At 30.3% G+C, this 453,982-nt stretch overlaps 21 protein-coding genes and 2 long non-coding RNA genes across 54 annotated transcripts in view; 12 read left to right on the plus strand and 11 right to left on the minus strand.

The window, feature by feature from the left end:
• Positions 1-29,696, plus strand: part of LOC148232740 (acyl-CoA Delta-9 desaturase-like) — a 43,162-nt gene extending 13,466 nt beyond the window's left edge. Inside the window, exons 3-7 of one of the 2 annotated variants that reach the window (XM_088189184.1) lie at positions 22,023-22,329; positions 22,510-22,846; positions 22,908-23,093; positions 28,146-28,321; positions 28,388-29,695. In XM_088189184.1, coding sequence (XP_088045310.1) covers positions 22,032-22,329; positions 22,510-22,846; positions 22,908-23,093; positions 28,146-28,321; positions 28,388-28,551 — 1,161 coding nt within the window. In that variant the 5' untranslated portion in view covers positions 22,023-22,031 and the 3' untranslated portion in view covers positions 28,552-29,695. Of the gene's footprint in view, positions 1-22,022; positions 22,330-22,509; positions 22,847-22,907; positions 23,094-28,145; positions 28,322-28,387 lie in introns of both variants that reach the window. The other variant, XM_088189186.1, reaches the window with a different exon arrangement.
• Positions 29,697-30,275: 579 nt separating this feature from the next.
• Positions 30,276-33,300, minus strand: LOC148232741 (uncharacterized). Of its 11 annotated transcripts, XR_015810317.1 has the most exons (6): positions 32,133-33,147; positions 31,883-32,013; positions 31,178-31,807; positions 31,049-31,099; positions 30,853-30,962; positions 30,276-30,619 (listed from the first exon to the last, which is right to left on the minus strand). It is a non-coding gene; the product is annotated as an uncharacterized LOC148232741 (long non-coding RNA). The 11 variants fall into 11 exon arrangements; XR_015810322.1 differs by having other exon boundaries at positions 30,276-30,962; positions 31,244-31,807; XR_015810315.1 differs by having other exon boundaries at positions 30,276-30,962.
• Positions 33,284-56,518, plus strand: LOC148232742 (acyl-CoA Delta-9 desaturase). The gene is made up of 8 exons (XM_088189189.1): positions 33,284-33,435; positions 33,513-33,755; positions 35,824-35,983; positions 45,172-45,302; positions 49,290-49,495; positions 52,434-52,619; positions 52,683-52,789; positions 56,184-56,518. Exons 3-8 carry the CDS (start codon positions 35,836-35,838, stop codon positions 56,381-56,383), a joined length of 978 nt encoding a protein of 325 aa, XP_088045315.1. The 5' UTR covers positions 33,284-33,435; positions 33,513-33,755; positions 35,824-35,835; the 3' UTR covers positions 56,384-56,518.
• A 15,973-nt stretch (positions 56,519-72,491) lies between these two features.
• On the plus strand, positions 72,492-99,199 carry LOC148232743 (acyl-CoA Delta-9 desaturase). Its single transcript, XM_088189869.1, has 6 exons — positions 72,492-72,629; positions 84,740-85,019; positions 90,408-90,538; positions 90,610-90,815; positions 95,629-95,814; positions 98,612-99,199. Exons 2-6 carry the CDS (start codon positions 84,746-84,748, stop codon positions 98,895-98,897), a joined length of 1,083 nt encoding a protein of 360 aa, XP_088045995.1. The 5' UTR covers positions 72,492-72,629; positions 84,740-84,745; the 3' UTR covers positions 98,898-99,199.
• Positions 99,200-110,378: 11,179 nt separating this feature from the next.
• Positions 110,379-150,681, plus strand: LOC148232744 (acyl-CoA Delta-9 desaturase-like). Of its 2 annotated transcripts, none has more exons than XM_088189187.1 (5): positions 110,379-110,410; positions 142,931-143,180; positions 143,248-143,378; positions 143,449-143,654; positions 149,071-150,681. In XM_088189187.1, exons 2-5 carry the CDS (start codon positions 142,958-142,960, stop codon positions 149,573-149,575), a joined length of 1,065 nt encoding a protein of 354 aa, XP_088045313.1. In that variant the 5' UTR covers positions 110,379-110,410; positions 142,931-142,957; the 3' UTR covers positions 149,576-150,681. The 2 variants fall into 2 exon arrangements, with proteins under 2 accessions (XP_088045313.1, XP_088045314.1); XM_088189188.1 differs by lacking the exon at positions 110,379-110,410 and adding an exon at positions 132,245-132,390.
• A 4,328-nt stretch (positions 150,682-155,009) lies between these two features.
• On the minus strand, positions 155,010-156,970 carry LOC148232745 (DDB1- and CUL4-associated factor 13). The gene is made up of 4 exons (XM_088189676.1): positions 156,855-156,970; positions 156,077-156,791; positions 155,353-155,653; positions 155,010-155,280 (listed from the first exon to the last, which is right to left on the minus strand). Exons 1-4 carry the CDS (start codon positions 156,922-156,924, stop codon positions 155,029-155,031), a joined length of 1,338 nt encoding a protein of 445 aa, XP_088045802.1. The 5' UTR covers positions 156,925-156,970; the 3' UTR covers positions 155,010-155,028.
• A 2,050-nt stretch (positions 156,971-159,020) lies between these two features.
• On the plus strand, positions 159,021-180,321 carry PH4alphaEFB (prolyl 4-hydroxylase subunit alpha-1). The gene is made up of 12 exons (XM_088190884.1): positions 159,021-159,096; positions 177,197-177,385; positions 177,442-177,593; positions 177,660-177,816; positions 178,147-178,325; positions 178,390-178,511; positions 178,579-178,688; positions 178,765-178,918; positions 178,974-179,198; positions 179,264-179,332; positions 179,606-179,771; positions 179,838-180,321. The coding sequence occupies exons 2-12, from the start codon at positions 177,198-177,200 to the stop codon at positions 179,960-179,962; spliced, it is 1,647 nt and encodes a 548-aa protein (XP_088047010.1). The 5' UTR covers positions 159,021-159,096; position 177,197; the 3' UTR covers positions 179,963-180,321.
• A 1,964-nt stretch (positions 180,322-182,285) lies between these two features.
• On the minus strand, positions 182,286-189,092 carry jdp (DnaJ domain-containing protein). The gene is made up of 3 exons (XM_088189633.1): positions 188,912-189,092; positions 188,715-188,816; positions 182,286-183,988 (listed from the first exon to the last, which is right to left on the minus strand). Exons 1-3 carry the CDS (start codon positions 188,996-188,998, stop codon positions 183,671-183,673), a joined length of 507 nt encoding a protein of 168 aa, XP_088045759.1. The 5' UTR covers positions 188,999-189,092; the 3' UTR covers positions 182,286-183,670.
• A 10,446-nt stretch (positions 189,093-199,538) lies between these two features.
• On the plus strand, positions 199,539-244,773 carry stumps (DBB domain-containing protein stumps). Of its 4 annotated transcripts, none has more exons than XM_088190197.1 (13): positions 199,539-199,635; positions 223,239-224,027; positions 237,134-237,251; positions 237,310-237,542; positions 237,602-237,762; positions 237,836-237,980; positions 238,048-238,199; positions 238,273-238,414; positions 239,817-240,007; positions 240,080-240,896; positions 240,967-241,038; positions 243,994-244,076; positions 244,146-244,773. In XM_088190197.1, exons 1-13 carry the CDS (start codon positions 199,626-199,628, stop codon positions 244,458-244,460), a joined length of 3,228 nt encoding a protein of 1,075 aa, XP_088046323.1. In that variant the 5' UTR covers positions 199,539-199,625; the 3' UTR covers positions 244,461-244,773. The 4 variants fall into 4 exon arrangements, with proteins under 4 accessions (XP_088046323.1, XP_088046322.1, XP_088046324.1 ...); XM_088190196.1 differs by lacking the exon at positions 199,539-199,635 and adding an exon at positions 205,427-205,717; XM_088190198.1 differs by lacking the exons at positions 199,539-199,635; positions 223,239-224,027 and adding an exon at positions 232,918-233,038.
• Positions 244,774-244,888: 115 nt separating this feature from the next.
• Positions 244,889-256,260, minus strand: LOC148232749 (non-lysosomal glucosylceramidase). Its single transcript, XM_088190200.1, has 13 exons — positions 256,104-256,260; positions 255,502-255,590; positions 255,259-255,439; positions 254,383-254,545; positions 254,190-254,313; positions 251,164-251,394; positions 250,116-250,239; positions 249,813-249,938; positions 249,637-249,747; positions 249,461-249,575; positions 249,266-249,395; positions 247,455-248,091; positions 244,889-246,290 (listed from the first exon to the last, which is right to left on the minus strand). Exons 1-13 carry the CDS (start codon positions 256,196-256,198, stop codon positions 245,663-245,665), a joined length of 2,754 nt encoding a protein of 917 aa, XP_088046326.1. The 5' UTR covers positions 256,199-256,260; the 3' UTR covers positions 244,889-245,662.
• A 1,902-nt stretch (positions 256,261-258,162) lies between these two features.
• Positions 258,163-276,346, plus strand: LOC148232750 (uncharacterized). Of its 2 annotated transcripts, XM_088190201.1 has the most exons (24): positions 258,163-258,400; positions 262,786-262,973; positions 263,042-263,238; positions 263,302-263,452; positions 263,814-266,971; positions 267,041-267,111; positions 267,172-267,270; positions 267,335-267,486; positions 267,551-267,869; positions 269,304-269,479; positions 269,552-269,956; positions 270,031-270,161; positions 270,224-270,342; positions 270,405-270,516; positions 270,581-270,704; positions 271,132-271,248; positions 271,317-271,572; positions 271,630-271,756; positions 271,839-271,897; positions 271,961-272,055; positions 272,122-272,317; positions 273,886-274,650; positions 274,720-274,819; positions 274,878-276,346. In XM_088190201.1, exons 1-24 carry the CDS (start codon positions 258,241-258,243, stop codon positions 275,818-275,820), a joined length of 8,220 nt encoding a protein of 2,739 aa, XP_088046327.1. In that variant the 5' UTR covers positions 258,163-258,240; the 3' UTR covers positions 275,821-276,346. The 2 variants fall into 2 exon arrangements, 1 of the variants encoding a protein (XP_088046327.1); XR_015810461.1 differs by lacking the exons at positions 273,886-274,650; positions 274,720-274,819; positions 274,878-276,346 and having other exon boundaries at positions 270,405-270,515; positions 272,122-272,184.
• A 3,096-nt stretch (positions 276,347-279,442) lies between these two features.
• Positions 279,443-282,092, plus strand: LOC148232751 (uncharacterized). 7 transcript variants are annotated; one of them, XR_015810485.1, is made up of 5 exons: positions 279,443-279,514; positions 279,662-279,749; positions 279,829-279,904; positions 279,998-280,080; positions 280,142-282,092. It is a non-coding gene; the product is annotated as an uncharacterized LOC148232751 (long non-coding RNA). The 7 variants fall into 7 exon arrangements; XR_015810483.1 differs by having other exon boundaries at positions 279,685-279,749; XR_015810482.1 differs by having other exon boundaries at positions 279,449-279,514; positions 279,685-279,749; positions 279,973-280,080.
• A 4,913-nt stretch (positions 282,093-287,005) lies between these two features.
• On the plus strand, positions 287,006-356,471 carry Klp31E (kinesin-like protein 31E). Of its 10 annotated transcripts, XR_015810394.1 has the most exons (25): positions 287,006-287,255; positions 290,858-290,923; positions 317,318-317,540; positions 331,122-331,364; positions 336,682-336,903; positions 336,970-337,084; positions 337,149-337,307; positions 337,369-337,571; positions 337,656-338,274; positions 340,058-340,252; positions 340,311-340,751; positions 340,824-341,131; positions 341,198-341,362; positions 342,143-342,312; positions 342,373-342,672; positions 343,016-343,231; positions 347,950-348,106; positions 349,170-349,275; positions 349,345-349,528; positions 349,590-349,754; positions 349,825-349,945; positions 350,018-350,194; positions 350,464-350,663; positions 355,075-355,242; positions 355,947-356,085. XR_015810394.1 is itself a non-coding variant. In XM_088189853.1 (24 exons), the coding sequence occupies exons 2-24, from the start codon at positions 290,886-290,888 to the stop codon at positions 356,008-356,010; spliced, it is 4,791 nt and encodes a 1,596-aa protein (XP_088045979.1). In that variant the 5' UTR covers positions 287,006-287,255; positions 290,858-290,885; the 3' UTR covers positions 356,011-356,471. The 10 variants fall into 10 exon arrangements, 8 of the variants coding, with proteins under 8 accessions (XP_088045979.1, XP_088045977.1, XP_088045978.1 ...); XM_088189853.1 differs by lacking the exon at positions 355,075-355,242 and having other exon boundaries at positions 355,947-356,471; XM_088189851.1 differs by having other exon boundaries at positions 355,075-356,081.
• Positions 356,472-360,845: 4,374 nt separating this feature from the next.
• Positions 360,846-367,293, plus strand: LOC148232753 (uncharacterized). The gene is made up of 5 exons (XM_088189636.1): positions 360,846-361,014; positions 363,628-363,803; positions 365,997-366,067; positions 366,149-366,441; positions 367,048-367,293. Exons 1-5 carry the CDS (start codon positions 360,954-360,956, stop codon positions 367,203-367,205), a joined length of 759 nt encoding a protein of 252 aa, XP_088045762.1. The 5' UTR covers positions 360,846-360,953; the 3' UTR covers positions 367,206-367,293.
• A 5,381-nt stretch (positions 367,294-372,674) lies between these two features.
• LOC148232754 (uncharacterized) lies at positions 372,675-401,482 on the plus strand. Its single transcript, XM_088190524.1, has 10 exons — positions 372,675-372,834; positions 391,213-391,448; positions 391,521-391,677; positions 395,434-395,558; positions 395,624-395,731; positions 397,340-397,485; positions 397,555-397,690; positions 397,764-397,902; positions 400,889-401,034; positions 401,098-401,482. Exons 1-10 carry the CDS (start codon positions 372,693-372,695, stop codon positions 401,251-401,253), a joined length of 1,491 nt encoding a protein of 496 aa, XP_088046650.1. The 5' UTR covers positions 372,675-372,692; the 3' UTR covers positions 401,254-401,482.
• A 105-nt stretch (positions 401,483-401,587) lies between these two features.
• On the minus strand, positions 401,588-407,540 carry gwl (serine/threonine-protein kinase greatwall). The gene is made up of 12 exons (XM_088190523.1): positions 407,379-407,540; positions 407,050-407,298; positions 406,750-406,978; positions 406,460-406,687; positions 406,256-406,401; positions 405,927-406,186; positions 405,636-405,863; positions 404,356-404,557; positions 402,304-402,440; positions 402,114-402,238; positions 401,841-402,053; positions 401,588-401,766 (listed from the first exon to the last, which is right to left on the minus strand). The coding sequence occupies exons 1-12, from the start codon at positions 407,484-407,486 to the stop codon at positions 401,720-401,722; spliced, it is 2,172 nt and encodes a 723-aa protein (XP_088046649.1). The 5' UTR covers positions 407,487-407,540; the 3' UTR covers positions 401,588-401,719.
• A 1,187-nt stretch (positions 407,541-408,727) lies between these two features.
• O-fut2 (O-fucosyltransferase 2) lies at positions 408,728-410,046 on the plus strand. The gene has a single exon (XM_088189870.1). The coding sequence runs from the start codon at positions 408,783-408,785 to the stop codon at positions 409,956-409,958; it is 1,176 nt and encodes a 391-aa protein (XP_088045996.1). The 5' UTR covers positions 408,728-408,782; the 3' UTR covers positions 409,959-410,046.
• Positions 410,047-413,784: 3,738 nt separating this feature from the next.
• nes (lysophosphatidylcholine acyltransferase 3 protein nessy) lies at positions 413,785-420,492 on the minus strand. Its single transcript, XM_088189984.1, has 2 exons — positions 419,660-420,492; positions 413,785-415,789 (listed from the first exon to the last, which is right to left on the minus strand). The coding sequence occupies exons 1-2, from the start codon at positions 420,465-420,467 to the stop codon at positions 415,197-415,199; spliced, it is 1,401 nt and encodes a 466-aa protein (XP_088046110.1). The 5' UTR covers positions 420,468-420,492; the 3' UTR covers positions 413,785-415,196.
• A 6,514-nt stretch (positions 420,493-427,006) lies between these two features.
• On the minus strand, positions 427,007-428,666 carry LOC148232758 (chymotrypsin-2-like). The gene is made up of 5 exons (XM_088191143.1): positions 428,546-428,666; positions 428,308-428,476; positions 427,988-428,234; positions 427,269-427,415; positions 427,007-427,197 (listed from the first exon to the last, which is right to left on the minus strand). Exons 1-5 carry the CDS (start codon positions 428,595-428,597, stop codon positions 427,060-427,062), a joined length of 753 nt encoding a protein of 250 aa, XP_088047269.1. The 5' UTR covers positions 428,598-428,666; the 3' UTR covers positions 427,007-427,059.
• Positions 428,667-432,174: 3,508 nt separating this feature from the next.
• LOC148232759 (transmembrane protease serine 9-like) lies at positions 432,175-438,253 on the minus strand. The gene is made up of 11 exons (XM_088190667.1): positions 438,182-438,253; positions 437,955-438,117; positions 437,643-437,889; positions 437,416-437,562; positions 437,199-437,333; positions 436,786-436,884; positions 434,108-434,225; positions 433,886-434,054; positions 433,571-433,817; positions 432,375-432,524; positions 432,175-432,315 (listed from the first exon to the last, which is right to left on the minus strand). Exons 1-11 carry the CDS (start codon positions 438,228-438,230, stop codon positions 432,175-432,177), a joined length of 1,665 nt encoding a protein of 554 aa, XP_088046793.1. The 5' UTR covers positions 438,231-438,253.
• Positions 438,254-441,729: 3,476 nt separating this feature from the next.
• Positions 441,730-442,954, minus strand: LOC148232760 (chymotrypsin-2-like). Its single transcript, XM_088191144.1, has 5 exons — positions 442,886-442,954; positions 442,659-442,821; positions 442,343-442,589; positions 442,124-442,270; positions 441,730-442,041 (listed from the first exon to the last, which is right to left on the minus strand). The coding sequence occupies exons 1-5, from the start codon at positions 442,932-442,934 to the stop codon at positions 441,901-441,903; spliced, it is 747 nt and encodes a 248-aa protein (XP_088047270.1). The 5' UTR covers positions 442,935-442,954; the 3' UTR covers positions 441,730-441,900.
• Positions 442,955-444,387: 1,433 nt separating this feature from the next.
• Positions 444,388-445,585, minus strand: LOC148232761 (chymotrypsin-2-like). Its single transcript, XM_088191146.1, has 5 exons — positions 445,509-445,585; positions 445,277-445,439; positions 444,960-445,206; positions 444,748-444,894; positions 444,388-444,678 (listed from the first exon to the last, which is right to left on the minus strand). The coding sequence occupies exons 1-5, from the start codon at positions 445,555-445,557 to the stop codon at positions 444,538-444,540; spliced, it is 747 nt and encodes a 248-aa protein (XP_088047272.1). The 5' UTR covers positions 445,558-445,585; the 3' UTR covers positions 444,388-444,537.
• Positions 445,586-450,372: 4,787 nt separating this feature from the next.
• On the minus strand, positions 450,373-451,788 carry LOC148232762 (chymotrypsin-1-like). The gene is made up of 4 exons (XM_088191142.1): positions 451,634-451,788; positions 451,172-451,340; positions 450,700-451,102; positions 450,373-450,628 (listed from the first exon to the last, which is right to left on the minus strand). Exons 1-4 carry the CDS (start codon positions 451,686-451,688, stop codon positions 450,488-450,490), a joined length of 768 nt encoding a protein of 255 aa, XP_088047268.1. The 5' UTR covers positions 451,689-451,788; the 3' UTR covers positions 450,373-450,487.
• Between the last annotated feature and the right edge of the window lie 2,194 nt (positions 451,789-453,982).

The following is a 453,982-nucleotide window of genomic DNA, read 5'->3' on the forward strand; positions in this document are numbered from 1 at the left end:
GAACAAATTTTCTGTTTAAATATTGCAATAAAATTGTGATGAAAAATGTGGAAGTTTTTAACTCATTATGGCAGCATTATGTTTTATACACAATTGCGGAAAATAAAAAGTAGACCCTACGATCTCTCGATCCTTAACACATTGAGGCATCACCCTGGATTGTTACAATTCGGCGAGGGTGCTCGCTGCCTGATCGGTTTTTGTTGGGGTACATTCCGGTTTTAGATGCATTCTTTTGTGTGTGTTTTTTTGAACGATTCTAAGATGCGCCGTCAAAATATATGTACATATATAGGCTTTTTAATGTTACGTATGTGTATTATTGCGTTAATGGTGAGTTTATTGTTGTGTCGGTCATCGCGAGGCAATCGATTTTTTTTGTGGCAAATTATTTGTTCTGTACATTGACTGATTTTATTAAAATGTGTGCGATAAACTAATTTAATATGTTTTTATTATAGAGACATGTTCCATATTTTATATAAAATTGATTATTGTAGTATTCGTCTTGTTTTTCATCATTTAATTGATCAGTTTTTAAGATTATATTTAAAAAAATACACATTAGAATATCTTATGTGCTTGCGCTATTTTTTTTACAAATTAGATTGCTTGCAATTTAGACAAACTTGATAAACAATAAATAATAAGTTTCCATAAATTATAGCATTATTGTATGAAAGATACTTTTCATCATATCACACCATGATTTAAATGTCGTTGATGTAGAGACATATAAAATGTCACATTAAATCCATTATTTTTTTGTAAGAATATTTTTTTTCCAACGGTCATATTTTAAATAGCTGTAGATTTGGCAGAGCTGTTATTCGGCACTTGTAATTTGATTAAATTTTAGTCACTTTTGGTATCTTGTATTTTTGTAGACACCAATTGTCTTTTTTAGCTCTCAAAATTTCCGATCGTCACGTGCGCTTGCGAAATAATGAAGCTTTTTTCTTAAATGAACTTAAGATTGTAATTTTCTATTACTATGTTGATTACTACGTATACATATATATTATATGGATTATTTTGTATTTATTCAGGATTCTCGAGAAAGTTTCCGTCACTCTAATCACCTCACCATTACACTTTCCGGCGATCGTTTTGCCGAGTAGAGGAGTAATTTTCTACATGTGCAGTTTCCAAGTTCCGGTTGCTCGGTGTACGATTTGTTGCATTTCACGATGCATAAATTTAGAAATTTTACAACTTAGTTAACACTCATAAATTTCTCGCTAAACCGAGTTCATAAAATCGCGCCTACCGTCACGTAACCTTTTTGGAAAAGTTCCGTAATCTTCGAGAACAATTCGGGCGGCGCAGCAATGCGGCGCGTCGCGTCGTATTCATTTTCAATTGCCTCACAAGGCCTCTAATAAACGATCGGTATCACTGCGTTTGTTTTCAATGATGTATTTGTTATTGAAGGAGAGATATGGAAATATTCGGAAAAATTGCTCGATAAAACAGCATCTGTTAATCTATTTTCGGTCGACGTTTATACGTGTCGATCAATTGGGGCAATGGTATCTAGTCTAAAACAAATACAGTTTAGGAGATATGAAATATCGATGGCGAAACTTTTTACTGTTCGATCTGACGGAAATCCTAGAAATGTGACATTAAAAGATTGGTCATATATGTAACTTAAATAATGATAAGCATTGCAGTAATATCGCGATCGCGATCGATGTAATTCTCAATATTTATCCTGTTATTCTTTTTTTTATATATTACTGTTATTGTTACAAAATAAATCGCCTATGATTTGCTGACGTCTGCACAATTGTGCGAATTGTTACGATGACATCGAATACTCTGGAGCGTTAATATACTTCAATGGCGCTGTGATTTATAATGGAACAGTTTCAAAAATTCAAGCAATGATGTGCTGTGTTATCAAATATTTGTTAATATGTTCATTGTGTGTCTATGACATGAAGTGAATGCATAATAAACGCTTTCAATTCTGTTTTGAGGATCACATTGCAAAACAATCGCCACAACGTAAACGTAACGTGACGCTTTCCTTTTCACCTTTAGAGAATTGAAGAGGTATTGGGTTCGTCGCGTATTATTTAGCGTATACATAGGTAGATAGGGACGGATCCAAAAAAACCGAGGTGTGGCCGTTCCTAATTCAATATTTGCCTTTGAATTGCTCGTCGTTAGCAATCTGTTAAATTGCGTTTACGATAAGCACAATCACACGGACATTATGTTACTATTTATCGAAAAAATTAGCTGCACGTGAGCGGTAAGAGTTGCAATCAAAGTGAGAAATTCAAAATTCGTAAAACCCTTAGTTTGATGCTTTTTAATATGTAAAATATATCTAGTTAACGACTGAAAATTTAATCTTAAACTAAATCCCAGACAAGGGCGATCCAATTATTTAAAAATGTTTAACGTCACTGCCGGAGCCGTTGACCGTGTGTATCGGCACGTGATTCACGCAAGAACAACCTGTTGCCAGTTGCTTGTTTTTCGGCTTAATTTGATCTGAATAATCGAGTTAATGAATTGCTACGTAAGTGTTTTTATTACTGTGCATGTAAAATTATGCCATTAAAAATGGTTTAATAGGGTTTCAATAAAAAATCTTTGCCCAAACAAAACAAGTGAAATTCAATTTTAAAATTATAAAAACACACGCTTATAAACAAATCGTTGTTATTGCTTTTGTAATTATCGGATGATCGCCCACAAGGGATGTACCGGAGGCGGAGCTAAACAATAGCACGATTGGTACTAAATTGGTCTTCTCTCCCATTCGTTCAGTATGAAAGTCTTGATTGTATACGAATTACTCGCCAGAGAACAATTCGCTTTTTGACAGCTGCATTTTTATTATAAATGTATCCGTATAAATACATTGTTTATGTGCGATAAGCTTTGTATTAAACAGCTCTTTTAGCTTAAAAGTCACACCATTTTAGCGTATAAATATAATTTTACGTAGGAGTGCGTCGATGGCTAAGCTTTGATAATGACAAATGCTAGAATTGCAGAACTTTCAGAGCGGCAAGGTTCATTGGCCGCAATGACCATAATCAAGGGTGAAAGATTTACAATATTTAAAAACTTTTTATTATAAATATTACAAAAATTAAGTCGCTGTATATTGTATAATAAAAAACACTGTATAAAAAAACAATCCATTAAAAAAACTTAAAAAATATACAAATATAAAAAAATTACAAATTAATAATAAAATCTCCCATTGACAATATTTTCTTTTTATTGTGTGATCCAACATTTTGCCCCTTTTTTGCTGAATACTAGTATTTTTTTATTTAATTTTATTAGTATTTTTTTGAGCATAATTAAAATGAGCAATATATAAAATAATTATTCCATAATACGAATTGTTTGTGCATTACTGTTGGACAGATTAAGTGCGAGGGAGCGAGCGAGTATTGGTCAAAACAGTGAATACCCCATGAAAAAATCTTTTTCGAAGAAAAAAATCCGATTTCATTTTGACGCCCTCACTGATCAACAATTCACACATTACAAAATTCAAACAGTTGCCCGTCCATGAAAGTAGTTAATGATTAATTAAAATAATTGTTATTAACCAATGATTATTTATTATTTAAATATTATTTAAAAGGCAATCAATTGTTTTTTGCACTAATTGGTTAAATAAATATAGAACCCAAACTATTAATATACAAGTCCTCTAATAAAACAAGAGTATGTCTTCCGGGTGACTTTTTATAAACGAAACCATTGTGGTCCCTTCTTAATGTTATGTATACGAGACAATAAAACCTGTAGAAGTTCATAAATAAATAAAAATGCTTATGTTTAATCGCTTTTCAAATTCTTGTGTGTTCCAAAATTATGATTTCTCTTGTGTTTTTGTTAATCAAAATACTTGAGAATTTTCTCAGAACATCAAACGAATAGCATTTTTAAGTAAACCGAGTCGAATCGAATTTTGAAGAAGATATTTCATATAATTAAATAAAATAATATCAGTTATTTTAAGATGTAAAAACGAAAGTAAGGCACCTGTTACTTTTAGAGGACAATACAGTGAGCAACATATAAAATAGTTGTTTCATAAAACGAATGGTTTGTGCACTTTACAATGAATCTTTTTAAAAAAAATCTGAAAATTTACTTTACATAAATACAGAAATAATTCGTTTTATGGAACAAAGTATTTATTTTAATGCACATATCAATTAAAATAATTACTATTTAAATTGCACCCGTATTTTTAAAATATTTTATTGATGATATTTTTTTTTGTTTTTGACTATAAAATTATAATATTAGATCAGATTATTAATTATTAACATATTTTTTTCTTATATCGTGTTTTATTATTTTTATTATATACTCTTAATTAGAAAATTATTTATGCAACTTCAATGTGAACAGTTGTTTTTAGATACTCCGCTTAAGACATTGCGACATAAATTTGATCATGAGAAGAGCATTATTCTTTCAATGCAAATATATCTGTCATAGTCGGTTGTCATTGCTTATTTATTGTCATGGCAAAAGCAAAGAGATTTGGGAATCGCCTATTCCATTCAATATCCCTGCCTAAATCGCGTAAAATCATATGTCCGAATGCACAGTTTTTATCCTCATAATTGCGCTACTAACTTTGAGCGTTAAATTGTGCTGTTTATAATTTAATATATTAATGTGCTAAAAAATAGCATTACTTCTTAACTCTTTTCCTTACGAGCATTTTCAGATTACTATCTAAATATATATGTATTGCATATTTGGGGCGCCTAAATTGTTTATTCGTGAAAACTATAGCTTTTACCTTCTACCCATTAGTTAATGCAGGTGTTATGAACACGCATAACGGCAATAACTTTTAATCTTAAAAATGTCAATAAAATTGTTTATTAATTTATATATATAAGCAAGGTCGTTTAAGTAAAGAAATAATATATATTATTAATAATTTTTGCATTTGATACGTGTAGGTTAACATCGTTGATCGTATCGTATCACAATTGCATCCCTTGTTCCTAAATCTGGGACGTTAGCGCTCGAGAATGCTCCCCTTACTTGAACCATCTATCTTCTTGACGAGCTTTACAGGCACGAGGAGCTGTTTCTATTTATGTCGGATGTTTTTAGCAACACGATGGGCGTCAGCCTAATGCGTTACAACTGGGTAAACACAAGCATATATAACTAAGTAATTAGTAACATATACTGAAATAAGTCTATATATCACTGACATTGATTTTTATTGGTTATAAGCTATTATTACAGCTTATAATCAATATATAGATCGCTATGCACGATTTTAATTATTCATCCGTGAGAATAGGAAAATCTAGGAACACTTAATATGTGATGATCGTTAAATTCGATTTCATAGACATGATAAAATTATTCATATGGAGGTATTAGTCACTGATTTATACCATGTGTGTATGTATTTGGATATATTAATGAGCTCACGTTTATCATATGCATGTACATGTGTATGTGTATAAAACTGTGTGAAATATTTAGTAGATATAATGGCCATTTTGATGCATTGACTGCTTGTTTTAATTTGGATCAGACTCCATACTTTGCTACTCATTGCGAGCCCCGCTTCCGATCGCTAGAGCAAGATTGCTCGCTTGCACTATCGATAGAATTTGCATTATATGAAGCAATGCTTCTACAGAATAAATATAAAAAAAATAGTAGAAGAGCGTTCTTTTAGTGATACCCAGAAAGACTAATTTAATAGTGATCATATACAATATTAAATAAATAAAATATTATTCTGACCATAAAAATTTTTTAGTTGATATTATTTATTAGACTTAAACGTTTTCCGCCTATAAAACTCTGTTACAAAGAACCAATCAATTGTTGCGATTTAATTTTAACCGATAAACGTTTATGTACATACACACTCGCGTCATTCGTTATTGGCTCTAAAGTCCGGCGTTTGCAACGAATGCACCTCTCGAATTAACCCTTGTCGGTTCGACCGATCGACCTCGCAACCATCGATATCACTACGTACATATCAATGTAATTATTCCCATACATATAATATTTCGGTTTTCGTCACGCGAACTAAAATCTCATAATCTAGGGTAGTATTTATTTTTTTTATTTTTTTTCACTCTCGCGCTGACAACCCTGGTCGGAATAAGCACGCGAGCGATGTATGTACATAGCTACATACATATTGTATGTGTATGTATGTTCGAAAAATCACTATCGTCGATGCGCAGTGATGATTGCACTGTTTATGCCCCGGCACGTGCGGCAAACGAGATTCTTTTTTGTTGTGACCTATTCGGCGAAATGCGTAGAGAAACTCAAAATGTTTTCACTACCATATTTGATATAAGAAATTAAGACTAGACAAATGTTATACTTTACCCTTTCACCGCGGCTGATATTTTTGCGCGGCAATGTGGGGGGGGGGGGCACCTATTCAAAATTTTCCGGTAATACTTATATTTCGCAAAACCCATTTATCGATTAAGAGGGTAGTGAGAACGGTGTATCGATAAGGGACAGGAAATCGCTATTTAACAGTCCGAAAGTATTGTTTCACAATTTTTTATGACTTAAATATTTGCCGTTTAACAAAAAAAATAAGAATGCGAGTATTTGCAAAACATACACATGGCATACTCGGGGGATTAGGTCTATTGTTATTATTTACCGTCAGTAATTTATGATCGTTAGAGACTAGCTCGCTCGTTATCCAACGGTTGATGGTTAGCACCGCTAGCATGAGATGTGAATAGATTATTTTTAAACAATTCCAATGCAATTTTGATATCAACTACAAATAATAAATTATTTGATTATATAATTAATATTTGTTAACAACACAAATTATTTACTTTTGACTTTTGCAAATATGAATAGAGCAAATTCTGCAAAATTTCATGTTTTTAATCCGCAGATTCGGCACTCCATATATTTTTTGTAAATTCTTTGACTTATAATAGAAACACATTTTTGCTATCAGCAATATATTGGGACGAGTGAGCCGTTTTACGTGTTTTTACGATAAGCAAATTCATATATTAAAATTGCCCCACAATCACAGACAAAAGGTGAAACAAAATGGTTCTGAAATATTTCTTAGCCATTCTTTCTATTTTACTTTGGTTTTATGTCAAAATGTAATAATGACAGTAGACTCTAAAATTGATTTATTATGACTAAAATTAAATCTTACTTAAATAAAACTTTATAAATATTACATTACTTTAATTTGCATAGGTTTTACGCAGCTGTTTTTGTGCCGGCAAAGTAATAAAAATCAAAATGCTAAATAAATGCATTTAAAGACGTTCCAGATAGACAAAAAAGGTCGTAAATACTTTAAAGACAACGTCTACAGTTGATGTATTTTGAATAGGTACGATTTAACAGGGAATTATGTGCATTTAAATATATACTTGTTTGTGCATTACAATATAAAAATAAGCATTAAATAAATACGATTGAGCAATATTTTATTTGTGATTTGTGCATTAAAATATTAAAAATGAGCAATAAATTATATTCATAATATTGAAAACATAACTTTATTGTAACAGTTGCGAAATGTCCAATTTCTGTACACATCCAAACATATCTTAATATTAATACAGGCGGCCCTCGAATGTTGAATGTACGAAAGTCGAGGAAAGTAAAAAAAATTGAAATTGTGTGTATTTTAAAATATTTATTTATCAAGTAAATATGAGATGTTTAAGAGGCGTTTAAGTGGGGCTTGCGGGTGTTTCCTTTAAAAAGTTATCAAGAGTTAACTGTTTTCCACTATTCTTTTTCTTTTCTTCATATAGTATTTATAAAATGCTATGTTTTTATTGATCGCCCCACGCACTTGAGATATGCGTTTTCCATTGGGATCACAATCTTCCATAATATTTAAAAATTTGTCAAGGTGCGTGAAGGCTTCATTCATATTTTTCATTGTTAAAGAGTTTTCCAAAATAAACCTGTCTCATCTACATTAAATATTTGGCTAGAGGAATATTCTACATCTTCAATAATTTTGGATAATTAGGTAATAAATTCTTTTGCAGCATCTTTATCCGCATCAGCTGATTCTCCAGTAAATTTAATATTATGAAAAGAATACCTCATTTTAAAATTGTAAAACCAACCATTACTTGCTTATAAAACCGTGTTAAAATATTTTTTTAATCTTTCCTTCCAATCTTTGTGCAAACTAAGCGCTTTTGCTTGAATAATTGAAATACTCAGAGGGACATCTTTTTGATGTTGGTCATCGATCTACGATGACAAAGATTTTCCATTTCATCCACGTTTTTTTTTTGCTGTGTTTTTTTGGAAACATATCATTAAAGATTGTGGAAATATATCTTTATTTTCCACAATTTTGAACGTATTCTTTAATTATATTTTTATTTTGCAAAATTGAACATATCGTAGACCTGTTTGTATCATACGAACGTCCGATTGAAGCAAAAGATTCACCGCTATCAAAACGTTTTTTAAAAAAAAAATTAAATTTAAAAAAGTTGTTTTTTTTAATGTGCGAAATAGCGAATTGTGCGAAAGTCGAGGGCCACCTGTATGTATTGAGAAAACCACACCAACGCTAATGCACAGTTTATTTGTTTAATGCACATATTATTCGTTTTAAGCACCACTGTATTTTTTTGGAGGTTCATTTTATTTTATATATTGCTCATTTATATTGTCCTTGTTTTAATGTGGATTTCTTTGTAAACATTTGATCTAATAGTTGTAATATAAATCATGAATTATGTAAACCCGAAAATATTTTAGGAACCGCTTGGGAATAGTTACGTAGTTGATTCTCATATCCGGCGTCCGTTCATCAATGATTACTTTCGAATGAGTGAATCACTGTTTTCGTTTCGACGCTATGCACATGCAACGTATACTAATTCTATATTCGGATGATTTTGTATTCAACATAGCTATTACTACCTATTGAGTACATAGATATATTACATCGATCCTTATTCTGTGTATGTATAACAATATGTTACATTTATTACACTTTTGTATGTATACTTAATTTATGTAGGTCAAAATCAAGGTTTTGTCGTTGTTTTTTTACCTAAGATATTACGCACCAAAAGAAGTAAGGTCACGCCGAAAAGTAATAAAAAATACCTGCCGCCGATTGGTCGGCCCTTAAAATTGCACAACACGATTCGCGTTCATTGTTGTCGTAGAGTAAAAATAACAACTCTCGGTCGTTCATAGAATCTCAACAATTTCGTTCGGCCGTCAAAAATCGTCGGTTTTTGCCCTCTCTTACAAAACATGCCTCGCATCGCAATCATTTGAAAGGTTACGTCATTGCATGTGTGTAATGATACATACGCATACAACCAGTCGTGTGTATGTATGTATTCATTCGAGAATCACACCGCAGAACCGTTAATTCATCATGCATCAGCGCTCATTTCTTATGAGAAGCAGCAGTACATCTATGTCGAGTTGCAGTAGACTAAAAAAAATAAAGTTGTGATTGTATTATTTTGGTGTACCTTAACAAAAGTATACTGCTGCATAGAAAACTATAAGTTGATGAATAGTTTTGATGTTCAAAGATGGAAATTTCATTGATTTTTCGCCCATGGCGTCCCGTCGCGAGTCGATGGACTCGCCCTTTTCACTAATTCCATCACTGGTGCTGCTGCGCCCTTTTATAGGTTTACGGCTATAGGGGTGTGTAGGCAGTTTATTTTATATGCTCGTTTATCATATTGAATAGACGCAATCCACTGGTTTGGGGGCAAAACGGTGATGATAGAAATAGCGGCAAATAGTCCATCTCTGCCCTCCTCCCGCAATTAGAAAAAGTCTTTAGAAAAATATTATTTTTGGGTACATCAATTGAACCACTTTTCTATTTAAAAATTGGATCACCAACTGGAATTAGCCAAATTTATAGGCCTAAGGAGCTTCTTTGTTTAAATTGAACACCACCACGAGAAAACCTTTTTGTAGGCAAAGTCAAAGTACCCGCCATGAATCAAAAGGATTTAAGGCATCCGTCGCATCTGTGACGAACCTTATGTAAAATTGGCCGCCCTACCGAAAGGGGCGGTAAACTATATTTCCTATGTGTATAAATAGATCTCAATTGTTGTCTTAAAAATAAAATAAACACCTTTGACACAAAGGTAAAGACATTATATTTTATTTCTTTAGACTGCTTATACACGATTGTTACCGTACGAGGTTAAATAAATATTTTTTTTATTATGAACATTTGAACTGGAGACAATGGAACATATGCGTCATAGAACAAAGATGAGGTAAACAGTGACGTCGATGAATTGCTTCTGTCTTTTTCGATTTGTTTAGAACCGTACATCGACCTGGAGAAATATGGCTACAGTAACATATACTGTTCCAATGAACTTTGTTTTTAGCATAGTTTATTTATATACTAAAAATTGCATTTTACATTGAAAATTAAATGGGCATCCTTTTGACCCGACAAATAACGATTACCTTAGTCACTGATGTCAGAATATGAGCTATGGTAATCGTCGCTCCAATGAATATTTAGCTTATTCGGATTCGCTATTTCAAAGCGAAATATTGGAAAGTTGTATATTCTTTGTTCCGAGCGCTGGTGGAGAAGCTGGCGGAGGAATGATGTCCTCGGAAAGATTCTCTCTGGTCTCTCGTTGTTTGTCTTGACTCGCAGGGTGGGACTGTCTCTGAAGCGTCTGAAACGTCTCTTCGAACTGAACTGTCTCTCGACTGATAACTCGATCGTCTCTGATTTTCTCTCTCTAATGTCAGACCTTTTGTACGGTTGATTGAGTACGTCTCCGGCGAATCACAGCAATGCAGAGTTCATTTGATATATTGTGGCGCTTGTATATTCGATCAACAAAATATATCCACCATGCCTTGAAAGGGTGAAATTTGTAGATGAACACATTCCGAAGATCGATATTGCTTATTATCGATGTATTGTTTGTGCAATGCTCGGATTCTTTATGCGGAGCGCGTGTCACTAACAATTTATTGGTGACGCTTGTACGATACGCTATTTCATATAGTCTGGAATCACAGCGAAGTACTCATTGTAGTTGAAGAGGATGCAAAGAAAATTCCACAGATATAAGGAACGTTTCACAGTTTCGCAGTGGTAGTACTAGGCGAAATGCCTGAAAGAAGTGATTCAGTTCTGACTTATATTATATATACAGTTAATCGTCCCTTTCAGATATTAATTGTCTGACCAATGCGATGATTTGCCATTGTCAAATTATTATATATTGTAGTTCTTTGGAATGCATTATTAGAGAAACGCTTGGTATATTGAAAATATTGATTCTGGGCAGAACCAGACTATATGTTATTGTCTAATGCGTTTTATGAAATTAATAATGTTCTATAAAATTAATAAACCGGGCTTCGTCAACTGTTTTAGTAATATTTGGATACCGACTCTATTCTTTGTATTTGGCACCGACCTTCTTAATTGTGTTTATGGTTTTTATGCATGTGATTTGAAAGTGATGTCTGCTTAAATATGCAATAGCGTTGACGGGAAGCAATTACACACATATTTGAATTGTATAAAACAATTACATGTTTGCTATTTAAATACATATTGTTATATATTATAATCTTTGCTTTCGTAAGATCAACGACCCTTCATACGAGTTTTGATCCAGCAAGTTTATTTTTAGACTAAAACGATGGACACCCCTTTTCTTACATCTAATTAGCATACTTATATAAATAGGGGAATGTCCTTTGTTCGTCAGCATTCCTACAAATTACTTCAAACCATACGGTCAGTCGTCTGACCCCCTAAATACCCGCAAATTTATAACAATATATACGAGTGAATCGATGAATGAGGCACCACAGTTGTTGTCTTCCCGTCGAGGTCCACCAAAAGAATGTCCGCCGCCGTCATAATTAATTCATTATCAGAGTGCCATAATGAATTAATGAATAATTATATAAATAGGCTCCCACAAAACCAATCAGTTTTAAGATATTGCGATTAATTTTGTCGCAGCTATTACGGATGGTCCCGACATTTGTATAATATAATATTTATATTTACCGTATGTTTGACGCGCGTACAAATTGTATGTATACATTGCATTAATTTTAGTTTTGAACTAAAAACACTTTTTTGTGCTGTGATTAAACGGTCACTGACGTCATCAATAGGTGACTAACGATATTGTATATTATTATCAAGATGCGATGATTATATTAGCTTCAGATTTAAAGAATAAGTGCCTATAATGTTTGTGCTGTTTATATAAAAAAATTTACAAGTAAATATTTATCTACTGTGCGGGTTTTAAAGCTCATTATTATGGCAATAGGTAGTATTAATTTAATTAAAAATAATAATATAATGCTTCCAGATAATAACTTGCTCTCATATGTCAAATAGTAGTGGGAAAAGATATGATCACACATGACGCAGTTGTGTATATCAGTGAAAGTTTGGAAGTAGTTATAAATAACGTGGAAATCTTTTACTAAATTAAATTGGGAAATGCTGCTCTACAATAAGTTTACTATATACATATTTGCATATTATTGCTTGTCATGATAAATGTTTTTCTATTTTATTTATTAGACTGTTAAAATGTTTTGTCGCCAATTACAATACATATTTCACCGCACTACTGCTTACATTAAGTACTATTTCATTTGTATTCGACAACCTTCAGTATTTTGAAAATATCATTTTTTTATTACTTTATTCATATAGTTTGATGCATATATTCCACAGTTTGAATGGAGGTTTATTGAATTATAATAATATAAAATTTTTAGCTGCATGCTTATATCACACCCAAACAAACCTAAGTTTAAATCGAATCCAGATAAGAAAAAAAATACGTTTTGCTCTGATTATTTATTGCTCACTGATGACTTAAAAGTATTTCAGAATATTCGCATAAATTCGGATTCGCTATTTTCAAAGCGAAATATTGGAGAGTTGTATATTTTTTGTTCCGAGCGCTGGTAGAGAAGCTGGCAGAGGAATGATGTCCTCGGAAAGGTCCTCTGTAATCATTTTTTTATTACGATATACATATAGTTTGATGCATATATTCCACAGTTAGTATGAAGGTTTATTGAATTATAATAATATAAAATTTTTAGCTGCATGGTTGTATCACACCCAAACAAACCTAAGATTAAATCGAATCCAGATAAGAAAAAAATACGTTTTGCTCTGATTATTTATTGTTCACTGATGACTTAAAAGTATTTCAGAATATTCGCATAAATTCGGATTCGCTATTTTCAAAGCGAAATATTGGAGAGTTGTATATTTTTTGTTCCGAGCGCTGGTAGAGAAGCTGGCGGAGGAATGATGTCCTCGGAAAGGTCCTCTGTAATCATTTTTTTATTACGATATTCATATAGTTTGATGCATATATTCCACAGTTAGTATGAAGGTTTATTGAATTATAATAATATAAAAATTTTAGCTGCATGGTTGTATCACACCCAAACAAACCTAAGATTAAATCGAATCCAGATAAGAAAAAAATACGTTTTGCTCTGATTATTTATTGTTCACTGATGACTTAAAAGTATTTCAGAATATTCGCATAAATTCGGATTCGCTATTTTCAAAGCGAAATATTGGAGAGTTGTATATTTTTTGTTCCGAGCGCTGGTAGAGAAGCTGGCGGAGGAATGATGTCCTCGGAAAGGTCCTCTGTAATCATTTTTTTATTACGATATTCATATAGTTTGATGCATATATTCCACAGTTAGTATGGAGGTTTATTGAATTATAATAATATAAAAATTTTAGCTTCATGGTTGAATCACACCCAAACAAATCTAAGATTAAATCGAATCTAGATAAGAAAAAATACGTTTTGCTGGGAATTTTATTATCGCCGCTGAGCGAGTGTTCTTATCGATAACGATCGTCTATTGATCTCTACTAATATTATTGCATGCAAACCGTATCGTACCTCAATTTCCCATAGTTTGTTCGTTTGGTGTTTTTCCCGACTTCTATGTGTATGAGCTATCGGTGTAGTGGGCGGTCACCGTTATGTGACCCTTCATTTCGGCGCTTTAGACCTGAGATACTAATCTCAATGCATACTGAGCTCTAAAACGAGTCTTTGAACCTAGATTTCACTAGACAATGTCGCGGTTTTCACTGCTGGCAGGTGTTTTATCGTAGCATTCGATGTGATGTGACGATAAGCGCCATATCAGCCGCTTTTTATGCTTAAAAAACAAGTTAGGTTGTCCTTCAAGATTTGATGTGTGAATTAGTATGACGGCACTGCTCATGAGTCAAGGAAAATATTATAAACATTGAAAAACGTGTTATGATGATCTAAAAAATATACATTTTATAACTTTCCTCCTATTTCTAAAGAAAAAAAATCAAGGCTGTAGATACCATACGTTCAGATTTGATTTTATTGTCATATTAATTAAATGTAATGTATATAATTGACATGCAATTTTTATTGTATAATACATTAATCAAATTATCATTACATACATGTGTAATGCATTAATCGAATTATATATAATTATGATTATATACACGCGTAACGCATTAATCATGTCATTATGTTTTAGCTATAAATACGAAGTAATTAAATGAATAAATAATAAGTCACTAGAACTACAGGATCATACAGTCGTATTATTCACGGAGCATCCTTACTCTTCTGGCTGCTCCATAACATTCGTCCATTGAGAGTCGGTGCTACAGTATATCTTACAAATTGCTTCATATAATAATTGCTTAAATTTAAAATAAATGTTGTAGTATGTGAGCTATGGTACTATTTTGCTCATCTGGAGTACTTTATGGATCTAATTTGCGTCCTTTGCTCTTTCTTATTTTTATCAATGATTGCGAAGCGAAGGTGGTTGATCAACAACCATTGATACGTTGTTCATTGTCCAGTGGAATTACCTTTTAGTTTAGGTGAAAGTGTTTTAAATAGAAATGCTTTGTGTCGTTTGAGTAGGGAAAGAGATTTAGTATAAAAACCTCAAGTTTGCGATAAGGCGTGGAAGATGTACGGATTTAAATCACAAACAATTTGTTGGTGATTCATTTTCTGTGCGTGTGTGTCCTAGAATACAGCTACATAAAGATAGGATTCATAGAAAAATTCTACATGAAGGAGTACATATTTGTGTATGTGTTTTTTTGTTAGGAGCGTTGGAGTGTATTAAATGAAATAATTTTTGAAGGGAGGTGTTGACAATCCGCGAATGCTCGGTCTAGTCTAGAGCAGTGGTCTCAAAACTATTTGATCGCAACCTCTAAGACTGAATATTTAGAGCTAAAATATTTACTGTCCAACTCCGACTGCATTGCAGCTCTCAATTTCTTGCTTTTATATGTTTGCGATCGTGTAATTGTCAGTTGGCATACATTTTATTATCGACTCGCGTATCCTACTTTGCAGATTGCGATTGCGTCCCTTATTCTGTAATGTCGAGGCCAGGAACGCTCTCCTTACACGAATAGCTATGAGGAGCTGGATTGTTGTTTAATGTATAATGTTTATTTCTCGAGATTTTTGCTTATTTCTCGAGAAATTTCATATTTTTTATTTTATTTTTTTAGATCAAGTTAAGACCATCGTGGCCTAACAGGTTACCCCAATGCGCCACGATGGTTGAAAACAAAATTTAAATATATAAAACATAAAAAACGTATATATACATAAATAGAACATTACTTAAAAATAATAAACATAACAAAAAATTATAAAATATCAAAATTAAATGATACAAACTGGATCAGATCCTCGTAGCTAACACTAAATAGGTCAATATGTAATGCCAGCGTATTAAGGAGCAGGATGGGCACAGCTATAGGCGAGTCGGCAAGTACGGATGTCCTAGCCCTAACGCCCATCAAAAAAGGTCGCGATCGTAATTCTCGAAAATGTTCCGGAACTCAAAACTGGAATTTCTCGAGAATAGCTGAATTGTCAACTATAGCTTTTATATAGCTTTTTTCTGTTTGGAATTTAATTTTTACGAATATTTTTTATTGTTGCATAAAAAAGCTACTACTGCTGCATAAAATGGGTGGGTCCGTGATAGATGTTTTAAAAATACTTTGAAGCTTTTATTTGAGGTTGGAAGTATTTGAATGGCTAAAAATTGTTTATAATTTTCTCAACTATTCTATTCGACTTTATTCTTGTTTTGGTAATCTAAGAACCACACCGCGTGGGAATCTGCAGATTGCAAAAATGTATGGGGGCTTTACAGAGTAACGCCAAAAAGTTCCTTTTCGGCGATCTTGTTTTTTTCAATAATCCAAAGAGGATTTTTATCCTTGTTTTGTTTGAAATATGAAAAATATAATATATCAACAGCTGTTATTAACATTTTTTCTGCAATGTGATCCTTCGATTATTCACGTCCATTATAATTATAATTGGTGGACAAAGTCCACCAATAATAAAAAGATATATCAAAAAATACCATACTTCCTTAATAAATAATCTTTATTTACTAGTGACTAAAAAAATGATTGCACCGTTTTTTTTTATTGAAATATAGATTTTATTTGTCGTATATTTGTAACATACATAATCTCACTTAAATCCTAGTACTATTTAGAATTTATTTAAAAAAACTACACCTACACATTCTTCTTACTTAAGTTTTAATATAATATGTTTACTATAGTTATCACTTACATAGTAATATATATGTATGAGTTGTCCGCAAATCAATGACACAATTTTATGACATATTGATTAATACTTGGGTTGTCAAACTTTAGGCAAATGAACAATTGCTAGTTTAACTATGGAAAGCATATAAGATATTTTAGTTAAAGAGTTTATGAATTACTTATTTTTTGCTCTTGCATGTTTATATTGCTAGATAACTAATACACAATTGGCAATAAATTATACTACTAAAAACGTTTTACCTTGGCGCATGGCGATAAAAACCACGCTGTATTTTTTATAGTACTGTTGAATCCCGATAACAACATATGATGTCACGGCGGAAGTTTTCTATTGATTGGATGTGGGAGAAAAGTGAGCCATATAAAGTAAATATATTTATGTATACATTATATTGATTAGGTGTTAATATTGTATATTAAATAATGTCTCATTGTCTTAGGGTCGCATTGACGGCAAGCCCTTTAGATGCTGTTATATATAGAGAACTTGCAGTACAGATGTACACTCAATTATTTGTCGTTCGTTCTTCATTATATGCAATTTTTATTAGTATTTATTTATTGTACATGTTCCGTTGTAACAACAAGGCAGGGGTCAACGACTACTAAGTATGTTAATCATTAACATATATTTTATTAATTTTTTGGGTGTTGGATACAGCGCCTGTTGTACGCACATACAGAGCAGGTGCCCGCCTGTGGCACTCAAATTAAGAACGCGACTGTGATTTTATTTTATAACAATTAAAAAATGAAGTCTTACTGTGTAATGAGTTTGTAGTCAGTAGTAGTGTCCAGGATGTCCTTTGGGCAAGTTTTAGAATGCCAGCCTTTTTTTTGTTAAATTAATATTTTTGGCTGTACGCACTTTGGTTTAGTGTACCGGAAGATCCACTATTAAAAAAAGGCTTGCCTATTTTTTCAGCTTGCTAAATCTACATTCATTTTGCGACGCGACAGAAAAGGGGGTGGAAAATGGCGCCGGCCCGTCGACGGTTCATTTTCTCGGGAGTACTTGTAACGAGCTCTAATGAAAGGTTTTCCACGTCGTCGGACCCTGTCCCGATCGACGGTTAAAAGGTTATCTTGGACGAAATGGCAATCTGGGTCGTCGCCCCCTTGGGGGTGGCGCCCGAGTCCTCTAGAACATTCCGGAAGACTTTGATTGAAGTCGCGCGATTACGTAGGCGACAGACAAGCGGGGTGGCATTGCGTTTCATGCTTTTCGAATATAATGGAATATTTTATCATCCAGTTCGAAGTGAAGGGTTTCAGAGTTAACGTCCGCTCGTAATGAGGTGAAGGTCGACAAGGATGGCTTTTATCGATTGGCAATCTTGGAAAAGCGGCGCCGATAGCTGGAACGGGGATGTGGAAAATGTGAAAATCAGATTCTTGACACATGGCAGAAGATGTGCGACTGATAACAATACAATTAACACGCCTGGCGTAACAGATTTGTTGTATTATATTATCAAATTTCGTGACCGCTGAATTGGTTACGTGCTAAAATATTATACATTTTTAACTCGAGTTCAACGTAGACCAGTTTTAGTGTTTGTGAGAGAAAAAAATAAAAAAAACTAATGAATTAATAGTAGTAACCCATTAGAGATTTTATCAAATTAAATTTAGCTATCGAAAGTAACATTGTTACTGCAATAACTGGTTACTTTCATGTAGTGCTTATTATAAACTCGTTAATTTATGCGTAAGTTTCAAGACAGACATTGTAGAAATTGCAATATCATTAACAATATTTACAAAATACTATAATCTAAATCGATATATAATTGTTGGGACAATAATGAAGCAAGAGTATGTACCGGGTGAATCTTTATAAACCAAACCATTGTGGTCGCTTCATAAAAGAACCGTTTGTCGCGCGGGACAACGCGTATTGTTTTCAATGCTTGTTAAATATTATTAATATATATTTTATTAGTTATGTTTAAAACCCTTCGTTTCTGTAAATATTATTTCTATATGGCTTCATAAATTACTTATTTTCATAATGTTGCATATTTGTAACATATTGTACGAATTTTTTTGTATTACTGTTACTTAAACTTTAATAATTTTTTTTGACGATAAAAAATCATTGAATAAAAAATTCAGATGTTGAAGTATCTTTGGTTACGGTGATTAACACTCATAGTACCCTAATGTCTCATTGTCCATTGTAAGATTAGTCACTCTTAAAATTCTTGAGTGTTCTGAATATGACGATTTCTCGAGTGTTTTTTGTTTGTAAAACACCTGTAATCGATTATCGCTTTCTACTGGATCCTAAACCAAACTCTCTAGAGTGTCTCTAAAATTTAACAGAAATTTTAGTAGCTTTTGGCAAAGGTAAATAACGGGATCTATAGTGCCTACGCAAATGACGAATCAATGTGTCTATTGTTGCCAGTCTTACACAATTTAGATTAACATAAACCTTTAGATACGATTAAAAAATCTAATAATATGTAACAATGATTAAAATATTGCCTCAAATGCTCTGGATTGGTCAAATAATTCAGAAATAGTACGAACGTTGGTCTCCTCCTCTTTCCCCAATAGTATATAATCTAAAAAGTTGCCCAAAAACTTCGATTATTTTAGGTTTTAATGCCGCGTGGTGTGATCTAATTAGTCAGTTCGATACTGGAAGGGCTGTTAATTGTAAAAATATAATTTATACAGAGAACAGCTAAAATCGGGCGGAGATGTCGATCCAAAAGTTTAAATCAAGAGTCTTTCTGGTCTCCGATAGTCGACTTGTGACTTAAGCAACACATGCATTCGTTTTTTCTCTCAATATACTCGAGTGACTAGTGCCGCTCCAAAATCCATGGTCCTTTATGCCTCTGTATTTTGTTTCAAATTGCATTACAAAAAAGCTTTTACGCCTTCGGCGGTGTGTACTATGACCGAAATTTACAGAATTCGTTTGTTGAACGAAACAAAATGTTGGGAAGCCCCACTCTTTATTATCGTTTAACGCTTATCTCAAAAACAGGTGTGCGTCGCAAATCTTTGTGAAGTTATTGCATTAAAAAAAATGCTTTTACGCCTTCTTAAAATATTGGCAGTGTGTACTATGACCGAAATTTGCAGAATTCGTTTGTTGAACGAAACAAAATGTTGGGAAGGCCCGCCCTTTATTATTGTTTAACGCTTATCTCAAAAAACAGGTGTGCGTCGCAAATCTTTGTCAAGTTATTGCATTAAAACATGCTTTTACGCCTTCGGCGGTGTGCACTATGACTGAAATTCGCAGAATTCGTTCGTTAAACGAAACAAAATGTTGAGAAGCCCCACCCTGTATTTTCGTTGAACGCTCATCTCAAAAACAGGTGTGCGTCGCAAATCTTTGTGAAGTTATTGCATTAAAAAAATGCTTTTACGCCTATGACCAGAATTCGCAGAACTCGTTCGTTGAACGAAACAAAATGTTGGGAATTTATTATCGTTTAACGCTTATCTCAAAAACAGATGTGCGTCGCAAATTTTTGTGAAGTTATAAGATTTAAATTTGTTGTTTCTAGACGCAAAGATTTTATTTTAATGAGTTCAATAATTCAATGGCGGTTAACTTATTTCTAGCTATTTAATTTATATGCAAATCTGCACAAAACATACGCCGATACGGATACGATTTTTATGTTTATCAAATTCGTTCCAACAATAAATTCCATACAATAAATTCCATAATAATATGTATTAAAAATCAGTTTTGCTGAATTAATTCAATCGCAGCTGATCTTAATTCGTATGATTTGAAACAGCTGAAATGACGTCCCTGATCAAAAAGTATGAAATAATAAATTAAGCATTTTTCTTTTGACGTCCCCACTGATCAGTAATTAATGATTAATTAAAAAAATTGTTATTAACCAATAATTATTTTTCAATTAAACAATATTTTACATGAAATTTTTTTTTTCACTAATTGTCTAAATAAATTAATATCTATAAAAATGGAGAAAAAAATACGAATATATTCCAATATTCGAATACTTAATCCATTTTTTATTCAATATTCGAATAGTTAAAATCTAACACTACTTGTAACACTGGTATGAATTGATCGTTATCTGGACCAATGGCCGCACATTAGAACTCTACCCCTCTAATAAAAGAGTTTGCCTTCCGGGTGATTTTTTTTAAGCGAAACCATTGTGGTCGCTTCTTAATGTTGACAAAATGTTACGTACACTCTATCAATACTATTCAGTGTGTGATACAATAAAACCTGTCGAAGTTCATAAATAAATAAAGGTGCCCAATTTCTAATTCTTGTGTGTTTCAAAATTACGATTTCTCTCGTGGTTTTGTTTGAAAAAGCATTGGACTACCCCTTCGCTTCTGATTTCTCAGAATATAGAATGCGCAATATAACATATTCATTATCAGCAGAAATATTCAAGGAGCTTGAATAAAATTAAAAAAACGTGGAAGTAAAAGTCTCATAACTTAGACAATATTTTTAAAGTAACTGAGTTTTAACGCTGAATATTACTTATTTTTTAGATCTCTAAAAATAATTAATTTTATTGGGCAAAGAACTGACATTATGAATTTTTATTTGAATGAAATTCTAATGTCTAATCCAATTTTACAGAAAAAATCCAGATAATAAAATAATAGCAGTTATTCATACAACTCTCTTATGTGTCAAAAAAATAGGTAAAATATTCAATTAGGAAATTCATAGTACTGTTTGTGAAACTGAAGTATAAAAACACTAAAAAACTACTATCCATTTATTTATTTAATATATAAAAACAAATGTAAGTCGCGTGTGACTTTGAGAGGAAATTTTAAATGGGCAATATATAAAATAATTGTCCCATAAAACGAATTGTTTGTGCATTCTTTATGAAAAACTCTATACAATGAATCCTTTTTCGGTACATAAATGCACAAACATATCGTTTTATGGAACAAAGTATTTATTTTAATGCACATATCTCTTAAAATAATTGCCTGTTAAATCGCACCCTTACTTTTATAAACGATACACTTATAAAAATAACATTACTAGAATTTTTATTCTCATTCTAGATACTGTTGACTTTTACAATGTGTAAACTCATATTTATGAAATCAACAATTACACATTCTTCAAATACTTAATTGCAATGTCAATATAACTTTGATTTATAAATAAATTATGACTTCTTATCTACATATTGATTTGTGTAGTTAATAGCTTTAAAATCATTATAACAATTAATTTCATATTTGTAATGAAAAATATGCATCCTTAATTACATCTGATTGATTCTATTCAACATACATACAACATAATAAATATTAAAATTGTTTTTCTTTTTATATTTTTCAGCTCCAAAACATGGCACCTGATTCGACGAGTAACGTTGCCGATATCAAAGCTTGTAAGATTGAGCCTATATTAGAAAAGGGAGTTTTTGCCGAAAACGGTGTACAAGAGATCAACGGAAACGTGATACAGAGGAAGGGAAAGATTCAAAACAATAACGACGACGACGATGCGATACCAGAAAAACCGAAGCTCTTCAAAGCTGAGATCAGATGGATCCCTTTCGCCACTCACTTTTTCCTACATGCTGGGATGGTCTATGGTTTTTACCTAATGTTAACTGCAGCTAAGATGTATACTACGCTATTCGGTAAGTGAACGCTGTGGAAGACTTTTGCCTTTTAAAATAAACGCTAGATTTTGTATGTATCATATGCATGAGTGCAACGCTATGTGTGTGCACTATATTTATTTCTTATTCTGCAGTGATTCTAATGTTTTAAATGATATATTATACTCAGTAATAATTTGATTGTATTAATTGTTCCAGCTCTAGCAACAGTCTACATAACTGGTTTCGGTATAACAGCCGGTGCTCATCGATTATGGTCTCACCGAGCATACAAAGCCAAGTGGCCCTTGAAGGTGTTGCTGACTATCCTGTTCACAGTAACAGGACAGAGAGATATTTACTTGTGGGCTTTGGATCATAGAGTGCATCATAAGTACAGCGAGACTGATTCGGATCCGCACGATGCCAGGAGAGGGTTCTTCTTCTCACACATCGGGTGGCTGGTGTTGACGGCTCATCCGGACGTCATCGAAAAGAGGAAGATCATCGACATGTCAGATTTGGAAGCCGATCCGATTGTGATGTGGCAAAGAAAGTACGTTTGTCTTACTTATATCGTATTTCATGCAGACGATTGATGCTTTTATTTTTTATAGATATTATATTCCGCTCTTTGCTCTGCTGAATATTATCATACCGGTAATGGTGCCTGTGCTGCTGTGGCAAGAGGACCCGTGGACCAGTTTTTGGGTGAACTTCAACTGCCGGTTCACCATAACTTTGAATATTGCTTTCTTCGTCAATAGCGTGGCTCATATGTGGGGCCAAAAGCCTTACGATAAGTGAGTTGTGTTCATTTAATATACTACCATAAGCAAAATATTAATTATATTAAATTTGTGGTGAAAGCAAACCAAACAACTATACTTCATCTAACAATATTTACATTGTTATTGTGGTTAACCATATATTTACATATGTAAATTAAATATAAATATTAATAAGATAAATGACAGTGTATTTGCAACTTAATAGTACGTTTGAACTACACTCTATTTTTTCTTGAGAGTCAGTGCACCAAAACAAATACACGCAGAATTCACGTAATCGGTAAAAAAAAGTGAATTTATTATACAGTAAAACAATATTTATTTAAGAAATAAATAAAAATACATTTAGAGCATAACAATAGTGACGTGGACAATAAGTTAATAATCTCGACAACTGTACATTGTGTATGAAAAAAAACAATACTGCTATGCCTTAGGGCGAATGACCAAAATAGAACATGAGCATTTGAAGATATTTTTGTGCACTGACTGTTGAAAATAAATAGGCTGTAAAATTCCTTTTAAATCTCTTCTAGATGTGACTTTTTAATATAACAAATATGATTCTATCTCATAATAAATGTTTATAAATAGACATCCTATAGCAAGAATTCGTTAAATGTCATAAACGTACGATTGAAATATATTTATATAAATATATTATTTGATATAGTGATGTACACTACCTGTCAAAAGCTTAAGACCAAAATCTGCAATGATGTTCATAGTCACGAATCCACCTTCATTTTTAACTATAAAAAATATTGTTACCTAATTAAAGACTGGACTACTTTCTGTATTTGCCAAATGTTTTTTTAGACTCTCTTATTCTATGCAGTGGGTCGTAAACATTGGCATGGTTAGGGTATGTGCATCCCAGGGCGATCCTTAAAATTGCCGCCCCCCCCATACATTTTTTGCATGGTCATAAAATCAGCATTTCTTAAAATAATAAATTGATTATTATTAAACTCTTGTTATTCGTGAATTTATATATGTTTTAGTGCATTCAGGATTAAGAACCATACTAGACGATCCCATCGCGAATATGCCGCCCCCAAGCAAGTGCCGCCCGGGGCGGCTCGCCCCCTCCGCCCCCCCCATAGCTACACCACTGGTCGTAAAATGGATGAGTGTGACTAATCCAGTCCAGCTATTAAATATGCCATTTCGAAACTATACAAATCACAATCTAAGGAATTTTTGCTCCTTTTTTACATTTATTTTCGTCTTATTGAACTTATTACTATTGGAGTGTCAATACGCGTTGGTTTTGCGTACGTTAAAAATATAAATTTTTCACTACAATGAGGCGGAAAAATAATTTGACGACAGAAAAAAGAACTGCAATTGTTACTCTTCAACAAAAAAACAGAACTCGGTGATATATTGCCTGAAATTAAATATTTCTAAAAACACAGTGCAGGAAGTTATTAAAATATTTAAAGATATAGGAGTAAATTGTGATAAACTTCGATCTGGAAGTCCTAGAATCTCATATAAACGATGGGATCAGCATATAGTAATTTCAATAGAAGGATGAAAAAAACTGTTTAACGTTGATTAAAGGTAGTGAAACTTGTTGCCAAAAGCCTTCGTTACGACGAGAAAGTGAAAAGAAGAGGTACGACTTGAAGATTGGTGCAAAGTTTTATGGTCTAATGAATCAAAATTTGAATGTTGGATCAAATCGGAGAGTATTTTTTAGATGAACATTCAGCGAAAAAATGTATTGTGCCAACTATAAGGCAAAGTAAAGGTTGAGTTATGGTGTGGGGTTGTTTTTCAGCAGCGGGAGTTAAAAACATTGTAAAATAAGTTAAAATCAATAATAAAAAATACTAAAGCAATTTTAGAATAGCAAGTGCTACGTATGATATTCAAAAAGACCAGTTTTTATTTTTGAACAGTACAACGGTACCAAATACTCTGATAGGTTGAGAAAGGGGCTTAAACTATATATAAATAAAAGAAATAGAAGAATGAATTAATTACAGACAGATTTAAATCCAATTGAGCTTGATTATAAAATTCGCCAGCAGTCACTATCTTATGAAAAGTCTAGTGGGAACGACTACAGAATGAGTGGGCTAACATATATATCAATCACTACATTGAAAAATTTGGTTATTAAAATGCCAAGAATAGTTTAAGCTGTGTAATCCAATAGGAGTAGATTTTTTGATGAAAAGGCAGTTAAACATTTTTTTATTTTTTGTTTCAAAAATCCTATTTAAAATTGTAATTTAAAGTTTATTTATAAATATGTACGGTATACTCTCCAATAACACGGTAAATTGAGGACGCGCTATTTGGGTGCCCGTTACATTATGTGTGAGCGAGCCAAAAGGAGGATGCGCCTAATTCAGGAGCTATGCAGTATTTTCTAGTCCCCCAACTACACGCACCCAAATAGCACATCCCCAATTTATCGTGTTATTGGGGGGTCTACTGTATTTGATCTTTTATATGACGTTATTTTTGTATTGATTTATATTAAGAATATTAACAAAAACTAGTTGATAGCGGTCGTTAGTTTGTTTTATAATTGTATATTTTATTTTAAAGCACGTCGGTAAAATTGCATTGTCCGGAAAATAGAAAAACTATTTTTATCGAAAAGAAGCACTATTATAATAATTATTTTTTATTTTTTTTAGATTAAATTAAGACCATCGTGGCCTAGCAGGTTACCCCATTGCGCCACGATGGTCGAAAGCAAATGATGATGATAACTCGGATTGAATGCTTTTTTTGAATTTTAATCGATATAAACACTTTGTTTTTAAAAAAATGATAGTATATTTTCACCAGTATAAGTATTGCACCGTTGCAGTGGAAACGGCGTCGACACGATTTTGTTGCTTTAGACGTGAATTTTTGACTTCTGAGAAGTGATAATTGTTTTTGCGCCCTCCTATTGACCAAAATTCGGTTCGAATATAGTTTGACCAATGCTCTTATATCAGAAGTCCGTATTAATGTCAGTTAGGATAGTTATTATATTTTTAAAACATAGAGATATATTCGAGAGGCGACGTCTGTCTGTACTTCTTCTTCCGCTTATTTTCTCCTGAGAGTTGAGTTGGATTAATTTGTATTTTGGACTTGAGCTATTGGAAGTTCTAAAACTATAATTAGTTTTAGAACTTTCATTAGGTTAGGTTTGTGTCAGAACAGCAAATGGACGTTTCGCAACTGTCAAATTGAATTTCACTAGTGCCTATTAGTTAAATTATATTTTCGCAAGTAAAAATATGTATCTACTGGTGAAAATGTATTTTGACTTCTCTAGTGAAAATATAACTTAACTGAAAAATACACATTAAAAATATATATCTACCGGTGAAAATGTATTCCGTTATAATGACACGTTTTAAAAAATATTTTCGGAGTAGATTCGAAACTGTTTTTTTTTAAATATTTCATTTTAGCTTTTTTAATATTTTTATTCCATTAAGACTCATACTATTTAAATAAATGACATGAATTTTTCTTGCTTAATTCAAGGTGGGCAAATGCCCCCCCCTGTCCCACCCCATTTAATTAAGTGTATCATTATTGAATTTGCCAGTTATTTACTTTAAGTGTTGCTGTTCCACGTGAAGCTTTTTCTTCCTTGTGTTTAAAATTGTTCTTTAGTCCTGCAGTCTTTGCTTAGATCCCTTTTTGTGCAGAAATATTATATATTATATTAGACATTATATTTACTGATTTTTAAAAAGATTGACAAAGTTTGTAGTAAAAAAAATTTTCAGACCACATTTTCTCAGATGGCTTAACTCAATTATTCCAGAGTTATTTGAGTGATCATAGACAGTTTAAACTAAAGTAGCCGATTGTGGAAAGAATATTTCATTCGTTTAGGAGTTCTCAAGTGTCAAACTTGGGACCGTTGCTCTTCTCGTTATTCATCAATGACAAATACAGCAGTTACAAATTCCAGTTTTCTTTTGAATGACGATGATTTAATCTGTTCCAAATTCTTTTTATGATTTTTTCAAATTCATTCACCGTCAATATATTTCTACGAACGTTCTGTATAGAGAAACTTCAACTAAAGGTCTCGGAATCAATTTCGAGAGCAAGTGGAAGTTATCTCTACATGTAAACGATCCTTTGATGATCCGTCAGATATTCGTTGCATCCTTGAATCGGGATCTATAATTTTGAATCCTGAGTAGGGATTCCAATCCCGGGATCCCGAACGATTTTCAATACCCGATGAGTCCCGGGATTATAAAACATAATCCCGAATTTTTCGGATTGGTTGATTTATCAAGCACAATCGAATTATTATTGACAACATCGTTATATTTCGTGTACAAACTTGCACGAGTTGCACGTGTCATCTGTGAATCTTTGAGGCTGTGAGTCTAAACGTGCTTTTTCAGCAGCAGGCTGCTTAGGAACCAAAATCAGATCAAGGCTAAATGATAAAACACTTGATGCTTTGATGTTACTTCGTGAGTTTTATTCAAAATAATGTTTTCAATTAATTGTCTATGATTGTACATAGGTATGTACATACATTGTCAAAAGTTCATTTTTTTCTTCTCAAATAAATATATAAGACCTTCCCTTTTTTATTTTTATTATATTATTTTTTATTTTAAGTCCAAGACTAAAATTATACGTACTTTATACATTGTACGTTATAAAAAACAGATGTAAAAATATATTGTATTATTCATTTTAAATTATTTTTATCGATAAAATAACATGAAAATTATCCCGGGACTGGTCCCGGGATCCCGGGATCGACTAATTGCAATACCGAAATCCCGGGATCAAAATTTTGGCCCGGGATTGGAATCCCTAATCCTGAGTAATCAAGTACAAAATATAATAAATACATTATTTTCGTATTAGATATAAAAACATGTGGAGAATAATTGTAAATGGAGAGCATATAATTTATTTCTTATTTAACTCACACCTTAAATAACGTAGATTTATGGAACAACCTGATACAATCCAACTATTGCGTTCTCTTCTGATAGCCCCTTGATATTTTACATGTAGAGGAATATGTTAATAATTATATGAATTATGTTGTTTCAGAAACATAAGTCCCGTCGAGAATTTAGCGGTCGCCATAGCAGCGCTCGGCGAAGGCTGGCACAACTATCACCATGTCTTCCCATGGGATTATAAAACCAGTGAAATGGGATCGTATACAACGAACAACACCACCGGTTTCATTGACTTCTTCGCCAAGCTCGGATGGGCGTACGACAGTGAGTTTTAAACATGATGATGTGTTTTGTGATGAGTGTTTTTAAATCAATCTTTTTAATTTTTAGGAAAGTCAGTCTCTCCGCAGATGATAGCGAGGCGCGCTGAAAGATCCGGAGATGGAAACTTTGTAATCGATCATCATAATATGAAACATCCGGCAGTCTGGGGATACGGCGATAAAGATATTCCCACCGAAGACGATCTCGAATTAAGGAATATGGAAGATTGATTGATTTTGTTGTTGTGAATTGACGAATGACTATGTAATTTATTATGTTTTTTTCAGTTTCGTTCAGTTGCAATTTTGCACATTTTTAACGACCGTCTCAATGTGGTGTGAATATCGAAGGACCTATATAAATTTATATGATTATATAATGGAGTACTATTATTATTATATAGATACATATTTATGTATTATAGTAAGATCGAAGGACGCTTGTTGACGACAAATCAAGGACCATTAATTATTGCCTTAATTATAATATGATAAAGCGTTATTTTTGTGCCATTTGTATTTGTCGATTTTGTGCAAAAATTGCCACAAACATATTTTTGATTATATTACGTAGCTGATGTTTGTCGATTTTATCAAAAATATATTTATCAATCGACATAAAAAATAATATAATTTAAAGATAGTTATTTAACGGGTCAGTTTAGCCTTATAAAAGTGCTTTGATGAAGAAAGGTTGTTTGTATTTCAATCTTTAATTAATTTAGTTATCAGATCAATTCTCTCGTTGACTAAGCCATGATCGTATATTTTTGTATATATTTGCAAGCGTTGAATCATCAAGTCATAATTTTGAAAAGCTTTAATTAATGATTAACAGTTAGGTTATTTTTTAATATGTTAAAATTATTTAACAGTTGCGAGATAACTCACGGTGTATTATTGTTCAAAATCTTTTATATTTTAAATAAACTCAATGTATTAATGCTTTGCATGTATTTCAAAAGATGGCATTTATATATATATTTATATATATATATATATATATTCAATTAAATAATTCTCGATGTTTAATATATATTATACAAAAATATTTACCAGATAAATATTTTAATATGCTACGATATGGTAAATTTAAGGTAGAAAGTAATTATTTATATTTTAACGTTGCTTTTTTATTGTTTTCCTACCAAAATAAGATGAATAGTTAATCTTAAGAAATATACAAATTTTCTAGTTATTCAAAAAGATTTAGTTACTTATTATATTATATTAATGTATCAATGGTAAATTAATATAAAGTATATTTTTTATACTAACTAGTTCCTTAATCTAATTATTTTACTTATAATAAAATTTGTATATTTCTTCAATTAAACTGTGACATTAAATGTTATCTCGTTTGTTGCTATTTTAAATTTAAATACCTTTATTTATCGTTAAATTTCATTCCAAATGTACGGTTTGTTTTTGTATTATAACAAAATGATCACAAATTTGTTTGTACCTGTTCTGTTATAGTATGTATAAACGTTGATTATTATATTATATATCAATATTTAATTTTTTTTATTATTACCTATGTACCTTGATGTAACGTTATAAGTCATACATGTGACTATAGGTTTGATATATGTAAAATAGTATATCGATGGCCTTAAAATATAAATTGATACTAAATAACAGGACGGATTAACTTAGAACAATCATACCATAAGTTTATCTGGTTCTCTTTAATGGCAATTTTTATAGATATTTTTAATTTTTGAAATGGGATGCAACACCTTAAAGATACAGCAATACTGCTCTGTTGCTTATTTCTGATAAATGATCAGTAAGGTGATGCACGTCTATTACTCCAGCAAGTATACGAATGGTCAATTTTTAAAAGGTGTGTGTTATTAGACAAAATTGGTGGCAAAGCTTATTTAATAAAAACGCATTACAGCGAGGTTAACACAATCAACAACTACTAAGTATGTAGTAAAACACCAGACTGAAATCAATTACATTTTTTTAAATAAATTTTATTACAGCTCTATTTGTCACGATATTCATCCGTGAGATTATGAAAATATAGGAAAATCAAATCAGTAATGATCAACCAGAATTTTAATTATATTATACAAAAAAATGCGTATCTGAGCGTACAACCATTAAACGGTATGCATTAACAGTTTCAAAGCACTTAAAAAAGAGTTCAATAAAAACATTGCCTAAAATCACCGCCAAATATACATAGTATCGCTCAAATAAAAAAATCCATAGAATTACAATATAATTTTAAAATAAAAAAATATGTTTCCGCTCAAAATCATCGCATTGGTTAGACGCTTACGAGCTGGAAGAAACGTCAGATTACCCCCAATTATTAATGGTATAAGCTTAAACTAAAAGCGTACTGAATCATTTCTACTGATCTAGAACTACCACTTCGCTTCCGACTTGGAATAAGCGAGAATCCAGCTGAACTTTTACAAAATGTTGCTTTGTTTAGATATATGATCATTAAAACACAGAAAAAGCAGCCGATTCCCATTTAGACCATTCGACCAGATCCAACTAAGTAGTCACCTGAATGCAAGAGTTCAACCCGATCTTCTAGATGACTTGAAGACTTCTATAGTAATGATGTTATGTAATACCGCAAATCATCTGCTATATATATACAACATTAGCTCACTCTAAAATTATAAAGAAGACATCGATTGAGTACTTTTGTAGCGTTTATAAGATGATAGCAGTGGTAATAAGTATATCAGTGGCGTACGGTCCATTCATGCGGTAGATGCGGCGCATGCCTTTGGATTGTAAAATGTTTCTGAAAATTAAATATTTTTATCATTTTTTTAATTTACATGATTATGAAACGTAATCGCTTAGATATCCGGCTACAGACAATCACACCGAGGGAGCGGCTAAAGCCGACTGCAGCGCGGGCGGGTTGGCTGGCCAGCTGTCTTACGTAGTCAATACGCGTGCGCCATGAATTGCTTTTCGGGAATTGATTTGGTATCCGTGCTTACAGTCGCCCGTCATCAACCGTTCATGCGGTTGACGTTTTGAATCTGTCTATTTCTTCGGCCTTTCAGCCTTCATGTCTCGCAGTGGGAGCTGCCGGCTTCCCATAACAATAGCCGGGCAGGTGTGAAACCTCTCGCACATTTTACATCCCGAACTTATTTATATATATTCGTCACCAGAATTCCATTTAAAATTTATAAATTGCATTATTAATATGATTATTTAAAATGAACTAAAAGATATTTTAAAGTTAGTATTCAATTTAATAAAATTAATTTTTACCATACTTCTGTAAAAATATAATTTTCTTGGAAAAATAATTCAGCAACTGTAGCAAAGAGTTCTGCACTTCAAGTATCTTGAATAACTCAGATTTTTACATATTTGAATCGCTCAAAGAGGTCCAGGTACGTTGAAGAGGTGCAGCAGGTGGTGTACGAATGGCTCCGCATTAAAATAAAAGATTTTCTCCTGAGTATCCACGCACTTTCTAAGCGCTGTAAAACTTATAAAAATAATATAATTTTATATATTTTTATTTAATAAATAAATAGATGAAATATATTAAAGTGTTACCAACATTATTTTTCTCATGCTCTTCTCGGAAGCTACATGGACCGGTTTCTGGTTTTTGGTGTCATAATCACTTTAGCTATCTTCCATTTTATAATTCTCGTTATGAGTCTCACATGGCTGACCAGTTACAGCTCTCTAAATTTTAATTTGAGTCAGTTATTTTCACAGTAAATTTTCAGTTCTAACATTAAATAAGTATACCTTATTTAACGTTAGATTTATCAGAGACATATTGCAGTGATATTTTGACTTACGATTTTCGGGATTAGAATGCTTATTGCGCACAAATATATAATTTATCAGCCAGTATCAAGCGGCGCTGTCGAATTAGGAATAGTCGTAGAAGAGCTTTGTAGTTGTGGAAATTAAGTCGCTCTAGTCTCTGGTTCCTGATTTCACAATCGCATTATTGCTTAGTTGGCTTTCTATTATGTAAAAGCTTAACTTTCTAAGTGGCCATCTTTGGGCGACCGTCCGATAATTACAAATGATATGTACAACAATGCTTATTCGATGCGAAGTAATGAATATTATTTCTGGATGAGTCTCGAAGCTTATGAAAAATTGTTTTTAAATAATTTATTACTAATTTATAAAAAACTTGGCAAAAAAAAAATAATATGAAAAGATTTTTATATACATATAATTTTAACGTAATCGTTTTTATTTTTATTATAGTTATAGTATTTTTATTATGTTAAAATAATATAAATAAAGTTATTCATATTTCATTTTTGTCAATTATGGTTATTACGATTGGACTTATTCCACTTTCAACAAAAACATTCCTTTGATAACATTTTACAGTTCAACTACTTTTGATAAATTTATAAATATATTATGCACCATTGACTGTGTGATTATAAATAAAAAAGAGGATATTATTATATGACTAAAACTACCATTAAGACATTTTTTCAAAATGGACTTATTCCACTTTAAAAAAAACGGCTCATTTAGTTACAAATACAATTTAAGTAAGTTATATGTAAACATAACAATGCCTTAAATTAAAATTTTTTTAATGTAATATATTTATAAATAAACCATTTAAATGTTATATTTTGTTTTTATAAAAAAATAATAACTATCGTTGATAATTATGAGAACAGCAATTTAACAAGCGCAGCGTCGCTACACAGCACTGCACTCAATTCCGCAAAATAGCACTACGGTGATATGGTTAATAAATATTTATATAATTATTAGTCGTATTAAAAAAGCAGAGGTTAGGCAAAAATATATTAAGCCAAATACGCCAATACTTTTTTACTATGAATAAATTAAAAATAAATTGAATTCAAACATAGTATATTTTTTACACACCGTTTGCACAAATAACGACACTTGATTTTTTAATTAGATTATTTCAATTGCAAATGAATCTTCGGTCGTGCTAAGGGTCAGCCCAGGTGCTCAGCCATGTCACTAAGAATGTTTAACTTGCGTTTTAATTGTAGCTTACCTTGAAACGATACATCCTATTCAATACAATTGTACGTTTTAAATAATAATAAATAAATATAATACTTTATATCTAACATAAGGGCGTTAATAGTTAAGTAACTGTTTTTATTCATAACTGTAAAATGAATAATAATATGTATAATATATATGTATGTGTTGAATTACAGTGTCATAATGGATACACCGATTAAGAAATCGATTATCGATCATAGTTTTCGGGTGTGTGAGTGATTTGCGTGTGCGTGTGAGCGTATGACGTTTGAGAATCGTTTTCGAAGCTTCGCAGAACGCACGACCGCCAATCGCCAAGCATCAGCGCCTCGGTCCGGTCGAGTTTCCGCGAGGGTTTTCCTCCGAAGTCACCTGTCATCCGCTGGTCGCATAGGAGCGACTTCAGACGGACAATTCGAGTGAGTACCTAAAATTTAATTTCATGTTACGGGCTTTGAGCATAACACCGCAGATATTAGCCATGGCCGAAATAAATAAATATTTCAATTAAATAACGCGCATTGTATACCTACATAGGTTTGAATTTATTAAGTTATTTACACAATAAATAAAATATACACGTTTGATATTATTTATTAATGCGTCATAATGTCGAGCGTGTGCGTTTATATCATTTTAACTACAAAATGGTGCATCAATTATTTGAATATAATAATTTGAAATAAAGTTTGTCTCCATTTTTTGTTATACCATGTCAAGAACAAGGACTGTGGATAGTAACATTTCAAGTTTTACTTGTTGTTGAATTTAGTATTAAAAAACTGGTTAAATGTGTTTCTTTATAATTAGGGTTGCCAGAAATTAAAAATATTTCAAAATTATCTGCCGATGATTATTTAAGATATGTAGGAACTAAAATTATAAAAAAGAGGATATATTGGCAATACTAATAAGTTTTTACAATAAAAAAAATCTCTTTGCTTAAAGATGTTTTTGTTAGATTTAAAAACACGCTGATGAAACACCATTTATAAATATTATAATAGACTTGTAAAAAATAAAAAGTCATCGTTCATTGATTTAAAATATAGATTAATATTAATAAATAAAAAATTAGAATTATGTATATTACGCATGTATGCGAATGGAAAGGATATTTTATTTTATTTTTAGTTGCGTAGATTTCGAAAGAAATGCTATTGCAAAAAGTTTCACGTCGCAGTTTTTTACACCATGTCTAGGATACTTTAAAAAAACTCTTATAATATAATATATTACAGACAGGAGTTATTTTCAATTAGCATAATAATGACATATCCCCCCCTCATTTGAAAAAAAACTGATTTGAATAATGGTTTTATTTTATAAAATACAACAAAAACAATAAACTATTTCTGCTGCGTATTGCAATATTATTATGATTATCAACATTTTATTTTTAAAATTCTGGCAATTGGCTATTTCCTTTAAAATTGTGTTTTACTTATACAATTAAAAAATCTTTTAAATAAAATTTTGATACCATATTTCTTTGTAAGCTGTAAACTGATCAAAATTAGGCTTAAGTAAAAAATTGCCCGTCAAAAACTGCAGGAATTTAGTAAATATTTTTTTTATTTTTAATAAATATCTTTTATAAAACTTGAAACCCCTGTATTTTTTCTTAGTTTTTTAAAGGATAATATTTAATTTAAAAATAAGATAATATCAGATTGGCTAATGAGCTTATTTGAGATAAATAAAAGATATTTTATTTATCTTTAGAACTATGGATATATATATATGTACATCAATTTTTTTTTTATTATTTTGACTTTTTTATATTTTGCTCTAAGTTTTTGTAACAAATTTATAAATTTTTAAATTTTTCTATAGCCGCTATTTTAAACGAAATTTAGCCGAGATATTTACGAGGACAATTTAAAAAAGCAGTAATATCTAATTAAATAGTTAGTCTCAAAATTATACCTAAAAATATTTAAGTAGTATTACGTTGGTTTTAATTTCATTGATAGTCTTGACCATCTCTGGTATATATTATATACATATAGTATGTTTTTGTCAAATTATTTTGAAATAGGGCGTATTTAAAAACTATAAAAAATTGTAACGCAGTTAATATTACTTTTAGAGAAAAAATATAAGAGATCAAATTTATCATTTAAGAGATTTTTTGTAATATGCGACACTTTATTGTAGTATTTTTAACAAAATATATTTAAAAGCTGCGGTATGCTTCTGTTTGAAATTGAAAAGGTATTCGACACGATTGTAAATCTGTCAAAAAAACACTATATCGCCTAAATAATTGAATTTGTTAGCATTTATATTTCATTACATTGTATATTACATTACTATCAAGGTTATTGATGAGCAAATTATGTCTGGAATTACACATTTGGACGAGGAAGGAGTTTAATTTATATCAATTATATATAATGATACATAATACAAAACCAGTACACGTATAAATGATATTACGAATTGTATTCTATATGTATCGATGCTTTATATTATATTTGCCAGTTATAGGTGAAGATGTCAGCCGATGCGAGCTCCGAAAAGGCACTGAACAGGAGAGAGGCCAACTGGCCCAGCGTCCTGTTCGTCATACACATCCACGTGTTGTCCACGTACGGCCTCTACTTGGCGTTCACCGACGCAAAAATCCTCACTAATTTATTTTGTAAGTCACTGCTGACCTTATTTTAAATATCGCAATTCAGTATGATTTTTCACAATCTCGCCAAAACAGGTTTCACGCGAAGGATTTAAAAATAAGATCATAAATACATTTAAGCCTTGGATGGAAATGGAGTCGTGAATTATTAAAAAAAAATACGACATAAATGAATGAGTATATAATAATGTATAAAAATAATTAGCATAACGTCTATCTGTGACAAAGCATGATTAGTAATTGCAGCATGATTCTCTTGCACTTGCTCTTGCGTTAGAACAAGGTCGCTCGTTATGTACTTAGTGGAAAAATCGGTCAAATATTAATTGGTTATTTATTAAATCTGATGTGTACAGTTACATCTTACATACGACAGGTGATTTGAAACTCAGGTGTAATTTTTAAATGCTACATAAAGAAATAAAATCATTACTGTTATGATTTAACATTTATATATTTAATATGATATGAGTATTGTTCCACATTAACTGTGCCAGTTCGGTATAACTCGAAAGAGTCTGGATGGTACGAGTCAGGAGGGAATGAACGAGAAATATGGACCTAGCCTGTACAGTCTATAATAATGGACGCGATCGTTACTTACGTTCACATAACATTGACGAATTGTCAATGTTGCTCCAAAACAGCTACACAAAATGTTTCATGGCATATGTACTACGACGATAAGATTTGTAGAAATGTATGAGAAAATTCTTTTGAATATTCTCTAGTAATAAGGAGTACTTTGCCTCACTAGGATTCATATATTGGATCCAGTTTCAAGTACACTTCGTACCAAAGTGTCATACAGAACGCGGGTTGCTAATAAATGGGTGCAATTTAAAAGGAACGAATAGTTTGTGCATTTATTTACGGTAAATCGTCGGAAAATTATTTATGGGGTGTTCACTATTCGCTACCTAATCTGTGCAACAGTAATACACAAACAATTCGTTTTATGGACCAATTATTTTATATGAGTAAAGTGACAGGCGCTCCGCACGACAATATCGAGCACCTGCGAGTTCTTATAGCTAGGGAAATACTCGAAATGACAAGTATTGTAATTTAAAAAATGACGGTGATTATGGAGATTACCAATAGAAACTGATAGAAGCTTGTGGCAAACCTTATTCAATGCCTACACGATGTCGATATGAGTTTTTATGAACTGAAAAGCGTCAAAAATCAGTTGCTCGATGAGACCTTGCTGATAGTGATTGATAATGTACATATGGAAAATGTTACAGAAATTTTAAAACATGTGTACTTATCTGTGAGTCGTTGCGTGCTACAGTAATTGTTGGGCTACATGCAACGGCTCGCAGATGAGTATGTAGCTTCAGAAAATATAAAGAGAGCAAAAAGTAGTACTAGAGATATATAGAGAATGTAAAATATCCACTAAACTACTATATCGATACATTTAAGTATTATGCCACATTTTCTGGCAATAAAAACTGGATTTAGTACAACAACGTTATCTTAAAAAGATCGCATGTTGTGTATCTGATGGGATTGAAAAGCTATTATGTAATATGAGCTGCTATTAATTTCAACAAGTACTACTGATTCCACTAAGTACTGATCACAATTGATTAAACTAAAAGAAGCAATCGACAGAAAAAGGCAATATTTAGCTAATAGTAAAGGCATTGTGTTAATATGACACTTGATATTGAAACTTTCGATTTTTATTAATGGTTTTAGAAAAATCTATAAAACAGAAATAAATCATTTTTACTGTTTTTTTTTGCAAAAAATCAAAAAATATTTTTAATTGTTTTTTTAAACATATTCTTGAAATAATACATTTTTTCTACTGTCGTTTCGAAACTCAAATAGCAAGATTATGTTAATCACTCACCTAATTTGTTTCTTTAGAAAAATTACATGCATTGGAATTCATGCCGCACATTATTGAATTGTTTAAATAGACTTCAAACTAAATTGTGTATATTTAATTTTGCTTAAAATTGAAATTAAAATTTCATTAATAATATTATACTGTTTTTTTCTGATACACTGAAAAAATTTAGGTTAGGTGAAAAATATTATTAAAGACAATAAACATAATGTGTGTCAATCAATACAAATTAAAAAAACATTATCATATGATCAGTAATAATAAGAATCTAGGCTTGAAGTCAGCTGTTTTGCGTAACGCGCATATAAATTTGCGCTTTGCATTCACAATCTTACGCTTCATGTTTTGTGCTCGAAGCTGATTTTTTGTTATCATTAGAATCCCTATTTACTATTTAGTATTTTAATGTGTAAATTTTTATTAATATCTTGATATAAAACATCATGCATTAAAAAATCCATATAAGGATGAATTATACAATTTTTTACGATCATATTCTTGCGTTCTTTATTCGTTGAAAGATGTCGGGCATCGTGTTTCGTACCTTTTTGGCAAACATGTGTAAAATTTTACTGTGCCATTTCAAAACATTGCTTATAAAAGTTAGAAGAATAATATATAATTTACGGTAATAATGTATTAAATTATTATTTATTGTCAAAAATAATTCAGGAGGAGAAGAAATATTGTTCTGTAATAAATAATAAATAAATAAATTCCTTTTTTGAGTTGTAAAGCATTCGTCTTATTTTTTAGGTTTTTTTAAATCATATATATAAATTCATACAAACGTTTAATTTAATATGTATGTGGATGATTGATAGCCAAAGGATCGCTTTTTGAATAATTTCTGAGAATTAGGAATAAAATAATTATTTTTAGAATATTTGAGGTTCTTTGTGAAAATATTATTATGAATTTAAGGAATTATTTTAAGATACTATATGTGCATTAAAATAAATTAATTGTTTGTGCATTTATGTAAGGTGAATCTTCAAATATTTCTTTGGATAAAATATTCGTTACAGAGAGTTATTCATGGGGTGTTTACTGTTCTGATCAATGCTCGCTCGCACCTAATTGTCCATCAAATCATTTTTTGAAACAATTATTTTATATATTGCTCATTTAAATTGTCCTTAATTTAAAATAGCTCATTTATTTAAAAAAAAAATTTATTAATAAATAAAATAGCTCGGCCAAGCTAAAAATATTTAAATTAAAAAAATATAAATCATTTTGCAAGACTCATTTAATATTAATATTCTAAAACTGAACTCGATTTACGACATTGATTCTAATTTTATGATGACTTTAATTTTTATTTTTTAAAACGCATGGAAAAACGTAAATATTCAAAAACATACATTTGTAAATGTAAATATAAAATATAAATAATAATACTAGCTACGGTACCTCGCTAAAGTGTGGGACCGACAGCTAATTAAATAATATTTTTTTATATGTACGAAACACGACGCTTGACATTGATTCTTGCATGCTTCTTATCGTAACAATAATATTGTTTTAAAATAATTATTATCAGAAAAATAATTATGATTTCTTAAAATGAGGTTACTAATAATTAATAATAAATTAATATTTAAAAAAGCTAGTTATAAAGAAAAATTTAATTTAAAGAAAAACTAATTAATGCATTTTTTTTTTTGGAATTTGTCTAAAAGAAAATTTTTAATTACACTGTACATACATTTAAAAAAAATTGTTGTCATAAATGAAAATGTCACTATTTAATAAACCGTGCAGCGCAAAATTTTGGTTCATTGAATATTTTACAAACTTTTATTTATGTCGATAATAAATATTATTGCTTTTATATAAGATAATGATTCTGATATATGATTTTTTTTTTGAATTCTATGAATCGAAAAACTAAGATCTATAAATATCAAGATTTTTATATTTAAATCCTTAAACAAAGCGTTAAAAATATATGTTTTAACTCATTTAATTAACATTGTCTTAAGAAAGGAAGACTGTAATTCTTTAATTATTTGCTAGCTGGTTGTTTACTTTTATACGGTAGTAGTCTTCACTGTTGTTAAACGTCAATCATCTTGTGGATGATTAAAAATTACGTTAAGCAAATTTTCACTTGTACCGAAATGTTGATTTGATATTCTAAAGCTAATGAAGATATATTTTTTGTATGACAGTGTTTTGTATCAAAGCAGTTTATATTTAGAGTTATAAATGTATTTTTTCGGCTTTTTAACATTATTCCAAATATTATATATACAGATATACAAATAAATCATTTATGTTTCAGTTCCATAATGACAATCGTTGGTTTAATTGTTATTAAAATTCAATGAATTTGTATGGATTTTAATGTCACTGTTGTAATTATACACATTGCACTTTGCTAAACCGGTTTTACTCTCGTATGGTTTAATGTGCGTATGTGTAAGTATAAATAATGAATATGATTCGGACTATGGTTTTCCTTGAACGTGACCGACATTTTGTGTACTTAATATATAATTTATTAATTAAGTCAAACTCATGATTTCAACATTAACTTAGCATGAAGAAATTTTATAAGATTCCAACAGATGCCCTTTTGCAATGGCACGTGGATTACAAAATTAACCTTGAATATTTAAAACGAAAACATGTTTCCGGGTTTATTTCACTTTACTGCTAAAAATCTATAAAATGATATTTATAGTATTAGCATCTTAATTTTCTGTATATAAAACATGTTTTTAAAGGTTCTTTCATAAATGATTCTGTATATTCTGTACGAATTCAAAATTATGTTAATATTTGTATACAATTTCTTAAAATGTATTTTTACAACATACTATTAATGAGTTCTAAACCTTTTCACAATAACGAATAAGGTGACACCATATTTTATAATTTATGTACCAATATGCGCATACCTTTATATACCAATTTTAAATTTAGCATTTAGAAAACATCTTTGGGCTACTTTTAATACGCCACTTTACTATTTCTTCATCGAAAGACATGTATCAATATCCCAGTACAATATTTTTTAATTGCTTGTAATGAAACATATTGAGCAAATATTAAGACCGTTTTTATTGTTAACCCATTTCTATACTGATCTAGCTTATTCTATAGCAAATTTAAATTGAGTATTATTAAATATAACTTATATTAAATGGGCATGATTGGTTTCAATTCTAGATAAAAATAATGTTTGTGAAATAAAAATAGGTTTAAAACAGGTATTGTAGCAACGGCTATATATGGAGTTGTTGTAAATCAAAACTTCTGACGCAAATCCATTTAAAAATACTACTTTTAAATAACAAACTTGATGTAATAACTGTTGGTACTAATGATGATGATAGTCTTACTTTAAGAAGCAATAGAATAATCTGATATTGAAAATTGAAGAAGAGTGACAAGTATTTGATGATGTTTTATAATAATCTTTAAAAACAATATATAGATATTTTAATATTAAATTCAACATTATGCTTAAGGATATTTAATAAAATATGAAGAAAGTAATTTTGACATTATTTTTAAAGAACTGATGATATTTTTACAAATTCAGTACAATGATACTGTAAAAATTATATAGTACTGAATAAAATCTACTGCTGGAAATATTAAAGTTGTCAAATAAGATGATTCAGATAATCGGACAATAAATTAAAAGAACTGCATAAGTAAAGCATTCATTATTGATATTTGAAAGAGGAAAAGAAACTGTAGTAAAAATTAATTTTGAAGCATTAATAGTAAAAATTAATTAGGAGCTTGAAATAAAATTTAAAGAACGTAGAAGTTAAAGCTTAATAACCATGTTAATATTTTGAAAATACTTAGTTAAAAACTTATGCTAGATGCTCTAAATATAATTTCATTGAGTGAAAAACTGATGTTACGGCTTTTTAATGAAAGGAGAAAAATTCTTTAGACCACAAAATAATAATGATAAATAAATGCTCTAAGAATAATTAATGCCATTGGATGGAAAATTTATGTAACGAATTTTTTTAGCAATTAAACAAAATTCTTCAAATTGTAGTTTATGAACTACTGATGAATATTTTATTGATCCAGAGGAACAACAAAATTGATTAAAAAAATTTCGTTTACATATATATATATAAAAAATTTAGTCCATAAATAAACACATAAATCTAAATTTGGATATGCAAATATCGAATCTTAGGAATCCGCAGGATTTATTGCAACTTTGAGTAAAAAACTTGTTTCAAACCAAGAATTTTTATTGTCCATATAAAGAAAACTATCTAGTTTGCCAAATAACAGTAGTAAAATATTTTATGATGAAGTATAAAATACTGATTTTATTAATAAAGTTAGAAAACTTAAATATAAGAGTTAAATTTGATTCGAAATTTAGTTTGAACCTGAAGAAAAATGTTGCTAAAGATACTAATGTTACGATTTTTTTTATCCATTGAAGAAAAATCTTCCGACTATAATTTATTTACTGATGAAATTTTGCAGAAGAATATTAAATATAAATTTTGAGATAAATATTTAAAAAAAATTTAGTCAGTAAATAAGCATAATCTGAAATTTAGATACAAAAATCTCGAATCTTAAGAATTCTTAAGATGTCTTATTTTCAGGTATTGTAAATCAAAATCTTCAATTACTAGTTAGACTTTTAAATATGCAACTTTATATTAAGAGCTTGTTTTAAATCAATACTATTTACTATCCACATTAATTTATTAATTTAATGAAATAATTCAGAATATAGATTTAATAATATTAAAGTTAGAGGTCTCAAATATTTTTGTTTGATTCGATTCGATGTTTTTAAAAATACTGATGTTTCGATTTTTTACCTCAATTAAAAAAATCTTCACACTGATGAAATTTCTAATAGGAAATATTACAGTAAACAAATTATATTAATTTGGAGTTAAGATATAAAAATTTCGAACCTCAAGAATCCGTAGGATTTATTGAAGTTAGAGTTTCGATTTTAGGATTTCCAAAAAATTCAGTGAATCAAAATCTGAATTACTATTACGATTTTTAAATATACAACTTTGAGTTAATCCTTTGAGGAGTATCGCCGTACATGTACGGCGGTCGATCTTACACTGTTTTGAGCTACCCCAGATTGATATATATTTACATATATAACTAAAGAAATAAAAACATTATAATTATATAATATTTTTTTAAATTTAATTTTTTGTAAATGAATTCTATACAAAATAATACCAATAAATAAAAGAGTACGAAAAAAAATTACATGACAAAAAATAGTTTATATTAATTTTATGAAAAAAATGAAAGCCTCAAAAATATCCATAAAAACCGAATAATAAATATGTAAAATTACTTCTAAAAACATACTAATACATAAATTAATAATATAAATCAAAGCAATAAAAATAATAATATCTCAGATTTTTTTATTATTATTCACTATAAATGTAATATTAAATAATAATAAATAAGTATTAACAGAAATAATTATGAAAAAATACGTAAAATTAACTCACTTCCAGGTGTATACTAACAAATTTACAAATGTTCACAAATTAACTCACTACTAAAATATGGATGAAAATTCTAATAAGAAATATTTCAGAGGAGTAACAAAATACAGTTTTAATTATGAAATTAAAATAAAAAAATTTGGTTAAATCATATTTTTATCGTTTTCATGTAAATATGAAATTAGCACAAATTTTTAGTCAAATAAAATCTGGGATTTAGATATAAACATCTCTCTCTCTCTCTCTCTCTCAAATGCTCCAAAAATAATTTTATTCCATTTAGTGAAGGTCTGATTTTACGCCTTTTTTATTATCAAACGAACAAAATTCTTCAGAATGTGATTTATGAACTACTGATGAAAATCGTATTGATAAATATTTTAAAGAAATAGAAAATTTTCGTTTACATATAAATATAAAAAAAATAACACAAAATATATTTTATCGAGAATTTAGATATACAATTCTCGAATAAATTTTAAGTTTATGAACTACTGATGAATATTTTATTGATAATTAAAAACTCCAGAAGAATAAAAAAAATTATTAAAAATAATATTTTCCGCTTACATATAAATATAAAAAAAACAATAATACAAAATCTATTTTTAGTCCATAAATGTAACACAAACAATTCCTACAAATTTAAATTTGGATGTACAAATACGATTCTTAAGAATCTTGAGAATTTATTGCATCTTTGAATAAAAAACTTGCTTCAAATCAAAAATTTCACTATCCATATTAGGAAAACTATCTCGTTAGTCAAATAACAGTAGGAAAATATTTAATGAAAATTTTTAGAATACTGATTTTAATATTAAATTTAGAGGACTCTATTTTTTTTTAGTTTGATTTGATTCGAATTTTGTTTTGAGCTTGAAAATTTTCTGTTTAATGAAAAAAATAATAAATAGGTATAGAAATCAGTGTTAATGTTTCGACTGGAATTCCAAAAATTGTGTTAAATCAGAATCCTTGAGTACTAGTAAAACTTAAATAATAGCTTTTTTAAAACAAGAATATTTATTATCCACATTAAGAAAATCTCGTTTGTAAAATATTCAATGAAGAAATTTAGAATACTGATTTGACCGTTAGTTAGAGGTCTGTAATATTACAGCTTAATTTGATTTGAAGTTTGGTTTGAACTTAAAGAAATTAACATTGACATAGTTGCTTTATGGCCAAATCCATAACTGGTTTAAGTATTGTTTATCAATCAAAATATAATATGAAAATTTATATTCATCCTAATATAAATTTAATATTTATTTATAAAATAATCTTCACGATTTTATATTGAATCTATTCTTTGCCAAATTCTTCCTAGTTCATAAATTATAGCAATGAAATGTGTGGTGACAACAATATTTGCTTATTTAAGCACTGCAAAAAAAAGCCATAAAATATCAGCAAAAATGTTCAGCAGGCAAAATATTTTTGTTAAAACAAATTATATTTAATGTAAAAAATGATTTAATTAAAATAATATACTAAATTGATATATTACATAACATTAGGTTTAAAATAACTTTAAACCAAAGATAATGGTGGTCATAACTAAAGGTTTAAAACAAAATTTACTATTAAATTTAAGTTCACTGAAAACTATTGAAACCTTATGTTTATATTTAATATATTTTTTAATAAGGCAGACTTTGCTTTATTTTAAAATTAGAGACAATTTCAATACATTTATTCAGCTATTCATTTTATAAGAACTGTATGAACTTCTTTCGTTCAGCTTAAACCGTTTCTGATAATTTTTGGATATTCAAGTCCTCAATATCATCACACCACAGAATATTAATACAATTTACGTTTTCCAGGTTTAGTATTAGTAGCCTGTGCATTGTTGGGGGCAACGACTGGGGCTCACAGACTTTGGGCTCATGCCGCCTACAAAGCCAATACGACCCTTCGGGTCATCTTGATGGTGTTCCAGACGTTACTTGGACAGGTGAATATTAACAATTTTCTGTGTATTTGCGTGTGAATTAATCGAATGCAAATTCAGAGTGACCCCCGGACGCGTTTAAATGGCGGGGTTAAGAACGAACGTTCTAAAACGATTTTTTTTAATATATACATATGTGTACTTTGGAAACATATATATCAATCAAGGTTAACAAAAAATAATAGCAGACATTTTTATAGTATATAGCGGTTAAAATGCTATATTTAGTCACAATTATTTATTCACGTTATAGTAAATAGGAATACAAAAAATATTTTTTTGAACTATTTATGTAAATTACTTAATTGAAAGGTATATTTTTTGTCACACTGCTGCATAGAATTTTCTTCAAAATCAATAAAACTTTATCTATATATATATATATATATTTAATAAATATTAACTCCGTTTGTATTGATTCTAAAAAAATAATTTAAAATTGAGTTGTGTATTGATTTTCTAAAAAATATTTTAGATGTTCTCCAGTGAAAATATTAAAGCTATTTGGAGCCCTAAAATTATTATGTAAATATTTGCTTAATTGTAACTTTTTAATGAAAACGTTACATAAAAGTACTCCATTTTCAGAAGAAATGATTTAGGAGCTTAAATAAAATATGGAGCACATCATTTTTAAAACATTTATAAAAAAATATTTTGTAAAAGTGCACTAAAAATATAATGTTGCAGAGTTATGTAAAAATATTATATAGCACTGAATTAAATCTACTTAAAGAATTAGATGATTCAACGATACAATATAAAGAGTTTTAAATAAATTTTAAAGAACGTATAAATAAAAGTCTAATGACTATGATATCGTTTTTAAAGAACCTTGTGTTTAAAATAGATTATGACGTTTTTTTTGGTGCTCCAAAAATAATTAGAGGTTCGATTTCCTGCATTCCAAAAGATGCTCCAAAAATAATTTATTCTATTGAGTAAAGAACTGACTTTTTTTAATCAAATAAACAAAATTCTTCAGACTGTAGTTTATGAACTAGTGATGATTGTATTGATAAATATTTTAAAGCAATAAAAAATAGCACAAAATATATTTGTGCCATTTCTTTTTGCTTGTCAAATAACAGTAGCAACATATTTAATGAGGAAGTTTTAGAATACTGATTTTAGTATAGAAGTTAGAGGCTTGTAATTTTTGTTTGATTCGATTCGAATTTTATTTTTAGCTTGAAAAAATATGTTACTGAAAATACTGATGTGACAACTTTATCTATTTAATGAAAAAAAATCTACAGACTATAGAGAAATATTTCAGTGGAATAAAAAAATGATTAAAAACTTATACTTTTCATTTAAATATTAATAACTGAAAATACATTTTATTCTATAAATAAATATACATAAATCCTAACAATCTGGAATATAGATATATCAATTTCGAATATCTGGAACTTTAAATTAGGTACTTGTTTCAAACCAAGATTTTTTTTTATTCATCTCGTTTGAAAATATTTTATGAATACTGATTTTAACAGTAAAGATATAGGGCTTAAATATTTTGGTTTAATTCGATTCAAAGTTTGGTTTGAACTTGTAGAAAAATTTTACTAAAGATGTCTTTTTTTATTCAATGAAAAAAATCTTTAGACTAATTTAATGGGAAATATTGAAATAGAGTAACAAAATTTAATTTTCAGATAGATATTAAAAAAAATGTGGGAATTTGGTCAGTAACTAAACTTGAAAAAATCATATGAATCTTGAATTTAGATGTACAAATTGATGATTCGATTTCAGGATTTTTAATAAGTGCAGTGAATCAGAATCTTCAAGTACTAGTAAGAGGTTCTTTAAAACCAAACCTATTTATAATTCACATTAAAAAATATTGATTGCAAGAAATATTTTATTAAGGATACTTCAGACTATAATTCATTTACTAATGAAATTTTTAAAAGGAAAAATTGCGCAAGAATAATAAAATTCAATTTTAAAATAGGTATAGGTAAGAACTTTGTCAGGAGATAAAACTAAACAAATCCTTAAAAATCTCGTTTGTCAAATAACAGTAGAAAAATGTTTTATTAAGAAGTTTAAAATATTTATAGTAATATTCTAGTTGACTTTAGACGTTTAATTCGATTTTAAGTTTTGTATGATCTTGAAGAAATGTGTTACGAAAATAACTAACGTAACAATTGTTTCTAGTAAATAAAGAAAATTATATGTTACATATTAAATTAAATCAATATATGCTTTATTTTTTAGTAATAAATAAATAAACGCATATTTTTTGCTTACACATAAAAAATATTTTTATATGATCAAATTACATATGCAAAATTGCAAGAAAATATTATTTAAAGATATTAAATGTATATTAAAAAATAGTTAAAAATATAAACTTTGTTAATAAATAAATAATCAATAATATTTTAGATCTTTCTTAATTATATGTGTATTAAAAAAATGTTAATTTATTCATTTTAGTTATAGAAAAAATAAAGCACTGTTATACTATAAATATGAAGATTTATTAAATTGTAATTATTAATAAAATTTATATTTTAAGTAAAATATTTTTTCATGTCAGATTTATATTATTTTTTTATACATTAAAGAATTTTACGTTTTTCAGCAAATAAACACTTCTATCATTTTTCGCATTTATTGATACAAGAAAATATTTGCAAGCATTATTTGCATTAATTTTTATTTTAAACTCTTAAGTATTGAAAATAACTGACTGCATAAGCATTTATGTATTTACTTATATTGAATATTATTAAATAAATATAACCTTTGGCTTAAAAAAGTCTATTCTATTGAGCTACCTCATGAATTAAACATAGTTTCTACGAAATCGTTCATTTTTTTGACCTGTTTCTTTTTGAAACGTTGAATATATCTTGAATCGAAATTTTATACTAATTATTGAAAATACTTTCTATATTATTTAAAAATGTATAAAAACATTACCCATTTCGATTAATCTGGAGTCACACATAGTAGTGTGGTGGGATCAAAACTGTAACCAATAAAATATATACTTTTGCGGATGATACAGCTCTATTTGCATCACTGAAAAAATCAAAATATATATAGGCGATTCAAGCCTATAAAATCAAATACTTGCACAGAATAAGAATAACTGGATTTAAATATTAAATATACTCAATGTAAATATGTTTTACATATTAAAAATCCAAAGATGCCATTCAAAAATATTTTTCGCTACAGACTTGCGCCTGATTTAGAATAGAGAGTCGCGATTGCATCCCTTTTTCTTGAACGTCAGCGCTTGAGATTGCTCTCTTTTTATTATATACTATTTTATATAAATTAGATTAATTGCAAAATTAATCTAATAACTAAAATAAGTATGTTTTATTTTATAAGAAAAAAATTGACACTCCTACACTTTTATATTTTCAAAGAAAACGCACTGCGTAGAAACTGCGTATGTAAGAATCTAGGTTTCAAGGTAATATTTTAGCCTAGAGTTTTTCCCACGAATCATGAGATTCATATTACAAATATTAATAATAATTTATATCAGTATGTATGCATTATTAATTATTCACAAATATAATGCTTTTATTAAAAATATGTCTCTGATGAAAACATAGTATTTAATTTAATATAATCAATATGACTATTAACATGTTAATATGTTGATTTCGACAGTCCTATCAAATTCGAACGTCAATGAAGGATTTTTACGCCATTTTTATTCAAATCACCCATTTGCATATAACGAACAGATTAACGTTATTAAATATATTATAATAGTTATGCAATAAAAAAATAAGAATGTATGTGTCTTGGACGTCATGCAAAATTATAACCCAAGAATGGATAAATATTACATTTCGATTAGGATTGTATATTATTTACGTTAAGAAGATGACCTTCCAAACGCACTACAACAATTTCAATGAAAACGCGATGGATGTTAAAGTATATGCATAACATAAGGTTATTCACATTTTCGTGTTGCTAAGGTTGTTTACTTTTTTGTTTTAGGGCAGCATTTACAATTGGGTCAAGGATCACAGATTGCACCATGCTCACTTTGGCACCGATGGTGATCCTTACAACCACAACAAGGGATTGGCTTATGCCCAATTCTTCACACACTTGCAAAACCTCAGCCCGAAACAGGAGCAGCTCATCAATGAAATTGATATGACCGATTTGGATAGCGATTCGATTGTCGTATTCCAGAAAAGGTATGAAGCTTACTTTTTATTTATAACTACATATAGATGCCTCTGCGTAGTTCTGTTTGGTGCGAGTTGAAATAAAAATTTATTTGTTCCAAGTCGGGAGCGAAGTGGTAGAAAAAAAATGTTCCTTATGAAAGTGATTTTAGTACGCCATAATCTCTCTTATATACTCTCTCAGAATTGGGATAGGTCCTATTCTCGATCATACGGTCAATATGACGATTCGGGGTGGAAACAGAGTATTTGTTATTGTCTACTGAATAAATAATAATTTATTTTCTTCAGTTCAATCGAAATAATCATAATTGACAAAATTGTAAAAGAGAAATAAGATTGCAATATTAATAAGTTGTACCGAATTAATTTATTTTCATTATAATATTACTGCAATTATTTTTTAATAAACTTGATTATTCGTTTATTTATATGTTTTCATTTAAATATTATTTTTTACAGTAAAAAATACATTTCAGAAATCCAACTTCAGATTAAATTGCTATTGCTTATATTTTCATAATTTGCTATTATTGAAAGTGGTATAAGTCCATTTGTAGATTAAATATATGTTCCTCCCTTAACATTTTAATGAATTACTATTAAATAATAAAATTTAAGAAGATTATAGTTTTAAAAAACATTACCTGATTGATTAACGTTTGTCAATATTTTAATTCAAACGCAAATTCTTAAATATCTCAATGTATTAATAAATGGACTTATTCTGCTTTCATAAACATTTTAATCAAAATAAATATTTCACGTAATAATGTCAATAAAAATATTATCTGGAGCTTAAGATTTAGTTACATTTACAAATTTAGTTTAGTATTTTGGACTTTATCTAATGAAATTTTAGAATAACACTAGGTTAGGTTTGGGTTTGAACAGCAGATGGACGTTTCGCAACTGTCATATTCAGTTTTAGTCATTTTAGAGTAGTATACAATTTCATTGATGCTTAGCATGTAAATAAATAATGATAAGTATGTAAATGTTTGTATTACTACATATGGATAAGTTGAAAGCAAACACCTGCCAAATAAATTATATTTTCACTGGTAAAAATATATATCTACCGGTGAAAATTAATTCCAATATAATTTCACTGGAATGACATATTTAAAAAATATTTTTGGCATAGATTTTAGACAGTTTTTTTATAGATTTTCTCTAAAGGATAACCCGATTTGTAGTTTCACTAGTGACAATATAACTTCACTGAAAAATACACATTCATTGTAACATTTGTACATTGCATGTGAATAAATAATAGTATGTAAATGTATATAATATGAAAAAGTTGAAAGCATATAATTTTATTATCACCTGCCAGATAAATTATATTTTCACTGATAAAATATATATCTACTGGTGAAAACATTTTCCGATATAATTTCATCGAAAGGACAATTTTCGCGATAGATTCGATTTTATTTTAATTTATTTGAGCTTTTTCTAAGGTAGGGGCAAAAGTTGGCTAGTCAGTGGTCATTTTCTTAATATTGCCTTAAATGCCAAGCATTTTTCTAGCCAAATTTAAAGAGGGGGGGGGGAAGGCAAATGTCCATGTTAAGAAACTACATGTTATTTAAAATTTGATCTATAGGTTTAGGGATATTAAATATTTTTATAATTGAGTTAGACATAAATTTATTTACTTTAAATATATTATATATGGTGTAAATCAGTGTCTATTACCTGAAAGACATGGGTTTGAATCCCATGTGAACCCTAGTGTTTTTTAATTTTTATTGCATCTGGAAAATCCGTGTCAGAATTCCTAGATTTTCATAATATCACGTAGAAATATAGTGTTCATTAATTGAAGTCGAACTATAGGTCGTATATATTAGACATTAAACATTTCTTATAATAAGCTATTTCAGCTCATAAAAAGTCCACTTATTGATTATTACATTTTTTATTATTTAATATAGCTGTAAGCTTTGTATTTTACATTTATTTTTAGAAAGAGATACTGACGCGCGAAGAGAAATAATAGGTGACTTACTAAAAACTCACTGGCATTTAAAGGGTTAATTAAATATATTTTTTTTACCGTTAAATATAAATCATTATAAATTGATTCAGCTGTTGTTTTTAAATTAATTATAGTATTCTTGTCAAAAATAAAAATATATATTTTATGTTTTAAAGATAAAAATACACAAAATGATGTAAATAAATAATATTTAAAATACAGATAAATTTAAAAATGTCTCGAAACTACGTTTATTTTCGGGGATAGCTACGAGGAGCTGGTCAAATTTGTGTTGGATGATTTATATATTTTTTTATTTTGAATATATTACTAAAAGTCTAGTCCAAAAAAGTGTTGATGAAGAACTATATAAAAGACCTCAGTATCAGTACCATTTTTAGAAATATTATTTGAGAAGAATTCGTTATTCTAATGATTTAACTTAAAATATATTTTGTTCAATAGTGATATATTGAGTAAATTACTAGAGAAAGCAAAAGCTCTATTTTATAAATAAATGAGAAGAATCTTATTAACACTGTAATGTTACTTAAGCTTTTAAAAATATCGTGGAAATGTATTATATTATATATTTATTGTTATTTTGGCAGTATAAAAAAATTGCCAACCTTCTGTCAAAATATAGTAATAAAATTCTGCGAAAATAGTAGCAGAGTGTAATAAATCAACTTCCTAAAATATATGAGTCGTAAATTTTTGTTTTTTGATACAAAGAGCTTCAATAACAGTTTGAAGGTCTATCATAAAAACTTGTATTTTTATGTCCTAGTACTCATTTTTATATATTTATTTGATTAAATTTTTGAGATATTTGATTTGATGCTCAGTCAAGCATTAATTTTTTTTCTTCTCACTTATTTATAAAAGAGGAGTAACATAAGTTACATTAAGGATCTCTATAAATTATTGAAAATAAAATAAATATTTTTTTACTTTCAGGTTCTATTGGTTCTTATATCCCATTATCTTTCTTCTGCTACCCATCAATGCTCCCGTGGAGTATTGGGGCGAATCCATCTTAAACTCAGTCTTCATCCTTGGATTTTTGCGATATGCTTTCGTTCTGCATGGTTCTTGGTTGATAAACAGCGCCAATCTGATCTGGGGTCTGAAACCAGGAGAAAAGTAAGTTTAAACATATATTTATATAGAGCATATACAATATTTTAAATTCATATTTTTTATTAGATATCCAGCAGATACCAATCTCGTTTTCATCTTGACAAAAAGCTATTGGCCACAATACCACTACTTACTGCCTTGGGACTATAAATGTGGAGAGTTTGGAGCTTATGGTAAATATTTTTAATTTATTAAACGTTTGATTGATATAAATAACATATTTACTTGACAATACTTGTGAAAAGAATTGAAAAAGTTTATAAATAAAAAATATCAGCGTAAGATAAAGATACAGATGCACAAATTTTATGTTGTTATTTTTTGTGTCATTAAGGAATCTTATGGTTGTGAAAGTTTGTTGAAAGTTTATCGCGGATGGTTATGAGAAGCTTAAAGTTTTTTAATAAATCTTAATTGTAAGTTAAAAAATGAACGATCTCTACGAGCTCGCTGCGCTTCGGATTAAAATCGATATTGTCAGTGTCCTGACAGACAATATGTTACGCATAATTTCATACATATAACATATATTTGATTTAAAACATTGTAGAAATATGTAATACGATAGAAGAAACTGCGTAGAAATCTGATAATCGCAAATAATCGCAATATAGCCTGAAAGTTAAAAAATATTTTTTAATTAATTATTTATTTATTTTATTTTATATATCATAATTCTAAGCTTTTTTATTTGAAGTAATTTATTAAAGACCTAAATGTAACTTTTTTTGCTGCTCTTTTACTTTTGCTACATTTTTGTTACACTTTGCAGAACAAATAAAAGTATAAATAATGCTTATGTATAATAGAGATTCTCATCGTTTATTTAAAAATATAAGCAGTGTTTTTTTATTGTCATATACAATGAAAAATGGCTGATTTTATAGCGAAGCCTTCAATTATGTTTTTGCGCAACTTTAATTTAAAACAATGGATATAAAATATAAGAAAAAAAACTTTACGTTGGAATAATATAAACATAAGCAGTGTAATAAAAAATGCTTCATTCATTATTTTTTTTACCATTGCTAATTTTTTTTTTTCGGTCAATCTATTTCTACTAATAGCGCAGATCTTAATTTTGATCACATTGCGATGCTATAAAATTATAATCTTAATAAAAAGAGAAAGGGAAATCATTTAAACGATTTATTGTTCGCATGACCCCGCGAATAATAAGCAAAAAGGTCACTATTGCTACAAAATCTACGCTGATAGAAAAATACTTTCAAGGAAAAGTCTCTTTACATCGATATTTTCATTACCATGAGATAATCTGAAACAATATACAAATTTATGCCACATTTGCATAATTTTAAACTCGTTTTGGGTTTAGCTACCTTTGCCATGAATTATAAAACGATTAGCTAATATTCGATAAAATAACTTAAACTCCAATAACAGGTTTTTTTAAAAAGATACTAATGACATTTTCTTAACTACTAAAACATAATTAGTAATTATGTGTTGATTAAATATTTTATAGCAATTTTAATATACATGTATACGATGCAATATTTACCTTGAATCTATTTTAATTTAATAAAATATAAATAAATATTTTTTTTAGAAAATTACTGAATTAAATGTATTTTATGATACAAGTATATCTAAAATAGCCTGAATATTTATAATGTAGTGTCAAAATTTTAATTCAAACAAATAATATTTTCTAGGAAAACCTAATCAATGACACGTGATTTATCATATGATATTTTATATAAAGTAATACAGTAATAACATAATAAATTGAACTTAATACGTTTAGAACCATTGATTTGATTTACATACAAATATTTCAATTTGCATTATTTCTTTTCACATATAAAATAATTATGCTTTTAATTTTTATTAGTCAGTCAATTATTTACGATGTTATAAATATAAGATTTGTATAATTTAAATACTATTTAATGACTAAATTTGGCAACAATCACCTTGATTTGTTTTATTTACATTATTTTGCAACAGCTAGTCCAAAATCGTGCTTTAAATAAATAAATTATTTATACATGATTTTTTGGAAGCTGAACTATAGATTTTCAGTTGTGTTTAACAAGTATTGATCATAGATAATAAATTTAGGCGAAGTAACTGAGCATTATGTGTTCATTTGCGATCTTCGCACATGAACATGATTCCTACCTCTACTGTTGTCACGTAACCTCAGACCTGCATGTTCAAACGGCGTTATATAATATTCTTCCCCGATTATTCTGTCTGAAATATTAAAAAAAAAAAAATATTAATTCACACCACACTACTTAATTATTTAAATGAAAGTTAGTTTTAACAAAATACAGCCAAGATTGATGTCTAGATTTTTATTGATGAATAAATGACACATCACAAGTTGAATGTCATAATTTCCATTGATTCACTTTAAAATAGCAATGAAAGTTAATCAGTTAATTGTTGTGACACATTTGCATCGCATATGAATTTCATTATGTATTATACTTTTGACTCCTCCCCAATTGTCAGCTGTCAATCAATTGGACGGACTTTCAACATTGTTTCAACAAAGACAAAGGCACGATTTTGCATTGATTGATAACTTGACATGAAATATTGCTTGTCTACAATAATGTAACGTGAAAAAACATTGGGCACCACCCCAAAACAAAAAAACCATGCAAAAAGGTAATGCTTTGTAAATAGCAACCAAATTAAACACAGCTCCTAAAAAGGTTGGAACACAATTTTTAAGCAAAAAAGGGGTACTTTTTAACTATGACAATTTGCAAATATCGTGATGATGACCCAATACAAGCTAAAATAATTTAATTTGGATGTTATCATACATCCCCATACTCTCCAGACCTTACTCTTTCAGATTGTAATTTTTTTAGGGCATTAAAATATTGAATAAGGGCATGTTAAAGAAGCTCTTAATTAATTTTTTGCATCGTTTTTACAAAAATGGAAGAAAGACTATTAATACATATTATAAAATAATTTAAACTGATAAAAAATTCTATGTATTTCGGTCATAGTAGACACCGCCACAAACATTTTATTCACAAATGTTTTTGGAATACATTTAAAATCAGTTTTTTGTTGAGAAAGAGTGTCTCATTGTTTCGAATATATTAATAAAATGAAGGCGCATAAAGAAACATGGATTTTAGAGCGGAACTAGTCACTCCGATATATTGAGAGGAAAAACTGTTAAATAATTGTTTGGAAAATATTTGAATATTCGATTGAGAATATATTTTGATAGAAAAACATCTGGCAGTGGTCTGAAAAAATCAGTGCTAAACAAAAGAAATATAGGCTGTATTATTAATATGGGTTAATCCAGACACAAAGATGTTTTCTATGGTAGCTATGAGGAGCTGTTATATGTATGTGTAACGTTTCACATATTTTGTATGTATGCGTAGTTAACATGTTAGTGTCATATTTACACAATGTTTTCGTGTGTAGGTGTGTATGGTTGTATTATGAATATGTGTTTGTGAGAAAAGGTGCTAGTTCCACATAAAACCGAATCGAGCGCGTTCAATAACGGGTTTTTATTTTAAAAGTTACCAAATTTATGTCATCGTCTTTCGGTTTCAGGGTCAGGCTGTTCGACGACGTTCATCAGAGTCTGGGCGGCCATGGGATGGGCATCCGATCTGCGGACGCTGGAAACTGACGCAGTAAAGTACGCCTTGGGAAAGTCAATCTCCACCAACAGCCCAATATCGGACTGCCTGAACGAAGCGGAGAAGAAGTTCAGTCTGCCCGCCGAACACTATCTCACCAGAGACAAGTGATAACAACTTTGTCTTATATAGAGTGTGTACCAAAGTTTTGTTTGTAAGATTTTTAATGTATGTGCGCACGCATTATGTGAATTGAATAAATTGTGTCAATGTTTTTATTTTTTAAATATATATATATATCCCAAATTAATTCATTTTTATTCACACAAATACAAGTCCTTTATTTTATACATTAAAAAATATTTGTTAATCGTTCTGCTCATTTTTAAGAGAGTGGGCAATGCATATACACGCTGAAAGAACGTGAACAAAAACAGTGCCGCCGAGAGCGAACCCGGGCCCTTGAAAAATATTGATTCCGGGCCTCACAACAAAAATAAAATTTTATTTATTTTTTAAAATCGTAATATAATTTCTTGAGTATATTTTAATATGTACAGGTTAATCGTTTCTATGCTACAAATATATAAAAATTAGCCACCGTTGCGTCATATTTTCTGAAATCATATTTTATGCATTAAAAATATCTATTCATAATATTTAATTGATAATTAGCAGTGACTTTTTCGCTGCTCAGTGTTGCCATATTGTGGATTAATTTGCTGCACGTAGCAATTTTTATAATACAGTTTTTTTTAATATTATACCTACATACATGATATGATATATTTTAAAACATTAAAAATAGTTTAAGAATACTAATATTATTTATTTTATAGGATTTCTTATCCTTTTGCCCGATATTCATATTTCGAGTAATATAATTATCTTTAAAGTAAACATATCACTTTATTTGGGGTTCTAAGTTTAAAATAAATATTAAAGTAGTGTGCAGAGAAATTATTTCTTTATCTTTGCTTCTCAAAACTACCTTCCATTTAAAAAAAAAATATTTTCAATAATATAAAAAATCGCTTTTGAAGTTAAAACAATTAAAACAAAACACTGCACAAAAAAATAACAATCGAAAAAATAGAAACAAGAAAATCGCATACAGGCTGAATCATAGAGTAAAGAATATCATATAATATAGAGCGGCCTATAGGAAGAAATTTAGCGTGCTATAAAATATTATTCGCCTCGTCTCTAGATCATTCACCCCAAACGCGTGATCGGTGGTACCCGTCTCCGCGCATTCGACAAACTTATTAAAATATGGATTCCTGTTCGATATTATCGTGTAAAAACAGTGAAAAACAGCAGAGGTATTGCATTTATCATTTTACATGTTACATTTTGCAATTATTTGTGTTATTTTAGGATTTTTTATTAAAAGTGACTCATGCAAAACACGTCATTCTACACTTGCCAACTAGGGCTGAGCATTCTATTCTTCCAGTTTATATTTAATTTATTTTTAAATGATAAAAATAATATATTTCATTAGCAAATATTTTTGTTACGTATAACAGTAAAATTATACACTTTTTTAGATTTACTTTAGAACAAAAATTGCAAAAATATGGCTTGAACATATTTTACGTCCATGACATCCGTAAGAAGTGTCATCTGTTCGTACCATTTTAACCCACATTAATTTTTGTATAAACGATTAAAACCCAACTCCCTTTACATAACCAACCATCGTCTCCACTCCCGTCAACGTCAATTTCGAATACTGATGCTTACAATTCTCCTAATAAAATTAATTTATTACGAAAATTAAATCATGTTAGGTTAATTTAAAAAAAACGTAAAAAAAATAATACACTCACTAAGGCAAAAACTTTATCGTATAAACAAAAAAATAGTTAATTTGGAAAATATAGTTAAGTCAATAACAGACAAAGAAGTGAGGAAAACGGCTTGTCGCTATTAGCAAATTTTTATTCTGATTCGAAAGAGTTGTTAGCTTTTCTAAAAAGAAAAAATAATTCAAAAGTACTTTAACTTTAACTTTAAGTTTTTATTCTCCCAAAGCTTATCAATATGTTCGACAGACTCACCTAAGAACCATCGGTAAATGGTATCAGAACTTGAACGGAGATTTTTAAAACACGCAATATGTAAGTGCAGACCAACTATAGAGCAAAATATGAGACATGTTTTTAAACATACATTCTGTTTCTTTACATTTTCTTTTAGAGATAATCTGAGAATTTCTGGTTTAGAATCGGGGACGTCATTTCAATTATTTTTTTTATTTTTTTTAATAAGATATATAGTATTTAATTAAATGACATGCATTTTTCTGGCAAAAGTCAAGAAGAGGACAAACGTCACTGTTGGTATTGTACAAAATAATCTTAAACCAATAACAATATTGGTTCAAGATTGAGTTGTTTTATTTTATTTAGCATTCGTATGAGTAAAATATTTGTAATTTCAATATTTGCATAATATATTGATTTTAAAGTAATATTTCTTCGGATAACAGCTCACGAAGATCATCGTTCTATTTGTTTCGTAGTTTTTTTTACCTTTAAGCAAATTTCGTCATTTAAGTCGCGAAATAACAACATGAAACTGATAATACAATTTATAAAAACATTAAATTTATATAAATATAATTAATTTTTATACCTAATTTACTGCTACAAATTTACATTAGTTGAATATTTCCTCTCATGCCTAATATTTTTTAAAGGTGCAAAAACCAAGCAAGTCAACAATTATTTTCCAACAAATTTTAGCACAAACGGAGCCGCGTTAAAAACTTCAATCTGTCCCTTTGAATAATAATGTTTATTGTGAAAGTACTACATAGAAAGCGGGTGCAATTGAAGGCAATGTTCCACTCCTTTTATTTCTTGTATGTATAAAAAAAACTAAAGGAACTTAAGCACAAAATACATCAGTACATACATATTTTTTTACTTTTTTTTATATATTTGTATATTTTTATATTTATATATTTTTGTATATTTTTATATTTAAATATTTATTTTTATATTTATTTTTATTTATTTATTTTTATATTTATATATTTTTATATTTGTATATTTTTATATTTATATATTTGTATATTTTTATATTTATATATTTATATATTATTTATATATTTTTTTTATATATTTTATATATTTTTTACTTTTTTTTATATATTTTTATATATTTTATATTTTTGCCTCTCAGGACACGATGGTTATAATTTTAATAAATATATATATATATATATATATATATATATATATATATATATATATATATATATATATATATATATATATATATATATATATATATATATTATTGCTATGATTTTTTCTAGAGTGGGGCCCCAGAAATTTGTCCCTTATCCCCCAGCCTGAATATATCAAGGGTTCTCAACCAGATCACATTTAAAAAATAATAATGATTTTCTTAAATTTACAACCGTGGATGAAACAAATAATATATTGCTCGTAGGAAAAATTGGTTCTGTTAAATTTGTACTTATCTGTTGCTGAAATGGTTTAATGGTTAAAGTTAATGAGCCTTTTTATGACTCTGTTGTTTATTGCTTAACAGCGGTTCTTGAGCAATTTTGAAAATTTTTGCAAACATGTCAATAATGGACTGCCGCTCGCTCTCACGCGTAAATACAAACACGGGTAACGGCTGGAGTTCTAGTGCGCATGCGCGACCAATTCAATTCCCGATAAGCAATTCATGGCGCACGCGTATCGACTGCGCAAGACAACTGGCCAGCCAGTTCGCCCGCGCTTCAGTCGGCTTTAGCCGCTCCCTCGGCATGTTTGTTAGTAGCTGATTTTCACACATATATTCATGATATTTAATTATTTTTAAATCCTAGTATTTTCGTAAAATCTTTGATAGTCGCGAAATCGACGCGGACGCAAGATTTAAATTAGCTAGCGCTTGGGTCTAATTTTTTCCGGTATATACCACTGGGTAAATATGATCTTTATTCATTGGAGAGTTATTACCGTTACTCGTACTACAATCGGCGAATATTTTTATAAACGTTTGACGGTAATAAACATATCAACCTAATACTGATTTGGGGTAGCTCTCGGGGGACAATGCTTGGGATGTTGCAACGAGAAAGCGTAACGTGTTTCATCTAACGGTATTTATCTTTGAGCTCGAATATCTCTTCTATTGAACAAACGACCACAAAGATAGATTTTAGGAGCACGCATCGATTTCCTTGACCGTGAATATACTATAAATAAAGGTGAATCTCCTTGGGTGAACCATACTTAAAAAACAAATATGTTTATGGAATGTTTTCGGATCATTTCAATGTGTTTACCACTTATTATTCATTGTCTGAATGAACGGAAAATATTAGTAATCCAGCAGGTGTGGAAGAAATGACCATGGATTCCTCGCTTGTTGTAAATAGTTACGCATATTCTATTTTAATATCGCTAATCATAATATGAGTTATTAAATCCATTAGACTAAGTTTCGTATGATATGTTAAATTGCCAAAAAACATCTAGAATAAAGCATTACAAGCCTTCCATATATCTCGCATTTTGATCAATTAATTGGATCCCTCGTTCATTCAACCAAACTCTAGAAGCTACGCTGAATTGACCGAAACGACCTCAAAAATTCTCTTTGAAGTGAAGTGGTAGTTTTGGATGAAGTAAGTTTCTGACTGAAGCACAAGTGTTCTAGCTTATATAACCTCAAAATATGAGGGAAGTCAAACATAATCTCCTAATCCTCAATCACTTGACTAATGCTTATGCACTTTCACCATTGTTCATCATTCACGCTCTGGAGGAGGGGAAGATTTATTTGGTCACAAAACTAGGCGGCACTCTGGTAACACTCACTTGACAGCGGCAAGGGCAACATTTATTATTCGGTGGACCACAACAATATTCGTCTAGAGATATCAAATATCCCACGCGCTTTGTGTCATCGAGTGTTTCAAAACCTACGTGCCAGATTGGAAAAATGTTAGCGGCGCATTATTATATTTATACTATTAAAAATATAGCTTCACTGTAACAGTTGCGAAACGTCCATTTGCTGTTCAAACCCAAACATAATCTTTTAATTATAATTTTTGAACTTCAATTAAATTAATTTGTTATATTTAGGTTTGGGTTTGAACAGCAAATGAACGTTTCGCAACTGTCAAATTGCGTTTCATAGACATTTTAGAACAGCATACAATTAAAACCTCTTTATTAAAAAAATAATTCTTAGACTTGCCACACTGTCTATCACTTAATGAATAAGTGAGTTTGCTTTAATAAAATAAAATGACCAATAAATTAATATAAATTATATGTATTGACTGGCGATTATATATGCTAGCGATCATTCGTAAGATATAAATTGTTTATGCGATCAATTTACGCGGCGGTAAACTGCTGGCGATTAATTGCTGGCGGTGCATTGCGAGCAATAAATTTTCCGGACTTTAATACTATTTTTTCTAAATTATAAGTTATCCAATATAAATATATAATACTAATTTTTATATGAATCTTTAAAATATGCAACAAATAACAACTATTGTATAAATAAAAATTGTCATTTTCATACCAGAAAATAACATAATAATGTTTCGCCACGATTTTTATTTTATTTTAAAGGTTTTTCGCTTTACTTTTAAATTGTAAATACATGCGTTTTATTTGTTATTTTAATTTTTACTATATGCTAGTGTTTTTTCTCAAAAAAAAAAAAATGTCAAAACGAGAATTCTCAATTTTCGAAAAATTTTATAAAGCATTTTTTATTACATTCAATTAAATTTATACGAATATTTTAAAAATGCTTACAAACACTGCCTTTTTTATAACGCTGCATAAGTAAAGAGCGGGTTCATGCCTAATATGCATACTTCTTGAAAGGTTTTAATAGGGGTCTGGGAATAACAGAAAATTTTTTACAAATTTTTAATACTCAAATTCGCCTCATTTTTGCTCAAGTAATCCATTTTTCCGAAGGTGTTCGTGCCAGATGTTTGAAAATATGCATATTTTTTCGGATTTTTTTGCAATTTTCTATTGCTTTAACCGGCCGGCGGCTTTACCTTTGCTTTGGTGATCTAAAAACTCGCTACAATACGAATAAATTACGCATGGGTATCAGCAGAATGCAAAACGATTTAGGGCCATTTTATTTCGATAGTCAAAATTGTTTTTGTAAAGTAGCAACAGTTGACAATTGTCTCAATTGTAAAATACCTTAAAAGATTTGTTAAAACAATTGTAAATTAGCAATTCTGAGCTAAGCTTGAAATTTCAACGGGCAATTATATAATCGAATAAACCAGATATTGATGTCATCAATTAAATATAGGCATAACCCAAATCTTTCACAAGTCAAAAAAATATTGACCTTTTTAGTTATTCTTTAAAAGCAAAAATATGTAAAAATAGGGGAAAAAATTATTCGCAGATTATTTAATGGCTCGACGAATTCCAAGATGACTTCATTAAATCATTACCTAGAATCCACTGAAGAAATTTATTATTGGCGCAACAATTAGAGAAGGGAAATTTCTTTAAGCTTTACAGAGAGTAGTGTAAGAAAACCAACATCTTACGGATTAATAGAGAAAGATTTCAAAATATTTAAATCGACGGGCAAGAGGACAAATAATAAACCAACATCAATACAAAACGAGGCGAATTTTTCTACGTCCGGATTTTTTTTAACAAAAAAAAACGAGGATGTTTGATTCTACTTTAGATGGAATGTGTTTTTTAACGTGTTATTTTAATAATAATATATCCGTATTACTTTACTGTATAAATAAGTAACATGTAGTGAACATAAATACTTGTTTATATGTGCACAAATGCATTTTTTCAAATAAACTTGTATAGTCCGTACAAGATGTTAACGCTCATCATCGTTGTGTTGGAAACAAGGGTGCGTGTACGGATGCATGCATACATATACAGTTTTTCGCGAATTTGTTTACACCGATAGGAGAACATTACCAGTACTAAATCAGGGATGTTTTAAGGGTAGAGTGACCATACGTTGGAAATTGAATTAAAAATTATAATGTTTTATTTTTATTTTAAATTATTGTCATGTTGTGTTATTTTGTAATCAATAGAACAATTCCAGTAATATTCTATTGGTATTTTTTAAAAATATTATATTAAATAGATATACAACCTAGAGAGTGATTTCAAAACTGCTATCATGTTTTTGAGTTAAATATGTACAATATATAAATAAATAAAATAAGTAAGAAAGTGATATTTTACATTATCTTCAACAAATTAAATTAAAATAGGAAAAATTAATTGGACGTTAAATTTCACATGGTCACCCTATTATATTCTCTCACCAATACTGTAGCAATGAGCGTTCATTTCTTGGTCGGACTATACGTTTATATGTACATGAGAGAATGAAATGGAAGATACGAGGCTTAGGGGTCATGGAACATATGTTACATGTGTTCATGGGGTGTTCACTGTCCTGATCAACGCTCGCTCGCACCTAACCATGAATAGCGACATAAATTATTTAAAGGTTTTGAGGTTATGTGTAGAACTTTTAGATGATAAAGGTAAGCATCACAGAAAAAACCACTTAAAACTTATTGATATATATTAAATATATGATCTACATAACTAAGAGCGTCTTTCTTGACGTAGTACAACAATGCACGAACTAGTTTGTTTATTCATTATTTATTTTGTGTACACTAAAACTGAAATATAAATATATATAATAGTGAATTTAATAATCAAATTGAGACGAACGTTTAATAAAAAAATAATTATGAATTTGAATAAAAAAAAAGCCGCTGCTTCTCTCTTCGCGTCAACCCTGTTTTTGCTCTACGTCTGGAATCCAGAGTTGAAACTGGAGCACATCGCATATAAATTAATCACAATTATAAAGTAATAAGCACCCCTGTCAAAGAAAATATTATGTCATAGCTATTATGATAATCTGATGTATTCGTGTTTTTTAATTAAATACCATTAAAACTACTTTGTTATTGTTTAATAATAAAAAAAGCGCTAATATTATTTAATCAATTGATAACTAATGAAAAAACATGTATATTTATCTATCCATCTTGATAAAATTGTAAGTATACAATCGTGTTTTATAATGTAAAAAAAAAGATAAGTGAATTTCGACAGCTTTCATCATAAACTTTTTTGTAAATAAATATTTCGTTGTATAATTTTATGCATTTGCTGTAGTCTTTAATGTAAAAAAAGAATTTAGAAATCAATAAAAAATGTATTTTAAAATACCAGCTTATTATTAGATGCATTGAAACATGTGAGAGGTGCATATTAAGAATATTTTAATTATTGACTAATAATATAAACATATGAAGATTATACAAATTAAAATATTATAATAATAAAAAAAAACAAGTGTATGTATTATATTAAATATTCAATAAAAATTTAAAAACTAGCTATTCATTTTAATAATTTAAAGATGCTACAAACTCATGGCAACAATCGCCTAAATTATTGTTATCCCTCTCTACGTTGCTTACCTTCACATTTTTAACTCGTAATAAAATCAATTGTGTAACACACTGTTACTTCACACACATTTGCATAATAATGATGCATCATTTATTCATCTTAAAAAAATCGGTCACCATCTCTGTGTACAAGTGACGTATTTTTTTTCTCAATAATGCTCAACCTACTTAATTGACATTGGGCAATATTAATATCAATTATACCAAATCTGATGGATTGAGTCCTATCGAGCGTCCGGCACGTGGCTTTCGGTATTCGTTTCGTAAATCTAAAATACTCGTACTTGCGACTAGTTTTCTAAGATTACGAAAATAGCCACTGCACACGTGAGAACTGACCCGCACGACGTCGAATGTTATGCAATTTGATATAAACGCAGGGCCCCAAATTTCACCTTTCGACCACTAATTCCACAGCTAGAACTTGTGCATTTGTTTTGTAAGCCGCCCGGGGCGTTTGCTTAGTAGTTTTTGATGATTTAGGTCAGGTCTGCGGTACTCATTCTCGTTCGAGTGTGCCTCGTAAACAGACGATTACTAACAACATCATTATTGTGACACTGTAATCAAAGAAAAAAATGTTGTTGGGAAAGAATCGGAAATTTTCTCGCTGCGCAGCATGTCACTCATGTCACTCGCATAGTTTGCGACACATTGCAAGTAAAGGTTCCTTTTATATCTATTTGGAAATAGATTTATATTATATATTGAGAGCACCTCAGTTATTCATTTTATGCTATAAATTATCTGATCTCACCGATGATGCTACTAATGAATCCTGGTGCTGTAAAGATTTCAAAGAGGCTCTGAAATCTTCGAAGATCAGCTCCCAGGTTTCGATAAGGGTTCCAGATTTATTGATGAACTTTATAGCTATGCCATAAAATAATATGTTGTCTCTACGAGCAAACTGTGTTGTACCAATTAAAATAATAATAATTTATTTATTTAAATTAAATTAAGACCATCGTAACCTAACAGCTTACTCCAATGCATCATGATGATCGAAAGCAATACACTGTATTATATCAATATACAAAAAAAAATATAATTGAAATAATGCATAGAAAGAAGCAAATAAAAAATATCATAAAATATGATACGAATCGGACCAGCTCCCCATAACTGACATTAAACAGATCAATGTGCAATGCCAGCGTATTAAAGATAATTAATGAGCGAGTTCATTATTATCTAAATGAATTTAAAATACAAAAATATATCTGAACTAGTAATAAATTGCGTATAAATTATTTAAAAAAATAATCTGACAAACAGGCAGGTTTTCCCAATGTGTCATGATGGCCAGAATACAAACAAAAATAAACATTTAAAAAACAGTTATGGAGCGCACCTAAAATAAATGAGCACCATCCCACATATTTTTTCCAGCTCCTCATAGCTATCACCGAAAACATCTTTGTGTTTGGCAAGCCTGTTGAGAAGCTAGAAGCACCCTGAAGAACTCTAAAGATACTTTAAGCAAGAAGATGCCATTTGAAGCGCTTCTGTACTTCAACAAAAAAAAAATACTAAAAGAGTTCATAACTATCTGAATACTTGCAACAAAAAAATCTATCTAATAAATAATATATAAAAAATAGCCTAGTTAATAAATTTATCAAATCTTACATAGTACAAAATAATTAAAGTAACTGAAACGAATTTTTAGCGGACGGATAGCGACGAATGGCAATTAAGTACAAATCGATTGTTGAGACCGGCGGGCGAGGCGCCGCCGGCCGTCGTACCAAACGAATGTTCTCGCCGCCACTATGCCACTATTAAAATTTTTCAAAAATAAAAATATTTTCCCTGCATATATGTATAACATATAATTTTGTTAGATTTTTTTATTTTAGCTATAGAATATACAATTTAGTCCAGTAGAATACGTTATTTTAAATGTGCTTTACTAAAAAAAACCCTCAAGTAAAATTTCATTATTAAAAAAAAAAAACAGAACGACGTAAACAAAGAGTTTCGTATAATAGGCATTACTTTTACCATAGACAATTTTAGAGAATTTTCTCGTCATTACGAAACGACCACAGTGGTTCCGTTTATAAATGTTCACACAGAAGTCATGTTCAAGGTTCATTAATTTGACAATATAAACTAATTGATTTAATTATGCGTTCATGTAAAAGAACAAATGAAAGGCAACAACATTTTGATCAACCTGGACTCTTCCGCATTAAACATCGCCGCCCAATACTGACACCTGAACTATGATACATCAGTATACAAGTATAATAAAATATGTATATGCAACATGACTAATACATATAAAAATAAATTTGCTACATGGAAACACATTAATACAGCATTTAAATTGAGATATGTAAAATAAGACGATGATATCTCTTATGATTAAGTATTATTCTACTTGCCAAAAAATGTAAATCAAAGCAGCTTATAAAACATAATATAAATTTCGCATAAGCCTATCATATTTAGTTACAACACTGTAAACACAATCATCAACCACTAATTAATGTAATTTTATTTTATTGTATATAAACTATTATTATAGCCCAAAATTAATATATAGCAATATGCACGACTTATCTCAATTTTATTTTAATTATTCATCCGTGATATTAAGTAAATCTAGCAAAACATAATCTGTCATGATTGATCGTAAATATAATTATAGAATACAACTCTATTTTCGATCTCCTTGATAAAATATAAATAGAGAAAATCTAGTTGTTATATGGAATTTGAACTCATGATTTTAACCCTTTGAGGAGTATCGCCGTACATGTACGGCGGTCGATTTTTTACTGTTTTGAGGTATCCCAGATAATATTATATTTATATAATATGTAAATTGTAAATGATTTTTATAGAAAATAATAAAATAGATTAAAATATACTAATACAAAAAAGTAATAAAATAAATAAAAGCAATAAAATATTGGGAATTCTTATATAATTTACTATAAATTCAATATAAAATAGTAATAAATAAATAATATGAAAAAATACATAAAATTAAATCACTTCTTAATTTACACTAACAAATTAATAAATATGTATAAATAAACTCACTACTCAAAGGGTTAATAATAATTTTATAGTAGAATAAAATGTAAGAAATTGTGTATTATTTTTTAATACAGATTCTATAATTTTTATTTATTCATATTATTACAAATAACGATATTTATTTATGATTTTTTTTGTAGTAGCAAAATATGCATTATATTAAATAAATTATATAATACATAAAGCTAACGTGAAAATGTCATTAGATTTAACATATATTTATAATAGATAAATTTTACATGAAAATGGCATTAATTTTAACATAGTCCTGTTATATCAAGAAGAAAAACATACTTGTTCATACATATATGCTAACTATTATATACAGTTAGCACTTATAAATAAAGGCAAATCTCAAAAAGTATTGTATTTAAATTAAATTATTGTAAAAACCCATATAGGGTTTTCCCACATTTTAAGATGAAAATACGACACTTATCAAAAAAGAAAAATCGTTAAGAATCCAATGTCACGTAATCTCGAATCAATTAAACCAATTAAGAAGCTTAACCTCTACTTATCACATAAATAAAATAGTTTGCATAGAAAGTTGTATGATACACTATGATTTATACAATTTGCATTTTGCGCGACCTTTGCGCCATTTTTTTAAATTATAATAAATCGAAAAATATCCTTGCAAGTCCAATTGATTACAGCTACATAATGTTTGAATAATGCTGAATAATTAAAAAATAACGACTTTTTTGGGACCAAGGTTGGAATTTTTGCTATACGGCAAAATCCGCACGTTTTGCTCATCTCTAGAAGTCCAAATTCAGAACTGGTATGTATATCAAGTCGCTAAATATCAAACAAGGCTATATCCACTTATTTTTTTGTTGAGATTCAGATATGAACGTTTAGCGTAAATAGTTTTTTTTTAATATAATATATTAGTTAAGTAATTAAAGAAATCGTGATCAATATTTTCATAACAAAAGAGGAAAATATATTCAGATGTGATGCTTTTTCAAGTGTATATTTATTTACCCATTGTATAGCTTACGTACGTAACACATACAATATTGACACGTTATAAACTGTTGTCGCTATTTTTAATGCATGACAACTTTGATATTTACTGCATATTTACTTACTGACGAGCACCTTGATATTTACAAAATCATGAGAATAAATCGGACATATGTATATTCTGAAGTGCCCATCGCAATACCACTCGCCTAGTACCAGTGGCGTAACTACACATAGCCCCTAAAATATGTTTTTCTTTTAGAATTGCGATTAATTCCACGAAGGGTTATAATTACTATAAAAATACAATCATATGCAATGATCAGGTTCACTATTATTTTAACATTTTTATTTTTTATCTTAATATACAATAATAAGAGACAATAACAAATTTCTATACACACGCTATATATTTTATATATGAGTTCAAGTTTATAAAATATAGACAGGATTCTCACTCCACTAAGATCGTCACTTTTTAATGTGGAATTAAGACTCCACCTGTGACAAGCCAATAGAACAGTCTTAACTGAGCCAATAAAAATGTATTCCTTTTTAAATTCAAGGAAAGCCAAGATAAAGTATCCCTGTTCATTTGCAAGGCTTTTTTACGAAGGAGAGCTTAATTACATTCCACTTAGAGGTATTGAAGATAAATATAATTAAGCTTTGCTATGCTGTAGAGCCGTGTAAGACATTGTATACCCTCTCCCGAAAGGGAGGGGGATGCTTGCTTGCTGCTTCTACAGCCCTATAGTGAGTACAAAATCCATCTGCGTGTATGACAACAAAAGAAATAGATATTCAAGCATCAGATTAATAAATTATTAGAAAAAAACATCCAGATCTGTGTGTACCGCATGAAGTTAGTAACAAGTGTTATAAAATATATTTTAATACTGATTTTAAACTTTTTTTGAGCATTTTAATATTTATTAATGAAATTATACATATATATAGTATATGTCTAAGTAAAGCGAAATCAATAAAATAAAAATAACCGTCTACAAAAAAAATCACCAATTTGTAAGTTGATCTCTGAAAGTATAGGTTAAAGCAATTTTACGATGTAACAAATTGCAGTGTGTAGTAAAATAAGAGGACACATTAAAATTAAAAAGTTTTTTCAGATTGGGCAATACTCGATTATGTATAATTTTAATAAATTATATTATAATATAATTAATATATTTTATAGATCTAATTATTTAATTTAATATAGTTCTAGTTCTTTACTATTTTTTATAGACTACAATAAAGTATCATTGTTAATAATTTCAGTTAAAAAGCGACTAGACAGAAAAATATTTTATTAAATTTCCTACCAAATAAACGTAATATATATAACAAAAATAAATAGTTTTTAAATATAATTTAAGAAATAAATGTAAAACATCACCTTTCACGTATCAAACCATCAGATTAACCCTTTGAGGAGTATCGCCGTACATGTACGGCGTTCGATCTTTTACTGTTTTGAGGTACCCCATATATAACTGACTATAAATATATATTATGTATAATTTTTTTAAATGATTTATATAGATATAATACCAATAAATTAACATAACAAATTATAATTTTATAGAAATACTAAAAGCTTCTGTATTTATATAGAAAAAATCAAAAATATTAATATATGTAAAATAAATTAACGAAATTTAGTAACAGAAAAGTGTTAATATAAATATATTAAATAATACTAATACAAAAAAATAGTAAAATAAATCAAAGTTGAGAATAAGTAGTTTTTTTCTATAATAAAATAATTAATAAATAACAACAGAAATAATTTTGAAAAAATACGTAAAATTAACTCACTAGGCAAAGTGTTAAATAAATACAACAATCTCGCATCATACTTGATTAAATTGATTTTAAACAATCTGATTTTTGCATTAAATACAATATACAGTTAAAAATATTAAGTGTGTTTATTTTTACTTTGGATTCCAGACATCTGGACCAGAGTTGACTTAAAATTTAAATTACTGGTATTTATCATGGCATGAAAATCGGGAAAGAGTGTAAATGTACAGTCCGTCCAAGATATGAACGCTCATCGTCACAGTATTGGTGAGAAAAAATAATAGGGTGACCATGTGAAATTAATTTGTTAGTATACACTTGAGAGGGAGCTATAAATGCAATTTAAAATAAAATCGAAATTTGGGTTAAAAATGTAAATATTAGAATATTAAATTCGTAAATATTGCGTAAGCAATATAGGCATTGTCGTTTTCGTAGTTTTAAACCATGGATATGTCGTTTTCAAAAAATTCGAAAATACCGGTACTACCGGTATTTTCGAATGCCCTAATACCGGTATTACCAGATATATTATTTACAACGAATATTTTCAAAAAACTTACAATACTTAAAAGTCAATGAAATCAATTTTTCAATTAAAAAAATGATGCCAGTTGCAGAATATGAACAAATAATTCTAGAATATGAGACTTCTTTTAATTAATAAATTATAGGAATACACTATTAACAAAATTTAGATCACAACATCTGGAATTTTGTCCTTAAACCTAAATTTGCATTAAACGCTTATCAATTTCTTGGCTTTTGAGATAAATTTACTTTTTTGTGACATTTAAATAAACCACTAATAGATTTGTAAATCTTCATTCATTAATTTTTATTCTAAGATTCTTTAATATATAAGCTAAAAATTACTTCAGCAATAATCAGTAATTCTGCAAATTTGTATTTCAATATGTTTTTCTATTAAGTATTAAAATAATAATGTAACAATCCGTCTATTTGCAAAATTCAGGGACAAAGTTCCTGAAAACAAATCATCTCTCGTGACAATGTGTCCAACAAATTCTAGAGATGCTCAATATTTCACAGATTCTAGTGTTTGTAACATTATTTTGAATGATTTGTGTCTTAACTCAACTGAGAGATATGGAAAAAATCTAAGTAGTAAATTATGATATAAAGAAGAATATACAGTTAGTACTGAAAATGCAGTGTTTTATTTCTTTCTAGATACTACCATTAATGTAGATTATTACCTATAATTTAAGGAGTATGGCGTAGTGATTAAAACATATTTTGCCCTTCTATTTTTTACGGAACGTTCTGATGCAAATTTATAGGGCAATATATTATTTTTAAATATTACTTTGATAGACAAGTTAATTAATTGAGCTCTTAAATTATCTGAATCTATGTAGATTGACACAGATTAGCTCTCAAGGTTAGTAGCCCTTTTTTGTTGCTGTATTTGGATATATAAATGTTTAATCAAACGCAATTACTTGTGAAAGTATTTTAATATTAGCTATTAATTGAGGCAACTATCTCTATTGATACATTAAAAGGCAATAATAAAGTAGTTAAATTTCTAATTTGCCTTATTTGAGATACTACGTTTTTTGGTTGTAAGTTATAAGTTATATAATCAATGCGAATATGGTCAAGTTTAAGATCTAACGACTCGATATATAAAATTTTAAATAATTTACATCAAAAAAATTAACAGTTCGGGTGGATTAGACATTATGGTTATTTTGGTGAACCAATTTGCATATTTATTTGGCGATGTAAAACCCGATTCGTACAATTCACGGATCTGAATATGAATGAACGGTCAGGTGTCTCTCTTCAGCGAGTTCAAAACCTGCGGTGATCATCACCGGCGTCCGCCGTCAGAGTGATGTGGAAAGCCTTGAAGGAAATTTCAACATTTTTTTGGTAGTTAAAAAATGTGCACGAAACAGAAGGGCAGTTACGGCGGCGGTGTTCGCGCGGACACATGTCCGGTAAAAAAGTTTGCTTGAGATAAGAAAAGTTTTATAATTGACAAACTTTTCTGCACTTTTCTGCACTCTATCTACTGCACGCACAAATAAAAAAGTGAGTTCATAAAGCATGCATATGAATATAATAAGTGTATATTATAAAAAAATGGTTTAAAGTGAAGTGTTTATTTATCCATTTAAAAAAAATATTTTTAATATTTAGGTAATTATATTTTGACAGTAAAAGGTGGCAAATAACTGTAACTATACATTGTTTTATTACCTGGAAGTTAAAATCCTAAATATCATACAGCTTTATTTTAAAAATAATAATTTTAAGTGTCAAAAATATGTGATCAAAATAAATTTATATTATTTAAACATGTTTTTTAAACATAGGAAAAAGTGAAAAATCTAGGAATTTATGTTTTTATAAAGGAAAAATCATATTTTGATTAAAAAAACTGTCTGTTAAGATAAATAAAAATATGTTGCATTAAAAAGTATAAGCTAAAAAATATTTATTTCGGTTTATTTTTAAATATTTTAAAGAAAAAACTATAAAGAAGAGAAAATTATATTTTTTTATGTAACACATTGTTTTTGATCAAGTTTTAAAATATTATAAAGGAAATTGTATTTTAACAATTAAATGTATAAAATAACTGTGGCTAATATATTGTTCTATTATTTAAATATACAACTTTATTAAGAATGAGATTAAATATTCTAAAAATCATATTATCCTAGATTATTGTTAATAATACTTTTAACAGTAAAAATTGGCAAATATCTATTAAAAAAATATTGTTTTTTTTTTAAGAAAAATATGTGAAAATTGAGTAATATTAAAAATATTTTTTTAAGATAGTTTTTTGACAGTTAATATAATTGTATTAATAATTGTGCTGTGCCCAAAAAAATTTAGAAAAGATTTTCCTTATGTATTTTTGTTCTAAATAATAATTTAAAAATCGCTATACAATACAAATACTATAGAAACCACTATATACCAAGAGTTTCTTAAAACATTTAGTCCAATGCAGTGCCGGTGCAAAATAGTGACGTGTCAAATAATAATATTATATAATGTATGAAATACGATTCTAAATCTGTTTCTTATCCTACCATTATTTTTATTTAGTTCTTAAAACGGTTTAAGATTCACTAATTAAAAAGTAAAATGTTAATTTGAATATTCTAAAATGTACGAAACACGACGCCCCATATTGATTCTTATCTGATATATAAAAATGTTGAACACGATGCTTTTCTATATTATGTATAATTTTAAAGAATTGTGAGTAAGTGAATATAATCTCGGAATTAGACGATCCAGAGATTTCAGAGAGTAAAAATTCATTAATTTGAATTTTTATATGTATATTATAAACTACATTTATTGTAAGTAAAACATGTTTAATTAGGTAATGAGGCAAAGCATAAATAAATAAATAATAAGATTGACAAAATATAATGTGAAAGGTCAATCAACTTTAGATAAATATTTATTGCTTTCTAAATTAATTTTAATAATGAAATTACTTATCCGTCAATCCCGCACGTGATAAGTGCAGGTGTATCGCACATTTTTTTCAGTCTTGACTAAAATTAATCCCGAATTTTTACGGATAATATTCATAGGAAATCGTGGCATTACAAGCACGAAGCGAGAATTTATGAGCGCGTAGCATGAAAAGCGTTGTATAACAATACTTTTGACAAATGTTTTTATTAATTTTAAATTATTTTATTACATACAGTTTAATTATTAAGTATATTGAATTACATATAAATGAAAACATGTAATAAATATATTACATGCTTTTTATTATTATATAATACAGAAAGAATTAGAATCAAGCTTTGAAAAAATATTTATACAAATTAATTCAGTAAGTAGTGAAATAATATATTTAATTTTATGTCCGTGCACTAACGGTTAATTTTGAAATGATGATTATTTTTAGAATCAAAACTACGATTTAAAAAAATCTAATCATAATATCTAATCTAATCTGTATATTATATGTAAAATTATAATTTTAGGAGTATAGGCTGAACAGAAATACAATTTAAAAAAACTAAGTATGTGAAAATTAATATCCTGATTTCTTAATCTAAATTTCTAGCTATATTTTATTTACGGAAACAAGAAAAAAATTAAAACGTAAATGTTGTTAAGCGTGTCGAGAATTTTTTTTGTTGTTGTTATTTATTAGGGTGTGCATTGTTTTTTTTATTATTTTGTGCTAAATTTAGATTTATGAGATTTAGGAGTACCAAAAATGTTGCGGTACGCAGCCTAATACGTTATTATGTATCACATAAATGATACATAAAATGGTTTAAAAATACTCATATATTTTTTTTCTTTTAAGAAAAAAAGTTATACAGAAAATTAAAATATTTTGCTAATAATTATCTGGATTTATTGATCTAATTTATTTTTTATAAATTAATATTTTATTAATGATGTATTAGGCCGCGCAGCGCAATCATTTTGTATCTTTTAAACTGCAATCTCATGAATCTAAATTTAGCACAAAATAACAAAAAAAATCTCGACGCGTTTACAAAATTTACTTTTATGACAAAATACCATTCAATATCTACGCAGCTTAAAAATAATATAAAATAGACTGCTCTTTTACATTATTAAAATGTAAAGTTGTGTCTAAAATTTTAGTATTAAACTGATTATATTTATATAATTGGTCGCAATTTATTTTTAAAAATTTAACGTAATCAATAAATTTAAATGAATATTTATTAATTTTATGCGCAGATTTTCGGCAGAGAAAATGTTAAGATACTATAAAGAAAGACTACATTTTTAGATTTTCAGTGTAAATAGTAATTTACCTAAAAATGAATACATACATATGTTTATTTATTTAAAGAAAATTTAGTATATTTTTTAAATTGCTATTTTTAGGTTTGATTTAGGTCCGCAGTTTTCTTATTTTTTTATGAATAAAAATTTAAAACTTGAAAATTTTCAAAGTAAACAGCAATTTACCTAAAAATTAATACATATATATGTTTATTTATTTTCAGAAAATTTAGCATAAATTTATTTTTAGATTGCTATTTTTTTCGATTTGGCCGAGCAGCTTAAATTTTTGTATTTTATTATGAGTAAAAACTAATCAATTCTTATTCGTGTAGTAAATTGATATATGCCCAAAGTTTAAACTAAATTGGCCTATGGTTAAAACTAATCCCGAGGCTACACAACAAAAACATTTTATATGTTTTTTCCTAAAACATTTAAAACGATTGCTTCAAAAACTTTTTTCTTGAAAAAATATTAAAAGTCATTCATATCCAGGGAAAATTTTATATTCTAAGCAATAAGAAAAAAAAATTTTTTTGTTGAAGCTGCATAGTGCAAAGAAGTTTTTTTATTAATTTTAAGGATACGATAATTGTATCGATAGATTTTGTAAATATCCAGCCTAAGTTTTTTTAGCCAGTCTGATCCGCCATCTTATTTAAAAATGGCGGCAATTCAAAAAACTAAGAAGTCGTAATTTTGTCAAAAAAGTTTAATATAGAAATTAAAATAGAAGAAATAAGTAAAACTATTATTTTTATAATTTACTTTTTTAAGGAGACAGTATTTAACTTGTACTAAAAATAAATATTGTAAGTTTGTGGGCCAAATTGATTAGTTACCTTTTTTCAAAATGGCGGCTATTAAAATGAAATATAAAAATCGTAACTTTGTTAAAAAAATGTACACATAAAACTAATACAAATTTAAGCGAAAAAAAAAACAGGATATTTAAAAACTAAAAAATCGTAAGGAATAAAGTTAAGAAATATAAAAAACATTATAATAATAAATTCGAAAAAAAATATATTACAAATTTAAAGAAAATAAAAATTTAAACAAATTGAAAATAAAAATTGTAGCTCTGTCAAAAAAAAGTAAAGAGGGCTAAAATCCTCTACAATATTGTAGATATTAAAATAATAAAAAAATTACATTTTTATTAATTAATTATAAATTTATTGTAAATCAATAGACGGAAGTATTATACTATTCGAATCATGATAAATTTGTTTCAAAAAAACATAAATTTAAATTAGATTTATGTGCATTTTAATCATTAAGCATATAAATATGTACATATGCAAAAAAAATTAATCAATCTTAAATTCGAGTCGGAGGGCAAATGTTACATTTATAACGCATTCATTGATCCAGTTTCTTAATTAATAATCTATTCAAATGCCAATTTTAAATAACAAAATTAATAATTCATTTTCAAATTTTGCTTGTTTCTGATACCTTGACATCGATTCACGGATTTGGTTTTGCAATAATCGTAAATATCAAGATGTATTTATGCAATGTATGTAAACAAAAGTAAGACGATCACGTTCATAATAATACAGTTTAATTTAAATTTATAGTTAGCTAAAATTATTTGGACGAAAATGTTCCTATAATAAGCATATCTCATTTGGGTTTACTTGTACTCCGTTATGACTAACTGCAATAAATATTATAAAATTTTATTGTCTGCACACTTAAATATATATATTTGCTTGCTCATCTCAATTGACCTACAATGACCTACATTTTTTTGTATTAGTTTACAATTGACTAAGAAGGAAAATAGCATTAGGTAACTCGAGCAGTAAGGCGTGTGCCACACAACGCATGGTAGTGAAATCAGTAATACATTTATTAACTTATAAATATATTTTATTAAAAAATTACACAATAAATAAAATCATCAAAAAAGAGCTCATAATAATTTGTTTAAATTTTAAGAGGGCCAAGATCAAACACGTGAAAATTCATTCCAATTTTTATCTGCATAATAAAATAAAATGTATATAATATATTAGTAATATGCTAATATATAATATACAGACCCACGCGACATATGTTAAATTCAGTGACGCAATATTCAAATTATTAAATTATAAAATCGAATCTCATTTTTAAAGTTAATACCTAATAGCGAATAATGTTAATTTCATTTACTTTATCAATGTAAACAATAATTATTCGGAAACTATTGCGCGTCAATAGCGCGTCGGTAAAACAGTCACTCAAACTACCGATAAATATGAATATATTAATTTTGAGTGTCGATAACAGATGGCAGCACATATTTTAATTTTTCAATACACAATTCAGCAAAATACGAATGTATGACGAATTGTCTGCTCGTGAATTCGTGTTCGTTGTCGTTTAATCTATTGTCGCAATAATAAATGACGTGGATGCATTTATGTATTAAATTCTTAGGAATATTGTGGACAATACGTTCATTGAAACTGAATGAGACATGTTTACTCTATGTTCTTCAGAGCAAAGTCTTCTCTAGCTCATAGGACAAAACTTAACTATATCTATATTATATTGTAGAAAACAACATAAACATCACCAAACAATTTCTAATTGAATAAACTTGTCTTATTAGTATTCTAAAGGTATATTTTCTATTAATTTATATTGTCACTATAATTGGCTCCAAAGAGCTCAAAGCGAAACACATGATCAAGTTCACGAATAGCTATGTCAGTAGGATTATAATATGATTATGTTTATCAATACTTTATCTTTTATTAATTACCACTAGGGCTTACAATACTAATATTTTGGCATAACATACATATTTCGATTTTTGTTACCAAGCTCTAGTCGACTCGTACAATAGTTGTAAAAGATTAAATGCTTAAAAAGATTAAATGTTTGCTTGTATAGGTAAATAGCTGCGCAAATCTTTCTAGGATTAGGATTTTACGTCCCGCTGACAATAAAGATGAGATTTATAGATAAACATAATATTTTTAAAAACTGTAAATCTGTTAAATTCATGATTAACACACAAAGAAACAATCAATTAGCATTCAAATGTATGTGTAAAATTTGTGTCTTTACAAAAAATGCCTTTCCTGTAATAAAGCCATATTATGTAAAATAGTATTTACATTATAAACATGCAAGTTTTTTATTATATTTAGAAAAAACGTGTAGCTCATATCGTTAACTTTTTACAGCTTAAAAATTTGAATCAATCAGCAAGAAATAAAAAATAATAATGAAAACTGTATATATTTAATTATTAAGTGATAGTACATTGTATGGGATTCCACAGTAGAAAGCTCAATTAAACAAAGGTGCTTTATAAATAAATCCCCAAGAGAAATCATAACATTAGATCACCCAAGAAGGACGTAAACAATGACATTTGAAAACCACAATCAAAAATGTTATTTGTCTTCCTTATAATGAATTGAGGAATATACAAAAAATAGTAAAAACTATACTTTCTGCTAAGAATTTTATGTAAAGATTCCTAAACAAAATTGGTCAATTGAACAAAAACATTACAAACAAACCATTGAAGGAAATCTTCATATTATAACATAAAAGAACGCGAAATATAAAATCAAAAACCATTTTTGATTCATTTAAATTGAACCATAAATGTGTAAAACTCAAACTTGCTTAATTTTAATTGACAGGCGTTAGCCAAATGCGTAACAACGGGGTAAACACAATCAATGACCTATAAATTAATAATGAGATACCAGACTAAAAATCAATCAGTGACTTTTTATTATATATAAACTATTATTACAGCTCAGGTATATAATCAATAAATGTAATTATTCATCACGATATTCATTCGTGAGATTAGGAAAATCTAGGAAATTTCAGACACGATTGAAGGGATTAATATGGGATTTGAACCCAGATATTTTAGTTTGACTTGCTATCATTGTGGGTTGTTTATTGATACAGATGATATTTTTGACTAAATCCGTTGATTCAGAAGACTAAAAGCCAAATTTTACATGTTTTTTTAATACAAATAATATGAATTTTTATGAAACAAATTCACTGTCACGCAACAAATACATTATTTGACGACTATTTAACAACGCGGATATACACGTCCGTGGGGAAATTAGTGCACAGGTTTTATGTTTTAATTCGTTCATTAGATAAAATCATATCTTAAATAAATATGTTATTTTTTATTTATCACCTCTATTTTTGTGATTTTATTTATTTAAATTTTTCATATATCACGTTATATAATTTTTTATATTTAAAAAAATACCGGTGCTAAAAATATGCTTTAATTTTGAAAGCTCAATTCATCACTGATGTGTGTTAAATTAAAGTGAAAATAAATGTATTTTTTAAACATATAATAGTGACGTCAGAAACATTTGAATAGAAAAAGTGTTTATCTGGAAAGCTTAAATGCTTTGACCTTGAGTAAGGATTTATTTGTCTACTCTTTCTGAAGAACTACCTTTGATCTACGTATGTATTATACATATAACACGAATGGCTCACTTCAACTAAACAAATGTTTATTTGCATAAAATCAATCTCTTAATATTTTTCTACATTATTTTTTTAATATCAGTGATTAATACCTGAGAGACCTAATATTGAATCTAGTGTTTTTCAATTTCTATCGTGACTGGGAGATCGGAATTAGTGATTTTTATACAATTTTAATTCAGATCGATTATCACAGATTGGTTTTCCTAGATTTTCATTAGCTCACGGGTGAATAATTAAATAATAATAAGTTGTAATAATGCTTCATAATTAATAAAATATATGTAACTGATTTTTAGCTTAGTGTTTCGGTACTTATTTAATAGTAGTTGATTGTGTTTACCCAGGTGTAAAGCATTAGGCTAACGATTAAAAAAATAATAAATACATAATTTGGTGGTTTTTGGCATTTAAAATTAATAGTATATGATTTATTTAGTTTAAATTCAATATAAATAATAATAATTTGAGTATTTTTTTACATTAATATGTGACATTTATATTTAAAAAATATACTTTTATATATACATTTCATTTTAATAGAAGAGAAAGTATTAAAAAAATATATTTGAATGTAATTTATATTGTAAAAATCGTTTCGCTACCTGAGACTTAATATGAAAGGAATATTATTTTCAGAGTGGAGAATTTCATCTGTGCCTATTCATATAAAAATATTTTGTATGGCTTTTGATGTTTTTAAATTCAGGTATTTATATGTTCTTCAATGTGTTATTTTCCCAGTGAGAAACAACTTCAAGGATAGTTGATTTCCTTAAAAACCACAGAAAACGTGGTATCTTATTTGAATATATATGTTTGTCGTCAATGACATTGCTGCTTTTTAATTAGTGTTGTATTTTTCCGGAAATGTATTGTATTATATTATATAATAGTGGGTAAATTAAAACGATTATAAATAACCACATTAAAGTGGTTTTGGTCAATACAATATATATTTAATGTATATATTATGTACACGATGTTTATAAAGTGACTGTCTAATTTGCAAAATCAGAAAGCAAATTCTATTTCTGCATATTAATCCTCACGCGCCTAAATAGAAAATATGTATAAACAAGTTGAACAAATATTTTAATATACAATAATAAACTTATACCTTCCAATTGCTATTTTAAAGTATAGTTAGTTCTTCCCTAAAGAACAGTTTAACATCTTACTATAAATAAAAATAGTATATTATCTTCAAAATATATATCTCATGTTAGAGGGCAGATAATTGGTAATCCTATTGTGCATGTTTGAGGTGCTGACATTAGCGCATACACTAAATAAATTAATAATTTAACCATATGCAAAACAAATATAAAAATAAGCCTGAATCTATTATTAAAATATGTATTATTTCATTCGTGACTAACTTCATGTGGCATGCATGAATATATGTGTTTTTTATTAATATTTAAATTGCAACATTATTTGATTATTGTAATTAAGTGTGCATTAAAGATGTTTTGGCAACGTCAAAATTTCAGTTTGTGCTAAATAAATTAAATTGTAATAAGTACTTGAAATTAAATTTCACTTATAGACTTTGTTTGAGTCATAAATGAGTCAATGCGGATATAAAGATTTAATTTGTTTATTATGAGAAAGAAATTTTTTTAACGTCCATTAAAATTATCCTTGGCGTATTTTACGTATCCCTGAAAATAACACCTGCAAGGTTGCATGACCTCATGCTGATACTAAAATTTTAAAATTTTAAACTTGAAATTTTACAATAAAGTCTTGTGTAGTTTAGCATATTTATTATATCTCGCCAGGTTGCTATGTAACATTTTTACATAACTTTCATAATATCTTGGAGGTGGATCAAAAATAAAAAGCCTGTTTTGTCGCAAGATTTGTAACATTGACCTTAAAAGTTGATAGGAGCTTGGAACACATATTAAAAAAAAACAATTTAATTTCTTTCTATTTAAGAGCTTTAAGCATTAAAGCTCAATTCAATTTGCAGTAAATTGCAAAGACTTTTTTTGTTATAATATAATGAAAAAGCAACTTCAGACTATTAAATTGAGATATATAATTCTATAAAGAGTTTAAAAGATCAGGATTTTGTAGATAAAAGTGCGTTTGAAATATTTTGTATGAAATTTAATAATGAGTTGACCAATACAAGGATACCTAAATTAGTAAGACGTTTTACATCATATTTAATATAGGTCCAGAAATTTTCATTCATTTTTTAACTAAATTTATTTTAAGGCAGATATAGTGCAATTAAATTTTAGTGTAAAAAACCTGTGGTTTCTTTTGCAGCACAGCACAATATTTTTAGAATTATACTTATAAATGTTATGGTGTTTATTTGAATATAAACTATTACTTTTAATTAAATAATTTATGCACAGAGACAGATTAGTCTTGAATAAAAATTTTCTTGTATATTTACAAAAAAATATTTGGTGTATATTATTTAAAATCTTTTCCTAACTGCGTTTGTATTATGGATTTTTGTCCATGTAATGAATATGGCTATTTAAAGATCAGTTGCCTTGGGGATATCAAAAAAGGTTTCGTATATAACTGGTAAAACTTTCAACCTAAGGATCAAGAGTTATATAATATTTATATCTATCTTTTATATATTTATATACATCATAATCTGTCAGTATAAAAATAACGAAGAATATATTTTTCTATCCATCACATATTCATGAAAAAATATTTTTTTAAATTTACTCAAATCAATATAAATATTGAATATCTAGTGATATTTGGCCACGCAGTGAGAAAATTTGTTTTGTTTTTTATTGATTACTATTTAAATAAAAGAAATATCTAGATTTAATTAGCCATATAGTGGAATATATTGAAATTTCCTATCAAGAAATAGGAGTTAATTAATAAAATGTTGCAAATTTTTTCGCTATGCGGTCAAATACAGTCAACGCTGATTACTTGTTTTTAAAATGAATGGATATTCTTAATTCTGGAAATATATTTAAAATCATCAAATCTAGAATACGCTTTGCCCAAAATAATTTTGTATTAAAAAAACATCATAAATATATTTTTTAATGATAATAAAAAGATCTGTAGATATTTTTATTATCATTTAAGAGCTTTCCCACTGCGACGGCGACACGATTTTATTGCTTTTGACGTTGATTTTTGACTGATGATTGTAGTGTACACATATGAAACACTGAATATGCTATTGGTCACGTGATCCGACATTACTTTTGACGGTTGTTTATGTCTATGAGTCACTAGTTGTCATCACGATTGTTTTATATTAACTTCAAAACAGTTTAATGTGCCTAAAACTAAAATTAAAATACTATTTTATAAATAAAAATAAAGGATAGTACATCTGATTAGAATTCACGTCAAAAGTAATAAAATTGCTCGGTTATGTAGCGTTTATGTAACATTTAAACCGAATTGTGACCAATAGGAGAGCGCAAAAAACAATTATCACTTCTCAGAAGTCAAAAATTCACGCCAAAAGCAATAAAATCGTGTCGGCGCCGTCGCCGGTAACGAGCGTTCCCACTGCGACGGCGCCGACACGATTTTATTGCTTTTGACGTGAATTTTTGACTTCTGAGAAGTGATAATTGTTTTTGCGCCCTCCTATTGATCAAAATTCGGTTTGAATATACTTTCGCCAATACTCTCACATCAGAAGTCCGAAGTAATATCAGTAAGGATAGCTATCATATTTTTAAAACATAGTGTGATATGCGAATACTTTAACAAATATTAAAAATAAAGCGATAAAAATAACATATTACACACTTTTCTATACGAAACTTGAAAAACTACAATTTAAGAACATTGCTATAATCATTTCAAAATCTACTATAAAAATATTAATCCGCTATTCTCCAGAATATGTGAAAAACACCTAGCAAGCGCTTGTTATTACCTGTGTAATTAGCTGTTTATATTGTATTTTATTTTTTTATTTTAAATATCGGTTTTAAGGCCGCAATTTCGTGTTTACTTTTAAAATTTTAATGAAAAGGTAGTCGCTATTAGATGGTCTATTAAAAATATACATTAAATATGTATCAAATTGTGAAGATGCTCAAGTTTGAGATCAAATTTAAGTTTTTATCCTACAACACATATCGATAGTCTCCATATTTGACAACTTTACAGGAGAAACAAAAAACTATATAAACGACATGAAAATAGGAAAATATAACGATATTTCAAATTTGTAGTGTTTAATTGGAGATTTTAGAGATTTTTAAGCATGTTAAGTCATTTTCACCTAAAAGTGGAGTTAGAAAATTGCACTTTAAGCCATCGATGCTATTATTCATTACTTTCATATTTACAATATATTGCCAATGAGTTGTTTGGTTTGACGTTCGTTCAATGTGAAAGGAATTGCAGAATATGATATAGTTGTGAATCAGGAATCCTGTATGATATCTTAAATCAATTTCTAGTCTTAAAATCGTGATTAGAACAACGTGATGGCGTTTAAAAGCGATCTCATCAAATTAACCACCGATGCAATGACACGATGTCGATAATTGTCGTCGCTCAAAAACGCCAGCGCACCAGAACTTAGACGTTGTCAGGGCTCTGCGGTGACGACATCGAAATTTGCCGGTTCATCATTTTCCATTGTTTGGGGAAATGGAAAGGTGTCATCGATTGCTTAATTAGTGCACTCAGGTATTTGTGTTGCGAAATCGTTGCAACACACCCCTTGGTTAAGCAAAGTGGCAGCAGATATCACTCATTGTGTCGGTGGACATCGAAAGGAGTGGCTGAAGACGGAAGCTAATCGAAGGTCGGTCGCGACCAAACACCTGGTTGAATCATAAGTTTTACCAGAATTTATCGACGAGCACGTGTTCATAAAGAATTAATAAATTAACTAGTTTTTTTGTCATTCTTTGCAGATCAACATGCCGCCTTACATGCCGGACCACAAGTCCAAGCAGCTAGATTCTTGCTGCAACCTCAAAAATGGCAGTCTGAAGACTGAGAATACGAATGGATTCGTAGGGCAGTTCATCGAGACGAAGCCCAACTATCTTCTGTCCAAATACAACGAACTGACAGATTTTAAGACGCCACTTATATGGCCCAACATCATCGCCATCAGTTTGTATCACATCTTCACCGCGATTGGAATTGTAATGTATGGACTGGAAGGAAAACTGCTAACTACGTTATTCGGTAAGTTATAAATGTATATTGATTGGGTTTTGTCGCTAAATATAAGATAATTAGGAAATATCTGTCGATAAGCATTTTAATGGTCAAGAGAATGAATCATAAACAGATATGAAATTGGAATGATGAAGAAAAGTATTTTATTCAAATGATTTGATATCATATGCTAATTTCTAAATAACTTGATCTATGTTTATCTAAATATAATGTAATAAATTCCAAAAAAACAAGACTCAGCGTCATCATAAGTTGAACAAACTTTTAGCGACAGTGGACTTTCCCATTTTTATACACAACACTTTAAATCACCATCATAAACCTAAGCTTGTTTATTTTACAAAACTAACACTTAAATAATAATGTCAAAGAATCAACTCAAATTTTATAAATAATTAAGAAACGAAGCGCTTAATAGAATGCTGTTTTATAAAAAAAAGTTTCGAGTTGCATTTGGCCGCTCAGCGTAATTTTTTTATTTTTTTTATAAATTAAATTTGAAACGTATCTATTTATATTTTAAATGAATCATTGTAGAACATAGGCACTTTGCCTATTATACCTAATGTATAAGGTGTAACTATTTGGTTTCTACGAATCCATTACAAATGTTTAAAAGTTAATATTTCACTTTTCACTTAAGCAATATCTTAATTTTATGAAACTGATTATTATTTCAGTATGTGTTAAACAGCTTAACTCCCGAGGACTCGTATACGAGTCTTAAAAGAACATTGCTTAGTGGCCGTGAGCTCAGGCATGAGAAAAATACTGAGATACCATAAAGTTTGCCTCTATATGATAATCAGAGATAGTAGTATACTATTTCTAGTTACTATCAAATAAAAAATAAATTATATTTAATAAGTCAAACTTTTTGTAAAAATAGTTTTTTGTAAAAGCAATTTTGGGGCACGTGAATTTTTTTATGAAATGTATGAACCATAATTATTTATTTCATATTAAAAAAAATATTTTATGTTACACTACTTGAACTGAAATAAATTTCAGTGTCAAACTGTCTGGCTAGATAAACATAAAACCAATCCAATCAAAATAAATCGAAACATTCCGGTTGATAGTACACCATTTATCAAAGCTAAAATTCTGTAAGTTATTGCAAAATTAAAAAATAAGCTATATATAGATAAATTAGATAACACAGTAATCAAAGAACTTCCAAAAAATATCATCCATTAAGTTACAAACATTTTTCCCGGTGTTTGTTATATAGAAATTTCCTCACTATTTGGAAAGCCGCAATGATGCACAGATTAAGACACAAAAAAGCTACAAATAGGATAAATTATCGCCGTATTAGTTTATTGTAAAATAATTTTTAAAAATATTATCGCGCTTAAAATAATTTCTGAGAAATAAAATCATGAGCGAATAAATATGTATTTTTCATTTCTAATATTTTGTGTAAATTAAAAATTATTGCAATGGTCACAAACCAGTTATTTATAATTTAATAATATGTATGCTTAAATGCGCTTATATTTTTTTGTATAAACGATTTATAAAAAAATATCCGTTTATAATTTAATATAATTTGCACTCACCAAATTTTTCGGCGTCCTTTTTCTGCTTACAACTGTCACTGACACTTTAATTTTTATCACTACACTTAAACCACACTTTATCACTATTTATATTTATTTTTATTATATACACTTTTTTATCTATTTTAATATTTTTTGATACGTATAAAAACACTCGTCAATATTAAGAAGAATTTCACAACTGCTGCACATGTATGCTGTATCTTTCCTAATTCCATGCTCAGAACAGACACTACATTTTCTTCTCACTTTAATGGCCGATGACTTATCAGCTTATCCGAAAGCCTTTCTGGATGATCGACAGCACAGGCACGGCAAAATGTGGTAGAAACTGGTGAAATGTCTTCAGAACCGATAGATTTCACTGAATTCTGCATCCATTCTTTAGCCTTATTCAAAAAAAATATATTAATTTAATTTTGCCGTTACGATTTAAATTTTGATAGACACTGAACGGATAAAACAATGCGCATTAAAATAAATAAACAACAACTTCTTTTGTTTTTTCCGTTGTTTTTCGAAATATTATGTAATTATGTATTGATCGTTGCTATCAACAGCTTTCAAAAAATTATTACAGTCAGACATTGAGGCTTATATATTGTAAGGTCGGTCGTTATGGTTCTTTCCCCGTGTCTATCATCTGGCTGTTATGAAAAGTAAATATCATTCTGAAATCAATTTTCTTATTTATTTTCCAAATTTAGATAAACGTTTTACCTTTTCTGCCATGTTTCATCTGTAGGGGCCTATATTTTATATTTTTTAAATTCTGGCCATTTTTCCGGATTGTTCCACATAGTTCTGTTTTCCATAAAAATAAATATTTTTCGAGTAACGCTATCTTAAAAATTGTCACCATAAACACGGTGTCACTTGTTCAGATATGGGCTAAGTACTTTCATCGCCGTGTTTACTAATCTTACTGCATTTACGGTGTATAATTTGTAATTAAAAATATAACTGGTATCTGATTCGCAAACCATTCTATTCGACATTCCATATTTGGTTGAAGACTGAATACCTGAAAAGTCTAACCATGGAATCATTCTCTCATCCAGGGAATGGTTTTGTTTTGACTTATAAACATTGAATTTGCCTAAAAAAATCAAGAATTGGTTTCACTTTCGCCAGCTATCTGTACTATTTGAAATTGTTGAATTTTTAACAAAATGCAAAAATGTTAAAATTTGTCTGAATATATTTCTTGACATAGTTTTTCGAAATATCGGCGTTTCGATTATGAAGTTTGTTGAACTAATGAACTATACTCATTATAATAAGTAAACTAAACCACTTTTTCAGTTTACTTACGGTCACATCGTTCCAATGTGCGTTTTTTTTCTATATTTTTGTATTTGTGAGATGTTTGCCTATGATATAAATTTATTTCCGAAAATATTATTTCGAGCAAATCATCGCTTATAAATAAATTTGCAACTTCTTCGATGCTTTCACTATTATTGGAAAAAAATTGTTCTCCTGGAATACCTTCGAAATCTTGATTATCGCTTGTTGGGTCAAATTCACTCCAGTCTTCTGGGATAATATCACTATCACACTCACTACCACTGAATGAAAGTAAATTCATACGCGGTATATGTTCAAGTACACTTGAATTAAAATCACGTCTAAATATTTTTTCAAAAAAGTTTCATCTCTTTCGTGCATTTTGGGGTGATCGAAAATATTTTTTTAAATTAAAATCACAATCACAAAAGATCACTGAGAGATGAGCAATTTTGACGATACGTTTCGGTCGATAGTTCAGAAGAAACAAATTTCATTTTTTATCTGTATGGAATTCCCGAATTCGGGGTGCGCCATATACTAATTGATGCATTTTTAAAAGGTGTCTCAATATATTTTAATAAAATATCTTATTTGGTTTATAAGTTATAGGGAATTTACTAAAAAGATAATTGTTTGCCATTATTCTGCAAAATTTCCCAGCATCCAAGCAAAGTTCAGCAAAAAAACAAAAGCTGTTAATATTATATTTTTTAAATAAAATACAGTTTTTTAATCACAGTTGAAATTAGTTGTACAAATATATAAAATATCATTCATTAATAATGTGCAAATGTTTTTTAAAAAACCGCAAGTATTAAGTGTATAACATATTTTTATTTCTATAATAATTTAAAATCTATTATAAAACATTTTTTATATTTTATTTACGTTTTTGTTATAAACGTATTTTTTATATATGTTTTTGACTTATTTTATTTTTTCTACAGATACTTTGAGTAACCGCAATTTTAAAACAAGACAGCGGATCTTAGTTAAGATATATATAAAAGGGCTATTTTTAAGAAAAGTTACATATATGTTAAAACCCATATGGAATCTTTGTATATATAATAATCAATTCAGGTTACAAATAAGCCAAGACTTATTATACAAAAATATTAACATAAAAGCAGATGAAATAAAAATTGTTTATTTTATTTTGCAGTACATATTTTGAAACTTGATCTCCTTGTATTTTCATTAAAATTCAAAGAAAATATTTTATGCATGTATATGTATAATTTTATTTGAATCAATTAAAATATCAATGTGTGTCATTAAGATGAAAATATATTATTTACATAAACGATTATTATTTTTAAGTTATGTTTAGATATTCAATAGAATTTGGGATATTTCCCAACATAAAATTACATAACTAATTTTAAATTGATGCAATTTTAAAATAAACCGAACATACATATTTTAAAACAGATGCGTAAAATTCTGTTCATTAACAATTTGTATGCACGAAACGAGATTCTTCGATTCGCGACTCTTATATGTTAAAAACGAGAGACGAGGACGAACATTTTTTTGAACTTGATACTTCGATACTAGTAAATATTTACTATTTAGTAGGGAAGGAAAAAAAGTTGCTTTAAAGTAAAAGCTTATGATTGTATTAAGAATTTATTAATTTGCGCTTTTAAACACCGCTCGAATAAAATGATTTGAAAGAAAATAATCTAGTGCCATTTAAAATTTTCTGTAGCTTTATTTTATTACCATTAAAACATATATTTTTAACCAATTTAATTAATACTGCGTGACAATTGCAAAATCGTATAGTCCGTCCAAGATGTTAACGCTCATCATCGTTGCGTTGGAAACTACGCATGCATGCATACATATACAGTTTTCCGCAAATTTGTTTACACCGATAGGAGAACGTTACCAGTACTAAATCAAGGCTGTTTTAATGGTAGGGTGACCATACGTTGGAAATTTAATTAAAAATTATATTATGTTTTATTTTTATTATAAATTATTGTCATGTTGTGTTATTTTGTAATCAATAGAACAATGGTATTTTTTTTAAATATTATATTAAACAGATATTCAACCTGGAGAGTGATTCCAAAACTGCTATCATGTTTTTGAGTTAAATATGTATATAAATAAATAAAATAAGTAAGAAAATGATATTTCACATTATCTTCGACAAATTAAATTAAAATAGGAAAAATTAATTGAAAGTTAAATTTCACATGGTTTCACTATTATATTCTCTCACCAATACTGTAGCAATGAGCGTTCATATCTTGGACGGACTATACTTGCAAATCATTTCAAAACAATGTATGTGTATTACGAACATCTTCGATGCAATATATCTAGTATTTTATAAATTTCCACATTATAATTTAAAGCACCATCTTTTACTTCTTCGAGCATCAATAGAATATATCGTGTATTTTTGCTCCCCATATATACATATTTTATTTTTTAAATTATTATATGACTTATTCATCTTATATATCTGTCGCATACATATTATTATATAAATACACATTTATTATATTGCATTTTTCAGGAGTCGTGATGGGTATTATTGGAGGATTTGGAGTCACAGGAGGTGCTCACAGACTTTGGTGTCACAGAGCGTATAAAGCCAAATTACCCCTTAGGATAATTCTTATGTTGTGCTATGCTGTTGCTGGACAGGTACTTTTTTAACTACCACTTACTAAAAAAATCAAACATGTACTTAAATATGCTTCCTTCTTTGCTTACAGAACACCCTGTATGACTGGGTGAGAGATCATAGGGTGCACCACAAATACAGCGAGACTGATGCTGATCCTCATAATTCAAACAGAGGTTTTTTCTTCGCTCACGTTGGATGGCTGATGATGAGGAAACATCCAGAAGTAATCAAAAAAGGACGCATGGTCGACATGTCAGACATTGATGAAGATCCTGTTATCCAGTTCCACTTGAAGTTAGTATAATCTAATGTTTTGTGATTGTTAAAACCTAACATAATGTTAATATTCTTCAATACTGATTTTTAATGATAATAATAACAATAATTTCATTAGTTAAGTTACATATTTTCCCTGAGAAAGAAAATATATGTTTGTTTTGATGTTCTTAAATAAGAAACACGAGTTCAATTTTCTTTGAAAAGCATTAGTTTTCTACATGTTTTATTTAAATATTGTATTCATCAATATTTTATATATCGAAATGTCTATTTTTTGTATTAATTGTGAGCTGACATATGATTTTCTGATAGCTATGTTGTATTATTATTAGGGTCTATTTGACCTCCAGCAATAGATTGTGTTTGTTATGTACTTTTTGAAAACAACACATTTCCACAGTCACTCTTATCAATAGGTATTTAAGATATGTTATGCATACCAATCAATAATTTTTTGTGATTAATAAATTTAAGTTGAAATTATAAATGGATTTTGTAACCTCCGTTCTTAGAATATTACAAAAAAGAAAATATCTAAAACATGTAAATTTCGCTTGATTCACAAAGAACGACGAACAGTTTCGAAACTGGTTAAATTATAAATGTTTATTGTTATTTTAGTATTGAATTTTTTTTCAGAACACTAGTACTATATATACATTTTAAGAACTAAATGCAGATATTACAATCACTGTAAAATTAAATCATACAAGCTTTAAAAAAATAAGTTGGAATTATAAATGATTTTTGTATCCCTCGTTCTTTTAATATAATATATGATTTATCAATCTAGTATCGAAATATCGGTATTTCACAGTATTTATTAAAAGGATTAATATTTAAAAAAATAAATCAATGTAAGAAGTTTTGCGATTACCAAATTAAAGTCGAAATTATAAACGAATTTTGCATCCTCCGTTCTTGGAATATTGACATAAATCTATTTCGACTTTAAAAAACATTATAATTGCTTCATATGCACAAAGAGCAATGAGTGATTTCGATACACTGAAGTGTTTCGAAACTAGTTACATTAATATAAATAGGAAAATACCGGTATTTCGGTATAAAAAAATACCGCAATGCGTTACTCAACGAGCAATGTTTACGAAAATATATCAAACGCGATTATTAAAAAAAAGTCGAATTTAGGAATTAGTCACATACGAAAATACCGATATTTAAGCATTGAAAAAAGGCTTTTAAATTATAAAAAATTCACTTTATTTAAAATATAATTTTTAAATGACAACTTAGTATAAAAATAAATGTTACAATTACAGTAAAATTATTGTAAAACAATCAATCTTTACAAAAAAAAACAATATGCGATATTTTGTGATTAGTTAATTATAATTGCAATTAGGGATTTTGCATCCTCCGTTCTTGGAATATTGCCATAAATCTATTTCGACTTTAAAAAACATTGTAATTGCTTCATATGCACAAAGAGCAATGAGTGATTTCGATACACTGAAGTGTTTCGAAACTAGTTACACTAATATAAATAGGAAAATACCGGTATTTCGGTATAAAAAAATACCAGAATACGTTACTCAACGAGCAATGTTTACGAAAATAAATCAAACGCGATTATTAAATAAAAGTCGAATTTAGGAATTAGTCACATACGAAAATACCGGTATTTAAGCATTGAAACAAGGATTTTATATTATAAAAAATCCACTTTATTTAAAATATCATTTTTAAATGACAACTTAGTATAAAAATAAATGTTACAATTATAGTAAAATTATTGTAAAACAATCGATCTTTACAAAATAAAACAATATGCGATATTTTGTGATTAGTTAATTATAATTGAAATTAGGGATTTTGCATCCTCCGTTCTTGGAATATTGCCATAAATCTATTTCGACTTTAAAAAACATTGTAATTGCTTCATATGCACAAAGAGCAATGAGTGATTTCGATACACTGAAGTGTTTCGAAACTAGTTACACTAATATAAATAGGAAAATACCGGTATTTCGGTATAAAAAATACCAGAATACGTTACTCAACAAGCAATGTTTACGAAAATAAATCAAACGCGATTACTAAATAAAAGTCGAATTTAGGAATTAGTCACATACGAAAATACCGGTATCTTAGTATTGAAAAAAGTCTTTTAAATTTAAAAAATCTACTTTATTTTAAATATCATTTTTAAATGACAACTTTGTATAACAATAAAATTATTGTGAAACAATCGATCTTTACAAAATAAAACAATATGCGATGTTTTGTTATTCGTTAATTATAATTGAAATTATGAATTTTGCATCCTCCGTTCTTAAAACATTGCCATGATTCATTTAAACATGACGTTTGAATAATTTATAAACTGTACAAATTATTATTAATATCGAAATATCGGTATTTTGCTATTCAAAAAATGTATTACAATACATATATATGTATATGTTAAAAGCATAGTCTTTAAAATCATGAAAATATTAAATTTTATACAATTTTTTTTTAAATATAGACGTATTACAAGAAATGTGCCAATCTTAAAAATAATAAAGCAACATTTTTTGTGATTAGCGAATTATAGTTGAAATTAAGCATTATTTTACATCCTCCGTTCTTGAAATATTTCAATAATTCATTTAAATACGACGTTTGCACGAGATTCATTAAAGTAAATGAGTGATTTTTAACCATTGAACAGTTTGTAAGCAGGATAATTTATTATTAATACTGAAGTACCGGTATTTTGTTTAAAAAAAATAAAACACTAATAAATATATATATAAGAACAAATTGATAACTGGTTAAATTACCGTTATAATATTAACAAAATACCGGTATTTTTGTATTGAAAAAATATTTTAGTGCTATATATGTATTTATCTTAAATATAAAAGTATATTTAAATGCAGACGTGTTATAAAATAAAATGTAGTGTACACATATGAAACACAAAATATTGGTCACGTGCTCCAACATTACTTTTGACGGTTGTTTATGTCTATGAGTCACTAGTAGTCATCACGATTGTTTTATATTAACTTCAAAACAGTTTAATGTGCCTAAAACTAAAATTAAAATACTAGTTTATAAATAAAAATAACGGTAGTACATCTGATTAGAATTCATGTCAAAAGTAATAAAATCGCAGCGGAATTGCTCGGTTATGTAGCGCTTATGTAACATTTAAACCAAATTTTGATCAATAGGAGAGCGCAAAAAACAATTATCACTTCTCAGAAGTCAAAAATCCACGTCAAAAGCAATAAAATCGTGTCGGCGCCGTCGCAGTGGGAACGCTCGTTACCGAGCGTTCCCACTGCGACGACGCCGACACGATTTTATTGCTTTTGACGTGAATTTTTGACTTCTGAGAAGTGATAATTGTTTTTGCGCCCTCCTTTTGACCAAAATTCGGTTTGAATATACTTTGAAGTCCGAAGTAATATCGATAAGGATAGCTATCATATTTTAAAAACATGTAGTGTCATACGAAAATTAAAAATAAAGTGATAAAAATAACATATTGCACACTTTTCTGTACTAATCTAAAAAAAACTACAATTTTAGAACATTACTTTAATCATACCAAAAAATACTTTTAAAATATTAATTCACTATTCTCAAGAATAGATGATTATGAATAGTTCAGAAACTGATGTTACTCCACACCCAGCAAGCGTATGTTATTTCCGATATAATTATCTATTTATATAGACCAATATTATATATAAGTATAAACTAATATATTTTTTAAACAGTGTAATATCCAAGTGTAGACAAACTATGGCGTAATATGCGAGTTCTAAAAATATAAACACCTAACCTAATAAAAGTTCTAAAACTATAATTATTTTTAGAACTTTTATTAGGTTACTAAGGGTTTATTTTCTGTTCAAAAACAGCAAACAAACGTTTCGCAACTGTCAAATTGCGTTTCATATACATTTTAGAGCAGCATATTATTTCACTATCTTTAGCTTTCAATATTTATTATCCATGAAAAATGTTTTATTAAATACATAATAAAATTAATTTAAAACAACGCGTGATACTTCATGCGTTATGCGTGAATTTTTTTATCTTATCCTAATATGTGTATATATATATATAAAAAATATATAAATATTTAATAATCTATAATATGCAATGTTATGTAATTTCCATGTTATTCAAAAGTTAAAGTACACAATAAATTTATTAAAATTTGCGTAATACTCTATCTAATAGTGATATGACTAATGAGCTAATGACTAATTTATTGAAATGTCTATAATGTTATTATAATTATTATTGAAGAGCAACAATTAATCGATTTCCAATAGCTTCTTGAGAATTTTCTTACTATCCCAATCAGCACTATCTTACGTATATATTTTATTAAATGCACTGTAGCTGTTTCTAGAAATTATATGCGTATATTACTATAGTTAAAATAGATTTATATAATATATACATAGTATGTATACAAAATGAACACGAAATGGTTCCATTAATAGATAGAATCTCAGACCAACAACGTAATTGGCTCGTTTCCCCCTTTTAATTGAAACGTCTGAGCTAAGTTCACGCTACAATCTAGTGACAATGTATGGAAATAATATGTTTTATTTATAATCATACGTATGGAGTTAATATTTATGAAAAATACTTGAAGCAGAATCCTCTTGAACTCTGTTCGTTACGATCTGACGTGGCTTCATTCTAGTCTCGCCTCATGACGAAATTCTGTCTAAGTTGTGAAATCGTCTAATTTTGGAAGATTGATTTAAGAATAACCACAATCTTCCAAGCGTGCGACCCATTTGTATTTTAGGTGCATTCTACATATTGTTTCTTCTTATTTTTTCAGATATTTCAAGCTGTTGAAGTTTACGTTATGCTTTTTACTGCCCACTCTGATACCTGTGTACTTCTGGAATGAAACTTGGACTTGTGCGATAATATCGCAAGCTTTGGTTAGATACATCTTCAACTTGAACTTCACTTGGTTGGTAAACAGTTTAGCACACATATCAGGAACGAAGCCTTATGACAAGTACGTATTTTCATCAGAATTTTAAATAAAAACAATCGTACTAAATCGAAATAAATCATGATTTTGTATTAAGCATTGATTTAATTTAAATCAGGAATTTTTAAATTAAAAAAGTAACATTTACAAAATCATAATTTATGTATGTATATAATAATAATACTCTACGTCGTTGAACGACGACGAACAGCAGTACGCACACGTGTTTATCGACCACAAACAGATAGGAATAGAGCGTGATATATGGAGAATTTTACTATCCACTGAAATGTTAACAAAATTTTTATGTCATTTAATATTGTTGAGCTGTTTTTTTTTTAAAAAAAATATCCGCAATTTTTATCTGCAAATCTTATTGATTCTATGCCAAAAATAATTTATTTTAAAATATATAGTTTTTTTGTTATTAATAAATTTGATTAATTATTATAATTTTAAATAATAATATAATAACTTTTTGTTGCAATTAGTCGTCAACATGAAAAAAAAGTTAAATAGTAAGTTAATTATAAATTCAGTACAATAATCAAAATAATATTTTTGTAAATATTTCAGTAAATTGTAAATTCCTATTTACCAATGAATATGTATAGATAATCGATAAAAAATCATGCGTACCGCCGCTCGCCTTCGTTCATCGACAATCGCAATAATTTTTTTGCAATTTTAATTTTAAAATGTTAAAATTTTATTTGTGGTGAATAAAGTGCGTTCTATAATATACTAGATATTGCAATGAATTAAAAAAATGCAATAAAATATATTTTTGCGTATTTTGTTAAAATAAAATTAAAGACACGATAACTGCTGTATTTTTTATTAATATAGGCATGAAATTTATATTAGTCTGATCTTATTGTTTTAAAATGTCGGCTATTAAAAAATGTTTATATCTCCGTTTAAGTACAAATATCAACGCATTTTTTGTCATTTGTTTTTGATACAAAAAAAATATGACACGATAACTACCTATGTTTTAATAATATCAACTTGAAACTTATTTTTAAAATATCTCGGCTAAAAAAAAATTAAAATGAATTTTTTTTTTAATTTGATTTTGCATTTATTTACTTGGGCTTTTGTGGACTTGATAACTGCCGTAGTTTTATTTGTTCTAAAATAAGATTTCGGCCAAGTTCATTAACTATTCTGATTCGCCATCTAATTTAAGATTAGGAACATTAAAAAAATCGGTTTAAAAATGTTTTATAATAGGTATTTAAAAAATACTTTTATGTACAGAAATTTAAGTAATTCTTACAGCTTTTTATTTCAAAGCATTTGCAGTTTCTATAAATTTGTACTAAAATTTAATAGCTATATTTTGCTAAGAAAACTATTGTTTTAAACTACATTAATAGCAATATATAATGAATAACTACATTAATAACAATGCTTAAAAAATTTAAAAACGTTTTAAAATAAAAATTTAAATAGAACTAAAATTTAAAAAATACATGTTTTTTGTTCTGTTATGATTGTTATTGATTATAGATTATGTTATGGTACAACTATTTTTTTAAATAGCTCTTGTAAATAATGTTTTAACATTTTGTTTCAAAATGGCGAGTAATTAAAAATTTGTAGCTCTAATAAAATAAATCCCAGAAAAAAAGTTGCAATGTCAAAAATGTTAAAAACTATAAATTTAAATAAAATGATATAAATAAAATTTTTCCTAAAAATGGCTATGAAAAAAACAAATTTTTACTCCATGAATTTTTTTAAAATATATGATAAAATAATATATACAGAAATTTACATAAACATATTTTTTTTCCTTTCCAAGATTTTTCAACGAAATTAAGACATTTTAATTTAATGTATATCTTATTAAAACTATGACAGTTATCGCATTTTAATTAAACGTTATATCGCAAATATTTTTTTTTTAACTTTTTGAAATTTTAATACATTTAAATTTTTAGCCTTTGTACTTTTATTTGTCTACGATTTTGTAAGTAGAGTTGCAATTTTTTTTAATAAATCAATTACTGCCATTTTAAAACAAGATGGTGAATTAGATTAACTGGCGAACAAATCTGACATATTTATAAAATCATTAATAAAAAAAAAATCAGAAAGATCTTATTAAAACTACTGCAGTGTCATTAAAAACCGTTATAATTTCTCTCCTCCTTAGTAAAAGCTAGTTTTAAGGTGGTCGTACGGTAATTACAAAGAATAGTTCAAGCAATGTTTATTCGATTGGAGGTCATCATTATTTTTTTGTAAACGAGTTTCTAAGCTTATGAAGAAAACAGTTTTGTGGTAGTATTGGCTTTTGAAAGTCTTAGTGGTTATTGTGTAACTGTGGGTCTTCGATTTCTAATACTTTGCTAGACAAACTTTATGATTATTTTGTTTTTAATAGCCGCGATTTTGAAACAAGATGGCTAATCAGACTAGCTGACTTATTCTAAAAAAAATATTTAAAAAAAAAACTAATTTAAACTACTGCAGTGTGTCCTTAAAACATATACTTTTTTCTCTAGGATTTATTTTTAAAAAGTTTTTAGATTTATAATAGCCGCCATTTTAAAATAAATATTTACAAGGTATATTTTTATGATAAATTTCGGTAGCTATCGTGTCATTAAAAACCTTATTGGAAAATGTAAAAATGATTCAGCTGGAATTAACTTGTAATTATTTAAAGTACTAAACTATTTGTGTCTATCTATTTATATTGTTGATGTTTTCTATAATCAAAACACTGCTTCTTTTTCATCTCCAGCACCTCATTTCAAATTTATTTATTAAATTTAGAGTTATCTATTATTTATTTTTTAAATTACAGACGCATCAGACCAGTGGAGAATATTACAGTGGCCATCTTAGCCCTCGGAGAAGGTTGGCACAACTATCATCACTCTTTTCCGTGGGACTACAAAGCGGCTGAGCTTGGAAACTACTCATTGAACTTCACCACCATGTTCATCGACGGCTTCGCCAAAATCGGATGGGCCTATGATCTCAGACAACCATCTCCTAGGATGGTGGAGAAGCTGATCTTGGCTCAAGGGGATGAAACCCACACACACCACAAAGAAATATCAGAGCGCGCTAATGAGTTGGGTTATTAATTTATGATGTATTATTGAAGTGTTAATGATCATGTATACAATGTGTCACAAATGTAATTGTTTATGATAATGTAGAAAGATGTGCAAAAATTGCAAGAAATGGCACTGTGATCGATGTAAGATGTATGTTATATATAAATTTTAAAATGATGTGCAATAATTGAAATTACATTGAAAGATTATTGTTAATGTTTGTATTTATAATAAAAATGTTCTTATTTATATTTTTTTAATGTAATATTATCAATATATTGTCTTATGTACAAATATTTTTACGGTTAATAAATTTATTCTACACAAAATATTCGTGATTTACACTAAGTCATCACAAACATAAATATTATTATTTATAATTAGATATAGTATTTTTATGACAGTAACTAATTTAGTATTTAATATTAATATTGAACTTTCAAGGAGAGAAATGAACACTAAATTTTAGAGAAATTTCAGGAGTGTCTTCTTTTATTTTTAATTCAGATTATTGAGTAATTGGGTTACATTAAAATTAAAATATTAAATCACCTACAGTAACCTATACTTTTATTTCTCATGGAAAATAGATTATAATATCAGACGATTATTTTATTATTTTTATATACATCTAGTAACAAAAGAATATTAAAATAAATAGTAAATAAATGAAGCCAAGTTTAAAACCATTAATCAATATATCTGTAATATTAAAAAATGTAGGTGAATGAGAAATGAGTATTTGAGTTCAAGCAATATATTTATCTTTCAGTATTAGTAGCTGAATTATGTGACTTTTACAGCCAGTTAAACGCCAAAGAGCTGATACTAATTTATTGTAATAAATATATAATTTATCGAAAAATGTAGGTGTCAGTATCGGGTGGCGCAGTCGAGTCTTCGAATACGACACTTTGAAGACGCATAATTATTGACTTTTTTTTTTCAGGTAGTGGTTCCAACATCTGGAACGGGTACAAGGTATACCCTAAATAAATTATATATAAATAATAGGTAAAAAGCTTAATTTTTGTGTTTAATAAGAAAAAATGTTTTTGCCCTGTAAAGGTTAAAACTTTTTAGGTATTGCATAAAAATATATTTTTTAAAGAACATCTAGAATTTTTACTATACTAACAATGACCTCAATTGAGAGGGACTCTTATCAGGAATTGTACTTTGTTACTTCCTATCACGTCAAACCATTCGTGCAATTACTAATATCGAATTATACTTAACTACTTTTCTTACGCTGTTATGAGCATGATTCATTCAAGTTTATAATTTATCTATTATAGTTCTATGCACTATGATAACCATATACTTTTGCTAACTGCATATGTATCTTATCGTAGTGAAATTAATTTTACTTATAATGAAAGCAACGGATTTTTTAAATAAAAGAATCTATAAAACTCAATAAAGTAACGGTGTATTTTTTTGCTGAGCTACAATTAAGTTCAACGAACCGTTGAAAAATAATTATAATTCTAGAAATAAATATTAGTTGAATAATCATTTTAGTAATAAAATTAAAAAAAGGATAGCAAAATAACATCAAAACATTCGATAAGAAGTTGAGCAATATAATAATTAAATGACAACTAGAACATTGATTTTAATCAAATATATAACATGGATTATTTTACGATAAAGCATTATTTATTACATAGATAACTAATAAGTCATCAATTATAAAAATAATTGCTGTATTTTGACTATTTTATCAAGTAAAAAAATCTAAATCTTAAATCAACTTGTCCTAATCTCTGTAACAAATTGTTTACTTGAAAAATGCAATTACTTTGATAATAAATTAAAATAACACAACCGATTTAATATCTGCGACTGATTTAATTCACAATATATTGGCTCTTATTAGGAATTATTAGTTCCAGCTCATCGTAGCTATCGACGAAGACATCATTGTGTCTGGTAAGCTTGTTAAGAAGCTGAATGGTACGTATAAGAGAAGCATTCACGAGCGTTGACTTCCTAGCCGTAATGGTAAGAAGAAGGGACGCAATCGTGACTCCTTAGGGCTGAAAATAGCTACATTGAATACAAACTTTTTTAATACAACTTTTTTGGTTTGCTTCCTAATATGTATTATTTTGATTATATATTTTTTGTGTATTGATGTAATACAATTATTGCTTTCGACCATCGTGACGTATTGAAGTAACCTGTTACGTCACAATGGTCTTAATTTAATTTAAATAAATAAACTAAGTCGAGAACAATGAAACGATTCATACTCCCTATCGTAGAAATATCTGAGAAAATTTCTATGAATTCGCTTTACTAGGAATTCAAACAATTCGAGAACACTACAAAAAAAACATATCATACAAAACTCAAATTGACAGTAAATAATAAAAGTGAAACGCGCTCCGCTTAATGAAACTGAGCACCCTTATCAAAAACTTTGTCGATGTGCGTTCTAAACCTATATTCGTGCTTACTTTTAAGTCATTGGCAGATTGGAAAATGAATTGGAAATGCTGAAAGTAAAATGTTCTGATTACTTCCATCAAATACAGCAGTAAAGCAGCAAAGTATTCCGAGAGATTCCAAGCAAATAACGGTTTCGATTCTGCATTTTTTTTCATACTAAAGTCCATTTTTTCTTCAGTACCAGATGTTTTTACTTATATGTATTTTAAAATTGTAATATATTTTATACTTTTGGCAATCATGACGTCATCAAAATTTTAATAAATAAATAAATGCTCATTAAGAGGCGCTGCCATCTTGCAGATTCTGCTTCTTTGTTTGCATGTATATATAAAAAAATCAGGACATACAATGAATATTGATTGTTTTTACAGAAATATAATTTTTGAAGAGAAAGTGTTCAAAACTGTCGATTGAAATAAAAAAGTAATTTCTTGAAAACTTGACACATTTTGTGACAAACTATTACAATATATTATTATGAATCAATGTATAGTGTCGTCGTGTGCTTGCTCCGTGCCAAGCACGTGCCACATAATCTAATCACCAGGGGTTTGAAATCGATGGCCTGATTATAATTTTTATCAGCGATAAAAAGATTAATAGGACTGTAAACGTATTTACTAAAAAATGATTAATTTTATTATTTAATTAGTTAGATTGTCATGCGTTTATGTCACTCATTGAAGTCGATTTTACTAGCCGGATACAAAGGTCAATTCGCTCGAATCTAATTCAATATAAATCATTAAATATTATTGTGCAATAAATAAATATAAATTGAACAATACAATTGCATATCAGTGCTGTTTAGATTTAATTTATGATTTATGATTTATAATAATCATAATTTACACTGTTGCATCTGAAAGAATTAGGATCGCATCCCATGTAGCCCTTATTGATATTAAATAAAATAATAACAAACACACTACTTTTATAACATAAAATTCTTGAATAAATAAAAAAATACACTAGAGCTGATGAGAAACGCATTCATCTATGAAGTGAATTCGATTCACATTGAGTAATTTTCATGGCGATTATTTATTGTCCGGGCAAAGACATGGCGCATTAGAAAAACTTGAAGCGTAAACACAAATCGTTTCAGCTTTAACAAATAGTAGAGATGGCTATTTATTGCAATGGTCACACTGTTTTATACCGTCTATTAATATACAACTTCTCTAATGGAGCAATAGTATGTCTTCCGGGTGGCCTTTTATAAACAAAACCACTGTGGTCGCTTTTCGATGATGACAAAAGGATACATATAAAGGGTGTCTTTTTTATAAGAGGTATAGAACTTCAAAATAAAATAAAACACATAAAAATCATAGCAATGGGCATGGTATTGGCTTTATTAGAAAGATAATTTTATACCATTAGTGCTTAATATTTCGGGCATATATCGAACAACGGAAGTCTAATTTTCGAGCAACTGGGGCCGTATATCGACAATAACGCGGCGAATGTTGGCTTTCAAGTCGTCGTTTATGGGCGTAGACTAGCGACTTAAGCTCCAAAGGGGTTAAATCACACGATCTTGGAGGCGCTAATACGCGAAATTATGCGCTCATCGAATGTTTGCAGCGTTTCTCAATAGTCATAGCGCAATAGCGCAAACGCAAAAGAATGTGAATCTAAAACCATTGGTCTGTAGCACATTAAAAAATGAGTGTTTTATGTACGACAGGCTTAATTATGTTCTTGTCCTAACTAAACTATGTGAGACACGTTAAAAGCATCATATTGTTAGAGGACCGTCTAGTTGCGCAGAAAAATAACTACTTGTTTGGATAAAAGGCCTAACTAACAAGAGGATATTATTAAATAACGCGATTGCGAAAATAAATAGATTCTTATTAGCACGCTCGTAATGACCAGAAACTACCCTTTTACGCGTAAAAAATACAATAGACAATGCGTCCAAGTAGCATAAAAACCACCATTTTGATATACCCCATTGCATTATCGACTTTCGGAATGTATTCATCTTAAAAATTCACTTATTTAAGGCGTGAAAATATTCAAGCAATGCAATTGACCAACCGATCTCTCTATTTCTGTGATTCGCCGGAGACACAGTTTTTTTAATATAATTAACATTATCATAAAAAACTTATTTTAAATATATGTTTACTTACTGCTATAAATATTTTAATTTTCATGTTTTTTTTTAAGGGATGACTACCTTGACTAACCCTAATTTATACAATGAATCCATATCTAATCTTATCCTTACCTTCGTATGAATTTTTATGTATTTTGTTGCTAAAATATGCAATGCAAAAACTCGAATTAATTGGCCTAAATTAACAGCCTCTCTATTATTATGTCTTAGCATATGAATCAGAGCTTGCCATCGCAATTGATAACAAACGGACCAGTTCTAAAATTGCACATATTTTCATGCATAGAAAAAAATACAGCAAGACCATAAGTGGCGCAAATGTAAATTGGGCTGCCCGAGAAAACGCCACTGCATACCTAATATTCGTATTGATTTTCTACTCTATTATTATAATAAACGTAACCGAAAACGAACATTTTCTAGAACAATAACAGTAATTTCATATCCTTGCACGCGACACGATAACTGCGCAACATAGAATGTTCGTGAATAAGGGAGAGGGTTAAAAGGGTTTGAACGCCCATGGTCCAAATTAACGGCTGGTTTATTACTAATAACAATATTAAATGTAAACCACATGCTTTTAAAACTATATGACAAAATAAAGTACAATGTGCAACAATTTTACCACAAAGATAAATTAACTAATGTTATTTACATTTTTATGATTGATTATGATAATCATGGTATAATATATAAAATTAAGAATGGAAGAAAGTGAAATTTTCCATATAAAAATCGTTAAAAAAAAAGCTTAGTATTTTTTGAGCGTCGTTTTTGTATTGCTTGTGAGTACATAGCTGTACATATTTTTTTGTTATTATCGATTTATCGTTGTTTAGGCTACTAGTGACGTGTAGCTATTATAATTATTTCGCTTGGAGTATTTTTTTGCAACAACGATTAAGTTATCTGATTCATGTATAATATATTTAAAGTTTTGACAATGACAATTTTATTAAGCTATAAAAAATACTACCGCATTTGATTTTGTTCATTAGCACATACTTAAAAAAACTCTCTTTCATAGGAAAGGTTTAGGGCTTCCGACCCGGGTAGAATCGGACTCGGGTACTAGAGTAACCCCACGTTTTAAAAAGAACCGAATATAATGTTATTTTTAACGGATACCCGATCATTTTATTCAATATAATATTTGATTTATTCATACGAATTATATATCTCACACAATTTTCAAGATGCAAAATTCTCCAGCTGTTCCTTTATTTCGCATAACCCGTTTAGATATTAAGTGGGTAGTGAGAGCGGTATATCGTAAAGAGATACAATATTGTTTCACAAAGTAAGTTTTATGACACATTTCGTTTCGACATCCCATTACTTGCCGTTTAACAAAAAAACATGTAAAAAAATACACATGGCATACTCGGGGGACGGTTGTACACAAAAAAACAACAAGTCTGTTGTTATTTACCGTCAGTGATTTATGATTGTTAGCGTATCGCTCGCTCGTTATTCATCGGTTGATGTTTAGCACCGCTAGCATAAGATGTTAACATTTTTTTAAAACTATTTCTATGCAATTTTGATACCAACTACACAGAATAAATTATTTGATTATATAGTTAAAAGTAACAAAAAATGTTTACTCTTTACTTTTGCAAATATGAAAAGAGAAAATTCTGCATGTACAATTAGGTGATCCATAAATAGAAGATTATAAAATTTTCATTCTGTACTTTAACCGCTTATTTTCATCGAGAGATGAGTTGAATTAGTTTGTATTTTGGACTTGACATAACGAGAGTTCTAGAAATATTATTAGATAGAATTTTCATTAGCTTTGGTTTGGGTTTGAACAGCAAATGAACGTTTCGCAACTGTCAAATTGATTTCATTGACATTTTATAGCAGCATATAATTTCACTAGCGCCTATCTGTTAAATTATATTTTCGAATGTAAAAATATATATATATCTACTAGTGAAAATATATTTTGACATCACTAGTGAAAATATAAATTCACTGAAAAATACACATTCACTGTTACATTTATAACATAGTACGAAAAACGTATGAAAAAGTTGAGATTATATTATTTTACTAGCACATGCCAGATAAATTATATTTTTACTGATAAAACTATATACATATCTACTAGTGAAAATGTATTCCGATATGATTTCACTGAAATGTAATATCCAAGTGCAGACAAACTGTGGAGTAATATGCGAGATGCGACGTGTCTGTACTGTCTGTTTGTATTTTAGACTTGAACTAATGAAAGTTTTCAAATTGTAATTAGTTTTAGAACTTTTATTAGGTCAAGTTGGTTTTGGTTAATTAATGTAGGTTAGGTTTGGGTTTGAACAGCAAATTTACGTTTCGCCACTGTCAAATTGAGTTTCAGAGACGTTTTAGAACAGCATATAATTTCATTAGCGCTTATTAGTTAAATTATATTTTTGCTAATAGAAATATATATCTACTGGTAAAAATGTATTCTGATATGATTTCACTGAAATGACATATTTTTATAATTTGTTTTAATTATTTGTTTTATTTTTAGATTTTCTTTGAGGGATAACCCGAGAATTCTGCCCGAGAATTTTGCCACCCTCTCTTTGGAAAAGTCATTTCTGCTTTTTCCAAAGAGAGGGTGGCAAAAGTTGGCATAAATTTATATTTCATTAAATGACATGCATTTTTTGGACAAATTCAAAGGGAGGAATTTAGACTTTATAGTGGGAAATTAAAAATACGGATTAAAACACCGTATAATTCTACCTACAATCGAGTTATCTTATCGTCGTGGCAAACATGTAATAAATTTATTAACTAAATAAAAATAAACGTAACAAAGTAATAAATCATGGGTACAAATAAAGCAGTATCGAAGATCGCGAACGTGGGGTGGGTGAACGTGGCTTTATTTAAAAATAGCCCAAATTTGAACTCTTATAACCCAAAATCGAGAGCTCGTGAACAGGGGTTGAATACTGATCGTACATGGCCTGACATTTGTAATTGATAATAATAAAAATGGCCGTTCAAAAGCAGCATAGAATTTTTCATGGGGTGATTTAGTGGAAAAAAACCTAATTTAGGTTTTTTGGTCGATCTCGGTCACGTACGCAGCCCAATCGTAACGGTCCAATGCTGGGGTTGAGGGGGGAGGTGGAGCTTCAAAATCGCGCCATGAACACGTGAGAATTGCCCTTCGGCATAACATTGCCAGTGCGTATACCCAACATCAATGGTGTACCATAAAAATAAAAACATGTACGAAGAATATTTATTATTATTTTTATTTAATAAATTGGTGTAAAAAATACTAAATAGTTTAAAAGGGTATTTCTCAAGGAGCACCTGTATCTAAATTAGGTCCAATATATCGTTTTTATTTTAATATATGCACAGAATTTTAACCTGGCTTATGTTCGAACCTAGCTTATATTTAAGGCTCAGAATTGGATTTTTTCGTGGGAAAAACTGTATATCGGTATTTAGTAAATAAATATTGTAACCGCTGTAATGTGGTTATTCGTGTAATCTATCGAAGATCGGTGAGTCAGGGTGAGAGTGGGAGTAAGACTTAAAATTGAGCTCCCTATATTTATAATACGTATACATTCCTTACGTTTTTAATAATATAATTAGTAATAGTGAGTCATTTTTTTTATATTATACGTTAATTGTTATTATAATGATGTGTCATATTTCATCTATATTGGTCATTAAAATTAGGAATGTTTAATTGTTATGTCTTTTATTCAAAATTTGCCAATTATGATTCGACAGTTGTTCCGTAATACAAAATAATTTAAATGTTTCATACAAATACATATGCTACACATCAACAAATATTTAAAGATAAATTTATATGTATAGAAACTTTAGCACACCAATTATTATTATTAAAAAAAATGCGCACAAAATGAGCTTCATGTGAACAAGAATAAGGGACGCAATACCAACTTACTGTGACACTACAGACCGCATTTTAAAATCACAGGGCATTGATGAAATGACGATGCTTAATTGAATACACGCTACGTTAAGAATACAATGAATTATTTTGTTTGCTCGAATATGATCCGTATTCTCTCTTATAAAGATAATTGAGAAATTTATTTTTACTCAGCTTCGCTAATCTCTTATCTGCATATTAATCCTAATATATTAAAATGCTGATGCAAATAGCTAACTGTGTTGTTTTTCAAATATATTGGAAATTAGGTAATATTTTTATCACTTCACTGAATAAACATTGACCTATCTAATGTGCATATTGTTGTTTTCGTTCCAGCTTACGCGTGACATGCAAATGAGTTATCACGGTTTGTACATACATATATATATTTATATTATATTCAAATAAATTGAGTAGGTTTACAACGTCAATATAATTTCCATTTTACTAGAATTTGTATTATGAATAAAATATTATCCAATAAAAAATATAATTTAAAATATGCAAAATCATTGTACGCGTTTTTCTATTTTTTCGTCCATAATTTTTTTATAAAATATGTTTTTTTTTATATTTTATATATATGATAATATATTGCATACTATTTTTAACCAATTCAATTTTTTTATTAGCTGTTTTTTAATCTTATAAATTTATTAATTTATAAGTTACACTAGATTAGGTTTTGTGCTCTTATTCAAATTAACTGCAAGCCAAAATATGATAAAAATACATATTCGATTACGATGCATACAATTATTTAAAAATTCAAAGCTTGAGAATCGAGAATAAAAACCTTTAAGAAACATTTCTTCTACACAATTGACCTTTTGAATTCGGTTGATATTTTTACTGTATGAAAACATTGAATTATTAAATTTGAGTTTTTTGTCAATAAGACAAGACAGAAAAATGCTTATAATATTTAACAATTATTAAAAGATCCTTAAACTACCATAAAAATGTATAATTATATATGGAATGTAACAGATTTTCAGAAATCCTAACTTTGTCTCATTGATCTAAAAAAATTATCAGATCTTACAAAAAACGGTCATACATATTATAGTCATATCAAAGACAAACAATGTGTATACAAATCTGCCACCGGCAATTATAAATAATGCTTTTTTATGCAATTGGGTGCTTAAAACTATAAATAGTGAAATAATAAAAAGCTGATATCAGCGACAGAGGCGCGTGGAGGGACTTCTATAAACATATTGCACGACCACTATCACCATATTTAAGGAGCGTTCCAAAGAAGTGGAATTCTCCTCAAAAATAATTTCCACTACTTTAACAACTATTTTTTATCCGGGCTTGTTAATATTAAGATATATTCAGAAAGCGTTTAAAAACTATTTCACTTATTTACTTTATGGGTTGTTAAATATGTAAATAAATACCCACTTTCATTATTATTATACATTTGTTTTAAAGTAATGCAATTACTTAGGACCTACTGCTATTACAATATTAGATTACTAGAAAAAGATTATGAACTTTGCTCAACTAATAATAATCAATACATTTTTGCATACGTTTAATTAACTAATTAATTGCCTTTGTATAGGTTCAACAGTATATCTAATGTTTATTATTATTAGGTTGCTATTAAAATTATTGTAGTGCATGACTTTCAAATTGTAATACAATGTTAGCTAGTAATCTAAATGAAATCCATTATAATCTACACGTTTTACTAAAGTTTATGTATTGCGGTGTTATGGAGTTGGTGAAATTTTGCAATACACTTTCGGCTTCAGCTAACTTGTTAAAGCCCTGTAGGAAGTCGCGTGATATTCAATTAGTGAGATGTTTGCAGAATATGATAGATGAGGCAATATTTCATAGTCCAACTTGTTAACTTTTGGTAGAACAATTGCGCGATGTTGTGTCATATAATTGGATCTTTTTGATTTAGCACTTGGTGTATTTTGCTGATTTGAGTTTCGTCAAAACTAACCGCCCTACCTTTAGGTTAATATTCACAAGATCATGCCCCCCCCCCCCTTCCTGTATATCACGTCAGATAACCAAAATTATTTTGATTTACAAAGGCAACAATATCATATTTAATATAATATATGTATTTGTATGGAAGCGATGTTGCTGAATAATTTGTTCCAAAAGTTCTGTATAATATAGAAGATGTACCCCAAAATTCATAAGCATACATATATTGTAAATAAATTACACGCTGACAATTTAGAACTTGGTAAATATTGAAAATTGTCTTATTAAGAAAAATAATTAATAAAAATACATTAAACTTCCTTATGAACAAATTCAAATTCGTGATGTCACATCTTTTCAACCCCCCCTCCCATCACAGATTATCACGATTTCGCTGACCTCTCCCCCTTAAACATGTGACGCCATTTATGGAAGACGCCTAAGACAATGTTGCAAAAATTCCAAAATAGGGCAATAAGAGTTGATATTCAATAAATATTAAAGATGAATGTTTTAGTATTTATATATAATTAAAAAAATAATATTTAATAAAAAATAACGATGTGCATCGATTCAATACTAATATAAATAAAGATAATTAAAAGATAATCAGGTATAAGAAAAGTTAATAAAATGAAAGAACACCTTCGTGCATTTGGAAATAAATCATAATAATAAAGTATATTTTGTTATGTTTTTAAATGAATGTTCTGATTAAATAATTAGCTAAATAAATAAATAAAATACTTAAATAAATAATAATATAATTATTTTAGAGCCACTATTGAACCATATGTTTTTTAACGGTTAAGATTACATATAGTTTATGCTCATTTTTCATCTTAAATGTTACTTAAATATAAAACAATAAGTTCAAAAGGGCATTAATTATTTTATTCATCTATTCGTCTATTGCGCCGCTGCGTCTGCGAGAAAAACGAAACGTCAATACATACGCGCTTACAACGTTGCACCGAGGATTAAACTGCTGAGCCGGCGCGGGTCGCTCTATTCCGTTTCTTTCACTTCCGATCGGGCGATTCTTCCAGCATAGCCGTGAGTACTCCTCTTCCTGACTTCATTTTAATAAGGGAATCACCCGCCACTTAGTTTGCTCGACCCGAATGTCTTTTTAAGGTACTTTTCATAGACAAAAGCCGCGAATCTCGAACGTCGCCATATCGACCGGCCCGGCCCGGCCCCTGTTATTATACCTGGCGTCGCGGCTGTCAAACGCGCCACTTTTTTATTTATATTTTTTAACAGTTCATCTAGCGGCCATAACTGACGCGTCGTTTAATCAAATTTTACTTACGAAAACTTAACGCTATAATTTTCGACCATGTCAAACGTCAAAACCGTAACACTCTATTTTGTGACCATATCCATATTTTTATTTCTTTTATTTATTTTATGACTGTTCTTTTGCATTTTGTGCAATGATGCAATGCGCGTCTATCGTATCATGTAGAATACGTGTACGTTTGTCACTCGCTCGACGATCTTACGATTACCTATGTCGTCGTAATCGTAAACTATAAAACTTGTATTGTTATTGTTACGTGTCTTATCGCAGGTAGAGGTAGCGAAGATCGAGTTGTATTGTTTCCGAGTAGTCGCGTTCCTAAATTCGGAAGCGATCCAAGATGGCGACTGTCAAATCGAATCATTTGTGTCGTAGTGCATTTTTACACAGATGCACGTTCATAAATTAATTTAAACGATCCAATTCGAGCGGTGGCGTATGCGGGTTCTTAATATTTAAATGATCGTATCCGTTTTTGGTGATGCCAAATTCAATTATTTAACTCACCCCTTTATCTTACACATTAAAGGCACGCCAGCTTAGAATGTAAAATATTTTTATTTTATTTAGTTACCAAATATTTATTTAAAGTGGTATCCAAATGCATTGGGCGTATTAAAAACGACTTGATTTAAAAGCTAATTAACCGCTTTAGGACGGGTTTTTCAATATTTATTATTTGCCTACAAAATGAGAAGAAAATAGTATAGGTTATTTTAAATACGTTTATAAAAGTCGCTATTAATAAAATATAATATTTTATTATTAAAAATAGAGGACAATATTTTATTATTAAAAATAGAGGACATTTAACCCATACTTTATTCAAAAAAATAGCAGCTTTTTTTAATAAAACCACTACTAAACCACAAGCAATGATATTATATTATCTAAAATAATTTTTAAATTTCGAGTTGCTTTCGCATTACTTAGACACGTCACCACCTGTAGGATTTCTAACGCACATTAAACAATCCCTAACTTATCTGAAGTTTTAACGCTAATATCAGTTCTTCCCAACCATTATTAAAACACAAATTTATTATTTATTTTATTGTTAAACAATCCACATGTTGCCGATTATTAATTCTTAACTGCGAATACAAAATAACAATCAATTGCGCTCCAAATTTGACTTTAAAACTATTAAAAAAATTTTTTGCGCAGTGCCGCAAAATAAAATTTTGTTTTTTCTTTAATTCAAGTTTGACTACATTTGTAGCCCTGAAAGTTGATGTAGTGTGGATATTATTACTTATTATTTCTAAAGATTGAGTTTCTTGAAAAAAATAAAAATAAATAAAATCTATTATTTTTATTTTGGCAAATTTATTATTATTATTATGGTAGCTAAAGATTATGCATAAAATATTTTAAACTGAAAACAGCTGTTAATCAATTTTAAAATGCCATAACCCATAAGACGTTAATAGTTCTTTTGACTGTAAATCACGAAAATGTTGGATGCTTACTCCTAAGCCTAATCTTGTAGCGTTTGGTAGTGAATGTGATTTAATTATAAGAAATATTGAGTGGAAGATAATTTTTCGCGTAGTGCAAATATTTTTAGGATAATTTCTTAAAAAAATAAATTGATTCTGTGTACATAAGATTTAAAAATGTATGAACAATTTATATTAAAATGAGAAAATAAGAGTAATGGTAATAATAAGATAATATAAATTCCACGACTGGAATACCTTATTGTCCGCCTTCTCAGAACTTAAGCTTCATACTATATCACATATATAGATATCGCATTAAAATTTGCTTTGATTAGCCATCCCTTATCTTTTTTTCTGGAAGCGGTTTGCCGTGTTTTTAGTGATACAAATTTGTATTTTATTATTTTCCCAACATGGTAATAGCATTTTTACAGTATGTCAATTACTTCTAACATTTTGTTTTATGTTTATGTTAAAAGCTAACATAAGAGAATGTATAGTACACAAACAACATTCTCTAAATTCAAAAAAACGAATGGTGTTACCAGACGAAATAATGTTGAACGGTTTGTCAGAATACGTGACCGCAAATTAAAACGTCATAAAGGTATTTTCGCTTAAATACCAGATGCTATTAAACATATGACATGTCCATTTATTGTTTGTTTAAACATAACTTTAAATTTGCAGTTCTTGAATACGAAATGGTCATTGGTCACCGACTCCCATACATAAGTGAGCCGATCTTCACAAAAAAAAATACTTAGGCCCACTCCCTCCGCTTTCTTTTTAGATACTGAGTCGTATCGCTGTCTGCACTCAAATTTTAATGAATACCACTGAACTATGTAACAGTACGAAGGTGATTCAATGTATAATACATATATAACTGATAATCATATTAGTTTAGTTTCAATTGTGAACATGACACAGTTACCAAGAGTAATTATGCAATTCGAAAATTACGCAATTCGAACACTAAATGTGTGCTAATGAGGTAGTTGGTTCCAAAGAGTGAATTTAACCATTCACAGATTTTTTCCATATTGATTTTTATTCAGTGTACAAATTCCTCAAAATTTGTGCTAAATCTGATTAACGCAGCTAGCGTGATTAAACAGTAATTTGAATATTAGCAATTAGGAATTCCTATGAACATATAATCTCAAACAAATACCTGATCGTTGAGCGATGAGATCATTTTGGAACTATGCTATATCAAATATTTGATCTAAAATACATCGCCATTAATTCGCACGATTCTGATTATTTATAAGCACGTTATATGCACGATGTGGCTAATTTTATACTCTCCCCCCTATTAAATATTAAAACAGCTATTTTTATTTGTGTAATAAATAAATATGGAAATAGATCGCGTGCTGAAGTTCTTAATCAGGTGTGATTTATTTATTTACTTCATTATTACACTCAATTGCATTTTGTTCGTTCTTGCCCCGCTCGTTCATGGACGTGAATGAATTGATAATGATCATGGTGTAATGTGAACTTGTGGTAAACAAAATATTCTCAGTACCGCCGTAAAATAAATTTAAGGACTAAGCGGTTATTGATTTTGGATTATGGAAACGGTCCTTTTATATCCGTCTTTAGCGACGCAATAAAACTCATTATTTTTTGTTTGTGCTATATTACACCTCTACAGTCAACACCCAGCGTTCATTGTTAGAGTTAATTTTAACTCTGTAACACATTGATTTTTATAGCTTGTTATTTTGTAAAACTTGAGATTTTTTTATCTTTGAATAATAAGTTCTCACAAATGTTTAAAAATAGATCGCACTCTTTATCAAGGAAAAAATTTTATTAGTTTTTTTAGAATATAAATTTAGTCGTGTTCATCATTTTAGGGTTAAACTTGATTATAATTTTTAAAAAATGTTTAAAAATATGATTTGATTTTTTTACATATGGAAAAAATGTTGTGTTTGTTTTGTCAATAAATAATTAGCATAGTTTTTGTTGCCATTTTATCAACTTATAATTTAGAGCCCAAAACATTGTTTTAAATAAATTAAATATATATTATGTACCAAAATGTACATTTAAAATTTATTTGTTTCTATATATAATGTGGTGTGTTATGCTTGGTCAGTCCTCGAGGATGATTCAAGTCTGGTGAGAGTTTAAGATTCATAATTTCCATTAATCGTCAACTCTTATTCTGCCAGGGTCATTGAAATTCCATCATTTTTTCTGTCTCTGTGACACATGTTGGTCGCCAAACATTTTTAAGGTATTCTTATTTTTACTTTATAGATTTGTGTATTCATATACTTCAACATTTTACTATTTTCATTGTACATCTAGCAGTTTATTATCAGTGCACATTAAATATTTTAACCTCACCTTTTGGCTTATAAATCTTCATGAAAACTAAAAACGATCGTTATTGATCTCATAATGCTCGAATTTGGAAGCTTGCTACCGCGCCAGTGCAATTTTATTGTTGTGTAAAATGGACTGAAGTATTTTATTATCTTATCTGTATTTAATTATCTAGTTAGCATTTTAATAATCACTGTCCGTCGTTATTATGCAGGGTTGAAATAATCTAACGATAACATTATATATATAACGTTTTTATTTTGTCTAACTGAAGTAAACAATTCAATACGCTGAAGTTAATCTAAATATTTACGCGTGAACGAGCAAGTGAGAGAGCTACGAACAGCTACAATGAAATTTAGTTAAAACAATAATGAAGTTTGGTAAAAAATAATAACAGTTTTTTCTTTAAAAAATACTATAAATGCTAGTATTTCTCGCTAGGATTTTGAAAAACGTTCTTTTTTGAGCGCGCCTTTGTTATATTTTACTAATGAAATTTCATTTTCTTTTAGTAAAAAATTAGTAGTGGGATGTTGTTTTATACACTGCGCCTATTAAATTCTGAATATGTCTTTAAAAATATGTAAATATTTTATGTCGCAACGTTCAAAAACCACCGGTTGTACACTCCAGCTACGCGACACTCGCATGTGTGTGAAAAGCGCATATTTCGTTAATACTATTAAAAAATATGACGCGTTTCGTTAATACTATTAAAAAATATGGGTAATGTAAAATTAGGAATGTATAATTGCATCAATTCTGGGGAAAATATATTTTTTCGTCGTCCCAACAAGTGCATAATGGCGAGCCTCCAACTTAACACATGCGCGCGACCTTTTTATTTGGTTCTATTCATAGAAAGCAATATCGAGGATATTTAAAAATTAGAAGCTTGTAAATAAAATACTTTAGTTTGACGTAATTTCGCATATATTTTTAATAAATTCTTGTATTCTGCGTGGCATCGATAAATACAGATTTTCAATTATTTTAAGATCGATATTTTCTTCCCACACTTCTATATGTTTTTTCAGCTAGGCGAAATTTTTTGATGGTTTTTTCTTAATTGTTGTTTTATGATTGCCTATAAATTTTCAATTGGGTTTAGGTCGGGGCTTGTTTCTTGCCATGTTAACGTGATTCCCATTAACTCTTTGAATTATATAATCTATAGATAGAGGATTAATTTAGTGAAAGTTTGAATTTAAAAACTATAATTGAACTCACATAACGAGCTCGAGTGCATGGCGCAGAATCGTCTTGCAAAATGGGTTCAGCAGTATGTTGGGAAAGTTCTTCAAGAGTTGGAATAAAGTTGTTTTCTACAACCAATTTGTATATGTTTGCATTCATGGTGCCCTGGATGAAATTCACAGAGCCCAATCCGTTAGCTGTCATGCACCCCTAGATCATCACATAGAGTGAGTGCTTGATTAATGCATAAGGGATGAAATATTTCGCTTTTTCTGCGGCGCACAGTCGCTTACCATTTGCTCCTAACAGAGAAAAACGTCGGAGAAAGCCACTCTTCTCCAATCTTTGACGGTCCAATGGCGATAAGCTTTTGCCCATTCAAGGCGATTCTTTTTTATTTTTCTCAGTGAATAATGTTTTTTTTTGCTGGGTTTCGCGCTTTAATCCAGCTTCAACCAAACGTCTATTTACCGTATTTTTGAAGTAGATTGCATTTCTGTTTGTATTTCAGCAGCAGTTTTGAACCAATATTTTTTTTATGATATCCTTTATTCCGCGGTCTTCTCGAGCAGACGTCATACGCTTCCGACCACATTCTTGCACCCTCTCTAAAATTCCTGTTTCGCGATATTTTTTAATAAATTTTCTAATAGCAGAACCACTAAACCACACTTTTCGCGCTATCTCTAGAATTTAAACCTTTTCTTAGAGATATGCTATTATTTTAGATTTTACAGTGATCGACATTTGTTTAGATCTCTCCGTGATTTTGGATTTACAAGTTAAAATATCTTGTAAATTATTATCACAGATGCGCTTGATCATAAAACAAATACAATAGAACAAGTTTTAAGGAAAGAATACATTTTAATAATATAATTCGTGAAATATTTCCTATGAAACTTTCAATTTGCTACTTAATATGCAGATATTATTAGTTACCACCCTGACTGAGTAGGTCCGACCTCCTACCTAGACTGTCGCGAGTCGAGTAAATCGGCTTGAAAAATTTGGTGAGCCATGTACAATATTGTGTTTATTTATAAAAATATAATGACAAAGCCATCAAAACTGGCCCGTATTCGTATGGTGTATATATATATATTCGTTCAATTAGCACCATAAATTGTAATTATAGTATTATAAATATAGAGGACATTTTCGAAAACTGACGCACGCTAGTTGTATGTACGGAAGTATAGAATATTTTTTTGGAAGTACGTATGTATACAAGTACATGTATTATGAATTAGGCGGTGTAACGGCCTACTACACGCTTTTCGCACAAGCCTGTTTAAATTTGCATAAAAAGCTAAGTTGAGTCGTTAGCATCAGAGCATAATATTGCGTCATTGTATTGTGCGCTATCTTATGAAAATATGAGTCATTGTTACATTGTTTTTATTTATATATTTTCATTACATAAACAATAATATAGTAACTTTCGCATTTGTAAATATTTGAAACAGTTTCAAACTAGTTGCATTTGAATAAAAAATTGAGTCAATGCTCGGTCGCTATTTTGTAATTACGGCCAAAAACCAAGCGGGCCGCGAATGCGGGATGCATTGTCGCGCGATACTGCGTCGGCGTCGACCTTGGGCCAAGGTTGTCGCGTGTCACGTTGACTGTTCGTGGTCGCGCACGCGGGGATCGTCTTGATGCGATATTCGTACGAACGAGGAAAAAAATGGCGAACACCCATCAGCTGATTTTGACGTTTCGCGCGCACGCATGTTGCGTACTCTCAGCGCTATCGCGCGGTATAACTTTTGCGTGACGTAATAAATACATATACCCACGCCAATTTATCGACCGCAATATTTTCATTTTTTTTCATTAAATACATTTTTCATACATAGTAAAATCACCTAGTGTATGTACTATGTAACAAATGTTAACCAGCAACGTGATTTTCTTCTGCTGTCAAAATAATTCTTACCGTTTAATCTAATATTTATTCTGGTCCCTTATGTTTTAACATAAACTCCGATATTTATTATGGCGAACGAAGCGAAAATAGCGACAGAGCGGCGGCTGAGAATACGCTTGACTTGTTGTGTTGGCATCTGACGATGCTTCAAGCACAACCTAATAAGTAACACATCCGTATTAAAATTCTGACCCGATAATACGGGTCTATATTTATGTTATATTTTGCAATATTCCTATCATAGATAGTCAACATATTATAAAAAAATAACAACATATAAAAATACGGTTTTCAAAAGCATGTTTTTAATTATTTGCATGCTATTATTATTAGTTTTATACGTATTGAAAAAAAAATGATCTAGCAAAAAAAATGAATTAGTGATAAGCACAAATACACACTGGCCGAATGGGGGGGACGCCTCGACCTCAAAGTATATTATTCCAAATTTTTTTTTTATTGATTAATATTTACATATACTGTATAATTGTATAACGGTAAATAACAGTAAAACATGCAACATCGTCATTCTATGGAATATGTAATCCGGAGATGCTGCTTTTTATCGCTGTTTTTATGCAAGTTATTTGCTACTATCGTATGAGGCTCTTCTGTCTTTTTTTATAGATTTTTTCTAATTTAGTGTGCAATAAATTGTTATTATATTTATAAAGACATTCGTTGCGCAATCTTTTGTTATCGGTTATAATATGCAAAATATTGTTGTTGCTTTTTTATGTGTGTACATGTTGTATTATCATGTTTTATGGCGTGTTACAGAGATGATTGATCACTTGATTAAATCTTAAATATCTTAATACTAAATAAACAGAATAGGTAATGTAAACACGTCATTAATTTGTGAGTGTACTATATATATGTATTGTATATATATGTATGTACATAAATTTATACAACTGCTATTGACCTCGAAGCCGTTTTAGATAGGTCGCGAGTGTAATATTCGATTTACACTAAGTATTTGTTTATATTATATTTAATTTAGTTCATTTGCAGCCCTTTTGTGTTGTAGTAAATATAATTAAATGGCGGTGTGAAAAATAAAATAAATTAAATTAAAAAATCATACAAGTATGAAATTCAGCTACATAGCAGTGAATGTAAACACCAGACAGGTCATTGTTAAATGATATAATAACCCGCGAGCCTCGCTCTTGATTTCTGGAGTGAGATCGCTCGCTCGCTTTATCGCGCATAAAACATTGACATTGCATTATCTTCGATTTTGAGTTACCTAGGCGTTTGGCCATCACTTATTTAATTAAATACAATTTGAATACCTAAATTGCCGGAAAGATGGTAGAATGTTATAGAGAACGAGGACACAAGTACTTTGATAATTGATTTGCATTTTGTTTACCATGAAAATAAGGCAAAATTTTCGATAAAAAAAAACTGTTTCGATTGGTCGAACACTCCACGTGTCGCTGCTTATTCCCAATGTATTGCTTGAGCGCCTAATTTTCGTCAGTCTTCGGAGAATCCATTTATCACCTGATCAAAAAAGTGTTACACTCGGACAGATGTCCGATACTTCAAACAGCACTAACCCAATTTCCAACGTTGCGCTTCTTTCTATTTCTATGATTATTTTTTGTTTCGTTTGGAAATTATGCGGTACGAAAACCGTTGCGGTCGTTCCACATTCTCGTTCGAGTGAACATCATTTTGGCGATTAGAAACTTGATCAAGGTTTTAAATTGTGTACCATTAGCAAAATTGGACCTTGATCGAAGTCAAAATTAGAAGAGCGCCGGACTCTCTACACATGGCTGTCTTCGGACGGATTGAAATAATAATCTATTTACAAATTCACTTTTACAGCAGAGACCCGTTATAGTAGTGGTCGTTTTGGAACTGTTTTGGCTATTACCGTAAGATAGTACACGTTTTTTTTATATTTTTGACAAAAATACTTTTGTAGGTTATTGATTTTGTTGCCAGAAAAAATGTTTTATTGCACAAATATAAATTATACTAATATATAAATAAAATGAGGGTTGTAGCAGACGGTATAGATCGGTGTAAAGTAGTGAAATGAGTCTCTCTGGTCTCTGTTCAGCTTCATTTGTCCTTCCTTGAATTTTGTATTTCATTAAATGCATGTCATTTAATGAAATACTATGATTCTTAATAAAATATAAATAATATAAAACGAACACTGACTAGTCAACTTTTGCCCCCTCCCCCCCTACTGGTAAAAATGAAATTACGTCACTGATTTTAAAGCAGAAATTTTCTGTTTATCCCTTAAAAAAAATATCATATTGGAATACACATCACCGGTAGAAATATATATTTTTACCAAAGAAAATACAATATCTGGCAGGTGTTAGTAAAATTATATGATTTTACTTTTTCATATGATGCATAAATGTGATTTTTTCAATGATATTTTATTTTCACTAGTAAAGTCCAAATACATTTTTACCAGTAGATATATATTTCTACTAAAATATAATTTATTTATAATAGGCGCTAGTGAAATTATGCGCTGCTCTAAAATATCTATCAAACTCAATTTGACTGTCGCGAAACGTCCACTTGCTGTTCAAACCCAAACCTAAGGTAATGAAACTTCTAAAACTTTCGTTAGGTCAAGTCCAAAATATAAACTAAGCCAATTCATCTCTCGATGATAATAAGCGAATAAAGACTTATTGCTTGCATATGTTTCAAAAATATGATAGCTGTCCTTAACGGTATTACTACAGATTTTTAATATAAGATTAATGATAAAAATATATTCAAACCGAGTTCTGGTGTATAGAAGAGCACAAAAACAATTATCCCTTCTCAGAAGTCAAAAATTCACGTCAAAAGCAATAAAATCGTGTCGGTGCCGCTTGCAGTGGGAACGCTTGGTACGAGAAAACGGCGTTACTCACACCCAGGAAGCGATTTAATTAACTATTTATATAGTATTTTTAAAATTTAAATAACGGTTTTAAGTTCAATATCAGCAATTATTTTGCACCTAAGTTGCACGATACATTTTGTAAATTTAAGCTTCCATTTAATGCGGTTCTCACTGCAACTGCTCCGATACGTTTTTATTGCTTTTGACGTAGATTTTTGACTTCTAAAAAAGGATAATTGTTGTTTGCGCTCTCCTATTAATTAAAGTTTGGTTTAGGTGTACTTACTCGTTTTCCATTGATTCTAAGTCGTAATATTGTTATAAAAAGTATCAATATGAATGCTAGATAACAGAGCGTTTCCACTGCGACGGCACGATTTTATTGCTTTTGACGTGGATTTGTTTTTTGGCGCATGTCTTTAATAACCCCACCATGAAAAAGCTGAAATGACGTGTTTTGAATTTCTATAGTGTCTGTGGGATCAAAATGACTGATTATTAAATATTTATAGTTCAGATCGATCATTAGTGATTAGTTTTCCTTGATTTACCTAAGCTCACGGATGAATAAATAAAATAAAATCGAGCTATGTATAGTTTAAAATTAATAAAATACATGTCACTGATTTACAGTCTGATGTCTCAATACTGAATTAGTGGTTGTTGATTGTGTTTACCCGGTTGTAACGAAAATTTACAGTAAATAAAATATGAGAGGCTTATGGTATAATCAGATTATGTTTTGTAAGCCGTTTTCATTTACACGCGTTTTCAACAACTTTATGTACAGTTTGTGTCTAGTATAAAAATACAAATATATTTGTTCCATAAATCTGCGTTTTTAAGTTGCAGATCAAATATGTTAAAAATTAAAACGTCTAATACTTTTAATAAATTATATATTCTCTATTTTTTCCACAATTATTCTCCATATATCTGATTCGAAAAATAATGTGTTTTTGGAATTGATAATTTTTGTAAAAAAAATTGAGGTCTTAATAACTATATGTACAGTTTGTGTCAATCATAAAAACACAGAAATACTTTATAGAAAGTCGTAATATTGCTATTAAAATGAATAATATGAACGCTATATAACCGAGCGTTTCCAATGCGACGGCACGATATGGTTGCTTTTGACGTGGATTTTAAATTTGTCCAAAAAATTGCATGTCACTTAATGAAATACTATTAATCGTAATGAAGTGGAAATATTAACATAAAAACAACCACTGACAAACCAAATCCCCCCCCCCCCTTGAAAAAAGTTGAAATGACGTCCCTGGTGTTTTAGTGCTGATTTGAGCATGTTTCCTTTATACTTTGTTCCTATGTAGCTTGGGCGAATAGGAGAAAAGTCTTAATAATCCACCCCAAGAGTCTTCCGTGTAATCCTTTTTAAGCGAAACCATTGTAATCGTTTTCTAAATGACTACAAAAAATACGAGTAACAATTAAATCCGATTATTTGAATTATTCGCACGATTTTCAACTGTACGAATATTTGTTTAAGAATGAAACAATTTGTATTTATTTATTTAAATTAATCGTGAATGGAACAGGTTGTCCCAATACGCCACAATGCTTTAAAACAATATAGTGTATTATATCACTGTACAAAAAATATATAATTAAACTAATCCATAGAAAGAAGTTAACAAAAAAAATCATAAAATATTAAACTTAAATGATATGAACCGGACCAGCTCCTTTCATTTGAAAGCATATTTATTTTTAGGCGTTTTTCAATTAAATTAGTTAAGGGATGCGCACTTGTTAAGCCCTTGATTTCTGCAAATATTTATGTCGATTGCATTAGTGCCTTGTCAGTCGTCTGTTTTAGATTTGATTATTGAATTACGTGTCGATGTAATTTATTTCGCTATTATGTAAAGTGCACTTTGTAATTAAAACATTTTTTTATTCTCTATATTTCCTTATCTTGTTGACGAACTGTTTGGACCCGCAGAGCAATTTAGATGATGATGATGTACTTTGATTTCAAGTCAATAAGAGTGGAAAATCATCCGAAGATGTGTCATTTATTTTGGAATTGAATTATTATGCATATCCACTAGTGAGCTCTTTATAATTAAAACACTCGCACTACTCGAAATTGACTAGATGATTGAATTATTCATTCATTCATTAGCTTTGAAGTTATTACGTTCATAGTATACACACGTTATAATGCATTGCGATGATGTCACTGAACATACGATCGCACCGAGAAATGTTGTTGTTCGCACGCTCTATCTGACCGTGAGTTTATCTTGTGTTAGTAGTCATTAAAACATAGGGTTATCTGTTCTAATTGGAAATAATTTGCTGATTTAAGCGAGATCGCCACGCGCGAGATAAATCCGGGGCAGTAACTTCTTGACTTGGTTATACACGCGCCTGAGCTTTTTCCGGGATCATTAGTGTCTTCAAAATAAACAACAATGAATGAAATCTCAATATAACACTTCAGAAACTCAACTAGATAACCGACAGCTTCTGATTAATTCATTATATTGTCAATTGAGCGAAATGATCGAGCTGCAACTGGCATTACCTCTTGATTTAAGAAATTGATTTCATCGACATGAGTTGGTCTTGAAAGCCTATATAAATCGCCTTTAAATGTGTACAAAATTATTCACAATAATGAGTTGAATTTATTAAATTAATTATAAAATTGCTTCACTGTTTTTTTTTTGTTATCTTATCACTTGAGTAAAATAAACGCGTTGCAATTTTCTTTATCTCTCGATTGAACTTTACGTTGATTGGGTTAAGAAGTCCTCGTGCACGTTAATTTTTATATATTTAGGTTGATGCTCTTTAAAGAAAAGTATTTGTCTTTTTGTTAGTAAGATTGAAAAAATAAATAAATATACAATAAGTTTATTTGGTATACTTTCGCTTTAAATGTAATAATAAAAATAAAATATATATAAAAATGTCAATACAAAAAAGTTTGTAGAGCCAATAAAAAAATAGCGTTGGATATTAACAGTGAACACCCCATGAATAACTCTGCAACAAATATATTTAAAAGGAGGATTATATAAATTGCCTAAAAAATTTACTTTAGACAAATAGTTTAAGATACATTATTGAGCAATATTTTATCTAATATATTATTGTAATAAATAATTTATATATTTAACGGGTATTTTAAACCATTTTAGTAAGGCAAATCTTGTTGCCAATTTATGTAATAATTTTTTAAATAGATTCATTGCAGAGAGTTATTCGTGGAGTGTTCACTGTTCTGATTAACACTCGCTCGCACCTTACCTATCCAACAGTTTAATAAAAAACTTGATCCAAATACTGGCTAGGCCCAATGCTGCTCAACTTCGGTCGTTGGCTACACAACATTAATGAACGTTTTATTCGTTTTAGGTAACATTACAAATAAATTGTTGCTCTATCGAATTATTTTTATAGCACATATATATTTATTTAATGCTCATTTTGTAATAAAACGCGTGTTTAAAACGATAACACTATTCTATTTGTAGGTATATTTTTATTAAAAATATATTTTATTTCACTGAAAATAATATTTATTTTCTATTTTTGATTTTTCAAAAAATAATTAACTGAACGATGTTTAAAATGTTTTTTTTTTTAATTTAATTGTTTGCCATGTATCATTAAAGTATATTGATTTTTTTATAATATTGCAACTATAAATTTTGATGAATGAAAAATCAGTAAAGTATTGCAGATACACTGTTACATACTATTATTAAAATAAACATCCTCGTTCTTTTTTTTATTAAAAAAATTTCGGCCATGGAAAAATTCCTCTCGTTTTTTGTTGATGTTGGTTCAATCGACAACAAGGCTTGAAATAGGCACTGCAAATTATTTGTTCTCTTGCCCGTCGATTCAAATATTTTGAATTCTTTCTCCATTTATACGTAAGATGTTGGTTTTCTTACACTGTAAGTATGAAGGAAATGGAGTATTGATATTTTCCAATTATTTTAACAAAAAAATTAAGGCCTCTTCAGCTGTCATTAATTATCGTGAGGCAATTGTCAATAACAGCTGTTGCTACTTTACAAAAACAATATAAAAAAACTTTTTTGTATTATCGAAAAAAAATAGCTCTAAATTGTATTCTGCCGATTCCCACGCGTAATTTCTTCTTATCGGAGTGGGTTCTTAGATCACCAAAGCAAAGATAAATCCGCCGGCCGGTTAGAGTAATAGAAAATCGCAAAAAAAAAATGGTCATTCAAATACTATCGTATGTATGCATATTTTCAAACATCTGGCACGAATACCTTTGGAAAGGTTTCTTTACTGAGTGTCTTCTTTTATTACTTAAACAAAAATAAAGCAGTGTTAAAAATTTGTTTACAATTTTTTGTCATTTCCAGACCTAGTTAATGTGTGCATTATCGAAATACACACTTTTTATGTAACATCTATAATAGTATAAATATTAGGATACTTATTTTGCTCTTTTTAAATTGTGAATACTATTTTTATAATTAGCATTTTTATTTTTATAATCATAAGTATCAAATATTTCATATTAGTAACATTTTTTAATATAAATAGCATATCTTTAAGTAAAAATAGCAAAAATTAAATTCTCTTTATTTGATATAAGTCAATTATATCATCCGCTACAATCAGATCTAAGAATTGTTATAGACTTCTGCGAATTTCGGTAATAGTAGTCACCGCCGATGTACACTCTAAAAGAATTTTTTTCATTGAAAAGAAGCGTCTCATTGTCTCGCATTTCGAAACAAAATAAAAGCGCTTAAAGAACCATGAATTTTGGAGTATATTGAGAGTAAAAGTATACAAATTGTTTCATTCTGAGATATTTACAAATTTCATTCGAATAATAAAATATTCGATTGAGTACCCTAATCAGCATCCATTATTTCTCGTAGTTGCTCATCATCAACGTGGATGGGACTTCCAGGGTGAAGCTCATCTTCTTGAACCAAAATCAACACGTACAAATTTTGTCACATAATCACTGTATAATTTTTTTTAGTCGCGGTAGTTGCATTACTTCCTTTTTAAAATTCATATAACATGAAATGTCTATATATATAAATTTTATTCTTGGCCATTGGTAATTTTGTGTTTTAATTTCGAGATGGTTGTTTAGTGTCAAATGCGATGAATCGGGCGGAAACATACTATTTGTTATTGCCTAATAAATATCTAGTTGTAATTCTATTCCAAATTTATAATCTGACATGGGTTTAAATTAGCTGAAACAACAGGTGCTAGTACTTCACAAAAGCTATAGAAAAGGCCATCGAAAATTTTTTTTGTGTAGTTTTGGAGAATGCGAAGAAAATTTGAATGGTTATGACTTACATGTTTTAGTGGCGGGCCGCACGAATTTTCTCAGAGCAGAAAACGTGTTGAATCATCCCGAATCTGATTTTCGCAATAAATATACGTAACCAGACTTTCTCGGTCAAAAAACCTGTTCTTCATCGATTCGATAACGCCACGCCTTATCCGTGCAACATTCTCACTGTCAGTTTCGCGATATTATCGACCGCTTGAACTTGACCGCTTTCAATGGCGCCGAGTTGCCTCGCTTGTGCAAAACGATTATGTGTTGCGCGAACTTGTTTGAAATACGAGACAACACGGCGCATGCGAGCAAACCCTTGCATAATAATATTTACAATCTCGAAAATGTTATTATTGATCATAGATATGATTTTTTTTTTGTGTTTTTACTCATCACTACAATGTACATCTTGTTTTATTGTAAACCTTTCGTTGCAACATGATCAACATCAACACAATCAACAACCATTAAATAAGTAGTAAGACAACAAACTGAAATTAGTGTTTACAATCATTTTATTTTATTCATTAATTCGTGAATTTTTTGAATTTGCGTGACAGACACGGTAAACACAGTCTAACTCAAGTCACAATTTACTCAAACTTGGCACCGACTATCTCAACGGATCAGGCAATCGGACTTGCTGCTATAAAATTCATTTTTGATTATACCTCGTAGCGTGACGTAACGAATCAAAACCTCAAGAAATAATAAAATATATCGATGTAGACTTTAATCTTCTGATTCATATGTGGATTTTAACCGTTGAACCGTTAATACATCGAACGTAATAAAAACACTAGTTTTAGACACTAAACGCCACCTTATCGCGTATAAAACTCGGTTACTTATCAGCGTGACTAACGATCATTTGCGAAAAGTTTGAAAAGTCCTATTATTTTACGTAAATGTGTTTAGTCTGAAAAATAACTTAACCGACTATATGTGTTTGTAAATGTTCTGACAGTGAAGTGATAAATCAGTGAGCTTCCTTCGAAGCGACACGATTTATGTTAATTAACTAGATATAAATATCGTATAAACCAGAGGTTTAAAATTTGGCTCACATGAAAAATATTTATAATATATACAGAATAATTTTACAACAAAAATAACACAATCTTTTGGGGTTTACAAAAATCGTAGATATAAAGAAAAACATCCAAATTTTGCTTTTCTAAATTAAAATAAAAACACTAAAAAAATCCTATAACAATTTTCAACATATATACAACCAAAAGCCAGTCATAAATATATCACACTAAGGACCCAAGAGAGCTAATGAACTTACTTATATTATTACCCAAACAAAAAGTGCCAGAATTATTAAACAAAAAATCAGCCATAGGCAAAAAATTAATTGATTCCCAGACTTCTGTTGATTAATAGTTTGAGTCCGATTGATTTACCTATTTTAATAATTTATTAAACTAATTTTTACACTAAACAAATTTTAAATAAAGACACATAATAAATAATATAATCATAAATAGAAAATAAAAAAGATTATAATTTATTTACAGTGTTATTTTTGCGGATTGACCTAGTAATATTATTATACAAATTCACACCTCAGTACATAATTCCCCTGGCCGTACTCATTTTCTTATCTATCCTTAAATTGTCTATTTTTAGTATTAAATCTATGTACATATTTATTTATAATAAAATACTATGATAACATTATTTTCTAACTTATATATAAATACTTAACATTTATCTTCAATATTTCTAGAACATTTAACCATTCCAATCTACAATCATACTTCTACAACTAGTAAATCTATTTATATTTAGGACATTGCTCTATTTTGCAATTTTTACAACATCATTTTATCTAATTTATTAAACATACATAATATTGTTGAACAATAATTAAAATGGTGCAATATAGTACTATTGTATTTTTTTTTGTGTATATACATAACATATTTTTCATTCTGGATAATATATCTATTTATCTACTATTTTTTTTAATGTGTAATTAATTTTTTTTTATCTACAACTATTTGTATATTTTTATAATTAATAAACATACATTTAGTTTAAGTACGTTATTTAATTAATCTAGTTGTAATGCATTAGGCTTACGCTTGTCAGGTTACTAGGTACGTAAGATTTAAAAATATATTAATTGTAATGATCCGGTTGTACCGTTTTTTTTTTACTTATAACTGATTTGCAAAGAATATTTAGTTGACAAAGACAAATCATCTGTTTCTACCCTGAATAGTCGCATTTGCCAAACGATACGGGCGAGTGATTTCACTCTACTTTAAAAAGAGTATATAAGCGCGAATATGACGTACTTAACTTACTTGTCAGAAACATTACTCTTCTAGAGAGTTCAACCGAACTTGTACCATAATAATATGGAAATATTACCTTTTCTCGTCGTCGTATACAAACAATCTAAACGGTTAAAAACGACCTGTACAAAAAATATGGTCGGTGCCAAATACAATGGAATGCGCCGATATGTATCCTAAATCCAAGATTATACATGCCATAAAAATTACATTATTGCTTATTTTACCATTTTTAATGTACTTTCCTGTTATCGAGGATCAAATTTATTCTAAAAAAATATATTTTATTTATTTATATACAATAAAATATGAATTTTTACATAAATTCGTTGCGGAGAGTGCTCACTATTCTGACCAACGCTCACTCGGTGCCGCTTTTTCGTGCCTAACCTGTTTAATTTTAAAACAGTGATGTATAAACAAATGAATACATATTTTTTTAGAATAAATTTGCCCCGCTATAGTAGTAAAATATATTTTTTATCATCGTACGCAGATAATATAACTATATATATTTATTAGAAAATAACAAATAGTCTGTTGCGTCCCAGAACCATCGTTTTAGCCACACTATCGAAATGTTTCGACCGAAACCACTATCTACCTTACATTACACATAAGTTTAATTTGCTCTTGTAGGCTACGCGAATAGATACATATAATTTTAATAGCATTAGCGAAGTTAAAAATAATTTATAAATAATAACTTCATAATTATTATATAATTAAAGCTATATTTATTTATTTTTATTAAATCTTCCGCTGTAACCTGACAGGCGTAAGCCCAATACGTTATAACGGGCAAATCTATACCAATCAGACATAACCACTAGACTGAAAGTCTGGGAATCGGTGACATCTATATTATTAATCTATAAAATTTATAATTCATATATGTCACTGCAGCTGAGGCTGTTTTTTTTTAATAATAGCGCATTTTTATAAATAAAAATTCAAGTGCCGCCGCCGGGGCTCGAACCCGCAACCTCAAAGTTATTGGTCTGAGACGTTACGGACTACGCTATTCCGTCTTTGTTTTTGTACATATAAAAAAACATTACTGTTACTTTTAACTAATAATATACTTGTAGATCTAAATTACAGGTAATTCAAAAAACATGCGATATCTGTGTATAATCATAACTTTACAGAAGAGAGTTGGAGAGAGAACAAAATAATAGGATACCTGTTCCATTTTGTCAATTTTGATTGACTCGTCTTTATTTTTTCTTTATTAAAGAATTCTTCATATCTAATTCAAAAACAGATTTTCGTGACTCGTGTAGCTTAAATGAGCCACAATGCAATTTCAATTTATGACGATATTCTTAAAAATAAAAATAAAATCTGCCTTCTATGCAAAAATTTATGCAACAATAACAACATCCACATCCATTGAAACATAAAATAGCGACATTTGTGGTTTACTATGAAATCACATACCCACAAATGATTAATTATGTCGAAAGTAAAATAGCATTTTTTGTAATCAATAAGATCCAAATTGAAGCTGTGGATAAAATATTCTAGTGCTCTTCTTCTATGGTTAAAATAAATCCATATAAACATAAAAATGCTTGTATCTAGTAGTCATGATGATTATAGGTTAGGTTCAGGATTAATGAGCACGAATACGATTGCTTAATCTTGTATATCTGTTTTTATATGGATCATTCTTTTGACTCGTGCAATTGTATATGGGTCACAATGGCTTGTTTTTTTTATAATAAATAAAAAATGTTTTCTAAAATAAAGTATTTATGTTTGGAATTTACCTGTTTTGAAACTGTTAACAACATCCACTATTCCATTGAAACGTAAAATGATGACGTTTGTGGTTTTATTATGAAACCACATGTCTGTATATGATTAATTATGTTAGTACTTGATAGTAATAATAAAATTAAAATGTCATTTCTGGAAAGAATATTAAAAGTATCTTCTTTGATTAATTAGATGTAATTTGGGGGAAGCTGTAGGTAAAGTGTCATAGTGCTCTTCTTCTACAATCAATATGTATTAATACATACATGAAACGCCTATATCTATGTATGGTAACATTGCGCCATAGTGTGCACCAGTGCCAAGCAAAGTTTGCTTACGAAACAATTATTGTAAAATGCCCTAATGATATATAATATATTATCGCATATTATAATGCTTAATTTTCCTAATCTCATTGATGAATATCGTGATGATTAATTATATCGAGCCATGTATAAAATAAAATAATAATGACAAAACATTGCGCCATGGTGAGCTCCAGTGCCTGGCAAAGTTTCCTTGTGAAAAAATCGCTATTAGCTATTTTTATGGTAGGATATAACACCAACTGTGACCCGACATGCCATCCTCCAGTTGAATATACACCTTAGCAATCAGGAAAAAATATTTAAAAATAAAAATATTATTAAATATTTTATTTTACACTAAAAAACATTAGTGCGACAAAAATATAGTACAAATGTAACGATACTTGATCTTGTGCTTTATAAAATTTTTCGAGAATTGAATTTTACACATCTGCCCCCCCCCCCCCATCCCTATTGATATGCCTGGTTAGCTATGTAAAAAATTGTGCTACCCTATCAAATATATTATTAAAAAATGGACGTTTCGCAACTGTCAAACTGTATCTCAAATAATTTAAACCACTTAAAATACGTATTGATTTAAAAAAAATTAAACTTGCCACACCGTCAATCCATCAATGAATAAATGAGTTTGTATTAAAACATCTCATTGCTTCTAGACGGTATTTAAATTGTTTATGCGATCAATTGACGGGACTAACGATTAATTGCTGGCGGTGAACTGCGGGCGATAAATAACGCGTAGCATTTTTTTCATGTTGGTCGGTCGCATTGCGGCTCTTGAAGGATATGAAAATTTTAGTGCGTACCTTTGGTTTACATGTATTTATTATGGCTCGCATTTTCGGGTCAGAATTTATATTAATTGATTAGAATTTAAATTGGTTTGATCAGAACTTATATTAAATGACACGTAGTTAGATTCAATTATCGTATAAGATTGGTACAACTATTCGATTGCAGCAGATTGGGATGAAAAGACAAATAGAGAGTTGGCAACTAGAGATTAAAAAGTGCTTCTTGATTAATTTATAAAAATTATAATATAAATATTAATAACGGTTTTTCTCTTTTTTAATACTACTTAATTTGATTAAATAATTGTTCAAAATAGATATGTGTAACACGATTGAAATAGATTTACTTCAAGTTTTATGCGTAAAATATGTGACTGTGGCAGTACGTTACTTTATTATGACCATGTGTTATTTTTATTTCTGACCATTATTTTTTTTATTCTGACCGTTTATTATTTTTATTCTGACCGTTTTTCATTTTTATTCTGACCAATAAATATTTATTCTGACCAATTAATATTTATTCTGACCATGGTGCTAATAATATTCTGACCATTTAATTTTACGCGATTGAATATTATAAACGGATAGCGAATTTATTACAAATTCCTATCGATGTTTTATATTCTGTCAAAAAATACATGTGATTACTTATTAATACACAATATTTTTCTGGATTTCGAAGGCTTTATTTCTCAACATATGTAATTAGGAATAGCTAAAAAATATTACAATATAATATACATGAACTAAATTATCGAAATACATTTTTTTTTGTATATATGTAATTTATTCTATATATGTTTTTCTTCGTATTTTATATGAAGAAAAGTTAATCTTTTTCCGAGTGGAAGTTGTCGTGACTTTTTCCATGACACGTTTTCTCGATCGACTATAAACAGAATGAACCACAAGATCGATATTTTCACTAATTTTAAGAAACACCATGACGTGTACTTAACGGTGCGCTAAAAGTTAAAGGTTAAATATAACCCGTGCCAAAAGTATGACACGGTCTATTGGCTTAACCTTTTTTCTATGGATATCACTCAAAACCATTTGTTCAAACACGTTCTTTTACGCTGCACACCCATCGAGTGAGTGGCCCTTTGACGCGCATAAGTGCCACGAAAATAAAAAGTCGGACTTTGGACCGTGTCTTTTCCCAGGGTCTAGTGCGATACGAAATTTTATAATATAACACGTGAAGCCAATTTATTATAATCGTCTGATGTGTAAAATATAATGTAAAACAATATTAAAATGCGTGTTGCGTCATTTTGTATCCCCCGCGTGACGTCACTGGTTCGTATACCTATATATATATTTTCGCCGACGAGTTTCGCTCATTCGCTCGAAGTAGCCCCACTGGACTACACGTGTCAAATGTGAGTAAATAGTGCAGTGATCATATATTGTGTTTTCAACCCTTTCATAACATTGTGTTTATATTATACTAATTTGAATATTAACATTAGGTGTTTTGATGATAATATAAAGGTATGCAACATAATACGTTCATATTAGTTAAGAAGCATCATCATTGCTCTATTTGTAATAGTAACGTTTAACGTTCCGCATACATTAATATTTACATTTCTTTTGCTTTTAATGTCAGTAGTAAATTACTTTGGATCATTAACACAATTCTTTCAGATTCAAAGTCAATGTGAAAAATCCACGATTTATTAATTTTTTCGTTTTCGGTACTTTTTTTTTTGTTAAAATTATAATATTATTAATAATATGAACTATTACGCAAACCATAATTGCCACAAGTATCTACACGATTTTAAACTACGGTTTGATTAAATCTCATAGTGCTATTGACATTCACATCATAAAAATTATGAAATCCGTAATATGATTTACATTAATTGGAGCTAAAAGTGTTCTATATTGCTATAATTTATGATACGAACACACAAGCGGTTTAACAACATATTAGAAAGTATATTTTATGGAATAAAAATCTGCATTATTTTTATACGAAATGATTAGAATCGAAATATGTATGATTGTGTGCAAAAGAATTGGACATTTTCGGTGCATATTGTCGATTCAACAGGTCCAAAATATTGTAGTTTTTGTCAAACTATTGTAAAACTATTTTCATTTCCCACCCCCCATTTTTTTAAAAATGTTTAATCATCAACGTAGTGAAATTCTTTGGGGTTCGCTTTAAATAAGTTGATTTAAATAATATAAATAATTTTACAAATATAATAATTATATATAATATATATGTTACTGATTTATAACCATTTGTTAATAGCTAAAATTTAAACAAAACAAAAAATCATTAATATTTTGACTAGATTTAATTGGAGAACTGGAATTATTGCTATGTTGTCTTTAGCCTCCAAAGCAATATGCTTGTATTTAAATTTAATGTTGTTTTTATCGTAATCACCGATCCACGAGATTAGTGGGTTAGTGTGGTTTTGTGAGATATTTTCTGGTATGAAAATGATTTGAAGGCTAATATGCATTTTATAAAATTAATGTAAAATGGTGTATTATATATTATTTTTATAGCTTTGTTTTAAATAACTTGTAATATAGAAAAATAATATTACCGTTAATGTTAAAATGGGTCTATTTTTTTAATATATATAGATTAAAATTTTATTTTTTATATGGTGTTTTTTCTTAAATTTCGGTCCAAGGGCCGCAATGGCGGCAAGCCCTTTATATGAATAAATTTTGTTTTATGCATATTAGGTCATAAATATTTTTTAAAGTAAAATATTTAATTATACAAATTCAATATGAGATATACGCTTATATTAGAATTTATATATGTTGAAATTTGATTTGATTTGATTTGAGAGGTGGGCAAATATTTTTGTTTAAAAATGTGAAAATGTTTTAGGCATTTTATATTTATTATATATTTATCTTTTGCATAAAATATAATGCATTTTAAAATTATTTTGATATTCTAGATATCTATGGGTTAGACCAGAACCGTTAGAATATTATTTTTATAAGTAGCAAATATTCATTGTTTATTTAGCTTATATAGCTAATTTGTTATACATTTAAATTAAATAAAAAAATATGATAATTTATTTCTTGATTATTCCATTGAGGAACATTTAATTTTTTTTTTTGATTGCCTAAAAAATATTATTATGCAAACTCACACATCCATACATAATTCCCCTGGCCGTACTCATTTTCTTACAATATTTTTAAATTCTATTTTTGGTATTAAATCTATGTACATCTTTATTTATTATTAAATACTTATTACTCTGGTAACATTATTTTGTAACTTTTGTAGAAATACTAAAACATTAATCTTCAATATTTCTTGAATATTTACAACTAGTAATCCATTTTTACTCTCATTGCTCTATTTTATAATTTTTGCAACAACATTTTATCTAATTTATTAAGCATATATAATATTGTTGCACAATAGTTGAAATGGGGAAATGTAATACTATTGTAGATTATTTTTTTTGTATCTATACTTATATGATACATATTTCTTATCTCAGATAATATTTTATTGTTTACAATTACTTATACATATTTTATATTATTAACTATTTCTATAAAGAGTTGTCTATAACTATTTTTATATATCTTTATAATTAAAATGTACATTATTTTATAACTATATTTCTATTATACTTAATTTGTTATTTCAATTATCTACAACTTCCTAAACATTATCACATATGCAATAAATTAGAGCGTTTTGCGTGTTATTATATATTATAAACAAAAATGATCCTAATTTTCTTTTTGGAATAAGCATAGTTTATTTTAAATAATAAACAAACTATTTTAAAACCATTTCACTTATACCTATAATTTTTTATATTTACTAAATAATGTAATTAAGTTGCTTTAATTATATTTATATCCAATTTATCAGAGGTGGTTCCTTTTTTTAATTTACAAATTATGTTGTGAATTTCTTCTAAAAATATCGATTTAAATTCTTCAAATAATACATTAAATTTTTCAGTATTGTATTTTACTAATTTATTCATTTTTTTCTGATATTCTAAAATGATCTTTATATAATTTCAAGTAGCAAATATTAATAATAAATATAATTTTTTTATTCAAATATCTAAAAATATATTCTCTTTCTTTGATTTTAGTCAATAATATTGTTGAAAATCTTCTATAAAAGTTGCTATTTTTGTTTTATTTAATTAACGTTTTAAAATTCCACAAGCTACATAAATATTTCGGTGAAATTTAAAAAATATAGGTGCTGCTACATTTACAATTTATTATTAAATGAGATAGAAATTAAGTTATAAGTCGTTGAAAATTGGGCGATGTTTCGATTGAATTTGAGAATCTATGCTTTAGATCAATTCGTGATTTAATAATTAATTAGTAGTCTGAGAGTACGCGATCCGCGTCGCGTCGCTTGGCACTCCATTCGGTGGACATTGTGGCATTCTCTGATTCGCCGCTGCCAAAATTTTGTTAATATTATTAAATTTTGCTATTTTATTTTTTTAGATTAAATTAAAACCATTGGCCTAACAGGTTACCCCAATGCGCCACGATGGTCGAAAATAAATTTTAAATTTACAAAACAAAAAAATGTATATATACATAAATAGAACAATACTTAAAAATAATAAACATAACAAAAAATTATAAAATATCAAAATTAAATGATACAATAAAAATATTATATATTAATATATTATATTTTTTGTCAAATATATTATTCAATATAATTTATATTTATTGTCAAATACGATTTTTAATTTTTATTTAATTCGTGTGGCACGTATTTCTGCCTGTACAAATTTCATGACGCCAGAGCTCACCGCGCGAAAGTTATTGCTGATTCATTCCACAAAAAATATTTAAATTGTCAGTAACTCGGTTAAGTATATTAACGAATATAATTTAAATGAGCAATATATAAAATAATTGCTCCATAAAACGAATTGTTTGCGCATCACTGTTCGACAGATTAAGTGCGAGTGAGCATTGGTCAGAATAGTGAACACCCCATGAATAACTCTCTGCAAAAAAATATCAAAGATTCACTTTACATTAATGCATAAACAATTTTATGGAACATAGTATTTATTTAAATACATACTTATTTTTAGTCATGATTATCAATTTAATTTGCATTGATTTTGGATATCAATAGAATAAATTTTTCGCTATATAGCGAAATCTGTACAAATTTCAAGACGTCGGAGCTCACCGTACGAGAATTGATAGCTAATAAAAAAACGACTAAAGCATAAGCGATCAATACAATATTTTTATAAAATAAATAATAGCATATTTGTATTTCATTATGATATTTTTTTTATATAAAAACAGTACAAACAAACAAAATCGTTGCTTTAAAATAAAATTATTATTTTAATACCGGTATTATATTCAAATCAATCAGTAAAATAGTGTATCAAATGATTTAACTCGTTTTATAACATTGAGTTGAATTACGCATTATTGTAATCCAAAATTGAAACTCGCACGTGCGTTGTTTGTTTATTTATTCATCTAAACGCAGCCCGTGACGCATCGCGAAGGTTTAACGATTTTCCACGCGATATTCGTTCAGCTTCTCGAATTTTCCGCACACGCGAGATATAGAACGCTTTTTGACGTTTTCGCGAGCGACGCGCGGACAATGTTGAGCCGTGAAGCATTTTTCAGGTGTCGTCAATCGATGGGCGTTTAGCGTTTTTATTTAATTGTGTCATATTTATGTGACAGTTATATTGAAAAGAACAAACCTGCCCAACATTTGAAACTTGTAGATATGCTTAGGACTGAATTCTCGACAATACGTTTAAAAAAATCGAATCGTTTTGGTATATATTGCGCGTCAACAAAATTTTGAAAACAACGCAGTAATCGGTATGTATGTTAAGCGAAGCCTAACTGATTTTTTCGGTCCGAGTCAGATAATTTTTTTTTGATATCTCATGATAATATTCCTCAAAAACATAATTTCTTGAAGGTGATTGTGACATTCATTTATTTAAAAAAATATGAACATCCGTCACATTGCACAGAAAATGTTATTAATTTTTTATTCTCAATGGTAAAAATAAGTATTTTCTTCGTAGCATTAAAAAGTGCTTGTTATTATTAATATATATAAAAGTGAAGGTTCTCTAGATACTGTGAGAAAATTAGTTGTATCATTACGTATTTTTTTGCAGCTTGAGTCATTGTTTTCGTTGCTCTAATCGCAGTATGTTATCTCTAAATACCTTTATCTTTTATATTCGTAATGCTTTATAATCCGTGCGTGATTATTCTTTATAGAATACGAACTAGAAAGCTGACAGTAATCACAATATCATTACACTGTAAAAAAAACCGCATTGATTATATTGTTTAAAGTAATGTTTTAATACTGATAAGCTAATTGAATTGAATCCATCTAAAATGTGGTTAAGTACCGCAATTGTTGAAATAAAAACAGATTATTTTCCTACTTCTCGCATCTAATATACATAAAAAAATAATTAAAAGTAAAGCACTGATGGTATTACCAATTTAATTAACTGTTTTAACTGTGAAAACGATTCAGTTATAAAGCGTTTATTAAAATTTAATCACTGACATTCTAATAAAAATGCTTTATTAATCGAATTATTATTTTCAATCATTGATATTATTTATATAAACACATATAATTTTATTAAAATTGCGAGGTTAATTATTGTATATTTTTATTAAAGAAAGTATGACGCTTTATTATTTTATTTTAATGTTAACCATTACAAATATATATTTATATTAAAATATGAACGTTTAATAACCCTGAAAGTATAAGCATAAAAAACAGATTCTTAAATTCTGTACAATTTTATTGTTGATACTAGAAATGTATTAGTTAGTAATAAAACAGTATACAGTTTTATTTAGTAGTATATGTGCTATTTTAAAATAATGATAGTCGTTAACGTAATAGACAAAATACGGAAGGGATGTAACTGGTAGTTACGATGCTCAATGGAAATATCTTACACAAATTTCATATGCCGTTCGGACGGCGGCCGTGAACGACGTCCGCACGGCGGCTGCTGTCACGTTCAGCCGGCATATTTGCGCGCGATCGAAAAATGTGCCAAATAATCGCAACTTTTAAATTGTCATATTATTAAAATTACGCTACTGATAATTATAAAAAATTGTGTAGGCACTCACCAATACAATATCAGTGAAAACTTTTCGGTCGTAAATATTCAATTTACGCAAAATCTTTGTCGGCTTTTGCAAAATGCCATAAGGCATAAAAATGATACTTCAGAATACGAATACCACATGTGTGACTATCCTAGAATTTGTCGCAATCGATTCTAAATAAGAATTCGTTATAGTGTGACATTTATATAAACCGATCTAGGAAAATACATCAGGATATTCGAAACGATTTTTTTAACAAAATCAAGTACCACTGATTATTTAATTTTATATGAAAAAAATATAATAATGATATCTGTTAGAAGAATATACTATCAAAAATAGAATTAATCCCTTTTGGTGCCCTTAAATATTCAAAGATGTTGAAGTCCCCGATATGCATGTGGTATTATAACTTGACCACGTGACCACGATGCAGCGCTAGACATGCGTGTTGACCATAGGACGCCTACGCGCATACTGAAATTGAAGCGAGTTACTCGTTCTATCTCAGTTTGCGAAAAACCATATAATTATCTCTCTCACTCTCGTCACTTAACACGCGAGAGAGCGAAAGGGGATATTGAAACATTAATGTGCAGTGATACGGATGTAAAGTAATTTAAAAACCTCCATATTTTTTTTAAAATCGATTATCTCAAATCACTCTTCGCGCGGCGTTTGCTCCTAGTGCTAAGGTAGACATCGTTTTTCGTACGATTTGGAATATTATCAGATAATAAAAAAATAGTAGTGATCGTACAGTCAATAAAATTTAAAGGCCGCGAAAGAAAAGCTTTATTTTAATATCATAAAAAAATACAAAAATGCGAATGGAAAGTAATTTAAAATACTAATGTATTTTTTTTAATCGTTAATCTCAAATCACTCTTTGTGCTCATTTTGCAGAAGCATTTAGAATCACATTAGAAGTAACATTTTTAGAACGTCAATCTCAGATCACTCTTTGCGCGGCGTTCGATCATAATACTATGGTAGGCATTATATTATTAGACAATGATCGTACGCTCCATAGCTTTAATTTAAATTTCTTTTTACTAAAAGTTTGTTGGAAATGTATTCAACAAAAAAAAATATATGCAGATTTTGTATTTTTAGCGAATAACACTGTTCTGTGGGATTTATTTTCACTTGGCGACCGGCGCCAAAAAGGTTATCGACCTCTTTAATGTAAGGGTTGGTATGAGAGCTCCCTCTCCGCGTCGCATTCCCCTCTCGAACGACTGCGCCACCGGCCGGGCACGTCTCCGACGGTAGGGTCTCCGCCCTCGAGGTGACGCTTACAAATCTCACTCCTCATTTAATCCGAACAACTATCCCATAGAACGCCCCTAGATCGCCACCCCTCTCCAGCTCCATTGTGACCTCGTCTTATCTGGAAGCCACTGCGCCTGCCTTAGTTTGTCATTCTGAAGAATAGGCGACCGAGAACCTTGACTCGAACCGTTTCTTTGTTAGCCACCCCCATCTACAGGTGGCGGAGGTGGGTCGCCACCCCCTTTCTGCGTCTCAGCTTGCGGTTTGTTATTATGTTATTTTGCTGAACGTGTGTTTGATGTAATCACAATAACGTATGTTCTTGGAAGTGAGAATGTGGGTTAAATTATTGTGTGGTGGTTGTGGGCGATCAATGTTTCACTGCTTGGATTTTGCGAGAAGCTGTTCAAGTGGCAAAGCGATGGAAATATGTGTGGGAATTGAATTTGTGTTATTTATGTATGTACTTCACTTTTCGCGAGTTATTCTAATGAGCCAGAAATTTGATTAGCATTAAATACAAAGACCCCTTGGCGTCGTTTCTAGAGCATATCTCTGTATATTTTATTTTATATAAAAAAAACAGTATATTTTATTTTTCTAATTTTTAGATATCTTCAAATCATATTGAATGACAATTTAAATAATATAGAGTTTAATGTTGAATTGTTGATACCTTCTCTTTCACTTATTCTTACTTTCAAGACATTTTTGTGTAAGTTTTGTTAATAAATGTATCAAGTTGTTATATTCATTATAAACTTGTGTTCGAATCACATATGGAACACATTGAATTTGGCCAGAAAAATGCGTGTCTATGAATACTGTTTCTAAACCAGAATTTCTAGGATTATTCCCAAATTTAAAAAAAAAACCGTCTCATAACTATTCCAAAAATATGTCATTTCAGTGAAATCATATTGGAATACATTTTCACCGGTAGATATATATTTTTACCAGTGAAAATATAATTTATCTGGCATGTGCTAGTAAAATAATATGATTTCAATTTCTCCATACGTAATAATATATACATTCACATATTTATTATTTATTATAGATGTTACAGTGAATGTGTATTTTTCAGTGAATTTATATTTTTACTTTCAAAAAATAATTTAACTGATATGCTGCTTCAAAATGTATATGAAACTCAATTTGACAGTTGCGAAACGTCCATTTGCTGTTCAAACCCAAACCTAACCTAATGAAAGTTCTAAAATGAATTACAGTTCTAGAACTTTTATTAGATCAAGTCCAAAATCCAAACTAACCCAACTCATCTCTCGATGAAAATAAGCTGATAAAGATGTACATACTTATCGTAGCCTATTACAGACTTATGACAGCTATCCTCAACGATATTACTACGGACTTCTAATATAAGAGTGTTGATCAAAATATATTCAAACCGAATTTTTATCAATAGGAGAGCGCAAAAACGATTATCACTTCTCAGAAGTCAAAAATTCACGTCAGAAGCAATAAAATCGTGTCGGCGCCGTTTGCAGTGGGAACGCTCGGTACGAGCGTTCCCACTGCAACTGCGCCGACACGATTTTATTGCTTCTGACGTGGATTTTTGACTTCTGAGAAGGGATAATTGTTTTTTGCGCACTTCTATTGGTCAAAATTCGGTTTAATTGTGCTTCATTCGATTCTCACTTATTGTTATAAAAAGTATAAACGCTAGATAACTGAGCGTTTCCATTGCGACGGCACGGTTTTATTGCTTTTGACGTGAATGGGGTTAGGTAGGGGCGTTTTAAAATGCATGTCTTTAATAAAATCAAAATATTTAAAAAAAAAAATTTTACCCCACCCTGAAAAAGCTGAAATGGCGTGTTAATTTCTATAGTGTCTGCAGGATCGAAATTACTGATTACTCAATATTTATAATTCAGATCTATCATTAGTGATTAGTTTTCCTTGATTTACCTAATCTCACTGATGAATAAATAAAATAAAATACATGTCACTGATTTACAGTCTGATGTTACAATACTGAATAAGTGGTTGTTGATTGTGTTCACTCGGTTGTAATGAAAATTTGTTATATATTTTTTTTATTATATATTTATATATTTTTTAAAAACTAAGTTATATATTTTTTCTATGATTATTATTCACATATCTGATTCGAAAAATAATGTATTTTTTGAAGCAATAAATTCTTTATTGTAGTTTTTTATATTTTATTTTTTGTAAAAAAAATCCACTTTAAAACTGAGTCAGGGAACTAAATAGCTCAATTTTTTTATATCTGATTAAAAAATAATGTATTTTTGGAAGCAATAAATTTTTTATTGCAGTTTTTCATCTGTTTTTGTAAAATATTATATTTTTTTCCACCTTAAAACTAAGTCAGAAGTCTAAATAGATTATAGTCGTTTGGAGCAATGTCTGAAGAATACAGTGGGTGAGAAAAGAACTCCCAAAAAAATTCTTGGATACATGAGGACGAGCGCTGTCTTAGTGTAAAATTATCCTTTTTTAATTTATAAGGGAAGGTCTTTTTTTTGGTCTGAGTTGCTTTTAAATAAATTATCTAAGCACACTATGTGTCTGTCGTAATTGTCTGCCTATAATCCAATTATTATAACATTATCTTATTATGGTATAATTCTGTCCAACCGCTGCCTTTTACATCGCATGTTAAAATAAAAGATCCACTTCTCATCTTCAGTAACAATTCGACTAAAAATAAATCTTTCTGTTCTAGAATCATAAATTATTGGAATATTGAGATTCGCTGCACAAGGTTTTCCTCAATTGACAATTTATGTGATACTCGTATTCTGCAAATTAACGCTCTTCCTAATTTTTTATGTGTCTGTGAACTGATGTAGGCGACACATTGAGTTCTTGTGCTAGTTTCTGTATCATTAATTTCAGACCTGCTTGATGGCAGCCCTAATATGCTCACTAACAACCCGCCCTTACGTAGATATTGAATGTTAAAATTCCCGGAACGAATTTGCCACTTTCTAAATTTAATGGCAGTCCTGCCCAATGTCGCATTATGACCGAGTTAAAACCCATAAAGCATAATGTAACTTAACTGAGATTATTTTATTTCACTGCCATTGTTGATTTAGGGTTGAAAATATCGAAACAAAAAATATTCCATTATTATATAGCATCATTGATACGACTAATGTTACAAACACTGAAAGAATATTGAAATTATTGTTAATTTATAAAAAGTTGTACATTTCTTCAAATGTAAGAAAAAAACGCAGAGACTAATGGGTCAATTCAAAATATAAGTTGCTTCTGTTTGCATACTGTCCTCAATCTAAATCATGCAGAAATGTTTTTCATTAAATTAATTCAATCTACAAAAAGTATCAAGTCGTATGATACTCAAATCTTTACGGTTCAATAAAGTAATACAAATACGGCTAATGCAATCGAATAGTTATTAAAAGTGTGTTGAATCAGTTATGTAAAACAGTTTTTAACGAACAGTATTTGACATGATATTTTTTTTCTTTACAGTGCTGTAGTGTAACAACGACAGCTAAAATGCCTCCTTATAGTAACGGCAGCGTCACCAGCGCCACTGGTGTCCTCTTCGAAAACGACTCAGAGCCTCAAGTAACAGAAGAGATCAAGAAAGCCGCCACGGACAAGAAACCCCGAGAACTGGTGTGGAGGAACATAATACTATTTTCCTACCTTCATCTAGCAGCCTTATACGGGGCGTTTTTATTTTTAACCTCCGCCAAATGGCAGACAGATCTATTCGGTAAGTTATATTTTTTTGCACTTGAACCACATCGATTCCAACGACTCATTTTATCGTTTGTTTGCAGCTATGATGTTATACGTAATGTCGGGCTTAGGAATAACCGCCGGAGCACATAGACAATGGTCGCACAAATCGTACAAAGCTAAATGGCCGCTAAGGCTTATCCTCATGGTTTTCAACACGCTCGCTTTCCAAGTAAGTTATTTGATCATTTGGGAAAGTAATTATGCATTACGGACGGATAGTATAATCGATTATTTTGCAGGATTCGGTCATCGATTGGGCGAGAGATCACAGGATGCATCATAAGTACAGTGAAACTGACGCCGATCCTCACAATGCGACACGCGGCTTCTTCTTCTCGCACATCGGATGGCTGTTGTGTCGGAAGCATCCCGCTTTGAAGGAAAAGGGCAAAGGATTAGACATGAGCGATCTGTATGCGGATCCGATTCTTCGATTCCAGAAAAAGTAATTACGCATCTATATTAATATGCTTCATTTTATGTTCCCAGTTATATCGGATTCAGAGAATTAACTCATCCTTTTCTTTGAATTTAACCACAGAATAGAATCACTAACCTCTCCAGTTACCTCTCAAGTTAATTTCTATCATTTTGACTTATTTATTATTGAAGCTTTTACAAAAAATATAAATGAAATAATATTAGTAATAAAAATATATGATAAAAAAATATAAAATTGGGTACTAAGGTCCACTTCGTCTATGGTGGGTTAACCCTTTCACTGCGGCTGATATTTTTGCGCGCTATTTTGAAATTTGCTAAAATGTAGGGGAGCACCTATTTATGTCATAAGTTATTTAAATATTATTTTAATAAATTCAAGCTTTTTTCAACCTTAAATTATACAAAAAAATATATTACAAGGCTCAAAGGTTCATGACACATTTAGGTGCTCAATGCATAGTGGCGATTTTCTTGGTGACTTCTACAGATGTCATCCACAGTCAAAGGTTTAATAGGATATGGATATGTTCCTTTTTATAAAATACGTATCCTTTTTATACAAACTGAGAATAAAACATTATCACATATTAACTCATTGCGTACGGTGTGCACAAATTTGTGCGTTTCAGAAACCTTCCGTTGCGTCGGTGTGCACAAATTTGTGCGTTTCGTCATTTTAACTTCATACGAAAAAAATCCACGTAAACTGCGTATTTACTGTAACGTATTTATTTAGGGATTTACCTACAGATGTTACTAATATCATATTAACTAAAAATAGTTCAAAAAAGTAGAAATTCTAAATTCCAGAGGCTCAAAACTCGGGTAAAATAAATTCGTTTCAAGATGTATGTTTACATATATATATACAATTTTTTTCTATGGAATTATCTCACATATTATTTATTAGAAATAGTGAAATCACTCAATACCAAATTGCGAATCACATATCAATAATATATAAATATATTTAATTAATTTTTAACACTTAACGGTCGATTTACGCGGCGATATTCGCAAGACACCCAACCGTCCAATTTCGAACAAATGTAACGTTTCCGTTAGGCTAAGCGCACGCTGTTAAAAAAAAAAAATGTTAACGAAAAACCCCACCTTATCGGTTTGATTCAGGTAAAGATGGTAATTTTTTTAGAGATATGTTTCTTGAAATTCTTATCTACAAAATTACAAAAAACCCAAAATATTCAAAGGTAACCGCATAAAAAAAATAAATGTTGAGCTAGACCTAATATCTAAGTACATATTATCAACCCGAAGCATTATAACAAAATAATCAGTGATTCTCAACTTTTAATTGCGTTAATTTATTTTACAACTTTTTGCATTATTATATTTTGTTAGGTTTACAATATATTTTTGTAATGCTTATTTATTTCGTACTCCTTCATTTATTGATACTATTTTCTAAGAAATAAATTACAGTAAATCAAATTCATATTTTTATAATATAAAATATAATGTTTTTTATTTATTATTATTTTCTGTTATATATATATATATATATATATATATATATATATATATATATATATATATATATATATATATATATATATATATATATATATATATATATATATATATATATATATATATATATGTATGTAGAGGTATCGTGGGCATTTAAATGCAGATTCATCAATCCCAAATGTGATATTTTATAATATTTAGACCTGAAATGATCCCGATCTGTTCAAATTAAATAAACTGTTCTCAACATGTTTTACAATTACCAACACATTGAAAACCGGGCATTATTCCTAAAAATGGAGCGTGCGGCGGGGATTATTTGCAAAAATTAGGACTTTAATTTGTGTAACTATCCAAGCACATTGGTGGTTCGAGTCTTTATTGGATGCGAAGTATACAGTAAGTGCGCGTTTTTCATTATTTTAACACATTGCGTACCGTGTGGTAAAAATACAAAAAGTGGTAAATATATAATATTAAAGCAATAAAATGTTTAGAATCACTGATAATTTTTAATTATATTAAATATACTATATAAAATAATAATACATAAATTATAACAGAAATATAAAATAATAATACATAAACAATAAAAGATTATATTTAGCCATAGGCAAACGTTACGTTTGTTCGAAATTGGACAGTTGGGTGTCGTGCAAATATCGCTGCGTAACTTGACCGTCAAGTGTTAAAAATTTTGAATTGATTGTATAGGTCACAAAATTAGATATTTTCGGTTTTTATTATATACAACAGTATTTTATCATCATTTTATTATTATCTTTATTGTTTTTATTCAAAAATATATATATTTGGATATTCTAAACTAAAAATTATATTTTATTTTATTGGTACGCGATCCACAGTTTGACGTTTACTGATTTTATGATTGCGAATACAAAAAAACGATCATCATAAATCTGTTTTTAAAATTTGACGTTAAAACGTTGACTAATTAAAGAGTTACGATGTTTTAAAAAAAATAAGTTTGTATCCTAATTTTCGCAAATAATCCCCGCCGCACGGCTCCATTTTTAGGAATAATGCCCAGTATTCAATGTGTTAAGTATTTTATGCAATTATTTTAGCACATTCTTCAAAACTTCTATTGATAAATATTGAGTTATCATACTTGGTTCCACAAATAAACAGAACTGTGACAAAACAAAACAGCAAAAAATAGATTTTAAATTAATTTTTTAATGGCAACTAATTATTTGATTAGTAAATAATTCCAAAAATGATCAGAAATTAAACAAAATGATTAGCATTTAACATAAAATGATCGACATTTAATATATGATGATCGATAATCACGATCAATGGTTTTTATATTTTTACCATATTATTGTTCAAACCCAAACCTAACCTAAACTACATACACATATGCTCGTAACATTTTGGTCTTAACAGTTGATGTGTCGTCTTACAAAACTTTTTAAAACAAAACAAGGGGGAGCAAAAATTAACCAGTCACTGATTGTTTTTTAATATTTCGATTTCATTAACATTCATGCATTTTTCTGCCAAATTAGCCGTCATAGTGGAAACGCTCAGTTATCTAGTGTTCATATTAAGGCTTTTTATAACAATATTACGACTTAGAATAAGTGAGGATCGAATAAAGCAGATCTAAACCGAATTTTGACCAATAGGAGAGCGCAAAAAACAATTATCCCTTCTCAGAAGTCAAAAATCCACGTCAAAAGCAATAAAATCGTGTCGGCGCAGTTGCAGTGGGAACACTCGTACCGAGCGTTCCCACTGCAAACGGCGCCGACACGATTTTATTGCTTCTGACGTGAATTTTTGACTTCTGAGAAGAGATAATTGTTTTTGCGCCTTCCTATTGACCAAAATTCGATTTGAATATAATTTGACCAGCACTCTTATATAAAAAGTCCATAGTAATATCGGTAAAGATAGCTAGCATTTTTTTTAAATATATGGAAGCAATAAGTTTGTACTTCTTTATCCGCTTATTAGTTTGTATTTTCGACTTGACCTAAAAAGTAGAATGAATTGAATTAGTTTTAAATTTTTCATTAGGTTAGGTTTGGGTTTGAACAGAAAATGCTAGTAGTAATATATATCTACTGGTGAAAATGTATTTGGACTTCACTAGTGAAAATATAATTTACATAAATTCACTGTAACATTTACACATCGCATGTAAATAAATAATGATAAGTATGTAAATGTATATATCGTATAATTTTACTAGCACTCGCCAGATAAATTATATTTTCACTGGTAAAAATTTATATCTATCGATGAAAATATATTCCAATATGATTTCTCTGAAATGACATATATAAAAAAATATTTTCGGGATAGATTCGAAACTTTTCTTTGAGGGACATAACCCAAAAATTTCTGGCTTAGAATCAGGGATGTCATTTCAGATTTTTCCAGGAGTGGGGGGGGGGGGTAAATTGGTCAGTTACTGGTCGTTATTTAAATAAATACGTTCAAAATATTTTGACTTGAAACCGCTTTAGTTACATATAAAACGAGCAAAAAGAAATGAAAATTACTACTGGTAGGATTTTTTTAATTTTTGTGAACTTCAAAATAAAAACTGATTAAAAAGCATTAGTTTTTTAAATTAAAAGAATTTGTACTTTTTTAGAAAATCTTCCGTAAAAAATAGCTTACTTCAGAACTATGTGAAATATGAAGAGATTTTCGTACTTCTCACATGTGGAATGAACGTCATTATTCTAATATCATGGAACTCACTGTAAAGCGTTGAGACTAGTACGTCTAGTGACCACGAGGCCTTGGGACGATGAGATACAAATTTATTAAAAATGTGTATTCGAATTTCTATCAAATTTAAAAAGTGAAATCAGTTATTAAATTCTACAAAAAAAATTGATTTACTATGTTTTCACTTGCCTCTAAAAGTGAAATCGGTAAATTAAGTTAAAACATATTATTCAGAATATATCCGAATCTCTGTATACAAACAAATTAATGTGTCAGAAGTAGCGCTGCTCTTATAAGAATCATTGAGGGAACGATAAATAGGTTTTTTGAGGAACTAAAAGAAAAAACATTAAATTCAAAAACACTATAAGCTGAATTTTCCATATACGAGTCTATACATAAAAAATTGTATCTTCTATTCGAAGCCTTAAAAATCATACTTTTTGCTTTATAATCCAGCAATTATTATTACAGTATTTCTTATATCAGGAAAATTCGTTACCAAAATTAAGTCATCATTGAGTAAAAAGTATCTGTAGAATCTGATTAACACGCTTTTTGGGGACTTGATCGTACTTTAACAGACTCTTACTGACATCTTTGAATATTTTAGGGCACCAAAAGGTATTAATTATATTTTAGATAGTAGATTCTTCTAACCGATGTCGTTATTCTAATTCTTTCCATACAAAATTAAATAATTAAAAAGTAATTAGTGGTTCAAGATTTTGTTAAAAAAAATCTTTTCGAATATCCTTATATATCGCGGTTTATATAAATGTCACACGTGTGTTTCTTCGCGCAAAAGTGCGGCGCATTAGGTGTTTTGAGAATAATGCCTGGTTTGCAATGTGTTAATAAAAAAATTTAACAATAACTTATCACATGCCAACTGATCATTTATTTATATTTATGGACCATTTATTTTATTTTACTGATCACAAGCTGAATTATTTATTGCTCAAAAATGTATTATTTAGGAACGATTTATTTTATTTTACTGATCATTTTTATTATTAAACATAATTAAACATATTTTTATTTCACTTTTTAAATTTTTTAATGCTCATTCATGGAATTAGTGGGCAATATACATTTTTTTTAACTTGTTCTGAATTGTCACAGTTCTCATTCATGTTCTTTTTCGTCTGGATACCGTCATATTTATATGAAACAAGACGAATGTAATTTAATTTCCCTTCTTCTTTATTCAGATACTACATGATTATGATGCCGATGGTCTGCTTCATCATTCCGACCCTCGTGCCGGTGTACTGTTGGGGCGAGACGTGGCAAAATTCCTGGTTCGTCGCCACCATGTTCAGGTATACGTTCAATCTGAACGTGACATGGCTGGTGAACAGCGCAGCGCACAAGTGGGGCTCGAAACCGTACGACAAGTTCATCAACCCCACGCAGAACCTACCCGTAGCGATGTTCGCGCTCGGGGAGGGCTTCCACAACTACCACCACACGTTCCCGTGGGACTACAAGACGTCCGAGCTCGGCAACAGCCGAATGAACTTCACGACGCTTTTTATAAACTTTTTCGCCAAGATTGGGTGGGCTTATGACTTGAAGACTGTATCGACGGAGATAATTGAGAAGAGGGTACAGAGGACGGGCGACGGGTCTCACCACCTCTGGGGATGGGGCGACAAGGACCAGCCGCGGGAGGAGATTGAAAACGCCATAATAATCAATAAGAAGGAGGAATAAGTTCACGTCGTTCACGTCAACTGTGTCATTGAGAGATTCAATTTTGTTTTCATCCGTTCTAGTTTTGTGTCAGCAGTATAGGGTGATCTGATAGTTAATGTCGGGTTCGAGATAACGGATCGTTAGTGATTCGATTTTGCACAGTCGCACATCTTATTGAATGTGTATTTATTAATTAGTTTGAATCACTCACATGTTAAAAAAAATTTTTATAATACATTAAAACATTTAATGTAATGCACTTTGAAGCACATATAATAAGAGCACAAGCATTGTACATTAAATCAACGGAATCATCTATTTCAGACAATTCGACTACGTTCTCTGAACGCATATTATCGACTCGTACGTGGCGTTGCCTCTGGTATGTTCGCTATATCGAAATTCTAATCAAAGCCGTTAATAAATGGTTTTATTTTTAGCTTTCAACAAAATTATTTAGATTTGATGTACAATGCTTCCATTCTCTGAGCCGGCTCCGAGTTAAGAAACAAAATTTCTAATGCTTATTTAAAGTTAATATGTGTCGACTGCACAAAATCAATTACGAAGAGGCTATTATACAATCGATCCCAACTATCGAATCCGACTATAGATATTCATGTTGGCTGTGTTGGTTAGTTTTTCTCGTAAATATAATGAAAAATTAGTTTAAGCTCTTAAATTTAAATAATATTCCAATAGAGTGGTAAGGATTTCATATTTCTCGATAATGCAAAACAAGTCATATCAATCAAACACTACTATATTTATTTATATTTTTGTATTTTCTTATAGCCAACTTTTAGTTTTAACTGATTTTTATCATTGTGAATCGACTAATCGTATCTTCCTCCCGTCGAATATTATTTTTCAACGGCAATGTGTGCGCGTATTGTTAAAATTATTTATTATCGTTTAGGAAGTGTCCTAAGAGCGTTGCCGCTCGTAGGTTGTATACTGTTAAGGATATTATTAGTTAAAAGAGTGTAACGAAGAAATTGGAGTCAAAACCAAACTTTTATATATATATATTATAAAAAATGATAAAAATCACTGATTATTATTTATTACGAAGATGAAAATTGTAGAGAGAGATATATATTTATTAAACAATGTTGGTCAACGATTATTGTATTTTATTATCGATACAATCTACGTAGGATGGTGATATTGGTGGTGACGCGTGTCGAAGTATGATGAAGTAAACTATACTTAAATATTTTTTGGATATTTTTGATAAGCGTATTTTGATTTTTGTACTCTCCCACATAGATGATTTTCTAATCGCAAGATATTTTATAATCCTTTTGCTATGAATACCTACACTCGTAAAGACGCTAAGTGCATTCGTGTCGTCTACAGGGAACATTAAATTGAACCAAATATAGATGATAATTCATATGTATATTCCAAACTGTTTACAATGTTTGTAGCCATACTACAAACGAAATAAATGTTGTTAAGAATTTATTTAGATCACTTGTACACTATAATGTAATACAAGGAGATAAAACCAGTGGTATCTAAAAAACTTGTTTTATTTATTAATATATCCTAAAATCTCAATTGAAAGTAAAGGGCCTACGAATGAGTGACGGAACGGACACACTGCAACCTTGTAAGTAAAATTGACTGAGTGTTTATTGGCATTTTATTTACTTGTCAATCAACTAAACTAAATTTACATATTACTCATACATCTTTTTATGAGTGCACTTACTATCAATCATATGACTCGATACAGAGGACTTGAAATGTAAATTATTTTAATTTATTGCTAACTTATATGCACTTTAAGCGTTTTCATTTATTGTTAGAGGACTTTTTTGTGCTAAGGACGCAGGAATAATTAGTGAATTTATATCATTTTTGGTTCCGAGAACCCTCTTCCCTCTGCCAGATAACAGAATCGAACTAAGCTTGGGTTGTGGCCGAGGAAGGACGTAACCACGAACCAGAGGGACTAACTAACCCTTAGGCTCGATGCTAATGATTTACCCTTGGCTAATCGGGCGTCTACAGAAGGTCGCAATGGGCAAAACTTGACTGGTTGGCTCTCTTCAAAGCAGATGGTTCCGTAGAACTGAATCCACGGAGATTTGGCCCCCTTAACGCGCCACTACGTTCTCTAGAGTAGCGTACGCCACGGCTTCCAATTTTTACACATGCATTCGCGCGTGCTAGGGCCGATTCACAAGAAGAAAGTCGTATACGTCGCACGAAAATACGATTGTGTGCTGTTTTTGTTTCTATCTGCGCTGCAATAACAGATATTATCGAGAAACTGCAGTGTATCGGCATATTTCGGCGAGCTTATGGAGAGGTAGATAATAATGTAACACATATGATATATTATTTAAAAATATAATTAAAAACATTTTAAAAATTAATAAATATTTTTATTTTATATTTACATACATAGAAAATATACATATTTAAAAATACAATTAATTATATTCAAAATAAAATCACAGTTAAGTTGGAATTAAAAATACTAAATTTTTACAGTTATATATTTATAAAAATATTAAACAAACGCTTCCTTTTGTACAGAATCAATTAATATCCTCTTCTGCTAGTATTTTCGATTGTCTGCCAGGGGGCTCAAGCGTCTGTCGGAATCTGCCAAGTGACTGCCTGGTGACCAGCCTTATGTATTCAGGCCGATCAGATTCCTGCAGTGAACATCCAGCCAATCGCTATACTCGCTTCTTAGAACAACGAAATGATACCTATAGAAAGTGACATTTGCTTGATGGATATCTCCGAGGTGAATTGTATAACGGGAATATTGTGATCTTACGGTGCTATTTGTTTTCCGGTGATATATTGTTTCACGTGACCGTTTCGTAACAAAGAAATATTTATTCAATGCACTGAAGAATCCTTGCGTGTTATTAAAACCTTATTTTTTCTAGTCGTAACGAAAGCCTTTGTGAAATCGAGCTATTGTCTAGTTCAGGGTTTCCCAAACTTATTCAGCGACGGAACACTTGGCAAATCCGAAAATTTTGGCGGAACACTGCTTATTTTTTAGGTTGCGTAATTCATATTAGTGTATTTTTTTATATGTTTGTTTTAAATCAGAGTCATTAACTAAATCAATTAAATTCTCATAATCCCTTGCGCTTAAGCCCACTGGTTTAACTGTCACAGAAAATGGATTGCTAACCCAGGAATCGTCCTTACTAGTTCACGGAAAATATTCAGAAAGAATTGTTTTCAAGTTATATAGGTGTTCTAAAAATACTTGTGAAACTTCTTTTTCAACTTGAAAATTCGATTCATTTAAACATTCATCCAAGACAGGAAAACAATCAAAATTATTAGATTCAACTGATAAAATCCAAAATTGTATTTTTTTATCAAAAGATTCAACAACAATTTTTTATCAAAAGAAACAACACCGACTTATGAAACTTTTCCCTCCAGAATTTATACACATCAATGTTAAATATTTAATACATATTTTTAAGCTTTTTTATCAGATTTATGAACAATTTTTATGTATTAGCACGACAAACAATTTTTTTAATTTCCTCCAAATTTTTGTGAAATATCTATTTAGGCTCCGCGGAACACCTATTTTGGATTCGCGGAACACCAGTGTTCTGCGGAACATAGTTTGGGAAACTAGTTTATCCTAATTGATCACAGTAATTACGCGAGTTGGAAGAATAAGGTCCCCCACAAATGAGAGCCTGTATGATCCCCACTAGAGTCTCCAATTCGAGTAATCGAGTACTCGATACTCGAGTATTTTTGTCTATTTTTCCAGTACTTGATAATCGAGTATTTTGAAAATTACTCGATTAATACTCGAAATTAATTTTTTTTTAAATATTTCAGAAACAAAAATAACTTTAACTCGGTCCGGTAAAGGTTAACGTCTTGCTTTTATTTGGCGTTTATGCCCGAAGTCCCGAGTTAGAGCGGTTACTATCAGGTATAATTTTTTCATAGTTCCATAGTTGCATAGTTCCGGTCGTCGGCTCTGTTAGTGGGTACGACGGAGAAATTTCTTTTGTGTTTTCTGTCCGACAGTCCCGACTTATCTAATTTATGGCAATGAACAATATGAAATATAAAAAAAAAAAATTTTTAGGTTTTATGACTATGCAGTTGTAGCGTAAAGTGTTGTCAATTGTTTATACTGATCCCTCAGCTTAAAATATAAATCAAAACAATTGTGTGTTTTAAAGGCATTTAAAGTAAAGTCAGTTCTTTGCGAACCGTTTAGCTCTAGAGTGAAAGGGATTCACCCAAATACATCTTCGAAGGATATAGATTTAAATTTTTCGCAATAATCAGAAGGAGTAGAATATTGTATATTGTTAAGAAAAAAAATCTATTCAAGAAGAATTACAAAATACTATTTTGTCAATAGTCGAAGGAAATAAGAGAAAAGCAGAGAAGGGAATGAAAGAAGAGAACATAAAAAAAGAGTTCAAAAAATTTTAAATCTATAAAAAGCGAACAGATATAAATTAGAAGCCTTATCCAACGCGTTAATGACAATAAGACCAACATCAACAGCAACAGAAAGGGTTTTTTCCATTACGGGAATAATAAAACCAAAGGTTAGCAGTAATATTAAATTCGAGACACTTTTTGCATTGTTGTTTTTAAAAAGTATGTTCGTGAAGTTAAAATAATTGTAAAAATTAACATACTAAGTATTTTATTTATTTATTTATATGTGCACGAATTTGAATAATAGCTAATTTGGTACATTTGGTAAATACTCGAAAGTACTCGAGTACTCGAGTATTTTAAAATTTTAATATTCGATACTCGAGTAGTTGATGGTTCGAGTAATTGGAGACTCTAATCCCCACAGTGCTAAAAAGACGCCATGAAAATAATTAGTTAACCCTTTGGTTGCCGAAATTTGATATATCGAGTTTTTAGTACACTTTGATCAAATTTGTCAGAAGAAAGAATCAGATACATTTTTAATGGACTCAATGGTATTTTTTCCGAGGAAAATAAAATTATTGCAATGGAAATTAAACTTCTAATAGGAGTAATGATTTTTCTATATTTTATGAATGAAAGATAAATAAATAGTAAATAATCAGAAAAACTTATAGATGTAGGATTAATATATCTGTAACCCAGAATCGTTAATAATCGCAAGCGAAAATAAAACATAGTCTTCGTATTTTTATTAATGAGATATTTCTACAAGTTTCTAAAATTATATTTTCTTTAATTTAAACAATGAAATTTGATAGATAAAAGTGCAAAGAATAATTTATTAATAAAGTGTTTGTTCTACTTATAATACTATTTTGTAGTTGCGACCTATTTTTAGTGTCGTTTCAGCCGAAGATAAAACAATATTCGGTTCAGATTCGTCTAGATATAAAAAAGGCATGAATGATATTTTTTTATAAATAGTCTGATGATAAGAAGGTACTTTCTTAAGAGGATAAATGAAAAAGCTGGATAAAGTCAATCATAAAAATTTATTTCTCCACTTTAACAACATGCTTCTTTCTCTCCGGTACAAACGGAACAGTGTTCGCTTTACTATGCGCTCTACGATTGCCTTCTTTACGCTGGGTCTTATCCTTGATGATCTTCATCTCTCTCTGAGCGTTCATGACGTGTTTCGGTACTTGTCTGTGGCGAGCGATCCTCTTGACTTGAGGATGACTAGCAAACTTCTCCTTCAACTTTTCGTTGTAATTCATAGCCCTCTTTTCACGCGGTTTCAGCTGTAAATAATTCATATTATTGTAAAAAAGCATTCATACATATTGTATAAAAAACAAATTTATAATACTAACCGTTCCTAATTTTTCTGACGCTCTAGCTTTCCAAATTCGGATGTTCATCTCGTCTGAACCGCTCATGATATATTTATCGTCCAAAGACCATTTGATACAAGTCAACCTTTGCATTCTCTTTGTGTGATAGACGTCTCTCGAATGTCCTTTGTTGACTTCAAATATCCTTATGGTTTTGTCGTAACTGGCCGATGCAAATTGAAGACCCGTCGGCGAATAATCAACGTCGATCACAGCAGAAACATGATCTTTGTGAATGTTGATTGGAAATTCTAATCTTCTAGTGTCGAATGTGTATAAACTGAAATAGAAATATGTTTAGTTGATACTTATCAATTTTATGTTTGTAAATCGTTCAGCAAAAAAAGTTTTGTACAAATTTTTATGATTGATGTGTTGGGCTCTAGATTATGATTTTTAAAGTAGAATTTTATTTTTCTTAGAACATTACAGACCGTTCACGCGTTTTCGCGTGATAACAAAATTTTGTGATCAGATGGTACTAATGATTTAAATTTTTTTTAGAAATGATAATGTGTATAAATTTATAATTTCACCAAGTATTTTTTTAACAAAATAATTGATTTTTATAAATAGCAAAGCATTCCCTTCTTTCGGATTTTAAAAAATAAGAACCTGTCTCTAACACATTTTTCAGTTTTTGATCATTATCTATAAAAAAAATACAATTGAATTGTAATTAAAATTTTGCAAGATAACATACTTATAGTCTTCATTTGCGACAGTGAAAACAAACGCTTCCATCGGATTCCAGCAGAGTGTATTCGAGCGCATTTCCAATATAACTTTTTTAACAGGTCCACTTTCGCGACTGTCGTATAATATGATGCTACGATCGCTGGCACAACAAGCCAACAGATTCTTTTCGACCTGATTGAAAGCCACGTGATGCAAGCTATCGACTCCCCATTGGAACGTCTTGATAGGTTCGCTCCTTGTTTCCTCCCAAAGCTGGCATATTTCACCGCAAGTGGCAAAAATAGGCTTAGAGCGATGATGCGATATTCCAGTGACCATAGATTTACTCAAAAGAGTGTTGATTGGCTCTTCTTCCGCTTTATTTTTCGGCGGATCTACATTCCAAGTCTTAATTGTCTTATCGTCTCCGACTGTGATGAACTTTTTACCGTTCGGCAAGAAGCAGATCTGTCGCACGAAGCCGTCGTGCGCTATGAAGCTCCTCAAACACTTTTGGGTGGGTAAATTCCATATGCGACATTCGCCATTGAACGCACCGCTAGCCGATAAGGATAACTGTTTCGGATGATAAGCTACGCAAGATACTCCATCTGTATGACCGTCCAGACATCCTACGAAGGGTTTTGCAAACATTCGTTCTAGTTTTACAGCGTTTAATGCTCGCACGTACTCTCTGGGTGCTTCGAACGGATGCAGGTTAGGGTCATAGTTTCTTTGAACTAAAAGCATGGATAATAAGTTAAACACTTATAACATTGGTCTCGGATCGATTTGAATATTACCTTTGTGTATATCGCGTGTTGTTTGACGAAGATATTCGTCCGGGTTTCTACTTATAACTTTGACACGCATTTTCAATACAATAACATCACACGTGAGAAGAGGTTGACGTTAAATTAGTCGTAAGCTCGAATTTATTGACCATGTAATTTTGGCCGTAACAGCACAGAAATTATTTAGCAGCAAATTTTAACCCTCGCGTAACGAAAAGTCAAAAATGGGATCAAGAATCGGTATGGTGTAGAAAGTAACCACAAATTTAATTTAATTGAACTAAATGTTAAAATAAAAGTGAAATTATTATAGATTTTCATTTGGAATATTCTTAATTGTAGAGACCAAAATATTTTTAGACCATGCTATGCCTTCTTGTCATTGTTTATGCACGTACGCAAACGCATTTCTTAATTAGACCTGATGAGGTCAAGCACGTGCAGCTTCTCAAACGTTCGCAGTAAAACACAATATACTTTTTCTTTACAAATAATAATATTAAAAAATAAATTATATAAAACATATTTATAAAAATTAAAGCTAAATTACTTCAAATAAAACACACATTTAAAAACATATAACATGCAAAAATAATAAATTAAAAACATCTGAATGCCTAGCAATCTGAGAATTTTATTACTTTATGTATTTGATACACAGCTCTGTGACAAACAAAACACGATATACGCGTAATTTTATTACCAAAACAAAAATTACACGAACGTCTTCGTCCAATATTACGAGTACTACTGAGCGAAGGCGGTGTAGGACGATCTTCGAGGACAAAAATCTTCAATAATTCTATCGCTGACTTTTGCGGTTTATGCAAATAAACGTTTTCTTGTAGTTTAATTGCAGTTTTTTTACTAAAGGTACCGATAGGAGGCGTATGAAATACTGGCCACTGCCTTGTCGCCCGTAAGCAAGAATATTCACGAGTCATTTTATCTTCTAGATCAACTCCACTCTTTGTTTTGTTATAAAAACTAATCATCAGCAAATATAAGACGCCAAACACATGTTATCAACAAAAGCAAATATACTACTGTAGCGCATGTAAGTTCTGATAACTATTTAATAAAACGACCTTTTTTGGAGATCTGGCGGGGACGCTGCGTGCTAATCCTTGGCCATGGCAAGAGAGAGAGTGAATGTTGCCAGTTCTTAAAAACCCCCGCTTCTCTAGTTGAGCGTTGGTGTGGCAGCACTGAGAACTGTCAGAACACCGCCACACTACTATACAATTCTTTCAAATCCTTTAAAAACTCCTTTGGTATTTTGTCTTGCTGACCCTCAATAAATTCGAAATAAATCATTTTATACTATATAGACATTGAGCTAAAAAATTGTCTGTGATAATATTTCTGTTGCGCTAAAAAAATGTCTGTGATAGTATAAATATTATTTAAACTAAAGTTAGTTTATATTAAAATTATTTAACAAATAGTAAAAATATAAGTATTCTTGTAAAGTCGAAAAAAATTGATAAGCGCAGGAATATTTTGCACTTCGACGTTACTCTCCCGACGCCAGGCAAACAAATACTGCCGCACGATTAAAACGCCGTCTGATGTATGTGTGCGTCAGAGCGTGAGCAATCTTGCCCTAGCTCTCTCGCTCGCATAAATACAAGCGAATCCATGCGAGAGAAAAGGAGATATACTCACCGTTTGATATACTCACCCATCTTTCTTTTGCGAACTGGCCAACGTTTAATAAACCTAAATATAAATATATATAAATGCGCCTCTTACATTGTGTATTGTTTTTTACATAATTTATATTATATTTTTTGTGTATTAAAATTATGCTATGCATTATTTTTGAGCATGGTGACGCATTATGGGTAACCTGTTATGTCACGGTGGTCTTAATTTTATTTAAATAAATATAAAAAATAAATAAACAACGATAAATTCACTATTATTTTAATTTTAATATTTACAATTTAATTTTAAAAAAATATTCATCCTTTCACAAGATTCGTTGAATTTTAGAACTAAATAATTAATATATAATAAATAAATAATAATCAATGCGTATAATAAAAATGTTTATAAAAAAAATTAATTGCAAAATATTAGAATCAACATGTAGAAAACTTTTTCACTCGTTACTTCGAGTCATAAAATAACGAACTCGTTACTACGGAGCAACGATTGATTTCAACTGTCAGTAGAGCAATGCCTGTTGTTGTGGTTGCATCGCATTGAGATAATTGTTTATTTCATGAGATAAATATACAAAAACGTAAGTAATCCTATTCATATATACATAATATCGAAAAATCATTTTGTTTGCAATGGTATTTAATTTATGTATCATAGATACAATAAAAACTGTAAACAAACATTCACTGGGTTTGTTTATATTTGAGAGTTAAAGATTATGATGATATACTTGTGGTTTATATTGTTTAGTTAAGTGAGTACACTGATATATTTAGCATATTACATATAATTTGTGTAATATAAAAATAAAACACTATATAAAGTGAGATGGTTATATACTCCCACAATAGTGATTCGAGTAAACGTCCATTTCCTGCTAATAATCTCTTCTACTATCGTTCCCCCAAAGCATATCAGTTATTCATTTCATTAGAAAGCCTTTATAATTTATTACTAATATTGAACAAGTGGCTTTAGATAAAAAAAATGTTTATTTAAGTGCCATTGTTTGATCAGATGTATGAATGAAAATATGCTAAGAAATATTTTAAATATAAAAATCGATATAAAAAAAATCGAAAATAATTAAATATTAAAATCATTATTTAAATAAAAAAATCGAAAATAATATATTTAAAAGGTACATAAAAACACAATAAAATACGCATAATTATTTGATATTAAATATGATATCAAATCATTATGCGAAAATTTCTGTATCAAAAATATATGCGAAACTCACTAAAAAAAAAAACAAGTAAACCCTTAACATTTTGGATTTTTTGCGGCATTTTTATTTTGATGAATATTTAAAATAGAGACATATACCTCTTTATAAATGCAAAAAAAGTTATAGGCTTTGTTTTGTAATTTCATGGTACAATTTTACGCGTTTATATCTTAAACATATTTTTATCTCCAGTTTATTATCAACGATTTATTAAGCCATAACTTAATAATAATAAATTTAATTTAAATACTTTTCATTATTGTTCTATGTTTGTAAATATTATTATTATCACATTTTAATATTTTACATTTAAAGAACACACAAAATATATATATATAAAAGCAATTGAAGATTAAACGTATCAGAGTAGTAACTCTGAGGTTGCAGGTTCGAGCCCCTGTAGCGGCAATCGAATTTTTATTTATAAAAAATGCGCTACCATTAAAAAAACAGCCCCAGCTGCAGTAACATCTATTGATTATTAATGGCATAGCACATAATAATGTATAATTAATAATATGATGTCACCGATTCCCAGAGTTTTAATTGGGTGATTAATACTTACTTGTAGATATTCATTATGTCTGATTGACTTACTCATTTAGTACAGATTTACCCCGTTATAACACATTGGGCTTACGTCTGTCAAGTTGCAACGGAAGATTTAATAATAATAAAAAATAATATACTAGAGAAAATCACCTGACATTTGAAGTTTAGTGAATTTAATTTGCCAAAGTTCACTAATAATGTAGTAATAAATGATAATAATTTAAGAGCTACACTAACGCAAAATTTCGAGCGCAAAACGCGAGATCTTAAACGCATTCTGTCATATAACTGCGGGCGGCCTAGAATAGGTTCGCCTAAAATTTTCTAGTTGAAGATTTTAAATTCACCTGCAATATTTATATTCATTTTTAACGGTAAAATAGGCTTTTAATGATATGTGACATGAAATTGGTACATTTTCGGGTTACAATTTATATTGTATAAACGGCCAAAATAAATATTAGATAGTCAGAATTTATATTAATCGGTATCTTATATCAAACATGCATAGCAATATCGGTAAAGATAAGTATCATGTTTTTAAAACATAGTTAATATCCAAGTGCAGACTAACTATAGAGCAATATGTGAGATGCGACGTCTCTCTGTATTTCTTCAGCTTATTTTCCCTTGAGAGAAACATTTTGGATTTGACCTAATGAAAGTTATAAGACTATAATTATTTTTAGAACGTTTTATTTAATGAAAAATATTTTTTTAATATCGAATTTATTTTACAAAATAATCTCCATCGACAGATACGACCTTCTTCCATCGATCAGGCAATTTTTAATCCCATATTTGTAAAAACTGACTGGCTGTGAGTTAAAATATTCAGAAGGAAATTTTTTAAATAACATCTAAATTATGTTATAAATAAATTACGTAAATAAACGGTAATCTGATGGTGCTATATCGGGAGAATATAGAGGGTGAACAACCGATTTCCATCCGAGAGCATTATTTTTTTCTCGCGTGACTCACGCGCGTCGCCTTGTTCTCGTCGCTTAGTGCGCGTAGAGCTCACACACAATATTTTTTTAACTTCTTTAAATGATAGACCTCCTAATTCGATATCTGTAATTGCTTTAATTTCTTCAATTTCAATTTTTAGTATCCTACTTCTAGGCTTGTCTTCCAAACAAAAAGTTTCAGATTTAAATTGACGAACCAGTAAAACTTAATCATTGACGGCCAATTTTTTTTTGTGAACTTCATACAAAATACAAGTGCATGAAAACACCTTATTAGGAATGAAATCTTCCACTGAAACTTAGGTTATTTTTTTTTTGTTTTTATGTACGTAACGAACTCTCCATATGTTAATCCAAACATTACCGAAAGAAAAACATGCGACCCGAACAACAAATAAGTCACAACTGTATAAAAATGTCATTTCTTTTGGGTACCCCTAATATAATGTATGGAAAGTTGAACTAGCACCTGCCAGATAAATTATGTTTTCACTGGTAAAAATATATATCTACCGGTGAAAATGTATTTCGATATGATTTCACTGAAATGACATATTTAAAAAAATATTTTTCGTAATAAAAACGTTCTTTCTTTTGTATAATATAAAATATAATAAAATAATATAATAAAAATATAAAAAGTAAAATCATAACTTAATTTTGTAATATATACTAGGTTTATTTTTCAACTGAACTTTAGAGTCAAGAACCTTAAAAATTAAAATAATGCAACAATAGGTTGTACAGTTTGCCACAGATCGTCAACCCTATATTAGTTCGCGGTCCAGTGACTTAATTAACTGTATATTCATTGTTTTGGCCTAATTCATGTAAATGTAATTAATTGCAATTTAACAACAATTACATTTATTGTTTTACACAGTGTATTTACCAATCGTGACGGTCTGTGGTTTTTTGCATGGGTCCATAAGTTTGTTCAAGACTTGTTTTGAATCTATAATCGGTATTTATTGATTCAAGTGGCTAAAACATAATAATTAATAAGACCATTTTAAAGTCACGTAAACCACTTTAAATTCAAGGTTAAAGAAATTATTTATTTCATTTTCTTCACGGTGCTGTATTTTTAATTTAATATAATTGCAAATGTATTTAATAAATAATAAATATGTATGCAAACATATATTTTAAAAAAACTCTCAATGCGCGGCTTAATTTTAATGTTTATCTCGGTGGTTCTATTTTTTTATTTACGAAAAAGTTTGTGAAGCAGTATTTTATTATTTTATGCGCTCGCGGCCCATTAAGACATTTTTGCTGCGCATTTTTTTATACTTTGTAAAATTTTGCGATGCACGGTCAGTGATTAAAAATGCCACTTAATAAGTAAGTTATTATAAAAAAATTGCAGTTATTACAAAAACATTTTTAATGGACTGAGACATTTTTTTGCAAAAGTTATTAAATTCCTTATAAATTATGTATTATGGAAATATTACACTTAAAACAGATTATTTTATTAGCAGTCAAACGCTTGGAAATTTCAAACATAAATCAAAAAATTATTCTAGCAGAACTGGTTACCATTTTATGAAATTCTCATTTCACGCCATATTTAACTGCTTCGCATCTTTATTCGCTAAACAGATTCTAGCATACCATTTTAGTGACCATACAAGTTTAATCGATTCAGTCTCAGTGACCAGAAATGCTGGCGGCGACACTTTCGCTTCCAAACTGGTGACCCGCGTGGGATTTTGGAGGATTCGCTCACACGTGGAAGGAGATTGGCGAGGCGGAAAGGTCGTTCACATGTTTTCCGCGACAGGAAACTGATTGTGCTACGAACTATGTTTCAGGTGTAGCTGTATGATCTAATTTTCTGCATCAATAATATGTTATAGCACATTTGTCAAACTGTCATTGTATTGATGTGCAAACTTTTGAGCACTGCAGTCGAATAGAGATTTTTACTAAGCCCACTTTTAAGACAAAACTACTATTTTTTCTAATTTGTATTCAACTGCCACGTTCCGTAAATAATGAATATTTAAGATTTGGTTAAACGGTCGAAGAGGGAAGCGGTTGCTTTATCGGGCTTTTTCTTTTCAGCGTACGACTGAACTCTCGTTTATTCCAAATCGCAAGCAAAATGGTAGTTTAGTGATTCAGTATGGCAGACTTATATTCCCTTGAGTATTGGGTAAAGTCCAGCGTCACTACCAGTCTTCTCTCTTCTGTTTAATGCGATGATTACTGACTATGACATCGATAAAATTTGCAACATCATTTTGCGATTTTCTATTACTCTAACCGGCCGGCGGCTTTATCTTTGCTTTGATGATCTAAGAACTCGTTCCAAAAAAAATAACTTACGCATGAGAATCGGCAGAATGAAAAACGATATAGGGCTATTTTCCTTTTTCGATAATCCAAATAAGTGTCAATTATATTTACATGCAACCATCTTCCCAAAGTGAATAGGGTAGTAGTATAGAATAGAAAATTTTGTTTTAATAGTTTATTGCGAATTATAAAAAGGTAGTAAAACATAACTGTAAATAGGTTATAGTATGCTAATAAGACGCTATAAGTAAAAAATACCTCTTTACTAAAAATATGATGTAGGTAAAAGCACACTTCAGATCTACGAACCAAAGAGCTTGCCGCTATCGCGGCCTTTTTGTTGTAACCTGACAGGCGTAAGCCCAATGCGTTACAACCAGACCACCAGACTGAAAAATCTTGGAATCAATATTAATCATCAGACTTCTGATACGAGAGTATCGGTTAAAATATATTTAAACTGAATTTTGGTCAATAGGAGGGTGCAAAAACAATTATCACTTCTCAGAAGTTAAAAATTTACGTCAAAAGCAATAAATTCATGTCGGCGCCGTCGCAGTGGAAACGCTCGGTAACTGTGAGTGATAATATTTAAAACCTTTGACGACTTCACAGCTTCTAAAAATATTTTTATAAACAAGGGATTCATTCATTGTTAAATTGTTGGCAAAAGACTATTTCTATAAATAGAGCATATTTTGATTAATAAAAATGTAAATCTTATACTAAAAAATAATTTTGCCTATTTCCTTTTGGTCATAGGATTTAATGTCAATAAAACTGAGTATATTTTTATAATTACTATGTATAGATATAATTACTCTAATCTGGCATCCAAATCATTCTAATTTAATCGCCAATAAATATGTATAATATTTTAAGCGACTGTTGATATAGCAACAAGAAGATGTTCTATTGTCATTCAAGCTTCATAAATGACTATAGCATCAAAGATAAATGTTGAAAGGATTTTTTTAAATATTATACTATTGTGTGTATGCCTTTTCATAATAATCGGCATGACTATAAGTGTCGTGACATCATTATCACACCAAACGATTATGCCATCAATCTTCCCATAAAATCTACCTAAGTGTCTTATTGAGCAATCAAATAAAAAATCTAGTTTCTTCGGTTAACGAAAGGTCGCGAAGACAAATTTTCCCGCGGCCGCGTGCTTTTTCTTTCGATGCGGCCATCTGAGATAAATAACTCAATTAGGCTGCATTAGTTACGCACTGACCGAAAAATATTGTAATGGTGTGCAATCATGTGTGCAATATCATTGAAATTTTTTGCTACCTCATCAAGTCCTCGTCCTTCTCACGCTCTTTTGTTTATTTTAAACTATACCATAACCAGCAGCAAATAGATTGACAAAATGTGAAGTGCAAACCGATGGTGTAATAATATAATTTCTCATTTTTTAGCATCTATAAATTTAAACTTCATTCCAAGATCTACTCTAAACATATTTAAAACTGTATACAAAATGGAATATCCGTTAGTCATACAACCGCGTACAAACATACAAATATATTTCTTAGTTTACATATCGATGGCTTAAAGTGATAAAATGCTTACTCCATATTTGACAACTTTAAAGGAGAAACCAAATATTAAATAGACAACTTGAAAATAGGAAAATAAAACAATATCTCAATTTTCTACTTATGAAATTTTTGTTTTGAATTAAAGATTTTAGAGATAACAACTTTTTAGTATGTGTATTTCGATTAAAGGTACAAGTCTGTTTCACCCAAAAGTGGAGTTAGCTAATTTACACTTTAAGCCATCGATAAGCATATATTATAACTGCACAATAAGTTCGTTTTTATGATGTCATCTGTTTTTCGGTAATATTCATTGTTTTTCAACACTATTGCCTTGACAATATGTATACTCAAAATTATTTTTTTGGGCTCTACATTATGCATTTTTTTGTTATGGTGCGACACGTTACAATCTAATAATAGTATTCTAAAATGTACGAAACACGATGCCCGATATTAATTAATATTTTATTATGCTCTATTTTTTTGTTTTGTTATGATTAGCTTAAAATTATAAATGATAATTATACAATTAAACATTAAAAAAAAAGTTTGCATATATCCTCGCCAATATAAGTCATTTGAAGAGGGGGGAACGTGGAGACATTTTCCTCTTAAATTTGCTTAGAAAAATGCATAACATATAATAAAATACTATGAATATTAATGAAATCAAAATATTAAAAAAACGATTACTAACTGGCCGACTTTTGCCCCCCCCCCCTTACTGAAAAAATCTGAAATATCGTCGCTGATTCTAAACTAGATATTCTCTGACTCTAAATAAATAATACTAGAATCTATCCCGAAAATATTTTTTTAAATGTCACGTTAATAAAATTACATTGGAATACCTTTTTCCCAGTAGATATATATTTTTACCAGTGAAAATATAATTTATCTGGCAGGTGCTAGTAAAATTATATGATTTTAACTTTTCCATACGTAGTAATATATACATTTACATACTTATCATTATTTATTTATTCTCTAGATATGAACGCTAGATAATTGAGTGTTTCTACTGCCACGGCACGATTTTATTGCTTTTGACATGGATTCTAAACTTTAAATTTGGCTAGAAAAATGCATGTCATTTAATGAAATACGACCACTAACTGGCCAATTTTTGTCTCCCCCCCCCCCCCCCCATGAAATGACGTCCCTGACCGACGCAGACGAAACCCGTATTGTTGCTCTACTAGCGCTATACACGATTAATCACATTTTTTTTAAAGATCGGGGGGTGACTTTCGTACATCTCCAAAAATCAGGAAACAATAAAGTTTTAAGCGAAAAATTAAAAATGTATCCAATGGGAGCAAGAAGATTAACAGAAATGATTGTTAGTCGCATTACGCATTTAAGAGCTAAAAGATAGCTCTTAAATGCGTAATTTATAGCAGCTCAATGCCAACAGCGGCGTAAACAACTGCATGGTAACCACAGAACAAAGAATATAGTGGTACTTAACAAAAGTGTGCATAGAGCGACGATATGCAGAATATATGGTTACCATAAGACTATCATCGAATCGCTATAACATTTTTTTAACCCATTGACTATGCATGCATTTAAAATATACCATTAAAATTTAGTGCAGCCGCTTTTTAAAGAATGTAAAATTAATATCTTTACATATTTAAAAAAGTTATAGAATATTTTGCAGTTTTTTAAACATAAATAAAAACAAACTATTTTTTGTGGCGTTTTTATGACTCCAGGGCAACTGATATTTTGTCTAAAATAATTTATATGTAAGTGTGTTATGTATCATAGATAAGCTTTAATACATTAAAGCTAATTTAAAATATCAATCGTTAGTTCTACGGAATAATTTTTAGTTATTTCTCTAATTCTCAGCGGTTTCTGATCGTATGCATGTGATTGCAGGTACACTTGCCAACCAATTTCAGATTTTGTATTAAAATTTTGTAAAAAATGTTATGCCATTATTTTGATTGCCCTGCCCCTTGGGCTGGCCCTGAAGGTGATCGATCTTTCGGGATTACAACCGTCAGGCAATCGGCTTTAGGGATTTAGACCCAAAACCATTGCATACAAAGTAATAAAATAAACATCTATAAAAAAATAAACAAAATATTTTATATAATTTATCATGATTAATAAAACATTTTTTTTATTTATTTAAAAACTGAAACACAAGCCCCTATAAGAAAAAAAATACAACTGGAGCTATAATAATTCTCATAAATAATATTTATTTGTGAAAAAATATATTTATTATTATAACACATTACAGGCCACAATTTGTGTAATTCGTAAAACTAACTTTAGGAGCCGCTGACTCATTTATGCGTAATTTGAACCACATTAGCGTAATTATATATTAGGAAAGTTGATATACTAAATATCGATTATGAAAAATGTATAAATATAATTACATAATTTTTTTTAAGGCATTTAGATAATTTGTTATGTCAGATGTTTTCAATAATTAGACACAAAACAATTTTTTCTATAGTCGTAAAAGTTTTATGTCTCGCTCATAAACTGTCAAATTGATATTATTAAAAAATGTAAAATCAAACTATTTTTAATTCATATTTTGCTTCTACAACTAGTTTTGCGTACATCGCAAAATAATGATCTACTACAATAGATAATACTTAAAACAATACGAAACAGTCTTTATATGAATATTTGTAACTTCCTCGTTTAAATTTTATTTACTTTAACGATCTTCGTGAGATATAATTCCATTGTTTATTTAAATATATATTGTAAGGATTGTTTTTTTTATATTTATCATTTGTTAGCAATTAAAATTTTGAATATGTACTTTTTTATTAATAAATGGTGAAACTTAAAAAATAAGATATGCAATAACAATAACTTAAGGTTACACAATTAGAAAATCTCTAATTACAATCGTATCATATATGTTCGGTCGAAAAAATTCTTGAAATGTGGGAATTGGAGATAATTTGGTTACTTTTTCTGATGAAGCAACCACGCGATGGACCAAATGACCCAAAATGCCAACTTCAATATTAATTATAGTTTTAAAGACAATAAAATACAGTTCTTTTTATCAAAATAGATTGTACGTGAACTTCTGGGTCAACTCTTTTTTTAATACATTTCACGTACATATCTTACATGTCTAATACTTCCTGACTGTTATTATTGCATAATAAAAGAAGCCAATTAACCGAATATCACATGTATTGTATTGAATTATTTTTTATGATTTTGGATATATCCGAGGCTCAGTCGACTTCTAAGTGATTGCTTCCGTGATCATCAAAATCTAGCAATTAGTAACCTCATTATCCAATATCCGCCGTCACAATAGCTCTTTATCCAAATTAATTGAATAGCAATATTATACGCTGATAGACGGAAGAGCAAATTTCACACATAAAACATGTTAAACAATCGGCGATAATTTATTGAAAGTTATCATATTATAAACTGAGCGATTTTTTGACCTACATCCACGAATATTCGATTGCCGTTAATTTTTTTTTAAAAAGCAATAATTTTCAATTATGCAGTTTATCTGATCAATACGTGTTAGACGGAACGGGGTATAAAACGACCCCAATCAAACCCCAAATATGGTCATTTATTTATTAGATATTGCGCCATAAATTAGCATTTATGCTACGATACAGAAATGATGAGCTGTTCTTTTCCTTATTTGGTCCCCATTTGTACTCTCAGCCATAGTCAATTTATCACCATTGAAACAATCGTACCAAAACTATTACAATTAGAGACACACATAGACAGAGAGCCATTCAAATTGGTGTTAACCCTTTGCGAACTCGATTGTTCGGTTCAATTTGCGTCCATCAGAAGTCAATTTCGTACGACCACGATGCCCAGCCTCCGGAACGAGACCAATCTCTATGATTTCCATTGGGAAAATTTCCATATTCCTATCATGTCGTTGACCGGCGAGTGTGTCCACTTTTTACAACCATACTTCGCCAAAAATATCATCGAAGACTTGGAACTCGTTAGGCTAGTCTTATGCGCCGTGCTTGGTTCATTGTCCGACTTCAGAAGGGTCATTCGAAAGCTCTTCAGGGTCAAGGAACGACAACAGGATTTCGTTTTATATGGTGATGAGCCAGCGTTTGACATAGTAGGTGATACACTTTGAACTTGCCTTGTTTTTATCTATCAATCAGCTAAATTTTCACATATGTTTTATGGTATTAAAAGATAACAGATAACACACTACTGATTTCATCTTAGTCGCTAAATTTTTCCTTATAAGGTCTCGTTTTTAGATATCAAAAAGCATTTATATGAATAATTTTAATATTTAGAATTTGCCTCTAAATTATAATTATGATTTTTTTATCTCGTCATAGCGACAATATTAAAACTAGTTTACTTTTATTACATAATTTACATTGCTTCTCGGGTTTTTATTGTCTATCTTGCACTAAAACAATCGTAAAATAACATGAAATATTTCAGAGAAACTCCAGGGGTTAAGGTCTATTTAATATAATTAATTAAGTTCAGTATTTCCATTTATATTTCAAGAGATGTTAAAGCGCGGCGGCGTTTCGCCCGTCACAGAATAGGTCTAGCGAAGTCAAGGGACAAACAGTAACAAAAACTACACTATAGGAAACTTCGCTGTAGGGGGGAACTCTATAAGGGAGGTTTACTGTATTTGCTTCTCAAATAAAAGTGCATTCAACTTGTTTTTTTTTTACTTACGTTCATTTGAAAGAGTTGATATGAATTAGAGAAACACGTGCAAAGCCTAAGAGCCGTATGCGGCTCACGAGCCTCAAGTTCGCCGGCCCATCATAAAATTATAAAACCTTTACGCATTTTTATTAGTCCATGATCTATGAAATACTCGTCAATAATTTAATATATACCTCAAAAGATATAAGCATATTTTTAAGCATGTCCTTGTAGTTTGTGTTGGTTAATAAAACGCATGAAATTCCTTGTCAAGATCACACCTGAGGTTATATTGACCCTTCGCGAATGACCTAAACCCAAAAGTCACCGACCAGTTTGGGCATTGCGCTGGTTTATTTTTAACCGGCCGTTCATCTTCCATTCGGGGCTAATGAAAGTGGTTTTGCGTTGCACAACCTTACGACGGTTTTTTCTTCTTCTCCTTAACTTTCTGGACCGATTTCGATGCGCGCGAGAAAAATGTGTGTCGTCAGACGGCCTAGGCCAGATAATAAAGGCCACGATCAATGTTAACCGGTGCGTGAGGCAAATGGACCTCGAAGCTACCGATGCAAATATTTCGAACAGTTTTCGCACCGAATCTGGGTCGAAAGTGCAAAAAAAGTGCGATAACTAGAAGCCTAGCGGCAAGGATGGGTGTAGTGAAATCTTACCTAATAACTTTTTGTAACTACTTTATAAGACATTTTTGTTAATATGAATAGTATCTTTCTTGTTCTTAATTCAAATATATCTCAAAGTAAAAAGTAGCTGTACGTACCGTTACTCTTGTGGCGGTGTAAAAGTAAAAGCAACTCTAAATTATAACTCTTGAGTTTTTACTAAAATGAACTAAAGAGCGTTGACTAATACTTCGATTCAATTTTTTTTATTTAATTATCATGAAAGTTCTATTTAACTAACATATTTAAGAGTTAATTATCTTTACTTCTTCTACTTACTTTCTAAAAAATTAGTACACCACTAATCTTGGTACACTAGAAAAAAATATTTTGCCTATAACTATACCATTTTGCTACCGTTGCTTATATGACATTTTTATAGAAAAAATATGCTTTCTAAGTCAACAAATTAAATAAATTTAGTACAAAGATTTATAATCAATAAATGTCACTGCAATTGGGGCCGGTTTTTTTTAATAATAATAGCGCATTTTTATAAATAAAAAATTCGAGTGCCACTGCCGAGGCTCTGGAAGTTGCCCGAACCGAAGTTCAACTGAAGTCGGCCAAGGTCGCCAACTTCCGAGTAGCGGCCACACTGCCACAAATTTCAAATGCCGTCCGGACGGCGGCCGTGAACGACGTCCGCACGGCGGCTGCTGTCACGTACAGCTGACATATTTGCGTGCGATCGAAAAATGTGACAAATAATCGCAATTTTTAAATTGTCATATTTTTAAAATTACGCTACTGATAATTATAAAAGTTTGTGTGGGCACTCACCAATACAATATCAGTGAAAACTTTTCGGTCGTAGATATTCAATTTACGCAAATATGCCATAAGGCATAAAAATGATACTTCAGAATACTAACACAACATCTGTGACTACCCTAGAATTTGTCGCCATCGATTCCAAATAAGAATTCGTTATGGTGTGACATTTATATAAACCGATATAGGAAAATACATAGGGATATTCGAAACTAGTTTTTTTAACAAAATCAAGTACCACTAATTATTTTTTAATTATTTAATTTTATATGAAAAAAACTATAATAACGATATCTGTTAGAAAAATATAATTAATCCCTTTTGGTGCCCTAAAATATTCAAAATGTCAGTAAGAGTCTGTTGAAGTCCCCGATAAGCATGTGGTATTATAACTTGACCACGTGACCACGATGCAGCGCTCGTCATGCGTGTTGACCATAGGACGCCTACGCGCATACTGAAATTGAAGCGAGTTACTCGTTCTATCTCAGTTTGCGAAAAACCATATCATTATCTCTCTCACTCTCGTCACTTAACACGCGAGAGAGCGAAAGGGGAAGTATCTCACCGCTCGCGCTCGAAAGAGCAGCTCCGACTTCGGTCCCTTTGACTCGGAAATAATGCCGACAATGTTCGGAAGCGCTCGAAGCTGGCCAAATCGATTGAATTACCTCCACTTTACCTCCCGTTCTCGGTAACCTCAGACAACTTCCGAGAGATTTTAGAGCGGGCAGAACCGAACTCGACCAAAGTAACCCACTATATTCTCCGTCCTTGGCCAACCTTGGCCAACTTCCAGAGAGTGTAGTGCAGGCATCAGAGTTACTAGTCAGACGTTACGGATTACGCTATTCTGTCCTTTTTCTTATACAAGTCTAGGAAAGTTTATCACCCGCAATTCACCGCCAGTAATTCATCGTTTTCCCGCGTCTATTGATCTATTCTACCATGTTTAAGCAATGAGATGTGTTTAAATAAATAATAGTTATTTATTAAGTTTCTGTCTTAAGCTATGATTTTTGATATTCTATGATTTATGAAGGAATAGTACGGAAATAAAAAATAGTTATATGTACAATATAACGTATTTATAGAAAATATATACTTAGCATATAACGTAAAAATAACACCTATAGAGAAACCTTATTTAAAATGACAAGTAAATTTATATAAATTATATGTATACTGGTGATAAATATGCTAAGGGTCATTTGTATGCGATTTGTATGGTCAAGTGCTAGCCATTAATTGCTGGCGATGAATTGCGGATGATAAATTTTCGGACCCCACAATATATTACTAGGAACAACAAAATAGCATAACTTATAAAACAAATGTGTGTTGAAATGAACATTTGAAATACAATGTAGTATTACACTTATATTTCACTCAAACATCCATAAGGAGGCAACCACTCCACTCGATCTTGAATCTAAATTAATTTATAAATTCGTGTTAATGAAGCACTATTTACAATTTTCTTACTTACATATACATCGGATAAATACAATGTAAATAGACAGATGTGAAACAAAGCTTCCTTTCTATTAATATTTTTTTAGCTATACACATTTTATGCAGCTAATTTTAGAATACGTGCCTTTGTCTATGTGAACTAGTATGCACCTTATTTTTAGACTAATATCCTTCTCTTGTTCTAGTCTACAACATTACTAATCTAAAATAATGAAAATACTTCTAGAGCGCGTTTCGCAAATCGCTGAGGTCAAAACATCTGGTGTCATTTCGATTATGATTACATAAACGAATGTCAAGGATTTTCGGACCATTTATGGTTTCATTTTAAATTGGTAGAGCGTTAAATTGGATCTGCCATTTCAGCATCGAAGCGTTTTCTCTGAATGCATACTGACTCTAGAATTCTACACTGTTCTTCTCTAATCTTTCGACACATTTGTGGTCACGCCTCTTATCGTGCAGAGACCGACAGATAAAAAACAGGGTCAGTACAGATGTGAATTATTATTATTATTATCATCATCATCATAGCGTTCTGTTCCGTTGTCCTGATTAACTGTAGTCTTCGTGACGCTATGTTCTTCTTCAGTTTCTTCCGTCTTCGTGCAGCAATTGCTTCCGCATAATGACATTTCGCTCAATGTCCATTACTTTCGGCTTATTTTCTGGCCTTTTGAGCTCTTGCGATATTGTATGCATGGCATTTTTGAGATGTGAAAGTGTCATCAGACCACCGGATCTTAAGTAGCTAGTTTCTTAAGATATGTGCTCAAAATTGGTTATGCAATTCAATTGCTTCTTACTGCATGATTCAATTAATGCATCACTCTTCTCGGTTCGCTAACTTGATGCGAGAGCGTTGACTTGGAACTGTATGATCCAGTTCTTAAACAACTGTTTGTTGTATGTTTGGTATATGTTCTTCGTTTATAAGCTGAATTTATTATCATTCATGGATTATATAATATTAATAATTTCTTAACTACAATATATAAATAATGGTCACATCGATTTCATCCTATTTGTTTGGAGTGACTGTACTGTTCTGTGCGTACGTGACGTTTTACATGCCGCACATGCGGGACAAAATCGATGATGGTTCCCCCAGTGTTTCTTCTTTGATATTCCAGAAGGATCTGCCTATGGTTTGGTTACGATAAATCACGATTTTGTGTTACGCTTCGGTAGATTATACGATCTGTCTTGGAATTGTCGTAGGAGTGCTGCATTCCAAAACGATCTCATTTGTATTCAGTAAACGTTAAAATTTGGTCACCCGAATTTGAATTGGATAACAATTCTTACATATTGCTCGCTTTGTTCTCAGATAATTAAAAACATATAATTTTAACCCTTTATCACATTACTATCTAGATTTTTAAAATATCAGACGACACTAAAAATAAAAAAGTCATATTGGAAATTTATGTTCAAGGAAGATAAATTGGGGGAGCTAAAAAAAGTCATTTTAGAAATTTTTGTTTAAAGACTGTCTCGGGATTTTTTGTTGTTTAATACATTTTTTTTATATTATTAATTATATAATTAATATATAATATAAACAGCAATGGTCTGAATTTAGACCCATGTGGTACACCACGAGATATTATTTTCTCTTTGAAATAAAAATAACTTATTTTTTTTAAATAATTATTAAACCATCTAAAAACTATTTCACTTATACCGATATTCTCTAATTTTTTCAACAATATTATTCTGCCTAATATTTCGAAAGCTTTCTTAAAATCCAAGAAAACTGCTCTAATAATTTTCTTTGTACATACAAACTATTGTTATTTGCAGATTTCTAATCGTTATTGATAAAAACCCCACAATTTATAAAGCAAGTGGTTATTTACTTAGACTAACTTATGATTCACTTTTAAACGATTTCAGACAACTCTTTATGTATCTATTGATATACGCAAATGTAGTTTATTTGATCGCTATCAATTGTTTATCCAGTTGCAATTACTTACATTGAAATTTTTATATGTACGTACAAAAAACGAAAAAATTGCTACATCACATCTGTATAGATATTTATTTTAGCATTTTAGACATGATAAACTGATTAGCACTTTTATTACAATGTTCTATTTATTTAAATTCGTTTAAAACTTCGCCTTTTACTTCAATGAATATTTTTATTTCTGGCAAAAAATTATAGAAAATAAAGGTCGTATGTTCAATTTCTGAGGAATACCATTGGTAATACAAACTGGATATAAAAATACAAAATATTGTATTAGTTGATCTAAATTTAATAATGAGTAAGTTCTATGTCAGATTCGATAGAAAAGTGGGTTGGGACTAACTATATATAAACTGATTATTTATGATTCACTTTCACTAGATTCCAGAAAACTACAGCTATTTTTCAAATGTTATAATTTTATGTAGTTTTCACCGATCTATGTCAATTGTTTATTCAATTGCTATTAATTGTATCAATATTTTTACACGTATCCATAAGAAACGAAAATATTTCTACGTCACATCTGTATAAATATTTATTTTAACATTTTAGACACGTAGACTGATTAGCACTGTAAATGCACAAATTTGCACTTTTATTGCAATATCCTGTTAATTTAGACACGTTTAATTCAGCAATATATTTTCATTATTCATTTCTGGCAAAAGGTTACAGAATCGTTATAAATCCTGATATTAAATAAAAAGGGTCTCAAGTGAGATCTCTGAGGAACACCCGACGTAATATTAAATTAATATTAAATATATTAAATTCAATTGAAAAATTCTTTGGCACTAATTATATATAAACAAATGTTTTATGATACACTTTTACTGGATTCCAGACAACTCTTCAAATAACTATTGCTATTCATCGAAAGATACATAAAAGATGTTCCTCAGAGATATCTTTTATGTCCCAAGTTATCTATTGATATTTGTCAAAAGTCATAATTTTATGCAGTCTTCTTCGATACGCAAATATAATTTATTTGATCGCTATCAATTATTTATCCAGTTGCAATTATATAAACGAATAGTTTGCTACGTCTCTATAGATCTGTATTAACACATTCAATACCGGGCACTATTCATAAAAATACAGCCGTGCGACCGGTTTGTGAAAATTAGAACCTAATTATTATTTTTTTAAACCATCATAACTTTTTAATTAGTTAACGTTTTAACGTCAAATTTAAAATACAGTTTTGTAATGGTCGTTTTTTATATTCACAATGGCAAAATTAGTAAACGTAATAAAATAAAAAAAAAATGTTTAGAATCACCAAATACAGTAAAATCTCAGTATAGTGAAGCTCACGGGACCGAAAAAAATCGTTATACTGAAAATTCGTTATATTAAATGTAAGGAAGATGATATATTTTTATTTTATTTTTAATTACCATATTACTACAGTATCAAAATAACCTCTTATAAGATTGACAGATCGTTTTTTGTTCATTTTTAAGGATAATTAGTAGATATATATTTCTACTAGAAAAATATAATTAACCTGATAGGTGCTAATATGCTGCTCTAAAATGTCTATGAAACTCAATTTGACAGTTGCGAAACGTTCATTTGCTGTTCTAAACCAAACCTAACCTAGTGAAAGTTCTAAAACTAATTATAGGTTAAGTCCAAAATACAACTTAAGCCAACCCAACACTTAGAGGATAATAAGCAGAAGAAGAAGTAGAGACAGATGTCGCATCTCGCATATTCCTCCATAGTTTGACTGATGTTTTAAAAATACGATAGCAATTCTTACCGATATTACTATGAGAGTATTGGTCAAAGTATATTCAAACTGAATTTTGACCAATAGGAGAGTGCAAAAACAATTATCCCTTCTCAGAAGTAAAAAATTCACGTCAAAAGCAATAAAATCGTGTCGGCGCCGTCGCAGTGGGAACGCTCGGTAACGAGCGTTCCCACTGCGACGGCAACGGCACGATTTTATTGCTTTTGACGTGAATTTTTTACTTCTGAGAAGTGATAATTGTTTTTGCGCTCTCCTATTGGTCAAAATTCGGTTTAGTCAGTCGTAATATTGTTATAAAAGTCTTAATAAAAACGCTAGAAAACTTAGCGTTTCCATTGCAACGGCGACGGCACGATTTTATTGCTTTTGACGTGGACTTTAAACAGGCTCCCTTGAATTTGGCCAGAAAAATATCATTTAATGCAATACTATGAATATTAATGAAATGGAAATATTAAAAAAAAGACTACTGAATTTGTTATATGATGTTGAAATGACAAAAAGAATAAATTTGTGCACATGAATACATCGCAAGGTTTCTGAAACGCATCAATTTATGCACACGGCATTCAATGTGTTAACGTTTTGAATTGTAATGTATTGTTTTTTGAATGCGTTATAACCTCCAGACATATTGTATATAAATATACATATACGTTTAATATTATAATACTAATACTCACATATGGTATGTTTTGTTTCAGAATGGCTGTTAAAGTTGTATCTATACTTTGCTTTCTTCTCTTCGTATTGTTTCGCACACATCAAGTCCGAGCAGATGTCTTCACAGCTTTGACCGATCTTGAACCATTGCTCGAAACTGAGCACGTTCTCTTAGATTCTTTAGCTGCGTACTTAAGATATCAAGAGCAGAGGATCAACGTCTTAAAAAAGTATGTATCTGTTATATTACATCTATTTATTGTACGTATATCAAATTTTTTTGTAGTAAGTACAATGAATTGGAGCACGATCACAGAGCGGCGTTGAAAGATGTGGCCGGTTACTTTACGAATCCTGTGAATTCGTTCAAGATCATCAAAAGATTGACTACGGATTGGGGACAAGTAGAGGAGGCCATTTTAAACGATGCTGGAAAAGGTACGTTAAAGTTTAATAAAATTATTATAGATTTTTTGATATGCTTAAAAACATTTATGATTTTAGATGTTGTTCTCAACATATCGTCGATTAAGTCAAGAGTTAATTTTCCCACTGGAGAAGATCTTAGTGGTGCTGCTATTGCTTTAGTACGACTTCAAGACACTTATAAACTCGATCCAATTGAAGTTGCCAAAGGATTATTGAATGGCAAAAAATATAGGTGAGTTTTTATCGTCATTTAACGTGTATCCATGATGGATTGAAAATAGACATTCGTTAAGATTAACCTCAAAAGCAGCGAATTACTCGTACTAGATATTCTTGAGTCATTTTTAAAATGTACTGTGACCGAGAAGTGGTTAACTTACTGTATTTATTGTAAGCCTTTTTCTTAAATCATGCTCTCTCACAGCTAATAAATCTTATTTAACAGCATCATTTGATTACGATGATAGCTTTCATCTCTTTTTCATCTGCTTCAATGTTTCATCAGCATTTCTTCGGTGGTATCTAAAATTAATTTACTTGGTTAATGAAACAAACTTTACAGTGGAGATATGTCAGCTCACGATTGCTTTGAGCTTGGTCGTCAAACGTACAACAATGGCGATTACGATCACACTGCAAAATGGATGAACGTTGCTTTACACAAATACAGCAAAGAACACAACAAAACAGTAGAGAAAAGCGAAATTTTGGAATATTTAGCGTTCTCCTCTTATATGACAGGTATGTAATGGAAATAATTTATTGAAAAACACCGAAATTAATACTTATTTATTTTTCATGATAGGAAACGTTGAGACTGCTCTAGAGTTGACTCATGAGCTACTCAACCTCATTCCGAACCACATCAGAGCCATTGGGAACATTCCTCACTACGAGAAAGCAATAATCGAAAAACGCAACGCTGGGGTATGTATTATATAGAAGCTAATAATAACATAAATAATATATATTCAATAATATTTTATTACCACAGGAAAAACCTAAGGAAAAACCTGAAGAAATTGATTCATGGGCTCTCGAGAAGATCAAGTATGAAGAGTTGTGTCGAGATGAATTTGATTTGTCAGAAAGCATCAAGAAAGAGTATTGATATATTAATATGTACATAAATATCTTTTTATTATATATTATATAAATATTTCATTCAATTTTATTTTAGCTTAAAATGCCGATACTTCTTTGGTACTAGCAAATTTTTAACCATCGGTCCAATGAAGATAGAAGAGCACTATTTAGATCCATACATTATTGTGTTTCACGACATATTGACCGAAAGCGAAATGGATTTGATTAAGGAAAAAGCTAAGCCGAAAGTATGTCGAAATTTATATTTATTGTATAAACTTTTATTAATTGTTTATTAAATAGTTCAGAAGAGCGACCGTGCAGGATTCCGTAACCGGCGAGCTAGTGACCGCCAAGTATCGTATCAGTAAATCTGCTTGGTTGAAAGACGAAGAGCACGAAGTGGTCAAGAAGATTAGCGATCGAATCACTGATATGACAGGATTGTCTATGACTACGGCTGAAGAGCTGCAAGTTGTCAATTATGGAATCGGAGGACACTACGAGCCACATTATGATTTCGCAAGGGTAATAATCTATCGAGTGAAAGTTAATCTTAACCTAATATTAACTTTTACTGTTTTGATTTAAAGAAAAGTGAAGTGAAAGCTTTCGGCGGACAAGAAGGCAACGGAAATCGAATCGCTACAGTTTTGTTCTATGTAAGTATTGTTTTAATCCTCTTTCACATCGTTCTCTTGATCAATTGATCGATCCCAAACACTACAAGCCTTTCTATGTTATCATTATATATGCAGTGTATTTAAAAAAATAAAGATTTATTTATTAGACGATTTGGAGAGAAGGTTAATTTAGTACCAATCGTGTTATTGTTTAGCTATAACTTAAGTGAAATTTTAGCTTAAACATGCTGATTTTTTTTATCAAATCTACAATATAAAAATATTTTTATATTGACACAATTTTATTTTTAGATGTCAGATGTAGAACAAGGAGGCAGTACAGTATTTCCAGAATTGGGTTTGAGTTTAAAACCCAAAAAGGGTGCGGGAGCATTTTGGTTTAATCTGTTTCCTTCCGGTGAAGGAAATTTAGGCACAAGACACGCAGCTTGTCCCGTTTTACAAGGATCAAAATGGGGTATGATTTTTATTAACTTTAATATTCAATCTTAACATTTGAAATACACTAATAAATAAATTTCAGTGTCGAATAAATGGATTCATGTTGTCGGTCAAGAATTTATAAGACCCTGCACTTTAGAATACCAAGTGGAAGGTGCAGAACAAGCGTTCGCAAAACCAGTAAAGAAACATGTCGAAACTAGGTAATCCAAATATAAAATATGTTGATCTTACGATAAACTCCAGTGAAATTCTAGTGATTTGTACTGATATTGATTTTTTTAATGTTGCATATAAGCATATTATATACATACATGTATTTGTATAAGTGAAGTGAGTAGATCTCTGTTTCGACTGAACAATTAATGTTTTGAGGCAGTGACTATGTGATGTAGTAATTGAAAAGTGGCCATACTATATAAGAAATAAAATATTATTTATATATACGAAATGTTCCTTTTTGTAATTGTACTTTGTAAATATGAACAGAAATTTGTATCAGCATTTATTTATATTTTGTATGTATAAAAATGGCAGATGAGTCAATTAAATGCTTATAAATAAAATTACTTTTTATTATATATTAGACATATGCAAGCCCAGCGAGTGAGACAAGCGCCTTGGACCACGCGCTTTAACCCTTTGGCTGCGTTCAAAAAAATTCTATACAACATTCGTGCATAGCGCTATTTTTAATGAATTAAGAAATGAGTTTTTATATATAGACTTATCCTGTTACTACTTATTAAAGACAACTTAGGTGAATAAAATAACATCATGGAGCTACGCGGGAAACACTGAGGTGGAGCAGTAGCAGAAATTTTTTGATTGGTGACGCGAAAAACATTTTTTCGTGAATTTTTACCCCCCCCCCCCCAAATTATGTCGCAAAATGCCACTCTTTCTTCACAGACTCACAATTCCATTGACACCCCCCCTACCCTCCCTTAATTTGTGACATAATTTATGGACGCCGTCTAACATCTAATAATATTAACCAGCAATAATTATAAGCAGTAGTTAACCAGTCTCATTGCCAATCTGTCACCACACATTCATACAAACTACGTTCATACGAAGCCCAATTCTAAATTTTATCCTCTAAAAATAAAATTATGGGGACACGTGGGTATTCCTAGTGATGTTGGTGAATCTATCGATAACTAAAGACCGTTTATACACTAAACCAGCGTTAAGCACAAAGACCACTCCGAAACCCAAATAAGTATTTTAATTGAGATATATCCGTCCTTAAAATGAATTGAAGAATTTTTAATTTCGATTTCATTAAGATTCATAGTATTTCATTAACTTAGATGCATTTTTCTGGCCAAATTGAAAGTTTAAAGTTCACGCCAAAAGCAATAAAATCGTGACGGCGACGGCATTATTTTATTGCTTTTGGTGTGGATTTTTGCCTTCTGTGAAGAGATAATTGTTTTATATGCTCTCTTATTAGTCAAAATTCGGTTTAGATATGCTTCATACGATTCTCACTTATTATAAGTCGTAATATTTTTGTAAAAAGTAAATAAGAACGCTAGATGATTGAGCGTTTCCAGTGCGACGGCATGATTTTATTGCTTTTGCCGTGAATTCTAAATTGCAACCCCCTTTCAATTTGGCCAGAAAAATGCATCTAAATTAATGAAATACTATGAATCTTAATGAAATCGTAATATAAATATTTTTCAATGCATTTTGGGGACGGAATCGTGACGCGTGGCAATTAGACACAGATTGAGCCGCTGCAGTAGTACTTTTATTGAGAATTAATGAAGTTTACATGGTTATTCACAATCGAACGGACCGCAAGCCCGCAACCGAGTGCCAGCGGCAGAGGTTGCCAGTCGAGAGCATCCGTCACGCCAATGTTACCAGAGTGCCACCAAGTTTTGGCCATAATGAAATCTATATAAATAGGCCCCTTACAGCATATTCGGATTCCTCAGTACTTTTTTTGCCTTTATTTATACTGATTCGCAAGCTTTTGACTGAAATTTAACATTATTTAACTAACTGGAGCTTTTGTGTTTATTATATTATTATTTTTATTCAATCTTACGTTGTAATCTGGCAGGCGTTAGCACAATGCGTTACAACGGGGTAAATCTGTACTAGTCCAAGACGCTACGGACTACACTATTCCGCCCTTAAGTGTCATGTCATCAGCATAGCAGAAATTCTATTACTTTCTTCATTTAACATTTACATCTAAGTAAATTATCTTAACTGGAGAATCACAATCTATGTTGTATGATAATACTTTTTAACGTGTCATAAATGTGACCTTATGATTCAAAAACAAATTTTGTTATTCAATAACAGTGATAAAAAATGCTTTTAAGACAATCTTGTAAAAATAAACATAGTTAAATGAATAAAAAAAAACAGAGCAAGTAGTAGGATTATGATAAAAAGGATGGAGAAAAACAGCAAGGCGAGGAAGGAAGCTGGAGAAATTTGAAGATGTTTGTGGATAATATTATAGATAAGAGAGTAAGAAATTATTAATAAAACCCATCAGATCTACGGTTGGAACATCAATATATTTATTATTTGATATAGGATTCAATAACATCAAAATATGGGTCATACATCATTAACAATAAAATATATCTAATAACCACAAACCTTAGAGTTAATACAATGAAACATTAAAAACGGCAAATTGCATCACATAAATTATCAGACACCTACTACGAGGGATTTGGGGGCAAGTTGGCACACAAGTGAAATCTAAGTAAAGACATTTAAAATAGAGTGTACCTATCAAGAAAGATTGATTGTTACCATGCAATGGTCCTGAAGAGTTATTTTTTTATATATTTTTAAAGAAAGTTTCACGCCTACTTGGAGATACTACGCGACCGATCATAGATATGATCAAGCGACATGACAGTACACCGTTTTTTGCCATCTTTTCATCACAATACCCTGTGTAAGGAAGAAGGTACAAACTTTATCACAACTTTCAGATATATATATATATATATATGTATATAATTTTTTAAATATATATATAATAGGTATAAATTGCGTACGTACGCAAACGTCATTACGACGATAATATCATATAGAAAAAAATATCATTTAGGTAGAAAATAACGTTATCAAAAAATAGAAGTCAGTACATTCGGCGTTTTAACCGTGCATTATATAAAATTTTACCGTTTTACGGCCATCGTTTTAACGTAAAATATGTAATGTGACCGATAGTTATTGGATTTTTGAATTTATATATATATAAAATGTATTGTATTATAGGATCATCCGTTTCGATTGTAATATATATCATCGATAACTGATCTTTTTATATATTTGACTTGATCTTAAATAGCCAATAACTGTATCGGTCATTTTTATGTTTAAAAAATAAATTAGAGTTATGTGAATGATTTTCTACTATCTGCAAATGTCTCAGCGTCACGTCTACGATCAGTACCTGGAAATTGTATGACAAGGTACATTTAATTACGTATACACATAAGGGAGACGACGTCAAAGTTATCATATCGTATTACATTAATTAACACCTACCGAGAGATAAACACATCAAATGTATAACATCAATTAAACACAGATTATGCTTATATAATAATTATATAGTAATAATTATAGTTATTCAATTTGTGAGAGCTGACTTGATGAATATTGTGCCTAATCTAGATATAATAAACATAGATCTAACCGGCGACGCCGATGTGCAACAGTGACTTGTAAAGGAGCCACAAATACTGTTTCACGTCGGTGGCCCGGGATACTATCACAATATCTTAAACTAACATATAGTGGGGAATGTGGGTTTTAAAGTAGAATTGATGCTGACAAAGACAGGCACATGGCCTTTGTAGCACCATCGCGTTACTAAAAATAAAATAAAAACATAGGGAATCGTATAATTTTTGAGTGTGATTAAATTTCGTAATTTCGAAATTTAGATACGACTTCGGGAGGCGGCTCTTGGCCTCCCTGGCCGGACCAGCGGCCCCAGTGAGCAGCTCCACCTTCCGAGGCCCTGCGAGCAGCTGCCGGACCCGTGCCCAAGGTGCTACTGGAGCCACCGGCGCCAACGATCATGCGATCTTTAGTTTTGGGGGTCGCCCAGTGCATGGATTGCTGCACATGCTCTTTCATGCCGAGCCATTGCTTGTAGCTGATGGAGATGCCACTGCTGCGCCACTTGTCGTAGTTGATGCGCTTGGCAGGGTCGCAGAGGGTCTCCTTAGCCTCCTGATGTAGAAAATACATAACAAAATTAATTACATTTACAAAAAAAATTGAATCGTCAAAATCAAGTAAGAATAAAAATTATAGGAAAACATAGACATGTTTATCGATTATTTTTAGGGTTTTTCATATTAAACCATAGAACAGAGAATCTGTAGAAGTGCCCAGAAGGATAACATTCTGTTACATAATCTGTTACTGCAAGTTAGTATGCGATTTTAGACATTGCAATTTCTATAAATTGATTGTTCCGTGTATTTAACATCTGCTTCTCCTAAGATCAAATCCTTCCTCATACCGAATGTAGTTAATTGTATGAATAAGTAAAATTATTTATGATAAAGAAAGGATGGAAACAATGGCTTTGTGTGTGATTTTTTCTCCTTTCCCCCTACTCTTTGACATGGACTATCGAGGGGATACATAATATTAATCAAGATCAAGTAAATATAAACAATTAATTTTTATAATAAGTAAAAAGGGGGATAAAAAAGTCCTTGGATGTACAATTTTCGTTTTCTTTCCATATAATATAACATTTAATAAATGTCCCGGGAAATCATGGTAGAAAAAACACTTAAAAGAAAATCTAATACAGTTTAAAATAGACAGCGATCCCAGGAGATACACTCAATCTCAAAAAATAACCATTGTTCCATTTCAATTTATAAATATTTCGAAATTTTTTATAAGAACATTATACAAATTGTTTTTTTATATTCTGATTTTATGTATCTCCCACATGTACATTTAACCTTTTTACCAAATATAAAGATTTTATTTTACTTAGTATATTATATTTTTTTATAAAAAAAAATTTTGTATTTACTTTTTTATATACATATGTCAATAAATGTGAATAAGGTAGATGTGGCCTTATTTTGCTTAATGATTTTTTAAATCATTTTTTTTTTGTAATTTAAAAATTGTTGACATTATTTTTATTGTTAACAATTATATACTGGCAAAAAAGAATCTTATTAAAATTGTTAAAATCAGTAAATTTTTTAATGACTCCACAGCCCTGCTTTTCACAGAAATTTATTTTCGAACGAATAAGAATGTATTGAAATATGTTAAAAAATAAATAGTAAAATATTATAGAATAAAGTCAATGATATTTTGTAAGTAAATCTGCATTTTTTGCACAGTGAAAATTCTGTTTTTTGTATTATTTGTTTCGAGTTTTTACATTTTTCATTACAAATAACACTAATTAAAATTGATAGTATTGATTTATATGTGAAATAAAGGAGTTTTAAGGTGTAATATATTTATACATATTATATATTGTTATTTTTAGGTATATAATATTATTATTATAACTAACTTGTATTATTAAACCTAACTATTATTAGGTTTAAAAATGATTTGTAATATTTTTTTATTGATAAATAAAAATACAAAAAAATATTACAACCCACTTTTCTTAAAAAGTTTAAATATCTTAAAATCATTAAAACAATATAATCTGAAAAAAATAGTGACAAAAGTAAATATTATGGATATTTAATATATGTAGTATTATTTAACAGTTATTCCATCGAACGAAAATGTCTGCTTAATTAATTGCATAGATGTTAGTATTTTTTCGGACAGGATTTTTGCGGGCATGATCTTTCCGAACACCGATTTTTTCGGAAAGGATTTTTCCGGACTCTAATTATTTCGGACAAAAAAATATTATAATATTAAATACATTAAAATAATATTTTAGAGGCAAACATTTAGATTGTTGATTTTTTTAACTATCGAGTTCAATGTAGCAATCAACTTGAATTAAATCTAATGAATCAATATTTTTACTTAGAGAAAAAAAAGGAAAAAATCAGTTTTTCAAAATGACTGATGTTGTTATTTTGATCATATTTATAGCATTTTATAACATATAAACATCCATCTGTTTAGCTTAACTTTTTTAAAATAATATTAAAAATATTATTTTGTCGGAATAATCTATGTCCGCAAAAATCCTGTCCAGAAAAACCAATGTCCGGAATAATCAGTGTTCGGAAAGATCGTGTCCGGAATAATCACTGAATCGTCTTGATAATAAGCTTTTTTGTTTTAAATTCACGCCAAAGAATATAAACACTCGGAAATATATAAGAATGGATGTCTTAATTCCGAGAAACCCCTTCCTCCATCACGCGTAAAATTAAATGGTCAGAATTCAAATAAACTTTGGGTCAGAATAAAAATCAAATCAAAATTGTATTAGCACCATGGTCAGAATAAAAATTAAAACGGTCAGAATAAAAATAATAGATGGTCAGAAATAAAAATAACACATGGTCATAATAAAGTAACGTACTGCCACATTCACATATTTTACGCAGGAAACTCGAAGTTAACCTATTTTATTATCTCATTCCAATCGTGGAACTCATATATGTGTCTTTGCCTTTTGAACAATTATTTAATGAAACTAAGTAGTATTAAAAAAAGAAAAACCGTTATATTAATTTTTTTATTAATTAATCAAGATGCATTTTTTAAGCAATTATAAGCGCTTTAGTTGTCATTTTTGGCCTTCCTCTTTGTAGATGCAAGTGTTGCAGTCGAACAGTTGTACCAATCTTATACAATAACACTATTGCCAGCCCAAAAAAATTAATCTGTCCATGTGTTGATATATGTAAATCATACCATGTTGATGGTAAGATTTACTTATGTTGACATTTATAAATTCTGATCCGAAAAATGTGAGCCTGTATTCCAGGACGTAATCGAACATCACAAAGGGGGCTTACGGCGTAGGCCCTCTGTGATGCGCGCCTACGCCAAAAATTATTGCGACTCTGCGGTTCCCTCTTGTGCTTGTTGCTCAATTAGTCTATATAGGTCAGGGGTCCTTAATTTATTCAGAACCCCTGACCTATATAGAAACGGACTAGATGAAAAAATATTATTGTATAATATTGTAAAATGTACGAATATAGTCTACTAATAAGGGGTGACCAGATTTTGAAAAAAGTAATGTAGGGCAAAAACGGTCATTTAGAATTTTTGTTCATTTAAAAATTCTGCAAGGTCATTTTGGATTTTTTCTCATTATAATTTTTAGTTAACGTATCTCATTTTATTTCTTAGTTAGTCATTTTAGCCGACAAATAAACATGAAATATATTTTTTTTAATATATCCGTAATTATTGATCAATTTCAATGAAATTTAAAATGGTGCGATAAAATAATTTAATTATTTTGATCACAGTCTTAATTTTTTAACATCGTTTTTTATTCATAATTCTGTTAACTATTCTCGTTTTATTTTTTTATTGTTTGAGTAAGTTTCATTTATCGACTTGTTTGTCAAAAACTAAGCTTTAAATTTCCCTTATGATAATGCAATGTAAAATAATTGTACACAATATTTAAATAAACGATAATATGGAACCATATTGTAATTCCCATAATAACGATATTTTAGAGTTAATGTCTATAAATACGTTTTTTATATAATAATCTATTATGTATTTTATTTTTAAATAATTTGCTTATAATTATTATTTTCATTGCATTAATTTGCAACGTAAATAATAATTATGTAAATTATTTAAATTTCCTGATAATATAAAATAAACAGATTTTTTTAAACATAAAGCCAAATTGTACTATCCTTTTATTATTGTTTTTTAATCCATAACTCTGCAACCTTCTTTCGTTTTAGTTTTTTATCGTTTAGGCATATTTTATAGTTCAATATCTTTCATTAAATATTTATGACTAAAATATATTCATAATTTATATAAACTATGATATTAAATTTGAAACATGTATTTATGGATATTTTTAAATAGTATAATAAAATATAATCTCATATGCGCATTCAAGTAAAAAGTATCGTCAGATAATATTATTATTAACTGTTAAGATTAAAAATTGTGAAAATTAACAAAAAAAATAATGTTACTTTTCTAGTATCTTTAGAAAATTCATGGTTATTTAAAAAACATTTTTTACTTTAATAAGAATTTAGATATTAATATTGAATATTTTATTAAATCTTAATATGTAGGGTTAAATTAATTCAAAATTACAATAACAGCTAATGTCTATATTTATAGATACGAATTTTTATATATCAATTTAATATGTATCTATATAATGAAAAGAGCCGAAAATGTGCAGAATATATTATACATATAATAATCCATTTTGCAAGGGCACTTGATCAGTGCTGTAAATCAACCACCGTTTGAGCAAATTCTATTCAAGGAATTGGTAAAAACTGATCTTTAAAATTCTCTCATGACAATATTATAAGGATTATGATAATATATTTCAAAATTGTATTTATGAATATTTTTAAATAGTAAAATATAGTCTCGAATGCGCATTCAAGTAAAAAGTATTGACAGGGAATATTGTTATTAGTTCTTAAGATTTTAAGAAAGGGCATCTTACTTTTTTAGTTTTTTTAAAAAGATTATGGTAACTTGGAAAACATGATTTTTTACTGTAATAACAATTTAGTTATTAATATTGATATCCTAATATCGAAACTCTAACAAACGGTTTTTGCTTATAAAAATGATTCATTGGATTTAATTTTTAATTCAAGTTGATTGATAGATTGAATTCGGAGATAAATAATTCCGAAAGGATTAGAATCTAGTTGGAATCGTATTCAATATTGTTAATTTTAATTTGAAGCGATCCATATGTTTGGCCATAACAATAATAAATCCGCCTTTCACTTTTATCAAGGATAAACCAAGTACAAACCTGCAACTTCTGAAACTTGGCATCTGCGTCTTTATCGCCTCCGGACTTATCGGGATGGAACTGCAGAGCCAGGGCTTTGTACTCGGTGGTGATTTGCTCCACCTGGCGGGCGAATAAAATAAGTAGGTCAAGCCTCCATTTTGTAAGGGATGGTATATTCGTATTCGTATTCGTATTGTACAAAACAAATTAATTACCGTAGAATGCTCGTCGCATCCCAGTAGGGCGTAGTAGTCTTCGTCGGGGCTGGGCGTGTAGCTGAGGATCTCGTCGACGGCGGCCATGGTTCGGCCTTAGCTCGCCGCCGTCGGCCGCCGCAGACGCAAAATCAATGCCGGCGAGCGAGCGCACAGAGGGCGAGTGGGGCATGGACGGCGCGCGCAGCGTTATGGCCGCAATTGTCAAATCGATTTTACCAAATGTATTGAAAACGTTCCGTGTGCATTCGACGGGGCTCTAAAATTTATTTTCAATTCCACAAAATATATTTGATCCGTTCGAACGTATATCATGTAGGATCTTTACAAATTTCATTTTTATTTTCACAGGTGTATATCAGGTCGCAAAAAAGAAAAGGGGAGTAAAATATATAAGCTATGGATATGGGAAAGTAAAAATATGATTTTTTTAATATTGAAATTAATAATAGTGGTAATAAATTAGACTTAATTTATTGTAATGTAATTTGTGATCCAAAATTGCAGGATAATTAATAAGTCTACATAAAATAATAAAACATTTTATTGATTTGATGCATGTCATGATCCTCAATCACATGCAGGCTTCACAATATTGAGTTATACGAAGTTGTCTCGCGTTGCCACCAATATTTAGCAATATATTTTCATAGATAGACTGTACTATAAAATAGTCCGCGGTGTTATAAAATAAATATAGTATCGCGACTCCTTTACACACATTACAATAACTTTCAATTCAATTCGTATTTTTCTTGCATATCTAAAATATATACCTATATAAGCTTTAAAAAAAAAATTTAAAGACATTTAATATATTTCATTAGTTATAAAAATAATATCAATTAAATGGCCGCATCTGGATCTTTTTCAGCAATCGAACCATTCGACGTAATTTTCGATGATTTTTCGTACATTTCGGGCGGTACCTCAGTTATAACTTGGCTGATGTTGGTTTTTAGATGCTCAAACGTTTCGGGTTTATCGGCGTAGACACGATTCTTAGCATAACCCCACAAAAAAATCCATCGGCGTTCAATCGCATGATCTTGGCGGCCAGTTAACCTCACCAAAACGTGAAATAATATGCACTGAGAACTGTGAACTTTTTACGCAATACATCGCAACTTACGCCGTCTTGTTGAAACCACATGTCTTCTACATCAATATATTCGATTTCGTGGCAAAAATAATCGGTTATCATGCTCCTATAGCGCTCACCATTGAATGCCGATGGCACAATGTGTGATATCGGCCTGTGTAGCTGCCATGGCCTGATCGTAAGTAGTAAAATTGTCCAAATAAAAAATCCGGAAATATTTTAAAAGTTAATAAGTATTTAAAAAAGTCTATTTCAAAAAAAAAATGTACGTAATATATTGCATCAATTGTAATAGTTATTCAATAACTTCTACAATTGATGCAATAAGTAAAACAGTGTGTCATTTTGTTTATAAATTACCTACAATTTTATGTAATAATATGACCTTGTTTGTCGTTGATTTATACAATATTATCGTTAGTCAAGTGGAATAATGCGATTATGCAGCATTATATGTTTCTTTGTATTATTATACATAACTTAGTAGAGATTGTACTAAACAACCGCAGCCAATTTTTATAAGTCGCATATACATATGTATCTCATGATTTTTCATAGTGTGCTATAGTTTTGACCAGGGCTTCCAATACATACGAATAAAGTAAAAAAATAATGATAAAAACCATATTTTACAAAACGAGATGCATAAAATATTTAATACAATGAAAATAGTCGTATGAATAATTAAGGCAGAACTCAGACTTTTTTAATTTTAGATTCAACACATCAGTATTTTCTTTAAAATTTTGTAAAAATAAGTGGTAGAAAATATTTTTTTTTAATTTTTTTTTTAAAGATTTGATGTAATGAAGTTAAGTTAAGTTTTTTTTTTAAAGATTTGATGTAATGAAGAAGAAACCTTAAAAAGGTTAATGTTCAAATGATTAAAACTACAGCCGTTATCGTGTCCATAAATTTCGTTATATCCCACTTAATAATTGACAAAAAATATTGATTTTTGTCAATATATTTTTCCTATCCTTTACGCACAAAAGGGTTGTTTTTATGATCATAATAATAATAATTCAGTTTGGTATTTGTGGTATTGAGTATTCTCTTATTTTTATAATGCCTTTTGTAAAAACGCGTTGCTATTTCCTTTATATAAGTTATTTTTTTAGTTTGGATGACCTTTGCGTTAACTATGCAGCTGGGTGGACTTCCCACAGTGGTATATCTTTACTAAATACATACTATATTTTTACTAAATAACAATGTAACATGCTTTCTTTGTAATAAATAACTATGTAGCAAGTTTCATTTTTATGAAAACTTAATCATCAATCATCTGTTTATTAGACTTAACTTGGCAAAGCATATTTAATATTTTTTATGGGTTTTAACAGAAGTACTCTAGAAGTACTAGAAGAACAAAGGTAGTTTGTTAAGCAAAAATAATAGTGAAATAGTCACTTCAGAACACCCAAGATTTAAAGAGCGACTAAGCTCAATTAGTCAAGCAGACTTTTGATCGTTATTATATGTGTATAAGCCGTAATCAAAATTACTTAACCGTATTAAATACTCACGCAATTTATTTATGTTCTTACAAACCTCTAGATATAATTGGCATTGTCTCGTGCACCGAATAGATTGTTGTACATATCTTATTGACATCATCGGAAGCGACCACAATGGTCAAATAAAACATAATCTTACTTTATTATACATTGGCGGAGCTTGAAAAACTCAGCACTGTGAGGAACTAGAGACCAGAGAGACAAGTAATTTTGAATCTGGACACATGTGTTTTATCTGTGTAATGGGTAATAAAACTGTATATCAAACAGCTCTTTAGACGTCTAAATAATCTTTCAAAGACTTTTGAACGCATATTGAAAATCTTAAGAAATTTACGTACTTCTTTCAGATTGATAGTTTGTAGTAATATTAATTTTACCTTCACAGAAGAGTTTGATAACCTACTAATTAAAAAAATACATGTGGCGTTTCAATAATAATTTATTTTGTTAATACACATCACATTGTATACAAATCATATATTTAATCTTAATGTGTATTAAAATGGTAATCTTAATCCTTCTTTTTTGAACATATATAAAGGTATTCCATGTATGAAAAAATATCATAATTTGACGAGATTTTTTTGTACTCAATGACCGTACAATGTGAACAATTTAATAACAAAAACATGCTTGTATTATGTTTGTACTACATAGAAGGTAGATTAATTTATTAATAATAAAAATACCTGTGTTTCGGTATTGAAAACTTGAGCCTTTGAAAAATTCCGACTTTGAAAGCTCGTCTCGTGTTAAATGTACATACACATATACTAAATGCACTATACATATATGTTATGAATATGAACTTGCACTAAATTTAAATGATATTTATAATGACTTTCCTTGCTGGTTTTAATAGCCCTGGTTTTAGCACTGTATACATATTTTGCTACATCAGTATTTACATGACATAACTAGGGCGAGGCAAATGGGGGTAACTACCCCCGAGTGCAATGGGATGAGGATGCAACACTGTGTGCAGCCCCCAATGCAAAAGTTATATAATAATAGCAACGCCCTCAGGTGTCCCGGATGGCCGGGAGAGCTGGTTGACCTAGATTTATGAAATGTGCCTTTTATAGACGTACCATGCACTGCAATCAATGTATGCGAATAGCAAAAAGTCTTCAGGATATATCGAAATCATTGCTTAAAAATGATGATATTATTTACTTTTCTCAATGCACAAAATAAGCAAAACAATTCCTGCCCAATTCATGAATTCGGCAGATAATTTGCCTAATTCGTAAGTGAAGCAACGGGCTTAGACATTTTTGTCAATTCAGCAAATTTTTATCCATTTCGGTGTAACATCGGTGTATGAACCTGTATCCATTATTAAAAAATATTTTTTAGATTCTTTATAACTTTATATAGGATCATTTGAAGGCTAGTCAAAAATTCTTTACACAAGAAGATCAATAAGTGCATGGAAACATAATTTCAATATGCAATAACACATTGATCAAGCTTTGAATATACATTATCTAATTATGCTAAAAAATATCACTTCTCACACTTATTTTTATGCTGTTTGACAATATTTTTGTTAAACATTGCACATAGGTCTGCAGCAAACAATGCCAAAAGATCGTGTATGAAATTTTGAATTATATTATGAATAAAAATATAAAAATTGTTTATTACTTATAAGGGTTATTGTGATATAAGTTGTGCGATCGCTTTTTAAATCGCATACGTGATGCTAATAAAAAATAAATGTACATAAAATCCTGACGTTTGTAATTTATGGGCGATCGCGTCCTTAGCACAATAATTCGGCGCTTAAAATATAATTGAAATTGGCAATGTTACGCATGGCGTCTCAAACATGGCCACGTCGGCCATTGTGTATTCATCGCGCGCTTTCGCAGAAGAAGGAAACGCGATAGGAAGTTGGGTTATAAATAAAACAAAACTCGCACAGAGAAATTATTCGGTATCGATTGGGCGCCAAAAAGGCGCACTTAAAATTTTTAAGATCGAGTGCGCATGCGCTGCAATGTATTCGTTTCCGGATGGCAGCAAATCGTGCAATGTGCATTCAATTTTGGAAGTTTAGCCAAGTTGTGAACAAAAGTTGCATCACTGCCGACAGATGACCTCTTACTTTATAGATTATGCAATTTAGGCTGATGGTGGCATATTTATTTATATTAAAAATATGTATTATATCAAAAGTTTAATATAACGTGAGATTAAATTAAAATATTATTTTCTATTATTTTTTTCCTAAGAGCAAAATGAACATATTATTTGAACGTTTACCGGGCAAAAACTTATTAATTGAAGCCACTGCGGCCCAAAAACTAAGCTTCTTACCTATTATTTATATATAAATTATTTAAGGCATATCCTGTACCTCTTCAGATCACTACCTGAAAAAAATTCACAGGAATACAATGACAAAAGAAAAAAATTATTCACTCTATCCTTGTAAGCAGTATTTAATTAATTGTACACTATTATAATTTACACAATACCAATAGTTCTCAACATATTTTTAATCGTACGGAATTTATTGTTTTTTTTATGACTAATATATAAAACACTAAATATATTTATGTATGTACATTACAATTACTTACATATTTATATACTTGATGTTTGGATGATGATATGATTTTGAATTACATTTTTAAACATTTCCTTTGTTTTTCTTTCACCAGTTTTTTTACATATTATAAAAATTTACTATATAGGAATAATAATTACTTGATAAGCCACGCCTAGTTCACATCGTGATGATTTTTTGTCTTTCCATGCAAATACTATAATATTATGGTTCGTTCACTTATATGTTACAATTAATCCCTTGTGTATTTTTTTATTGCTTGTGTTAGACCTAAGTGTACTAGTTAAATATATTTAAAAAAAGTTAATTGCCCATTATACAGGTTGTTCCAATTCGAGTTTATTTTATTGACAGCACCGTAAATCAGACAGCTGTCAATAATCGCGCGTGTTCAAAGTGTCAAACGCAGAGACGTCATTCCAACTTTTTCCAGGGGGGGGGGGTGCAGTCGATGGGCGTTATTTTATATATTTAAAATTTTGATACAAAATAAAATTTAAATTTATTGTTTTTTTATGATTTATTTAAATTTAATTAGTGGAACTCCTTTTTTAATAAATCTAGAATACATATTTTACTCGCTACAATTTTTGATATGACTCCCATCAAATGTATTTGCTGGAATTCACGGCAAAAGCAATAAAATCGTGCCATCGCAATGGAAACGCTCGGTTATTTAGCTGTAATGAAATTACCGAGCGTTCCCACTGCGACAGCGCCGACACGATTTTATTGCTTTTAACGTGAATTTTTGACTTCTGAGAAGTCAAAATTGTTTTTTCGTCCTCCTATTGGTAAAAATTCGGTTTGAATATATTTTGATTTTGATCACTCTTATATTAGAAGTCCGTAGTAATGTCGGTAAAAATAGCTGTCATATTTTTAAATTATATGCAAGCAATAAGTCTGTACTTTATTTGCATTTAGTGGAGTGGATGGAATTCTCAGAAGCAAAATGTTATAAATTTAGATGAGTCACCCCTTATCTCCTTTGAGGTTTTGCGTAATACATGTCGCCACGTATACACGTATACATGTATACACAAGAACGAGCGAGCAATTGTAACTCTAGCAGATAATTACATCTATGGTGGATTTTGTAGTCCGATCTTTTTCGGTGGAACGTTCAATTATAGAAAAGTGGTGAATTCCTTTGAAATAAATTACTATTGGCCGATAAGGTAGTGTAAATGCTTGCACGTTTTTCTATTCTATAGAGTCTAGAGAATAGAAAACGTGTTTTGTCTAGCGTCTAGACAAAACAATATTTAATCCTTTATGATTTATGGAGCGTACATTAATCCGTTAAATGATCTCCCACGGCGTTACATTTTAAATATACGGTTAAAACGCGAGTAAAACTAGCACGATTACGATTACGAGTGCAAAGTGATTATGATGTGCGTTAATATTTCCAATCGTAAATAGGGAGTGTATCAGTTGATGTACCCGACAAACCTTTTTAGAAAAGTTACAATATCGGTAAAAATAGTTATTCTCAATGAAGATCAAGTGGTACCAACGTGCTTACGCAATAGATGTAAAACTGTCGTGGATGTTATCAGTGAGTATTTTCAAAACACTCACTGATAATATCCATGGGTTATATGTGGATAATATGGGTTTATAAATTTAGATTGAAACTTTATGGATGTTTATACATAAAATATGTACGTTTTAAAAACAGGTAATATCATAGTTTCTTCCTGTTTTGTCTTTTTTTTATATACCATATTTTGCTAATGATCTACGGATTTCCTTTAAAAATTGCCAAAGCTAATTAACTGCGTAGCACGTAAAATTGAGATGTTTTATTTATATACTTATTTTTATTTAAGAAAATGTCGGAGGTTAATTGGTCGCGGGTAAGGGATGTTTTATTAATAAACTGTTAATTTCATTATAGAAAATGGAGAAAGCTAATTAGGATTTTGATATTCTCGGATGGACGATTTGAGGAACGGCCAAAAATATTTTATATTATATTTATATAAACATATTATTCAGAGTATACAATAATAAAATTTAATATAAATATCTATATTTTTGCATAAACAATATTTAATAATGTAATTTATTTGATTTGGCATTTTAAATATTTTCACCACGAAAGCTGACTGTCAATTGACTAGATAGCCACTCATAAAAACAATAAAGACGTACCTCTAAATGAGTGATTATAAAAAGCTTAAAATCCAAGCAATGATACGAATATATTTTAATTTAGAAAAGTAATGCGTTTTTTCACGCTACTATATTTATAAAATATGTATAAGCTTTTGAGCATTCTTAACTGTCAAAAATATCTTGAATACAGATCTAAGAAAATGGCAATCATAAATCATTCGTTCACACAGGCGTTCATACAAAGCATTGTAATAAATTAGATTGCAATATTGAAGTCTGAAAACTTTTTGAAAAATTTGACTTCAGCTTGGTAACAGCAACGAAGAAAATCCATTTCTATGTCACGTAAGCTTTTCAACGAGAGCCGTTATTCCACTACGTTCGTTGACTAGATATGGAGACGTATCTCTTTATATGGTGCAGAGAATGCGAATTCCAAGGACCATGATGTCGTTCCCATGCCGAGAAAGAAACAATAGATGCAACTCCCGATCGATATGCGCACATAATTAAAACAGTCGCCATCGCTTAATTGGCATTCAAATGACGGACATGCAATGATGATAAGACGATGCTAATAAAATTCCAAGTGATGCACTCGCCTTTGGTATGGACCGAAACATGTTTTTTTAGTAAAGATAATGATGCGTAAGCAGTTTTTTCGCATTGGTGAGAAGTGAATAACAAGTTAAGTTTAGGAATATCATATTCATTCTATCGCTTCTATGATGTAAATGAAAATGAGAATGGGTGCTCAAAATTTGGGTACACATATATTTTAATGGAGATAAGAATGCACAAATAGTAGAAAGAGTTCGTGTATGCAATACCTGTTTTTGAATTCACTTCGCCAGCCATCCCTATCATAAAAAAGGGACCGGCAGACCGCGGCGGCGCGGTCGTTTCTATGTTACATAACAGAATTTTGACTTGCCTGATAAAGCAAATATGTTCCTTTTATGTTGACACGTCGCGCATAACGTACATAACAATCTAACATATTAAATTAAAATAAAATTATAAATTGTATAGATAATGTTGTCTTCAGTGCTAATTTTAAATGCTTCTTATTTGCTTTATTATGAAAATATGTAGTAAAAATATTTTTTATTTAAAAAAAAATCATACGTAAGGTCATACAATTTCTAGCTACATCACTGAGTGAATTAAATCATTAAAATCGTAGGAATAATTAATGAGAACCTTGTAATTCCATCGAACTTTACGTCCTTTTTTGGTATTGCCTCCTCAAAGCATTTCCATTGAAACGATTGAATCTGTTTCGATGTCATATTTACGGCCTTCTTGAAAACATTTATACCATTCATATATCCATCGTTTGGCCAATTTATTCTCGACGCTTTGTTCCATTTTTAACTCAAAATTTATTGCGCCTTTTTCAAAATAAAAATTTCGTCGCGCGTGACAAAATGCGTTACAAATATTTGTCTGTCAAACTCAAACTACGCGTCCATTATATCCAAACGTATATATTTTCCAATAACGAGTTTAATAAGACATTTCTCGATCACGCACACACCTAAAACAGGTCATGCCCAAACTGAACTTTATGACCTATCAAGTCCGATTTTAGATCCGCGTTCTGAAATCGCGTAATTGGTTTCGCATTTCACGAGCGCTTCAGCACACGTGCAAAGCATTTTTTCTTCTGTAACTTATAAAACTGTCATGTCGGTACACAAGATTTCGTTTAATTATCGTCAGCGGTGTTGCGATGATGATAAACCTTTCTTTCGGCCGAGCTAAATTTACGCAGAGATATGAATGCGTGAGCGTGCGCTAATTTAGCGTCGAAAATATCAACGGGACTAAAATTAAATTTTACAAATACCAGATGCGTGCCGAGAGGATGAATGGGGGAGAGCGTTCGGACTCTCGGAGGATTGGCAGATTATGATCAATGACCGAGTTCGTTGACAGAAGAGGCATCTCACTCTTTGGTGCTGAATCAAAGACGAGGCGTGCCCTCTTTATGTTTGTTTTAAGAACAAACAAAATTCTTATATATGGTATGCGTAAAAAATATAGTAATTAAACAAACACTTGAGATGATCGAATTGCAGTGTAGTCAAAAAACAAGTGTTAAGGCCAGCACGAGCTTGTTATAAGATGGTAAGTATTGACGAAGCTCATCGATGCCACTAATTGTATGATGTTATTTGGCGCGTAGTTTATGAATCTATTGTTGTAAACTTTAAAGGTTTCAAGTAGTGTCTGAAGTCTTCAATGAGACTCGGCGACTTTCATAGATTCCACGTGAAAAGTTAATCGCAAAGTTTTGAGGAATGTCTAAGCGAGATTTACAGTTTGAGGTTTAAGCTTCCTTCGCTTAAGCCCACATACTACATATATACCGTCATTTTTGTATAAAAAAACGTAGAAATGTGACTTTTGAAACTAGCAATGTAGCAACGACTACATATGAAGTAAGTGAACATAGAAAATTCATGTAGAATAATAGCTATTTTTAAATCATGGCTGTCATTAGTGTATTTTATAAAACTAGCTGTCGGTCTCTCACTATCGTGAAGTTCCGCAGCTAGTGAGTGTACGAATATAGGACAATTTCAATATTCATTAATAAGTGTGTCTTTCTAATTGTGTTATAGCAAAGGATGAGTGACAGGCACATAACATCATTTAAGGATACTATAAGAGTTGTAAAAAATACAGAATGTGGGTCAATGACGACAATGGCGTTAAACAAAACCATGTGATATATGTATATGTATTCCCCTGATTGAGGCACTCCAGTAAATAAAGCACTGATTGATATTTGACTTCTGACTCCACAATCGAATTGAGCCATTCAATTCGTCCTATTGCCAAAGGTCGCCTAATGTCAGCAGCATCTTAAAATTTAAAATTCCAGTCTTCGTATGTGGGATCTTAGCCATATGGCTTGCATGCTGATAAGATCCTTGCAAATTTCGACTCTTCGGCCGATCAGCTCGTTGAACCCGTTCGAAGATTTCAATCCGCGTCGATCTTCCGAGCTAAATTTAGATCCTACTTTATCGTTTATTCGTTTCGAATCGTCCTTGAATGTCATCACTTCAGAGAGATGACAGCTCGGATCAACGTGCAGCGACTCCAGTCATTGTTCATGCTCTAGAAGTCGCCTCTTTGATTTACACTTGTTTGTCCACTTAATCCAATTGCGGTCGATCCTCAGTGCTTGAGCTGAGCAAACGACTACCTATACTACTAAACGACCTGATTGGCTCCTTGTCACGATTGGATTGCCAAGATTCGTTTCACATCCTACTCCAGTCGCTCCTGTTAGTGTTGCGAAACGGCATCGTATACTACATAGACTTGCCGCCTTTGACTAGACCTAAGACAAAGGATTCGATTCGGATTATGGATATATGTACATATACATATTCAGATAAGAATTCATTTAGAATTGTAATTCCTCATTAGGCACACATCTTATGACTAATTTTCATAGTAAAAGTAAGACTTATTGCTGCTTTAATAACATATAATGTGTTCAATGTAATCTCTTTAAAACCACCGTAGGGTTTCATTGACCAGTTTTGATTGACGTAAATTCCTCAACTTCATTTAAAAGTTAACAAGATTGAGAGTTTATTTGTGGTATGGTAATCCACGATTCAGATGATTAAAGAACTCAACTTTGTCTATTATCGATATGTATGTTTAGTAATTCTGTTGATAAATCTATTTTAAATTATTTCTGGGCTGTTATGCCAAGAGGTGTGACTTATTAAGTCTGTTATATGCAGAAAGAGCTGTTTTATATTCAAATTATTGCACATAAATATTCATAAAGCCTAGCAGCTGTGTGAGTCTTTCTGGTCTCTGGTTTCTCGTGATCAGCCTAATCAAATTGGTGTGTCTTCTTTGAGTAAATGGTGTGACCAAGTGTTTAGTCATGAATGTGTACCAATACCATTATTGTTTAGCTCCACCGTCAGTGAGTTTTTATGTTGTGATAATTGATGACTTTCAAAAGTATATTGTGAGCAAACTTGAGTGTTCCAAAATTACAATTTCATTCGTGTTTAATTTATATTTGCTTTTCTAGCTTTCTAAAAAGCCCTTAGTGAAACCCTCATAATTATATTTAAAAAAAATTTAAAACTTCCCATTTTAATTTAATTAGTTTTTTTAGTATTTTAACTATATTTTAATTTTATTTTGTTACTTTTCTTTTATTAACATAAATTTAAAAACACAAAGGTTTATATGGGATTAAAATTATGCAAAAATAATTCTAATTTCATTGCTTATAAATATAGTATTCATGATAAAAAAAACCAGAAATAGACGAAAAATCATGTATTATATTTGAGAATATACATATGTATCAGGCGCGTACGGTGAAATACTTTCCCTTTCGCTCACTCGCGTGTTAAGTGACTAGAGTAAATGAGAGATAAGGGCGTGCGTTCCGCTCACCCTTATGTCTCACTCACTCTCATCAGTGAAGGGGAAAGTATCCCACCGTACGCGCCTGATATTTATATGCATTAATTATTTTTTTATTATTTGGTTTACATACTAGATGCATAAAATAAACTATAAATTGTGAAACATTTTATATAAAATACATTATAATGGAAAAAAATAAATTTATAACTGCCAGTTGGAATGTAAAAGTCTGCGAGTCATATTATTGTTTGATGGACTTATGACGTTTTTAATGGGTAAGACTTTGCTTCTCACGGTCGGTGCGTCAATTTCAATAATATCAATAATCTCAGTAATAAAAAACTGAATCACTGATCCAATAAATATAGACTAAAAATTCCAATAGAAAAAATGACTCGCGGATCTTGAAAGTTTGGCGATCCCTGTTGAGCTTTTACATTAAATAAAAGTTATTATGTAAATCTTAGGACCAGAGAGAGTTGCCTGATGCTTTCAAAGCATTGCCCATTTTCAATTAATTTTCTGCGCACGCTTTTAATCAATTCACTGTCGTTAACGATATCTAGGCTACTGCCATTCTGGGAACGTATCATTAGCATAAAACTTGTCGGCGTCCCTTTGATACTCATGCAGTGCATAGTCAAAAGCTTATCAAACAATTGACTGCACATGTAGAAATCTCCTTATCCGATTTTGGACAACGCCCTGAGCTTTGATTGGGCTTTGATTGAGAGTCGACGTTCGTACGTACGATTTTGATTCGTACATCTACCTCATCAATTAGTATTCCCACCGGATTTCTGTGGTACTGCTGGAAATGCACTCGAAGGAACCATCGGGGGATTAGCTATTTGGTCTTAGAAAACAGTGATGGAACACGTGTGCGCACGTTGTGTATTTTTATGGTCTCAGGGTCGAACTGAGGGGTAGATAGATAAGAATGAGACTTTTGAAGCGGCGACTTTGAAAGGGACGAGAAGTTTAATAGTTTTTGATATTGTAAAATATTTTTAATGGTTTTCATACAATATTTTACTTCAATGCAACTATAAAAAAATATTTACTTAACTCTCTCCTGATGCCAAATATATTTTACGACGTTCAATCTGTCATATATCTGTTTTTAGATTATAATAAACAACTCTAAAAGATTGTGGTTTGTATTTGTTATCAATCGACATATTGAAAGATATTTTAATTATATAGTAAATGAAAATTACGGAATACAAATATAAAGAAATTACTATGTTCTATAAAAAAGTGATAGTTTTAAGTAAAATGCAACAGTAATAAAAAAAACAGTGCGACGAGGTTAATAGCTTTAACGTGGTGTAGAATAATCTTGTTTGGAACTTTGATTTTTTATCGTTACTGAAAAATAATAAAATTATATATAAAATACTTCAAAATTCATAACTTTGTTACAACAAACCATGTAAAAAACATTTAAAAATATAAATAAAATCAAAAATATATTTTTTTAATTGTTTGTAATAAATTTAAAAATCTTAGAGAAAAAAAAATTGAGATCGAAAATGCTCTAAATTAATATTAAAAAAATATATAAATTAAAATGAGAAACTTTCTACATAATCTCCTAAGCAGAGATCTACCAAGTCTTTAAAAAAAAAACAAGCGTTAGATGCAGCTCTAAAGGGCTTGTCGCCATTGCGGCCTCTAAACCGATATATAACAGAAAAAACGCGTATATGTAATAAATAAAATTTTAAATTATTTATTATTAAAAAAAACAAATTAAAAAATATGTTGTATGATATACTGTTTTATATAAAGGCCATAATAATGAATTGGAGAAATCGGTCACGACAGATCCAATACTTAAATAAAAGGTCCTATTGTGTCACGCAAGAGCCAAAACCCAAAAAAGCATGTCAAGTTCGAATGAATGTCAAAGTTCTTCTCACTATTTTCTTCTATTATAACGGTATAGTTCACTACGAATACGAAGAAAACAAACTAAACAATCCTTAAATTTAGCAGCATTTTAGGGAGGGGGGGGGGGACAAAAGTTCACCAATCATTAATCTTTTTTAAATATTTTATATTAAGATTCATAGAATGTCATTGAATGACATGTATTTTTCTGTCCAAATTCAAAATCTAGTGTTCATATTTAGACTTTTTTTTAATAATATTAAGACTTTTATTCATACCAATATATTATGACTGAGAATTAAATGAAGCATATCTAAAACGAATTTTAATCAATAGGAGAGTGCAAAAAACAATTATCCCTTCGCAGAAGTCAAAAATCCGCGCCAAAAGCAAAAAAATCGCCTTTGCAGTGGGAACGCTCGTTATTAAGCTTTGATTTTATTGCTTTTGACGTGAATTTTTGCTTTCTGAGAAGCGATAATATTGTTTTTTGATCAAAATTCGGTTTTAATATGCTTTGATTAGTCCTCTTATAGCAAAAGTCCATAGTATATCTTTAAGAATAGCTATCATATTTTTTAAACATAGTGTAATAACGAAGTGCAGACAAACCATGGAGCAATATGCGAGATGCAACGTCTGTCTGTACTTCCGCTTATTTTCCCCTGAGAGATGAGTTAGTTTACTTTGTATTTTTGACTTGATCTAAAACCATAATCATTTCTATAACTTTTATTAGGTCAAGTTAGGTTTGGTTAATTTTGGTTAATGGTTTAGGTTTGAACAGAAAATGGGCGTTTCATAACTGTCAAATTTGGTTTTATAGATATTTTAGAGCAGTATATAATTTCACTATCAGTTAAATTATATTTTCGCTAGTTGAAATATATATCTACTGGTGAAAATGTAATGAATTTGAATTTCACTAGCGTATATATAACTGCATTGAAAAATACACATTCACTGTAAAATTGTCTGTAAAAGTCAAATAATTTTACTAGCACTTGCAAGATAAATGATATTTTCACCGGTAAAAACATATATCTAAGGTTGAAAATGTATACCGAAAAAACATATTGTAAAAATTATTGCTCACATGAATATTGCTCACAAATCGATCATTAATGCGAATATTACTCACACGGAACAATTTTGAAGGAAAGTTATTAAATTAAAGATTGCGTTGAAACACTTTTCAGAGTAATTGTAAATTATATATTATCGCGGGAATTAAAAAAAGCATATTCCCTATACAAATTAAACATATTGCATTAATTTGCTATTATATAATTATGTGTATATCTATTACCGTTCCATCGACAGCTGACATCTGATTTGCGCTCAGTTTGGTTTGCCATTACGCTAGAACGCTTGCAAATTATGGTAATTTATTTCGAAAATTGTGATTCAGTTCGCGAAACTTACCGTGCGCTACATTTATTTTACGGTCGACATAAACGTCTATCCGAGCAAGTAGTTTGAATAAACATAGATCCTTTTTGCACCACGCATACTTTAATTGATAATACGCATCCGCAGAGACGTCGTACAGTGCGCACCGAAAAGTTGTTTCTGCTGTGGAGCGTAGTATCGTCGTTGTACGCAGCAATTGGAACTGTGTTCATCCACTTTATTGAAGATCTTGCTTTACGAGCCTACAAGAATGAATAAGCCAAAATGAGATTGCTCTTGTTCCTCATTTTCACCACAAAATTTTGTTCAGCGATGTCAACAAGCAAAGTTGCCGCATTTGGATTGAAGAAAATCCACAAGCCTTTATTGAGACACCGTTACATCAGCAAAAAGTAGAACGTTACAGTTAATGGAGAGCGCTATAGATCCATTATAACTGATAATTTTGTTTCACATTTGAATGGCATTGATGTGGAAGAGCTTTGGTTTCATCAAAACGGCGCAATATGTCACGCAGCGCGCGCTAAAATCAATTTATTGAAGAAAACATTCAATGAGCGCATAATTTTGCGCGATAGACATGTGAATTGGCCTCCAAGATCGTGTGATTTAACATTGGGATTATTTTCTGTGGGGATATGTGAAATCGCTAGTCTATGCCGATAAACCAAAGACGATGGACGACTTGTATAAGTCAACATTCGCCGCGTTATTGTTGATTTACGGCCCCAGCTACTTGAAAATTGCGCTTTATGCGATTTATTCCCGAAATCATATTTAAACATGAAATAAAATTAGCTTTCCAATAAAGTCAATACCATGATTTTTATGTGTTTTATTTTATTTTAAAGTTCTATACAACTAAAAAATACCCTTATATTTAATTTAATAAATCAGCAGCTTTTGTAACTTTTTCATAGTTAAAATTATCCATATGTTTTTGATTTTTAGATCAAAAATACCTAATTGCCACATTATTATTTAGTCTTGTGAAACCGAATAAATGTATTTTAAAAATAGTGTATGAATATTTAATAAAATATTATTTGTCAATGATTTTTTTGAGCCAAACAAACATTTTCTTGAGTCGTTTGAGCAATATTCGTATGAGCAATCGATTTGTGATTTATTTTTGTTAGAGCAATTTTAGTGTGAGTAAGATGTTTTGGACCTATATTCGTGTGAGCAATAATCCGCGTCAGCAATCATCCTGTGAGCAATGATCATTGAATCGTGTGTTATATCTGAAGTGGATAATATTAATTTTGTTTGTAAAATAATTTATTGTAATATTTTTATATTGAAAGTTCAACTCAGGATATATCAACAATTCGAAAGCCATAAAAGGATATCCACACAACGTCCTCGGTATACAAATGTTCAACATTAAAAACACCGTCCGGATTCGCCCCTGCGACTTCCGCTACCCGCGCACTTTCGTTGCTGCTACGTCCGCAGATCCTCCATCTCCGCAGAGGACAGCGGACGAACGGCTGGCGTCTCTGCGTCTCCCGTTTACTTACGGTCGCCGAAAATCCATATAACCACCCGATTCGACCACTACTGTGTTTTTGAGCTGGTGGGGCGGCGCTCACGTGCTACTACCACGTGCTGGTCCCAGTGGTCCGCTAGACACCGAACCGGTCTGACCTGGCCCGCGAAGGAGATGGCCGGAAGCAGCTGATTCTAATCCGGAACACCCCTTGTTTACGTCGGAAGCTGCGCCGGATGCAACATGGCCGTCGGTGAGCGCAACATCTGCACCTATTCATTAACGACATAATGAGTCGCCGAGATTCAAAACCCGCTATCGAGTAACCTGATGTTTTTTTAATTATAGTTTGACTTACCCTTGTTTCAATTTATTTATTTTGCAAACTTGGAAAGCTTTGATTGACGATTTCTTAGAAATATTATTCACGAATATGATCTATCATGTGTGAGAATGATGGCTGAGAATAGATTGAAGCAAACAGAAACGTAGTTGGCCGTTAAAATTTAAAAAAAATATGTGGACAAATGAATTTTATTATTCCAGTGACCTCCAAATTTGTGTTGCTATGCTAAAGCACTTTTAATAACAAATACAGTTTATATAATAATGTTCACAATTGATTTGATATGATATTTTTAATGCTTAAAATCCCAAAAAGGTCCAAAATATTTTGTATCTATTGATATAGGATTAAACTTAAGTGTGTAATATGAACTATTACGTATATGTATAATTACTCACATTTATATTTCTGAATTAGGTAAACAATCATTAGATATATAAATTTCTTCTTCACTATTATACCTATGTTTACAACAAATAAATTATAATAAAAAAAAACACAATGTGAGTGTTGTAACTTTTCATTGATTGTTAAGTTGTTGTTTATGTTAGCGAATTCGAACATATAGTTACATTTATCGTTCTGACTAATATTTCGTATCATTGGACATGTCATTTCTTAAAATGTGTCTAGGAAGCATAACCTTATAAATATTTTTATTTAGCTTATATTTTTTTATGCAAGCATTTAATATTACAATTCTTCACCAGGAGAGAGTCGGCTTCTGTATTGTTTTTTAATATTTCAAACATAAAGGTGGTTCAACTATGATTATACTATATTAACGCTCATGTTACTACTATATATATTTATAAAAAAACAAACATGATTTAATCAGACGTTATTCCTTGTCCTCCTTGAACAAATATTTCCGAAATGACCTATTTTTTGAGCTCCCGCAACAATTTGTCCGCCTCAAATAAAAATTTCCGCGACGACTATCTTTTTTAGCTCCCTCGGCAATTTATCCTACTCATAAATTTCCAATATGGCCTTTTAATTTTTAGTGCCCTCCTTTGATATTTTAAAAATCTAGTCAGTAAATGATTATTTTTACAAAATGAACTAGTTGTAGCTTTCAGTTTAATTTGCTTACTCAAATATTTTCCGCAAAAATCATGTTTTCTTAATAAACGTTAACTTATTATATAATAAAATGTGAACTAATTAATTGACATTCATAATTAGCACGGCACCACGCTCAAATTTGACAGTTGTGAAACATCCATTTGCTGTTCAAACCCAAACCTAACCTAAACGAATATAATAACAGTATAAAGGTTAATTTGTTAGGTTAGGTTTGGATTTGAACAATACGGGAAACGCAGTGGGGAGTAACAACTGGTGGTTTTTAAGCATGGCGCCGTGATAACTAACAAGTACGTATAAATATTTGACAATAATTTTGGGTTCAACTAAAAACCATTGCTACAAACGAGAACAGAATTTATCATAAAAATAATTATTAGGTAAATTCATGTATTTATCCTTTCTAAGCTCTAATTTTTCGGGTCAGTGATCAGAATTTATGCATAATAAATGGTCCGAATCATTTTTTAGTCACTATTTATTACAGTTTAATGGTCAGTATTTATAAAGAATAGCCAGTATTTATATTATATGATCTATATTTTAACCTCAAGGTCAGTTCTATGTTGACAAATTGTCAGCATATGTAATGTATTTAGGAGCAACTTGTTTGATTGAGCTCGCAATATTGTCACAATGAGCCAAACGTGCTCCCCACCGCCGCTCTGTCGTTATTCTCGCTTCGTTCAAATGTTCTTTTTGAATACCTTCGCGTTATATTATATTAACTAACCAGTCGTAACAGTTTTGGTGCCAGCGAGATATTTTATAAGCTATTACTAAAATAAATAATTTATTTCCCATTAATATTTATAAATGTTACATTTTTTTTAATTCACACAATCTTCCTATTTTTTTTCTAACCGTATGCTATTTTTATTCTAACCATTTGCTATTTATTCTGACCCAAAGTTTATTTTTATTGTTTTTAAATTTGTATTACAACTTTTATTAAAAATTTATTATACCTGAGTTTTTTATTTTTTAATAGCTGCTATTTTGAAACCAGGTAGCGTATCAGTGTGTCATAAAACTTAGACGATAAGATTCGTGGTTAAAACTTAGGCAAACTAAGTCACTGTGTCTTGAAGAAGCGCCATTTAAAAAAACTTCTATAAAAAAATATTTTACATTTTTCTCTTGAATTTTTAATGAAGTTACGATTTATTGTTTTGAAAAGTTATTTTAAAACAAGTTGGTGGATTAGGTTGGCTAACGAACTTAGCCAATATATTTAAACAACATTTAAAAAATGTTTTTTTGACTTTGAATAGTTTACCAGATACTTGAAAAAACGGTATATCATTTCACTTATTTCTTAAGAAAAAAATGGCTTTTGTTTTAAAATATTTTTGCCGCTTTATTTTTATATTTCAATTTACATTGTATAATATTTTTCCCTGCGGTTTTTTTTAATGGATCTATTTTTTTAATAACTCATTTTGAAATTAGATGACAGTTATCTACCGTGTTGTCAAAAGCTGTTATATATTATCCCATATATAATACTCATGACATTTAAAAAAATTTAATTTTCCATTATGGAACTTTTTTAAGTTATAATTTTTTTAATAAATCTAGATCAAGCCGACTAATGAATTTATTCAATATATTTTCAAATCTATTTTTAGATAAATTATGCAAATCTAAATATCATCAGTGATATTACAATCGTTAAACGTCATCATCGTGTAAATAAGTTAATGCTTGATAATGAATTTGAAATTATTGAAATGTTTACTTTGTACAAGGACGGTTTTGAAATAATTTAGAGTAAATGTTGGCAGCAATGACGTCGCTTCCTTTTGATATTCAAAATGTACGTCAACGTTCAATAGCTTGGCAGCGTCTCGCTCGATTCGCTCAGGAATTTGCACCAAATTCCGGGAAGCGATCGATTCCCGTTCCCCATTGTTTTGAACCCGAGTGTTCTTACATATACAGCGTCGATATTATATTTGTGTAACTGACCTCAAATGCGCATTCTTCGACGGTGATATCACAAAGTTGCCTTTTGGTTTTTTTATGACGGTTTCTCACAGGAGAAGAGTCTTCGAGGCGCAACCGCTAATGTTTACAAACATTCAGTCGCGTCGTGATATTTGGCTGAAGCGTTGACGGATTGACGGATCCTTTTTTGCATTTATAAATTTTCATGTTGTCTCAGGACATGATGTTCCATTTAGGTTTTACATTTTATTTTTTTATTTATTTATTAGTATTCACAAATTGAAAAGCAACACACTTTAACTTTGTACAAAATTTTATTATTTTTAGGTCATGTACGATCATTTTTTAAATTAGTTTTCTACCTAAATATTATTACACAGCGAGAGCGCTGTGTAATGAAATTTTAACGGCTTAAATTTTTTTGAATTCGTAAATCTGCCTCTTTTAATTTATTTTCATTATTGTTCGCTTCTTTGTGGTAATAGAAAAAGTTCCGTTGTGTGATTTGTGATATCTGAAATAAGCTATTTAATTTTTTTGTAAGCAATCAACACCATTCGACCGATTTGAATATATATAAAATGCTGCATAAATTATTCTAACACATACGTATATTTATTTATATATTGTAAATCTCCTCTAAAAGTCGTCTTGAGAATCTGGTTGAACTCTTGGGATTCATATAAATATGTACTTGAGTTGGACCAGATCAGATGGAAGTAAAACGTCTTATTTTCCAAACCTCCTATTGTATTCTCAGCCTAACTTCGTTATGTGTAAGTTCGGCTGAACTTCTTTTTATTCTAAGTCGGAAGTGAAGTGTAGTTCTGTGTTTGATTAAAGTATATACCTGATTTAAAAACTGTGTATTCTATAAAAGCAACATGCCACCGCAAGGTTCGCATAGAATTGACTCAGTACAACTGTTTTTATTAGCACGTCCCTTTAAATTCTCGATCGTCCGCCCAATCTCGATGATTCGGGGCGGAACCAGACTCTTTGTTATTATTTTTATACATATCTTATTATGCTCATTGGCGTGTTGTCATACAATGGAATGCTAAATTTAGGCTTCAGAGTATGTCCTGTGGAGATATGCACTAACCCTCGGTACATATTTTCGTTTTATCCACGTTAGAAGCAAAGTGTTCGTGTTTATTCACCCTCTAGAATTTTCAATTCCAATGTTGCGGGGCTGCAACAAAAAAAATATTTGTTATTGCTTAATAATTCTTGAGATTCAAGTGACTGCTTGCTTATCTGGATTTGATTTGACAGTCAAAGAAAAAAGCGATTACCTGCTCAGATTCTAAACTTATAAATTAGCTTATAAGTATTTATCAAATTCCTGCGACGAATATCACGCATTGTCGTGGAAGAGAATTAGACCTTTTCGATTATCCGGTAACCAAACACTGCAGTTATTGGTGTATTTTGTAATTTTTTGATAATTTTTATTTGTATAGCACCAAAACGTCACTATAATTTTGGTTTTATAAAATGCTTTGTGAATTCATTTTTACACAAATATTGTGCAGACCGCTTTTTGTTGTTGAAAAAATCCAATTTTCATCTTTTGTGAAAAATAATCGCAGAACAAATTTCATTACAGTTGTTTTTATGGTTTTAATTAAATTTGTGCGGCACCCATTTCTCAAATTTTTTCATTTCTCTAGCCGCTGCGTGGTTGGGGGGAGGGGGGGGTATATATTTTTTATATGCTTGAAGGAGAAGATTGAGATACAGAAAGAATTTAACCAAGATAGCTCTCAAAACAATAATATAATACTTTCTGAAACAATAATATTCTGTATTATTTGTAAGTAAATTTTTTTTATCTTCTCTCGATTATCTGGACCATCTTTCTGTCATTAATGAATTAAGATTATAGAAACATATTATTTTTAGATGCATTTTTAGAGCTTTTATTATCGATTTAGAGCGTATGTCCCTTGACATGGTTTCTTTTTGACTACAACTTATAATAATTTGAAGGTGAAATAAAAATAAATTATGATGTTTAGTAAATTCTAATGACTTAAAATATATTTATTAGCTCAATTTGATACAACGCGGTAAACACAATCAACAACTACTAAGTAGGTAATGGGACACCAGACTGAAATCAGACTGAAAAAAATGACATCCATTTTATAAATTATATCTATAATCTATTATCTCTGACGCGGAATATTAGCTTTTATACTCAATATATCCGCCTTTGTGAGATAATAAAAACTCTAACGTACAAAATAGAGTTGGGGCGTAAATGTGATTTGCACAACATTCCATTTATAATATAAAAGTATTTACATATGTATAATCAACTGCGTTAAATGACGATCTTTCTAAAAATCAGTGCCATTTATTTTATTGATTAAAAACTATTATTACAGCTTATAATCAATAAATTAATTAGCACGAATTTTATCCGAAAGATTAGGAAAATCTAAGAAAACTTAATCTATGATGCTCTATTGGAATTATAATTATATAAAAATCACTTATTTTATTATATCTCACAGACTCGATAGAAATTGAACATTAGGGTCCATACGAGATTAGAACCTGGGTCTTTCAGTTATTAGACATTATTAGATATTTTCGGCAAATTCATGTTAGATTATAATATTTTAGGGGGCGTAGCCCTAGGGGTCGTTGACCTCGCGGCCAATGAGATTTGTGCGAATCTAAATGGACTTGTTTTATTAAATTATATTTACATGTAACAAATGGACGATTACGGCGTGACGTTTCTCGCGATGAAGGTGAACGTGGCGCAGGTAGTGATGGCCGTAGATGATGCTTAGGGTATTAGGCTGCGTGCGGCGAGTGTCAGGTGTGATCTTCAGGTCTGTCGGTGAAGGCGCGTGGCTTGTTCCTCCGGATGAACGCTGGTAGATCTTGGCTCTCTGGTCGTCTGTGCCCGTCTCTGCTGTCTCCAAGCAGTCTCGTATGGTGCCTCTGATCGTCTCGTACTCGGACCGTCTTGTCACAAAAGGGATTCTCTTAACGACCCGTGTTGTGTGTGGTCAAAAGATATCCCTCTTGTGCCATGATGTTTGTCTCATTGTTAATGAATGAACGTTTTTGGTCACGGTCATTAACAATGAGACAATCGCACCTTTAAATATGCCTATATGTGTGGTCGCCACAATATATTTATAATATTATTATTTTTTATTCAAAATTGCACTAAATAAATTATAACGTTATTTGTTATTAAAATAATGAGTTCACATTTATAAATTTAATATTTTTGATTACGAAATTACTCACATCTCTGCCGTTGTTATAATTGCGTTTTTTACCATTATTACTCGTGAGCGTTCGTTGAGCTCGCACGTGACAAGTGCAGGTGTATGTAACAAATAAAATTTGTTCAAAAACCAATTCGATTGTTCATGACAAAAATGAATACAGATTTTTTTAGGATTATGTTTATTAATCGTTATGATCCATGGAATATATTCTCTAGCTATGATGTACTATTGAATAAATTAGTATCAGACTTTAGTATTAGTATCGCTTTTTATATATAATTCACTGAAAAAATATTAATATTTTTTACATATATTCTCATAAACGAAAACCAATCGCGCCGTTCTGAAACGATGAAAGAATAAGTGCATCGAGTTTAATTTATGTATAACGTCTGAGAATAAATCTGAACATATAAATCCATAGTCCAGTCCAGTGCTTTTAAAACATATTTAAACCAACTATATTATTAGCGCCGTTGAACATTTTATGAATGGACGGGACCGTCCCACGTTGCTATTTATAAAGCGATATTTAGTTTTATATAGTATCTAGCCAAGTCGACTATTTACATCTCAAACGTTCAGATATAACTTCAAGTTTACCAACGCCAAAACAATCATAAACCGGCTGCGATATCTGTCAAGAGGGGTAACAAAAAAAAATATATATATAATATAATTTTACGACCAATCACGTTCCCTTTGCAAACGTGAGATTCGGCATATAAAAATTGTGGGAATTATGCGGGAATATTCATCTCGGGATTTCTAAAATGATTATTCAATCTGTGGGTATCAACTGCTTACTGCTTTGACCCCGATGTCGGCGTAGATACAAATTAAAGGGAAAATAATTGAACTAATGGCCTCTTTCATGGCACTCACAGATTTAAGAAGTCAAATCGCTAGGGAGATCATGGGTCAATAGCTTAGCGAATTTATATTTATATTATATATTTTCTATGCAATAATTTTCAAAATATATATCCAAAACTTAAACCCGATCTTCGAAGACGACTTGAGAACAACACGTGTTTATCTTATTGTCTCTTCCAGTTCTCGACCGTCTGGCCAATCTTAAAGATTCAGGGGCAGAACCAGACTCTTTGTTATTATCTAATACGTGCATATATATTATTGTATTCATTGACGTGCATTTGTATAGCGGTAGATTCGCAATCAGTAAAATTTGACAACGTCGTCATTCAATAGAATATTTAATCTGATTTTGATTTTGATACCCTCGATGTAAACGGCATTTTCATACATCCCCATCCTTCTTTAAAAAAGATTAGGGGTTCGTGACCTTGTAGTCTTTAGCACCTGTTCAGTGAAGATACGCATCAATCCTCTCTATATATCCGCTCCTCGTTTATTCCAAGTCAGAAGCGAAGTGGTAGTTCTAAATGAATTTCCTGACTGAAGTGATTCGGTACGGAAATGTTCTAGCTTATGAGCCAGACTATATGTAATTGTATATAAATATTTTTTTTAAATCAGTAATACTTGGAATATCGTGGTTAAAATCTAGGCTTCGGTACATGTTTAAATGTACTTATACAGCGGAGATATTTGAGCACAGACATTGTCAATGTTAAGTCCTATATCTATGCAAGTATTTGAAACTGTTAATGGATACCGTTTGATTGTTGAAGTTTACCCCAACAAAAAATGGATGCAAATAAATAAATTAGTTTTATAAAACTCTTTCAGTACGTCGTTTGTCGCAACAATTACGAGTGGTCCCGATAACAAAATATTAAAAAAATGCATAGTGAATTTTCAGTTATATTTAATCTGTGTTCTGTATTAAAAATATGATTACAATTAAATATAGCCATTTCAATTATGATTAAAAAAAATGGATGCATAGAATATATGCCGTTTATAGTTTTTTGATAACTTTTATTTTTCTTTTTTTATAATAAAACATTTTGAAACCTACTTTATGTACAAATCTAATCAGTGTTTTTAAAGTATATTCATTTGTATTATTTGTAAAGATTTTATAATGTTTTGCACAAAATTGAGACTAGACAATCTGACCCATTAAACATAGAGACACCACAACATAATAGATCGTTTATTACATTCATTTAACATGTGGTTATGTTAAATTGCTCCACTGTCTGGAGAAGCCGTGATTGGTATAAGAAAAAATAGATGTCAACCTTGTCTGCGTTTGTAAACCTTTTCAGCGATTAAATACAATGTCTTCATTGTTTCACAAATTCTATTCGAAGAGATCATGAACTTTTACTTGTGTAACATCCCTCTTATTCTACGAATGCGGATGTAGCTTGTTTATATAGAAGTACATAGTTCTAAATTTTACCCCGCATTCTTGAACTGAGAAAGAAGCACGTGCTTATACGGTATTTCGATCCGAGATCCAAATTGTAGTCAAGGATATCTTTGATTTTATGCTTTTCGCACGTGCATGTTATTCTCAATAGAAGGGTTACTGATCTTTGTGGTTATTTCTATCTTTTTAACCGGTTGTTTTTGATATTGCTAAAAGGAAGCTGTGAGTTCTAAGTTTTTATTATGAATACAGTTTCCTTCTTGTGTAGGTAATAATATCGTTTGAAGTATGGATCACATTTATTTTACTTCAATGATACTGGGGGACTTCTTGGATCAGCATTTTGAAGAACAGATCAAGTTCTTATTATCTTATTAGCTTCGGCGATGACATTTATGATTGCCAAAGGAAACACATATTACTTAAATCGAATCTAAAGTGTGGGTGTTTTTTTTATGTTTCTCATATGCTATCACAAATCTTTCTACTTTTGATGAAGTGTACAAAAAAAGGTTGGAAAGTTTGATAAAGTATACGCGTGGAGCGTGGGGCGTGCTTGAAATCACTGATCATTTTTTTTTCGTTGAGAAAAATAATAAAACATCACTTCCTATCCGAGGGGTGCAAGTCAATTGTCAGAGGTATTTAATTTATTTTTAATTTAAATATAATTTTTTCTAAAACAATACAGTGATTCTTTCCTTATTTTTAAGTCAACTTTTTTCTCTATGATCTTTTAAAGGAACTACGATTTTTTATTTGCTGCCATTTTGAAGATGGTTAAGAAATTTAGTAAAGATATTCACAAATTATATTTAAAAAAAAGTTTTATGTGGATTTGTTTAAAAGTACTGTAGTTAAACAGTTTTATCAATTTTATTTATAAAATAAAATCAAAGCTTAACCATGAAACTTACATTTTTTTATAGCCATTTTAACTATAATTAAAGCTCCAAATCTCAGCTTTAATTGTTTAAATTCACTATGGATTATAGATTATGATATAATAATTAGTTAAAAGTTTAATTATATTTTACTTATATTTTGTTATATGGACCACCCGTAATTGTTGCAATGAAAATATTCACAAAAGACGTACTTAAAGGGTCTTATAATTTACGTTCTTTGAGTCTCATTTTTTGTTGTCGTAAAATTCTATTAAACGGTATCCATTAACAGTTGCAAAATACTTGCATAGATGAGATAAGTACAAGATAATTTTAGAACAATTTTTGTGTAAATATAATATAAACTACATATTTAAAAAATTGCATAAATAACATGTAAAAAAATTATAAAATTAAAAAAAAAACTTTTTTAATTCTAACTACTTCCCAGTCATGTCCCGATTAACTCGAAAATTTGTATTTTCAAAAATCAGTAATATTCTCAAGATATTTTGTTAAAAAAAATTGCACGACTATTTGTATATGTTTTATACTACGGCTGCATATTTTTATATCACTGCATAGGAAAGTCTGGGTCCGTGCAATAAGTTCAAGTCATTTTTATGAATGTAGTGACCGGGAAGTGGTTAAAACATTTTTGATCTCAGATTTTTTTTTATGCTAACACTTTTTATAATATATGGTGAATACGGAATTTACAGCATCACAAAAAATAATCAATTATGCGTTATCGTAGTGCAAAATCCAAGCTCACAATTTTAGTTATATACTATACCACTATAATAAAAAAAAAAGTAAGAAGAACTTTGACATTTTATCAAACTTGACGTGATTTTTTGTTCATTGCTACAATAGGACCTCATTTTTAATGTTGCATTTCATCATCAGTTACAACTAGGGATTCCAATCCCGGGCCAAAATTTTGATCCCGGGATTTCGGTATTGCAATTAGTCGATCCCGGGATCCCGGGACCAGTCCCGGGATAATTTTCATGTTATTTTATCGATAAAAATAATTTAAAATGAATAATACAATATTTTTTTACATCAGTTTTTTATAACGTACAATGTATAAAGTACGTATAATTTTAGTCTTGGACTTAAAATAGAAAATAATATAATAAAAATAAAAAAAGGGAAGGTCTTATTTATTTATTTGAGAAGATAAAAAATGAGCTTTTGACAATGTATGTACATATGTACATTCATAGACACAATTAATGTAAAACATTATTTTGGAAAAAACTCACGAAGTAACATCAAAGCATCAAGCGTTTCATCATTTAGCCTTGATCTGATTTTGGTTCCTAAGCAGCCTGCAGCTGAAAAAGCACGTTCAGACTCACAGCCTCAAAGATTCACAGATGACACGTGCAACTCGCGCAAGTTTGTATACGAAATATAACGATTTTGTCAATAATAATTCGATTGTGCTTGATAAATTAATCAATCCAAAAAATTCGGGATTATGTTTTATAATCCCGGGACTCATCGGGTATTGAAAATCGTTCGGGATCCCGGGATCCGGGATCCCGGGATTGGAATCCCTAGTTACAACCCTATAGCAATTATGGGTCGCTAACGGCGTCATTTAATTATTGTTCAGCCATTTTTTGTGATGTGTATTTGTGAAAAAATTATTCCGAAATGCTTTTGCCGTGAATATTTGACTTCTGAGATTTTTTTTTATATGAGAAATTTGTGATCTGTTCTTATGTAAATTGTAAAATCGTGCCGTCGCCGTTGTAGTGTGAACGCTCGGTTAGATTACCTTGATGAGCTTTTACGACGCAATTATATTCTCTGAGCGTACACTCATTGGCTGCCAGTTGTGCAATCCCGCATTCCTTCCGCGCGCGTAAACAAACATTGCGGCGCCATACTATTCGAAGTTCAAAAAGGTTGGCTACCGCTGGGGCAACGTGTCGAGAATACACCGGATGGGGCTGCCCGATCCCAACATGTGCCGGAACGACGCATTTGGACCCGCGCCTCTTCTCTTTCTGTATTTTGAATATAAATTTCTCCTCGCGTATCCTTCCTTGTTTGTTGTATGGCCATTTCAGCTGTTTGGTTTTGAATATAATAGAATTAATCGAAAGAGATTTTCAATATATAATAAAAACATACATATTTGGCTCATTGGCTTTAAAAGCGCTTGGTCGATCACGTATGTAGTATTATTGGCAGGTCGATGAACACGCTGTATTTATATATCGATACACAAAGCGAGTTGATATGACTTATATTGAAAAATTACATAAAAAATGGCGTACAAAATAAAATTCGCACCAATGAGCTGGAAGAATTAATTTAGCGAATATTTTTTTAAATGGTTAACAATGGATGACTTTGACAAAAAACTTTTTCATGTACAATTGTTGAGGGCTACGTTCATATTTTAAGCAATTACTGTTTTATTTTTACGAATTGTCCTAGGAATATTATTATACAAATTCACACCTCCATACATAATTCCCCTGGACGTACTAATAAAAGTAATAGAAATGATGTCCCTGATTCTAAACCAAAAAATCTTCGGTTATCCATCAAAAAAAATCTGGAAAAAACATGTTCAATCTATCCAGAAAATATTTTTTAATATACTTTTTTTAATTGCGGAGGCTCAGTTTTTTGCCACTGCTTCCTCATTTTATTTATAATTTTAATTAATTTATTAACCGATGGAATGAGTTCAACATAATTATGAGAATTTTTACGCGTCGGTACTAGGGATTCCAACCCCGAGTCAAAATTTTAATTACGGGATTTCGGAATTGCAATTAGTCGATCCTGGGATCCTGGATTTAATATTAGTTATATTATTTTATCGATAAAAATAATTTTAAATGAATAATACAATATATTTTTACATCTGTTTTTTATAACATACAATGTATAAAGTCCAATTAATGGAAAACATTATTTTGAATAAAATGCACGAAGAACATCATAGCATCAAGCGTTTCATCATTTAGCCTGGATCTGATTTTATCCAGGATCTAGTGCAATTTCGAACTTTTGGTTCACATATCATCAAGCTTTTTGCGATTATATCCTGTAACTCTTGTTTCATTGTTTCATTCGATTGATGACGTTATTAGTGGCTCTGATATTTGGATTATATCTTGATCTTTTTCTTTACTTAATCTTTCAATAAGTTTTTGAATAGTTTCTTTTATAGTTTTACGAGATGTTTTGTTGTCATTGAATGCTGAAGGGTTAAATAAATATTTTAGTGTATCAGTTAAATCGGTGTTTTTGTAGAGAAATTAATCAATCTTTGTTTAATGAAGACTTAAGCTCGATCAATTGTCTGACGAAGAATATAGTGGATTACTTCGGTCGAGTTCGGTTCTGCCCGCTCTAAAATCTCTCGGAAGTTGTCCGAGGTTACCGAGAACGGGAGGTAAAGTGGAGGTAATTCAGTCGACTTGGCCAGCGTCGAGCGCTTCCGAACATTGTCGGCATTATTTCCGAGTCAAAGGGACCGAAGTCGGAGCTGGTCTTTTGAGCGCGAGCCGTGAGATACTTCCCCTTTCGCTCTCTTGCGTGTTAAGTGACGAGACATCGTGGTCACGTGGTCAAGTTATAATACCACATGCTTATCGGGGACAACAGACTTTGAATATTTTAGGGCACCAAAAGGGATTAATTATATTTTTGATAGTTTATTCTTCTTACAGATATCGTTATTATGTTTTTTTTCATATAAAATTAAATAATTAAAAAATAATTAGTGGTACTTGATTTTGTTAAAAAAAATCATTTCGAATATCCTTATGTATTTTCCTAGATCGGTTTATATAAATGTCACGCCATAACGAATTCTTATTTAGAATCGATGGCGACAAATTCTAGGATAGTCACAGATGTGGTGTTCGTATTCTGTATCATTTGTATGCCTTATGGCATTTTGCAAAAGCCGACAAAAGATTTTGCGTAAATTGAATATTTACGACAGAAAAGCTTTCATTGATATTGTATTGGTGAGTGCCCACACAAACGTTTATAATTATCAGTAGCGTAATTTTAATAATATGACAATTTAAAAATTGCGATTATTTGGCACTTTTTTCGATCGCGCACAAATATGCCGGCTGTACGTGACAGAAGCCGCCGTCCGGACGGCATATGAAATTTACAACAGTGTGGTCGCTTACTCAAGTCGTAGATCTCGGCCGACTTCAGTTGTAACTTCGGTTCGGACAACTTCCAGAGAGGAATAAAACTGTATTTAAAAATTGCGGCAGAGTGCTTCGACTGCTAATTTTAGAGGTTTTAATACTTGTATAATTTCTTCATTTTCATTAAATGTCACCGAAAAATTCTTTATGTCTATTAGTTTTTTCTATACATGTTTTTAAAAATAAAAATCGTTTCAGCATATTATAAAGACTGTTCCATCTGGTTTTACAGTCTAATATCATATAAGTGAAAGTTCTTTTCCTATATTATTTTGTAGAATAAAATTATTTTTAGTTGGTGATCTTTTAAATATTGCTACGAATTTTGTGACTCTATACCTTCTTCATATTCGTATCCATCAGTATATTGATATTGATCATTTTTTTCATAGCAAGATTCCAAATTTTCAGTTAGAATTTTCTTGTAAAAGACTTCAGAAATGGTGAGGTGAATTCCATGAACGATGCATAATTGATGTTCAGACATTACAAGTTTCTGTTACTATAGAAACTATATCGTTATTCAATGATATATGATGGTTTTCCAGACATTTATTTAATAATTGAACACAAGAATTGGCTGGCATTGATCCATGCACCCAATTTTTTTTAGTTTCACTGTGCACATTATGTTCATGTAGCGTTTATTAGCGAAGTCCACTCGTCAAACGTCAAACTAAAACGCTTTCTATTTTTTTTACGTAATCGACTACACGATTCCTTATCGAAGTTACAAAAAAAGGAAGAGATTGGTATCCTTTGGCTATAAGAGCTGCTCTCAAATCAATCGATGTATTAAATATATTGAATGGTAAACCATCTCGAGATATGTCATCCGTGCAAGCACAGCGTCAAGTGATTGATCTTCTTTGATTAAAAAATAGTCGGATATTAAATTTCTTTTCAAGAGTATTTCCATATCGAATTAATATCACCATATTTTTTATGAATATTATATTTTGGTTGTTTATTCATTATTGAAGGGCGAAAATATTTGATTGAAATATAATGTACGAGGGTATGAAATTAAAAATATTCCTGATTATATAATATCTAACGGGAGCAATTTTTTGTTGATTGTCATTTTTTTAATTTCAGATTGTTATTGTTGTAAAATGAGGGCTCATTAAAGGTAATAAATAATGTTTTTATTGATAACAAATCCATTACGATCCAGGACGTTGGGTTCAATTTTAAAATTTTATGTGTTTTACATTCATTACAACATTATTTATCACCTTAAATGAGCTCTAGTTTTGTTATTTAACATTTTTCGCTCTCGAAATTCATTTAAATACAATGATTTTTATACTCCATGTTGTCATCAATGCGTAACGCAGTAAATAATTTATTTTCCGCAAGCATTCGGTGTTCCACAAAAGGCACGTGCAACTCGCACAAGTATGTGTAATATGATTTTGTTAATAATAATTCGACTGTGTTTGAAAATTTCGGGATTACGTTTTATAATTCCGGGACTCATCAGGTATTGAAAATCGTTCGGGATCCCGGGATCGGAATCCTTAGTCGTTACTAATGATATTTATCATATTTGAGATAAATTTCTTAACTCATCTCTTTTTTGAAGAAGTAGGACATGTAGATGGCACAAAATAAAGATGGTCTATAGTCTATTTATTTATCATTTTTAATCAGTAGGTGCACAAAAACACAATTATCTTAATTTTCTGCTCTGTAAATGGTCAGTCGCCTTGAGGGGCGGTAGCGATATGTGTAAGTACACAGGGCGGTATTGGTTTGTTGATCTCAAAATACAATTCTCGAGATTCGCAAAAGTGAATTCTGCATATATTTGTTTTAGTGAACTGAAAAAATTTAAAACTCAATTTTAAGTGATTAATATTTCAGTTATCAGTTGAATTAAAAAAATATCAGTTTATAAGATTCAGAACTATGTTTTTTATATAATATTAAACGTTAGCGGTATAATTTAAAACATTCCTTATGTATCATTTCCCCGAAATATTAAAAATTATTTTTATTTTCTAAAGAAAGATTTTATTCATAAAAAGATCACATGGTTCAAAAGCGCAAATAATTCGTCCATAACCGAAACACTAATCGAAATAAATCGTCCGCGACCGTGGAACGCAGCCAAAATAAAAATGACGACAAAGATTAATCTTTCTAAAAGGGAGGAGATTGAAAAAAAACGAATCCTCTCAAAGGTCGAGGTTGGGCGCCACTTTCAAAAACATTGCCTCTGCATCATAATCATATTTATATTTACACGTTGTAAACAACAGCGGCGGCACGTGTTCGACGGCGGTTAGGATTTCCGAGAATAATTTCAAAATAAAAAAATAATCGCGACTGCCACTAGACGGCGTTGGTTACGACCGCGATTTTTTTCGTTATGGCCAAAAAGAAACGTCAAAAGAATCGCCCCTTAATTAAGATGTATTCGGGGGTAAAGGCGATAGAAGCCACGTTAAAATATATATGTTCATTAACATGTCGACGCACGTTCCGGTATTTTTACTCGTCATAAAGATGAGCATTGTCATTCAATCAGCGCTTCTTTAACGATAGAGAGGCGCTCGTTTTTTACGCTAATAAAAATAAAGAAAAGAGCGAAGGAAGCTGACAAAGAGGAAAACGACAATTAAGTTAATAAATATAACATACGTCGTGTATGTAATAAGTTTAGCTGCTTTAGAGCGAAAACCCTTTTTCATGTCAATTAATTTATTGTGGCATTTTTAAAAAATAATTAATATTTTTAGTCGCTGTAGTTGCACTACTTTCTTTTTTAAATTAATGTAACCTATTTTTTATTTTTAAGTATAATACATATAATATTTTTGAAATTAGCTTTATAATTTGTGCAAAATTTTATATCTCCAGGTCAAAAACTTATATCTGAATGAAATATTGGGAATTCGAATGACTCCTTTCTCAGGCTTGTAAGGTTCTATTCGGTCAATTCGGCGTAGCTTTGTTTGGTGCGAGCTCAGCTAAATCATAGATTCTCAAATTTAATTGACTCATTGCCCACTTAGTATGACAAAATTTTTCATCAAAATGTGTTGCAATTTTAATGTTTTCGTTAGTCTCATCTTCGTAGTACGTATATATTAAATTATAAATAAGCTTAAAAGATTTTTTAGACGAAATTTGTATTTAATTTACAGATAAAATTTATTGCTCAAATAATTTATTTATAACTATCATTGTTAAAAAAATTAATATGCCGATTACCATCGCATTTGATATGTCAACTCAAACCATTGATAATAAATCTAAAGGGACAGTTTCTAATAAAACTCTATTGTGTGAATGTCTCTGTTACTCAATGCACTATTGTATTATATTGTTAATGTTTCATAAGATATTTACTATTCACCTTTCGTATTAGTTATGTACGTTTTATCTCATATATGGAATAATTTGGTGATAACCGATAAGCATCGCTTGATCATCATTGACGTCCATTTCCGTTTACGTTCAGAATCCTAAATCTAATCACTTCTGGTGTTGCTTTTTGCATTAGAATGCAAAAAGTATACCAGAATGATACGTGATGCCTTTGGATCATCGCTTTGCTTCCAAGAAAGGAGATCACGCGCGGATATGGATGCTCGATTGTCATTGCCCGAATAAAACGGTTCTTGTGCCTGTTTTTGGCACTGACAAATCTGACTGTACTGTTACTGAATGCAACTGTTCAACTCCAATAAACGTTCGTTTTATTTTTTGTTTCAGATAACCCGTCGTACTTCACCGTTTCGTCCAACGGCAAAGACTCCAACGCCAACCAAGTGCACCAAAGACCCACAAAGCTCAGCTTGGGCAGTTCTAGCGATTGTACATCACCTAGATCTTTATCTAGAGATGTAGAGTTCTTCAGCAGGAGCAGTATTGACTCACCATGCTCGGAACCGCCTCTATACTCTGATGTATTATCAAAGAATCATTACTTGATACCCACTGCTAAATCCGGAAGAGATCAAAGCACAAAAAGAAGCTTTACATCTTTGCTTCGTTCGCTATCAGCTAACGCTGCTTGCAATCAAGATCCTCAATCTATATTGTTGGGAGAACCTAGACCGTCAGATATAGCTCCAGCTGATCATTGCTCTCCATTCGTTGGTAGATCTAATAGACGTTTCACGCACAGCAGGAATGCTTCTGAAAATCGCCACGCTGGAAGAAGAAGGGTTTTGCATTCAGAGAGCGATGAAGTCTTTCACACGATGCCTTTGTCTGCCAACACCAGAAGGAGGCACTCCATTGGCGCCTATCTAACTAAAGATAGGGGTTCGTCTAAGAATCTGCTCAAAGTTACTTCAGTGCCGAGTGAAATGCCTAGAGAACCAGCTCCGAAAGTCCCGAACGACGGATCTCCAGTGGTTGCTAGTAGAAATATCAGTCTGAAGAAGATACACCCGGTTACTACGCTTCACTGTGACGATTCTCCAGTTATAGTGAACTCCGTTACTAGCAATGGATCTTCTCAGAGGAAAAAGCGCATGAGATGTCCAAGCATGAAAGGTCTGTTTATTATTTATTATTTTAAGATATTTTTAGACGTATTTAATATGTATTTGTAGGCGAGCTAACGCATGCTTTTCCCGTAGATAGTTTATAATAATGTTTCTTAATCCATCGGGATTCAAATACAATATTATTGGCTTAGTTTTGTATCCAATTAAACTTCGAAAAAGCTTATTGTACAAAATATATAATTTACAGAAAAAAAACAGGTGTTAGTATTAGATGATAGAGTCGAATTCCGGTGATTATTTCTGATTTTTCATAATGATTCTTCGAGAAAGCTTGGTCGAAAATTGCTATCCAATCGTATTAGGGTCTAACTTTACCTTCAAATCATCCCCTATATGAATCTGAGCTGTTGAGCGGCCGTCCGATAATTACAAATGATAATTTAAACAATGTTTATTTGACGGAAGCAATATTTATTTTTTGTTGTGTTTCGAAGTGATGAAAAAAAGGTTTATGGAGTTATTTTTGTGGTATTATTTTTTATTCTTTTATTGTAACCTATAAGACGTGAGCCCAATGCATTACAATGGGACAAATCAGTACCAACTGGTACCTACAAGCAGTTCTGGCACCTTTTATCGAAGGTGTTCGAATCAATTCACAGAAAAAATTGTTCTTGGAGCATTTGATTCCTTATATCAATGTTTTTACTCTTATTGGATAGCAGAAGAGTATTTAAAACATATTTGGTTTTATGATGTAAAAGTGGAATAATATATTGATAAATTTCATCTGTTGCGGATTTTTCTCTACAAAATTATTTTGATTCTCTATGAAGATGAACTTTTGTTAATCGTCTGCCCTTTAGTGTCGGAAGTGTGCCATTTTCTCTTTCCCTTTCGCCATCAGCTTATTCCTATAACCTCGGTGAGAAAATTTTGACTAGAGAAACTTCCATTGTAAATTGAGAGCATGCAGAGATTCTCTCTACACGTAAACGAAGTCTGCGATAAATATTCCAATATGTTTTGTTATGAGGAATGCATTTCACTTTGACTTTGACGTTCTCAATCGAATATTTGTAAAATATTTGTTTATATTATCTTAAATAAAACTTGAAAAAATTTCAGAATGAAACAACACAGGTAATTGTTTTTTCTCTCAATATACCTGAGTGACTAGTGCCGCTCCAAAATGTGAGACAATAAGACGCTTCTTTTTAAAAACATTTTCGAATATAATACTATTTATTGGTGGTGTATATTATGACCGAAATTCGCAGAATTCGTTCCTTGAACGAAACAAAATGTTGGAAAGGTCTTTATTACGTTTTTGTATTTGTTGTTTCAAGGCGCAAAGATTTTATGTCAATCGGTTCAATAATTTTATCGCAGTAAATTTATTTCTAATTATTTAATATATATGAAAATCCGCATAAAATAAACATTGTAAGCTATTGTATATATAATAAATTCGATAAAATTATGTATGTACATATATACATACGAATGTTCCATCTATTTTAACCTCTCTCCAAGTATCAGAATTAAGTTTGGAACTACAGGACAACATCTGTAAAAAGTAATTGTGAAAATAAAAATGCACTAATGCTGCTATACGTGATCTTCACATTCGTGAAGTAAAACACCACGAAAAAGATTCAAGAAAGAATCCTCCCATTGACTCAAATGCATTTTATACAAAATTGAAAGCGTCGATAGAAAAAATATTGCTTGATAGTAAAAAAACAATGAGTTGGCGTATTGGTCTTGCGTACATTGGTTTGAAGGTATTAATACTCAACTGACATTCGGAAAAGTGTAAATTAGAAACTTGTTAATCAGACTGCAAGCAAATGAAATAGAAATGATTCAAGAATTCTGTGAATGAATCTTTGAAAAAACACATATAGAAAAACTGCATTTAAGATTTTCACAGATGAATTAATTGTCAATATTAATTCGTTGAAGTCAAAGTCAATTTCAGCACTTTTGATCATAAAACTTGTCGGACTATCTCAAAGACTTGCAGATACTTTAAAGTACATTGATCTGTGGTTACTCAGAATACGACATTCGGCCCTTTATACTAACAGAAAGATGAGTCGAGAAGATGTATTGGATAAAAGTTGGATTTTACTATGAGCATTTGCCTAAAATAAAATAAATTAAATTTCTGTTAAGAACAAAAAATATATTTTTTATTTTATATTGTGCGTTCCGGCACATTTATCTCAAAAAAAAAAAAAACAGTGCCTACCAGAATGAAGGTCTGAGATTCGGTGACACATCAAGTTTATAATCAAAAGATGTTTACTTTGCAGCCGGTTCTTAATTATAGTTATCTTATAATCAATGGCTTTCAAAAGTATGCGTGGCTATTGTGCAATTCTGGGTGTTCTGTCTATTTATATAATATATTTAATATATGTTAGTTAGAAAAACTATTGAGGGTAGATGTCTTATACATATAAATGTGAATGTTTTTAATGAAAAATATGTCAATGGTAATATTTAAAGATTTTTAATATAAAAGGTCGGAAAATTATAGACCTTCCTTTGTACATTTGTATATAATGCTATGATGCTTCTGTTCCTTTTCTTGTCGATGTTTATCCCACGGCAGACGTGGTTTGTGAAAAACGCTTTGGTTATTAAAACAGCTCGGTTTACTCATTAGCTAAGGGTCCAAAACCAAAAATAAAGAATAGAGACAGCGCTCCCTGGCAATCTGGTCTCTGTCTTTTGTTCCGTCGCGGTTTCTCTTCCAATTAATTTAAGCACGACTTGCCTTTAATCAAAATATTTTTTTGTTGATGATACCCATGCTTCTAAAAGAAGCAGAGCTTTCAGTCCCCAAAACACGTGTGTATGGTTCCTGTTTACGAATTAATCTATCTGCAGTTTATCTTTCTACATAGGTGAGTTTGCTTATTTTCTGGTGTTAAATAAAAATAATCGACAGCACGTGTAAGCACCAGAGCTGCTAGACTCTCCACAGTCCGAAGGGAGTCAAGTACCGGAAATTCGAATGGCACGAGACGAAGAAACGTTCGCGATTGAGCAGGAAGCTCAGATAATTTGACGTCGGTTTATTTAGGGCCCACCCTGTAGGCGAGAAACGTGCTGGAAGATTTATATAGCCGATAAAGAATTGCTTAGGTTTTATTGCCGTTGACAAACGGTTGAAGGAAGATCACGATTTTAATTTATCGTCCAATAAATTTAATACACAATCTGGTTTTTATGGACTATTTGTATTACATAATACTCGTGTGAAAACAATTCAATTAATTCCTAAGCTTAAATGAAAAATAACTATACTTTGAAACCATTTCTTATTTAATTGTTAGCATATAATTATGACACTGTACAACATTTTCAACACAAAGATAATATAACTACATTTTATTGCCAGTCATCACTTTTGCTTTGATACAATTTTGTGATTTTTAAAAATGATGACAACTTGATTTATTATATTAATTATATTAGGTGTGAATTTTTGATGAAAAAAAATTTGCATCCTCCGTTCTTGGAATAGTTAATAATGGCATTCGATTATGGTACAAATATCGCAATTGCACGAGATTCACACAGATCAAGTAATGATTTTGCCACGACAGTTTTTTAACAATAAAATTTGCCACTTATTTGGCCTGTCCAAATCAGTTATTCTCAATAATTAAATACAAAAATATGTTATATTCTAATCCTTTATTTTTGTATGCATTCATGACCATAATTGGCAAATTATTTGCATTTCCATTCAGAAACGTCGGTGTTTAGTCAATAGTTTACCAACAATAGTAGTTTATTGGAATTGAGCGGTATTCTCTTTTACTATGCCGATGACAATATCCGGCGTCGTGTTTCTCCATAGATTAACATTTTTCTAAGAACTGCACCGTGTCAGTGGAACGAGAGAAGAAATATCTTTCATGCGAGTCGAATTTGCAAAAACCTGGAACGACATAGTAACCAGATCAGTTTTAAAACATAAAAAATAAAATAATATTGAACAGAATAATGTCTATAAGTGCATCTGCTAAAATATTTCATGAAGCTTTCAAAACAACTCATGATGCATGCATCGCATCGAGTCATAGAGCGCCGGATATTGTAATCATATCATAAAATCAAAGAACATGTAACTGGTACATTGTGTCTTGTATAGTTTGTTTAAGTAGTAGTTAAACAGAACTGCATTTCATATCAAGGAGAGTGAGACAAGATTTATGGTGATTTTAAAGACATTAACATTAGGATAGAATTATATTATGTATGAACATTTAACATGTTCTACATATACTTTTTATATGTGACATGGATATTCCTAATAAAATATTTTAATTGTGTCTACTATTCTACTATATGCATATATTATTATAACATATAAGTTATTTATTTATGTACATATAAAGATCATCAGCCTTAAGATTGTTAAACTAGTAGTGACCAACAAATTGCATTATTTACACTATATTTATTATGTCTAATATTTCCTACTGCACTGTGAGTGCAAAAATATCTCTGTGGTCCTTCATTGATTTTTTTTAACAATGTATAAAGCATCATAACAAGTAGTAAAGTATAGTCCGTCCAAGATATGAACGCTCATTGCTACAGTATTGGTGAGAGAATATAATAGGGTGACCATGTGAAATATAACGTTCAATTAATTTTTCCTATTTTAATTTAATTTGTTAAAGATCATGTAAAATATCACTTTCTTACTTATTTTATTTATTTATATACATATTTAACTCAAAAACATGATAGCAGTTTTGGAATCACTCTCCAGGTTGAATATCTGTTTAATATAATATTTTTTAAAAATACCAATAGAATATTACAGTAATTGTTCTATTGATTACAAAATAACACAACATGACAATAATTTAAAATAAAAATATAACATTATAATTTTTAATTCAATTTCCAACGTATGGTCACTCTACCATTAAAACAGCCCTGATTTAATACTGGTAACGTTCTTCTGTCGGTGTAAGCAAATTCGCGGAAAACTGTATATGCATGCATGCATGCGTACACGCACCCTTGTTTCCAACACAACGATGATGAGCGTTAACATCTTGGACAGACTTTATACTATGTTTTATTCATATACTTTTTAATATTTCATTATTTTACCAATACGAATGTCGTAAGAAAAATTTATGTTTTAGAAAACCGATTCTTTTGACCGATCAATACATTTTTTCCAGATGTATTTTTATTTCTGTGTCCTATATAAAAAAAGCAAACAACATTGATTAGCACAACCTTATTTTATAAAATTGGCAATGATATGATAAGCCATTATAAAAATTCTAAAAATGTGTATTTCTGGAGTAGTAATAGTTTTTATTAAGATATCATATATGGCTCTGATAATGAATTATTTTACTCAAATAAACCTGTTTCACCATATTATTATATAAATTATGATTTTAATTTATATAACATTGTTGAAAATAATATAAAAAAGATTGATGACGATCATATAAATTTTAGGGATGTAACCAGTGGACCGCCCCGGGCGGCACTTGTTTGGGGGCGGCATTTTTGCGATGGAAGGACCGTTCGTGAATTAGAATGCGCTAGATACATATCCACGAATAGCTAAAAGTTAAGTTGATTATGCAAAAACAATAAACAATACTTAAAAAATGCTGATTTTATGACTTGGTCGGTCATAAAATGCCCCCTCTATAAAAAAATATTTTGGGCCGGGCCCAAATGATTAAAACTACAGCAGTCAATGTCCTCAAATCTCACCTAGTGACAAAAAATATTAATTTTATTTTTATTATTATATATTTTTTAATGTTTTCTCAAATTATTATTTTCATTTTTATTTTAAACGTTCAGTACCTTTAATTTTTTTTTAGCGAGCCGTTATTTTGAAATAAATTCAGTTAAGACTACGATAGTTTTCTTGTATTGCATAAATGATAAAAAAATAATATTTTTATTTTTACTTAAAAACATTTTTGCTTTCATTAATTTTTATATATATATATATAATTTTAATATATTTTAATATTTTTTGAATAGCCAACATTTTTAACAAGATAGCGGACTACATTATATTTACGATAACACAGTAAGTTCTAGAGCTATCCATTTCAACATTATTCATAATTTAGAAAGAGATGGCAAGTTTGTGTTTATCTTATCACATATCATTACTCAGATTGATTGTTAAATTTAAAAATCATAGTAATGATTTTAATTTCTATTACTTTGTTTAAAATATAAACAGGAGTAATGATTAGTATATCGAACGTATATCATGTGCTTTAGAGCTAAAAGTAGGGGGCATAAACCCAAACTTGCCATCTCTTTCTAAATTATGAATAATTATGAAATGGATTTATCTAATTTATTAAGCATATATAATATTGTTGCACAGTAATTAAAACGAGGCAATGTTTTTTGTGTTATTTTGTGTAACATATTTTTCATTCTGGATAAATATGTAATTATGTACCATGTTCCTTCAAATTAATGTTTTTATCTACATTTGCTCCTAAATGACAATTATATTGTCTTAAAAAAACGCATAAACAACAAAAAAAATATTTTTATTATAAAACATTTTTGCTCTTTTTACTTTTCTTTCTAAGATTTTTAACGTATTTATATTTTTTGCTTTTAAAATAGCTGGTATTTTTAGAAAATATAGCGGATACGTCCCGGTTTCATCGGGGTTGTCCCGGTTTCACATAGTTTCCGAGATGACCTTTTTTAGCTCCCTCAGCATCCCAAATCGAACAAAAATTTTCGAGTTTAATAATTGTTGTAAACCTATATATTATTAAAACTACGGCAGTTATAATGTCCTCAAATTTCGTTACATCTCTGTGCCTGTTTTATAAAAACGCAATAAATCCAACATTTTGCGCTCATAATCTCAACTTTCGCGCTCGTAATTTTGCGCCTAGAATTCAAAAACATTATGGATTTGAAATAATTTTAAATTTTAAGAGATAACTCGACCAATGCAGCCAATATTTGGATATCGATAGAAATTCTAACCACCACTAATGCTTGCATTACATTCTCTAGAAGTTGTCCAAACCGAAGTTCAACTGAAGTCGGCTGAGGTCGCCGACTTTCGAGTAGCGGCCATACTGCCACAAATTTCATATGCCGTCCGGACGGCGGCTTCTGTCACGTACAGCCGGCATATTTGCGCACGATCGGAAAAAGTGCTAAATAATCGCAATTTTTAAATTGTCATATTATTAAAATTACGCTACTGATAATTATAAAAGTTTGTGTAGGCACTCACCAATACAATATAAGTGAAAACTTTTCGGTCGTAAATATTCAATTTACGCAAAATCTTTGTCGGCTTTTGCAAAATGCCATAAGGCATAAAAATGATACTTCAGAATACGAACACCACATCTGTGACTACCCTAGAATTTGTCGCCATCGATTCTAAATAAGAATTCGTTATGGTGTGATATTTATATAAACCGATCTAGGAAAATACATAAGTATATTCGAAACGATTTTTTTAACAAAATCAAGTACCACTAATTATTTAATTTTATATGAAAAAAATATAATAACGATGTCCGTTAGAAGAATTTACAATCAAAAATATAATTAATCCCTTTTGGTGCCCTAAAATATTCAAAGATGTCAGTAAGTCTGTTGAAGTCCCCGATAAGCATGTGGTATTATAACTTGACCACGTGACTACGATGCAGCGCTCGACATGCGTGTTGACCATAGGACGCCTACGCGCATGCTGAAATTGAATCGAGTTACTCCTTCTATCTCAGTTTGCGAAAAACCATATCATTATCTCTCTCACTCTCGTCACTTAACACGCGAGAGAGCGAAGGGGGTAGTATCTCACCGCTCGCGCTCGAAAGGACAGCTCCGAATTCGGTCTCTTTGACTCGGAAATAATGCCGACAATGTTCGGAAGCGCTCGAAGCTGGCCAAGTCGACTTAATTATCCCCACTTTACCTCCCGTTCTCAGTAACCTCGGACAACTTCCGAGAGATTTTAGACCGTAGTAACCCACTATATTCTCCGTCCTTGGCCAACCTTGGCCAACTTCCAGAGAGTGTAGTGCAGGCATAAGAGTTTCTTTTAAATTGGGGTTTTTCGATCACATTTGATTAAAAGTACAGCAGTTAACGTATCCTCAAAATCCCAAATAAATTATCAAAAAATGTAAAAATATTTTTATTTAAATTTTTAAATTAAATTGCACTGCACACTACTCCACTCAATTCCGTGAAACGGCACTATGATGACATGACACTGTAGTGTACATATTTATATAATTATTAATCGTAGTAATGGCAAAATGACCACCTTAATCATAAGTGTATCATAAAATAAAATGATTTGATTGGTACAATCTTTTGTGTATAAATATATACTTGAGCTTTTTTCTGATCATTTTGATAAGATATTTAATAAATAAAGATTGATCTGAGCTGTATTTTAGTTTATAGAATATGGAGAAATTGCGGTATGAGATCAAAAGATTGATTATATATTCTTCTTTATATTCTGTTTTAATATTCTGATCGAGATAGCTCACTGAAATTTATTTCACGCATCTGAGTAAGCATTCGCTCCGAGAAATGAGGAAAACGCATAAAGCTTTCGCTGTAAAATTAACCATAATTTACTCTTATTCATCGCATAAATTATCTGGGTGATCTGATAAGCATCATTAATCGGTATCAAAGTTCAAGAAATATAAAAAAATCATAACTGTTGATGATTTCGATCAGTACTTTTGGTCATGAAGGGTAGGCTATTATGTATATGTGGGTTAGGTTATGTCACACATTCGGACATAATTTTGCATTGTTTCGACTGTCTTCATCAGTATGTTGAGCGTGTGCCCCTCTGCCATGTCGCTGGCGGACGTCGGTAGTGGTCGGCGGCGGTCAGCAGTCGCTGTTCGGTGTTCACTCCCACCGCCCGCTGCTCACATTCGAATCTTGACCGGTCTGACACGATGACTGCTTACTTCGCTACCCCCGTTTGAATATTTTTCATCAGGAAAATCGCAGGTACTATTATAAAATTAAAATAAATCACATGTGTTACTGGTGACCACGTTTTGAGGCAGACAGCTTATGATATATTTTTTACTTGTGCGTCATGTAATTTCACGAAAACGAAAATAAAAAATGTCTATACATACGGCTTGCTCAGTCGACGCTCTTTATGAGATTAGTCATTGTTTTGCCATAATATCGTCAACACGTCTCCAAAGACTGCTCGCTTTATAATAGCATCGATCCATAAACAATTACAGTAAGTCAAATCTAATCGCTTCAAATACAATATATAGTAGTCCCTGATTTGTTTTTATTGATAGCCGTACATACTAATTAATTATAATCACTTGAGTCGCCATTGTATCTACTTGTCTAGACCAAATTCGCAGAATTGTTTGTATCAGAAAAACGACAAGAATAATTAGTAATAGATCAGTAATTTTCAGCGCCTCCGTTTTTCTAGACTGATTTCATAATCATTTTACTCATTACATTTGCACTGAGATATAGAAGTGTCTTTGTTCTACGCCAGATATGAAAGTTATTATTTTAATTGCTAAATGATTGATGCCATTAGAATATGTCTAATTAGTATCTAATGTCATACTGCCAGATCACATTTAAGAATACAAGTGTTTATTACACATATATGATACTAATACATTAGCTTTTAATTCTATAATTAAGAAAAATATATTTTACCTCATTTTATCTCATGGCTTCGACGTCATCCTCTCTTAATCATGAAGCTTATTATGTATAGAACATATTAATAGCGCTACGCGTATTACGTGCTTCACTGCAATAGGCTGTGTGATAAATGATACCTGCTAATATATATGTTCAAACATATATATTGAGTCGTTTAAGCAAATATATATATCCTAGTTCAAATATACATGCGCTTTACCTAGTAATTTCACAATTAACCAACATGATATACTAATGGTATAAGTGAATGACTAATACCCGAAAGATCTGGGTTCAAATACCATAGATTGAGATTAGAGAACTAGTCCAAATATACATGCACTTTACATAATAATTCCTGGTTAAATAATTAACCAACTTGGTGATAAATAACAGATTTTTTGATATATCTCAGAGCTGAATCCTTGTTTTATACCACAAAAGTAGCATAGTTTATTTTTAGCAATGAAGAATCAATTTGTTATGGTATTTGAAAAGTTTCTTAATTTGTAATCAAAATCTGTTGGTGCATTGTCAGTGATTAATATCTGAAATGTTTTATGTAATGATTTATATAATTATAATTTCGATCAAACATTACAAATTAGGTTTTTCTAGATTTTCCTAATCTCACGAATAAATAATTAAAATAAAATTGAGGTACATAGTCTATTGCTTGTAAACTGTAATAATAATTTATAATTAATAACATATTTATCTCTGATTTACAAACTTGATCTAATGCTTGTCTTATTGCAATAGATAAATAATTTATCGTCTGAACAAAATAACTATGACATATATAAAATAGTTTAAGACTATTATAAATACATAATTAAATTATAAATTTCCAAAAATCATAAAAAGTAAATGGCGCAAAAACGATATTTATTGTTGGCCTGACACGTGTATAGGATTGCGTTTTTTTGCAACAGACGAACATTCTGCCGAAACAAATGTGTACAAAGAAAGATGTTTGTCAAATTCTAGCCACCAGACTAAGGAAATATACGATCGATGGGAATTAAACTCAAGTATACCCAATAACTTTGATCTTCTTGATGTGATAAAGTCAATTAAAAAAAAAATGTGGTTATTGGTGGGATTTGAACCCACGACTTTCAGTGTATAAGCATCGTTTCTCACTACTACTCTATTTTCGCATTATCTTTAATTTTTTTTTTAATAATTTAAGACCCGAATGTAAGAACATATTAATTGAGATTTTTATACATTTGCAAATTGATTTCTGTTTCTTCATATAACATAGTAAAAATGAAAATTATACTGTTTTTGAACAAAGCATAAAGCTCGTATTTTTCGAGTCAAAATTTATAGTAATATGTCAGAATACATCGGTCATAATATAAGCGGCGAGAATAAATATTAGATGGTCAAAATTTATATTAAATATTTAGAATTTAAATTGGACAGATTGTCAAAATCAATTTTTTTCAGTCTGTATTATTAGAATAGTCAGTATTTATATTATATGCTCTGTATTTTAACCTCAGGGTCAGTTTTATGTTGACAGATGGTCAGCAAAATGCATAATACATAGTCATTATCAAAGTGCTTGGTTGAGCTCACAAAATTGTCAGATGTCAACATAACAAGCCAAGCGTGCTTTCCGTTACCGCTGTGTCGTTATTCCCGCTTCGTTCGTCGCTCTGAATACATAAAATTAAATAAATTCATGGTGGTATTCACTGTTCTGACCAGCGCTTGCTCGGTTCAACCGTGTAGATGCGAACAAGATATTTCTAAAATAAATATTTTATTGCCCAATAATATTTATAAATGTTATAATATTTTTTTAATTCACATTATCGTCCTATATTTTAATTCTGATCATCCTATATTTTTAATCCGACAGTATGATATTTTATTCTAACCATTTGATATTTATTCTGACCTTGAATAATCTAATTATGACCTGGCTGTTAAAAATAAAAAAATATTCTGACCCAATTCTAACTATTTAATTTGTTGCCAAAACATAATACTGAATGTTGGCTTTTCTCCGGTACTCGCGGCGGTTTTTTACGCTATACGCTCATGAATTCGCGATTTGCGCTCTAAAATTTGAGCCACGTTTTCACTGAATCTATCCATTTCAACGTTATTTTCGTGCTAAGCCATCATAATTCGCGCTTCAGCTTATGATATAAGATTAGATTTTTCGCTGTATGAAATTTTCGTATGCGTAATAATACGGTCACCCGATGTGAGTACATATTACCCAGCTTCACTTGAGATATGAATGTCATTAAATTTTTAAACTTTTACAATAGCTTATGACAGAAAAAAGTTTCAAGCTAACAATATTTTCGCTAACCTAGAGATTCAAATTTCATGACGTCAGAGCTCACCGTACAAGAGTTTTCGCTGCCTGAAGTCTTTAATTTACAATCAGCGCCACATGTCAATGGAAAACAGCGTTGTTAGCGCTCGCCATTTGGAAAATCGTTCTTCCCAATCTATGATTAGTAGCTTTTAAACCACGCAGATATATATGTTTATATTATATTTGCGTTAATCGATCGTCTATATTTAATTTGCGTATCCTGGAGCGAACAGCAGACGGGCGCCGACGCTATAAAAGCCATCTTGAATATCTGATTGTTTTAAATTGAAGTCGCACGCATAAACGGAAGACAATCGAACGTTCAATGCCTCTGCGACGTCATTATTATCAGCTCTCGACGGCTTCGATTTGTAATAATTGAAAAAAAGTCGAGAGAGTTTATCGCCCGCCGCTCGACAGAAAATGTCTAAAGAATGATAATATAATAATTATATACCGGAAGACCAACAACACGTAAAATTACCGCAAACGATGACTTTATGAGAGTTTTGTTCAATCTATTTAAGCTTGACATGTGCGCCTATATCCGGATGGTCTAAAATTTTGATATATTATAAGCATATCCGGTGTTTAACTTTGTGCCTTAAAATATTTAGAATCATCGCGTTTTATGTATCAAGTGTACAAATGAGTTTTGGTATTTTAAACTGATATTAGGTTTTGGACACGGTCATTTTATATCCGTCTTTTGCGACTCCGATTGTACAACAACATATGTAAATGTATATACAGTTTTTTTTGTTTGCCTGTGACACATTTTTATGTTTTTTTCTTTCTTAGAACGTGAGATTTTTCAGTGCTAGATTTTGCACAATCCTTAAAATAAAGAAGCATGGCGCTTAAATATAAATCTTTAAATATTATTATTTTCCTTACGCACTCAATAACTTTATATTTAGATTTAATTAAAATGTCTGTTTTTTAATATAAAACAATGTTTTTTTTTATTATGAAATATGTACAAATAAAGGTCTCATGGGTTATCTATCGAATTGTTATTTATCTTTATGAACGCTTGACTTACTCATTTAATTATTGTTTCACAGAAATGGAGAACATTATCATCGTATCGAGCAAGGAGTCTCCAGAGGCGGGACTCTGGGTGGATTATCTTGTATCATGCTTCAATAAAATGATGTCGGACAAAGCAAGACAACATTACAAGTAAGATTCGTTGAATTTAATTAAATCAGTTCTATTGTATTAAAATGTTTGTTTGTAGGATAATAACCACTCATGTAGAAGAGTTGATTGACCAAATACCCGATAACGTCCAAGTGAAGCAATTATCGAAAGCAAAGCTTCAAATACTAATATTGTGTCCCAAGTTATTGCATTACGTCGAAAACTTACCAATTGATGGTTTAACGGCGTTGACAGAGCTGCAGGAAGACAAAGTTTTGGCTATGTTATTAGGTGTCAACGATGGCATGATTAATGACGATCATAAGAGAGGTTAGTGTGACACTTGAATAACTCTATATAAACATAATATTAATCCAAATCTATTTTAGCATTTCCGACTTATGAATATTGGCAAAGGATGATAATGAAAGATCAAGACACTACGTTTGTAGATAAATTCCTCAGTACCGCTGTCGATATATTGAGTAAGAAGTTCAGAAACGGATCTGAAAATGCTAATTTTTCGATCATACCAAAGAAAATCAAACCTGTGAGTAGCATTTTCTTCTTAAAGATTAAATATGAGAATATTGTTATTTAATTCATACTTCATATCATCTCAGGGTCAGAATAGGGTGATTGCTCTACTCAACGAACCATTGACTAATCAGGACGTTATCACCGTGCACGTCGAAAAGAAAGGAGAATTGCTGCAGATAAAGTCTTTCAAGCGAAGGAATCCATATACACTACAATTTGACGTGCCTGGTAAATATTAACATTATTAAATCTATATGAATCAATAATTGAAAATATTTATTTTTATTAATTAAAGACTGCTGCTTGGAAGTATCTATGTTGATTTGGATCAAGATAGAAAAGAACGGAATTCCGTGCGGTAGTAGGCAGATCAAATGCGAAAGTCGATTGAGAGAGTTAGATCAGATTTTACGTGGGAGTGATAATCCGCTGGAATTTATGTGTCAGGTGAGATATTTTCCATTGTATTGATCATTTAAATCTGATTATATTTGTTAATTTTTTGTTTTTTTTTTTATAGACATTGGGTTTCAAAACTACCGATCGCGATCAGCTAGACAGTTGGATGTTGACAGCGTTTCAGAAAAACATACCGCCACATTTTAATTTATTGTCTAGTCCACTACAAGCTGAACAGCATCATCTCAAAGTTAACACATCAAGTTAGTATTTATTCAAGAATGACTGAATGATTTAACAAATGTGAAACAGCTTTTATAAATCAAAGCATTCCTCAAATTTTTCTCATTTTTTACCAGTTTACACAACATATACAATGCTGCAATCTTGTGTGATAAAATACTATTACTCAAAATATTACTAAATTATTTTTATAATTGATGAAGGAAATATAATATATAATAAAATATCGTATTAGTGAGCTTTAGACGTTTTAATAAATCAGATAAAAACTAATATCAGGTGTTGTGTTTGGTACATATTATAATATTATTATTGTTAGGTATATAATTACTTTTAGTAAAACAGTCTTTGGTGAATGTGTAGTGACGGAAAGCAATGAGAAATTAGCCGCATTTTTTTATATATATATTTACGGTGCAATAATTTCATATTTATATGATTACGAGGGTATTCATATAACTACTTGAACACATCCTCAGTGGCATAGTTATGGTGGGGCGGAGGGGGCGGGCCGCCCCGGGTGGCACTTGCTTGGGGGCGGCATATTCGCGATGGAATCGTCTAATGTGGTTCTTAACCCTGAATATACTAAAATTTATGTAAATCTACGAATAGCAAGAGCTTAACAATAATCAATTTATTATTTTAAGAAATGCTGATTTTACGACTCTGCAAAAAAATGTATGGGGGGGCGGCAATTTTAAGAATGTAACTCCTCCCGCCACCACGGTGTTGCCATCGTAGCTCTAAGATAGCAATTGATTTGGGCCCCCACAGTACTTCCCCCTTAGCAATTTAGTATTCTATATTTTCATATTTTGATTCAATAAAATTTATGCAAAAATATAGATTCACATGAATATGTACTTTAAAAACATGACACAATTAAAAAGAAAATATTATTATAATATGGATATTAACATTTAATGTTGTAGCTAAGAAACTACATATTAAATCGTTAAATTTCTTTTGGAATTATGTACACCAATATGTCTTTTAATATTTTATAAATTACATACCCATAAGGTCAACTACATTTTATACAAGCAAGCATTTTTTTGCAGGCAAGCACATTGCCAAAAATGCCAATGTTGTAATGGAGTGAAGTTTTATAAAATTAGGTCTATTCTTATAAATACTGTATAGAAAGAACGAATTTTATAAATTAATAATGCAAAATCCCTATTAGGGTATTACTAAATTTTGCTTGGCGATCGTTCAATCCTCAAATAGAACATGTCAGGTCTAGAAAGAATCTGAATGAATTATTTTAATAATGAGAAAATAGAGAGCATTTGAGGAATATTATATCTCCACAACTAAGGGGAAAATGTGATCACACTTTTTATTTATGATATATTTTTTGTTTTTAGGTTATGATGAGATTATATGTAATTCTAAAAATTTATATTTAAATTACAGGCGTGGATGAGTATCCGACTTTGCTTCATTTTGCGGCTCGTTTTGGATTGGAGCGATTGTGCTGGCAGCTGCTAGAATGCCCAGGTGGTGAAATTGCTTGCGATACACAAAACGTCCGCCATTTGAAACCGGCCGATCTTGCTCAAGCTCATGGTTTCCCAGAAATTGCAACGCTTCTACGCAGCTTCATGGTGAGCATTCAAAACTAATATATATTATAAATATTGTTTATGTGCATATCCTATAAGCATTATTTATTTTAGAAAATGAGTGAGTTCTCCAATATGTATTACTATCTGAAGAACATGAGCGAAGATAATCCCGAAGCAAGTACATTGCATGTGAAGAAAAAAGATCTCGAAATACAAAAGAAACTGAATAAAACCAAGGTTGCGGAACTTGCAACGCCTGATACCGATAAAAGCGATCCGTTCAGCGACGATTGTCTACATAAATTGGAACTGAAAGATAGTGTGAATGAGGAGGTGAAAGTGGTTAAACCTCCGACCCCAATTCCGGAATTGTTGTATGAAAATGATTTTTGCCACAATGGGTTCGATACTAGTATACAAAGAGCTCTGGAAAATGATTATCTGATACAACCTTCGAACAAAAAGGTTGAGTGCAGTCCAATCAAGATGAACAGACCGAAGCAGATAGATCTCAATCCCATAAATAGAAATATAGTACCTGAAATAAGCTCCCCGGACAAATCTAAATTGTTCTCACCTAGCCGAGAGTTTTACGATCTGAAGAATAGCATTGCTTTACGTAGCAATATGAATACGCCGATGTCGAATCAAGATAATCTGTCGATAACGACACCAACCGGTCAAGACGAACTGGCGGAAATCATTAAAGACTTTAAAAATAACGTGTTCACTATAACTGAGGTAGAAAAGTTGGTTTTGGACTGGCGGAACAGAAACGAAACGCAGCAGTCTTTGAAAGAGAAGCAAGAGCAGCTCAATAAAATGAGAGAAGAATACGATAAGCTGCAGAAACGGATAAAGGAAGACATGAAGCGACCGACGCCGTTTGAAAGAGTCCGGAAGATGTTCTCCAAAGGAAAATCTAAAAGTGAATATATATTTTATTATTTTTGACTGTGATGATTAATGTTTTATTGATTTGTTTTTTTTAATTGTAGATAAAAATGGCAATTCAGAGAGTGCATCTAGTCAACGGCCTAACAGTGGATTGAGTGTTCATAGTGTTTCTAGTGAGTATAATTTTTTAAATAATATTGTATAATGCAAATTATAAAATGTAAGTAAGAAAAATAAGTATTCTTATACATATATAAAGAGCTTGCAAAATAGTATTAGTTTTTGTGCAATGTTATAGCAAATTTTAAATCTAAACAGGAAGCTGATCAGAATATATTTTCTGTGTCAGTGTCTGACAGATCTTACAAAAGCACACTACTATTTGCAGAAAAATTGCGATTTTAATTTACTTTCCCCAATTTATTTAATTTTATACACTACATTTAATGAAATTATAAACTTGACACATTTTTTAGTAATTTTTAATACGTTTTTTTGAAAACTCCGATATTTTTATTATTCAATGAGAAGCTTAAGAATCTATTTACAAAAACATGTTGACATATCATCGGTATTTTAGTTTTGTATTATAAATCTTTTGCACATAGCTTAAAACTAATTAAATAGTTAGAAAGAAAATTTTTTTTTCGGTAATTTTTTGTCCGTCTTTTTTAGAAAACCCCAATATGTTTATTATTCGATAAACAGCTTACGAATTTATTTACAAAAAACATGTTGACAAATAATCGGTATTTTTTTTTTAACTTAAAACGAAACTTGGCCGCAAAGCGAAAAGCCGTATAAGGAATCAATTATTCTAATACAAATTCATACAAATTCAATGGAATCGGTTCCAAATTTGTTAAATATGTAACATGGTTTATCATTTAAAATGCATTTTATCTTTTTATTTCATTTAAATCAAAAATACGTACATAACAAGTACATACATTTGTACATAAAATACTAACAGGCTCCAAAAACCAACAATAATCCATAAACAAAAATGAAACAACTTCATGTTACATAAAATATGTTTATACATACATAATTTTTTTTAAAATGGCTTTAATCTGAAGACGATGAAGAAATGGTAACCTGCAGATCACTGTCGTCATCATTTTTCGCCGGTAAGGATGGGCCTGGCTTAAAAAAATTGTCCAACGTTGTTTGTCTTGCCTTTTTGTCTCTTTCGTTCTTCAGTGATTAATAACAGCTAATGGCTGAGTTAATTCCTCGAGAAACTTTAGCGCTACGTTCGACGTCAGGAACGTTTTCAAGGAAGATGTTTATTCCTTGTTCGAAATAGGAAAAAGCTTTTGACAATTTTTTTGATGTTAGCTGTTTGAATACAACAGGCTCTGTCTCTTCATCAAATGCTGGTTCTGCTTGCAACTGAATGAGTTCCTTATATGAAAGGGGTTCCCTATCAGCTTCAAGTAGATCAAGCACGTCACGTTCGTTCAAACCTTCAAAGCCGAGATCATGTGCTAGATCCAAAACGTTTTGCCTAATTTCAGGAAGGCAATTAACTTCTGCATCAGTACTTTTTACACATTCTGGCCATATTTTTTTCCAAACATGGTTCATTGTTGTTAATTTTAATTCCTTCCATGATTCACTGATGCTGTCAACAGCATCCTTGATGTTATAGTTTTTCCAAAATGTTTTAATTGAAGATTTACCATCGGTTTCCCTTATAAGTTGTTGGAAAGTTCGGCGTAGGTAATATGCCTTAAAAGCGGCTATTGCACCCTGATCCATTGGTTGTATTTTTCGGAAGGTACTCAATCATGACATCTTCAGATAGTTCGGATAAATTAGTAGGATGCCCTGATGCATTATCCAAAATTAGCAAAGCCTTGTTGCTTAAGTTATTGTCTCACAAATAGTTTTTCACTTCTGTACAAAAGTGATTTTTGAACCAATCCTCAAAACTAGCTTTAGTCATCCAAGCTTTCTTGTTGGATCTCCATATGACGGGTAATTGATTTTTATTTAGTCCTTTAAGAGGCCTTGGATTTTCGGACAAATATATTAAAAGTGGTTTTAGCTTAAAATCACCCGCGGCATTTGCACCAAGTAGCAAAGTTAATCGTTCTTTAGACACCTTATAACCAGGCGTAGATTTTTCGGTTTTTGAAATGTACGTGCGATCAGGCATTCGCTTCCAATAAAGCCCTGTTTCGTCTACGTTAAACACTTGTTCAGGATTATAACCACCTCTTTCAATAATTCCCTTTAAAATGTTGGGATATTCCTTAGATGCGGCCTCATCGGCGCTAGCTGCTTCACCTTTCATTTTCAAATTATGCAAATTAAATCTATTTTTAAATTTTTTTAAAAATCGACATCGAAAAAAAGTTTTTTTTTGCCGTTATAGCGAAAAATTTTAGGCCATAAATCAAAAACGTGCCTTAATTGAAGAGGGCCGTTATAGCGAAATGCTGTATAAAGAGCGGCCGCATAGCGAGGTATGGGTGTAGTCAAGAACGTAAATATTATTTTTGGGAAATATTTTGTCGGTTTTTTTTTTAATATATCGATATTTTTATTATTGAATTGACTTAATTAAATAATAGTTTAACATATTACAATCTGCATTTCACAAACAATACACAGCACAGTGTCTATAAAGCATATGTTTATTATCCTGAAAAGGTTTCGCATAACTGACTACTACTGTATATTTGGCGTGTCGGCAAACATTATTTAGCGAATTAAATGCATGCATTCTCACTTCTAAATACGGCAAAAATACCAAATAAGATAGCCTTAATATCAATATAACATTTTTTCCATCTTGTCTTTTATTTATGTACATATGTTTTAAAATCATTTAAAAAAAATGGTTGGATAAAATATTCAAAAATAATTTAAATTAAATTTATACAATGATGCAAAGTACAATTCCGTTTTTTAAAATATGAATTGACTTTTATGTCAATTTATTCAACGATTTAAAAACTGTCATTTGAGGTTTTTTTGTTTAATCATATTTTTGTTTTATTTAACAAAAAATATTTACATACGTAGGTAATCAATCTACACTGCAGCTTTAGCTTAATCAATAACTTTATTAATTATGTAATCCTATGACTTAATTAATGAATGTTTCATTATATCAGGTTCTTCATCAGGTCGTCTCAGTACTGCGAGCGGAGCTAGTCTTGGCGAGAGCGGTACTCAGTCTGACAACGAAGATATCAGAGTGAGTGAACTTAAACTGATCGATTCACTTCAATTTATTCTCGAGTCTATACTTATCATATTATTTTAGATGTTCACAAAGATCACCGGAATGCAAGATTGCCACAAGCCATCGAACGACAATCACGACTTCGACAATTATTTAATCCCTCCGCCACCGAGACCTATAGTTCTCAATCTTCACGACGGCAAACACACTCAGCCGTGTTCGAGTCACATGAAAGACATCAGATCGCCGCATCACATGGACACGATTAACGAACGAGAAGTTTTTCCTTCGTTCAAAGAAATAAACCAGGATATAAATATAAATATTATAAAAACTCAATTTGGCATGCCGAATAATGTTGTTGAACATAATTATATAAACATGTCTCCGGCGTGATCGTATCACTAACGTTGTTCGGCGAAAAAGCTGACGGAAATGAGTGGAATCGCGGCTTCTTATCTGATTAATCCTAATCCTGTTTTATTTGTCTGTAACGTCGATTTAATAAGCATGTATGTACATATAAGTCTATGAAACCAAAGGTCGTATTAAGAACGTAATTTTATACTCATAATCGCATAAATATCTTTATTGTGAATATGTTAATCGTCTCTTATTAATATTCATAAACATATTATTCACACTTAGCGAGAAGACTGATCTTTAACATTCTATTGAAGACATTAGTAAAAATATTAGACAATCAAAATTAGTAAAATCAAAAATAAAACAATTCACAGTTTCGATTATTTATTATTAAAGGATAATATTGTATTTTTTTTATATAAATATATTTTAATACTATTGATTATTGTAATGTTGTATTTTTATATTTTTGTACTCTTTTAAAAAGTAATTCATTTTTAATTGTAAATAAATTGATGTGAACGATTTTGTGACTACAAACATTAACGAAATATTTATCATCGAATTCGTCACAGGAACGAATTTATTGCAATAAATTCATCTTTATAATATTGATGTTTTTTATTTTACGTAAATAAATATCACAATCTTTCATTTTAGACACTTTGTGTACCTATTTTTAGTTCTGATGCATTAAGTATCTTATAAGTAGTCCATATGTAATTTACATTGATTTGATCTATATTTACATTACATGCGAATAAATCTTAGGAAGACGGTAATATATTTAAAAAAATCATGGGCTACTTATAAATCTATTTTTAAAAATAGTTAAGTTATTAATTATTTTAAAATATCACAATGCTATGTTTTGGTATAATTTAGATATTATCCTAATAAGGCATAATCACAGTAGGATGTAGAAAAAAAATGCATACACAGGACGACTGACTCTTTGAAAAATCATTATGATATAATAAATGCAAGTTTATAGAACGAAGTGATAGTATCTTTCATTCTTCAAAGTGATTATTTCTGTGAAGAAAATATGCCTTAATAGTGAGAAATGAGAATTTAAAATATGATACAAACATCATTGGCACAATTCACAGTTCATTTAAAATTGAATAATAACTCATAAATGATATTTCAAAGAGAACCGTCGCCCTGTATCATAAAAAAAATCTAGATCTATTTTCAAAAGTATTGTATTGCATCAAAGCCTCCGTCAGCTATCTGACTATCGCGTTTAAGGCGTGCTGCATCGCCCATATCGAGAGCGGCCTCATATATCCCACGGATCTGTATTCCCCGTTCTCGTAAAGAGCCTCGGGCGTCTCGAACTGCATTCCCAGTTTGATCAGTGTCTCGTTCATCCCGCCGGCCGTTTTAAAAGCCTCATCCAGCATCCCTTCGTGTATCATCAGAGCTGCCACTCCGTACGTAACCCCAGTCCAAGCTTCTTCACTTTGAATTGATGATTTATCTACGTATCCTGGTTTATCTGCAGTCGGCGATACAAATCCGTTCACTGCTCCCATCATTCCGCCGCCGAACTGCATCACATTATTATCGAATATCGTTTTCAAAGCAGATTTGACGTTATCCTTGGGAAAGACCGAGTATTGAAAGCCGCACGCTCTTAGATACCAATGGCCGCAGAGCTGATCGGTCATGATTACGTTCGGATTGTTGGCGTCGAAGGCGTAATATTTACCGTTCCATAACTTATTATGGAAAGAAGCTTTGCCTTTCTCTAACGCAGATTTGAATAAATTTACATCGCCTTCTATGCCTAATAAAGCAGCCATTTTTATCATACATTGAAGTACTGCTAGCCATAAGCCTCCGCAATAAGCACTGAAATATAAAAAGATTTTTAGTAGTTGAAGTTGAAAAAGTATACGGAATCGGATATTGATGGTGTTTAAGGCAAAATCCTTTTTTTCAATTAATCATAATATTTTAAAGGTACATTTAATAATGTAATATTGAGAACTTTTCTAATATACTTTTTAATAAGACCAAATATTTCATGAAGTAGATTTTTTAGGCAACAAATTAAATGGTCAGAATTTTATTAACAGCCTGGACATAATTATATTATTCAGGGTTAAAATAAAAATATAGGACAATCAGAATTAAAATACTGAATTGTCATAATTATATTATTCAAGGTCAGAATAAAAATATAGGACGATCATATAAATTAACAATAAATATAAATGGGCAACAAATTATTTATTTTAGAAATATCTCATTCGCATCTAAACTGCGAGCGTTGGTCAGAACATTGAACACACCATGAATAACTCTCAACGAATTTATTTAATTATTTGTAAGACGTGAAGTCATTCAGGGCGACGAACAAAGCAGGAATAACAACAGAGCGGTGTCTTGGTTTGCTGTGTTGACATCTGACAATATTGCGAGCCCCACCAAACAAGTTGGCCCTAAAACATCTTGATAATGACCATATATTATTATGCTGCATCTGTCAACATAAGACTGCCTTTGAGGTTAAAATACAGACCAATGAACTGTAATGAATACTGATTAAAAATAATGATTTTGACCATTCGTCAAAATAATTCTTATTATTTAATATAAATTTTGACCAGTCCAATTTCAATTCTAACCATTTAATATAAATTCTGACCATCTAATATTTATTCTGACCGATGTATTCTTACCCATGTAATATAAATTCTGACCAACCGTATTAAAATTCTGACCTGGAAAATACGAGCCCAAAAATATCATTAGCATCCAATAAAATGTGGATAATGTGAAAAACAATATTGAATAGAAAACATTACAGAATGTTTCAGTGATAAATTTGGAAAATCAATTTTAAATTCTAGCCATTTAATATAAATTCCGACCAATTAATATATTTATTCTGGCCGCTTATATTCTTAATGATGTATTCTGATTTTTTAATATAAATTCTGACCCATGTAATATATATTTTGATCACAACCGTATTAAAATTCTGACCTGAAAAATCCAAGCCGTTTTTACCTGGGACCTGACATCACCCAAGCGTCGTAAGTCTGATCCGCCGAAGCCGTATTTTCAATCACTCCATCTCCGTCTTTATCCCACGTGAAAATCGTATCCATCAGCTTCCGACACACTGGATACATATCGCGAAGATACTGATTCGAATCGAAAACTGGTCCCTCGACTGCAAGATTCGTTTCGCTCGTTTGCGAATTGATTGTATTTTTTCCCAGCAAACTAGTCCGCCTCATATAAGATAGATCTTCGTCCATATAATCAGTACTGCTGATGCTAATATATTTGATCCTCTTGTTAACCCTAGGAGGCACCAAAGATTCGCTCTCTGAATTTCTGCAAAATCCGTTGCCCTGCCTCGGTTGTCTGATTGGAGCGGCGATAGTATCGTTAAGATTTAAGTTGAACACTTCGTCAATGTCCTGGTTTGTGGATCGAAAGTATAAATCCTCTTCTTCGTCGGCGTCTTCGTCGATGTACTCCAAAGACTGGTACTTGTCCAGATTGTCACGTTTCATTTTATGCATTTTTAAGATTGTGAAATCTCGGAACACCTGCAGAATGAACTTCAAGTTCAAGTCGCGCCATTCGCTCACGTTGTGAATGTTGTAAGCGTTGTAGAGTATGAACGGTTCTTCCTCTGAAAGATTAAAAATATATATAGTTATTTTATTACGAGTCTTAGTTCTAATTATTACACTACATTATTTTTGCCACAAACACAAAATTTAATTCATATGTAGAAATCCAAATCATTAGTTTATCTAATTTATATATAATGAAATCATAAAAATCTGATTTATTGCTGCGGACTCAATCCAACTTGAGATAAAAACATATATTTTAATGTATATGTATGTGTTACAGTGAATGTGTATTTTTCAGTGAAGTAATATTTTCACTAGTGAAGTCCAAATACATTTTCACTAGTAGATATATATGTTTTTACTTGCGAAAAAATAATTTAACCGATAGGCGCTAATATGCTGCTCTAAAATGTCTATGAATCTCAATTTGACAGTTGTGAAACATCCATTTGCTGTTCAAACCCAAACCTAACCAAATTTAACCTAGTGAAAGTTCTAAAACTATTTATATATTTTAGGTCAAGCCTAAAATACAACTCAGCTCTCAGGGAAAAATAAGCAGAAGAAGTAAAGACAGACGTTACATCTCGCATATCACTCACTAGGTTTTAAAAATATGATAGCTATACTTACCGATATTACTAAGGATTTCTGATATGAGAGCATTGGTCAGGGTGTACTCAAACCGAAATTTGATCAATAGAAGGGCGCAAAAACAATTATCACTTCTCAGAAGTCAAAAATTCACGTCAAAAGCAATAAAATCGCAACGGCGCCGACACGATTTTATTGCTTTTGACGTGAATTTTTGACTTCTGAGAAGGGATAATTGTTTTTTGCATCAAAATTCGGTTTAGATACGTTTCATTTGATTCTCATTTATTATAAGTCGTTATGTTGTCATAAAAAACTTTAATATGAGTGCTAGAGTAACGGTACGATTTTATTACTTTTACGTGGATTATAAGCATTTGATCCAAAAAATGAATGTCATTTAATGAAACACTATGAATTTATTCATTGTTCAAACCCAAACCTAACCGCATTAATCGAACACAACTTAATGAAAGTTCTAAAACTATAGTTTTAGTTAGTCTTTAGGATATTTTACGTGTGACGCAACTCTGGTTATTATAAGATTGTATCATTAAACGCGCAACAATAAGTGCATAATTGTAGTAGTGTTAGCTCAAGAGAAGCGAATCAAATTATTAATTGTTTAATTACCAGGATCTCCCATATCGTGCGGAATGCAATTTAGAGTCTTTCTTAAATTAGTTTCGCCATCGGCTAAGAACTTGACTCTAGAAGTGAGCTCATTAGCGACTGTATCTTTAAATTGATACTGCAAAGACACCTGAAAAAATATTTTTAAGTGGCATTTTTAAGACTGATTATTGCACATTCTGTTTTGAAACTGACTTGTAAATTTGGCCACAGTTGAGCTAAAGCGAACGAAGCGTAAAAATGAACATCGTATGTGTTATACATTCTGTATTCGTGTCCTTCAAGATATCCAAACATTCCAAACACTGATCTGCAATAAAAATTATTTTTCAATTTTAACATAAATAAATAATTTAATTTTAATATAATACCTTGGATCTTCTTTCGGATATTGATCGCCTCCATCGAACCAAATACTTCCGCCGTCCGATATATAATACAGTTCGTTCATAAGAGCACTTTTATACCATTTTGGAAGATTCCTTTAAACGAGCGGTAATTAATAATCTATTTGAAGCAAAATAATAAATATATACCGAATACTAACTCGTCTTCTAAAATGGGTTTCTGCCAGTCGTTGATCTCCTCTTCCCATCTCTTATAATTGGTAAGAGCGTAAGTTGCTATACTAGCACCGGCGATTCCGTCAGTTCCGAAAAACTTTGTATAAAATCTAAACACAAGACGACAAAATTAATTTTATGATGACATGAACTTTGCGTTACTTATAAGCAATGAATCCATGCAATTATTCTAGTTAATGATGTGCTGTTATCTACTATATGAACGTGCTCTCTCCATGAATCACAATTATATATTTTGTATGAAATCCTTAGCTGACGCACTGTACCTGTTATATTTTCGAGTGTTATTCCTAAAATTGACTACCGGCATGTCCCACACCAGACAAAACTCAAGTTTGCCATTAGAGCCGGCCTCCACGGTGACCTGACTAGTGAGTCCCATGGCGTCAGCTATGTACATGAAGCATATCATTTAACCGCAAGAAAAGTAAGTAAAACTGGCGCATTTAAAAGTAGCACTAATTGTTAATGTGATAATCCACAACCATCGACAGAAATGTACGTTTAGAATTTAAAAAAAGATTCCGTTACTTTTAAAAGCGCCTTATAAATATAATACATAGGTATTGAAAACCTGAAATAAATACACAAAAACTTTCAAGCTTTCAATAAGATTACCCAAAGTATAGAAATCAACTTACAATAAAAAAAATAAAAAAGTGATCGGCATAAATTGATCTGTTTTATTAAAAACTCGTAAATGGGAAACATGGATTCACTACATCTAGCCAGAAACGAAGATACTAAGAAATAGCGAGGTGTAACTTATTAAAAATAATTATCTCCGATCTGTAATCGAGTCAAAACCATGAAAAACCTTCTACTAAAAACCACGAAATCTTACATATACGTCTATGCAAGAAGATCGTTATTTTAAATAATAAATAATAAACAAGCAATTATCTGTAACAGTGACGACTTGACCAATTAAGTTAATACATCATAATAGTTTTAATCTTATTTTTTTTATAATTATGCCAAACACTTTTTATTGCCACACTGTAAATACTACATATGAATGCTTGAATCATTAAAAAACTACTAAAACGACCTCATCCAGAGTGTTATTCTAAATTAATGATGTCATACTATTATAGAAACATACCAACCACAGTTTTTACACAATCAATCTAATCTCACAAAAGTATTCCATATATTCTAAACTGGACACCACTGTTCTAAATCAACGCCAGAGTTTAAGTTAAATTCTTAAGCATTTCTTGCAACTCTCCGATTTCAGATAAATCGCATGCATATCCTGAATTGTATTAAATAATACATTTTACAATGTTTGACGTTCAAATTTCAACTTACGTGGATGCTTTCCATCCAAGTCCGCAGGCATCAGACGCCCTTTTGAGTTTAAGCTCGTCCAGAGCTGTCCCGATGTCTTTTTAACGTTGAACTTGCAAAAGCCATCAGTGGTCGAGTCGCTCGGTTGCTTCTTTTTCGATATAGTGAACGTGCACGGCATTCCGGAGATTTTTTGCTCCATTGAAACGCCGCATGTGTGACTATCGGAGTATCGTTCGAATGCCAATTCGCCTGTAACAAAAAATCAGAAGTTTAATCTATGATTCAAGTTTTATTTATTTCAATGGCATAACTTAAAAGTCAATATTATATTATCAACCAAATCTTTCAGATATACATATTTTTTAAAATTGAATTGCCAAGTTGTATGATATGGAGTTCATTTAAACGGTCAGCGTAATATTAAGGTTTTGGTGAGCTCTTAAATATATTCTGCCGGAAAATAGCAACTCTAAAATTATTTCTATAGCTAATTAAATAAATTTGCAGCAATATAAATATAAAATGGCAAATCATAAATCAAATTCAATACAATTTTGGCAATCTGTTCAAACCCAAACCTAACCTAAATAAAATAAATATTATACCAGTATATTCGTTTAGGTTATGATTATAATATGCAAACACATAAATATTTTAACTACGCATAAATATTAAGCTGACTAGGGATGTGTTTATTTGCTGATAAAATTTAGTTTGTTTGAAAACTCGGTATTGAGTTTGATATTTTTTCACTGCCGACAAAAATAGTATGATATCCAAATGATTTAATAATTGTTTTTTCGCTAACCCAATGTTTAAATGGCGAATCATTTAATTACTTCTCCTTTTTTCCCCTATAATTAAAATAATAAATTGACCTGCTCACTCAGTATGCGCTCCTACCGCTTGACTCAAAAACGCGCACTAAATTGGTTTGTGAAAATTAATAAATTTATACACACAATAATAGTTTGAAGCGGTGATTTTTTAGTATACGTTTCGATGCGACTTTTGAGATTCGTATCTGAGCATAATTTGCAGTAATTAAATTTTCCAATAATTAAATATAATTCCCTGTTAAGTCGCATTCTAAGTGGCGTAGGAACATCATCCTTCACAAGCAGACTAGTCGCAAAGCCTCGAAGAAAGAATTAATTATTGGCATATTAGATTCGTGCGCGAGGTTTTCCTCAGACAATTTATAAGATACTCATATTCTGCAAATTAACACCTTTCCTAACTTTTTAATGTAGGCGACACATTGAGTTTTTGTGCTAGTTTCTGTATCGTTAATCTTGGACCTCCTTTAATGGCAGCCCTAATATCCTCACTAACAACCCCTACGGACCAGATTTTTAAAAATAAAAATAGTGTTAATATATTTGCATCGTTCAAATATAAAAAAATAGAAAAAATACTGTCTGACACAAATCAAATCAGGGTACAAATCATAAACCCGTCAATTTAACGGGTTCCATAAATCTAGTGTTAAAAAATATTAGGAGCCACCGACTTACTTTAAGCAGGTCAAGACCATTTCAAGGCTAAATATTAACAATAAAACTTAGAGATATGATAGGGATTGATGAATGTGAGTAAGGCCGACATATGTGTAATAAAAAGGGGACTAGAAAAAATGTGTTTATTACCTAGACACAAAGAGACGGAGAAATAAGAAAATCAAATATCAAATAAAATGGTCAGAACTTAAATTAGCAAATTAAATGGTCAGAATTTTAATTCAGGGTCAGAATAAATATTAAATGGTTAAAAGAAAAATAGCATAAGGTCAGAATAAATATATAGGACGATCATGTTAATTAAAAAAAATATTATAAATGGGCAATAAATTATTTATTTTAGAAATATCTTATAAAATATCTCGCTTGCACCAAAACTGTTGGACAAGTGAAGTGCGAGCGAGCGGTAGCGAGTGAGCGTTGGTCAGAATATTGAGCACCCTACGAATCTATTTAATTTTATGTAGGACGCGAAGGTATTCATAACGACGAACGAAGCAGGAATAATGACAGAGCGGCGGCGGAGAGCACGCTGGGCTTGTTATGTTGACTAGTTGTCCCTAAAACACTTTGATAATGACCATGTATTATTATGCTAACCATTTGTCAACGTAAAACTGACCTTGAGGGTAAAATACAGAGCATATAATATAAATACTAACTGAAAAAATGATTCTGACCATCTGTCAAAATAATTCATATCATTTAATATAAATTTTGACCAGTCCAATTTAAATTCTAACCATTTAATATAAATTATGACAATCAAATATTTATTCTGGCCGCTTATATTCCAACCTTTTAATATAAATTTTGACCCCAATTGTATTACAATTCTGACACAAAAAATACGAGCCTATCGAATATGCAGTATAACCTGTTTTTTTGCATGAAGTTAAACTGACAAAAAGCACAAATTTGTGTACATGGTATTCAATGTGTTAAAAGTACATTCTCCAGTAACACTACTTTATCGCATTCTAATATTTTGTTTCTATATTCAAATTTGATTGCTCAAATTTATTCTTACAGACGAAACTATTTTGCAATTCAATGAACTCCATTTCCAAATCTTTCAATCCAATCTGATTTAATAGATGTTTATATTTTATGTTTATGCTAGGTGATGATCTAAATAGCAAATATTTAAAGTATATTCTAGAAAATAAATCTGTACATGCTAAAAATAAAATAAAAATTCGATTTTTTTCTGTTCTAGATCTATTTACTATACATAGATCAATAATAAATTTTTAATTTTTGAAGAATACGTTAAAAAACAATGTACATACCGAGAATGGAAAATTATCGTGTGGTTGAATACTTGAAATATTAATAATCAAAATGACAAACAATATCAAGTTTTTCATATATTTTTTAGACCTTCAACAATTTTTGCAACAAAAAATCCTTTCCCCATATATCAACAGGAAAATTTTACGATTAATTGGTTCTCAAGAATATTTGCGCTTACGTATTTAAATCATAGAAAAAAGATTTACGAATATATATTATAATAATTACCATCGTTTCGTTTTCTGTCGGGATCTGGCACACTGCGAAACGTGAAGGTAATGCTAACAGTTCTACTCTCATTGCATACGTTAGTAACGTCCCATACAAAAACAGCGCTCGGTAAGCTGCTGTCCTAAAATATAAATTAACATATTAAAAAAAGCTTCTATCATTACGCCACTATGCACGATAGTTTCTTTACTTTATAATTATGAGGTATGACTGGTGAAATCTGTTTGCATGTTAGCATAACTCCATATTTTTTCAAATCGTACGTAGTCCACGCTTGCGGGTACAAGGCAGTGTATTGTGAGTCAGATTCATTTAATTTCCAATCCCAGGCTGTGGGTGAATTCTTTGGTTTACTGCAAAAAAATAAAACAAAAAGTTGAATAGATTTGCATAGCTTTGAATAGGATATTAAATGTTGCAGAAATATTTAAATTTAATCTCCATGTCACAAATTTAATTTAAAATAATAAAATTCATTTGCTAAAAAACAGTTACGTGCCAAAGTTGAAACTTTTTTCCTAGTATAGCACTTTTTTTTAAGTGACTTATTTTTTTTAAATATTTAATTTGATTATAAATTAAACACTAAAATACTGTTTTTTGGAATTAAATATTTTTTTGCAGTTTTCATTATATTAGTATTTAATGAATTATTGATTTCATTAAATATTTCCCAAAATCTAATATTTTCAGAGAACTGAAAAATACTTTTTTGTCTTTTTAGTAAAAAGCATTCATTTCCATGATTTATTGAATTGTCAAAATAAATAAAACTTTTTTTTTACTTTTGAAGGAATAAATTACAGAAAGAATAAATAATGTAATTACTTCCATAAAGCAAATGTTTTGTTATTATTATTATTATTATTTAGATTGTATATTGCAACACTAAAAGTTAAGTGGAATAAGCGGTTAATATTATGTGATATTTTAACTGTTGATTTCATTGCACAATTTGTATAGACATTGAACGGAGGTCAGTCGACTATTTTGCCTCTCACAAATATATATTTATAAACTCGTTTCTTTAATACGATATTGAAATCACATATATGTATATACTTACGCATAAGTTGAAAGGACACTTTGAAATATTGTATCGTTCTTTTCATTCTTTATATTAATTATGAACTGATCCTCCGGAATCGTCATATACTCATAAATCCCGGGTTGCAGTTGAAATCTACAAAATTCACCCTTGAACCCCCGTCCGATGGTTCCCGTTCCGATCCCGCCTATCGGGCAACCTGAAATAACACAAGGATCATGTAAACTCCTATAAAAATCGATTAAACAACTTTAAAATTACCGTATATTTTTTTGCCTTCCTCCAATTTGATGAAATCCATAATGGGTTTCCTCTTTTTCATCTTGAGCCGCGTGTAATATATACAATATCTGAAAATAAAATTCATTTTTATATGCAGAAAACGCAAAACAGTGGACGGAAGACGTTTGGCTTTGAGCCAAGTGTACGATTCAACTCACGCATAAACTACTATAAAAATAAATATAAAAAATATGTGAGTCAGTGCCTGATGCGTGCGAAATTATAACGATTGTTGTAACATACACATATTTAAATACAGTTTCTGCTTTTGTAGTATGAAGATTACGTTTATACAAATGTGTATGGCTTCACTGCAATCTAAAGTGCACATGTACGCATTCTATTTACAGATTACACCACTTCCTTGAATTAATGTGTTACATTTACATTTTGTTTAAATAAACCGATTAAAGATAATTGCAGTCGAGTGATCAAACATAGCAATCTCACTTATATTTTTTGATATAATTGATAAAAACTAAGCTCTTCAATCATACACGTGAAGTTTAATTTATGATAAGTCTAAATATAGATTATATCTTGGCTGATAAAGAAAACAAGAATCGTCTGAGGGGGCTAACCTTACTAAGAGAGGCATCATTTTAAGGGTGTGTTTGACGGAGAGGGTCTTTCTAGGCCCTCCTTTGAGGCCCCCCTGAGCACCTCCAGCCCCCATGTTTTCCCGCCTCCCAAAACCCACCGGTGCCCTCCACTCGCCGCGACAGACTGAAACAATCTGTGTTGCTGACTGACATTGCCGGCCAGTGTTTACATATCGCACGAAATCGTAGTATTTTTTAATTCGTTCCAAATAGTTGGTCTTAACAGAGCCGCATACAAACAGAAAAATTATATTAAAATATTATTTACATGTATTATTTTTAATTCAATTTAATTAATAATATTCCGTTTATATCCTTTATTTTCGACTGCGATTGAGTAATAATATCTAGTCATTTTTATTCGGATCACTGAAAAACCAATAGGTGAAATAAGGTACTTGTTAAGTTTTCTTCCACTGCGGCTTGAGCCTAACGGCTACGAAAGCGGCGAACATGGTTTTGCTATATAAATACGTTTGAAAATTTAAAACTTAGTTGTTTTATCGCCATAAATGTGTTTATTCCTCAAAAATCAGTTAAGAATCGCAATTAACCGTTTACCAGTGTCGCCGTGTGTTAGTCAGTGATATTTGGTGTATTTTCAATCATATGAATATTGCAAGGCAAAATTAAATTTCAATTATTTGCTTCCAGACAAAATTCAAATAGATCTTGTAGACCGTTTTGCTAAATATAGAACAACGGCACCTTCAATGATAATATAACTAACGCGTAATTCCACGCAAAACAAACGACTAAAAAGATCCGTTCGTCATCTTTATGTTGATAGAATTCGATTAAAATATTATTAAACTATGTATTTATTCAATTCAGATGTAAAGTGTTTTACTGCACTTTATTTACAATCGTATGAACTTAGCTAATTTAATTCGCGATAGCTATCTTGAACTCTAGCGCAAAAATAAGCATTGAGCTGAAATAATAAGCTATATTAAAGTATTTAAAGCTCAGACACAGTTTTATATAAATAATTTAGCAAAACAATCTCTTATACGAAGAAAAATAAAATGATTGGTAAAAATAGTTTTTATCCATTATTTATTACTTTCATTAAAAGACTTTTGGAACAATTTAAAGATAGATTTAAGAAATTTACCATTGTAGAACCCTTGGCCACGTTTCTTACAAATATGCGCAAAATAGACATTAAAAAAATTGATAAATCCATACCGTAACTTTTTCAGAAAAAAACATAAAAATTTTCATAATCTCCATGGTAATCTTTGTCTGCTGGAACTGGTCATCCAGCATCGTAAACCAGAAGCACGGATCTTCGTGGCAAAACGGAGGGGGCATTATGATGATGGCTTAGGTCTCTTGATCTGACTTAATCCTCAAGGTAACTTGATCTGACTCCATTTTTATATCTTGTTCTTGAACGACGTGGCTCGAATTAAATTTTCGTGTTCAGATCACGTCGGTGGGTCACCACTAATAATCTGCACTGCGACTCTAATGGGCGCAAGATTATGAGCAGGATCAGTGAAGATAGCGGACGAGCTCTCCGAAAATAATGTATATTGTTTGTTGTACGTATAACTGTATGTTGTTCTAACGACTGGTAAATGACCTTTATTTATTTTAATCGCTTCATATTTATACTAAATATTTAATACGATCCACGTGTATTAATGATAATTAATTATTAATGAGAAACCTGTGTAAAATATTAATTAAATAGAATTTAAATAATTTATATATATATATATATATATATATATATATATATATATATATATATATTCGTAAATATACATATGTAAAGTGATCATCTATGATCAAAATTTTTGCTTTCTGCAATTTTCATTTGCGCAATAATCATCGAGCTCTGGAAACCCTTTCTAAGACTAAGCAACACAACTTCACCCGCCACTATTTTCTCAATGTCGAATGCGCCTGAGGCAACAATGAGGTTTTGGACCCTTGATGTAAGAGATGTGTAAAATTTATAAATGAATTAAGAGTCAAGGCATAGCCGACATCGGCGGCGTTACGGCCTCGCGTCTTCCATCCGTTTAAAAAGATTTGTGGCATCGGTGCGTATGGAGGTTTCGGTCGGCGTTCGGAGGCTCTGCGGACGGCGGGGCCGGTAGAGATGTGCGCCGACGGTGGGGCGGAGGCCGGCGAAGCGGACGCCGCCGCCGAGCCGGACTTCGCCGTCGTGTGTTCCTTCCTCGCGCTTGCGGGCGACGCCTGCGCCATCGAGCCAGTGCCCTTTCCCGAGCTGCTGGCCTATCTGCACGATCCCGACGAAGGTGAGAGCCTCCCATGACGAATCCGCGTCGCACCTCCCGATCGTCTGCACCCTTATGCCCCGCGGAGCGCAGCCGACGCGTCACACGTCGTGCGCGTCGTTTGTAAATAACATAATGCACAATAATATGTGGCGTTCGACTTTCGTCTCCCTAACAATGTGCCCCTAAATCGTTGCGCAATCGTTTTATAACATACTTTTGTATTTAAGTGCACTTTTCTTGTTTTAAAAATGGCCGCCAAAAACAAAATGTCAGACGGGTCGTTCGATTTCAAAACTGACAATCGCGGGTCGTCATGCTTCGATTTTAATTGCAATGTTGACCACAAAATAAAAACATTAATTAAAATGAATTGTAGATTATAAACAACACATTGAACGTAACTGTCAAATGTCACTCTAACCAATATTTTTTCTTATTAAATCCATTGCGGTCCAATTTATTTAATCACAACAATCAAGTTTTTTCATAGATCACTTATTTAGGGTATACTCGGATATTGGGAACACTACATTAAAAAAAACATTGAGAAATAATGTTTTGCTCTATCATTGTAAATAGTATTTTGTTCACTATTGTAATTCACCTAATGCCAATGATACTCAACATATTTTTAATCGCACGGAATTTATTATTATTAAATATATTAATGTATTTTCATTACAATTGCATACTTGATGTTTGGTTTATTTGTCATTGTATGATATTTTTCGAAGCAATGTTATGGGAAGAACTGATAGATAGGTCAGAAGTATTTGAATGACAAAAAATAGTTATGATCTCCTCAGCTACTATAATTGCCTTTATCTTTGTAATAAACAACTAATAGTAATTAATTAATTTTTTGCAAAATTCAGAATCTTTTACTAATAAAAAGAAGAACCACTTTTTTAGTAATTCTTTCAAAACAGAAATATGTAATCATATGTGGTTTTTAAAAAGTTTTTATTTTAAGAATAATGTGTGATAATGTAACTACCAATATGTTGTAATAACTATAAATAATATAATTTACATATTTCAATATTGGCTAAAAAATATTGTAAAAACAAAAACAGTAAAGATATTTTACATATAAATTTATCTATAGGCTACAAATTTTCTTTTGCTTATTGTTTTATTGCTTTTGAAAGCTCTTTTCTGTTAAGACATAATTGTACTAGTTAAATATCAGTTTTGGAAGAGTAAATTGTCTGCAAGTAATTTATAATTTCATTTTTAATCAACTTATCCGTGAAAAACAATCGAAAGAAGTCGATATAGGGTCCTGAGAACCTGGAATTTTCGAAATTACCAAATCTTTTTACCGTACTATATCATTAGAAGTATCCCTGAGTAACTAACGAAGATAATACTAGAAATTGTATCATCAAGTCACTCAAAAAGACTTCAGTAAATAAAAATTATATTGGGCATGACAAAGATGCCTTTGGACTTCTGAGGTTTAAGGTTCTGCTACTGTCTTTATACTGTACTGTGCAAAATATTTTCTTTTCATAAACTCGTATAGTTCTATGTCAATAGAGCCACAAAATTATCTTAGTGATGCTAGAAATGTTCCTATAAAACAGGGCTGTGGAGTCGTTTTAAATTTTAACTTACTATCTTATGGTCCGACTTCAATTTTAATAAGATAATTTTTTGGCAGCATATAATTGATAGCAATAAAAATAATTATCTATATATTAAAAATGACAAACTTAAAACTTGTACTCGCAATGGAAAAATCTCGTTTCATTGGTTTTATTTTGCCAGGTTGATTAAATCTAATCTTAAATCTTTAATAATACTAAATCTAAATTTAATCTTTTTCATCCGTGATTTAAACTGAATTAGATCTTAAAAAAAATTGCTTCTAGTAAATCAGCGTTTATGGAAGTTCTTAAATCAGATTTGATTATTTTAAGCGCGAAAATAATCGCTCTTTAATGCACTCAACGTGTTAAAGAAAATTTTAAAAAGGAGTCAGTCGATTTTTTACGACTCCGGCTTCTTTTAAAATACAACGACACCAACTTCAACTCCACAGCCCTGCTATAAAGTCTTATAGTGACAGCTGAGGGGGTAGTTTTGAGCAATTTTATGTTATAAAAAAAATTACCGAAGTTTGTACTTTTATAGATTATATTTTTTACCACAAATTTAGTTTATTTGAAGTTATTGATATTATAATTTTTGTTTTGGAATTCAATTATCTTCCCAAAAATCGGGTTGAATTATTTTAACTGGACCAGATATGACTAAGTAAAAAAGTATTTTTTGAGAAGAACTATCTTGAGTATGCTATGTTGCTTTCCTGTTATCGGGGGTCAAATTGATTCTAAAAAAATATTTATATATTTGTATACAATTATGAATAGCATTTTTTAAGTAGATTCGTTGCAGAGAGTTATTCATGGGGTATTCACTGTTTTGATCAACGCACACTTAACAAAACCACGTTTTAAAATTTAAACAGGCTAGGCGTGAATGAGTGGCAGTGAGTGAGTGTTGGTCAGAACAGCGAACACCCCATGAATACAACAAAACAGGTTTTTGCAGGAATTGTATAGCTTCTGTTTCAGTACGAGGCAGTTTGAACGCGTTCAAACTGCCTAATTGTATATATTAATAAATAAAATATATGAACTAATGAGGAAATATATGGTGGTGCAGGTGACAAAGAGTTATGGGGAAAATCACCCCAATAAGGTTGTAAGAAAAATTTTGAAGGAGAAGAAGGCGTTAAACATTTTCAGTTTCTCGAAAGCGTTTTTACTTATCGGCTTGTTGACATTCCATAATAATATATTGAGGTCAACCAATGAAGCCCTAAACCATTTTTATAATAATCATGTAATTTATGTTAAAAAAATATCAAAATAAAACCTATAATTTGACACATTACTGATTGAAAGCCGAATAATTGGCTTTAACTAATGCTAACAGGCACTGGGAAGTCAATTTTTTAGCTTTACGCATATCTATTTGAAGATACTAATCAAAAATCCATGCTTTTAGTAATGTAAAGTGTTAAAATAAATGCTACCCGTCTACATTTAACCGTTCTATTGCAACGAGCCACGTACGGGGTTCAGTCACATTAAGAGCCACATACGAGGCATTTACAGAATCTGTTACATACACTACGAAATAATATTACAAAACTATTTTGGTATATAGTCATCTATAGAGAAACTTTTAAAATTTTAAAATTATAACGGCTTGAATAGCTGTCTTAAAAATGGCTAAAATTAATGTGCTTCTTTTTAACGTCGCCAGGATTGCCACTAGTCACTTTCGCCTTTGTAATATATGAAACGTAATTTTTAATAACATGATAAATGGTGTAGAACTAGACAAAACTATTTTGATTCTCAAAGACTAAAATTTGGTTAGTTACAGGTGACCCTCCAGTTCGCGCCTTTGTAACATGATACTTCTCGACCAAATTTATGTGGCATGCATAAAATGACGATAAGATTTTTTATTATTGTTATATTGTTGGTTTATATTTTATAAAAAATATATGTTTTTTACTTTGTATAAAAATGTTAATTTGCTAATAAAGCAAAAATTAATTCAATATTGTTTTGTTGTGACAACCCTGGCACTTCGATTTTTAACTGCTGAAAATGGTGGCACCTGGAGGCTCTTTTTTTGGTTATAAGAGTTCTCGACAAGTCGTTAATACTTAACATATAATTTTTAATAGCTTGCATTGGGGTCGTATACTAGGAAAAATACCGTGACACGGTTAAATACTGACCAAATGTTGATTAAAAATAATTAAAATTTGTGAGTGCTATCATCATTTAAGAATAGATTTAAATAATATGTCAAATTTAAATATTCTATCTGAATGGGTAGTATCGCTTAAATGTTATATATTTTAAAGCTGTTATTTTTATTTTTACGATCCTCCGTGTAATCCTTTTGCAGAATGATTTTTGGTCGATACTCTACTTTTCTTGCTTTATTTCGAGAGAATGTTGATGTCCAAAAATTTGATCGCCGTATAATACGCTAACTGTCTATGATTTAACATCTGACTCAACCATCTACACACAATTTATATAACTATTTTTGAAACTCTTGCCATGTTTGAACGAATGATCTCAGTATTTAGATCATGTTGGCGATCGGATGCTGTCTGCTTTCGTTAAAGAAACAGTGACATCATCTGAGCATGTTCAAATATATACATTAATTTACGTAACTGTTCTAGGCTTTCATATTTATTGTACACACTGCAAGAACTGTTTGAATAGTCCTCTTAGATGAAAAAATATTTTCATTAGAATTATATTCGAACTTATGTATCATGATAATTCTTTTGTGAAATTTCTATTTTTGCAAGTAATTGTATGTTTATAATAATTTAAACATTGTTTTTTTTTTTTCAGTTTCAACATATCTTGTAGAACTATTTTGCAAGTTGTTAAGAAGGGCTGTGAAAAGCTTCCGTCCCAACTACTGGGAAAAGTACCTCATTAAATTTTGCAATCAGCGGGGTCACCGCCAAGACGCTTGGGAATTGGAGAGGTTCGGTTACAAAAAATCAAATGTGCGGGTCAAACTCAGGGTACTTAAGGTATAAACAATATTCTATACACTACATAATTTAAAAATACGATAATACAGTTTAATTTACAATTACAGACTCTATTGGAGTATCAATTTGTTTGCAATACAAAGTTTAAGAATGCCATCAACAAGATGGACAACCCTCAGCTACGGTTGACTCCGATAGGAAGGGACGATAAAGGAAGGTGCTATTGGCTGCAAACGGACCACAGAGCAAATCTACGCTTATATAGAGAAGATCAAGATGAAGAAACGTGGAAATTGGTCGCTAAGTATGAATATAAATCAACTATAACCGTTTTGAAAAATATCTAATGTTTTAACTTGTATTTTAGTGGTAGAGCCGGGCTAGTGGAAATAATAAATGCTTTAAAGAGTGGTAAATATCTGTCAGATTCGATAGTAGAGCCCGTTTTGAATGAAGATTCTAACAGTGTCGAGAGTGCCCCTGTACCAACAGTTCAAACGGAAGAAACTGATAACGATGTAAGTTGATTTATATTTATGAAGACTAGGGTCATACCTTTTTTTAAACTTATAAATTAACTGACATAATATATTTTCATTAACAAAAATTGAGTCAAATGAAAAACTTGAATATGTTTTATCATAAATTATTGAACGAATATGTCACTACTTGTATCCGTATTGATCAAGAAAACTGACTAGTCCACTTGTACACTTGCTAGAATGACAGACATGCATCACCATACTTTACTATTATTTGTGATGAATTTCTATTGGTTTCACCCCTTCACTATATTAAACTGTTGACAATTTTAAGATTTTCATTTGACTCATCGTCCATTATTCTGTTGATATAATTAATGATTGAATGTCTTTTTAGATTAAAGAATCATCGCCTCTGTCCAGCGTCAAACCGATCATTGAGACCGATGACGATATACCAAAAAATGATTCCGATTCGCCAAAAACTAGTACGGGTACTATAGATAAAAGTGAAGATCTGGTAGTTAGCGAAGCATCGAACGGTAAAGAATCTCAAGCTAAAGACGAGGAGTCCACAGTGACTGAAGATATAAAAAATAATAGTGAGAACAGCGAAAGTTCGAAATTAGATGTAGATTGTAAAATAGATAATGAAACCATCGATACCGACAATCATAATGGTATTGTTGGTGAAGAAATCGAAGAAAAAGTTATGATAATCAAAGGAGACGGCAACGGCGCCGATTGCGAGTCAATGCCTAATTATTTTTTTAGTGAAGAGATTGAAGAAGATGTTATGTATATATTTGGCTATGGTAACGGCCACGATTGCATGACGGGTAATCCTGGTGTAGATGCGGCTTCCTCAAATGCGCCCGAAGCGCAGACTAGCGAACCGATTGATAATGGTGAAGTAGAAAGTTCAACATCCGACGGTAACGTAGTCGAGAATGTATTAAACAGTAAAAACGGCGATCATGTCGACGACATACCGACTGAAATTGATATTAAATCAAATAGTAAGAGCGTTGGAGATACCGAGAACGATCTGGAAACGAAAGGCGGTCCGTCGGCATCGCTGCCTTTTACGAAAAGGTTTCTTCAAAACATACCCAAGCCGCAAGCGGCGAATGTTGATTCAAATAGTCCGAGCAAGATTAAATTATGGAGCGTCGATTCATTCTGCACCTCGTCCAGCAACGAGCAAACTAGTGATAATTGTGCAAATACAGAAACAGTATTAGAAGATAAAACTAGGATAGTCAATAACGAGTGTGCTGACACTATCACTTCAAACGATAACGGTGTTAACGAAACGACGTCTGAATGTGGCAAGTCAACAAATGATGAACCCGTTGTTCATTCGCAAAGTATTACCGATAGTGATTTAGTGAAATGTGATAATAATGCAATAACTAGTTCCGAACACGATGCTGCTAATGAACCGACTAAGTTAAACGACAAAGTTTCAGAGACGGAAGACTTGAAAAGTGATAATTTAAGTGAGGCAACTAATGTATACGTTAAACATGTAGAAGATGATGAAACGGTTGAACCAGATAAATCACAAGGTTCTACAGATTGTATAGAATCGATAATTGATAATGATCAGTCATCTAACCAATCAAATAATGTTGAAGGAGAGCATAAAATTAACGAAATAATTGATTCGAATATCGAAGAAACGAAAGAAAACTTAAATATCGAAGAATTGTCACCTACTAAACACGAAGATCATGAAAAATCTGATATTGAATTGAATAAATGTCAAGAAAAGCCCATAGAATCTGAAGAGCTAGAGGGATTGGAAGAATCTGTAAATGTTGATGAAAATATCCAAAAAGAATCAGTTGAAAGTATCGAGAACATTGCAAAAGAAAAATCTATCAGTGAAGAATCGCCAATTATTGAATGTCAAAAACTAGATACAAAGAAAGAGTCTATTGTTGAAGAAAATACGGTAGAAGATAAGAGTCAAGAAATATGTGCCGATAGTGAAAAGAGTAATACGAATGATGAACCAATCGTTGAAGATTCTAAAAATGCTAAAATTATCGATAGCGAAAAGCATAATGAAACAGAAGTCTCTATCGTTGAAGATTCTGCAAATATCGAAAGCAATAAGCAAGATGAAAAGGAAGAATCTATTATTGAGGAAGGTGAGGATCAAGAAAAATCTATTAAAAGCACAAAAGTAGAAGTTAATAATATTGAAAATTCTACTGATGATGAAAAAAATAATGTAGTAAATGCAGTTGTTGAAGAAACTACAATTATTGATAGTGTAGGAAAGGAAGTGCACAAGGATAATGAAGAAGAAAAAGTCGTTAGTTCGGAGTCCTCAAACAAAGACGATATTTGCAATAGTTCGGAGTCCTCAAACAAAAACGATATTTGCAATGTAGTAGTTGAAAATGAAACCGATAAAGTAGATGAAGAATTCACAAACACAGAAAATCAAGAAAAAAAGTGTGAGGGTGAAAAAGATAAGATAGAAGATGAACCCATTGCTGAAGAAACTATAAATACGGAAAAAGAGAGTAAAACACTTACATCAAAAGAATCCATAATTGATAAATCTGCAAATATAGATAGTAGTAAAGAAAATGTTATGGAAAGCGAAGCGAATAGTAAAGAAAGGATTATCAAATCCCGAAAGTGTAAGGCGCAAGTGGAAACTAATAATGAAGAAAAGGTAAAAGGTGGTAAGCTTAAAGCAAAGGAAGAGACCGCTGTTGGAGAATCTACGAATTTAAATAATAGTAAAGAAAGGACCATCAAATCCCGAAAGTGTAAGGCACAAGTGGAAACTAATAATGAAGAAAAGGCAAAAGGGGGAAAGCATAAAGCAAAGGAAGAGTCTGTTAATGCGAATCTAGAATTGAATATCAAAGTTAAAAAAGCTAAGACAGAAGAGCCTGATAAAATTAAAGAAGAACCAGTTGAAGCTCATAAATCGAGCGGAGAAAATAGCAATTTAAAGGTAGAGGATAGAATAAAACGTGAAGAATGCAACTCTCAATCTGACGATTCTGGAATTTCTATGAAAAAGATTAAGACTGGTTTGCAAGAAGAATCGAAAAAGACCGATGATATTGTAGTTGTTAAACATGTGAAACATGAAACAATGAAGCTTACTGTACAGTTGAAGAAAATGGAGATGATAGATCTAGAGACCAAAGCTGGGGTGAGGACGAGGAGATCCGGAGCGCTCATTAATGCCAAGCTCGCTGAGGTTGTGAAGGAAAGTGAAGTGAAACTGGAGAAGCTTGTGATGAAAGGAGGCAAACGGACCAGAGGCGCTGATAATAATGTAAATAACGCCAAACCAAAAATTGTGAAAAAAGAAGAAGCCGTTGAAAATAAAGTTGATGAAGTAGAGAAAGAAGATCTAAAGAAGGTTGATAAAATAGAAAAGGAAGAAGAAAAGAAGGAGAAGGTTACGAGAAAGAGAGCACGAGATAAAACCGAATCTGAGTCGGAGGAAGAAATAGTGGAACCTCAGAAGAATAAAAAGATAAAGATGAGACAGAAGAAGGTGAACACGGCTGTTAGGTGAAATATAGATTAAATACAGGTTTTAAAATATCCGATGGAATTCAAAATTGATATTATTTTTTTTAGAAAAAAGGTAGAAGAACAGAAGATGGCTGAAGAAAGTAGCGATGAGGATGAATCTGAAACGCCAATTAAAGGTTTTTATTTTTATCATACGATTTAATTATGTATTTTATTTAATGTTATTTTTATTGTAGGAAAGCTAAAGAATATTGTACAGCCTAAGGATGATAGTCCTCCTGAAATAACTGAAAAAAAGGTTGTGAAAAAGAAAGGAAGAAAGAAGAAAGTCAAAGGTTTATAATTTTTATTATATTTTTTTTTCATTTTATTCAAGTGTTAATTAATTTTAATCACTAGGGAGCAAACCTGTTGAATCAGAACAACCAGTCGACGACACTCCAGTTCGCCAATCTCGAAGGATAGCACAGCTCAAAATCAAAGAAGAAGCTCAGCGTCGACTCATGGAAGAAATGGCTTTGAGGGAGATGAAAGAGCAGCATAAAAAGAAGGTATTTGAACGTTACATAATTTGTGTTGTTTATATCAAATGTTAACAATATATTTTATTTAAAGAATAACAAGAGCAAAGATGAGGATTGGCAAGACGAAGCTTCCGAGCATAGTTCCGAAGGCGCTATAGAGGTTGTCAAGATCAAGGAAAAGAAGAAGCATAAGAAGCTCGATAACTGGCACAAGAAACAACTGGGTTGGAACTCTTCCAGCGGCGGAAATGATAGCGATTCTGAACCTGGAAATGAACCCGAAGATGATTTTGATGAACAAGAAGAGGAAGATATACTGGCGCCTAAATCTGATCATGAATTCTCACCTGAATCTGATATTGAATCTAGTGATGTGGTGCCTATTAGGAGGGCTCGTACTTTGAAGAAAGGTATGGAGATAAAATCTTCATTAATGCGTCATCTATACATTTGTCCATATCGTTAATTTCTGGCTATAGTTAGATAGTTCGATCCGCGTTAGACGAACCGTGAAACAGGACTAGGTATGGAAAAAAATCTATAAAAAAAAATTAGTATGAGTTTATTCTCATATATAGTTGGAAATCGTTTCTTAACCTCAGATGCAATTAACGCGTCAATATTTCTCGAATCTATCACGAAAATATTTGTTAAAATATGTCATTTCAGTGAAATATCGGAACACATAATTTCCGGTAAATATATATTTTTACCAGTAAAAATATAATTTATCTGGCAGGTGCTAGTAAAACTATGATTTCAAATTTTCCATATGTAATAATATATGCATTTATATGCGATGTATATATGTATTTTTCGATGAAGTTATATTTTCACTAGTGAAGTACAGATACATTTTCACCAGTAGATATATATTTTTACTTGCGAAAATATAATTGAACTAATAGGCGCTAGTGAAATTATATGTTGCTCTTAAATGTCTGAAATTCAATTTGACAGTTGCGAAATATCATTTTGCTGTTCAAACCAAAATCTAACCTAATAAAACTTCTGAAACTAATTATAGTTTTAGAGCTTTTATCGAGTTAAGTTTAAAATACAAATTAAGTTAACTCATCTCTCAGAGGAAATTTAGCGTAAGAAGTACAGACAGGCGTTACATCTCGCATATTGCTCTATAGATATTTAAGTGTGTTTATCAAAGTATATTCAAACCGAATTTTGGTCGATAGGAGGGTGCAAAAACAATTATCACTTCTCAGAAGTAAAAAATTCAAGTTAAAAGCAATAAAATCGTGTTCCGATGGCGATAGCAGTTTAGATGTGTTTCATTTTATTCTCACTTATTGTAAGTCGTAATATTGTTATAAAAAGGTCTTAATGTGAACACTAGATAACCGAGTGTTTCTATTGCGACGGCACGATTTTATTGCTTTTGACGTAGATTTTAAACAGGAGGCACCCCTCCCCCCTTTTTGAATTTGGCCAGAAAAATACGGATCGATTCACACCGGAACAATTCCAATGCACGTGTCTAGTGTTAAAATCACCAAACCCCGTATCGAGATCATTACAGTCCATTATTTGGAGGGGCCAACAAAATTCATGTAATTTAATGAAATACTATGAATCTTAATAAAATTAAAATATTAAAAAAAGGACCACTAACTGGCCAACTTTTGTTGAACCCTGTTGAAAGTCAGTTCTAGATTTTCCAAAGATTTTCAATTTGTATATTAAAGATAATGGCATGTTTTGAAAAAAAACCATATACTTTTATCTAATCCGAGTGAACAATATGGGTGTCTTGAATTAATTGTAATCGTATTGTTTTTTTTAATTTTAGGTATTGTTTGAAACTATTATTCATGTTTGTTTATTAGATGATGGCGAAGTTCCACAAGACGCTGAATCCGGTTGTACTCAGTGCGGAAAGAATGACCATCCAGAATGGATACTGCTGTGTGATTCTTGCGATGCTGGATGGCACGCTTCATGTCTTAAGCCCGTTTTGTTTCTCGTTCCTGAAGGACAATGGTTCTGCCCCCCTTGCAATCATGTAAGTATATTCAATTAGATCTACAAAGCTTGAGGTCTCAGTATTTAAAATAAATAAATAAATGTTTATTAGAAATCGTTGATCACTGCATTGGAGGGAGCGTTGGACGATTACGATAAGTTGGTCGAGCGAGTCAAAGACGCAGATTTGGAGAAGAAGATGAAGAGCGATGAATCGGCTGATGCGAGCGAGTACAACTCTGACAATTCTGACGATAATAATTCAGAAGCAAATAGCAGCGAAAGCAATTCTTCGGAGTCTTCAAACAATGAGAAAATATATAGGTTGCGCGAGAGGCGACAACTGCCAGTCAGTTATCGTTTCAAAGAATACGATCAGTTGATAAGTTCGGCGATTAAGGAGGAATATAAAGAAGTGGATAACAGCGGCGCCGGTAATATGGGAAGGGGAAAAGACATTTCGACTATAATCGAAGCAGATTTAGAAGAGAAGAAAGCAATGGCTGAAGCTATTAAAGTATGCATAGATATATAAATAAATTAGTCTTGTTTCATAATCGATGATTATGATATTTTATGATTTTATTGAAGGAAACTGGTGATGAAAATATGCCTCGTCCTCGACAGCCTAAAGCTCGACGTCGTCCGAGAAAACTCAACAGTCTGGAAGTCGTCTCAGACGATTGCGACGATAACTCGGACGAAGATTTTAAAGAAACGGCGTATGTTATCAATATAAAATTATTTTTTATATATGTATAATTATATGATGTATTGTTATCAGATGCTCCAGCTCAAGTTCAGAAGCTATTTCATCCAATGAATCTGCGAATTCGAGTTCATCACGCTCTTCAGACTCGTTACCCATCCGCCGCTCTTCAAGACCAACCAATTCAAAACATTGTAAGTTTTTTTTATGAATTGATTTTAATGTATAGGATTTTTAAATATTTTATGATTTTTAGCACGAAGAAGAACGCCTGAACGTAAGAAAAAAAGAAGGCGTATAATAGACAGTGATGATGATACAGCAGAGTCCGATGCGAGTAGCATTAAAGAATGGGAAACCAAGAAAAAGTAAGTATTTTCAAGTCATCGAAAGCTCAATTGAAAGTAAATAATTAAATAATTTTATTTTTAGAAAAAAATCTTCGCGGAGGTCACGTAAAAGAATGCCGGGTTCGTCGAGAAGGAGAAAGAAAGAGAAAAAAGAAGGTGGCGAAGGCGACGGCGACGATACTAAGCCTATTAAACAAAGAGCTAAGGTATAAATTATTTATTAGTGTGTCAGCTTAATTTGATCCTAAACCATTAAATTATTTGAAACTACTAATATATAATTTATTATAGAAAAAATATCACTAACCGCTAACCTAACTGATAATTTACTTTAACAAAAAAAAGTGAAATTATCGGAAGCTACTAATAAAGAATATGTCATTTAGGTCGATTCAAACCTTACGTGCACACTTTTTTATGAATTTACTGTAATTATAAATTTCAATAAATCTATTTTATTCCAAAAATATTACATTTGATTTTTTATTTATTTTACATTTATTTGCCACATTCTACGTCCAATGAGATTAAATTTATTTTAACGTTACGCTAACTTTATACTGCCGAGCAGTATTAAAATGAACTTATGTTAAATAAACTCGAAGATAATTTCTAAATAATTGTATTTAATAGGTTAAATACGGAGGCTTGTCAGATAGTTCGAGATCGTCGCACGATTGGTCACCAGCTCACAGGACCAGGCAAAAGAAGTACAATTATATGGAAATGCCTAATACTGAATCTGAAGAAGTAAGCTTTTTTTTTTACATATAGCAATATATACATAATTGTTATTAATATTATATATGACAACTCAGGAAGCTCACAAGCCAAGTGGGAAGCACATGGACAGCTCCGACGAATATAAGGGCGAATCTGACTCTGGTTCCGACTCCGACTCGTCCGGTAACAAGAAGCAAAAGTCGCGGTTCTTCGATGAAGACATCCAAAATATGCAGGCAGACAAAGAAGCATATCAGAAAAAAGAGTCGGATGAAATGAAAGGTTCTCTAGTTCCTACTGTAAAATTAAATGATGAATCTCCTGTTATAACTGACGGTGCCTTACAAACAGGTAAGATTTATTTTATAATGCGTCTTAAAACTCTGCTTAAACCTTTTCCTTTTGTAGATGATAATGTACAAACTAACGAAGAGACTATTTCTACTAATGATTTACCTATTACTATTGCTACTGCCGTGGTAACTACTCCGGTGAAGATTGTTAAAACGCCTAATCGAGCTAGACGAGGCGGAAAGTAAACATTGAATTTTTCTATATAACTTTTAAGTATTTATTGAGTTTGTATTGAGTTCGTTTTATTTTTTTTATATACATAGACCTGGCAGTTCTCCTAGAAAAAATTTGAAAAAAGTTATCGATAAAACTCCCGTTAAAGGTATTAACGTCGGTACTTATAAATTGAATTTATTTGTAATTAATTTTCGTTTAAATATTTTAGAATGTGATCCAATACAAGGTGATGGAATGGAGATTGGCGGCGACGGTGAAACGTTGAATATACCGATTAAATGTGTTATAATGACACCATTCCAAGTATGATTTCGTTGTATTATTATTGCATTGGCTTTTGTGTGTTATTATAAATTAATATTTTCATAGATGGAGCGAGAGAAGAAACGCAAAGAGAAAGAGGAGAAGATGAGAGAGAAAGAGATTCGCAAAGAAGAGAGGTTGAAGAAGAAGGAAGAGAAGCTTATGGTTAAAGAACAGAGGGCTAAGGAGCGTGAAGAGAAGAAGCTCGCTAAACAGGCCTCTATGGAGCAACGAGGCATCAACCGTAAAGTTATAAGACCAGGTTTGTATTCTTAACTCTGTATTAATAAGCTTGATGTTTATTCTTATAACTTTTTATAAATTAACTATAATTTCACTATTTGTTAATAGTAGTAATAATGCTATTTAGTAACAGTATTTTTTTCGACATAATAATCTCAGTTAAGCTATATTATGCTTTATGAGTTTCAACTGTCATAAAGTGACAATAGCTGTTAAGAACATCTGTAATGCAATTAGGGATTGCAATACCAGTAATATCGGTATTGGGGCAAAAATTGATCTTCGATACCACCGTTATTACAAAATAAAATACCAGTAGTATCGATTGTTTTAAGTCTACATTTTATTTATTGGGAACGATATCTTCATGGTTTATAATTATGAAAATGGCAATGCCTACATTGCTTGAAAGCAAAAGCAAAGAATAAAATAATGCTCATTGTAGGGGATTAACCTAAGTAGAATTATATTATGCAGTACACCAACTGTTTTTTACACGATCCACTAAAAAGAACGAATACTATATTTTTACACGATTTTATTTTGTCATATTGTACTTAAAAAAAACGAGCTAAAAACATTTCAATAGTTACGTTATGCAAAAAAATAGTATAATATAAAGCTGCAAGCGACAAAGAGCAGATGCGAATGACCGTTGGTTTGAAAAATATATTCTTTTCGTAAATTGCGTCATCGGCCAAGTTTTTTTTGTAAATACAGTCGACCCCCTATAGCGTAGAGATTTGGGCTTCGTTATAGGGGGGACTAAACACCCATACAAAATTTGAGGTTAGGTTCTTTCAACTGTATTTTATAAATTTAACCAAATCAGCAAATCAAACTTTTTTCCCACTTTTATGTATATGACCTTGTATGTTCTTATTGCGACATGCGCGCGAAGAATATCCTTGATTTTGTGAGTGCCAGGGGAGTCAAATGCAACAGTTTTTTGAGTTATTTTCTTAAATTTTGAAATAAAAAAAATGTTTAAATTTTGAAATAAAAAAAAATTTACGTATTATTTTAAATGCATTTAAATTTGAATGTTGGATGTAAAGTGTCATATCATATATCTATATATATTTTATGATTCATTACTTTATTAGATTTGTAATAGATCTGTTTAGATCCCTGCAACAGATTTTAGGTGTAAAAAAATATATTTTACAAAAACGGATGTAAAGAACGACAGTAAAGATTTTATTGCTTCCAAAAATACATTCTTTTTCCAATCAGATATATAAAAAAATTATTAATATAATATGTGGTGAAAATCGCAAAAAATTATGATTAAAATTAAATATTTCAAAGTTGAAACATCTTCAAACGTCAAATTCCGGTCATTATTTTATTTTTCTAAAATTATAATATATGGCAATAAAAAAATTGTACCTACTAAATAATTATTACTAAAAAATAATATTGAAAACCTCATGTGCGAAGCAAAATATCATATAAATGAATAAATACCTTTTTATATTGCACTATTCACATAATAAGATGACATGTATACTCAGTTTACATCACAGGAAAATCTATGATTTTTACACTAGATATACCAATTTAATTAAATTTAATTAATTTCAGAATACCAGCCAGGTCAGCAGATATTTACCAATCCAATACCTATATTGAGAGGCCCTGGAGTTTTTCCTCCGATACGTCAACCATATCCGCCGCATATGGGTCCCGGTGGTCCGAACATCAGAGGACCTATGCCTCCAAACATGAATCAACCTCACATGAACATTCGACCGTACATGCAAGGTCCACCTCGGGAAGGTCCACCTCCATTAGTGCCGATGGATAACAGAGATCAGATCATCCATCATAGACCTCTCATTGATACTCAAATTAAGAGTGAGAGAGCCGACACTGATGAATCTCAAGGGTATTCACCTCATCCCGAAGATAGGAAATCTGTGCTATTGTCGTTAGATAAACCACCACAATTGATTAATTTAGAGAGTATAAAAGCATTCCCGGGCGGACCTAGGTCTATACACGAAGGTCTAAGAGGCATGTCGCCGAATTTAGATAATCAGAGCTCAGTTATAAGACCTCCGATGCCGGGATACCCCATGGACGAAAGAGGTATACCTATGATGAGAGGCAATATGCACATCAGACCAAACGATAATCATAATGACATGGTGTCTAGAAATGGTATTCCAATATCTGATATGAGCGCCGAGCATAGACAGCTGTCACCTCATCATTTGAGTCTTAGTGCAGAAGAAGCGAAGAGAAGGGGAAGAGGTCCCGGTAAAAAAACTCTTGCTCGACAAGTTGCTACGAATTTGAGTACTGATGGAAGCTCACCGAGTCCATCTAGTTCCCCTATAATTGAAGGTATACATCAGTAATATTTAATTCCTAAATCAAAAAAGCCGTTGGATATTTATTCCTAATATTTTTCAGGTACTTTAGCCGTTGCTGGTGCTCCTCAACCTTTCCGCCCAAATGTGGATCCTCCTAGTGTTATTACAAGAATGCCACATATTATGCCACCTCCTTATAGGTATGCGAGTCTTATTATATAATTTGGTTTTAGGATTAATATTTTTTTATTTTTCCAGGGGGTCTTCTGTATTTAATAATAGTATACCAATGTATGGTGCTCCTAGACTGCCGCCTAATCATTTAATGGGTGGATCGTTTCGACCTCATCATCCGCATCCGCTCGATCCTTCGCCTTCCGGCGGTGGGCCTATATCTATGGCTTCTCCCGATCGGTCGAGTCCTCAAAGATACTCTCCATATCCTCCGCAAGCTTATTATCCTCCCGGATCTACCCCACCTCAACTAGGACCGTATCCACCTCCGCATGGACGTTTTCCGCCACATTTAAACGCTCCATCTTCGAGAAGTCCGACGCCTCATAATACGCCGGAAACAACGGAAGAAGTCAAAAGCAAAGCGAGAGATACACCAGAACCTGTACCGTTCATCAAATCTGAAATAAAGGAAGAACCGAATACGGATAAGCAATCGTCTTCGCCAACTGAGGAATTAGAAGTGGCTAGCGAAAAACCAACGGAGAGTGAACATTCGGCGGCTTCTCCGCCTCCAGCTCGACCGGCTCATCCTCGATTGAAACATACAGAGAATAAAAGTCGCGGAAGAATCGCTCTAACTACTGCCGCTCGATATCCCCAAGGACCGTACGCGCCTCAATACGGTCCTTACGCTCCACCTCATCACCCACCCACGTCCGAAACGTCTTATCTGCACCAATCGCTTCATCCTATTCATTCGAATCATCCTCAACCGCACATGTCTCAAATACACAGACCTATATACCCATCGCCTCATCTTCCTCCTTCTCATATGACTCCTATTCAGCTTCCGCCTCGACCGCCAGCCGCACAAGCTGAAAGATCGGACGAAGCTCCTAATCCACCGTCTACAGCTGGTGTGCCCCCTCCGCCGAATAATACAACTGGAGAAGATGAACCTAGCGAATTCGGAGGCCTCGTCAGTTACTTTTCGAGTCAACGAGAGGACGATATTGACACATAACTCGATCATAATCAGATTAAAATTACGACTTAAATAACATTTTTATAGATATTTATATAAACGGTAATAATAATAGAAAACATATTTAATTTATAATGTATATTCATAAATCTTAGCAACTATTATTATGACTTCAACAATTTATAAGTTGATGATATATATAAATTATTTGGCAGTGGTGCCAAAGCAATGTGAATAAATTATTTAAATACAGTTGTTATTTATTTGTATAGTGATATAAATTTTTAGTTCGAAATATTTTTTTAACGATAGCCACCTATTTAAAAGAAAAATGTTAATAGAAGTATAATTTTTAAAATTCTTCATATTTTTTTTATATTTTATTATAAAATTAGGTTTACAAAGATACGAATATTGCATAAAATATGTATAATATTTAAAAAACCTTTTGTGTTTCTCATAAATAACAATAAATTTGTTTTATCACTATGTAAGATAAGAAATATTTTTTTGTAGTACACTATATTTTAATTAGATTTGTTTTGAAATATATTTTTTAAATAAATATGGTACAATTTTATTTTTATCAGTTAAACATTAGACTTTAAATTTACCACGCCTCTATCGAGAATAAATAGAAAAATGTGTGTTTATAATTTATATTAATAAAATAGATATTTATGTATAGATCAAAGTGATGAATTTATCGTATACTGGAATTATTTGTAACTATGATTAAAATATAGTAAGGTTGTTTATTTATTAATTATATGTTTATGTCAAGCTTAATTATATTAAGATGTGTCTATTGATTATCTGACATTTTTTTAATGAATTTAGCGAACGGGAAAAAAGAGTGGGAACAGTTTATTAATAAAAGAGAATTTAAACAATCCGATAGATGGCATTTTTATTAAATTCAATTTACAAGCTTTGCTTTTAATTGTCTAACAATGGATTATAAATAGGGCTAAGACTAACGATTTACCACAAATGAACAAATAAAAAGTACGTCAAAAAATATCACATCTACGAAATGGCAATTTCAATTGTAAAAAGAAACTTATAATCAATGTTACTGGATTCTATTACATAATCGCAAAATATCACCTATAACAATTAACGAAATTTATGTTAGCGCGCATGCTGAGTGGATATTAATAGCACTTGAAAAAGTACCTGGACTAACTGCAAGACAAATGCACCACTTATTTCTGCCTAGTTACATGAACCATCAACTCGCATTCCATACAAATTACATTATTGCGAATTTTATGTATACAGATATCTTAACTAAATATTTATTAGACAGTAACAAATACTCGGTATTCAACCCAAATCATCGTATTGGACATACGATCCAAGACTGTAAGGGCGTTGAACTTTCCCTAATTCTCAAAGGGTATATAAGCTCTAATACAGCCGTAAAAAACTTGAAACAAATCCACAACTTCGCTTCCGACTTGGAATTAAAATTACACTAAGCGAAGCTACGTCACCAGAATACCAAAAGACGTAAGAAGGGAGGGGAGGGGTTATGGTATGGTGTGACATAGAAGATAAGGGGATGGGGGTTAAAATTTCACGAAAAATCTGTGACATAATTTATGAAAGCCGCCTTATGAACTTTCAATTTGAAAGAATAAAGCACGACCCCCCCCCCCTAAAAAAGGTAGTATAACGAATTCAAAATGTATTCAATAATATATAAAATACACTAATATAGTATCGTATTTCCTATTAAAATTTTAAATATTTCCAATATAAGCAGTTCGACATATAGATTCTTAAAAATCACTAGTAAATTAATTGCATATATATCATTCAGGTAACAAGATTACACAAACTGCAAAAAAATAATTTAATTTTCTATATAAAAATAATACATTTTATAACTATGAATCACTGCTAAAAATCAACGTATGTTGAAATTTGAACTATTATTTCCGAAATATAAATTATCAGAAACACACTGAATAGAACATATGCCATAGTTTTTTTGTGTATTTTCTTGATTTATTGCGACGGACACAAACATTAAGGAATGATTCATAGAAACGACACATTCAAGTGGTTCTGGTCCTTGCTTATTTTATACAAAGAGCCCCGCAAATTTGACCATGGAGTTTTAGTGGAGTGCGAGGCCCGCTCTGTTTAGGTATACAAATTTTACACAATTTCAGAATTCGCACAATTTTGATTTCATCCTGTTTTTTATGATAATCAAATATCGCTTTATGAATTGTAATTTCACATTTCGTGATAAAAATAATATTCACGTCTGTTTTTATTATGTTTTACTTTGATCGCCAGGTCTTACGCGGGTGAATCAGCTGCGTATACTCAGAACCGGCAATGCGCACATCATTGAGCATTTTTTAGTTTTCATTAAGTTCCTCCGGCACCCATTTGTTCAGCTTTTTTATTTCCTAGCTTTTTAAAGTGGTTAAGAACTGTGGGTTACTAACAAGCTCAATTATTGTGTATGGCTCTAATTCAGCTAACACATTCAACCAATGCTAGTCGTTAATAAGCACGGGCACGGCGAGTTTTTAAGTTTTGAATTCTAAAACGTATTTATGTAGCAAAACATTATAATTAATAATGTAGAAACATGTAAAATACGTTTGTTTGTGGACAGCAGAATAATTTATTGTATAAGTGATCATCTTAAAGAAGTTGTAGATAAGTTAAATTATGAATTTAGTATAATAAAAATATGGTTAAAAAATAATATACTTAAACCAAAAAATGAGAATAGATGTATGTTTATTAATTATAAAGATATGTTGGATAATAATATACAAATAATAATAGATTAATATTTTATAAAATAGTTGATAATATAAAATATTTAAGAACAATTGTAGATAAAATTTTTAAATTTTAAGAACATTGTAATTATATAAATAAAAAAGTGTAGAAAAATATGTCTATTAACTAGGATGAGGAATATGTTAAGTATAAATATAAAAAAATCTACAATAGTATTTATTATAATGCCCCACTTAAATTATTGTGCAACAATATTATACATGCTTACTAAATAAGACAAAACGATGTTGTAAGAATTACAAAGAAGGGCAATGAGAGTAGTTTTAAATTATAATAGATTCACTAGTTGTAGAAGTATGTTTGTTGAATTGAAATGGATAGATATTCAAAAAATATTGAAGATGAATGTTTCAGTATTTATATTAAGTTAGAAAATAATATTTCACCAGAGTATTTTATTTAGTATTTGATAAGAAATAAAGATGTACATAGATTTAATACTAGAAATAGAGTCGATTTAAGGATATTTAAGTATAAGAAGACGAGTACAGCTAGAGGAATATTGTACGGAGGTGTAAATTAATATATTAATATTTCTAAGACAATCCGTAAAAATAAAAATGTAGCGGGTTTCCTTGATGGAATCAAGAAACACCTCTGTGCGTTAATAAATATATTAAAATATTTTTTATATTGTCTTGATGTTTATATGTATTTTTGATTAAATTTGTTTAGTGTATAAACATTTAGCTGTATTAGCTAAATACATTTAAAAAAATAAATAATAATTAAAACGTTTTGCGCCTCTTTACCCACTAAGGTCAAAGTAAAATAATATTCACAGCCATTGTACCAAAAATATTATATTTTGTCTATACTCAACATTAGTCGCATTTGGACCAAACATTGGGAATGAACTGTCAGTTCAGCGCTGTCACAATGGCGTTTATTAAAAGCGGTACTTATTTATTTTATTATAATTAAGAGAATAAACGAAGGATGTAATATTTTTAAGGTTTTTATTTTCGGCTAATATCACTGGTCCGTTAAATTAATTTATACTTAGTTGCAAACGAAATACATAATATTTACATTTCTTTACTAGGTAGTTGTTATTCATATTTGCAGAACCTGACACCGAAGATGTTAAAGAAACGCTTCCTATCGTTGACGTGATTCAATGTAAAGTAGAGGTAACGAACAATTATAAATGTTAAACCACTTGTGAATGCATGTTATCTTAAATAATGCTTTTAATTATTCGTATTAAAGTTCTCAAATGTAAAACAAGAATACGATAGAAGCGAAGATACAATCAAAGTCGATGTAGACGACTCGTTCGAAATGGGTAAATATATTTGATGTATTTATATGTATGTGTATACTGTCACATTTTAATATACATATGTATTTAAGCAACTTGATTAATATATGATTTTAGAAATACACGATGTTAAAGATATACTTAAAGCGAACATTATCGGGGTGAACATTTCATCTCACCAAATTTACAACTTCACCAAAGTAAGAGCCGAATATTCTATTTATATTAATTCTATTTATTTCGATATAATATTAATTTCAGAAATCAGAAGAAGGAAAATCTAATAATTTGCAATGCCGAAATGCAATAAATACTAAAAAAAGACTAAAGCATACTCACCGTGATGATTGTGACTTTGAATGTGAAATATGTGGAAAAGCATTCAAATTTAAACGATATATTGTCCAACATTTGAAAACTCATAGCAATGTTCGTGATTTTAAATGTGATATATGTGGAATAGCATGTAAAACTAAAAAATGTCTTTCTAAACACATGTTAACTCATAGCGATGTTCGAGACTTTGAATGTGAAAAATGTGGAACAGCGTTTAAAAGTAAACAAAACCTCTCACAACATATGGCAACTCATAGCGATGCTCGTGACTTTGAATGTAAAAAATGTGGGAAATTATTTAAAAGTAAACAAATTCTCTTACAACATATACCAACTCATAGCGATGTTCGTGACTTTGAATGTGAAAAATGTCGAAAAACATTCACTACCGAAAATAATCTTTTAAAACATATGAAAACTCATACCGATATTTGCCATTTTGTGTGTGAAATATGCGGAAAAGCATTTAAATTTAAACAGTACCTTTCAAAACATATGAAAACTCGGCGATGTTCATCATTTTGAATGTGAAAAGCATGCGAAACTAAAAAATGTCTTTCTGAACATATGTAAACTCATACCTATGTCAAGACTCAAGTATGAAAAATGTGAAAAAGCATTTTAAACCAAACGATATCTTTCACAACATAAGCGGTCTCATAGCAATGTTTGTGCCTTTAAGTGTGAAAAATGTGAAAAAGTATCTAAAAATAAACAAAATCGTTCACAAAATATTCCAATTCATGGAGATATTCGTGACTTTTATACAGTGATCCAATTTGAGTTTCCTATGTTGGCAGCACTGTAAATCAGACAGCTGTCAATAATCACGTGTGTCAAATGTTAGTTTGCAACAACACATTTTCGAAACGGATCGCTTAACGCGTTAAAATCGTTCAATTATTCTACAGAAATAACAATTCTGTACGAAATTTACGGGAAGATTATAGCCAATTTTACCGTCCTACTGAGCGAACAATTCGCAACGTAGTGAAAAAATTAAGGAGACTGGAAGCATTGGTGATATAGTAAAGACTGCTTCATCATGGCGCTCGTTCAGTTGAAAATATTGCTGCTGTAAGTGAAAGTGTGGCCGAAGACCTGCGCTTTTGCGCTTTTCTTATGGTTCCTATTGGCGCTTTTTACAGATGTACTTGCACTATAAAATTCAGATAACACAAGAACTGAAGCCCAGAGACCATGGCTAGTGAAGAATTACGCATATTGGTTGTTAGAGCAGCAGGAAGTTCATGCTGATTTTTCAAAAGAAAATCTTCTCTAATTAGGCTTATTTTCACTTCTCTGGGTATATTAATAAGCAAAATTGGCGTATATGGGGCTAGGAAAATCTTCATGTGATTCACGAGAGACCATTGTATGCCCAAAAAGTGACTGTTTGGTGCACATTGTGGTCAGGCGGCGTCATTGGGCCTTACTTTTTCTGAAACGATGAAGGTCAGACTGTAACAATCAATGGTGAGCGCTATAGGCGCATGATAACCGATTATTTTTGGCACGAAATCGAAGATATTTATGTAGTAGATGTATGGTTTCAACTTGCCATGCATCGGGTGCTATTATTTCACGTTTTGGTGACGTCAATTGGCCGCCAAGATCATCTGCTTTAACGATGTTGAATTTTTTTGTGGGGCTTTGCTAACTAGTGTACGCTGATAAACCAGAAACGATGTAGCACCTAATAACCAACATCCGCCAAGTTATAGCCGAGATACCGCCAGAAATGAATGAAAAATTCATTGATAGGATCGACTGCTGCAAAAAGTCCAGAGGCGGCCATTTAATTCATATTATTTTTCATAATTAATGAAATACATCAAATGTTCGAATAATAAAAACATCCAAAGATATCCTTAAATTTGTGTTTTTTTAATCATCCGTTACAGCAGGGGTGGCATGATTAAATTCTTTGTATATCACATATATTTCAATCAGCTCCGATTTATTAAATACTGTAATATGACTACGAATTGCAAACGATAAGCAACATCTCTAGTCTCAACTTATTGAAAAATATATACAAATTATACTAGATAAATTTTAGTTCTTCCATTAATATCTAACCAATTCATTATGCAAGTGAAATTACATAGTTTTAACTTTTCCATATGTAGTACTGTATATATTTACATACTTTTCATTATTTATTTACATGCGATGTATAAATTTTACATTAAATGTGTATTTGTCAGAGAAGTTATAGTTTCACCAGTGAAACCCTCATACATTTTTACCAGCAGATATGTACTTTTACTAGCTTATGATAATTAATATAATTTAACTTATAGGCGCTAATATGATGTTCTAAAATATCTATGAAGCTTAATACGACAGTTGCGAAACGTCTGTTTATTATAGTTTTAGTCCAAAATATAAACTAAGTCGACTCATCTCTCAGGGGAAAATGAGTGGAAGAAGAAGTACAGACAGATGTTGCGTTTCGCATATTGCTCCATAGTTTGTCTGCACTTGGATTTACACTATATTTCAAAAATATGGTAGCTATTCTTACCGACATTACTATGGACTTCTGATACGAGTGTTGCTAAAAGAATATTCAAACCGAATTTTGGTCAATAGGAGGGCGCAAAAACAATTCACTTCACAGAAGTACAAAAATCCGTTAATAGCAATAAAATTGATTCGGTACCGTTGCAGTGGGAACGCTCGTTACCGAGCGTTCCCACTTCGATGGCGACGGCACGATTTTATTGCTTATGACGTGGATTTTTGACTTCTAAGAAGGGATAAATGTTTTTTCGCTCTTCTATTAATCAAAATTCGATTTAGATATGGTTCATTAGATTCTAACTTATTGTAAGTCGCAATATTGTTATAAAAAGTCTTTGTACAGAAAAATGCATAGCATTTAATGAAATACTATGAATCTTAATGCAATGGAAATATTAAAAAAATAAGCAGTCTGGCTTACTTTTGCTCCCCCCTTGAAAAAGCTGTAATGACGTCCATGATCCTGGGGAATTATATCCTGCGACAACTATTATTATAAATTATTATTATCATATGTTTATTTCCATCGCGACGGTTTCTAGGTTAGTTGTATTATTGTTTATGAGTGCGTGTTTTATTGATTTATTTTCAAATATCGCGATTCCTTTGTTCGGTCTTGAGCGAATGTGAATATTAACGTACGGTTTTAAATATGTTTCGCTTATTACGATATTATTAATTTTATACTTACAAATCAGTAGTTCCAGTTTTATATCGGATTCCACTCTATCATGTTGAATCCCCATTTAGAAGAGGACATGTAAGTATTTAACCATAATTTGGGTGATTTCAATTTTACTTGCGCGCTTGCCAGCCTTGTCTCAAATCTCTTGGAGCACGGTCAGCATCCTGCAAAGATCTGCAGTGAACATAGCATCTGAGGTGGGTTCCCCAACTCAGATACTATGTCCACTGCAAATCTTTGCATTTGGGCTGTCTGATTTGTGGACGCTGAGGCCGGTTTCACACGTGCCGGATGGATTCGCCCGGCACCGGGCCGACGCCGTGTAGTAGGGGTGGTGTTGTATGGACTAGTACTGACCATTTCAGACGTGCCGGACGAATCCATCCGGTGCCGGCCCGATGCTGCCCATACAACACCACCCCCACTACGTGACGCCGGCCCGGTGCCGGGCAAATTCATCTGGCACGTGTGAAACCGGCCTGAGACGTCTTCGTTGAAGCAGCTGACAGGAGTTTTATCAAACGCTGGTTTCGTCGGCCGTAGAGCAGGAAATTGATTCCGTTCGAGGTTAAATTTCGGGTATGAGTGTTCCAGTCGGGTATGGGCCCCGATGTCTCTTCTGTATCGATTGAATATACTCTTTCCGATGCGAGCAATATTTGTAATTGGCAGAATAATATTCTCCGCATCCGGTACCTTTTGCAGTGGTCTCGCGATCCTTCTTCGAGCAGTCGATAGTAGTTCCGGGGAATTTTATGCATCTAGGGGGCGCGCTGGCAGTTCTTTGAGGAGTGACTGAACGCTTGGCATCTGAAACGTTGGGTAACATTTATTTCGTTGATACCTTTCATGGGTGGCCTTTACAAAGCATAGGATGCTTCTTATAGCGATCGAAATTGTGTAATTATAGTCATCATAGACGTCACTTTAATAACGCCTAGGCACCGTCGCTCTGGAACAGCGGCGATATCGTTTGTGGAGAACGTCTGAGAGGCGCGTTGTTCTATCAGTCATTTCATTAGGGTCGCACGATTTTCGAGCAACGAGCATTGTACCGAAATCTTATTCTTTACGGTGTACTTCAAGGTAAAGTTTGCTGACTTGATAATTGATTTAATCAAGTCAGTCATATGGATGTGTGTTCCCGCAATCTTTATTATTATGGGTGGGAACCTTGATGGAATATGTGTTCTAGTCACTTCCGGAAGCTTTTCGGACCGTTTTTCATTTGAGATCGCAGATGTCTTTTGCTCGGTGGATGGTCTCCCCGCCTTCTTTGTCAGTTGCCATTATGTGTCTAGGGGCTGGCTCGGAGTTGCTGATTGCATAAGGAATGCTTTTAGCTTGCCGACTGCACGCTTGCGCGTTTGCGCCTTCTGCTTGGCGCTGATGAGGTGCTTCCTCTTCTATATTCTGTGACCTGGGTTAACTGTGCGAAAAACGAGTCAGAGTGAACGTCCGCTCTCCACCAATGCACGCAACGGAATGATAACGTTTGATTCAATTTATGTCTATCAATCTTTAAGTCGTTAGAAAGCTAATTTTATTATACAAAGATTTTATTTTATCTATTGTAAATATATGGTCGTAAGTTAAGTTAAGTTAGTTAAGTAAAATAGCTGCAATATATATAGTTCTAAAATCTATGGTATGTATATGTTTCTAATACCAGATCAAAGTTTTAAACCACTTGTAAATATCTCGTTCAACCTTTAGAAGTCCAAAGCATGCATGTCACGCCCAAAATGGTTTTATCATTGCAGTCCAAAGGCATCAATGTAATGCCCAATATATTTTCTATCATATATTCTGAAGCTATTTTAAATGGCATGATAAAATTTACAGTATTTTACTCAGAGATACTTCTACCAATATATTAATAAAACAGATTTAGTAATTCCTAAACATTTTACCATGAATTGTCAAATTACTAAAATTCATCGTAAAATCTGTAAATCCATCGATGGATTTTGGAAACAATGTTTTAACCAGTGTCAACTACTCAAAATCTAGACGAGTGATTTGTTATCCATGGTTCTCAATTTAAAAAGTTTTGTTTTTTTACATTTACATTCATATTTGCTTTAAATAAATTAAATCACCGTTCTTAATTCAACTCAATATTTAGACAATATATTTTGAAAGCATTCAATTCCAAATCATGAAGCTGCTGTTGACGAATCAATTGTCATATATTTGTTATTTTGTGCCCTATTATAAGTCTATAACGTCACGAGGATTAATAGAGCTGAATGATTTATTTTAGTCGAGTGTAGTCCTTCAGTTGTACGATAGATTTTTGTGATGTATTGTTCATGCAGGATATCATATATAAACGGTGAACCAATTTCAGTTTCTGAACATTTAAAAAACATTTAGGTGTTCCGACGGCGTAAAATCACATTATATTGGCGGCCAGTTATTCCTTCAACTTGGCCAGAAAAATGCATGTGCAAATGTAAAAATGCATCACGTACCGAATTTGTGCGGACCGCTAAAAGCATACATCCGCTTCTGCTGCAGCAATTTCGTTCAGCACAGAATCCGTCAGCCATGTTTCGTTGACGTCATGTTCTTGGGCGCAGATAGCGGACAGAAAATCAACGTTCTTGGAGTTCAGACCCTTTACATTTTGGGATCTATCACACCTTTCCTAGGAAGGTTTAATACCTCTTTAAATGCACATCCAGATGGCCATAACTCTGGGTACAGAATCAATTTTACATCAGGCACTGCAATCTTGAAAAACGCATAAGTTGTGCCTTTTGTATTTTTGAGGCTGACAACTGCGTCCGCAGTCGTTTCCGAGTGCAAATAGAGCAAATACACATGCCTCATTTTGGTTGCCGGTCTAAGTAGTCTATCCTGCTGGCCGGACTCACGAAGACGCTGAGTGCATGATTGTGTACTCCTTCTTCTCTTAACCTCGGCTCAGGCATCTGGCGAGATATTGGGCAGGGGCATCGGGGTCTCTCCAGCATTGGGTGGTGCTGTTTGTTTAAGTGCTTCCATTATTGCTGCTAATTAAACGTCTGGTAATGATGAGCGATACGAGCAAATCATCATTAATGAATTTGAAATACTAAAATAACGACCACTGATTGCCAACTTTTGCCCCCCCCTGGAAAAAGCTGAAATAACGTCCCTGATTATATATATAAAAAAAACAGTGTCGAATCTATCTCGAAAATATTTTTTATAATAAGTCATTTCAGAAAAATTATTATTTTTCAGTGGACATCTATTAACCGCGTAGTTAATTATATTTAATTTTGCATGTTTAATATTTAAAATAATGAAATACATATAGATGTATACTACTTAAGTACTTGTTAATTAGCAGGGCGCGTTGCTCGAAAACCACTGGTTTTATACCCCGTGCATATTTGACAATCAAATCAGTGGCGACTCTTGATTAAATAGTTATAAAAGGAAACTGTCGAGCGTAATACGCGTTATTAGAAGTCGCGATTTGCTAATTAACAAGTATCTAGATTTATGTAATAATATAAATTTTATAAAACGCAAGCTTAATTTAACTGATGTACTTATTAAAAGATATAATTTGCATTTAGACCAAAACAGACCATTGACTCCGCCCGCGAACCTTCAATACGCCTACGCTGCCGCGATTCAATGAAGCTCCCCCACTCTCGGTCTCCCCCCACTCTTATTATCAGCTGAAGCCTGTGCTTGCGTTCTAACATCAGTTGCGCGTTATTCGCCGGTGTGTTGACGTCGCATATTACTATTTTTAAAGAAGTGCTAGTGTTTTGTTGACATCTGCAAAATCCAACCCCAATGACCAAGCAGATGCATTTCTAAGTATGTACACTACACAGTTTATCTCATGAATGTCTCAAATTTTCTAGTTTATAATGCAATCATGTATTCTCACGAACCGCTCAATAAATGCGAATCGGTGGGAGGGTTTGGATGGATGCAAGTGAAAAAAGGGCCCAATTGATTGATCGTTTCATAATAATGAAAGATAAAAACACTCCTGTGTTAAATCTGCAAACCGTGACGATTCTGTTGTTATTGTATAATATAACGGCATCGTCTGTGCGAAACGCTAATACGATTACAATCATATTTGTGATGTCAGTCTATATATCTATACCTGCACTCTTCATATATGCCTAATTCTAGTGAAGAGCAATACATATAGTGAAAATTATACATAAATATACAGCATTGCGCACGTGCTACAATCGATTGATTGTTGATTGATCAAATCGCCTGATATATTATATACGAAATATAAAACAATAAAAAAATTTTATCGTCTGTCAAATTGAATTGTATTCGAATTCTATTCATAATATTCAGATCGTAACGTTATAAAATTCGGCCATGTCAATATTTTTATTATTGATTATTTTTATTTCACATAATTTGAATTTGTTAGCCGAAACTATAGATTTTTTGCTCACACCATAAAAGTCGATCATATCGATTACATTTTTTATTATGAAAAAAATTGATGTTTTTTTTAGAGAAAAATATTGAAATCCACCTTTCTAATAATCGTATTCGGGACGTTCACTTTTAAATGCACTTTCTATACATTTAGTATAAAAAGTAATATTGCACATATGCATATAATGCACGTCATACAATTTCTTTTATTGATGATGTGCAAATGAATTTATTATATTTTGTGCAATGTATGCTTTTATGAAAGGCCTGTATTTATTTGTTCAGTAATTTTGTTTCATTTTGATCAATAATTTCATCAAACAGTCAGTAAATGCTCAGTTAAATGATTTATATTAATTTGTTTATATATTAAAAATACATTAAAATAAGAAATATTTAACCAGTGGCTAATATAACAAGACAGTTTTCTCAATTTGTTATAGTGGCCTATATAAATATTAAAAAAAATGAACATTAAAGATTTTTGAATATATTATCACATATATAAAAATCAATTAGGCAGCTTCCAGAAATGTCACAGGCTTAGGAGGGGGAGGGGGGGGGGGATTAGCGGAATCGCGAGTGTGAAACTTGGCCCTAACGACTATGAAAGCGGCTATCAACGTTTCGATACATATTTACATACGTTTTACAATTTAATAAGATTAGGTACGAGCTTTAAATGTTCTGATCAACGCTCGCTCGCTCACGCCTAACCAGTTTCAATTTTAAAACTGTTTGGTCCTAATAGCTTTTGTAGCTGTTAGGACTTTCGTTTTTTTTATAAAATATAATAAAAAAATCGGGAAGCCATTTTATAATGAATATGAAAAGAAGCGAATATTACCATTTCCGAATAAAATATCAACCACCTGTCAAAATTTAAATGACCGTTCAATATAAAAAACTGACCCTTTTATTTAAATACTGACCGTTTAATATAATTACTGACCCGTTAATATACTTACTGAGCAATTATCTAAAATTTAAAATTAAAATTAAAATTTTTAACTGACCGTAAATTAATAACACAACTAACCGTTTTATATAGTTACTGACGTTTTATCGTTAAAAAGACCGTTCAATTTGTTGCGTTTATGAAATAATTATTAATTTAAAAATACATTGTCATTGTTATTAGACACTTACTGTACTGATTTTGTTGTATGTACATATATACATATGTATATCAACTTAAATGGAGAGGTTTATTGCTATTTTATTATTTATTCAGAGTAATTAAAAACAATTTCCTTAAATTTACAGTAATAAACACTCGTTTTTTATTGGTGAAAATTACGGTTTTCATTTATGATTGTGATTTTTATTTTATGTTATTTTTTTTATTAAATGCAATGTAATATAAAGCATATTTGAAAGTCGTATTGAAACAAATTTAAATATGACCTAAAATAATTTTAAAGTTCGGTGCTTAGAGATAACTCATATATAATTTAAGGTACGTTTGATTATACATATAAATTCTGACCTTTTAATAGAAATTCAAATCTGAAAATTACAAGCTATTTATTTATTCATTGATGAATTTCAATATGTTTAACCATCAGTATAAGAGCGCTGCTACACTTTTGTACGCGCATGGGGCAAGTGCGGCGCCAATTTTAAGCTACTACATACCTATGTGCTGCATGCTTTTTCAGTCCTTTTAAGGTTTTCATCTGACTCACTATTTTAATAATATTATTAACTTAAAATTAAATAATACGAAGAGTCAAAATTGTGCGCGTGTTTATATTTATAAATATTAGATTCGCAGCAGTTTTGAAATTCACGTACAATTATTAGTAGATATACGTGTTTAATCTCGCAGCTTATAAGTCGTCTAGTCGCGGGTGCCTGGCGGACAAATCCGATCGTGTGCGATGAGAAAAGACGCAGGTTTGTCTGTCCGCTGTCCGTGCTCAAAACTAACGGATCGGAAACGGACAAAGTTGCCACCATCGGTAAACGTATAAACGGTAAACGTGTCCGATGGGTCATAAAATAATAAAACCTTATCACTTAAATCTTAATTTAGACGTTTACCGATGGCGGCAACTTTGTCCGTTTTCGATCCGTTAGTTTTGAGCACGGACAGCGGACAGACAAGTGGTGCCTCTTTCTGGAGTTCTTAAAAAATATATATTCCTGGTGGAAGGGAATTTAATACACTCGTGTTTGAGCTTATGTATCTTTTGATAAAATAGATTTAAATAAAAAAAATGGAAAAATCAACAGCCCTTCCAGTTCTTGATCATCAAACCAATTAGACTATTAGTTACTCTACTATATACTCATTTAGAATTACGGAAAGTCCTTTACCATTCTCGTTCTTGAGCGGAAAAAAGACAATTTATTATTGTCTATTAATATTTAGCTAGAATATCTTTTGCATAAAAGTGATGGTTATAAAATCGATGTAATTTATATGAAATGCATGATCTCTAGTTCAGGTACCTGTAGATGTGTTTCACCGATCGTATTTTTTGTTCAGGTTCTTTTACAAAGTACTCTTTGCGATTGCTTCTAATTTTGAATCATGCGGACGCAAAAAGCTTTTTCTTCGAAAGTCACAAATAAATTAATCAATTAGTTTTGTAGGTTTCAATCAAAAATTTGTAAAGTCTGACAAATATTAAAAGTATATTTATAACTTGAAATTGTTTTTAAAATCAATCAAAGTAATTATAATATTTATTTCTGATTGAAACAATGAAAACCTACACACGGTACAACATTATCTCACCAATAGTTTTTGCCCCTGAACATCTAAAAATAATGTAATCATCCCATTCTAATTATGTAACTGTCATAATTGTTGTGTGAGCATTTTTTCAACACAAATATTTGACTTGTGTTATATCATAATGCAGTATGCAGCATGTGTGAAAAAATTGTGTTTATTTAGACATGTGTGCTGCACATGACTTGTTATGTGTGGCGCATGAATTATTATGTGTAATTTTGTACCAGTTTACTCAATTGCTTTTGTCGTTTCGTTTCAGAGCCTGTGACAAGTGAAACGGCTCAATAATGCCGGAGGACGACACCAGCGTGCGAGTGGCCGTTAGGTAAGAATGCCCCACCGACATCACAGAAAGACAATTTGCACTCAAAAGTGAAACTCGTTCGCAGACGTTTATCTATGCAAATGATTCACGTGGGAGTTGTGCCATATAGTGAAATGTTTTGTTTCGTTCTAAAGGTACTGTTGTCAAGTATCACTGATATGTCTGAACACTTGAATGTTTCAATATGTATTGATTGTTGATAATAAAATCAAGTGTTTCGATAGCGAAATTTGATGTAATTGACCGTTATGCCAACGCTAAGTCACATCTTGTGATGTTAACGCCAACTCAATTGCAAATTATCATAAATTCTTGCAATTTAAGGCCAATATTTGCATAATTTCATACAGGCAAACATTAAAGAAAAACAAACAGTCCTATAATCACGGGTCTTTGAAACATATAATCGATAATATAACTTATAACATTTAATTTACTATTGTCAAGGACTTACTTTTTACTATATTTGCACTTCACACACTTAACATTTGTTTGTCTTACTACTCAGCATCTATATAGCATCACTGGCATATCGTTTTTTAATGTTTAAACACGTGTGTGTAGCCTGTCGTTGGTGTAATTTCAACAAAGACAGTTGTACGTGTGCAAATCTTTGATTTGCTTATTATAATACTATGGTATTGCCTTGAAGCGGCAACATTTATGTGCTAAATTCTGCTTGATATTAGATAATGTTAGAAAAATGTCGCTTTTAAACATGTATGAAGATCGTTGAATTAATTATATTAAATAACCTCATTTATGTTCATCGATTGACATTGAAACACACCTATAATGTATAAGTAATGCATTTTTATATACGAGTCATTCGATTTCTCAGCCTCTAAGAACAGATTTTAACAAATATGGTAATTATGTTCTTCAATCACCTAATATAAATAAACTTAAATATAAATTTTATGGTAGAGGTGATGATTGAACTGTTCAATGTATTTGAAAAATTCCTTGAATTAAAAAAGCGACATTAATCATAAAACTCTTTTTGGTACTATTTTGAATGACGGCACCACACTCAAAAACCAATGATTGCTCATAACACTTAAACCATTTATGTAGGGTAAATCTTGTTGCCAATTTATTTAATCCTCATTTTTAGTAAATTCAGTAAAAAAATTATTCATGGGGTGTTCACTGTTCTGATCAATGCTCGCTCGTTCGTATATAACCTGTTTAAATTTAAAAAGTATTTATGTAGCAAAACGTTGTTGGTCGCTTTCGTTGCCGTTATGGCCAAACCAGCAATGTCACGCAGTGGGATTACATAACTATAGTTCTATTCTAAGCAAATAGCATATTTTTTAATAAAAAAACTTGTTACAGAGGTAAATATAAAACAAAAAAGTGTTGATTCAACACGTTTTTGCCCTAAAATATATATTTAATTCTATTGAAATATGCAGTTAACATATTTTTCATTCGGTGGTTCTATATATTCTAGCCGTTTTCGAGCAATAAAGATGGATTTTATAACTCATCTTAGATAAAAATGTTAGTTCTTTGTTTAAACATGTTCTTGCTTTTATGCCATACTTTATCAATTTTAATATAAATATTTTTTAATATATATTTATATTTGCAGAAAGTGGGTTAAAATTTTAATCGTTTTTTTGAAAATGCAAAAATACATTTGCACATTTTAGCGTAACTTTGAGATATTTATATAATATCAAAATTATTAATATGCGTCATAGTGAGTTTTAATGCTTGACGATTTTAATTTGAATGACGTATTTTTGGTTGAAAAAGGAGCACAATTTAAATGAGCAATATATTAAATAATTGTTTGTGCATTGCTGGCCAGAACAGTGAACACCCCATGAATAACTCTGCAGCGAATCCTTTTCCGAATAAAAATCCGAAGATTTATTTTATGTAAAAACGCAAACAATTCGTTTTATAGATTAAAGTATTAATTTAAATACACATACCGTTTAAAATAATTCTCTGTTAAATCGCACCCTTTAATCGCACGTTTTTAATTTGAACGACTCAAATTTAAAAATATTGCCAGACAACAAAATAGCGTCCTTCGACGATGGTAGCGCACTCTGCCGTCACTTTATTATTGATTATAAACGCTTAAAAAATATCAATTACTCGCTTATTGGCCATAACGCTTTCGATTCGGAGCATTGTTGCGGAATGGCGATTATTTCACCGTTTGACCGAAGCAGTTCTAATTCTAAATTGCCGGTTCTGAACGTTTCAGTGGTGCTAAATATGATTTTATTTATTCATTAAAAATATAATTAAAATCAATCCATAAAATGAGATTTACATTAATAATACCCTTTTATATATTTTTGGATTTTTTATTTCTACAAAAGAAAATCAGTATAGAGGTCTTAACATATTTAGTAGTATAGTGGTATGCTACGAAATATTGCTGATTATCTGTTTTTAATAATGCTTTGTATCGAAAAAATAAATGTTTACCTGACATTGTTCTAAATAATTAGAGAAACGCCAGTTTATGCTAAACCGAATCTTACTATCCGCTAATTTGCGGCCTAAAAATATTTTAAATTATATATTATTATTAAATTTAGAGAATGCTTCGAAATTTACTGTGAATTTAATTGCGTGCTCTCGCTGTAATAAAGCGTCTTCAAGTTGTCTAGAAAATCTGGTTCAACTTGCGAGTTCAGATGAACTCATGTTTATTTCAAATCAGGATGTGGTGGAAGTGTCAATTTTTGCTTGATGTATTTGAATACAGTATATGTATTATGAAAGTTTTTGTTCGAGCTTGAGAATTGGGGGAAGTCCACTTCCTTTCCAGTTCTAGATCGTCTAGCCAATGCGATGATTTGTGGTGGGTAGAGACTATTTGTTATTGCTAAATAAATATTTGTTATTGCTTAATAAATATCTTCAGCGATTCTATGACGTATATACTTTCGGGTTATTTGGCACCGACCGTATCATTTGCTTAGGTCCTTTTTACAAGTGCTTTTAAACCGTTTATTCGATGTGTGCTCAGTGTTACAAAGTAAGTGTTAACCACCAGACTAAAAGTCTGTGAATTAATGACATCTTATTAATAATTATTATGTGCAATATAATTTATAACCAATAGATGTCTCTGCAGCTAGGGCCGTTTTTTTTTTTAAATAATAGTGCATTTTTTATAAATAAAAATTCGAGTGTCGCTGCCGGGGCTCGAACCAGCAACCTCATAGTTACTAGTCTGAGACGTTACATACTACGCTATTCCGTCCTTAAAATATGTTTTCATGTACTATATAAGTCCAAATAAAGCGATTAGTTTTATATGCAAAAATACGGGTGGTTCCGATTATATGTTATATACGTTAAATATAGTGCGTCACTTGATACTCAATATTGCGTAAAATATTTAAGATGCATTTATGTTTCGAAAGAGTAAGCAATTACGCACGAACCAACATAATTGCATAAAACACAAACATGTGCTGATGTTTTATACTTCCATCACACAGTTGTGAATTACCATTTTAATTAAAATAGGATACGTATTTCATAGAAAAAACCTAATAATTGCCTAATAAATGTATGAAATAAAAATATTTTAATGCATAGGTGTCGGGTTAAAAACTTTCAAAGAGATGGCTCGTAGGATTCTCTCCCCCCCCCCCGCTAATATGCCCTATACAACTATCAATTGCTTTTATTTAAAATACGGTTACGGATTAAAAAAAAAAAAAAAAAATCAGTTAGTTTCTAGTATTATAATAATGATTATTATAGATATTTAACACATTTTCAATAAATGCGGGATTAAGATGAGAATCACTAATCTTTACGCAAGTGCTTAAAATATATTTATTTTTCATCCTTCGTTCTTATTATGTTGTATAAAAGCATTCAATGTAACAAAAGAATCAAAATATAAAGGAGGTGGAAAGGGTATAATTTTGTCACAGAAAATAATATCAGTACTGAAATTCCAGACTATTGAATCGATGTGTTGTTTTTAGTATTATAAGGATGTTTTTTTCTATATTGCGCAGAAGGAAACTAGTATAATTTGAATAAAAATTCGCTATTGAATATTATTTATTCTTGTTGTTTGGAATGTGATTTGATTAAATAAATGGTAATACAATCAGTTTTATAATTTCTTTAAGAACCACGTTATTTTGGTTTACTAGTAATTATTTAGTGAATATTGAATCATTGCTTTTAGGAAACGAGAAAGTTTTTTTTATTGAATTTAATTCGAAAATCATCCAAAGAATTGTATTGCAAGAAGCAATTTCAAAATGTAGGACAATCGAAATTTGATCACCATCATTATTAAGAATCTCTTCATTATCTCGAGACTCAGAACCTGTATACCTCATTGACCAAAATTGCCCTTGCATATTAATCCAGAGGTCGCCAATCACTCGGATGACGCCGCGTCAGCATTTAGAGGCAATTCTCGTTTATCAGTTGCGCTAATTCTGCAAAAAAACCAGCCGGGCCGAGTCATATTACTCTATTTTTTAACTTTTGATTCTACGCCAACTCTTATTTTCAGTTCAACTAAAACGAAAGCGTAGGTGGAATATTTTAAAGATCGACATCTAGACCTCTAGAATGCTTTTTGCGGAAACGGATGGGCCGTTCCTATTTACAATAGATATGGACATTAATTTTTGGAGATATCAGATTGGCTTGCTTATCGTGTTAACGTTTTTTCGCTAAATAAACTTTTTTTCTTATCTATTATATTTATTTGTATCAAATATTGACTGTTTCTAGTTTATTATAGTCTTAGTCAGGCCTGCCGAGAGGGAGAGGGGAGGGAGAAGGGATAAATTCCCGGGGCCCGAGTCTAAAAAAAATCATAGCAAGAATATATGTATAAAAAAAGTAAAATCATATCGGAATACATTTTCACCAGTAAATATATATTTTTACCAGTGAAAATATAAATTATGTGGCAGGTGCTACTAGTAAAATCCCAATACATTTTCACCAGTAGATATGTATTTTTACTAGTGAAAATATATTTTGAATGATAGGCGCCAATATGCTGCTCTAAAATGGCTATGAAGCTCAAATTTGACACTTGCGAAACGTCCATTTGCTGTTCAAACCCAAACCTAAACAAATTAAAGTTTTAGAACTTTTATTTAAAGTCCAAAATACAAACTAAGCCAACTCATCTCTCAGGGGAAGATAAGCGGAAGAATAAATACAGATAGGCAACGCATCTCACATATTTCTCCATATTTTGTCTGCATTTCGATATTACACTTTGTTTTAAAAATATTATAGCTATTCTTACCGACATTACTATAGACTTATAATATAAGAGGGCGGATCAAAGTATATTCAAACCGAATTTTGGTCAATAGGAGAGCGCAAAAACAATTATCACTTCTCAGAAGGCAAAAATTCACGTCAAAAGCAATAAAATCGTGTCGGCGCCATTGCAGTGGAAACGCTCGGTAACGAGCGTTCCCACTGAAATGGCGCCGACACGATTTTATTGCTTTTGACGTGAATTTTTGACTTCTGAGAAGGGATAATTGTTTTTTGCGCTCTCCTATTGGGCAAAATTCGGTTTATATGTACTTTATTTGATATATATATAGATATTTTTAATGCATAATTAAAATATTTCGCATAAATAAGATTTCAGAAAATATGTCGCAACGGTGACTAATTTTTATATTTATTTGTAGTCCCTGATCTTAGTAGAATCCACAATTTAAACTATAAATATATTATACTTTTTGTCAATTTAAGTTGATAGTCTATGGTTATGAGATACAAAATGGTCTTCAGATTGCTAATCCCCGTCATGTTTTGTGTCACAGTCCGTCGACCGTGAATCAACCTGTCGAGTTACTGTCTTCTAATTCTTAATGCTTCTTGGTCTAAGCGTCACACCTGAATTGATTCATTTATACGAAGTTGAAACACCTTGAACAATTTTCTTCTTGATAGCATCAACACTGTTATAATACTTAAGCTACCTGCATAATCAATTATGTATTCTCTGGTATTTTAATATTCACATCACGTATAAAGATGCATCTCTCTTTATCTGAACTATGAATCTAACTTCCTATTTTTTATGTGCATCTGCATCCTGTGTTTAATCACGGTCATTAATTTGGTTTGGAATTGTGAAGACGTAAACGTAGGCTTGTTATTTTTTTTTATCATATTGCATAATAAGATACATAAACGTTCATAATTTTCCTCTTCGATGGTCCCGCAGAGGCGGTTGCGATAAACATCAAATATTGATCTAACGAAGAACGCCTTTTATCTGTTTCTCAATGATAATATTGATTTTTAAACGCAGCATCACAGCTTTCGTAAACATATATTTTTTTGCCACATGCAAGTCCGATCTGAGTCATGCAATAGAAGCTGCAAAAGAAGGACGACTCGATTCGATCTGCTACTTTGTTTTTCATGCCATCATAAACCGCGAAGGTCGTAGGAAGTGTGGTCGTCTTCAATGCTAATTATCTTCTAAAACTATTGTAGTTTCCTCTAATTTAATCTTTTGTCCGGTGAAATACGTCACTCATAAGCACTTTACTTCACCTTCATCAAAGATAGTTTTATCAACAATAGTGTATGGAGAATTTGCGCCGAGTCATTTTTAAAATGTTTAATGATGAGCTCGATTCCCCCACAAATCTGACGCATACAATGGCATATCAGCGAATTTTCACCTTTCGCGTTTTAATTAGTGCAAACCCTGTGGGAAGTGTCTGGCTTTTCTTTCGTTCTATTTTGCCGTCAGATTAGAATCGCGCGAAAGAGTTGTTAATCTAATTAAGTTAACTAATGATGTTTAGTAAGCGATAGGAGTTAAAGAATTTTCTTTGATTATGAAGCTTGTTGAAGAATGTGTAAGAGAATCGTGTGATAAAGTATTTTTTTCAGAAGAATATGAGCTTTGCCTATAAAATTTATTGGTACTACTAAAAAGATGTTACTTCTTAGATAGTTTTATTAAGAAATATACCTATTACAGAGTGACTTAAAATCTCTACATAACGAAATTTAAGAACAACTGTCATAGTCTTAATCTTGTCCGAGCAGTGGTGGAGAAGCTGGCGGAGAGATGATGTTCCGTGGAAGATCTTCAGGGGTCTTCTAGGCGGCAGTGACAGTGTCTGGAGGTTAGTTTCTCTATTCTGCGACGATTGTGTTATTCCGTATCTTCGCATCTGTCGGAGAGGCGCGTTTGCCAACTCGCTGACGAAACACAATCATGCAACGATCATTCACCCAATCGTTAGACTCGCTTCTTAGAACAACCTAATATCTATCCGCCTTTAAAATTTCTTTTTTTATTTATTTATTATTAAATCATCCGCTGTAACCTGACAGGCGTAAGCCTAATGCGTTATAACAGAATAAATCTGTCAATCAGATATAATGGACATCTACAAGTAAATATTAACCACCAGACTGAATGTTTTGGAATCGGTGAAATCTACATTTTAATAATTGTAAATTGTAATACAATTTACAGCGGTTTTTGTCTTCTGGTGATATATTGTTTCCCGTGACTGTTTCGTAATAAAGAAATATTCATTCAAGGCACTGGATAATCCTTGCGTGCTATTTATGTTAAACCTTTTTTCTAGACGTAAAGAGCGCATTTTTGTGGTCTCATCCTTTACACTATTGTGTCTGGGAATCAGTGACATGTACATTTTAATAATTATAGCTAATTACGTCTAATACAATTTACGGTGTTTTTTGTCTTCTGTTGATATATTGTTTTCCGTGACCGTTTCGTAACAAATAAATATTAATTCAATGCACTGGATAAACCATGCGTGTTATTTATGTGAAACCCTTTTTTTCTAGTAGTAACGAGGGCTTTCGTGTGATCCCATACTTTACACTATTCTCTAGTTTATTCTTATTGATGAATGATCATCACAGTATTAACGCTGGTTTCAAGAATGAGATCTCCTACAACATTAAAAAACTCGTAACTCCGTTATAAAAAATCTTAGAGAAAAAAGTAATGAAGCAAAAAAGATTTAAAAATAGAAATTAGATAAAATTATAGTTAAAATTTTTTTTTTGTAATTTATGTGGATTTTTGTGAGCATGATAACTGACGTTATTTTGATCATATCGACATACAACTTACTGTAAAAATAGATCTTTTTGATATATCGACTAAGTTCGTTAGCCAGTCAGACTCGCCACCATGTTTAAAAATGGCGGCTATTTAAAATATTAAAAAACTCGTAACTCTGTTATAAAAAAACCTTAAAGAAAAATAGTGATGCAAAAAAACATTTTAAAATATTCGTAGAAATTAAATAAAATTATGATTAAAAGCAGCTTTTTCATTTTTTTTAATAATGTGGATTTGAACATAAAATCAGTACCGAAATACCGATACCTTCATTGAATCAATAACGTATTGAAAAATGTATTGAAAAAAATTATCAAAACCCTAAAACTAATTTTAATCAAAATTGTGCCATTCCATAAAAGCACTATTATATTCAATATTAATTTGTAGAGCAACTATTAAAACAAATCATAGTTTAATTGGGTATTTAAGCCTCATTTGAACATTTTTATTGCCTGATTTGAATTTTACAACATTGGCTTCTGAATATCACCAATACACCTACGCATAGTTACAAAGCGTTCGTTTGCGTATCAAAAAACAGTAACAACTTTTATTTATCATTTATAGTAATACCATTAGAATTGATAAAGAAAGTTTATACTGAAAAAAGTGCTTATTCTATAGTCCCCTAAGCTTTTTAACCAAAAAAATTTTCAACCACAAAAGCTTAACAACACATTTGTCAATGCGGAATTTAGATGAGAATCACTAATGTTCACGCAGATGCCGATTATCAATCGAATTACATATAGGTTTTGTATCCTCCTTTCTTATAATATTATATAAGGGTATTATTTTGTCACATTGAAATTAATATCAGTATCGAAAAAATGATACAAATTGTTCAATTATATAAATAAAAACCCCCAAAGTTAATTTGTAGAATGACTAAAACAAATCATTGTTTAATTGGGTATTTAAGTACCATTTCAACATTTTTATTGCTTGATTTAAATTTTACAATACTGGCTTCTGTTTATCACTAATACGCCTACGCATAGCTTCAAGCGTTCATTAGCGTATCAAAATATAGTAACACTTTTATTTAGCATTATATTTGATAGCTAAAGCTCATATTTTAATGGAAAAAATATACCACAGTTTTTTCAGATCACATAATTAAATAATCTTAACACATTAAGATCCGCCATTTTGATTTAAACGAAAAATAATCAAAGTTTCGAGTCAGAATCCCTACATACTTTGGACTTCTAAAGGTTAAACGAGATTTTTACGAGTGATTTAAAAATTTATTACCTCAACTATTGGCCACTTAACTCACGACGATATATTCACAATAGATACAATTTAATCTTAAGAATGAGGTAGCGTAGTTCGTAACGTCTCAGACTAGTAACGCGGAGGTTGTGGGTTCGAGCCCCGGCAGAAACACTCGAATTTTTATTTATAAAAAATAATAAAAAATCGGCCATCTATTGATTAAAAATTATATTACAAATAATAATTTATAATTAATAATTAATATAGATGTCACCGATTCCGATGCTTAATACTTACTTGTAAGTATTCATTATATCGGATTGACTTACTCAGTTGGTACAGATTTTCCCCGTTGTAACGCATTGGGCTTTATGCCTGTCTTTGCATAATAAAGTTTGCTTTTTAACAACACAAAGTCATTATGCTTATTATATTTTGATTTCGAGTACTTAATGCTTGATTCAGGTTATTTGAGACCTATTAGAAGTTTCCTTTTATTTTTTTCAGAAAAAAATGTTAACTAAGTTTACACAGAGGCGTTTGATTTTCACTAAGCGCCAGGTGTTTCCATCTCTAAGCGTTTGAGAGGCCTCCGAAGGCTAACAACGACCACGCAAAATGTAGGTTGGTCTTCGCAAGAGCCACCGCCATGTCAACTCTTGGCTTTCGTGATTAGAAAGCGTCATCGGCTATGGGAACGGCCGATTGTCTTCTGGGCTTATGCGACCCTGAGGTGACGAGGACGGAGGTCGACTTGTGACTCTCTAGAACTACTAGGTGTCTAAAGACATGACATCATGGTCTATTTTAGGGATCTTTCCACGAGGAAACGCATCTTCATGCAAATCTGACGCAAACTTATGACTGATGGCTTATCGCTGATAATCTTTCGATATCGAACTCATTGAAAAAGTATTCATTTAATTACGCACAAAATATAGATAAGCTTATAAATAATGATAAGACTAGAATTCAAAAATGCTCAATCTTATTTTATAAATAATGATAAGACTAGAATTCAAAAATGCCCAATGATAAACCGTGTTATTTCTTAGACTACCATATGTCTCAAATTATATGCTTTTGGACAAAAGATGAGCAAATACAGATCGCAAACAATATTATAATAACATTTTTCTGCAAGAAATTGCAGAAAAAAGCATAACTGCAACGTGTCAATGAAAACAAACCAATACTATCTAACATATGATTATAGAGATTAATATTGGAGAGTTGTCAATGCTCATGTTCTTGCATGTGGTACTTTAAACAATACCAACAAATGCAAGCGCTATTAAATAGGTGGTAATTATAATCAAGTACACTCGTCGACGCGACTTGAGAGATTCATATCCCCAGCATACATTATCTATAGGATTTTTGTGTACAAGTATCTAAGAAACAGTTTTCAAAAGTGAGTTGCATTAATTGGCAACCGGACTAAATACAGTGCCCTCAAATCCCAAAATCTTTGAGGCGTTGTGCAGATGATGAATTGTCTTTTATGAAAGTAGTGAATCTTTAAATATATCATCCAGTCTTTCTTCACTCTTAAAGCATGCGTCTTATCACTTTTGGACATCCTGTTATTGCTCGACAGTCTTACTTAAAATATGTAGTGATGCAATCGTGTGAAAAAGCGTTGTCTAATTAGTTTAATTAGGACCGGAAAGAAATCGATTTTTGTACAGAATTAATTGACGGACGCTTGACGCAAGCAATGTATCCAAATTATTTTGATTAGACGACGTTCAGAAACAGGTTGAAGCATTTTGGATAGATAATCCACAAAGTGACTAATTATAGGCAGTTTATGTGAAAGTTCAACGACATTGGATTTTATATGATCTTATCAGCAAAAATCTTGAGATTTTATTTATTATATTATTCATTAAAATCTTTACCAATATATTGCAATATTTTTTTTTAATAATTTCTTGACCATTATACCTGAAACAGGTAAAATATGAATCAGTCTTGAATGAAGTTATGATCCTGAGAATGTGAACTTTTCATTGTCATTTTGCTTATCAAATCCAAATGTCTTATTCTGTAAATTAAATAATATTTTTTGGTTCATTATTATGAATTTTACTTTTATATTAATTCGTATTTATTTCACGGATGCGTTTTATACAATTTTAAATGATAGTTTAGTGAACATATTTTTATTAACACAGATGTTATTTTGGTGTCAGTATCGGGCGGCGGTGTCTAATGCAGAAGTCTAGACATAGACTATTTACTTACGTGTTTTATTAAATTTATAGTCAATGAAAATTTGCAAAAAATCAAAATAGTGTGGTTTATATTACGTTGCAAATTATTTTATTGTAAATATAGCCAACATTATTTTTAACAATGAAACTAGATCATATTTATTTCTTAAATATTGTCATGCAAAACATAAATACGCTATTGACGTGCTATTATTTATTCTTAGATTGTTATTATTATTTATTTATTTATTTATTTTATTAATTTATTTAGCTTAATAGCTAATCTTTACATCTAACAAATTTAGTAAACATATATAAAAATATATAAAAAATACATAACAGAAAGAAAAAATAAAAATATACAATAATAAAGTCTTAATATTATAATTTATTTCTATATGTACGAAGGTGTTTTTTTATTCCATTTATGAAACCCGTTATATTTTTGCTGTTTCGGATTTCTCTTGGAAGACTATTATATAAATCAAAACCTCCGTACATAATTCCCCTAGCCGTACTCGTTTTCTTATACTTAATTATCTTTAAATTTTCTCTATTTCTAGTATTATATTTATGTACATCTTTATTTCTTATTAAATACTTATTAAAATATTTTGGTAACATATTATTTTCTAACTTATATATAAATACTAAAACATTCATACTCAATATTTCTTGAACATTCAACCATTCTAATCTATCAATCATACTTTTACAATTAGTTAATCTATTTTTATTTAAAATTACTCTCATTGCCCTATTTTGTAATTTTTGCAACATTTGTTTATCTAATTTATTTAACATATTTAATAGTGTTGCACAATAATTAAAATGGGGCAATATTATACTATTGTAATTTTTTTTTTGTATTTATACTTAATATATTTCTTAATCTAGATAATAAACCTATTTTTCTACTAATTTTTTTTAATATGTAATTACAATGTTCTTTAAAATTTAATTTTGTATCAACAATTACTCCTAAATATTTTATATTATCCACTATTTCTATACTAGAGTTATTTATTACTATTTTGGTACTATTATCTAAAACATTTTTATAATTAATAAACATACATTTAGTTTTATTCTCATTTAATTTAAGTACATTATTCTTTAACCATATTTCTAATATACTTAATTCATTATTTAAATTATTTACAATTTCTTTAATGTTATCACCTATGCAATACATTAATGTGTCATCCGCAAATAGATGAATTTTACATTTTTTTACGTTATTAACTATATCGTTAATATACAAAACAAATAACAATGGTCCTAATTTAGACCCTTGTGGTACTCCATAAGACACTAATTTCTCTTCAGAATATACATTATTTATTTTAACTTTTTGTTTTTTTTTATATAAGTAATTATTAAACCATCTTAAAACTATATCACTTATACATATACTCTCCAATTTCTTTAACATTATTTTTCTGTCTATTGTTTCGAAGGCTCTCTTGAAATCCAAGAAAACTGCTTCAATGATTACAATTTTTTTATTAAATATAATCGCGACGGCGGTTTTTTCAATTCGACCGCCACAGGCGGGCGCCTGCTCTGCCTGTGCGTAGCGTCCGATCTGCTTATAATTAATTAATAGCCAGTACTAAAAATGTGTAATACATAAATATTAGATGTAAATAATTTTCTGAGCTTAAAATAGTGTGAACCACAAATGCTTTAGTGCTATACTGGAACTAATGTGTTATTTGTTTTCGTTTGCGCTCATAATTTTAAATGTCAATTGTCAGCCTTATTTAACGTGTAATTTATGATTTATGATTGAGTATTGACGAAGCAATTGATCTTTATTTTAAAATTGACTGAATGGTATTAGGTACAGTGCAAATATTTTGACAAGGATAGTTTGTCCAAAATGTTTCTAATACAGCAATGATCAGCAACGAAAGTCATTGAATGATTACTGAATAAGTTACAAAGCAAATTTGTCTGCCTTTTTGGGCATATTATAAATAGCTACCGAATTTATTTAAAAACTAAAAGTCTTTGGTTTGAATCTCATGGGAACACATTTGTTATTTAATTTGAAATACTATGAGACACAATTGTTAATAAAAAATAATTTGCATAAGTCGGTGATTAATACCTGAAAGACATGAGTGTTTTTAATTTCTATCCTATTTGCGAGATAGGTTTTCTTAGATTTTCCTAATCTCACGGATTAATATTGTGATGATTAATTTAAATCGAGTCATGTTGTATATATAAGCCATAAAAAAATCTTTAACAATGAGCTACCATAGTTCAATAGAATATCATATATGTATGTCAAGTTCGATTGCTTGTCAATGTTCTCTTTACTGTTTTGTTCGTTTATATCAGTATAGTCCACTACATATTTTTACCAATAGGTCGTACGGTACTGAGCATTATCTTGAATCACTGTATTGCACCGTTTCACGCATGTATTTTTGGCCAAAAACTACACCGTCGTGATGCCGCAATCATCGTATTCGCTAAATATTTTTTTGTTTCTGAAGAAGAATAACGTTTTGGGAACGTAGTTGAAATAAATAACCGCTGCTATACGTTTATTATATCTGATTGATTACTTTGAAACGGACAATATCAAAGTTGTCATTATTTTAAGTATGTTTTTGTGGAAACATGCTTAATAAGATTGTTATTAGAATGTCCATGTTTAATTTAGAAGGCTCAATATATTGATCCATTCATTTTAAATTACCATTTTGTTGATAATGTAAGTATCTTGTTAAATGTCAGAAATTAGCTCATTAGCCTTATTTTTATTCAATAATTAGCATGAAATATTTATAAAAATAAATATTGCTAAGGAATACAATACACGACTTCAACAGATTATATGTCGACCTTCAATATTGAATATCATACGGCTTCTTTTTTATCTGAGGGTTACTGTTCGGTCATTGCATTATTGATAGAATAATCACTTTTTGTTAGCTCTTTCTTTTACTTGTAAATGTCAAACAAATAGCACATATTGCTGTATAGTCATTTTAAATGTTAGAATTAGATAATGTGGCCTTACTTCAACTAAAAATTCTCCTTGTGAGAATCATATTTGTCTTTTTTCAAAGCAATTAAAAAGTGGCCTTGAATGTTTTTCTCATAATATTTTCATTGACCTATGTTTGATTTCTTAAATTATTGATTCCATATAAGGTTGTTCGTGATTCGTGAGTTGATTAAAACAAGTTATTCTGTAAAACTGATTAGTATAATTATTAAAAAAATGCCTTGAATTACATATTATTTTTATAATTCTACAGTATGGTCATAAATCTAACACATGCTTACCTCGCAGCAGTTTCGCAATAATTTTCCGCGAAACTGGAGCCATATGCTCCGCAGAGGCAACCTGTCGAAGTATTAACTTCTGAATGATCCTGCCCACGTAGATGCTAATTTTTTTTTAAAATTGTGTGTTGACAAAGGTGTGAAAGAAAAGAAAAAATGAGACGTTAAGTTGTGGTGGTCGTGGGCGCCGCTCTATCTCCAAATTCAGCAATCGGACATTGGTACAGTATTTCGCAAGTTGTCATTCATTTGCCTCGGAAAACCGGTGGTCAATGAGTGGGTTGACGAGATGCTGGGGTTGGTTGGCTTTTGCAGATTTACATTGGAAGAATTGGGTCAAATATGAAGGGATATTGTGGTTCTTTGACTTCTGTTTTAATGAAATTATTTTAATGGATTAGACTAAATAAGCTCTCCCCGGCTTGATTCGAGTAAAAATGATATTTTTTTGATAAGATATGCTTCTTGAAACTCTTGTCTACAACACTGCAGAAACGCCATTTAAAACATGCACAGGAAATACCCAAAAATCGACGTTATATTTCATTAATTGAAATGGTGCGCCTGACGCACCCTATGAGTAATATAGACCAATCGCTGGTGCGTCTCACGCACCTTACGAGCGGGAAGGGTTAATGAAATTATTTAAATGGATTAGACTTCTTATATAAGTTGGTGATTAATACCTGAAAGACCTGTGATATGAATTATAAGCTGTAATATTATTAGATGTCACTAATTTATACATTGATTTTCAGTTTCATGTTCCACTACTTAGTGGTTGTTGATTGTGTTTACATAGTCGCAATGAATTGAGATAACGCCTGTCATGTTGCAATATTATTTATAATAAATGATTTATAAAGAACGTATCAAGTTTATATTTATTTTTAATCTTGGGTGTGTGATTATTTTCATTCCCAGAAAATATATTCTCATCTCTGAACTCTTGGAGTCACATTCGCGTAGTTCAAGGTCAATTATGAATTAATTCGGGCGTCTTCTTCATCTCATCAAGAGTTCAACACTCTTTAATTGACTTAATTATAAAACTAGTGTTGGAACATATCCAAAATTATCAGATATTCTCTTCACAACCAAAGCCACTTTTAACCGTTTACTGCTACTTTATTACCTTATCCAAAATATACAACGGTACAGTCTGGTCACGTTTTCTATTTTTTTTTGTGTTGAAAAGGTTAAATCGCAGGTATTTATAAAAAAAAGTTTACCTGTTGAGACCTTTACAAATAATTTACGCGTTAAGTAAAGCCAACATTATTTTTAACAATGAAACTAGAGCATCTGAGCTTGAAACAGTTTCTTAATTGTTTAAAAAATGCGGTCACTGTGTAAATTTTAATTATGGACTTAGAAAAAATGCCAGTGTTACATAGTGATAGTTAATTTTGTGTAAATTTATTATATTACATGTTATGTAAATGCTCTGACATAAATCAATAAAAATGGCAAATTGTTATGAAACTTTTCGCTAGATATAAATTAAATTCTTGGTTGTTTATTATGAACATTATTTATTTATATACTTGGGTGTTCTCATGTAGTTAAAATATTTAGTATGGAAAGAAAGTCGGTTGTATATTGATTTCGCGTATGTAAATACATTCGAGCTCATTGCTCGTAAAAATGCAATCAAAATATCGTTGTAAGTTTCAGATTTATGTGCAATAAATATATGGAAATCCATCTTCTTATTAACGAAGTTAGGAAAGCAAAGTAAAAGTGGACGTCTAACAAATGCAAAGAGATAGATCTTCGAAATAAATATGTTGGTTTCAACGTACATAAAAATCAATGAAACCTTAAGAATTACCAAAAATAAAGATTGAAAGGAATAGATTGCAGAAAACTTCGTTGATGATAGACGAATGATAATAAATATATCATTAAAGGACCACGAAAGAAGAAATTTTGAAGAAACGATAAATCAGTTGAGCCATCGAACTGTTGAAAACCCAAAAATTCAATCGTAGAATTTTTCTTAACAAGAAATAGGACTCATTACAAAAAGTAGGAGTTTGAATATAAATGGTGTGAAACTAACTGTGAAACTATCAGCTTAGAATGTGCATTGTATATTTTTGCTATTTTCTATACGGAGTAGACCTTAGCATGGACCTTAAATTAATAATTAAAAGAGACACTTGAGATATGAATCTATGGACGAAGGTGTATTCTCAACATTTTCTGAGTGGAAAGAATCACAAATATAGAAGTCCTCCGATCTATGGCAAAAAAAGAAAGTGCTGTTGAATAGCAAGATAAAAAAGTTTCAATATATCCGTCATATTATGAAATTACTAAAATATAGATACAGGTCGGTTATATACCGGCCACAGCTGCGCTTGCATATATAAACTGAAACAATCGCACGCACGTTATGTTAACACTTAAGTGACGTGTTTCTTTTCGCCACGTGAAATGGAATTAAAAAACAAAAAAATATCTAATGTTTTGACTTGTATTGATACATATAATTATTTTATCAGTGATTTTTAATCTGTGGGTTGCATAAGATCAACATTAAAATAATCAAATTTGTTTTATTATTTTCAGTTTAAAAAAATATTTACAAAGACACTGATTATTTTAAGGATTAGTTGATAAAATATATTGCTCTATTTCCACGAAAAATGATGCGCTACGCGATTTGTTTTTAAATAAATAAAATTAAATTTAAATAAATTTAAACTTAAATAAAATGTTAATTTCCTGTTATTAGGAGTAAAGTTTATTCTAAAAAAATATTTATTAATTTGTTTATACATTTTATTTATTTATGTAACAAAACAACCATTTTCTCTACATAAATACGTTCTAAAATTAAACAGGTTAGGTGCGAAAAAGCGGCAGCTAGTGAGCGTTGGTCAGATTCAATTAAAATTATATTTTCATTGAATGAACGTGTTCAAACTGGTTCTTACCGAAACAAAAGCTGTACAATTTCTGCAAAAACCAGTTATGTTGTATTCATAGAGTGTTCACTGTTCTGACCAACGCTCACTCGCTGCCGCTTATTCGCACTTAGCCTGTTTAATTTTTAAAACAACCATTTTGCTACATAAATACGTTTTATAATTTAAGAAGTTAGGTCAGAACAGTGAATAATTCTCTGCAACGAATCAATTAAAAAAAATGGCATTTATAATTTTATACAAATAGATAAAGTGTATAATAGGAAAGTACCAAAAAATAAATTTAATAATTATTTTATTTAAAGCAAATTTTGGTACTTGTTTATTATCACGACGCCACTCTCAAATTTAACAGTTGCGAAACGTCCATTTGCTGTTTAAAGTATCATTTGTTTTCTTGTGAGTAGTATAAGATCAAAATTAAAATCATAATAATTGCTTTATTCTGCTTTGTATTATTTCTAGTTTAAAAATATATTTACAAATAGACTTAATAATTATTTTATTTAAACCAAATTCTGCTACTTTTTTATCACAGCGCCACGCTCAAATTTAGCGGTTGCGAAACGTCCATTTGCTGTTCAAACCAAAACCTATTCTAAAAAATAATCATTATTCCGTCGTGTAGGTTAGGTTTTGGATTGAAACAGAAAATGAACGTTTCGCAACTGTCAAATTTAAGTGTTGCGCCGTGATAATAAACAAGTATCAAACAAAATTAATGCATTTGGTCAATTAATTTAATAAATAATATTTTATTTTATTTGTATTGGTTTTCAAAATACATATTTAATAAATATTTTTTTGAACTATAAATAAAACAGTAGAATAATACAAATTTTATGATTTTAAATTTGATCTTATGTCACACACAGATTGAAAACCTTCGATAAAATAATTTTAACATATGTACCAATAAGTCAAAACATTTGATAATTCCTTTTAATCCAAAAGTTATCATATTTTTTTGTTATTACTCTTTTTTGCGCAAAGTTTTCGGGAAACAGTCGTTTTCACACATCACGTAATGAATAAATTATCTGTCGGTTGGTTGAGTGTTAAGACAATATTTGCGCATGCGTCAAATTGTTTCATTATATGTGAAGTGCGGTGGTGGCCGGCATAAAACCGACCAGTACAAAAATATAACTTAATTAGTCAGGTGAATATAAATGGAAAAAGTATATGCAAAATAATTGTTTGGGTGCAATTTCACTGAAATATTCCGTGCAGCAGTAAATAAAATCAAAATCGCTGATATGATAGGAGATTTTTTACAAATGAATTTTTACAAGTTAATAAAAAAACGTTGTTTATTCTTTCCCATTTGAATGGGAAAGAAGACTAACTTGGAACCAATCGCGTCATTGTTTAGCTGTCTCCAATCTTTACTGAAATAGGTGGCCATTTGTAGTCCACGTTTCAATAGTTTCTCAATTACTCTGATGTCGTACAGTAATAAACCTTCTCGGATAAATATGTAACACAGTTTAGATAGACTCATATAAATCGTATCGAATTATTCGCGGATATACATAATAGAAGGGGAGTTTAAATATAACATATTATTATATTAAAAAATATAATTATACTTTCTTAAAAAATTCACACATTATTTAAGAATAATTATTTTAATATTATTTTTACATGTCTAAAAATCTAATAATTAATGTGAGAACATTTTATTGTGCGCGCTTTGTAATTATTATTATAACTGAGTATTCTACATATTTCTTATTAACATTAACATAATTTAGCATTAATCAGTTTTTATTTAAGATGTATTTTCTATGAAGAATTTTCGCATGTCGCTTCGAATTAAGTCGAAATTTAGGTTCAAGATTATTTTCGAGCACATTATAAATGTATCGAGAGTAACAGTTGCTATAAATACCTATCTAAATTATTTACCTTATAGGGTCACGGATCGATGTTCCACTTTGACTCCAAAAGTGGATTGTTCTAATTTCCACTGTTGAAAATATTAATTTATTACTATCGAAACGGAAACAATTAAGCCGTTTTTGGACGTCTGTGAATTTATACATTCTCCGATACTGTTTGACGTTATACAGGGTGGTACCGTAGTGTTGCGTGTTTGTTTTGAAGCGAAATGCGGAAAGTTTCAATGGACGACTTTGACCGAATTTTTTTGAAAGAAGTAGTTTTATCATTAAAAAAAAAGACATTGTCTGATGTATTTCATTATGATTTAAATTAGGTACATTCAATATATTTGTTGTGATAAATTCGTTTATTAAATGTTATACAAGCGTACATGAAGATCGGAATTTTGAATGCATCTTTCGAACGGACCTAAGCAAAGGACAGACTGTGTATACAAATTAGAAATGCCCAGTGATCAACCGTAAAAACCGTTTGTTTCCGCCCCAAATCGTCTCATTAGCTATCCTATCTCTATCCTATCCCTAATTGTAAGCGCGAACACAGCGTACGACACTTCCTTTCGGAATACACATCCATTACGATCGTACGAAAAATACTATAGATTGATTTTATGTGCAGGGCCCTTTGGCATTAAGCTGTTAAACCCTAGCCATACATTCATGAAATAAATTACTAATTTATTTCTATGTAATATATGAGTCACTGCACAAGAGGGTTAAAAATTGCATGTCACTCTCAGACTTTTGCTGAAACTCTGCTATAAATTTCTACAACATGTGTTCAATTCGCCCCTATCTACCCTTCATCTGCGTGTATTAATTTACTTTTGTGTGTTGTAAACCATATTTTGTCCAGCTTTTACTCCTTTTTTCCATAACCGCGCCCGTTTTGGTCACGAATGTGACGCACTGTCGAACGCCATACGATCAATATGTCCCAGAATGTGTTTTTTTCAATCTGGAAAAATTCGCAGAAAAACACTCTGCAGATACGAAGAATTCTCTTTCTTGGAACGAAAATATTTCACATGCATTATCTCGATGAATACCAAGTGTCCTTACGGGTGTTGGAGTAATAGAACGGGAAAAGTTTTTGTATGCAAAAAAGAAGCTCGACGTAACGTAACGGTCGTGTGCGAAATTAATCGCTTGATGTTTGCCAGAGGTAGTAAACAATTGGTTTCAATTAAGGCAATGTTGTCGGTTGCCGGCTATAAATTATAATATTGTTCGTGATTGGATAGAGTTGGCATTGATCGTTAACAGTTGCATTATTGTATAAAGATAGCTGTCTTTGCTTTTATGCTATCTTTTATAAATATTTAAAAAATAATTTTCTGTTACTAAAAATCATAATAATTGTGTGGGCATTTGAGTTATGATTTTTCTTGTTTTATTGTAAATATTATATTGTAACATGGCGTTAATCAAATGCAACCGTGCTAACACAATCAACAACTGAATCAGTGACATATATTTTATAAATTATAACCTATTATTATAGCTTATAATCAATATATGTTACTAGCTCGATTTTATTCTAAATACACATTCGTGCGATTAGTAAAATCTGCGATGATCGATTAAGATTAAGATTATAATTATATAATAATTATAATTCTGATCTCTCAGACATGATAAAAATTGAAAAACACTAGGATACATTCTAACTCATGTTTTTATAAGCACAAATCTAGCTAATTGCATCGCTTCTTGGACACATTCACGAAATATGTTTACGCCTTAAAAGTAAATCACTTTCGGCGATCATTAACAAAGAGGGGTAAATGACAATAGTCCTTTTTGCGCATTGTCTATCGCATATTATTTTCAACGTCACTTATGGGCGATTATAAGTGATGGATGTGCTAATAAGTAGTCCGTTAAATATTGATCTTTCTTCACCCGAGCTTTCTTTTTCAATGCCGTACTTTCGAGATGGGTTGTTATATTTTTTATTTTATTTGAAAGATCGTTAGAATGTTCTCTAACTTAATGATGCAGGTAGTTTGAATACCCATAAAAGTTTCGATCGACTAAGCAATCTTCATAATTCAGGTCAGAAACAGTTTATTTATATGTTAGTCTGTATTTGAAAATCATAAGCAACGAACGCATTCCTTCGAATTTTGCACCGACCCTTCGGTTTGTTTTTTTATTTATCTGCTTTGAAACTGTTAATGGATTCCGCTTAAATACGCAATCCTTTATTTTCTTTTTTATTATTTTTTTTTGTTGTAACCTGACAGTCGTAAGCTTAATACGTTACAATGGGCAAATCTGTACAATGTGGTATGTGGTATACAATTTATAATCAATAAATGTCACTGCAGCTGGGGCCGGTTTTTATTTAATAATGGCGAAGTGTCGCTACCGGAGCTAGAACCTGCAACCTCAGAGTTACTAGTCTGAGACGTTACGGACTACGCTATTATTTATGTAACGCTAACGAGAAAAAAAACGCTTTGAAGTTCTAACAAATATAAAAATTCAATTAGTTTTATAAGTCTAATTTTTTATTCAATAGTGAAATAAAATTAGGGATTGCAATAATACCGGTATTGACAATATTAATATTATTTTCAACTGGAAATAATTAAGACCGAAAAAATAATGTTCATTCATTCAAGTTCGAACTGAAGTTTATGCTGTAATATATTGTTGAATTTTGATTCTCGAAAATTCAAAGGAACACTCTTTTTTTAAATATTAAATGAAGATGTAGTAACTATATTCTTATTTTTATTTTAGAAATATAATAAGCAAGCAGATAAAAATTCGACTTGGTTTGCCTATATTATTGTCTGTTTATGCATATTTCGTATTTCTAACAATAATAAGCTTTTAAACAATCTTCCTTACATTCAGGTTCTTTTAAAAATACTTGTGTTGTCTACGAGTACTAATAAAAATCAATGTTCCATTTATTTCTTCACCTTAATTCATTTACTATATTGTCAAAACAATTTTTTTTTACTTCTTTTGGAACAATAAGTCTAAAAAATTATCATATTTAATATTTTTTTGCTGAAGGAACGCGTAGAAAATTATTTATAATTCTATTTATTTAAAAAGTGACATATTTTTTTCTAAAAACAGATTTATGTGATTGAGTTGTGATTTATTACTTTAATTTAATTTTAATTATTGCACATTAAATATTAATTTAAGAATATCTCTTTATATAACATTAATTAAATTTTAACTGTAAATATTATAGAATACGTTAATACTAATTAAGTTGATCCCTTAAAATGAGCATTATTTAATCTCCGTTTCTGCTTTTGTAGTTTTAAGACATGGAAATATCATTTACAGCAAATAAAATGTACGAATTAAAAAAAATCGGTACTATTGGTATTTTATTTTGTAATTGTTTGATTTTTTCCCCAATACCGGTATTACTAAATTTAATATGAAATTTTAGATTAATCTTTTGGGATAGTTTTATTAAAACTTATACTAAAATTAACATCGTACGCTTTGAGAAAACAGCGAATAGTTCATAAAAGTAATATAAATTTACCGACATTTATTTATATTACTATACTATACAATTTATTAAGTAAAATATCTAGTTGTTTTACTTAATAAATTGCTTTTGTGTATAAGTTGAGTCATCGCGTTCTTAAATTACAGTGCAAAACATTACCTTATTGATTACGTTGAATGATAATAAAATTGTGGAATTTATATACTCAGAAATAATGATATTGAAATATAAAACGATAATCAATACAAATCAAATTATTGTGGAACTTGTTTTAAATAAATTTAGTTCATAATAATAAATTATTTATTATTTTATGCGTTAAACATAAATTTATTATTATTATTAAATAATAATAGAAACATTTATTTTAATAAATAGTAGAAAATTCTACACTTTTTTCAGACACTCAAGTAAAAAACTACCACTTCGCTTCCGACTTGGAATAAACAAGGGTTTAGTCGAACTCTTAATTCAATTCAATTTGTAATTAGAAACTGAAATGTGAAATAATTTTAATTAATGTTGTGTTTTTTATATTAGTATTGTAGTGCTTTATTATAAATAGCATTATTTGTTTTGTTAACAGAGGTAAAAATATGTAATTCCTTGAGAATACCCATTTTAGAGCAAGCAAAGTAATTCTAAATTTACCCCAGCAACTTTAAGGTTCTCTAATATATATTTATAATCATTGCGTCTTTTAAAGTTAAACGGCACGATTCACTCAATCGTTGTTATATAAATATACAATGATATTACCTTTTTTAATTAATCGTGGACATGAGAGAAACATATATTTCTTTTAAATGTATAAATAAAATAATATTTATATTTATTTAAATAAATATTTGATTGCTAATGCCAAGTAGGTTTTTATTTAAATATTTTTATAAATATAATATTAAGATTAGGAGAGTATAAGAGGGTTAAAACCAATTTTGAACTATTAATAAATAACGTACCTCACAAACTTTTGATTAATGATCTGCATTAATGAGATACTTTTCAATTATCTCGATTTGTAATATAAAATACATGAATACTCAACCGTTATCTGAATTTGAATCAACTTAATAACACTCTTACCTTATATGGAACTCTTCCTACATCTACTATCCGCATCAATGTATAATCGCCCATTGATGATGATTTATGCTATCATCATATTTTGATCTTCTTGAATTATTATTATTGTTATAAAAATACGTCTAGTCATTTAATCATATTGCTCACAGAAATCGTATTCTCTTCATAAACGATTCTTTAATGACTACAGTCATTTCATATTGAGATCCTGTCTTTTTCTTTCTTGTTTTTTGGCACATTGACGTTAATGACTAAGATCATATTTTCATTCTTATAAATTTGTACATATGATTGAAAATCTACCATTGTTTTAACTCGTTCATTGACCAATTGTTTTTTAACAATGGCATACAAGTGGTGTCGCAGTCAACGCGTCTGGTATTATAATGTAGCCAGACAGGGTGATTCACCTTCCGCCCGATTCTTGGTGCTCCAGACGTGCAGGCGCTTCCTTGTCCAGACCTGGCGGCACTTGCTAATTTTCTGTAGCGATATCGACCAACTTCTACCAAATTAGCTTTACCTTAGCTTCGAGTTCGTTGAACTTTCGACGAGCTTTTAAAAAGTATTCTCGGTAAAGTCAGGATTAGTTCCGCAGCATCCTTAAAGGGACTGCTTCCTTATGCGACGTAAGGTGCATGTCCTATTAATTTATGTGTTGCGTGACCAAGATGGTTTTGTTTTTACCTTCATCCATATGCGGAAACTTCTAATAAAATATTTATAATAATAATAGAGTAGTCCTATTATCAGCGTACAATTCTGTCATCTCATTATTGATAAAATATTAAAAAATAATTGTATTTTTTTATGATTGAATGTGGTAAACCATGATATATATAATAAACAGTAGATTTGTATACAAAATTATCGTAGTGTGTATATATTTTTCATAGTAGATCATTATACTTGTGATTAATATGTGCAAATACAAAGATTAATTTATATAAATTCATGCTATTTTTATTTATTTTATCACGCTTTTAAGAGTTGCATCGGTCAATTCGGCGTAGCTCTGCTTGGTGCTAGTTCAGTTGTAATCTGTGGTCACGTTTCGAATGAAAGTTATGACGAAAATATGGCAGCGTTCTGATGTATAAACCATTAAAGAACGTGAAGCATTCATTATCGTTCCTCTAATCAATATCAATAATTCGAGGCAGCACCAGACTCTTTGTTATTGTTTAATACATATCTGTATAACTGCGTAACGTTTGATTCGCAATCGATAAAAAACTCTAACGTAGTTATTTTATGGAATGTGAATCTCAGTATGTTACATTAGCTACTTTCAGTCCAATGCTTTGAAACTGTTTAAAATATTCGCAGCTTGAAAACGCAATATCATTTTTTTACAAAATGAATTTCATTTCTTTCAAGATTCAATGGACACAAATAATTGTTTTATGAACGCCTTTTTAGAAACGATTACGGCTGATCGCGTCACACGTGTTGTTTTTTATTATAAATAATTTTACTGAGTGGCCTTAGTTATTCATTTTTTCAAGAGCATTTTCTATGATTAAACGTTTCTGGCCGCGAAGTTCTAATTTTAACATGAATGTTCTACTTGTTTAAGGTTCGTTGTCAGTCAGAAGCTATCCAATTTAGTGAACGAAGAGTCTAAGCGAATTCATAAATTATTTAAGTTTCATATGGAAACATTTTGAAGTTTTAAAATCCGTTGTAGCGATAAATAAACGTAATTGATCTCTGATTCCCAAAATTTTAAAGTCGGAATGACGTAATTTTATAGGTCTAGATTGGTAATTCAGAGGCCAAGGGTTCGAGCCACGGCAGCAGACTTGCATTTTTTTAATTTTAATTTATAAAAATCCGGCTGCAAAGTGTCACATATTACTTATAAATTAAAACGTACATAATAATTAAATATATGTCACTGATTCTCAAATTTTAAGTCCGGTGGTTAATACTTATCGTTAGAAATTTATCTAGTACCTCATTAAAAATCGAAACCTTAATGAGTAAAGCAACGATACAGTTAAAATCAATGAAATTAGTTTATTTATGTAGCTTTTCTAACGCTGCCTCTGAATTTTGCGTTCCATACAACTCTTTCAATGATTGTTTTTATTTTCAGAATACGGCCACAAGTACCACGCGAGGTGATCGACATGTGCAGGGTCTGCACTGCGGTCACTCCTGGCGAGCCGCAGGTGACCCTGGGTCAAGACAAGTCCTTCACCTTCGACCTGGTCTACGAAACGGACACTATCCAGAATGAAGTATACGAGAGTTGCGTCCAGAGGCTGGTCTGGAACAGCCTGGATGGATACAACGCAACAGTATTGGCCTACGGACAGGTAAGAAATACTAAATTAAATTAAGTTTCCATCACTCTTTGACCGGTACGAAAGACCAGTGACTAATACCTGAAAGACCTGGGTTTGAATACCTAATTAAACTTAATATTTTTTTATTTATTTCGTGTTTAGTAGATAGGAATCGGTAATTATTATAAAATTATGATTCTGATCGATCATCACAGAATAGGTTTTCCTAGATTTTTATAATCTCATGGATGAATAATTAAAATTAATTATAGCAGGCACGTATATAGTGACATATATTAATTGTAAACTGTAATAATAGTTTAAAATTAATAAAATATAACTGATTTTTAAACAGTATATCTTTATGATAAGATTCGAACCATTTACTTTTCAATTATGATTAACCCAGAAAATTATGTATTATGAATCATTATTTGTAATGCTTAATTTTATTGTTATTATATTATAAAAATCGTGCTTTTTCGAGTAAATGTTTTAAAAATAAAAATGTTTTTATTTTTGTTGTTGAATATCTATTATTCACCTAAAATATAATATCGTTTTTTGAACAACTTTTGGTTAAGAAGCACGTTTGGGAATTTTGAGGTCCACATTAACCTGTAGTATATTTCTTGGATTATGGTGTTTAATGTATGCAAAAAGGAAAATTTTAAATTGCATACATAATTAACGCGTCCATCATCATAAAGACATTAGGTGTTAAAACCGCACTATCTGCATTCCGTATGCTGTTTTTTGCTATGGCTATATAAACTTATTTTTTTTAAATAAAGCTTACTCCCACCGCAGTATCGCCTACGGAGACCATAAGCGATATTCGATATCTGATTGAAATATTCATATGTAGTGGTGAACGAAATATAGTTTCTAATTTAAAAAGTTAGTAATTTACAGACATATATTTTTAAATTAATACACGAGTAACTACTATACAATCCTGATAGTCCATATTATGCTTAAACTAAAAATACTTATTTCTACATAATATTTAAGTATTATCCAAGTGCTTGTCAAAATACTTAAGAAACATGATTCTTTAATGTGGCTAATTAATTAATTGTTATATTGTCATGAAATGATAATATAATATTTTCTGAATCGCGAAAATCAATGGCCTTTTAAATTAAAAATGAACATGAAAAGCATGTTTTTTTTATAATAAACTATAAAAATCGTCATAAAATTAGGCGTAGATTCATATGTAGCATTCTCCATGAATATATTAACCTTCTACCTTTATTTGTATGCTCTAAAATTGTTTCTATTCAATATTTATATGCTATAATTTTTTGGCTGTAACGATACAGATGTTAAGTTACAATTCTTGGTTTAGCAGTTATAAAACACTTAAATTATGTATGATTTGTCTGATTAAAATATAATTTATTAACGGTACTTGATCGATTCAGTAAATAACGAATTCCACACAATAAAAAAGTTCAGACAATCACTATGGTCATAAAAAATACACGTTTTTCCGTGCCCTTAACAAAAAAATTATCCATATTTCATCCAAAAATATTCTGCTGAATACTTTAATCAGTTTCGAGTAAAATGATAAACATTTTTTATTGTAATATACTAAATAAAATTCCAAAATTTAGTATTAAAAACATGTTTTTTTATTATTTTTTTTAAATAAAAAATGTGTTTTCTTTCGCTGACTTTTAGCTTTTTTATATCTCTTTTGAATTATATATCCATGAGATGATGAACATTTTTTATTGAAATATACTAAATACATATTACAAATTAATGAAAACTATTTTGTTTTTCAAATTTATTGGCTTTCATATGTTTAAAAAAATAGTTCATTAATAGTATGATAATAATCTAAAATGTACGAAACACGATGCCCGACGGCAATTATCGGTTTCTTATCTTAGCATGATTTTTGTCTGATAAATATTTTTGCATTCTTAAAATATGATCTAGTTAATAATATTATTCTAGAAACACATAGTTTTTTGAACAATTAACAATATAAATCTGTTAGGTTGAACACTAATTGAACCAGTAAAGAAATGCGATAGTCATTAAAAGCCCAGTTTGACTTGTGATAAAGCTTTTTAACTGTTAACCGTAAGAAAAAAAATGCCTGTCAAAATGCGACACAACCGTGAGAAACCTCTTGACGGCTTAAGTCACAATCAGAAAGTATTAAAATATCCGTCGCATCGAGAAGAGATAATATGTGCATTCGAGTTTATTCAGGGCTCGTAATTTGTTTATCAGCCAATGGCAATATGTTTCAAAAAAACTTGATAGCCTTTTGTAGTTGGTGTGTTGCTTCACATCACTTTTCCTCAGACACTTTTCCTTAAACTGGCATTCACACTTGATCATCCATTTCGAAGTTTAAGTTCCTTCAACTTGGACTGCTTCCTTCAATGAAGCGAATATTGTAGAAGCCGCCGCTTCTCTCTTCGCATGTACAGACTAATAATAATTTCTCAATTATTGCACAATATATATTATAACAAACTTTGTCTCAACTAAATTAAACATACTGACACTGACTGCCAGGACAGATCAATAAGCTTTTCAGCTTTGCGAGCTTTTTCAATTTTTTTTGTTTTGTAAAAGACATTTTATGTCCAAATAAAAAATATGTAGAGCTGCGTAGTAATATTTCGGAATATTATAATATTTATTTATGTTATTAAATTGGAATGTAACGAAATTTGAGGAAGCGATAACTGCCGTAGTTTTATCATATCAACAAGAAAATTATTTTAAAAATAGACCTTGTAAAAATATTTTTTCAAAATGGCGGCTATTAAAACAAATAAAAAAAATATAATTTCATTAAAAAAATATATATAGAAAAAAAGGTGAAATATAAAAATAAACATTGTAAATATCTCGGGTTAATTCGTTATATTGATTCATAATTGCGGTTAATAAAAATAAAAAAAGTAATTTCGTTAAGCAAAATGTTAGAGAAAAGAAAGTCTTATAAAATTAAATAAAAAAACCTGGTTTCAAAATGGCAGTTATTAAAAAAAGTAAAAAAATCATTATTTCGGTGAAAAAACTTTCGGAGGTAATTAAAATTAAAATTTAAAAAAATAGTATGTAGAAAATAAAAAACCGAAAAATAAGTAGTGTTCTAAAAATGTGATTTCGGCTAATTTCGTTATATTGTTTTATAATGGCGGCTATTAAAAATAAAAAAACTGTTACTCGTTAAACAAAATATTAGAGAAAAAAGTAAAAAAGCAAAAAACTTTTTAAAATAGAAATTAATTTTAAATAAAATAAAAATCTTGTTTCAAAATTGCGGTTATTAAAAAATCATTTTATTAAAAAAAATAAAAATTGTAAAAAAATAGTAAATAAATAATATACAATTAGAAAACGATAGAAGTGTCTATAATATATATTAAAGTGATATAAAATACTTTTTATACCCACTTTTATAATATATAGAAATCTATATAATTCACTTAATACTTATATTTTATTGAATGGAAGTATCGATTTACATTGGCCGTGCAAAAATATTTTTTTCTTGTTGTATATTTGATTGAAGTGCAATGTTTTACTTATGAACTGCTGTTTCAAAACATATTAAGCATATTTTCATGCACATTTAGTAAAAAAACTTGGAAAAAACATTCGTGGATTTAAATAGTTGCAGATTCTGTGTCACCGTTTGTTTTATTTTTAACATTAGATACAGAGAAATGCGTAGAGAAATATAGTCGGCAAATATATATAATGTGCTTATTAAATGATATTAAAGTTATTTTGTCAAGACAGACATTAAGTATTTGTTTCATACTGAAGAGCGGTCGATTACAAATAGATCTGGGGGCGACTAGTCGGTCGCGGTCGACGCTGACCATGTTAATAGAATAGACCTGTGAGATTTTTATAGCATATGCACAAGATTATTAAGTATGTGTTGGTAACGATATTCTCGTTTCTTAAAAACACTGCGATAGATCATAAAAATTGCCAGGTCAATCTGCGGTTATTGAAAAGTCAATGAATATTGAGCCGATCAACAATGTTGATAAAAAAACTAGTTAACCAGAATTCATATTAAAGAAGACCATTATTTTTAGAAGCATTCCTAATTCCAAGAATAACTTGCATATTATAAAATGAAATATTCTAAACGCACGTAAGTCTACGTGCCGAACAAGGCATAGAATCCAAAACATATTACAACATTCCTACAAGAGCAGATCGAGCATGGAAAGAACATAATTTTTTATTCACAATAATGTATAATTAGCTACAGATTTTCTAATAGAGGCGAGATGCAAATTTTCACTTGGGATCAAAGAGACCGAGACGGACTCGTTCGTCACATGTGACAAAACACGACGCACGTGATGTAAATACGCACCGAACAGGAATAAGTAAAAAGAAGAAGGTGAAAAATAGCCTTTTTGGTCATGCACGCGTCTGAAAATGACCGAGGAGCTTCTTGAATACGAAACTAATGAAACCATCCTGACTTCCTGCCTATCCGCTTTGATGAAGAGCGAAGGACAGTCTGAGAATGACAAGTAGAAGCAAGACGATCAATAAAGCGTCTTCTATTGATCTGCTACACCGAGAGATCAATAAAAAAACACCTGCTTCCAATTAGACTGAACATGCGAACCGTTAAAAATATGGTAGGTCATATAAAACCTTCTATGACTATAAAATGTCTGATTTGGATTGTTTTATTGGCGTTGTATAACTTGGAATACTACGATACGTGGAATAGATCTATTTGTAAGATATGTCTGTTTCTAAAACTTTAATGCATTAACAAGTTAATAACATTGTACAATATTTTTCTTCAAAAGTAACTCGATTTAATATATATATACAAAGCAAATTTTTCATATGTACATATTTCTGTTTATTTGGGTTTTGTAGATCAAAGATAATTAATGTCACAACCTTTCTTTTATTTTAAAAATCTATGTTGTTCAAGATCTGTACCTTTATTTGGCTTAATCTCAAGTCATGATTTCTCTCTGTACATCAGAATTTCAAGCATTTAGCTCAACTGGAGCCGTGTTAAATATTAATTGTGGCCAAAGTGGGCGTCTAGAACGTGTACATGCATAATGGCGAACATTTCTTCGACTCCAGTTGGTCCATTGTCTTGGGCAATTGATATGTTCGAGCGAAATTCATTACGCGCACTTAGTGAAAGGTGAGATCTGTATATGGACATGGTTTGTGTACATTTTGTCTAAAATGGCCAGATGAGATGTAGATAAAAGCAGCGTGGCTTTGTGCTATAGCAATGCAATCTAGCGACGATTAATGACTTGAGCGGAACATAGACAAAGGCATTCCGCCACGTGTGGTCTCATTGCGGATTACGATTGATGACAACTGATAATCTGGGTCGAATTGTTGACAATTCGATCCATAAAAGAAATCTGCTAGTTGTGAACAGCTGAAGAACTTGAGCTCTATACTGTATTCAATAGAGTTTCTCCGTCATATTCTAATCAATATATAAATGATTGTTAGGTTGTATAAGACAATATAAATCCGGTTCATATGGATGAATTCAATCAGTTATTTGCTTTTTTGACTAAACTGAGCTTAAATGCTTGAACTCCAATAATTGTAATTAATTTTTTTATCGAAAAAAAAATCATAAAGCAGCAAAAATTACCTTACGGTGAGCTCAGGCGTATTGAAAATTAATATACAGAAAGTTTTTCACGTATTTTTTTAGCTTACAATTTTAGTATTATTGTTTTCTGACTTACTGAAATATATATACGCTTGTATACTATAATATAAAGCAGAAAGTCTGTTTGCTAAAGCAGCAAAAACTCTCGAAGGTTTTGTATGTATTAAAAAAACACTGTTTTCTTCGTAAATTTAACCCTTCTATATTGCTTAAAAAATTTCTTATTTGCATAATGTTGCATATTTGCAACATACTGTTTGTACTGAAATAGTTCAAATTTGATTTTTAAAATATGTATTTTTTAATATTCTTTCCTTAACCCTATCACCGCGGATGGCTTCTATGGATGTCATCAAGAAAATCGCCAGTACTTACTGGGCACCTGAAGGTGCATTCATCTTTGAGCCTAATACTATAATTTAATGCTGTAAATCACTTGAATTTATTGAACCATAATATTTAAAAAAATATGTCATGAATAGGTGCCCCCCCACATATTAACAAATTTTGAAATTCGCTCAAAAATATCAGCCGCGGTGAAAGGGTTAATATATAAATAATATAGAGTAATACTCAAATTTTTTTTTCGACAATAAAAAAATAAATAATGCAAAACAATCTAGCAGTTAAACTTGAAACTTAATTCCTTGCTTAACGTATATTTTAATTTGAATGCAATAAAAATGTTTGTTTAACCAGCAAAAACTCTCATACCGTGAAATCTGGCGTCTTGAAAATTGTTCTATGCGATTTGTTTTTAAAAGTGTTTTTATTATAGTTTTTGTTTATTTAAAATTTATCTCCGATTAATATGACATTTGAAATCATCATACAGCTTTCCATATAGATCAGATAATTTAGTTTTTATGGCAATTGTTGTTGCAGAGTTACGCATCAAAAATAGCCATATTAACATATTTAAAAGTAATGAAGTTTTGACGAATTCGTGATGCGAGTTGGCATTGAGATACAGATTGGCTGCTGCAGATGATTTATTTTATTGTTTAACGGTATTATATTAAAGTGACTAGATGTTCCGGATTGTGCGGGTTCGTCTCGCATTGAACATCGCTCTGGAAAGGTTCCGAGATGACATTTCTTTAGCTCCCACAGCATTCCTAATGGAACAAAAAAATTCATAATGACATGTTTTTTAGTTCGCGTAGCGAAAATTTATGTTTATTTAGGGATTAATGAACAAATATTATCGAGATGCATTTTTTAATTGCTAATTATGTGCTGATAGGCGAGGCGCTAATCGAGTAACTTTTCCGCTGCCGCTCCTCCTCGGTGTTGCCAGCGTAGCACTAGAACTGTTCAACGTGTCGGCCCCTTATGAGTTAATAAACACATTACAAAAAAATGTTATATCTGTAAATAATATGTCTAATTCCTAACTATTTTATGTCTCATAATCAATCATAAAAATATAATAAGCCATTTTTTTAAATATTTATTTATCTCAATATAAAAAATATATAATTGTTTTATGGTGTAATTATAAGATGAATAGTGGTAATTGTCCTCAGCATCATCTAGTGTTTGCATACAAGAAACGTGATTCAAACAATGAAAATAATTAAAACAAACACCAAATGTTTCGCAATATATTGCATATAAAAAATATCTATTATTATATTTTTTATAACATCAGCTACATCACGCTCGTCCATTATTCAATCATAATGCTGATTCTCCTTTCCTGGCTTCATATTTGTCCTCATTGTCCGCTTCTGATTCACCAGCTGACTCCTGTCTTTGGAACAAAGAAACGAAGCTTATTTACGGACTGAACCATCTTTATGGACAGCCTCGTTGCGGTTTTCTGGTTTATCGTATAACTACACAAATGACTCAATTCCATCAGTTATTTCTAAGTGCGTTTTCAAAAGGTTTTTCGACCTTCGAGATTCAAAGTGGACAATATATACTGTCGCGAATCAAAAATATATTAATGCCTTAGAAAGTCTGACCTAATTTATAAAAAAATAAATAAAAAGATAAAGCCTTGATGTGTGCTGATTCAGAAATCAAAAGGATTTAAACTAATTGGTGGGATTAGTGCCTCACTTGCTTAATCGGTGTGACTGGATTCAATTATGGATTGCCTTTGTTGGGATTTGTTGATTGATTGAAATGGGTAATGTACAATAATTAAGTAAGAGAAAAAATAGGCGCGTAAGACTCTTATGACTTTTACGCATTATATTGACACTAATCCATGGATTGTAAAAAAAAGCAATTTAAAATTAAATTATTATATAGTACTACAAAATCAGATTATTTTTTTTCTCATGAGTCCTGATCCAGATACCGTTACGGACCGAATTTCACACATAAAAAAACTTGTTTTTTTATGAATATGGCTAAGTGTATATTCAACTTAAATCTTTTTAAAAATAATTTTATTTTATTTTTGTATTATTTAGTATTATTTCTTCTCTTTAATATATATGTATAAAATGAAGCTTTTCTGAAGTCTGTGTATCTTAAATTTATTTTAGATGGTTTTCTTTATTGTATTGTAGAGTATATTTCTACATTAATTTATTCAAAAAATATATTAGAAGCAGTCCAGTAATTTTTATAGCCATTTTTAACTAGCGACTATCGATTATAAGCGTATTATATGTCTAAATCTTTGAGTACTGATACCTCTAAAATATGATTAAGAACCAAAATGGGGTACAAAGTGATTCCATTCAAATTTGAGTATTAAAGAAGTAAAATTTAATATGTCACTATTTTTTTCGCGTTAAATTCATTAGCATATATTTATAGATCTAGATATTATTTTTATTACATATCTTGGGGTTCAAATGTACCCCGCTTAGGGATGGAAAGAGTAACAAATAGTATGTATTCTATGTTAATGGTATCCGTTGAAAAAAAATATTATAATTTATTAGTGGTTTCATTACAATACTATTGGACTATAGTTTATAGTTCTGCATATATTTGTTTAAAGTAATGTTTTATAAAGCCGTCTCCTTGGACTGACGTCATATGTTACGGCTATATATATATATAAGTCGTTATATGCATTAATTCATAAATTCTCACGGACCTCCCAGATTGTCGTGACGAAATTAGTCACAAAGACTTACTAAAAGCCTATAAAACTAACTGCTTTATTTATTTTTAATTAGATTTTAAATGAGCAGAACAGTAAATACTTTGCAAAACGACCTAAATAAAAGTTGGTGTTAAAATATAGGACTTGCACTGTATGTATAATTGGAACAGTCAGTACCAATACAGTAAAAAAGTTGATATAATGCGCATATTGAACCACAGATCCGTAGCACATCATTATACAGTGAAATTTCTTTGTAACGAATACAGAAAAAACAAATCTTTAATTTGTCCCTGAAAAACTTTCATACAAAATATTTTAATTGTATCGAAGATTTCAGTATAACGAAATATTTTAATCAGAATTTAAGAATGACGTTACAACATGACACAATTGAATTGAAGACTGGTCTAAAATTGGGCATAAAAATATGTTGGGCATGACATAGATGCCTTTTGACTGTAATGGTATAACCATATGTACATGCCTTTGGAGCTTTAATAATAATAAAAAATATAAAAATGCCATATAATCGACGAAAATATTTTATAAATTCACGTAATGATCTTTCACAACTGGCTTTCTTTCGAGCTCTCTATTTTTACCTTTTTCAACCTTGCGAAGGTCAAATGTTGACGTTAATGTAATACCGTAGCTATACGTTTCTGAATTTTGCGATTTAATAGCTCATCGTTATGCTTTCAAATGGGGCGTCTACTAGTACAGCGGACATTAGATAATTGGATGCTCTTGCAATTATAAATAATAATACGCACTATGACATTATGATACTTAAATTACTGAGGTTTATTCCTGTGATATAAATAACTAATTTCATATCGAAAACATAATTTCTTTGAGTTTTGATAGTGCTGAAATCAAATAGGGTTCCGTGAGTTAGTTCTTCTGATTTTATTTCTACATGGTTATAATTTATCAAACCGTTCTTTCAGCGTCTCTATGTACCTGAAATCTTTATCGTGTGTTTCTAAAAAAACAAATCGTTTATCTCAAATCGCTCTTCGCGCGCCATGCGATACCGTCGTCGTTATTTGTACTACATATTTGCGTTAACACAGTAAGTTTGAGAGCTATCCGGTTTATTTTATGAACATATTTATAGAAAAAAATCTATAAATTTTTCAAAAAATAAACCGGAGTAATGATAAGTATATCAAACATATGTCCGTATCGTGTGCTTTAGAGCTAATATAATAGGGGCGTAAATTCAAATTTGCCTTCTATTTATAAATTATAAATAATAATGTAATGAATAGCTCTCGAACTGACTGTATTAACGCAAATATAGTCTATATTATGCAACTCAGCGTCCACATGATGTAGCCCATGCTTCAAAATAGTTTTGTACACTAACATTTTGTTTTCTAATGCCATTTGAGATTTTTGACTGATTAGCCAGTTTCAATTTTAGTAATCTATATTCTTTCTTCTGTGGGGACCACACATCTTGTTCTTGAAACTCGCCGCAATTACTCTGACCAATAGTAATTTATCAATAAGGATAAACTAGACAATAGTGCGATCACACAAAAGCTCTTGTTACGACTAGAATTAAAAGGTCTCTGATGCATTGAATGAATATTTATTTGTTCCGAAACGGTCACGAGAAACATGGCCACAATATTCCCGTTACACAATTCAAAATCTTACTGGCTGCGAAGTCACATCCCTCAGGGTTAAAATCCCAAAAGTAGTAGACTTGATCTTGTTCATCCACGAATTTGGCTATTGTGTTGTAGCGAATGATGCCATAAATACATTTTAATTTATCCTGCGTCAGACACATTTCTCATTAATCGAAAATCGAACCCAGACATTTTGGGCCGAGTCTGTGAATAATTAATCCTTGTACGCGCGCGGTGAGCGGCGATCGATGATATGGCATGCCCAAGAATCCCATGATAGACCAAGATGACGTTTATGGCAGTTTAGATGTTGTGGAGTGGGTCGGTCGTTAATTTCGATTTCCACGGCGCGACAGAAGCGGTTTTGTTATATGGGCATACACAGACTGTTGGGTAGATGCTTCGACTGTTCGACTCAGATTTAATAAATCATATCTTTTTGATTCGCTTTTATAAAGTTTAAATAAAGAAATCATATTATATATAAATATACATTGTATTAGTAGTAGGATCGATTTCATCATAGTTTGTAGCACGGCTTATAAATATCTCACATTTATTATAACAGATTTTAATATGAATCTAAACAGTGATAAAATATTTTTTAATTTCTGTGGAATTATTCCTAGTTGATTTTGGTAAATCGTTATATGTTTTAAATGCAATATATTTTAAAGAATTTGTGCCAAACTTCACAGAGGGATGTGTAAATCATCGACAAATCTAATTTACTAATTATGTAGCTCTTTTTCTGAATTTAAATTTAGTGTTTATAAACATTTTTTTGGTTACCACCGTTAATTCATATTTTATAGCCAAAAATTTTAGTTTTTAAAACACATTGGTAGGTATGTTATCACATATTATTCTTAAAATATTTTTTTAAAAAGCACATACCATATAAAAGAAAATCAGACATTTTTTCTTTTTAGGAAATTTTCAGCGGTGGAAGAGTTTTTTATTATTTTGTGTCGATGTTGTGGTAATCGACAACAAGGCATCAAAAACAAGCACTCTAAGTTACTGTTCTCTAGCCCGTTTATAATTTTCATAGTTTTTTAATTCTTTTTTCACGCGCAGATCTGTCCGTCGCGGGTGCCTGGCGGACAAATCCGATCGTGTGTGGTGAGAAAAGACACAGATTTGTCTGTACGCTGTCCGTGCTCAAAACGAACGCAGATCCGAGCACCTAGGCTTTCAGTATTTTTTGTTAAAATTTGTCCCTTAAGTGATTTTATGACCCGGGCAGGTTCCGCCATCAGCCAGTTCCGTGATAAGTTTTTTTAGTTTATGACCCATCAGCCACTTAATATTATTACCGTTGAAAATGTATTTTTTGACATTTTTTTTATCAAAGACAGCGAAGCATCATATATCATATAACTAAATTCGTGTGTTAAAAATAATTGTAAACCGTGTAATTGGTTATTATTTTGCCGCTAATCGCCATTAGTTATTATTCTAGTACTGTAGGGATAGGGCTTCATAATATGCTTGTTTAGTTGAAATGCAGAATCACATAAAAACACATCTGATGTCCGAGTTCAGACAGTTTGCGTGTGTGGCGAAGCTCAGGCAGATCTGTCCTACTGTCCGTTGGACATATCTGTGCGTGTGTGCTTTCTTGATCACATGTTTTTTAGGTAAATAATAAATAAACATCAACATTTTTTTAGAACATTTACTAAAAAAACCCATGTTTTTTTAAAGGACAATTTAAATAAGCGATGTATAAAATAACTATTATATAAAATGAATTGTTTGTGCATTACTGTTGGACAGATTAGGTGCGAGCGAGCTTTAATCAGAACAGTGAACACCCCATAAATAACTCCCTGCGACGAATACCTTACATAAATGCACAAAAAATTCGTTCTATGGAACAAAATATTTATTTAAATGCACATATTTCTTAAAATAATTCCCTGTTAAATCGTACCCAAAAATGTATAGAGATTAAAAATATTCTATAACAGAATTTAAATATTTAAAAAAATAAAAGCTTTTGTTGGACATCTTTTATGTATAGAAAATGACCTAATTCTTGCTGCTTTTATCGGACGGAATTTTTTAAAAACTTGATAATTGTATTAAGAACCTAAAACTCATATAAATTTATATGTTTATATACATATATATTATTCCTAAAAATGTAATTTCAATTTTTGTTTCTGAATAAAAAAGTTGATATCTAAAAAATGATACATTTTTTTAAAAAGCTGAATTAAAAAAAAATTTCAGTTATAATCCAGCCATGCAACAAGAAAATTTTGCCATTTTAAAAAATATGATTTCATATTAAAACAATGACTACTATACCAAAATTTTAATCTGAATACCTGAATATCTTCGAGACAACTATATTTTTATTATTTAAATCTTAATTAGTCATTTTCTTACAATATTGTAGTCATAGATTATTAATTTTCTAAAGGAATGAAAATCTGAAATATTGACTCATTACCGGGATTAGATTGAAGAAAATGGTTCAAGGTAGTACAGCTATTTATAGTAAAACATTTATGAAGTAGAGAATTAAGACTTATAATATAAGACAGCGGCTTGACAGTTTGATTCACGGTCGATGAAGAGATTATTAAACTGGAAGTCATTTTAAGATTTGATCACTATTGATAATGTGATTGGTCTAATTGAGTCGAAATGTCAGAAGCATTTTGCGTTATTCTGACGATGAACTAAATTTCTATTCATTTTTTGTTAAAAAGTATACCGTTAAGATGATTCTGCATTATCATCAGATAGCAGGTGATGCTTTGAAATTTCGGAAGCATGTAAAACCGCAATTTTTTGACAGTCAAAAAACGTGCGGTCAACACACTTGTCAGTATGCTTTTAGATTGGCATTTGATGAACTTGAATCTCGACCGTGACCTATCAATTTCAATGCTATAATACAAACGTAGTTAATGTCACGATTCACCGATCAATGGAATAACAGGTGTATTTTGATCTTTTGGGAATTGAATTTGATCTTAGGCTTCGAAACCTTATATAGAGCATTCGATACGGATGTCACACACCCTGCACCATTTCCTTTGAATAATTCAAGAGTGTCCCACGCGCCACCAACGCTACATGGACATGGACCATGTGGTCGTACTGATCTTTCAAATGTCTAAGATAGAATGCCGTTATCTATAACTCGTTCGAAACAATATTTATGTAAGATTTTTCTTTAATTCTAGACCGGCTCGGGTAAAACTTACACCATGGGCACAGCCTTCGACGTGGAGCTGCTCAAGGACCAGATGGGTATCATCCCTAGAGCTATCCACGATCTATTTCAAGGAATCGACGAAAGAGTCCTACAGGCCAAGGAGAAGAACCTCATTCCACCAGAATTCAAAGTCGTAGCCCAGTTCATGGAATTGTACAACGAAGAGATCATAGATCTGTTCGATCCTGCGAGAGATCCTTACGGATGCAAGGTCAGTTTTTTTATTATCAATAATTAATGTTGTAGTGTAGTAGTAATTTATGTATTAAGATTCTGATCTTTGATTCTCACGTTTTTTTATTAATTAGATTAGCTCCACCTTTTAATTAAAGGCTTTGGAGCTACTTGTGTGATTTATTGAATATCGATAATTATATGTTTAGATTTCTAGAAAGTTTATTTATGTTGTCTGTCATTAAACGGCAGTTTGTTAGACAAATTGCTGAGCTTTTTAGTGTTGAAATCACTTTAAAAGCGAATACTTCTTTTTTTTTACTATCATGATGACATTTTGTTTATAATTTATCAAATTTATGATGATGTACTGAAACGTTAATAATAATATATACTTAGTAATAGTATTAAAGAGCGAAGGCGTTACTTTGGCGCCTCGAAGGTTGACATTAATTTATTCAATAGCAACTGAATGTTCGAGTTTATTTGCCTTTTAATAATATTTTTATGTGACACGTAGTCAGGATCAGTGTTTTTCAAACTTATGTACCAATAATCATATTAATACGCATCGCATGTGTATTTTTTAACAGCAGAGAAATTATGCGTTCATTTGATTTTAACTGTGAGATTAAATTTTGCTGTTTGTATAATTTTTAATAAATTGTTTTTAATCACAAACAGTTTTAAAAGTAGGAGTACATTTGGTGCAATTTTATATATATCTATACGCGTCTATTATTGAACTCTTGATGATTCGGAGTGATAGCTCGGCTGGACTAGATCTGACGGTCGAAGTGAGAGCTGTTTTTCTATGGCTTCTAAGGGTTGTTTCGGTCGCTACGGCGTAGCCCAGTAAAGTGTTATTCTGTGATCAAGTATTTGATAAAGTAATTGAGTACAGCAGTGTTCTGTTTTTTTTTTAAATTCAACGCCCATTGCACATTGTTCTCTTTAATGTCAGCTACGAGGAGCTGGTTCGGTTCATATAATTTAATTTTATGATTTTTTAATGTGTTATTTTAATTATATATTCTTTTGTGTATCTAAAAAATATAATATATGACTTTAGACCATCGTGACGCATTGGGGTAACCTTTCAGGTCACGATGGTCATGATTTAATTTAATTTAAATAAATAACAAATAATTATAGAAAAATACGTAAAATAAATCACTCAGGTGTATACAAACAAATTACCAAATGTGTATAAATTAACTCACTACTCAAAGTGTTAAGAATGGTCCAGCGGTTTTAGTGCAAATTGCTTCGGCACTATTATTTGATCTATTGTTTGTTATGTCAACGAAAAACCTCCAATACCTAATAAATCCGCAGGACACAAGTTAATTATCTATATGTCCCTTTTAACAGTTATGAGTTCTCAAAGAAAGAAAGACGGTCAAAGTGAAAACAGCTGCTTTTTTGGACTAAAAGGTGTTTTACGGCACAGTAAAAGTAATTTTGTCCTGAAGAAAGTGATTGAGTACAGCAGGGTTCTAGCTTTCGACGTCTTTTCAGTCAAATGCCAATGATTCGGGGCGGAATCAGACTCTTTGTTTTTTTCCAATACAGTCTTTGGGGCTTGTAATATGCGTATCGGTATATTTGGCGACGTCGCCATTGTCTGGATTGTGCAATTTTAGAATGCAGTACCTGCTCAGCAAAAACATTCGGCACTGACCTTTATTTTGTTAAAGTATAGTCCAGCAGTTTTAGTAAAAATTGCTTCAGCATATTAATATTGGATCCTCAAGAATAATAGTAGTGAGCATAATCGTATTGGAACATCGCAAATATGCATAACTGCTTCATTGTTTGTTGCGCAACGAAAAAACTCCAATTCTTTATAAATCCGTGGGATACAAGTCAATTAGTTTTATGTCGCTTTTAACAATTATGCATTGAAAAAACAGTTGAAGTAAAAGCAGTTGCTTTTTTTAAGGGTCATCTCTGTCGATTCGGCATAGCTCTGTGGACAAATTCCGGACGGAAGTGGTATAATGTGACAGCGATCTGAATTATATACCATCAAATAATGTGAGGAGTCCAAGGTCTCTTAAAGACCTTACCCTTTGACCATAGCCGATGATTCGTGGTGGAAATAAAATCTTTGTTTTTGTCTATTTTAAATTTCAAAGTATGCGCTAAAATGGAACAGCTAGTCTTCGAGTTGAGGAGTTGCATGATATGACGGTATGTGTTGCTTCCAAATGATAAAATAATTCCACTTCATCTGTCGCCGATCGCAAATTATCCCATCACTGCCATACCTCACCAGTAATTAGCTCACTTCCAAAAGAAGTATAAAAGCCTTTTTTACTCACTTCACGTGAGTCACAGTCGTTAATGATTTCAACTGTCATTCGTTCTCAATTGCGACGCAGTTCCATTCATTGCTCTTCTCCGCAAGAACCGGTCTCTTCCATTTCCATTTCCAGTGAAATTCAGCTTTATCGAAGATGACATAAGCCAGACTTGTGGTCGCCTTTCGTTTTCTGTGGTCCGCCCACCAGGACAATAAACAAAACGAGTGATCTATAATCTCTACAATATATATTATCAATAAAGATGTTTTTATAAAAAACATTAATCAACACATGTTTTCTAAAGTACATTCTAGCTGACTGAAAATATCAATAGCTATAATGTTTTTTGCTAGCTATTTTGGTTATTTTATTCTTTATTATTCAGGTCCAGTAGTAAATTGTTTCTTCAGAGAGAAGATGCTCTGCTATTCGTATTTTTTCCCAACTAATTGAAGCTGATATTACGGTGGGAAATTTGACTTTAAAAAACACAAAACGTCCACTGAGGTATGTCGTAAGTTTCGTTATAAAATTTCCCGAAATGGAAATTTCGATGCTCTGCTTAATAATTTTTATTTTGGAAAACAGTTGTTTTCTTAAAAATTACTTCCAAATAAACTTACATTTGGTTAGTTACAAATGATGAGTTTCCTGATGGGAAATAATGTTTATAAAAATCAAGAAGATTTATTTTTTATTTCGGTTTTGCATTGTGTAGATTAATTATCTCCATTTGAAAATTTTTCGGTCTTGTTTTCAACGTCTACTTAATATATCAACAGAAGTTTTATTTTCTCGTAATATTTTGAACCGAGAATCAAATTCTTGTCTAAGCCGTTGTATTTCTTCCGCATATTTTCTTGTATTCGATGGTTTTTCTATTGTTAACGTCGGAAAGTATACCACGGATACGAAAACTTTAAAACATGTTCGATATGTTTGTAAATGTATATGCGCGACGTGCAACATAAAAGGAATAAATTTGCTTTATCTCGAGCAAATCTAACGTTACCTAAAAGTTCCCAGTAATTATGTTATGTAACAGAGTAATGACGCTCTCTTTTCATTGATAGGGATGGCTGGCGAAGTGAAAAAAAAGCAGGTATTGCGTACATGCAATTCTTTCTACTATTTGTACACTGTCAAAAATATGCGTGAAATGTTTGTTTTTTAAAAAATAATGTTATTGATATTTTTTACTGTTACCAATTAAAGTTAAGTTTACTAGACGATATAATTTGTTGACGGGTGTTTTTTTAATTCAAACTTAATTTATATTTTATTTTTCAAGTAAATAAATATGATTTTTTTATAGTTGTAACAACTAAATAGTCTTGATTTTATTACCTCATATAATTGAGAGTATACAAAAAAAGTTTCAAATTTTTAAAACAAATGTATAACACAATTTATTTAAAAATGCAAATCAATATTTGTTTTTAAAAATGATCGTTTCTATAATATTTACATAAACATTTATAACCCAAATTTAAATAATGTGACTTAACATGAATATAAATATACAAGAGATAAATCTTATTCTAGAATGTTATTCTAAAATTAATTATAAATTCAATAATTAAAATAAAATAAAATAAATATGTCATAAATAAACATCTCAGTCACAAAAATATCATAATCATCAATTATTTAAATATGTTTTTTTAAAAAAAAAATATGTCTCATTTTGAATAAACAGATTTACAATTTTCTGCGAACTCCTTTCTCATAAGGTTTCAGATAATCATAACTGACAAAAAAGTATGAGTAATATAGGAATATATATAGACTTATTGTTTCAAAATAAAAATGATTTACCACCCACATTTTAAAAAATGTTATTTTTGTCAATGTAGTGTATGACTGAAAGCGAAATTGTAGGGGATTGACCTAAGTAGTGATATCAGCGTAGGTCAAAGTAAAATAATGTGCAATATTTACGTATTTTATATTTTATTATATTTGCATACACATTTATAAATTAAATTTAGCATGAGTAGAAATAAATAAATATACGAGAGATAAATATTTCGAAAATAAATATTATTGAGATATTCTAAAATAAATATTAAATGTGCAATAAATAAAATAAAATTACATAAATATCACAATCATCAATAACATAAATTTGTTTTTAGAAAAAAATTATCGCATTTTAGAAAAATTGATTTAAAATTTCTAAAAGGTTCTTTCAAATAATCGTAACTGATAAAAAATAATGAGTAATATATTTTATTGTGCTCTGGTTCTTGCTTTAAAAATTTAGGAAACATCCAGTAGGGGTTGATGAAAGCCTAGATTTTTTCAAAGACGGTCTTTTCCTATACTTATTGTTCAAAAAAAAAAAAAGATTGCCTCCCGCATTTTTAATAATATTTTTTTCCTACAATATAATGAATAAAGGTGAAGAAATAAATGGGAAAAAAGGTTTTTGTACAGTCGTCTTATTGATTTTTATTGGTAATCGTAGATAACACAATAAAGGATCAGCGTATAAAGTATTTTTAGAAGTACCCAAATGTAAGGAAGATTGTTGAAACAATCATAAATAGTCAGACGGATCATAAATGTCGACAACTTTCAACAAAGTTGACCGGCTTGTACAATAGTTACTACATATACATTCAATATCTTCAATGAACATGTTCTGACTCTATAATCCTTGAATTTTTTCGCAAAATTCGTAAGCATGTATTATAATTAGGGAATGCAATACCGGTATTATAAAATGAAATACTTATAATACCGAAAATATATTTTTATTTATTTTTTAAATTAGTACATCTTATATGTTGGAAACGGTATTCACTGTTTTTCTCTCGATAACACCGGTATTTTTGCAATCAAAATATTAACCGTTCAATTAAAATTTTTATATTAATTCTAATATTGAAAACTGTGTTATAAAGTTTAAAAAATCGGTTTTACAATTATGCAGATTTTGTGAAAAAAAAAGTTTTATCAAACCTGATTTTTAAAAACTATCAATCTTTAGCACATACCTAATCCTCAAAGATCAGCTAAAGATAATATTTTATTTTACAGGCTCTCAATGGCAGAATCAAAATACACGAAGACACTGCAGGAGGTATCATCGTTTCTGGAGTCACTCTTAAGCCTGTGGATAATGTTCAAGAGGCGATGCAGTGTCTCCGTCTTGGCGCTCTATCTAGGACCACAGCTGCCACCGGAATGAACGCTCAATCTAGTAGAAGTCATGCGGTCTTCACTCTTCACATCAAGCAACAAAGGCTTGTTAGGGTTGAAGTAAGTATTGAAATGCTTTGTAATGAACAAGCCCAAAATCTATTTTAATCACGCTTTATGTTACAGGAAGAAGTAGATGGCGACATGAATACAGCTATCAATCCTAGTACTGAATTTGAGACGCTCTCGGCTAAGTTCCATTTTGTCGATCTGGCAGGCTCAGAACGATTAAAGAGGACTGGTGAGTTAGATTCTGAGTTAAAAGAAAATTTTAGAGCATGTGATACTTTATACTATATTTTCAGGTGCTACTGGTGAACGTGCCAAAGAGGGTATATCAATAAATTGCGGATTGTTAGCTTTAGGAAATGTTATATCAGCTCTAGGTGACAAATCAAAGAAAGTCTCCCATGTGCCTTATAGAGATTCAAAGCTAACTAGGTTACTTCAGGATTCACTTGGAGGTTAGTTTGATTAAAGTATTATATCATAAAAAATGTTAATTGAATACATGTTTGTTTATAGGCAATAGTCAAACTGTGATGATAGCTTGCATTTCTCCGAGCGATAGAGATTTCATGGAAACGTTGAATACGTTAAAATATGCCAATCGAGCTCGGAACATCAAGAATAAGATTATGGTCAATCAAGACAAGAGCTCAAGAACGATATCGCTATTGAGGCAAGAAATAGCACAATTGCAGCTCGAGCTGCTTGAATTTAAACAGGTACGTTTCATGTTTGTTTTTGGCAAATTTTATGAGTTCATTGTACTGTTTCGAATGACACTTGATCAAACAATCGATTTTTAGGGTAAACGAATCATCACAGAGAATGGCGAGGAGGGTATAAACGACATGTTTCATGAAAACACTGTATTGCAAAGTGAACTGAATAATCTACGGACTAGAGTAAAGGCGTTGCAGGGTACTATAGATCAATTGTCACATAAAAATTCGCAATTGCTGGCCGAGAAGGCGATGGCGTCTTGGGGCAGAGGCGATGAGAACGGCGCTTCCACTTGTGATGTATCAGAGATGATACAGAAGTACCTGAAAGAAATTGAAGATCTCAGATCTAAATTGTTGGAAGCCAACAGTATGTACGAGATGCTAAAGAATAACTATATTAGTACGGCCAAGAAACAGCATATGAGCAGCAGTTTGATAATCGGTTCGGATGTATCGTTGTTAAATACGTCTTCCGTTGTGTTGAACAATGCCAAGAAAGAATTGTATAAAGAAAAGGAGATCTTAGCGAGATCTATGGGAGAGATGGAGTACAGTAGGAAATTGAGCCAAAGCACGTTGAGCAGTAGATTTAGCGAGATGGGAGAGCGAGAAGGCGCTGAAGGCGAAAGCGCTGGAGATAGCGATGAATCTGATGATGAGGAGAGCGTCTCAGAAGATGATTCAGATTCAGAAAATAAAAGTATGTTTTTTTTTTTATAATAAACTTCAGTCTTTCTTTCACTCCAGTCAATAATTCCTTTGCTGCATAATTCGGACGCAACATTAATTTTTCACTTTTGTTCTCTAACCGGATCAGGGACATCATTTCAGCTTTTTTCAAGGAGTGGCAAAATTTTGCCAATCTATGGTCGTTTTTATAATACATTTATTTCATTAAGATTCATAGTATTTCATTAAATTCTGGCCCCTCTAAATGACGTATCTGCCCGGGATGTGAATTGACCTGTAATGATCTCGATACGGTGTTTGATCTTGAGAGATTCGGTGATTTTTACTGAAGATCTCAACGCTAGACACGTGCATTGGAATTGTTCCAGTGTTAATTGATCCATATTTTTCGGGCCAAATTCAAGCAGGCAAATTCCCCCAAATGATGTCTCTGTTTAGAATCCACGTCAAAAGTAATAAAATCATGCCGTCGCAGTGGAAACACTTATCTAACGTTCATATTAAGACTTTTTATACCAATATGAGAGCGCAAAAAACAATTATCACTTCTCAGAAGTCGAAAATTCACGTCAAAAGCAATAAAATCGTGCCATCGCCGTCACGATTTTATTGCTTTTGACGTGAATTTTTGGCTTCTGAGAAGTGATAATTGTTTTTGCGTTCTCATATTGACCAAAATACGGTTTGAATATACTTTGGTCAATTCTCTCATATCAAAAGTCCGTAGTAATATCTGTAAGGATAGCTATTTTTATAGTGTAGTATCGAAGTGCAGACAAACCATGGAGCGATATGCAAGATGCGACGTCTGTCTGTACTTCTTTTTCTGGTTATTTTTTTCTGAGAGAAATATTTTGGACTTGACCTAATGAAAGTTCTAAAACTATGATTATTTTTAGAACTTTCATTACGTTAGGTTTGGATTTGAACAGAAAATGTGCGTCTCACAACTATCAAATTGTGTTTTATAGAAATTTTAAAGCAGCATATAATTTCACTAGCGCCTATCAATTAAATTATATTTTGGCTAATAGAAATATATATGTACTGGTGAAAATGTAAATATATAACTTCACTCGTAAATATATAACTTCACCGAAAAATAAATAATGATAAGTATGTAAATGTATATATTATATTACTACATATGGTAAAGTTAAATCGTACAATTTTACTAGCACATACCAGATAAATTATATTTTCACTTATAAAAATATATATCTACCGGTGAAAATGTATTTTGATATGATTTCACTTCATGACATATTTAAAAAAATATTTTCGAGACTTTTTTTAGATTTTCTTTGACGGATAACCCGAGAATTTCTGGATAAAAATTAGGGACATCATTTAAAAATTTTCCAGGTGGGGGGGGGGGGGGCAAAAGTTTGCAAGTCAGTGATCATTTCTTTTTTAATATTTTAAATTCAATATAATTCATAGTATTTCATTAAATGACATGCATTTTTCTGGCCAAATTTAGGGGGGGGGGGTGCTCCCCTGCTCCCCCCCAAATGATGTCCCAAAATCGGATAATTATTTTTTCGTATTATTTGTGAACATATGGATATAAAAGAATCTTAACACTCGATTTACGGAACCCGTCAAATTGACAGGTTTTTTATTTGTTTTGTAGCAGACAGTATTTTTTTGGGTTTTATCGCGAATTTTTATAGATAAACAATTTTTGAAAATGTGATATGAAAATAAACATAATTTTAATATTTAAATAAAACTTATTTCTACACCTTATGCAATATTTATATTAATTTAAAAAAAAAATATGATTCTAGCTTGTGCTTTGTTGGGAGTCGAATTAGAAGCACTTAGTAATGATATTGATATCAAGCAGAGGTTGATAGAGGAATTAGAATTATCTCAAAGAAGATTGCATTCTATGAGGCGGCATTATGAAGATAAGCTCATGGCTTTGCATACGCAAATTAAGCTCACTCAAGAAGAACGAGATAAAGTTTTAGCATCATACAGTAAGTTTTTTGATTAAAATTTGTGTGTGTTTATATATTTAATAATATATATTTTTAGGCACTCAAACAGCAACTCCAACCGAGAAGATAAAGCGAGTGAAAGATGAATACGAAAGGAAGATTACAGATATGCAACGTGAGATGAAGCGTTTACAGGCAGCTCAAAAAGAGCATTCAAAGATGATGAGGGCACAAGCCTCGAGCGAAAATCAATTAAGGGCTTTGAAGAATGAACTGGCCGATATGAAAAGGAATAAGGTGAAGTTGATAAATAAGATGAAGGAAGAATCAGCGCGTCATAAGCAGATTGAGAATAAACGAAATAGAGAAATTGCACAGTTGAGGAAAGAGTCTCGGAAGACCGCAAATGTTGTCAAGTCTTTAGAAGCTGAGAAGAAGATAAATCAGCAGATTTTGAGGAGGACTCGAGAAGAAAATTCGGCACTTAGAAAAGGAAATAAAAGCAATATGAGCAATAAAGTTGCTGGGCGACGACCTGGTGAGTTGAAAAGTATTTTTTATTTTAGAGCTTATTTTTAATTTGTTTTTTATTTATATTATTATATTATAGCAAAACCGTTCTCATCAAAATCTGCGAAAGCTAAATGGCAAAACATAGAAAAGACCATCACTAAAGTTGCTATCAATAAGCAAGCGGTCGGAGAGATGGAACGAGATATGGAGCGTCTGTTGAGCAAACGAGATTTGCTCGGTAAAGAAATAGAAAAGTTGAAGAAGGATAAATCCAAAGCTATGTCAAATCATCAAGACACATCTGAAATTGAAAATGAGTTAGATACGGTCAGATCTAATATCGAATACGTCCAAGATAGTATTGCTGAAGCACAGCATCACATTATGCATATTGAAGAAGCTAAGGCAGTGTCATTTATTCCTTGAATATTATTTGTGGTATGTCTTTACTTATTTTTATAATCATTACAGGACTCATCGGATCAGGCAGATATTCAAGTCATGGTCAATAAAATCCTAGATCTCGGAGAAGCTAAGTATATAATAGAGAAGCTTTACAATATGACAATCAATCATATTTATGAGTCGTCTCAAAAGGACAATCAATTGAGAGATTCGCAAGCAAAGTTGAAAGAGGTACTAGATGATTTATGCTTTCGATACACGTTTATAAGTCGATAAGTTATAAAACTTCTGATACTCATTGCAATATATAACTAAAAATTTTTTGTTCATGCAGTATTAATTAAACTATCGCACTGCAAAAATATAAAATAAATTTAAATGTTTGTTTATAGGCTGTAAGTTTTGTGACTTATCGACTCACATTTAATAACCTATGTTCGGCTTTGATATGTTTTTCAAAAAAATTTATGGAAAAAAATGTTTTTCATTACAGATATATTCACTTACGACGCATTTTTTCCGATAACTCAAAATCATTTTAATTTATTTATAACATTTAGGTTATTTACGTAGACTATAGATTTTTGGTTTTGTTTTATTAAGTTAATTTTATTCTAAGAAAGTCATAAGTAAGTCTTTCAAAATTCATATATTCTTCAAAGTTGATTTCGGCATCCGCTTGGAATGGCAATTTAACAGTTAAAAATTATACAGAATGAATGATGTATTTGTTGATTAACATGTTTCATGTGCCGCTTTCAGTGGAATAATTTTAAAATTGAGGTTGTGTTATATATTGCATAGAAATATAACATGAATGTGATTGGTTGAAAACTGTTTTGCCATCTTTATACTTTAGTGTGAGAGTGAGATTAAATAGATACTTAAATGTGCTTCGAAAATTTGATAATTATAAGAAATAAGTTACACTACTGACTGCTTTATTGACACTATTAATTTAATACATTTAATGTATACTTAGATTGTTTTTAATATTTTTTAAATTTACAGTTGCAAGACGATAACGATCAACAATCGGTTCTTCGTCAAATATTGGAAGGAACTTCCGGTAGAAATTTACTAGGTTTATTAACGTCTCCAACTGGCATTACAGGCGTTTGCGTTAACAATAACGATATTAGTTCTGGAACGTCTACTCGATCAGTATCACCGGTTGATAGGTAAGTTATTATTTTTATTTTATTTATAATTGATATTATTATATCTTATTTATTTTATAGCTCTTTGATTGAATTGCAAGCTAAATATAACGCCAAACAAAACAGCTTCTTGAACGATGTATCTTCATCGTTGATTGCATCTAATCCGGTTAAAGAATTGCCTCCAACACAGATACCTACTTTTGATAGAAGCTCAATAAATAGGGGCTCAGTTCGATTGAGGGAAATTGGAGTAATCGGTAGAGGTGAGAAGAGGAATAATGAAAATGCGAATATGACGCAATCAATGGGTGGCGAAGTGGAGTCTTCTCCAAGAGGGCAACCTTTGGCACGAGTTCCGAGTGCTCCGGGGTCTTTGAGGTATGGATATGTTTTCAATAGTCAGATATGCCAGAGTAAATAAAAAGGTAAAGACCAGTCGTATTTTAAAACAAATCTTTCAACAATATAAAATGCGAGAGAGAGATTTTAAATAAAATACTATCTGTAAAATTTAAACTGCTGTTTTGTAAAATGTTTTTCCTATTTTAATTTACTCTCACATATCGATGTAAATATGAGATTTCACATCACAACATCTCACGTGAGCTTTTTTAATCTATATATCATAATATATGATTTATTTACATCATCAGCTTACGCTATGTTGCGTGATATATGTGCTTTATTTATATTAGTTGCACTATGTTTATACACACAACAGAGGTCTGACGCCACCGCAAAGAGCATATTCCATGACCGAGAGTCCAGGACCGGATCTACCAAGACCGTCGCCGTTCCTCTCTAGGAAAACGTATAACTTTAACAATTCGTTGGATTCTCCTCCGTTGATTTCGCCGAGGTTGAATCGAAAACCGTTCCCGGAACGGCAAGGCAGCTTTACCATGCAACATCCGTTGATCGGAAAACCTGGTTCTATGTGAGTACAGTACAATTTTTAACTATTATACATTATATACAGAGACGGACTGGAGAATGGCGGAGAAAGTAGTTTGTCCATTACATAGTTTGGCAATCCAAATTCATCAGCAACATAATAGGGCTACCAACCCTCAGTTTTATTCTCAATTATTAATAATAGTGATAAGGTTTCACTTAAAAGTATGCATTTGTCTTGCCAAAGTCGTTTGACGTTTAGATTAGGGTTCTCAATCATTCAAAGTCTATTCGAATATTGAATAAAAAAATGGATAAAATTTTAATTTTTATATTGATATTAATTTCTTTAACCAATTATTAGTAAAATAATATTTAATTAAAAAATAATTATTGGTTAATTGTAATTATTTTTAATAACCATCAATTACTTTTATAATCGCTGAAATTTTTGAACATTTTAAATACATAATTTTACCGAATTTATTGTATATAAAATAGCTAATAATGTTTGGAACGAATTTGATATACATAAAGATCGGATCCGTATCGGCGTTCATTTTTTGCAGATTTGCATATAAATTAAATAACTAGAAATAAATTAACCGTGATCGAATTATTGAAATGATTGAAATACAATTTTTGAGTCTTGAAACGTAACATAAACTCCACAAAAATTTGCGACACACACCTGTTTTTGAGATAAGCGTTATACGATAATAAAGGGTGGGCCTTTCTAACATTTTGTTTCGTTCAACGAACGAATTCTGCGAATTTCGGTCATAGTAGATACCGCCAATAAACATTCGTGTTGCTCAAATATACAAATTGTTTCATCCTAAATTGTTTTCAAATTTAATTAGATTGTATGAACGAATATTCGATATTTATATGGATGAAAATCGGGCGAATATTCGAGTATTCGATTCAGAACCATAGTATAGATCCTTTTTATGAAATTCTTATCCTTTATATTTTACAATGAAAAATGAAGCAAACCATTTCAAATGAATATGGGAAGAATAACAAGATGTTTGTCGAATAATTGCTGTTGCTTTGAAGAGTGACTGGCAAGTGCAACACGTAAGCACATCAGAAGCTTAAAATGCATCAAAGTAGAACATTCATCGATGAAAGTTCAGTCCACTGATGCATGTTTGTCACTCCAGCAAGTATGGGAGTGGACTAGAAATGGAACAGTATGAGTTCTGTAGCAGAATCTTCTCGACGAGCTGACACACTACAATTCATCGTAACAATTAAAATCGCCGAGAAGCAGTGGAAGCAATAACCTCACTTCTGAAGATATATCAAGTTGTTCCGTAGTCTTTGTTAAAAATTAAAACGTAATACATTTACTAAATTATATATTCTCCATCTTTTTCTACAATTATTCTCTAGATCAATTTTTTATATCTGATTAGAAAAATATTGTTTTTATGGAAGCAATAAATTATTTAATGCCGTTTTTGTAGAATATTTTTTTCCACTTAAAAACTGTTGCAGGGATCTAAATATATGATAGTCGTTTGGAGCAATGTCTGAAGAATACGGTGGATGAGAATGAAGTTCCAAAGAAAATCCATTGATTTTTTCTATCATCTTCTTGGATACATGAGCGCAAGTGCTGTCTTAGTGTAAAATTACCCTTCTTTAATTTATAAGGGAAGGTCTTTTTTATGGCCTGAGTCGCTTTAAAACGAATTATCTAGGCACGCGATGTCTGTCTTAATTGTCTGCATATAATCTAATAACTCATAATGAATTATGCACTTCAAATCCCACCAAATGCATGACATTATCTTATCGTGGTGTAATCTTGTTCTCGGGCTTAGAATTGGGGGTTGATTGGCACCCAACGGTTGCCTTTTACGTCGCGTATTAAAGAAATGGATCCATTTCTCATCTTCAGTAACAATTCGACAATTCTGTCAAGTTGTAATATCATTCTTAAATTCGGATCAAAATATTTCGTTATACTGAGATCAGTCTTCATTACAATGAAAACATTTTGTATGAAAGTTTTTCGGGGACAAATTGAAGATTCGTTATATTGGGAATTTCGTTATTTCGGTATTCGTTACAAAGAGATTTGACAGTATCCCAGTAACCGCCGCTTCAGCAAACTTTATGAGATCTTCAATGGTTCAGGATAGACTGAGCAATTTATATATAACAAAGTTTTGTAGGACAAGTGGCTGTCAAAAATTAAAAAAAATTATAAGCCGTTCATATTAGTCTTAGAGAAACAATATGTATTTAATAAATCAGGGGTAGGAAACCTGCAGTCTTTCAGGCCATTAACAGAATCCAAAGTTTTTTTGTAGAGGGCTGATACAATATTTTTTACGGGGACCCAAAATTTTCGCCACTGATTTTGAGTTCATTAATTAAAATTTTAATTTATATTAAAATGTAAATTATTATAATATAGATTATAGAAATCTATCTTTTTGTGTCAATGTTCAACATTAAAAACAGTATATACTTCAGAAGTTTCATAATTAAATTGTTTATGTATTTATATTTGCCAAATTTCAATAAAACTTTGGCGGACGGATGGTGACAGGTGGCAGTTACACACAGATTAAGTAGTATTTTTATTAAAAAGATTATTATAATTTATAAATTATGTTACACTAGGCACCACCGGCCGTTGTCTTCTAGTCAACGTCCATCAAAAGAATGTGTTGTCCTGTTACCAGAGTGCCGCCAATTTTGGCCCATAATAAATAGATAGGTTCCCACAAAACGTTTTTTCAAAATCCATGTTTTTTTTTTCTTGACAATTTTATTTTATCTGTTGAGATTATATTGGGCTGGTGGCGCATATGGCTATACTTGGCTTAATGTCATATAGGTATATGCTTTGATTCCCGTCAGAAGCAAAATCAAAATAAACAATAATGCACTGTTAATAAAATAATCAGTCGCTACCAATGAGACTAATTGCAACAATTGCTGACAATAAAAATTATTTGGTAATTATTATAATAAAATACTAGCAATGGTGTACAAGAGATGTCTTTATTCCTTTACATACATATTCCCTTCCCTTATATTCTATCAACAAAAATCCGGCGAAGCAGCCAACGGGAAACCATCATTGCTGATTTCACTACCAGCATAATTTGAATACTCAAGTAGGCTAAGAGCCATAAGCCATAGAAAAAAAAGGCAACACATTGAGCTTTTGTGCTAGATTCTGTATCGTTAATCTCGGACTTGCTTTGATAACAGCCTTAATATCCTCACTAACAACCCCTAAGAAATACCTCCTTATGTAGATATTCAATGTCAAAATTCCCGGAACAAAATTTTGAGAATCACATTTGCCGCTTTCTAAATTGAATGGCATCCCTGCCCATTGCATGATATTTTTAACTGCTATTGCCGTATTATGACCGAGTTGAAATTCATAAAGCATAATATATGAAATTCATAAAGCACCGCCGTTGTTGATTTAGGGTTGAAAATATCGAAACAAAAAATATACTGTTACTAAATAGCATCATTGATACGACTACTGTTAACAAACACCGAAAGAATAGTGAAATTATCTTTAATTTATAAAAAGTTATACATTTTCGCAAATGTAAAAAAAAACCGCAAAGACTAATGGGACAACCTGATATCAGCACAAGAAAGAGGTTCAGGTTCAACGAAGAAATGCACGAGTGATTTTCATTTTTATTCATCTTTATATAGTTACCATACTTTGCTAATCATTTTTGTATAAATAAAGTTTTTGGAACCTTGTCATAAAAAAATAAGATAAAATTATAAATATAAACTATGGTTCTGTTCAAAAAAATTATCGCTGTTTAACAGTCAACTAAAAGTTTTTTAAATGTATCATTTTAATTCTTGTACCGCCACCAGGCCGTCTCTGATTATACACTACACCGAAGCTTATTGAAAGTTCAGCGTTGATTTTTTTAAAGTGCATGCTTGTGTGTAACTCTCGAGCTTTAAAATCATTTTATTTGCTTTTATGTGATTTTTTCTGATTTTCAGTTTATTATGTGAACTATCCATTACGGAAGACAATGATTAACAGCACTGCTGTGTGTTTTATGTTGCATGTTAATTTTGTTTATCATTTTTTTTAATATAACAGGGACCATTCTGTGTATTATTTCTTCATATAAACATACTTTTTAAAGATAGCTCTTCTAGTATTACTTAACGTACAATGTAAATTTAATAACAAATTAATAATAAGGTAATGAATGTACATAAATATTTATTATTGTATATAAATCTATCGATTAATGATTAAATATTGCATTTATTCTTAATAATAACATGTAATAAATATGTAAAAAAAAATATTCTTATTTTATTTTAATTTTATTTTTTTAAACTATACCTCTTATGGTGTATTTTGAGCATGGTATTATATTTATAATATACATAAAAACGATCAGTAAAACGATATTTATCATCTAATTTAAGAGTTTAACATGTGATTAAAGATTCAGTGTTGCCATATATACATTTCACTTAATTATCGACTCCCCCCTTTTGAATTAATTTCATTAAACATATATATGGTACTCCTGTTACACATAATTATACATATATACACGATTTAACAAATTTAATATTTAGATTTATAGATTGTGATTTTTAACTCGTTCATCCCTTTTTTAACTTTTTAACTGAACACTTAAATTAGATGTCCCCTTTTTTGCTGAGCCGTTTTAACATGCTTGCGCTTATGTTTAATGCTTGCGGTATTGCCCACTAACCGTGCAGGGAGGCCGGACTAGACTCGTGCACGCCGCCAGGCTCTCCGCCAGTGTATCGCCGGTTGGCTGCAAACCGCGAAGAAAACGTCTTCAGTCGACTGACTGTGAATACGGCCGTATCTGACAACATTACGGGTGGACACATCAAAGAAAATTTAAGCAAAGTAAGTTAAGAAGTCAACTGCAATTTTTTGATTTTGGTATCCTACTATATTTAAAAAAAGATTAAGAGAGGTATTTGATCATTTTTTTTTAATTTTTATGATGTAACAGAATATCATTTCTACAATATGACATATAACATTTTTGATTATGATTGTGTGATTGCTGCTTTTTACTGCAGTTTTCAGGACTCACCTATCGGCGTCGGCGTAACGGTACGCTCTCAGTTTGATGCTCAATAGCTTAAAATCTCGCGCTAAAGTCTGTGAGTCGATTTTAGAAGTGTTTTAACAAGATCTAGGTTGTGGCCTTAGGATATCAGTTGAAGTTAGGCTCTCAACCATATGTCTATTTTTAGGCAATTACGATAAATCGCATCTATGAATAAAAAAACTTACTAAAATAATAAAGTTAAGCTTAAAATCATTTTTAAAAAATATGTATCATTCCATCTGCGGCTTACTTCGTGTACTGTTTTTAATTTTAATATTGTTAGGTTAGATCAGCCGTTGAGTTTGATTACATTTTACTAGCACTATAAACCAATTGTACTGGGAAGTTCTGGGGTTGAATACCATGTAGATTTTATTGTGTCTGGGAGATCGGATTGAGTTTTCCTCGATTTTCTTAATATCACAGTTGTATATATATATATATAGTGATGAATAATTTAAAATAAATCAAGCATAGTAATTTATGAAAAGTTGCAAAAACTAGTTTATAATTAGTATAATATATGTCACTGATTTACAGACTGATTTTAGTCTAGTGTTTCACTATTTTTACCCCGTTGTAACGCATTGGGTTAACGCATAAATTTACATATGTACTTATTATAAATATATAAAAATCAAAAGATGTTCTTGTATAATAATATAACTTAATATTTGATTTAGCCGATAATAAATTACATCATAAATCACTCTTTTTATATTATTATTAGTGGAATATATTCTTGTTATTTATCATTTAACTGAACCGGATTATAGCATCCGTTTTTCTTTTTACAAGAAGGAACATATGATCATGAAAAGATACTTACATATGATTTTCTTTATCGATTAGATCAGCGATCGATCTCCTCTTCGATGCACACACATAGCTGAAGGTCACACGGCTGCCGTGCAATCGCTTTTCGCTACCGACGATATACTCCTCAGTGGTTCAACAGGTTAAGAATCATAACACAAGACATAATATACTTTATTAGTAAATATATCATTTATAACATCATTTACAGATAGGACAGTTAAAGTGTGGGATTTGACTACTGGTCAACAACTACACACGTTAATGGGACATCCCAACAATGTGAAAACCGTACGCTATGATCCGTTGACGAGGCTGGTTTTCAGTGTTTCTGGAGCTTACGTCCGAGTGTGGGATTTGCGTTCTTCACCCGTCAAAGCCATCAAAACATTATGGTATAATTATTTGAAATTAAATATTTTTAAGATAGTATTAAAACGTATTTTTATGATCTAGTTCTTCTGGCACAAGTCAAGCGGGCGGTGACCAATTGACGACTGTGTCTCGCACTGTACAATTGCCAGTCGGGGAAACAAACATCTATGACATCATGCTTAATAAACAAGGCACGACTTTGTACACAACTGCTAATGATAAAGTCAGGATTTGGGATTTGCGAATGTAAATTATTTTATTATGACGTCATATATTTTTTTAATGTGCTTTTATATTATTTATTATGTATTCTTAGGTTTGAATGCAACGGTAAAATAGCAACTGGTCATCAAGCCGCCGTTATGTGCTTAGCTGTAGGACCGTTGACGGATGTCGACGATATTGTTGTCACAGGTTCTAAAGATCATTACATAAAGGTATTAATTTGTTGAATTATGAGAGATGTTTATAATAATTTAGCTAAATTTTATGATATTATATTTTTATAGGTATTTGAAGTGTCCGGTGAAGGAATAGGAAGTAACAGTAATGTCCCACGACTACATTTGAAACCACCACATTATGACGGAGTGCAGTGTTTGTGCTTGAACGATGATGTTCTATTCTCGGGCTCGAGAGACACTAGTATTAAAAAGTGGCACTTGAACTCACAGATATCACCACACGTAAGTTCCGTACTTCATTTATTGTTACTATATCAAAGTAACTGAATGTATTTTAACAAAAAAAAAAATATTTTATCACAAATCTAGGTGTTATTTATAATAATTACTGACCTGTCCTAAATACTGTTTCAAAGTGTTTTATGTCAAGATTTTAAGATTTGATCTAAGATAAACAAACTAAAATATTTTTTTTAACTAATCGACATAAGAAGTTTATTTTAATTTTTGGTACCAGTATTTGTATCTATATTTTATATTATTTTTTGAAGACTGTCTACAATGCACACAAAGGTTGGGTCAATGGATTGGCCCTTCTGAAAAGAGGAGAGATCTTAGTGTCAGGATGTCGCACTGGCCAATTGAAGCTATGGGACGCCAACACCTGTAAGCAGTTGGCGTCCATAGAAGCCGATAACTTTGGCATCAATCACGTAGCTACCAATTCCAACCAAATATTCACAGCGTCCAAGTGAGTGGCTCTAAATTATATATATATTTTTGTAATCATATTTCAATACTTATTTTTTAAGCCCGTTTATATTATAGCAGTCTTTTTTAAATACATATGTGTATGTAAAATGGTAATGAATTTATTAGATTTCGACTCTCGTAACACAAATGTGATACGTAAATGATAATTTATTATATTTTTTAAAATAAAATAATTAGGTTCTGATTTTTTTTTTATACAAAACCGATAGCCATACAGCTTATTTCTACAGTAGAATTTGTATAATATTATATTTTTCCACAATGCATGTTTTTTAAATAACAGTTTTACTGTCACACTTTAAATTTTATCAGTAACATTAAAATCTTTTCAATTTATTGCTTTTTAAAGATTCTTTTATATATTGCCAATTATTTGATTATATTATAATATACCAAGTATAAAAATTAAAATCAGCACATTATTATTAATAAAAATCAGTCAAAAATATTGTAATGCAGTGTAATCTCATTTAAATCATATGTAACCCAAAAAAAAAACTAAAAACTAATTACTATGAGTATAAAAAACAATTTTACTGTTACTGCTTTTTAAACATTTTGTTTCTAAAATCAATATTATTTACATTTTTATAATCAATTATGTTATATCATATATTAAATTAATTTAAATTTAAAAGCATTTACCGAAATATTTTTTTAATTAAAAACAATTTCGGCAAAACATTGGTATTTTATCATAATATTTTGTGTATTTTTAAATTGGCTTTTTACCAGAATTCCTTATAATAAAACTTTGTAAAAAAAATATTTTTAGAAAATTAATTATTATTATTGGCCTGTATTGATTGAATCCATAATTATGTTTTATTTGGCCAGTTATTTTATTAAATGGTCATTAATTATTAAAAGATTTCCAACCACTGTTGTTCAAGTCGCTGAAATATTATATCAGTGATAATCTTAAAATATATTCTCACTTGCTAACCATGCGTGATCAATTAGGGGAGTGCCACAGGAACAGGGTGTTTCAAAATTAATATATTCATGAGTTGAATTAAATAAAACACCCTAGTCATTAATTAAAAAATTTGAACCGAAATTCTCACGCCAAAAATCAAAAAAAATTATATTATTTGCTAGTCAAATATCAAGTTACTGTAGAGATGATAATTCTTACATCTGCAGGAAAGATCGTGAGAAAAATATTTACGCAAGGGAGATCTTTATTTATATAATAAATCAAAAGCGCGACAAAATCACATCTTTTATTACTGGTTGGTCAACGAGTAATTCTTCTTCTCGTCGACCGACCTCGAGAGTCAGCTGATTCCGTTCTCGATCTGTAAAAGCAAGCTGGTATTTGCCGCTCATTTGCTAAAAATACGTGACTGAAGGTAGAACCAGCGCGATAGACAGTAGTATAAATCGGTGACTAATACCAAAAGGTCCTGGTTTCAATTTTATTAGCAAAAAAATATTACATTTAAAACACTTCAAAATCACTAAATTTTGTTCACACAACTGGTCGGTCAGCGAGTGGTTAAAACCCTTGTCGACCGACCTCAAAAGTCAGCTGATATATAATCTTGACTCGCGATAGCACACTGCTCACCGATAGCTTACATTCGCCGTTCACCGAACTTAGCTATACACATTCGAACTGACGAGGTATTGATTCGTCGACGCTAATGAACGCTTAAGTACAATAAGCCAGTGGTATAAATCAGTGATTAATACCAGAAGAACTTGGGTTTAAATCCCTAGTGTTTTTCAATTTCTATTGCGCCTGGAAGATCGAAATATTATTATAATTCCGATCGATTGTCACAGATTAGATTTTCCTAGATTTTACCAATCTCACGAATGAATATCGTCATGACTAATTAAAATTGAACTAGGGCGTACATTTTAAGTATTAATTTTTTTAAATGAGCTTATAGAGAATATCATAAATGCATTAAAAAACTGTAGATATAAAAAATCTGAAAGATAAAAAAATTGAGATAGGGTTCTGTGGGAACTGGACAAAAAATAGTACATTCAAAGTGCTTCAAAATCACACGAAAAACAAAGATATACAAATGGACGGTCAGCGAGTTGTTAAAATGCTTGTCGACCGACCTTCAAAGTCAGCTGATATATGATTTAAACTTGCGACAGCACACTGCACATCGATAGCTCACATTCAAGCTGAAAACGTATTGATTGATGCTTTGCAAAAAGTGACTGACGTTTTATTTCCCGGCATGATAGACCAGAAACATAAGTCGGTGATTAATACATCAAATATGTGCTCGAATCTCTAGTGTCTTTCAATTTGTACAGATTAATATTGTATGATGACCAGATTTTGAAAATATCAAAGGTGGACATTAAAAAAAGGTTACTTTGAACATTTTTTCTTGAGGATAAAATTTTTGAGAAGGACGTCTGGTCACCCCATTATTGTGATAAATATTTAAAAATAAAATTGGGCTAGGTTGTGCGTGGTGACATCTTTTGAATGGAAGCTATAATATTAGTTTATAATTCATCAAATAATTGTCACTGATTTGCAGACTTTGACTTCAGTCTGGTGCCCCACTACTTACTTAGTAGTTGTTGATTGTATTTACTCCGTTGTAATGCCTGTTATGTTACAACAATTTTAAATGTTACTGTCCATTTATTCTTTAAAAAAACTGACTATTTAATTCAACAATTTTTTTTTTAACTTAGTCAAATTAAAGGTTTAAAATTAATAAGGTTTGCTGAAAAGTTAAGTAAATAAAATAGATGTAAAAAATTGATATTTTTTTAGCGATTATAAATCAATATTGGTAATTGAATTGTCATATTTTTGTACCAAAGTGTATTTAATTTTTTTTTGGTTAAAAAATTTTTTCTTAATCTTGATTCTAGTTATATATAATATATAAAAAATAAAAATAAAATAAATCAGAACATAAAATTTGCCAAAAATATTCACGTATCTTGTATTGATAAAAAAATCGACTGTTGTAATGTAAACGGGTCTCTAATATGAAAGGTCTTCATGCTTGAACGTCGTTCACATTGTGACCATATGTAATGATTGCTTTTACAGCAGCGGCGAGGTGAAGATATGGCGATGTCCGATGGCGGAACAATGAATATTACCAGACCCTAGTCCATATCTTTCCGCTTATGATTTTTTAAACGATCCCATGATAACATTCCTCGTCGCTCTTGCATGCGCGCTTTATTTGTTAATATTTTACGTTTTTATAAAGTTAACCGATATTTTGAGTTCGTTCTTTCGCAAAGTAACTACACACGTGCACTGACACACGAGCACTGTACTATCGAGTTTTACGTAATCGAAAGTAATTGAAGTAAAAATATCGACGATCAGACGAGTGGTGATATACTATCTTTATATATATTATAATCTATGTTTATATATTTTTTTATCATGCATGTTATTTACATAAGTCGATGTGTTAGGTCTGTTTTTAAATCGTTTTATGTAACTCATGTTGTATACAAACATTCCTTACTCAACTATCAATTATTATGATGTAAGATTCTAACATAAGATCTGATTCTTTGAGTCAATTCATCATTATAAGTAAATAATTTATGTGTATGAGACAGTAATATTATTTGAGGGGCTTAAAAGCAAAAAAAATATTTGTTTAGGAAAGGTAATATCATATTTATAATATAACATATTCTATTTAAAAATTACTAATCTGGAAAAATAATCTCTTAGACTCAAAATTATCAAAAGTATCTTGCTAGATTTTGCTGTAAGTAATGAAAGGTGCTACATATATTAACTGAGATCTGTGATCTGTACCATCGCTATATGGGAAATATTACAAGAGCTACGGCTATCTATGTGCCTATTTCAAAATTGCAACTGTACAAAATATATTTAATATTGTGAGTATTTTAGATGAGAACAAATCAATGAGACAGTTGTGTAAAATTTTGAACTTAAGCTGCAATATCTAAACAACAGCTTAAAGGAGTGCTTTTTCTGATACGCACATCCACACGACTCTAAAGTATTCGTATTCCAGTATATGATAAAATTATCTAATCCTTCTGGTCTTGCAAACGATCAATTGAACATAAATCTTTGTTCCAAAATTATTCAGAATCTCCAAGTCATGTAAAATTACTAATAGTAGTGCTTTCATTTTAGGTATACACGTTAACGTAACTCTAATGATTCATATCGCAACATTCCTTGCATAAATTTTGTAAGAAATAAGACAATACAAAGAACACAAAGCTATTAAGTCAATGTTAAAAACAAGAACAAATCGCCGTTTCGCTTTTACGCCCCTCATTTGCACATCACATTTCTTCATTCCCGCTTAAAAATGGGATTAACGGAATCATCACGCGCGTATCACAGCTTCACACGTCATGTTAACGTTGCGACGATGACATTCCAGCACCTGCCACTGGTCAGATTCCGTTTGGCTAGTAATGTTCGTAAGCATGCACATATCCCACGTGCTTTTATGTTACTTGCTCTATATAAAATCGTATTGACGACCCGTGAGGCATCATCGTCGTCACCGTCGTCGTCAATCAAGCAATAGATACATAGAAGCGAAAAGGTTCATCTTCCAATATTTTATTTATATACATATTTTGTGTGATACGTGTGTCTCGGTTTTTGAGAATTGCTTATGATCATCATCCATCGTCTCGTTATAAACGTTCATTGTTAGTTACTTTAAATTGATTTTATAAATTGCAACTATTATCTCATTGATGCTTTAGAATTTGGTACTAATTTGCCATTATTAATTATTTACAGTTATACAGTGATGTCTCCCTATTTATATTAATGAGGGCATAGATACTGCAACTTTATTAAAACATACGTAGTTTATTAAATTTTGGTAAAAGAATATTATATTTATCGGAGACATCATTGCGCTTGATTGTATCGCTATGATTATTATCATTTCATTCCCTTCCCGCATCTTTGAACATCGTTAATACTAATAACACTAGAAAGTCCTATACTCCATCATTAGAAATATTCATATCAACGTTTTAACAACAATAATATAAAATGATTATGAGATGCTTATATACGGAAACTATTTTTGCTTATTATAAATTATGAATAGAGTTCTGCTTCGTGTTGACGAGCTTTACGTAAAATCTAAAGAGTGTATTCACTGTGTGCTTACGGCGGAACACAAGACATGTGTTTTTTTTATTTATTTTGGTTTTCTTTTTATTTATTTTTTATTTTTTATGTTCAGTACGTTGTTTTTAACTTTCCTATTTCATCCTGAAACTATTTCAGCGGAGGGCAAGTCAAGTTTTGGAACGTTAACAACGCGAGGATGGTCAACTCTTTCGACAGCTGACGGTTACCGCCGACGTCTCCGGCCTCGTCGCTCAGGAGGAGATTGAACGAATGTTATCCGTCACACATAAGTAGCAGGTTGAAGTTTTCAGTTTGTAAATAATACTATCTTCTCTTATATAAAACAAAGTCCGACCATTATTTTATATTAACAATAATAAAATGTGATATATATAAACCGCGTTACGGATGAAAAAGACATGCGATTAGGGTTAGGATTGTTCCGAAGGCACAATCTCAAAGATGATGTGTGATCATTCAATATTACCAAATACGTTGCTATGGCACTATTGTTTTTGATAGCGTATTACGGATCCTTATAGTTAAGGCCTATTTCGATGTGAATAATTCATAATAATAATTATTACTTGATTTGCTATGTTTGAAAATTTTATGTAAACGATGATGGTTCTTATTATTTGTAATTGTAACATATGATATAAAATATAGTGTTTTACAGTACCTGGTATGATTTTTTCCTGATGAGAAAATTCTATCGATAACGTTGACCTAATGCAATTTTATAATATATTTAATACGATAATATTAATTGTTTTATGTACAAAGTGCGCTAATAAAGATTGAAGCATGTTTAATACATATAATTTATTTTATAGCTAGTTACAGTACAGTCAAATTATTGTAGATCGCAGTGAAGCAACCACTTAACAACTCTTCAGTAATTAGTTTTGTTTTTTATGACATTTATTTAGATGGCAGTAAAAGGATTGTTTTCTGAAGCCTCTTTATAAGAGCGTTAAGCTTGTGTCGTTGTCAATGTTGTTAATATCTATTTTGCAGGATTTTTTGTGTGGTCATAGTCTGAAATGATAGACGTGCATCATTATACTGAACTTTGATGTAATAAATTACTGCTAAAAAAATTTGTATTTTAATATGTATCAAGATTTGAAAGTGTTTTATATAATTCTACGCTGATCAAATTGTTTAACTGCTTCATAGCTAGTGCATTATAGCATTATATGATAAATTCAATCTTTATTGGTCCACTTTGTATTAGATTTGTAATCTCAATTAATATATCCAAAGAAAGGTGTGAGGTTTTATAATCGAATAAAATAATTTAACTTAGCATACATATATAAATATATTTGTACGTTTTGTGAATCTGAGCTACTTTTGCGATGTTTTTTATATTAGTACAAAATTATTGAATCGTGTTATTGTGAAAAAGTTTACGGTTAATTAGCTATTGTTAAATATTTTCCATATCACACACATTTATACGAAATATGATAATAATATAGATCTTGCTGTTTCTGATGGTTGTTGTATGAAAGAATTTATCAATTGGTCGAGTAGTGACGCTATGAAATATATATATATATATATATGAATATATAGATGATATTTATAATTTTCTAATAGTATTACAATATACTAGTCAATGTATTTTATTGAAATCATATTTTTATATGTAGTATTTCAAACGACCACTCATATGTATGTAGTTTTGGCATTTATTTTTAAATATATACTTATATAAACGATTATTAATTTACATTTTGTGATATTGTAATTTTTTAGCTATCACCGCATTAGCTAAACGTAATTATTGATTTTTTTAATTTTAATATTATATAAGATGACTGATTTTTTTTTATTCACAATTTCTGTATTATTGTCTAGATATGAATAAATAATTTATAATACAATTGTATTTCTTTATTGTCCTTAACACAATCCTACAAATCGTATGATTGAATTATCTTATGTAATTAAAAAATCTTTAACATACATTTAGAAATATATGAAATGCTTCATATAAGATTCTGACCTATGACATTTAAGGATATATTATAAAACTTTAAAAGATATTATAATACAAGGTTTTTTTTGTATAATATGAATATTAATGATTATTAACCGGTTATTTGGGAAATGTTAATGTCTTTTTTGACTTAACATTGATTCAAATTATCATTAATATTTAGCCAATATTTATAATTTGATAATGTAATAAGTTCAATCTATCGAAATATATCTTACTGATATTTTTTTTTATGTCTTTTTTACACATTTGTCATGTAATGCATCAATATATTTTTGATCAGAATCTTTGGATTATTTCTACGTACAAATTTTTGTCTGTATCCAAGATTTGGATTATGTACATATTGGCTTTAAAATAGTTTTGTACAATAGTAATTAATTTATAAGGACTCTAATGTTATTTGCGTTGATTTGGTCATCCTGCAGATATTATAACATCGATGGGATAGTATAAGATATAGAAAAAATCTAAAACAGGGTAGCACTTTCATAGATGCGCTGATACTGAAATTTACTTTAAAAAATATATGTTGATTTTTACTTTAAAACTTACAATGCAAAGCTACTTTATAATTATAATAATTTGGGGATCATACAGACTCTCATTTGTAGGGGACCTTATTCTTGAAACTAATAAATAATTAATTACTGTAACCAAAAGTGATTATTTAACAATAGTGCGATTACACACAGGCTCTCGTTACGACTAGAACTAAAAAGTTCCTTGATAAATTACACGCAAGGATCCTCCGGTGTATTGAATGAATATTTCTTAGTTACGAAACAGTCACGGGAAGCAAATATATCACCGGAAGACAAATAGTACCGTATATTATACCGAGATATCCATCAAGCAAATGTCACTTTCTAAAGGCGTATACTTATTTCGTCGTTTAAGAAGCGAGTGCAACGATTGGCTGGATGATTGCTGCATGATTGTGATTTATAGATATAGTCCATCCAAGATATGAACGCTCATCGTCATAGTATTGGTGAGAGAATATAATAGGGTGACCATGTGAAATTACATGTGCAATTAATTTGTACTTTTTTAATTTAATTTGTTGAGGAGTGTAAAATATCACTTTCTCACTTTTTTGTTTATTTATATACATCTTTAACTTAAAAACATGAGAGCAGTTTTGGTATCACTCTCTAGGTTGTATATCTGTTCAATATAATATTTTTTAAAATACCAATGGAATATTACAGGAATTGTTTTATTGATTACAAAATACCATAACATGACAATTTTTTATAATTAAAATATAACACATTATAATTTTTAATTCAATTTCCAACGTATGGTCACCCTACCCTTAAAACAGCCCTAATTTAGTATTTGGAACGTTCTCCTATCGGAAAACTATATATGTATGCATGCATGCGTACACGCACCCTTATTTACAACACAACGATGATGAGCGCCAACATCTTGGACGGGCTATATCACAGGCAGACTCCGTCAGACAATCGAAGAGACTAGCAGACGCCCGCCCGTCATGGAGTCCCTCTCACATCGTGAGAGGGCCTCCACCATACAGGCACCGTAGCAGAGAAGGATTAACCCCGCTATACTGTCACTACCACGCCAACTACAAGACCTCTGAGGATATTCCACCGACAACATCCATGCGCCAGCTTCTCTACCACTGCACTGAAAAAACACCTCGCCCATCATCTAATAAAATTCTCACTAGCTTCCACCTGCGTCTTACTGGCTGCGAAGTCACACCCCCAAAGGGTTAGAAACCTTAAAATGATAATTAAAATATTTTTAATACGCTACATTCCGCTATATTAGCATAATTTTAAATGTATGCATATGTTTTAACAATAGCCAAAATTTCTTTCAAACTATAATACAAAAATATTTATAAATGTATATATATTGCCATATCTTGAACAACCTCAAGTTCGCACGATATTTTTACAAGCTTAAGGTTCGCAATCACGCGGAAATGCGTGAACGGACCGTAATGTATTATTAACGGTATTTCGCTTTTTAAAAAGTCAAAAATTTCGGTATTGTAGTTATAATATTATTTTTTTATTTTCTGTGTAGTACTACAATATTGTAGGTATTTTTTATTACTGGAAATCTTGTTAAATTGTGATATTATCGACATTTTTTGCGGTGCAGTGCCTTTATATTATATTCAAAGAACGGAGGATACAAATTTTTTGATTAATTAAAACTAACACTGCATGAAACTGCGTATTTTTAATCTGTATCTATACCTCTCTTATACGATAGATAATCGTTATAGAAAATTGACATTTCCGGAACATAAATAAAAACACACTTTGATGTTAATAACGCGTTGATCTAAAAATTTTCTGCTTAATAATCTGCACAAATTTCATGACGCTGGAGCTCACAGTTTGAGAGTTTTTGATGCTTTAAGATTTAAGTTATACAAGCAAGTAAGTATTTATGAAAGATAACGTATTCTATATTGATCAACGTTTTTGAACCATATCATTAAAATTTTAAGTTCAATGCAAGAATTTTACAAATTATTATTTTTTCTGAAAATATAGTTAATTGGATATTCATATTTCAAGGATTTTTTAGAAACGTGCGCATAGTTATAATGAATGTCGATAAAAGAAGAATTTTTCACTGTGTATGTAACTTAATGATGGTTCTAACATCAATTGTTAATTATTTATTATATGCGTATTATTATGGAACACAAGCGTTTAAAAATATACACTTATACGCATACATGAATATTATTATACGTATATATTATATAAAAGCCTAAGCGATAATGGATAAATATATTTTAATCTAGATACATTTAGTCATAACTTTCTCAAATCAGAGTAGCGACACAAATTGCGTCATAATATATTGGTTAGTGTTTTTTAAATTATTTATATTGAAACATAATTACATCATCATATTACTCTATTCGTAGTTGTTGAAATATACAAAATTAGTGCTAATGAAATGAAATTAGGTACTTTTATGTATCACTACATCACTGACTTATGACACAAATATGCAATTTCAATTTCGCTTGCTTCTTTGTTATTGTTGTTGGATGTCGTCTTTTATGCAGACGTTAGTGCTACAAAGTGGAGTTACAGCAGTGACAGAAGAGCTCTCATGCTGACCAGACGAGTTTTGTGCAGTGAAAAATGAAAGTGTATGCAATTATCTGGTTTTTGAGCTTGTTTAAAGCAATAAATGCAGACATACGTAAGTAAACATGGCTTAAAAATATTTTTATAAATTAAATAATGCAATAAATTGCCACAAACAACGATGATAACTACAATCATGGTTATGCAATCTGGTTCACCTTCAAAAAACATTTATCCATAATTTTTAATGTTGTGCAACAAGCACGAAAGCGAGTATTATGTGTAGTTTTTAGCAGTAATGCTTTAAAGATATCTTTTTTTGGTGATTAGTTTTGGTGAATAGTTCAGTTTTTTTATTAATTTATTTAATTTAGCTTCGTCATGAATTGATTGCATATACAGTAGGTTCTCGAGTTACGCGGTTTCTACTTACGCGGATTCGTAGTTACGCGGTTAAAAATTTCGAAAATTTAAAATTTGTTATAATATCCTGGTTCCTGGTTGATAATGCACCGTGTGATCACGAACATATCAAAATAGCATTTTTGCCCCCAAATACGACCTCTATAATATTATACAACCTATGGATCAAGGTATAATACAAAGCTTTAAAAAATATTACTTAAGGACAATTTTTAGAAATGCCATAAAGGTAACTGAAGGGCAAACAGTATATCACTGACACAGTTTTTGAAAGAACACAATATTTATGAAGCTGTTAAAAATATTGGTGTTGCCTGGAATGAAATTGTAAAGTCTACCATGAAAAACGTTTGGAAGAAGCTTACTCCTCAATTTTTTGAAGTTGTTGAAGACCCCATGCAGGAAGATAACATAATTAATGATCTTGTTGAAATGACAAACCAATTAAATTTAAATCTAAATGAAAATGATTTGATTGAATTGTTAGAAAATCATAGAGTGGAATTAAACAATGAAGATTTAATAGAACTTGAAGAATATAGAAACAACGGCGGTGATTCGGAGGAGGAGGTCAAAGAAACAAAAGAATTTGAGTACAAAAAATGAAAGAATGCCTCAATTTGATAGACCAAGGAATGGCTGGATTAAAAGCACAAGATCCCGACATTGATCGGTTTGAGAAAGCCAATAAAGCAGTTCAGGACGCTATTTCCTGTTATAAAAATATCTATTATGAGAAAAAAAGATCTAGTGTACAATCTTCACTGGATAAGTACGATTTCTTATTAGATAAAAGAAATCCAACACCTAAAGATATTGAAATGGAATAGTATAGACATTATGACATGATATTTTAATGAATATGTATGTATAAATATTATTTTTATGTTTCTCATTTTATTTTGTAAAAAAAGTTAAGATTATAATGTATGTAGACATTTTACACATAGAATAAATTTTTATATTGCTTTTATTTTCATTTTAACCTAATGTATACATACAAGAAGACGGCATTTAGTTTTTTTAAGTATCGTTCGAATGATTGGGGGAATGTATTAATATTTAATACATATCGGATGAGTATTCCTCTACTTACGCGATTTTCGACTTACGCGATTTTCGACTTACGCGAATTTTTCTGGAACGAATTAACCGCGTAAGTCGAGAACTTACTGTATTGGCATTTTTAATAAGCCTTCTCTTTTCAAGGATTTTGTTTTTAATATTTTTTTAACAGTCTTCATGCTGCATTTTGTATGTTTTATAAATACATAAAAATAAATTATATTATGCAGGTACAAATATATAAAAGGATTAATAAGTTTAATTATTGTAATAAAATATTTTTTTTATGTAGTGGTTGTATTTATTTTTATTTATTAGAGTTTACTTAATTTGGTCTTACGTTTAGGGACGATTTTGATATATGAAAAAATCTAATGATATTTGTATTAAACAATATCAAAGAGTCTAGTTCTGCCCCAAATCATTGAAATTGGTTAGAGGACTAAGAACTGGAAGGAACACTTTTAATATAAACATGACGACTAGGTTTATCTAAATCAGATTTTGCACATACATAGTAATATTAATTCGATAAAGCATATTTAATTACAGTAAATAATTTTTGATATGTAAAAAAAATTAGGGTTAGTATAAAAAAGTGTGTTATATTCTTATTTTATAGCAACTATTTGTATAGAAAAAGTGTATTAATTGGGTACTAGGAAATTAAAACGAAACACGAAGGTCGGTAAAAAGTATATTGACTCCGGATACGATTACTATTATGAAGCAATACATGTTGTATAATAAACGAGCTAAGAAACAGTAGCAAGAAAAATATGACTCCTACTTCTTTCTCAGACACAAAAAAACACATAAATTTTTGGACCACATTTTTTTTAGATATGAAACTATATATTTTTGTGAAAATACTGGTGAAGAACTAACAAGACTTAATCGGACTAATATAATAATAATACTTTGAGATTTCATGTTAATCTTAAGCTGTGAATATATTTTAATCTTTTCTTTGTCTTAATTTTGGTTTATTATGTTAATTGTGCAATGATAATTTATTGTATTTTTTTTATACACTATAGCTATAGTATAAGTATTTCCTTATGTGTTTAGCGCAATGATTTTTTGAAGCGTGAAGGATAAGCTTCAAATTATATATTTATATATTAATTTAAATTCACACTGATGTGAAACTGTAACAACGGTTAAAACACGTTCTCTTTCATTAATGAGCATTTTCAACGTAAAATATTTTTAATACTATTTCAAATATCAATTTCAGCTGAAATTTTTAAGATTTGCGACAGAGATGATCCAGATTTGGATAAATGCTTAAAAGCTTCAATCAACTCAGCATTGGCTTCACTTTCTAGCGGTTATAACAAATCCGAATTAAATATAGCACCCCTGGATCCTTATATGGAAAAGGATATGACTATCGAATATAAACGCAATCAGGTTAGTATTATAAATTATAAATAAAACGAGATATATAATACAACTGATCTTGTCCTAGATTTTGATATTGTTTTAAGGTCAATGGTATATGTACATATGTATGTACATATATAAAGATTTATATTAATAATATATGATCCTTTATATTTGTTGTCTTTCTCATAAAAAATATTTATAAAGCAATAATTAAATATAATATTTAATTATTACATGATATTTTTCATTGAACTAGTTAATCGACGTTTCTCATTTGCAATTATAATTAGCGCTATTACGATTGCGTGTTATATAACATGCTTTATTAAAATGTTAATAAATAAGTAATATAAAATTAATAACAATAGATTTTCGTTAGAAAATTTTATGTAAATTATTTATATTAAACAACAAAATAAAATAGTTTGAGAATCACTCGCTTTATAAAATATAATTATTTTTAAATTACAATAATAATAATAAATAAATTAAAATAAATTTTACTCCTACTTTTTATTTAAAATCAGAATTTGATACTTCATAGAATATTGAACGTTTTTTCATTCAAATATAACTTAAAATAATTTAGAAAATATTTTAATTTCTTAAAAATAATATTTTTTTGTATCTCAAAATATTTGCAGATTACAGTATTTATTATATATATTTTTAAAGTCATCGAATAAAAAAATTAGACTTGGCAGATTATTTTTTGTATAACTAAAAGTCAAGAACAACATTTTCGATACTAATCAGGATAAAGCGGAAGTGTTTGCTAGCGCATTTTCTACGTCATATATGCATATGTAAAACTATATTTATTTAGAGTACGCTCGGGATAAGGATTCCGGTTTGTTATTGTGTGCGTGAACTGTGTGGCTCAAAACAATTTCGCTCAGAATATTTAATTTTTTTATTTTAAAAGAAAATATATGTTTATTTAACATACATACACCTGAGTTAAGTTGGAAATTTCAACGGACAATTAAAAATATATTATATAATCGAAGAAATCAGACATTAATGTTATTCATTAAATATTTGCAAAATTCAAAATCTTTCACTAGTCAAAAAAATAATGAAGTCTTTAGCTATTCTTCAAAAGCAAAAAGATATAAAATGGGGAAAGAAATTATTCGCAGAATGCTTAATGGCTCGACGACTCTATTAAATCATTAGAATCCATTGAATAAATTAAAAAATTATCATTGGCGCAACGATAAGAATAATAACTTTTTTAAGCCTTACAGAGAATAGTGTAAAAAAACCAACAACGTACGGATTAATCGAAAAATAATTAAAATATTTTAATCCACGGGTAAGAGAACGAATAACTTACAGTGTATATTTGAAGCCTTGATATCAATTAACCCAGATATGCCTAAAAATTTCATTTATAAATAAAAAACAGTGGCACGAGTTTAGTGACATACCCATGGGACAGTGGGCATATCTGTGTTAAACCAATATACACACAATTATTTAAAATAAATCACTAGAGAAGATCGAACTTCTGTGCCACACCGCACTTTAATGACGAATACAGCGTTGTCGAATCAGCGACTGTCCTTAAAAGAGAAAGCGAGACAACGAAGTACACGCTACATCGCTTCTCCCTCTCATATACATGTACACGCACACAATAACAAACCGGCATCCTTATCCCGAGCGTACTCTACATTAAACAGAACATAAAGCCATGCGATTGATCTACACAACCGATAAATCTGCTTTGACAAAAATACAGATTAAAGTTAGCTTCTTGAAAATGCATATATTTGTAATAAAATTAAAGAACTAAATAATTCAACGTATAACATTTAGATAAAACATATATTAAGCAAATGTTTTCAGTACTTAAACAAAACACTTATCCATATGCTATAGAAACTTAAAAAATATATCAGTAATCATTTATGAAAGTCATTTAGCTAAATATTCTTAAAAAAATCATAATATTTTTGCGCTCTTGAAGGTAAAATAATAAACATAAGTTTCAACTAAGAATTCATTCATTACATTGACATGATATTGGACGCAAAGTTGCGTTGGAGCGAACATGTGAAAGATAAATGTATTATCAAATTGTACCAACAAGTCATAAAAGATTCCGTATTCATTTTTAAACATATTTATATAAAATAATTACTATGTTATAAATGTATATATGTTAAAAGAAATGTTCAATTTTGCTTTCATATTATAATAAATTAACAGATTGTAGGCAAAGCAGTGATGAAAAATATCGTAGTTCGTGGATTAGCTAATTCAAAAGTAGTAGATGTGAGGTATCTATTTTTTTATTACAAAAATATGTTTTTTACTATTATTATTACTAGTTTTTAAACATGATTTTAATATAATTATAGACCTGAACTGCAGGATGACTCGATGATATTAGAAATCGATATGGTCAATATGTGGGTTTTCATCGAAGGCTTTTTCAGAGCAGAAGGTCAATTAAACGCTATCGTCTTATCCACAAAATATAACTACTTCAACAACACAATGAGTGATTTGACATGGACTTGGAAAATATACGGCAAAACCAAAGAAAGGAAAGGCAAAAAATATATGAAGATAAGCAAATTTGTCATGAGGCCGGATGTGGGTGATATGAAGCTGTTTTTGCCTGTTTTGTTTGCTGATAATCCAGAGCTAGGTATTTATTTATTTTATTATTTTTTTTAGCTAATATAACTAATTTTTTCACTAAATATACATATAATACATAATATAAACATAAACAGAAAATATAAAAAGACTTTTGCGGATTGTCCTAGAAATATTATTATGCAAATTCAAGCCTCCGAAAATAATTCCCCTGGCCGTACTCGTTTTCTTATACCTAACTATCCTTAAACAGTTTCTATTTCTAGTATTAAATATATGTTCATTTTTATTTCTTATTAAACACTTAATATTTTAAAAATAATAGTTTTCTCAAAAAAATATTTTTTTTGTTGCAAGTGTGAAGCGGTTGTAGGTGCTCCTACACAATTGCACATTAAACAGTAACAATTGAAGAAAGCTGCTTTACAAACGCTCGAGTGAAATTATCTTTTTAGAACACCCAAACAATATCCACTACAGACTTTCGAAAAAATATTTTTTTACACACCTCAATATTTTTTTACATTTGATATAATTTAATTTTTTTTATAATAAAAATATTTTAATTTTAAGATGTGATTATCAAGGAAAAATATTATTTTTGATACGCATAATCTTTTATGTATGATTTATATATTTTTAATATTTATTACAGATAAAATAGCAAGAGATTTCGCTGTCGACTATTGGAAATTGATCTACAGCGAACTGTTGCCAGTTGTGGAACTGGCTTGGGATAAAATTGGTAGAAGAATTTGCAATAGAGTGTTTTTGAATATCCCATATGATGAAATATTTCCTACTAGCTTATAATGAAATGTAAATTTACATTAAATATATTTTTTGTGATATTTTTTGATAAGAAAAATGAGAAACGTAAGAATAAATGGTTTGTAACTAAGATGAGTGATTTATATTTTTTAAATAATTTTTATCATATAAGGTTTAAAACTTTACTAATATATTTTTAATTATTTTTAAATACAATAATGAAATACAATAAAGTTTTATAAATTAACAGTAACATTTTTTTTACATATTTATTAAACATAGAAATTATAATATATTAAAAATATAAATATACATAATTTATTTTATTAAATAATATGCATTGTTATTTTTCTATTAAAATGTCAATTATATATTTTTTTCTATTGTGTTACTATTAATATTTTTATAACTGGTATTTCGCTATTTTTTACTATTTGAAGTTTAAATATTTTTACTCACTATATGAAATTTAAATATTTTTTATAACATATATTTATAAAAAAATATTTAAACTTATATTTAAAAATATTATATAAATATATTATTTTTTCTGGTTTGTATGTAAATATATAATTATATGGGGTACTACAAAACCGCGAAAGATCTTCCACCGTACATGTACGGCGATACCGTGTGATTAAGAAAATATTTGTAAACCTAATCTGTGATGATCGACTGGAATTATAATTAAATATTAATTAATAATTTTGATCTCTCAGACACAAAAAATAGTTTGTATGGGATTTGAACCCATATCCTTTAGGTATTATTCACCATCTATACTACTGGTTTTTCGAACTATTCATATAAACAAACATCTGTAACAGTTTCAAAGGATTTCTACATTTTTAACAGGTACAGAATCTGGATTATACATAACATATATTAAACGGTATACTAAAAACCAAAAGCAAATCTAAATAAAGTCGGTGCCAAATACAAAATAAATAAGACCGTTTCATAATTCAGCCGACAGGTAGCAAACCCAGAGTATATATTTCATCCATTCACAATTAAAAATCGGTGCCAAATACATCAAAATTTCTCAGATTCACTTTTTATAGAATTACTTCGATTAAAATTTAACCGATTTTTGTAGTAACAAATAGTCTGGTTCCGCCCTGAATCATCATATTGGTCAGACGATCAAAAACTAAAAGGAAAGTTGTACTGAACTATTTATGTTAGAAAAATATTATATTATATTATTAATATAACTTCTTTCAGACACTTTTTTGAGACTTTATTCAGAAGTAGCACTTTGTTTTCGATTTGAAAAACAAGAGTTCAGCTAAATTTGCATCAAGATGACATTTAAAAGTCCAAGTAAGCAGCCGCTTATCGCCGAGTACGTAAGCCCAAAAAATCCGTATTGAATCACTTAAGTAGTAGAACTTCAACTTCGCTCTCGACTTGGAATAAACACGAGTTCTCTCAAACTCACAATAATCAGAGTCAGATCAAATCAACTGTAACGTCTCCTAAAGGCACAACAAAGCTTAATTCATTACGTCGGACGTCAAACTTGTTCATGCAAAGAGTTCAACCCGATATTTGAGACAACTTAGAAAATACATTATGCAATATTACAGCGAAAAAAACCACGAGTATTAATTACTTATTGCATAAATCGTATGACTAGTTTTATAATTTTGTATCAATAAAAAATACATGTTTTAAATATATTATACTAAATTAAAATAAAATCCCTAAAAGATTTATAGATTAGTTTAATAATAGTAGCTCATTACTATTAAGTAAAACTATTACTTTGAAAAATAACACAGCGAATTATCACCAAAGCATATCAATGGGCGGTAAATCCTAATCCTAAAATGGATTCGCGCAACTGTTTACTTTTTGTATGTTAAGTGTACTGGGAAATTATATTTAGTGGGTAAACTAATTGAAATTAAAATTGTATAATAATTATGTACTTTCCTGAAATTTTCAATTAGGAATAAAAGATAAAAAATAATTAATTTACAATTAAATAGTTTGCTATCAAAAAAATGTTTGTAATATTTCTATAACATATAGAAAGTAGCTTAATTTATTATTACAGCTATTTCCAATAAGTTCATTTTTATATTTACTAGCAATATTAAATTAATTATTTTTTTTATACAGCATCTTATATGTATGCAAAGAGAAAAAATATAAACTTAATCTGCAGAAGATGCAATTGTATACAATCAGTAAGCGCAAGATATCATTACTCTTTTCAACCGGAATGGGTCGAGATCATTGGCCTCACTTTATTTTCTCTGCAGATTGAATGCATACCTTAAGGGCCGAAACGATTTTTTGCCGCCTGAATTAATATCTCTTGGCAATCTTGACCATCGGTCACAAGAACACGCCCAATATGGTAATTAGATCAAAATATGCAAAGTCGTGATGGACAAACACGGGTTCGACGATCTCGATTCAATAATGGGTCCGAAAGTCAATATGATGACCTTTAATTGATTTTGATTAAGCTTTGAATATCCTGCAAGTGAGTCATTAAATATATATATAAATAGAATAATAGCTTTAAAAAGTTAATAATTGATATACTAAAACAATAATATGCATCGTGTTCAAAAAAACCAAATCTGAATACAATTAAACCACTTTCGATGGTTTCGTGAATAGATATTAAAGTGGTTCATATTAAATTAATGATGATTCAATGGCGACATTTTGATACCTGTAAATAGTATTATATAAAAAGCCGTCTCTCTATATTATTTTATATATAATATTCGCTTATTAATAATGAGAAATTTGATATCGTATGGATGACTCAACATTTTTATTGATTCTTGATATGGTGTGCAATTTAAGCATCACTTATTCGTCAGCAAAAAAATACATTTAGGACTAAACTGGTTAAGGTTTTTACAATGCAATAAGAAGTAATAGTATCTGGATCGATCCTGCTTTTGAACTTGAAGTTACCTTGAAAGGATACCAAAAAAATCGCAGTCTATCTTGATAGATATCATCAGGGTCAGAAAAAAACGCAATAAAACCCACCGACCCAAATGAAGGATCGCGATAATTTTTTTATCTTGATGCTTATAACCTATAACAAAGCTTTTTGGTTTGATATAGAATGACGAGCTTTTATGTTGGGTATTCGTCAATTCAATTTATTTTTGTGTTTTGATTATTTATACTATTTGTATAAGATATACTTTATTTCACAATAGATTTAGATTTTGATGAAATTTTAATTCAGAAAAAATATAACAATTCATTAATCTGAAAACCACTCTAAATAATGATTAAGAGGAAAAAATACACAAATAATAAATTAGTATCAAGAGTAAGTAGTTCTAAGAATATGAAATGGATTCCACAGATTATAACATATAATCTAAAATATGCTTAAAATTAATTTACAAGCAAATAAGCAGCTCCTTTTATCAATTTGCCTAAATTATAACCCAATGCATACAAAGAAATTTTAATAAACAATGGTTTCTCAAAAAATGAGCGGATAAAATTAATACACAAAAAATAAATTGATGTCGAAAGAAAATAATTCTGAGAAATAGAAATAAAATTGTAATATATTCTTAAAAAGTGATTCATATTGAATTATTTATCTGCTTAAAATAAAATAAAATATTCACAACCAAAACTTGTGGCTTTCAACATTTTATCAATCCTCTCAATTTTTAAACTAATATATACAGAGAAATATTGATTAAACAATATGTCTTCTCAAACATCGATAGCAAAATTGCTTTTAGATAATCATATTAAAATAAAATAATTCCGAGAAGATTATAAAACATAATTAAATAGGTGATTCATAAAAATGTCGTTTTAAATAAATTATGTGTTTAAAAAAATATATATAATATATTATCAAAATTAGTGGCTTCCAAAATCTTATCAAATCTTTTACCCTAATATATACAAAGAAAAATATGTTTTTTTAAACATTAATAAAAAAATTGCTTAAAGTAAGAGGATAAAATATATAAAAATAAATTTATAATAGAGAAAATATTTCTGAGAAAATGAAATAGAAATTATAACATATAATCTAAAAAAGTGATTCATCAAAATGATGTTTGGAATAAATCTCATGTTCAGAATAAAAAAATAATAACAATCAAAATTAATGGCTTTTAACATCTTATTAAATCTCCTAAATTTTAACTTAATATTTACAAAGAAAAATTCAATAAATAATATACATTTTTTTATAACCATAAAAAGTTAAAAAAACAAATACAAACGTATAATGAAATATTTGCTGAAAAATTATGAAATACATAAAAAAAAAATCTGAAAAATTCCATTTAAATAACAATATAATTTGATACCTTAACACATACGCGCCTATAATATTATATTACTAACTCATATTAATATTTTTATATTTAAAATTATATGTTTTCTTAGTTAAACAACATTTTTACGTCATTTAGTGATTTTTGAGGGGTTAACTATAACAATTAAAAATCTACAAACAGCAATGGTTTGCCTTAAAAAGATCGGTAGAACACCTAGGATTGCACAATAGCCACCCAGACTTTCTAAACTCGTCATTTACCATCAATCACCACAATTTTTTTTTTAATAAAATTCGAAACTCGTCTAGATAAAAACACTCTTAAACAGATAAAAAATGTATTATTTTTTTTCTAAATTATTCTTTGTAATTATCAGACGGTCTCCCAACAGGGGTCCATGAAAATATAAACTTTCACAAAAGGTTGGATTTGGAGATAAAGCTAGATCATAATGCGACTAGATCTTAATTTATCTGATCTTCCATTCACATACAAAATAAGGTTATCACACACCAATGGGTCTACAAACCCCAAGAAAAAATATATGTACGATACAGAATATTCGCGAAAAATAATAAATACATAAGTATTATAAAATAGTATAATTTTGTTGACTATTTTTTTAGGTTAGTATTTTTAAAAGTACTAAAATAATAAATATATTTATAATATAATTTAGTCAGACTATTTCTGTTTATCTAATTTCTAATGTATGAAAATGAACTCAATGAAATTATATTTTAAAATAATATTAGATATTTACCTTATCGATTATTTCTTGTATTTTATGAAAACAGAATAACTAATATCGTAATAACATTAAAAACAAATGAAAAATATTTAAATACTAAAAAAATGAATGTTAATATGTTTCATTCATTTTTATAATATTTTTATCTGATTTGCAATCAACTTACGCGTTTTGGGTGCTAATTAATTAATTATGTTTTAATTTAAAAATTTTAGTTTTTGAGTACATACATTGTATTCTTGTTTAAGTATAAGACTGAGATAAAAATACTCTTGCTTAAAAATAAACAAATAAACGCAATATCCTCAACGAAACTCTATAGTAATTTGACAGTTATAAATTTACCGCTCCGGCAGGAAGGGGTTGGTTTACTTTGATCGACGGTGATTCCACCCACCCACCCATGGTGCACACACACATACAATGTGTATATATAGGGGCCCGGTTCGGCCTTGGGAAGACATTGGCGTCAGTGGCACGATGGTGTCCGCGTGCGGAAGGTCGTTGGCGTTGGTTGCTTTCGCGCTGTTTTTCCTTCGCTCGGTCTTCGCTGAGGCTTTGACTAAGAGGCAGAGGGAAGATTCTAACTTGAGGGTTACGGAGGATGCCGTCATTATCGAAGGTTGGTGCAAAAAAAATATTTAAAAAAAATGTATACAAAAGAAAATTGTGCTAAAATGAAAATATAAAACAAAAGCGAAATGGGAAATTTGATGAAAATAATATCCATATTACGTTTTGTGTAAATATACATTAAAGTATAAATATTACTAAAAATTCGATAAGTGATGATATGCATATTTTTATTGTATTGGAATTATTCAGGATAAAAAATAAGGTCCATGATGAAAATCAACTGACGAAAATAATATCATTGTAGATACAAATAATGCACAATTTTTATAGACCCTACAATATTAAAAAAAAACTGATTATTAGTCAAATAAATACCGTACATATATATACTTTTACACTATCAGTAGTATCAGTTCATATTTTTTCACTAGAGATAAGTGACAATATTTTACGAAAATAAATTTAATGTCCATATGTATTGAAAAATATATGTTTCAAAACTTCTTTTCTTATTCTCCTTTGATAAATATAGCATTTTCAAATGGCTATGCTACTCTTAAATGTGCTATTTATTTTTTATTTAATTTATTATCTCTCTAGATTTTTAATTTTCTGCTTAGATTTCAATTAAAGCAGAGAAACTAATGAAAACTATATCAAAGGGCTGTTGTCTTTTTATTTTAAACAATATCTACATAACTGTATAATTTATGTTTTTTTTATTGCTTATTATTGTTTTCGACAATCGTGACGCATTAGGGTAACCTGTTAGTCTATAATGGTCTAAATTTAATTTAAATAAATAAATATATAATAAGTGCGTAGTCTATATAAAAAATATAAGTTATGATACTGATTTTCTACTAAAATTCTGTTTTACATATCAAAATATAATATATCAATTGAATTTTTAAAACGCCGGGCTACTGTTAAATGCACAGTTGAGTCTTAAATGATATGCGTAAAATATAGGTAGATATTTACAATTTTTTTATTATTTAATAAACTAGAACTGAAACATTTCTTCAATAAATAAAAAATACGTCAATATGCAATTTTTAAATGCGCATCTGTATTGAAAAATATACGTTTTTAAACACTTTGATAAATATAAAGCTATATGACAAACGTTAGGCTACTTTTAAATGCGCCATTGATTTTTTATTTGATATATTATCTTTTTGTATTTTTTAAAAGGTAAATATTTTTTTAATTTTCTGTTTTTTTGGGATAACCTAGGGACTGTTTTTAATTTTAAATAATATCTATCTGTATATTGTTTAAATTTATTCGACTTATTTATTTTTAAATACGGAGTCTATAAAAAAATAATTTTTGATATTAATGTTTAAATCAAATTCTCTGTTTTACAAATATTTTTTTAACGGGGCTACTATTGAATGCACCGTTGAGTCTCTAATTTACATATATATAATATATGTCTGCATAAATGTGAATAATGTAAGATATTTATTTTTATTATTTGTTAAATTATTATTAAAATATTTTTTTCATAAATAACAATTACGTCAATAGGCAATTCATAAATGTGCATTTGTATTAAAAAATATTTTTCAAAACTTACTTTCTTATTATTCTAAAAAAAATATAGCAATTTCAAATAGAAAGTGCTAGCTACTTTTAAAGTTTTCTCTGTTTAATAGTAGTTTTTTTTATGTAAGGGCTATTTTTTTATTGTTTATTTTTTTATTTTAAATAATATCAATCTATTTATTTATTGGGTGAATATTCTTTTAATTTATTTAGCTACTTTTAAATACGCAGATTTTAAAACAAAATATATGTTATGCTATTGATTTTGTTTTTCTAAATCTAAATATTTCTTAATCGTCGGGCTACTATTAAATGCACCGTGGAATTTTTAATTTATATATATATATATATATATATTTATATATATATATATATATATATATATATATATATATATATATATAAATATATATATATATATATAAATATATATATATATATATATATATATATATATATATATATATATATATATATATATATATATATATATATATATATATATATATATATATATATATATATATATATATATATATATATATATATATATATATATATATATATATATATATATATATATATATATATATATATATATATATATATATATATATATATATATATATATATATATATATATATATATATATATATATATATATATATATATATATATATATATATATATATATATATATATATATATATATATATATATATATATATATATATATATATATATATATATATATATATATATATATATATATATATATATATATATATATATATATATATATATATATAAAGTATGTATGTATATATTTAAATTAAACTGAAACATTTTTACAAAAATAAAAACTACGTTAATAAGCAATTTTAAAGTTTTTGACTATGATATAAATATATAATAGCATTTTAAAATTACAGTTATTTGTAAATACCGTTAATTTTTTATATTATGTTATATCTCTTAATATTTTTAATGTAGGTAGATATTTTTTAATATTGTCTGTTTAATTATAATGGGCTATTTTTAAATGCGTCGCTGTCTTTTTATTTATCTGTGTATTTATTAAGTACATATTCTTTTTATTTATTTGACTGTTCTTAAATATGTTTAGTATAATAAAAAATTACTTTAAAATGCACTTTTAAATATCTAATCTAGGTGTTTATATTTAGTTTAAAAGATTTTTTTCGATTATTTATCGAATAAAACTGAAACGTTTTTTTCTGTAAATAAAAGCTACATCAAACTTTTTCATATATAAGAAATACATATAACAAAATACATTTCCTACTGTTTAAGTTTACATATGGAACATACATAGCGTTTTAATTAAATGCACCGTTGAATCTTTAATCTACATTATATCTTTATATGTAAAATAATATTTTTTCTGTTTTTGATTGATTACAAATTTAACGGAAGCACTTTTTTAGATCAATAAAAACTATGTCATCCGACTATTTTTAAATGTGTATCTACAAATATCATTGCATTTTCTTATCTTTAAATACTCCGTTGACTATATTATCTATTAATTATCCGTAAATACTGTTTTTTTAAATGTGCAGCTAAATTATTAAAATGTATAAAAAGGCGTTTTTTTTATACTTTAAGAAATATATTTATTTCTTAATCGCTCGATTATTTTTTAATGCAATATCGAATACTGCGCTTAAATATTAAGGGAGTGATAATTAGCATTTTAATCAGAATCTTAAGATTTACACATAACTCAAGTTTGTGTATATAAATGTAAAATTAAAATTTACATGAATTAATTAGACATTTTTAACCTAAATGTATTTTTTTGCCATTTGATTCTATGATAGACAACTTTAAATTTATTTTAAATAAATTTATATTAAATATAAAGTGATTTTTAAATGCATTTAATAGTGTTTATTCATAATAATATTAACATAAATAGGTTTTTGGCTTCACCGCGCGTCGATATCTTTTCTCTAAAAGGTTGCGAATTATAATGCGTTTGAATCATTCGAAACATATTATTTTAAAAACTTGTAAATAACATACATAAAAGTGCATTTACACGTTCAAGTGTCAATATACAACAAATTTGGGTCGTTAAATAAATAATTTACGCTGCAATACAAAAGAAAAACACCGGTATACAGTATCTGAGTTTTCTACAGTTTTCGCATTCACTTTTTTGCCATTTTTTTTAAATGACACGGTTGGTGTCATCTTGAACTGTTTGAGAGGTATGTACACATATATATATGTACACATATGATGACCTGACATACTGAACTAGCTTCGAGATCAGCGATAGTGAAGCGGTCTCGGTAATTTGTCAACTGAATGTTGGCGAAAGGTTTTCCTCTTACACCTATGATTATATTTTGATTAATATGAATAAAATATGATACAGATATTATAGAATTTTTTATGGCATTTTTATGTTTCTGTATTTATACTATATTGTGACATTTTTATGACTCAAGATTTAAATACATATAGATAGTGTCAATATAATTTATTTTTTTGAATACCATTATAGCATACTTAACACATAAAATTGGACATAATCTTATTTAATTATGAATCAATCTTTTAAAAAGCGGATATCACCTGTGTATAAAAAAGAAAACCGATTAGCACTAAATTCGAAATGAATTCGCAAAACTGTGCATGAGACACATTGGAACGAATGAAAATTCATTATGAATTCAAAACACGCCGAATAACAACAAGGATAAAAAGGTGCGAATCCGATATCGATCAAAGTGGTCCACGATATTGTAATAAAAAAAAAGATCAAATTTATGGTAATCTGACAATGAAAATGTATAATGCAACCCAACTGCTAAAACCGCAATAATGGATGTAGTCTTTTACGTCGTAGTTGTAGCTGATTCATGGAAGGACACATTGAAATGACGCCTAAATTATATGCAAAGTGTGTATCACCAAAATAAATTACAGCTAAAAATCTTCAAATTCTGATGCATCTTTTTAAAAATAAATATATCAATAAACTGATGGATTTAATAACACAATCATATTTACTGTTAATAAATATTTTTGGAACGTCTAGATTCCTATTTAATTAAAATGGATCACAATCAAATATTGAAATTTATATTAGTATATATACTTTATTATATTGTATACATTTTTATTTAATATTATAACATACATTAACACCTGTAAAACTAAATGGTTGTTGAGATTGTATGTATTAAAAAAATAGTAACACAACAAACTTGATCAAAGCAGATACTCGACTAACTGGCAACTTTTTACAACTATAATAAACTCGAGATGTTTTTCCAAGTAATTATTAACACACACCAACCCAATCGTGTATTCGTTTATATATTAATTAATTAGCTATCATAAAAGTTAAAACGATGTTTGGGTTCTGTTTATATCGGAAACAATGAGCCATTAAGTTCGATTTGGACTTCGGATTGAGAGATGGGTTTATTGACTTTTTTTACAAAAATGATTTCATAAAGGTGCTATAGTGTTGTGGAATTTCCGGAACATCGTCTCGAGAGTGTTCAACGAGTTCAACAAACTTTTTCGTGAATGTCAGTATGAAATAATACGTATTAAGTATTCCGTTAGTAAGTGTTGTGTTGGTTAGTGAGGTGATTCACTGGTGTCGCGGGACAAATCTCTCAATGTCGGAAGAATAATTACTGGGGTCGTGAACCTTTTTATGAATGGATCAAGACTTTTTCAGAAAGATGTTGTTTCTCTTCTTAGTTATGTCATAAATTAATTAAATTTGTATTGTAGTATATACTAGAAAAATGTCATAATATTATTTGTAATGTTATATATTGATTTGTGCATCTGAAAAACTTTGAGGTATTCCAATTAAACTCTCAGTAGCCTCAGTTATACTAAGTTATTACTTATTGAAACGATATAAAATAAATTATATCGTTTCGAGCTATTTGCGATTTGGGTTAAGATCGATATTATCAGTGTCCTAGTGGACCATAAAGTAGGGAATACTACAGAAGATTATGACTCATATGATCTCAGTGAAGCCAGTTTTTAAAATCGTTTAAAAAAAATATATTGGCGTGTGAATTTTAATAAAATGCGACTTACTTATCAGTCGCTGGCATTTAAAGGGTTGATTTATAAGCATCAATTTATTTATTTATTAGCTCCAGATCCTTAGTTATATACATTGCTAAATATATTCTTAAAAATTATAATTTAAATAATTAATTGATGTATTTTATATTTTAGTTACTTGCTAGGACTAAATTGGCCATCAAGTGTACGGTCAGAATCGGCATTATACTTTTTCGACTGCCTAATAATTTTTTAATTTTAATTTCGTTGCATTTGGAAGCCTAAATAGAAAATACATAAAATAACGATTATTATTACATTATTTACACTGGCAGCGCTCTAAAGATATTTATTATTTGATACGCTGTGTACTAAATCTCTATAATGGTCCAGTCTCCACAATTCAACTCAAGCCTTTCATGGCGCCCATTATTTTAGGTATCTGCATGGACGCCTTCTGTGTTATGCCTAAATAAACAAGGGCGAAGCCCCGGCGGTGAAAATTTTGCGGGTTTTCAACCTTCCCAGTGGCAGAGTTTTTCTGTACAAAGTGTTCTTAATTTATATTTACGAGTCACCCCCTATCTTGCCGTGCCTGTCATTTTTTGCTTGTTTATTTAGTCTATATAGTTATAAATTGTTTTTTTTATTAAATGGTTACAAAATATTAAAATATATTTATACTGCATTAGAAATAGCTGGAAATATTTTTGTTAGCCAATACTTTTTTTGACGAATATACTTTGTTTAAACGTCATTATCAATTATTTTTAAGATATTTTATATTCAAAGTTTATTTTTTTATAAAATGTTAATTTATCAATATGATATCTGGATATTTTTAGAAAAAACAAATAGAAAAGATAATCAAAATCTAATTTTTCAAACAATCAATGACGTATACTGCTTGTCAATCGTGCTAGTATATATTGTTGTATTTTATTAAATTAGGCAGTATGTTATACATATAGTCAATTTATTTAACTTTAAAAATATTAATAACATAATTATAATTTCACACATAAGTATTTAAAAAAATATAGAATTACTAGGGGGAGAAGAAAAATATTTAAAAAATATATAATCCTAATGAATTTCAATATTTTTCTTATTTTGTAATTATGTAAAAAGAAATAAGAAAAGTATTTAACCAAAAAATATTTTATCAAATGATTTTTTAATACGATGATACATAAACTGGTAGTGCTATTAAAATATAAAAATGATTTAAAATAAAGTGAGCTTTAAGCTCTTTTTACTTATATATTTGTAAATGTAATGATATCGTAAGTTTTCGTAGTAAGTACAGTAGCCATTAAAAAAAGAAGAAACAAATTTATTTTTAATTATAAACCGAAAATATGAATTGAAAGCTCATTTTAATTACCTAAAATTGATGTATTTTTAATTAATAATGTATTATCAAACAACATCTGTATAAAATATCATAAATTTGGCTTTTTTTATAAATACTTTTTGAAAAATGATTATAGCAAATTTTCTTTTGCTAAAAAGTAAAAAATATCGAGCTCAAAGTGTTTTTTAAAAAAATTGTATCAATGTATAATATTTGAAAGAAGCTTTTATTGATTATTTTTGAGTAGCAAAAATCTTTAAAAGATTTCTGTAGTATCTGCTGAAAATTATGGTTTGACATTATGACAATTACTGTAACTAGTAAAACATACTGTATTTTTAATACTATATCTGTGATTAATTATTCGCATTGTTTTCGAGTAACCTGTATATTTGACAATCCTTCGCCTTCTTGAGGATTAATATTATTCCGCGCATTTTCCGCATTGCGCCGTCAAAGACCTAGATTTTAGCAATTTAATAGCCATTCCATGAACTGATAAATATTTTGGTCAAGTGATTTATGGCAGCTTTGTGTCACTTAAATTTATTGTCATGCAAATGAGCACACATTTATAGATCTGTCTTTAACATTTGTTTGTTTGATCTTTAGTTTTAATCACGAATATCTTACACTTAACATTAATCCAGATATATATGATATTTATGCTTCGTTCAATATAATTTATAGCAAGTTCCTGTGAACATAGGAAGTGTTCTAGGCGGTTTCCAAGAAACGATATCAATTCCATACTCGATGACTAATCCGATGTTGACATCGTCTGTGAATACAACTGAAACGCTCTTTGAATACAAATTGTTGTTTTGGGATTGTTAACCGCTGACAACCCTCATCGCCTCTTTTAAATCGTTTCAGGGCTGACAAAAAAGAGCAAAAAACAAATTTGACGAACAATCAACGGTCACGAATAAAACCAGTCAAGATAAGTTGTTAACCTATCAATGCTAAAAAAGCAAAAAATAACAATGATCCATTAATTATATTTTTTGTAATAATGAATGTAGTCTTGAAGTGGAATATAAATAAATATGTTTTTGTGTATTAGAATATGTCAATCGATCCACTTGACCCAAGTGAATTAATAATGTTAAGATTAGAGTCAATATTTAAATATTTGCTTTAATCCTTAATAATGTGTTAAGAATGATAATCGATTGCTATAAGTGTCTTGTTAATTTATTTTTGTTTAACTAACTGTGATATTGATAAGCCATTAATAATAATGCAGTAAAATTTGACGATTTATTTGAAGTGTAAGGTTAATTAGATACGAGATGAAAAATAGCATTAAATCTTTCTTATATAAAAATAAATTAAATTACGCGATTTCATATAAATATATACATTTTTTCTGTTTTGAGTTATAATTATTTTTATTAATTAAAATATTTATCACAAAAAAGGTACCTAAATATTTTCTTTTAAATCAAAAAATGTTATTTTTTATAATTAGATAGTGTTGCTAAATAATTATGATTATAAATTAGATTATGGAAAAGATAAAATATTTTTATTTAAAATATCATTGACTAAATATTGTGATTTAATAATCAATATTTTTATATAAATTCGTATAGGTTTTCAATTATTTATTTTTTAAACAGATACGCGTCTACTTCTATTTTTCGCTCAATTCGCGTGGAACAACTTGTCTCCAAGCCTTCCAAATCTTCTTAGTGTGTCTTTGCACTGGGCTGATGGATAGCTTGAGTAGGATTTGCTCCCATTTCTGCAGCCAAAACAGCATCGTATATCTTTGCTAGTCTCCCAAACCCATGAAAGACTATTTTTAATATCGTTGTTTCCCGTAACAAATTTTTCAAACCGTCTTTGATATTTTGCAAATGTTTTTAGTAGCAGTAGTTGTCGATTTTTTCCGAAGAAATTATATGAGTTTCTTTATATATATTTTATTTTTTAGTTATATTAACCTGTAATTTTGTATAAATCTTTTATTTCATAAAAATTCAGCCATCGTTAATTTTCGGTCCATTTTTTTTAATTTCGGTATTTAGAGTTTAGATGTGCTTCAATACAAATTGATAATATAATTGTATTTTATAAGATAATTTATATTAAATTTAAAATTTGCAGTATTTATATTATTTTACTCATGGTTTACCCAAAATTGTGCCTAATATTATTTTTTTATGGGATACAAAGAAGCTATAAATATTTTATGTTAAAACAGTAATATTCATAAATTATTATAAATATTTTAGAAATTGAAATAAATATTTCAGAAAATGAATAAAAAAAATATACCTTATATATTTTTTTATAATGTATTGCTTTAAGTGTATCAAAACCTAATTAATATTATTAAATATTTATTATTTAATTTATAACGAGTACGAGCTATGTCTATTTAAAGCAATTATTATTATTAGTGTTTTTTGTGAAATAAAAAAAATATATTTTTGTGTATTAACAATTTTATTTATTTCTTGTCTTAAGCAATATTAATATTGTATTTCCAATAAAATATTATTTTAGTATAGATTTTAGGAAATAAATTTTGGCAATTAGAAATAATAAATAGATACAATTTTTATTACCTATGTTATTAATATATATTTTCTACAAAATCAGATTAAAAGATTAAGTATATGTTTTAATTTACATTTGCATAAAAATAAATCCAGGATTTTTTATTTAGAGATATTCCTTATTTTTAATTTAATTTATATATTTAAATATGCTCCTAAATATCACATGTACTGCTTTAATATTATTTAATAAACATAATAATAATAAGTTATCAGTTAGCAATTATATATCTAATATTTTTATTTTTTTAGTAAATATTATAGTATTTTATTTTAACAATCGGTTTAAAATCTGCCTAATTAAATATATTTAATATATTTACAAATAAATTTTACTCATAATTATTAAAATATGTAACTATTAAAAAAATAGCTTTATGTGAATTTTTCAGTTTTAAAAAAAGTGATTATTATATAAAAAAACAATTGAATAAAACTATTTAATATTTTGAGATAAAATATTTTAACATATTACATATTGTTTTAAAATGCAGTTTTATACGCAAGAGTTTGTATTTATATTAATTTATTTATAATAGTAGTTTTTTCGACGTTTCGCCAAAAATGTTTTTCGGCTTCTTTAGGAGGATATTTGAGTACACTATATTTATTTTTAAATAAACATATAAAAATGACGCGTCTTAAAATTTCTTTGCATTGCTATTACTTGCTATTACGATAACTTATTAAATAAAATAAAATATTATTTGTAAACAAATACATTTTTTTATGCCATTATAGTTTTAATATTTTAACAAATCATATTAAAAATTATTGACGAAAATTATCATTTATTTCAATTTTTTCGTTAAATCTCTATATCTTTTAAAGATGAGATTTTAAATTCAAGATTTTTTTTCGGTAGACGCAAAATAATTAAATAAATACGATTCTATAAATTAGGCAGATTTTTTAACCCGCAGGAAATAATCTTTTTTAGCTTTTTTATTATATTAAAACAAAAACCACCGATCTAATGAAAATACTCAATATATTCTAAGATAAAGATAATTTCTATCTCTTTTTACTGATTTTAATTCTTAAGTTATAGTCATAAAGATGAGCATAGTAGGCGTTTTATATTCACTATTATAATATTTTTCTTGTATATATTATATAATATTAGTATATAATGCAAAATATCTTTTACCTTAAAATAAAAATTAAAAATCAGTATATTTAGAAAGGCAAAAAAATTTTGATATAAAAGAATTAACATATTCTAAAATAGATAATTTTTATCTCTTGTTACTGATTTTAACTTGAATCGTTATGGGCACAGAATCTACAATATTTTGTAGCTGCCCTACCTTTAATAACTTTTAGATTTTTAGAATTTAACCTTGAATCTTAATATGTATAAAGTACTTTAAAATCAGTACATGGCGCAGTGCCCTATAATAATTTCGTTTCATTTAATTAATCTACTTAACACAAGTGTTAATCATCTTAAATTATGCATATTGAAATAGATCAAAAGCTTCCAATGATTACTGTCAACCTTATTTTTTTATTTAATTATAAAAACAATTGTTTGATCGATCGACCGATTTTTTTCTAAAGAACCAAGGACGCTTGCCAGGACCTACCAATTTAGATTGCGCCTTATATGTAATACGTTTGCGACATTCCCGCGGAATCTCATGAATTATTGATCTTCGACCATCATTGTTTTGCTTTTATAGGTGATGCCAAAGAGAGCCTCCTTTATTTTCCTTCGCGAACGACGGCAATTATGCATAAATAACGCATTACATTGACAGGAAAAAAATCGGAACAAGAGTGGGCGGTCTCGTTCGAAACGGTAAACTCGAACACCGTTCGGCAGGACAGTTGTCAAATAAATTCATCTCGTATAATGTATAGTTGTAAATTATTATTTATTTATTTAGAAAAATAAAGCAATCTTTATATTATGAACCATTAGATTTGGAAAATTGTTCTTGAATGTGTTAAAAAAATGTTTGCGATTAAACGCCTACGCACTCGAATACGCTAATGTTGTGTGTAAATATATGTGTGGAATAACGGTTTGCTTTAACACTTATATTGGCATATGGTATTACGATGATTGGTTGTGTGATTATGTTGATTAGGGATTATATTTATGAGATAGTTTAATTTACGAGAGGCAAATACCTGAATAAATGTATTGTAAATACCGATTTATTACATTTTTTATATACGTAATTCCGCATAAGTAAAAAATAATACAATTTTATAATTAAAATTAAAAATTTAATACGTATACATTTAGAAAGATATAATAAGTATATATTTATTATTAAGTTTTAAAAGAACAAATAATAAAAATATGCTTATTGAAGAAAAAAATAAATTACGCTGAACATTATTTTTTACTAAAAAAAACTGTAAGTCCTTGTTAATTAATTATCGTTGATTTTGTTTTTAAGCACTTACTCTAACAAATTACCAAACGGGATTCATATAAATTGAGGCATGAAATGCATATAAAAATAGTTCTGGAAATTAAAAATCTTGTACATACTCGCATGTTTGGCATACGGACTGTTTTCGGATCGCTGAAGTAGATTTTTATTGGATTGTTATTATTAAATGTAAATGATCAGTCCAGCAGACGAGGCGCCGCCGGCCGTCGTACTCTCGCCGTGGTCGTCTAATGAATGTGCTACCTAACTCGCGAACAAGCAAATAAATTAACGCACACAGTAGTAATATAATATTTTATAAATAAGTTTTTCAATACTAAACAAATAATTAAAAATAATTTTATTATTCCTCTTTCTTGTTGCTCTATAACAATACAAAATTGTACCATTATTTTGTTTTGAACTACATTTTTTATATTTTTTTTTCCAGTGATTTCAGATGTTCTCATTTATATTCTGTTACTATATTTCTTGCTATATATTTTTTATTAAATTTTGATTTGCTGATGCTGCGCGCAAATTCTCGCTGAGATTTAATGGCGCGTTTACTATTTGGTTAAATATTTATATGCATTGCTGAAAGATCATCTAACTGTATTTTGAATGCTTAAAAAAATAATACTAACTTACATTTTTTTACATTTTTTTGTAGTTTGAAATAGTTTTAAAAAATAGCTGGAGTTAATTTTAAATCACTTCGCGTCGAAAGGGTTAAAACGTGTTGTTTTTTCTTGACAACATAAAAGCGAAACCACATTGAAACAGGTACCGCGCAAATCTATGGATATGTGTATATGTTTCATGAGTTACATACATGTGTGTAATCAAAAAATATATCAGGACTACCCGTAATCGTTGCAATAAAATTTCTTGCAAGAAGCCTTTTATTCTAATTGACTTTCTAAGAACGAAGTTTTATTTTATTGTTAACGTAAAACAAACGTAACGTAAAAAATCGTAGCAGACATTCATTAATTGCATTAAAACATTATGAAGGTCGATGCCAAATACAAAGAATAGGGTCGTTGTTAAATTTCTTAAGATTTTACATTCTATATAATACCAATGTTATTGAAGTTATGAAAGTTATGAGTTATATCATCAATGTTAATTTGTACTTTATCTGATTGAAATGTTCCAATTAATTCATTAGTTATTTTTTTTAATCTGTAGATAAATATACAATAACATTTAGAATATATGTTTTGTTATTTTTATTTTATGGAGTATTTTTAATGATTGTTTTAATCGGGCGCGTACGGTGAGATACGTTTCCTTTCGCTCGCTCGCGTGTTAAGTAACGAGAGTGAGTGAGAGATAAGGGATTGCGTTACATACGTTCCGCACGTCCACTTCTTCTCACTCACTCTCGTCACTTAACACGCGAGCGAGCGAAAGGTAATGTATCTCATCGTACGCACCTGTTTTTAATATTACTCCATATTTTAAATTGGTCATTATTAGCATCGTTAAACATTTATTTTAAATATTTATATTTTTGCATGACACATTGCCTATATTTTTACTATTGGAACTTTTTATCAAGATTTTAAAGTCTAATTTTACTTGTACTGGTTATAATTTTATTAAAAAAATATTACGGTTTTCACTGACATTTTCTAAAAATTTAAAATTGGAAGATTTTATTATATTTTGTAGTTGTCTATGATTAATTTTATATATCACTTTAATTATAATTAATTAAAATTCTATTTATAATTTTATTTGTAATTATTCATATTTTTTTTAAAAGAACTTTCATTAGCTTAAGTACAAACTAAGTCAACTCATCTCTCATGGGATATTTTATATTACACTGTTTTAAAAATCTGCTCTTCTTATCGATATTATTACGGATTTCTAATACAAAAGTGTTGATCAAAATATGTTCAAACCAAATTTTGGTCAATAGGAGAACGCAAAAACAAATATCATTTCTCAGAAGTCAAAAACTCACGTCTAAAGCAATAAAACGAGCTTAGATATATACAATTTTCTCAAATAATAAAAAAAATTAAACGTGAATAATTTACAGAATTATGAAATAAAAAAAAAATAAAAAGATTAGGGCGATGATAAAAATTATCGCTCATTAAAGATCATTGAAATTGGATCAATAGTTACAGACATATTTAAAAAAATATATATGTATTTTTATTTGACATATGCATAAAATATGTTATTACGTTAATAAATGTAATAGAATAAATATTAAAATAATATTTTACATGTCTTAAAAATGAAAGAAAATTACATTGTTCTTAACAATTATATATAATATTAAGATTGAATAAATAAATACGTTTATTAATAATAATATTGTTGCATGATATGAATTTAAGAGTAACCCACGACTAATATTTTTTATTAACAACTGTTAAATCATATTTTTTAAGTTAAAATCAACAGTTCCGTTATATATTTTTTTTTGCATATTCTATATCTCGATTTTTATTGCAAGAAAAGTGTCACCAGAGAGAATATGTGATCGTGAATATATTACATTATGTTATGTAAATAAATAAAACGAGAGGCAAAAATAGCATAATTTTTCAATCTTAAACACTAAATCGTTTCCTCTGCGATAGATTATTTAATATTTTACTATCATATTTTAACGGCCGATATATCGGAGCGGCTTCAAAATGATTATTTATATTATAATAAATTAACATATTAATGTAAATAGGATAGAACCTGATTATGCAGTTTGTTGACATCAGTAAATTACGCTCGGAAAATTACGATTAAGAATTCATACCGGTAATATAAAAATAAATAAATAATTTAATTGCTATATATTATCTAGTTACACTTAAAAACTAGACTACATGTCATGTCATTAAATATAAAACATAGTTAAAAATAATATATATTTTATTTCATTAAAAATTGGGCTCAGAAGATTTAGATTAGTTTGGTTTTCCGATACGGGATAATCTGATTTGGTGACTTAAAAAGTCTTTCGAAGAAAATAAAAGCTACTTGTTCTAATTTGAGAGCAATAACAAATAAGGTCATCTAAATATTTTTGGTATTTAGTAAGCTTCAATCCTAGCTTCTAAATAAGGGCTTTGTTATAAGAACAGATTTGTCTAAAAAATAAAAATTTTATTATACAAGAAAAAATCGTAGTTGATATTTTTACTTATAGTTTCTGTGATAAATTTATTATTAAAATGTATCATAAATTAAAAAGTTTTATTAAGAATATTTAATGAAACATTCTATGCTCAATTTTCGCTTTGAATGAACGGTGTATAATAGTACACGTAAACAAAAGAAATATATTTAAATAAAATAATAAATAATAATAAAAATAAAAATTAAATTTGCTCTGATTGATTTTTGAACCGCCGGTAATGCGTTCTGTTGTTTCGACCAATGAAAAATAAGCATTCAAATATAAAACAAAATGGCTGACAGTACCATGACAACAGTTTTATTATTTATAAATAAAATTTTGCTACGCGACAATAATTTTCATTAATTCGTCATTTGACTGAATATAAATAATCGGATTGCAAATCAACTAGGTGTATTATAACTATGAAAATGAAATATATACATAATGTGTTGAGGATTAGAAGAATAAATTGATTAAATTAGATAAACAATCATAAAACAATCTTCGTAATGAAATCTTCAAATTTTGAATTCCCGTCGACGGACTCCGAGGCTGAAAAGTGAGTTTTTACTTTTATAATACATAAACATTATCATTGCTTCCGATTTAATGCACATAAACGTTAGTATTGACTGAACTAGGTACGTTTTAAACGTGAACATGTAATATATATTTAGTACGTATGAAGATTGAGGTTAATGTCGATCAAACCGTATAAATGCTAATTTATTGCTATTTGGGGATACTATATTTCACGACGATCGTGTGTCAATGACTGTGATGCAGTCGGTTATTTAGCTGAATAAATTAAAACTATTATTGCAGCAAAAAAAACACTGAGTTTAGTTTTGTTTTTTGATACAGCACCGGAACTATAGCACTTCGCTGCGGAGCTCCAGATTAAAAAAAAATTTTTTTTTTAGTTTAGAGTATCTATTTGTTTGTCTCATTTTAAATTATCTGTCTGTAATTGACTCACTGTATATTTTTTATATCTAACTTCCACGATATATGAATTAATTGCTTTCGGTAAGAAAATGCATAACTGGTGTTCCATTACCCCATGCTGTTCTCTCAGCGAATTAATCGATACACATTCTCAACTCGCAACTTTGTACTCAGCCAGAAGGCTTGACTGAGAATAAAAAAGGCCATAATTGGCCACGTGCTCTCGGGTTAAGGGGTGTCCCATTATGGACTCGTGGGCGCAAACAGGTGGCTGTGATGATGTGCATCGATATGTGTGGATTTGTCGCCGCGTGCCGATGTCCACTTTCGGCAAAACCAGTTCCTAGGGTCAACAACACCTCGCAAATGCAAATAATCTCATCGGCTCATTTTTTACCACATTACGGGCTACTCTTATTTTGATCGTTCGCATAACTTATTATTATGTGTAAATACGTGTGAGTGTTTTGAAGCATGAGCCAAATTCTATTTCGATCGGGAAAAATTGGTCTAGTAGAGTTGTAATAAAATGCCTCACAAATATGACAAGTGCCCCAAGTTTGCTTACGTATATTTGAGGTAAGCGTACACATCACTCGGTAATATCAGCAATTTATTTGTATGAGTCTCTGTAATTTTTTTTTATTCGAATATGGAATAGTAGACGATAAAATATTACAAAACTAGAAAATATTGTGTGTGTATAAAATACAGCAATATTTATGCTTTAGAATGCTGCAATTCAGCGATGGTTTAAATGCACATTCCTTTCCGTCACCACTATTGATCTCGTACATGGAAATGTATAGCTGCGATATTGTTTTGTTATTGTTTTTGGAAGGGGGCAAAAACGCTTCATTTCTTCAATAATTTTGAGGGATATTAGTTCATTATTTTATGACGCTCGGGAGAAATACTAATGCAACTCCTATAAAATATAGCACTACGGGGGGTGTGGTCCCGCTCATCTGGCCGTCAAAAGCTGGGTGCCCGCCCATAATGGTTGGACTCGTAGGACCCTATTACTGGTAACGGCAGTGGCGCACGCTATACTTCTGACCCTTTTAGAAAAGCGCTACGATTATCGGGGGTTCTGACAAAATAAAAAAATTTAAGCTTCAATTTTTTTAATAATATTATTTATTTTTTTGCGAAAATAATAAAAATATTATTTTTACATAACTAGAGCTAGTTTATTAGCTAGCTATTTAGCCTTTAAATGTTGGTTTACAATTGATGTTCTCCTATTGATTTATTAATTTACCATATTAAAGGTAGTAAATAAATGTTGAAATTAAACTTAAAACCAAATACTAATTGTAATATATTGTTTATTGAGATATTTGATTAAAAGTAATCAAATATATATTTACAAATAATTCATTTTGAGTACAACTGTAACATAGACAGTGGCGTAGCTATGGGGGAGCGGAGGGAGCGGGCCGCCCCGGGCGGCACTTGCTTGGGGGCGGCATATTCGCGATGGAATCGTCTATTGTGGTTCTTAACCCTTAATAAACTAAAATTTATGTAAATCTACGATTACCGAGAGCTTAACAATAATCAATTTATTATTTTAAGAAATGCTGATTTTATGACCTTACAAAAAAAATGTATGGGGGGGGGGGCGGCGGCAATTTTAAGGATTGCCCCGGGCGGCACATTTTAGACTATATAATATATTTTATATATACCTATTGTGTATTATTTTTTGTTGCATAAGAAGGTTAATTGTATAGTGTCATAATATAAAAGGCAATTTGTTTGACTTTATATAACATAGATTCAATTTCCTCTTGCATGAAATGACCATAAATCAAATGTAGTAGGTCGCCTTTCTGCAAGACGCTAACTGTTAACTTGCTGAGTAATTTATTATCCAAAGTCACTAAAGAGTATATTTGTGTATACACTATGAAGATTTATTACAAATTGAATACGTTCACATATTTTCAATTTATAAAATAAAATTTAATTTAGCTATAATTAAAATATAAAACAACATAATTTTAAATGTATTTTAATTAAAATAAACATCTATAAATTTGACTAATGCTATTCAAGCACATAATTGATAACCAAGAACAGCTTTTGGCCATTAATACAAGCGTTTGGAATTCGAACTCGTTTTTTTTTCAACAACACAATGTTGGCAAGGGTCAAGATTCTCAAGATTTATTCTCAGTGAGTTCAATTGGATTTTTTATTTTAAAACATATACATAAACTACCGCTTCGGTATTTTTAGTAAAAAGGATTGGCTAATGACCGATCGTTTACAACTTCAATGACAACTAACATGAGATTAGAAAATTTATTACCACACCCATAAATGAAATCACCTATATAATTTAGTTTGACATTTATTTTTTGTTGCTTTTAGTGTACAGACATGACAGATATCGCAGATCTCCAGACGGAGGAAGACTAGGATTACCAGGCAAAGGAGGAAGACCTACCCTGCCTAATCCTCCTTGTTTCACTACAACTGGTCAGCCTGGAAGATGTACATCCTTTAGATCTTGCTATCCTTACTACAAAGCATCTGAGCAGCCGTTTAATTGGGGCGTTTTGGGTTCTCCTGATACTTGCAGCTATTTCGGAGATCAACTTGGACAGGTAAGCTCTACGATTACTAAGCTGTTATATAATTCTTTCTTTATTCTAATATATTTCTGTCCTTCACGGCAGACAGATGTTTTCCAGACATTTGGAGTTTGCTGTACTAGTCCAGTGATTTCTTCGGCAGCTGAAGCTAGACCAGCTTTAGGAACATGGCCTCCACCTTTGCCACCATTGCCTACTCATCCACCGGATCATACACCAGCTACTCATCCTCCACATTTTGGTAAAATTATATTTTTTTATAAATCTGTTCCTTTTATTTATGTGTAGAGATAGTAAGTCTGTTGTCAGCCATTTCATAACGTCATACAGTAAGGCCAACTTTATCTGTAATTTGCCTTATAAAATTAACAGACTTTTAAATTTATTTATAATTAACTACAATAATAATTTAGGGTTTTGATGCCAAATAGTGTGAGTTTTTCAGTCATTTATTGCAACATGAAGATGCAATTCAGGTGTCAGTATCGGGTGGCGGTGTCGAATGCTCAAGAGTATTGATTGATCAAAAAGTTTGTAGCAGATATAGAGTAGACATTACAGTGGCAGAGTATTAATAAAAGTAAAGTGGTGATGTTATAGAAATTGAATAGTTTTAGAACTTGAATTACATAAAAAATAAATTAATTTATCGTCTATTATGATCGAAAAATATTTTATAAATATTACCATCATTAGAATTTTTATTTTATTGCCATTTTTGACATGATGCCTATTTTTTCGGGATGTTATGTGGGTTCACTGAAGCTTGAAAGAGGGAATAAACGCAACAAGGGCGAAGCCCCGGCGGTGGCGCGTTGATGTGATGGTCTGAAGCCATGCGCAAAGCCCTGACATCAGACATTAAGGCATTAGTCTTTTTGTGGTACACGTTTATGTTATGCATCGGTAAAGACTAAATCGTCACGTGGTCTGCGGCTCAAATCCCTGGTATATACATATATATAGCGTTTGCCGGAAGTAAGAGGGTCTTAGAAGCAATCAAAACTTTTCAAATTTATATAATTTTTTATCTAGTTTGGCGTTATCAACAATCGCCACATCTTTTTTATGTTCAATATTCTCTTAATTTTTGCTAATCGTTTCATAAATTACAAATTGGAAGAAATTTGAAAAATACATTCCTTCAAAGCTTAAAATTTATCTAAATTTATTTAAAAATGACTTAAATTGATAAGAGTTTCATTCGTATTATGGTTTTCAGTTTTTCTTTATCTATAATTGCAAGGAACCATTAACGCGTTTAATAAAAAAAAGGCCAGTTCCATTCGCGATAAAAGCAATTTTTACCGTTGAATAAAAATGGGCTTCTGCGTTTAAAAAAACACCGCTGGGATATCATTTAACGGATTAAATACGTGCCATAAATCATAGGATTAAAATAAACCGTTTAATCTGCCTTAACGGCCAACTGAAATTTATATTCGTAGAAATTTGCCACAAATGCAAATCCATTTTTTATGGCGGATTTGTATTTCTTAACATTTATCAGATTTTTACCTGTTAGTAATTTTCTATAGCTTTTGTAATCTGACAGGCGTAAGCCTAGTGCGTTACAATGGAATATGATCTCTAACAAGTAGATAAGTCAATCTACCAATAAATGATCAGATTATTATTAATCTTGGAATCAGTGATCTGAAAGTGTTGAGATAAATACGTCAACCCTTTTACTATAATCTAAAAAATATTTCAACTAAAAAATCTAGTGCACTGATACCGAAAAATATTGCTTAGTATATGTTTAAACACTTGTATTAACACCAGTTTTTATAATGAATATATCGGAAAAACTATTAATGAGAACGATGCTATAAAATAAACTATTAGCACGGCGCTACGCACAAAAACCACCAGTTGTTATGTTCCACTGTATTTTATGTACTTAATCTAAGTAAATGAATCATTATACCGTTGTAATATTAGCTTAGGTTAGGTTTGGGTTTGACAGTAAATGGAAGCTTCGCAAATGTAAAATTTGAGTGTGGCGCCGTGATAATTAACAAGTAGCAAAATCAATTATTATGCTTTTTGTTAACATAAGAAAATATTTTGAAATCTAAATTTTCATTATTTTGCGAAACATAATTTTATTTTACTTACAGTTTTTTTATTATGACTGTTTTTTTGTCTATCGCACGGCTCGGTGATTATTGCGCAACCAAAAATTGCGCACAGCAAAATTAGATGATCAATTTATACATACATATTATGTTTAAGAATACGTCTGTTTATATCACATAATTTTTTTTCAAGTATATTAGTAATTAACATTGGTATGGTACACTTATATATTCTAATTTTACACAATTTTTTACTTAAAAATAGAGAAGAATATAAAGTAGTTGGAGTTAGAATTAAAAGTAAAATGTAATTGAAAATTAAATAAAAATCTGTGTTCAAAATTTTCGCTATGTAGAATTTTAGTGTGGGCAATTTTCGTTTGCACAATAGTCCGGTCACCCTATCGCACTCCCTAGTGTCTTGGCTGTCACGGCCAGAACACTAGCAGTTGCCTTTCAAACTCAGACTATCCTGCTCCTCAGTTCCACGTTGGACATACAAATATTTACGTTTTTAATATAAATACCGTTAATATATACGTTTTACAATTTTAATATTTTAAATGCTTCTATTGTAATACAGTAATAAATCAAAAATATATTGAAGCAGATTATCTGTTATGATAGTATCTCTATAGTGCAAAATTCCTAGTCTGGCTTTTTCATTAGTTATAATTAGAAGAATGGCATATTGAATCGCAATCAAATCTGGTATTTATTTTGCGCCTCGCTTCAAATGTATTGTTTTTTTATAGATCTGATCTTGATGTAAAAAATAGTTTTAGGCAGGCGTGGCATGTCATAATTCAGCAAATTTCATTTGTAATCGGTCACGATTCGATTATCTAAATGAGTCATACAACCAGTTAATTTATTAAACCATATTAAGTAGAATATTATGTTCCTAAAAAAATGCTAATTGGTGGTGCAAGTTCATCGATCCAATAAATTAAAGAAATGGTGTTTTTCGGACGATAAAAAAACTATTAAGATTGCTTAAATCGATTTTTGCGGTTTGTTGCGGTCGAAATTTATGTTAAGTGAAGATTTTTATAAAGATGCCAAATTTATTTATATAATTAAGAAATAAAATCGAATAAAATATTATAATTTAACAAAAACGAATCGGAGAAACACTAAGTATTTTTATACAAAGATAAAAAATGTTTTTTGTGTAATTAAAAGTAATTTAAATAACATAATAAAATTAATTTTACTTTTACTTATCAAAAACAGCGATTGCTTTGCTTTTATTAAGTATTTTTATTTTTGTTTCTCGGTTTCGATAAAAACGTTCCATCTATTTTTAAAAATCAATGCTTTTTTTAAAAAAAAATTGTGTATATTATACAAGTCGTTTATAATATTAAGGGCGAACTCAACAAATGTATGTTTTAAAATAGTCAACCACAAGTTAATTTAGTAATATAAATCACATTTTCCAAATCGTTTCTGTATACATTCTACTTTTTACCTTGTTTGAGAAATACTATTTTATGGTAATAAAATCTTAATGAATTCGCTCTTAATATTCTGACGTATCATATTAAATATAATAATACTTTTTCACTTTATTATACGTAAGCTACTATTAAATACAACATACGTTTTTATGTTCCTCAGAATTGTTTTAAAAGTACATATTATCATATACATCATAAATGTGTTTTAAAATAATGGTTGTATAAATAGTATTTATCATCAGCAATGTAGTTGTTTTTAAACGAGAGAATCATAAAAATAAGCCACTATGCAATTAAAATAAAGGTCGATGATAGTATGTTATTTATCCGCTGCGTATCCGTTTTAACGCATTTTTTCAGGGGGCCCACCGTGCGCAACACCACAGCTGTATCATTTTTAAGTGTGATGTCTGGATGTTATAAAATAAATATAATCTCATTATTCAATTTCAGGTGTACCAGGCGGAGTGACGACCAGCAAGAAACCCACTTACACCACCACCAAGAAACCGACTTCAACGTCTAAGAAACCCTTCACGACCACTACTTGGGGCACTAAACCGACTACCACAGCATTCGTGAGAAACCAATCATCGCCTCCTTGATTAATCGCTTCTTGAGACTTACAAAGCTTATTTTTTAGCCGTGGCCGCCAACGCACGCGCCGATAACTATCTCGACCACGACCACATCAGCAGTCGTGGCATCAGATGAGCAGGCGCATTCATGCGGAGCTAAAAATGGCTTTCAGGTTTAATTTTATTATTTTACTTATTCTTGCCAATATATATGCAAAGAGCCATCAAAATTAACGATCGCGTTTGTCAAACATAAATTAATTAATAATTATAAGATGGTAGATATTGTTTAATTATATATGTAGGGTAGAAAAAAACATGCAACAAAATAGTGCATAGGGCCTAGAGGCTATTTAATAAATATTTGTTTAAAAATACATAATTTACAACAATAAAAAGTTCTCACATTATATATTATTTTCAAACATCTCAGATAAAAACCATCGATGGGAATGAAAATTTTCAAGAAATGGAAGCTACAATTTAGTTCACTTTAAAAAAATTAAAATCACTGAGAATCAGCTTTAAAGCTTATTTATGAAACTTAAAAAGGGAAGATTAAAAACATTTTTTACTAGTTTGCTCTTATCTGACATCTCATCAATTCCCATCTGACAAATCGTCAGATGATTTCTCATCTGACGATTTGTCTAATTGAGTCTAAAGCGCTCTAAAGTCACTTAATCTTGGATACATGAATGACTAAAATACATAAATGGTCGGTCAGCGAATGATTAAAACCCTCGTCGACCGACCCAGGGAGTTTCGACTTGTAACGCCACACTGCACGCCGAGAGCTGACATTTGCCGTTCACAGCTGACATTAGGGCGTAATGATACGTCGATGGCTATCTGGGATCGATGAAACTTTCGACTCCACCAACGCAAGACAATGCCTTTTCCTAGGCAGAAGCAGAAATAGAGAGGACGTCACGAAACCATTAATCATATTAAGTTTTTCGGCAATAAAACTATATACACTGATGCTACGCGCCTTATTTGTTAAATACTACTATACATTTTCTTTTAATATTTTGATTTTATTGCAGGATGCATCTATTTAAATAACTTTATTTTATTCATGGAAATACTCATTAAATATACTTGGCACATTAATTCAAAACACAATAGTGCTTGAATATTTTATATACAAACAACACTAGTAATGAACTATCAAAAATATAACTAGTTTTATACCTAATGCGCGACAAAAAATATCTTGCTCTGTATTTCAGCTAAACTATAACCTTGACTTTTAAAGATTTACTAATTTCTATTCCAAAACAAATATATGAATTAATACGCAAGATTTTTTATATATTAATATATAGGCATTTAACTTAATTTATGTTAAGAAGACAAATAACGAATTTTTGCCTTTGAACGATTCATTTATAGTTGTTCTAAGAATGTATTAAAAAATGCGCACGGTAACGTCTTTCCTAATGACTCGTGATTATTGAGTATTTTTGATTTTAAAAAATGTAGTTATATATAATGAATCGTTATTTCTATTGTTCAATTTAATTATTATAAAAAAAAACGTGTTTTATAAATAGTATTATAAAAAATATTTCAGGCATAAAGTGGTTAATAATCTGTAATCATGGGTTAAACAGGATATTTAAAACCCAATCTATATATTTTTAGAATGATATCAATATAGATAAATAGTTATTTAATATATATTCACAATCATATTCTTATAATTGAAGCATTTCACATCAAACTTGTGTTTTTGTATAACAATTTCTAAGTGTTAACGTTTTAATTAATCACAGGATCAAGAGAGAATAGTCGGCGGTCACAACGCCGATCAAAACGAATGGCCCTGGATAGCCGCTCTCTTCAACGGAGGCAGGCAGTTTTGTGGAGGCTCCCTTATCGACTCTGAGCATATTTTAACAGCTGCGCATTGTGTAGCACAGTAAGATTGTACTTGCCATAAATAAAAAAAATAAATGAAACGGGACTTATTGTCGCTTAACATTAACAGAATGACGTCTTGGGATGTAGCAAGACTGACCGTCCGCCTCGGTGACCATGACATTAGGAGCAACACTGAGGTGCGACATATTGAGAGGAGAGTGAAGCGAGTTGTGAGGCACCGAGGGTTCGACATGAGGACACTGGTATTTGATCGTAGCAAAAACTGTTTTTATATGTAGATCTTATCATTTATATTCAATTGTTTTTTTTTTTTAGTATAACGATGTGTCGGTGATAACAATGGACTCACCCGTGTCTTTCTCTTCCGCCGTAAGACCAATTTGTTTGCCTTATGGTGGTAAGCAGTATTCAGGATTGACAGGAACTGTTATCGGATGGGGAAGCTTGAGAGAAAGTGAGTATTTCAGATGAATCCTTCTAGTATTATATTTATGAGCATGGAATTAAGAGAGAAAGTCAATTTTTTCAGTTTAGTTTAGTTAGACAAATATATTAAATGATAATGTATTTTTTCTTTAAACAATCCTAGACCTTTTACTGATCTAAACAAATATTTACATAGTTTTTCTTAACCCTTTGAGTAGTGAGTTAATTTATAGACATTTGTTAATTTGTTAGTATACACCTGAGAGTGAGTAAGTTTTACGTATTTTTGTATAATTATTTCTGTTATTTATTTACTATTACTATGTATATTACATTTATAGTAAATTGAAAAAATCAAAGATTCTCAGCTTTTTTTTTATTTTATTAATTTATATACTAATTGTTTATACACAAAGCAAATATATTCAAAACATGAACAGAATTGAATAAAAAAAAATTTTATATTGTAATTTATTTCTTAATGCACAAAGGTGTTTCTCTATTCCATTGAGGAAGCCTGCTATATTTTTTTTTTTGCGGATTGTCCTAGGAATATTATTATACAAATTCACATCTCCGTACAATATTCCTACCTTATACCTATCTATTCATATATTTATAATTAATAAACATACATTTAGTTAAAGTACATTATTTTTTAACCATCTTTCTATTATACCCAATTCATTATTTAATTTATCTACAACTTCTTTAATATTATCACCTATGCAATAAATTAAATTGTTGTCTACAAACAGATGTATTTTACATTTTTCTGTGTTATTGATTATAGCATTAATATATATTAAGCAACAATGGTCCTTATTAACCCCCTATCAATCTAATTATATTGACCTCAGTTAATATAATCATAATTATATAGTATGTTTAAACTTCCTGTATGATTAATTTATAAATAAGCTTTGATATATTGAAAACCAAATTAAATAAATATATTATAAATTATGTGGGAATTTCAACTACCTGCACAATTTCTTATAATGAAAGGTCACTCTAACGACAATTCGAACAAAAAATAGAGATCAACATGTCTCGAAAGTGTTAAGAAAAATAATTGGAAATATTGCACGGACAACCTAATAGCATATCCATCCCAAAACGTAATTTACCAATAAGTACCCCAGAAAAAAAAATTGTTTGAAAAGGGATGCGAGCTAGACAATACATTCTACTCTGCGCACATTACTATTGTTATTCAACTCTTTAGATATTGATCGACAGTCGCTATCTGAACCGTTTCTCTTAAGGCATGAACACATATTGGGGTGTGTCCAAAAAGCGATGCAGTTGACTCGCAAACATCCTCATCCGACACTCACTAGAGCTGTCTCGACCCAGCATTATAAAATATGTAACACTTGATCTCAAAAGCTTATATTATCAACTATTTATATAATAGAGTTATCTATAACTATTTTTATATTATTATCCAACATATCTTTATAATTAATAAACATATATATATATAGTTATTTTTAAACCATATTTATATTATACGTGATTCGTTACCTATGCAATATATTAAAGTGCCGTCCGCAAACAGATGTATTTTAGATTTTTTTATATCATATATATATAATATAAACAGCAATTGTCCTAATTTAGACCCCTGCGGTACACCGTGAGATATTATTTTCTCTTTAGAATATGCATAACTTATTTCAACTCTTTGCTTTCTCTTTTTTAAGTAATAATCAAACCATCTTAAAACTATTTCACTTACCGTTCCGATATTCTATAATTTTTTCAACATTATTATTCTGTTTATTGTTTCGAAAACTCACTTGAAATCCAAGAAAAGTATTAGTATGTTTTATTAATTTAATTTAACACTTTTCTATTATTAAACTTCGTTAATTTACATATTTTTTATGTATTATTCGACTTCTGTGGATTTTTTATATCAATATTCTTTATAAAATATTTTTGTTATTTTAATTTGTTGATATAATTTTCTATAGATTTACATTAATTCATATTTAAAAAAAATATTTTATAAATATATGTAATGTTTTTTATTTATTATTTCTTCAGTTATATACATATGTAAATACATAACCTCAAAATAGTGAAAGTTCGACTTCCGTTTATGTACAGCGATACCCTTCAAAGGATTAAGGACCCTGTTTAAAACAAAAACACCGTCTTATCTTCCAAAAATAAAATCACTATACCGTCGTGTAAAATTATATTTGTCTTCTCTTTATGAAGAATCGCCTTCCAAATTATGTATGTAATTAAACAGGAATGTTTCTCATACAAATCTGAATCACAAAGCAAGTTTTGTGTTGATAGTTCTTTAATAAAAATATCATAAATATCATTTGCTTCAAAATTAATTAACATTTATTCAATATTATATTTGTAAAAATTTAATTCTTAAATATAATTTTTCTAAGCCGTCGCTTCTGCTTTCGGACGCGTTCGCTTTAAAATAGAACATTCTATGTTCACTTTGTTACTCTATTAATCGTATCTCTTTGTATGGACGGTGTATAATAATATACATAAACAAAGAAAATATATTTAATTATAATAATAAAAATCAAGTTAGCTCGATTAATTTCCGAGACCCTGGTAATGATTCTGTTATTTTGACCAATGAAAAATAAGCATTTGAATAAAAAAGAAAATGGCCAACAGCAACGTGATAACAACATTAATTTTCATTCATTTTTCATGCGCGTTGTTCGATTTGATGTACAATAAATGTAGTATGATGTATCTGTCTATTATTTAGACAATCCTATTATAGATTTTAATGGATCTAAATAAAAATTAGTTAGACCCTGCTTAAAACATAAGCACAATCTCCCTTCCCAAATATTGACATCACTATACATTAACATTTATTAAATATTATAATATTATATTACAAAAATAAATACTAAAATGTACTATCAAATATTAGTAACTCTTTTACACATATATTGAAATAAAAATTTGCATTGGGTCCTACTTACGTATTAATAATTAATTATTTTATTATTCAGGTGGACCACAGCCATCGATACTGCAAGAAGTATCATTACCAATTTGGAAAAACAGCGAATGTAGAGATAAATACGGAGCCGCCGCTCCCGGTGGAATCGTTGAACACATGTTGTGCGCTGGACGAGCGACGAAAGACTCTTGCAGTGTTAGTATAATAAAACTATCAACATGAAAATTGGAACAGTTTTAAAACAATAAAAAATTACAGGGTGATTCTGGCGGACCGTTAATGGTAGCTGAGGGCGGCAAGTGGACGCAAGTAGGAGTAGTTTCTTGGGGCATAGGCTGTGGAAAAGGACAATACCCGGGCGTTTACTCCAGAGTGTCGTTCTTCCTACCTTGGATACAGAAGAACAGCAAATAGGTGTCGTTGTATCGAGACTTATGACGTTTTTAAATGTGATATATTGCCATTACTGCGAGAGAAGACAATGACATATTCTAAAAATACACGCTTTACGACTATTTTGTAAATAGTCTTAATTTATAATACGATATGATACAGAGCTGCATATTTTACAATCTAAAACATGCGAGACTCGAAATCAGATCCTCTGTATTTCATTGACGAAATAAAATAGCATATAACTGAATCAGACGTGTTTATTATCAAATTACCCATTACAATATTATAAGATTTTATTATAATATTCATATTTAAAATATATCTAATTTTTTGAGCATAAGAAATTATTTTTTGATTTATCAAAAGAGACGAATTAGGAAACTTTAAAGTCTACTATATCTTAATTAAAATATAAAATAAATATTAAGGTTATTTTAAGGTTAATTTGCGACTAGTTTTAAATAAAAAAAAATAAATTCGTCTATTACATTTCAAAGTTTGATATGTTTAAATGCTGCTGAATGTTACGCGCTGAAACATAACAGAAAAAAATAATTAAATCAATAGATATCGGTGTCATAGTTGATTAAGCAGTATGATTGAACCTTCAAAATATCCTGTATCGTATATATTCTCAGGATTAGGAACAAACGGAGGATCGGCATTCAATTGATTGCTCCAATCAATCTGCGTGAATAATTCCATCTGTTTCACAATAACGGCATCGGGCCTTTTGCTCGGATCCATTGTGAGGAATTTCTCAATGGCTGATACAGCGTGAGGAGATAGGGCTTCATCGCCTTCAGGCCAGTCAATGTCTAAAAATAATTTTATTATATTATTTTATAAAATATTAATACAGTTAAGTATCCCCGTACTTCTTTTTAGTATATTGTTGAAAACGGATTGCGGAGTCTCATCGTTAAAGGGCGGAATCCCCGTCATGAATTCATATAGGCAAACTCCCATGGCCCACCAGTCGACTGCAGGACCGTGTCCATTTCTGTAAATTAAATAATAAATAATAAAAAAAAATCTTTCATATATAAAAATAATGATAGAACATACCTCAATAAAAGCTCTGGAGCTAAATAATCAGGAGTGCCTAAGATTCGTTGATCTGACGTTTGCTGTAGTCCTCTCCTGACGGACTTTGGGGTACGATATGGAGTGTGGGAAGTTTTGATAGGTGAAACAACGTCTTCCTGTAATTTAAAATAAATTATGTAAGAGCAGAATTGTACCAAATGCTACAGAACAAAGAAAAATTGCTGCTAATGAAAGCCTAGTGATGATAATAGATGTGTGACTATTTTCTAGAACTATAATGAGGTAAGAATCAGTTCTAGAAAAGTTAATAAAACTCTGCATGAATAAGAGAAGATTTTACTTTCAAAAGTTCTGCAACTTTTTAGAGAGATAATGTCGAAAAAGATACATCTAGTTAATGAAAAATGAAGTCTTTTACTGTTAATGGATAAAAAAAATAATATATCTCCAGTCCACAAACTTTCAAATTTTATTTTCGAGAAAAAATTGCATATCTGTAAAAATATGTATTAGAGTCCGCTCGGGATAAGGATTCCGGTTTGTTATTGTGTGCGTGAACTGTGTGGCTCAAAACAATTTCGCTCAGGATATTTAATTTTTTTATTTTAAAAGAAAATATATTTTTATTTAACATACATACACCTGAGCTAAGTTGGAAATTTCAACGGACAATTAAAAATATATTATATAATCGAAGAAACCAGACATTGATGTCATTAATTAAATATTTGCAAAATTCAAAATCTTTCACTAGTCAAAAAAATAATGAAGTCTTTAGCTATTCTTCAAAAGCAAAAAGATATAAAATGGGGAAAGAAATTATTCGCAGATTGTTTAATGGCTCGACGACTCTATTAAATCATTAGAGTCCATTGAATAAATTAAAAAAAATATCATTGGCGCTACGATAAGAATAATAACTTTTTTAAGCCTTACAGAGAATAGTGTAAAAAAACCAACAACGTACGGATTAAAGGAAAAATAATTAAAATATTTTAATCCACGGGTAAGAGAACGAATAATTTGCAGTGTATATTTGAAGCCTTGATATCAATTAACTCAGATATGCCCAAGAAATTTTGTTCTCTTAAAATTTCATTTATAAATAAAAAACAGTGGCACGAGTTTAGTTTTGACCCATGGGACAGTGGGCATATCTGGGTTAAACCAATATCAACACAAAATTATTTAAAATAAATCACTAGAGAAGATCGAACTTCTGTGCCACACTGCACTTTAATGACGAATACCAGCGTTGACGAATCAGCGACTGTTCTTAAAAGAGAAAGCGAGACAATAAAGTACACGCTACATCGCTTCTCCCTCTCATATACATGTACACGCACACAATAACAAACCGGCATCCTTATCCTGAGCGTACTCTACCTTAAAATTATTTTGCACTGTTTTGATGGCAAAAAGATCTTACAGTAGATTAGGGAATTCGCTGAAATCGTGAAAGAGGAATTCAATGACTCAAGAACGACTTAATAATTTACCGATCTTGTACGTCGAAAATGATTTAGCCAAGAAAATATATTTTAGTGAAGTGATTGAAAAGTTTGCATTGAAAAAAATCAAGAAAATGTATTTTAAAATAATTTACAAATACGTAAATATATGCATAAATAATTTTGTAAATAAAAATATAAATAACTATTGAATTATTATGATAATTGTATTTAGTTTTTATTTGATGTAAATTTAATTGTTTTTAATTACAACATATACCATTATAATAAATTTTGTGCTTTAATTTAAATTGACCATTTAATTAAACACTTGTACAACAAACTTATTCCAATAAACATTTATTGTGATTTTGTAACTCTTTCGTACCGATTCATGAGAAAACATAGTATGTTTTAATTTTTTATTTTCATTTTAATTTATTAATTATTATTTTATTTTATTTTAAATAAAAATAAATAGTATAACTATTTAGTTTATAAAAACTCCATTTCGGTATGAGGAGGGGGTTATGTTCTCTCTACTCTTGTTCAGAGCATAGCCTAGTTTTTAGAATCTAGTTCCAGTTAAAACTGTAAATTTAATTATTAAAAATCATACCATATTTCTTGTAGGAAAGCATTCTACTGTGGACGGTTGGACTTTATCGTTTCCAGCTCTCTCTGAAAAGTGTGATGGTATGTTGAAACGTGTGAATTTAGTTATCTTGGCCATGTCGTCTTCGGGAGACCTTTTTCCTGTCGATACTGGAGTCGAGAATAAGACGTCAGCGTTTGTATTAACGTCGTCTTGGGATAACCATCTATGAATAAAAAAAATATGTATTACTAAAACACTGAAATGAAACAGTGACCTCACGGCACTCCCTCTCTAGCAATTTAGTATTGCAAAATACGACTCCATCGTCGAATTTTACAAGAGTAAATTGCTAAGGAAGGCGTCACTGGGAGACCGATACAGTTGGCACACATGGAGCTACACTGGCAACACTAAAAAATTTATTAATACGACGTAATAGTTTGCGTACAAAATAAAACTGCTGCAGCAAATCTGTGTTTCATTGTTAATCCGTCATCAGACAACTTAGACAATAATTCAAATCGCAAAAAATGAAACAGTAGCAATATGATTTTATTACAGGACGTTTAAACGTCCTTTCACTGCGTCGTCAATTAAATACACTCCGCCTTATTGTTGCGATTGTTGCTTTAGAGTCCCCCACAGTACCCCCCTCTAGCAACTTAGTAATGCAGAATACGATTATCAAACACTAGAGCGCTAATTTTCATTGCTCGTGTTCTATCGTCGAATTTACAAAACTAAATTGCTAGGGAGGATGTCACTGGACCGATACAGACGGCACACCTAGAGCTATGCTATCAACACCGCATAGTTTCACCATAAACATTGCTTATACGACGTAATAGTATGTTCACAAAATAAAACTGCAGTAGCTAATCTGTGTTCCATTGTCAATCTGTCATCAGATATTCATCAAATTAAAAAAAAAATGGTATAGATTCAGTACAAAATTTTCTGAATATAATTTAAGTAATATATATGTCAGTTGCAGCTTCTTCGTTCAATTTAATTGGCAAGATAATTAATGAATAAGAAGCTACTACTTATTTATTTGTTTTTGTAAATTTCTCAAGTGATTTACCAAAATCCAAGATTGGTTGGTAGACCTATTATGCTGCAGAGCAATTCCTACCATGTACAAATAAAATTGTGCAATAGTATGAGTTGGTTGTGAAAGCACTGAGCATGTGACAAGTAAATTTAAAAATGTTTATTCTCAGAATCACATGTATTCATGCAGCTTTACATGACAATAAACAAAAAATCTTCTAAGATCAAGTATATAAATAAATTATGACCTTTTCTTCAAGACGCCTTTCAAGGGACTCATTTGACTTTCGATCGGACTAATCTGTAAAGCTTTTCTTTTCGGCGTTCCTTCAGTGATATCCATTACCAAAATCTCTTGAGTCAAACCAGTGTGATTTTCGCCGAATGTGGGTTTTGTTAAGAACACAACGTTACTCTCGTTATCATCATCCTCGCTCGTGAGCTGAGAATCGCCCAAGACTCTTTTACGCTTTCCTCTAAAATAAAATATGATTTAGTATATATACCGCATCTTACATATTTATATTTATAATAATCACCGAAAGCCATTCATGCGCTTCGAAGATCTCGTCCTACTCAACGGAGACGTAGAATCCATAGTGGCTCTTCTAATCAACTGATTGTTTTCGTTCCTCTCAATCTGACACAATTTGCATTCTGTCGACTTTTCGCTTTCATTCGTACTGTCGCAATCTCGGAAGTCTTCGTGGTTTGCATTAGAACCTTGACTGCTGATCGTATCTCTGGTGGTTCCGTTTGAGGTTTCGCAAGTATGATACGAGCTTACTGTACTTGTACCCTAAATATATTTATATCAAATGAGCAACGTATCGAACAAAGAATCGGTAATAAAAATATATTTATATACCAATCCCGGATAACCTCGAGGCGTTGAGTTCATCGGGGAATGGAAAGGCATTATGCCGGACATGTGACGCGTAGAATCTGAGGATACTCTATTCATAAACTCTTTGACGATACTACTCTTGAAGAGTGAATTAAGACCTTTCTTAGCTGAAAATAAATTATTATTAAAATAATACAATTTAATAAAATATTTATATATATTTACTGCTTTCTTCTAAAGCTTGTAGTAAATTTTCTCCGGGTTGCGGCGGCGATCCTATAGATCCGATCGATCCAAAAGAACACCTCTGAGAAGTGCTAGATCTATTGTTATGTGATTTATTATTAGGTCCTCCGGAACCGAACGATAAATGAGACGTTAACGATAGTAATTGACCTGGAGTTCTAGCATTCAAGCTCGGCGTACAATTAACGAAATCGGATATCTTCAGATCTAAAATATGTATATATAAATTATTATATTATTAAAATTATTAATAATAATAAAACGCATACCTCTATGAACTTCTATCTTCGATAAGCCGAAATCTGTTAATTTAACATGTCCAGCTCTGGTTATGAGCATGTTATCGGGTTTTAAATCTCGGTGGACGATATTGTGACTGTGAAGATATTCCAGAGCCAGGATTATCTCGGATGCGTAGAATATTGCCATCGGTTCTTCCATGTATCCGTAAACGCCGAGTAATGATTTCAAATCTCCGCCCACCATGTATTCCATGACCTGATTGTTAATAATAAGATTGAGTAATTAGAACGAAATTCCCTTCCCTTCCCTTCCCTAAAAATACTTACCAAGTATATTGACGAGACCGACTGTAAGCAATAATACAAATGCACGCAGAACGGACTCTTGGCTAGGGCCAAAGCGTTTCTCTCTGTGACTACTTGTGAAACCATGTTCTTGTTTATCATCTCGGACTTTTTCATGACCTTTATCGCGTATATCTGGTCCGGATTAGTTTTTTTGTAGCCTAAAAACACTTTGCCGAAAGCGCCGCGGCTGATAGGTTTCACAATAAAAAAGTCTTGAATGTCGGGTAACTTTAAAAAGTCAACATAAATTTTAAAGGTTATTTTGATAGGAAAACAATGCAATATGGAGGGTTTTCGAAGAGGGATACCTTTGTTGACGGCGCGTGGTTTTTCGTGATTGTGTTCAATTTTGTTAAAATAGTGTCGACAGACTGGTTGGTCTTTTGTGGAGTGCAATTTTCTTTGTCGACCTCCATGGCAGCGCTTTAAACTTTACCGGTCGCCGCTTGGCAGGTTTTCTCGCTCGGTCTAAACACATCAATTAATGAGCATTTCTTTGTTAACAAAATGTAGTATAATAATAGTAAACAACATGCGTTGCAATGCGTGTTAAATATTTGTAATAGATAAAAATAATAAACTAAATATTAAAAAATATCAATTTTTATATTAAATAAAGACGTGTTCGGCATTACCCCATTAATATAAATGATAAGCAAAATTAAGAATTTTAAACTTTAAAAAATCAAATAACGGAATTTATAGTTAAAATATATTTTTTATAAAGAGACTAAAAGATAATAAAACAATATTATAGATAGTTAATTATTTAGTTCAGCAAGGATCAGAAAACATAAATTCAACGTATATAAGCATACTAAAGACTTTTATAAAATTATTTGGTTGTCAAAAACCAACATGCGAGATGCGACGTCTATTTGTATTTTTTCCGCTTACTTTATAGTTTGTATTTTGGATTTGATATAATGAAAGTTCTAAAACTATAATTAGTTTTAGAAATTTCATTAGGTTATGTTTGGGTTTGAACAGCAAATGCACGTTTCGCAACTGTCAAGTTGAGTTTCATAGACATTTGCGAGCAGCAACTGATATTCACTAGTTAAATTATATTTTATATTGTATTTGGACTTAACTAGTGAAAATATTAATACTGAAAAATATACATTCACTGTACTATTTACACATTACATGTAAATAAATAATGATAAGTATGTAAATGTATATATTACTACATATGAAAAAGTTGAAATCATATAATTTAAATAGCGCCTGCCAGATAAATTATATTATTACTGGTAAAAATATTTATCCGCCGGTAAAAATGTAATCCGATGTAATTTTATTAGATTTTCATTGAGGGATATCCCGAAAATTTCTATTCTAGAATCAAAGACGATATTTTTGATTTTATCAAGGGAGAGGGGAGTTCACTATTTAGTGGTCGTTTTCTTAAATATGTAATTCATACAAATACAACAGGCTTTTAAATGAACAAATTCACATTTGTGATGTCACATTTTTACAAGTCTCATTTCCGCTAACCTTTTTTCCTCTTAAACATGTGACAAAATTTATGGAAGTCACTTAAATTGACAAAATAATAACAAATAATATCTATATTTTTTTCAATCAATGAGTGCAAGTAGTATGTATAATATTTATATATTTTTTAATTTTGGCCATAAACTTAGTCGTAGACGATTTGACATATATCTGCTATTTATTGACAGTTACTATAACTTATAAAGGCAATGTCACCGACTCTATTCATTTCGTGCATTTTATTAATTGTAACTCGAATATATTGTTCACAAAATGGATTTTGCACGATAGATAATTGTGTAGATCAAGGATCTGGTGAAGTTTTGGTAGCTTATTCTGTAAATCCAGCCGAGGGCTTCAACCTCCGCAGAGATGTGTATCTGCGAATGGCTGGAATGGTTCGCAGAGCTTCTCCATTAAAACTTAAGCTAGTCTTACCACCTTGGCGTCGCTTGTACCATTGGCGAAGACCTCATTCTTCGTTACCCTGGAGTCTCTTCTTCGACATTAACTCTCTAAATAGTTACATACCAGTCGTTGAACTGTCCGACGTAGTCGGCGATGATTCTTTCACGTTTGACAGACTATATCGCTTGACACACTTTAAAAATCCATTCGAAGACGGCAAATTTGTAGATAGGTGGGAGATAAATGATAAGTCTTCGTGCAATCAAAATATTGATTTTTGGGGATATGATATCAAAGTTAAAAATATAGAATGCGTGGCGTTTCAAGGAAGCGCTTCAAAACTAACAGAATTGATTAAATTGCATCCTGACGATAGATCCATTATGTTTACGAATGCGGAAATACCATTACATGACGAATACGGAACTTCCGAGTATTGGAAAGCTAGGAAGAGTTTGAAGTTCAATAAAGATTTGATTAATATAGCGAACGATTTTATTAGTGACGAGTTCAGATGTGAAGATGAAAAATGTAGGAATTTCTTGTCGGTGCATTGGAGACGAGGAGATTTTGCAAGAGGACGGCGTGATCAAGTGCCTTCTGTGATAGGCACCAGCGATCAGATTGTAAAGAAATGCTTAGAAATTGGTTTAAAGTCTGTGTTTTTAGCTACTGATGCTGATTTTGAAGAGTTTAATAACTTGAGGATGATGCTGATAAGCGAAGGTTTAGACGTTAGATTTTACACGCCTTCTGATACTATAAAGTCTGAGTTCGGAGAAGGCGGAGAAGCTATTATAGACCAAATAATTTGTTCTAGAGCTGTTTATTTTGTCGGTACTCATGAAAGCACTTTCACATATAGGATTCAAGAGGAGAGAGAAATTATGGGATTCGATAGCAATACTACATTTAACCGATTATGTCCTGATAATGGATTGTGTGAAAGGCCTGCACTTTGGAGGATAGTGCACTGAATTACTCATTATTATTACTCATTAATTGTGATCTCATATATGCCATTTTATGATAATGTAAATATTAATAAATTTATTATAATAGAAATTATTATCGTTTATTTAAACATCTATCAAACTAATAAATATTACAAATATAATATAAGTAAATACAGTTTTATTGATTTTAATTTATTTTTCTTTGGAAAAACGCACGCACAACTAATACAAAATCATATTTTCTTTATGCAAACATTTTTTATGTTCCGATGCGAAATATACGGAAAAAGAAAGATTCATCAATTTTATACATACGACAAAGAAACACGGAGAAGAAATTGCAGCAAAAATTAAGAAAAAACTTATTGAAGATGTGTTACTAATCTAAAATATTCGTCGCCAGGGCTATGACAACGAAAGAAATATCTCTGGCAAATATAAAGGTGTACAAGCTTTAAAAAAATGACAACCCACTCGCTAGTTATTTCTCATGTTGTTTACACAATATTATTATTGTATGCAGCATCTGTAAATATTGATTTATCAAAGTTTTTCAATACTATACAAAGACTTTTTTTTCTTCGTCTACTAGTATATGAAAAAAACATGTCATCTGTTATTAAACTTAGTTTCAAAACGCATTCCGATACGAGATGGCGCTTTAAAGCAAATGCTGTAAAAGCAGTTTTTGAACAATTTGAGGATATTGTTTTGGCGTCTGTTTGACAATTTTGTTTGAACGCTCGTTACCAAGCGTTCCCGCTGCGACGGCGCTGTCACAATTTTATTGCTTTTGGCGTTAATTTTTGGCTTCTGAGAAGTGATAATCGTTTTTGCGCCCTCCTATTGACCAAAATACGGGTTGAATACGCTTTAACTAATACTCTCATATCAGAAGTCCAGAGTATAATCGGTAAGGATAGTTATCGTATTTTAAAAACATAATGTAGTATTAAAGTGCAGACAAACTATAGATCAATATGTGAGATGCCTGTCTGTACTTCTTCTTCAGCTTATTTTTCCCTGAAAAGTGAGATTTTGGACATGACCTAATGAAAGTTCCAAGACTGTAATTAGTTTTAGAACTTTCATTAGGTTAGATTTGGTTTTGAACAGCAAATGAACGTTTCACAACTGTCAAATTGAGCTTCATAGACATTTTAGAGCAGTATATAATTTCACTAACACCTATTAGTTAAAATATATTTTTGCTTTCGAAAATGTATTTGGAGTTCATTAGTGAAAATATAGCTTTATTGAAAAATGCAAATTCACTGTAACTTTTATACGTCGCATGTAAATAAATAATGATAAGTATGTAAATGTATATATTACTATGTATGGAAAAGTTGAAAACATATAATTTTACTAGCATCTGTCAGATAAATTATATTTTCACTGGTAAAAATATATATCTACCAGTGAAAATGTATTCCAATGTGATTTCACTGAAATGACATATTTAAAAAAATATTTTTAAATTATTTACCCAATTTTAAATTATTTAAATAATTGTAAAATATTCTCGAATGAAATTAGTAAATACTTTTAAAATTAAACAATCTGTATACTTCAGTTACACAAGTAATCGTTTTCTCTCTCAATATACCCAAGTGACTAGTGCCGCTCCAAAATCTATGGTCTTGACGTGCCTTTATTTTCTTTCGAAATGCAAGACAAGGAGACGCCTTTCAACAAAAAATGCTTTTACGCATTCGAAAAATATTTGTGAATAGAATGTTTATCGACGGTGTCTACTATGACCGAAATGACGTATTTTAAAAAATATTTTCAGGATAGATTCGAGACTGTTCTTTTAGTTTTTTAAGGGATAACGTAAGAATTTATGGTTTAGTATCATTTTAACTTTTTCCAGGACGGGGGGGGGGGGGGAGCAAAAGATAACCAATTAGTGATCGTTTTTTAAATATTTAGATTATTATTATTGTTCATAATACTTCATTAAATGACATGCATTTTTCTGTCAAAATTCAAGGGGGAGGGGCAAATGCTTCCACCTGCCCCCACTACTTCTTCTTTTGGCGACCCTTGCGCACTTAAATAAAACGTAAATTGTACTAATCTTAAATAAAATACTGTTACAGTGGCTAAATCTGTGTCTAACTGCCACCCGTACAAAAACTCAAAAAACTGTTTTAAAAAAGCTTAATTTTATTAAAATAAATAATTGTCATTATAAAATGAATTCTTTGATTATATTTTTGACATTAAACTATTAAATAATAAAGACGCAAAGGGACGTTATATTTAATGTATGTCAAGGGCGTCAAAATCATTGCTACGGCTCTTTATGTACATATGTATTCGGGTGGTCCTGATAATCAGTATCGGGCGATGGTGTCGAATGCGGAAGAGTCCAGGTTAGGGATTCCAATCCCGGGCCAAAATTTTGATCCCGGGATTTCGGTATTGCAATTAGTCGATCCCGGGATCCCGGGACCAGTCCCGGGATAATTTTCATGTTATTTTATCGATAAAAATAATTTAAAATGAATAATACAATATTTTTTTACATCCGTTTTTTATAACGTACAATGTATAAAGTACGTATAATTTTAGTCTTGGACTTAAAATAGAAAATAATATAATAAAAATAAAAAAGGGAAGGTCTTATTTATTTATTTGAGAAGATAAAAAATGAACTTTTGACAATGTATGTACATATGTACATTCATAGACACATTTAATGGAAAACATTATTTTGGAAAAAACTCACGAAGTAACATCAAAGCATCAAGCATTTCATCATTTAGCCTTGATCTGATTTTGGTTCCTAAGCAGCCTGCAGCTGAAAAAGCACGTTCAGACTCACAGCCTCAAAGATTCACAGATGACACGTGCAACTCGCGCAAGTTTGTATACAAAATATAACGATTTTGTCAATAATAATTCGATTGTGCTTGATAAATCAATCAATCCAAAAAATTCGGGATCATGTTTTATAATCCCGGGACTCATCGGGTATTGAAAATCGTTCGGGATCCCGGGATTGGAATCCCTAGTCCAGGTTGATCAAAAGGTTGGGTCTTATATATTAGTACTTACAGTTGCAGAGTAGCAATAGGCTGATTTAGATCAATGTTCAGACTTTTAATGAAGCATGGATCTCCGGGTGGCCCTTTATAAGTGAAATCATTGTTGTTGCTTCTTGATTCGTTGAGTGAGGCAATGATTATTGTTTTTGACATGTGTCTCAAAGATTACAGAATGTAAATAGACGGTTAAGAAATTTTGGTTACGGTAATTAATGTTTGTGGTTTTTAAAAGTCTGCTGATTTTTCTTAGGTGCTTGTTTGTAAACTGTGCAATTATGTAGGCTCTCTTATAAGCAATGAGTGAGATATTTTTCTTGGTTTAGTGTTTTATAAAACTGACTTTTATGACGAGTCAGTATTGTTGCTTTAATCATACAAGTATTCAACGCTGCAACTGGCATTATCTTTTGAATAAAAACATGATTGGATCAACCTTTACGTTTATTATGGTAAGTATTGTTCATTTTCAAAGCCATTCGCCAGACAGAGTATATAATTTTCTTTAAGTAGAGCCAAATATATTTTCTAGTAATTTTGAGGAAAATTTATTTGGTTTGTCCAAATTTTATTTATTGCATCTATGGTATAAATAAATGTTTTTTTACACATTTCCCCATACAACATTATATACTCATGGTAGGTGTGAATAAGTTGACAATTCAAAAATATATTTTTTTTCTGGGATTATATTTTAGATGAAACACAATTAGTTCTTAGAGCTTATTCTCAAGTTTTCAACTTATTTACACTTATGTAATGATTAAATAAAGGAATTAATAAAATAGCAATAGTTTCATTTAACGTTTTATTAATTCAAATACTTTTTTACTAAGACAATTAATGTAAATAAATTTAATGTACTCTCATTATCAAATCACTATCATTAATGTCATTAGATATCAAGCTTGCCCGAGTCAATTTTTTCATACTGGCCGAACTCAAGCTTCAGATTTATAAATAAAAATGAGTAACATATGTACATTTCAGAATAAATAAATTACTATGGTTTTAAAAATACATTTTATTCTATTTTTAGTAAGGCTATTATTTTTTTCTTAGCTCGATACACTACTGACTTGAGCAAGTTTGATATGAATAATGACACATTCATTAGAAGATTATTATAATCGCTAAAATTACTAATTCTATTAATTAGGGTGCAAATATCAATGGTTGATTTAACAAAATACATAAAAATTGTATACTATTTCATTAATAAATTAAAAGTGCAATGTATTTATAAGGAAACATTAAAATAATTACATGGTACATGAGATTATATATAAATGGGACGGCCGTTTTCTTCTTTCTGAAATTGATGAATGATTTTAGGTAAAATTGAGCACATACTCTAATATAAATGATAAAGATTTATTTGGAATATTCTAAAGCTGCAATATTAAAAATAGGAATATATTTTTTAAGAACTCTAGTTTGTTTAGATAATCTTTTATTTGGACTGCAGTTGCGTTTCTATCTAAGCCTAAAACAAGTGGTCCTTTTCTATGATAAAAATTTAATTTGGACACAGCTGAGTAATTACGGTACATAAAAAAATTAAATGCGATTTCGAGGGGCAAGATACATTCATCAGAATTTATTCTATATTTTTGTACCACGTTAAGGCAAATATTAATATTGTAACATAGTTCACTGGCTCCACTGAGGCATTATAAAAACATTCCAATATCCTCGAGGATCACAACCATTAAACCAGTCATCGAGTCTGCGCCCAGACCGCTATATCAGTGGAGTCAGTATTGCGTTTATGTTCGATTTAAGTAGTATAAAGACGTAGCGAACAATTGGAAACATAATTCAAATATGTAAGGCAAAACTTTTTTGTCTATCGTTTCGTCTAGTTCCTAGAAGAAACCCTACTTATGCTTATTTAATAGAAAATATTAATTCTACTTGCCCAAACATCGTCAGTCTACAAATCCCTTTCTGTCAATGGGATACGAGCTGTTGAGTCTAAAATTCAAAACATGATCGATAATCGAGCATTTGGCATAATTAAATTAATTATGTTACTTTTTTATATATAATAATATATACCTAGGGTTTTGAAACTCAACGGCTCTTAATTATAATCGTTGATCATGATGTATCCGAATCGTTATAATTGTATTTATTAATAAATAAATGTGGTAGTTTTTGCATAACCCGTTATCTAATCTATAGTATTTAATTTATAAAAAAATCACTGCTGCTTTTCCGTGTCTGTTTTCTTTGGTTTTAATACCATTTTCAATATAGGTTTATATACAAACATCCAAGGCAAGAATAATATGAAGCCAGAGAAGTAAAGCGATCTATAAACGGACCACCATTTCGCAAAGCTCAAGAGCGTGAACGGTAATAGGCAATAGCCCATGAATATAGTGACGTAGAACTTCAAAAATATAAACAAGAACAACTTAAACATGCTGTTCGATTTATACTTGTCTAAGATTTTGCTCTTCTCTATGATGGTTATGAATTCTTTCTCCATCATCATGATGATGAATTCCAGGAAGAAGGACATGTAGTAGCCGCTGTGGAAGCCGTGCCAGACGGCGAGGAAGAGCAGCGTCAGACCCTGGCTGAGAAGGCGGTTGCCGAGGAAAGCAGCGCGCTTGTAGATGTATTGAGCCACCCACGCGTTAGTGTTGATGTTGAAGCTGTCGATGTAGTGGCCGAACTTGGTCAGACCCTCGTAGAGACCAGTGCGAACGTTGCGGCAACCGTCCCACATTGATTTATTAGTATCTTTGTCGATTCCGTTGTGGGCAAGACCGTATGTGATGCATGCGCCTGAAAAAAAATTAGTTTAAGTTAAATAACAGTTCAAAGTAATTTAATAAATTTAATAAAAACATACACAGTAATTTATGATAAAATAAGATTATGCGAAACTTATAGTATAGATGTAATAAATCAACGTTAGAATAAATATTTATCTTTCTGAAGCAATTGAAAAAATAAATATATTTTATTTTTACTGTGAAAACCACTGGATTGATTAGTACTAAAAGCTGTATGAATAAATGTAGGGTAAAGTTTGGTTATTATCAGTGCTCAGTTTTCGAGTTATCACTGTCATTACTATAACATTTATCAAAATAGTATAAATAAACAGCATTTTTTATGTATTTAATACGCTTTGAAAATATTATTTATTCACAATACATAATTCAATTTAAAAATTATTAAATCTTATTCTAAATATTTATGAACTATTAATATATTATTGTATTTTATAAAAAACATACAATTTAAAATCCATTTAATTGTGACGCATGATGATAATAACGTTGTATTGTAAATATTTTTTGACTATATCATATATTAATATTATTTATATACAAGCTAAAATATATTACTAAAATATGTTATTTCACTTATGACTAACTTCACGCAGGGAACTGGATTTAATTTATTTATAATATTTGATTCAATATGTAAGGGTAATTCATTTCCTCTTAAATTAAAAAGTAAAAAAAGGTTCAGATTTATTGATAAGGTGAATACTAAAACACACGTTTACCGCAACAACTTACATACAAAAACCGTTTAAGCTAGATTTTTCAATATAGTAAAACCTTTACTGTAAGGATTTTAGACAAAAAATATTTTTTTAAATTTCATCATTATTTTGAAATATAAATTATAGCAATATTTATTATGATAATGTCGGGACCACAATAATAAGAACATAAAACTAATAACTTTACGGGTTTTTACACAGCAAAAAAAATATATTTTGTTTCATTTGCTGTTCAAACCCAAACCTAACCCAAACGAATACAGGCGGCCCTCAACTTTCGGACGTTCGACTTTCGCACATTTTAAAAAAAAAACAATTTTTTTAAATTTAATTTAAAAAAAAAATTTAATAAAATATAAACACGAGTGAGAAACGGAAAAACTTGTGTTGATACGAACAAAAATAAATCAAGGACTCATAAGCTTCACATGATTCAAGACAAAGATTATTAGACGTTCTGATAGCGGTGAATCTTTTGCTTCAATCGGACGTTCGTATGATACAAACAGGTCTACGATATGTTCAATTTTGCAAAATAAAAATATATTTAAGAAATACGTTCAAAATTGTGAAAAATAAAGATATATTTCCGCAATCTTTAAAGATATGTTTCCAAAAAAACACAGCAAAAAAAAACATGGATGAAATGGAAAATCTTTGTCATCGTGGATCGATGACCAACATCAAAAAGATGTCTCTCTGAGTATTTCAATTATTAAAGCAAAAGCTCTTAGTTTGCACAAAGATTGGAAGGATAGATTAAAAAAAGATTTTAACACGGTTTTTCAAGCAAGTAACGGTTGATTTTACAATTTTAAAATGAGGTATTCTTTTCATAATATTAAATTTACTGGAGAATCGGCTGATGCGGATAAAGATGCTGCAAAAGAATTTATTTCCTAATTATCCAAAATTATTGAAGATGGAGAATATTCCTTTAGCCAAATATTTAATGTAGATGAGACAGGTTTATTTTGGAAAACTCTTTAACAATGAAAAATATGAATGAAGCCTTCACGCACCTTGACAAATTTTTAAATATTATGAAAGATTGTGATCTCAATGGAGAACGCATATCTCAAGTGCGTGGGGCGATCAATAAAGACATAGCATGTTATAAAATACTATATGAAGAAAAGAAAAAGAATAGTAGAAAACAGTTAACTCTTGATAACTTTTCAAAGGAAACACCCGCAAACCCCACTTAAACGTGTCTCTTAAACATCTTATATTTACTTGATAAATAAATATTTTAAAATACACACAATTTCAATTTTTTTTACTTCCCTCGACTTTCGTACATTCAACATTCGCACACATTTTCAGGAACCAATTATGTGCGAAAGTCGAGGGCCGCCTGTATAACAACGGTATAATGGTTAATTTGTTTAGGTTAGGTTTTGGTTTGAACAGCACGGGAAAAGCGGTGGGGAGTAACAACTGGTGGTTTTTGAGTGTAGCGCCGTGCTAACTAACAAGTACCAATCAGTTTTTGTCGGCATAACAAACATAATACAAACATATTTTGTTTAACTTTAGTGGTTTCGAGTTTAAATAAATGGTTTGAAACAGTTCTTGCAATAAAAATCAATAAGACGACTTATTGTAAAAACACATGAAAAGGCTCACTCGTCCCAATATATTGTAGACAGAAAAAATGTGTTTCTACATGAGTCAAAGGATTAACATAAACTTTATGAAGTGCCGAACATTGTCAATTCTCGCGGATTATAAGCATCATCAAATTTTGAATAAAAATTTTATAATCTTCTATTTATGAATCACCTAATTGTACAAGCAGAATTTGATCTTTTCATATTTTCAAAAGTGAAGAATAAATATTTTTTTACTTCTAAATTGTAATAAATAAACAAACTGTGTAATAAACTGATAGCAAAATTGTATTTGAGCATTAAAAAAAATCTATTCACATCTCTCGCTAGATAGCTATTCATCAACCGATGGATAACAACGATCATGCTTTGGACAGTTTCACTCTTAAAACACCCATTGTACACAGCTGTGTACACCCACTTATTTTCAAAGTTATATGTATTTATCTAAATTTTTCTTTGCTCAGTATGTCGTAATAAATAACAATAAAAAAAATTTCATATGTAGTTTTCTTTTGGGCATTAATGTGTTAAAAAAAGTTGTGGATTTTTTTATATCCCTCTTTTTAGTTAAGAAATTGTTGGCAATTTATTCTTACATAATATGAAAAAAATGTGTGGCACTCAAATGGTTAAATAATTACTTACAGATTTTTTTTTAGTTAGATCTTCAATCCAAATTACGAGCGCTCGTTCCATTTTTTCTAATAATTAAGATGATAATTTGGAACTTAGTTTTGTTCAAAAAATGCTTCTCGAAATAAAAGTAGCATAACGGCAAAATCGTATAAAAAAAGACCCGAGTGTAGTAGTAATTTGTGAGTTTCACCTAAAAACTTCTTTTAATTTTATGATATACCCATCATTTTCGTATTATAATTTGTTTACAATTTCATTACAGTTGAAATAAACTAAATGGGTTATTTGTCATACAAGTGTCGATTCCGAGAGAGCATTTTGTGGCGTTGGTTTGATTTGCACGAAAATAAAATTGAGATTAAGAGATAAATGTTTAGATGTACCGTGTTTTTTAAGAGCTTATTTAAATACATTTATTTTCGTAAACAATATATTTTTCATGCGGTATTTAGATTATTTTTTGGTTTTTTTTTATTACCTCGGTAATACCAGTATTATTGCAATCCCTAGTCACAACGAATTAGACCTTGAACTCTTTTTTAAAAGGCAGCAAAGTATCAATATTTTACATAATTAATGTTAGTGTTTATATACTTTTTTTAATTTATATTATGTGTAATACTGCAATAAACATTTAGAGTTGGAAAATATAAGATATTTTTGTTTAATATGAAATATGATGATTTCAAAGGTGACATGTAACAATAAATATTTAAATGAACTAGTTTGATAGACAAGAGGACTTTAAGCTATGGAATTGCACAATCCGCGTATTATAATCTACAAGGACATGACTTTGAATAAGGTCATAAGCAGATAAACAGGTCCATAAATATTGAACGTTAACAAATGTTTTATCAATAGATAAACAAAAAGATATATTACCTTCGGTGAGCAACCAGCAAGCTATATATTTAGACAAGACGATCTTGCCCCATATTCCCATTATGATGTGCTTCTTCACGAACGACGTCTCGTTGAATCGATCCGTCAAGAAATAGTCGTCCGGGAAGTACACGGTGCCGACTTGGTACACGATCAGATATAAGATTCCTAAGAACGCTCTCTTTAGACCCGCTTCGGTGCACGAAGGTTGCGGTACGTTTTCATACTTTCCGGCCAAGTAATTTTTAAATCGCACCATCGAGAACTGAGGTCCGACTAGATAGCTAGGCGGGAAGAACACGTAAGCGGTGACCTCTAATAAGTTGGGAGGTTGTTTCAGAGCAGTTTCTAGGTTGGATTTGGATAGTTTCTCGGGCGGTTTAGATCCGTCCCACAGATCGAAGCTCAATCCGATCAGTCGCAAGGCTAGGACGCAGTGAGGCATCGTCCATTTGATGTCGTAGGTGTCGGTGCCGGTGGACCAGTATCCGGACAGTAGGTATCCCATGTGAAATATGAAGTTGACGATGACGGAAAGTTTGGTCGGGCCGAGGAGCATGGTGGAGAAGTAGCTGAACAGCACGGCTATGATGCCGTGGCCCATGGTGAGGCCGAAATTGAACAGGCCCGCCGATAGACCCGTGACGGCTAAGATCAGTAAAGTCAGCTGGGGGCGCCCCTTGAAGGGCGCAGTCCCTAAGATCCATCCTAAGGGGTAAGTGGCGGCGACTGAAGCGAGAAGTCGGATTCCGGCCTCGGGGGCGCCGATGACGCCCGCGAGATAGGCTACGGGTCCGCGACCCGCCATCGCTAACCAACCTCAACTTTCGACTGTAGCAACTGACAGGTAACGGTGTTGCCATACGAACGGGATAGATTATGGCCGAGTCATTCGATATAATTGAATTAATCGAGGTAAAAAGTGACTGTCAAGATTTCTAATATATTATTGAACGGTTGAGCGATTCTATTCATTGACACGAATCAATATTGGTGATGACCACATTTTGAAAATATCAAAAGAGGACATTATAAATAAATAAGTTATATTATTTTTTTTAGAGAAGAATAAATTACTGCGGGAGCTAAAAAATAATTATTCGAGTAGAACCAAGTAGCACATACGTCGCAATATTATTTTTTTCAAAATTCGGTTGTGTATTAAATATTATGAGCGGCTGTTCAGTTATAGGGTGTAAAAGTCATAGTAGAAAACTATCAAAGAACAAAAATGGCATAACTTTTCAAACAAACGTTTTTTAAGCGTCACTCGATACGGCTTGCGCACATAAAGCCGAACCACTGACTTGTAACATAGCGCTGTAATGTTACAAGTTACTGGCTGGCCGGCAGTACTACGGCCCGGCCACGGCCATAACCAACGACCAGCCGCAACCGGCCATTTTAATATGGAACGGCATGCGCCGGCATGGCTGTGCGACCGACCGCAACGACCATTCTTGTGTTATAAAGCCAAGCACCAGTCAGTCTGCCGTTGCGACAGGAGTTTGTATGAGGTTATATGGCATAACGCGCATGTGTTGCTGTCACACACCTACAGTTTTTATAAATCTGTCATAAACAAGCATTTATTTGAAATCGATGTATATAATACAATACAAAATCCTAATACTAAGGCCGGATTCACACGTGCCGGGTGGATTTGCCCGGCACCGGGCTGGCGTCGTATAGCGGTACGCGACAATTGGGCGACGGACAAATGGGCGATTCCGGTCAATTGGGCGATGGTTATTTGGGCGACGGTCATATGGGCGACAAAAAAAACTTGCACGCTTTGCTTTATTGTAAATATTAATAAAATATACATTAAAACGAAAAAGTATATTAAATGCTAAAAACAATTTTATTTTCAAATTATTAACTCATATTATAATTATATACAATACCATGTAAATATTCTATGATATTTTTTCTATTGTACCTCAAAACTTTTATAAAAATTCTTTGGTCTGTTCTTTTTATTAAGATATCCATTAAAAACATATTTTTCCTTGTCTTTTTGACTATGCCTGAATTATCCATTTATGAAGAATATAAACTGTGGTAACTCAAATTAGTCGTTCTCAACAATGATCTATAAAAACCAATTATCTATAAATAGCACATAAAATATAACCCACATGTGAATAAAAAGACACATACTTATTTTTTTGCTGTACTGAATTTTTTACCAAAAACACAATGACACAATGACACTGTGGCAAAGTGACAAAAACCACGACAAAAATAATTTTCAAAGACGCAACGAAACTTTTTGCGAACATTTTCAGTCAAAATTCAAAAGTATACTGAGCGCTAGTTATGGGTTTTTATATTTATATATAACTACCCTATCTAGTTTTAAATAGATAACTGTAAAATATGCGATTTTTGTGAATTCGCAAAGTTTATTCTCACACTAATTTCCAAGGCGCAAAACATAAAAAAAATTCGCGTTAAGGGCAAAACCCACGATAAACATTTATCAGCGCTAGTTCTAGGTTTTTATATTTATATATATAACTACCCTATTCAGTTTAAAATAGATAACGGTAAAATATGCGATTTTGGAAATTCCAAAAGATTGTTCTCACACTAATTTATAAGTCTCAAAACATAAAAAAATCGCGTAAAGGGCAAAATCCATGATAAACACTTATCAGCGTTAGTTCTGTGTTATTATATTATTATAAAACTATCCTATCTAATTTAAAATAGATAACTGTAAAATATGCGATTTTTGGAAATTCCAAAGGTTTGTTCTCAGAGTAGTTTCCAAGGCTCAAAACATAAAAAAAATTCGCGTAAGGGCCTACTATAAACATTTATCAGGTAGTATACTTATAATAAAATTACCGACTTAAGCCGTGTGTTTTAAGTGTTTTATGATATCGGGTAACTCTCTAAAATTTTTGAATAAAAAAAATCACTGTTAAAGTGATATTTTATGATTAAATAAGCACAAATGATAAGTAAATATATACATACTATATCTTATGTAGGTATATTATATTTTGTTTAGACCAAATAATGTTTTCATCTTTTAATTCTATTCTAAAAAATATTACTTATATTTTCGTATGTACGTATATATATAATATACATATATATATATATATATATTTGTTAATATGTATTAAATTATGTTAATTATTTAATTAATTATAAGATCATGATTTACATCACATTTATTTGTAATGCATTATTATTCTATCGCCCAAAAGACCGTCGCCCAAAAGACCATCGCCCATTTGTCCGTCGCCCATTTTGAATCGCCCATTTGACCGTCGCCCAATCGTCGTCGCCCAATTGACCGTGTCCCTCGTATAGTGCGTGTGGTGTTGTATGGGCAACGTCGGGCCGGCGCCGGATGGATTCGTCCGGCACGTCTGAAATGGTCAGTACTAGCCCATACAACACCACCCCCACTACACGGCGCCGGCCTGGTGCCAGGTGAATCCATCCGGCATGTGTGAAATCGGCCTTAGGTGACCAGATTTTAAATATATCAAAGCGGGAGCTGAAAAATAGGTCATTTCGGAAATTAAAAATGTTTGTTCAAAAGCCATCCCAGAAATTTTTGTTTGAGAAGGACAAATTTATACGGGAAGCTAAAAAGAAAACGTCATTTCAGATTTTTTTTTTGTTCAAGGAGAACAAAGAAAGGTAAAAGAAGAACAACATTTTTGAGGAGGACGTCTGGTCATCTTACCAATACATAAATCCGATTTCTGACATCGATTTTGAACCTTTTTCAGTCATAGATTATCGCAGGGGTGAAATTAATATTATCTTAGATAAAAAAAACACATGGAGATGGTCTGATGACAGAACCTGAATACAGTGTTTCCCCGAGATCAAAGAGTTACGCTTGACTAAAACTATTATCATGTTATTAGGGTAATGCATTAGTATTTTTAGGTGATTTATAATCGTATCTCTATCGTGCAAATATCCAAACAGCAATTTACCGGGTTCGTTTGCATCATAAACATGCTAATGATTGTATCTGGCATTGAAATCTCTAGTTAAAATAACAGAGATGCCAAAACCAAGCACGGCATCAAAATCGGATGCGACAATTGTTGTGATTTTATTTTTATTTTTTAGCAATGTTAGAGTTAAATTTAGTGTGCGATCAAAATTTTACAAATTATTACAATTGCGATAAAAAATATACATACAAAAAATATTAAATTATAGAATAATATCATAGAAACCTTTACAAATAAGGAATTCTTTATATTATATTAAATTTAAATTGGCTAAGGACGAATTATTAAATGCTATATTTATTTAACAAATATTTATGTATGATATTATATATGTAGTATATACATATATCTAATTTATTAGGATTCGAGATCTTAATTAAGTTGCTTTATCAAAGCAATTTACATTATCGAATTTCCTAGCTTTCATAAAGCAACAATAAAAGCAATGAGATTGTTTCAAATGCTGCATACATATATTATTATATCATGAATCTTGCGGGATAATTGCTTAAGAGAATTATGAAATAACAATACGGCAGGTTGTAAATTCTGTATATAATGATAGCAAATGTTACCGCCCATCGACAACACAATATAATACTTTGAACAGGGGTTAGAAAAGCTGTGTGAGATAAAATATTCTAATATTTTATTCGAATAAATAATTATTAAAAATTAAAGAAAACTGTTATGTTTCCTATCACAATACTATATCAATCTATATCTTTTTTATAAATAAATATATTTATTTTTATGAATGTGGCATCCCTGATTAATCAAGCATCTTGTTCATTTTAATAACAACTATAAAACATCTTATTTGAGATGGTATTTTATTGTCCAGGAAGAAGGTTGTTCTTTGTAATGCAGTGATATTTATCAAATGAAACGTGTAGTAAGTTGTTCGTATAAATTGGCACGCAGAACGATCGATTAATTGATGCATTTAAAGATTATTTATATTGTATAGGAGAAATCTTCGTTGATCGATTTATGCGATCTATAATTTTGAATACTTGTTTAATTATATTTGATCTAAGAAAGAGTAAACATCATAAAAATATCATTCGACCAGTGGCGCTTATACTTTATTAATTATTATTGTACATTGATGAGTGATGGCTTACTTTCGGATACTAATAAAACTTGATGGCTTCGAATATATATTGATGCGTTTGTGATGAAACCATGCTGAGCAATCAACTATCAATTCTTACAAACGTTGGTCGTAATTGTTTCAATTAGCGATTGGTCACTGATACTTCGCCCCATCGTGTAAGCTACTTGCGTATAAAGTAAAAAAATGTCCTTTTATTTAACAATATAATAATTTTCACAGTTTAATTTTAAGATTTGATGTTATAATATTTAATATTTTTAAGTTCTCAATGGCGCATGTACATATGTCATTAATATAGATAAGAAAAGCAGAGGACTCACGTTCGATCCCTGCGGTACTCCACAACAAGTAAAATACTGACGGCAAACAAGTTGTTAATTTCCGAAGAACTTCAAGACAAACACTCAAAATACGTAAGAAATTAGTGACTGGGGAACGACATGGACGAAAACCGTGTTGCTGGTGTATTAAAGCCAGCCAATTAATAAAGATATGTTATTAGATTTCGTATGAATTTTTTGTTTTGGCTAAAGATACTTCCGCTAAAGATCTCGTAATATTTTTTTAAGGCAAGTCAAGGTTCTTTTTACGTGTAAATGACTTTTGTAAATGAATATTTATTATTTTTGAGTATCATAAGCCACTGGGATAATCTGTTGGGTCACGGTAGTCTTGATTTAATTTAATACAATTAATACATGTAATTTATAATTTACTATTTGTACGTATATGGTAGTAGGTAATAGTTATTTTTTAATTCTACAAGGATGTAGTAGTGTTTTTGCGATCTGGGCCAAAACAATGGACGCATTGTTTGAGACCATTTTCACAACGGACACCATTGTCAGGTCAATATATCTTATTGTTTGCAAGTGATCATTTCGTGCAAGATTATACCTTGTAATTTATGGCGAATTCGCAAAGGGTCCATCATCCAGCTCCAGGGCATTCGAGCAGATAGCTCCTTTGTTGTATGCTGGACGATGAAATGCTAGGGCGTCATATGGAATACTCATATTTTATAATATTTTTAAAATCAGCGCTCTAGTGAGAAATATAGCTATTACATCTTATTATATTTAATTCAGTTTTCCCGGATAGGCTTTTATAAATAAATTGAAGCTCATGTGGTTTTAAACCCATGACCTTTTGATTGTTAACCTTAGAGTATTATTATTGAATCGTAATATTCTTGATATCATTAAAAATAAAAGCAAAAAGGTTTCGAGCTCAAAATACGAGATAAGGGTAACGAGTTCGTGACTGAAGGCGCTGTTTTTTTAAGCAAATGTCTTTTCGTTCTTCGAAACAACAAGTTTATTACGATGCAACGATAAGAGACATTCTGTAGCGTCGTTAAAATATATTATCATATCCATTGAAAATAATAAATAAATGATTTTAACATGAAAAGTCATCTTGTACTAAATTAACACCTTTAATTTAAAAATAAAATGTGAATTTTATGCTGCGTGGAACTGAGCCTGTGGGCTCTGTGTAATCAATCTGGGCCGTACAGACTACGCCATTTTGACTTTATTGTGTAGCTAAAACTAATCCTCAAGGTTGGTAGCACTATTATGCTGTTGAGACATTTAAACTCACTGATTATTTGCAATGAAATGTGAAGTGTTAAACTCGTATATGATTTAAGTAACAATCTTGACTTGTTAATTACTGCATTTTCGCTTCAAGCAGCTTGAAATCGTAATTTAAACTTTTATATAACAGAATATAAATTGAGAGATTTATGATAAAACGGTATTTTTTTGTGAAATTTGTTTCAATAAAAAAATAATATTTTTCATTGTCGCACTCTTTCCAACTTACAAGTTTACTACGTCGAAAATTACGGTCCTTAAACTGGTAGTTATTTAAAATTATCACCGGAGGCTCTACTGACTCTAAATCTGTTTTTTATAATATTTTTATTCAATGCTTTTAAGCCACACTATATACAGATGTAAAATGAAAGCTTGGCCTAAAGTTGAGTTATATTTTAATTACAGATGCAATCTTTGCGAAACTATTTATCATCGCTCAGTTACTCGATAGCGGCGAAAGACACGCCTTTGTGTAAACCAATGGTTCCAAAATAGTATAAATATGTAAATAGATACAAACATTACAGGATATTTATTTTTTTGTAAATTTAATTTTAGAGCTACTAATTATTTTTAAAAGTTCATTATATTTAATCAAAATGATCTTGAAATAAATACGATTCAGATACGAAACGCTTATCTTTTATTATTTTCAGATTATAACATCAGTACGTTCTCGATTTAAGAATTCTGTTGAATCCATGAGTAGTAAGAGCTGACTCTTGTGAATACATCAGGATATCCTCTGGCGCAAGGAGCACCCCAGGAGACAATGCCGACGACGCTTCCTCCGGCAACCAATGGACCGCCAGAGTCACCCTAAAATTTTAAAATATGAATTATTGCTCTTTGAACATTTATATAAAAATAAAATATTATTTGATCCTTACGTGGCAAGCGCCTTGTCCGGACCTGGTGAATGTGCAGAGTTGATTTTCTGTGATTCTGTTGAATTGGGCGAGAGAGTTGGCGCATTGTTGGGTGGCGATGGAAGACAAGTTGATGATCTGGAGATTGTTGGGTGCCGATCCTGGGTACTGTTTTTAAAAAAAATAGTTTAATATGATAATTTGGTAGTAAAAAGGTTTAAAAATTCTGCTGATTGAAAAATGGTACTATAACTAATCAACATTAATAATTTTTAAGACTGTGTTACGTCTATAGTAGTTATGAAGCATCTAATTTTTTAAAAATTTTGAAGCATCGTTTAACTATTTTATAAGCTGATAATTTACATGACAGTTAAATATTTTGCAGATCTTTAGGGACAATGCTAATTTTTTTACAAATTATGTTGCGGTGAATAACAAAGCATTAAATGTTTTTGTGTTTTTGTATAAAATCCATTGCCCATTTCTGATATAAAATAATGTTTATGAAAATTCATAAGAAAAATAAATTTTGAATAAAACATCTGATACGTATAAAGAAATTCATTCTTTCAAATATTAATAACTAGTGTCCAAAGACAAGTGAAAATAAACTAGACTATATTAAAAATTCAGCTGCCCCTTGGGAATGCGTTACAGCGGATACCGTAGGGCATTCAGAGCTAAGGTAGGGGTTTCAAAAAGTAAGTTGAAATAGACATGCAGTTTTTTATACTTACGGAAGTAGTTCCCCATCCGGTCAAAGTGCAAGTGATTCCACTTCCAATCGTTGAGGAGCCGATGGGCATTATTTTGACTTTCGGGCCAGGTTGGAAGTTGCTATTAATGATCACCAAGGCGATGTCATTTTGCATGGACTGAGAGTTGTAAGATCCATGGATTTTCAATTGGGAGGCTTGGTGGGCCATGCCTCCAGAGTTAAGTTGGTTGGTTCCAACGATGGCTCTTGTGTTTGAAGCAGTGCGTCTGTTAAATAAAAATAATAAATTAATGAACATTAAAACCGGCTATATTTAAAAATATAGATCAGAATAGCTACCCAACGAGACAGTGAGCAGCAGTCAAGACGGTCCTCAAGGAGATGATGGTACCACCGCAGAAGTGTTGGTTAGCACTGGACCTTAAAGATACTTGGTAAGGTGCAGCACCATCACCTGCCGTCGAACCTCCAACTACTCTCCAGTCCCATTCGGATTCAGCCGGAGCTCCTAAAAATATAAAAAAAATTGTTAATAAAAGTGGGTACATTGAGAAACATTCTAAAATGTGTAGCTCACCATAGCAGAGCCCGGAGATGGCAAGCACCAAGAAAATAAGGATAGACTTCATTTCGACACGAATGTGAGTCTTGTGTCTCAATATCCAAATACTGGTGTATTTATTCGCTAGAGTAATCAGTACTTATCTAAATTCTAGAATATCACTGAATCTAAGCTTTGTGCGAATATAAACTAGTGAGCGATTATTTGATAGAAAATACACTTTAATCATCTGATTATAAGATAAATAATTTATTATCAGGAATCAAAGATTGCGATGATAAGTGGATTCAAGAGATTTTATAGAAATGTGCAGAACTAGATAAATACAAAATATGTTTATATTTAAAAAAATAGCTTAAAGTAGTGTCCTCAATAAGGATAAAATGAGACAATATATTCACTTACACTTAGTTTTTACTCAATAATGCTATTTTTTTCTTCTTTAAATGCAATTAAAATAAATCAATGTTATCTTAAATATATACAAACTATTATTGTATTGTTGTATTTAATTTAAATATATAATATAATCAATAAAATCGATTATGAATTCTCTATTTTATACAGAATTTAAATATTACTAGCTGTCGGTATTTCACTATCGTGAGGTACCGTAGCTAGCGAGTGTATGTATTATAAAAACCAGACCCTTTATATTATGCTTCGTTCTGATTTAAAAAAAATATATTTTTAGTATTTTATTGTTGATATCAAAAAATTAAGTTATTCTATTTTTTTAATTTCTAAATTATGTTGTAGAGACTTAAATAAATAGTAATCTGTTGGTGTTATATCGAGAGAATTTAAAAGGTGAGCAACAAATCTTCATCCGAGAGCATTAATTTTTTCTCGCGTGATTCTCGCAATATGAGATAGGCGCGTCGCATTGTTCTCGTCGCATAGTGCGCGCGGAACCGACATGCCTTACTAATATTTTCTTTAAATGCTAGACCATGAATATCCTGTCTTATATGCTAACTCCTGAGTCGATATCTCTGTATTGGCTTCAATTTCTGCAGCTATGCGGTATCATCGATGATTTTTGGTGTCCTACTTCTAAGCCTTTCCTACAAAAAAAAAAATTCCACATTTAAATCTTTTGAACTATTTTTTAAATTGACGAACTAGTAAGACTTAACCATAGATGACACTAATATTTTTGGTTAAAAAAATATTTGTGCAGTTGTTGAAAAACTAAAACCATATTTTTTAATACATGTACAGTTTTACGCCAATGCAAATAAAAATAAAATACATAGCAAAATATATATTTACAAATAAAATAAAATTTAATTATATAGATATGCACATTGATTGTTAAAATAAAATTCGCACACCAACTGCGAGTATCTGGATGAGAAATAATTAATACTTTTTGCCAGATACTTAAAGAATCGGATAGCTGTGCTTATTGGGGAATTGTACAATAATCCTGCTCTCAATCGAATATTCGAATTATTCACCCAATTTTCAACTACACAAATATTCGAATAAATAATCGAATATTTGTTTATACAAGCTTATCGTAACGTAACGTAGATGTAACATAATATGTAGGCTCACCCCCGCATCTGTACATTACGGAGGCCAGCGATACAAGGCCGGACGAGAGTTTCCCACTCGGCTTGGTCAAACTTGTAATTGGCACCTCAAGGGTAATATTCAGAATAAAGTTATTCAAACTATATTTATTAATATCAGTGCTTTAATTACAATAATTAAATTAGTTGCGTCACTGGATGACTTTAAAAAAATCGATTAAATTAAACTTGCTTATTTAAAGGGTTATCAAATTGTATAATCTTGATGAATAAAATATATAAAAATCGAATAAGATAACCAAGACTTTTCTTATGTAATATATAATTCTGTTTATAAAGATAAAAAACATTTAAAACATGATTTAGAAATATTTTTAGCAGCTTAAAGAGCTTTTGATAAAATAAGATGATTATAGATAATTTTTTAATATCATATAATGGTAGGGTTTTTAGAGTAATGATTCAAGATTTTATGAATCAATCCGTTTGGGTTTTTTCAAAGCAATATATTGTCATATCTCTGTATCAATGTCTTCTATGAATAGAACGATAAGATTTTTAGCTTAACAATATTTTTCTATTAACAAATTGCTATTACTATTTTATATATTATAAGTTATTTTTATTCAATAAATATATTACTATTAATAATTATTTAAATATGATATATCAAATAATATTTAAAATATATATGATAGAATTTCAGATAAAACTTTTGAGATATGTTTCACCAACAAAGATAAGATCGAGCGCAGTTTTAGCTATGTATTTTTTGCACTTAAAAACAACACAATTGTATCATATTGTAAATCAATTGCTGACCAAAATTCACGTGATGTAATTGATTGTTTTATATTTATAAATTTTATTATCAGTGATTTAAAATAGAGATATTTGTATCGAACTTGATCTTTTCATGGTCTTACAATATTTTTTATATTATGTAATTGTGATTACGTATTCATTATATATTTTTAGCTTAGTTGTAACTCTAAAAATGCATGGTTTTTAATTTTTTAGGATTTATAAACAATCTTTTTACCGAACGTACTCATTTGATTAGTAAAATATATGTATTGGAATGCGCGAAAAAAAATATTATGTGAGATTAAAATTAAACATAACTAATATGTATTATATAATATATAACTACCACTAGTATTGCGTCAGAAAAATAAATTTACACTAAGTTTTTAATTTTAATTAAAAATAATTTTTATACGAAAATGCGCATTTTTAACTTTAAAATTGAAAATGTGTATGTATATAGATATAAAAAAACATTTACATAATCTGAGATCGTTTGTACAATCTTGAAACTATGAAATTTAAAAATCATTTAGATTAAAGAATTGTGGCGACCGTTCACCAAACAAAATAAACGACGTATTTTAGAAATTTAAATTTAAATTATTTTTTAACATTTTTTGTAACTACTTCAAAGCAACCATTCAAAAAATATAAAATATTGTGTAAACGTTCTTTTTAAGAGATAAAGAAGCCACGGTTTATCTAAATATATTTCTATAAGACACGAATTTCTAAGGGCTGCTATAAAACCTTCTCTCTTCGCCAAGTACCAGGGATATAAAGAGTGATCTTTGAGGCTTTCTGAAACTGCAAATTCCACGCTGTATCCACGGAGTGAGACCCTCTTTATTGGGTCAGGCGCGTTGGGCGATGACACGTCATTAAGGCAACCCAGGGAGTTCTTTTATCAATCGCTTTCTTCTTTTTGTGTTCTATATATGCATATACTATAATATACTTTAAGCTTTAGTGAACCATACATCTTCAACGCTTTAAAACAGTATAATAATTTATCTTTAAAAAAATCCTGTTGCTTTATTTGTTTTAATTCGTTTTATATAATGTTATTAATACTTTCTTTTATATCATAGACAGAGTTTATAAATTGGTATAATTTTACGCTACGGATATTTTAATGATACTGAAGATTTTCACAAATTATTAATTTTTATGTAGAAAGTTCTTCTTAAATATATTTGCGTATTTGCTTAATACTAAATAACACATATTTATTTTTAGGTTTAATTATTTATTTTTTAGATTATTCGAATATATTTATACATATATCTGGACTTAAGCTTGGTTCTCACTAATCCAAGTTGTGTAAGAGCTGACTCGTGTGAAGACGTCAGGATATCCTTTGGCACAAGGATAACCCCAAGAAACAACACCGACGACATGTCCATCAGAAACCAATGGACCTCCAGAGTCACCCTACAATTTTGAAAAATTATAGATTGGTTTTTAGGAAAAATTAAAATATTGTAACTCACGTGGCATGCGCCTTGTCCAGATCTGGTAAATGTGCAAAGCTGATTTTCACTGACAGTAGGTCCTAACCATATGAGACGAAGAGCGCAATCAGTGCTAGAAATGGAGGATAAGTCGATGATTTGAAGATCATTAGGAGCAGATCCTGGGTACTGTTGAAAAAATAGAAAATGTATATATAATATAATATTTAAAAATAATGGTTCAAAAAAGACGTTAAAAATACAATGATTCTTATTTTATATTAGTTTAAGATTTAAATGTTAAAAAGTCCTGGTTTTATTTAGGCCAGTAAGAATAATAGGAATGTTAAATGATTCAGAAGATCATTACATATGTTAATCGTTAAATATATGTAGTGATTCATACACAACAGTAGTCAAGAAACGCCATACGCGCATCTGAAGTCCTGCAAAATGTGCCTACGAACCTAGCAGCTCTCTAGAAGCATGTCTCACTAGGTATACTAATCAATTCTTGCGTTATTCTCCTTAAGGAAGGAAGGGGTTTCTGCCATATAAGACATGATTAGAGTGAGTACGATATATCACTTCAATGCATAACTTCAATATGATCCTCTCGTTTACAAACGGCTAGTGAGTAACTTACTTAGTCAGAAAAAGAGGGTACACCTAGGGTTCTTAATCAAATATTCGAACATTCGAATTACTCGGCAAATATTCAACTATATGAATAATTTGTATGGTGGTAGTTTTTTTCTCAATATATCCGAATGACTAGTGTACCATTAATATTCATAGTCCTTGATGTGCCTTTATTATGATTCGACGATTCTCAAAAAAATGCTTTTATGCTTTCGAAAAACATTTGTGAATAGAATCTTAATCGCCCGTATGCACTTTGACCGAAATTCGCAGAATTCGTTCGTTAAACGAAACAAAATTTTTGAAAAGTTCACCTTTCTTTATCGTTTAACGCTTATCTCAAAAACAAGCGTGCGTCGAAATTTTTTTTGGGTTCGTGCTACGTTTTTATATTTGTTGTTTTGAAGACACTAATATTTAGTAATTTTTTAATTTGGTCGCGGTTAATTTATTTCTAGTTATTTAATTTATATGCTAACCTGATCTTAATGTGAAGTTGTTGTTAGTTTTTTTTATATTTATGTGTATATAAAATAAACAGTTATTGAAAGTTAAAACACTACGTAGAAATTAAAAAAAAGATTAAAACTTACAGAAGTTTGTCCCCATCCAGTCAAAGTGCATGTTACTCCAACTCCTACAGTAGATGTTCCAATTGGCATGATTTTAACTTTATCGCTGGTTTGGATGTCACTGCTGAGGATTACCAAAGCAATGTCGTTCAATTTAGACTGAGTGTTGTACAAAGTGTGAATGATCAATTTGCTGGACTCATAAATGTCTCCACCTGAGTTGAGTTTATTGGATCCGACGGAGACTCTCGTATTAGAAGGAGCGCGACTATTGAGAGAATGATTAAGTTCATATTTATAGATGTTTATATAATATTTAAATATAATTTAGTTAACCCGAGAAGACAGTGAGCAGCAGTCAGGATTGTCCTTAAAGAGATAATGGTGCCACCGCATACATGATCGTTGTTATTTGATCTCAAAGATGCTTGGTATGGTACTGCACCTTCTGATGCTATTGAACCTCCAATTACTCTCCAGTCCATCTCCGAATCAGTTGGGGCTCCTACATATATGAGTTATAAAACATATGTAACGCGATAGTTTCTAAAATCTTACCATAGCAAAGCCCGGAGATAGCGAGTATCAAGAAAACGAGGCTAGACTTCATTTCGATGTAGCTTGTAACGGATTGTAGAGCAGCACCAAATGCTAGTGATTTTATTTGGGTGTTTATCTAATTTTAATTTTATCTTCAAATAAATATTCTTGAGTGCATTCAGGTGAGCGATTGTTTGATGAAAAACATGTAGTATTTATCATTTTTAGATTGGATCACTTATGTAAGTATCATAATTTTTTTCATTTAGTATTTTCAGGGACAATGTGTTTAATAAAATTTAGCTTCTACATTCACCATTAAATTAAAAATTAATAATAATTAAAATATAAAATTGCTTGCTTTGTATGAACGGTGTATAATAATACACGTAAACAAAGGAAATATATTTAATTAAAATAATAAATAATAATAAAAATTGAATTTGCTTCATTGCTTTCCGAGCATCGGTAATGCATTCTGTTGTTTCGACCAATAAAAAATGAGCATTCAAATATAAAACAAAATGGCCGACAGTACCGTGACAACAGTTTTAAATAATTAATTTAATAACAAAATTTTGCTACGCGACAATAATTTTCATTAATTCGTCATTTGACTAAATATAAAAAATCGGATTGCAAATTAACTAGGTGTGTTATAACCATGAAAATTCAATATATACATAATGTGTTGAGGATTAGAAGAATACATTGATTAAACTAGATAAACAATCATAAGCAATCTTCGTATTGAAATCTTCAAATTTTGAATTCCCAGCGACGGGCTCCGAGGGCAAAAAGTGAGTTTTTTCTTTTATAAATAATCAGATTGCAAATTCACTAGGTGTGTTATAACTACATAAATTTAATATAAACATAATGTGTTTAGGATAAGAAGAATACTAATATTAAATTAGATAAACAATCATAAAACAATCTTCGTAATGAAATCATCAAATTTTGAATTCCCGTCGCCGGGCTCCGAGGCCTAAAAGTGAGTTTTTCCTTTTATATTACATAAACATTATCATTGCTTCCGATTTAATGCACATACACGCTAGATTTTAAGAATTGCAAATAAACCAGGTATGTTTTAAACGTGAACGTGTAATATATCCTTAGTATGTATGAGGATTGAAAGTTAATGTCGATCAAATCGGTGCTGTCGCGAAGGGAACGCTATATATATCAGCTAACGGACAGTTTTTATATGTGTAGTTTTTTTAATGTTATCTAATAAACGACATTTTACAATGATTATAAATATGTGATTGCATACCTGGAATAATCGATAGCCAAAATATCTAAGAGTGGCTTATTTTTAATTTTGATGTGGCAAAATATGTATACGTCATGGTTATTATTCAATTTTTGTTCTGCGCCTTCATTCCTCTTTCGGTATAGCCAAATTCAAGATATTTAGTTACATCAAACTGATGTAGTATGTTGCTGATTTTTCACTGTAGCCATATATGTCATCATATTGATTCATCATTGCTTCTGAAAAATAATTAAAAACAATAAGACCTTTATCAAAAGTAAACATTGAACACATTATTACTACTAATATAATTCATAAATTAAATTTAAACGACAACTAAAGAACAAAATTGACGGAAGTTACTGTAGAGAGTTAAACACGTAGATTGTCATCTTTTCAACTTCTTCAAAATTGTCGCAATATGTCATATATTAATTGTTTGCCATACGTACATGTTATTAGATCTATCATTGCTTCTGAAAATTAACTGTAAACGATACTATATAGTGGGTAAATGTAACTTTTTGTTTACACTAATACGAGATTTTTCATTATTACTAGCATTGTAATATGTTTAATTAACTTTGGTATGTATACCTTTAATTTCTAAATCACCGCTGTTTGTCTTTTAATATTAGATCCTGGAAAGTCAATGGCAATTTTGTTAGAATAATCGTGATATATTATTCATATAACCAAACACTTACTGGCACACTCATAATTTATAGTTTTGATTATATTGTCTATAATTCTAATCTTACATCACTTTGAATCATCTGCAATTGACACTTTGAAAGAAAAACGCCGTGATTATAACATGTTTCACTGTTAATTTAATTGCACAGAAATGGGCGCAGCGTGCGCTTGCCAGATGACAGAAGAACTGTCACATGTAAGCAAATTTGAAAGGGAAATCCTCGGTTTTGGGCGCGCTTGAGAACGAACAACGAAATTTATTTTAACGATTTAAATTGTAAAACACATATCAAAATGGGTATAAAAATCATGTAATTCTAAAAAAATAGTTTTTAATATCAGATGTGTTCAAAAGCGACCGTTTTATAACACTGGCACCTCTTCAGCAACTAGGTCATGTTGTATGTCTCTATCGCGAACATACCACGGAGCATTCACAATGTTTCATCGCACTTAATTTTGGAACTTTTTAATCATTTTAAAATGGCACTGTTTGCCTCTTATGTGTTCTTCTATTATGATTTATCTTAAGCATTTGTTCATATGATTAATACGAGAGTGTGTGAGTTTAATTAAATATTTAAATTTTATATTTTAGAATTGGTTTATTAGTTATTATTTAATTTTGTGTCGATGTAAATTTCTAAAATTTTGAAAAAAAAATATAAATTGAAGATGAAAAATTACAAAGAAAAATTTAAGCTTTGTTTTGGTCGATCCAATCGTCAAACGAGCTGACTCTAGTGAAAACATCAGGATAACCTCTAGCGCAAGGAGTTCCCCACGAAACAATACCAACAACTTCATCACAGAGGGTCAATGGACCGCCAGAATCACCCTGAAACAAGATAATAAAATTAATGCATAATATTAAGTGCGTGTGATATTTTTTTAAGATAATAATATGTTGAAAATCTAGTACATATATGGTAACTTTTTGTGTGAAACATTAGTATTATTTATAGTTTAAAAGCCGAATAATTACAAAAATTTATAAATTTTGCTCGTTTTTATTGCAGATATTTTTTCACAGTATTAAATATTTTATTTTATTATTTATTTACAATCAATGAATTTTCGTAAATGTCATGTTTTATTTTATACAAAGTTGTAAGTTATATATTGTATTAAAAATATTATTATTTTTTAAGCTTTGTTCTCTTTGATCCATTCAGCGAACGAACTGACTCGAGTGAAAACATCTGGATAACCTCTAGCGCAAGGAGAGCCCCAGGAAACAATACCAACAACTTCATCACCGAGGGTCAATGGACCGCCAGAATCACCCTGAAACAACATAATAAAATTAATCGTCTTTCAAAATACAATAAACACGCATTTATAAATATTTATATCTGTATATAATTACATGGCAAGCTCCTTCTCCGGCCTTGGTGAGAGTACAGATCTGAGAATCGAAGACTTCGTTGACATTGCTGAGCTTGCTCTTGCAATCAGGGAAGGTGAGAGTCTTCAATTCTACGAATTGGAGATCATTTGGAGCGCTTCCTGGATACTGTTTTATAAAAAGTGAGCATTGAATGGTACTGTTTTATAAAAAGTGAGCAGCAAATCTAAAAATGATCAGATACTTACAGAAGTAGTTCCCCATCCGCTGAGAACAACTGGTACATCACCTCCAACATCATTTCCACTGTAACCAATAGCTTGGACAGAGTCGCTGAATACAATGTCTTCACCCAAAAGCACTAGAGCAACATCATTCTTGATCTTCCAACCGTCATACTGTGCATGAGTGACGATCTTAGCTGCTTGGTATCTGTCTCCACCGGTGTTCAATTTAGTGGTGCCTGTATAGACGACTGTGTTTGTTGGTGATCGTCTGGAATAATATTTAAAATTAATAACTAAGACTGAACCTTTTGATAGATTTTGAATTCAACATACCCGACAACGCAATGGGCGGCTGTCAAGATGGTACGTGGTCCGATAATCGATCCTCCGCAGAAGTGGGAGTTGGAGGTTGATCTAAGCGATACTTGATGAGGTACCTGCCCTAATTCAGCAGGCGCTCCTCCTACGACTCTCCAGTCGGATTCCGAAGGAGCTCCTAAAGAATATATATTGAATTAATTGATGGCTCAACATAAATTATGTCTGATATTTTTACTTACCATGTCCTAGGACAGCGAGAGTGAGAAAGAACGCTACGGTCTTGAACATCTTGCTTTCCACAACTAGATCAGCGGTGGAATATGCCTTTAAAATTATTGCTTCAGTTTTTGTATTAAAATTATTAATCTTTGATGTAGGCGAGACAATATTATCGATCTCTATATCACAAATTCAGATAAAACATCGTTACTCAACATAATTTGTGATTATTTTTGTAATAATGCTTTTGCAAAAATTGGAATTACCCTAATCTCTCACGTAGTGTTCTACACTTGATTGATAACACACAGTTTTTTACAGCTCAATAAATATGTTTAAAGATTCAGCATATTTTAAAATAAATTAAGATCAAAGAAGTTAGAGAAACACTGTGTGTTAAAACTATTGCTCATTCAATATTTTATTAACATCATGAATAAATAGTATAAAGTACAATTAAGCCCATTGTTCAGAACAATCAATCCAAAGACACTATATATAGATTGGCAATCATGAAAATAATCAATGATATTTTATTTCACGCTTATTCTTTGCCAAAAACAATGAAATATAGAATAACAATATTATTTTATCTCCTATTTATATTAGGAAAACACTTCGTTTACTTATCACTACTTATTAAGCATCGAACATTATATGTAATGATTCGTGAATATCCATTCTTATATTTTATATTGTTTACATATGATCATAATCATAGCAATTGTATTATTGGTATTAGTTTTTTTTAATAATTAAATAATATTTATGATATTGTATCGATCACTCATTGATGTTGCGTTGTAATAATTAATTTAAGATTTGAAATGTGATGGTTCCAATCACCTGCTCCGTTAGTCACATTAACCATCACGCGCTCATGCTATCCCACTATGTTAGAGAATTTTGCAAGAGAGAGATGGTTGAGTATATTCCCCTTTTCTCTCGCACGGATTCGCTTATACATATGCGAGCGAGATGCACAAGTGTGTGTGGTAAAGCAAGAGCTAGAGCAAGGTGTCTCACGCTCTGACGCACGCATCAGACGGTGTTTCAATTGTGCATCAGTATTTGTTTGCCTGTCGTCGGAAGAGTTAAATTGCAGATATTCTTGCGCTTCTCAATCATTTTTTGACTTACCATTAAAGTATATTTTTTTTTTCACTTCATTAAGTAGATTTAATATAAACTAACTTTAGTTTAAAAAATTATATAAATATGTGACTGTATACCTAAAATTACTAATAAGGCAAATATATAAGAATGGGTTATTTTTAATTCCAATGTGGCAAAATATGTTGTGTGATTATTTTTGTTCTGTGCAACTTTTTTTTTACTGATCAGTCAAATTCAGGATATTCCGTTACATAAAATTGATGTAGTATGCTATTCATAAAAAGATAATACTTGCTGACAGTCACTTTAACTTAAGATGATTTACTTTTTCTTTGTGTATACCAATTCTATGTTGTCACCATATAGGTTATCGAATTGTTCTATCATTGCTTCTGAAAAATAATTAAAAACAATGAAACCGTTATCAAAAGCTATATATTGAACACATTATTACTACTAATATAATATAATCCATAAATAAAAATTAAACGAAAATTAACAAAAGTTACCGTAGTGGTTTAAACACGTAGATTCGCATCTCTTCTTAAACTGAAAGTTGTCGCAAACCGTCATATTTTAATTGTTTGCAATACGTAAATGTTATTAGATCTTACATTGCTTCTGAAAATTAACCGTAAATTATACTATATGGTGGGTAAAATGTAACTTTTTGTTTACATTATTATGACATTTTTCATTATTACTGCATATTGAAATATGTTACGTTAACTTTGGTATATATACATATATATATATATATATATATATATATATATATATATATATATATATATATATATATATATATATATATATATATATATATATATATATACATATATGTGTACCTTGATTTGTCAAATCACTGCTGTTTGTCTTTTAATATTTGATAATAGAAAGTCACTAGTAATTTTGTTAGATTTACCGTGATAAATTATTCATATAACCAAACACTACCATAGTCATAATTTAAAGTTTTATTTATATTGTTTATAATTCCACGTGCTACATCATTTTCAATAATCTTCAATCAGCACTGTGTGAGAAAAATGCTGTGATTATACCATATTTCACTGTTTATTTAATTGCTCTAAGCTGAGCGCGGCGCTTGCTTGACAGATGACAAAAGAGTTGTTATATGTAATCAATTTTGACATTCAAGGGAAATCTGGTTTTGACGCATTTTAGAACAAACTAAGCAATTGATTTTATCGATTTAAATTGTAAAACACTTATTAAAATATGTAAGAGAATCATCAAGACTTAAAAAAATATTTTTATGGCTTAAGAAAAATATTTTTCATTTATAAAAGATTTTAAATATAATATTAATAATGTGGATTTGTATTCAATTCTCCACACAGAAAAAGGCGTAATTAATTTTTTTCTTAACATTGCCAATTTAAAATAATTTAAAGGTATATTTCTTAAAGAATTTTTAAAATTTCGCTTAAAAAAACATTTTCAATAAAAAGAGGCAAAATCTCAAAATAAGTACTATTCGCGATGATAGTCGTGATAAAGTGCTGTCATTAACAACTAAATACTAATATAAGAAGCACATGGTGTTGCAAAAATCCCATTTACGGATGCGTTCGAGAAGCAATTACACAAAATTGTAAAGCGCTAATTTCATTTTTTTTTAATTATGAAGTTTAAGAATAATTTTTCAAAATGTATTAAAAATATTTTTTTCAACCTTTAAAATAATTTTTATATTTTATTATGTATTTTAATATTTTATAGTTTATTATTAGCAAAAATAATATTTAAATCCCAAAAAGTGGAGGGTCCGGTATTCGTACACTCGCTAGCTTCGGTACCTCACGACAGTGAGATACCGACAGATATTATAATATAAATTATTTATCTGTGTCAGTATATAATAGTGTATAAAAATTACTCGGAAACAAACAGAATACCCGGTAAATTTATGGAAAAATACCCAAGAACCAAATAATGAATTTGGCGGGGTCAAATAATTAATTTGAGACAGCGAATCGTTTAAATAATCTTTGGGTTGACCACCATAAATAATTGTATTGTCTGTTGCTATAAATGAATCTTATTTATTTTCACCTTTATATTGTATATTACTTTATACAAATTTGGTTTCTTGTAGATATATCATACGAGTATGTAACGAATTATTTATGGTCTAATCAGTGTTTTTCGTTCTTTATTAATAAAAAAATAGGATTTTTTAGTTAACTTTATTTTTTTTATTTAATCAGAAAATTCACAACTACATTTATTTTGTTTTCACAAAAAAAACATATGCTTGAGTTTTATCATTATTAAAAAGAGTTAGCAAAGTGTTTTTTATTTAATGCATAATATTAAGTGCGTGTGATTTTTTTTTAAATAATAATCTGTTGAAAATTTAGTACTTATATGAAAACTATTAATAACTTTTAGTGTGAAACAATAATATTATTTATAGTTTAAGAGCCGAATAATTACAAAAAATTATAAATTTTCTCGTTTTAATTGCAGATATTTTTTCACAGTATTAAATATTTAATTTTATTATTTATTTATAATCAATGAATTTTAGTAAATGTCATGTTTTATTTTATACAAGATTGTGAGTTACATATTGTATTAAAAATATTATTATTTTTTAAGCTTTGTTCTCTTCGATCCATTCAGCGAACGAACTGACTCGAGTGAAAACATCTGGATAACCTCTAGCGCAAGGAGAGCCCCAGGAAACAATACCAACAACTTCATCACCGAGGGTCAATGGACCGCCAGAATCACCCTGAAACAACGTAATAAAATTAATCGTCTTGCAAAATACAATAAACACGCATTTATAAATATTTATATCTGTATATAATTACATGGCAAGCTCCTTCTCCGGCCTTGGTGAGAGTACAGATCTGAGAATCGAAGACTTCGTTGACACTGCTGAGCTTGCTCTTGCAATCGGGGAAGGTGAGGGTCTTCAATTCTACGAATTGGAGATCATTTGGAATGTTTCCTGGGTACTGTTTTATAAAAAGCGAACATTGAATATTGTGCTAATTTAACCACAAACCTGAAAGTGTTCAGATACTCACTGAAGTTCTTCCCCATCCACTGAGAACAACTGGTACATCACCTCCAACATCATTTCCACTGTAACCAATAGCTCCGACATTTTCGCTGAATTCAATGTCTACATCCAATAACACTAGACCAACATCGTTCTTGATCTTCCAAGCGTCATATTGTGCATGAGTGACGATCTTAGCTGCTTGGTATTTGTTTCCACCGGCGTTCAATTTAGTGGTTCCTGTATAGACGACTGTGTTGGCTGGTGATCGTCTGGAGTTATATTTTAAATTAATAACTTAGATAGATTGAACCATTTGATAGATTTTGAATTCAACATACCCGACAAGGCAATGGGCGGCTGTCAAGATGGTACGTGGTCCGATAATCGATCCTCCGCAGAAATGGGAGTTTAAGGCTGATCTAAGCGATACCTGATGAGGTACCTGCCCTAATTCAGCAGGCGCTCCTCCAACGACTCTCCAATCGGATTCCGTAGGAGCTCCTAAAGAATATATATTGAATTAATTGATGGCAAAATATAAATAATGTTTAATATTTTTACTTACCATGTCCCAGGACAGCGAGAGTAAGAAAGAACGCTACGGTCTTGAACATCTTGCTTTCCACAACTAGATCAGCGGTGGAATATGTCTTTAAGATTTTTGGTTCAGTTTTTATATTAAAATTATTTATCTTTGCGCTAAGAAAGACAATAGTATCGATCTATATATCAATAATTCAGATAAAACAGCATTACTCAATATGTGCGTGATTATTTTGGAATTACCCTATTCTCTGACGTAGTTTTTGACAATTGATCGATGACATATACATTTTGATAATACGATAAACATGTATTCAGCATATATTAAAATAAGAAAAAGTTAGAGAAACACTTGGGTGTTAAAACTATTGTTCATTCAATGTTTTATTAACATCATTAATAAATAGTATAAAGCACAACTACTCTTAGATATTTTCTATTGGCCAATTGTTCAAAACAATCAATCTATCGATTCGCTATATAGATTGGCAATTATGAAAATATTCACTGCCATTTTATTTCACGCTTATCCTTTGCAAAAAAAAATGAAACATAGATTAACAATAACAGTTTATATCCTATGTATGTTAGGAAAACGTTTCATTATCACTTATCACAACATATTAAGTATCAAACATTGTATGTAATGATTCATAAATATCCATTTTTATATTTTTTATTGTTTAAATATAATTTTAATTATAGTTTTTTTAAATATTTAAATAATATTAATTGTTGTCTTTTTTTAGAAATAGTTTTCACTTACAAAAGATTTAGTCTGAAGCTGAAAAGCTTTAATTTGTTTTAAAGATTGAGTTCAACTATTGAAGATTAATTGTAACTGCTTGGTTAAACCATTTCTGACAATCGAAGTGGAAGCGATGGTTTTTTTTGACCTTCGAAGGTATTGTGCGTGTCGATGCAGTGTATGCTTCGCTGGATGTGAGTTCAGGATCAAACTCTTATGTATGCCGAATGGTTCTTGCAATGTCAAAGTGAAAGTATTTTTTTTATAGCAGATTTATAGCTTTGAACCATCAGGAAAATAAGAGAAAATTAACAATCCTATACTTCCAAGCAATTGTGTGCTTTAGGAATGATTTAGAATCTCTGTAATTATCTAATATATACTATATAATATAACAATAGTATTTATAAGTAATTGTTGTTAGAGAAATAGTAACAATGACATTTTTTATGTTGTTTGGGTAGATTGTCGATTCTTTTTAAAATCGGCATTTACGACGTTTACAATTAATTACTTTCGCAAAAAAATAAAATTTCATATTTTAGGGTTTTGAGACTTTATAGCAAAATAGAGGAAGAAAAAGCTGGTAGCAGATTATCTGATAAGCATATATAAATTACTACATTGACATAGAGAAATATAGATGCATGCTACAGAATTTTGTGTCATATTGTATTTTTTATAAATTATCTGTTAAACATCTGATATTTATTTCATTGCTTTTGATGTAAAACAATAATATCATTTAAGGTTTAAGAACCGAATAATTACAAATATTTATAAATTTTGATTGTTTTTATTGTAGATATTTTTTGACAATATTAAATATTTTTTTATTATTTATTTACAATCAATGAATTTATGTAAATGTCATGATTTATATTATACAAGGTTGTAAGTGATATATAAAAAAATATTAATATTTTTTAAGCTTTGTTTTGATCAATCCACTCGGCGAACGAGCTGACTCTAGTGAAAACATCTGGATAACCTCTAGCGCAAGGGGAACCCCACGAAACAATGCCAACAACTTCATTACCGAGGGTCAATGGACCACCAGAATCACCCTAAAATAACAAAATTAAATTATTCGTTATTCAAAATACAATAAACACGCCCTTATACAATTGAATTACATGGCAAGCTCCTTGTCCGGCTTTGGTGAAAGTGCATATCTGAGAATCGAAGACCTCGTTAACACTGCTGAGTTTGCTTTTGCAATCGGAGAAGGTGAGGGTCCTTAATTCTAGGAATTGGAGATCGTTTGGAGCGCTTCCTGGGTACTGTTTAAAAAAAGCATGCATTGAATAGAGTGCTAAATGGATCACAAAAGTGTTCATATACTTACTGATGTTCTTCCCCATCCACTAAGGACAACTGACGTATCACCTCCAACATCATTGCTACTGTATCCAATAGGTTGGACATTGTCGCTGAATACAATGTCTTCGTTCAATAGCACTAGACCAACATCGTTCTTGATCAACCAAGCGTCATACTGTGCATGAGTGATGATCTTAGCTGCTTGGTATCTGTCTCCACCGGTGTTCAATTTAGTGGTGCCTGTATAGACGACCGTGTTGGATGGTGATCGTCTGCAATTATTATTTAAAATTAATAACTTAGATACATATAATAATTTGATAGATTATAAATTCAATTTACCCGACAAGGCAATGGGCGGCTGTTAAGATGGTACGCTTCCCGATGATCGATCCTCCGCAGAAGTGGGAGTTGAAGCTTGATCTAAGCGATACTTGATGAGGTACCTGTCCAAGTTCAGCCGGCTTTCCTCCTACAATTCTCCAGTCAGATTCTGAAGGAGCTCCTAAAGATCAAACACCAATGTAAGTAATTGAAAGTTCAATATAAATTATGTTTAATATTTTTTACTTACCATGTCCTAGGACAGCGAGAGTAAGGAAGAAGGCTACGGTCTTGAACATCTTGCCTTCCACAACTAGAACACCGGTGGAATACATTTTTTTAAAATCACGCTTCCGTTTTTATATTAAAACTATTAATCTTTGATGTAGTGGGAACAATACTATCAATATTTACATTGGTAGTTTAGATAAAACATCATGATCAATATAGTTGTAATAATACCTTGGAAAAGGTTTACAATTTCCGTACTTTTGTGTTTAGTTGTATGTAGACATCAAGATAACAATGCTTTACAAATTAATACATAAGTATGTTTTCACATTACATTTTATAAGATAAGACACGTTTAAAAAACAAACAACATATTTAGGGAAGAATAAGAACTCTTCTAGAATTGTCTTGAATTCTTGCATTGAATTAAAATTGTTATCATTAAGATAATTTTGCATGGATTGAAACAAAGAGTCCAAGAAATATGGAGGATCAATCTTTCTGTTAGCTCTTTTAAAGCAGGCCTTGAATCTCAATTTTTGGGACAAAAATAGAAGATTTAATTTTGTTTTAAAAATTTTAACAGCATCGTAAACGAAAAATTTCTGCAGTGATCTTTTTACCCGGGGCGCTGAATATCCTGGAGATGAGTATGAGTTGAGATTGTTTGGGTGGCAAAAAATTACTGTAGGCCGCGTGTTTGACAGACCTGTCGAGAGTCTGCATCCAACATTACCTTGAGATTTTTATCAACAACTTCGATGAAACTTTTAACGGCGATATTTTTTTATTCGCGGTAGTTGCTCTACTTCCTTTTTTAAATTCATATAACTTTTTGATTTTTATTCTTGACCATTGGCGATTTTTAATTTAGGGATGTTTTATAATCGAGAATGTCTTTTATGAGACGCTTAAAAACCGTTTCTAAAACAAGACACCACCATTAATATTTTTGCGTGAAAATGCTGTTAAAATAGCTGTAACTTATGCATCGAAAATAATTTGTAAATATGTTATAAACACACATTGCTTTAAACATTACAGTAATTACCAGTCATAAACTATTAAATGCTACTTTATTGTATGTTTAAAGTTTTCTTAAAACAATAAACGCTAAAAATAACACATTTTTTTTATTCATATAAGAATAGATTGTAAAATTTGTAGCTCAACACAATTTTTTTTTTGTATTATTAATAATTCGCAACAGTTTAAAATGAATCATGTTTAAGTTGTGCACGTTATTCTACTAGTCAATATAAATATCGAATTCTTGGATTTCACAATTCGTAGCTAAATCTGGTTTGACGTGAAGTGGGAAGCGGTTGCTTTCTTAAACTTTTTAAGGCCATCACAACTGGTTCTTAAAGTGGTAAAAATATCAAGTTCTGATTTGAAGTAGCATATGAAAGTTTATTCTGAAAAAGCGTTTCTCTTTTTGACATAAGAGAGGCTAATGCGATGCTTTGGGGCAGAAGCGGTCTATGTTGTTGTCTGTTATTTTATTAATAATAATAATAATAGTACTTGATTTAATGATTTAAAACGCATTGGGCCCTTGGAATTTGATTAATTATACTTGTAATCTATATAGGCACATTTCACCGATTTTGTCGGTAATTTTATTACTAATATTAAATTAGATTTTGAGCTGTGGTTTCTGTAGTATTTGGGTCGGCCTCCTCTTGATTAAAATTGGAAGCTGGAGAGCTCTTGAAGTTCTGATGCTTTGAAATCCGAAGTGTTAATGCCAATATTAATGTCAGAAAGTATTTGTAGCAGACCTGAGAAAGTGATTGTTGGTTGCTGGTGTATATAGCTATTGTATCTATTACACATAGGATATTTTGTTTTACGCCCCTTTCTGTAGGACGGCCAATTACAAAAAGAGTTTTTTGGACAGATTGGCGTTCGCTTATAGAGCAGATAGTGTTTAATTTATATATTTATATAAATAGTGGTGTTAGATATAGTGATGGTTAGTTGTAAGAAAATTAAAAAAATAACTAATATATTTTGAATAAATTAAGATTATATATTTAGTTTATTAGAAGTTTTCTTAGCATATAGAATTAAATAAAAATATACAATTTACTACATATATAAAATTTATTTATGTAACTGCATTATTTTACCACATTAAACACATTTTTAATTAAAAAAGGACATGCAAAAAATAAAAATGTTGTAAAACAAGGCGATGAGATTTTTTTAAATAAGATAAGATTTATGTGCCCTTAAAAATGTTCAAATGATTAAAATAAAAAAGAGGTTTATGTTAATAAAATATTATTTTTCTTATTTTATTAAATAGATAATATATAACCAGAGTATTAAAATTTATCTAATAAAAAAAAATTACAATAAAAATATTAAAAACTCTACTATATTTAAGCTTAAATAAAAAATAGGTATAACTACTACTAATAGTGAAAGGGAGTCTTAAATACAATGATAATATTATATACACTTGGGATGATAAAAAATCTTTTAAATCTTGAGACTATTGTCCTAGAAGTGTACTTGATTAAGTTTTAAATAAAAAGCATGATTAGAATCTGTCGTATATTTATCAATTCTGATGAGTTTTAATTAATTGATAACCTAAATAAAGGTTATTATATTGACATTCAATTAATCAAACACAAAACGTACTTATTGGATCAGTTATAGTTGAGAGTCTAATATAGCTGTACTGTAATTATGTTAAGTACCAATCATTGATAGGTTTTTATTAATTATTAATTTATTTAATTATAATAGTTTTTTTTTCATATTTATACATCAATGCTTATGTTTTTCAATATAAGAAATATATTTACTGATTCTAGTAAAAAAATCAAGTTCTCCGCCTGAAATTACCCCTATAATTTTGTCTTCTGCTATCAATGGACTTCCAGTATTTTCCTGTAAATATCAGATAGTAAAACAATAACAAACATAACGCGTTCCTTGTCTATTTTTGGTGAATATGCAAAGATGAGTATCTGAAATTTTGCAGTCTTCTTTATAAGATTGTTGCCATTTTTTGCTAGTGATTGTTTTAAGTTTTATTACTCGTATAATGTTTCTTACTTTTTCAGTACTGGAAAATAACTTTTTTTAAGTGATAATGATATTTATTATATATGATAATAGTATTAAAATATAAACCCTTGTTTTTACCCATCCTATCAAAAAACCAAATACTTCATTAACATCCTCATTTCTATTCAATGAAATTGCTTTCATTTTATAACCAAAAATATTATTTTTCACCAACGCAATATCATGTAATTTAGATTTATTTGTAACATTCTCATAATGTTTGCGTTTGATGATCAAATTTAATTTATAAACTGTGCCACCAAAATCTCGTCGATTCGATCCTATAATAAAATCAATATCACACGATCTAAAATATTAAAATATTTATTAGGTTATAAATACATAAATATTTATTATATTTTTTGATACATATCAAAACAACATGTGGCTCTCAAAATAGTCATTTTTTTATGATGCTTCCTACCCATAGTAGTAAATTATTTAAATCCAAATATATGTTTAGATATACCATTATGGTTATTTTATATTGTTAATGAAAGATTCTTACAGGCAAATAATATCCTATGAATATGAAATTGTGTCTTTAAAACTAATAGATGTAAAATTACCATAATATAGTGCAACAATTGTCAAGAAAAAAATTTTGTAAATATGTGACATTTCTCAATTGTGTTACTATTGAAATATAAAACATAGTAACGATACTTATGATTGTATATAATAAATAAATATTATTGCAGTTTTATCTATAAGAAAAATAAAGAATAAACCGTTGAATCGATTTGTTTATTTTTTTAGAATTAGATTTTGCAATTTCTGTATATTTACAATAAGCTTATCTGCGATTTACATTTGCGATTAGAACTTGTGTTAGATAAGAAGTTAATCTTGTGCTGTGGCTCTATATTATTGGCTTAATATAAACGCGAATTGTAAAATTTAATCTAAAAATATCCAGATCATTATTATTGTACTAATAACACGAGCAAATAAGATGATATTTATTTATGAATATTATTTTTAACATTTTTTAATTCTTTAAAAACAAAATTTAATGGAAATCACTGAATTACAAGACATGTTCAAATAAAATATTAAAAATCATTAAATAGCTAAGCTGTTATATGCATTCATTAAACATTTAAGTTTCTTGATGTTTCTTATTTCTCAAAAAATAAGAATTCTCATTTTCACTTCTATAAAGTAGTAAAAATCTAAAGTGTAGTAAAAATATGCATACTTTCTTAAAAGCTTAAACTTTATTTTAAGCTTTCAAGAAAGTATGCATATTTTAAGCATCTGGCACAGACCCACCTTGTCTTATGCAGTCGTATAAAAATGTATTAGTTGTTATACATTTTTAAATATTCATACAAATTTAAATTTTAACGAAAAGACTTGTAACAATTGATATGTATTTAAAAAGGTCTTTACATATCCTAATAAATTACATAAAACTTCCTGTTTTCTTATGTTTATTTTTCAAAAAAAATAAAACTCTTATTTATAAAAAAACAAATTAGTATTCAAATAAATATTTTTATTATAAATAATTATATGTAAAAAAAGCAACGATATCCTAAGAAAAATATACATTTGCTTAATAAAAACGAGGAATTTTTTGCACTTCACAATAACATTTTTATTGAAAAAATTGAAGCTATTACTTCACTAACTGTTGTTTTATTTACAAATATATTGAGCTTTAATTTACTAAAAAAAAGTTACATTTTTTTATTGAATGCAAAACTTTTAATACGAATATGATTATTTAAAAAATATGTACTATATAACGCAATGTGTATATATCATGCTGTTAAATATTTAAGACGATTTTATAATTTTTTAATTTTTGATTTCATAATAACATATACATTTTTTGGTTAAATATGAATAAAACATTAGTTGTAGTTACACTTAAACTAAGTACAGTATTTTTAAATTATTCGTCTATACTTTATTTTGGTTAATCCAGTCAGAATGAGAGCTGACTCTGGTGAAGAAATCAGGAGATCCAACTCCACATGGCACCACACCTGATAAAATACCAATTACTTTACCACCAGCTACCAATGGTCCTCCAGAATCTCCCTGAAGTTAAAAAATAGTGTCATATATTTTTAATATTATTAAAAATTCAGCATTATCAAATCTGGCTATACCTGGCAAGCACCTTCCCCAACCTTTGTGAAAGTGCATAGATGAGCATCAATGATCTGGGCACTGCTGGGTGCATCACTAATGCACTGTTTATTAGTAATGGTCTTTACTTTTAGCATTTGCAAGATATTAGATCCAGCGTCGGGATACTTTGTCATACCCCAACCAGTAATAATCGCATCTATTCCACCACCTACAGCTCCATAGTTTAAAGCTACTACTTTGACCTTATCTCCCAAAACAATAGGGTCATCCACAATTACCATAGCGAGGTCAAAGCGTGACGGCTTTATAGTGCTAGGTTTGTATTCACTGGGCTTTTTGATAGTTTTAGATTTGTAGACAGTGCCACCAGAATCTCTACGAACTGTCCCGACGACAACTTCCACTTCACAAGTCTTGCAACTAGAATATCGTTAAATATATTTATTTTGGCTTTTTAAATGCATCTTAATGATATTAAAAAATAATTACACATCAAAACAATGGGCAGCTGTGAGAATAGTTTTTCTGGTAATTATGGCACCACCACAGAGAGCTGTTTGTCCACTGTCGGTTTTTATCCTCATGTATACCATGTATGGATAGCTGCCATCTTGTGCATTGGATCCACCAACAATGCGCGAATCTTCAAGGGGAAGTCCTGTTGAAACAATTATATTAATTTTAATATAAAGAGTAGATGCAATAGGGTGAATATTATCATATATTTTTTAAATGAATAAGTGTTTATTTAAAATTTAATTAGCTTGCGACTAACTTCAGAGTGTTCTATATGGACCATATATTTTAATTTTTTTTATATATGTATGACATAAATGCGTTCCTTTAAAATAATATTTTTATTTATGATTTATTTAAAAATAAACTTTATTAAAATTGAATTATTTTTTTGTAATCAGAACGGTGTATATATTAAGACAATATTTTACTTACCTAAGGATGATCCAAAAGCCGCTAGTAGCAACACTGCAACCAGTTTGAATGCCATTTTGAATTCAGTTAAAAATCTTTGCTTCACTTACGCTTTATATACTATACAATATCTATTAAAATCTTATAATCTTTTACAAAATAAAATGATTCAAATAAGTATATATTGTTTTCAATGGTTTTCTAAGAATTGTTTTATTTTTATTTTTTAAAGATAACATTTCCTATTAAATGATAATAAAGCAGGAAAGAGATTAAAATAATAAACTATAAATAGCTTATTGTTGTTAAAATCACACGTAGACATAACTGATAATATTTATGCCATAAGCTTTAATTTTTGCCCTTAAAACGTTAGATTTCTGAAAGTAAAATAATTATATATAATATATTCTAAAGATGAAGTTCTCATAAAATAAATTTAAAAGATATATAACATTACAAATATTATAATTAGCTTGTCTTTAAAGTCGCTTTCGAAATACGAAAATAAAATAAATATTATTTTTTACATACAAGAAATAAAAGAAAATATTTCTTAAACTTAAAAAAATATGTTTAATTTATAAAAGATTTTAAATATAATGTAAATAATGTGAATTTGTTTTTCCATACAGAAAAAAATATGTATTCAAATTTTGGCGTACTTTAGCAATTTAAAACAATTTAAAGTGGTTTATTAAAAAAATTTTTTTTATCATTATCCAAAAAAACTATTCCATACTCATAATACCGGTATTGGGGCATAAATTGCTTCTCGGTACTACTGGTATTACAAAATAAAATATCGCTAGTACCGAAAATATTTTTCATTATATTTAAATCGATATTTTTTACGATATGCGCGACATTGCAATATAAAATAAATACATTTGCTTTATCTATAGTTCGTTTCTTTTAACACAGTCACTTTGAGGTCTATCAATTTCGTCATTATTCAGAAGTGAAAAAAGATGACAACTTTAAATGTACACATTTGGTACGGTAATACCGGTATTGACTGTTATCTCTTTCGAAAATACTGGTATTATTGCAATCACAGTGCTGTCATTAACAACTACTAATATAATAAACGCATAGTGACGCGGAAATTCCTTCTACTGACGCGTTCGAAAGAAAATTACAGAAAATTGTAAAACAGTAATATATTATAGATTTTTTAATATTTTAAGTTTATTATAAAATTAATATGCAGTGAAAATTTTTTAACTTATTTTATTTAAAAAAAATATTGAAATATATTATATTATGCTACGCAGTACAAACATATTTATAATATTTTTATATTGCATATTGTGCCTGCTGTCCACTTTTGATCCACTTTACCTACCGCTCACGCCAATTGGCGTCCTGAGTGTGCCGAAAGTTAAACACCGCAGACGCCAATTGGCGTCCTGTGTATGTGATCGTTTCCATGTCAAATTAAAAATATATGTTTAGTGTCTTATTCGATTTTTTTCAAGAGATGACTAAATAAATTTATAAATTTTCATTTTATTTTGAAATATTTTTTTAAAAATTATATTTAGACAAATGCGAAGGGTTTATAAATATATTTAGTATTTATTTCATCCGTCAGTTTTACTACCAGTCAAACTTATGTATCTTTTGATGCGGTCCGAATATTTTGATGAATTTTTCTAGACATGTTATAAATGTTTCAATGCAACAATTCTAGTAATTATTAAGTGGTTCTCAACATGTGGTTCGCCGGAAATAAAAATGAACGAATACAATTTCCTATTATTAGATTTTAAAATTGATTGATGATTTTAAAATTATAAAAACCGGTAATGTAGGAATTTAAATAATAATAACTTAAATTAAATTAACGAGCGGTTTTTAAACTTTTTAAAATTTCTAAAAACTTGTTTCCAGCACACTTTTTTTTGGACAGTGTAAACAAAGAAAAAATATGATATTTTATACACAAAAATGTATATATAAATGTATATTTAAAAATAATTTATTAGGTAAATCGGTTTATTTAGAAATGAAGTCAAATGACATAAAATAAAAAATACGATGTACATATATAAAAAGTGGCAACGTCACAAATGCATGCGTCAAAAGAGCGCTGCTTTATAAGCCCAGGATCATAAGAGCGCTAACCAAAGTAGCGCTGTAACAAAATAGCGTACGTCAAATGCGCAGACAGTCATAAGAGCGATTTTCAAAAAATAGCGCGTCATAAGAGCGCAAAAATACTTGGAGAAAATCAAGTAATGAATATTTTAGGAATTAGGTATAAAAAATATTATATAAGTAAATTGTAAGAAATTTACAAAGAATAAAAAATTATGAGATATAGGCGGTAAAAGAAGTATTTTATGTGCCAGAGCGTAATGACTA

Source organism: Plectrocnemia conspersa, unplaced genomic scaffold, assembly GCF_051122295.1.
Source record: "Plectrocnemia conspersa isolate PC_06_02 unplaced genomic scaffold, ASM5112229v1 ptg000008l, whole genome shotgun sequence".
NCBI classification, from domain to species: domain Eukaryota; kingdom Metazoa; phylum Arthropoda; class Insecta; order Trichoptera; family Polycentropodidae; genus Plectrocnemia; species Plectrocnemia conspersa.

Bases quoted from the DNA above. Each gene is read 5' to 3' on its own strand.
- LOC148232742 (XM_088189189.1), top strand. From the start codon at position 35,836: ATGTCAGCCGATGCGAGCTCCGAAAAGGCACTGAACAGGAGAGAGGCC. The intron at 35,984-45,171 runs GTAAGTCACTGC...TACGTTTTCCAG, and splicing joins AATCCTCACTAATTTATTTT to GTTTAGTATTAGTAGCCTGT. The intron at 52,790-56,183 runs GTAAATATTTTT...TTTCGGTTTCAG, and splicing joins TGGAGAGTTTGGAGCTTATG to GGTCAGGCTGTTCGACGACG.
- LOC148232743 (XM_088189869.1), top strand. From the start codon at position 84,746: ATGCCGCCTTACATGCCGGACCACAAGTCCAAGCAGCTAGATTCTTGC. The intron at 90,816-95,628 runs GTTAGTATAATC...TTATTTTTTCAG, and splicing joins GTTATCCAGTTCCACTTGAA to ATATTTCAAGCTGTTGAAGT. The intron at 95,815-98,611 runs GTACGTATTTTC...TTTAAATTACAG, and splicing joins GGAACGAAGCCTTATGACAA to ACGCATCAGACCAGTGGAGA.
- LOC148232744 (XM_088189187.1), top strand. From the start codon at position 142,958: ATGCCTCCTTATAGTAACGGCAGCGTCACCAGCGCCACTGGTGTCCTC. The intron at 143,379-143,448 runs GTAAGTTATTTG...ATTATTTTGCAG, and splicing joins TCAACACGCTCGCTTTCCAA to GATTCGGTCATCGATTGGGC. The intron at 143,655-149,070 runs GTAATTACGCAT...TTCTTTATTCAG, and splicing joins ATTCTTCGATTCCAGAAAAA to ATACTACATGATTATGATGC.
- LOC148232745 (XM_088189676.1), bottom strand. From the start codon at position 156,924: ATGCGTGTCAAAGTTATAAGTAGAAACCCGGACGAATATCTTCGTCAA. The intron at 155,654-156,076 runs GTATGTTATCTT...TTTCTATTTCAG, and splicing joins GTCGCAAATGAAGACTATAA to TTTATACACATTCGACACTA. The intron at 155,281-155,352 runs GTTAGTATTATA...AATTATTTACAG, and splicing joins CGTCAGAAAAATTAGGAACG to CTGAAACCGCGTGAAAAGAG.
- PH4alphaEFB (XM_088190884.1), top strand. From the start codon at position 177,198: ATGGCTGTTAAAGTTGTATCTATACTTTGCTTTCTTCTCTTCGTATTG. The intron at 177,817-178,146 runs GTGAGTTTTTAT...CAAACTTTACAG, and splicing joins TTGAATGGCAAAAAATATAG to TGGAGATATGTCAGCTCACG. The intron at 178,689-178,764 runs GTATTGATATAT...ATTTTATTTTAG, and splicing joins TCAGAAAGCATCAAGAAAGA to CTTAAAATGCCGATACTTCT.
- jdp (XM_088189633.1), bottom strand. From the start codon at position 188,998: ATGGCCGCCGTCGACGAGATCCTCAGCTACACGCCCAGCCCCGACGAA. The intron at 188,817-188,911 runs GTAATTAATTTG...TTCGCCCGCCAG, and splicing joins GATGCGACGAGCATTCTACG to GTGGAGCAAATCACCACCGA. The intron at 183,989-188,714 runs GTTTGTACTTGG...TTTCTACATCAG, and splicing joins CCAAGTTTCAGAAGTTGCAG to GAGGCTAAGGAGACCCTCTG.
- stumps (XM_088190197.1), top strand. The intron at 224,028-237,133 runs GTCTGTTTATTA...ATTGTTTCACAG, and splicing joins GAGATGTCCAAGCATGAAAG to AAATGGAGAACATTATCATC. The intron at 238,200-238,272 runs GTGAGATATTTT...TTTTTTTTATAG, and splicing joins CGCTGGAATTTATGTGTCAG to ACATTGGGTTTCAAAACTAC.
- LOC148232749 (XM_088190200.1), bottom strand. From the start codon at position 256,198: ATGGGGGCTGGAGGTGCTCAGGGGGGCCTCAAAGGAGGGCCTAGAAAG. The intron at 250,240-251,163 runs GTAAGTTGAAAT...TCATGTACATAG, and splicing joins CTTGGATGGAAAGCATCCAC to CTGACGCCATGGGACTCACT. The intron at 249,939-250,115 runs GTACAGTGCGTC...TCTTGTGTTTAG, and splicing joins AACACTCGAAAATATAACAG to ATTTTATACAAAGTTTTTCG.
- LOC148232750 (XM_088190201.1), top strand. From the start codon at position 258,241: ATGTGCGCCGACGGTGGGGCGGAGGCCGGCGAAGCGGACGCCGCCGCC. The intron at 262,974-263,041 runs GTATAAACAATA...TTACAATTACAG, and splicing joins TCAAACTCAGGGTACTTAAG to ACTCTATTGGAGTATCAATT. The intron at 269,480-269,551 runs GTAAGTATATTC...AATGTTTATTAG, and splicing joins TCTGCCCCCCTTGCAATCAT to AAATCGTTGATCACTGCATT.
- Klp31E (XM_088189851.1), top strand. From the start codon at position 290,886: ATGCCGGAGGACGACACCAGCGTGCGAGTGGCCGTTAG. The intron at 338,275-340,057 runs GTATGTTTTTTT...ATATGATTCTAG, and splicing joins TTCAGATTCAGAAAATAAAA to CTTGTGCTTTGTTGGGAGTC. The intron at 349,276-349,344 runs GTTAAGAATCAT...CATCATTTACAG, and splicing joins ACTCCTCAGTGGTTCAACAG to ATAGGACAGTTAAAGTGTGG.
- LOC148232753 (XM_088189636.1), top strand. From the start codon at position 360,954: ATGAAAGTGTATGCAATTATCTGGTTTTTGAGCTTGTTTAAAGCAATA. The intron at 361,015-363,627 runs GTAAGTAAACAT...TATCAATTTCAG, and splicing joins AGCAATAAATGCAGACATAC to CTGAAATTTTTAAGATTTGC. The intron at 366,442-367,047 runs GTATTTATTTAT...TATTTATTACAG, and splicing joins TGCTGATAATCCAGAGCTAG to ATAAAATAGCAAGAGATTTC.
- LOC148232754 (XM_088190524.1), top strand. From the start codon at position 372,693: ATGGTGTCCGCGTGCGGAAGGTCGTTGGCGTTGGTTGCTTTCGCGCTG. The intron at 397,691-397,763 runs GTATTTGATCGT...TTTTTTTTTTAG, and splicing joins GGTTCGACATGAGGACACTG to TATAACGATGTGTCGGTGAT. The intron at 397,903-400,888 runs GTGAGTATTTCA...TTTATTATTCAG, and splicing joins ATGGGGAAGCTTGAGAGAAA to GTGGACCACAGCCATCGATA.
- gwl (XM_088190523.1), bottom strand. From the start codon at position 407,486: ATGGAGGTCGACAAAGAAAATTGCACTCCACAAAAGACCAACCAGTCT. The intron at 406,979-407,049 runs GTAAGTATTTTT...ATTAACAATCAG, and splicing joins CGGTCTCGTCAATATACTTG to GTCATGGAATACATGGTGGG. The intron at 406,688-406,749 runs GTATGCGTTTTA...TACATATTTTAG, and splicing joins GAAGATAGAAGTTCATAGAG to ATCTGAAGATATCCGATTTC.
- O-fut2 (XM_088189870.1), top strand. From the start codon at position 408,783: ATGTCACCGACTCTATTCATTTCGTGCATTTTATTAATTGTAACTCGA.
- nes (XM_088189984.1), bottom strand. From the start codon at position 420,467: ATGGCGGGTCGCGGACCCGTAGCCTATCTCGCGGGCGTCATCGGCGCC. The intron at 415,790-419,659 runs GTAATATATCTT...ATTTTTTTTCAG, and splicing joins TTGCTGGTTGCTCACCGAAG to GCGCATGCATCACATACGGT.
- LOC148232758 (XM_088191143.1), bottom strand. From the start codon at position 428,597: ATGAAGTCTATCCTTATTTTCTTGGTGCTTGCCATCTCCGGGCTCTGC. The intron at 428,235-428,307 runs GTAGCTATTCTG...TTTATTTAACAG, and splicing joins GCTGCTCACTGTCTCGTTGG to ACGCACTGCTTCAAACACAA. The intron at 427,416-427,987 runs GTAAGTATAAAA...TTTTAAAAACAG, and splicing joins CCGGATGGGGAACTACTTCC to TACCCAGGATCGGCACCCAA.
- LOC148232759 (XM_088190667.1), bottom strand. From the start codon at position 438,230: ATGTTCAAGACCGTAGCGTTCTTTCTCACTCTCGCTGTCCTAGGACAT. The intron at 437,563-437,642 runs GTAAGTATCTGA...TTTATAAAACAG, and splicing joins GCGGATGGGGAACTACTTCT to TATCCAGGAAGCGCTCCAAA. The intron at 432,525-433,570 runs GTAAGTTTTAAT...TTTTTTCAACAG, and splicing joins CTGGATGGGGACAAACTTCT to TACCCAGGATCTGCTCCTAA.
- LOC148232760 (XM_088191144.1), bottom strand. From the start codon at position 442,934: ATGTTCAAGACCGTAGCGTTCTTTCTTACTCTCGCTGTCCTGGGACAT. The intron at 442,590-442,658 runs GTATGTTGAATT...ATATAACTCCAG, and splicing joins GCCGCCCATTGCCTTGTCGG to ACGATCACCAGCCAACACAG. The intron at 442,042-442,123 runs GTAATTATATAC...ACGTTGTTTCAG, and splicing joins CCGGAGAAGGAGCTTGCCAT to GGTGATTCTGGCGGTCCATT.
- LOC148232761 (XM_088191146.1), bottom strand. From the start codon at position 445,557: ATGTTCAAGACCGTAGCCTTCTTCCTTACTCTCGCTGTCCTAGGACAT. The intron at 445,207-445,276 runs GTAAATTGAATT...TAATAATTGCAG, and splicing joins GCCGCCCATTGCCTTGTCGG to ACGATCACCATCCAACACGG. The intron at 444,679-444,747 runs GTAATTCAATTG...TTGTTATTTTAG, and splicing joins CCGGACAAGGAGCTTGCCAT to GGTGATTCTGGTGGTCCATT.
- LOC148232762 (XM_088191142.1), bottom strand. From the start codon at position 451,688: ATGGCATTCAAACTGGTTGCAGTGTTGCTACTAGCGGCTTTTGGATCA. The intron at 451,341-451,633 runs GTAAGTAAAATA...TTGTTTCAACAG, and splicing joins GGCTTTTGGATCATCCTTAG to GACTTCCCCTTGAAGATTCG. The intron at 450,629-450,699 runs GTATAGCCAGAT...TTTTAACTTCAG, and splicing joins TTGGGGAAGGTGCTTGCCAG to GGAGATTCTGGAGGACCATT.